At 49.7% G+C, this 576716-nt stretch overlaps 4 protein-coding genes, 3 long non-coding RNA genes and 1 pseudogene across 24 annotated transcripts in view; 4 read left to right on the top strand and 4 right to left on the bottom strand.

Moving 5' to 3' along the window:
• Positions 1-70595, bottom strand: part of ENTREP2 (endosomal transmembrane epsin interactor 2) — a 384377-nt gene extending 313782 nt beyond the window's left edge. Inside the window, exon 1 of the mRNA XM_070053528.1 lies at positions 70212-70595. Coding sequence (XP_069909629.1) covers positions 70212-70430 — 219 coding nt within the window. The 5' untranslated portion in view covers positions 70431-70595. The remainder of the gene's footprint in view (positions 1-70211) is intronic.
• A 39784-nt stretch (positions 70596-110379) lies between these two features.
• LOC138844585 (large ribosomal subunit protein eL30-like) lies at positions 110380-119208 on the top strand (annotated as a pseudogene).
• A 47580-nt stretch (positions 119209-166788) lies between these two features.
• Positions 166789-427815, bottom strand: TJP1 (tight junction protein 1). 9 transcript variants are annotated; one of them, XM_051822263.2, is made up of 29 exons: positions 427586-427815; positions 411261-411393; positions 253824-253880; positions 228572-228696; positions 227361-227463; positions 215467-215743; positions 211168-211271; positions 210077-210245; positions 209361-209511; positions 201761-201900; positions 200818-200923; positions 198104-198254; positions 195575-195683; positions 194430-194649; positions 192964-193148; positions 192769-192864; positions 190486-190568; positions 189676-189886; positions 189289-189389; positions 185800-186150; positions 185230-185469; positions 183707-184579; positions 183467-183561; positions 182166-182393; positions 177584-177750; positions 174913-175390; positions 172809-173026; positions 170723-170866; positions 166789-168325 (listed from the first exon to the last, which is right to left on the bottom strand). In XM_051822263.2, the coding sequence occupies exons 1-29, from the start codon at positions 427762-427764 to the stop codon at positions 168231-168233; spliced, it is 5589 nt and encodes a 1862-aa protein (XP_051678223.2). In that variant the 5' UTR covers positions 427765-427815; the 3' UTR covers positions 166789-168230. The 9 variants fall into 9 exon arrangements, with proteins under 9 accessions (XP_051678223.2, XP_051678224.2, XP_051678225.2 ...); XM_051822264.2 differs by having other exon boundaries at positions 170762-170866; XM_051822265.2 differs by having other exon boundaries at positions 170783-170866.
• Positions 427816-474113: 46298 nt separating this feature from the next.
• LOC103351286 (uncharacterized) lies at positions 474114-481370 on the top strand. The gene is made up of 3 exons (XR_011380558.1): positions 474114-474239; positions 479586-479729; positions 480399-481370. It is a non-coding gene; the product is annotated as an uncharacterized lncRNA (long non-coding RNA).
• Positions 481371-485979: 4609 nt separating this feature from the next.
• Positions 485980-500569, bottom strand: LOC138844599 (uncharacterized). The gene is made up of 3 exons (XR_011380561.1): positions 500558-500569; positions 495674-495788; positions 485980-486109 (listed from the first exon to the last, which is right to left on the bottom strand). It is a non-coding gene; the product is annotated as an uncharacterized lncRNA (long non-coding RNA).
• Positions 500570-501655: 1086 nt separating this feature from the next.
• On the bottom strand, positions 501656-503233 carry LOC138844598 (uncharacterized). 2 transcript variants are annotated; one of them, XR_011380560.1, is made up of 3 exons: positions 503094-503233; positions 502718-502815; positions 501656-501790 (listed from the first exon to the last, which is right to left on the bottom strand). It is a non-coding gene; the product is annotated as an uncharacterized lncRNA (long non-coding RNA). The 2 variants fall into 2 exon arrangements; XR_011380559.1 differs by lacking the exon at positions 501656-501790 and adding an exon at positions 501795-501923.
• A 4724-nt stretch (positions 503234-507957) lies between these two features.
• TARS3 (threonyl-tRNA synthetase 3) lies at positions 507958-560466 on the top strand. Of its 2 annotated transcripts, none has more exons than XM_051822271.2 (19): positions 507958-508364; positions 509954-510022; positions 511956-512149; positions 517250-517373; positions 520247-520368; positions 522380-522497; positions 524239-524303; positions 526450-526528; positions 527076-527222; positions 528963-529061; positions 532635-532801; positions 535988-536150; positions 540581-540718; positions 544384-544461; positions 544545-544645; positions 553282-553386; positions 557029-557101; positions 558619-558733; positions 559956-560466. In XM_051822271.2, the coding sequence occupies exons 1-19, from the start codon at positions 508095-508097 to the stop codon at positions 560102-560104; spliced, it is 2376 nt and encodes a 791-aa protein (XP_051678231.2). In that variant the 5' UTR covers positions 507958-508094; the 3' UTR covers positions 560105-560466. The 2 variants fall into 2 exon arrangements, 1 of the variants encoding a protein (XP_051678231.2); XR_011380440.1 differs by having other exon boundaries at positions 507970-508364; positions 557013-557101.
• Positions 560467-561374: 908 nt separating this feature from the next.
• TM2D3 (TM2 domain containing 3) lies at positions 561375-570879 on the top strand. 8 transcript variants are annotated; one of them, XR_007910364.2, is made up of 7 exons: positions 561375-561529; positions 561853-561930; positions 562633-562790; positions 564195-564372; positions 565728-565803; positions 567701-567976; positions 568951-570879. XR_007910364.2 is itself a non-coding variant. In XM_051822279.2 (6 exons), exons 1-6 carry the CDS (start codon positions 561439-561441, stop codon positions 567864-567866), a joined length of 747 nt encoding a protein of 248 aa, XP_051678239.2. In that variant the 5' UTR covers positions 561375-561438; the 3' UTR covers positions 567867-568012. The 8 variants fall into 8 exon arrangements, 4 of the variants coding, with proteins under 4 accessions (XP_051678239.2, XP_069909424.1, XP_069909423.1 ...); XR_007910363.2 differs by lacking the exon at positions 568951-570879 and adding an exon at positions 568272-568399; XR_011380442.1 differs by having other exon boundaries at positions 561376-561529; positions 564198-564372.
• The last annotated feature ends 5837 nt before the right edge of the window (positions 570880-576716 follow it).

The raw sequence follows: 576716 nt of genomic DNA, 5'->3' as shown, positions 1-576716 counted from the left end.
GTGGGAGTGGGCATCTGGCACAGCAGGTGAGCCCCTGCTCGGGATGCCCATGTCCCATATGACAGTGCCTGGGTTCAAGTCCCAGCAGCGCTGCTTTCCTTTCTGGCTCCTGGGTAATGTGCACAGGCAGCAGGTGGTGCTCCAAGTGCTTGGGTCCCTGCCACGCATATGAGAGACCCAGACTGAATTTCAGGCTCCTGGAGTCAGCCTGAACCAGTCCCATCTGTCGTGGGCATTTGGAGAGTGAATCAACAGATGGCAGATATCTCTGTCTCTCTCCCCTCGCTCCCTTTTTCAGATCAATTAATTAATAAATAAAAAATGTAACTAGAACAAAGCTAGTAGTGGAGGAAATGAGAAACAAGAGACAAATCATCATTCGGCAGCAGCGCTCCATTTTCAGTAATTACTTAGCATGCAACTCATTTTTTAAAAAAGCAGAGATTGGCATAGTGGATTAGAAAACATGACTGAGAGACAAACACACAGCGAGGCAGTTAAGACGCTACTGGGAGACCCGCAGTCCAGGGCAGAGAGCCTGGGTTTGAGTTCCAGCTCCACTTCCAATCCAGCTTCCTGCCAACGTGCATCCCGGGAGGCAGCAGTGATGGCCAAGTGCGTGGGTCCCTGCCACTCACGTGGGAGACCCAGATGGAGCTCCAGGCTTCTGGCTTTGGTTTGGCCCAGCCCTCGTTATTGCAGGCATTTGGGAAATGATTCAGTAAATAGAAGATATCTTTCTCTCTCTTTCAAATAAAATGAAACAATTAAACAAATAACCTAACAACTACAACACTAAAACTTCAAAGAAGTGGACAAACTGATGTTACAACACACAGGAAAGCACCTGGGACCCAGAACAGCCAACGATCTTGAAAATAAGAAGCAACTCTGAAGGACTCACACTTTGTCATTTCAAAACTTACTGCAGTGCTCGGTAATCAAGACAGTGACACAGACATAAAGATAACCAAATAGATCAGTGAAATACAACTGAGAGTGAGAAATAAACCCATACATCTGTGGCTACTAATTTTCAACAAGGGTGCCAAGATCATTCAAAAGTGAAAAAACAATCTTTTCAAAAAACGGCACTGGGACAGTTAACCACCCTCATGCAAAGGAGCAAAGCTGGACCTCTACCTAACACTATGCACAAAATTAATTCAAAATGCATCAAATATAAAAAATGAGTTACAACTATTAAAACCTTTGAAAAAACATGTGTATAAAATTTCTTCTAAATTTCAGAAAAAAATCTTTTCTTCTAAAATCCTAGAAGAAGAAAAACAGTACAAGTCTTAAATTTGTGTTAAGCAACTCTTTTTTTTTAGACAGGACACCAAAAGTACCTATAATCAAAGAAAAAGAAATAGACGGGGCCAATGCTGTGGCACAGTGGGCTAAGCCTCCACCTTCAGCACCAGCATCCCATATGGGCACTGGTTCTAGTCCCAGCTGCTCCTCTTCCGATCCAGCTCTCTGCTATGGCCTGGGACAGCAGTAGAAGATGGCCCAAGTGCCTGGGCCCCTGCACGCGGGTGGGAGACCCGAAAGAAGCTCCTGGCTCTTGGCCTCAGATCAGCCCAGCTGATTTGTAGCCATCTGGGGAGTGAACCTTTCTCTCTGCCTCTCCCTCTCTCTGTAAATCTACCTCTCAAATAAGTAAGTAAAATCTTTTTAAAAATTAGATAAATTGGACCTCATAAAAATTAAAAATTTGTGTGTATTTTGATAGACACTATTGAGAAAGTGAAAGCACATCCATAAATGGGAGAATGTATTTACAAACCATTTATCCTGTAAGAGCCCATTATACAGGGCAGGAAAAAGAACCCTTACAACTCAACAAGAAGACAACTTAATTAGCAAATGGGCTGAGGATCTGGATAGAAATGTCTCCATGGTGGTCTTTCTACTTTTTACTTGTTGAACTCCTTTTTGTGGAGGATTAAGCCTATGATTATAAAGTGGGCTGAGAATATGTTATCTCAAAAATTGAAAGGGAGAAGGAGGAGGGAGGAAGAGGGAGGGAAGTAGCACTGTATTCTTAGAATCATTTCTATGAACCGCATGACATCTGTTCTCTTTATATTAGCAAAAAAAATTTCTCCAAATGGCCAAAAAGCCCATAAAAAAATGCCCAACATCATTAGAGAAACGCATATCAAAACTAAAATGGTTCGGGGCGCCGGATTCTGTCCCGGTTGCCCCTCTTCCAGGCCAGCCCTCTGCTGTGGCCAGGGAGTGCAGTGGAGGATGGCCCAGGTGCTTGGGCCCTGCACCCCATGGGAGACCAGGAAAAGCACCTGGCTCCTGGCTCCTGCCATCGGATCAGCGCGGTGCGCCGGCCGCAGTGCGCCGGCCGCGGCGGCCATTGGAGGGTGAACCAACGGCAAAAGGAAGACCTTTCTCTCTGTCTCTCTCTCTCACTGTCCACTCTGCCTGTCAAAAAAAAAAAAAAAAAAAAAAAAAAAAAAAAAAAAAAAAAAAAAAAAAAAACTAAAATGGGATAAAAATGACTCCTACTAAGATGGCTATAATAATAATTTTTTAAAAAATAGCAAGTGTTAGTGCTGGTACAAATAGAAAATGGTGTAATTCCTTAGGAAAACAGCCTGGCAAATACTGAAAATGCTAAAGAAATTCCACTCCTAAGTCCATGCACCTAAGGGAACTGAAAAGATGGCAATCCCGGGGCCAGTGTGTGGCACAGCGGGCAAAGCTGCCACCGGCGGCACTGCTGCAAGTCCCCACTGCGCCACGTCTGACCAGCTCCCTGCTAAGAGCCTGGGAAGAGCAGAGGAGGATGGCCCAAGTGCTTGGGCTCCTGCTGTCCACCTGGGAGACCCGGATGAAGCTCCTGGCTCCTGGCTTCGGCCTGGCCCCAATCCTGGCCATTGTGGCCATCTGGGGAGTGAACCAGCAGACAGAAGATCTCTGTCTCTCTCTGAATTCCAAATAAATAAAAAAAAAATTTGAAAAAGATACAATCACATAAAAGATTGTGCACTACATGTTTACAGCCATGTGTAAAATAGCTAAAAACAAGGAACAAGTCAAACATCTATCAACTGATAACGAATTCCACGAAAGGTGGCTTTGTATATACAATGGAACAGCGTTTGCCATAAAAAGGAAGCGCACGCTGTAACGTGGGTGAGCGCTGAACACGGATGCCAAGTAGAGAGGCCGGGCACGAAGATACACGCTTTGTTTACATGAAATGTCCAGAGTCGGCAAACACAGAGCCAGCGAGGAAGACTCCCGCTGCCAGGTGTCGGGGCAGCAGGAAAGTGCAGGTGGCCACGAGAAGGCCTGGGGTTTATTTTCAGGAGCCGGGAATGTTCTGGAATTAGAGAGTGGAGATGATCATACAATGTGTGACCCCACAGAAACCACCAAATTATACACTGTAAAATGGTAAATTGTATGATACATAAATAATATCTCAATCATAAAAAAGTTACAAAATCATTTTTATTTCAATCCATGCTGGAATACTTAGTATTTTTCTAGAAGCTACAGAAAACTAAAATCACAAGACCACTGTTGCATGAACAGGCAGGTAAGCGCACCCAGCACAGTCACATAGGGAAAAGGGAGCAGAGCCGTGGCATGCAACACTTTAAGTGTGGTTCTTCCCTGGACTGGATGATATATTTGCTGGATGTCACAGGTTTTTGCAATTTGTTCCTTTTTCCCTCATTCTAAATAAATATCCACTCTCATGATGGAATTTGTCTTCCACCACCTACAAGTCCTGTGTGCATCTGGCGGGGGAAACCACTTCACAACCATCAGAGCAAACTAAAATTAAAAGCTGGACGCCACTAAGTGCTGGAGAGGAAGCAGACAGACACCAACGTGTCCTGGCCCCACCAGGAGCGTGCGTTGATCCAAACTTGAAGAGCAACACGGGGACTTTAGTGCCATCACGGTGTGTGACCCAGGACACAATCAGCAGGTTTGCAGCCACGCACGGGGTCACAGGTGCGCACGCCCCCTGCAGCCAGGCCCTGGGCAGAACACCAGCCTCAGCCTCAGTGATCTGCAATAGCACAGCTCAGAGGACCAGGGTGCCTTCCCAGAAGGGGATTCTAAACGAGCGAAGGAAACCAGAGTGTTTGTCCGGATGGATGAAGACCGACTGAACCAAAGACAACTCAAGAGCAGGTAAGCTCTGCCCTTCCCTCTGGCTACCAAACACCAGGACAGAGTCACGAAGACAGAAAGCAGCTCTCCCTCCTCTCCTTCCCCTCTTCCTGCCAAAAATGGGACGCGAAGCCTTCTCAACCACACGTGCTTTTCAATGGAGGAGTCTGGATTCCTCCCAAAAGCCTACCTTCCACGGTTTCCCCACCTCTGAAGCCTGGGATGGTTTTCCTTTGCTGCATCATCTCTAGAGGGGAACTTTGTTTAGGGGCAACACACAGGCTGGGACAGGGCACGGAGACTGTCGCTGGCTCCGGGAGGTGTCTGCTCAGGAATGCCGTGGAGCACCAGTGTGGCTGTGGTTCCCGTTCTGCACTGCGTGCGCATGCTCACCTTGCAGAACCCTGGGGGTCGCTCTCTGACATTTCCCACTGGAGCTGGATTAAGAACACTGACCCGAGCGGAGGAAAGTCCTGAAGCAGAGGAAAGAGTCTTGAGTTGTACAAATATTCCGATACAAAGCTGTGCGGTGCCCGCCCCTTGGGACACCTGCATTCCACACTGGAGTGCACGGTGTTTGAATCCTGCCCTTGCTCCTGACTCAGCTTCCTGCAAATGCCTCCCCTGGGAGATGGCAGGTGATTACACAGGGAGTTGGGTTTCTGCCACCCACGTGGGAGACCCGATTGAGTTCCTTGCTCCAGGCTTCAGCCTGGCCCTGCCTTGGCTGTTGGCACTTGGGAAGTGAACCAATGAACAGAGATCGCTCTCTCTCCCTGGATCTCTGCCTTTTTTTTTCCCAAAAGATTTATTAAGTTATTTATTTTAAAGTCAGAGAGACAGAGAGATCTTCCATCCACTGATTCACTCCCCAAATGGCCACAACCGCCAGGGCCAGACCAGGCCAAAGCCAGGAGCCAGGAGCTTCATCCAGGTTTCCTATGTGGGTGGCAGGGGCCCAAGCACTTGGGCCACCTTCTGCTGCTTTCCCAGGCACATTAGCAAGGAGCTGTATCAGAAACGGAGCAGGCCGGTGCCACAGCTCACTAAGCTAATCCTCCGCCTGCGGTGCCAGCACCCTGGGTTCTAGTCCCGGTCGGGGCGCCGGATTCTGTCCTGGTTGCCCCTCTTCCAGGCCAGCTCTCTGCTGTGGCCAGGGAGTGCAGTGGAGGATGGCCCAAGTGCTTGGGAGACCAGGAGAAGCACCTGGCTCCTGGCTTTAGATCAGCGCAGTGCACCGGCCGCAGAGCGCCGGCTGCAGTGGCCATTGGAGGGTGAACCAACGGCAAAAGGAAGACCTTTCTCTCTGTCTCTCTCTATTACTGTCCACTCTGCCTGTCAAAAAAAATAATAATAAATAAATAAAGAGAAACGGAGCAGCCAGGACTTGAACTGGTGCAGATATGGGATACTAGCACTACAGACAGTAGTAGTGCTGTGCCATAGTGACCACCCTCTCTGCCTTTCAAATAAACAAAAATGTAAAAAAGAAAAACTAGGAAGACAACCCAAAGGTCCAACAAAAAGGTCCAACAACTCTTTGGTAAATTGGAACGTATTAATAAGCCAGAAATATACAACAGATGTGCATAAACATAATAAAATGATGTACAAACATTTAAGGACAGACAACTCTCTATATGCATATCCGTGGGTTCTGCATCCAGATTCAACCAATCGTGGATCAAAATTATTTTGCAAAAAAATCTGTGTCTATACTGAATGTAAACAAACTTTCTTTTCTTACTTAATCCCTAAACAACTCAGGATGGCTATTTACGTGGCAGCTTCAGCCTAGCAGAGATGATCAGTAGTGTAGCAATGACGCAAAATACATGAGAGGGTAGATGCAGGCTACACACACACACACACACACATGCATACACATATACATACATACACACACATACACACACACACACACTACAGCATTTTACCCAAGGACTTGAGCATCTGTGGATTTGGGTGACCATGGAAGTTTCTAGAACCAATCCCATCCCAGAAACCAGAGGGATGGCTGTGCTTAGAGAAAACACTCACATGTGGTAAGCAGGCTTCCTGCAGAGGCGGGAAGATGCCCTCCTCTTGTCTCCCAGACCCCAAAGCTGCCTCTTTAGAGACTGGCAAAGATTGTTCAGATTGTGCCCCCGACATCTTGACCACTGAACCTGGCACAGGACCTCACAGGACCTCACAGGCCACCTCTGAATGATGAAAACCGACCTGCTCATGTACATCACGCAGCGCAGGTGCGCAGCCAGCACCTGCTGGCACGCCATCCTGACCCTATTCCTGCTGGGTGGAGCGCTCTGATCTTTGGAGAAAGAAGGACCCCCCCCCATCCCAGGCACAGAATCAGCAGGGGAGAGGCGTCCCCGCCCCACCACCCCAGCACCGCAGGGCTCTGTCACCTCCACAGGTGCTCACGGCAGTGCACACCTGCAGAGCATTTCCCTGACCCAGCAGAGCCATGATGCTCACCGCTGCAGGGCCTGGGAAAAGCTGCCAGTGAACGCAGACACGTGGCCTCCGCCTTGCCAGAGGCACCCGACTCCAGGAGCGCCCAAGTGTGATGGGGGAGGACCTCAGTGTCCAGCCACATGAGATACCAACAGGGGGCTCTGCAGAGCGATACGATCAGGGGTCACCTGCATTGTCTACATGTTCTACAGTGAACTATATTCTACTAAAATTATAAAAAAAAGAGGGTAAATAAACATAATTTTAAAGGGAAAAAACCAAAACGGGCCAACCAAGTTTGCCATGAACCTAGTGGAACTTGAGCTCTGAGGCCCCTACAAGCCCAAAGTCCATTCAAAGGCCCCCGGCAGAGGCTTCAGCTTGGTGTTGGCTTGTCACATCATTTGTCATAAGAGACCCCCCCCCATATTGCACCTGCCTCAGGCCCCCTAAGACTGTGATCTGTTCTGGAATCTACAAACATGGATAACCTAAGTCCATGCTGTCTCCTTTGAGAGAGAGAAGGGGCCAGCGTTAAGGCACAGCAGGTAAGACAGTCGCCTGTGACGCCGGCATCCCATATGGGTGCTGGTGGCTGCTCCACTTCCCATCCAGCTCCCTACTAATGCACCTGGGAAAGCAGCCGAGGGTGGCCCAGGTGCTTGGGCCCCTGCACCCACGTGGGAGACCTGGCAGAAGCTCCAGTCTGCCAGCTTTGGACGGGCCCAGCTCCAGCCATTTGGGGAGTGAACCAGCGGTGGAAGATCTCTCTCTCTCTCTCTCTTTCTCTCCTTCTCTTTCTGCAACTCTGCCTTTCAAATAAATAAATAAATCTTTATAAAGAGAGAGAAAGAGAGCGAAGGAAACAGACACATGTCAACTTAGGTGAGGGCATAAGCAGGCCCCTGAAACCACACACAGGCCTTCAAACCAACATCCTCTCTCCCCTCCTGTCCCCCTGCTGCTTCAGGCTGAACTGTGTGCCCCCAAAATCCCTGTTACAGTTCTAACTCCCCTCCAGGACGGGATTAGGAAGCAGGTCCTCGGGGAGGTGATCCGAGTGCCCCACGGGGACACCAGCCTGACGGCCCCGCCTGCAGGTGACAGCCCTCACAAGATGACGCAGGGACACGGGAGCCTTCTGTGTCCACCATGTGAGGACACAGCGCGAAAGTGGCCAGCAGGAAGCCAGGACGTGGCTCGCAGCAGCAACCAAGTGTGCCGCCACCGAGGTCTGCCGCCCGTGCTACTCTCTTACCCAGTGGTCGGGGCTGACTGAGACACCTGCCCTGCCTCTGATGACCGCTCCTGGTCACGCACAAACCACGCCCCCACTGGACCCCAACTTCGCTCCACCTCCGTGAAACTCTGTGCTGCGGGAGTTTCAGCCGTAAAACGCGAGACACCAGGGTTTGTTTGTGAACGCTCCGGGGAATGTTCACCCAGGAATTCTTTCTCTTCTCTGGGATCTCAGGTTCTTCAAAGACAGCTGCGGTTCATCTGTGGGCAATTTCCTTTTTCAATCTCTCTCTAAACACTTCCTTGTGTGTGAAGTCTTCGCCTTAAGTACTGAACCTTCTAGAAAGGCCGTTTCCATTCACTGCCTTGTTTTAGATCTGTTCCCTCCCCCTCCCGCCCCCGACCTTTCAAAATGGCAAAATAAAGAATCCCAGGGACAAGGAGGGGCCTCCTGCTCGGAACCACCCAGCGGCCCAGGGCCCAGGTGACAAACCTCGGCTGCAACACCCAGCTACGAGGACCCGAGAACCACGGGCGACACAACGCTTTTGCCAAATGAAGCGTTAGACCGAACATCAAAACACAGAGCTGCTGGAGGTTGAAATGAGCGCTCTTTGAAAAGGGACAGGAAAAAACCTCAAGGTTCCACGGGGCCCTGCCGGAGAAGCATCTTCTACACTCGCAGGATGCAGACAGAATGAGGAGGACTCCTTCCCTCCGCTCTCCCCTGTCAGTGCAGAGAGGATACAGCTGCTGTGGCTGCACACCCCTGCCCTGCCACAGGGGGTGACAGGCAGCGTCTTCCCACTGCAGCCTCCACCCAGCCGACAGTGGGCACCTGCTGCAGGTGACCACAGCCTGCGGCCCCGCCTACACCTGGCAGTCTGCGCCTTCTTCCCCAGGCGGCTTTCCCACCAGCGACAGCCCTGAGCCCACGTCCAGATCTGTGCGGCCTGGCAGAGCCCAGACCGGGACCACACTGCACACACCCCAGGGGGCTTCGGGAAGCTCGTGGAAAACAGAATCAGCAGGGAAAAGTCTTCAGGTGCCACAGCGCTGAAGAGCCGCGCAGTGCTTTCGTAACACACGACTCGTGGATTTCCCGAAGACTCCTCCTTCCTGGCTCTCCTGGTGCCTGGCGCCGACCGTCCACAGACAAAACAAGTGTCCCCCTTGTGGGGCTCGCCAGAGAGAGTGAGAGAGAGCGAGCACCCAGGAAGCGGAGACGTGAGAACAATGGAAGAGCAACACAGCCCTGAGCTGACGGCCGCTGTGAGGAAGCCCCGGGGCTGCCGGGGCTCAGAGGGGCCACGGAGCAGGTGCTATGGGGCCTCAGACGAGGACGGCAGCGGGAGAGCAGTGGGCACGGCCCCCACGGCCTTTGACAGGCCAACAGGACATGGTCCCATCTGTGGCTGACGTGCAGTGTGGTGGCAGAGGCCAGGCTGCCTTCCGTGGGCATAGCCAGATGAGCCGACTCTCCCTGTGCCAAGCAGGAAACCCCGCAGGGGGCTGGTGTGGCCACATCAAGTCTCAGGGAGGCCCCTCTGCCCCTTGGGACTCTCGCATGCCTCTTCTGTCACCTTGCACTGACTTCGACGCCTTTTCCTTACTGGGCAGGGCCTCTGGGGCCCTCTGTCCACCCCAGGGGGTCACCCGGAAATCCCCAATTTGCACCTGCTCTTGGCACTATTTGATCAGCAGCTCTGAAACCCATACCTGCGCATCCAGAGCTCGCTCTGACAGACCACAGGAGCCTCACAATCCTACTTGCCGAAGACGGGTTCCTTCCCAGCACGGGGCTGCTTGGGGCAGAGTGCCTTCCACGAGCAAAGAATGGACGGTGAAAAGCTGAATGACGGAGGAGCAACTGGCTCCACGCACTGTGGCTCCTGTCAGTTCCCCCGATCACCATGACCTTCAACAGGAAGAATGGACAGGACAAGGTCGTCCGTGACCCCAAGAGGCCCCACCCTCCATGTTTCCCTGGAAAGAATGACCCCTTCGGGGAACTGTAGAGTCAGCAAGAAAATCTGCTTTGACAAGATTTCGGAAAGAAAAGCTTTGACACTTATTAAAGGAACTAAAAGGCTGCAGGATTAATAAAGGACTCCTTGAAGTTTTGAATGCAGGTGGCACCAACTACTCAACCACTCAGCAAATCCTGACTGTGCCCCCGCTGGGCAGCACAGGGTGGCCAGCAGGGGGCGACCCTGAGTCTGCACCCAACCACTGGGTCTTCTGCGCGCAGACCCCAGGTTCAAACAGCGAGATCCTCCCAGGGCTGCGTGTGACACGTTTAACAGGAATGCCGGCCGCGGTTTGCAGACTGCACTCTGCAGCACAGCACAGCCACCGAGCGGGGACGAAGAGACACGGGACGCACAAGAGCTGCTCAGAGCAGCCATCAGGACACGCCTGGCAGCGGCCGAGGGCAAGAAGGGACAGCTGATAAGCTCCTGGGGCCCGAAAGGCTGGGGCGCAAGGGCAGGGGTGGGGACGTGGACACACACGCCCCAGCCTGGCTGTGACAGCTGACTGATGAAATCAACCACCACAGAGAAGGTGGGCGGAGGAGGGGGGCCTCTGAACGAGGCGTGAAAACGAAGCCCACGCGTGCCAACAACTACACGAACGCCACTGCTGGTGAGCTCTGGAGGCCTAGTTTGCATCTCAAGCAACTGCTCATCTGCTCCCCCAAGGCGTCTGTAGAAACACACACTTGAAGCGAATGAAGCTCTCTGGCCTGTGCAGGAGGCTGCGTGGACCTGGGCAAGCTCTGAGATGGAAAAACAAACAAACAGCAGATCTCAAATTGCAGGAGACCTGTTCCCTTGAGCTCTAACATCAATAGGTAGAAAGACAGACAGACAGACAGACAGACAGACAGAGACACAGGTGGATGGAGGGGCAGACTTCTGATCTGACTCTCCTACTCCGGTTTGCCCTGAGGACAGCCTGCTTTACGAAGGCGCTGGCTCTGATCCTCTGTTCTCCTCTCTGCCAGGAGGGGGATAAGGACACTGCCTGCGGTTGCCCTGGAACAAGCCCCGGGACAGCCCCCTCTCTAGGCAGCACATTCCCGGATGCACATGGCTAAGAGCCCGGTTGCTCAGCTATGGGGTCCGCTGTCCTTGGCTTCAGAGTGGGATTCTGCTAACAGCATCCAAGCTATTTATAAACATTGCACTAGCAATCCAAGAAGAGCAGCAAAACACCTGGTCTGGTTTTGTGCCGAGATCGACTGGAGACACGTGACTGTTCCCGAGTCGCAAACCCAGATCATGACCCCAGGTGTGGTTCTCATGGAACGCATGGGGTAAATCTCACACGTGCCTGTTTCTGCACCACGTGTCCATCTCCACCACCCATTCACCAGGTACCTACCGCATGCCAGGCACAGGGGACAAAAGCAACAAAAATCCCTGCCTCTATGGATAGGGCCAGGGTCTGGGGACAGGCAGTAACCCATCATCACAGCCATGAGTGGAACCTGCAGCCCCTTGGGCCGTGGTGGGGTGGGGGTAAGGCCTGGGGAGGGGATGTTGAAATGCAGCAGCCAGGGAGGCCTCACTGAGCAGGTGATGGAGCAGGGAGCCGGCAGGGGTGGACGGTGACAGAGGATCTGCTAGGGAAGCCTCCTTCTCCCCCCAGAGAAGGTGACTGGGGCCCTGCTGGGGGCTCGTGCTTCTCCCAGAGAAGGTGTGGCCTGGGCTGGGGGCAGCAGGAAGGGGTGAGAGCGGGCTGCACTGGGCGGAGCCAACATGGGCTGGCACAGAGGAGGCCGTGGAGGCCACAGGCGTGGGGAGACGGGGCTCACTCCCTGTGTCCTCGCGTCGTTGGCCTCCCGTTGGAGCTCTGGGCTCAGTGTCCCCCTTTTTACAGGCACCAGACGCCCTGGGTGGGGGCCCCACCCTGAGGACCTGGTCACACTCTGAGCTCCTGGGGGTTGGAACTTCACCATCTGAATTCAATCCCTAACAACAGGATGTCCAGAACACGGTCAGAAAGAAAGAACCATCTAGAAGGAAAGAAGCATCTATCAGCTACGTGAAGACTCAACTGCTGTCAGTCACTGTCCCGGCCTGCACTTCGCCACCCACAAGGTCCCCTGAAGGCCATGGTCAGGCTGACAAACATAGCTGTGGCCTCACAAAGCGCAGTCCCGGGCTGAGAAGCCCAGTCCCACTCTGTCCCCGCACTCCCCGGAGCTGAACTCCACCTGCACCACGGACACTCAGTGTTTTTCTTCATTTCCGAATCTTCATGAATTTCTGGGATGTTTTACCCTGGGCACTTATCACGTCCCCCAACAAAGCTATGAGTCAAATGTTCACAGAGCAATGTCTCAAAAAGAACAATTAAAAAAGAAAATACATTGACTCCCCCTAATCCATGAGGGATATATTCCAAGACTCCCAGTGGTACCCAAAACCTCACCTATAAATACCGTTTACTCCTACGCGTACAGACTTATGGTGAAATCGAATTTATAAATTAGGTGCAGTAAGAAATTTAAGAATAACCACTGACTTGGCTGGCACTGTGGCATGGTGGGTACAGCCTCTGCCTGTGGCACCGGCATCCCATATGGGCACCAGTTTGTGTCCTGGCTGCTCCTCTTCTGATCCAGCTCTCTGTTTATGGCTGGGAAAGCAGTAGAAGATGGCCCAAGTGCTTGGGTCCCTGCATCCGCGTGGGAGACCCAGAGGAAGCTCCTGGCTCCTGGCTCTGGATCAGCTCAGCTCCGGCCGTTGTGGCCATTTGGGGACTGAATCAGTGGATGGAAGACCTCTCTCTGTCTCTTCCTCGCTCTGTAACTCTGCCTCTCTCTCTCTCTCACATAAATAAATAAATCTTTAAAAAAGAACCACTGATACTAAAACAGAGCCACAACAGGCTGGAGTGAACGTTACGGAAGCTGCTTTATCTCCGGGATTTTCCACGCAATACCTCAAAGCTCTGGATGACCACGGGTAACTCAAACGAGGCAAGGGGAAAGCAAGGTCGACCGTGAACCACCGTGCCAACCGCGCCTCTGCCAGACGTGCAAGGAAAAGGAGGGGCAGGCGCGTGCTGAGGGGAGAACACAGCTCGGAAGAGGGGCCGGTCCCCTCAGTGGGCCGCAGCAGGTGGGGCCCCGCTGAGCGAGCAGGCAGGGCACGGGGGCCGCAGGAGGCCCAGCCGGGCACTGGGGAGGAGGCGGCCACGGGGACTAAAAACAGTACCACGGGACAAAATCCACACCCAGGGAGGTTAAGATCAGAGCAGGCGACAGACAGGAAACCTTCAGAAATTCTCCCAGAATGCCAAAGCCAGAAACCACCCGCTTGACTCAATCTGACCGAGGGAGAATACAGGAGAGGCCACAGGCGGCCCGGAGGGCACAGAGGATCCGGGTGCTTCAAGAGCAACCGCTAACTGCTGCCAGAGAGTGTTGTGGACGCTGCAAGGCTCTCCCAACGGCACCAGGCAAATGGGTCAGGAACACAAGGCCACCTGCTTGTCTGTAGCACCATGTTCTTGGGTATTCTAATAGTCTATATACACATAATTATAAATACGGATGCTCGTGTACAGTTCTATATATAACTACACACATATCAGTCTCTCCCATACCTACACACACACACACACACACACACACACTACAGTAGCTTAGAAGTCTTTAAGCTGAAGGAGCTAAAGTACAACTTTAGGCTTACAGTAAATAAAACTGCACATCAGGAAGAGAAAATTATTAGCTCTTTCTAAAAAAAAAAGGCAGTCAACATCTACAGATTGAAGAACTATTCTGTCTCTATTGGAAATATTCCTGAAGAACAAAATAATCTCCCAAAACAGAGCAGGCAGATGGACATGTTAAAATTTCAGCTGAAGCTGACCAGGGAAACAATCGTTTACTTGGGCAATTAGGTAGCAAATTGACCACCAAAGACCCATTAATCCTGCAATGTATGGCTTATGGATTCACTGCCCGCCCTCATCCTTCCAGAATCCTTTATTTTCAGTACCTCTCACCAAAAAAGCAGGGTTCTGTGTCTGGCAACCTGACGCTGTACTAGCCTGTACCCATCAGTTCTCCACATTCCATGATTTCAATGGGGAAATATCAGAAAACAGCAAGAACAATCTACATAAAACCTAAACCTACCAGCACCGGGAATGAAAAAGCAAAGATTGGGGGCCAGCGCCGTGGCACAGCAGGTGTAGCCACTGCCTGCAACTCCAGCATGCCACACGACTTCAGTTCCAGCTGCTCCTCCTCTGATCCAGAGCCCTGCTAGTGAGTCTGGGGAAGCAGAAGATGTCCCAGCCACTGGGGCCCTGCCACACACGTGGGAGGGAACTCCCGGCTCCTGGTTTCCGCTGGCCCAGCTCTGAGTGGTGTGGCCATTTTGGGGAGTGAACCAACAGTTGGAAGATTCTCTCTCTCTCTCTCTCTCTCTCTCCCTCTCCCCTCTCCCCTCTCCCCTCTCCCCTTCCCCTCTCCCTCTCCCTTCTCCCTCTCCCTTCTCCCTCTCCCCTCTCCTTCCCTCCCTCGCTCCCTCCCACTTCCTCTCTCCCTCTCTCCCCTCACTTTGTAATTCTGCCTTTCAAATAAATAAATAAATCTTGTAAAACAAAGTAATCAAAATTGAAAGTGGCAAAAACCTGTAAGCGCTAATAAGAAGAGTTAGCAGGTTGCAGAATACAAGATCAATACCCAAAATGCAAGTGCGTTTCTATATACCAGTAATAGGTAATCAGAGACTGAAATTTAAAAGCAATGTCATGGGCCAGCACTGGGACATAGCAGGTTATTAAAGCCCCGGCCCACAGCACTGGCATCCCATATGGGAGCCGGTTCGAGTTCCAGCTGCTCCACTTCCAATCCAACTCCCTGCTGATTGCCTGGGGAAGCAGTAGAAGATGGCCAAGTCCTTGGGCTCCAGCACCTACACGGGGGACCTGGAAGAAAGTCCTGGCTCCTGGCTTTGGATCGGCTCAGCTCTGGCCGTTTGTGGCCATTTGGGGAGTGAATCAGCAGATGGAAGACCTCTCTCTCTCTCTCTCTTTCTCTCTCTCTGTCTCTACCTCTCTCTATAACTCTTTCAAATAAATAAAATAAATCTAAAAAATAAAATAAATAAAAGCAAATAAAAAATGGAAAAAATCTAACAAAAGTTGTATAATTCTCTTTACACTGAAAGCCACAAAATCCTTTTGAGAGAAATTAAAGACCTCAGTGAACAGAGAGCTGGAATGTGTTTGTGGGCTGGAGACAATTCCATTACATCCATTTCTTCCTAAACTGGTTGGCAGAAGTGATTTTAGGGGTGATTTTGTCCCACCGGGGGATACCCGGCGATGTGTGGAGACATCTTTAGCTGTCGTGAGGCCGTGGGACCAATGGCTCCTACCACAGAGAACCACCCGGCCCAAATCGTCAACAGCGCCAGGGCCACGGTGAAGAAATCCTGATCAACAGAGCCAACGCAATTCCCGTCAAACTCTCAGCAGGTTGTATGGTGAAATCGACAAACTCCCAAATCCACAGGACAATTCAAAGGCCACAGAACAACCTGGGCATCCTTCGAAGGAAGGACAGAGCTGAGAGCCGTGCACCTGTGCAGGAGGCCGTGGGGTCACACCGCGGGGCCCGGGCGCACCCCACCAGCCTCGATGGCCAGCGGCCCACACTCTACCGAGAGCCTGACACACAAGGGCCAGCCCTGGAGAACCGTCACAGCTGACCCGCCTGGTGCTTCCCTGGGACGGCTCTCTCAGAAGGCCGAGGCCAGCTGACCTGGCTCAGAGCTCCCTCAGGGTGACGAGTCTTTCCCTGGGGGCGTTTGTTGAAAGCCGCTGCAAGCAACCGTTGGCCATCACAGCTGCTACAGGCAGAGGCTGGCTAAGGAGCAAAGGAATAACAGGTGGATCAGAAGCTTTACCGGAAAAGCCACGGAATGAGACATCCACGGAGCCTTTGAAAAGCTTCCATATTCATCTGAACGCTGAGCGCCTGACGCAAGAGGCGTGCACCTGCCGAGCCACAGCGCACCCTCAGGAAAGGCTGACGGGCCTCAGCGCTCTCCTCCGCCTGACGTCCCGGCTTCGCAGAGCAAGGAGCCGAGGCCGAGGCTGAGTCGTCAGCTGCTGGTCTGAAAAGCAGAACTGTATGTGCAGGTGCCTCATTTCCTGTACACAAACCCCTAAGGAGCCCAGAGCAACACTGTTACAGGTGACGAATGGGGGTGAGTGTGGCACAGCAGCCGAGACTCCCCGTGGGACGTCCATGCCCCACGCCTGGGTTCCAGCCCAGTCCTACCTCTGACTTCAGCTTCTCTGCGAAGGCACACCCTGGAAGGCAGCAGGCGATGGCCCAGGCTCCAGGGTCCCTGCCGCCCACCTGAGATGCATCACGAGTCCCAGGCTCCCAGCTTCAGCCCGGCCTACACCAGGCTGTGACAAGCACGTGGGGAACAAGCCGGCAGATCCTGGAGCGCTCTCTCTGTGCCTCGCCCTCTCTGTCTCTCTGTCCTTCAGATAAAACTGAAAATAAATCTGAGGTTTAAAAACTTTTGAAAGGTACTAAGTGAGCAAAGTTTCAGTATACAAAACTCAACATACAAAAATCAGTATTTCTGTCCATGTGCAATGACCAATACCAACACAAAATTAAGAGAAAAACTCTATACTAGCCTAAGAAATGAAATATTTAGGAATAAAGTTAACAAAAGAGATGCAAAACCTGCCTTCTGAAAACTAGAAAACGACACTGAAACAAATTAAAGAAAATCTAAATAGATGGGGGCGGGGGCCAAAGATGCCCAGCGTTTCAGGGCTGGAAGACTTCATATTGTTACACATTCAACACGATCCCCTGACAAGCCTAGCCAGAGAAATGGAGAAGCTGATCCTCTAACTCATACAGGAATGCAACCAGAACAGTCCAAACAGTCTTGAGAAGCAAAACTCACAGTTTCTCATTTCAAAACCTAGCGGCAGAGCCACAGCGGTGAGCTCGCACACTGGTGGCCAGCTGACTTCGACAGGAGTGCCGAGGTCAGTCTCCATGGAGGGACTCATCTCCTCAGCCAGTGGTGCTGTACAACGGGATCCCCACACGCAAAAGGATAAAGCTGGGCGCCTACCGCACATCACACACAGAACTCGCATCAAACTGGGCCAAAGGCCTGAACCTAAGAGCTGAAGGCATGAAACTCTCAGAGGAAAACAGATGTCAATCTTACATTTAGCAAGGTTTGTATTTTTTAAAAAAGATTTATTCACTTATAAGTCAGAATTAGATATAGGGAGGGAGAGACAGAGCCAGAGACAAACATTTCACCCACTGGTTCACTCCCCAAATGTCTGCAATGGCCAGGGCTGGGCCAGGTCAAAGCCAAGAGCCAGGAGCTTCTTCCGGGTCTTCCACATGCGTGCAGGGGCCTGAGTACTTGGGCCACCTTCCACTGCCTTCCCAGGTGCATCAGCAGGGAGCTGGATCAGAAGTGAAGCAGCCAGGATTCAACCGGCGCCCGTATGAGATGCTGGTGCTGCAGATGGTGGCTTCACCCACTGCACCACAGCGCCAGCCCCTCGGCAAGATGTTTAAATGTGACTCCAAAATAACACGCAATCAGAGCAAAAACACACAAACTGGACCTCATCAAAATAAAAAAAGCTTTTTGCTTTAATGGACACTATCAAGAAAGTGAAAAGAAAATCCACAGAATGGAAGAACATATCTGCAAATCATTTATCTAATATGGATCTAGTGTCCCAAATAAGTAAAGAACTTTTCAACTCAGTAATAAGAACCCAACCAAAAAAAAAATGAGCAAAAGGATATGAACAGACATTTCTTCAAATCATATATTCAGAGTGCTGGTAAGCTCACCATCTTTAGCCCAGAGGGAAAAGTCAAAACTACAGTGAGAGGGGCCGGTGCTGTGGCACAGCAGGATAAAGCCCCGGCCTGCAGTGCCGGCATCCCATATGGGCACCAGTTCAAGTCCTGGTTGCTCCACTTCTGATCCAGCTCTCTGCTGTGACCTGGGAAAGCAGTAGAAGATGGCCCAAGTCCTTGGGCCCCTGCACCGCGTGGGAGACCCGGTGGAAGCTCCTGGCTCCTGGCGTCAGATCAGCTTAGCTCTGGCTATTTGCAGTCATTTGGGGAATGAACCAGCGAATGGAAGACCTCTCTCTCTATCTTTCTCTAACTCTTTCAAATAAATAAAATAAATCTTAAAAAAAAAACACAAACACACATTAAGATACCACTTCACCACCACTAGGAGAGCAAAACAGAACACCTGTCACTGAGGGCGGGGGAACGGCCTGGAGCTACCCCGCAGGCACAGCGGGTGGGGACGGAAAATGGGGCAGCCACTTTGGGAAAGCTTGGCAGTCCCTCACAGGTCAAACACAGTCGCACAGGACCCAGCAATTCTACTGCTAATTATATACCCACAGACTGAAAACACTCTCATAGCAGCAGTATTCATCATGGATAAAAAGTAACAAAAACCCAATGCCTGTGGACAGATGAACAGACAAACAAATGTGGGGCAGCTGCACTTTACACAGTGAAATACGACTTAGCCACTAGTGGGATAAAGTATTGCTAGATGCCACAACTCGAGTGAACTTTGGGGACATTGTGCTGGGTGTTAAGACGTCAGACACACTGGGGCCGGCGCTGTGGTGCAGTAGGTTAAGCATCCGCCTGTGGAGCCGTCACCCCATATGGGTGCTGATTCGGGTCCCAGCTGGCCCACTTCTGATCTAACTCTCGCTCCCTGCTGAAAACGCAGCAGAGGACGGTCCAAGTCCTTGGGCCCCTGACCCCATGTGGGGGACCCGGAGGAGGCGCCTGGCTACTGGCTTTGGATCAGCCTAACTCTGGCCATTTGGGGAGTGAACCAGCAGATGGAAGACCTTTCTCTCTCTCCTTCTCTCTGTCTGTAACTCTGCCTCTCATGTAAATAAATAAATTTCATAAAATAAAATAAATAAAAAAAACAAACAGAAGACTGCTGCCAAGATGTCTCTGAGCAGGTGGATGAGCACAGACCGTGGTGCTCCACACAAAGGACTGAAAGTATCAATGACCACCACACACGGCAACCTCCAGGCACCAAGCTGGGTGCAAGGAGCTAGCGCCCAGAGCACCTATTCACTGTGGCTCCACGAAGTGACTTCCTCAGAAGGACAAACTGTAGCAAGCAGACAGATCAGCAGTTGGCAGGGGATGGGGGCTAGGGGGAGGGGGGCGTCGCGCAAGACCACGTTTGGGGGATGGCAGCAGGAACCTCTACTTGTGTTACAGTCACACAACTGCACACTCGGAAAAACACAGATCTAACCACAAACAAATGAAAAGGGATGAGGCCCTCCATTCCTTAGCAGTTACAAAACAATACTATCTGCAGCTGGAAAAGAAAACAAGTGTAACCGATTTCGTTCAAGAATGAGCTGATCAATTCTGTACTCAGTAAGTCCAAATGTTTCCAATGGGTAGATTCAACAGAGCAAGCACGGGAGATGTGCACTCTAGATGCTGAGGTATAAGAATTGATTGTTCGAGGCCGGCACCACAGCTCAATAAGCTAATCCTCTGCCTTGCGGCGCCGGCACACCGGGTTCTAGTCCTGGTCGGGGCACAGGATTCAGTCCCGGTGGCCCCTCTTCCAGGACAGCTCTCTGCTGTGGTCAGGGAGTGCAGAGGAGAATGGCCCAAGTCCTTGGGCCCTGCACCTGCATGGGAGACCAGGAGAAGCACCTGGCTCCTGGCTTCGGATCAGCACGATGTGCCGGCCGCAGCACGCCGGCCGCGGCAGCCATTGGAGGGTGAACCAATGGCAAAAAGGAAGACCTTTCTCTCTGTCTCTCTCTCTCACTGTCCACTCTGCCTGTCAAAAAAAAAAAAAAAATCTTATAAAAAAGAATTAATTGTTCGAGCTTGGATGCGGAAAGTGAAATTAAAATTCCTTGTATGTGATACAATGCTGTACTTGAATTAAAGCATTTCTGTAGAGTTGAAAGGCACTTGCAAATATTTCAACCAGCTGGTTTAAAAAAAAACTGGGGTCACAGCTCCCTTCTGTTACAGGGAAAGAACCCCTCAAAGCCAAACATCCCCTATAGAAGGCTTCTGGAGATGACGCCTTCCTGGGCAGCCCCTGGCTTCAATGTATTTCTCTCCTCTCCTTCAACCCACAATGATGAGCTCCCAGCTTCCAGACAAGCCCCAGCCCACAGACTGCCGCCTAAATTAATCACCTCCCATGCAGGAACCTGAGCACAGCGAGGCGGCCAAGCACCTGTTGTGTCCTGGACCAGCCCATCAGCGTATTAGCTGCACGCCAGCGTGAAAGGCATACGCCCTCCCAGGGTCACCTTGTCTCTGTAGCCTCAGCAACCCACCCCCCGCCCCCCCCAGAGAACCACAGCTGCTTTCACGCCCCCGCCCGCTCTCCCATCTGGCTTCCTTCCCTGGGAAGTGCGGAGTAGGAACTCCAGCGCGAAACCCCGCAGCGCTCGCGGGAGACTGGCAGATTGAAACAGTCAGTCTGGCAGAGGCGGCTGGCGAATCTTGTCCCTGCTCTAATAGGATTAGTCTAACACCGGTCATCACAGGGCACCGGAGACAGGTGGACAATTAACACAATCAGACAGATAACTGGCCTTGCCCTGCTATCCAAAATGAGAACTACATCTCCAACCAGGGCGTTCTTAGTCCTTTTTGAAGAAGTAATTCACCTATCGAAAGACCAAAGAATACAATGAAACCCAAGTCTTTCCAAAACTGGGACTCCTCCCACTGCACTTGGGATAGGGACAGGACGGGCCAGCGAAGGTCTGAACAGGATTCCTGGAGGTTGGTTTTCTTTTAGACACGTTATCAAATTGTTCCTCAACTTAAACACTGGCTGGGGGAAATGATTTCACTCCTAATGATTAGATGGTTCCGTGGCCACGTGGGACATACTGAGTTCTGCATGGCTGAGAAGGGACCAAACAAAAACATTAATGCAGAAACAAGACAAACTGATTGAGATTAAAAAAAAGAGAGAAGCAGGCGCCGCGGCTCACTAGGCTAATCCTCCGCCTGCAGCGCTGGCACACCGGGTTCTAGTCCCGGTCGGGGCGCCGGATTCTGTCCCGGTTATCCATCTTCCAGGCCGAGCTCTCTGCTGTGGCCAGAGAGTGCAGTGGAGGATGGCCCAAGTCCTTGGGCCCTGTACCCCACAGGAGACCAGGATAAGCATCTGGCTCCTGTCATCAGATCAGCGGGGTGCGCCGGCCGCGGCGGCCATTGGAGGGTGAACCAATGGCAAAGGAAGACCTTTCTCTCTGTCTCTCTCTCTCACTGTCCATTCTGCCTGTCAAAAAAAAAAAAAAAAAAAAAAGAGAGAGAGAGAGAGAGAATAACCTGATTACCTCAGGTAGCAACAAACAAAGTCACAAAGTAAAGCAAACAAACACCTGTTCTGAAGAGGCGACCAGTAATTCCCAAATGACGCACCCCTGTCCATTTGCCAGCATCTCAGCCGCCATCAACCCACACGCTCACAGTTTTCCTCCTGGTTGCCTCTGCCATCCCTGGCCTCCCTGGCCCCACACCCCCCTGGCGCTCTGCCCATCCGGCCCCACGTTCTCAGTCTCCTGAGCTGACTCGCACTGTCAGGCCTCCATATCCGTGGGTTCCACCTCTCTGGACTCAACCAACTCGGGACTGAACAGTGGTGAAGACGCCACCCGGGGCACCTGCACCCTCTATCGGAGTGCCCGGCCTGAGTGCCGGCTCCTCCACTTCCAACCCAGACGCCCGCTAACAAACACCTTGGGAGGTGGCAGGTGACGGCTCAATGGCTCAATCCCTGCCACCCATACCGGAACTCCAGGCTGAGTTCTGGGTTCCTGGCTTCAGCCTGGCACAGCACAAGCTACCGTGGGCATTTGGGGACTGAATGAGTGGATAGAAGATCTCTCTCTGTTTCTCTGTTTCTCCCTGCCTTTCAAATAAAATGAAACATTTTAAAAACAATAAAAAAATTTGGAGGGAAAAAATGTTTCTACTAAACTTGTACATACTTTTTCTCTCTATACTACAGTATAGCAACTATTTCCATCACATTTGCATTATATTAGGAATCAGAGGATGATTTCAAGTACACAGCAGAAAGGCGCGGAAGTTCTACGCACATTCTATGTGAGTGACTTGCACATCCACGGATTTGGGTTTCTGCAGAGGGTCCTGTAACCTACCCCTTCCCAGTGGGTACCGGGACACCTGCACCTGGACCCTCGGGGTCCAGGCAAGCCCCTCGTTTCTCTGCACGCTCTGCCCAGCTGTGCACTGCACCTGCTTCCAACACCACCAGCACCCGTGCTCACTTGCCTCACCAGCCCCACGTTCACCGGGCTGTGGGACATTTTCTAAGTGGTCTGCGAGATCTGAGCCAATGTCTCGCTTTAGAAAGGGGGTTCCGTGGGAAGCAAGCTAGAGAAATGCCACTCCACACGACCCTCTCCTCGCCTTAGGAGTCCTTAGGGATCGTAACAAATGTGCTTAAACCCTCCGAGAAAAATAAGCCCAGTAATCAGCTCCAGTTTTTTACTGGAACCTTCTTGGCCTCCCTTGCTGACATGCAGTCCACAAACCCCAGAACTCACGACTTTACTCCCAGGTGACTCCAGGTGACCACCGCCCGCCTCATTCCCTCTGAGGGTGCAGAAGCAGCGACGTGGTGTGGTGCACACACCCTGCAGTCTCACAACCACAGCCCATGGGCTGCAAGGAGGCCGAGGAAGGCCAGAGTCCCCTCCCCACACAACACACTGAACACCGTCCATCATGTCCAGGGTCCACCTCTGGAAGTTCAGGAACCCAAATTAAGGCCCCCGTACTGCGTATTGTTCAAGGCCCCATTCTGACTCTCGGGGCCCTCCCTTCTCCCAGGCTCCTGATTGATGGCTAAGATCACAACAAATGTCCAAGAAGGACACCAGCTACAGCCAACAGCAAACCAGCGCACCCCAGCCCACATGGAGATCTGTCAGCCCACATCAGTCCTATAGAACATAAGCTCGGGGGGGGGAGGCGCGGTGGTGGTGTGGCACAGCCAGTTAAAGCCTGGCCTGCAGCACTGGCATCCTATATGGGCACCAGTTCGAGTCCTGGCTGTTCCTCTTCCCATCCAGCTCTCTGCTATGGCCTGGGAAAGCAGTAGAAGATGCCGCAAGTCCCTGGGCCCCTGCACCCACGTGGGAGACCTGGAAGAAGCTCTTGGTTCCTGGCTTTGGATCAGTTCAGTTCCAGCTATTGTGGCTATTTGGAGAGTGAACCAGGGGATAGAAGACTTCTCTCTCTTTGTATCTGCCCCCTCTATAACTGTCATTCAAATAAATAAATCTTAAATAAAAGAAAAGAAAACCAAGCTCCCATTCTTTGCATGGTCACTGCTCCTCTGCCACGTCCCAGGAGCCACTGTCGGTGTGGAAGATGGACTCCACGAGCCCAGCCCTCAGGGATGGGCCTCCCAGGGAAAGGGGTGCAAACCACACCCAGCAGCAATGGCCGTGACCAAGCACGGGGAAGGTTGAGGAGGCTTCGGGGTCTCCAGAGGTCAGGCCTGTCACTCCACAGCATTTGAGAGCCCATGCCACAGTAATCCCATCAAGACCTGCACATCCTCTCCAGCCTCAGAAATAAAGAGCTACAGTCTCTGTGTTAAGGGTTGATTAAAAAAAAAAGATACGCTGGAAAAGCAGCCCAGTGTCCTTCTAAGCTAATGAAGTGCTTCTCAGTGTCTGGGCTGACAAAACCAGCGGAAACAGGGCCTGGACGACCTGAGTGGGAGCCGCACACTCCTGCTCGCATGCCTGCAGTCAGGACCATCTGGGAGGATGGCGGCGTGCCCACGGGGACGTCAACAAGCCCTTGCAACGGGAAAGGAACCCAAGAAGAAAGATGCACAAACAGGGCCCCTGCCACGAGCGAAGTGACGGCCCCTCAGCAAACTCGCGTGATCGCACTGGGGCCCAGAGGTCTCGCTACAAACAACCCGGACTCCAGACGGTGAGAGGATCACTGCACCGTGAAATCCTATTTGCCAAGGCCCTTTTGTAAGTCGCTTAATTACAGACCTCCGCATTTGAAAATCACGTTTTTTTGTGTTTCAGGTAACCAAACAGGAAAATTATCCAAAACTTAATCAATAAGAGGATGGCAATTTAGGTTATGTTCATCAAACAGAATAATATGCAGCCCGTATAAAGAACTCGGTAAAACAGAGTCACTCCAGCGGTAGGAGGTATTACCTCTGCCTAAAACCCCCTAAAATTCCCCTTCACCCCACCCGATTCTCCTGGGAGCATCCATTCATACTCTTTACCCGCTCCAGCCAAGGGGACTTGCTCAGGGATGGGACCGCGACACAGAGCAGGCCTATGAGTGGTTTTCCTGGGCTTCTCCAACCTGGAAGACAAAAGCTTCGCCCTTGTCCTGTCAAGGATCTGCAAACACTTGAGCTCACAAGGGCAGCCAGTGGGGGCCGGTGCTGTGGCATTGTGGGTAAGGCTGCCACCTGCAGTGCTGGTATCCCATATGGGCACCAGTTCAAGTCCTGGCTGTTCCACTTCCAATCCAGCTCTCTGCTATGGCCTGGGAAAGCAGTGGAAGATGACCCAAGTCCTTGGTCCCCTGCACCCACATGGGAGACCCAGAAGAAACTCCCGGCTCCTGGCTTCGGATCGGCACAGCTCCAGCCATTGCAGCCATTTGGGGAATGAACTAGCAGGTGAAAGACCTCTCTCTCTCTCTCTCTCTCTCTCTCTCTCTCTCTCTCTCTCCCCCCCCCCTCTGTAATTCTGCCTTTCAAATAAATAAATAAATCTTAAAAAAAAAAAAAAAGAGAGAGAGAGAGCAGCCAGAGGCCATGGCCCACATCAAGGGAGGACACATGGGATGGGGGTGGCCAGGGAGGCACACAGCCACCCCAGACAGGCCTCGGAGGGCCACACCCCACAGAACTGGCCTTCCGGGAGCACAGAGCAGGGTTCCCAGCTTCCTTATCAATTCAGAGCAAGTTGAGGATTCGGGCTCCTTTTCTTTTCTTTCATGCATTTCAAATTACAGGAAAGGTGCCACAATCTGTCACCGGCCGTACCCCAAGCTGCATTCTGTTACTACTCTTAGGAGTCTGTTAGTTGGAACTAGAAACAGTTCTCCGTAGAAACCGAGCTATAAACGCCAGAGGTTAGATCCCAGGCCAAACCCAGGAATGCTTATTTAAACCATAATTTTCCGTTAGAAAAAAAAATCTCCTTGTTTAGCTCTTCCTCTGTGCCAGATATCACGGCTCCCAAACCATGAGCTCACGTACCTCCCAGGACAACCACGGGGGGCCTCATTCTCTGCAAGAGGCAGCTGGGAGGCGTGCAGGCCCCTCGAGGACGACCTGGCGCCTGTGGTTCGGACTGCGTCTTCACCGGCTGTCCCCAGGAGACCCGCTCACCCGCCACGGTGGCACCCCCAGCTCACGGGGAGCTAGCAGAACTCGAGCCCTGAGGAGTGGGGCCTCCCAGCGTGCGCCCTGGGTCCTTTCTCCATGGGCAGCCTGGGCACCATCACCCCCGACCATCTACACGAACACTCACCTCCGTGTGCACCATCCTGCCTCCACTCCCACCCCTCAGCCCACCCCTCTCCACCTCTTAACTCCCGGTCACAGGATCCGGCTCCTCTCCCGCTGCCAGTGGACACACACCAGGCCCTCCATGGTGGGCCACTCTGCAGTACGGACGGCTGGCCCAGGCCCTCCTCCGGCCTCGGCAGCACCTCTCTCTTCTCATTCTCCCCCAACTCCAAGGAGCACGCCTGGGTTTTCTCTCCTGGGGTTTCCATTCTCCATCGTGGTTCAAATCCTACAGCTACTCCGAGTGTAGGAGCAGCCATCAAGGCATCAGAATGCAAAAAACAGAAACACATGACTGACATCTGCCAAAACCCTGTCCCACAGAAGGCGACACCTCGAAGGGCTAACAGATTGAACTGAGCTCAAGTGGGCGGACGCAATTCTGCCTTAGTGTCTACAGACCACACACACTCGCCTCGTTTGAGTTCTGAAGGAACCCCAAAACACGGCCGTTCTGCACCCATGCTGCGTCTGAGAGCCAAGGCTCAGGCGGTCAGAGAGCTCTCCCCAGTCACCTGACCCTGGGCAGCCGGAGCTGACACCGCCCAGTCTGCTCAAGTTCACTACCGCGGGGCTCCTGCAGACTTCAGTCCCCACCTAAAAGGTCAAGATGGTGCAGGAGGCATGGGGCTGCATCCAGCCCCTGGCGGCCCTAAGGGTCTCCCGGGGGTGGTCTCTCCTGCCCCACCTCCTGAGCACCCCTCGGCGTGCAGAGGTCCCGCAGGTGCACTGCACTCCGGAGCAACGCTTCCCACGCCACCTTCAGCCACCTGCTCACGCGTGGGAGCCGCTCCACAGCTTGAATCGCCCTGGGTCCTGGTCCCTGAGCGATGCTCGCGGGGGTTCCTGGGAGCTCCTGGTGGTGATACGTTCCTCGGCCGTTCCCGGCTGTTGGCGAGAGGTGGCAGGGATAGCAGACATCCTCCAACGCCCAGGGCAGGTGCCAGTGTGTCAAGGAGAACATGGCAAACACCCATTTATAATCATCGCTGCCACGTTCAAACCCGAGAGGTTCTCCATGGTGGACACACACGGCAGGGCTGGGAACATGCCCACGCCTCCACTGAGGCAGCTCTGGTGCCTGGAGACCTCTGCAGAGCCGCTCACCACCGTGGCAAACAGAGCACGGATGACAAGGCCCCCCCGCCAAGTACGACCCCTGTCCCGGCTGCTACGACCCGGGAGGGACGCAGATGGAGATGAGCCCCTGGCCACGGCCACAGCGCACAGTATTTCCTGAGGACCGCTTTTCTCCCATTCCCCCTGGGACTCTCGCCGGGCCTTCTAGTATTTTCCGGAATCACAGGCCCGACTGCGAGGCCCGACCTCCTGCAGCCTTTCCTTCTGGCCCCGCCCTGGCCCACCAGCATCCTGCAGCTCACCTGCAGCCCCTCCCTCCTGTCACCCAGCCCTGGGGCGCCTGCCTGCCTTCTCCCGCCCCACGCCCAGGAGTGGCGCCCTCCTGGCTTTCTTCTTGCCCACCATGGCTCCTCACCACCCTACCCTGCAGGGTCTCCTTGGGATGACAGAGGCAGGCTGCGGGCAGCTGGCTGCTTTACCCCTGAAGGATTCCTTCAGTGAACACAGTTGGAATGCTGACTACCTTTTTCTCTTTTAAATGTTTATTTTAAAGGCAGGGGGAGGGAGAGGGAGAGAGAGAGAGATTGATTGATTGATTGATTGATTTTCCATCTGCTGGTTCACTCCCCAAATGGCCGCAACAGCCAGGACTGCGCCAGGCTGAAGCCAGGAGCCTGGAGCTTCATCCTGGTCTCCCACGTGGTGCAGGGGCTCAAGGACTTGGACTATCACCCGCTGCCTTCCCAGGAGCATGACCAGGGAGCTGGCTCGGAAATGGAGCAGCAGGGACTCAAACTGGCGCTCTGATACAGAATGCCAGCGTGGCTGCAGTGGCTTGCCAGCCCCACCCACCATCTTTTTCACCAGGGTCTGGCCGTCTTAGACCTTGACAGGACCTAGGAGACAAGCGCTTTCCCACCTGAGGTCTGGGACTTGGAAAAAAAGGCAGAACGGGCCTGGGGGAGGCCAAGCCTGGGAGGAGAGGGTCCAGGGAGGAGGGGGGGTCGAAAACTGTTTGAAAAATACTCATTTTTAATTTTTTTTTAAAAGATGTACTTATTTATTTGAAAGGGAGAAAGAGAGAGAGAAGGAGAGAGATTTTCCATCCACTAGTTCACTCCCCAGATGTCTGCAGTGGCTGAAGCGAGCAGCCTGGAACTCCCTCTGGATCCCCCTGGACGCAGGGCTCAGGCACCTGGGCCGTCCTCCACTGCTCTCCCAGGTGCCTAAGCAGGGAGCTGGATCGGAAGTGGAGCAGCCGGGACTCGAACCACTGCTCTGATATAGGATGCTGGCGTCGCAGGCAGCAGTTTAACCCACTGCACCACCGTGTCAGCCCCTTTATCTTTTTTTTTTTTCCTAAATTTTTTTAATTGACAAAGGTGGAATATATTTTTCATGTCCAACATGTTACTTTGAAAGTACGCACACACTGTGGGAAGGCTAAATCGAACCAATTAACACATCCATCACCTCGCATACGTACTGTTTGTGCTAAGAACATTTAAAACCTCCTCAGCAATTTTCAAGACTACAACACACTGTTATTGACAGTCACCATATTGCATAGCTGGTCTCCCGCATTTATCACTCCAATCTAACTGAAATTTTGTAGACTCCTATTTTTAATTTTTGCTCTATACCATGGAGGGCAGTTCTGAATGCATTTCATTAAACTGTGAACTGAAAGAAAACATTTTTTTTGAGAGGCAGAGTTAGACAGTGAGAGAGAGAGACAGAGAGAAAGGTCTTCCTTCCGTTGGTTCACCCTACAAATGGCTGCTATGGCTGGTGCACTGCGCCGATCCAAAGCCAGGAGCCAGGTGCTTCCTCCTGGTCTCCCATGCAGGTGCAGCGCCCAAGCACTTGGGCCATCCTCCACTGCCTTCCCGGGCCACAGCAGAGAGCTGGACTGGAAGAGGAGTAACTGGGACAGAATCTGGTGCCCCAAATGAGACTAGAACCTGGGGTGCCAGCGCCACAGGCGGAAGATTAGCCTAGTGAGCAGCGTCACCAGCCACTGAAAGAAAATATTTTATGCGGAAAATATCACTGGTGAACAGCAAGCTCCAGAAGGGACTTGTATGTATTAAGACTGGAAAATGTGCTTTAGGTGTATTTTGCACGGATTAAACGTTGGGAGACAGCGCTTTCTAATCTGTGGGGTCCGTGGCTGAGATACACTACTTTAAGATTCCCCTGCATGATCTAGAACGCTCGGGAGGAAGCACGGCCACACCTCCCCACTGGCAGATACACAGAAGTGCTACACCCACACACTCGCTTGAGTCATTCTCAACCCTGGCTGATCCAGCAACTACCGAGGGAAGCCGCAGGCACAGACCAACTACTTACCAGTCACGGCTGTGGCAGGCGGCCTCATCATCTAACCCAAAACGAAAATCTCCCTTTAACAAATGGGTGGACCGAATTAGCTAACCCAGGGCTTAGTTCCAATTTTTTAAGCTTTCTGTATATGCCATACTCAGAGAGATGGATTTCTAGGTTTTAACACAGAAAGGAGACTTCCAATAGAATGTTCCCTACTGGCTGTAAAAATCTACCAAGTCTGAGATCTCCTCAAGAATTAAAAGCAATTCTTGGACTGAAATACTTGTAAACAAACTCCACTGGCATTTCATGGAAAATAAGTAAAAGGTATTAAATATAAAGAAAAAGATGGGGGCCACCCCGTGGCGTAGTGGGCTAAGCCTCCACCTGCAGTGCCGGCATTCCTTATGGGACAGTTCGAGTCCTGGCTGCTCCTCTTCTGATCCAGCTTTTTGTTTGTGACCTGGGAAAGCAGCAGAGGATGGGCCAAGTACTTGAGTCCCTGTACCCACACAGAAGACCTAGAAGAAGCTCCTGGCTCCTGGCTTCAGATCAGCCCAGCTCCAGCTATTGCAGCCATTTGGCAAGTGAACCAGCAGATGGAAGACTTCTCTCTCTGTAACTCTGCCTCTCAAATAAATAAATAAAATCTTTAAAATAAAAGACAAAGATGATAGCCAAGATATTCAACTATGCAGCTGAAACCAGACTAAACACTGACCACCCTGAGAGAGCCGAGCATGGGCGCCTTTATGGGACGGAGGGGACTCCTGTGCCCTGAGCAGGGGTGTGCATGTGTGTGTGCACCTGTGAGTAAAGTACACAGTGGACCACACACAGACTGGCCCAGCCATTCCCACGAGATGGGCCTGGCACCATCCACAGTTGCAGAAACTGAAGCTGAGCCACTCCCCCTAAGGCTGCCCAGTGGGAGGCACCTGCCCAGCAGGTCCGAGGTGGCCTCGCTCTCTTGCTGTTTGTCATGTCTATCTGCTCCCACAGCCCAACACCCACAGGTTCAAAACCCCGGAAAACATTCAACCACCCTGTCTATATTTTTCCTGCTGCGCGCTGGCTGCAGAGGAGTGGTAACCAGAGAGAGTCTCTCTGCATTGCAGATGCTACACTCGCTGCTGGGGGAGGGAGCCAACAGCTGGGGAAGTGACTCACCTCGGGGACAAACAATCCCTAGCTTTTTCCTAAATAAGATACAGCCGTGGACTGCTTAACGACAGGATGCGTTCTGAGGGATGTGTCGTCAGGCCAGGCCAGCACTCTGCCAGTGTCACTGGGGCACTCACACTAACCTCACGGCACAGCCTGTTGCCCACCGAGGCCTAGCGGACCCAGACATTACAGTCCATTGCTCTTAGGGACCAAACCAAGCACAAAAGCAATGACGTCATCGAGACAACCCCAGCGGTGGGAGGCTGCTGCTGGCGTCACACAGCACCCTCCCTCCAGTAGACCCAGCAGGAGTAGACTCTCAAACAGCGATGAACGCCGGGCACAGCAGGTGTGCAAGCCAGCCGGGCACAGCAGGTGTGCGAGCCAGCCGCCTGGCCGTTTATTGTCTTGATCAAAGAATTCTGCACTGACAGACGACGTGTGTTCACACCAGCGCCACCGCACACGCGGCAGCCACACGCAGCACTGCGTCGCGGGGAGGGGAACTGGTCAGCTCCGTCATAATCTCCCTGCAAACGCGGTCCGTGGGCCCACGGTTGTACTTCCACGCCTCCCTGGCCTCATGGGGAGGTAGCGCGTCTCTCCGTGCAACACAGGAGTCCCGAGGGGGCCGTGTCGTCCACACGCTTTGGCAAAGGGCCCATCGGGGTCACCACGGAGCCTCTTGTGTTCCGGGCCCACGTTTTCCACCCAAAAAGTTCCGGCTGCAGTGAGGATCCCGAGTACCTCACCGTGGAGCAGCCCCTGCCCACTGGCTGGTCTGGCACCAGCAGAAACCAGACGTCCGGTATTTTACCCGACAGCAAGGGAACCTCCACTCCAGCAGCCCACTGGGAGGGGAAGGAAAAGGACCAGCACCCAGCGGTGAGCCAGCAACAGAGCACAGTGGGCCTAGGCCTCGGGGGACAGGCCGGCACCCTGCTCTGCCTTCCCTCTCTTCAGCTAAGCACAGCAGGGCCCAGGATGCCCCACGACCCCGAACTGAGGGTGAGGGTGACGATGAGGCTGGAGCATGCGTGGGTCATGTGCAACCCACAAAAAGCACAGACCACAGCAGTGAGCCACACGCGTGGCAGACGAGGGAGGGTGCGCTGTCTTGTTCCCCTGCCCCTGAGGGCTGCCTGGAAATGTCCCAGACAACCAAACTCGGGCTCTTTCCTCCTCTTAGAGCCCAAGTCACTGGGAACCCGCCGCTTGACTGGGGTCTTCAGGAGGAAAGACAGACGCGTGCCTGGAGAAGGCCCCACAGACATGATGAGTTGCAACTTCACACACCTGGCTCACGTGCTCCAAAACCCAAAGGCGGCCGGCGCCGCAGCTCACTAGGCTAATCCTCCACCTGCGGCACCGGCACACCAGGTTCTAGTCCCGGTTGGGCGCCGGATTCTGTCCCGGTTGCCCCTCTTCCAGGCCAGCTCTCTGCTGTGGCCAGGGAGTGCAGTGGAGGATGGCCCAGGTGCTTGGGCCCTGCACCCCATGGGAGACCAGGAGGAAGCAAAAAAACACCCCTCCTCAAAAAACACTCACAGCATTTTCTTCCACTGCTTTGGTAAACGATAATTAACTCTATTTGTCACCTGTCTATAAATGACCCAGGCTACATGTTCACACAGACAAAACACCTAATACTTCTTCCATCCATGAAACGCCAAGACAGTCAGAGTAAACTCCAACACTTCTGAGGGCCTGAGGGCTTGCTCATGTGTGAGGAGATGAGCTGTGCCAGCGAGGGCGCCCCTCTAAAACATGGGAGGCACAAGACGAGGAGGGAGCCTAACCCCAGCCCAACGGCAGCAGGCACCGCGAGGCCCGGCTCCCACCCTATGGCCAGAGACAGAGAAATCGGAGCAGCTCCCAGCACTGACGAGATCTGCACACTGAGGGGCCGGCCGCGGGAGTAATAATAATCGAGAGATTATTTATTTTATAAAGAACTGTCCTTAGAAATAAAGCTAAGCTTTAACCTGAAGGTGTCCGTGTAACGCTTAAAATCCTTTTCTTCATATAAAAAACACACGATAAAAGGCGGCTTCAGTATGAAGAAAATCACAGGAAGTTTGCAACTTTGTCAGACTCCTAATATTCCTGAGTCTCTGCCTTGACTGCGCTATCAGCCAGTGGGGGACGGCACTGAGGCCCCGGCCGTGGGGGTGGGAGCCAGAGACCCAGGTCCTGAGGACAGGGCTGGCAGACCCAGCGGGTGGCCTATCCCCCGGCTGTGCTCCCTTCTCCTTCGTGGACCCCTGGTTTTTGTCTGGGTTGCCCAGCCTCTTCTCATGAGGTTCAAGGTCAAGTGCACTGACCTCCAGCTCCACGGAAAGGCTGGTGCCGGCGACCTCTGAGCCAAGCTCAGATCACAATCATTTGGGGGGAAAAATCACATCTGTTCTGAACATGTGCAAATTTCTTTCTTGTTATTCCCAAACGATACAGTATCACAACGACTTATACAGCATTTACTCTGTACCGAGGATAAGAAATCCAAAGATGTTAAAGTGTGCAGGAGGCTGGGCGCAGCTTCTGTGCTAATACTATGCTATTCTACACGAGGGACTGGAGCATCCACCGCTCTCAGCATCCTGAAGACACCAGAGACAACTGCATTTGCTCATTCCTCCCGCCAGTGCATGGTGTAGGGAAGAGCACGTGACTCAAGTCTGACCAGTGAGACACAAGGGGAAATGTAATGGGCAGCTTTGGGGAAAGGCTTCCTGGCCATTATGAAGAGACAGAGGGAAAAGCAACCACTGTCCTGCTGGACGATGATGTCCCAGACGGCAGTGCCCACAGCCACGGCAGCCGCCCGGCTGGATTCAGGACAAAAGCAGTAGAAAGATGGAACATACACGGGCACTTGATGTCACCAAGGCACTAAATTAACACGGAAACCTGTTACGGGCTGAGTTGTGACCCCCACACACACTGAAAAAGAAAGCTGTATTCAAGTTCTTATCCCTGCGACCTCAGAGTCTCACCCACCTTGCGAATGGGTCCTTGCAGATACAATCCAGTGAAGACGAAGTCACTAAGGCAGGCCCTCGTCTAACATGACGCCGCCCTTACCAAAAAGAGAACGCTGGCATGCCACAGAACGTGAAGACGCACGGAGAGGACACCGAGCGGCGCGGCTGCAGACCAAGGAGTGCCAGTGATGGCTGGCACCCTGGGAGCTCGGAGAGCAGCGAGGGAGGCTTCCGCGGAGAGCCTCGGGGGAGCACCGCTCTGCGGACACCACCTGGACTCTGCCTCCAGACCGGGGACGAGACAGCCCTGTTCATTTAAGCAGCCCCAACAGACAACAATCTGCACATCTTATGTAAAATAATTCGTTGTCAAGGCAGGCTTTCGGTCTGGTGACTAAGACACTCAACACCCCACGTTAGTGCACCTGCGTTCAACTTGCAGCTCCAGGTCCTGATTCCAGCTTCCTGCTGATGCAGACTGGGAGAGGCAGTGGGGACGGCTCAAATTGTTGGGTTCCCACCGCCCAAGGGGAAGATGTGAGTTGAGGTCCAGGCTCCCAGCTGGGGAGCAAACCATTGGACCAGAGCACTCTCCCTCCCTCTCTCTTTGCCTTTCACTGTCTCTCTGCTTCTCAAATAAAGAATTTTAATAAAATAATAAGGCTTTCTTTGTCTGAAGTCACCTGGAGTTGAAGATGCTATCTGAATTTGCAACTGAAAACAATTCCTAGAGTGGCACAGGCCCCAGGCAGGGTGGTCCCATGTGATAGAAAAGGGTACCAGGGGAGGCCAGCACTGCGGCTCACTAGGCTAATCCTCCGCCTTGCGGCGCCAGCACACCAGGTTCTAGTCCCGGTCGGGGCGCCAGATTCTATCCTGGTTGCCCCTCTTCCAGGCCAGCTCTCTGCTGTGGCCCGGGAGTGCAGTGGAGGGTGGCCCAAGTCCTTGGGCCCTGCACCCCATGGGAGACCAGGAGAAGCACCTGGCTCCTGGCTTCGGATCAGCGCGGTGCTCCGGCCGCAGCACGCCAGCCGCGGAGGCCATTGGAGGGTGAACCAACGGCAAAGGAAGACCTTTCTCTCTTTCTCTCTCACTGTCCACTCTGTCAACAACAACAACAAAAAAAGGGTCCCAGGGGAGCCAGTGTCCGCCAGGGCCTCCTTGACCCTCAGCACCAACATTCTCCCTTCATCCCAGACTCAGACTTCGAAGCACAAACGCAACTGCCATTGCCCTCATCACGCCCGCATCCTGTGTCTCCATTTCCAAAGTCTTTCTTGGTAAATGTGCTTTTTTTTTTTTTTTTTTTTTTGACAGGCAGAGTGGACAGTGAGAGAGAGAGAGACAGAGAGAAAGGTCTTCCTTTACCGTTGGTTCACCCTCCAATGGCCACTGCGGCCGGCGCGCTGCGGCCAGCACATTTTACTGATCCAAAGCCAGGAGCCAGGTACTTCTCCTGGTCTCCCATGGGGTGCAGGGCCCAAGCACTTGGGCCATCCTCCACTGCACTCCTGGGCCACAGCAGAGAGCTGGACTGGAAGAGGAGCAACCGGGACAGAATCCGGCGCCCTGACTGGGACTAGAACCCGGTGTGCCGGCGCCGCAAGGCAGAGGATTAGCCTAGTGAGCAGCTGCGGCGCCGGACAGACCTGTGCTTTAAAGAAAGGAAGTCCCACCCCGCTGCCTCCAAGTCTGCAGGATGAAGAGCCATGCCAGGGACTCCCAGGCGGCCATGCCCTCTCCCTACGCAGCTGGAAGCACACGCCACCAAGCGGGACAAGGGCAGGATCTTGGGTGTGGTCCAGCTCTCCCTCAGTCTCCACCTGACTCCGCCTTTAGTCTAATGTAGCAGATAAACTCTAAAGGTAAGGACCAGCAAAGCCGCGTATAGAAAACGCATGCTCGATCCAGCCACTGCTCATCAAACCCAGGGCTTGGCCCGCTGCTCCAGCTCCCGCCCTGATCTCCCTGCCTCTCCACCCTGGCCTCCTTCACAGAGCTGCCAGAGCGACCTAGTTACAGCACCACAGCAGGGTCCCTCCTGCTCAGAACCTTCCAGTAGCTCCTGTCCCACTTGGCAAAAAAGCCAAAGTTCCCCCAGGGACTCACAAGGCTGCAGACGACCGAGGCCCCTGTTCTGCCCTCATGTCCTATCCTGCTCCCCACTTTGCCTCCCCTACAGCCACGGGTCCTCTCTGCTGCCTCTTGAACACAACACGGAGACTCCTGCCTCAGGGCCTTCGCACTTGTCCTGCCCGCCCCCCCCCAATCTCCTTCAGCTCTCTGCTGGAAACTCACGTCCTCAGTGAAGGCACTGGGAAGACCCCCAGCCCCCTCCTCGCTGACTTGTTCACGCCCTCTGGCCCCGGCTTCAGCTCCTCACTCTGCCTTTTCCTGTGCGTCGTGCTTACTGTTGGTCTCCTGCACGAAGCCACACCCCCAGGAGGCAGGGGTTTTCACCAAGCCTGTGACACCACACAGCAGTGTCTGGGTGAGGTCTGCCATGCACCTGGGTGCAGCACAGGGGAAAGAGGAGGTGCGTGATGAGGATCGTGGCAGGTTAGGTCACTCGGCATGGTCCAGCCACACTCTGCTGGGCAGACCCAGCGTGGGGGAGACAGAGTTGGATTCAACCTGGCTGGGGTTTTACTACAAAAGACAGATGGAACAGAGAAGGGCCAGGGAGCTGGAGGGGCAAAAAGGAGAGTGGGCAGTGTGACACTGTCAGGACAGGAGCTAGGGGGAGCCACTCTGAGGATGCCCGCAGCCCACGCTGGAGAGCTGGCACGAGTCCCCGCTATGCTGACTCCAATCCAGGATCCTGCCAAGGCTTCTGGGAAGGCAGCAGACGATGGCCTAAGTAGTTGAGTCCCTGCCAACCACACAGGAGACCCAAACTGGGTTCTAGGTTCCTGGCTTTGGTCTGGCCCAGCCCTGGCTGCTGCGGGCATTTGGGGAGTGAACCAGCAGATGTCCATCTCTCTGTCACTCTGCTTTTCAAATAAATCTTCTAAAAAAGAGACAAAGAGGGTGGCTATAATGGCTGGCCTCAGAGATTAAGCTGGGTAAAGAAGCAAGGCGGGGATGGGGGACGGGAGAAGGTAATCATTGGGATACAGATAGATGTGTGGTATAAGATCCCAGGGGAAGTGCACCACATGGACACACTTCACATGATCTAAAATTGCTCTGTCCACCCCACTCTGGCCTGGCACCCTCAGATTCTACCAGGATATACATTAGCCAAATTCGCATCAGTGTAAACAAGCAAGATCTCCCTTCAGCCAGTGAATAAGCTTCCTCTGTGTGTCTGTGTACGTCAGCTGCACCTGCCTGCACGGCTGGGCTCTGGCTATGGCAAGGGGTGGCCATGCAAGTGCAGGAGCAAACCAGCTTCCCAGGCAGTACTGGAGACCGTGGACACGGCCACATGCAACAGCGGCCTGGGCCTGCCCTGGTCAGCAAGGATAGCCAAGCAGGACCCTGAGTCTTTGAAAATCTGCCCCTCACCTTCCAAGTCCACTATGATCTCTGACCTCCTGCCTCCTCAACCAAGGACGGGGTTTCTACAAGAGCTGAGCTAGGCTGTGCCCAGCAGCCAGGAGACCCATGCTTCGCACACCTCGCCCCCACTCTGCTCCCATGCACTCAGAAAGCCCCGTGAGCTCGGGCCGTGCCACAAGCAGAAAGTGGAAGAACCCGGGGGTGGCGTTCTGTCCTCTGCACCGACAGCGGGGAATAGCACGAGTATTTCACCGGCGCCTGCCGTGGACTGCAAGGTCTCTGCTGGGCTTCCACAGCCTCACGCCCTCACCTGGGTCAAGGATGAGCTCCAGGGGCCCGGCTGCCAGCCTCCCCACCCGGCTCCAAGTCTCTCTTGCTCTGGGCTTGGGCTTTCAAGCAACAGAAGTCCAGTCAGCTGGGCCTGTTTACCTGAAAAGTATTGGGGAACCTACAGAATCCCTAGGTGGGCTGCCAAGAACCATCCCCCCGCAACACTGCCCAGCACAGGCAGGAGCCCCCTCAGGACCACAAGAGTGCACATGGGCAACAGGGCCAGACCCTGGCTGCCCGATGCCCCCACGACTGCCCAGGAGGCCCTGGTGCTGCAGGGCGCCCACTACCAGGCTTCTGGCTGCACGGGGCCTCCCGGGTCTAAGCCGCACCTGGCCTTGAGCCCACACCCTCTCGACGCCCTGCACCTCACCCCTCCCAACACCTGCTCCCCTCCTGGGACCTGCCCCAGGGATAGGATGCAGGTCTCCAGGAGAGCCCAGGGCAGGGCCTTCGGGCACTGCCAGCTCTGTTCTAACTCACCAGGGCCCAGGGAGGGGGGTTCTGGAAGCCACACAATAGAGAAGGGAAAGTGACACCTTCACAAGGGGAGGCAACAAGACCAGCAGACGGGGGGCTGCCCCGTGGTGACAGCCGTCTCACAGGTTGTACAGCGCCAGAGAACAGCAGGGAGCTGACATCACGGAAGGAGCTGACGGCTCCCCCATCGGCGGGTTCTTGGGCGGTTAAGACGCCATGGATGAAGTCCCGCAAGAACACCACAAACCGCACCTGAGACTTCCCCTAAGCCGTGTGATCCGAGCCGGTGCCGGTGCCAAGCGGGGACCACACAGATGGTACCGGAAAAGTGCTGGCGCCTTCTCTAAGCACAAGAAGGTTCTCCTTAAAATTCATGAGCACTAGATGAGTTCATGCAAGTGCTTCGAATAGTTACCCTGGATAACGTTCCAGCAACTGCTGGCCAGGGACAGCATCTGTCTGTGGACCCCGCATCTTGGAGCAACATGGCCAGAGCAGTTGCTGTCGTGGCTCCAGGCCCAAAGATCACAGACCACCAGGTGTTCACAGAACCCACCCTGCCCAGGCAGGCAGAGGGGTGGACACGATGTGACTGGCCCACGGACGCACCCCATGCTGAGAAGGACCCGCCAAGGACACTGAGACACCCAGCCTTCACTCACTTGTTCATAGTCTGTCCTGGGCACCCACACAGGCAAGCGGGAGCTGAGACCCCGGCGGGCGCCCTGGCCAGCCCCTGCCTGCCGGAGCCCGCGCTGCTGGACAAAACAGACCACTCCAGACGGCAGTGGCATGTCACCCAAGACCAGAGCAGGAGAGCGGGGCCGGAGTGGGGTCTTCTCCTCCCAAAGTGACCAGTCGGCGGGACCTGAAGAACCTGGAATCCAACTTCAGGGAAAAGTCACAAACCCTGGTCTGAGAAAAGGATGAGACAGAGGGGACGGTCCTAGATAGAGAGGATGGTCACAAATGCTGGTGGGGGGGAACAGGCAGAGCATGGGGGCCAGGAGAGGCCACTGCAGCTGGCACGCCACTCACAAGGGAGGGGCACAGCGCAGGTGCGCCAGGGCCGGGGCCTCACCGCGGGGCTATGCAGGCCACAGACGAGCCGGCTCCTCACCCCAGGGCAGCGGGAAGCCAGGGATGGGTGAAGCCAGGGGGTGACACAATCAGAACGCTGCTACATACAAGGAAGCAAAACAGGTCTAAACCAGCAAACACAGACGCCATCCTCCCCTCCTGCCTGAATTTGGGGGTTCTCCTGCTTTGGCCTGAATTGCTATGGCTTGCTGAATGCTTATTCCACCCAAGGCCTGTTCCTAACATCTTGTTTTTTAAAAATTATTTGGCAGTCACTTTAAAAAAATACATTTATTTACTTATTTGAAAGTCAGAGTTACAGAGAGGGGAGGAGAGACAGAGAGAGAGCCTCCCTCCCCTGGTTCACTCCCCAAAAAACCACAATGGCTGGGGCTGGGCCAGCCCAGAGCCAGGAGCCCAGAGCCTCTTCCGGGTATCCCACATTGGTGTCAGAGGTCCAAGCACTTAGGTCATCTTCTGCTGCCTTCCGGGGCCATTAGCAGAGGGGACGGCTTAACAGTGGAGCAGGATAGGAACCGGCACCCAGATGGGACGCCAGCGTCGCAGGTGGCGGCTTGACTCCCCACGCCACAGCACGGCCCCTGGTAGTTAATTATCGTTAATTATCTTTGCTCAACTGTGGCAGAATGCACACAACCTAACACCTACCGAGGTCACCACGTGCAAACGTGCAGGTCAGCGGCATTAAGGGCATTCACGTTATGCAACCATCGTCCTCACCCACCTCCCTCGTCTTCCCAGACTGAAGCTCGCCGCTCGGGGAACACTAACTCTCCACCCCCCATCCCCCCAACCCTGGCAAACACCACTCTGTCTGCACCCACCCGTGACTCCAGCGTGACTCCAGCGGCTCCAGGTGGCTGAGGTAAGTGGAATCCGACAGGACCTGTCCCTCTGTCGCTGGCTTATCTCATGCAGCGCAGTGTCCTGGGGTTGGCCCAGGGGGCAGCAGGCCTCAGAACTCCATCTCCTTAGCACTGGGTAACATCACACTGAACGGACAGAGCTCATTTTGCTCATCCAGTCGCCCAGCCTGGACACTTGGGTTGCTCCCACCATTGGACCATTGTAACTAAGGCTGCTCTGAACATGCGCGTGCCCGTGTCTCTGCTGCTCTGAACACACGTGTACCAGTGTCTCGGCTGCTCTGAACACACGTGTACCAGTGTCTCTGCTGCTCTGAACACGTGCGTGCCCGTGTCTCTGCTGCTCTGAACATGCGTGTGCCCGCGTCTGTGCTGCTCTGAACACACGTGTACCAGTATCCCTGCTGCTCTGAACACACGTGTACCAGTGTCGGTGCTGCTCTGAACACGCGTGTACCACATCTCTGCTGCTCTGACCATGCGTGTGCCCGCGTCTGTGCTGCTCTGAACACACGTGTACCAGCATCTCTGCTGCTCTGCAAGGCCAGGCCTGCCGTCACAGGAGGCCGCACCCAGACCAGCTCCGTTCTTTTCAGGAACTCCATGCCCGCGGCCCTGTGGGATTCAGCGGGAGCTCGGGGCAGCCGGGTGAACTGCGGGTGTCCGCCGTCGCTGCGCACTCACCGGGGACTCCCACTGGGCCTGTGAATGGGCGAGGAGGCGCCTCCGCCCGGGCCCCCTGCCAGGAGTCCACCTCCATCTAACACGCGACAGAACGTGGCCTCGGGAACTTGACAAGGAAATAGTTTCCAATTTGCCCTTCAAGGCTGCCTGGTGGGGAGAGAACGCCAAGTCTGACTTTTTATTAGTTTTAGTTAGTTATTTAAGTCTAAGAGAGGTCGAGGGAAAGAGAAGCAGACGGACAGAGCTCCCACCACGGGTTCACTCCCCATATGCCCCCAGCGCTGGGAACTGTCAACTCAATCCAGGTCTCCCACGTGGGCGGCAGGGACTCAATGACAGGAGCCACCATCTGCTGACCCCGGGCATCCGCTGACCCCGGGACACACATGAGCAGAAAGCTGCAGCTGGGAGCAGAGCAGGACCTTGAACTCAGACACACTGAGAGGGGACACAGGCATCCCGACAGCCATCGTAACCACGAGGCCATGTGCCTGAACCCTGTGACTGAGCTTTAGGGAAATTTAAAATTCAGCTTCAGAAACCAATTATATACAAATATCAGGCTTAGGAAAAACACAGCGGACCATTCTCCCCAGAAAACATTCAGGGGCCAGCACTGTGGCGCAGCAGGGTAAGCGACCACCTGTGACATCAGCATCCCATATCAGAGTGCTGTTTGGAGTCCTGGCTACTTGCTTCAATCCAGCTCCTTGCTAACGCTCCTGAGAAAGCAGCCGGCGGTGGCCCAAGTCTCTGGGCCCCTGTTCCCCACAGGAGACTCGGACAGAGTTCCAGGCTCCTGGCTTCAGCCTAGCCCAGCCCTGGCTACTGCAGTCACTTGGGTAGAAATCAGTGGATAGATCTCTCTCCCCCTCTCTATCACTCTGCCTTGCAAATAAATTAAATAAATCTTTAAAAAATCATGCATTCAAACACACAATCTGTCTTTAAATCTCCTAACAAAGGTGACCAACGAGGTTGATTTGCTTCTGTTATCAAAATAGTCTCTCAAATTTTCTATTTTGTTGCATTCATACTTTTAAATGAGGGCGCCCTTTAATTAGAGCTACTTGTAAAACACACCCGATCAAGCATAGCTGTATTTTAAAAACATACTTTTATTTTACATACTTACATTTATTAAATATACTTTATTAAAAAGTATGCTCTGAATAGCTTTCTTCTGTACTTTTAAATATGAAATTGCTACATGGCCCTTTAAGGAGCTTCATAATTTCGCAAAATACAGTAATATTGCAGAGCGAAGAAGTTACAGGCTTTATTGTTCAGAACATTCTCCAAGTCAGACACACAGAAACTAGAGTGAGGACATTTCCACATTTGGTATTAATTGGAATTTGGAGCAAATTAAATTTCTAAGAGCCAAACTGCTACAGACAGGGGGCAGAATGGGGAACTGTTTCACAGCAACTGTTTTTGCAAAGTGGGGAAGTCCTGGAGATGGGCGGGATGTGGCTGTGTAAGGTAAAGGTTACTACTCCCGCCCGTACGCACGGTTAGGGTGGGAGCGGGGACCCAGCTAGCTACCAGCTCACATGCGTCCCACACTGCAGTACCTGTGTTCACCCCAGCTCTCAATCCTGGCGCCAGTTTCCCAGCAGTGCAGAGCCTGGGAGGCAGCAGGCGATGCTTCAAGTAACGGGGGTTCCTGCCACCCCTGTAGGAGACCTGGGCTGCACTCCCAGCTCCCAGCTGCAGCCCTGATCTGGCTTCAGCCTCGGCCCCATCCTGAGTGCTGCAGGCATCTGGGGAGTGAACAAAGAGGAGTTCGCTCTCTCTCTAGTGCTCTCTCTCTCTTCCTCTCCCTCTCCCTCTGCCAGCCTCCACCTCTCCAAGAAGTAAATGACACAACTTCTGTTAATGGTTAAGATGGGGCTGGCTTTTGGCACAGTGGTTAAGACACCCACAGTCCACACTGCAGTGTGCGGGTTCAGGTCCCAGCTCGGTTCCGATTCCAGCCACCTGCTGAAACGCACCCTGGCAGGCAGCAGGTAGTGACGGCTCAAGTACTTGGGTCCCTGCCACCCACGTGGGAGACCCGGAACAAGCTCCCAGTTCCCAGCTCCGGCCTGGCCCAGCCACAGCTTTTGCAGGCATCTGAGCAGTGAACCAGAGACTGGGAGACAGTTCTAAACAGCTGTCTCTTCCTCTCTTTGTCTTTTGCTCTCTCTCTAATTTTAAATAGAAAAGATGGCTATATTGGTCAACTTTATATATGTTTTTGCCAAGCTAAAAATGTTTTCTGGGTTTTTTTTTTTTTTTCAAGAAAAATAATTAACAATTTGAACAACTAATGCTGGACAGGAAGGAGCATTGGTCAACAGAAGGAAACCGCTCCAAACTGGCTCGGGAAAAGAAAACCTTTAGGACCGGCACTGTAGTATAGCAGGTAAAGCCACCGCCTGCAGTGCCGACATCCCATATGGGCGCTGATTCAAAGTCCCCGCTACTCCACTTCCGATCCAGCTCTCTGCTATGACCTGGGAAAGCAATGGAAGATGGTCCAAGTGCCTGGGTCCCTGTACCCATGTGAGAGACCCAGACGGAGCTCCTGGCTCCTGCCTTCGGATCAGTACAACTCCAGCTGTTGTGGCCATCTGGGGAGTGAACCAGCAGATGGAAGACAAAGACAACTCTCTCTCTCTCTGGCTCTGCTTTTCTGTGTAAATCTGCCTTTCAAATAAATAAATAAATCTTTGAAAGAAAAGAAAAGAAAATCTTCACAGCCCCAGGCAATCAGCGGCAGACCCTGGGCCAGAGGGAGGCGCAGCACTGAACGCGGCCCTGAACTTCCTCCAGTCTAAGGCAGCCGTCCTCACACGTTCACAGTTCTGATGTCAAAAGACATCTGCTGTCTGCCGCGCAAGGAACAAGCTGAGAATCAGCTCTGCCTGCCGGCGCGTGCACAAGCCTTGCTGGGCACGTGTCTGCACTGGCAGGACCACGGGGCTGAATCTGAACTTGAACCTGAACACCTAACGGTCCCAGCCAGTGTCTTCAGACGTGATCCCACTGTGATTCCCAACCAAGAGTAAACACCATTGTGTGGGTAGCGGTTGCTTCTACGTGGCTCAAGCTCTATAATGAAAATAGACAACTGCCAGATCTTGGGGACAGATCTTAAACTGTTCTAAGCCAGGACAGGTTGATGAGACTGACGGATGCCCTGTAAGGATTATCACTCCATATTTTTCCATCCCGAGTTGCAGCCCATTTTGCAGACATGCAACACAGTTATGGGGAACACAAGCTTCTGGGATTAACCAGAGAGGAAATGCAGGCATCCAGTAATTCTCAACACGCCTTGAAATGATGCTGCCGATGCTAAGAGGGCACAAGGGGTCAGGAAAAAGAGTGTGGAACATGAAAAATAGTAATGTTGTCAGGCATAGCTACTAATGGCCAAAAGAGGTAACAAAAAATTATAAATGAGAAGAAAGCTTAATACATTTTGTGGTATTACAGGAGAAAACAATATAAAGCATGAAGATAAATGCAGATACTACTGGTTAAATATTCGATGGGATCTACATTTACAGTAGTATCTCCTTTCTCTGCAAAGTCGTTATCGGGGGCTGGCATTGTGGCACAGAAGGTTAAGCTACCTGCATCCCATGTCGGAGTGCTGGTTTGAGTCCCGGCTGCTCCACTTCCGATCCGGCTCCCTGCAAATGTACCTGGGAAAGCAACGGAAGACGGTCCAAGTGCTTGGGCCCCTGCCACCCATGTGGACGATGCAGATCCTGGTTCCTGGCTTTGGCCTGGCCCAGACGTGGCTGTTGTGGCCATTTGGGGAATAAACCAGCAGATGGAAGCTCCCACTCCTCCCACCCCTCTCTCTGCCTTTCAAATAAATGAATCTAAAATACGTTATTAAATACAGTGCTAGGGAGAGGATGGCCTTTACGACAGAAGCCGCCCCCCAGTCTCACGCTGCAGGGACATCGCAGGTGATAAGCCGCATCATTCTGCACAAAGGAGGACAGCGCCGAAGCCGCCTCATCCCTCTCTTTTTATTATTAACACAAAGCAGCCTCTCCTGATGAATGCATATTTTTAACCTGAGCACTGTGAAGCCAGTCTCCAGCGAGATAGATAACTAACGGAAAACGGCTTCCAGTATCAATCCTGCTCACCCCTAAGCTCCGTGTGAAGTGTTGGGACTGGCGTCACTGACCAGGCTTACCTGAGCAGAAGACATGCGCTCAACCCAAGGGGCACACTGCAAGTGTGTGGAGTAAGTCCACGTCGCTGCCAGACGTTTAAATCCCACAAAGGGACGGCAGCTGAGACGCCACGTGGGACGCCCACAGCCCCTAGCCAAGTGCCGGGCTTCAGTCCTGCCCCTGCTCCAGACTCTAGCTTCAAATTAATACGCACCCTGGGAGGCGGCAGGTGTGGGCTCAAGTACGCGGGCCCCTGCCACCCACATGGGAGACCTGGACTGAAGTCCAGGCTCCTGGCTCGAGTGTGGCCCAGCCCTGGCTGTTGCAGGCATGGAGGGAATTCACTAGCAGGTATAAGATGCCTCTCCCCTCTCCCCCCTAACCCCCCACCATCGCTCTTTCAAATAAATAAACATATACAGATAAAACTTAAATCAACTTCACCAGCAGAATGAGCAATGTGATGGAAACTGCTGCCGCTGCTACACAGACCAGGCATCGCCTCAGCAGGGGGACTTGTGACTGACACACTGCGGGATCCCTTTATGTTGGAGACCCTAAACAAGGGCCCCTTGGCAGGTGGGGGAGGTCCCAGGCTAACCATGGTGGAAACTTCCAGCTCCGCCCAGAACAGCAACCCCGGGACATGCAGGGAACTCGACAGTGACGAGGAAGCCGCCCACCCATACATTCGCCCAGAACCTCAGCCACTGGGCGGCGGGCAGACGCTCATGCCCTGCCCGCTGCTCCCTTGCAGGGAATTCAACAAACCCATCGGTACTGGCTCCTCCTGACCAGTCTGGTGAATTCCTCCACCACCCGAGACACCAGCCCCCATGGTGGCTCCCATGAGCCGTGAAACGCTCAGATGATACCAACACTAACATCGCGGCCTCCGGGGAAGGCCCCACCCACAACCCCACGGAGCAAAGCAAGCACCTTCTGACCAGGGCTGCACGGTGGACGGTAGCAGGAGGGCAGCAGTGAATGGCTGAAGGCCCTAGAACAGAGAACTGAGATCCTCACAGAGCGGCCCTGGGAGGGCTGGGGCCAGTGCAAGACGGGCATGGGACGGCGGGGGCTGCAGGTCCACACGGCGAAGCAAAGCCACAGAGACAGCAGAGTACCGGGAGGGAGGACCAGGCAGCCCGGGCAGGGGACAGCCCGCAGAGGCTCAGGGGCACAGCGAGGGTTCCGTCACTGTGTGCAAACAAAGAAAAGTGCGTGCTAAAGCTTAGGAACCTAGAATTCCAGCCCATCCGTAAACAGAAAATAAAATCAGAAGATGGAGAGGAGTGCAAATGTAATCATTAAAAGCAATGAAGAAAGCAACAAGGAACATTCAAGAGAGAGTGAAAGAGAGGAAGGTAAACAAAGCCCAGCGTGTGAGGAGTTCAGAGTTCTGGGGAGGACGACGCTGTGACGTAGCAGGTAAGGAGCCACCTGCAGTGCCGGGATCCCACATGGGCGCCGGTTCTAGTCCCAGCTACTCCACTTCCCGTCCAGCTCCCAGCTATGGCCTGGGAAAGCAGTAGAAGATGACCCAAGTCCTTGGGCTCCTGCACCCATGTGAGAGACCCGGAAGAAGCTCCTGGCTCCGGATCGGCCAGCTCCAGCTGTTGCGGCCAATTGAAGAGTGAACCATTGGATGGAAGACCTCTCTCTCTCTCTCTCTCTCTGCCTCTCCTTCTCTCTGTGTAACTCTGACTTTCAAGTAAATAAATAAATAATAATAATAATAATAAAGAGTTCTGGGAAGGAAAAGAACCCCCACTGCACACGTCATCCACAGGCGAAGGACCTTAAGAAACGCTTCTCAAGAGAAGACACACAACAGTCCAAACACAGGTGAAGCGGTTCAACATCACTCGTTATTGGGAAAATGCAAACCAAAACCAGGAGACGCGGTCTCACACTTGTCACGATGGCTACCGCGTTAGCACTTTGTTACTATAATGAAGAGATCTGGGGAAAGCAGGCGTTGAGGCACCCTGGGATTCCTGCATCCGCACTGGAGTGCCCAGCATCCAGTCCTGCTGCATTTTCAATTCAGCTCCCAGCTAACGCAGCCCCTGGGAAGCGGCAGCAGACGGCTCCAGCTCTCAGGTGCCTGACAGCACGCGGGAGACACGATGGAGTTCCAGGCTCCTGTCTTCAGCCGCTGTGGGCATCTGGGTGAGTGAACCAGTGGGTGGAAGATCTGTCTTCTTGCCCTTTCTCTTTCTCTCTCTCTTTCAAATGAAATTTAAAATAATAATAAAAAAAAAAATACAGGTGCCTAAGAGAAGTTACTTACGCATGAGGAAGGTTTATTTCAGCTCACAGTTCTGGGGGCCCCCTTAGTGCGCAACCTGATGAGGGCAGCAGAGGATGGAATGCGTGCAGGGAGAGCCGGAAGCAGCAGACAAGGCGCTCACTGCTCCAGTGCATGTCCCTTATAAAGCCCCCATGGAGGCTGGACCCCCGCACTTCCCCAGATCTAATCACTTCCGGAGGCCCCCACTTATCTCCACAGTTCAATTAGGTCTCCAGCCTTAATCCAGAAACATACAACTGGAGGGACCAAGCCCCTCACTACTTGGGGGACACCCAAAACAGTACCCGAAGCTCTCATGAAACAAAGAAAATGGCGAGTGTTAGGGAAGACGTGGAGAAGCCGAAACCCTTGTGCACTCCTGGGGGGAACGCAGTACGTACAAACTGTAGCCAGAATGGAAATCAGGATTCTGCGCTTCAAAAAATCAAAAATAGAATTGCCATAAGATCCATCAATTCCACTCCTGGGAATATAACCCAAAAGAACGTAAATCACAATGACCAAGAGAGGCAACCCAGTGTCCACTGCTGAACGAACAGATAAACTAAATGTGATGCACAGACACAAAACGTGGTGCACAGACACGAAACATCATAGACATGAAACGTGGTACACAGACACGAAACGTGGTGCACAGGCACAAAACGTGGTGCACAGACATGAAACATGGTGCACAGACACAAAACGTGGTGCACAGACACAAAACATGGTGCACAGACACGAAACATCACAGACATGAAACGTGGTACACAGACACGAAACGTGGTGCACAGGCACAAAACGTGGTGCACAGACATGAAACATGGTGTACAGACACGAAACATCACAGACATGAAACGTGGTACACAGACACGAAATGTGGTGCACAGGCATGAAACATCACAGACACGAAACGTGGTGCACAGCCATGAAACGTGGTGCACAGACACGAAACATCACAGACATGAAACGTGGTGCACAGACACGAAAAGTGGTGCACAGGCACGACAGAGTTATTATTCAGTCCTGAGAAAGAAGGAAGCCCTGAAACCTGCTCCAACGTGGATGAAGCCCAAGGCCTCTGTGAAATAGCCCAGTCACAGGAGGAACAGTCCTGTCTGACTCCACCCAGAGGAGGTGCCCAAAGTAGTTGGGTGCATAAAAACAGAGGTGGTCGTCAAGGGCTGGGGAGAGAGGGGCTGGGGAGTTCTGAGGGCCCACAGCCAGTGCGGATTCTACAGCATGCATACAATTAATATGGAGCTGTAACACAATTTCACATTCTGTGTATTTTAGCACAACTCTTAGGCACTAATCTAACTTAAGCCGCATGTCGCAAGGACACATTATATACTTTAAAAAGCAGAGGCTTGGCCAGTGCCACAGCTCACTTGGCTAATCCTCCACCTGCAGTGCCAGCACCCCAGGTTCTAGTCCCAGTTGGGGCACTGGATTCTGTCCCGGTTGCTCCTCTTCCAGGCCAGCTCTCTGCTGTGGCCCTGGAGGGCAGTGGAGGATGGCCCAAGTGCTTGGGCCCTGCACCCGCATGGGAGACCAGGAGGAGGCACCTGGCTCCTGGCTTCGGATCAGCGCGGTGTGCCAGCCGTAGCAGCCATTAGGGGAGTGAACCAACAGAAGGAAGACCTGTCTCTCTGTCTCTGTCTCTCTCTCTCACTAACTCTGCCTGTCAAAAAAAAAAAAAAAAAACCTGAGGCTCCCCCTGTCATTTGCTACACTTCAGTTCCTTGAGGACAGAAACATCAGAACCTGGAAACAAACAGAAGACTTCTTCTTTTTTTTTTTTTTTGACAGGCAGAGTGGACAGCGAGAGAGAGAGAGAGACAGAGAGAAAGGTCTTCCTTGCCGTTGGTTCACCCTCCAATGGCCGCCGCGGCCGGCGTGCTGCGGCCGGCGCACCGCACTGATCCGATGGCAGGAGCCAGGTGCTTCTCCTGGTCTCCCATGGGGTGCAGGGCCCAAGCACTTGGGCCATCCTCCACTGCACTCCCTGGCCACAGCAGAGAGCTGGCCTGGAAGAGGAGCAACCGGGACAGAATCCGGCGCCCCAACCGGGACTAGAACCCGGTGTGCCGGCGCCGCTAGGCGGAGGATTAGCCTAGTGAGCCGCGGCGCTGGCCAGAAGACTTTTACTTCTCATTCCAGGGCGAATGTGAGCCGATCAGGGTTTGTTGTCAGCCTCTCCTCTCCCGCCTGCATGCCTCAAAGATGTGATCCCACAGCGCTTAGAGTAAACCATCTCCCAAAACTGAGCCGTTCGCGGGTCGGTGCTGCCGTCGGGGCGAGGCTGAACCGGGCCCCCATTTTCCCCCTGTGGCAGCGCTGTCTTTCCTGGGCTCTGCCTACCTTGTGACTCGGTTTCTGCAGCAGTCCTCACTCCAGGGAAAGCAAGCGCGTTTCTTCTAGAAATTTCCACGAAGGGCCTAGAATTCACTCCCGTTGACTAAAACCGAGTCCGTGAGCTCCTTCCTGAAACAACCGGTGTGTCAAGGGAACAGGATGCGGAGATTCGCTTAAACTAACCCAGAGCCACCCATGGAACTGGGGTGGGGGTCAATCCTGAGACCGGGAAAGGGAAATGGAAGAGAACGGGGGGGGGGGCAGGCTCGGCCGAGGCACCTACAACCGAGCACCGACAGAGCCCCCAGAGCTGTTCCTCAGCTGCGCGACACTCCCGGGACCCACGAGACACGATCAGGGGCCTCCGGCCTTGCTGTGAGGTCGGCCCTCGGCCCTCGGCCCTCGCCCTGCTGATGAACCAAGGTACTTCACAAAGTCCATGGAAGACAGAATCACGTGATAAGCTCTTTGCATGCAAAAAAAAATTTTTTTTAATCCGTCCCCAGTTTTTTCATAATACCATTTTCTGTGAACTTTTCGAAGACTCTTCCTACATAGTAACTTGCATCTTAAAAGCACAAGGTCCTTCAGAGATGGGACAGGTTTTACATCTCTTATCCCAGGAAGAATCACTGCTCACTTCCTGTGGACACACGCGGACACACGCGCACACGCACGCACACACACACACAATCAAAGCCAAGCACGACCGGAACTAACAGGGAGTAGCCGGCCAGGCCACAGCCCCACCAAGGACAACAGGCCAGCTGACCACCCTGGAGCCCTCGCCCCGACAATGCTGCTCATTCACTTTCTGCGGAAACAAGTGCTGTCAATCACCTCGCTCACCTTGGAAAGGCTCTCTCCCGGGAGCCTGGCTGAATCTCGGTGCTCTGCAGGTAAAACGTCTCCTGTCTGAAATACTAAGACAATCACTAACAACCCTTTCACACTGAAACTTTCTTGATAACTACTGCCGCTCTGTTCTTGCCATACATTTTTTTTTTCTTAAAAAAAAAAAGCCATAGTCTACAGAATTTCTAGAACTTTAAAAACCATGACGATATAAGCACACCCTAACTTAACTTAAAACAAAATTCATAACCGGAAGCTCACCCCCGGGAACGCGACGTCTCTCTGGGCTCATTCATCTTTCCCAGAGGCCAAACGCATAACACACGTGTTCATCTGTTCATTCATCCACACAGCAAACCTTCACTAAGCGCCTGACGGCTGCGGGAGGGGCTCCTCTTTTACCAGTGAGTACTCGTGGATCAAGCAGAGTTAGATATCTGCTCTGGGTCCCAGAACTCACAAACACAAGAAATCCCAGGAGCCGTGCTGCGCCCCACTCCAGCCCGACGCCTTCTCCACCCTGCCTGCTTCTTCCCTCCGGGGCAGCACACCAGCCGTGCCGCCCAGCCCCAGCCCAGGACGCCACCAGAGTGCGCGATCATGTCCAGCCTGTGGCTGCTCTGGGCACCTTCCTGCGTCTGGACAGCATCCCAGTAGATGTGTGCCCGCCCCAGGAGGGAGAAGCCAGAGCTGGGCCCGGCCTCCCTGCAGCCAGGGCTCAGGCACCCAGCCTGGCCCTGCCAGTCAGGAGAGCCCAGGGAAGCAGCTGACCCGAGTCGGGAGGCGGACAGCTTCCCACAGCGGTGTGGCAGAGCTTCTGGCACCAGACGTCCAGCGAGCCGCGGCACCTGTGCTGGGCGACGCTCCCAGAGCAGGCTTCAGAGTCATCGCCTGGCACTGAGCTTTGGCCTGGTCCTGGCTACATGGAAATCTCCAGAGTGGCTACATCGGACTCTGCTAGTTTTGCGTCCAAGAACCCGGGCTGATGTACAGGATTATGGCATACTCAGCAGGCATTCCAGGAAGCTATAATCAAAATAAAGGCAGCCTCCACTTGCCACCTCACTCTGCCCCAGACGGTAAGCCTTGTGCACCTATCCAAGTGTGAAGATTCACAAATAAGACAGTTCTGGGGCCGGCACTGTGGCGTAGCAGGTAAAGCCGCTACCTGCAGTGCTGGCATCCCATATGGGTGCCCGTTCGAGACCCGGCTACTCCACTTCTGATCCAGCTCTCTGCTATGGCCTGGGAAAGCAGCAGAAGATGGCCCAAGTGCTTGGGCCCCTGCACCCACGTGGGAGACCTAGAAGAAGCTCCTGGCTCCTGGCTTCAGATTGGTGCAGCTCTGGCCATTGTGGCCAAATAGGGAGTAAGTCAATGGATGGAAGGCCTCTCTCTCTCTCTCTGTGTGACTCTGGCTTTCAAATAAATAAATAAATCTTTTAAAAAAATAGCTCTTGTCTATCACTAAAACACAATGGTGGGACTGCTGCACCTCTAGGAATTGATACTGAATGCCAAGTGCCTCCTTATTTAAAAAAAGATTAAGATGACAGCACAGTGAAAGCCAATATCAAAGGATTCCACTGCAAAGCAGGTTCCCAGCCGCAGCCCTCACAGCAGGTCCTTGGGGCTTCTTGGAAGCAGGAAGCAGGAGAAGTGAAGAAGCAAAGAGGAACAGCCTCACTGGAGAGGAGCAGGAGGGACCAGCAGCAGGCGGCCCCGGAAGGTGAGTGGGATTTTCCCCGCACCTCCCTGCCTGCCCAGCGACGGGGAAGCCGCTGTGACTCCCCGCTAGGAGGGAAGCCAGAACTGCCTCCCTGCGTCTGCAGATGGCAATTTTTTTTTTTTTTGACAGGCAGAGTGGACAGACAGAGAGAAAGGTCTTCCTTTGCCGTTGGTTCACCCTCCAATGGCCGCCGCAGCCAGCGCGCTGCGGCCGGCGCACCGTGCTGATCCGATGGCAGGAGCCAGGTGCTTCTCCTGGTCTCCCATGGGGTGCAGGGCCCAAGCACTTGGGCCATCCTCCACTGCACTCCCTGGCCACAGCAGAGAGCTGGCCTGGAAGAGGGGCAACCGGGACAGAATCCGGCGCCCCGACCGGGACTAGAACCTGGTGTGCCGGCGCCGCAAGGCGGAGGATTAGCCTAGTGAGCCACGGCGCCGGCTGCAGATGGCAAATGTTTAAACGTGGCCGAGTAGCAGCCTTGGTGATTGGGCAGTGTGGAGTGGGGGGGGTGGGGGGTGGGAGGACCCTTAAGCGCATGTGTCCCCCGGCCTCTCCTGCAGAGGAGCTGGCATCAAGATCGGGCCTCACATGGATGAACCAGGGTGGGCCTTGGGCCTTGCCAACCGAGATGTCCCCGCCCCATATGGTAGTGCCGGGGCCTGAGTCCCAGTTCTGCTCCCAGTTCCAGCTTCCTGCTAATGTGCAGCCTGGGAAGCGACAGTAATGGCTCAAGCGGTTGGGTCCCTGTCACCCACAAGGGTCACCTGGATCACCTTCCTAGCTCTCAGCTTCAGCCTGGCCCAGCCCCGGCTGCTGCAGAAATTTGAGGAATGAACCAGCACATGTTCACTCACTCGCTCACCCTGCCTCTCCAATAAAAAGTAATAAAATTGATAAACCTAGAAACAGATTTTTAAGGCTGGAATTTAAAGTGAAAATGTAGTCAACAACAAAACTTGGAAGGCAGAAGAGAAAAATGTGATCATTTTTGTGGCAAAAGGACAGTAGATACAATTTTTTTAAAGATTTATTTATTTGTTTGAAAGGCATAGTTACTGAGAGGCAAAGGCAGAGAGGGGTCTTCCACCCACCAGTTTACTCCCCAAATGGCCGCAATGGCCAGAGCCGGGCTGACCCAAAGCCAGGAGCCTGGAGCTTCTTCCAGGTCTCCCACATGGGTGCAGGGGCCCAAGGACTTGGGCCTTTCTTCGTTGCTTTCCCAGGCACATTAACAGGGAGCTGGATCAGAAGTGGAGCAGCTGGGACTTGAACCCATGCCCACATTGGATTCCAGCACTGCAGGCTGGGGCTTTAACCCGCTGTGTCACAGCGCCGGCCCCCACAGATACAATCTAAGAACAGCTCGATTAAGAAGTTGGTACGGGGCCAATGCTGTGGTGTAGCGCAGGAAGCCACCACCTGCAACGCCTGCATCCGTGTGAGCACCAGTCTGAGTCCCTGCTGCTCCACTTCCGATCCAGCTCCCCACCAATGCACCTGGGAAAGCAGTGCAAGTTGGCTCAAGAACTTGGGCCCCTGCCACCCACGTGGGAGACCTGGATGGAGTTCCTGACTCCAGGCTTTCCCTCTCCCTCCGTTAACTCTACCTTTCAAATCAATAAAATAAATCTTAAGAAAAAGGTACAACACAGTTATCTCAATGACCTCTGGCAAAGCAAAACACTGATTCTAAATCACCCAAGCACCAGAAACCAAACGGCAAGTGCACACACTCAAATACCAGAAAAAGGGGAAAAGCAAGAAAAAAATAAACTAGTTGGTAGACAGGGCAGCAAAATTAGGGCCCCAAATATGTAAAAACAGGAAATGCACACGACACAAATTCTTACTATTACTGAAAGTGGTAGCTTACATACCCAGAAAGTACAAGAGAATCAAAATTTGAAACCTAATAGAAAGAATCAGAGTATTTATCAAGTTGATTGTTGTAAAATGGAAAAGGATTTTTTTTTTCTATAAACAAGCAAAAGCAGTTAGAAAACACAGGCTGGAAAGAGCCCACTCACAATCACACCTGAAAACAGGCCGCATTCGGTGACCCCCTCCCCAGACGTGGGCAGAACCGATGTGGCGAAAACAGGAAAATCCCCCAGTGGGGCAGGAAGACGGAATTAAATGAAAAGTAATAATATGCTCTTCACTGGCAGGTTCAATACTGTCAAGTTATTAATTCCCCCAAATTAATTCATTAAGTCACTGCAAACCAATTAAGGCACCAGGATGATCTGGGAACCCGTTTTAGGCAAAATGACACAAATAGCAATCTGAGAGAGTAAACAGGTGGCAGGGGCAGGCGCGGCGGGCTGCACTGTCTCCGGAGAGCCAGGCAGCTGCGCCCACTCCCCTGCCTCCTGGCAGCATGGCCTTGCCCTCCTCCCAGCAAGACAGGGCTGGCCCCTTCCCCTGGAACACGGTGGTGCCTGACTAGGGGCTCCTGCCTCAGCCAACAGCCTGCAGAGGAAGTGATGTCACGGGACCTCTGAGACTGGGCGGGAAAACTCATCAGACAGGCTACAGTGGGCATTTGGGAGTGAACCAGCACACAGGAGAGTTTACTCATTCTCTCTCCCTCTCAAATAATTTTCTTAAAAAAAAAAAAAAAACTTTTAAATACTTTCATTCTATTTATTACAGCAAAACTTGGAAAATCCCATTACACAGCCGCGGTGAATTCCATGCAAACGCAGCGCTTCCACGCTGCTCAGAGTGACACCATCTGACTGTGCGCCACCACCGTCTGACTACGCCAGATTCCCCGCCCAGCTAACACGCCCCTGCCCAATCAGCTCCAACTGCAGCAGAGAAGACGGGCACCTCTCTCCTGCTCTCCCGCGGGCTGCACGCTTCTCTTCCACCTCTCCCCTTCCCGGAGCCCGGGATGACCCGAGGCTGCCAAACCAGTCAGCTGCACCCTGGGCACAGAGCGAGCGACTGGCCCTTCCCCAGGGCTCTGCCCGCGCTCCTGGCTGGGATCCTGCAAGCGGACGTCTTCAAGCCTAAGAATTGGGCAGCAAGTGCTTCGCACCCTGAGCCCTTCCTGGAAAACCTCTCAGCGTGCGCACCTGCCTGACTTGACGCCTGCGAGCCTCGAATATTCCTACCTCCTCACAACCTCCCCTCCATGTGAGGCTCCAGCGCAGGCTGCAGCCCCTGGCAGGCACCTCCCTGACCTCACACCCGGCCTTCCGTTCCCCACCGCTAGCCCGGGAATGTTCTACCCCAACTCCAATTCCCACGGCCCACTGCCAGCGAGACTGCGCCACAGTAGGCCAGGGCCTGTGCCAGCGACTTCAGGGCCCAGGGCCTTCATCCCACAGCCAGAGGACCAAACACAGCTCCCCTAGAGACCTGGGAGTGTAGAACACCATGACTTCCTTTCTCGCAGCTTACAGGTTTGTCAAATAACCAAGAGCCAGCTCAGCTTATCTGTCCAGCTGTGCAAGACCAGTCCGACACACTGCTTGTGGGGGCTCAGGAATCCGCCAGGGCCCCTCAGGACCACGCCTGCCCGCCAGCCCCACCTGAGAGCCCCGTGGGGAGGCCAGGTGAGTTCCCTGTGGACCTGCACGGGCTCCTGCAGGCCAACAGACTTGCACCCACCTTAACGTCAGCTCTGAGGGAACTGGAGGTGGGTTTTGCTTTCTCCTCTCTCTAAGTCCAAAGCTTGGCTACAAGCGTCACCATCCCATTGCCAGCAACCAGCTTTGCAGTGTCAAGGTCACAGGGAGCAGAGGCAAAGACACAAACAGTTCTGAGCGCAGGTTCCTCTCCCCACCAGCCCCAAAGGCGTCCACCTGCCTGCATCCACACAGACACTCAATGGAACGACGAAGCTGGCCTCGGGTCCCATGTGAGACTCGGGAAGAAACGCTGGCAGGATGGCTTTGTAGACTCATTTGGGGCCAAAGGAATAAGTAACAGCTTGTTCCCATGCCTGGCATGACCTTGTCCCATGACCTGGGCCAGCAGGCACGCTCACATTCCCTGCCCCAAGCTCGGCCTGCGCTCACACAGTTCCCACCATCCGTCCTCTGCCTGGGAAGTCACCTGCGGCCCCTGTTCCTGGAATTCTGTGTGACATCCTAGAGCGTTACGGCATCACGTACTCGGACAACCACGATGGGCACGGGATGACCTCTGCGTTTCTACCACTCCACAGGGCAGCCTGGCTTGGAAACAGCGCTCAGATTCAATTCCACTCTCTGCAGATCACAAAAGGAGCCCGAGAGAGAGTATAGGACCAGCTGTCACTCTACAGTCAACCCACAGACTTTTTTTTTTTTTTATTGGACAGGTAGAGTTATAGACAGTGAGAGAGAGACAGAGAGAAAGGTCTCCCTTCCATTGGTTCACTCCACTAATGGCTGCTACAGCCAGCGTGCTGCACCGATCCGAAGCCAGGAGCCAGGTGCTTCCTCCTGGTCTCCCATGTGGGTGCAGGGCCCAAGCACTTGGGCCATCCTCCACTGCCCTCCAGGGCCACAGCAGAGAGCTGGCCTGGAAGAGGAGCAACCAGGACAGAACCAGCACCCCAACCGGGACTAGAACCCGGGGTGTTGGTGCCGCAGGCGGAGGATTAGCCAAGTGAACCACGGTGCCAGCCAACCCACAAACTTTCAACACCCACCTGTGCCAGCCAGGCGATGGCTCCCCCTTGTAAATTCTCCCAGGCAGGGGCAGGTGGGGGGTGGGGAGGGACTTGCTCTTGAAAAAAGAGGGGCAGGGGGCTCTCAGAGAGCAGTAGGCCCAAGAAGACACCCACGGTCTCCCACGCCTGGGTCTCCATGCCACTCCCACCCCAGCCAGCATGCAGGTCCTCCAGGAAGGACAGGCTCAGCCATGTGGATGCCCAAATACGCACAGCCCATGCGTACTGTGACCGCCGCAGGCCCCAGGCTCGCTGCAGATTTGTGTGACTGGCAGATGTGGGCACGGAAGAAGTGGGTGGGGCTGGGGCAGCGCTGTCTTCCTGTTGGCCTCTCGCTGAGAATGAGCTCGTCCTGCCCTGGCTGTGTCCGCTGCAAAGGCGTCCCCGCAGAGCAGAGCCCGGGCATCACCCCCAGGAAGCACGGCCACTTCTCCTGACGGCGGAGGATCCTAAAGACGAGGCTGCAGGCTCCACAGCCTCTGCTGGTGGAGGGGCGGTGCCATCTGTGTTGTCTAGGGGGGTCTCTCTGCCCTCTGTGGACGGCTCCCACGGCGGGCACCCACACTCTTCACTCTCATCTAAAAGTCTTTCTTCCTCACACAGAAATCTCCAAGGCAAATCTCAGAGCCCCTCATCTGGACCACAACCACCTCCAGGCCGCCCAGCTCTGCTCTCGGTATACAAAGGGGAGCCTCTGGAGTAAGTCTTGAAAGACTACATAGGGACTTCGGGCTGAGCCATGAGTTCCCCGCTCAGCACCTGCTGTGCCCACCAAAGCAACAAGTGCCCTGGATTTCACGGGCAGAAGAGCTGCAGGCTAATAGGATTCACCGGAAGAGGGGAAAAATGGGTCAATTTAAATTTTCAAAAATATAATTCTTGCAATAACTACAGGGAGGTCCACGAAGCTTCCACCAGGTGGTAGAGGAGAAGAATGGGAAATTGGGACAGGACTCAAGGGAGGGCCGACTGCAGCCAGGCTCTGCTAGCTGCCCAGCCCGGGAGCCGCCGCTCCGGGGTCTTCCTGCTCCCACGGCGCATTTGGGTGGAAGAGGGAAAACACCACTGGAAGTCTGTCCTGGGAGCAGACAAGGAAACCTGTTTTACTTAATTCCGACAAGTACCCTCCAGACAGAAATGGGAAAAGGATGCAGCCAGGAGACAAGAGAAAGAGGAGCGGAAAACGTAATTGAGAGCAAAAATTAAATTATGATTACTTGTGTAAAAGAACACATTAATCTCACGGGAGCCAGCACCGTGGAGCAACGGGTTAAGTCGCTGCCTGTGACGCCAGCATACTATATTGGAGCATTCACTGGAATCTCAGCTGCTTCGTTTCCAATCCAGCTCCTTGCTAATGCCCTTGGAGAGGAAGCAGAGGCTGGCCCACACCGCTGGGCTCCTGTCACCCACTGGGAGACCTGGATAGAGTTCCTGGGTCCTGGCTTTGGCCCGGCTTTGGCCCGGCCTAGTCCCGGCATTTGCAGCCATCTGGGGAGTGAACCAATCAGCAAACAGAAGATGTGTGTGTGCGTGTGTGTGCGTGTGCGTGTGTGTGTGTGTCTGTGTGTCACTTGCCTTTCAAATAAAATAAGGCTTTACAGAAACAGAAAGGACAGGTCCTCTCACCTGGCCTGCTCTCCAGGGGGCCGTCTCCACAGGGGCTGGGAAGCACAGCACAGACCCTCAGTGGAAGCAGAATGAAGCTGCCCGCCAGCGACCACCACTCCGCTGGGCTGGGGTTCGAGACAGACAGGGGCAACCCGCACCACCTGCAGATCATGGTGGAAAACGCTCAGCACGGTGGCTGCACCTGCTTCCTCTTAGTGCTGGCTACTGAACCGGTCCTGCCGCCTGGGTTGACCTCTGAGGCCCGAGAGGCAGAAAAGCCATCTCCTCCAATGCACCTGTTGCCCCAGGCCCAAGGACCTCTCAACCATCTTAGCAGTTCACAGGCGGGGGACAGGGCACGGCCTGCAGGACAGAGAAAGGACATGGGGAGCTCACGCAGGTGCCTCCCCTCTCGCAGCCCCGCGCACCCTGCCGCACCGTGCGGCCTGGGAGCCCTCTCCACTGTCCAGCGCCGTGTCACCGCAGCAATGCTGTGTCACCACGGCGATAATTTTTTTCAGTTTCCACAGATGGCCCAGCTGAAGAACTCTCCCAGATGATGAAGCCAAAGGCAAAAAGAAACACAAGAAGATCTCTCTCTGTCTTTGGCGCTCTCCACGTCTCTCTGCCTTTCACACAAATAAAAAAAAAAATGTTGAGTGGAAACAAAGGGAGAGAAGTGAAGACACCTGCGAGGCTGCCCCGGGAGCTGCAAGCAGAGGAGCAGAGGAAAGAGGAGATGAAATGAACGATGAACACCGTCTTCTGCATTCAGGAACGGACAGGTTGGCTAAGCACTCCGGCCCCCACACTGCAGAAACAGGCAGAACGCCAGGAACAAAGGGCGACCCTCGAGGCTTCCGGAGCGGGAAAGCAGGGCAGGTGACCAACCACAGGGGGCATCGGCCACACCTTCGCCGAGAGGAGACAGGAAGACAGCCGTGTGCTTGTCACTAAAGCATAGCCGCACAGGGGCTGCAAAGACTGAACCCTGGGCAGCTGGGAAGCGGAGTCTGAGTTCGGTTTGTACCTGTCTGTTCTGTCTGAATGTTAATTTCCGTGAACATATTCTCTTCTCTCTCTCTCTTTCTCTCTCTCTTTAGATACTCCCAGATTCGATTGCTCCCACTTACAAGCACGCGTCTGGGCTACCAGGAATAGATACCGGATGACTGGGGAAGTCGCTGGGCAGGTGACGGATGGCGTATCATGAAACACACGTGCACAGGTGCCCTCCGTAGCTGCAGATGCCACAGCCTCAGAGTCCACGGACCCAGGAAGGAAAATGAGAAAGAAACTGCACCTGTGCGGAACCGAGCTCTCTTCCTTGCCATTAGTCCCTAAACAATGCAGTCTAACAACTAGTCCATGGCACTTACACAGTGCTAGGTACACAGGAAATGACGTCAGGTATGTGGGGGCACTGTGTAGATTATATGCAAATACTGCCCCACCTCACAAAAGGGCCTGGAGCGCCTGCAGACTCCAGTATTCACGGGGGCCTGGATCCCCGGCTGAGTGTCACGGGCAGTCTGCCACCTGTTACGACAGCCACGGCTCCTTCGGTGCGACTCCCTCACCGGCTCTACCGCGCCCCCCACCCGCCATGGCACCAAGGCAACAGCAGGCATGTGACAGGATCTGCAGGCACCAACACTGAGCCCAGGAAGCGGCAGGTGCAACGTGGGTGCTGTGCTTCCCGTATGACACTGGGTCAAAACGTTAGTCTCCGAAGCAGCGCTGTCCCCCTGTGAGTGGCTGGAAAACTGAAAAAAAGATAAAACTACACATATACCGTTTTCTAAGTCAGAAGATCTCAGAGAGCACACGCTCATCGTGGCTAAGCGGCTCCTCAACACGCTAAGCAGGTGTCATTATCACGGTCCTTTCAAATGACAAAGTCCCATACACGCGTTTCAGAACCACTCTCCATTCACCGTCAAAGCCGTCATCTAAGTTCTCACTCCAGACGAGCAGCCAGCATCACTCTGAAAATTAGATAATGACAAAGTCTATTTGTGTTTTAAATAAAAATCTGCTCTTGGGGCAAGCATTTGGCCTAGCCATGAGGACACTGGCTGAGCCACCTGCATCCCACTCTGGGGTACATGGTTTGATACCCAGCTCTGGCTCTGGCTCCTGACTCCAGCTTCCTGCTGTGCAGACACTGGGAGACAGCAGTGATGGCTGAACCGGCTGAGCTCCAGCCAGCCCCTGTGCCACGCCACCCTGGATTGGTTTCTGGGATCCTGGCTTCATCTGGCCTAGTCCAGGCTGTCATGGGCATTTGGGTAGCGAATCGCCAGATGGGAGCTCTGTTTCCTTCTCTCTCTCTCTCTCTCTCTTTCTCTACCTCTCAAAAAATACTTTTAAATTGCTCTTCCCAAATTTTCTCTGTAAAAGCGTAAGTTTCCATTTTAAGGGTTTATTTTAGAGCACCTTACACGTATGTGACACATATGATTATGTCACAGGCTCCAGAAGTGGTCTATGCAAACAAGGCAGTTTGTTTCTGTTTGTGTATTATGCCCGGAGTCGTTGTCTTAGTACCCTCCCCCCCCACACACACCAAATGCCAGTGCTACATCCTCAGCTCCCACGAGCTCCGTAAGCTGCCGTCCACCTCAGGATACGGTGTCTTTTACGGAAAACAGGACACCTGCATCCACATTTGGAAGCAGATGGTGATTCAACCACGCTGTCTTCCCCAAACAGGACACGGAAACATGGAGATAGCTCAGTAAAGCCAGATGAAAAATCAGACCAGCCGACACGGCCTATTTAAGTGCAGGAACAGAATTCGGGTGGGCGTGAAGCGGGGGCGTGTCTGGAAGTCGGCCCGGAAATCCCACCTTGAGAGTCACCTGGTCTCTAAGAACCACGGCTGCAGGGCTGCACCTGGCCGCCAGGGGGAGCACGAGCCAGGGCCTGCAGGAGAGCTCCCGGATCCCTCACTGCGGGGTGACCCCGCAGCAGGTGCCTCTGGGGTGCCGCCAGGAAGCCGTGCTCTGGCCCTTCCTGTGTCTGAACATCTCTCGGGGACTGTCTCCCCGACGACGGCTCCACACGGGCAGCAGGCCTCCCACGCAGCCGGAACTCAGCAGAGGAGCAATCCACAGCCTGAAGAACCACCCCAGGCCCCATCGCGACGTCTTCACTCTTCAGTGAAACCACAGGATGTAGCACTTCTGCTGAACTTTTCAAAATTCCAATTCAAACCTCCCCCAATTAAAAAAAAATGCGATACAAAAGGAAAAAAATTCTCTCTCACCTACCCAAATTATCTAAACTATGTAACGTTCAAGGTCCATTTTCTTTTGAAAAAAAAGAAAAAGAAAATTTTAAAAATGAACCAGGAGTGGTTGTTTAGCTCAGTGGTTAAGATGCCCAAGTCCCACATGCAGAGTACCCAGGTTCAATTCCCGATGCCGGCTCCTGACTCCCTTTCCACTTAGGTGGACCCTGGGGAATAGCAGTGATGGTGCCAGTAATTGGTTTCCTGACATCTACATCTGTGGGAGACCCGGCCTGTGTTACCAGCTCCTGGTCCAGCACCTGGGGAGTGAACTGGCAGACGAGGACCCACTTGCTCTCTTTCCCTGAGAATGGGGGGATGAGGGGAGGGGCGGAGGGTGGGAAAGAATGGAGAAACATGGTGGCTTCAGTGAGGAAGGTGATCATATCCATCCCATAATCTGGGACAAAAACAGAATATGCAGATCTAAACAGACTGTCAAAGGTGACATGTAACCCCGAGAATCTCACACACACACACACACACACACAGGAGAGAGTGAGATCAGCAAGTGGAAAGCAGAGGTGAGGACACCCATGTAACGGCCCCATGATTCACAGCTGGCAACGCAGGGTCCATGGGCAGAAGAACGGGGAAGCCAACAGGGTGAATGCACGCAATGCGGTATAACACCACCTGAGAAGGGAAGGAAGCGCTAACCCGTACGAGGGAAACTTAAACACCATGCAGAGTAAGACAGCACAGAACAGGAAGACACACGCCACACGATGTCACATACTCTCAGATCCAAGCAAAGCTGGACTCCTGGAAGCAGAGGGTGGCCCTGCAGTTAACAAGGGCAGGGGTGAAGGGGGGAACAGGGGATGCCGGTCAAGGGTACGAAGCTGCAGTCACCCAGGTAGAACGGGTGCCTCCCTGGCTTACTGTACAGCAGGGGATCTGTGGCAATGGCTCAGAGGGCAATCAATATGCTAGTCAGCTGACTTAATCACCCCACTCTACAGATTCAGATAGACCAAAATCACTGTGTATACCTTAAATACATACAATTTCTATTTTCCAAGTTAAGACGACAAAGATATTGAAATAGACCCAGCCATCAGCCTGCCTGGCTTCCTTGTGTTTCACTTCACTGGGTTTCCCGGATTCTGCAGGTTTCGCAAGCAGAAGATTTGGGGCAACCATGCATCAGCAAGTCTGTCAGTGCCACTTCTCCAGCAGTGCAGATAATCACTGTCTACCAGTAAAGTTATCTCTTAATTAAGGACTGTACATTGGCTTTTTAGACACAGTTTCAGTGCACCCTGAAGAGAATGTGTAGAGTGTACAGCATAACTGTCACATATACTGGGAAATTGAAATGCTATGGGATCCACTTCACTGTGATGTTCACTCCACTGCAGGGTCTGAAGCCAAACCCACGATACCTCTGGTGTATGCCCCTCAATGCTGCCTTGAAGGGGCTCACTACAAATATGATGGCACGGGTAAGCTAACAGTAAAAATTCAGGGAAAGATATACCATTAAACAACAGTCAAGGAGAAGCTGAACTGGCTGTATTAATACCAGATAATTAGACTTCCAGGGGAAAAAATTAGCAGGGAGAAAAGGGGACATGACACGACAATAAAAGGGTCAGTCCACAAAGGGGACACAGAGCCCTGAACATCCATGCACCTCCCAATCGAACATCAAAAAACATAAAGCAGAAAGGAGAAGTAGAAACAGCCAGAACTGTAATCAGGGACTTCTCAGGAGCAGAGAGAAGCAGCAGCAGATGAGAAGCAGGAAAGCACAAGGCTGAACATCAACAAACACTGGAGTGTGTGTGTGCGTGTGGGGGTTGTGTGCATCTTCCCGCTATGTCCACTGAGCGGGCCCCTTGGCACTGAGCATCTTAATCCAAACGTCAACCTCAGATGAAAGGCACTGGGGCTTCTTGGAGAAATGACAGGTGTTGGGGCTAGAGCAGGGAGAAGTACAAAATCAGCCTGCAACATCGCCATGTAAAATGCACAGGGTACGGTGCAAACACGTTAGGGCAGTTTGAGCACCACAGTAAATCATGTTAGCTCTGACGACCCCGTCACACAAAATTGGGGACCATGAGTCCATACTGCTATAAGCTTAATAAATAAATAAATGACAGAAAGGGGCCGCCCCCCTCACAGTGGAGCAGCAGCTAATGAACGGAGAAGGAATGATGGAAACAGACAATCCTGGTTGCCACCATCACAGAGGGGCCGACTCAGCTGCAGTCATTAACGGACACCAAGGTTGACTGGTAGGGTCTGACCATGAACCAGACACTGGTACAACCCTGGGACGCCTCCCCACAAAGCATGATCAAAGGGGAATGATGGCTTTAAGGCGAGTACACCTGGGCGACAGCCCCAACAGGCGTGGATCAAGTGTCCCAGGACACAGGTGAGGGAGGTGACATCACAGGCACCCAGAGGAGCACAGCACCGCTTCTGAGTCTGGCCATGAGGATAAATCAGAGGACCAGGTTCATGGCCACCCTGGACAGCATGTGGCCCAGGCTGGAGAATACAAGTGGTGGGCGTTCGGAGAGCTACTCCTTCATCCTGTATCAGCATGCCTGGGTCCGAGTCCTCGCTCCACTACTGATCCCAGCTTCCTGCCCACGCACACCTTGGGAAGAAGGTGGTGGTGGCTCACGGATGTGGATTGCTGCCACACACGTGGGAGATCCAGACTGAGTGCCCAGCGCCTGGCTTCAGCCTGGCCCGGCCCTGGGGGTTGCAGACATGTTGGGAGTGAAACAGCAGATGGGGGCACTTTCTCTCTCTCTCTCTCTCTCTCTCTCTCTCTCTCTCTCTCATAAAATAAAAATTAAAGCCATGGAAAGCATGACACACAAAGCAACACTGAGCAGAATGAGGATACAGGATGCACACGTGTCCCTGGCCAGGCGCTTGGGCCAGAGGGGACAGTGAAATCAGAATGTGGCCCACACGCTGGGTGAAAACGTTCTTCCACTGTTAATCTCCCAAGGAAGGGTTCCTGCTGGCCAGGTGAAGAGTCAGGGAAACACGCCGACTGTTTAAGGGTGAAGTCATCTCGGAAGGTTAAGAAACAGCCTCATTGTGACGAGTATCTGTATGGAGAAGCAGTGTGTACAAGTAAAAGCCAAGGGCCCAGTGCGATAAAATGATCATAACTTGGGAATCTAACTGAAGATGTATATGAGTTATTAGTTCTTTCCTGCAACTTTTCGGTAACATAGGAATTTCAGGCACTTTCCCAAAAATATCGTTGAAACTATCGTCTCCCTGTTTCTCAGCACACAACCTGGCTATGAGTGCTCCAAGACACGGCGCTTAAGAGCAACAGGGAATTCTCACCTGGATGCCCAAAGGTTGGTTGATTTGTTTATCTCATCTTTTGAAATCTGTTAATTATCTCAGTGTGGACTGTTTCCCTCTGATTGTTTCTCCCCAGTTCCAGGGGGAATCCCATCAAGTCTTGTCTAATTTCAGGAGTTTCTTCAACGCACAGTTCTAAACGTTTATGTTACTCTACTGCTTTGTTCTGCCTTTGCTGGCTGCCCCACCTATACACAACCTCACCACCTCTGCCCATCTATTCACCACCTTCTCATCCATTTCATTCATTCATTTTTTTCACTTTCTCCTTTTCACTTCCATTTTCCAGGGCATCCACTCGCTCTGCTGTTCCTTCTGACTCCGTCTTCATTCTCTGTTTCCAGAATGCTCTCCTGACGCGTCTCTCAGCTCCTTTCCTACCTCTATTTTCTAACTGTACGTCTTTTCTTTTTAAAATTCCTCCCAGGTCTTGCACAACTGCCTTCCTGTAGCTTATACTGAAATAATGAATTTATCGCTTTTCTAGGATGCTCCCTCTCTCTCTCTCTCCAAACTTCCAGTATGTTCATTTTCTTCCTTTTTTTAAGTTCTGCCTGATGTAAGATCATATTCCCTTCTTCCCCAAGTTTAGATGAGGTGGATTTTCCTGATCCGATAGGAGAAAGTTCCTAATAACATGGGGACAGGCCAGGTCAGCTTTCCCAGGTGGATTCTCTCTGTAGCCACTTAATTACTCCTCACAATTAGGTCCAGAACCTTTGCAAACTCAGGAAGCATCCGCGGCTCCAGCTCTCTGCCCCAGTCCCAGCACGCTGCAGCGCTCACGACCCCCAAGGCTGCGCTCTCTGGGGTCCAGGTTGTCGACGTTATCATCATTCGCCATGACAGCAGTGGCTGAGACCTCGGTCCCTGGTAGGGTGGGGTCTCCCTTCTGACCTCCACCACCTGAAACCCCCCTCTCCTGTCCTGCTCAGCTGGGTGTCCGTTTCCTACATCCCCCCGCAGTTCATCACTCTCACCCACACGGTAACGTGGGAGGGCCCAGCTCGCCACCTGCTCTCAGGTGCGCCCGTGCAGGCCTGAGCTTACTCATACAGTGAGTGACTCCACATGCCCTTTGGTTTCCACAGTGGTCAGCAGCTCCCTTTTACCTCCCATCTCTCCCCAACACCAGGAGGTCCTGGGGCTGCTTCCAGGGCCTCTGGGGTCTCTGCATCACATGGCTGGCCACGGGGACTCCGCATCACGTGGCTGGCCACGACATCTCTGAGCTTAGTTCTCAGGAGTTCAGACCTCAGTGAACAACTGCTCTGCCGCTGGGTGTGCTCCCGTAAGGCACTTCCGGATGGTATGCAGCAAAGGACAACGAAGAGACACCCTGTGGTCCTGGGGGTCTCAGAGCGTCACGACGGCCACCAGCAATCCATAAACGTAAGGCAACTTCAATCCAGGCCCTATGGGGGTCTTCCCAGGAACCAGACATGAACATTTTGAAGTTCATATAGACGAACAGCCACGGCACACTTGAAGAAGAAAATCCACATGGACGGCCCTGCCCTTGCCCGGCTGGTAAAGCTCACCATGGGGTCACCATCATCAAAACAAAGCAGTACCGACTCCAAAACAGACAACCAAGAGAGCAAGACCGAATGGGTTCCAAAAACAGAATCGCAGGTCCACAAGAACACTGAAAGCCAATAAAGTTTGCTCTGCGTCTTCGAGCCATATGCAAAGTGAATTCTGGATGATTAATGCAGGCATGCAAAAATACAATTAGAAGGAAATTTAGAACACTTGTGTGACTGCTGTGACGATGACCACATTAACTGAGAGAAAAGAATTCAGGAACTGTAAACAGAAAAACTAAAGGACCTGCCTACGTGAAAAGTGTGGCACAGTGGCTAGGCCACCACCTATGAGGCCGGCATCCCATACAGGAGCCACGGTTGGAGTCCCAGCTGCTCTGCTTCCCAACCTGCACCCTGCTAACGCACCTAGGAAAGCAGCAGAGGATGGTCCAAGCACTGGGGCCCCTGCCACCCACCACCCACACAGGAAAGCTGGATGGCCATTTGGGGAAGTGAACCAGTGGATGCAAGAGCCCTCCCCCTCCCCCTCTCCCTCTCTCTCTCCCCCTTTCAGACAGATAACAGTGTTGGGATTTCCTACATGGCGAAAGACACCAACGATTAAGCTACATGAGAAAATAATTTGTAACATATAATAAAGTAGACACTGAAATTAAGATCAAACGAAAACAGTATCTTTTTCTTCTATCAGATTAATAAAAATGTTTGGTCTGCTGACAGCACATGCTGCAGGAAGTGGGAGGGAGGGTTCTCATGCAAGAATCCTATAAGTGGGACTTCTCCCATCCTTTATGGAAATTAACCCAGCAATGCCTAAGAATTTCACCTCTCAGTATTCTTTCACAGCCATTCCACTTTGGAGAATTTATTCTCAGAAACAAGCCGGCATCTCAGGATAGATCACCAGCACTGTCTGTGACGACACAGAGCTGATACAATCAGAACTCCCCAGCAGTAGAATAAGTGACTACATTGTAACAATTCATCCTATGGACTACTACCCAGCCATAAAAGGAATCGGTTAAAAAATGATCACAACAAGTTGGGAGTATTCATTAGACAATAAAGAAAGAAGCCAACAAGTAATGTGGGTGGAAGAATCCCAATTTTGCAGGTTTTTTTTTTTTTTTTCAAGAAAAGAAACATATTTTGTGTTTGTAAAGCAAAGCTTGGAAGGATGACATTAAACAACTGTGGTGATACTGGTTACCTCTGGGTTCAGAATTGCAATAGAATAAAGCATATTTTTATATATATCTTTGTGTTGTTATTGCAACTAGTATATATTGCTTTGGGGATATGAAAAAATCCAGCACAGTTGGTGTTAGAGGAAAACACACACACACACACACACACAGAGAGAGAGAGAGAGAGAGAGAGAGAGAGAGAGGAGGGAGGGAGGGAAGGAGGGAAGGAGGGAAGGAGGGAGGGAGGGAGAGAGGCAGCTCCCAATGAGTCTGTCTTTACAAACACACATAACTGGCACTGCGCATAGCTCACAAGGTACCTGCTCATCTCTGGTGTCCTGGCCATCACAGCAAGTAATGCAGTCGCTGGATTACAGCTAACTGTGCAAGCCCCCAGCTCTGCTCAGTCTTCTAAGCTGTTACCATGGGTCATCCCCACTCAAACACGGGCCAGCCATTCACACATAGGGAAACAGACCCTGCTTCTACCGGGGGTGCTGGCTCACCCTGGGACAAGTCCCTTGCAGGTGGCCCTCAAACGACTGGAACTGCACGGCTCCCCAGCCAGACCTGCCTGCCCAACCCCTACTGACCGCTGCCTGCCTCCGACTTTGCCCCGGCTCCCCCACTCTTCAACGTCCCCGCCACCCCAGTGCCATGCCTGCTCAGACCTAGCGCCTGTCTGCGCCTTCCCAGGCGTGACCTGTGCTCTCCCAAAGGGCCAAGGCCAACGTCTTCACCGCTGGGCTTTATTCTCTCCCCTTCCATCTTGGCGGTTAAATCCAATTGGGAATGTGGCATCTGAAGTCAGAGCAACTGCGCTCAATGCCACTGCATGGCCAGGTGACCCTGGGTCAGTTATCCCTTCACCTCAGCTCACCCAGCAGAAGCTGCCAAGAACTGAGAGAGGCCAGGAACGGAGCCAGACCTCTCACAGCTGTGCGGCAGGGCAAGCCAGGAACCCAGGCCAAATTCGATGGGCTGAAAGTGGCCAAGGCCCTGAGCACCAGGAGACGGGGCTCCCCTGGTCACAGAGGATGGGTTACCCCACGGAGACACTCACCTTCCCATGCGGCTCAGTAAGTGCTCAGCAGGGTACTGGTTTCTTAGCAATGATATTTTTCCTAAATAAATGCACCCCCTCTCTGGCACTTTAACTCACCTCTCCATGACTTATAAGCCCTACCACAACGTAAAGCCTATGTTAACAGACAGTATGTGTGGAGAAGAACGGCAAAACAAAGTCTGTACATGTTCAGCGCGGATGCCATTTCTTCCCTAATATTTTCAATCCAAGATTGGGTGGAATCCACAGATGGGCCCACTACATTCTGTGCTGAAGGAATTTCAAAGGTGCCCGTTGCACATTAAGTCTGAAGACCGAGCCCATGAGAAAACAGACATAAAAGCGGGAGGGAGGGAGAAGGCCACCCCCGCCCCGAAGCAAAAAAAAAAGGTATATTAAAATCCCTAAGATGTCAGCAGCGTTTGTTGGGTTCATTGCTGCTCCCCACAGCCTAAGAGGAAAGAGGGCCCAGAGCAGAACTCTGTGGAATGACTCTGAATCTCGGGAAGTTTGGAACCAACAGCTCATGGCTGTTGAACACAATGACACTGCAGATGCAAGGGGAATTAACTGCTTTACCTATCTGTCCAACGCGTTCACAGCTGTGCGTTACCTATCTGCAAAACGTGGTGCAAGTGCATTTGTCACATATGTGGCTTTTCTATGGTGTCCAATGTATGAGTCTTATTAAACACACACACACACACACACACACACACAGTTCCCTGCACACCCTTGAGAGGGTCAATGCCATGGCCAAGGCTAGGAGTCTGGAGCAGCCGGGAGTGCCGCTAACTCAGCAGGCTGCCACCTGTAGGCTGCTCCCAGCACACAGGAACCTCTGCCTGGCAGACAGACGTGCAAACAATGCACGCTCAGCAGCGCTGAAGCCGAGGCACAGACGCGTGCAGCCTGTGCACGCCGAGGATCTGACTCGGGCTCCCGCCTGCTCTGTTACCTGAACCCCGGGAGCTCTGACTGCATCCTGCTCAGCTCCTGGGGCCTCAGCCCCGGTCTGAAAGATACCCTGAAGATTCATACCCCCATCAGCGTGAGCCACACACCTGGAAGGATCAGCGTTCCAGCGCCAGTTCTACTCGGCTCTCTTAAAAACCAAGCTAGGAACTTGATAAATAAATAAAGCTGGGCTTGTTTTAATTTCAAAACCCATGCGCAAATGGCAACACTCATTACAAAGGCCTGGTTTGGATGTGTGGGGAGGAATGAACACACCCGGAGCCGACAGGTTACAGCTCGGCGCCGCCTCCGACGGCGGAGTCCTCGGAGCCGGCGCCTCTCCGAGTATCTGCTCCGCAAACTCCTTTCCCGTTCCCATATGTCCATTTTTCTATTAATACAGGAGAAAAGCAACTTGCAGGAAAACGCTACGAAATGCCAACTATTAACTCTTGGAGACCATCGCTTCTCCAGCAGAGAGAACCGGTCACCCCCGCGGGCTGCGGCTCGGGAAGCACGCCCCCGGCCCACGCAACGCGGTGCGGGTGACTGGGGCACAAGACGTCCCCGCCGCGGGCTGCGGCCGTCACCAAGGAGACGCGCGCGGACCCGCAGCTCCGCCCTGGGTTCGGATCCCGCCTCCCGCCTCCCGCCTCGGACAAGGCAGCTCCGCCGGCCAGGCCGGGTCCCCGCGAGTGCGGGGTCCCCCGGAGGCAGGGCAGCCCCGGCGAGGCGCGGGCCCCTCGGCCGCACGCCCCGGCCGTCGCCCACCCTCCCGAGGCGCACGGCGAGCGCCGAGCTTCAACCCGAAGCTCCAGGAAAAAGTAACTGCGGAGGTCGGCGCTGTGGGAGAGGGCGCGCGCGGGGCCGCAGGCGCGCGGGTCGCCCCGGAGTTCTCCTGCCCGGAGTTTCCAACTGCAGCCCGCGGGGCCGCCGCTGCGCCCTGGGCGCCGGCGGGGAAGGCCGGGCGGCCGCAGCGCCCCTCGCCCTCGCCCGGAGCCCCGCGCCCGCCGGGCCGCAGACACTCACCGAGAAGCCTGCCCAGAATGGGCAGGAGTGGCGGACGCGGGCCGAGGTGGTGAGCGCCAGCGCGGCGAAGCTCACGGCCACGATGAGGCATCCGAGCGCCATCTGCGTGGCCCCGAGCACCAGCACGATGCGGGAACGGCCCGGGCACTCGCGCAGGCGGGACAGGCTGCGGGGCGGCGCGGCGGGGCGCGGCGCGCGGGGGCCGCCGGCCGGAGGCATCGCGCCGGGCGCCCGCACGCCTCTCCCGGCTCCCTCCCGGCCCGACGCGCGCCGCCGCCGCCGCCGCTGCTCACTGAGAGTCCGGGGCAAGTTGCGCCGGGGACGGGGACGGAGACGGGCTCCCCGCCGGCCGCGGGGGCTGCGGCGGCCGCGCGCCGGGGGCGGGCCGGGGCGGGCGGGGAGCCGGGTGCCCGCAGCCCCCGCCGGTGCCCGCGCCCATGCCGCCGCCGCCGCTCCGCAGGGCCGCCGCGCCGCCTGCCCGCCCGCTAGCCGGCCGCGCCGCGCTGCGCCCTCTCCCGCCCGCCCCGCGCGCTCCCCGGGCCGAGAGCGGGTGCGAGCGCGGCTGCCGCCGAGCCGGGCGCGAGCTCCGCCGCTGCGCGCTGGGACCGGGCTGGAGCGGGAGCCGGGACCCCGGCAGGGGGCGCGGAAGAGGGCGCAGGTGCGGTCCGAGCGCTGGGCCTCGGCGCTCCCGTCTCCGCGGGCGGCGGCGGCCGCGGGGCTTGGGGCAGAGGAAGGGACCCGGGCGCGTCCTCGGCGAGGGCAGCGGCGGGCGGCGCGGAAGGGGCCTGGGAGCCGGCGGAGCCTGCGGCCGGGCCGGGGTGGGCGCGCGCGGCGGCGCGGAGGCGGAGAATTCCGAGCGCCGGGCCCCGAATTGGCCGCGGGCAGGAGCCCGGCGCCGGCGCCGCAATCCGAGCGCCAGCGTGCTGCCGGCCTGCGCTGCGGGACTCTCCCAAGCCGTCCGCGGAGAGCTCGGCTAAGACGTCCCCAGGTCACGCGCGGCCGCTGCACGCCCGCCTTTCGTTGCAGGGCTTTAGGTGCACGTCAAAAGTTTGGACCGTTAAGAAATTTCACAAAACGATTCTAAAGGGACAGCATCATAAATAGCCCCCGAAGCCCCCGCACGCGCTCTTGCCGACACATTTGGGGGGTAGGGGGTAACTGGCCTTGGCTTTCCTGGAACGCCAGGGAAACTTGGCGGTTCGGGCTGCCCTACGCTGCGGTGGCGCTGAGACTTCCCGTGCGGGAGGCGCCGCGCTGCCCCCCACCCCGGGCCCGGGAGCTTGAGGAGTCTGCGGGGATCCCACCCAAGTGGCGGAGGTCAAAGGAAAGGGGGAAGGGCGGGCGGCTTCCCCGGGCCTGGGAGTCCTCTGCTGGGCACCGGCGGCCCGCGGTGTATCCCTGAGGGCTGTCGGAGGCCGGTGCTTGGAATTTCCCCAGCGGGGCTGGACAAGCTTTCTATTAAAATGCAAATTCCCCTTGGAGGGGCCGCGGCTCAAGCCTTTATCAGCCGACACCTTCGCCCGGCTGGGATTTATTTTCCAATTTAGCGGGTTGACCACGGGATGCACGGGAGGAGGGGGTTTCCGCAGATGAAGGGGTGACCCGGGAGTGCTGGCCGGTGGCCAACACGGCCTTCTCCGTTCTTTATCACGCACCAAGCCTCTGGCTGGCATTGTTTAGAGCGCGCCAGTACAAATTCCAATTTCCTGGAGACGTTTTCTACCTCGAAATTCGCAGAGCTGCACTTTTTAAGGGCTTGAAACAACAGCAAAGCATGATCCTGGACTGGCAGGAAATTAGATTCTCGTTGTCATCACCTCCCGGCTCATTCACTCTCCCGACAGAAGTTTATTCGGGCTCTGAGATCCAGAGGTTCTCGGATAGTCTGTGAACAAAACAGAGGCTGCCTGTGCCTTCCAGGGCCCCACAGAGAAACAATCGGCGACGTCTACGGTTTACCGACCTTGCACACCGTTCAAAAGATGCCCTGGAGGAGGCTGATGTGGCGCCGCAGGTTAAGCACCACCTGCAACATCAGCATTCCGTATCGCCAGGCTGCTCCACTTCCGACTCAGGTCCCTGCTGATGCGCAGGGGAGAGCAGCAGAGGACGACCCCTGCCACCCACTTGAGAGGCTGTGATGGAGTTCCTGGCTCCTGACTTGCGGTCGTTTGGGCAGTGAACCAGCAGATGGACCCTCTCCCTCTCCCCCTCCCTCTCCCCCTCCCTTTCCCTCTCCCCCTCCCTCTCCCTCCCCCTCTCCCCCTCTCCCTCTCCCTCTTCCTCCCTCCCTTCTCTCTCTCCCCCTCCCTCCCTCTCCTCTCCCTCTCCCTCTCCCTCCCCCTCTCCCTCTTCCTCCCCCTCTCCCTCTTCCTCCCTCCCTTCTCTCTCTCCCCCTCCCTCCCTCTCCTCTCCCTCTCCCTCTCCCTTTCCCTCTCCCTCTGTGTGCCTGTCTCTATGTGTACCTCAGCCTGTCAAATAAGAAATTTTAAAAAAATTTTTAAATGTACTAAACATTTACTATGCACCAGACACTGAGTTTATGAAAACAAGCAAAGTCAGAAGTCTCTTGGACCTTGGTATTGATTTTCAGTCCAGTGGGGAGACACAGCCCACAGGAAACTGTTCCCAGGCCAAGTACAAACCGGCTCACTGCTACGGAGGGTAATACACAATGCACCTGCCCCCCCCCAAAAAAAAAGATAAGGAGATTATAAAAGCTTTCTCGGCACAACATGGGAAATGGGTCGAGGGTACCCCGGTTGAACATGGAGCATTCAGAGGCTGTTGCTGTTTGGTACGAGGTGACTGTTTGATAAGAAGTCTTCTGGGATGAGGACACAGTAACCCAGTACCCGGCCTTGTGATGGAACCACTGGCCTCTCCCTGGGAGCAAGGAGATAAGCCAGACTTCCCTCTGGTTTCAAGCACCTAGAAACCCCAACCCTGAATTTGGATTAAAGTAATTCTGAATTGCCCAAGATGCTCGGGGCTGGTAAAGGCACTAGGAGCTCCTCTCTGGAGAAACATAACGTCTTCCTAGGTTTTAAAAGCTCACCATTCCTTAACTTCCTCAACTTGATAAAGGGCAAGCAGGTAAAATCCTAGAGCTCACCTTGCAGTCAATGGTGAATGACCAAATGGCTTTCCCCCAAGATCAGGAATTCGGAAGGATGCCTACATTCACCACTGCTACTCAGCACTGAACCAGAAATTCTAGCCAGAGCAATTAGACAAGACCTAATCAATGAGAAGACATACCATGTCCATGGAAAGGCAGGTAATAAGATGTCAGCACCCCAAATGCTGTATGGATTCAATGTAGACCCTATGCAAACTCCAGAATTCTGTTTTGTAGAAGTGCAAAAGTCAATGCTAAAATTCATGTGGAATTGCAAGGAGCCCCCAAATAGCTGAACAGACTTTCGGGAAAAAAGAACAAATTTGTAAGACACTTGCAGACTTCAAAACTTAGAACAAGGCTATTAATTATCAAAATGGTATGGTGCCGGCATAAGGGTATAAATATAAACATAGACCACTTGAATAGAATTGAGGATCCATAAATAAATCCATACATCTAGGCCAAATGATCTTTGACAAGGTGCCAAGTGTATTTACTGGATAAAGAATGGCCTCTTCAACAGATGGTGTTGGGACAACTGAATTTACACATGTGAATGAAATTGGATCTCAACTGCATATCATATATAAAATTAATTTGAAATATATCAAAGACCTAAATATAGGAAAAAATCTATACAACTTTTAGAAGAAAACATAGGTGTAAGCTTTTATGACATTGGATCTGGCTGTGGGTCTTAGATTTGACAAGCTCATAAGTGACACAAAGAAAAATAGGTAAGTCATATGTCCTTATAATTTTTAAAAATCTGTTCATCAAAGAACACTATCAATAAAATGGAAAAGATATGCTACAGAAAGAAATATTTGCAAAGCACTTACATGACTAGGGATTCATATCCAGAATATATAAAGAACACCTACAACTCAACAACAAAAAGACATCCTGATATAAAAATAGGCAAATGACTTGAATAGACATGTCTTCAAGGAAGATAAACAAATGGCCTATGAGTACATGGGGAAAAATGCTCATAATTGGTCATTAGGGAAATGTAAACCAGAACCACAATGTCACAACACTTCACACCAATTATGTTGGTTATTATTTTATAAACAAACATGCACAAGCCAGAAAATAACAAGTGGTGGCTATTCAGCCTGTGCATTACCGAATATCATTCATCTTAAACAAGGAGGAAAATTCAGAGATCCACTGCAGCATGGACAAAGCTGGAGGACATCACGCCCGGCAGGAAAGGACAGTGTTCCGGCTCCACCCACGAGAGGAAGCTGGAGTCCGCACACTCACAGAGGCAGAGCGCAGAGTGGTGTTGCCGGGGCTGGGGGAAGCAGGGAATGAGCAGCTGGTATTCAGCAGGTACAGAGCTTCGTCGGGACACGTGAGCAAAGTCTGGATGTGGGTGGCAAGTACGGTTGTACATCCACGTAAGCTGAACCTCACGCTGTGGAACTGCACGCCTGAACATGGTTCAAGTGGTAAATTCCATGTTATGGACATTTTTATCATGATAAAAAAACAATGAAACACCACTTCACTTCCCCAAGATGGCTACAATAATTTTAAAAACTTGGAGAGGACGTGGAAAAACTGTAACACTGGTACATGGCTGGTGGGAACCCAAAATGATGTGGATGGACAAGTCTGGCAGGCCCTCCAGAGTAAGCATTAGCTGGTGACCCGGTGACTCCCTCCTAGGTGTGTACCCAACGGAACCCAAGGCAGTGACTAGAACAAACCGCCATCCACCGGCATCCTCTGGTTGTCACTGCCGACCCCGGAGCATGTTTGTGCAGTGAGTATAATTAGAGGGTTGCAAGCATGGAGAAATCCCGGGACACCGGTGAGCAATAATGCATGTATGAAATGGTGACTTGTCTCTGTCTCTTGGGCTTCAGATGTCTATGTCATTACCACCAGCATAATTAAAGGACCACTGAGTGCAGGAGGGGAGATCTAATTTTGATAGGCCCTTAAATACTTACTACTTCATGGGTTTTGTGATGAGATTTAAATTAGATCGTGAAAATGGAAAAGGATTTTGCAAACACGAAAGCACTCTGTGAATGCTGGGTGACTTATCCCATTAACGGGCAGCTCCTCGCTGACGGCCACACAGGCTGTCACGCCCGTCGCCCTCTGATGCACCTGGCCCAGTCCGTCGCCCTCTGATGCACCTGGCCCAGTCCTGAGCACACTATTCAGCTCAGTCCTGTATCCTAAACTCGATGTGAAAATTGAAGTTTTTGACCCTCCTGAGCTAACACTGACTACAAGCTTGTGAAATACCCCTGAGAAATAAATGATGCTGGGTTCCCCGGGAAGGGTAATGAGGCTAAAAAGAAAGTTCCAGTTAGGTTAACTCAACTTGCGTTATTAAATCAGGTTATTAGAACCCTCCATATTGTAATGATTTCATTAGAATAAGTAGTTACTCACATTCACACACACTGACTCAAGCAAAATTATATATGAAAGAAATGTTTTGCCTTTAGGGAAAAACTATCAAAATTATGAGCCAAACCACATGAGATTTGATCATTCTCATCCATCAACCGAACGGAAAATAATGGAGCAAAATCTGTCATTTGGTTTTGAAGGATGAGAGTCACCTTCAACCGGAACGCCTCCACTAACTTTTTTTTAAGTAAGAAACAAAAAGCATTGCTCACAGATAAATGTTGGAAAGCTCTAGAAAAATCAGCATTAGGACTCACTAATCTTCAGCGTCCAGCCTGTGACTGATGGATGGGCCCCGCATCTGCATGGCAGCAGCAGGAGTGGGGGCAGCGGCGACTCCCGAGGGACAGCTGGGCCTTCTGCATGCCGATGGCATGACCCAGCTCTTTCTCCACTCTCTGTGCCAGAGGAACCCTGGCTTTCCACTGTGTTGTGTTAAAAGGCAGAGCGACACAGAGGAGGGGGAAGGAACGGAAGGTAAGAGGGAGAGAAAGAGAGACAGAGAAAGAGAGATCTCCCATCTGCTGGTTTACTCCCCAGATGAAATGGCCACCACAGCCAGGTCTGGGCCAGGCGGGAGCCAGGAGCCAAGTACCACATCCTGGTCTCCCAGATGGGTAGCAGGGGCCGAAAGACCTGGGCCATCTGCTGCTCCCTTTCTGGGCACGTAGCAGGAAGCAGTGTGGAAGCAGAGCGGCTAGGATCCACATTGGCACTCCAAAACGAGATGCAGGCATCGCCAGGGCCTCTTAAGCCACTGGACCACAGCACTGGCCCCGGGCCTTGTATTTTAAGCTTCTGAACAGAAGTGGGCAATTCTGCTGAGAATGACCTTCCTCACCTTCTATGCAAACTGTACCCCTCCTTTAGGTCTCTGCTCACACCCCAAAGGCAGGGCAGTAGCACTGTTGGGCACAGACGCCGGCATCTCACTGCCTCACTGCTGTGGGACAACCCTCAGCCCCACTTCCTGACGAGGGTAACAACAGTGCTGACCTTAGGAGTTCCTGGTGAGGATTCAATGAATTCGTTTATCCAGAGCACTTGGGGCAGCACGTGCATGCAGCGAATGCTAAGTGCCAGTTGCTCACTATTACTCTGTCCGCTCTCTTATTTGAAGGAATTTCTGTGAAGTCCAGCTTCTCCAGGCCTTTGCCAGCAAAACAAGTTAGATCAGAAAAGAGCAAAACATGGCCAACGCCCACAGGGTCCACAACCACAAGATGAAGTTGGGTTGGGGCACCGAATGCTAGAGCAGTGAGATTTCACACTGCTGGTGGAGTCAGAGCAGGAAACAGATGTTCTGCGGAGGGGCCCTAGTGTTAGGAAGCCTCTTCCAGGCCAGCACAGGGGCAGCAGGCCAGGCTGTTTTGTCAATTTCAGTGTAATTACTTGGAGAAGAGAATTCACAACAGGTTTTCTCTTTCAGTTCCCCATCATGCCCAGAATAGTACCTTATTAGAATCCAAGCTACAGTCAAATTTTTTTGAAATTCAAGAAAGAAGTTGTATGTTTCATTGTCCTGGCATTTCATGCACTTCTTCTGCAGATCTCTATTAGATAATCCTTTGTAGAAGGCACGGGCACCTCAGACCCTGCATCAGTCTTCATGTTTCTTAGGAACTAATTCCCTCCACTAACAGTCATTACTGTAAGGCCTTTATTGGTTTCAGTCCTCCAATTATATAATTATTTCAATATCCTGGGTCTTAGCCTGTCTGTGTTGCTCTAACTGAACATCACAGACTGAGAGATCCACTAAGAATAAAGCATGGTCTGGCTCCCGGCTCTGAAGGCTGGGGAGTTCAAGGTCAGGCAGCCACGCCTGGTGAGATCTTCGCTGCTGGTGGGGACTCTGCAGCGTCCCTGGGCAGCCCAGAGCGTCCCATGTCTGAGACAGAGCATCCTCGCTCAGGTCTCTCCTCCTCATCCAATAAAGCGGCAGCTCCGCTGGCTCAGGGTCCACCACTGTGGCCTCATTGAACCCAGCCCTTCCCCAGTACCACGGCTGGATTAGGCTGCCGGCTTCTCAGTGAGGGTTAAGCTTCCGCATGAGTTTTGCTGGGAGTTTTCAAATCATGGCACCTTCAGGTAAGTGGGTAAACTAAAGAAACCTCAGAAATCACTTAGTGGTTTAAGTGTGGGGTCTGGACCGAAACTCTCTGGGAGGGTCCAGATGTGAGTTTAATGGCCCTCTAATCTGGCCAGCGCCGCAGCTCACTAGGCTAATCCTCCACCTTGCGGCGCCGGCACACCGGGTTCTAGTCCCAGTCGGGGCGCTGGATTCTGTACCGGTTGCCCCTCTTCCAGGCAAGCTCTCTGCTGTGGCCAGGGAGTGCAGTGGAGGATGGCCCAAGTGCTTGGGCCCTGCACCCCATGGAAGACCAGGAGAAGCACCTGGCTCCTGCCATCAGATCAGCGTGGTGTGCCGGCTTCAGCGTGCCGGCCGTGGCGGCCGTTGGAGGGTGAACCAACAGCAAAGGAAGACCTTTCTCTCTCTCTCTCTCACTGTCCACTCTGCCTGTCCAAAAAAATTTAAAAAAAAATGACCCTCTAATCTGGGAGTACATGGACACCCCTTCCTTACTCTTTTTCTACAGGGATTGAGAAGCATTTGATTCTTAAGGGAGGGTATTCAGTGAAAGCATGCCAGAGAGACAAAACCACAAAGCAGATAAAAAATGTATCCCATTATTTGAAAACAATAGACAATTAAAGCAACAATGAAAACAACAGACAGCTGAAAGCAATAGACAATTAAAATAGTAGGAAATGAAAAGGAACAAAAACTATCTAAAACTATATTCAAGAAAATAATCCTGAATTTTTTCTGTACTGGACACTATCAAACCAGAACGGCCTTGACCAAAATACAGTGTGATACAATTCCAGGACTGTGAAGTAACGGAAAAGACATCCTTCATGGATGAGACCAAAAGGACAGGTAGTTTATAAGGGAAATAAAACATCTGACAATAATGAATTGGGCCAGAAAACAATGTAGAAGCATTTTTAAAACAATAAAGAAAAGAAAACATCACTCAAGGATTTTTATATTCAGGTAAACTGAATTTCAGCTAAAAGGTCACAATCATCAATATGGGAGAATTTAGGGAATCTTCTCCCTATAAATCCTTTTAAAGAGTCTTAGTGAATGAATTCCAAACAACCAAAATAATGAGAGTGGCACTGACAGAGGAGGAGAGCATTAAATATCCAGCTCCTTTTAGAATTAAGACTAAATCAGGGGGCCCAGCGCTGTGCAATAGCTGGTAAAGCCTCCGCCTGCAGTGCCAGCATCCCACATGGGCACCGGTTTGAGTCCCGGCTGCTCCACTTCCAATCCAGCTCTCTGCTATGGCCTGAGAAAGCAGTGGAGGATGGCCCATATTCCTTGGGCCCCGGAACCCACATGGGAGACCTGAAAGAAGCTCCTGGCTCCTGGATCCTGGCTTCAGATCGGCGCAGCTCCGGCCATTGCGGCCAATTGGGGAGTAAATCAGTGGATGATGGAAGACCTCTCTCTCTGCCTCTCCTCCTCTCCTTCTCTCTCTGTGTAACTCTGGCTTTCAAATAAATAAATAATCTTTTAAAAATAAGACTAAATAAGGGGGACCAGCGCTGTGGTATAACGGGTAAAGCCGCTGCCTGCAGTGCCGGCATCCCATACGGGCGCTGGTTCCAGACCCAGCTGCTCCGCTTCCAATCCAGCTCTCTGCTATGGCCTGGAAAAGAGTGGAGGATGTCCCAAGTGCTTGGGCCCTGCACCCACGTGGGAGACCCAGAAGCTCTGGGCTCCAGGTTTCCAATAGGCTCAGCTCTGGCCATTGTGGCCATTTGGGGAGTGAATCAGAGGATGGAAGACTTTCTCCCTCTCTCTCTCTCTCTCTCTCTCTGCCTCTGCCTCTCTATAACTCTTTCAAATAAATAAATAAAGGCAGAATTACTGAGAGACAGAGAGAGAGATCCTCCATCTGTTGGTTCACTCCCCAAATGGCAACAATGGCTACAGCGGGGCCCAGCTGGAGTCAGGAGCCAGGAATTCCATTCAAGCCTCCTGTGTGGGTGCAGGGGCCCAAGCTCGTGGACCATCTTCTGCTGCCATCCCAGGTGCATTAGCAGGGAGCTGGATCGGAAGTGTAGCAGCTGAGACTCGAACCCGTGCACATGTGGGATGTCAGAATTGCTGGCAGAAGCTTAACCAGCTGCACCACACCAGCCCCAAAATAGAAGACCCTAAGTGTTTCCACCACACACAGCAAAGTGATCAATGTATTAATTAACTTGTGGTAATCATTTCACATAATCAAATCATCACATCATACATCTTTTTTTTTTTTTTTTTTTTTTTGAGAAAGAGAAAGGTCTTTCTTTTCCCTTGGTTCACCCCCAAAATGGCCACTACAGCCATCGCAATGTGGCCAGCGCGCCATGCCAATCCAAAGCCAGGAGCCAGGTGCTTCTCCTGGTCTCCCATGCGGGTACAGGGCCCAAGCACCTGGGCCATCCTCCACTGCACTCCCGGGCCACAGCAGAGAGCTGGACTGGAAGAGGAGCAACTGGGACAGAATCTGGTGCCTCGACTGGGACTAGAACCCGGGGTGCCAGCGCCGCAGGCAGAGGATTAGCCTAGTGAGCTGTGGCGCCGGCATACATCATACATCTTAAATGTATACAATTTTGTTTACCAATTATACCTCCAATAAAGCAGTAAAGACAAGGATAAAAAAGCAATAAACTAGTAGTTTGCTTACTGATGTCGAGTTAAAGTGAAAACAAATTATTTTGTTTTCTTATAGACACCTAATTACATCAGAAACTAGTAAATGCCTCAGAAAATAAGCGAAAATGAATGTTTTATAAGCTGATAGGAACTGAAAATAAGTGTGAAATCCTCTTTGTAAAAGGTTTGCTTATGCACTTTCATACCCTTATATACATTCTACTTACATAAGAAGTTCAGCATCACCCAGAACTGTGTCAATTTTCAAAATAATTTATTCACTGGAATTTATCACCGTTCATTTTTAAATCACACTCAGTTGTGTGAAACCCTCTAGAAAATAAAAAGAAGTGGCCAATAAACACATGAAGGATGCTTACGAGGCCCGGGAGATGCAGATCCAAACCACACCACATCGCACCACCAAAGCAGCTGCCGCACGATGGACAGCGGCGAGCGCTGGTCAGGCCACGGGACACGGACCTCCCTGTGTGCCGGCGAGAATGTCCCGGCCACCTCGGGACAGTCTGACAGCCACTCGCCACGTTCAACGTTGAGTTACCGTGTGACCCACCAATTCCTGTCACACCTAAGAGAACTGAAAATATTTATCTGCAAAAATTTGCATATGAATATTGATAGCGTGATTATTCGTGATCACCACTCCAAAAGGAATAATCAGTATATCTCTCCATAGATAGTTGGACAAAATGTGGTATTTCGAAAGTAAGGAATGTTTTCGGCCATTCAAAGGACCTAAGTACTGATACGATACAGATGAAGTGTGCAATGCAAGGCTGCATCAAAGAAGCAAGCCGCCACGGCCACACCGACACCACTCCACTGACGCAAGATATCCAGTGGTGGCAAACCCAGAGACAGGAAACAGACTAGCAGCCATCAGTGCTGGGGGGAGGAATGGGACTTCCAGCTGATGGGCACAGGTGTTCTAACAGGGGCAAGCACCTGGTACAGCAGTTACGCTGCCAGTTAGGAGGCCTACGCCCCGTGTCGGAGTGCCTGGGCGCCACACCCAGCTCCAGCCCCCAATTCCAGCTGTCTGCTCTTGCAGACCCTGGGAGGCAGCAGGTGACACCGCACGTGCTGGATCTCCTGCCACCTATACGGGGGACCTGGATTGAGTTCCTGGCCCCCAACTTCAGTCTGCCTCAGCCCTGGACGGTGCAGGCAAATGGGGAGTGAATGAGCAGATGGGAGTTTATCTCTCTGCCTCTCTCTCTCTCTCTCCCTCTCAGACTTTTTTTAAAAAAATTGATAAATAATAAATAAAATTAGATCATGGTTACAGACACAAAACTCTGTGACTACAGCAAAAACAATCGTACACTCGACAAGCGTGAATTTTATGGTATATGAATTATGTTTCAGTAAGGCTGTTATTTCTAAAAAGACCAAATGACTGTCACAAAGGAAGAATACTGTGTATGGTTATATGCTCTGAGTGTAGACAGTTGGGCTCTTTTGCAAAAAGGGTTGAATGGGGAGAACACATGCAAAAACTGAACTGTTTTTAGCAATTAACATTGGTGGCAGTATTAGGCCAGTGAGATACCTGGCATAGTGTGGGATTAGGCAAACAGAGATATAAGGTAGTCAGTCTCCTTCTACCACCCCTGTGTTCTCCCGGGCCAGGTTCTCAGGGTAGAAGGAGGAAGAGATGGAATAAGAGGGGTCTTCAGAAAGTCCATGGAAAATGCATATTATGCAAAAAGTATGCATAGATTTGAAATTATTTTTCCATCAAAATGAATGTATCCTTTAATCCCATTGTTAATGAACTTTCTGAAGTACTGTCATATAGGCTAGGTTACATAAAATGCTGGTACTCCTGACTTGGAAGTAGGGTAGCTATAGCTGTATGAATTCATGAGATGTCTTATCTATCTGTGTTGCTAATTCTATGTGTGTATGTGTGTGTAGTCTGTGTGTGAGTCTGTGTGAGTTTGTGCATGTCTGTGTGTATATATGTGTGTCTGTGTGTGTGTGAGTCTATGTAAGTCTGTGTGTATCTGTGTTTGTGTGTGTGTATCTGTGTGTGTGGGTATGTATCTGTGTTTGTGTGTGGGGGGGTGTGTTTCTTGGCTTTGTCCACTGAGAAAGCCTAGAAACGGTGACCCATCCAGTAGCAACGGAAGCCCCAAGCACTCAGATGACGGTCTTGCACTACCATTTCTCAGTGAAAGACGTGGCTGATAGAGGGTCTGGATGACACCACACAGCAAACAAGCTGGGAAAGACAACCAGAGCAATGTCACACGGAATGAGTAGCTGACTGCAGATGTTTCTACTTACTAGACATGGAAAATTGTGGGTGTCCATAGGAAATTCATTGTGACATATTCAAATCTATCACAGAAGTTCAAATCCAGTCCATAATGACAGTTTCTGCCCTCAGAGGATAATAGAGAAACACAACTTAACATCTCAAAAACTGGTAGATAGGAAAAAAAAAAGTTAAGAGAGATGGGCATGTGGGCATGTGGTGCAGTGGTCAAGAAGGGGCTTGGAACGCCCACATCCACACCGGAGCACCTGCTCCACTTCCTACTCCAGCTTCATGCTAATACACACTCCAGAAAGCAGCAGGTGATGGCCGGAGTGCTTGGGACCTGCCATCCATATGGGGGACGCAATTGGAGTTGCAGGCTCCTGGCTCTGGCCTGGTCCAGCCCTGGCTGCTGCAGGAATTTGAGGAGTGAACCAGCTCTGTCTTTCCAATAAAATGAAAATAATAATTTATAAAAAGAAGGAAATAAATAAGTTTGAAATGTATCTGGTACTTTCTGTATGAAGTGTAACATTGGGGAACTGGATACAAGTTGAGAATCTCTTATCCTAAATACTTGATTGGCACCAGAGGTGCTTGAGATTTTGAATTTTTTTTGTCTTTTGGAATATTCACATAGATATAATGAGATATCTTAGGGATAGGATCCAAGTCCAAATACAAAATTAATTTATGTCTTATATCTATTGTGTACACATAGCTTGAAGGTAATTTTGTGCAATATGTTTAATAATTTTGTGTATGAAACAAAGTTTCAATGTCTAGAATTTTCCACTTTTGATGCTGTATTTGTGCTCAAGAAGTTTTGTGTCTTGGAACATTTTGAACTTCAGATTTTTAAACTAGGGACAGTCAACCTCTAGTGGTTGTGGGGAAGTAAGTGCCTTTTATCATAATATTTCAAGCAATAGTCAAAAAAGAAGTACTGAATAAGATGTCAATACTTGGCGGCCCAAGTATTGACAGACACCAGCTTTGCGCATCAGTCCTGCCACACAGGAAAAGAGTACATATGAGGTGTGCTTTGCCTCCTGATGAAGGCGCACGTCCTGTATACGCTGCAAAGGAACGGAGCCTGACTCCCGCCCAGTCTCCGGTCCCAGCAGTCAGAGAACGTGAACTTCACCAAGGGGATGCACTAGGCAGACTTCTGACTGCCGGGGGTCCCAGGCTTTCCCACAGATACGCTGTAGGGAACAGGGCAGGGGGGAGGGCAGGGACTGGAGGAGTAAACGAGACTTGAAAAGAATATTAAAATTTTCCAAAAGGGCAAGCATACACTGTGGTGTCCAGGAATTGATGCTTGAGTGCTGAGTCAATCAGGAAGTGAGGGAGTGCTTTCCGTCATCAGAGAGTGACGGCTTCGGAGGGCAAGACAAGGGGCTTTGTCACTGGGATGGGGCACGTGGAGGGAAATCCTGGGCAGTTGGCAAAGTTAAGTCTCCTGACCTGAGTGGTGGTTACAATGTGACTTACCTTACAAATAATTTATCCAGTTCTACACTTGATTGGGGTAGATTTCTGTTTCTGTTTTACCCAACCATATAAAGGGCTTTAAAAAAAAAATTATTTGAATGGCAGAGTGACATAGAGAGGGGAGACAGAGATCTTCTATCCACTGGCTCACTCCCCAGATGGCCACAATGGCTGGGTCTGGGCCAGGTCGAAGCCAGGAGCCTGGAACTCGGTCCTGTTCTCCCACATGGGTGCAGGGGCCCACGTACTTGGGTCATCTTCCACTGCTTTCCTAGGTGCATTGGCTGGGAGCTGGGTTGGAAATGGAACGGCCTGGACTCAAACCAGCACTCAAATGGGATGCCAGCATCACAGGGTGGCTTAGCCTGCCATGCTACTACGCCAGCCCATGAAAAGCTTTGAAAACTCTCCCCTCAAGAGCGTGCTTGTTCAGTCCCACAGCAAAGCCTCACGGTCTTGGCTCATCCAAGTTCAGCTTCTGCTGTCATGGCTTTGGTGTGTGCATTGGAAAGCACATTTCTAAACACCTCAATTTTGTGTCTGACATCACCAACAAAGACGTGTGCACGGCTCTCCCGGAATCTGCCTCTGCACGTCTTCATCCATCAGGGAAAGTGGCTGCATATCATATTCCAGATGGTCCCTGACAAGCGGAGGGAGCCGCAGCTGGGAACAGCTCCCTCGGCTTTCCCTCGCCACCTCTGCAGCCTTTCAGATGCTGACAGACGCTGTCTGCCCGCTGCCGATTGATAGCTCTTGGATGTCAACCTCTCTTCTCCCAGCTCTAATCTGCAGCAGATTAGTCAGGACGGGCAGTTGTAAGACATGGTGGGGGAAAAAATTCCGCAGGGTTGGAATCAAAACATCTGGCTGCAGCAGCCACTCTTCGCAGCTCTGTAACCATGGCAGGCACATCGCTGGATGAGTCAGCGCCTCAGCACTGAAAATGCAACATCTGAGGGAAGTTTTAGCAAGGAAGGTTAACTGTGGCTATGTGGTTTTGGAGGTTCACAGTCCTAGATTGGCGGCCCCATTAGCCTGGCGTCTGGTGAGGGCAGTGGGTGGCCAGCCAGGAAGCAGGGGCAGGGGAAGCCCACTGCTCCTCCCTGTCTGCATCTATAAAGCCACCATGATTTACTCACAGGGCTCCATCTCAGCAACTTAAGCCAGTCTAATCGCTTCCCAAAGACCCCCGCTTCAGACAGCACACCACATCTCCGCCCTTGGAGAACCAGCAATCTGCGACTTCAGGACCCAGCCATCTGCGTGACTGCGCAAACTCTCGCCATCCACTTCCTCATCCGGGCAGCAGGGATACGTGGGGATCCTGTGAGCCTTAGAGGAGGAGCTAAACGGAAAAACAACGTGTGAGCTTCAACATCAGACCTGGGAGCTGCCTTCAGCCTCCTCACGCAGCTCATTACTGAGATTTTCTTTCTCTAGGCTATGACCTACAGGAATGAGTCAGTCACATGCATGAGGGTACTTCAACCAGTGCATGGAAACAGAATTTAAAGATAAGTGTGGGAGCCAGCATTGTGGCACAGCAGGTCAAGCTGCCTGCCTGCAATGCTGGCATCCCATCCAAGTGCCAGTTTGAGTCCCGGTGGTTCCACTTCCAATCCAGCTCCCTGCTAAAGCGCCTGGGAAAGCAGCAGAAGATAGCCCACGTTCTTGGGTCCTGTCACCCATGTGGAAAACCTGAATGGAGTTCCAGGCTCTTGGCTTCAGCCTGGCACAGCCCTGGCTGCTGCAGCCATTTGGGGGAATGAACCCGCTGATGTAGGATCTCTCATCCTCTCTCTCTCTCTCTCTCTCTCTCTCTCTCCCTAATAAGTAAATAAATCTTTTTTGAAAATCAGTTTATTCTGGCATGAAAAATAAACTTTGGGAAGTTTTTCCATAGTACACATTTATCATGAATTTTGAAAATTCTATTTATTCTATTTATTTTTATTTGGAAGGCAGAGAGAGAAAGGACAGAGAGGAGACAGACAGAGATCTTCCATCTGCTGGTTCATCCGCGCATGCCTGTAACATCAGGGGCTCTGCCAGGCAGAAGCCAGGAGTTTGGAATTCAGTCCAGGTCTCCCACCTGAGTGACCAGGACTCAAGGACTCGAGCCGTCACCTGTTGCCTCCCAGGATGTGCGAGAACAGGAAGCTGCAACTGGGAACAGAGCCAGGACTCAAACGCAGGCACTCTGATAGGAGAGGCAGGGGTCCCTCACTCTTGTGTGAAGTAGCCTCGTGTCACTGTCCCATCACACATGTGTGCGCTCACACAGACACACACAGCACCTCCGGCGCCGTGGAAGGCCCTGCAGCAGGGCCACCAGGAAGTGGAGGAGCAGACAGGTGCAGTCGAGAACTTGGAAGCCTCAGGGAGTCTCAGAGCCGTCTGGTCCCGAGTGCCACGCTGTGTCCCTGCTGAAGAGCCTGGGGTTCAATGGCAGCTTCCAGGGCTGCCCAGGGTCAGCAAGAAGCCCACAAGATTCCGGCCTCACCCCTGCCTGCTCTGCACTCGGCGTCACCCATTCTGTCCGGGTGCCTTATGTACAGAGCTCCTTCCACAGGTTCTCAAAAAGGCAAGGCAACAACACCCAAACGGTGTGCTCTATTCTCCATTTTATGGGTGAGAGAAAAGACGGGAGACCGTCCAGCCTTATCCTTTAGTGAGGGGAGGATGGGGGCCAGACGTAGTCCGTCCAGACCACAGGTCAGCACCCTTCCCATGCAGAGATGAGCCAGCCGCAGGGCCCCCAGGGGTGGGGGGTGGGGCTGAACGAGGACCCTCCGTCCAGGGCCTAAGGGAACGAGTGAGAGCCGGCTCACCGCCACTCACCAGGCCGGGAACTCTGCGCTGGGGCTTGTCTCTTCTACATTTGCTAATGGCACCAGGAGGCTGCACGCTCCAGCCTCAGCCCCGCCTGCAGCACCACCGAGGCCAGTGCCAGGGTTCTCCTGCTTCTTCCCTTGGTCCCCTTTCAGGAAGTCCTCGTACCAGCCAGGCTTCCCAGAGCTCTGGTGGGCGGGGGCAGACGGGACAGTTTCCGGTGGCGTCCACCAGCAGAATTGTGAGGGCTTTTCCAATGGACTGTGACTTCCAGGTGTGGAAGGACTAGAAGCTGCACTAGCTCGTCCAGGATGCTAGGTGCCATTTAGGAATCACTCCCCGGTGGCATTTTGTAAATTGCAGTGGTGACTTAGTGGAAGGAGGCTGCCCTTTGGTAGATGAGTGTTTCAGGGCAGCAGAGCCGGGCAAGCCCCGTGCTGGTGGCCGACAGCCTGGACTGCCCTGGCTACGTGGGCCCAATGCACAGAGAAAGTTTCCTATTGGAAATGAGACCCAGTTTAATTCTAATTCGTGGAGAAGAGAGGCATCAAGGGTCCTTGGGCAGTCATAGGCTCCTCCCTGTCTTAAAGGAGCACGGTGCTCACGTGGCCGCGCCGGGTCTGTGAACGCTCCCAGAGGGAGATGGTTTTCAGAGAACAGAGGAACGTGTTAGCTTCGCGGCTCCCAGAAGCCCCTTTGAAGGGCGCAAGGCAGGAAGCAGGGGCAGGCTGCGTGACTGATGGAGTGCGATGTTGAAAGATACAACTCACAGGGTTTGAAGGGACCAGGCACTCGTGAGCACACCGATAAGAACCCTGTGCTTTATCGCTGGTCTAACATGACTTCTCCCTAATGTGCAAATGACGCCCCAGGAGACTCAGGGCTGCGTAAACCGGGAGCTGTTAATACTGGCCACCCTGGGCCAGCGCGGCGGCTCACTGGGCTAATCCTCCGCCTAGCGGCACCGGCACACCGGGTTCTAGTTCCGGTCGGGGTGCCGGATTCTGTCCCGGTTGCCCCTCTTCCAGGCCAGCCCTCTGCTGTGGCCAGGGAGTGCAGTGGAGGATGGCCCAGGTGCTTGGGCCCTGCACCCCATGGGAGACCAGGAAAAGCACCTGGATCCTGGCTCCTGCCATCGGATCAGCGCGGTGCGCCGGCCGCAGCGCGCCGGCCGTGGCGGCCATTGGAGGGTGAACCAACGGCAAAGGAAGACCTTTCTCTCTGTCTCTCTCTCTCACTGTCCACTCTGCCTGTCAAAAAAAAAATACTGGCCACCCTGGTCCATTAAATCTTCAGACCTCATGTCAGATGTTCGCTTGCCACTCTCCCTGATGGAGAGTTTATTAAATATGATTTCTCATCCCTTTTATTCTCGCCCAAAAAAATCTTTCAAAAAAACCCAGCAACTTTACCAAAAGATTCGGGCAAAGCTGTCTGTGCTCCATGGGGCTGCGGCAAGTCAGTTTCTTCAGAATAATTGATTTCCTTGAGATCCTGCGATCTTCACCACTCAGCTTCAGGCGGCTGCTCTGAGGGGGAAAGGCTGGTGCCGGAAGGCACCTGTGGTCTGCCCACCCTCACCTGCTCCTCCCCCTCCAGGGGGAAGATCAGACCACTCTGGGACTCCCCAGAAGACCTGCTCAAGTCCTAACCCTTGGGACCTTGAATGTGACCTTATTTGAAGATGGACACGGCAGGGGTGGTCGGTTGGGAGGAGGGCACTAGAGTGGGCCCCAATCCAAAACGACTGGCGTCCTTATGAGGAGATGCACAGGTGCCTCTTCAAACCCAGTGGTGCGTCCACATGCCAAGGAACACCAAGGCTCGCTGGAAAACACAGAACAGAGAGAGGCCAGGGCACACCCTTCCATACAAGCTCCAAAGGGAACATGGCCCTGCCGACACTTTGACTTGGGCTTGGAGCCTCCAAAACTGTGAGACAACAAATCTCTGCTGCCGTTTTAAGCCACACACCTCTGTATCCATGGGCTTCTAATTCAGACTCAACCAGTGCAGATCCAAACTGTTGGGAAAAATCTGCATCTGTACCGAACATGTTAAGACTCCTGTTTTATGATCATCCCCTAAAAAAAGTGTTAACACTATCTACAGGGCAATTACATCACATCAGGCGTTACAAGCATTCTAGAGATGATTTAACGCATATAGGGAGACTGCATGGGTTATGTATAAAGGCTATGCCACTTTATATAAGAGACATGGGTTTTTATACCCACTGGGTCCCTAGCACACTACCCTTGGATCCCAAGGGACAACCCTATGTTATCATGATTGCCCTAGCAGATACGCAACCCTTGCTCCTCTACTTTTTGGCTCTGTGGGTACCCAGGCAAGATGAGAGCTTGCTCAAGCCAAATCTGATCTTTCAAATCCATCTCTCACTTATGGCAAAACCAGGTAAGTCGGTCTCCTGAAAATCCCACAAGTCCGGGTTCACAGCGGGAGGCATTTGTCTTGTTTTCTGCTGCCATGACAGAACATCAGTGCCTGGGGGATGTCTAAAGAAATCTAATTCTCACCATTCCGAGAGCTTAGAGTACCACATCGAGGTGCTGGCATCTGATGCGAGCTGTCTCACTGTGTCTGCCTTCGGCAGAAGGCGAGAGGGCAAGAGAGGGAGGGGACCTAACCCCTTTCATAAGGCAGCTGCTCCTGTGGTAACTGGGCCATCCCTCCACAAGACTAATCCAGTCGAGGGCAGAGCCCTTGCAGCCGCTCACCTCTCCCAGGCCTCACCTCCGAGTGCCGTCGCGTTGAGGATCAAGTTTCCAACAGAGGCTCTCTGGAGGCCTTGCTAAATCCACAGCTTTCCACACTGGGACCCCAAATTCACATCCTTCTCAGACACCAGCTTCGTTCATTGCATCCAACAGCCCCCAATCCTAACTCATTCTCACACCAACTCAAAAACGCAAAGTCCAGAGCCTCACGTACGTCAGACATGGGTGAGACTCGCGGGGGATTCGCCCTGATGCAGACCACCTCCAGCTGCGAGTCTGAAATTCAGCAAGTTCCCTACTTCCCAATGCAATGGGGGGACGGACGTCACCCTTCCAAGAGGGAGCAGGAGGAAAGGAGAGAGGAGGGACAGGCCTGAGTAAGTCCAACTGGGCGAGCACCACCAAGCCTTAAGGCCCCAAACAGTACAGTGTGCCCAGGGCTGAGGGCCCAGGACAAGCACATGCGGATTCTGGCAGGTCAGAGAGCAACCTGGAGCCATTTGTGTGGTTACAGCTCCGTTGCTCACAGTGGGGGTGAGACATGCATAAGGAACAGCCATTTGCCCCCAGCGGCGTGGAGCCACAGAAGATATGTGTCTTTGTGTCCATGGTAGCAGCTGGACACACACAGAGCTATCTACATACATCAACATACATCCACTCACAGCCATATACTTCACACATAGCCACGTAACAGCCAAGCCATGCATAACCACATGCAGACATGCATCCACTTACAGCCACATCCACCAGTAGCCACACACACATGTCCACATCCATCCAAAAGCAGCGGCTTGTAGCCATGCCTCCCCCGCCCCTCAATTGCTTATATGGGCTTACAGACAATGGGGGCCCAGAGCCAAACTGTTACATAGCAGGGCTGTGGGCAGCTGGCCAAGCAGGTGAATCTGGCAGTTACCATAACGACGGTTACCATAGAGGCACAGAGATAAGGGGGCAAGGACATAAGGCGTGGGAACTTGATAACTTTCCTTTCCTAAGTTCATCTTCTCAACAAGCTTCCTTCATCTCATGAGAACACAGGGCAGGCCCAGGCAGCTCCGCTCTGTGGCTTTGCTGGGCTCAGCAGCTCTCACAGGTCGGATGGAGGCTTGGGCCTGCAGGTCTCCCAGGCTGGAGTCTCGGGGGTGGCCACACCTCCATGGCTCCACTAGGCCCAGTCAGGACTCTGCAGCAGCTCAGACCTCAAAGTTCCACTGGACTGTGCTCCACCCCTGCGCCCGGAGTCGGAGATAAAACTAGGAGGAAGCCACGCCCCCACAGCTGTGCGCTGTGCACACCTGCGGAATTGGCAGCATGTGGACACAATCAAGGCTGATGTCTTGTGCCTTCCCGGGCAGCAGGTTGAGCAGAACTGGGGTGCACTGAAGAAGATGAGGAGCAGTGCAGCAGAATGCCGGGAGTAGAGGCTGGGCACCCCCAGGCAGGAAGCCTCAATATCCGGGGGGCAGTGGAGGCCTCGCCTCTGACACATTTCCCTCCCCTGGGCCCTGGCACCTGGGCCTGGCATGCAGAGCTGGCATGGGCAGTCCCCAGGTGCCTCTGCAGCCCTTTCTCTCTTTTCTTGATGACTAGCCCTGCCTTTCTCCCACCCCTGCCGATCTACTTGGCAAGAGATTTGCTGGACCTGTGTTGCTCGGCCACACCCATATGGGATGACCCTAACACACCTGCAGCTCCTCACAGGCCAGCCTGAGTTTTCCAGGTCTCTCCCTGCTGCTTCCCTTGGAAGTGTAATCTCTGGGCCATTTCTCGCTTTGCTTGCTGCCTCAGTATAGCAGTTAAGAGAAGCCACACTGCCGCCTGCACGCTCTGTTGCTTGAGTATTTCTCTCGACAGATACCCTGTTCCTTGATTGTAAATGCTGCCCTTGCAGGAAGCCCTCGGGCAAGGACGCGGTCCGCCCCGGTCTGGAGACCTCACTAGAATAGCCCCTTTCCGGATCTGCCTACACCCTGATCACGACCTCAGAAGTAGCTGCCGACTTTTCCTACTGCTGTGGTTTGGATACAGGTTGAGTCCCCCAAGGCTCCTGGGTTGAAATCTAATCCCCACCGAAATGTACTGGGAGGCTGGGAACAGATTCCAGCGCTGGGGTCTGCAGGCAGGGCCTGTGGGAGGTGATTAGGACTAGGTAAGGGCATTAGGGAGGAGGCCCCATGAATCCTGGGGCTTTGTAAGAAGAGGGAGACCAGAGGAGGCGCACAGGTGCCCTTTGCCATGTAATGCCCTGTACATCCTTGGGCCGTTACCATAGCGTCAGGCATGTGGCCTGCTGGTCAGGATGCCACTTGGGGTGCTCACCTCCCACACGGGAGTGCCTGAGTTCAAGTCCCAACTCCCCTTCCAACCCCAGCTTCCTGCTAATTCACACCCTGGGAGGCAGCAGGGTGTGCCCTGCCATCCACTACAGACACCTGGATTGGGTTCTGGGCTCCTCGCCTTGGCCTAGCCCCAGCTGTCATAAGCACTTGGGGGAGAGAACAGTGGATGAAAGATTCTCTCTCTCTCTCTCTCTCTCTCTCTCTCTCTCTCTCTCTCATCTTTCTCTCCCCCTTTCAAATAAATAAAAACAAAAATTTAAATATTTTTTGAAAAAGGAGACCATCGCCACCTACGGCCTGGGCCTCCAGAATCAGAAGGGGAAAGAAGCCCCTCTGCTTGGTAACTCATCCAGTCTGCGGCTTCCTGTTACTAGCAGTAAGAAACACACGGAGACACTGCGATTGCCGCCCTGTGTGAGCCCTCACCAGAACTGTCCCTAACACTCCCCCATGGCAATGCAGGCTTTTCCAGGCCTGCTCATCCCCTAGCGCCCGGGCCGCGTCCGCATTTTCAGGGATTTGTGACAGGACAGCCCCTCTCTCCTGTACCTGTTTTCCATTTTAGGTGGCTTCGTGCTGCTGTAACAGAACCACCCTCAGGGGCACACAGAAAACACAGAAATGTATGGGCTCATGGTTCTGGAGGGTAGGAAGTCTGGTATCAAGATCCCAGCATCTGGCCAGGGCCCTCTTGCTGGGCCACCCCGTGGCAGGGGGACAGGGGAGGTGGGGGCCGACCCCACTCTCTTAGAAGGAACCCACTCCCATCCCCGGGATAATGTCATTCGTCTGTTAATCAAACAGCCCCCCCCCCCCCAACACGGCTGCACCGGGGATGATGTTGCTAATGCAGGCTTTCTGGGGACACTTTCAGACCACAGAGTCCCTCCCTGCTCTGCAGTAGACCTGCTCTGCAAGGCGCTTCCTGTGCTCCTTGCGTTCCAGGGTGTGACAGCTGGGGGGGGCTCCTGCTGTGTCACCTGCCTCACCCCCCATACCGCTAACAAGCTGGTCAAACCCACCCCTCTGGTCTGCGCTGCATGTGGGATGTGGCTGGCGTACCTCCCTCATTCCCTAGGGGCTTCTACCTTCAAGCTCTGCCTTCATCCTGAGTCATTCAGTGTCCCCATGACAACCCACCCAGCAGCCAGGCTTCTCAGCTCCTCTGACGCCTGGTCTGCGCAGCCAGCTCCCTCGTCTCACACACACACCTGGCACACGTCTCACCACAAGCGGTCTACAACCCAAATAATGAATCCACAACACCCATCCCCCGGCCGCAGCTTCTGGCTTGCTCACTCAGCGGTGCCACCTTCCAGCCATCATTCCCCGCGAGGCTGACAGTCTCATATTTGTCCTTGCTCCCTCCAAGCCAGTCCACACCCTGAAAGCAGAGGCCACTTTTCACGCTGGATCCGGTCACTCGGGCATGTCGGCCATAAATCAAATGTACACACACTCGGAGAACAGGACGATGGTTTCCGAGGAACCTGAGAACCGTTGTCAGGAAGAACGTGGTGAGTGTGGCTTGTGATGCCAGGAGAGCATCCTGACTGTGGTGGTTCCGCGAGTCGGCACAGGCGATTCGACTGCACAGGACTCCACACACACCCTTATAAAGCTGCTGGAATCTGCTAAGCTCTGTGCGTTGCAGCAAGGTTGAGTTCTTGGGTTTTGGTGTCACACTATAGCTATATAAGATGCTACACTGGGGGTTACTGGGTGGCGCACAGAACTTTCATCTATATATTTATTGTATATAAGGCAACTTGTGCATCTATAACCACTTCCCAAAAACAGCTGTCACTCCTTGCCGTGTGCTAGGCGCTGAAGACGTAGTTGTGAGCAACACAGAGAACAGATTCTATCCCCGTGTGATTGAGAAGGGAAGACAGGGATTTTATTCACCTGTTTTCTGTGGCTGTAACACCATACCTGAGGCTGGATGCTTTACAAAGAAAAGAGGTGTCTTTGGCTCACAGATTTGGAGACTGGAAGCTCAGGCGAACTCGACCTCATGCGTTAGGCCTCAGGGCAGAGAGCACCACGCATGGCAGGAGGGTGTGGGAGAGCAGTCTCGGGGTGACGGGAGGCCAGAGGGATCGCGGGGTCAGGCTGGGGAGCTAACCAGGGTCCCCTGAGGGTGGTGCCACAGCTGACCTCACTCCTTCCCACTGGGCCCCACCTCCTAGAGGCTCCACCCATCTCAGCACCGCCAAGTCGGCTTCCAAAGCGACTGCGCCATTTCTACATGATATCTGCCTACATTTCCAAACTGAAACCACTAAGTCTGTGCGCAACGACTTTGAGGCCTCCGTCACCCACGCGTCTCCTGCTGAAGTGACTGCAAGGCTGGCCCCAGCCCCAGGGTCTTCCCGACTTCTAACCATAGCCTCAGCTCCACTGGCTGTCAAGTCACGTGACCTGAATTTACTCGGCAGCACGCATCCCAGGGCTCATCCTTGGAGGTGCAGAAACCTTAGGAAGACTCATCACGAGGTGCAGGGTTACCTGAAGGCTATGGTGACCACGCCCTCATTCAGGCTCATAAGGGAAGAAGGGGATTCCTACTTATCACAGCAGTGATGCCCCAGGGAGATGCACCAGGAGGTCCCGCTTCCCAAGTCCCCAGAGTTTCCCTGGCCCACAGCCCTTGTGAGGACCGGTGGTTGAGGTTTTCTTTTATTCTTACAGTTGACAAAACCAACTTGGGGAAGCTGACAGGGAGGGAGAACATTAGGTGTTACACGACGTGGTGCACCATATCCAACACCAATGCCGCCCTGGGCAAGTTCTATGACCCACGGCACCAAGAGGCCTGTCACCCTGGAAGCTTCTGTTTGCACACGTGATGTGGGCAGTCGGCCAGCTGCATTCAAGGCAAAGGCCCTGTGGCAAGAAAGAGCCTGGTCCTTCCCAGCTACCCACAGCGGATGTGCAGAAGAGTGGGTGCAGGAAGACGGGCCAAGGGTCGCAGGCTCGTCCGAAGAGCACAAGGAAACAGCTGGAAGGAAGAGAGTGCCGCCATCCGATGTGGATTCTCTGGCTGCAGCTGGGCAAGTGCTCGGGAGAAGAGTCCCAGGATGTGGGGAAAGAGGCTATGGAAGGAGCCCGGACAATGTGACCCGGCGCCAAGTGGAAGAAATGGAGTCGGGGACAAGGAAATGGATCCCAAAGAGGCCGAGACGTCAAACCAATGTTGCCGAGCAGGGTTCCTCAAAGGTGGCCCCGGAGCAGCAGCAGCAGCTGGGTCGTAGAACGCACACTCTCAGGCCTCCCCAGACCTGCTGAGCCACGGACGGAGGCGTCTGAACAACTGGGGTCTTACACAAGCCCCTGGGCGACTCTGATTCTTGCTGAAGTGTGAGACGCACTGACGCAACCGAGAAAAGATGGCTCCCGAGCAAAGACGGGCCTCTCGAGGCCCAGGCTCAGCCATTGCCCTCCTGCAGCAGGAGTGGACCCTGCACGCACTGGGCAGGAGACGCAGAAGCCCCTCTTACACACATGTGAAATCCTGGCTTTGCTTTGAAGGGCACATTTGACAACACAAAAATCAAATATTTTTATGTGACAAGATTTCCCACTGAAAATTTAGATGATCAACAAAGGAAGAGAAATGCTGGTGACATTTATAAGTGGGGAAATAAAAGGTCACAGTCCCTAATGTGCAAAGAAGCTGATAAGAAAATTCAATAGAAAAGTAAATAAAGACAGCGAAGGGACATTTCACCAAAAGGAGAAATATGGCCGATAACGAAGGAAAAGATGGCTGCCTTAGCAACCAGGGAGATGCAAATTAAAACAACAATGGGACTGTGGCTTGTGGAGATGGCCCTGGGCATTTTTCAGGACTGATAACATCCTGTTTGAGAGTGAGTTTCGGGAAATGGGCTAATGGATCATATTCCACACCGCTGCTGAGACTATAAACTGGTACAATCGCTGCTGATGGTAATTTGATAGTGTCTTTTAAAACCTAAAAATCCTCATTCTCTGTGACTTAGGGGGAAAAAGGAACTTCTGTGAGATATGTACCACAATAATTTTTGAAAGAGATAAAATAAACTATGAGACAATTTAATTTCTAAGTAGATGCCTTCTTATTCATAACATATTATACCAAGTAATTGTCAATTTACTTTCAAAGTAATGATGTTATAAATCCCTGAAGTATTATAACTTCACCCTAGGAATTGCAATATCTAGCAATAACAGGAAACACTGAACAGGAATAATGTACTCAGGCCATTTCAAATATTTTGAAATTCAACGTGGAATCAACTAACGTATTTTTATTTCTCTTGGCAAAATGTCTCAAAGGACAGTTATTTCGCCAGGGTGGGGGAAAGGAAAGCCCTGATTCCCTTCTGGAAAAGCTGATTAGAGAGAAGAGTGCCTTGAGCTCCGTGGAGATGGAGATGATATGCAGTGAAACGGCCCTTCCTAGCGCCAGGCCAGGCAGGCTCTGGCAGGGCAGGACTGGAGTGACAGGGACAAGGACACATGCCACAGGGGTGTTCAAACTCAGGGTGACCTCAAACGCTGTTAGCTAAGAAATGTGCAGACAGCTCGCCGACACTGTAAAGCTCCGCCTCACTGGAGCAGCGCTGCTCCTGGCCCCGCCCACCAGTCAGCAGGTGCATCCGGGCGGCGGTCAACGGACAGCAAAGAGAAAATTAGGGAAAGGCATTTTCAGGCTTGTTGAGAACATTACTTTTAAGTGTAATTATTTGTGGTTTTTTTTTAAATGATAATGTGGGGCAACACAGTGGAAGTTCAAAACACATGAGGGTGCTTCAAAAAGTTTGTAGAAACATGGAAGACCTGGATGGAGTTCTGGGTCTGGGCTCCTGGCTTCGGTCTGGACCACTCGTGGCCATTGCAGCCATTTGGGAAGTGAACCAGTGGATGGAGGATTCTCTCTCTCTCTCTCTCTCTCTCTCTCTCTCTCATGCTCTATCACTCAGCCTGTCAAATACATAAATAAAAAAATCTCTTTTTAAAAAGTTTGTGGAAAATGGAAATAAAGTGTAATTTTATTTTGGGTAAAAACGCTGAAATCCATGCAAGTTTTGTTTTGTTTTGTTTTGGAATGCACATTTTCTATGACTATTTTGAAGACCGTCATACACAGTGAAAGGCAGCTGGCCTCCCTCACTGTGTCTCTCACCCCCGGTCTCCTGGGTGTCTCCCACAGGGAGACTATGCACACACAAACTGCCGTGGGTGGGAGTGTATGGAGTGCTTCACTCATGCCCTTCAGTGCTTGCCTGAGGTCACTCAGAACGCACGCTGGAGATGGATCTGTATCAGTGTATCTAGATCTCACTCATTCTAAAAGTCACTGCATCTCAAGCAAAACATGGATGCAGAGAACCACTTGCATCAAACCAAATGCTATTAATGTGCCAACTACACTCCTGGGCAAGAAAGAAGTCTTTGCTGCTGTCCTAACCATCATTTATTTGAAAGTCAGAATTACAGAGAGAGGGAAGGAGGACAGGAGGGAGGGAAGGGGAGGGGCGGGGAGAGAGGGGGTGAGAAAGAGAGAGAGAGAGAGAGAGAGAATCCTCCATCCACTGGTTCACTCCCCAGATGGCTGCAACAGTCAAGGCTGGACCAGGCCAAAGCCAGGAGCCAGGAACTCCATTTGGGTCTTGCCTGTGGTTACAGGGGCTCAAACACTCAAACACTGGGGCCATCTTCTGCGGCTTTTCCCAGGCCATTAGGCGGGAGCTGGGTCAGAAGTGGAGCAGCCGGCACTAGAACTGAAGCTCATGGCAGTGAAGGCAGTGGCCTTATCCGCTACACCACGGTGCCAGCCAGAGGTGGGACTTCCAAGAAGTGACCAGGCACGAGTGCTCTGCAGTCGGGAGCGGGTCAGTGCCGGCATCATGGGGGTGCAGTCTCTCTCGTGTGTGCCCGTTTCCCTAGCACGGAGGGGGGGGTCTCTCGCGTGTGCCCATTTCCCTAGCACGGAGGTGGGGTCTCTCTTGCGTGTGCCCGTTTCTCTCCCCTGTTTGTCCTTCCAAAATGCTACGATGCATCCAGAAGGCCCCCAGCAGAAGGGGCCCTGACCTCGGATTTCCCAGCCTCTAGAACTGTGAGTCATCACACTCCTGTCCATTGTAAATGCCCCAGTCCACACGTTCTCTTACAGCAGCGTGTGAGGAACGCGGACAGACTGCGCATGTGGGTGTATGAGTGCAGGCACACCTGTCAGAGGCATTTCTAGGCATGAGGTGGGATGGAATCAGAAGATGAGAACAAAGCAGGTGCTCAAAGATATTTGATTCAAACTAGAAAAGGTATTCGATGCAATAGGAAAGAAACCTGTCCTGGTCCATAGCCCGTGCAGACACCTACCAGACCAATGTGTTTCAAATGGACAGAAGAGGGACCAGGAAAAGTACCGACTCGCTCTCTTCCAGCGTGCGATCACGTATGGCGCCAGTGGGGCCTGGGCAGAGTGGAGATCTCGGCCCCGACCGAACTCGTGGTTTGGGGGAAAGACACCGCTGTTGTTTGGGCACAACTCTGAGATCTGAATGGCTGCCATCCTTCTGACTCACAACTGGGCAACACTGCACACAGCACGCCATCCCGCCGCCTTCCCCACGTGGAACGCTGCGGGGGCAGGGCCCAGGGCAGCACCATCCAGCATGAAGCCTGAGGTGTCAGCCGTCCCCTCGATCAGCCGACAACCTCCTGTTCAGAAGGCACTCAGGTGTTCTGAAGGTGGGGCTTCAGGGGGCCACTGCAACACTTAGGTCCCTGCTAGCACTGGGTACAAACCCGTTAACTTCCACACCCATCGGCCAAGGCGAGAAATACAAACACTGCTTCTGCTTCAGCCAAGCTCATTCTCCTTCCCGGGAAATCCGCTTCCACCCTGATGTCCCTCATGGTGTCGCCGATGCCGGCATGACAAGCTCAGGGTCAACAACTGCAGAGCGAGCTCCCTGAGCCACGTGGGGGGCTTCCACGTGGTGGAGACGTTCCTCCCAGGTGGGGCTCTCCGACTTCTCAGCACTGGGAAAGCCCTCCACGCGGGCAGCTGAAGGCACCCACGTTGGGTCTTATCCAGTCCCCTAGGTAATGACTGCACTGAAACACCGGCCTCCTCTTTCTTTTCTCTCTGCAGTGAATCAGCTCCGAGTCCCAGTCTGCTGTCCCAACCCCTTGATCATCTCTCCACGTCCTCCGCTCTCTCTGATCATCCTTTATAAGTCCTGCCCGCAGATTCATCAGCCATCGCTTTGAAGGCACGACCCATGTGGCAGCTTTCAGACTAAGGTCATCTTCAAAGAAATGCAGCCCAGTGTCCACCTGGATTTTTCAAAATCGCTCGGCTTCTTGATGTTTCTTTAGCCTCCTACAGGGAGTCCAGACCCCGAGCTGCTCCCTGCTCTGGACTCTGCATCACAAATGCCCAAAGAGTCGCCTGGGAATGACCCGGCCCTTCTTGCAGACCTGGGGGAGAAGATGCTGGCGAGGGAAGCTCCTTCAAGATCCTGAGACCAAAGTTCTTTTTTTTTTTTTACCAAAAAAAAAATAAAAAATTTTTATTATTTCTTTGAAAGGCAGAGTTACAGAGAGGCAGAGACAGAGAGAGAGAGAGAGAGAGAGAGAGAGAGAGAGGTCTTCCATCCACTGGCTCACTCCCCAACTAGCCACAATGGACAGGGCTAAGCTGATTCAAAGCCAGGAGCCAGGAGCTTCCTCCGGGTCTCCCACGTGGGTGCAGGGGCCCAAGGACTTGGGCCATCTTCTCCTGCTTTCTCAGGCCACAGCAGAGAGCTGGATCAGAAGTGGAGCAGCTGGGACTCAAACCAGCACCCATATGGGATCCCAGCACCGCAGGTGGTGGCTTTACCCACTACAGCACAGCGCTGGCCCCAAGACAAAAGTTCTTAACACATTAAGGAAAGAAGGGAGGAGGGAAGGAGGGAGGGAGGGAATATCATTACATTCATATCTATGAACTACACTGAATCTGTTGTTTTTGTATTAATATCACATTAGCATGAAAAAACAAGGTATCAGATGGTTTAAAAAATTTCAAAAATCTTCTAAAAAAGAAAACCACTTTGTCAGTGTAATTCTTTCTGCTCCTTGACATGGATTTTCCCACAATTCCCTGGTGTCTAACGCAAGTCCACACTGCAGGGCCTGAGAGCGCGGCCTCACCCCGCCTCTGCAGCTCCCCTTTCGCCTCCCACCCTTCGCTCTCTGCGTCCCCCGCGGCTCCACCTGGGAGCCTGAGCCCAGCACCAGCAGCGCAGCGCGCAGACCCCGCTGCCGCCCGTCTGCTTCCTCACTCTCCTCCCCGGATGGGCTCAGGCCAGAGCCGGGGCCTCGGCCCCTCGCAGCCTGCCACTGCTCGCGTCTGCTGAGTGACCGAGAGAGGACTCCTCCGGCACAGGAAGCTGCCCCTTCGCAGAGCTTCCTGGAGCAACCTCAAGGTGTGCCTGGCTGATCTGGCTTCCTGTAAGCCATGGCCGCCCTTCTGCCTGTTGGCTCCTTCCTCCGCCGCACACCTGTGCTCCTCCAGGCTTGCACTTCCGTTCTTTCCTTTTGTCGGGGCCATCAGATTCCCAAAGATACGTGTAGAAGACAAGACTGCCTTCCGACTTTGCAAGGGTGGCTCCTTTGTGGATTTTCCACCCGAAGCGGTGATTTCTCTTCTGGAGGGTCCTGGGGCGTGACCTTTCCCGCAGTACCGCTGGCCTTGCTCCTCGCTTTTAGAGAATCTGGTATTCTCGCTCTCGACTTCACAAGCAGGGCACAGCCAGACTTCGTCGCCCTCCGCCTTTATATTACACGTCCGCAGCTCTGCTCCAGGAATGCCTGTGGGTTTCTCAGCACTAATGGAATTCCAGGCGGTCCTCTTGAGGCCGTCCCCAGGGAGGAGCTGCCCACGTGAGGCTATGACACCGTGACAGAGGAGGCAGCGCGGGTTTAGCTCCAAGCTTGCGTTTCTGATTTTGGTGCGCCAGCGTGCCGAGGCTGTCTCTCACCTGTCCTGCAGGCGTGCCACACGGAAGCAGAGTTCAACGCCACCTCTTTAGTGGCCTGGAAGCCGGAAGAGGGTGGGCTCCCCTGATGACACGGAGCACGTGCCAGCGCGGGCTAACCCGGGGGAGGCGGCCCCGTGGAGGACGGCGCGCGTGCCGCTGCGAGACAGCACGTCGTGAGCTGTAACAGAACGTAGACCAGGCCTGCGCAGTTCAGAGCAGACGGAAGCCGTCCTGATGTCAAGCCTCGCTTTCAGCGAACCCTGGAGAAGTGGAGCGTCCGTCCAAGTGCCACAAAAGCCGGCAAGGCGCTGGCCTCGCAGCTCACAGCAGGGAGACCCCAGGTGGGCTGGGCTTTTTTCGAGGCTCTGGCAGGAGTGAGGCTGCAGCGTGAGAGCCGAGGTCCCCGCACCCCAGCCGCTGGCTGTCGGGGACGGGCAGCTCCACACGCGGCTGTTGGTCCTCTGCTCAGGACCCTGCCCTGGGCGACTTCTTGCTTCAGCGTCTCTCCCTTCTTAACTGTTTATTTCTGTTTGCGTGACAGGCAGAGTCACAGGAGAAAGAGGGAGACAGAAACCATCCACGTGCTGGGTCACCCCCCTAAAGCCCGCAACAGCCAGGGCTGGGCCAGGCTGAAGCAAGAAGCCCAGAGCTTTATCCGGGCCTGCCACATGGTGGCGGGGGCCCAAGACCCGGGCCATCCTCCGCCGCCCTCCCGGGCGCACCAGCAGAGAGCTGGACTGGAAGCGGAACAGCCAGGACTCCGTCGCAAGCAGCAGCTTACCCCCCTGTGGCACAACGCCAGGCCTCAGAGTCTCTCTTTAAAAGGGCTCGGACAGGCAGTTTTCAAGAGAGGAAATCCACATGGCCAGCGACACTTGAGAAAATGCTCAGGATCAAGAGCCAGCAGGGAAATGCAAATCAAAACCACAATGAGCTTTCACCTCACTCCATACAAAGTCAACAAATGACCAATGCTGATGAGGATGTAGGGAAAAAGGCACCCCAATTCACAGTGGGTGGGAATGTAAACTGGTACAGCCACTGTGGAAGCCAGTGTGGAAATACCTCAGAAATCTGAATACAGACCTACCATACAGTCCAGCCATCCCACCCCTAGGAATTCACCCAAACCAAAAGAAATCAGCATGTGAAGGAGTTATCTGCACCCCCATGTTCATTACAGCACAATTCACAATCGCTAAGATACGGAATCAACCCCGATGTCCATCAGCTGATGACTGGATAAAGAAATCACACACTAAAAAATAAAATAAAATCCTGTCTTTGGCAACAAGATGGTCTCAATTGGAAATCATTATACTTAGTGAAACAAGCCAGTCCCAAAGACAGATGTCACATGTTCTCCCAGATCCGAGTAACTAGCAGGGCACCCGAGGTACTGGATGTACTGGAGTGAAATAGACATCTTTAGCATCAATGACTGTTCACAGCCCTTGTCTCTTTCATTGAGGAACAGGGTTTTGTTCTGTTTTCTCTTTATAGTATTTGTTGAACTCTTTTACTTAGGGCAAGATTAACTATATGATCATTAAGTTTGCTGGAAAAATGATCAGTGTAAAAATTAGGAGTGGGAATCCGAGGGTTGGAGTGTGGGTGGGTGGGGGGAGCGCCACTATGTTCCTATAACGGTATAAAGGAAATACACAAAACTCATATAACTTAAATCAAATATATAAAGAAAAAAGAAAGAAAGCTTTTATGGAAGATTTTAAATTTGCTTTGCAAAATGTTTACCTGGTTGATTCTTTTTGTGTGTATTTAAGGGGTACAACTTGACAGTTTGGTTACATTTTTCTGGTTGTTACTTATCTTTGACTTGTGCCTGTATGGAGGATTTTATTTTTCCTTTTTGGTACATCAAGAAGTATGACTAAATGGGAAAGAACGCTTCTAAACTACTGAGGATTTCATCTCCCTTTTACAAATAAACATTTTGTTTCCCATGATTCAACTCAGTTAAGTCAGGCTTCCCCAAGAAAGAGAGGCAGCGGCTACAGCGAGGTCAACAGACAGGAAGTGGCTCACAGCTGTGGCGACAGCAGTTCCGGGCCGTGCCGTCTACAAGGAAAGCCGGCCGTGTAGCTCCACTCCGCCTGCGGCCTGGGGACCTGGTGGTGAGGGCGGGTGTGCTAGGTACGCTCTGGAGTCACCTGGCCCAGGAACCAGGAGCACTCGTGTCCGAGGGCAGCTCTAGCCCAGAGAGTGAGAACGCACCTCCGGCCTGCCTTTCTGTTCTAGTCCAGGCCTCAGCGGACTGGTTCGTGCCCGTCCACACTGGTGAGGGGGAGTCTTCGTTCCTGGGTGCTAGTGTCTTCCAGCAACGCCTCCAGACACACCCAGACATCCCATTTTACCACCAGGGGAACCCTCAGCCCAGCCAAGCTGACACAGGCACCCTCGGGCAGCCCTCCCAGGGGAAGAGGTGGGCAGGCTCCTGCCTCCTCCGTTTCCTCCCGGGGTCACACCTGTCCAGACTCTGCCCAGCAGCTACTTCTTGGCCAGAGTTGTCCTTCCTCCTCTCCTACCACTGTTTTGTCTTCAACTATTCATCGCCGGCCGGTTTCCCATATTCTGAGAAATAACAGCTGGCGACTGGCTGCAGCCTTGTCCACAGTGTTACGGGTTCTAAGTTGTTTCACAGGGGACCCAGGAAGTCCTCTCCGAAGGCGCCCTAAACCTGCTTTTGTTGTCCTGCGAATGCCCCGTGACTCAGCAGTTTTTGGTCATCAGTGAGGGTCGTGCATCCACAGATTCAAACCCACTGCCAACTGGAAATGTCTAGAAAGAAAAATCGTCCTTATTCCCTAACCAACACATTCAGCTGTTCACATGGCATTCTGTTTGGTGTTATCTGTCGTCTATAGGTGATGTTAAGCCTGTGGTATGGTATATGTAGCTTATAGGCCAATACTAAGCCATTTTGTATGAGACTTGGGCACCCCCCCCCCAGTTTGGCACCTGCTGGGGGTCCTGAAACCAACCCCCAGGGATACCAAATGGCAATAGTATGAAGAAAACACAGACATCAGTGGGAGGCCTTTGCCACTATACGCTCTTGCTAAATTTACAGATGTAAGCTAGACGTAAAATAAACACACATTATCACCTACTGAGCATCCATGTAGTTCTTATCGGAAACACAGTCTAGAAGACACGAGTACCCAGGGGCTGCCCTGACGGACCGGAGCTGCTGTCAGTGTCCCCACGACACTCACACTCAGGAAGGGAAACCTCCCTGTGGCCGGGTGACCAGTGCTCCCACACCAGGGTGACATGGCAGCACCATGGACACAGCGGGTTCCCTGCACCGTGCCAGGAGACACAGGGGAGGGGCTCAAGCCCAGCTCTCAAGGAAGGGCCACAAAAGCCTTGGTGATAAAGCATGGACCTACAGAGACCCAGGGGAGAAAGTCACACCCCAGGGACAGAGCCTGAGTGGATGAGAGGCGGGGACACTCCCCCAGCAGGTGCTGGAGGGGGCCCCACTCCCAGGGGAGAGGCACCAAGCAGGAGCCCGCGTGAATGGCAACGCTGGGTCACACTTTCTGAGCACTCAGTAGGTGCCGGGTATATGCTAAGCATTTCACATGCGCTAAGCAGCCACAATCACCTTAGGATTTCACGTGGGAAAACCGGGGCACAGCATGTTAAATAACTTGCTAAAGGTCACACAGCTGGTCACAGTGTAGCTGGAACACACACAAACCTGGGCATGTCAACCCCAGCACCGACCTGCCTACGCACTACGCACACTGCCTCCTGGGGGACGGGGACATGGCATTGAAGGTCCCTGCAAAGGCCGATGCGTCACCTGTCTTGCTGCACAGCAGGCAGCGAGCGGACTGCTCGGGGGAGGAGAGACGGGATTTTTGGCAGCTGCACTGGACCGTCCTATGCAGCTCTGGGACAGGCAACAGCGATTCCCTGACGCCCACCTGTGCCATCCTCCTGGTCCTCCCCCTCTCCCCTCCCCCAGGCCACACACCAGGAAGCCCTCCCGACTCCAGCCCTGCTGACTCCAGTCCACACGGCTCTTCTGCTCCTGGGCCATGGTTTATGGGCTCAGTTAGCCCTGTCCTCCCACGACTCTAGAGCTTGAACCGGCAGGCCCTGACTGGAAGACCTAACCTGGTGTCCCCATCCGTGGTCCCAGCGAATGGGCCAGTGTCACTGGACGCTCAATCAAAGAAGCAGAATAAGGAATGGCATAGGATATGGGATTTCCTGTAGGGATCCGGCCTCCCGCGACGGTGGGAATTACAGAGGTCAGAGCAGCTGCTGCGGAGGGGCTCACCGTGAAGTCACTGTCACCTAGCAAGCAGTGCAGCGGGAGTTGACTCAGGAAGCCTCTCACCCACGGCGCCGATGGTAACTCACAAAAGACTCTGCCTGAGCCCCTGGCCCTCACAGAGGCCACCCCGACCTACTACAAAGAGTACTTCTGCAAGGGCATCCACCTAACTGTGTCCAGCCTTGGAATAATGACACTCTGCTTATTAACCATGGTGCCCATTGGCTGTTGTTTCAAATATCTAATGCAATCCCTCATTTTTGCCTTTAAAAACAACCCTTCCTTGGGGCACACATTCACCTATTGACTATGACCCTGGTTAAGATGTCTGCATCTCATATCATAGCACCTGGGTTCTAATCCCCGCTCTGGCTCCTCCCTCCAGCTAACACAGATCCTGGAGAGCAGCAGGGATGGCTCAAGTGATGGGTTCCTGCCACCCGCAGGGGAAACCTGGATTGAGTTCCCGGATCCTGGCTTTAGTCCCTCCGCCATTGCAGGCATTCGGAGAATGAACCAACAGATGGGATGTGTGTGTTCCTTGCTCACTCTGCTTCTCAAATTAAAACACAAAACATTTCCCCTTGTCTCTACTTTACCCACAGTTGACTCCGGCATGCGTTTGCCCACTGCAGTGCACTGCTGGTCCCAGGTAATACCACTCTCCTTCGCAGAATCCCTCTCTGATTGCTGCTTCTGCGTCTGGTGCTGAGGTGGCTGTGGCAAAGGATGGATGGACGCGAAGAGGGGGAGAAGGGGCCAGCGAGACCTCTGGAGGGTGAACTGAGCCCTTCTTGGCCTCTCTCTCTTTTTAAAGATCTCTGTGGGTATGCATGTTATTGAAAGGCTGAGCGACACAGAGGGAGAAAGAGAGCTCCTCTATCTCTGATTCACTCCCCACATGGCTACAACAGCCAGGTCTGCGCCAGGCTGAAACCGGGAGTCACGTCCTGTTCTCTTACGTGGGTGGCAGAGGCCCGAGCACTTGGGCCATCATCCGCTGCCTGCCCAGGTGCACTGGAAGGAAGCTGGGCTGGAAGCAGAGCAGCTAGGGCTCGGAGCGGTGGCTCATGTGCGGGAAGCCTAACTTGCTGTGCCAGGCCCCCTGCTTGGCTTCCCCCACCTCCGAGCCTCCACACGGCAAGTGCCTCAGAGGAGAAGCCAGGGCCGTCAGTGCAGCGCAGAGTGTGCACCTGGGCCTGCAGTCGGGGAAACAGGAGCAGGACTGGTGGCGGCTGCCTGCTGCTGACAGTCCTAGGCTGACCAGGTGAGCTGGGCTACAAGCTCGTAGCACCTACTGGCGTTTTAGGTGTAACAAGGTAGCAGCTCCACTTCCCTTCCACCTTTCAATTTCTGAAAGACAACGCGAACAGGCACATCGAGGTCCTCCAGCAGCCCCTAGGGCCAGCTTCTCAAGAATGGGTCTGCCACATGAAAAAATGTTCAAGATCACTAGTGATCAGGGAGAGCAAATCAAAACCACAATGAGGTTTCACCTCACCCCAGTGAGAATGGCTCACATGCAGAAATCTACCAACAACAGGTGAGGATGTGGGGGAAAAGGGACACTAACCCACTGTTGGTGGGAATGCAAACTGGGAAAGCCACTATGGAAGTCAGTCTGGAGATTCCTCAGAAACCTGAATATAACCCTACCGTTCGACCCAGCCATCCCACTCCTTGGAATTTACCCAAAGGAAATTAAATTGGCAAATAAAAAAGCTGTCTGCACCTCAATGTTTATTGCAGCTCAATTCACAATAGCTAAGACCTGGAAGCAACCTAAATGCCCATCAACAGTAGACTGGATAAAGAAATTATGGGACAGGTACTCTATAGAATACTATACAGCAGTCAAAAACAACGAAATCCGGTCATTTGCAACAAAATGGAGGAATCCGGAACACATGCTGGGTGAATTAAGCCAGTCCCAGAGGGACAAATATCATATGTTCTCCCGGATCGGTGACAACTAACCAAGCACCAAAAAGGAAACCTGTTGAAGGGAAAAGGACACTATCAGAAACAGTGACTTAATCAGCCTTTGTCCTGACTGTTGATGAACAACTTAATACTTTATCCCTTTTAGTATTTTTTTGTTCTACTTAATACTATTGGTTGAACTCTTTAATTAACACACAATTATTCTTAAGTGTTTAAATTTAACTGAAAAGTGATCCCTGTTAAATATAAGAATGGGAATAAAAGAGGGAGGAGATGTACAATTTGGGACATGCTCAAGCTGACTTGCCCCAAATAATAGAGTTAGAAACGTGCCAGGGGATTCCAATTCAATCCCATCAAGGTGGCATGTACCAATGCCATCTCACTAGTCCAAGTGATCAATTTCAGTTCACAATTGATCATAATGATAGGACTAAGAGTCAAAGGGATCACACAAACAAGACTAGTGACTGCTAATACTAACTGATAGAATTAAAAAGGAGAGAACAATCCAACATGGGAAGTGGGATACACAGCAGACTCATAGAATGGCAGATGCCCTAAACAGCACTCTGGCCTCAGAATCAGCCCTTAAGGCATTCAGATCTGGCTGAAGAGCCCATGAGAGTATTTTAGGCATGGAAAGCCAAGACACTCTGGCAAAAAACAAACAAACAAACAAAAAACAAAAACAAAAAAACCTAAATGAAAGATCTCTGCGAGTAAGACCCCAGTGGAAAGAACGGGCCATCAAAGAAGGAGGTGCCTTTCTCTGAAGGGAGGAGAGAACTTCCACTTTGACTATTTCCTTGTCTAACTAAGATCGGAGTTGGCAAACTCAAAAAGGCTTCTATAGCCTTGGCAACCCATGACAAGAGCCTTGGGTGATTATTGACACCATAAACAAGAGTGTCAATTTGTTAAGTCAACAACAGGAGTCACTGTGCACTTACTCCTCATGTAGGAGTTCTGTCCTTGATGTGTTGTTCAATGTGAATTAATGCTATAACTAGTACTCAAACAGTACTTTACACTTTGTGTTTCTGTGTGGGTGCAAACTGTTGAAATCTTGATATATAATAAATGGATCTTCTGTATATAAAGAGAATTGAAAATGAATCTTGACATGCATGGAATGGGAGAGGGAGCGGGAGATGGGAGGGTTGCAGGTGGGAGGGAAATTATGGGGGGAAAAAGCCACTGTAATCCAAAAGCTGTACTTTGGAAATTTATATTTATTAAATAAAAGTTTTTTAAAAAACCAGAAGAATGGGTCTGCCTGGCTCTGTCCGCCCCAGCTGATGAAACCCCAAGCAAAAGTAGGAGGAGCCCATGGAACCTGCCCAGCTGTCCCTGGGCCACTGGGCACCAGGCTCTGTCCCAGAGTCCTTGCAGCGCTGCTTCCTGAGAGCTGGGGCGGCGAGGGGAGGGGAGGGGAGGAAGGACAGGTGGCTGTGTTTGGCCAGTTCACCACTTCCCGGATGCCTCTCGTTAGAGGCTGAGTGTGAAGAGACACAGATGAGGCATCCGGCTGCAGGCAGCAGTCAGGGCACAGGAGGGGGAAAGCCAGGCTCCAAAGTCGTGTGAGAAGTGCTGGGCGGAGGGCACAGGGTCTCACATGCTGTCTCACGGCATGTGCGTTTGAGGAACAGTGAAGACAACAATTGCTCGTGTTTAAAACGCAGGGAGACCCCTCACATCGAGAGAGAGGGTACTGTAAAAAATGGACAGGTATTCGTGTAGCAATTAAGCTGCTGGTTGAGACACCTGGGGCCCCTCTCGAAGTGCTGGTTCCATACCCAGCTCCAGCTCCTGATGCCAGCTTCCTGCTAACGCAGACCCTGGGAGGCGGCAGTGATGGTTCCAGTGCTTGGGTTCCTGCCAGCCCTGTGAAATACCTGTACTGAGTTCCCAGTTCCCATCTTTCATCCGGCCCAGCCAGAGCCTTTGCAGGTGGGAGCTCTCTCCTCTCTCCCTCTTCCTCTCTCCGCATCTCCAATTAAAGGAAAAATCTTAGAAGGAAAACAAAACCCCAAAGTCAGGAAATAACAAGTGTTAACAGGAGATAAAAAATTGGAATGCTTATGCATTGTGGGTAAAATATAAAATGATACAACTGCAATGGAAAACAGTATCCCAGTTCCTCAAAAAATTTAAAGTAGAATTACCCCAAGATCTAGCACCCCAAACAATCCCTGATTTCTAACGGTGAGAAAGCGATGACGAGCATTCAGCAGAAGCCACACGTGGGATGTGGGAGGTGGGTCCGTCCTGGGTTGGCTCTGTGCAGTCCGATCCTCTCTGGCAACGCAGGACAGCGGCAGAGAGCACAGCTCTGGGTCAGCCTGGAGGTCACAAGGCGAACAGCCCCCGTCCTACAGCGTGCGGTGCTGCTCGGCCAGGATCCGCAGAAGGTCAGGGAGATCAGTGCCTCTGCAGTTTGGGATGCTGTCCATTTGTGACGGGTTCACTGAGGTGCAACCCAGCTGCAAGCCAAGACCAGCTGTATTACCCAAAATAATGGAACACGGGGTCCTGAAGAGATACTTGTGCACCACGTTCTCACAGCATTATCCACAATGGCCGAAAGGGAGCTGTGACCCAAATCTGCACTGACAGGTAAATGGATAGCAAAATGTGCACCAGGGTGGGTAGACCATATCCGAAGTGCTTGGTGCCGATTTTAAAAACTGATTTTTTTTTTTTTTGCTTTAGAATATTTGCATAGTCTTTACCAGTTGAGCACCCCTAATCCAAAAATCCAGAATCCCAAAATGCTCCAAAATCCAAAACATTCCGTACAGCGATTGGCACTCACAAAGTCGCAGGTTTTGGAGGCCTTGGGCTTCAGATTTTTGGCTCATGGGTGCTCGCCCTGACTGTACACACAGGGGGATGTTGGCCTTAAAAAGACAGAAACTCGGTGAGTCTAGGGGACAGGTGCTAAGTGAAGTCAGCCAACCACGAGGACAAACGCAGGATGCGTGGACTTCCACGAGGGACCTGCAGTCTCCAAGCCCATGGAGCCCGAGAATAGCACGAGGTAGCCAGGGGCTGAGTACAGCAGGGACTCGCACACGACGAAGGAGTTCTGGGTGCGGAGAGTGGTGACGCGAGCACCACGGGGCGGTTACGATGGTGCCTCTTAGCTATGCATTTTACCACAGGTGTTTAACGCGGGGAGCAGGTGTCCAGTGAACACACTTGACCTCCGTGCTGTCGACAGCTGTTATCACCTGCTCATCCTTTCTGTCTGATACTCTGGAGCAGGAGAGAGGCTGCCCCAAGCTCCAGCCTCCCCTTTCCAACTGTGAAGGCTCATTTCTGTAACCCCAGGGCATGTCTTATCTATTTTGTTCGATGCAACCAGGAGTCACCATCCTTGTTGCTTTGGCCAGGTCAGGCCCAGGAGCCTTGCGGTGGCCACGTAGATGATGGGTCCCCCACAGTGGGAGAGAACAGTGTGAGGCTGGGGCTTGTCACCGTGAACGCAAATGCCCCTGAACCTGAAGTGGAGGACTTACCACGACCACCTGTGACGCCTTCAGCCAGACATCATCATCCACGCTCTGTGGTGGTGTTTGAGTCTGCTGAAGCAACTGAACTGTCTCACAGTATTCACGGTGCTGCTTTATGCTTTGCCAAATTTTCTCAGACAAAGAGTGGTGGGAGAAGAGGGGGAGTGAAGGGTCCTGTTCTGAAACATGTACATGTGTGGGCTCACACGATTTCACCCCATGTGGTGAGGCCAAGGCAACTCGGGCTAGCTGACAAGGTCACAGCAGAAGGTCTGTCTCAGCAAGGCTGAGAAGGACAGCTGTGGTCCTCTTGGTGGCGTTAGGTTTGCTGGGAACTACACTCTGCGTAAGAAAGCCGGAGCTTCCTGGTGGTCCCGCTAATGATCGCTGCATTCCTAATTTTAGGGAAGAACACTTAGTCTCATCATCTCCAAAATGTCCATTGCTTTGTAGAATTTTTTTTTTTTGACAGGCAGAGTCAGACAGTGAGAGAGAGAGACAGAGAGAAAGGTCTTCCTTCCGTTGGTTCACCCACTAAATGGCCCATAAGGCCGGTGCCCTGTGCTGATCTGAAGCCGGGAGCCAGGTGCCTCCCCCTGGTCTCCCATGGGGTGCAGGGCCCAAGCACTTGGGCCATCCTCCACTGCACTCCCAGGCCACAGCAGAGAGCTAGAAGAGGAGCAACCAGGACAGAATCCGATGCCCCAACTGGGACTAGAACCCAGGGTGCCGGCACCGCAGGCAGAGGATTAGCCTAGTGAGCCGCGGCGCGCCGGCCTGCTTTGTAGAATTTTAATCAAGTCAAATGTTAGTGTAGGATAAGGGGTTAATGCTTCACACAAGGTTGAGCTGTTTGTGGAAAAGAATTAAAATGCAACAGGCTCCCTGGTATATACGTCCCACTAGAATAAAGATAAATGTTATTGAAGTTTTAATTCAACATGTGCTACAAATACAACAATGGTTAGGATGTCAGAACTGCGGAATAGATCTAAGTGAACCTTTAGATAAGTACAATAAAGAAACTAAAGAGTTATAGAACGAACTGCAAAAGAGGGGAAACATTTAAAAAGGGCCTGCTTTGGACTTGGGGCTTCCCGTAAAGACTAGATTAGCAAGGTACTACTCTAGCTTCTGCAACCAGTTTGTGCGTAGCTCAACAGCACCCCAGGCCTTGGCTTGTGTGGGCAGCCCGCTGTCTCGCACCTGTCTGTGATAGCAACCCATGCTTTGAACATGCCTTTGAAAATCAAAGAAACTGTAACTAGATGAAAATGGACAACAGACTTGTTACTATAAGAAGAAAGAATCATTATGTGGCGTGATGTAAACATAAAGTCTGGTGCTGGGGAGCCAGAGCCGCGCCACCGGCCTTGCTGTGAGTGTGTCTCTCGTGTCTTCCTGCGGGAAGCCCTGGACCTGCTGCAGCTGCACTCGGCACCCAGGCGGACGCACGTAATGCCATGATCAGGAGGCAGAAGCTTGCTATCAGCACCACGGCCCTATGGGTACAGCCTCACCTGTCCGCCCTGGCCCTGGCCCCTAGGAACCACTAACCTGTTTTCTCCACCTCGACAGCTTTGTCATTTTGAGGATGTTTTAAAGTGGACTCAAACAGCATGCGACGGTTTCCGACTGGCTGTTTTCAATAAGCACAATGCCCTTACGGTCCACATCAGTGGCTGCATGCAGCAGGAGTTTGTTCCTTTTATTACTAAGTAGTATCCCCCCTTCTTTGATTATTTGGATTTGATTTCTATTATGTGTCTGGATTTAGTAATAGGGTAATATTGGTTTCACAAAACAAGTTAGGAAGTGTTCCTTCCTCTTGCATTTCCTGGAAGATTCTTAGTTCAGTGGCAGAATCTCCAGTGTAACTGTCAGGGTCTAGAAATTTCTTTTTCAGAAGCTTTTTTTTTTAATTAATTAATTAATTTATTTATTGACAGGCAGAGTGGAAAGAGAGAGAAAGAGACAGAGAGAAAGGTCTTCCTTTGCCATTGGTTCACCCTCCAATGGCCACCGCGGCCGGCGCACCACGCTGATCCAAAGCCAGGAGTCAGGTACTTCTCCTGGTCTCCCATGGGGTGCAGGGCCCAAGCACCTGGGCCATCCTCCACTGCACTCCCTGGCCACAGCAGAGAGCTGGCCTGGAAGAGGGGCAACCGGGACAGAATCCGGCGCCCCGACCGGGACTAGAACCTGGTGTGCCGGCGCCGCTAGGCGGAGGATTAGCCTAGTGAGCTGTGGCGCCGGCCTTTCAGAAGCTTTTAACTTATGAATTCCACTTCCTCAGTAGTTATGGGATTCCTGAAATTACCAACTTCACAGCAGCTGCATTCAGTAAGTTGTGATTTTTCAAAGAATTTGTCCTTTCATCTGTAAAGTACATGGAGTAGTCCACAGTGAATCTTATTATCCTTTTAATGAGTGCAGCGTCAAGAGTGATATCCTCTTATTCATTTCTGAGAGTGTTAATTTCTGTCTTCCTGTTTTATCTTTGCCAGTCTTCCTGGTCTGTCATCTTTATTGGTATTTTCAGAGCCAGCTTTCTATTTTTTTTTCATTTTCTCTATTGCTTATCTATTTTTAGTTTATTTCTGATCTTGTCTTTGTTTTTCTTCCTGCTTCTCAATGTTTATTTTGTCCTTCTTTTTCTAATTTCCTGAGGCTGGTGCTTAAATTTTTGAACTTAGCAACTTTCCCCGTCTCTACTGGAAGCATTTAGCACTATATGTTTTCCTCTGTACCCGGCTTTAGCTACATTTCACAAATTTTGATATGGTCATTTGTTTTTATTCAGATGCATGTATTTTTATTTTATTTTAAAGAGTCACCATTTAGGCCGGCGCCGTGGCTCACTAGGCTAATCCTCCGCCTTGCGGCGCTGGCACACTGGGTTCTAGTCCCGGTCAGGGCGCCAGATTCTGTCCCGGTTGCCCCTCTTCCAGGCCAGCTCTCTGCTGTGGCCAGGGAGTGCAGTGGAGGATGGCCCAAGTGCTTGGGCCCTGCACCCCATGGGAGACCAGGAGAAGCACCTGACTCCTGGCTTTGGATCAGCGCGGTGCGCCGGCCGCGGCGGCCATTGGAGGGTGAACCAATGGCAAAGGAAGACCTTTCTCTCTGTCTGTCTCTCTCACTGTCCACTCTGCCTGTCAAAAAAAAAAAAAAAAAAAAAAAAAAGAGTCACCATTTAACCATTTACACTTTTTGCTTATTTCTATTATTTAATTGAGAGACAGAGAGGAAAAAGTCATAGAGACAGAGTGAGCTTCCATCCACTGGCTCATTCCTCAAATGCCTATAATGCCACAGCCAGGCCAGGCCACAGCCAGGAGGTGAGAAGCTAATCTAAGCCTCCCATGTGGGTGGCAGGGACCCACCGACTTAAGCTGTTACCTGCTGCTTTCCTGGGGCGCATTAACAGGAAGCTGGAATCGGAGTGAGCCCAGAGTCGAGCCCAGGCCTGCCAGTGTGGGGTGCAGGCTTCCTAGGCAACATCTCCACTACTAGGCAAAACATCCAGCCTGATCATTCTGAAGTGTGGAATTCAGTGACATTAAGTGCATTCAAAATACTACCCTACCATTACCACCACCCACTTCCGGACTTCCATCATCTCAAACATCAACTCTGTCTGCTAAACAACTCCACATCCCCCCTTTCCCTAATTTCTGGCAATCTCTTCTATTTTCTGTCACTACACACTCGGCTATTCTGGGTGCCTCATGTAATTGGAATTATACAGTACTCGTCCTTTTGCTTCTGGCTTATTTCCCTTAGCATAATGCTTTTAATTTTCATTATACTGTGGAAAGTATCAGAATTTCTTTCCCATTTACGAGTGAATAATATCCCGTTGTACATATGTGCCATGTTTTGTTTATCCATTCATCCACTGAGCTCTTGGGTTCCCACCCGCTGTGAAAAACGCCACGAACATTGACAAACAAGTCCTTGTTGGATTCCCTGCCTTCGATTCTTTCTGAGTATATGCTCAGAAGTGGACTTGCTGGGCTATACAGTAAGTCTATAAATACAGTAATTCTATATCTAACTTTCTGAGGACTCCAAGTTGTTTCCCACAGATGTACCAATTTACATTCCCACCAGCAGAGCACAAGTGCTCCAATTTCTTCATATCCTTGCCAACTCATTCTTTTCAATTTGGGAGAATAATAGCCTTCGTCATGAGTATGAAGTAATATCACTGTGATTCGCATTTCTCTGGTGATGAGTGACAGCAGGCATTTTTCATGTGTTGCAAGCCATTTGAACACATTCCTTGGAGAGATGTCTGCTAAAGCCCTTTGCCATTTTTTGGTTTCAGTTTGTGGTCTGTTGTTGTTGAAGTCTAAGAGATCTTTACATTTTCAAGCAGTCAGTCTATGCAGTTTCAATCTCCAAGTCTGCTGAGGTTTGTCCTGTGCTCCAGGCTATCCTGTGCCTTAATGAATGGCTCTGGAACTTGAACAGGTAGGTATTACAGGTAGCTGGTGCGCTCTGTGAGCGCCAGCTCTTGTTGGCTGACACTGTCGCTCAGTTCCTCTGCTGACTCTCTGACTAGAGGTTCTGTCAGCTGCTGACAGGGAAGTGCCACCCACAGCTGTGCAGCTGTCCACCAGTGAATAGCAGTCCATTGTATCAGATGTATGTGATATTCCATCCGTTGGTGCCGTCTGTTTTACTGCATGTATTTGGATACGCTCGTATTTGGTACCTGCGCATTCATGAACGCTGTGTCTTCTTGGGAGACTTCCCCTTTTATCATTATATAACGCCCCTCTTTGTCCCTGGTAACTTTCTCTTGGAAGTCTACTTTATCTGATATGAACAGAGCCGCCCTTGCTTGCTTGGCATAGCTTTTCCATCCTTTTACAGTCAACCTACTTATGTTAGTATGGTGAATTTCTTGTAGACATCATAGAGATAGGCAATGTTTCTTAAAACTCACTCTGCCAATCTCTTTTAACTGCTTTATTTAGATCATTTATATTTAAAGCAATTATTAATATATTGGACTTATGTTTACCATTTTACTATTTGGTTTTCTACATTTTTTTTTTCTGGTTCTTATTCCTCTGTATACATTTCCTCATTTCCTGGGGATTAATTTACCAAATGATCTTTAGAATTCTGTTTTGATTTTTTATGGTGTTTTGGGAGTGTATCTCTTAGCTTTCTTAGTGGTTGCTATGGGTATACAAAATATACACATATCACAGTACACTGATATTGACATGTACAAGTGAACACAGAAACTTAACTTCGTGTCCCTTTATCCTTCCCAATTCTTAAATACAATTGTTTTAACTGTTCACTCAGTCTAAGTTGACCACCATTCATATGACATACTTTGGCCAAATTTGATCTAGTGTAAGCCTAGCTCTATTTTTGTTCATTCCATTATTTTTGTTTCTGACATTCCTTCCCTCTCTGTCACCATCTCATCTGCTCTCACCGACTCTGTTTCTTTAGCCATTCTTCAAGAGCGGATCTGATACCAACACATTCTCTGCCCTAGCCTGCCAATGCCTTTATTTATCCATGGGAATGGAAGAGATTTTCACCTGATACAGAATCTAGGGTTCACATTTCTTTTTTTTTTTTTTTTCTTTTTTCAGTCCTTGAAAAATGCCATGCCACTTCCTCCTGGTCTCCATGGTTTCAGATGATAAATCCTCCGTCATTCAACTCATTCCTCCCCTGTACATAATTCATTTCTCTATGGCTGTGGCTGCTTTCAAGTTTTTTGGGAACATTTCTTTTTTTGTCTTCAGTTTTTTTAGAAGATTGATTATGGTGCATCTTGGTGTGGATTTCCCTGGTTTTGCTCTATTTGGTGTTTACTTAGCTTTTTTAATATGTAAATTTAGGCCTTCACCAATTTTAGGTATCTTCAACCCTTATTTCTAAACGTATTTTAGTTCCCATTCTTTCTCCTGCACTGGAAGTCCAGTGTAGTTCTGCTGTCAATTCTGCCACAGGTTCTGAGGCACAGTTCATTTTCCCCCAGTCTAGTTTCTCTGCATTACTTAGATTGAGTAAATTTTTTTAGCCATTCTCACATTCACTAATTCTATTCTCTGTCATCTCTAATCTGCCACTGAGCTCATCCAGAAAAAATTTTGTTTTAGTTACTGAAGGAGAGGAGTCTTCAAAAATTTCACAGAGAATGCATATTATGAAAACCTATGCATGGATTTTATACCAAAATAAACTTACCTTTTAATCCCATTTTCTCATGAGTGCTTTGAAATAGCCTTTTATTTTTAAATTCTGTGATTTCCATTTTGTTTGGGTATTTTTAATAATTTTAAGCATGCAACTGTCATCTTTATTTATCTTTATTTGAAAGACACACAGAGATCTTCCACTCACTCTCCAAACGCCTGCAGCAGCACAGGCTAGACCAGGACCCTGGAACTCAATCCAGGTCTCCCACACGGGTGGCAGAGACAAAGCTCGAGTCATCAACCGCTGCCTCCCAGGGTGCACAGCAGAGGATGCTGGGATCTGAAGCGGAGCCAGGACTCAAAGCCAGGCACTCTGATACGGGATTTGGGCATCCCTAGTGGTGCCTTACGCAGTGTGCCAAACACCTGCCCCCCTCTTGTTGTTTTCATATCTTCCATTTATTTTTCTGAGATTTTCTATATTTTTGTTCCAAGAATATTTGTAATTGCTGCTGAAATTTTCTGGCATGTTGAGTGTGGCCGGGTTTACATCCGGGTTGCCCAGTTGTCTGCTGCAGAATCACCCTGCAGGGTGAAAGAATCCCTTTCTCCAGCTGCTTCCTCCCCAAGACCCTCCTCCCACTTCCTCGCTGGGGATGCACATGGAAAGGCGGACACCTCCCCCTCCACCTGCTGACACCTTGCCAGAGGGGAGGGAAAGTGCCCGTGGGTCCCTTGGTGCTGGGGGCAGGAGTGGGAGTCCCCACCCTCTGCCTGACCTCTGCTGGTGCCATCAGCAGAAAAGCAGCTCCCAGACCACCGGGGGCTGTGGGTGGGGAGGGAGACTGCACTGGGGGGCAGGGAGTGGGGGTTGTCTGTGGGGTTCAGCTGGGGGTAAAATGGGAGAAAGGATTTCTCTTCTGTGGGTGGCCCCTGGCCCTGTCCTTTGGCCCAAGTGTGGTTTTCTGAGCTGCTGGTGGCTCTGGACTGTGCCTTTTCCAGCACCAAGTCCAGAACCTCCACCACTCTGGGTCTTGAGTTCTCCACCAATCTGACCTCTTCTTTCCACCACTCAGAGTCCCCCGGGGCCTGGCTGAGGATTGATTTCCGGGGTTTTTAGTTTCACTTAGCAGAGCTGAGAAGTGAATCTCCACTAACTTACCTGGAACCTGGGACCTGGCTGCTTTATTAGGGTAAGCATTCATGTTTAGCTTTTGCTTTGTAGCTAGAAATTCCTGAATGTTTAAAAATCACACTGTAGTAGCCCGGCCATCTTTGCGGCTGCACTTGGCTGGAGGCCGTCCCGCACCTAAGGCAGGAAGACGGTGGCTGCCAAGAAGACGAAAAAGTCGCTGGATGGCCGGCGCCGCGGCTCACTAGGCTAATCCTCCGCCATGTGGCGCCGGCACACCGGGTTCTAGTCCCGGTCAGGGCACCGGATTCTGTCCCGGTGCCCCTCTTCCAGGCCAGCTCTCTGCTATGGCCCGGGAGTGCAGTGGAGGATGGCCCAAGTGCTTGGGTCCTGTACCCCATGGGAGACCAGGAGAAGCACCTGGCTCCTGGCTTAGGATCAGCAGTGCACCGGCCGCGATGGCCATTGGAGGGTGAACCAACGGCAAAGGAAGACCTTTCTCTCTGTCTCTCTCTCACTGTCCACTCTGTCTGTCAAAAAAAAAAAAGAAAAAAAAGAAAGAAAGAAAAAGAAAAAGTCGCTGAAGTTGATCAACTCTAGGCTCTAGCTTGTGATGAAGAGTGGAAAATATGTGCTGGGGTACAAGCAGTCTCTGAAGATGATCAGACAAGGCAAGGTGAAGCTGGTCATCCTCGCCAACAACTGCCCGGCCCTGAGGAAATCTGAAATAGAGTATTACATTGAACTGGGCACAGCTTGTGGAAAATACTACAGAGTAAGCATGCTTTCTATCATTGATCCAGGCGATTCTGATATTATTAGAAGCATGCCAGAACAGACTGGTGAAAAGTGAATCATGCAACTTTTTCTTTAATAAAACCTGCCAGAGCTTGTTGTAAAAAAATATTGTAGTAATCCAATATTTTTCCTATTTTCACATATGTAAGTGGAACATGCTTACTAATATGTGATAATCAGGATAACAGGTGATTTCATTTCAGCTGAATCGATACTGCAAAAATACTTGCGCATTTGTGCTCGAAGTGTTACAGTCTTTGAAGGGAAGTTTCCTTCAGATTCTTTCTTAACTTTCTCCAGGACTGAAAGGAGACATTTGGACTCTCCTGAACACAAGGCCTCCATGGGCACCACCACCTGGGACTGAGGTTTGTCTCTCTCTCTCTCTCTCCCTGAACTATGACAAATGACACTGCCGCAGAGGCCCCCAAGTGCTTGCTATTAGCCAGACCACCTGTCACACACCTGCCTTCCTGTGTTCCACCTTCACAGAGAGGCAGACCCAAGAGCCGAGCCTTCTGCACAGTGAACTGAGAGAGGGTGGGAAGGAAGTCCAGGTGGGAAACACACAACCCCACACTTCACATCATGCACAGTTTTTCCACAATCTCCTCTAATACAATTAGACTGCACTTGCCAGTTGCCAGCAGCGATGCCAGGAGTCCGGCTTCAGTGTATCTCTGGTCACCCCAAAAGCTTATGCTCCCACAGACGTGATTTGCCTGTCCTGTCTTTAAAAGGCCCCTGGCCCCTGTCTGCCCCTGCCCATCTGCAGGAGGGACATGTGGATGTAACAAGCCCTAGTGCCTCTCCCATCAGCACTCTCTCACCGTGGCCTCCTGCACCTGTGGGCTCTGTAGGGCAGGCCCTGCGAGCAAGCGGCAGAGATCACCAGCCTTTCTATCACTTCCGTTGGGGGAGCCTAGTGCTGCCTTCACCAGTCACTTCTACTCCAGCTTTCCCACCTGGCTTCTTGCTGGAAGCTCAATCAGACAGGCGGCACAGATGACACGGACAGCGGTACAGGCAGACCAGCCATTCCCTGTCCCGCCATCTGGCCGCCATGAGACAAGCTGCATGAGAATGAGAAGCCGCAGGTCAGGCCCAGTTTGCTACTGGCTCCTGATGCAGTCGCAATGTCGGGAATAAACAAACACTGGCACAAGGAGCGCACCCAGCCTGAATGAGCCCTGACTGCTGAATGAGCCAACTTCCAGCTGGATGAAGATTTCAACTCCAGACTCCCCCTGGAGAGAGTTCTCCAGCAAGCTGCCTCCAGGGCACAGTGGGGAACCACCAACCCTCAGTCCTTCTTGGGACAAACAACAGGGTCCCAGGTCCTGCTGGGCTACCCACAGGCTGCAAAAGCCCATGTCCCAGCGATCTGAGGGCCTGAGGGTGAAGGAGGGAGGTAGGGGGAGAGTACTGATTCCAACTTTTGACAGGAAGATCAACATTAATATCTAGTTATATATCTGTGAGATGTATTTTATGGCAAATAATCATTTGTTAATTCCATTTATCCATAGTCATCTAAAAATTGCATTTGATGTTGGTGATGTAGGGAGATTTTTAATGTGTTTGGTACAAGATGGAGTTGGGACCTTCAGTGTTTTAAAGAAGGCACAGTAGAACCAGGAAATCAGACAGGGGGGTGGGGAGGGAAGAGGGCAGTCTCAATGAGCTTGTACAAATTTTAGAATCAGAATTCTAGAAGGTAGTTATTTAGCGTTTTCATGCAGATCAGCTTGGTTAATGGGGCAATGCTTTCACAGTGGGCTCAGGGCTGGAGTCTTGCCTGGGCCCTGCCAGGGGCAGGGGAGGTACTTTCCACCGTGGCCCCACCCAGGTGGCCAGATCCCTGCCTCCAGTGCTGGGCCACACAGCAGGGAGGATCTCCTGAGGTGCACGGAGGAGACCGGCCAGTTTGCCCCTGCCCGGTGAGTCAAAGGGTAAGAAATGCCATCACCCACACTGGCTCGTGGGTCTGGGATTAAGCCAGGCCTCCGTTCCCTGCTTCTCTCAGGACAGGTGTGCAGCTGGGGCACAGCCTGGGACTTGGGCTGCCTCTGCGCGCGCCCGCTCCTCCCCACAGACCCCACTCCTGCTGCGGGTGGGTGCTGGGGCTCAGGAGACCTGCGCTGTTGAGCAGGATGTGACCTTACATGTGGGACAAGGGATGCAGAGCCACGGAGGAGCCTGGAAGGGCAGCAGGGCTGTGCCGTGTCCCTCAGTTCTCCTGCCAATGAAGGCTGGAGAGACGGCAACCTGGGGGTGGGCCAGAGCACATCCAGGGTCCAGGGAAACAGATGCCATCAGAGTTGCAGGTGGCACTGTGCTGCACCTGTCCAGCCTGGTCATCAGAGACTGACTGTTTCCCCTTAGCCCAGGCCTTTTGATGCCAGGAACCCACAGTGTGCACAGGAATCTAAGCAGCAAGAGCAGGCTCCTCCTGCCAGGGCACTTGTGGACCTGCCCTGCAGCCCGCGCCTGTCCTGGGAGGCAGGGTGACACCGGTGCCTGTCCTGGGAAGCAGGGTGACATCCGCGCCTGTCTCGGGAAGCAGGGTGACGCCCGCGCCTGTCCCGGGAAGCAGGGTGACACCCGTGCTGTCCTGGGAGGCAGGGTGACATCCGCGCCTGTCCAGGAAGCAGGGTGACACCAGCGCCTGTCCTGGGAGGCAGGGTGACACTGGCACCTGTCCTGGGAAGCAGGGTGACACCGGCGCCTGTCTTGGGAAGCAGGGTGACATCCACGCCTGTCCCGGGAAGCAGGGTGACATCCATGCCTGTCCTGGGAAGCAGGGTGATGCCCGCGCCTGTCCTGGGAAGCAGGGTGACATCCATGCCTGTCCTGGGAAGCAGGGTGACACCGGCGTCTGTCCTGGGAGGCAGGGTGACACCCGCGCCTGTCCCGGGAAGCAGGGTGATGCCCACGCCTGTCCTGGGAGGCAGGGTGACACTGCCCTGCTGAGGCAAGGAAAGACCTGCCTGAAACACTGGTGCTGTCTCAGTGCGGGGACCTCTCGCACTGGGTCCCTTCTGCCTTGTGATGAGGCACGGCTTCGCTGGCAGAAAAGATGCCTCCAGAACATAAATCTAGTTGACACCAAGCATCTACCGCCCATGGTGAGCCAGACCTGCTGCGAGATGCCTGAGATACAGAGAAGAGGGCTCGTCCTTTGCTCAAGGAGAGAGACAGAAACACCGTCAGGGTGGGAACCGCCCCTGCCACTGCTCTTCACAACTTCACAACAAGCCCCTTGTCCTGTGTGATGCGTAAGACTGGCCCCCGTCCCTCCTGCAGGGGGGAAGTGCACATGCCCACCCCACTGCTGTCAATGGAATAGTAGCCAATGGAATAGTAGCCACGGGGGTGGGAGCGAAGGCCTCGCACATGCTCGTGTGCAGCTCGGCTCGGCTCATGGGCTCTGGTCAAGGGCGGATGAGAGGCCCATGGGGCACATTACACCCCCACCAGCCTAGCCCAGGGCGCCTTAAGAATAACTGTTGGGGGGCAGGCAGTAAGGTGCAGTGGTTAAGCCACTGCCTGCTGTGCAGGCACCCCATTTCAGAGCTCTGGTTGGAGTCCCAGCTGCTCAGGTTCTGATCCAGCTCTGTTAATGCATCTGGAAGGGAAGCAGAAGACGGCCCAAGTGCTTGGACCTCTGCCACCCACGTGGGAGACCCAGATAGAGTTCCAGGGTCCTGGCTTCGGCCTGGCCCAGCCCCAGCCCCAGCCCTTGCAGCCTTTTGGGTAGTGAACTAGCGAATGGAAGATCATTCTCAATGTCTCTCCCTCGCTCTCTGTCACTCTGCCATTCAAATAAATAAAATTAAAAAAAAATCTTAAAAAGAATAAATGTTCATTGGTGCATTACTGTGTCTATGGTCCCTCCACAATCCAGGACTTTGGAGAACTCAATCTGATGCTGCTACAATGCTGCAGCCACCATCTCAGAATCACTTTAAAAACAGTCCTGGCCGGCGCCGTGGCTCACTAGGCTAATCCTCCGCCTAGCGGCGCCGGCACACCGGGTTCTAGTCCCGGTCGGGGCACCGGATTCTGTCCCGGTTGCCCCTCTTCCAGGCCAGCCCTCTGCTGTGGCCAGGGAGTGCAGTGGAGGATGGCCCAGGTGCTTGGGCCCTGCACCCCATGGGAGACCAGGAAAAGCACCTGGCTCCTGGCTCCTGCCATCGGATCAGCGCGGTGCGCCGGCTGCAGCGCGCCGGCCGCGGCGGCCATTGGAGGGTGAACCAACGGCAAAAGGAAGACCTTTCTCTCTGTCTCTCTCTCTCACTGTCCACTCTGCCTGTCAAAAAAAAAAAAAAAAAAAAAAAAAAAAGTCCTAACACCAGCATGATTCTCCTCTTCTTGCATCTGCACACGCCACCTTGCCCCCTCAGTCTGTGAGCCCAGGTTTGTTTCATTTTTAGTTTGCCACCTCCTCAGGATACTGTTGTCCCTGGGGATCTGCAGGCTGGGGTCCAGGAACCTCTGTGGAACCCCAAACCCACAGGTGCTCCAGTTCCTTACAAATAATAAGGTGTAGCGTTTGCACGGGATCCACATCCATCCTCTCATGCGCTTTAACTCATCTCTGGATGACTCTCAGCCTCCAGTGTACAGAAATGCTACGCAAACAGTTGTTATGCCGCGTTGCTCAGTGTCTAACAGCAAGGAAAAAGACTACGCCTGCTCAGTACAGATGCGGTTCTTTCCAGATCTTTCTGATCTGTGGTTGATTGAATCCACAGATGCAGAACCTGTGGATATTTAGGGCCAGCTTCTACATTTGACTCTAGCTTTGTAAAACATGATTATATGGAAAGAGAGGGAGGGAAGGAGGGGGAGAGGAAGAGGGAGAGGGAGAGGGGGAGAGAGAGAGAGAGAGAGAGAGAGAGGAAGCTCAAGATGCTGACAGTGGTTGTTTCTTGCTTCAGAGACTGAGGATGACGTTGAGGTCCATCTTCAACATTTCTATATATGCCACCTTTTCTATAACAAATGATTGCTGTATAACCACTATGTTTATCTGATTTTTGAACAAAGTTACATAGAACTGTGTTTCAAACACCATGTCTGAACACCAAGTCTTCAGAAACCTTGCTGGGGTTGTCAGAGGGACCAGGCAGGGAGATGAACCAACCCTCACCCGAGGCAGCCACTGCTCACGTGGGCGAGCGTGTACTGGCCAGAAATGTGAACAAAAAGACTCTCGGTGCGGCCTCTTGTGCTTAGGAACTGACGGGGAAAAAGCATGCTTGAGAGACCAGGTGCCAGTTAAATATTGTTATGCCCTTTTTTTTTTTTTTTTTTGACAGGTAGAGTGGACAGTGAGAGAGAGAGACAGAGAGAAAGGTCTTCCTTTACCGTTGGTTCACCCTCCAATGGTCGCTGAGGCCAGCACGCTGTGGCCGGCGCGCTGTGGCCGGCGCACCGCGCTGATCCGAAGGCAGGAGCCAGGTGCTTCTCCTGGTCTCCCATGGAGTGCAGGGTCCAAGCACTTGGGCCATCCTCCACTGCACTCCCGGGCCACAGCAGAGAGCTGGCCTGGAAGAGGGGCAGCCGGGACAGAATCCGGCGCCCTGACCGGGACTAGAACCTGGTGTGCCGGCGCCGCAAGGCGGAGGATTAGCCTATTGAGCCACGGCGCTGGCCTATTGTTATGCTTTTATACACCACAGTAAGTCACTGCAGAAACCCCAACACTGAAACTGCAGGAGGTGGCAAGGACCACTTTGGGTGTCTTCGTGCCTGTGAATTCATCTAAATACAAAGGTGAACACTGAAAGCCAATGAGCTTGCAATGGGGACACTTAAAGTGCACAGCAGAGGGGAGCAAACGTTCCTGCATCTGTGTCCCAGAAACACACCAGTCACTCCTACTTTCTGTCCAAAGCAGAAAGCAAAATGGCAGTGAGCCCATGCTCTCCTGCCCATGAACATGCCTCAGTGCATATGTGAGGCTGCCACAGACGTGGAACCTGCTGGAATCAGAGCGACTGCCCTTGCCAGGCTAGACCGTATCCTAATTCTTTGAGCAATGGTAAGATGGAAAGTTCATAACAGCATGGGACAGGGCACGCTGCCCACCGTGAGGCTGTGCACTGGCCAGGAGCATCCCTCAGGGGCTGCCAGGGAAACAGAATCCATTTAAGTATGGGAATGAGACCTTGCCAATCATGCAAAAAGCTAGGTAAGTGAAGGTCAACAGGTCAAGGTTGTGGGGCAGGCACTCTTGGCTTCCTGGCCAGCAGCCTCTCTTCTTGGCTGGCAGAACCTGCCTCCCACCATGAAAACCGACAAGGCCAGATTCCCTTTTGATTCCCCATCAAGTTGAGGACCAGAGGAGTCACCAACCAGCCAGAATGCGAAGCCAAGCATGTCCTGCTGCCAACCACGGCCGTGCAGAGGGAGGCGAGCATTCAGGACACGGTTTCTCCTGTGGGTTTTCAGCCAAGCATCTGGAGATGGCCTGGGCCTCTCTTGGCCAGCAGGGCCAGCAGCGAAGACAAACAGACAGATGCACAGCGGAGGCGAGCAGGGCCAGGCAGGAACCTACGGGACACCTCTGTGTGTGTCTGTCACCCTCCTAACTGCGCCCAAGAGTAATGGTTGCTCCCACTGGCCAACACCGGCTGGATCCCTTCAGTAACAAAGGATGGCAAACAAAAGGGAACCTGGCCCCGTCAGCTTTCGTGGTGGGAGGCGGGCTCTGCCAGCAACGAAGAGTGGCTGTCGGCCAGGCAGCCAGGAGTGCTGCTCCATAGCCAGATCTCCCTACCAAGGTTTTCTCAGCCTCGGCCAACTGACGATGCAGGCCACATAACTCACTGTCCCAGCGCGACGATGCTCAGCACATCCCTGGCCTCTGCCCACGGGATCCACTCACCCACCCGTCCCCAAGACGCAGCAACCAAAACTGGCTCCGGATTCTGCCGAGCGTCCCCAGTGGTAGCAGGAAAGATCCCCCCAGTAGAAAAACACTGTTTCACCTTCTGGATCACATGGAGTTGAACCAAGCTTGTAGAAAACAATGACGTTTATTCAATCACATTGTTCTCGCTAAGAAAAGCATTGTTTTAATAGTTTTCAGTGAGAATACAAAGGATTTCTGTGCAGTAAATTAGTAATCTCGGATACCTTTTAAGATATTTTATTTCAAGGGTAGGCATCTGGCCTAGTAGTGAAGACAACAGTTAAGATGCTCATGGGGCCGGCGCTGCGGCTCACTAGGCTAATCCTCCGCCTGCGGCGCCAGCACACTGGGTTCTAGTCCCGGTCGGGGCGCCGGATTCTGTCCCGGTTGCTCCTCTTCCAGGCCAGCTCTCTGCTGTGGCCCGGAAAGGCAGTGGAGGATGGCCCAGGTGCTTGGGTCCTGCACCCCATGGGAGACCAGGAGAAGCACCTGGCTCCTGCCTTTGGATCAGCGCGATGTGCCAGCCACAGCGTGCCAGCCGCGGCGGCCATTGGAGGGTGAACCAATGGCAAAGGAAGACCTTTCTCTCTGTCTCTCTCTCTCACTGTCCACTCTGCCTGTCAAAAAAGAAAATGCTCATGGCCCACTAGAGCGCCTGGCTTGGATACTCAGCTCCAGCTCCTGGCTCCAGCTTCCTGGTACAGACCCTGGGAGGCAGCAGTGATGCTCAGGTGGTCGGGTTCCTGCGACTTATGTTGGGGACCTGTACTCTACTCCCAGATTTCTGCTTCGGCCTGGGTTAGCCCTGGCCGCAGCAGGCATCTCGGGGAGTAAGCCAGCAGATGGGAGTTCCTTCTCTACCTGACTACCAATCTCTGCCTCTCAAATAAATTCATTAACTGAAATATTTTATATGAGTCTTCATCTTTTCCTTAAAAAACTTTATTGAAATAGAGCATCCATAGAAATAGTATAAACCCCAAGAGGACTCATTTCAATGAATCATTACAATGCAAAACTATGTTTCTGAAGCCACATTGGCCTCAAAAGAAGAATGCTGCATTCACCCACAAATGGCTCACACCAGCCAGGGCTGGGCCAAGTCTAAGAATCCACGTGGAGAATGCCAGCCTCTCACTGGGCTCACCACGGACTCTTTCTTGACCTGCGAAAGGCAGGCCCTCAGTTTTAAGCCTTGTGTGGACTTGTGGACTTGTTCCAGGACCAGGTGGACCCTAACCAGGCTGCAAGCATCAGTCCTTGGTTAGCTGAAGCGCAGTGAACTGCCATAGCCCCCTGTACTTTCCTTCAAAAGCCATTCGACAGCTTCTCTCATGGGAGAGTGTACATATGCCTGGCAAGGGAACAAATTCTGTTTTTCAGTCACTGTGGCGGTCACGTCTCTTAACAACCCTGGAGTTTCTGCCGAGACCGCCTTGCAGGGGCTCCTTGTGCAGAGGGGTGGACAGCTTGTCCCAGCAGTGTGACCTTCAAAGGGCCCCGAGCCCTGCTCAGGGGCTCACGCACAGCAAGGGCGGCTTTCTTCCTTGCTGAGGGACGATCCGAGCCCCAGTCTGGTTCAGTAGCTTCCAGTCCTCCACACACAGTTTGCGACTTTATGGTCATGCGAAGGTTTGCTGGCTGCATTTTCTACCTTGATTGGTACTCTGGTCATTAGCCATCTGTTGAAGACAATGTTTGTCATTGGGCCTGAGAACAAGGAGTTAATGGGTGATGGAATTCTCACCCAGACTCTGCTGCTCTCATGAATGTGAATTTCTGTTTATTGTATGGATCACCTTTATCTTCTCATCAAATGCATATCAGTCCCTGGAGACCAAAGCTGGACCAGGTTAACTCAGCCATAAAACCGCTGTGTGCCATGTGCTATGCTCAGCACGGTTGCCTCTTTGTGTCTTGCTCTAAATACTCTGCAGAAAGCACGTGGCTGGGCTCCATATCCAAGTCGCAGGGGCCGCTGGTCACCCAGACGCTCGGCTTATCTCTGCTATGCAGTTGACAAAACTCCTGTCAAGTCGTCAGCTGTTAACCGTCTGTCTTCAGACCGGGGAAGGAACCCCTGTGTTGCTGTGAAACACGGACTCAGCTGAAAGGAAGTCTCCCTCCTGCCTGGCGGCCTCCGGGTTCCCGGACGTGGGCTCGGCTCACGCCGACTCTTTCGCTTCTTTGGGAAAGCGGACGCCTTTTACCAAAGATAATTTAGTCATGTGACCATGATGGGGTACATTTGATTTTCAAAGATTTTACATCCACGATGAGGACTAGAAATGATAAGAGACAAGATTCCAAATATATGATGGCCATTTCTCTAAAAAATTGGTATTCGGAAACTTATCCATGCTGCAATGATCCAACTCTGCTTTCTTGAAAGGTCCTGGCGCGAGGATTAAGGCTGACGCTGGTAGGGGCCATCGCAGTCCTCCCCTCCCTCGGCCTCCCCCAGAGCGCTGTCTCTGCCTCCTCAGAGGCTCCTCTCCAGTCCTCACTCATCCCCGCTCCCCTGCTCTCCCCCTCCCTCCCCCCCCGTGCTCACCTCCCGTGCTCTGGAGAGGGGGCCGACCTGACTCCCACGCAGAAATGCCCACCCTGCCCTGCTGCCAGCCGTCGGCACAGGATGCCTGGACTCAGCTTCAAGACTTCACGGCACCTGTCTAGCACTGCTATGCAGTAGTGCTTAAACCCTGGGCTACAGGAGAACTTACAGATATTGCAAACGGATTCCCAAACTCCATGGAGGACGGGGGAAAATGTGTGCTAAAGAAATGGGTAGAAAACTGCTCCAGGAAACACACGAGAACACATTGGTTCCAACAGATTAGGGTTAAATACAGAAAAAGCATAAAAAGCCAGAGATTTCAGATGTAAGTTCATTGAACATCTGTGCAGGGGTCAGGCACTGTAATTATAAATGGCTAAAAGGCTAATTTGGATGTCATATATATATTATCAGAATAAAAAATAAAGTACAGATTGTAAAACTTTTAAAACTACCCCAGGTGGCTGGCGCCGCGGCTCAACAGGCTAATCGTCTGCCTTGTGGCGCCGGCACACCAGGTTCTAGTCCCGGTCGGGGCACCGGATTCTGTCCAGGTGCCCCTCTTCCAGTCCAGCTCTCTGCTGTGGCCAGGGAGTGCAGTGGAGGATGGCCCAAGTGCTTGGGCCCTGCACCCCATGGGAGACCAGGAGAAGCACCTGGCTCCTGGCTTCGGATCAGTGCAGTGCACCGGCCACAGCGCGCCGGCTGCAGCGGCCATTGGAGGGTGAACCAACGGCAAAGGAAGACCTTTCTCTCTGTCTCTCTCTCTCACTGTCCACTCTGCCTGTCAAACACACACACACACACACACACACACACAAAACCCACCCCAGGCATCAGCTATAGACTTGCAGGATGCAACTAGAGCATGCTTTCAGAGAAGCACATAATTATAAACTCATATGTTAACAAAGAAAAAGCAACAACCTAACAATAAGCAATAAGACACTAAAAAAGAAAGAAAACTAACCCTAGAGCAAGCATAAAGAACGAAATAGTAAGAATTGAATGGGAATGCAATGAAATTGCAAATAAAAAAAGTAGAGAAACAACATCAAAATAAAAAGTGTATTCAAAAAGAGCAACAGAACTCACCAACCTTTAGCTAGGCTTACCAAGAAAAAACAACAGAAGGATCAATCTATAAAATCAGAGATGAGTTAAACACCATTACGACTACCACAGAAATAAAAAAGGATTATGAGGAAATACTATGAAGAATTAAAGGACAGTAACTTTGATAGTTTAGAAAAAGTGGAGAAATTTCTGTGAAGACACACTCCCAAACTGCCTCCAGGAAGAAACAGAAAACAAACAGAAAAGCAAATAAATTAATAATTTCTTAAAATTTCCCATGGGAAAAGCTACATGGTTTGACTGAATTCTGCCATAAAATTAATGAAGAATTCACATTTCACAAAATCTTCTAGAACAATAGAATAGGGTACACTTCCCATCCCCTTTGACCAGACCAGTACCAAAATCGAACAAAGATATCACCAGAAAAGGAAACTGAAGACCAGTATCTCCATGAGCACAAGAGCAAAAATGGCTAGTAAGCTGAAGTCAACAGTTATAAAAGGATCATCTCCATGACCAAGTGGGACGTACCCCAAGAGTGAAAGATTTGTTTAACGCTCAACAATCAGCTAGTGCAATACATCACATTGATAGAATAAAGGACAAAACCATACAATAAACTTAATAGATACCCAAAAAGCATTTGGCAAAAGTCAACTTCCTACAATTATTGGGAAAAAAAACTAATAAAAGCAACAATAGAAGGGAACTTCCTACACCTAGTAAAAGGCATCTACGAAAAACTCACAACTAATGTCATAATTAGTGGGGTAAGGCTGAGTACATCCCCTTAAGATCAGGGACAAAACAACAATGCCTGTACTTGCCACTTCTATTCAACTATGATCTTATACAAGAAAAATCCTAAAATCATGAAAATTAACATTAGAATTAATAAATGAGTTCAGTGAAATATCAGGACACAAGATTAATATTTTAAATCAGTTGTATTTCTAAACACTAGAAATGAAAAATCAAAAATGAAGTTCAGAAAATAATTCTATTTACAAGATCATTAAAAAGTATTAGTAGGAAAAAATTTAACAGAAAAAGTGTGTAACTTACACAGAAACTCCTCAGTTTACAATGCGGTTACATCCTGATAAACCCATCATAAGCTAAAAATATCATTAAGTTAAAAATGCATTTAATACACCTAACATAGCAAACATTGTAGTCTAACCTACCTTAAACATGCTCAGAACACTTCCCTGAGACCATAGTCAGGTAAAATCATCTAACAGTGTTGAACATCTCATGTAATTTATTAGATGCTTCACTGTGAAAGAGAAAGACAAAATGCAAGTAGGCAAGCTTTCGCTCCACCATAAAGTTGAAAATTGATGAGTCAAACCATCATAAATTCAAGACCATTTGCACTCTGAAGACTAAAAAGCACTGAAAGAAGTTAAGGAATGCCTAAATAAATGGAAAGACATGTCCCATGTTCACAGACCTAGAGACAGCATTATATAACATTAATATGGCAATATTCCCAAATTGATCTATAGAATCAATGCATTCCCTATCTCAATCCCAGCTCATTTATTTGCAGAAACTGATAAGCTCATTCTAAAATTTATAAGAAAAATTCATGAGATCCAGAATAGCAAGAAAAAAGTCTTGAAAAAGAACAAGGCTATGGGGTCTATAATTCTCAATTTAATAACAATAAAAACTGTAATAATCAAGATAGTGTGGTATTTGTGTAAGGACAGATATATAGATCAATGGAATAGACAGTCTAGAAACAAACCTGTGTGGGACAGGCATTGTGGCCTAATGCGTAAAGCCGCTGCCTGTAACATTGGCAGCCTGTATATAGGCACCCAGTTTGTGTCCACTTCCAATCCAGCTCCCGCTAATTCCCAGGGAAAAGCAGCTGAGATGGCCCAGGTCCTTGGGCTCCTGCAACCCATAGGATATCCAGGTGCAAAACTACCTCAGACCACATGCAAAACTGAAGCACAAATTAGTGAAAGAACTAAATGTAAGAGCTAAAACTATAAAACTCCTAGAAGAACACACAGATTATATCTTCATGACCTTGGATTGTGCCATTTTTCAAAGCGGTAACACCAAAAGCACAGTCAATAAAAGTGAAAGCAGGTAAACTGAACTTCACTGAAATTCAAACTTCTGTGCTCCCAAGAACAGTGTCAACAAGGTGGAACGACACCAGAATGGAAGAAAATATGTAAAAATTGTACAGGAGCCCAACAATGAAAAGACAAATAACACAAGTGAAAAATGGGCAAAGGATTAGAAGGAACAAGAAAAATTTACAAATGAATAAGAACAGAAAATGCTCAACATCATCCGCCATCTGGGGAATGCAAATCAAAGCACAGTGACGCGTCTTCACGTTTAAGAGGACTGACAGATTCAAAAAGAGAAAATCACAAGTGTTGGGCAGGATGGAAAGAAACTGTAACCCTCGCACACTGCTGATGTGAACAGAAAACGGTGCTGTCACCTTGGAGAACAATCTGGAAGTTCCTCAGACAGTTACCAAATGCCCCAGCCATGCTGCTCCTAGATATATCCCCCAAGGTAAATGAAGACGTGTGTCCACACACAGCTTGTGCACAACTTGTGTTCACAGCAGCATCATTCATAACAGCCAAAACGTGGGAACAACCCAGACGCCCACCAACTAGTGGAAAATGAAGTGTGGTATCCCTTTTCTAAGGATATTATTTGTCAGAAAGGATAAGTGAAGCATCCTGAAGACATTGTTCAGTGAAATAAACAATATATTATATTGTTTATATATCATATATCATATGATTTTATTTATGTGAAATATCCAGGAAAACACTATGGATAGAAAGTAGATTGAGGGTTGCCTATAGTTAAGGGGTGCACAGTTTCTTTTTGGAACAATGAAAATGTTCAAAGCTGGATTTAGTGATGGATGAATACCCTATGAATAGATTCTAAAAACCAGTTAGTTGTGTAGTTAGAATGTGTAGATTGTCTGGTATATGAATTCTATCATAACAAAGATATTTACATATTTTTTAAAGATTTTATTTATTTGGAAAACAGAGTTATAGAAAGAGGTAGAGACAGAGAGAGAGAGAGAGAAAGAGAGACAGGTCTTCCATCTGCTGGTTCACTCCCCAAATGGCTGCAATGGCCAGAGCTGGGCCAATACAAATCCAGGAGCCAGGAGCTTCTTCTGGGTCTGCTACACAGGTGCAGGGGCCCAAGGACTTGGGCCTTCCTCTGCTGATTTCCCAGGTGTATTAGCAGGAGCTGGATTGGAAGGGAAGCATCCAGGACTCGAACCGGCGCCCTTATAGGATGCTGGTGCTGTAGGCCTGGGCTTTAACCCACTGTGCCACAGTGCCAGCCCCAACCCAGATGTTTAAAAAAGAGTCAGATACAGACAGGAAAGTAAGTACCAAGAAATTGGTATCGTTGGCAGTTTGAAAACAAAGTAATTGCACAATACATCAGGATGTTCTCAGAGCACACTTAAAGGATGACGTGTATGGAACAGGAAAGAAATCCAAGGCTGTCCAATTTAGAGAGATCACACCAAATCTTACCCTAAGGATAAGACACGTGAGGACTGTGTCTGTCAGCTTACCCAAGAGTGAGTAACATGGTGAGAAAAATAAATGCAGACACTGCCAATGGCAGGGACTCTGGGAAAATGTGTCCAGTGCCAAGGGACAAAGGCATTTTGAAGAGGAAATATAAAGTTTACTTGCAAAGAATGCAAGGGAGTCAGAGGTCAGGAGCATTTATTCATCAAGTCACTGAGCACAAATGTTTAAAAGAATAACAACTCGGAAAACCCCTGCAATTTCACCCAATCTGCTCACGCTGGGAAACTAGCCATGTTCTCATGTCATTATCACATTCATAAAAGTGGTAGCTCTGTGGGCAGTGCACACTAGTGTTCTTTATTTTGGGTGCTATTTGAAAGGAAGAGATGCTAGCTAGCGAGAGATCTTCCACCCACTGGTTCACTCCCCAGTGCCTGCAATAGTTGGGGCTGGGCCAGGCCAAAGCCCTGAGCCCAGAACTAGAAGAAGCCGTGAAGACCCTACTTTTCTTGGTTTCTCTCGGGGTGATACAGGAGGTTTTTCCTGACTGGGCTATGTCATATTGGAAGCAGGGCAAAATGTCAGGTTTACATCTGCAGTCTCCTCTTGAAAGTAAAATACTGGCTGTAGCCAGAGAGTTCTCGCTGACACAACTCCAAAGGCCATCAGGACGCTCTGAGCCACAAGGGTGCTCCAGAAAGCTCACAGAAAACAGAACTGAAAGACATGGTTACTTCGGAATGAAAAATTTGTGAAAGCCATGTAGAGTTCTTCATAACATGCACTTTCCATGAACTTTTTGTAGGTCCCACATATGTTCTCTGTTCTCTCAGAAAAATTACCTACAGTGTGAGTTTTCTGCTACCCACTCAGTAGCTTTACACATTTCCCCCCAACACCCTCACTACCTGGAGGCCGGAAGTCCAGGTGGCCTGACTGGGTTCTCTGCTCAGGGTCTCCCGCGGCTGAAATCAGTGTGGGCCAGGCTGGGATTTTACCTGAAGGCTTGTGGGGAGAACGCACTTTCAAGCTCACTCAGGGTGCTGGCGGAACTTGGTTCTTTGGGTTATGGGATGGTAAAGCCTGTTTCCTTCCTGGTTGTCAGCCAGGGCCACCACCTTTCTCGACACACGGCTCTCTTCACCTTCAAGCCCACAGGGGGCCTTGGTCCCTTCCCGCTTGGGCTCCCCCTGACTTCCCATTCGCCCGCCTCGGCTCGCAGCAGCGGGGAGAAGTTCTCTGCTTCTGCAGACTCACACGTGAGACCCGGCGCAGAGATACTCACAGAGGCTCTGCGTCTCACTGCCAACTGGCTTGGGACTTCAGTTACAAGTGCAGAATCCCTTCCTGGCAGGACCTAAGGTAACACAGGTTGAATAACCAGGGAAAGAAATAACGGTACAGGGAGGCATTTTGGGAATCTGCCTGCCACACCTGTAGACATTAAAAAAAAAAAAAAACATGCAAATTTCTGGTTGATGTAAGTGCCACCTTTTGTATCCCGAACCACATGGCAGTAAAACTATTAGTCACTCAGAGAAGCTGATGTGGTACTCCACTGAGTCTTTCAGCCTCTCTTGCCTCTCTGCCCATAGCTGAGCCTTTGACCACCATAATGGAACCAACATAAGGAAAACAGCAATTGGTTCTCTGTGGTTCTGTGTTTGTCAACCCACTAGGCAGAGGCCTTTTACATAAATGCAGCTGTAGTGAAGTGCTCACCGAAAGATTATTTTTGGAAAATAAAGACCCACTAAAAACACAATTTTACAGCATGCTCTTTCTACATTTGTCTTTCCTAAACTTGCCTAGACGATGACTCTTGGAACTGTGGAATCTCACCCCAGCTGGTACTTGACAAACTAGGAGCAAAAGTGTGGTTGATGGACTGCATACTATTGGAACAGAAGCTTTCTCTTCTTACATCTTCATTTGAAATGAAGAGAGACAGACACAGAAATCTCCCATTCATTGGTTCACTCCTCAACTGCTTGCGACAGTTGGGGCTGGGGCAGGCCAAAGCCAGGAGCCCAGAACTCAGTCAGGGTCGCCCATGAGGCTGGCGGGGACTGCAGTACTTCAGCCATCCCCCGCTGCCTCTGCTGCCCATTAGAGGAAGCTGGATCAGAAGTGCAGCCGGGGTTCTGATCAGGCCCCCAGTAAGGATGCAGGTATCCCAAGCACTGTCTTACCTGCTGCACCCAACATGTGCCCCAGGAACAGAGTCTTTAAAGATTCAGATAGATCTTATCCCACTCTAGTATCTTTTCTTAAAAATATTTTTAAATTTTACTTGAAAGTCACAGTTATACAGAGAGAGAGAGAGAGAGAGAGAGAGGTCTTCTATCTGCTGGTTCACTACCCAGATGGCTGCAACAGCTGGAGCTATGCCAATCCAGAGCTAGGAGCCAGGAGCTTCTTCCAGGTCTCCCACATGGGTGCAGGGGCCCAAGGACTTGGGCCATCTTCCATTGTTTTCCCAGGCCATGGCAGAGAGCTGGATTGGAAGTGGAGCAGTCGGGTCTCGAACCAACGCCCATATGGGATGCCGGCACTGCAGGTGGCAGCTTTACCCACTATGCATTGCCTTTCTATAGACCTCATGGAAAGGGCTATCAGTCTGTAGAAGACGTAAGAATCATTGTTCCTAGGTTTCTAACATTCCGCCGCTATTCTTTCTCCAGCTCCACTGTCGGCTCCCTGTGGAATTATTTATTTCAGGAAACAGCTCACTGTGTGGGTCTTTCTCAGCCTTCACTAGCATCTGCAGTGAAGTTAGCTGATGTGTTTTGCTTTTATGTGAAACAACAAACACATATTTAGTCAGTACTGTGTCAGAGGCACCTTTGTGATCCTTCCAGTCTTTGAAGAACATAATGGGCCGGCGCCGCGGCTCACTAGGCTAATCCTCCGCCTAGCGGCGCCGGCACACCGGGTTCTAGTCCCAGTCGGGGCGCCGGATTCTGTCCCGGTTGCCCCTCTTCCAGGCCAGCTCTCTGCTGTGGCCAGGGAGTGCAGTGGAGGATGGCCCAGGTGCTTGGGCCCTGCACCCCATGGGAGACCAGGAAAAGCACCTGGCTCCTGGCTCCTGCCATCGGATCAGCGGGGTGCGCCGGCCGCAGCGCGCCGGCCGCGGCGGCCATTGGAGGGTGAACCAACGGCAAAAGGAAGACCTTTCTCTCTGTCTCTCTCTCTCTCACTGTCCACTCTGCCTGTCAAAAAAAAAAAAAAAAAAAAGAACATAATGCTCCCTGAGGTGACAGCTCCATTCGATGTAGGAGACCACACCTTGTGTTTGCCCTTCTGGAACCTTCTCAAGGGGAGTCAGTCCATTTCTTAAAACTGGCCAAGTATAATAAAGCCTCAGAGGAAAAATGACAATTTTGCCAAGAGACAGCACCTTGCTTAGGAAGTGACCTGCACACAAAACAGCATAATCTACCCAAAAATAGGCACTTTAAGGATTTGAGGGGCTTAATAAGCATTCAAGGCAATGGATTCCCAATGTTTCCAGCATAACTTTATTCCTTCATGAATTTTCCAAAAACATGTCACTTGAAAACTTACTTGATGAATCCGAAACTGACCTCGTCACTTTGAGTTCTTAATGATAGCGGTATCCAATCCTGGGTCCTCCTGAATTTTAAAAACTCACTTTCCTTTTGCCCTCTCAGCATATTTTCTTTAGCTGAAGCAGAAAGGAGGTGGTTCGAGAGCACCACAGAGACTCTGGCTCAGCAGGATGGTGAGCGCCAGAAGCCACCTCCTTCTAAAGCGGCAATGACCTGGGCTTTCTCCGTGTTATGCACCACGACGGTGCTTGTGAAAGTGGCCAATGATTCCACGGATGTCCTCGCACACCGATCACTCCCCAGGTTCCATGTTCTGCTCAGTCCTTACAGCGGAACACTGATCTACAAGCCAGTTAACTAGGAATGACTGCTGTTTTGGTCTCCCATGTACCATTTGTCAGCGTTGTAATTGTCGCTCCCCCTCTTCATGGAGGAACGACACTAAACCCTGCCTAGGCTTCATATCCGAGTCACGGCACCATTATGTCGCTCCCCCTCTTCATGGAGGAACGACACAGGACCCTGCGCTGTTCTTTCGTCTGCTCGGCCCTCCCCGGGTTTGCTGCTGGTTCTTCCCGGGTTGGCTGCCGTCCCTTCCACCTCCGTGGAAGGGCGGTTCCCCCTGGCCACATTCCCCACTTCCGCGGGGGAGCGGCACACCGCCGGCCGGCTCTCTCGGGGGCTGCACAGGTGTTCCCCTTAGATGTTCCCCTTAGATGTTCCTGGTGCATGCCGTCTCTCTCCTCCTTTATAGTCCTCCTCTGCCAATCCCAACTCGGCTGCCCACACGCCGAGCACGCTGCTCTCCAATCAGGAGCAAGTCCTACAGTTTATTGGCTGAACTGGAAGCAGCTGTGTAAAAGCTGTTTTCTCCTCTCCCAGCGCCATATTGTGGGAGAGCAGATGCATAGAACAAGTCTTAATTCCAGTAACTTAGTCTAGTCCGAGCTGCTCCCCACAGTAATCTCAGTCCTGCAGCACTGTACCCACACCTGGCGCAGAAGAGCCCCAGGACTATACAGCAGCAACCACAAAATTGTCTCCAAGGAAGCTCTAGCTGAGGCAGAGTCACTGGTCCTAGAGAATGTGCAGCAAAGTTCTTTCTAATGATCAAGGTGATCAATGAAGAGGTGATGCAGTGACTGCATGAAACTGTAGTAGAAGATAACCTGCCACCCAAAGCCAGGCCAGCCAAGTGGTGGAACTAACAGCCTTTACAAGAACTTGTGTCAAAAGGACAACACACACACGACCATTATGCCTTTGGTATTGTGTCTAATTGGGGAATTTTATGACATGGGATGGCTGACCTCATAAAGTAGACTGAAAGTGTGGAAAACAAGATGTTTAGAAGCACTGATGCTCCCCAAAGCAGCACTCATAGCCAGGCTAAGGCCATGGACAGGCAATGCTAGTGAAGGCGAAGCGGCTACATCGCAGATTGTTAAACAAAGTAAGTCCAACTTTCTCTTTCTAATATTTATGGTGAGGGAAATAGAAGAAAATGAAGAGATTTTTATATACAATCTTTTCATCCTGATTCAGGATATAGACACTCTTCTTAAAATCAGGGTTTCCTGTCCATTTCCAGTGCAGCTACACCAACACAAATCCTGAGATAAATGCTGAACAATATGAACAACACTGATTCCACCAAGAATACAGGGTGTGGAGAACTCTCTCCAGATTGCAGGGAGAGGTGTGAAGGTTTATACCTATCTGAGCCTTCATAACCCAGAGAAAAACTGTCAAGATGGGACACAGGTCTGAGTTATACCCCTGAGGACTTTCATTAAACACTTCAAAAATGGGCTTCCCAAGCTCCAAGATCATGAATGTATGCTGGGAATTGCTTGTAAATATTCTGAAGGTAAAGTCTTCTCAAACAGAAAAGCCACTGCTGTCACACAGCTAAAATGTGTTAGACAGTGTTGTTTCCACGGGGAGTAAACCCTACTCCCTGACGTGTTATTTAAAAAAGCTTTATTTATTTATTTATTTGAAATGCAGAGTTAGAGAGAAAGAGAGAGGGAGAGAGAGATCTTCTAACTGCTGGTTCACCCCCAAATGGCTGCAATGGCTGGGGCTGGGCTAGGAGAAAACCAGGAGCCTGGAACTCCCTCGTGGCCTCCCACATGGGTGACAGCCTTCCATCTTCCACTGCCTTCCCAGGCACATCAGCGGGGAGCCAGACTGGAAGTGGAGCAGCTGGGACTGGAACAAGTGCTCACATGGATACCAGAGGTGCAGGCAGTGGCTTAACCCACTGGGCCATAGCACAGGCCCTTAAAATTATTCATTTACTAAAGAGTCACAAAGGACCTTGGCTAGGTGTCGTCATTTCATCGTAGGTATTATTATTGTCCCTGCTCTCCACAGCTTCCACCAAATGTCGAGGTATAAATGCATCCATAGAGTTAAATTAGTTAAGTTCTCTCAAGTCTTAGCATCCAAGACTGCTAAGACCACGCTCAGGCAACCCCTATGGATACTGGCAAAGAAAAATTCCACAATCATTCTTACCTTCCATGGGTGCAAGCTGGATTTTCAAAAAATTTCCTTCAGAACTCTTCCACTTCTTCAACCTGGATATTAGGAATTCAGGAAAAGACACCAGTTGGAAATGGTACCTGGGACCTGCTGGAAGGGTTCTAGCAAGGTTCCTAACCACAGGCATCACAGTAAAACGACACGGGGCTGTCCCTGGATTCGTGTATCACCCAAGCAGAAAGAAGGCCAAAGAAATTTACTTGGTAATAGGAGAAAACTGGGAGTCCACATCACTGTATATCCCAAACGAAGTCTTCAAAAGACATCTGGATGAAGAACACTGCCTGGGGGTTGACAGCACCTACCAAGTACTTTGGACCAAGTGTGTGAATATTTGAAGTAGCCGGCTCCCACCGAAGATCACTGGAACAAGAGCCGATGGCCCAAACCACAAACTTTTCATTCTTTTTCTTTCTTCCAGCGTCTTTCTCTAATCATCATTGCTATTCTGTTTCATTTTTGTTGACTGAAACTTGCTGACAGAATACCCACAGTGACATTTTCATGTTTTTTATACTCGCATTTAATACGTGGAGCTCAGGGAGAACTTATGCTCACCAAGGCATTTTCCACCTAAGCTTGTAAATGTTCCAGGAAGTCTGAAAAATGTATGGGCTTTAAGCGTACCTCTAGCTTCAGGCATAGCCCTTATCACTGGATCTGAAGCATCTCATATCTCTGCTCCAGATTTCCAACCTTTTTTTTTTTTAAGATTTATTTATTTATTTGAAAGTCAGAGCTATAAAGAGAAACAAGGAGAGGCAGAGAGAGAGAGGTCTTCTATCCAATAGTTCATCCCCCAATTGGCCGCAACGGCCAGAACTGTGCCGATCCAAAGCCAGGAGCCAGGAGCTTCTTCCAGGTCTCCCACATGGGTACAGGGGCCCAAGGACTTGGGCCATCTTCTACTGCTTGCCCAGGCCATAGCAGAGAGCTGGATTGGAAGTGGAGCAGCTGGGTCTCGAACCAAAGCCCGTATGGGATGCTGGTGCTTCAGGCCACAGCTTTAACCTGCTGCACCACAGCACTGGCCCCAAGAGATCCAACCTTATGATGCTAACTTGTCCCATTTAATCATGTGGACTAAACACATTTCTTCATTTACAGGCACCTGCTAGAATTACATTTATTTTAAATTTTTAAACCCATCCAAAGTCTGAAATATTTTCTTTATAAAAGATTTATTTATTTATTTACTTGAGAGAGAGAGAGAGAGAAAGAGAGAGAAAGAATCTTTCATCTGCTGGTTCACTGTCCAGATGGCTGCGACAGCCACAGCTCAGGCAGCCTGGAGCCAGGAGCCGAGAGCTCCTTCGGGGTCTTCATGTGAGTGCAGGCATCCAAGCACTTGGGCTGCCTTCCCAGGCATGCTGGCAGGGAACTGAACTGGAAGGAGGGGAGCTGGGGCTCACACCGGCACTCATGTGGAACGCCAGTGTCACAGGTGCTGGCTTAACCCACCGTGCCACAATGCCAGCCCCACCTGAAGTATTTTCCAAAGCGTAGGTTGAGAAATAGAACAGCTTTTCTCAGATTAAACTTTGGTAATGTACACTAATTTCTGTGACTTGTGATAAAATTATTTCTTCAAAGTTAGCATTCATATCATAGAAAATCTCATGAAATCCAATTCAAAACTGAAAACTAAAATTCAGATCAATTACCAACCATAGAAGAAGGCTAATGTATTTTTACAGTTGGAGAATTCCAATGTATTACACAATTAACATTCACTGTATACTGAACAAGGAACAAATGTATACTTTTGGCCACAAGATTTCCTATACGAACTGGCTGAATCAGGTCAATTTCTAACTCATGGAAATCAAGATCTCCCACGGATTTTTTAATTCCCCAGATCTTTCAGGTACATTTCACACCCACCTGATGCTCCCTGTGGAATGCAAATCCAACTGCAGGGGTTAGAGATGGTAGTATCCATATTGTTGTTTTTTTTTTTTTTTTTTTTTTTTTTTTTTTTTTTTTTTTTTTTATCTAAAGGCAGAGAGAGAGAGACTGATCTTCTATCTGCTGGTTTACTCCCCAAATGGCCACAATGGGTAGGGTGGTCTAGGCCAAAGCCAGGAGCCTGGAGCTCCATCAGGGTCTCCCTCATGGGTGGTAGGCACTCAAGTACCTGGGCCATCCTCCACTCCCTTATCAGGCGCATTAGCAGAAAGCTGGATTGGAAGTGGAACAGTAGGGACTTAAATCCACACTCTGATATGGGATGTCAATATGGCAGGAGGCGGCTTCTGTGCTACAACACTGCCCTTGGTATGCACATTCTTACATATGGTACTTTTCCATATCTCACAATATAAAAATCTCTGTTGCCATGATAACCATTGAAAATAAAACTATACATGCACTATAGGCGAACAAAAAATGAGCATGAACTTTCTCAAGTGAGATGAAGAGTCTAAGAAGTTAGATTACACACTAGCACACTAGCAGGCAGGATGAAATTTGTGTCCTGACAAATACTTCCTGTTGCAGCTGGATAAATGAAAGTTCCCAAAATAAAATTCAGGAACAAACCAGTGGTTGTCCAAAATGGGACAGAGCACACCACTGGGACCTGGTCTCCTGGTCTGAGCACGGCAAAAGGAGAGCACTTGGTAAATGCTGGTTATGCTGCTTCAAATCGCTGCTATTGTCAAATGATTTGTAAGTGAATTCTGAAGAGCTGCTGTACAGGTATCATTGCGTTACACATCAAATCATCCTGTGTGGAAAGAATTCTAAAGTGACTCTAATAAACACAATGAAACTCTGAGGAGCTAACACCTACGTTAGAGTGGGGTGATGGCCCCAATTTTTCATCCCTCCATGCCCTCAGCTTTTTGCCTTTGGAGGCTGGGACCACAAGAAAATCTAAAGCTGAGACTGGAACAGGAACATTGAGAAAACCCACTGGCAGCACAGACGCAACCTATGCATAGGGTGAAACTCGAACTGTCACACAGAAAATGTAAAAGAATTATAATTAATAATAAAAGCTTATGCAAACATTGACAACATGCATGAACAGACACTCAGAGAAAGAATCAAATGGAAATGCTAGAACCAAATGGGAATGTAAGAATGGAAATGCTAGAATTAAAAAAAAAAAAAAAAAACTTGGTAAAGGAGATAAAGAATGCCTTCACAGGCTCTTTAACAGACTTGACATAGCTTAGGGAGGAATCTACCAACTCAAGTGGAAGCCAACAGAAACTACACATACTGAAACACAGATGTGAAGAAGAGGAAACAGAACACAGAGTTCCGAATGCTTCTGAACTTTAACTTACAGTCCAACATGCATGTGTAACTGGAATAGCGAAGGAAAAGAGAATGAGAATGAGATAGGACAGACACTCAAAGAAACACTTGATGGGGTTGGTACTGTAGCACACAGGGTTAAGCCGCCACCTGCAGGCAGGCACCCCCATACGGATACCAGTTCAAGTCCCGGCTGCTCCACTTCTGATCCAGCTCCCTCTAATGAGCTTGAGAAAGCAATAGAGCACGGCCCAAGTGTTTGGGCCCCTGAACCCATGCAGGAGACCTGGAAGAAGCTCCTGGCTCCTGGCTTTGGATTGGCCCAGCTCCATCCATTGCAGCCATTTGGGGAGTGAACCAGCAGATGGAAGACCTCTCCCTCTCCCTCTCTTTGGCTCTGATTTTAATGAACAAGTAAATCTTAAAAAAAAGAAAAACCCTACAATGGGAAATGGGATACCACTACAAATCTACCAGAATAGCTACAAAACTGACAATACCAACTGCTGGTGAGGATATAACCCAACAGGCACTCTCATACATTGCTGGTAGGAAAACCAAATGGTGCAGCCACTCTGGAAAATGGTTTTTCAGTTTATTTTAAATACTCTAACATACTTACATGCTTACTATAATGCCCAGAAATATTACTGCTAAATATTACTCAAGTAAAACAAAAACTTTTCTTCATGTAAAAATCTGCATGCAAATGTTCAAAGCAGCTTTACTCATGATGATAAAACCTAGGAAGTAGCCCAAATACTCATCAACCGATGCCTGGACAACTAAGCTGTAATACATCTATGTAATGGAATAGACTAGCAATAAAAAGGAGTGAATGACTGACACACCACAGCATGAGTGAATCTCAAAAGGCTTGTGCTAGAAAAAAGAAAACAGAGTCAAAAGACATGTGACGTGCTAGAACAGGCCAAACTCAGGGGAATCAAAGCGATAGCATTGCCAATGGTCAGCAATGGGGGAGCAACTGACAAAAATGGGGAGTGGGGAATTTTCAGAGGTGACAGAGTCATTGTACTTCTTGGTTGTGTGGGTGGTGGCAGCGCGGTTATACAGCTGTATGAATATGAGGTTGTCAAACCTTACAAAACTGTATACTAATAAGAGGGGATTTTACTGTGTATAAATCATATCTCATTAAATATGAAATAAACAAAAAAATGCACTCAGTATAGCAGCCAAGCTGATCTGAAACTGCTGACTCATAAAACTTGATATTTTCTTACCCTTTCAGGTCAAACTTTCACCCCTCAACAAGGTCAGGCCACTGTAAACAACACCTTTATAATTACAGCAACCCTAGCCTGAGGTTTATCAAAGTTGAATGCTGGCTTAACCAGCCACAGCTGATGAAGGACTATAAATTTTAGGCAATGTACTAGCAAAGGTGATCAACAACCCAAAGTTTGAGCAAACCCAGCCTCCCAGATCCTTCATGGACCTCACTGAGAATACTGAGCACGCTTTCTTTTTCCTTTTCTCTAATTTTTTTAAAGATTTATTTATTTGTTTCAAAGGCAGAATTACAGAGAAGCAGAGGCAAAAGCAGAGAAAGAGATGTCTTCCATCCACTCCCCAAATGGCTGCAACAGCTGGAGCTGGGCCAGTCGAAAGCCAGGAGCTCCTTCTGGGTCTCCCACGTGGGCCCAAGGACTTGCATCATCTCCCACTGCTTTCCCAGGCGCATTAGCAGGGATATGGATTGGAAGTGGAGCAGCCGGGACTGGAATGGGTGCCCACATGGGATGCTGGCCCTGCAGGCGGCTTTACCTGCTACGCCACAGCACCAGGCCCCAAGAATGCTTTCTTAACCAAAGAACAATGCAACTTGCTTGACACACAGTATACAATCAAATGAATTCATTCTGCCCAATCCAGAGTACAATCCTGAATTGGCAAAAGCCCAGTGTAACACATAAAGCTTTGTGTAACACATAAAATCCCTGATTTTTTTCCAAAATGGAATAAACGTACAGCCCACATTTTCAGTCACTATCTTGTCACTTATCTTTCTTTAAAAACACACCTACCCAAAGCATGATTCTCTCTCCTTCCTGAAGGTAACCACCATCACACTATCACATCAGAGACTCCTTTTCCCTTCTTTTGGAACCTCATAGAAATGGAATCCTACAGTATAATTTTATGCCTCAAAATGAAGCCTGTGGGAAGCACCTGAGGTGCCGTCTAATTAGTTGCTCATTTTTACTGCAGTATGACATTTCATTGCACAGCTCTGCCACTACATTAATCCATCTGCTACTGGGGACGTTTGTACTGTTTCTAATTTGAGCTATTCCAAGTAATGCTGCAAGTAACATATCATTATATGCCTTTTAGATATATTTATCTTCTGGGTTTTGAAGCATATGAATATCTTAATTCTTCAAATAAAATTAAACTTTTAATGTAATAAACAAATTTAGTATTTCTTTAGATTCCTTGTTGACCAATACTAGTGTAAGTATACTCTTGTGTTTAAAATAATTTTGATGTAGTATTTTATTTTTATCCTTTGAAATTAGACTATAATCATTCTTTACATTAATGATATGAATTAAGAATGTGGTTGGGCAGGCGCCACAGCTCACTAGGCTAATCCTCCGCCTGCGGCGCCAGTACCCTGGGTTCTAGGCCCAGTTGGGGCGCCGGATTCTGTCCCGGTTGCCCCTCTTCCAGGCCAGCTCTCTGCTGTGGCCTGGTAGGGCAGTGGAGGATGGCCCAAGTGCTTGGGCCCTGCACCCGCATGGGAGACCAGGAGGAAGCACCTGGCTCCTGGCTTCTGATTGGTGCAGCACCGGCCGTAGCAGCCATTTGTGGGGTGAACTAATGGAAGGAAGACCTTTCTCTCCATCTCTCTCTCTCTCTCTCTCACTATCTATATCTCTACCTGTCAAATAAATAAATAAGGGTTGTTATTTAACCAGTGTACAAGTATTTTCCAAAGGAGCAACTGGCATTGTCCATTTCAGTATAAATGTAATCAGTGACACACTCATCAACCTTCAGAATCCCGGTGTTTCCCATATCCATGTCCGCCCAGCCCACTAACTCAGCCGCATGAACTCCAGGAAGGGGAGCGGCCCTGCTTCTCAGAAGTCTTAGGGCGTTCTCTCCAGGGCACTCTGCCCAGCACTGGGGGCACATCTCTGCTGCCGTCTCCGGAGCACCCTGCCACTGTCCCTAACCCTGCGTCCAGCTCAGGGGTGTTCCGGACCCCGAGCAGGTTCCCCCATCACACACGTGCTCTGTGTACATGCAAGGATGGAGAACCTGATGACAGGAATACACATTTCCAAGAGCATGGGGGGAGGAGGGGCTGAGGCTCGCATATTGGTATTAAATTCCTCTCAACATTAACATATTAAACCTTAATAGCCTTCATAGTGTCTTCTACTTTGATTTTTTAATTTTTTTTTTTTTTTTTGACAGGCAGAGTTAGACAGTGAGAGAGACAGACAGACAGAAAGGTCTTCCTTTTTCCGTTGGTTCGCCCCTCAAATGGCTGCCACGGCCAGCGCGTTGCGGCCGGCGCACTGCGCCAATCCGAAGCCAGGAGCCAGGTGCTTCCTCCTGGTCTCCCATGGGGTGCAGGGCCCAAGAACTTGGGCCATCCTCCACTGCCCTACCGGGCCACAGCAGAGAGCTGGCCTGGAAGAGGGGCAACCGGGACAGAATCCGGCGCCCCAACCGGGACTAGAACCCAGGGTGCCGGTGCCACACGGCGGATGATTAGCCTATTGAGTCGCGGTGCCGGCCAGTGTCTTCTGTTTTGGACAGAAAACAACTGCCCATATGTTGGGGGTGCAGTGTGATGTCCCTGTGTGACTCTGGTGCTGGAAACATTCAGTGTCAGCTCCCAGTTCGCTCCGCGGCTGCCCGTGTGGTTGTAGGCGGCAGCTGCGGTCCCACTCGCTCTCTCCTTCAGGCCCTCAGCGCATCCAACCCGAGCATCCCAGGCCATGTTTCCTGCTGGCTCCAGGCCCTGTCTGAGGTTGGTTTTCCAGTCCAGGAAATCTCTGGTGGCGACAACCGTTCCTCCAACTCCCAGGGGACTTTCTTTTCTTTTCTTATTTAATGAAGGCATTTTTACATAGATACAACTTTAGGAATATTGTGGTTCTTTCCCCCATACCCTCCATCCTGCTCCCATCCCACCTCCCATTCTCTCTCCCATCTCCTTCTTCATTGTGGATCATCTTTAGTATGACTTTATATATAAAGGACCATCTCTATGTTAATCACAGATTTCAACAATTTGCCCCCATGCCCACACACAACACATAGAGTACAGTTTCGGGATAGAATTTGCAGTCGATTCTCATATTGCAATTCAATAGGGACAGAGGTCCTACCTGGGAGCAAGTGCACAGTGACTACTGTTGTTCCTTTAACAATTAATGCTCTTTTTTTATGACGTCAGTGATCATCCAAGATACTTTTCATGGGCTGCCTGGGCTATGGAGGCCTTTTGTGACCATAGACTCCGTCGTTATTTGGACACAGCCATAGGCAAGGAGGATGTCCTCCTCTCCCTTCAGAGAACAGTGTCTCCTTCTTTGATGACCCTTCCTTTCCTCTGAGGTCTCGCAGAGGTCCTCCGTGTAGGGCTGGTTTTTTTTCCCCACAGAGTCTTGTCTTCCCATGCCTGAGATGCTCCTGCAGGCCTTACAGCCCAACCAGGAAGCCTTAAGGGCTGATTCTGAGGTCAGAGTGTTATTTACTGCGCAAGTCATTCTAGGAGTCTGCTGTGTGGACTGCTTCCCATGTTGGTCCTTCCTTCCTTTTTTAAAAAATTCTATTATTTTTACTTGGTATCTGATGTTATTTATGTCGTCCCTTTTAAATTTAAACTGGTCTACCTGTTGCCTTTAACATTCAAGTTGATTATTATAACACTGAAGGTGTTTATACCACTGATTCTTATGGGTTTGGAGCCCCATGATTAGTTCTTAGGTTGTACCCTTAGAGGTGAGTCTATATGCCCAGGGACTTTCTAGAGTTCCTGTCGCACCTGGCATCGCTTAGATCCCCGGTCCATCTCGTACACCCAGCTGACCCGGCTACACTCAGGCCATTTCCTCCTTCTCCCTGGGGCGAGCTCTACGCGTTTCCCAGCATCCCCAGCAGATACATGAGGTCATGCTGTGTCATTTCCGCTCTGACACCTTTAAAGTTGCTCATGCGCACGGCCTGATCTGCTGAGCTGTGCTCCTCAGCCTCAGACAGAGAAGTTTGAAAAAGCCAGATATTGGGGCCAGTGCTGTGGCATAGTGGGTAAAGCCGCCGCCTGGGGCACCAGTTCTAGTCCCGGCTGTTCCACTTCCAGTCCAGCTCTCTGCTATGGCTTGGGAAAGCAGTAGAAGATGGCCCAAGTCCTTGGGCCCCTGCACCTGCTTGGGAGACTTGGAGGAAGCTCCTGGCTCCTGGCTTTGGATCGGCCTAGTTCCAGCCATTGCAGCCAATTGGGGAGTGAGCCAGAGGAATAACGATCTCTCTCTCTCTCTCTCTGCCTCTCCTCTCTCTGTGTAACTCTGACTTTCAAATCAATAAATCTCTAAAAAAAAAAAAGCCAGATGGGAGATGGTGGTCCCCGTGTGGCCTCGGTCTTTGCATGATGAAGGGACAGAACATCCACCCCTGACACAAACCCACCCAGTGACCTGGACCCTTGACGGACTGGGGGGATGTGCGAGGACTCCCTGTGGGCTTCTGGATGGTGGTCACAGCCCAAGCACTGACTGGTTCCTCGGCTGGTCCCTGAGCCCCTAGGCCCACATTTGGAACTCCCTTGGCCTCCTGTCCTTTGATCCTTACGTGGCCAAGCCTTGCCTGAACACACCAGCCTTCCAGTCTGCCAGAGAGGAAGCTGAAAGTCACACATTACCTCAGCCAGGTGAGCGCGCCCAGCAGCCTGCTGTGTCTGCACATCAGCTCTCCCTGCCCCTTCAGTGTGACGTCAGCTCTCTGCCCCTTCGGTGTCATGTCAGCTCTCTGCCCTTTCGGTGTGACGATCTCAAGGTGCTGGCCTTCTGAAATCCTTGAGTCTGTCTCCTCCTACTTCAGAGAGAACGTGCCAGTCAGCCATTGGGGACTTGCTCCAAATGCCAGGCGTTTGTACCCAGCCATCCCTTCTCCCCGCCCAAGCCTAGAAAGGTCACACCCAGCCCTTCCTGCTGGGGGTGCTGGCTCCCAGCCTGCAAACTCCACAGGTGCCCTGCCCAGGCCACGCCCTCTCCCTGCCCACACCTTCCTCTCTGTGGGTGCCTGTCTTCTTCGGATTCTGCTGTGCCTGAGTTCTGCATCAGCACAGCCTACTTCAGTAAAATCCAGACCCAGCAGCTCTGATGCCCCGAACACCACTCACAGAGGAGCTGTGGAGTACACTATTAGCAATGCAGCCCAAACGCAAATCTTGCTCAGCTGTCCTGTGCCTGCCTCCTTTACCCATCACACTCCCGAGATAAAATGGCTGTCTCCAAAGGGGTGACACAGATTACGCACGGTGGGCAGCACACAACATCAATTGCTTTCTTGCTGGTGATAATGGAGACCCTCCAGGGAACATTTACACCCCTCTGACTCCCTCCTTGTAGGAAGAAAACTGGGTTGTCCTCTAGAACCGTCATTAAAGCCGTATTTGGAGAGCGGTGCTGATGAGCTGGCTGCCGTCTTTCTTCCCTAACAGCATGCAGGCTACAGCAGCACAGGGGAATCTGGGATTCCATACCCTGGGCTCTAACATGATTTGCTTTCTGCTTTTGTAGTCAAGCATATTTAGAGGACTTGTTTCAAACGTTTAAATGTGCACGAGATGACCCATCTGCAGTATGCAAATCAAAAGCATGTGCCTTTTAGGGATGCAGGGAACCTGTTTTATAAGAAAAACCAGAAGTTGCTTATGCACTTGCATGTCTGACCAGCATTTCAAATGAAACGTATCCAAAAGGAGATTCTTTGTGTCCCTTGGCCACCTCCATCTCAGCAGGGGTGTCACCCGCAGCTCAGGCCAAAGGCTCCAGGGGTCACTTGACTGCTCCCTTTCTCCTCCAACACGCAGCTCATCAGCAAGATTCCTGGCTCCGCCTTCCAGAGCCACACCCATCACATCCCCTGGACTCACTCCACCCGGCCCAGACGACCGCCATCTTTCCTAGGCAGTCACAGTCGTCCCTAACAGATCACTTGCTTCCACTTGTCTCCCTAGCTGTTTTCCGCAGAAAAGATCCTCCACGCTAGTCATGAAAATCTCACCACACCGTTCCCTACTTAAAAGCTTCCCTATCCCATAAGGAACCAAATCCCACATCTTCCAGACCTGCACGACCCAGTTTCAACCCCTAAATGCTGCCCGCTCCCCCTCCCCCCGCTCTTGGCTGCTTCGTGAGCTGCCAGGCACGTCCTCCCCCGAACTTGGCCCTGATTATGTCTCCGGTTCTGTCTCAGGGACCTTCCTCTGTACCCTGGAGATACCAGCCCTGCACTGGCCTTGCTTGACGTCTGTAGGAGCTGTCTAGTGCTGCCATGACCACATACTGGGCGGCCTGAAGGGCAGAAACTCAGGCTCACAGATCTGGAGTCAGAAATGCAGACTGAGGATGCCTGCAGGGCCCTGCTCTTTGGCAAAGCTGGAGAGGAGAACCTGTTTGATGTGTTTCTCTTAGCATCTCGTGGCTCCTGTCGATTCTCGATGTTCCTTGGCTCATAAATCCATTATTCCAATCAGGGCCCAACTCCCTCAAATCTACCAACACCTTGTTTTCAAATAAAGTCCCAGGCACAGGTACAGAGGGGTAAAGTTCTCTCCTCCTGCCAGACAACACAATCAACCCACAGCACCCTCCTGTCTACGTCAGGCCAACATGGCAGAGAAAACGTGATGCTGGCCTGATTTACTTTTCTCCCTACAGCATTTTTCACTACTTAAAAATCTGCATTTGTCTGCCCTAAAGAATAGTGGCAGCTGCCTCGATTAGAATCTCTTCACCCGTTCTCCTTAAAATGGTAGTCATGAGCAAGGAGAGAAACAAAACCATCCACGGCTCACGTCTGCAGCCCGTTCAGGAGCTGCAGAACGAGAAGCCGAAGCCAGCCAGCCCCAGGGCAGCACTGGGACGTGCCGGAGCAGCGCCATTTTCTGAGGAACCCGCCCTTCCCCCCAGCAACAGAAGAGGGAGCAAGTGCTCCGCAGAAGCAGGGGCCACGCCAGGCTCTCTCCACCTCCGCTGTCCTGCCTGCCGCGGTCCAGGGACACACCCACGTGACGGCTCAAGTGTGGGGAGCAACTGGGAGCAACTCGGACTAGACTAAGTTACTGGAATTAAGACTTATTCTATGCATCTGCTTTCCCACAATATGGCGCTGAGAAGAGAAACAGCTTCTACACAGCTGCCTCCAGTTCAACCAATAAACTGTGGGACCTGCTCCTGATTGGAGGAGAGCAGCGTACTCGGCGTGTGGGTAGCAGAGTTGGGATTGGTGGAAGAGGACTATAAAGGAGGAGAGAGACGGCATGCACTAGGAACATCTAAGGGGAACATCTAAGGGAACACCTGTGCAGCCCCCGAGAGAACCGGCCGGCGGTGTGCCGCTCCCCTGCGGAAGTGGGGAATGTGGCCAGGGGGAACCGCCCTTCCACGGAGGTGGAAGGGATAGTAGCCAACCCGGGAAGAACCAGCAGCGAACCCGGGGAGGGCCGAGCAGACGAAAGAACAGCGCAGGGTCCTGTGTCGTTCCTCCATGAAGAGGGGGAGCGACATAATGGTGCCGTGACTCGGATATGAAGCCTAGGCAGGGCTTAGTGTCGTTCCTCCATGAAGAGGGGGAGCGACATAATGGTGCCGTGACTCGGATAGGAAACCTAGAACGGATAGGAAACCTAGGACGGATATGAAACTTAGGAGGGAAGAAACGGGAAGAACTGGGAAAATACCGGAGAGAGAGACTAGCAAACAGCCTAGGGAAAAGCCGGATGAAAAGGGTGCCGGAAGAAGTTATTGAAAGCCTAGGCATAGACTCGGATATGGACTGTGGGAAAGAAGTTAGGATTGAAAGCGAAAGTGAAAGCTTTCATAGACTCGGATGCAGACTATGGCGGGGAAGCTAGGAGATTGAAAGCGAAAGTGAAACCTGGAGGAGGCTTGGACTCGGATACGGACTGTGGGGAGTAGCCAGGAGAAATGAGAGGAATATTGTTGGAAGAAAACTTAAGGAAACATACCGGGTGGAGAAAAATGTTGGGGAGGATGGGGCCGCGAGTGCAGGCCGAGGCGGAGATATAAGCCACCTTGGAATTCTTCAAGTCACCCCGGGGAGCAAGAGGCGAAGATCTGGAACCAGAGGCAGAGACGTGGGCCGCCAGGTTGAAATTCGCCAGGTTAGTCCGGGGAACTTGGACTGAATGCCGGTGGTGGCGGAAACATTCGCGGAAGCCGCCGCGTGCAGAGAGAGCACGGGGCGTGAATAGATAGGGAACGGGGCTGGCGCGAGGCCGTGGTGCGGACGCGAGGGGCGTGGAGACCGCGGAGCACGCAAAGCCAAGCGCGCAAAGCCGAGCCGCGCAGATGAGAGAGGCGCGGGCTGAAGCGGCTTAGAGCCGGCGAGGCGCCGAGAAGCAGCCTCGGGGCGGAGCCCGCTGGCGGGGCGAGGCACCGGGAAGCCTCACGGAGCCGGAGCCGTGAAGCTGCCGGCAGGGCGAGGCGCCGGGAAGCCGCAGGGATAAGAGAAACAGAAGTTTAGAAGTAAGATGAGAGAAATAGGAATGCTGGAAGATAGAAGTGAAATGGGAGAAATGGGAATGCCCGGAGATAGAGAAATAGAGAAATAGAAAGGCCTCCCCTCAACATGGCAATGAGAAGGCTTGGATTCGGTCTGCCCCGATAAGTGAGGCGATGAGCACCTGCGGCGGCTAGCAGCTTATGCGCCGCAGGTCACCGAAGACAGGCACGAATTAACATCAGTAAGGCCTCCCCACAATACAACAATTAGGAGGCTTGGATTCGGTCTGCCTGATTAAGGCGGTAAGCACCAGCAAGCAGCTCGACCAGAGTATGAGCTGCAGGTCACCGAAGATAGGCACAAACCAACACTAATAAGTCTCCCCCACAATACGGCAATGAGAAGGCTTGGATTCGGTTTGCCTGATTGTTAGGGCTTGTAAGCCCCTGCAGGCTGAGCAGAGCATGCGCTGCAGGGCACCGAACACAGGCACGCATCAGCGCCTAAAAACCTCCTCACAACATGGCGAAGAGAGGACCCGGATTCGGTTTGCCTGATTGATAGGACTTGTAAGAACCTGTGGCAACTCTAGCAAGTAGAGCAGAGTGTGTGCCGCGGGACACCGAAGACAGGCGCGTATCAACGCCAAAAATAAAAAGAAAGGGGGATCTGTGGGGAGCAACTGGGAGCAACTCGGACTAGACTAAGTTACTGGAATTAAGACTTATTCTATGCATCTGCTTTCCCACAATATGGCACTGAGAAGGGAAACAGCTTCTACACAGCTGCCTCCAGTTCAACCAATAAACTGTGGGACCTGCTCCTGATTGGAGGAGAGCAGCGTACTCGGCGTGTGGGTAGCAGAGTTGGGATTGGTGGAAGAGGACTATAAAGGAGGAGAGAGACGGCATGCACTAGGAACATCTAAGGGGAACATCTAAGGGAACACCTGTGCAGCCCCCGAGAGAACCGGCCGGCGGTGTGCCGCTCCCCTGCGGAAGTGGGGAATGTGGCCAGGGGGAACCGCCCTTCCACGGAGGTGGAAGGGATAGTAGCCAACCCGGGAAGAACCAGCAGCAAACCCGGGGAGGGCCGAGCAGACAAAAGAACAGCGCAGGGTCCTGTGTCGTTCCTCCATGAAGAGGGGGAGCGACACTCAAGGACGTGTGTCACTAACACTTTGCCATACATATCTCCATTTTTTAGCTCAGTAATTTCATTTCCAGTAACTTCTCCCAAGGATTCATAGCAGAGACACTGAAGAAAACGTAATGACTTCATGTCTAACATTGGCGGAATCACCGCCTGCCCTTACGATGGAATCCTGCGTGAATGCGGGTTCGGGAGCACACCCAACAGCAAGGGAAATTACTGGAGCTGCGAAGCGGAGAAACATGGATTTGTTACCATTTAGTCAGTAGGCTCCCATGCCGTAAAAAATGGACAGAAACGAGCCCTCAGAGGGAATACACCCGAGCATTAACTGTGCTTCCTTACGGTGGGAAAACAGATTGGCCAATTACGATTTTCCTTGTTTATGCTGTTGCTCAACTGAAGTGTAATATTTTGTAATCAGAAAATTTAACTTTAAAAAATTATTTGAGACAGACAGGTCTCATCTGCTGGTTCAAGCCGCAAATGCCTTCAATGACTGGAGCAGGGCCAGGCTGAACCTGGAAGCCAGGAATTCGATCCCAGTCTCCCACATGGGTCATAGGGACCCAGCTACCTCCTGCGTCTTCCAGGGTCTGCATTAGCAAGCAGAAGCTGGGGCCAGGAACCCACCCAGGCCCCCATATGTGGGGTGTGGGTGTCCTGAACAGCTGGGCTAAGTGCCTGCCAGGAGCCCGGTCAATCCAGAGCTCCCAGGCGTGTGGCAGGGAATCCGGTCACCGCTGCCTCCCGGACCGCACTAGCAGGAAGCTGGAGTCAGGAGCAGGGGCAGGACTGGGGGGTCCCACCAGCATCCTCGGCACTGTGCCCCCCCCACACACTCCTTTTTTTCTTATGACAAAGTCCACCTGCTAGCTTCTGGCCAGCTGCCCTGGGGCTCCGGCTACCGCCTCTCTCACACGTGCCCCCTCGGGCTCACGCACTGCATCCCCGAAGCAGTCTGGTCCTCTCGCGAGGAGCAGGCGCCCAGGGGAAGCTCCACCGCGGCTCACATCCAAGGCGGATCACGGGCCAGCTCTGCCCTCTTCCTCCCTCCGCTCCCGGGCTCAGGGGAGCGACCCTGGCGCCGCCTCACCCGAGGCCGACGATGGAGCCACCGAAGGGCCATCTGCATCCAGGTGCCAGCTGGCGACTGTCACATTCGTCGGCCACGCGGACGCCTGGGGGAAGGGGTCTGAGGGAAGAGGCCCCAGCGCCACGCGCCCTTCGCCTGGCAGCGAGGCGGCCCCGGGAGTCCAGCGTGGGGGTCACAGCACCGAGGCGCCGGCCATGATTCCCAGCGACTGGCTCGTGGCAGGACCAGCTGCCGAGGCCGTGGGCGCGGGAAAGGCAGGGTGACCGGAAGCGGCCGGCCGGCGAGGTGACGTGGGCGTGAGAACACTAATTTCCACTCCAGGTTCTCACCTCCGGCAGGAGAGACAGTGCCGGACGGATACGCCGCCGGGTACACAAAGGGAGCATGCGCCAAGGTCCCGGATGAGACAGGTGCATCCTGGGAAGGTGGGCGTGCCAGGCCCAGCGTTGGGGAGGGCTTCATGGCGAGGTTGTGGGGATTGCAGCTCGTTCTAGCTTCTGCTGCCTGGTTAGACCTCGTCGCAGGGACTCGGTATTTGGTGAACAGAGGCCAGCCCTGGAGCAGGGGTGCCAAGGTGCGTCACAGACGAATGAGGAGAGGAGTCCGGGGCAGGTGTTGGCCTGGCGGCTGACCACCCCTTGGGACGCGCGCAGCCCCTGGGCTGGATTCAAGGCTGCGCTGCCGACGCCAGCTTCCTGCGAATGCACCCCCAGCCCCTCGGGACCCTCCCGGCCCTGGCCCCGGTGCCCCTTCATCCAGCACTAAACTGGAGATCGTACGGGAGCCATCCCAGCCGACGCTGCCCCCAGCGTGGGGGGGGGAGCCAGGGCCTGCCCCAGGTGAGGGGCAGCAGCCCTTCCGGAATGGGGGTCTCGGGACCTCACAGCGGAGGCGAGCACTGCCTTCGGGCCGGTGCTTAGCGCAGCAAGTGTGCGTGCTGGGGGGCGGCCACGTACTCTTCCTGGGTTCCTGGGACGGGGTTCTGGCTCCCGTGGCTGGCCGGGGGGCCGGGTGGGCAGGAGCAGGTCAGAGCGTTTGCCTCTGAGGCCCAAGCACCGGGAGCCGACCGCGTGGGGCGCGGCTCTGGACCTGCCGGGCAGGTAGCCAGTTTGGGGTCGTCCTAACCAGGAGCCGTCGCCACCTGCGCAGCGTTGTCCTCCCGCAGCAGCCGGCCGAGGAGTCGTGTCCGCATGAAACGCAGACCTGCCCTGAGCGTTCACGCTGCAGGAAGGTGACACGAGTGACACGGTTGGCAGAAAGGCTCCCGTAGGAGGCCGGGCCAACCCCCCTGCCCAGGGGCACCTGGGCCCAGGCCACCGCTTCGTTTTCCTGTGTCCTTTAGCTCCTCAACTTAAAATACGGCTGAGAAGGCAGGCAGGTGGGGAGCGAGCTCTCCTACTAACAGAAGCGTCGCCACTCGCGAGAGACCAGCCAAGGAGGCAGAATTCTCGCCAACTTAGTTGCCGGTGCGTGGAGGGAGGGGACGGTTCCCCTGCCTTCTGGAAACGGGGTATTTTCAGAAAGGGGCTGGACTCGCACCCCTGGGTCGTTCCCAAAGCGGCCGACATGGGCCTGAAGCCTGGACGATGGCAGCCACTCGGCTAGTGACAGGCAGACAGGAAAGGGGCTGCCGATGACAGCCTGGCACGGGCCCCCGGCGCGCCCTGCACCTCCAGGTGCGGGTGCTGAGAAGCCAGCAGCTTTCGTTCTTAGCTCTTGGAGCAGAGGCTGGGGAGGCAGAGGGGTGGCACCTGTGGGCGCCGTGACTTCCCCCATGGCTGCTGTGGGACAGGAATGTGACTCAGCGCCCTGAGCACACGGACACCCTCGCCTCGGGGAGTGGGCTCTGGGCCCCGCTTCCTCGTGGGGAGAGAGGCGGTGGCTGCAGGGTGCAGCACGGGCAGAGGCCTGTCCCCCGGCTGTTGGGTGGGCGTGGCTCTTGGCAGGGCGAGCCGCTGGCAGGGACCTGCCTGTTAACCCTGGCGAGTTTCTATTTGACCAAGGGTCACCAGGAAATGACGGCCGAGTCCCCAGCCTGTCCTTGAACCGGGTCTGTGTGGCTGGGAGGAATTCTCTCCCAGTTGGGTGACATTTCCTGGACAGGAGGACAAGCTACGCAGCTCCAGGTCCCCGGCAGGTCCCCACAGCACTGCCCAGGGTCTTGGTGTGGGGGATCACGCGTCTTGTGCGCTCCCAGGTGAGGGAGTCGTGAGGAAGGGCAGTGAGGATGGTGAGGGAGTGTGGAACCCCCAGCACTCCTAAGCCAGGGACAGCGACTGCTGGGAACTGATGGGATGGAAGAGGCGAACGCTCCCCGTACAAACATCCACCTTTGGAGGCACCGAGCTGGGCTGAGGCGATCAGTCCCTCTGCACTCAGGACGGGGAGGTGGGTTCCTTGCCCCGAACTCCATCAAGGTGATGGAAAAGTTGGCGTGAAAGCAAGCGCGCACCTGGAAGAGGAGCCGAGAGCCCTTCAGGGGCGCTCCTGAGGCCGAGGAGGAGGCTCCCTTCCTGGACCTTGTCAAGGTGATGGCCACATGGCTTCATCAACCCTGCCTGCCCCAGGACGTTGGTATGTTCTGGCTTTGCTCCTCTCAACTCCTGACCCTGCAGGTTGTGGCTCCAAAGCTTTGCAAGACCATTGAAGTGTTTGGCCTTCTGAGAGGCAGCAGGACGGCCTGGGGCCCAGGCCTGCTGCTCTCCATCTGTTCTGACACAGGCACGCATGCTCGTGGCCCCACAGGCCCTGCACACACAACACAATGGGGACAGCAAGGGGAGGAAGGCCCAGCGTGCCTGGACTCTACAGAGGCAGCATTAGTGACTGCAAGGCAACAGAGCCAGTGGCACGGGTGACAGATGTCAGCAGCGCCTCCCGAGAGAACTGTTCTAAACACAGCCCGTGAGGACCCCCCCCCCCACTCCTAGGGACCGTCCCTTGGAGCACACACCTCCCATGACAGCATCTCTGCCGTCCCACAGATGGGGACACCAAGGCCCAGAGGAGTGCTCATCCAGGGACACGCAGATGAGGCTGGGTGGGGCGAGCGGAGCGCAGCGCCCTGCTCTGCTTTCCTGAGGTGTGGGGTCTACTCGGAAAGGAGTCGCCCTCTCCGTGGTGGGCACAGCCCTGTCCTAGGAGGGGCTGTGGGCACTTCCGGGTCCTGAGGCGTTGGGATGGGTGGAACCATGCCAGCCCCAGCCTGTGCTGCCCACCCTGCCTGCGGAGCCCCCTCGAGTGCACCCCAGGGGTGGGCAGGGAGGAGCCCAAGGGCAGTCGTAGGCTCCAGGCGCCTTGGCTGCCTGCCGCCAGCCTGGGGATCTGTCCCTGCACCCCTGGAGGGCTCAGTGGCCAGGACTGGAGTGTTCGCTTGTCCACCCGCCCATTGCTCCCTGTGGCCTCGCAGCATTCGCTTGGGGAAACAGGTTGCTGAGTCTCTAAGACTCAGTGTCACCCACTGCAAGGGATGGCCAGAGGGGGCCGTGCGCATGGCCCTGGCCCATGGCTGCAGGTGGAGACTTGGCACACACCCTGGCTGGACGCTGACAGGGCCTGCTGCCACGAGCGGCCTGCCTCAGCATTGCTCCGCGACGGAGACCTTGAGGGTCGCCTTCCCTCGCGGAATCCTGCCTTGCTGTGAAGCACGCAGGGAGCAGCCCTTCTGTGCTTCCGCAGCTGCTGTCCTAACTGGCCATCTTGCGATGAGCACAGGGCTGGGAGTCAGGGTCCTGAAGGCTGCCCTGGCTCTGGCCAGCTCTGTGTGTCCGCCAGGGGCCACTGTGCATCTCCGCCTCTCCTTTCCAAAAGGACCTTGACCCTGACAGGCTCTCAAGCTGGCATCTGGCAGGCTGAACTCGACAGGAGAAATGACTGGAGGGAAGTCAGAGGAGGGTGCTTCCCCGGGGCACCCTGCACCACTACTCCCTGGGGCTGCGGCCCCTCGGGCCCACAGTGCCCCTCAACCTCCTGCATTCTGGCTGAGGTCGCCTCTGCGGCTGGAACCTGCCTGCCCCGGGTAGGCCAGTGCCTTGACACTGCTTTGCCCAGTGGATGGCAGGAGCTCCGGAAATGGTTCTGAACTGGATTGTGCATGAAACGCATACCGAACAAGCTGTAATACTCCGCCTACTCACAGGACTGCAGTCACGGCTGTCGGAATGCACCCTGGCCTGGGGAACAGGCCCAAGTGGAGGCCAGGTGGCAAACCAAAGCAGTGTGTGGCCCTGTGCCAGGTCTTCCTGACAGCACAGTGTCCACAGACCGGTGGCTCTAGCGGCGAACTGGAATTGGCACAAGCTTACGCATGGGGAACGCGCTTTCTGAGGCTGGGCTCCGGGTCGGCAGAGGAAGTTCAACAAACCCTGTTCCTAAAAGCCACAGCAGAACCAGAGAAATGATCAAGAACTACCATCTGGGACTTCGTAAGTCAACCAAAGGTGGAGAACACATCGAGAAGGGTTTACTTGACAAGATCTTGGGCAAGAGGCATGGGAGTCTGGCACCTTTGTCTGGGGTCTGCTGGAGCCACAAGACCTGCAGCCCTTGCTGACAGAGGAGCTGGCTGCCTTGAACACAAACAGCAGTGACTGCGGGAAAGGCCAGTAGTGTGGCTGGTTTGTGATGACAACCCCAGTTAGGCAAACATCCCACTGTATCACTAGTGGTCAGAACAAGAGATCCATGTACAAGGCTGGGGACAGTGCCCAGTGGAGACTGGAGAGGGCTCGGGTGTACCCTGCCTGGACTCTGCGCTCTCCAAACTACACACCGATTATTGGCTGGCCACATACACTGATCCAGAGGCAACTACTAGGAAGCAGACTTGAAAATAATTTAAAAAAAAAATTGTAAACTGAACAGACACACCAGTAGCTGCACATTAAGGCTGACTGAAGATTTCTTTGGATTTCTTCAGTGAAGTCACTTGAAGTCACAGCAATAACCACCCCTGTGGGTCTGATGAATCGGCATCCAGAGCTGTTACAGTATCGAAAGGGCCCAGTTTTTTAAATCATGAGACAGGCGGAGAAAGAGGAAAGCAGGACCCACACTGAGGGAAGCAGTCCTTGGTCAGTCCCTGATGGATTTAGTAGACCGAAGACTTCAACTGGAAGCAGCTATTGTAGTCACGTCATTGAGTGATGGGGATATTCTGAAAACTTCGTTAGGTAATCTCATCGCTGTGTTAACACTGTAGTGTGTGCTTATACAAACTATACGCTATAGCGTCAGCATCTGACATGGCCTTTTAAAAAAGTTATTTGAAAGGAGGGGAAACAGATCTCCTATCCACTGGTTCACCTCCCCAGATGGCTGCAACAGCCGAAGCTGAAGCACGTGGAAGCCAAGAGCCTGGAGCTCCATCTGGGTCTCCTGTGTGTGTTCCTGTGTCACCTTCCGCTGCTTTTCCATGAACAAGGAGGTGGATCAGAAGTGGAGCAGCCAGGCCTTGAACCAGTGCTCTGATACGGGATGCTGGCGTCAGAACTAGCAGCTTAGCCGGCTGCTCCACAGTGCTGGCCCCGTGACGTGGCCTCTTGAGTCAAGAGAGATGGTAAACGTGAGATGTACGAGGCTGCTGCCTGTCTAAGAGGGTGCAGCGCTTTAAGCATTGTTTTTCTAGTAAGCAGTACACTCTATGGCTACATAGTCTAAGACAATAGGAACCTTTCAGGCCCATTACAGTCTTATGGGACCGAAATGTATGCCGTTCCTTGTTGACTAAAATGTTGCTTTGCTGTGACACAACTGTGTTCAAAGACCTAAAACAAACTAGGGTTAAGGAATTTAAGGAAAGTTTGACATGACTCACCAAATGCTGACATTCAATAGGATAAAAACTAAAATAAAGAACAGGTGGAAATTCTGGAATGGAAAAGTAAGTAATTGAAATGAAAAACTTACTAGAGGGGTTCAACAGCAGTTTTGATCAGGCAGACAATTGAAATCAATGAACTTGAAAGATTAATAAAAATCATCCGATTTGTCTTTAGGAAAACTGAAAAGTAGACCTGAATCTGGGACTCATAAAAAATGCCAATGTCTGTGTTTTGGGAGTTCCAGAGGAGAGGAGAGGGAGAAAAAAGAAGAACTATTTGAACGAATAATAACATGAAACTTCCCAAATTTGATGAAAAGCATTAATTTCCATATCAACAAAATACAAGCTCCAAGTAGCATAAACAGTAGAGGCCCATGACCAGATGTATCACTGTTAACTGTTGAAAAGACCAAGAGAAACTTTTTTCAATACAGCAAGAAAAGAATCTCTACACATGTAAGATAATAATAACATATCTTCCAGCTGCTCGTTCACTCCTCAAATGGCCACCAACGGCTGGCGCTGGGCCACACGGAAGCCAGGAGCTTTATCCGGGTCTCCCATGTGGGTGCAGGGACCCAAGCACTTGGGCCACTTCTGCTGCTTTCCCAGACACATTAGCAGGGAGCTGGGTCAGAAGTGGAGAAGCCGGGACACAAACCAGCACCCGTATGAGATGCTGGCACTGCGGGTGGTAGCTTAACCTGCTCTCACAGCACTGGCCCTGAAAAATTTAACTTTTAGTAAAAACTTACTGTCTAGTTTGCATATAAAAATGAAGGCAAAAATAATTATATATGTAAATGTAAGACTTACATTCATGTATTTGCTTTTTTTTAAAGACAGTCACTTAAGACACTTTACAAAACTTGTTTTTGGTTTATAGCATATAATGATGTAATATATGAGGCATTAACACAAAAGAGGGTGAAGAAAATGGAGCTACACTCGAGTAACACTTCTGGAATTTGTTGAACTGAGTAAATATTAATCTGACGTAGAATGTGGTAAATGAGGCCGGCGCCGCGGCTCACTAGGCTAATCCTCCGCCTAGCGGCGCCGGCACACCGGGTTCTAGTCCCGGTCGGGGCACCGGATTCTGTCCCGGTTGCCCCTCTTCCAGGCCAGCCCTCTGCTGTGGCCAGGGAGTGCAGTGGAGGATGGCCCAGGTGCTTGGGCCCTGCACCCCATGGGAGACCAGGAGAAGCACCTGGCTCCTGCCATCGGATCAGCGCGGCGGCCATTGGAGGGTGAACCAACGGCAAAGGAAGACCTTTCTCTCTGTCTCTCTCTCTCACTGTCCACTCTGCCTGTCAAAAAAAAAAATAAATTAAAAAAAAAAAAAAAAGAATGTGGTAAATGAAGATTCGTATTTGCTACAGCAACCAATAACATAAAAACAAAAATAAAACATGAAAAACAAAGAATTCAAAGAAAATACCAGAAACTATTTCACAAAAAAGAGGGCAATAAAAAAGAAATGGGGGGGGGGGAGTTGAGACCTGTAATAAACATGGGTCGAATGGCAGGCCTAAATTGAATCTTACCAATAGTTGAATATAAATGGATTAAGCACTCCAATCAAAAAAAGGCAGGGACAGACGAGGTAACTAAACAAGATCAATCGAATCAGTATGCTTTGTGAGAGACTTTTTATATGCAAAAGAAAATGGATTCAAAGGATGAAAAAGAGATACCACTCAGTGGACATAATAAACCTGAGTGGCTATACTAATTTTAAAACAGACTTTTAAAACAAAATATTGAAGTTGGTGCTGTGGTCTAGTAGATTAAACCTCCACCTGTGGTGCCAGCATCCCATATAGGCACTGGTTTATATCCCGGTTGCTTCACTTCCTATCCAGCTCTCTGCTATGGCCTGGGAAAGCAGCGGAAAATGGCCCAAATGCTTGGGCCCCTGTACCTACATGAGACCCAGAAGAAGCTCCTGGCTCCTGGCTTCAGACTGACCCAGCTCCGCGAGCGAACCAGCAGATGGAAGACCTCTCTGTCTCTCCTTCTGTGTGCAACTCTTCCTCCAAAATAAATGAATCTTTTAAAAAAAAATTGCTGGAGACACAAGGAAGGAAGGATACAGCTGTGATAAACATATGTGCTCCTTATAACAGAACTCAAAATACATGAAATAAAAAGTGACAGAATTGAAGGGAGAAACAGGCAGTTCAACAATTGGGGCTGGAACTAGACAGAGGATACACAAGTTCTGAACAAAAGTACCAGCCAGTTTGACTTACCTGTGCCTACAGGACACCCCGTTTAGCGGAATACCCCTGGGGAAATGGGGGTCAGCCTTCCCCAAAGTGACCACACTCACACCCTTCTGTGGACTTCCAGCCTCCACAACTGTGACTCTGGTGTTAGTTCACCTAGTCCATGGCATCTGTTACGGCAGACAAGCTACCTGTACATCCCTAGGGTGCATGTGCACAAACCCAACACTTGGGGACACTGGGTAGAGTATGAGTTCTCTGTATTATTCTTACAAATGGTGTGTTGCTCTTGCAACTTTTAAGTGTGAAAAGTATGTTGAAAACAAAGAACTAAGGCCCTTCTCCCTGGGTGACACGGGCTAGGCTGCTGGGTGGCAGGCAGCGGGCTGGAAGCCACGCAGGGAGGAACGCTTGGTTTCTCCGCAGCATTCCCTGTGCAGTTCTTCCGCCGACAGCCATCAACACAGGCCCACCTTCCGCTGTCTCCTGGTCCTGTTTCAGGGAGCGCCACATGGTGTTTCCAGAGGCTCCGGATCCATGGTGCACTGGAAGCCCATGTCCTCCAGGTGCCTCTAGGAACCCACAGCCCTTGGTCCACGCTGGTTCCTGCCACACGTCCATGACCAAGTACTGAAGGGGCATTTGTGAATTCTGGGCTTCCCCTTCAACATTAAACCTTACCAGCATATTGGGCATATCAGTTTCCATGTTCTGTTTATAGGGTAAAAAAGATTGCCACCTGCATGTTTTCAAATCCACTCATGACCAGGAAGTTATCTGTGGACAAATGGTATCCTTGCAGCCTCAAAAATTAACCAATCAATCTGTGACCATCAACCCTAGCACAGGTAACACTGAAATCGCAACGTCTGCATGACTTCCATGGGCAAATCCAAGAGGGCAACTCCGACCCATCAGTCTCACTTCTCTGTGCTCCGAGTGAAGGCCTGGTGACGCAGCACCCTTGACAGGCACTACCCCAGCAGGCAGAGACCTTGAGTGTAACAGAACAGGACAGGCATGTGGTCTCCCAGACAACTGGCGACACAGCTCACGCGAACAGCCTGCACTGCCAGGGAAGAGTGTCAGACTGCGGCAGTTCCAGACTTCTCCAAGCGCCGCCTGCAAACTCCCTGAGAACCTGAGTGATAACTTGGAACAGAGGAAACACATGGCAGGGTGCATGCACCTTTAGGCCATCTGTAAAGGAAAAAATTTTCCTACAAAATAGGAATGGAATACAAACACTTTGCTTTAGCCATTTTTTTAAATTTGGAATTCTAAGTTTATTGTATACTTTATAAGTTTCTGTATTTCTGTAACTTGGGTTAGTTAGTGTTTATTTCACTGTCAAGTGGTTTAACAGGAAAACACACTAAGGGGTAAAGTAATTGAGTATTTTAAAACTGCAATCGCTTGAGCTTTTACTGTGACCACATTTATTGCAGGATGACTCTACGGTTCCAGGAAAGCACATTACATTGGATCTTCCACGATCCACCCGGGGAAACCTGGTTAAGCAAAATGAGAAGGGAGGTCGCTGCTCCTTCTGTACGGCTGCCCAGGCAGCCTCAGTGACTGGAGTTGGGATGAATCCGGGTGCAGTGCTGTGGTATGCTTTCTGCCAGCCATCCAGGAAACAGGTGCTGGCTCCCTGGCCCATATTCAATGGCCAAGTCAAGGCGAACTGGAAACTCATTCCCATCTGCCTGGTGTGACCTTGCCTGCACCTGTGGCCACATCCCTTGGTCAGCTGCATCCCTGTCTAGACTGGAGCCACTCAGGATCATGGTCTACCCACACCTGGGTCAGCTCCACTTGCTCGATGCCGTGGGTGAGTTGCTCCCAGTGAATGATTTGCTAAGACATCAAGTGAGCTGGTAGTTCACCAAGTTCTACGGAGTACATCCATCAACCTGGCCTGGCTTTCACGCAGGTCCATGCAGCAGACAGCAAGCTACACTCATTTCACCCATTTATTCATACAGAAACCCAACCTCATCTTTAGGCTTAGTATGCGGGTCTGCGTTTACAGTTAAGGACACATTAAAAAGGCTAAATAAAACTCAACACACACCTTCTCCTATATATAAAATTAACTCAAAACAGACCATAGATATCAATGTAAAACCTTAAAAAAAAATAAGAGAAAACTTAGGATAAAAATGTTTTGGGTAGGGGCAGGCATTTGGCCTAGCAGTGAAGACTCCCACACCCCGTATCAGAGCACCTGGGTTTGATACGCACCTTCAGCTCAATTTGTTTCCAGCAAATGCAGACACTGGGAGGCGGTGGTGAGCATTCAAGCAGTCGGTCCCCGTCACGCACGTGGGAGACTTGTGTCACGTCCCTGGCTTCCAGCTGCAGTCCTCTAGCTAGGGTGGGTATCTGGGGGCATGAACGAGCAGATGGGAATTCTCTCATTTGCCTACATTTTTAAAAAAACCTTTGTGCCTCAATGATTTCTTGGACAGTCTTTGAATGAATAACTGGGCTTCACCAGAATTACTAACTCTGCTCTCTGACAGACACTAAAGAAGAACAGACCGAGAAAGCATATTTGCAAATCATGTATCTATGTATTCACATCCAGAATACATAAAGAACTGTCAAAACTCAACAACACAATTTTTAAAGAAGGGGAAGATATGAAGCTTTGCTATACTGTAAAGGACATATGGCAGCAAGTGCACTGACAGCTGCTCAAGGGTGGGTGCTGTGGTGCAGTGGAAAAGCAGCTGCCTATGATGCCTGCATTCCCAGAATGCCTAGGACCGAGTCCTGCCTCTGCTTCTGGTCCAGCTGCTGCAGACCCTAGGAGGCAGCAGGTGACATCTCAAGTACTTAGGTCCCTGCTACCCACATGAGAGACCAGGGTGGGGTTCCCAGCTTTGGCCTGGCACAACCCTGGCTGTTGTGGGCATGTGGGGAGTGAACCACTGGTTGGGATCTCTGTCACTTTGCCTTTCAACTAGAAGAACAACATCATGAGTGATTAGGGAGAAATCAAAACCACAAGAACCTGTGAAGATACAAGGCCGACAGCAACTGCTGGTGACAACATGGGGCTGCTGGAACCCCATGCCGCTGGGTGCAAAGTGCTGCAGCCACCCTGGAAAACAACGCAGGAGTTTTTTATAAGATTAAACACGCCAGCAGTAAGTAACCCAGTGTTCCACTCCTAGGGATTTAGTCAAGTGAAATAAAAATGTATATTCACATAAAAACCTGTGTGCAAATGCTTCTAGCAGTTTTTTTCATAATATCCAAAACAAGAAACAAGCCAAAAGTTCCTCAACCAGGGAATGGATAAACAAACTGGTACAACCACACAATGGAACCGTACTCAGCAATAAAAACGGATTCCTGGGATATCATAAATGCATCTTTCTCAAAGGCCACATATTGTACGATTCCATTTTTTGACATTCTCAAACAGGAAGTACAGGAAAAGAAAGGAGATCACTGCTTCTCAGGGGTCAGAACAGGGATTCTAGGGATGAAGAAATTGTTCTGCGTGTTAACTGTGGTGACGATTAGCATAGTATGTGTTCATCAAAATGTGGCAAACAATCCACTGTAAAATATGTAAATTATACCTTAATGAAGAAAATGACATAAAATCTGCAACAAAGGGCTACCTTCACAAAGATACCCAGAAAACACTTCAGCAACAACTTCAGCATCAACAGTGGTGGTGGCTAAATACATATGGCACCTACAAGGGAGTATTCAGAGCCATTAAAAGGCATTTTCCTTCCTAAATGCAGTGACACAACAAAATGCCCATAATGCCCATGTCATCTTTCTGAGGAACTAATGAACACGGGTACAGACAAAGACACATACGCGTACACTGCACTGGGGAGACACGAAGCAGCGTGCTGCCTGCTCTCCGGCTCTCCCGCCTCGGCAAGGCTCCCTGATGGCCTCTGTTCTGAGCCCTCTGCTTAGCACTGCCCACCCCGCAGGACAACGTACTGAGCTCGGGACAGGCACACTGCCCGGGCAGCAGCAGGCCCCTGGAGGTGGCAGGACCCTGGGGGAGGAAAATTCATGTGCAGGATCTTAAAATGGGCTTGTAAGTTCACAGGAAACCAGAAACAGTGGGCAAACAGACCACACCAGCACTTTATTTTAAAAAGTTTATTCCGCGTATTTAGAAATTTGAGATTTTTAATAACTGCAAAAGAAATTCAGTCACACCTAATGATTAACAGAAAGTAGTGGTGTATTATCTGAACAGAAGTCGTGCTGATGTGCCATAATAAATTGTCTATTAGTAAAAAAATACACTTTAGGGCACAGCATTGTATCACAAATTACAATAAGGATACTTTGCAAGAATTTAATCAAACTAGAGAACTCTGAATAACTGTCTTTTAAATGCAGCACTTAAAAATGTAACAACTCTGTGCATTCTTTTTCTTTAAAAAATGACCTTGTGTGTGTCATAGAAATGCTGCTTTATTGCTGCAGAGGTCGAAGTTCAAGGCTCGAGAGGTACAGGAGAGAATATAAAGGTAGCCTTTAGAAACCTGCTCTTGTTTATGTATAAAAAAGGTAAAGTTTATAAAAGTTAATTTACAAACCAAGAACAAAAGTGGTATGCACGCATTATGTACAAGCATCCTTAAAACATCAAAGTGTTCAAATGCAAGCCCAAAAGAAAACAACCACTGCCCCCTGGCAAAAAAAAAAAAAAAAAAAAAAAAAAAAAAAAAAAAAAAAAAAAAAGGAAAATTCCCTAAATCACACCATTATTTTCTTCTGGGTGATTTATACATTTCTGAAACCACCAACTCCACATTGATCCAATCTTGTTCATGATACAGTATCTAGATGTGCACAAAAGCCATAAGAACTTAGTAATACACAGCGAAACTGATCTAAGAATTAAAAACATGAGGGTAAGGCATTCCTGCTGGTCAGTACATCGGTGGTGATATGGTGAATCTCTAGATCCAAAGAGGCCACGGAGCCAGTCTCACATGCTTTGGTGTCCTTCCCTAAGAGAGGTGTGTAATTGTCTTCACCTGAAACCCTCCCCACCCAAAGTCACAAATTCCCCTTGCTGTACACTTCTGTTAAATCCACTATACTGGTTATATATTCCAGGTGCGTTTAAAAAACAAGTGCATATTACTTCATGCATAATAAAATAAAATATGTGTGTTAGGCCAGAGCCATAATAAAGTTTGAAACAATGTACTTTGGAAATAACAGAACTAAATGCACCCCCATTAGTGGCTGGTATTTTAACGGAAATCAGTATGTGAAGTGAAGCAGTGACCATAAAAACAAGTACAAAATCATTACAGAGCAAAGTATCTTTGAACCTCCAGCCAATAGCAAGAGTTCTTCAGTGGCAGACATGCAGTTTGCGGCATGTGTTCTGCTCATGGTTCAGGGGCATGCGCACAGTCTTGACCAGTCCAAACAAATGTTTAATATGAACAAACTGTAGTATCAATTCTAAGAAAAATAGAATACTTGATAGAGTGGTTCCATTTTAGACTTGGTAAATTTAACCCAGCTTCACATTATTTAATCAAGTTCCTGTAGCTTCAGAATTAAAAGTGGTCAATCAAGACAGACACACAGTTTGCTCCCACAAGGTAATTTGGATCTCCAGGAAGACACTTGTTTTGCCAGGTTTTAGGATCACCTAGGAGAGAAAAAGAAGCTGACGTCATTTAGTTGCCTAAATTGCTATGCATGATGCTTGCAACTAAGGGACAAAATGCAAGTAGATACGTATTTAAATACGCTTTTCCCTTGTCACTTCAACACACTGTACTTACAGCAAAACTCTCGGTGCTGCCCTTCAATGCAGATTTGCTGGCATCTGTGATTCAAAACGTTCAACAGTCTTCTCAAAAATGAGTTAAAGGACAACCATGTGCCTGAGGTAGTCTCAGCTTGTCCCTAAGTTCCAATGATGAACAACATCTTTCTTCCACTTTCACATAACAACCGATCACCCATTTGAGCTGAGTACATGAGCACATCACTCACACTCAGCTACAGACCAACAAACCAACCCTGAAAGTTCCACAGAATCTCGTTCCTAAAGACCTTCTTACTCCTTAAAAAAACAGGACAAACAGGAAAGCCAAAGGGAAAACCCCAAACAAGCCGACCAGGAAAACTGTGCCGTAGTAGCTCAGCTGTGACTCTGGTTCAAAACCATTCACAGAGCTTCCAGAACTGCCCATGCAGGTCCGAGGCAGGTCTGGGGCAGGTCTGGGGCATGTGAGTGCTGAACAAGCTCCTGGGGATTTCACATTTGTAACCAGAGCTAAGCACCCCCGGGAGTGGGTACTAAATGAGAGAGTGCTGGGATGACTAAATGTCTCTTTGGGATCTAGGTGCATGGACAGTCAGAACTGTTGACCTTCGGTTCCTCTGCAGCAGTAGTCTCAGCTAGGAGTGATTCTGTCCCCAAGGAGCCATATCTAGGGATTTTTTTTTTTTTTTTTTTGGTTACAACTTGCACCTAGTGGGTAGAGGCCAGGGAAACAGCTAAACATCCCAAATACAAAAGACAGTCCCTACAACAAAAGATTATTTGGCCACAATGTCAACAGTGCCACTTGGTGCACTCTTGCCTACATCAGCCAGCTACATACTTACTGCCTAAGTATTATCTGAAGTCAATAGCATTTCATGATGGGATGAACAGTTAAAAATGATGGGATGAACAGTTAAAAAGTGATTCAATTTCTTCGATATACGAATATAAAGGCTATGTTACACCATAGAGAACAAACTGTTCAGGCAATGAGATACACTTAATGGCACCACTTTTAAAGGAAATAAAATAGGTATCTCATCTTTAGGCTCCAGTTTCTTCACAAGAGACTAGTTTTTGTTGGAGTCATCAAAATCTACACTGACTTTTTGAACAGAAATTTATAGTAGCAATGCAATCTATAGTCACACAGTATTACATCAATAACACTTATTTTCTGGGTGAATATACTCGAATTTAACAAAAAAAATCTAACCAAAACATTTTATGTTATGGCATAAAACAATGGAAGTAGCAAATGTGCAAATCACTTATACTTCAGATAGGACCACTGACAAAGCAGGCTAACTACCAAGGTGGTTGTTCAAGATATCTGCCCTCATCTGGTGTGGAGGGCAGTCAGAGCCTGACTTTTGACTTCTGGAATATAACCTTTAAATGCAGTTTTATTAATATTCCTCCACTAACTGAACCTACACTAAAGAATATTTCTCTGGGGAGTCCCTGAGAAAATTTATGTTTATATATATATATATATCATTTTTTTCTGTTGGATAACAATAAAATACCTCTACTACAAACTTTAGACCATAACCTTTTACTTCATATTGTACCAAACTAAAACCAAGCAACGCACTCAACAATGCCCAACTGATTCACCAAAAATTTAGAAGCAGAATTTTAAATTCTTATTTTTCTATCTGGTTCTCATAAAGTTTTCTGTACCAAAAATAAAGTTCCAATGGGTAACTGACATAAGTTACTGAAGGAAACAAGAAATATCAAAATGCAATGGAAGCACTGATATTATGATCTTAAGAGCAAGAAGTAATTTTAAAATGACATATAGTAGAAGTTTAATGTAGAGTTTTACATTGAAAAATTATGGCCAAGTCTGATCCCAATGGAAGATCTTTTGTCATTGGAGTTTTTCTGGTATATATACTTTGCAGATTAGGAAATTAAAGAATGGTAACCAGAACTAGAATTAACTACATAAAACGACTGCATACATAGCACAGTTCACAGCTCTCCCACTGTGTCCTGAAACCTCTCACAGAACAAATCATTTTGGTGACCACCACGGAATAGTCAACTTTCAACCAAATTATTTCTTCAAAAGGCAGACACTTTACTCTGCCTTTGCAGACCTGTTGACAGCACATGTACCATAAATCAACCAGTGATGCCTACAAGGCCACAGGAACAGAGGTGGAGATTCGCTAACAAACAGCACAGGCAACATCACCAGCCTAGGATTAATCAACGACAGTATCCAAAGCCCCAAAGGACAGAGTGAAGACAGCATACCCGACGAGGAGTCGGATGATTTTAGAGCAAAAGACCAACCGTCAGGAGTCATGGACGCACAGTGTGGCAAGCGCAGCTCCACGGGCTTCAGGAACTTGAGGCCATGGGGCCCGCACATCACTAAGGGGCTTAGCAAGGTTTCACCTGGAGTGAGGGAAGAGGAGAGTGCACAGGTTAGATGCCAGTCTTCCTTCCACACTCGGTTCTTCCCACCCCCTCCAAATTACACACTTTGAAACCAAGTAGGGTTAGTTCTCTACAGCACTTCTGACCAAGGAAATTGTAATAGAAATCATGAATATAATTAAAATTTTTCCAGGAGCCACAACAAAGTAAAAAGAGACAAGTGTCATCAATTTTAGTATTTGCTCAACTCAGTATAACCAACACTATTATTTCAACTTTTAATCAATACTAGCTTTGAAATCAGTGTATATTTACATTTCTAGCAGATTTTAATTCAAAACAGTGCTAAATAGCCACAAGCTAACGCATGCAGTCATATGAGTCCTATGAGTCTGTAGCAGAAAACACTGATGTGCACTTTTCACAAACGTTACTACTTGTACCTTCCATTTTAACTACTTTTCTATTTTACAGGAAGGGTGAGAGCAAGAAAGAGTGTTCTCACTTGCTGGTTTACTCTTCAAATGTCACAATGACCAGGGCTGGGCCAAGGCCAAAGCCAAGAGCCAAGAACTAATCCAGATCTCCCACATGTATGAGTGGTGGGTCCTCCACTGCTGGGCCCTCACTGCTGTCTCCCAGCGTCTCCTCAGCTGAACCAGGAGTCAGAGCTGGGAAGTGAACCCTGGTGCTCTGATGTGGGACGCAGGCACCTTAACCAATGTCTTGACTACTAGGCTAAACACACATTTTAACATTTTGCTACAAACATGGTTTAAGGGGTTCATACAAGGATAACACAGTCAGTCCTATTGTTTTTTTTTTTTTTTAAACAAATTACCCTAGAATGCGATCATAGAATCAGATGTTAGGAAAGAGAGCTAATGCAACGTAGTGAAACACTGCTGAGAGACTGAGAGATGTGAAGAAGCTCTTCAGCAGTTCAGCAAGGCAGCAGCAGCCTGACAGGCCAGGGAAGGCAGGAAACTGACAGCATTCCCGTGCTGCTTCGGCAGCACAGAAACATGCAGTCCCACCCTCAGGATGTTTCATTCACTCAGCAGAGCGTTCACTAGCGTGAGGCTCAGGAGTGATGAGGAAGACAGCACCTGCCCCAGAGGCTTACCTTCTACGTGTACAGTCAGCCAGCAGGCAGAGTGGGTGTCACCTAACCCATCCACACATATGGAGGGTGTGACCTGATACAGCCAAGACTGCCTGGCAGTCATGTGTGAGGGATGCCGGATGGGCTATCACCTGCCAGCACCTCTGCTTTCATACTGAAAGCACAGTATCCTGCGGAAGGTCCCCATGGTGCTACTCTCTGTGAGCACGTACTGTGTGCCCGCACGGATGGACGGCACAGGCTCTGGCTGGCCCGACGTGCAGGCAGAAGAGAGGCTGCTGTGGTCTCCCTTCGTTGAGCACCGTAAGTTCTCAAGTGCACAGAAGGCAATTCTTACATTATTAAAACTAAGCAGAAACAGAAACATTTATGCAACTGGAAACCACTATGCATAAGCCAGTCCCCAAAAGTCAAATTGATCATGTTTTCTGATATGTGGCAGTTAGTATAAAATATTAAAAAAAGTAAAGGAATGAAACAGACATCTTGTGATAAGACTCTTGTTTTTAGCCCTCGTTTATACTCCTGTGGAACTACAGTCCTCCTAATTTTCACTCCTTGAATATCATGGTTGGTGGTGAATTAAGCCTGTGATTACAGAGCTGATTGAAAGCATGTTTTTGCAAAAATTAAAGACAAAAAACGAAGGAAGGAAGGAAGGAAGGAAGGAAGGAAGGAAGGAAGGAAGGAAGGAAGGAAGGAAGGAAGGAGGGAGGGAGGGAGGGAGGGAGGGAGGGAGGGAGGGAGGATGGTTATCTTCTTAGAACTGTACCTATGAGATACATGAGATCTATTCCCTTTACATTAATAAGAATCAACAAAAGCAGCATCTACCTTTCTCTTTATCCAAAGGTGGGAGGATGCTGTTGTCCCGGCAGACCTTGAAATAGATTTCCTGCTCAATTCCTTCGGGAATGGCTCCTTGCGGGATAATTATACTGACGCCGGTCTCTATGGAGCTCAAAACCCCACCATTGCTGTTAAATATGCCTCGGGCTGTGGCCACCACAGTGTGCCCATCCTCGTCTTCATCTTCTTCCACAGCGGATGGGCTGAGAGTGAGAAACGGCTAATGAGTACACTCCCAACGCCATGCAGGCAGTTTCTGTTAGGACCACTGCAGGAGGTGGCTTCCCTTTGTTCCTCTATATAACCAGTATGCTTCTTACATTAATAAGCAATTAGTGATGATTTCCCTCAGTTATAGATACCTGTGTTTACATAACTATAAGAATGTATTCTTATCCACTGTATTTTTGAAGGTAACTAGACAAGTCACATTCATTACTGATTTTGCAATCTAAATGTAAAAATTTGACACTGTGTTCACCCAACTACTAATAACATTTAAAAAAAAATATTTACTTGAAAGGCAGAGTGACAGAAAGAGGAAGAGGCAGGGAGACCCACCACCCACTGGTTCACTCTGCAAATGTCCACAGCAGCCAAGGCTCGGCCAGGGCAAAGCCAGGAACTCTATCTGGATCTCCCACATGGGTGGCAGGGATCCAGGGACCTGGGCCATCCTCTGCTGCCTTTCCAGAAACATCAGCAGCAAAATGGATCCAAAGTGCAGTAGCTGGGACTTGAACTGGCACTCCAACATGGGATGGGGCTGTGCCACTATGCAGCTTAACCCACGGCGTCACAATGTCCACCCCAAGCAACACATTTTAACATCCATGAAATTGGTGTTTTATAGCTGAGGGTAAGCCGCATTTTAATTGGTAGCATTCTTTTCCCTTTCTAACGATACATAAAATAACCGTGCATCTTACAATGGAAAGCACCTTAAAATCTGCTGGGATTCTACGCGGGCACATTACGGCTCCTTCCTCCACACTCCCTGACTGACAAACACCCCTGTTGTGAAAAGCATGGCCTCCAAGGTTCTACGAGGTGAGACTTTGGTATGAATACATCGCATACACCCACAAAACAGACACTAGCTTACCTCGGACAAGAGAACACCAAGGGCAAAGGAATCTGCTTTAAAAATGGAGGCTATCGGGACTTACCGAAGTCACGTTCTGAGCCAGGACTTAAATGTAAGATGACACACGGATCAACAACAAAGTATGTGAAGGTTAACTGAAGCTTCACTCCGGCGAGACGGCCTCCTGCGGCGCAGGCACGCGGCAGCAGAGTCCACGGCCTGGGGCAGCAGCACCATGCAGCCCCTGGCCTGAACCTCATGCACACCCAGAGAGGAGGGCAGCCAATGGACACAACCGTCTCCTCGGGGGAAGCAGACTGCCAATGGCCTCCCTGGGCCTTGGTTCTGCCTCCAAGGGCTTCTGCCCCGAGGCTGGCTTGACAGTTTAGCTGGATTTAGGAGGCTGAGAGATTAGGTGCAGCAGAATGGGCCTGGCGAGCCTCTGTGCAATGGGAAGAGTACTGGAGGCGGCTCCAGGTGGGCTTGCTTTGTCTCACTTGTTCAGCTCATCTTACTCAACATTAACTGTTGTAACAGCCACTTCAATGATACTACATCTTTATTATTTTTAGCATTCTTGAAAAAATGGGGGGCAAAGACATAGATACTCTCCAAACGCACTCCACAAGTAGAAGGCTAGATTGCATACATGTCACTTGGAGGCCAAGGCTCATTCGCACGCTCTGAGCTCAGACAACCAGGGCTGCATCGAGGCTCAGCTCATCGTAGCTCTGAGACTGGGGCAAACTGTTCCCTGTCACTCACCTTCAGCCTGTGGTGAAACAGGGACAGTGACAACACCTACCAACCACAGAGCTATCAGCTTTAGAACTTCACTGACATCTTGGACGTCCCGAGGGGCGTTGTCAGTGATGGCATTTGTGGCAGCACACTCCGTGGAGGTCAGAGTTAAATCATTACAAGTCCTCAATCTCATAACCTAGATCAAACTCTCCTAAGACTAAGTGCAGCCAACATTTCAAACAAAGGCAAGTATCTTACCCCACAGGAGCAGCTCTAGGCACTGTGCTGATATTAGTTACTTGGTACTTGGGCTTCTCTGCATGGATGGAGAAAGTTTCCACTCCACTGTCAAACTCAGGAGGCTGTGTGGAACTGTGCGCTTTCATAAGAGTTTTTGGAGAAGCTGGGGCTTTTGCAGACAAGTCAGGTTTATGTACAGTGTCACCTGGCAGAAGATTGTGGTTGAACTTAGGACTTTCAAATTTGCGCTCGAATGGCCGGGCAGAACTGGTATATGGTTTTGGTGTGAATCGGTTGTAGGCTGGAGTGATGGTTTTCTGAGTCTGTTCAGCTCCATTAACGGGGGCTTTCTCCGGGAAGCTTTTCTGGGGATATAAAGCAGGCTGAGCGGCATCGTCTCGGTGCGGTGCTCTGAAAGCTGCTGGCTTACTCTGAGATGGAGGTGGGTCTGGTTTGGATACCAAAGAATTCTGAAAATCCAATGACATTGAATTACCTGCAAAACAAACATACAAACATTTACAAACTATCTGGCAGAAGTTTTTACAGCCCCTCTGACATCTCTCTGGGCTTAACTTGTCCTGGTGCTGGAGCTGAGGCCCGGCGTTGGGCAGAACGTGTGATGCTAAGGGAAGATGAACAGGCAAAAACTAGAATGTCCAGTAAGCAGGCAATAAGACACTCAACCTTACTATCAAATAGGAAAACATAGAAGAGAAAAATACATTAAATAGCATTTCACATCTCACAGAATGGCAAAACTGAAATGTGTAATGTGAAGTGTTGGCTAAGATGTGGAACAAGAGGAATTTCCATTCACAGATGAGGGAGGCAGTGTAAAATGGTATAAACTGCATTCTATGACATAAGTAAGGAGAAAGTAACAACTATGTTGTTCATACTCTTTAAGAGAATAGAAAAAAGTAGGGACGTGTCCCAGCTCTCTCTTATAAAACCACCACGACTCTGATAGTAAAGCTCACCAAGGACTTACAAGGTTATTAATCCAAATTCCTAAAGACCTGAGGATATAATTCATATATAATCTAACATTAAGAGAATGAAGGAGAAAAATCATATGGTCTCCTTAACACATGTAGAAAAAAATGATTTCAGCAAAGTAGGAACAGAGGCCATTTCTTCAACATAGTAAAAGCCACCTGAAAAAAACCTACAGCTGACATCACAAGCGTGAAACATTCAATCCTTTCTCCTTAACGTGGGAATGAGCAAAAGATGCATGCTTTCAGCATTTTCATTCAACAGTTCATTGGAGGTCCTGGCCAGCGCAAAAAGGTCAGAAAGTAAAGGCCTAAAGATCAAGGGCCAGCCTTGTGGTCCAGCAGGTAAAGCCACCACCTGTGACGCTGGCATCCCAAGTGGGCACCGGTTTTTGTCCAAGCTGTCCCACTTTCCATCCAGCTCCCAGCTAATGGCCTGGGAAAGCACCAGAGGATGGCCCAAATGTTTGGGCCCCTGCACCCAGGTTGGCGGGAGACCTGGATGAAGCTCCTGGCTCCTGGCTTCAGCCTGGCCCAGCCCAGGCCATTGTGGCCATCTGGGGATTCTGTGTCTTTCCTTGTCTCTCTGTAGCTCTTTCAGATAAAAAAATAAATCTTTAAATGATTAAAAAAAAAAAGATTGGAAAGAAGATAGTTCAAACTTGTCTTTATCTGTAGACATGATAGTATTTGAAGAAAATTTTATTATTGAGTAATATCAATACAGAACTACAATTTGGTAGAAGACTTATCCATCCTGGAATTGGACTCCTATGTAGAGAAGTACTGTTTGAATTAGCACAGTGTTAGCAGAACAGGTAATTAGTCATATACGGCTATTAAAATGAATAAACGAATGATACGTTATCCAATAATGCAGACATTTTACCAAAGATTCTAAATACAGAAGGCAAAGTGCTATGGGGTATGTTTTATGCAAAACTTTATGATGTCCCTCTGTCCTTATGTGAAGATGGACCATGCCTTTTATAAAACTATCATTTACATATTTAAATTTAGATACAGTGGTAAGCAGGAGTGACTTCAAGATTTGGTGACTGGTGAAAAACAAGAGCTAGGTTAATAAGAAGATTAAAATCTAAGAGTGCTTCAAAAAAGTTTAAAGAAAAATGGAATTTAAAAGTTTTGGTGTGGAAAAAATTTTAGAATCCATGTAGTTCCTTCATCATATACATATTCCATGGACTTCTGGAATTATCCTTATATTTAGCTAAAAGCTTTGCCCAACATGTTGGTCATAGTCACAAAAACAGAGGAGACACACTTTTAACAAAATCTTTAGTTTTTACGTTCCCAGCCAAAAGGAGATAGTTATTACGTGTTTTGTTGTAAATCTGCGAGGCAGACAGAGCAAGAACTAGTACGCACTCCCATATACACATGTTCTCTCCCAAAATACCTGCAGCGGCTGTGGCTGGACCAGGGCCAAAGCTGGAGGCTGGGAACTGAATCCAGGTCTCCCATGTGACAGCAGGAACACAGGGACATGAGCTACCACTGCTGCCTTGCACAATCTGCATTAGCAGATTCCAATCAGCGTCTTAACTGTTAGGCTAAATGCCCACCACCAGTTATGGATTTTTTAAATAAGAACCACGTGCTTAGAAATGAGGAACTTAACCTCTTAAATAATACTACGCCACTTTAACAATGTGTGCGCTGCCTACCTTCACCATGTATCCCCTTCGAGTGCATGTGGAGAGAAGAGCTGGCGCCAGGCTGGGCCGCCTGCGAGTACTGCGAGGGCAGTGGGGGAGGGGGAGGGGTGGGCTGCACTGGCTCATAGCGCTTCTCACCAAACGATCGGTCCAGAGCATCAGCTTCAGCTTTCCCCCTGTTAAAAAAAATGAAGAAAATGACAATACCTGAAAATGGACTCCCAGTTACCAAACATGTTCTCATTCTTCCAAGTACCCTTCATTTTCAAAAGAAAAACCAAAAACCCAGACATCTCCCAATCTCTTCTCTTGAATGTGGGTAGCCACTCTACTAAAATATACAAACAAATTCAACCATTCACCAGCACAAGAAATGTCAAGACAGCACAGATAACTCGAAGAGTATTAGTACAACATCCAGAAGATAGCAATCAAAAGGCAGATGAAATTTTGGGTATACTTTTAATATTTGTGTCAATTTACAAAAAAATTAGTATTGATAGATAGGTTTAAAGAAAGTCTTCAAATATTTTTTGAAAAAATATATCCTGGCACAAATCTTCCTTAGACTCACTTCCAATTTTGTATCTAAGTTACGAAGCCTTGGCATGTGGCACACTCAGAGTACCGAAAAAGTGACAACACACATCAAAGGGTTGGGAAATTCTTCATTGAAGAGCCAGACAGTAAGTGCTGTTGGCTTTTTGGGCCATAAAGCCTCTGTCACGACTATTCAGCAGTCAGACAGCAAACAAACGGGCACAGCTGTGTTCCAGTAAAACTAAAAACCTGGACAGGTTTCACTTTAAAACTTGCCCTTGATTTACCACCTCTTTTTTGTTTCTTTAGTGACTGCTAGTGTAGCAGATATTTCTTTATTTGACAAGGCTTATTTAAGTTGAATTGTGCCATGTATCCTTATTTTTTCGGATTGCCAATTATTAATAGATAACACAAAATTCACACAAAAGAAATGTTTTAAATAGACCCATAATTGCAACATTGCCATCTAAACCTTACTGCAGAGTGCCAAAGCTGCACTGGCTCTATGTGCACCAACAACAGCATATACACCGGAATGCATGTTCGTTTCACAGAAGACATCCACTGAAGAGTCTTATGATTCACTTTAAACTATGCTGTTTCCTTGCTTTTGTGCATTTACTTAAAATGCTTGAAGATGGTGTTAAGAACTGAAAGTGCACATAAATGCCAATGACACAGTGAGGGACGCTTCATGGAACAGCCTCACATTGATGCCAGTCTTACCACTTGATGCTCCTTTTCAAGTAGTCATAGCTAGCGTAAGAGCCAAGATATCTAGGTGATGGCAAAGCAAGCGCAATAGAAAAATGAAAGAAAATGGTCAATCTAACTAAGTAAATTTGTAGCAAATGGAACTCAAATGCCTTTTCAAAACGTCAACCAACATCCACCATTTCAGCATAATTTGGTCTACGAAAGAACCTACTGCTACTCTCATTTATCCCAGATTACCAGCGTATTTAAATGCAGTGACTCAGTTACGCCCCGCCCGCCTGCTCAGCCTCCCCACTCCGATGGTGTCAGTGGGAATAGCAACGTGTGTTGAGCATCACTCCTCTCCCGCCTCTGCCCACTTCTGCTGCAGCTGCTCACAGTGAGGAAAGACATGAACCCAATCCCGGAGTGGTTAGCCGAGCAGAACCTCTAAGTTCTAAATAAATGAGAGTGAAACACCCCAATAAAGGGAAAGGGCTGGGCAAAGAAGCTGTTGAAGCAAAAATGTGACGAAGTGATAGAGCAGGACAGTGAAGCGGTTCCCCTAGTAGGGCAAGATGAACTTGTCGCTGTCAGACACGTGTCTCTAACACAGCACCCTGAGTAACACACCCTCTCTCACCAGCCTCCTCTGTTTCCAGTTGTGAGCTAAGTGGTGGCTGAAGCCTTACTTGCAAGGCTACCAAGCTGGACTCTAACTGCTCGTCTATTAAACGTCACATGCACACAAAAAGCAGCCTAGTAACAATCTCTTAAATGCAGCTTTAAAAAAGCTAAACCTCACCACCATTATTTTGAGGCTGGAAGTCTCACAGAGTTGTCTTGAAAGGTACATCCTCTGTTGACAAAATAAATAAATAAAATAAAACCTCGAGGTGTCCTGAAGAAGCAGACTCAGTCTCTGGACTGGGATATGCGAACAGGCCCACAGAAAGATTCCTCTTTCCTCCCTGTCTTAGAATTCTGGAAACTTCTAACTTACTTTGCAGGTGAGTTTCTGAAGTATCTCTTATCCTTCCCAAGACGACTGCAGCTCTCTGGAGCTCTTGCTTTCTGGGGCATTTGGCCTATGCTAACAAAGATACCCCCTTGCTAATTCTCACCATTTCTGTAATGTGTTTTTAAGTGGAACTTAAGCTCCTATCATCAAGAAGATAATTTTGCTTTAAAGGCCTAAAGGCAGTTAACTCACAACAAACAGTAAATGGTTTTGAAATGTAGGCAGAGGGTTCCACATTTCAACCATTTGCCACTTGTATTAATTGGACAAGACAGTAGAACAGCTTAAAAATGACTTCCCTCTTAGTCATCTTCTATAATCCTTAATTAACTTTTAAAATATTTTTTTAAAAGTTTATTTATTTGAAAGGCAGAGCAAAAGAGCAAGAGAAAGAGAGAGAGAGAGGCAGCTAGAAAGAGAGCTCCTACTCATTGGTTCACTCCCCAAATGCTGGCCACAGCCAGGTATGGGTCAGGTCAAAGCCTGGAGCCCAGAACTCCATCCGGGTCTCCCATGTGAGCAGCAGGGGCCCAACTACTCCAGCCTCCCAGGGTGCACATCAGAAGGATGCTGTATAGGAAGCGGAGCTGGGACGAGGCAATTCAGGCACTCCAGCACGGGAGGAGGGCACCCCATCAGAGCTTAACTGCTGTGCCACGTGCCCGCCCCTCCTTCCAGATTCTTGAACCATCCAATACCTATATAAATACTTAAAAAATTGCCAACATACAATTACACATACAATTCTGAATACCTTTTATTTACTTTTTAGACCTAAATGTATGCTTTTAAGGTTTCATCCCATTTATTAGGTTGTGAAAGAATAAACTTCTCTTTATACTACACCCCTAGGCTGACTTACAAATCTGTTTAATGGCTGAAAACGATTTCTATAGGCTATGGCCTTTTCCCTTAGCAGAGCGAAGGAGAGCTCTAGGCCTCAGTGCCTCACTAGCCTGAATGCTCCTGGCTACCCCCGGAGCCATGCAGGGAAGTTCAGGCTCCCGACACTAATGTAAGACACTATTTGCATTTAACACAATTCCCACGGCAGCATTCAAAGAATGTATTTTTGTTTCTCATAAACTGCTTTCTTCTGTAGCCATTAAGATTTAAACTGATGACAATGGAAAAATACCCAAAAGTCTTCACTTCAAATGACGTCTTAGAAAAAACGGTGGTAAATTAAAAAAAAAATTTTTAATGTTAAATGTTTTGTAGTGCATCTTAAAAGAATGTTCACTCATTAGTAAATGACAAATGATAGTTGGCTTCAGACAATCCAAAGCAACTAAGTAAAAACCTGAACGCTTTTAATCTTGGCCACAAAACTGACATGTGACAGCTCAGATGTGTCCACCTGCTGGGTGGGAGCCCAGCATCCCCGTGCTGCTGTGAGGGGCTGCTCAGATGCACCACCTCTGATCAGCTCACACGCTGATCGGAAGGGAGAGGGTACAATGGGCCTGCCCTGAGCTCGGAGACTCTCTCCCCAGCAGCTCCGGGTCTTCCCTGCCTGGCCACGGGTCTTCTGGCTAAGGACTCAGCTGGCTTCTGGGACTGTGTAAACAAAGTCCTTTTTACAAATCCACACTGTTTTTGTTCTTGTGGGTTTTGTCTGGTTGAAGTATGAATCCACTTGTGCCCATGTGGTTTTATACCAACTCTCCAAATTCTCTACCAGTCAGCGTTCACCCAGGGCAGCACACCAGATGGAGACACAAGGCACACGAAGGAATAGCACCAACAAAATCCCCAACGAAAGGAAGCAGCATACACTTAGAGTTCAGTCTCAACGCTGCTTTGCCATCTTACCTCCTCCAATTCTGACTTCCTCACTGACAAATTTCGAAAGTGCCCTCGAGCTCCAATAATAAAAACAGACAAGTTCTTTCCCGCCTTGAGGGAAAAAAATCCTTCAGTATTTCCCTCCAGTGTCCCCTAACATCTCTATTTTTATACTGAACGAATCGAAAAGAAGGCAGAGAAGCATCAGGGCGTGTATGTGCAGATGAGGAGCGACTCGGGGCCCCCGAGGCCACCTTCTCCAAGGAGCTCCCTTCCAAGGGCCCTGGACTCCAGCATCTTCTCTAGCGCAGGAACTCGGGAAGAACAAAACATCAGCATACACCCACAACCACGAAGTGTGGACAGTGCACAGACACTGCAGCCTTCAGAAATCACGTGTACACTCAATTACTTTCCTTCAAAATGTCCTGAACTGCAAGTGATTAACTCCATTTCATGCAGCAGAATCCTCATACTTCACCCTAATCTTATTTTGAAGAATATTACTGAAAATATTTTTACGATTTTGGTGAAGGAACTTACTTTGAAGAATAACTAGAAAAATTTGGTTGGTTCTGAGAATGAGCCGGCTTGGCAGGCTCTGAGAGATGGCTGGCAGGAATGTGTGCCGCAGGCTTGTTCTCGAAACTTCTCCGGTCAAAGTACGAGAGCTGCTTTCGGTAATACTCTTCATCTTCTTCCGGATCGTAATGATTTGACCGGACAATATCTTCAGGAGGCTTCATTTGCGGTTTTTGAGGCTCTGGGATCCTGACAGATAATGAAAGACAGGGAGACAACTTTTTAGATGTTACTTTTAGAAGCAGAATGGACTACACTGATCTTATCTTCATGTCAGCAACAGCACTCAGCAAACAGTCCACTGGAGACACAGAGCCCACATCCTCACAGCTTCCTCCTGGCTGTGAGTCTCGTAACAGCTCACAGCATTTCTGAAGCAGTTAGTGAGGAAGGGAAATGTAACCAAGAGAAAAAGGTTTTCTAAGATACACAGACCAATGCTGACAACAAGCGACAGATGTTGAGAGATTTTTAAGACCTTTAATTCAGGATCAATAAATGAGTCTCATGAGCAAATGGCTTTACCACCCAACATTCTGGAGGGCACGGAAAGCACGTGGGGAAGAAAGTGAGTCATGAAGCAAACCGCTACGTTAGACAGTAGCTCCTTGTTACTCTAAGCAGACACATATTCAGAAAATAAAACACATTAGTTAGCTAGAGGAACTGCATTCAAGTTCAGCCCATCAACTGTTAGCATGAGCAGGGCCAGGGTTCAGAGCACAGGCTGAGAGCAGCTAGCCACGTTTCCCTCTCAGCCCTAACTGGTCCTATAAGCTACTTAATCCCTCGCAGCCTCAGCACCTGTCTCTCAAAACCAAAGGGCAGAAACCAGCAGGGTTCCCACGTGTGCTGGTGTGCTCAGCCCAAGGGCGAGCACACTAGGCATGCTCACTAGAGGGTTAATTTTAGTTATCTTAACCAGTCTCATCCTGTTTCCTTACCCCTACAGACTAGGAGTTCACATGTCTGACAGCACTTTTAAAACTGAAAAAGAGTACAAATGTTAGGGCTTTGAAATTTTTCATCATTTTCTAGAAAAACTTATTTTGAAGAGATTCAAAGATTTTCTGTCTCCTAAAAGTAAAACACAGATTTGTCCCAGAAGGGATGAGGAAGCTCTCAGCTTTCTCCAGGATCACTGTCTCAGCTCAGAGAGCTGGCTGATGTCACTTAAGAACAAGGAGGTCCTCTCTCCTTCTTCACAGCTCTGCTCTAACAGTGAAAGGTTTTCTCATTGACGAAGAAGGTCAAATGCTCACCTGTACAAAGTTTTGTCATGTTCACTGAACTGGCTCTGAGGGGTGGATTTAGGCCCAGTGACGGGAGCACCTGGAAGTTTGGATGCTTCTGGAGGCTGCAGGAAAAGAAGATAAACATGCCCGAAGAACAGATAATTGCCACAGAGACTCCACGCGACGGGGAGGGGAGAGCTAGGCAGAACTGTTTTCCACTCGGGGTGCCTGTGGACCCAGCGTGGGAAGACAGAGGGACATATGTACCTTAAAACTGGCCGTGTCATTCACCTCCTTCTTGTTCTCCAGGGATGCAGACCTTTTGTTTTCAAACATTTTCACTCGGGTGAGCACAGACTGTGGTTTCATCGCTGGGTCCTCGTCCTCCTCGGTTAGGGCTGGAGGTGGGGGCAGTGGCTTGGTGCTGGAAGGCAGGACTTCTGGCTTATGCTGAGAGGAAGGTATGAGCGGAGGGACGACTGCGGCGCTGTGGAGAGGTTCGTAGTGGCCTGTTCTGGAGGCAAACCCTTGAGGCGGGATTTGCTCGTAGCTTCGCCCGTACTGGTCAAAGTACTGCTTGGGCTCCGCCGACTTAGGGGCTGCTGCAGGATAGGGCTGCGCTTCTGGTCTCTGTCTGTTGTGCACATCATAGCCCGGAGCTGGCTGCTCTTCATGCCGCAGGGTGGAGGTTCTGGGCGGCTGTTCGTAGCGTGGCCGACTGTCATAAGACAGGGGGGCTGGCTCTTCAAAACGTGGGAAATAGCCTCGTTCTGAGGGCTCGTCAGGGTGCTGTCTAGGGTCAAGGTCTCGAGGGTGCTGACTATCGAAAGGCGGCCGAGGCTGGTAGGGCTGTTTGTCATCGTAGTACGACCACTGTTCTTCATATGCAGGCATGCGGTCCTCGTATCGCAGGCGATGGTCATAGTTTCGAGAAAACGGGTCTGTGTAGCCGGAGGACTCGTATCTGTATGTGGGCTGCTCGAGGTCTCTGCTGGCTTGTTTCTCCATGTAGGGAAGCTGGGGCTCATAGGTCAGACTGGGCTCTTTCTCAGGCCTCTGCCCTGGGTGACCAACAGCTGGCTGTTTCAAAGCTGGATTCTGTCTCATCACTTCCTCAGGATACGGATCCTTTCTATAGACCTGCATCAAAAATTCACACTTGAGGACACAAGTTTGTTTGTATTTCCAGTCCATTATATCAGACAATGATTTACAAGGATTATACTGTGATTTAATGTGTGAAAATGGTATGCTCTACCATTTATTACCAGGATAGACAAGATTAGTGGAGAAAGCTAGTTTAAGGAAAAGCTGGAAATCTATAATGCAGGTAGGGTTTTTATGTTTTAGCATGTGCTACATGAAAAGTGAGTTAAAGATAATTGTTAAATTTAGTAGAAAATCAATGTGCTAACAATTCCACTTGATTTTGACACTGAAAGCAAAAATCTAAAGAAAATTATGGACACCAAAATTTATATAAACATAAAAACAATTATGATGGGTCTCAAGTACATATTAAAGAATTCTGGAAGATTCTGAAAAGCAAAAATAAAAATAAAATATTAAACATAAATCTTGATTATAAGGCCTGTTCTTAAATAATCAGTATACCACTGGAAGCCATGCAAGCTACAAAAATGAAATGATTTGTACTGATCTGAAAGCATTATGGTACATAAGCCCACAGTAAAAAAAAGCAAAGGGAAAACTTAAAGGGCAAAGCAAAAATGATTATGTGCTAGACTGATGGAGAGCAGCAAGTCAGTGCAACACGGCAGCACGGGTACCTTTGCTGGATCTACATGCGGCGACAATGATGGGTCTTGATCTCTTAGCATTATGTGAGCTGCCTCAGTGCTGGGTGTTCTTAAAGAATCAGCTTGTGGTGAGTGAGAGGTGGGAGGAGCTGGGGTGGGCTCCTCCAGTCTGACATTAGTTAAATTTACATTATGATTAACAGCAGAGGTTGATGATGCTGGGTTTGTTTCAGGCGAAAGGTAAGGGACTGGAGATGAGGCTTCTGCTTTCTGTGAAGTGTTTAAAATATTTTAAATATGGTGTTTCTGTTTACTGCTATCTTCTCACTTCAGTTTATATTGACTGGCAGACATACATTTTAAGTGTGAACAACAAAACTATGCTCTCATGTCCTGAATTTTTTTCCCCCAAAAATCCAGTATGCTGCTGTGTAAGACGAACACACAAAATTCAGAATTAAGCCCTAGGAACTTTCAAACTGAAATTAAAGGTAACTCTCAATCTGGAGATAGGACAAAATAGATTCTTTAATTCAATCACCGCATCCTAAAATTTAATAATTTACTTCTAACTACAAAACGTTGAACGCTGCTGCTTACCTGTTGAGAGGCTGTCTTAAATCCCGGGGAGTCTATTCTAGGAACTGGCTGTGGCTGCGCTTGTGGTGAGTAGGGAGGATATGTTTGGTTTTCATGATGCATCCCAGAGGAGTCCTCTCTTACAGGCTCAGAGGACCGTGTAATGGCAGACTCCGGTGGAGTCCCAACCTCATCATTAAGAGTTTCATCTAGTTCTTGATCAGTGTAGGCCCCGCCTTCTGTATCTGTGTCTTCATAGTCAGAAGTGTGTCTACTGTCCGTGCTATACATTGAGTATTCACTACCTGGGGCTGACAGGTAGGACAGACGATCATCATGCAAATCAAGGTCATCACTTGTAGCACCATCCGCCTGGGTCAAATAAAAGTAAATTAAAAATTTTATTCAGTAGTTCTTTAAGAGATGGCCTTTACTTTACAAAGGAGACTGAAAAGGACATTTTTCTTTGGAGAAATCACATCTATTTCTTGAAACTTCTGGTGAGCAAAGGTCAAGAAGATTGAACAAGCACACATGCAGACACACAGAGCATCCCCCAGAGCTGAAGGACTCGGATGAACGGAACACTGGCTGCCTGGCCACAAAACTGGTCTGAGACCCAGCCTCAGAGGAAGGAAGCACGGCTCTGCTCAGGCTTTTACATCCAGTCGCTAACTAGCCTGTCAGCGCTAAGCAAGGTGAAGAAGGAGAATGCTGCCCAATGAAGCTCGCACAAACAAGGACACATTGACAGAACAGCGCACATGAGAATAACTAGGAAAATAAACCCCACAGCTCAAGCTGAATAAGGGCTTCTACATTTTATTTAGAAAACAACTTTATACAAGTTGATATCTGACCCTAAATGCTTTTATGAAACACAACAGAAAAATCATCTTCTAGGTGGTGGCTGCCTTAAGAAAAATTGTATTACTTTTCACAGAAGCAGTACCTGATGGATGGAGAGACAGAAACGCAGTAATCCTCTTCTGCAAGCAATTAAGAGCTCAGTTTCTAACAGTCTATATGGATTATCTTCTGAGCAGATCAGAAAGTCAGAAGTATTTGCAGAAACGGAAACCATACCGTTGCAATCAACAGGCTGAAAACTGATTTGAGACTAATCTGAAACTGGTATGAAATTCAACAGCAGTTCCTGAAGACCTTGCTAAGATACTGTCCCCGGTTAGTCACAGGAGCTGAGAAATCAGAAAGTACTTTTTCCATTTCAGCACAGACTGGAGGGCTGCCTTAAGGCTCTTGTTCACCTGGAAGACGCACTAGCTTTAACTGGAAGGCGTGGTGTGCCTGGCATGCCTGCCACGCAGGAACATGGTCTTGGAGTTAAGCTGCCTGAATGGAGCTTTGCATGCAGCTTCATGCTTGGCTCTTCAGAGCCTGAGCTGAGCACTGCCCTCCTGATAAGAAAGACTGGACCCCGTCAGCCTCCCTGTGCTCCACGTTCAACAGAGCACCTGCCACGCTGGCGCACATGAGAATTCCAGCGCCCACCCTGTTGGAGCGAATCTCTCTGCTTGAAGTCTCACTGGCTTCTACATTCTGTAAAGACTCCTGCAGGAGAGCAGCCTTCTTGCTATCTGCTGCAGCCTTTGACTTGTCAGAGTATTAGAAGGCTGAAAGCCAGCACTAGCCAGGAAACAAAGGAGGCCCAGGGAAGAAGCACGTGGACATCACCAGCACACCTTGTGTAAAACACAGACGTGAGCAAGAACCCAGAGTTGCTCTGAAAATCAAGAAATTGTATGTCTGCATGTTAAGAAAGCCTCAAGATGACTTTTGTAGTTTAACAGGGAACATAGAAGACTGTGTTGGATCTTGCAAAAAAGAAACTCTTCCTAGCAGCTAGGTCAAAGTGAGGTCAGGAAAGCGATGTGAAGGGAGTGGCTTCCCTTTCGTATCTAGCCCGGTAAAACGTATTTCAAAGGAAGGGGGCAGGGAAATGAAGCCCGAGTTGTAATAACTTTTTCTGGCTTACATAAAACATCTAATAGTAAATGTCTATTTTTCTCACATTAAAAATCTGGGGGAGTTTTATTTTATAAACAAGCGAATAAAGAAAACATATCATACCACAAAGAAACTACAGAGAAAGTTAGGACTTGTGGATTAAAAATAACACAATTCTCAGACAGAAGTGCACTTGTGCAATGGGGAAGGTATCTGTAGACTTCTTCTTTTAACAATCCACTAGTGCAAGCTGAGCCTTCTACTCACCAAAGGATGCTAACAGCCCTGTGCAGTGGCAAAGGATCAGTATGAAGAGGACTACAATCCTCTGCACCAAATGCTTCCAAAGAGGAATCGGTGAACTAGTGTGCTGCTGTAAAGAGGTGTCGCGGGTTTTTTCCACCTTGATCTTTCTGTAACTGCCCCAGCTAGCATATAAGTTACTGAGAGTGGTCTCAGGACCCCGTATGCATGGTCTACCCCCCACACTTGGACATGATGAGAAACACTGAGGCTCTGACGTATTGCTTTCAGTGAGGACGGCAGGCACTACTTCTGGATGTACAGGCCTACCAGCTCTTCTTGCAGACGCTGTGCGTTTCTGGGTGGGGGACGGTGGTCCTACACATGCAGCATGCACTGCCAGAGCATCTGTGACCACAGCCAGGCGGAGGGAGTGGGGCCATGCAGGGGCAAAACACAGCATAACCAAGCCAACAAGGAAATACAAAAACAAAATAAAAAGCCAGAGATATTCTTGAACTTTCCTAACAGCCAAAACTTATTCATGTTGTACTGATCTGAAAACGGTAAGAGACATCATAAACAAAAGAAGAGCTTCTTTCAACAGCATACTCCGAGACAATGATCTCCAATCCAAGATTACTGTAAAACCATCAAAGCTGAGCGCAGAGAGTCGTCAGTTTCCAGCTGGCCATTTGGCTGTATATACAAATCAAAGTTCTGAACTGGAAAGGGCATACTGCTTGGTTCAATGTTCTCAGCATGTTGTAGGAATGTTAACAGGTGCTGAGAGGGGAAAAAATCTCTAGGTAAAAATGCGCTGAAACAAAGCAGACGTCTTTACTCCCAAGACTCCTCAGAGCCTCTGTACGCGAGTGGCTACTGTAAGGCTCGCAGAGGGGCCGGCTGGGAGTGCCCAGCACTGCTCGCCTTCCCCAAGTCTGGAACCACTGAGCGCTGAGCACCAGGCCGTTCAAATGCCCTCATCTTCCGAGGGAGAAATGGAGCCAGGTTCAAAGTCATCGTTCCTCAGGCAGATGGGAGTCAGTACTCAACCTATTTTTCACTATAACCTGAGAATTCTTTTAGAGAAAAATCCCATGGAGTGGCAATTCAATAGGTAAGGACATATAAGAATCTCTTACTATCAAAAGCAAATTCTAAAAGTCTTTCATATAAAAACCTAAAATTTTCCAACATAAATGTTGGTCCATGAAGAAAACAATGCTAACTCCCAGGTGTCCCAGATTAGCTATACAACTTACTGAAAGAGACAAAAAGTAGAAGGAAGCGTCTTACCTTTCCCTCAGAAACCCATACCAGCTGGTTCTGCTGTTGCTGGATTGCTTCCTTCAACGCACCATACCAGCCATCGTTCATTGAATTTAAGTTAATTGTAGCTGAAAGTAAGGGAACAATTTAGTTTCAAGCTTAGAACACTGCCAGAAGTCAGGAGAACGCATTCAACCCTTATAGCGCTCAGTCATCATTACTGAAAACATGGTGTTTGAGGGAACAAACATTTGAAACTTCCATTTCCTTTCAACCAAGTAGCAGTGGCTGCTAGAACAGGCCACTTTCCAAAGGTCACAGGTCACGCGCATGCTGGTGCTGGCCAGTCACAACATTCCGGCCCACACACTGCTGCCGACATCTTAAGCTGAAAGAAGGCTTTAACATACTCACTTGTGAAAAGATGGTGATTGTTTTTACGGAGTTTGTGAGAGCGCTCATATAACTTCCTGGCACTTTTCCGAGATTCTGGACATAACCTCATTCTCATTGTTTTCACACCTTGCTTAGAATCAGGGTTAAGGAAAACAACAATTGGATACCACTGGGCATAATTAAGACGATCTACTGCATTTGGTGTTACGTCCAATAAGGCATGCTTGTCCTGGAAACAGAAAAAAAGACATGTACAAAGATACAAGACACTGTTAGTGAAGGATCACCATCTTCGGGAGCGTCACAGCCTATGCTACATTTCCACGGTGATGCATCTCTGTGCTCTAGTTTGTCTCAGATGCACGTTCAAAAATCTGCAACCAAGTTATTTCAATGCAATTTGTAGCCCAATTGAGAAAAGTTTTAACTGGCTCACTTTCCAGACTTTGCCCCAGTACTTGCAAGCCGACAGCATTACCTGTTTTCAGTTACAGTGAGGGTAAGTAATACAATTTAACGTTCCTGACATTCTGTATGCATGCATATTATTATCAAGTGAGCTTGAATTGCACATTGTAGTATCAACAGTCTGCTGATTATATCTGAACATCATATACTTTTATGTGACAATGAAAGATCATGTTTTGATGCCTGTAATAACTATTCCCTTGAAAATGCTTATTAGTATGCTCTTCACCAAGTGCTTACTTTTCTTTTATCAGTAATAATCTTAGGAAAACTATTTTCTACTTTCAAATGAACCAAATCTCATCTCACTCAAAAAATACAATTATTTATAGTGAAAAAGGCCAACTTTTAATAACTTACTTGATCTATTATTTGCTTTATTGTATGAAGTCGAATAATGCCAGAGCTACGTTGGTCAGTTCCAGCATCTCGCGGTTCACTTTCTGTTTGTGAAAAGTCAGGACAAAAACAAAACACCAAATTTCCACTGGTTAGATAAGAGCTTCCCAACTACTGCTGGGGCACTGCTGGGGTGGCTATCCTGCACACTGTGGCCTGCTTGGCGAGCGTCACTCTAGACCCTGTGCAGTAAAGGGCAGGAGCAGCCCAAGCCCCTCCCCCCTCCATCCCTTGTTCATTGTGACAGCCACGAAGTCTCCAAACGTGCAAACATCCTCCGCCGAGCACATGGACTCCCCTTTTCCCTCCTCCGAATCAGTGGGGCAGATCAGTGCTTAACAGGGCCACGACTGGGAAAAGCAGGAGAGGTACTTGCTTGGAGTATAAAATCAAAGAGTTGTCTTACAAAACCTCAGTCATCAAATATTTTGATACAGTATTTTCAAAATATCAAAATTAATACAAAAAACCCACAATAAACATGAAATCTTAAAAAAAATCAATCAGAAAGTGGGACCTGAGTAAAAATTATTTGACTGTAACTTGGTCAAGGGAAACTGTCAAATATAGCAATTATCCCGAGTGAAAATGAGATAAAGAAGTTTTTTTTAAAAGAGGAAAGAAATGTGTAAAAATAGTATTGATAGACTTGCTTCAATTAAAGTCAAGAAACTGAAATTATAATAAATCCAGTGTTTGGCAGAAATACTTAAAAAATATGGCTCTCCATATCATACTGCTCTCATTAAACAAAATATTTTCCCAGGAACAGCACTACAACATAGCAGGTCAAGCCACCGCCTACAGTGCCAGCATTCCCCTGTGGACACTGGTTCAAGTCCCAGCAGCTCCACTTCCAATCCAGCTCCCAGCTAATGCTTCTGGGAAAGCAGAAGATGGCCAAGGTCCTTGGGCCCCTACCACCCATGTGGGAGATCCAGAAGAAGCTCCTGGCTCCTGGCTTTGGCCTGGCCAAGTCGCAGCCACTGCTGCCATTTGAGGGGTGAATCAGTGGATGGAAGATCTCTGTCACTCCTTCTTTCTCTCTGTAACTCAGCCTTTCAAATAAATAAAATAAATCTTTACTAAAAATAATAAGTGTGTGTGTGTGTGTGTGTGTGTGAATGACTTGAATGTTCTGGAAAAAAACTAGCTATTTAAAATCCATGGGGTTGGTGTTGTGGCACAGTGGGTTGGGCCACCACTTGGGATGCTGGCATTCCATATGGGAGCCGGTTTGAGTCCTAGCTGCTCCACTTCTGACCCAGCTCCTTGCTAGTGTGCCTGGGAAAGCCATGGAGGATGGCTCGAGAGTTTGGGCCCTGCCACTCACGTGGGAGACCCAGATGGGATTCCAGGCTCCTATCTTTGGCTTGGCTCAGCCTCAGTCATTGTGGCCAGCAGATGGAAGATCTTTCTCTCTCTTGTAACTGCCTTTCAAATAAACAAGCTTTAAAAAGCTTTCATAAATACGAATAAAGGGATGCACAAATTTTTCTTTTGCCCAAGACTCCCAATGATGTCTCGGCAGAGCACTGCAACCAACTGTGGCTGCTTGCACAGCACACGGAGGTGACCTGAGCAGGTGCAAGACCTGTCACAGACCACAAGCAACAGTGCTGCACACAGACTGCCCAGTGGGCTCTGGGCTGGAGATCTCATATCCATAAGCAGAAGGGGAACCCAGGAGTAGGGAAGGCTGTCGAGAATGCCTACAACCTATCCTGGCAACATGTCCTTCTCGACTGGTCAACACTTGCAATATGCCACCGCAGGCCGGGGTGGGCTTCCAACTACAACTTCAGGGCCTGATTTCCAGGAAATTCCTCACTGAGAAGACGCTGTAACTGTGGTAACAGGAAAGCCTGAAGAGAAAGGAAGGGCTCTCAGGAGTCACGTCAAACCCAGAGATCAGGAAGGACGGGCGAATCACTGTAGAGGATGAGACCCGAGACAGGGCTTCCCAGGCAACTAAGGCTCAACGTCAAATTTGGTGGACAAGGAGAATTAAGGAGAAAGATCCACGTGGAGTTTGGTTTGGAGAAAAAGCCACTAATTCCTTAACTCAAAAGGCTGTCATCGGACTCAAAGAAGACAGATACTAAGCTACCTGGATTCCTTTCATAAAACCTAGTTTGCACGTGCGATCAGCTGGGTTTGCATCACGTGATGGATCGGGCTCTGCTGCCGGAAGGGCTGCTGAGGAAGCCTCACCACGCCCTCGTCAGTGCTGAAGCTGCTTACTTGCAATCTGATAAATATCTGGCTCTTCTCTGGCCAGCTTTTCTCTGGCAACATCGGCTATGGGTCCAAAGATGGTTACAGGCCTCAGGAATCCAGCTGGGGAAATTCACATGAAAAATATTATTGTTTTTACTTCTTCTTTCTTGAACATACTGACATTAAGAGGTATTAAGTTAGACTACAGAAACACATTACCTTCTCGAAGAACAACCCTTTCATAAGCTGGAAATTTCGTCTGAACTGGCTGGGCTGACAAATCCTCTCTGCTTTTCCGAAGATTCCTCTTGGAGCTGCGGAGACCCCGGAACCTCCAGAAGTCCGCACGATCGCCCCCCGCAGTTTTGGGAAGTGTATACTGCACACTGGCCAGCTGTTCAGCTCTGTCAAAAATCAAGGTATTAGAAAAAACAAAATGGACAAGGACTCTCAATGAAATGAAATGTCACAATACCAGAGAAGTTCACATGCAGTTTATAACTTTTTTCTAAGATTTATTTTATTTATTTGAATGACAGAGAGAGAGAGAGAGGCAGAGGCAGACAGAGAGAGAGAGAGAGAGAGAGAGAGAGAAGTCTTCCATTCCATTGGTTCACTCCCCAAATGACTGCAGCAGCCAGAACTGAGCTGATCCAAAGCCAGGAGCCTCTTCCAGGTCTCTCACAAGGGCAAGGGACCCAAGAACCTGGGCCATCTTCTACTGCTTTCTCAAGCCATAGCAGACAGCTGGATCAGAAGAGGAGCAGCCAGGACTTGAAATGGCGCCCATATGAGATGCCGGCATGGCAGGCTAGGGCTTTAACCTGCTGCACCACAGTGCCGGCCCCTATGTGGTTTATATCTTAATGGTTACAATAAAATAAAGAGCTTATAAAACTAACTCAATTATGAACTGGGTGAATATGATGAACAAATAATTCTTTACATAAATTTATGACATCACTTAGTATCATTCTATAAAAAGTATCCCAGGGCTGGCGTTGTGGCTTAGTGGATTAGGCCCTGCCTGCAGTGCCAGCATCCCATATGGATGCTGGTTCCATTCCCAGCTGCTCCACTTCTTTTTTTTTTTTGACAGGCAGAGTGGACAGTGAGAGAGAGAGAGACAGAGAGAAAGGTCTTCCTTTACCATTGGTTCACCCTCCAATGGCCGCCACGGCCGGCACACCGCGCTGATCTGATGGCAGGAGCTGGGTACTTATCCTGGTCTCCCATGGGGTGCAGGGCCCAAGCACTAGGGCCATCCTCCACTGCACTCCCTGGCCACAGCAGAGAGCTGGCCTGGAAGAGGGGCAACCGGGACAGAATCCGGCGCCCCGACCGGGACTAGAACCCGGTGTGCTGGCGCCGCCAAGGCGGAGGATTAGCCTAGTGAGCTGCGGCGCCGGCCTGCTCCACTTCTGATCTAGCTCCCTGCCAATATGCCTGGGAAAGCAGTGGAGAACGGCCCAACTTCTCCACATGGGAGACCCAGAAGCAGCCTTGGGCTCCTGGCTTTGCATTGGCCCAGCCCTAGCCATTGCAGACATTTGGGGAGTGAATCAGCAGACAGACCATATCTCGCTTTCTCTTTCTCTCCTCCCTCTGCTGACTCTGCCTTTCAAATAAGCAAAAACTTAAAAAAAAAAAAAAAAAAAGAAGAAAAAGTATCTCAACATTCATACCTGTTCTTATTAGGGATGATGCCTCGTTCCACCTCCTTATGATTTTTGCCAATTCGAATAGCAAGCCAAGAGCCCAGTTTTCCATTGTACAAGGTATCCACAACACGAAATACCTCTCCCTTGTTAAAACTAAGTCCATAGGGAGATTCCTTTTCGTATTCAAAATGGGTTCTAATATAGAAAGAATCTCCAACATCTGATTCTACAATGCGACGATAAACTAAAAGGAATTAAAACAAACACATTATCAATACTCAGTGGGATAAGAAATTAGTCTGGAAAGAATCCATTACGTGAATCACTACTGATAAGAAAGACAACAAAGGCTGCATTTTGACTACTGGCAGCACTGCATTCAACACCGCATCTCCTGCGTTCACCATCACCGCCCGAGACGGGACTCGACTCCTCAGTTCCCCCGCTCGGCAGCCGAGGAAAGCGATGCAGAAACAGCCAGGCAGCTTGACCAAAGTCACACGCTGCTCTCTATTTGTATCATCTAATGTAGCAACAAACATCTGACAGATACTAAATCCGTTCTCAAAGGAGGGCCATTCTATCCTCACTGCTGCTTTCTCCCTACGGCATTTGTCACTATCTTCAGACAAGGACGTGTGTGCATGTGTAACAGCACCTCATCTACTAAGCAGAGGTGAGGAATGCTACCCAACACCCTGCAATGCACAGGGCAGCCCTTAGAACACAGAATTTTTTGGTTCAAAATGTCAACAGTGCCAACTAAGTGGAGTGTATACATTTTATCACAGGAAAAATTAGACATTCTCCTGAATTAATGCAAACAAACACCTGAGTGTATTGCTTAGATAACATCAGTAAAAAATACAGAAGCTGTCCATATATACTTCTGTATGGTTCTGAGTTAATCAATTTGTTTTTAAATTTTGGAAAGGGTGAGATGGCATTTTACTTGAACAGGAATACATGAATTTGGAACTATTAATGTGCTATGGTAATGAGCAGTGTTAAGATTTTGTGTCCCAAATGACTTAAAATTTACTCAAGAGAGTAACAAATTTATCCATCACTCAACTTTGAGTGAGTCATTTCAGAAAACTGAGAAAGTCCCTCCGTAAGTCTTCAAAGGCCCAAAGGTTAATTTTTTGTACTTTCTGATGGTTTCTCACCATCCTTCTTCTTCTGGGCCAGGATGGTCACTTCTTCTCCTTTAGGGAGGTCAAGCAGGAAAAGGACAGCTTCTTCTCTAATGATATTGGTGAAATCCACATTGTTTACCTATTAAAATAAGATTTCATACATTATTCTTGGTTATTTTCCTTTGAGGAAAAATATATTCTAATTTAAAGTAGAACTGGTAGTGTGAATTCATCTAAGAGAAGCCCCAATGCATCCAGACATTAGCAATCACCCACTGCAAAATCCAATCAATTCAGACCCAAAGACAAATGTTACTGAAAGTTTCTAGCTTTAAACTTTTAAACTATAAACTATGAATGTGCAATACAGTTCTACTTTTTACTAGTTGCTAAAAAAAAATGAGATTAAAAAACAGACAGTATGCACTGTGGAGTCCCTGTGCCAGCACCTGTGTGTCTCGATGTAGCCATGTCTGCCTGTGAGTGCTCACTTCAATCAGTAGTTCCTAAGTGCCAAAACGAAGCTTATCAAAATGTCACCAGTGACTGTGTGCAGGATTACAGGTGGATTTCCTTTTCCACCTTTTGGAAAATTTTCACATTAAAACAAATACTACTTGCTTTTAGGAAACAAACATGAATTTTAACAAACATTTAAAAATTGATTTTATGAGAAAGGCAGTAGGGGGAGAGGAAAAAAGAGAGAGCTCTCCCATCACTGGTTCACTTTCCAAATAACCATAACTGTCAAGAGTTGGGTCAGGCTGAAGCCAGGAACCTAGAACTCAATCTGAGTCTCCTACTAGGGTGGCAAGGACCCTCCTAACTTGCGCCATTACCTGTTGCTTACCAGGGTGTGCATTAGCAAGAAGCTGGACTAGAAGCAGAGGAGCTGGGACTTGAACCTCGGTACCCCAAAATGGGATGTCATATTCCAAGCAGTGTCTTAACCTCTTTGTCAAATGCCTACTCGAGTAAACATTTTTAAAAAATGAGGTACTCCCTGATTACCTCAAAACAAGTATGAAGTAGATAAGAAAATAGGACTGTTTAATTCTGATATAGTACCCCACATGACATACATTGTGCTCAGACATTTTGAACATGTCCTCAGGAAGCATCACAGCACACTGACGGGCCCAGCAGGTCAGAGGCGAGGCCCTGAACTGCTGACATGCACAGGTGGCTGGTTTGAGAGGACTTGGGAAGCTATCCTGAGTGAAAGATGCTGACAACAGGCTGCTTACTTGAATATCAAACCTGAGATGCAGACCGCATCAAGAGAGAAACAGGAAGCTACCGAAATTCCCCACGTTTCAGAAAATTAGTAAAGTCGGGAAAAGAAAAGATTAGAGCAGTATCAGCATGGAGTGTTATGAACTCCAAGGAGGAAGGCACTTCAAGAAGGGTTATTTAACACAGTGAAAACATACTAAGAAATAAAGGAAAATGAGGGCTGCGGTTGACAGTAGGTCAAAGACAGCTTAAGAAAATTCAGATTCAGTACTAGTTAAGATGGAAGACAGAGACTAAAACTGAATGAACTTAATGACTAAAAAGAAGGTGGGGGTGAGGCTCAACCACACAGTCAATGTCAAAAGCAGTGGGGAGGAATAAGACAATGGGAAAATAGATGAAGAATGCGAGGAGACAGAAAGACACAAAGACGAACGAATCTGCAAGGTCTGAGCAGACAGGAGACAGAATTCAGGACACAGGTGGGAAGCGAGCTCAAAGCAGACACACATACGGCAGGGGTGACAAAGACACTTGGAGGTGAGGGGCAGAGTAAATACAGGAACGCCCTCTCTCTAATAGAGTTGACCTTCTGACGAAAACGGGACATAGTTTATCTACTGGAAATCAAGTCAGGTTTGAATATCTTAAAAAGAGAAGAGACAGATGAAGATAATACTGTGTTATTAGGCAACATACTTATGGCAGACACAAGGAAAAGAAAGGGAAGCAGGAAAAGAAAGAGGGGCAGGAGGGGAGAGGGGAAAGAGGAAGGGGAAGTGGGAAGTAAGAGGAAAGAGACCCAAGACTACTGGCAGACTGCATCTAACTGTATCATGTCCTGACTGTTCAGGGCAACTCACACATCTCCCTGATGCAAATGCTACCTCGTCACCAAATCACACCCGGGGTAAAGAAGGTCTTTTGTGTGCATTGCTACAAAATCTATTTCCATGGAGAGGAACACTTAAGACTCTCCCACGGAGAGGGACATTTGATGATGCTTACTGGCTAGCCATAGCCCATGGCAATCTTGGCAGTCTGAACGTTTAGTTTTACTTTCAGAGACCACTTGGTATAGAGTTTCTCATTGGTTCTATGAACACCAGTGACTACACTGAAATATTACACTGTACAGCAACACACAACCTAACAGCAACAAGAGCAAGTTCAGCCATGGGCAGTGGCAAACCCAGCACAATACAGAGTCTGACCGGTTCAAGAGACAGCACACAACCTCACGACAGCGGCAGGTTTGCTGTGATGCCCTTTTCTGGAGTTTCAAGGACTTCCATGCCCGCACAAGCCGACCTCCTTACATACCCTGAGAATCTGATCACCCTCCTCTAAGCCTTCTTTAGCAGCAGGGCTATCTTCCAGAACGCCAGCCACAAATATTCCGACATCATTTCCACCAGCCAGCCGCAGACCCACGCTATCTCCTTTTCTGAATTTTACCAATTTCATGCTGGGCCTGTCAAAAACAGACATTTCATTTCGAACAGTTAAGAGAAGCTTGAAAGGTTGCAACAAACTACTACACTGAGAACTATATTCCAAATGAAACAAAGGACCATCTCTAAAATTTCCCCCACGCCAATGATCTACTGAGTAAAATTCAGTGTAAGAATCTAAAACCAGGGGCTGGTATTCTAGCACAGAGGGTTACACTGCCATCTGCAACGACAGCCATCTCATGAGCGCCAGTCAGAGTTCCAGTTGTTCCAGTTTTTATCCAGCTCCCTGCTAACATGCCTGGGAAAGCAGCAGATGACGGCCCACGTACTTGGGTCTCTGCCACCTGTGTGGGAGACTCAGATGGAGTTCCAGGCTCCTGGCTTTAGCCTGGTCCAGCCCTGGCTTTTGCAGGCCATTTGGGGAGCAAACCAGTGGGTACAAGATCTGTCTGTCTGCCTGTCTCAGTAAGTTTACCTTTCAAAAATCAGATTTTAACAGCACTTTATTTTTTGGTTAATTTTATTTTGGAATGTCTCAATTTAATAGTCAAGTGCTGCTTTACATAATAAATTCATCAAATTACTTCATGAAAGAATGTCTTCCCCGACCTCAAAGATTCTTGGGTATACAGTACATTGCTGATGCTAACAAATTACTTTTTCTATCCCAAAAGTTCTACTTAATAACTAAATAGTCCTGTTTTAAAGTGGTAGTAATTAAAGCAAAAATTAGCTAACTTAACTAGTATCAGAGAGTTAAAACCAGGCTTCATGCATTGTGATTTCTATATCCAACAGACAGCAGGATTTAAACTTTGCAGCTGGAGTCTTAAATAGTTCACTTTCTCTGCTATTTCTTTCAATTAAAAAAAAATAAAAACTTAAAAATCATTCAGCTTTTTCACATTATTGATATTTCCAATCCTAGTTTTTGTTGTTGTTGTTGTTGTTGTTGTTTTTAAAGGTAGAACCAGAGAGACACAGATGGAAAGCCACAGAGAGATAAAGAAATATTCCATCCGCTGGTACACTCTCCAAATGGTCCCAAAAGCCAGGTCTGTGCCAGGAAGCCATGAGTTCCAGGTCTCCCACATGGGTGGCAGAGGACAAGTACTTAGGCCATCTTCTGCTGCTTTCCCAGGCACATTGGTAGTACATGGATTGGAAGAGTAGCCAGGACTTGAATTTGCACTCCAATATGGGATGCTGGCATTGTAGGCGTCAGCTTAACCTGCTGTATCACAATGCCAGCCTTTCTGCTCCTTTCTTGTTAGTGAGAAAGTGGCAAAGAGTCAATGCACACATATCTCTATTATCAGAGCAGTGTGGAATTCTTATGACACAAAACAAACACTGAAGGATGCCTTAGGGGAATGGACAGGCAGAAACAGATCATAATCACAGAGTACCCTTTACATCTTCCTTCTAGACTTTCATAACTACCCCCACATCCCTGGTCCAGAAGATACACTACCATGTTTTTATATATTTATTTATTTGAGAGGTAGAGTGATGGGGCTGGAGGGAAAAGAGAGGAGGAGAATGATCTTCCATTCACTGGTTCACTCCCCAAATGCCTTCTAAGAATCAGGCTGGGCCAGGTTGAAGCCAGCAGCCAGGAGCTCCACGCTGGACTCCCCTGTGGGCAATATGCTGCCTCCTGGGATGCATGTTAGCACGAAGCTACGGAAGCAGAGGAGGACTCCATCCCAGGCTATCCAGTGTGGGTGGGGGCATCCCAAATGGTGGCTTAACCAGCTGTACGACAATGCTTGTTCCCACCCCTGCATTGTCAATGTAATCATTTACTGCTATAAATAATTGTAAGCTTATTTCTCTCTTCAGTTTTTGCTTTGTGCATGTGAAGCTCTGGTGTTTGATACAGGCTAACATTTATATTTTAGATTTCATTTGAAAGGCAGAGACGGAGAACCTCCACCTACTTCCTAAATACCCAGAACAGCCTGGGGCTGGCCAGGCTGAAGCCAGGAGCCAAGAACTCCATCCAGATCCCCCACATGGGTAGCAAGACCCCAAGTACTTCAGACACCATCTACCGCTTCCCCAGCACATTAGCAGGAAGCTGGATTCTTAGTGCAGAGTAGCTGGACTCTACCCAGGCACTGGATATGGGCACCCCAAGTGGCAGCTTAACCTGCTGTGCGTCGCAGCACCCGCTCCAGGCACACGATTCTATTATTCTGATATGAGCTACAGAAAAAAAAAAAAAAATCCCCTCGCTCAAAACCAAAATATTAAAAACTGACAAATTCTGGTGCCTAAATAGAAAGCAATTTTTTTATTTCTGTATTCCTCACCTAAAAACTTGATAGAAGACAGTGGTGGGAAAGAAGACATTCAAAAAGTTTTTATTTTTTTGGTTGTTCTTAACTTTGGTTGTTCTTAACTAAGTGACTCTACCATGCACGAGATTGTCAAACAAAAAGGAAATGATCTAATCACAGCATTAAGCAGTCTACATTATTTTCAAAAATCTTTGCACTATGGTTTGTAACTGGACACTCATTCTAGATACTGTTTAGTAACAGAAAAGACAGCAACAGAATACAACTGCATTACCGAAGCATCCCGTCCTCGTGCGCTGAGTTAGGCAGGACACCATCAGATGGGCTGACAGGTAAATCCACGTCTGGTTGTCCTACTTGAGCGTACACAGGCTTTGGTTCTAAAAGAAGAAAATTAAATTGTGCAGGACTCAATAAAAACAAAGAATAATCATCTAAGCAAGTAGTGAAATGACCATACAACAGAGTCTATAAAATATATGAGTCATCAGCAAACCTAAGATCATGAACCGCGACAAGGAACACTGGTACCACATGCATTAGAATACATGTTACAGTTAACAGCTGAAGTCTTCATAACAACTAAGAATGTGGCATGGTCATTGGCACTTTCATGGCTCCAGCTGCTCAAGTTTGAAAAATCTACATTCTCTATGGAAGAACAGAACAGATGTTAAGAAGGGGGTGAGAAAGTCAAAGTAGCCACCTCTGTCCCCTGTGGTCAATTTTGTTTGTAAATATATTCGTATTTCTGCCACTAACCAGGCAGAGCAAGGAAGATTTGAGAGAATGAACTGAGACATTAGATATAAAATCTCCACTGGGCAACCAATGCTAGAGATGTTTGGGTCCTCAAAAACAGCGCTACACGGTTACTTTACAGAATGTTTATGGAAACATTTTCAAAAGTAAAATAACTTTTGTTTTCAAGCTTTTGGAGCCAATCTGATGCGTGTCTTTAATGGGCAGTGCTGGAAAACAACCTTACTATCATGAGTGGTTGTTAACTAGCTTCTTTGTATAAACTAAGAAAAAGTACTCATGGCTGTCTTCTGATGCATGCCAACTTTCCATGCATGAAAATGCTAGAAGACCTGTGCATGAAAAGGCATACCTGGGTAGTAGGAATTACAGCATCTTCAAAGTTTTCTGTGAATCCTGAGAACTAGTATAGCCTGACTGCAAATGTTCTTTGAACTTGTATTGTTTAGGCTTACCTGGAAGGGCAGGTGTTTGCTTCTCATTTCTCTCAACAGTAATTTCTTCCACTGTTTTAGGTGTGTGGTCATCTCCATGCTTTACAGGAGTCGAGACAGCCCCAGGCTTAGAAATTCTCTCTTCTTCTCTGCTCCGGAGACTACACATCATTCAAATAAAAAATTAAGAGCACACAATGATTGGGAAAACCATTTAAAAGAGCATAACACAAGAGGAGGCAAGACAACTTAATAAAGTTTGAAAAAAATATTTAAAACATGTAAAAATAAAATTAGCTTTCATATAAGAATTTGGTTTTCTTGATGCACATTATTAGCAGTCGCTTCTCAGGAAAAAAGTCTCATGTCTTTCTCTTGAAGAGGTAAAACCTAAGTACTTTTTAGTTTCTATTTTCAATTACTATTCCATAAGGATGCATTCTACTTTCAAACTAGAAATGTTTAAACAAACTAACTATAAGTAAAATGGCCTTAGAAAAAAAATTTAAAGTTCAGAAGTTCTCTAGCTCCAACCAGAATCACCTTTTAAATCATAAATGGTCTAAATTTCTAGCCATTGCTTTAGGAGACCCAGATGGAGCTCCTGACTCCACCTGGCCCAGCCCTGGCCGTTGTGGGCATTTGGAGAGTGAACTGGCAGCTGGAAAATCTGTCTCTTCTTCTACTTTTTAAATAAATACATAATTTTAAAAATCAAAAAATAAAGTTCTACACACAATAGTAAATTTCCTACTTTCACAGCAAAAATACATAAATATGAAATATGAAAAAAGTTTAAAAAGAATGAGATTTTTAAAAACTACATAATTTCAGTAGTTCTACAAATTTGTTGGTCTGCAACAGGATTTTTTATTTTTTTATTTTTGACAGGCAGAGTGGACAGGGAGAGAGACAGAGAGAAAGGTCTTCCTTTGCCATTGGTTCACCCTCCAATGGCCACCGCAGCCAGCGCGCTGCGACCGGCGCACCGCGCTGATCCGATGGCAGGAGCCAGGAGCCAGGTGCTTTTCCTGGTCCCCCATGGGGTGCAGGGCCAAAGCACCTGGGCCATCCTCCACTGCACTCCCTGGCCAAAGCAGAGAGCTGGCCTGGAAGAGGGGCAACCAGGACAGAATCCGGCACCCCAACCGGGACTAGAACCCGGTGTGCCGGCGCCGCAAGGCGGAGGATTAGCCCAGTGAGCCGTGGTGCCGGCCTGCAACAGGGATTTAAACTATTTGCTTACAAACAGATAACAAAAACAATTCAAATTAATTTTCTTCTTGCTTATAACTGAAAAAAACCCTTCCAAAATTTAAAATCACTGATATTACTGCCTTGATACAGAACTTAAAACCAACTATAGGCTGGCGCCGCGCGGCTTACTAGGCTAATCCTCCACCTGCGGTGCCGGCACCCTGGGTTCTAGTCCCGGTTGGGGCGCCGGATTCTGTCCCGGTTGCTCCTCTTCCAGTCCAGCTCTCTGCTGTGGCCCGGGAGTGCAGTGGAGGATGGCCCAAGTGCTTGGGCCCTGTACCCGCATGGGAGACCAGGAGAAGCACCTGGCTCCTGGCTTCGGATTGGCACAGCACCAGCCGTAGCAGCTATTTTGGGGGTGAACCAACGGAAGGAAGACCTTTCTCTCTGTCTCTGTCTCTCTAACTCCGCCTGTCAAAAACAAGTACAATATTTCAACTCAAATGTCCATTGGACAGCCAAAGGACCGTATTTTGTTATGCAATTAGGGTGCTTACTTTAAGTTTCTCTCAAAACTGCTGCTAGTATTTTTTCTTTGGGAAATTCTTATTCCTTATGTCTAATACCTTTTTGTCCTTTGACACAATTATTATGACTTTAAAAGCAATCAGCCTTTAAAAATAACATATCATGTGGATGGAACTATTACATTTTTCATACAATCTGGAAAGTGAGTGCTCTTTTAGTGCATTTCCATTATCTGCCAAAAGATGGAGGCATTACTCAATAATACATGAAGACCTAGAGCACACTGTTCATAGAATTACAAAGTGAGAGCCACAACATCTAAGTTTAGGATCTATCTAATGAAAAGGGATACCAATATTATCTAAAATATTATTTCATCATGGATTCAATTTGAACTATTAATGATATATTTTACATTATTTTCAAATTCCAACATGTATTTCACACTTTTGATAACTGCCAATTACAACTGGCCACATTTCAAATGCTCGACAGCCACACGTTGCTGCTGACTACGGGGCTGGCCAATGCAGAGTTGGACTCAGAGTATAGAACAAAATAAGGAATTTTTCCAAACATTAAATATGTTCTCTTATGAACAAACGAGACCATAAGACAAAAACTCAATTTATAGATATGGAATTAGTCTACCTTCAGTGCAGCTGCTGAAAAGTGGGTGAGGTGGTGATGATGAAAACATTTCCTAAACCTTCCTTATATAATTCTAACCACAACAGTTCTCAAATTTTATGCTGTAAAAAACATTTTTTGCTATTATAAGGACCGTCAACTTTACTGAAAATCATCCATGTTCTGTTTCCTGGGTGTTCCTCCTCCCAGCAGCCTGGATGGAAATTTCAGACCCTTCCAGGGAACTTCCTGTTCTCTCCCAGAAGGATAAGGAAACATTTTGTTTTTTAAAATTTTAACTGGTACATATCAATCTAATGGTAATGACCTGCTTGTCTAGAAGCTTGGGTTTCGTTAAGAACCCTATGGTCAGAGGTGAAGTGGAACGAAGTCTCAGAAGCGTCTGCTTCGGGTCTCATGGGATAGTGTGTAAGCAGGGCAGCAGAGTAACACCATCACACAGCAAGCAATGCCACGCCAGGTGAAAACCTCCACTGTGAAATCACAACTGCTGGGGGCAGAGGGCAGGGCAGCAGCCTGGTCAGCAGCAGGAGCTGGAGACACCCAGGAAGGGGGGTGAGTCCCTCAACGTGCTCTTGGGGCACGGAGCACACAAGGATTCAGGGGCCAGCAGCTTGCCCCAGCGACTCTGTGATGGTGTCCAGTGCAATGTCTTCGTGAGGCATAGCCCCTGAGGGCTCCTCCATGCACAGAGGGCAAATACCTGCAAGTTAGTCTGGCGGCACAGCACAGCCAACTCTGCCATGCGATGGCAGCTCCAGAGGCAGGGACAGCTCCTTCCATCTGCGGGTCTTCCCTTTAGCACTCTCTTGAATCCTTCCTAGCCAACCCCTCATTATTTCCATCTCCTAATGTGCTCAATTTCTTTACACTAGACTTCCTCTGTTCATGGAAACTGCTCTTTATCTCCTGATCAGACTGATAAGAAATGGTAGGCCTGCCCATTCACGAAGATTTCCCTCACACTTCCAGCACTCAAACACGTTCCCAAAGAGGGCCTTAGGCCTCAGATGAACTTTGTCAGTTTCATGGAAAGACCTGGTGTAATACAAAATGTGAATCTTGGTAATCCAATGTTCTCACATTTCACCACCTTCCTATTCGCCTAAGCTTTTAGTGTAATGAAATTCCTCAATCAAAAGCACCTGCTTATGACAAGTCATAAATTACATCCACCAAATGAACTGCCAGTGCCCAGGAGAGAACAATATAGCCACGCGGAGGCTCAGGACGTACCAGCGAGTCACGTACTCTCTAGTCACACACTGCAGTGAGTCGCAGGAAACAGTCTCGTCAGCAACATCAACTACCAGTAAGCACCAAGAGACAGTGCCTCATGAACTGCCAATCCTCCTACAATGCAAGTCTTAGCCAGAGCAGCGGAATAAGACACCAAACAACCCAGCAAAAAGCAACAGACATCAAGGCTTCAGAGACTTACTGTAAGGAGTCTCTCTATGCATACACTGTTTGCAAACAAAACTATTCTAACATTCCAGACTAGGTACTGGCAAAACTTTTCTTGGCCAGTCTGTGACACAACTTCTCACTTGTGCCACTGCAGGACAGGTCTCCAACGAACTTTTGGTTACAAAAGAGGGTGGGCAAGCTGCACCTGGTGCACAGTCTGCCAAGCCCTGAGTAGACAGCAGTGAGGGTATTTGTTTCATGTGTTTACAACAAAGACCAAGCTTGCATGTTTGTGTCAGAATTCTCTGCAAATGTTTGCTAAGAGGAGCACAAGCAGGCCCTGACAAGGATGGAAGTCTCTGTACATCTTTCTTCTCTAAAGATTAAACAGCAATTAAACTACCTTCCTTGCTCTGGCCTGCAAGGTCAAGCATTTGAGTCAAAAGGCCAGGAGTACTTTTTCTTCTTTTAAAATCCTGGCCCCAGTTCCTTTCATAACTTTTGTAAACTATGTCAACTTTGCAACCCTACAAAAACTTTATCACACCTCTCAACCTTGCTTATTTACCTACAAAATGAGGAAATTTTCTAAGAAAAGGTTAAACACAAGCAGATGTGAAAGCATGCTGAGAACTCCTAACTCATGACACCGTTACTACCAGTCACCATAACAACAGTGAACGCCTGCACCACGTACAGATGCCTGCCTACTGTACTGCAGACGGCGAACTGAGGCAGCAAGCAATGTGCTGGGACATGAACCCACACGTGTGGCTAAAACCCCACAGAAAGCACTACTTTGGTGACTTAGCAAAATGAAGATGTATACGAAGTTGCTGCTATTCCCAGAAGATGGCTGCACATCCTACCAACACAAAAGAGCAGGGGCACAGCTGCTGTTTACGACAGACTTCTTCATACATCAAGTTGAAACTTCTCAGAAACTGAATCAGTACTCTGTCATTTCCTTCAACAACAGAACTGAAATAACATTTGTAAAGACACAAGACATTTACACAAACAAAATTAAATAAAAATAAAAAGCTAAAGCTAATGATGTCTTATGGTGTTTTTAATACTAGCATTTTACTCTTAACAATGTATTTATATTGTTTTTCAAAATGCAAGGCACCCTCTAAATTAAAACTCCACATATTTTAGATTATAAGGGAAAAAAAATGAAGCCATTCATCAACTGGTATTTCACATCTTGCCTGTTTGCAAGTTACCAAATTTCAGAAATTAAACTCTTAGCACAACAATATGGGAAGAATTTGAAGACCTGTCCTTGTGTCACTGTAGTATTATCCTTTCTTTTTATGCTACACTTTCTGATCAGTAGTTCTCAAATCTGATAGCATAAAGAAAAGAATGCTATCAGGAACTTAAAAATAAAAGAAAGCATTCCATGCCTCTGTCTCTGATGAAAGCAGGCCCCAGGATGTGATATTTTTAAAAGCTCCCATTTAACTGGTGTCATCCACGAGAACACTTCCTAAGAAAGACAAAACATCCCAATATGAAGATAGTTTAAAAAAACCTTCTGTATTTTCAAGTTACAATTACACATGCCTAATGTTCAGACCAACTAAATGAACACTAGTTGGTTCAGACCAACTAAATGAACACTATAGATAACAAAAGGAATTTCTTAAGATCTAAAAGTTGCTTACAATCAAAACAAATGGCCAAAATCTTGAGATTTGGATTTCACTTTTTAGAAGAGGAAGATCATGCCCAAATCGCTTGACAGAAGCAGCCTATCAAAGTGAAATAAATGTGTTGAGCTGACAGGCTGCTCCGTGACTCAAAGGTGCCGTTACATCACTTTGTGTGTGCTGTGGCAGTAATCCCTTTCACGATAACATCTATGCTGGATCAGGGAGATTTTTTTCAGAATTAATATGTTAAGTTGCAGCAGTTAAAAGATAATCATTAATTATAAAATAATTTGCATATGACATACCATAATATTCCCTTAAAATCATTATAATACTAAAATAAAGACTAGGGGTAACAAAATCTATAAATCTAAAATTTGAAATGTTGGGAGAATCAGCCCCACAAGTAACTAAAACCACAGTGATGCAGTAACAGCAACAGTATTCACATATTCAGAGCTCTCAGAAGCTACCCTCTTCTCTGCTTCAGTAGAAAGCCAAACACCTCTGTGAGCAGAAGGCTTGCTGACAACGGGGCTGCGCAACTTCAGAGAAGCTCTCTCCTGGCTGGCACACCCTCCTCTGGTTACCACTCCCCTCCCTGCAGCCATCTGGGCCACCTCTCTACACTGCTGCTCTGAGTGACTTCTCTGGTTTCAGCAAGTACCTCTTGCAGATGTTACCAAATCAGTGCTTCTCACCCTAGCCTGTTCTCAGCTCTGCACTCTAATGCAGTTTTCTTTCCAGGTTACTGAGGAATAAATGATAAACCCAGATCGTATACACTGGAAATGTGCCAAGTGATGTTTTGGCACACACGTATTAACTGTAAATGACCACAGTCTAGGGAATTCACATGTCATCGGCTCCCACAGTCTCCTACTTGTGTGTCTGTGTGGTAAGACGTAGTCTCAGCAAACCTCAAGTACACATGAACTGGAGCCACACGTTGTGATGAGGGTTCCAGAACTTACTGATCCTGTATGGCCTCTTCATGACCTCTGACCAACACCCGCCATGTCTCCGTGGCCTAAGCCCTTCTATGTTCTTCTGTGTTCACTGAATTCAGTTGTTTGAGTCCCACATATAAGTGAGACAAATACACAGTATTTGCCTTCATGTGTCTGACTTGTTTCATTTAGCATAGTATCTTAGTTCATCCATTTTGTTGCAAAATGGAAGATTTTTAAGGCTGAATTATATCCCTGCGTGTATTTCACATTATCTTTATCCACTGTTGGTATCTATTGATAGATACCTCGGCTGATCTCATGCCGTGGCTAGTGTGAGGAATGCTGTAATAAACAAGAGTGCAGATATTTCTGTATACATACCCAGAGACGGGATTGCTGGATCATATAGTGGTTATATTTTTAATTTTCTGGACAATCTCCACACTGTTTACATAGAGGCCACACCAATTCATGTTTCCACCAACAATGCATAAGGGTTCTCCTTTCTCCTAGAGGTCTTTTCAGCTCTAGATGCACTTTTCTCCAGATCTCCATTAGACTGCTGTTCATCACCTGTCAGCCAATGGCCCACAGAGCCCAAGGAACAACCAGAAACTAGGCAAACTGCTGCATGGATGAGCACATATGCATTTTTCTGGAGAGAAGCGTCCTAAGTTTCTTAAGATTCTCAACTGTAGAAAGTGTGATCCTAAAGACAAGACAACCTCGGGTAGGCTGCATACCAACAGCACATCCGATCCTCTGGCATAACTAACAGCATATTTTTAAAAAAGGGACAAGTCTTGGTCAGTCTGTCTATTAAACAGACTTCTACTGTAGGTAACATTCCTAAACAGTAAACTCCTGAGGCTTGAGAGCATCTTCTAATGCAATGGGTTGGCAAACGGCAGCTGCTGGCCAGCTATCTGTGTAAATGGTATTTCTGAAACACAGCCCCGTCCATCCGTTACATATTGTCTACAGCTGCTTTTGTGATACAAAGACAAAATTACCAGTGACAGGGACTATACGGCCTACATGCCTAAAATAGTTACTATTTGGACATTTATGAAAAAGTCTGACTGCCTTCTGCTAAGAAATACCTAACCTGACAAAGAGAACCAGAGAAATAAAAAGAAACCTATCTTCTTTATTTCTGAGCAAGTCCAGACACAGGCATCATCGCACCTCCACTCTGTTTTCAACAGCAGAGTGCCATACCTGCCATTGCTGGGCTGCTGCGGAGACTGTCTGGAGTGGTCGGAAGGCTCAGACCGCTGGTCAGGAGAGCGGGACCGGCTGCTGCGGCGTGGAGGCCTGTCATGTGACCGGCCAGAATGATCTGATGCCAGTGACTGGATTTCTGAAATGTCTGTTCAATAAAAGTGTGCTATTTATTCTCCAATGAAATAATCACAAGAAAGTTCTAAAATGACACCTGAAATAAGCTACTAAATATGATGTCATGTGAAATGGCTGAGGTGCACATTCATTTCATCAGTTGTGATCAGATAATAGTGGTAAGCTACCCACACTCAAAAGAACATGTACATTTGCAATTCTTAGATGTAGAATGTGTCTAACTTATAGAAAAGCATCATTTCCCTCAGACAAATTCAATCTTCCCAGTACTTCAATAGGTCACTTGGGAGCAAGCATGTCACCTAGTGGCTAAGATACTCATGACCCACACTGGAATACCTCGGTTGGATTCCTGGATCAGCATCCTGATTTCAGCTCCCTGCTGATGTTGACCCTGAATCAAATATCTGAGTTCCTGCCCTCCATGTAAAAGACCTACCCTGTGCTTCTGGTTCCCAGCTTTGGCCTCAGCCCAGCCCTGGCCACTGCATGCATTTTGGGAGTGAGAGCTCTATTATCTCTGCTTCTCAAATAAATTTTCATAAAAAAGGAACTTATAAACAAACCCCACTCACCATCTCTCTCGGAGGCATTAGCAGAATGGATGCTGTCAGAAAGGTCAGGGACGTTCAGCAAGGTCGCCCGTTCATCTCTCTGGACTACCATTTTCAACTTGCCTTTAGACCTTTCTATCAACGTCTTCGCATCAGTCAATGACATATTTTCTGTCACCGTACCATTTATCTGCAATGGAAAGAAAAAACTACAGGTTGAAATTAAGTGGCAAATAGGATACAAATGTTAACTTAGTCTATTACAGACAGAATTATTCAAACTAGTGTTAAGAATCAAAGTATCGGCCGGCACCGCGGCTCACTAGGCTAATCCTCCACCTTGCGGCGCCGGCACACTGGGTTCTAGTCCCGGTCAGGGCGCCGGATCCTGTCCCGGTTGCCCCTCTTCCAGGCCAGCTCTCTGCTGTGGCCAGGGAGTGCAGTGGAGGATGGCCCAGGTGCTTGGGCCCTGCACCCCATGGGAGACCAGGAGAAGCACCTGGCTCCTGCCATCGGATCAGCGCGGTGTGCCGGTCGCAGCGCGCTGGCTGCGGTGGCCATTGGAGGGTGAACCAATGGCAAAGGAAGACCTTTCTCTCTCTCTCTCTCTGTCCACTCTGCCTGTCAAAAAAAAAAAAAAAAAAAGAATCAAAGTATCCCCTTTATACTTTTCTGAATTATTTCAGCATTCCATCTTCCTCAAACTATCACATCTTTACAACACTGTTGCTGTTAGAAAAAGCCAAATTAGCATCCCTTGGCCCCTCCCAAAATCCTGTTCTGTTCTATAACTCATAAGCAAACCAATAAAACAAACATTTCTATATTTTCCGCAGCAACAGTCAAAACCACTTAATGTGTAAGAGCAGACTTGTCTACCTACAAAGTCATTTCTGCTGCTGAATGATACACATCTGTAGCAATTAATTCTTCCAGGATGATCTCATACCCAAAGCCTCAGAGGCATGCTCAGAGGCGTGCTGGGTCCCTGGTCCTCAGACACTGACTTTGAATTCTCGGGGGTGAAACAGCTTCGGACACCAGCAGCGCTATGGTAACTCTGGCACCTGCTTTCTGGTTGGGGTCATTAGGATGAAACAATATGACTATACCTTCAATACAACATCACCTTCTTGAATGTTGCCATCTCTTGCTGCCAAACTATCTTGTGAAATTTCCTTTACAAATATGTGGCTGGCCAATCGAAGACCATATTCTGAAATAAATATATTTAAACATCTTTATTGTAAAATCCCAAGACAGAGTTTTAAAGGCATAAGACTATTAATCCACACACAAGAATTTTAAAATACAATGAATCATCAGAAATTATTCTTGCCCACTCTGCAATTATGACATTCTATCTAATCATCAGAAAGTCTGCAATGTCATCCTGAGATCAAAGTGGAAGTGTGCGCTACAAACAAAATATTTTTGTGCTGAAAGGAAGAAAGGCCAGAAGAGAACATCATTTTTTGACCACGAGTTTCTCAGAATGAATATGACTCTAAAAAGCAAGCTGGTTGAGGCCGGACACTCTGGGGGAGTCTGACCATTCTATGGATGACGATTATTGATAGTCACTTCTGTTCTTCCAAGCTCCTGGAGGAGTATTTCTGATCCTGCACACATCTGGTTCTGGAGCCCTAGTCAGAGACGCAGTGTCCACTACTTTGTATGAGCCCACAGGCTGACATCCACCAGGCAGACGTGAGCAGGAGACCGCGTGCCAAGTCCTTCCTCTATACAAACAGTGCAGCGCACAGCAATGAGGCAGCAGTAACTCTGTGGGCCAGGGAGTGGTACAAAGTTGAAGACGTCACCGGGAGAGTCCAGAGAACCAGAATAGGTTCTGCCAACATCTCTATAAAAAATCTTTTTACAACACAACTATCAGTATAAGGTCACTAGGAAAAGGACTGTCCTTGACTGTGCGAGGAGAGAAAGACGACTCTGAGACTTACTAGATTCAACACATAAACACCAGGACAGAACAGTGCTTTTAATAGGGGATAGATTAGCAGACCTGCCACTCAAGTGCCTTAAAAGTTACACCACAGTTAAAGTTTAACTTAAGATAAATATACCGAGAGTGAGTATAAGCAGGAAGACAGTGGGGGTGGGGAGGAATTACTGTTTACAAGATGCAGGCAAGGAATTAGGCAAATAGCTATATGTGCTTTGGAAATGGCCATTACTTCACACAGGGACAGAGCAGCGGTTAAGGCTTATCTTATTCAAGGTTAAAAACTTATAGCTGGCACCGCGGCTCACTAGGCTAATCCTCCACCTTGCGGTGCCGGCACACTGGGTTCTAGTCCCGGTTGGGGCGCCGGATTCTGTCCCAGTTGCCCCTCTTCCAGGCCAGCTCTCTGCTGTGGCCAGGGAGTGCAGTGGAGGATGGCCCAGGTGCTTGGGCCCTGCACCCCATGGGAGACCAGGGAAAGCACCTGGCTCCTGGCTCCTGCCATCGGATCAGCGCGGTGTGCCGGCCGCAGTGAGCTGGCCGCGGCGGCCATTGGAGGGTGAACCAACGGCAAAGGAAGACCTTTCTCTCTGTCTCTCTCTCTCTCACTTTCCACTCTGCCTCTGCCTGTCCAAAAAAAAAAAAAAAAAAAAAACTTATAAACGACCATTAAATATTACTTACAGATTATTCTGGTCATTTATCCCAAATATTTCCTGGGGAACGTAACTATGCCAGGCACTACACATAAAGTAGAAAATGACAAACAGTCCCTGTAAGCCTGGCAACCTGCCTTGTCAGTAAAGAAAAAGGCGTTACTATGGCAATCACAAATGTGACAAGCAGTTCAGACAGTGGAAATATGAGCATGCCTCAAAAGGTTCGCTGAAATAGAATTACAAGGTAAGTTTATTTTCACACATAAAAAAATTTAAATCCATGAATAGATTTCTCATAATATACATTTTCCACGAACCTTCTGAAGACCCCTTGTACAGGGCACTGCATACAGTGGGGTCAGAGTAGGCCACTCTGAGGAAGAAATGCTAAAGGCAGAACTTTAAACAGGAAACAGAAAATCATACCAGAAGACTGTGCTGAATTTGGGGTGGGGGAGAGGGTGGGGGAGCATGGCGTTGATGCAATGATTTAAAACAAACATACAGAGAAGTACGAAGGGAAGCACGTGGCAGGTTGGATGAAATCCTAAGTGTAGGATGGTTGAGACTAGGAAGCAACAAAGACAAGGAAACATCACAGAGCACGTCACAGAGTCTGCAGAACCCACTGAAAGGGACCCGGGGACCAGGCACGAGGCTGAGTGAGCCCACGAGAGATGGTGGCGGCTTGGAAAAGGGTGGTAGTAGCAGACAAAGACAGAAGTGGGATGGGTAAGAGTGCTATTTAGGAAGTTAGGACACCATCACGTGGACCATCTTATCTATGACTGGCTTCAGAAACTGGACAGACAGGCATATATTCAACCAGACACTTCAGAAGAAACACAAGCAGACGCTTCTAGAGGGAGATGTGTTTTGATGGAGGTGTGTGAGACTGAAGGACCTACCCGGGACATCTAGGTGATGTGCCTAACAGTCAGCTGGAACTCAAGGGTGGGGAGGTTTGAGCTGGAGAAATAAGCACTGCTACCACCAGCAGGGACATGAGGCAAGGAGCAAAGACGAGACTGCCGAGAGATCCTGTGAAGGGCTGCAGGGAGTGAGGTAAGGAGCAAAGACAAGACTGTCGAGAGATCCCGTGAAGGGCTGCAGGGAGTGAGGTAAGGAGCAAAGACAAGACTGCTGAGAGATCCCGTGAAGGGCTGCAGGGAGTGAGGCAAGGAGCAAAGACAAGACTGCCGAGAGATCCTGTGAAGGGCTGCTGGCTGGTGTAATGAGGAGAGCCACCGCCTGCAGTGTTGGCATCCCATATGGGTGCTGGTTCGCATCCTGGCTGCTCTCTGCTAATGGCCTGGGAAAAACAGCGGAAGATGGTCCAAGTGCTTGGGCTCCTGCCACTCATGCTGGAGTTCTGGAAGAAGCTCTTGGCTCCTGGCTTCGGCCTGTCCCAGCCCAGGTCATTGTAGCCATTTGGGGAGTAAACCAGCAGATAGAAGATTTCTTGGCCGGCGCCGCGGCTCACTAGGCTAATCCTCCGCCTAGCGGCGCCGGCACACCGGGTTCTAGTCCCGGTCGGGGCGCCGGATTCTGTCCCGGTTGCCCCTCTTCCAGGCCAGCCCTCTGCTGTGGCCAGGGAGTGCAGTGGAGGATGGCCCAGGTGCTTGGGCCCTGCACCCCATGGGAGACCAGGAAAAGCACCTGGCTCCTGGCTCCTGCCATCGGATCAGCGCGGTGCGCCGGCCGCGGCGGCCATTGGAGGGTGAACCAACGGCAAAGGAAGACCTTTCTCTCTGTCTCTCTCTCTCACTGTCCACTCTGCCTGTCAAAAAAAAAAAAAAAAAAAAAAAAAAAAAAGATTTCTTTCTCTGTGCTGCCCTCCCCCCTTCAAATAAATAATCTTAAAAAAATAAAAGAAAGAAAGAAATCACATTCAGTGGAAAGAGTCTAGGACAGAACCCACAGAGCATTAAGGAGTAGCCCAAGTACACCAAGCCCGCAAAATACAAAAAAAGGGGGTAGGGACTAGAAGGATTCAGCATTACAGATGCCGTAAGATAACATTATTTCCAAAAAGAGGGAGTGGTTAACTTGTGAAATGATATTGAAAAGGAAGATAAGATCAGAACCAGTTTCTACTGGCTGTAATGCACACAGTTGTGCAGCAGGAGGGGCCAGCTAGCAGACCAGAGAGGGCTGAAGAGCGAGTGAGTGGTGAAGTGCAGGAGGGACAGCGGGTGTAGACAGCACAGAATGGGGTGGGAGGAGTACCTTAAAGGAGCTATGTCAGGTGGTCAAACAGGTGGAAGTAAGCCTTCATAACATTCTGTTTCTTACCAAGTCTGACGAAGGGTGAGGGAAAGCAGTTGAGCCTCAATTTAAAAAAATATTACAGAAGTTCTGTAAAGGGATTCTTTCCCTTCAATCCCTCCATTTGAGAACAGTCTTCCCCACTTAAAATTTCTCCCCTGTTTCTATACTACTACAGGTAAGAGAAACACTGGATTTGAATTTGGTGATGGAGTGACATTTCCTGGTAGCATAATTTGTATTTAGCTGCTCTTATCACAACAACAAATCCAAATTCCAACCGCTGGACAGTTTATTTGAAGCGTAATCCGCTTCAACAAAATGGTTCCAGAAGAGAGAATGGACATCCTTCAAGCCCGCTGTAACAAGTCTGTTCTCTTTGACTCACAGCAATATGATACAAACACAAAACAGAAGCTGAACAACACAGCAAAGCCATGATGATAGCAATCCGACTTCTCGTTAACATTGTCTTAAAAGTTTCATCTGGAAGTAACAAAAGAATTGTTAGCCAATACCTTCATTTTTCCGAGACTTCACCAAAGTGACTTTGGTGGGTTTCGCAGGCTGGCTAGAGGCCACCGACCGCCTATCTGATCGCGGAGACAAGCTCCTCTCTCGACTCGCACTTCTATCCCTTGCCCAACTCTTCTCACTCCTTCTGTTTGCCAGACCACTGCGGCCACTTCTCGGGTCATGGATTTCCTCATCGTAACTATCTTCTTCATTATCAGACACTGGTTCAGGATCAGGACGACTTACTGGTATCTGAACTTTCTTCTTCCGTCGAATGGTCTACAAATAAGAAACATTACACAATAAGTTGACTAGTTTTCATACATGTACTCTGAATTCCTAAGAGAAAAGGATGATACATTTCTCTTATCCCATATTAATTAACAAATGATACATACAATTAAAACTAAAACTAAGGAATGTATTTCCTTAATGGCAGAAACAGGTGAAACAACCACACATTAACCAGGCAGCTAACAACTGGTTCTGAATATGGGATAGGCACTGCACTCCAGTGTCATCAAACATACTGCAGATGCTACCAAAACCACAGCAAACTTGAACCTGAATTTGCTCATCAAGCTTTTAGCACATATCAACACCAGGGTCCACAACCGCCCTGCCAAACATCTGACAGATACACTGATGGTTCTAGTGCACTGACAATTCAGCGTGTCAGAGCTCATCAAGTCAATTCTACTTCATCAACTGCTTTCAGTCTCTATAGCTCTTCAATCTGTGACTTGTAGTGTAGGTGCAAATTCATTCTTCTCGCAATTCCCCCACCACCGGCCCCCTGACTCTGGTAACTGGCTGTTCTCCTGTTCATTTATTGTCTACACTGCTTTACCTTCTGAACAAGCAGCCCATGTGCATCGGCTCCCCTCACAGATCTACGTGATCTGCTTGGGCAACATCTCTTCTACTTCTCACACTCTGACTTACTAACAATTTTCACTGCCAACTTATCTCCAACTTCTCCATCCTCTCCTATTCTCCCAGCCCACCAGTCCCCTCTGGCTTTCACTTGCTTTCAAGTCTGCATGAGAGGCCATGCTGCTCCATTTGAAAGACCTTCCATTTAATCATCTCTCATGACAAACACCAGTTCTACAGCACCTTCACTTCTGCATGGCAACATTTCCACACTTTGCTGATTAGGTCATCTATACTCATTCTACCTGACAGAATTCTTTGTCGTATTCAGTAATCTTTCACTTATATCTTTGTTTGCTCTCTATGGGATTTGCTGACACATGCATTTCTTTCCCCGCCCCAAAAGAAACCCTTTATTTAATGATTATAAATACAACTCCAGGAATATAGTGATTCTTCCCATGACACCTGCCCTCACGTACACACTCCCACCCTACCTCCTCCTCCCTCTCCCATTCCCAGTCCCATTTGCCATTAAGATTCATTTTCAATTAATTTTATACACAGAAGACCAATTCTATACTAAGATTTCAACAATTGGCACACACAAACATGCACCAAAAAAAACTGAGAATAAGTTTTAAGAGTTAATTTTCATAATACAACTCACTGAGGACAGAAGTCCTACATGGGAAGTGCACAGTGACTCCTGTTGTTAATTTAACAATTAACACTATTATGTATGGCATCAGTGATCACTCAAGGCTCTTGACATGAGCTACCAAGGCTAAGGAAGCCTTCTGAATCCACAATCTCCATCAGTATTTAGACATGGCAATAAACAAAGTGGAAGTTCTCGCCTCCCTTCAAAGAAAAGTACATCCTTCTTTGATGGCCACTTCTTTCCACTGAGGTCTCCCTCACAGAGATACTTCATATAGGACATATTTTTGCCACAATGCCCTGGCTTTCCATGCCTGAAATGCTCTCATGGGCTCATGGAAGACGTCTTTCTTTCCCTCCCTCCCTCTCTGCCTCTCCTCTATGTAACTCTTTCAAATAAATAAATAAATCTTAAAAAAAAAAAAAAAAAGAGTTCAACAAATAGTATGAAGAAGAGAAAAAACTGTTCTTCAACAGTCAAAACAAGGGTTATTCAAGTCATTGCTTCTCAAAGTGTCATTTTCACTTCTATAGATTTCCTTTCAGGTGCTCTATTAGTTCTCACAGATCAGGGAGAACATATGATATCTGTCCCTGTGGGACTGGCTTATTTCACTAAGTATGACGTTTTCCAGATTCATTCATTTTGTTGCAAATTATCAGATTTCTTTTTTTTTACTGCTGTGTAGTATTCCACAGAGTACATATCCCATAATTTCTTTATCCAGTTTTCAGTTGACAGGCATTTAGGTGGATTCCATGTCTTAGCTATTGGGAACTGAGCTGCAATAAACATCAGGGTGAAGATAACTCTTTTATTTACTGATTTCATTTCCCTTGGGTAAATTCCCAGGTAAGATGGCCGGGTCATATGGTAGGTCTATATTCAGATTTCTGAGGTATCTCCAAACTGATTTCTAAATGGTTTTACCAGTTCACATTACCACCAAAAGTGGATTAGATACCTTTTTCCCCACATCCTTGCCAGTATTTGCTGCTTGTTGATTTCTGTATGAAAGCCACTCTAAGTGGGGTGAGATGAAACCTCATAGTGGTTTTGATTTGCATTTCCCTGACGGCTAGTGATCCTGAGCATTTTTTCATGTGTCTGTTGGTCATTTGTATTTTTTCTTTTCTGTCTTCATGGCTTAATTAAGGTAGGTTGTATGTGTCCAGCAATCTAACCATTTCTTCCACGTTTCCCAGTTTCTTGCCATACAGCTCTTTTTTTTTTTTTGGTTAGTTGGGCCAGTGGTACATCAATTTTGTTTACTTTTTCCAAAAACCAGCTTTTCATTTTGCTGATCTTTTGTAATTTTTGGTTTCAATTTTGTTGATTTCCTAATTTTAATTATTTCTTTTCTCCTACTAGTTTTGGGTTTGGTTTGCTGTTGATTTTATAGATCCTTAAGACGCATTAATAGTTCACGTATTTGGTGCCCTTCCAATTTCTTGATGTAGCCACCAACTGCTCTAAAATTCCCTCTTAACACTGCTTTTGCTGTATCCTATAAGTCTGATATGCCGTATTGTCATCTTCATTTGTTTCCAGAAATTTATTGATTTCTCTTTTGATTTATTCTATGACCCACTGTTCATTCAGGAGCATGCTGTTCAGTCTCCACGTGTTTGCGAATGTTCTAGAGATTCCTAAGTTGCTGATTTCCAGCTTCGTTCCATTGTGGTCTGAGAAGATGCATAGTACAATTCTGGTGTTTTGAATTTGCTGAGACTTGTTTTATGGCCTAGAATGTGGTCAATCCTAGAAAAAGTTCCATGCTCTGGTGAGAAGAATGTGCATTCAGCAAGAATGTATATTCTGTAGGATGAAAAGTTCTGTAAATATCTTGGGTCCATTTGGTCTATACAGTCAATTAACTCTGCTGTTTCTTTGGTGATTTTCTGTTTGATCTGTCCACTGCTGAAAAGTGGGGTAGGGTACTTAAGTCCCCCAGTACTATTGTATTGGAGTCTATGTTTCCCTTTAGATCCCTTAACATTTCTTGTAAATAGCTGGGTGCCCTCTAATTAGGTGCATATACGTTTATAACAGTTATAACTTCCTGTTGAATTGATCCCTTAATCAATGCATAGTGTCCTTTGTCTCTTTTAATACTTTTTGTGTTAAAGTCTATTTTGTCTTATATAAGGATAGCTATACCATTTCTTCTTTGGTTTCTGTTAGCATGGAATAGCTTTTTCCATCCTTTTGTTTTTAGTCTGCGTGCATCTTTGTTGGTGAGATGTGTTACTTGTAGGCAGCAAACAGATGGGTTTTGTTTTTTAATCCATTCAGCCAGTCTGTGTCTTAACTGAGAGTCCATTTACATTCCAGGTGACTACTGATAAGTAATGACTTTGCCCTGCCACTTTTACATTAATATTCCTATTTTTCACTTTGGATTTCCTTTGTACTTTTACTGGGAGATTTCCTTCCTTTACTGTCTTTCGTAGTGATGACCATGTTTCTGTGTTTATACATCTTTAAGCATCTTCTGCAGGGCTGGACAGGTAGTGACAAATTCTTTCAACTTGTTTGTCACAGAAGGTCTTTATTTTGCCTTTCTTCATAAATGAGAGCTTTGCAGGGTATTGTATTCTAGGTTGACAGTTTTTTTTCTCTTAAGACTTGGAATATATCTCCCCATTCTCTCCTAGCCTGTAACATTCCTGATGAAAAGTCTGCTGTGAGTCTAACTGGAGATCCTCTGAAAGTAATCTGCCATTTCTCTGTGCATATTTTAGAATCTTTCATGTTTTACTGTGGAGAGTTTGATTACAATGTGTCATGGTGAAGTTCTTTTTGGCTCATGTCTATGTGCTTCCTGTACTTGGATGTCCTTTTCTTTCTCCAAACTAGGGAAGTTTTCTGTTGTTATTTCACTAAAAAGGCCTTCTAATCCTTTCTCTCTTTCCATGCCTTCAGGATTTCCTAGAACCCGTATGTTGGGTTTTTTGATAGTATTCTATAGATTACCAACAGTATATTTTAGTTTTCTCATTTCTTCTTGTGTTTAGTCTGACCGTATAATTACCTATGCTTCATGTTCTAAGTCAGGTATTCTTTCTTCTGCTTCATCGATTCTGTTAAGGCTTTGCACTGTATTTTTTATTTGTTCTAATGAATTCTTCATTTCCAAGATTTCATTTTGATTTCTCTTTAAGATCTCAATTTCGTGGGAGAAATTTTGTTCCATGTCATGTATGATTTCATTAGTTCATGATTCTGCTTCTGATTACTTCTAAGTAATCCTATGATCAATTTTTTGAAATCCATTTCTGGCATTTCTTCAGTCTCTTCATCCTCACAATCTAGTACTGAAGTGTTGTGTTCTTTTGGGGGTGTCACGTTGTCCTCCATTCTTTCTTGAATCGGTGCATTTGTTATTCAGCATTTGTGGAGATATTCCTCGGTTTCTTGTTTTTCCTGCTTTGGTGGCTTTTATCTTTGGACTATGTCTGAGTGGATTAGTGGAAGGTTTGTTTTCAGGAAATAACTAGAGGTGTGTGGCCAGGGAGCTATGTTCAGTGCTCCAGGGTGGATGGTGTGTCTGAAGTGACACACCGAGGTTTGTTGTGGTAAATCTCCTTTTTTTCTTTTTTAATCATAGGGCAGGTTTGTTCTTGTCTATTGTCATAGACTCAGCTAAGTTCTTTTCCTCAAAGGATACCAGTGCCTGGGCACTAGCCCCTTGAGTATAATATTCGTCCGCTCTGCCACAAGGACCACACAAAGGTTCTGTGCAGTCCTCAATATAAGCTCAGATTCCCCACAGTGTCCCTCACCAGGTAACCAGGAAGCCCTGATTGTGTGGAGCCTCCCACAGTGACTGTCCAAGGTCCCAGCCATACCCCCAGTCCTCCCACACATACACAAGCCTCCCACAGTCATGAGCACCCAGCCCCCTGTCCGCCCCACCAAACTTAGGAGTCCCTGCTTGGCTGGCTGATGGGCACAGACATGAACTGGTGCAGCTTTCACGTGTCTAAAATGGTGCCTGCTCTCTGTCAGCTTGTTACAGGTCGTCTTTGCAGGATGATCAGGGAGAGAGAAGAAAACGTGCCCACCCCCACCCCACCCCCGTTTTGTTTTTTTCCTCCTCTAGTTTGGTGGGTACACTATCCCTCACCAGGTTCCAAGCCGGGTGCCCTCTAGGCTCTTCCTGCAGCTTTTTTGTCAGTAGCTTGGGCTCTGCAGTCTGCTCTCACCTCACTCTACGACAGTGGTAGAGGACACCAGCTACTGGGGTCCCGAGTTGTTTGCATCCTCACCCTCCAGGGAGGTCCGCTGTGTTCCTCCAATTTGTGTAGCGTTTCTTCTGCTGTTTTCTCCTAACTGTTCCCTGCGGCTGCACTCTCTCCACTTTTTTAAAACTATCTTCTCCTAGACTAGAGCAGCAAGCTCTCTCCCTGCTCGACCATCTTCATCCTCCTGGGAATCCTTTCTGTGGACACATGCCTTTCAAAGCGACTCTCCAAGATCCCCATCACTCATCCTGCCTTGCGGAGATCAGTGCCATGACATGCCCCCTCCATTCCTAAACTGCTTCACTGTGTATCACGTATGTGCCCTCTTTCCTTTGGGTCTAATGATCAAGTTGATCCTCTTCTTCTATGAACCCTTCCACTTGAGCTCCTATTCTCATCCCAGCCATCTTTAAGATCTTTCCTTAACAATTACTATCATCCAAGTTACTTGCAATTTTAATCTCTCCTGTTTACCTCAATTATGTCCTCTGCCCACCAATCTCCTAATTAATGCTAAGTCTCTCGTCTTGGTATTTATCTCCAAGTTACCATCTTCTCTCTTTATGACTCAATTTCTTCAAAGCGCTGTTCTACACTTAATTCAACAGTACTTCAGAAAGTTTGTAGAAAATGAAACTAAAAGCTAAGTTGAAAGGTGGTATTTGGCATAGCAGTTAAGATGCCAGCAGCTCATACTAGAGTTAGAGTGCCTAGAGTCAAGTCCTGGCCCTGGTTCCTGATTCCAGCTTCCTGTGATGCAGGCTCTAGGAGGTAGCTGGTAATGGCTCAAAATGCTGGGTCTCTGCCACCCACAAGCCCTGCACTGAGTTCCTGGTTCCCAGCTTAAGCATGGCCCAGTCCTGGCTGATGCCAGCATCTGGGAAGTGAACCAGGAGATAGCAACTCTGTCTCTTGAGTGAGTAAAACATAAAAATTTCTACTTAAAAAAAAAGTGTTTATTCTGACACACACAAAAAAATGGAAATTCATGTATTTTGTAGTATGTACTTTCCATGAATATCTTAAAGATTCCTGCATAGGCAGGATTTCAAACTTAATAAATTCTTTGTTTTTCCATGAACTTTGTGAAGCACCCTTGTACTGCTGCCTCCTACTACCACCAAGAGTGATCATGGAGGGCTGTTCTGAGGAGCCAACTTTGCAGTTAAAGGACAAGATGCAGTAGAGACCAGCATGAGACCAGCGGGGCAGTCAGCACCCTGCTCCAGACGCGGAAGGAAGGCTGTCTCTCTCACAGTGCCTGCATCGCCGAGTCTCACATCACAGCCAGCATCCTAAGAGCCCCCCTTCTGAGCCTCCCAACTTCAACTTCCAATACCCTGCACAAGCAGTAATGCTCTGTAGTGGTCCTGCAGCCTCTAGCTCCCCCTCATTGTAGACAAAAACCAAGTCAGCAGCTGAGCACTGCAGGCTCTCCCTCCCGTCATCCCTGCAGAGAATGAAAGCTCTCTGGAAGATTCGAATATAAAATAAAACAAGGAGTGCAAGTAAGTACTAGAACAAAATATAGCATTCCAGGAAGGTAAAGGCTTTTGTAAGGATGGCATCAAAGGCAGAATCAACAAAGTCAGTCTGACAGACGTGACAACACAAAAATTAAAAATTTCCATGTTGCAACAAAATGTTATTTAAAAAAAAAAAAAATCACCCCAAACAACTCAGTCACAAAAATCAAATGAGAAAACCAATATACACCAAATAAACACAAGGGAAACTAACACCCAAAAAAAGAGATATAAATGGGTAATAAATACACTAGAGAGGTCAAATCCACTTGCGATCACACTATTTCATTCAGGGGCAGGCACTGTGGCACAGTGGTTGAGCTGCTGCTTAAGATGCCCATATCCCACTATGGAATGCCAGCTGGAACCCTAGCTCTACCGCTTCAGATCCAGCTTCCTCTGCTGGGGAAGACCGCAGATGATGGCCCAAGCACTTGGGTCCCTGCCACCCACCTAGGAGACCCGAATGGAGCTTCAGGCTCCTTGCTTCGGCATGGTCCAGCAATGGCTGTAGCAGGCTTTTGGGAAGAACCTAGGTGATGTAAGATCTCATTCTATCACTCTACCTTTCAAATAAATGAATAAATACTCAATACTCACTTAAAGACTCCAATTTATCAGCTTGTCAACTATTTTAAAGTATTGATTAAAAAAATGAGTTCTTGCTATCCTACTGTCTCTCTGTAGGGCACATTAACAATACACACATCGAACCGTCCATGCCCTCTGACTCTGAAAAGCCACTCCTAAGAATTGAGTCTTAAAAAGTAAGTAAACATGGCCGGCGCCGCGGCTCACTAGGCTAATCCTCCGCCTAGCGGCGCCGGCACACCAGGTTCTAGTCCCGGTCGGGGCACCGGATTCTGTCCCGGTTGCCCCTCTTCCAGGCCAGCTCTCTGCTGTGGCCAGGGATTGCAGTGGAGGATGGCCCAAGTGCTTGGGTCCTGCACCCCATGGGAGACCAGGAAAAGCACCTGGCTCCTGGCTCCTGCCATTGGATCAGCGCGGTGCGCCGGCCGCAGCGCGCCGGCCGCGGCGGCCATTGGAGGGTGAACCAACGGCAAAGGAAGACCTTTCTCTCTGTCTCTCTCTCTCTCACTGTCCACTCTGCCTGTCAAAAAAAAAAAAAAAAGTAAGTAAACAAGTAAACAAAAACACAACAACTACACCATGGTGTTTTTCTAGTATTTGTGGAAACAAGGACACGGAAATGCTATCACTCAGTGGCTTGGGTAAGGACTGTGTACACGGCAGTGAAATGCTGACAGACATCAGGAAGGATACACTAGCATGGTCACAGAAGTTTTAACAAGGACGGTTTTGCTCATTCACTTGCCTTACAGTGCTTTTCCAGTATGCTCAGAATTTTAGTTAAAATTATACCTGTTCATTGCATTGTGACCAATAAATCTATTTCTAGCTTCCCCTCATACATGGCTAGATACAATTAACCATATTTATTATGGTTGTTATATTCTAACTTTTTAGTTTGATGAAAATGAAATCCTTTAACAAGCCTCATATCCAAAGGGCTCTTAATTTATGGAAAGATAACCACATCAACAGATTACTACCTAGTACGAGAGCATAAGGAAGAGGGGAAGACTCAGCAGGTTGTGTAATGGGGAAAGCAGATCTGGTTATTCAGATGTGGAAACAAAAATCAACAAACACTTGAGGTTTCTGAGGTTCTGATTATGGCTGGAGATGAGGTAAATAAGACCTCTTACAAGGAAAGGCCACACTTTTAAGACACTAAGAGTCTATGGCGCTGAAAGACAACATCAATTAATGATGTGATCCAAACTGCTCAAATGCAGACATGAACAACCTTCTTTGATGATTAAACGCCTCCACTCAACCCCTCTATTCCCACAGAGCAAAAACCATTCACCCCAGCTTCCCAAGTTTCTTCTTCCAAATGATAGAGTTTTGAGCTACCCAGACTCCTTCCTTAAACACCTGGGCAAATATGTGTCAATTCCATACTCAGTGGTTTTGAGCCTAGTCATCAAGCCACTTTTATTGGGGAAAAGTCTGTAGTATAAGAATACAGCCTTCTTAGCTGCGTTAGCAATGTTGGGTATGCGTGCTGAGCATCTTGGCATGGAAAAACAAAACAGCTCAACATTACAGAGGAACAGAGGGCTTAAAACGATGTGTGAGTAAGGCTCACCACCTCACAGAGGGGGGAGAGAGCCTAAGATGGCCAACCTTGGAATGCAGCGACTCATCTGAAAAACACTAAGAATCACAATGATAATGTTCAAGAACAACAGCTAAATCAAGAAAGCTAAAGCTTATTCAGCTTACAAAAACTAACAAAATTAGTCATCATAAAAAATTAGCAATTTGCTTTTGTAAACACTATTTCATTTTACAAAAACTGTTTAAAAAATTATCATCCACAACGCATCCACAAAGCTAACGTGTATTAACTGCACATCAAAAATAACATTATAATTGTAAAAATATAAGGTTGTGAAAACACTGGAACTAGAAGGTGCCCACGATTTGAAAAAATGCAGTAACCAAATACTGAGATGTAAGAAACACTCAGTCTCACCAGCATCAACTCTGGTGTGCAGATGAGCAACAGGGCGCAGTGGCCTACACAGGGCCAGAGGGCCTAGCAACCAAAGGTGCAAGACCCCTCACAGCTCGCGCAACAGCCCCCTGGCATCCTCCGCCCAAGCCTTTCTCTGGACTGGGTCCACTGTAGTTCTGGGTGTGCGCTGGCAGCTAGGAAGGCTCTCTACAGAGCAAGACAGCAAAATCTCCACGCCTCCCACCCGGGGCTCCTGAGCAACGCAGGACAGTCACTCCTCCACGCCTCCCACCCGGGGCTCCTGAGCAACGCAGGACAGTCACTCCTCCACGCCTCCCACCCGGGGCTCCTGAGCAACGCAGGACAGTCACTCCTCCACGCCTCCCACCCCGGCTCCTGAGCAACGCAGGACAGTCACTCCTCCACGCCTCCCACCCGGGCTCCTGAGCAAAGCAAGACAGTCACTCCTCCACGCCTCCCACCCGGGCTCCTGAGCAACGCAGGACAGTCACTCCTCCACGCCTCCCACCCCGGCTCCTGAGCAAAGCAAGACAGTCACTCCTCCACGCCTCCCACCCGGGCTCCTGAGCAACGCAGGACAGTCACTCCTCCACGCCTCCCACCCGGGCTCCTGAGCAAAGGCCTCAGGGTGGGCCTTCATCAGGCCTTTCAGAAACGAAGTGGGGCAAAACCTGGGAGCAACAAGTGGGTGAGGTGGCTCACATGCCCCTAAATTTGAGTGTCTTAAATGACTTGGAAAAAAAGCTATTCTGTGCCATATTTTCCAAGTTTTAATAGTGATTTGAGGCCAGTTACCAAGAGTTCACTAAATTTCTCTTGCTTTACTTGAAAAAAGAAGAAGTCTAGGAGAAATATGAAAAAGTGAACCAACATTAAATGCATCCTTGAGTAACTCTACAAAGAAAATCTTAGACTTTCTCTGTCCTCAAGATATGTCACTAACAAGGACTGCAACTGATCAAATATCTGTTCAAGAGGTAATGAAAAACTTAGCCGGCACCGCAGCTCACTAGGCTAATCCTCCGCCTTGCGGCGCCGGCACACCGGGTTCTAGTCCTGGTCGGGGCGCCGGATTCTGTCCCGGTTGCCCCTCTTCCAGGCCAGCTCTCTGCTGTGGCCAGGGAGTGCAGTGGAGGATGGCCCAAGTGCTTGGGTCCTGCACCCCATGGGAGACCAGGAAAAGCACCTGGCTCCTGGCTTAGGATCAGCGCCATGCACCGGCCGCAGCGCGCCGGCCATGGCGGCCATTGGAGGGTGAACCAACGGCAAAGGAAGACCTTTCTCTCTGTCTCTCTCTCTCACTGTCCACTCTGCCTGTCAAAAAAAAAAAAAAAAAAGTAATGAAAAACTTGCCCAATAAACAAATCTATCAGAAAACAGGATCATGTATTTCTGACCGACTACATGCCAAGACCCGGTCTCACAGCCAGCCATAAAAAGGTAACCATTTAGGGCTGGCGCTGTGGCGAAGCACATGAAGCTTCTGTCTGCAGCGCTGGCATCCCAACTGGGTGCCAGTTCCAGTCCTGGCCGCTCCAGTTTTAATCCAGCTACCTGATAATGCGCCTGGGAGAGCAGCAGGAGGCAGTCTAAGTGCTTGGGCCCCTGCACCATGTCGGAGACCCAGAAGAAGCTCCTGGCTTTTGCCTGGGCCAGATCCAAATTGAGGACATTTGGGAATGAACCTGCAGACAGAAGATCTCTCCTTCTGTCTTTCCCTTTCTCTTTGTTAACTCTTCTTTCAAATAAATAAAACAAAAAAATTTTTAAAAGGTTACCATTAACTACCCCCTTTCCTTTTTTCAGCTAAAAAAAAAAATCTTTTCGTCAGAACTTTAAGAAAATACAAACACCAGTAACAAAACACAAGTATTAAAAGAAAGTTACTACTACTGTAGTTTCAGTTTTACAAGTAACTGTAGTTCCAGTTTTCATTTTTTTGATGGGAAAGGATGAATTCAAACACCCAAAACATATCAACAAATAAACTGATTCCTTTATTAAAGATACTCACAATCTTTGCATTTTTCCCACTTTTCCTTAGTTGCTGAACAGCAAAGGCATGTTCAACGTTATCCATGGAAACCCCATTAACCATTGCAACTCGGTCATTTTCCCTGAAGGCAAAAAAAGTCATGAAAACAACATGTTAGACAAAAACATACATCTAATTTTGTGAAGACATACACAAGATGCACATTAAAAAAAAAAAGTTTTGGGGACAGGTGTTTAGCCTAGTGGTTATGCTGCTGCTTGGAATACCCCTGTCTCATATCAGAGTACCTGGGTTTAAGTTCCAGCTCTCCTGCTAATGTACAGCCCCAAGGACAACAGGCAATGTCTAAGGTACATAAGTCTCTACTACCACAGAGGAGAAGTGGATCAGGTTCTTGGCTTCCAGCTTTGGTCTTACTTAGCCCCAGCTACTGGAGCTATCTGGAGTGTGAATTCGTAGATTAGAGCATGCTCCGAATGTCTGTTGGTCTCTGTTTCTCAACTTAATTATTTTAAAATTCCAGTTATAAGCTAATTGATCTGTTTGTCTCTAGAACAATGATAAAATAATGTCAAAAACTACTTATTTTCAGATCTCTCAAGACTATTTTCTTTTAACTATTTAATACAATGCCTCCCCCAAAAAACTGAACAGGTACCATGAGAGACAAAATGATTTTGGGTCATACTCTTTGAGGGCATTACATGATGCTAAGTCATATAGCTGGAAAATGTTATTCTCTTTTAAAAGGCTTTCCCCTCTCAATTTTCTTTAAAGCCTTCTGAGTCCCATTTTTTTTCCTACTATATCATTTGCTTCTATCTTACTAATCTCATTACCAAAAAGAGGCAAGACATGTGATCAGAAGTTGTTGAGGATTACATTCTAACTAAAATTAAAACACAATTTTCCCACTATTTTCATGTTTACATTTGCCTCTATTTAAAGTAAGTGATGCTAAATTCTCAATTTATGATTAAGCCTTCCTTCTTAAGTACAAGCTTAGGTTGATTTAAGAAAAAAACATTAGACAAACTGTGGTGCAGGTGGCCTGTGAATACAAAGCAATCAAGAAATCAGCAGGCCAGTAACTGAGTACCTAAGTGGCACCTGCCACACAGGAACCCCAGAGGAGAAAAGACACTAACTGTACCCCACCCCACCCTGCCTGTCTGTAACACTATCTTTTAAATAAATAAATAACCTTAAAAAAAAAAAAAGACACTTACTGTAGCTGCCCCTCGGCTGGTCCTCCCTTCAGCACATCTGAAATTACTATGGAGGTCTCTCCACTCTGAAAATGAGGGTTATCTCTTCCACCCGATATTGCAATTCCAAATCCAAATCCAGGAGCCTAAAGTAATAGTGATGGTAAAATAGTGCTATTTAGGACAAAATTGACTATTCATTACACCATAGTTTACAATCTAGAAAAGTTACAAACTTATATCTGTGATCCACATTCATCTGCTTGTATGCCTACTCACGTTTGTATGCCCAGCTTTAGACTCCTCTGTCACTGGCAGTGCCTACTGTGATCACCAACATTGGTAACTGATTTTAAAAAATGAGACGTAACCACATATACACCATTTCTCACTTCATGTAATAAAGTATCTAGAGCTTTGAAAATCAAGCAGCAGTTATTTAAATTTTCTTCAACTTCTCTAAAAGTCTCTGTAGACCTAACACACTATAACTCTGAGTGTGCCTTGTATACAGAAGGTATACATTAGTCAAACAACCATTTTAAAATTAATTGTATTTCTTACTGAAATAAATTATAATAAGCAAAAAATCTTTACCATAATGCCTAAGGACAGTCCAGTACAGAAAAAACTCCAAATATTCCTATAGTATTAAAAACTATCTGATCTTGGGGCCGGCGTCATGGTTCACTTGGTTGATCCTCCACCTGTGGTGCCGGCATCCCACATGGGTGCCGAGTTCTGGTCCCAGTTGCTCCTCTTCCAATCCAACTCTCTGGTGTGGCCTGGGGTGGGCAGTGGAGGATGGCCTCAGTGCTTGGACCCTGCACCCATGTCGGAGCCAAGGAGGAAGCACCTGGCTCCTGGCTTCAGATCGGCGTAGCTCCAGCCGTGGCGGCCATTTGGGGGGTGAACCGATGGAGGGAAGACCTTTCTCTCTGTCTCTCTCTCACTGTCTAACTCTATCTGTCAAATAAAAAAACAAACAAACAAAAAACTATCTAATCTCAAAGAAATCCACACCATTCCCTAGAAAGGAAAGAACATGTATGTTCTTAGGGCTCCAGAATCACCAAACCAGAGGAGTGTATTTTGGCATAAAGTTGTACTATATTCATACAGTGTACAATCCAAACCACCTCAGAGAAAAATACCTCCCTCCTCACCTTCCTGTCCATCCCAGAGGAGACCATGTCTACCATGAACAGGGCATGCCATGGCCTTCCTTTCCTCCCCAAAGACTACTGAAGAGGAAGAGGAGAAAAACCCCAACTCCTCTCAAAACACTATCACCTTCACTGCTAGATCCGTGCCCAAGGAAAACGCAAGCAAACATCCGCAACACAAATACACACAGCAGCCAAAAGGGGAACAATCCAAATGGCTATCAATGGATAGACAAAAGTGGCAAATCCATGCAACGGAGCACCATGTCCCTGTAACGTATACAGCATTTCAGAAAAGTGAGTGAAAAAGGGAGTTATGAGGCACGTTTATCATGATAAAAAAATTTTTGAAAATCCTAACAATTTTTCATAATACACATTTTCCACAAACTTTTTGAAGACCGCTTTTTGGTTCTTAAATCTCTTCCGATGAGACTGATGGTGATATTCACGTGATTTTTTAAATATTGTATGTGAAATATGTCATCATTTGAAAGATCTGCATTACTAAGGGAACTTACCATTTTCCAAAACTCTAAGGGATATTGTTATAAAAACAAGCATGGATAAAATACCCATTCCATGTACAAAATAGGCCAATGAATATTCACATACCAATACAACAAGTTCATTCATATAGTTGTTTTTTTTTTTTTAAGATTTATTTATGTATTTGAAAGTCAGAGTTACACAGAGAGAGGAGAGGCAGAGAGAGAGAGGTCTTCCATCTGATGGTTCACTCTCCAACTGGCCACAACGGCCGGAGCTGTGCCGGCTACCCGAAGCCAGTAGCCAGTAGCTTCCTCCGGGTCTCCCACATAGGTGCAGGGGCCCAATACTTGGGCCATCTTCCACTGCTTTCCCAGGCCATAGTGGAAAGCTGGATCAGAAGTAGAGCAGCTGGGACTTGAAATGGCGCTCATTTGGGATGTTGGCACTTCAGGCCAGGGCGTTAACCCATTGCACCACAGCGCTGGCCCCCATTCATATAGTTTTTTTATTTTTTATTTTATTTTTTATTTATTTATTTTTTTGACAGGCAGAGTGGACAGTGAGAGAGAGAGACAGAGAGAAAGGTCTTCCTTTGCCGTTGGTTCACCCTCCAATGGACGCTGCGGCTGGTGCGCTGCAGCCGGCGCACCGCGCTGATCCGATGGCAGGAGCCAGGTGCTTCTCCTGGTCTCCCATGGGGTGCAGGGCCCAAGGACTTGGGCCATCCTCCACTGCACTCCCTGGCCACAGCAGAGAGCTGGCCTGGAAGAGGGGCAACCGGGACAGAATCCGGCGCCCCGACCGGGACTAGAACCCGGTGTGCCGGCACCACAAGGCGGAGGATTAGCCTAGTGAGCCGCGGCGCCAGCCCATTCATATAGTTTTAAACTGTATATTGCAACTTTAATTATTTAGGAAACCAACTGTAAAGATTTTGATAAAAAATCAAATACATATATTCATAACTACCTATAAATGTGACTAAAGTAACTTTCTTCCAATGTGTATGAAGCTGCATTTTCTGTGTACTATAAAAAAATTGTAAGTGAACTCTCTACAATGCATTTTCCTGAGCTATTTTTCCTTAGCAATAAAAAACAGATTCTGTCAAAGGCTTCTTGAAGATAATCACAGAATTTTAAAATTTGTTAATAAAGTATAATATTAATTTCCTAGTATACTAATCTTGTATTCCTGGGATAATCCCCTTTATCACAGAGTATGTACGTGGTGTTGACCTTTGCTAGTTTGTATTTTGTTCTTTTGAACATATAGACATGAATGATGTCAGTCTATAATACTGGGGGGAGAGGTGCCTGTCCTTATTATACACAGTCATTACCAGGTCTCAATATCAGTATTATCCATACACTGCTAATGGGAATGAAACATGCTACAGCTCTTTAGGAGAGGACTTCGTAATACTAACAAAACTATAAATCAACTATCTTTTGACACAACAAATCAATTTCTAGAAACATACCCTCAAGATACATACATCAGCAATATGAAAAACAAATGTACAAGGTTATCCACTGAAGACTATAATTCTAAATTATTAGAAAGACAAACACCCAGGGTAAAGTTTTATTCTCTTTGAGAGAAGTGTAGATTAATCTTTTACTCTATATTTTACAATGTTCATTTGCATGCAGCTTGATAATTCTGTTACTTAAAAATGAGAAGCAACTATAAAAAGACTAGACAAATGCCACAAACAGCAACTTTTAATAAGGAAAGATAAGAAAGAGAGATAAGAAGGGGCTGACGCTGTGGTATAGTGGGTAAAGCTGCCGCCTGCAGTGCCAGCATCCCATATGGCCACCGGTTCGAGTGCTGGCTGCTCCAATTCCAATCCAGCTCTCCCTATAGCCTGGGAAAGCAGTAGAAAATGGCCCAAGTCCTTGGGCCCCTGCACCCATGTGGGAGACCCGGAGGAGGCTACTGGCTCCTGGCTTCAGATCAGCACAGCTCCAGCCGCTGCAGCCAACTGGGGAGTGAACCAACAGATGGGAGACCTCTGTCTGTCTGTCTGTCTGTCTCTCTCTCTCTCTCTCTGCCCTGCCTTCTGTCTGTGTAACTCTGATTTTCAAATAAAGAAAGATGGACGGGAGGGAGGGAGGGAGGGAGGACAGGACAGGAAAGGAGGGAGGGAGGAAGGAAGGGAGAAGAAGCCAGTAAGAAGTCTTTATGAGCGAGTAAGTATAGTTTGGCCCTACTGAGCCAGCACCTACAACTCAGACTAGACCACTGCATGCCACATAGGCATCCCTGGTGGGATGAGTAACTGATAGATCAGGGCTTGCTGTAGTTCACTTAATGACTACCAAGTCTGGAATTTCCTATCCTTACACACATAGGAATCACGTGGGGACAGTTTAAAAAATGCTTGCTGACATCCAAACCCCCAATCCCCATGAATGAAGTAAATATGGAGAAGACAGTTGGCAGGCTTTGCTTTGTTTTCTATTTTAAAGCCTCCATATAGGGGTGGTACTGTGGCACAACAGGTTAAGCTACCGCCTACAGCTCCACTTCAGATCCAGTCTCTGCTAACCTGGAAAAGCAGCGGAGGCTGGCCCAAGTCCTTGGGCCTCTGCACGCACAAGGGAGGCCCTGATGGAATCCTGGCTTCAGCCTGGTCCATCCCTGGCCATTGCAGCCGTTTGACCAAGGTACCAATTCCAAAGGTTCAACTATTCAATACTTTCCCTTCCCTCTTTCTTCACCAGCGCCTTATTTATTTAGCCACTGGTACACACACACACACACACACACACACTGCTCCACTGAACTATAATTTATCCTTCATTGTGTTGTCAGAATTCTCACTCTAAAACAAAGACTTAATCCAATAGGAATGTCCACGGGCCCAAATTCCTTGGCATACAATACCCGTAAATACAACTCTAACTTGCTCTCCAGGACCCCAGGGTCTTTGCTCTAAATCCACTTAACTACTGATCTCTGCTTATGCATGTCTTGCATTATCTAATCTATGCTTTTGCACCACCTCTTTGTCTAGGATTCCTTCAGAACCTCACCAATCTTGCAAGCTTCTGCTCATCTTTTAAAACCCACATCCAATGTCATCTCACTCATAAAACTGTCCTTACTTTTCATGGGTAGAAGTGGCACATGTTGTGTTCTCCCAGAGCACATGCACACAACTTGGCTGCTTAATGCACAGCACTAAGTAGCTTTGGAAAATGGAGGCTCCATTTGGGAGGGATTCCCATTCATTACCAACTCAACACAATCCTGTAAAGGAACTGACACACAGTAGTTTGTCAGGTTAGTAAACTGAACTAAATATTTGATTATTCAACTTAATTTTAATTTATTCCCTTTTCCAGAGCAATTTTTTTAAACTAACACTAATTGGAACACCAAAAAAATTAGTAGCAACTGTAGCAAGCACCAGTGACTCTTCCTTAATTTCCAAATAAAAACAGGGAGAGCAACTACACAATGAACTAAAAATCTGCAAACACAATTTAAAATGCAGCCAGGGGATCAACGTTTCGCCATCCAAGTGCAAAATGCAAGCAGGTGAGAATAAACCATCAGCTATGAGACTTTCTGCACAGGCACATGGACATGTACACATGAGCAAACCAAGCCAATTTCTAAAACTCAAAAACCAGGGCCGGCACTGTGGCGCAGTGGGTTAAAGCCCTGGCCTGAAGCACCAACATCCCATCTGGGTGCCATTTCAAGTCCCGGCTGCTCCACTTCCGATCCAGCTCTCTGCTATGGCCTGGGAAAGCAGTAGAAGATGGCCCAAGTCCCTGGGCCCCTGCACCTGTGTGGGAGACCTGGAAGAATCTGCTGGCTACTGGCTTTGGATTGGCACAGCTCCGGCCATTGTGGCCAATTGGGGAGTGAACCAGTGGATGGTAGACCTCTCTCTCTCTCTCTCTCTTTCTCTGCCTCTCCTTCTCTCTCTGTGTAACTCTTTCAAATACATAAATAAATCTTTAAAAAATTTTCAAAAATCCAGCAAAAGAAAACTATCAGGATCAAACTCATTATAAAATTACTATAAAAAGATGAGTAGCAGACCCCTACAATGAAGCTGTGCTTAAAAAAAAAAAAAAAGAGAGAGAGAGAGAGAGAGAGAGAAGAGGCTGGTATTGTGGCACAGTGGGTAAGCCTCTGCCTGTGATGCCCAGCATCACCTATCAGAACGTGAACTAGAGTCCTGGCTGTCCCACTTTCACTCCAACTCCCTGCTAACGCCCTAGGAAAGCAGCAGATGGCCCAAGTACTTGCGCCCCTGCCACCCATGGGAGACTCAAATGGAGCTCCAGGCTTCTGGTTTCAGCCTGGCCCATGCCCAGCCACTGCAGTCATTTAGGGAGTAAGCCAGTGGATGAAGGTCTGTCTCTCCCTCTCTGAAATCCTTCAAATAAATAAAATAATTCTTAAAAAAGGGGGTGGGGACCTCTTACTATCAGACAATAGACTAAATAGCATTAAGAAAATGCTATGATGACAGGGAGAAACTAAATAAAAATTACTAAAACTCAAAAGTGAGGTGATGGAATTGAAACACAAACCAGAAATTTTAAAGTGACAGATAAGAGAAACACAAGACCAAATATATAATGCCTTATGAGAAATACAGAATAAAAAGGGAAAACATTTTGAAACCAAAAAGAATGATCAAAGAGATATTTTTTCTTATTTATTTATTTTTTTTTTTGACAGGCAGAGTGGACAGTGAGAGAGAGAGACAGAGAGAAAGGTCTTCCTTTGCCGTTGGTTCACCCTCCAATGGCCGCCGCGGCCGGCGCGCTGCGGCCGGCGCACCGCGCTGATCCGATGGCAGGAGCCAGGAGCCAGGTGCTTTTCCTGGTCTCCCATGGGGTGCAGGGCCCAAGCACCTGGGCCATCCTCCACTGCACTCCCGGGCCACAGCAGAGAGCTGGCCTGGAAGAGGGGCAACCGGGACAGAATCCGGCGCCCCGACCGGGACTAGAACCCGGTGTGCCGGCGCCGCTAGGCGGAGGATCAGCCTAGTGAGCCGCGGCGCCGGCCTCAAAGAGATATTTTTAAAAAAGATTTGAGGGACTGGTGCTGTGCCATAGTAGGTTAAGCCTCCGCCTGTGGTGCCAATATTCCGTATGGGCACCGGTTGAGTCCTGGCTGCTCTACTGCTCATCTAGCTCTCTATTAGGGCCTGGGAAAGCATTGGAGCTTGGGCCCCTGCACCTGTGTGGGAGAACTGGAAAAAGCTCCTGGCTGCAGATCAGCCCGGCTCCAGCCTTTGCAGCCATTTAGGGAGTGAAAACAGCTGAGGGAAGACCTCTCTTGCTCTCTCTCCCTCTATCAGTAATTCTGCCTCTCAAACAAGTTAAAAAACAAATTATAAACCTTGAAGACAGGCAACAGACATACAACATATGGTCAGCGGGAGTCCCTAAGGAACCAAGCTAAAATAAAGGAACAGAATAGTAAAAAACTATCATAAAAAGAACTTTCCTCATATTTAAAATCATTTATTTTTATTTGAGGGGCAAAAAAAGAAGAGGAGGTAGGTAGAAAGACAGCACCCATTTACTGGTTAACTCCCCAGATGCCTGCCACAGCCACGTCTGGGGCACGTTAAAGCTCGGTCTCCCATGTGGGTGGCAGGGACCCAAGTGCTTAAGGCATCACCTACTGCCTAGTAGAATGCGCTACTGGAATCAGCACTCCAATATATGGGATGCAGGTATATCTCAAGTAACATCTTAACCACTGAGCCAAATGCCTGCTCCTATTTAAAAAAAATTTTTTTAAGATTTATTTATTTATTTGAAAGGCAGCACAACAGAGGCAGAGACAAGCAGAGACAGAGGTCTTCCATCTGCTGGCTCACTCCCCAAAAGGCCCCAACAGCCGAAGTTGGGCCAATCTGAAGCCAACAGCCTGGAGCTTCCTTCAGGTCTCCCATACAGGTGAGGAGCCCAAGCACTCAGGACATTTTCTACTGCTTTCCCGGGCCACAGCAGAGAGTGGAGCAGCTGGGACTCAAAGCAGTGCCCATATGGGATGCCGGCACTGCAGGTGGTGGCTTTACTGGCTATGACACAGGGCCAGCCCCTAAAAAAATTTTAAACTACATACGCGAAGACTACATATCACTGCAGAAATCTGGGAGTTAAGTAAGAATATTTACCCAGAGGGGCTAACATCAATATAATCTTACCAGATTTTAATAAGAAACAGTGAGCAAAGGATTTCATGTCCAATAAAACTGATCTTCAAGTAGAAAGAGCCCAAGCACAGACACCCAAGTCAACATGAAAGAATACTGCCTCCATGACTCCTCTCTGGGGGCAGGTATTTGGTCTAGCAGTTAAGATGCCACAAGCATGCCTGTGTTCCATATTAGACTACCTAGGTTTGATTTCTGGTCCTGGCTGCTTTTTCCAATTCCAGCTTCCTGCTAATGCAGACCTTGTGAGACATGTAATTGGGTTGCTACCACACATGTGGGAAAACCTGGATTCACTTACTGGTTTCAGCTGGCACCAGCCCTTGGGGACATTTGGGGACTGGACTAGCAAGTGTGAGCATCTGTGCGATCATTTGTTCTCTCTCAAAAAAAAAAAAAAAATTAAGTTTCCTCCCTTAAAAATAACTTCTGACAGGGGCCAGCGCTGTGGCACAGCAGGTTAACGCCCTGGCCTGAAGCACCAACATCCCATATGGGCGCTGGTTCTAGTCCAGGCTGCTCATCTTCCGATCCAGCTCTCTGCTACGGCCTGGGAAAGCAGTGGAGGAGGGCCCAGGTTCTTGGGCCCCTGCACCCATGTGGGAAATCCGGAGGAAGCTCCTGGCTCCTGGCTTCAGATCGGCGCAGCTCCGGCCGTTGCAGCCAACTGGGGAGTGAACCAGCAGATAGAAGACCTCTCTCTCTCTCTCTCTCTCTATAACTCTGCCTTTCAAATAAGTAAATAAATTTAAAAAAAATATTATTCTGAGGCACTTATATGCTCTTTATTAGACTTTTACTAAGACTTCCCCCTGGATTTTCAAAAGAAATGAAAATACACTATTTTTTCTTATATGTTTACGACATAAATTTTCTATGTCTGTTACAATATAGCTCATTTTTTAAATGTTTGCATGAGAAAATGTCAGAGAGTGTTTAGTTTTTTGAAACTGGAGAAAGAACTATCAAAAGAATTTTATTTTCACCATATTTCAATCTTTCGATAAAAGCAGCCATGAGCAGCAATAATTTATGTGTTTGTCTTTGCGTTGTAGGGAAACTGAATTTATGTTAGCACTGGTACAGAAAGGGCCTGGAGTCTTTTATTTGTCTAGTTTTACTGGATACCAGCTGTGCCCATCCCCTAAGTATAGTTAGGAATGCTTTTGCATTGCATAGTTTTAATAGAGACCTGATGGGCCACAAAGGCAAGCTACTTATTATTTGGCCTTTTACAGAAAAGGTTTGCACACCCATGTATTAAAACATTTCTTGATTACCCCCCAAAAAAGAGAAAAAAAGTTCCTGCAATCTGATTCCATTGCAGAAATAACTGATTAATCTCTTCTTTGAAGATTCTTCTGCTTCTATCAAATACACCCAATTGTCTACTTCAAGACTCCCCTTGTTGCCTACTTTCCCACTGCTCAACACCAAACTTGTACAGTGTACTTAACCCTAACTTTCCCTACCAACTCGAGTCCTACTGCCTACTCTTCTTTCTACTCTTCTTCCAAACAACCCTGAAGATCTGATGGCACCTGTTCCAACTGTCTGTTTTCACAGTGGCTGGGGGAACCACTGAATTTCCAAACCAAATGGATCTGCAAGCAATGAGCTGATCCAAATGAAATCTGAAGGCCTGGGTCCTTGTGTCTAATTATGATCTTATGTAAGATCTCCATAAATTTGAGTTCCTTCATCTCAATGAGAATGGGGCTTGACCAATTCTAATAATACTACAAAGTCTATGAGGTCCCAGGAGAGTTAAAAGACCTGTTCAATATTAGAGGTAAACCCAAACTATATTAGAAGTTACATGATCCATGTCCCACAGAATTTCTGTCTCATCACGGTGGTTCTCAAAATGTTGCTTAAATCTTTTTTTTTTTTCTTAAGATTTTATTCATTTGAAAAACAAGAGTTACAGAGAGAGGTAGAGACAGAAAGAAAGAGAGAGGTCATCCAGCCAATGGTTCACATCCCAAATGGTTGCAACAGCCAGAGCTGAGTCAATCTGAAGCCAGGAGCCAGGAGCTCCTTCCGGGTTTCCCACAGTATAGGAGCCCACAGAGTTGGGCCTCCTTCACTGCTTTCCCAGGCGCATTAGCAGGGGGCTGAATGGAAAGTGGAGCAGCTGGGACTCAAAGTGTTGCCCATATATGGGATGCCGGCACTGCAGGCTGGGGCTTTACCCCTCTGTGCCACAGCACTGGCCCCAGATTATTTCTTTCTTTCTTTCTTTTTTTTTTTTTAAGATTTTATTTACTTATTTGATTGGTAGAGTTAACAGAGAGTGAGAGAGAGAGAAACAGAGAGAAAAGTCTTCCTTCCATTGGTTCACTCCCCAAATGGCCGCAACAGCCGGAGCTGTGCTGATCTGAAGCCATGATCTCCCATGCGGGTGTAGGAGCCCAGGGACCTGGGCTATCCACTGCTGTCCCAGGCCACAGCAGAGAGCTGGACGGGAAGAGGAGCAGCCTGGACTAGAACTGGCGTCCATATGAGATGCTGGCGCAGCAGGCGGAGGATTAACCTACTGCGCCACTGCCAGACTGTTTCTTTTAAAAAGGAATTTATTAACACATTAGATCCTCAGAGTCACAGAAAATGCATGATAATTACCACAACACAATTCTCATGTTAATGTGATATTAATACAAAGAAAACAGAATCAGTGTAGTTCATAGACACAATTCTAAGAACTTTTTTTAAGACTTATTTATGTATTTGAAAGGCAGAGTTACAGAGAAAGAGAGGGAGGATGAGAGATCTTCCATCTAATGGTTACTCCTCAAACGGTCGCAGTGGGTAGACTTAGGCCGATCCAAAGCCAGTAGCTTTTGCTGATCTCCCATGTGGGTACAGAGAAGCCCTTGGGCCATCTTCTGCTGCTTTCCCAGGCGCATTAGCAGGGAGCTGGATTGGAAGTGGAGCAGCTGGGACTTGAACTGGTACCCATACGGGAGGTCGGCGCCACAGGTGGCAGCTTTACCCGCTAAGCCACAATGCCAGCCAAGATGCTTTTTTTTTTTTCAACCTGTGTTTTTAAACACTTCTTTGGCTCCTTGAGTTGTGTCCCCAATTACTGTGACTCCCTTACAGTTCTGGCTCCCAAGCTCTACTTTCCATTTCTCATTCGTATTTCATTTTCCCTTCTAGCTTCTATGAGACACTGCCAATTACCATTCTCCAAAACTGTCATTTTCTCTACCAAGTTAGACTTATAACTAATGCTCTAAACTTAAAAAACAAACTTTGGCACCGGTCTTACCAAATTTCCTACTTTTCATTTTATTAATTTGATTACATGTAGAGTCACCTTCACATAGTCTATGTGATAGAATTACAGGAGTTCTAAATTTAAGAAATTATATTTTGGGGCTGGCATCATGGTGTAGCTTGTAAAAGCCACCACCTGCAACACCAGCATCCCATATGGGAGCTGGTTCAAATACCGGCTATTCCACTTCAATCCAACTCCCTGCTAAGGGGTCTGGAAAAGCAGCTGAGTATCACCCAACTCCTCAGGCCCCCACACCCATGTGGGAGGACCCTGAAGAAGCTCCTGGCTCCTGACCTTGGTCTGTCCCAGCCCTGGCCATTATGGCCATTTGTGGAGTGAACCAGTGGATGGAAGATTCTCTTTCCCTCTCTCCCCTTCACTTCCTCCCTCTCTGTAAACCTGCCTTTTGAATAAAAATCAATCTTTTAAAAACGAAATTATATTCCATGAACTTTTCAATATCTTACCTATTTGAAAGGCAAAGATAGAAAGAGAAGGAGAGAGAGAGAAAGAGAGATCTTCCATCCACTGGTTCACTCCACAAATGGCCACAATGGCCAGGCTGGGTCAGGGTTGGGACTCCCATATGGGTGGGCCATCTTCTGCTGCTTTCCCAGGCACATTAGCAGGAAGCTGGATCAGAAGCAGAGCAGTTGGGACTTAAACCAGCACCCAAACAGGATGTAGGTGGAGGCTTAGTCCCCTGTGTCACAGCACTAGCCCCATATGAACATTTTTAAAATTTAAATCTAAACTTGACAAGTAAACAGAAAGAGAGCTGTATGAGAAGCCCAAACCTGGGCCCAAGTTCCAGCTGTTATTTAAGGATGGTTCACTAGACCTGAGACTTCATTTTCTCATCACAGTTACTAACACCCAATTCTCAGACAAACCAAATAGAGGGTTTGAAATACTTAATGCACTCCATAAATGTAAACAACAGCCTCCCACCAGTTAAAACAAGCCTTTGGTATCAGCTTGCTTTAACTTGCGTTCACATCCCTTGCTTTAGTCTAAATGCTAATCTTGTATCCATCAACACAAAAGTTTAGAGCTGTTCTGTGCAGTTAAGTAAGGGTCCTTCGTTCTTTCTTAACTGTTTTTTGGAGATATAATTCAAACATCATAAAATCCAACCTTTAAAGTGTGTAACTCAATAATTTTTAGTCTATTTACTGTTGTGCAATGAATGTTGTATTTTATAAAATTTTCACCACTCTAAAAAGAAATGTTCTGACCTTTAGCCATGAACTCTCAATCCTCCCGACTTAAGGAGCCATGGATCCACTTTTTGCCTATTCTTCTGTTCTGAACATTTCACGTAAATGGAATCAGACAATACATGGTGCTTTAGACTGGCTTCTTACACTTAGAACAATGTTTCAAGGCTCATCAGTGTTGCAGCAGGTATGAGTATTTGTTTCTTTTTATTGTTGAATAACATTCTTTCATGTTATTACGCATTAGCTAATAGGATTTTGGGTTATCTTCTTTCTTTAAGTATTTATTTAAGGCAGAGTTAGAGAGAGAGAGAATGAATGAATCTTCCCATCTTTGGTTTTCACTCTCCAGATGGCTAAAATGGCTGGGGCTGGGTCATTCCAAAGCCAGGAACCTGGAACCCCAACCAGGTCCCCCATGTGGGTGGCAGGGGCCCAGGCATTTGGGCCTTCTTCTCTTGGTTTCCAGGTGCATTAGTAGGGAGCTAGATGGAAGTGGAGCAGCCAAGACTCAAACTGTCACTTTTATTGGATACTGGTATTGCAGGCAGTGGCTTAATCTGCTGTGTCACAATCCTGGCCGCCTTGGGTTATTCTTACTTTTCCACTATTATGAGTTAACTGCTACTCTAAACATCCATGTAAAACTTATTATGCAGACCACCTGTTTTCATTTCTCTTAGGTACATTCCAGAAGTAAAACTTCTGGGTCTCAGGGTAACTACATGGTTACCTTTTTAGGAACTCACCCAGTAGTATTCTACAGTGGCTGCACCATTTTGTACTGCCACCAGCAACATAGAATGGATCTCATCTATCCGCTCCCTTGCCAACACCTGAATAGGTATCTTAGTAGGTATGAAGGGGTATCAGTGTGGTTTTTACATCCAGCTCTTTGATGGGTAACAATCCTGACTATCTTATCACGTGCTTGGTTTACAGTAGTTTGCCTTCTTTGGAGAAATATCTATTCAAATCCTCTGCTCATTCTTCAGCTGAATTGTATTTTTGTTGTTGAGTTTTAAGAGTTTTTTTACATTTTAGGAATAAACTCCTTATCAGATATACAATTTGCAAGTGTTTTCTCCCATTATGTGGGTTATTGGTTAACTTCCTTGATGGTGTCCTTTGAAGCACAAACATTTCTAAGTTTGATGAGGTTTGATTCATGTTTTCTCTTTTGGGGCATTGTGTTTTAACATCATACTTGTGGGGAGCAACTCGGACTAGACTAAGTTACTGGAATTAAGACTTATTCTATGCATCTGCTCTCCCACAATATGGCGCTGGGAGAGGAGGAAACAGCTTCTACACAGCTGCCTCCAGTTCAACCAATAAACAGCAGGACCTGCTCCTGATTGGAGGAGAGCAGCGTACTCGGCGTGTGGGTAGCAGAGTTGGGATTGGCGGAGGAGGACTATAAAGGAGGAGAGAGACAACATGCACCAGGAACATCTATCTGAAGGAACACCTGTGCAGCCCCCGAGAGAGCCGGCCAGCAGTGTGCCGCTCCCCTGCGTAAGTGGGGAAAGTGGCAGGGGGAACCGCCCTTCCACGGAGGTGGAAGGGTCGGTAGCCAACCCGGGAAGGACCAGCAGCAAACCCGGGAAGGGCCGAGCAGACAAAAGAACAGCGCAGGGTCCTGTGTCGTTCCTCCACGAAGAGGGGGAGCGACATAATGGTGCCGTGACTCGGATAGGAAACCTAGGAGGGAAGAAGCGGGAAGAAGTGGGAAAATACCAGAGAGAGATTAGAAAGAGCCTAGGGAAAAGCCGGACGGAAAAGGTGCCAGAAGAAGCTATCGAAAGCCTAGGCATAGACTCAGATACTGATTACGGGGGGAAGCTGGGAGAAATCTCTAAGGTTGAAAGCGAAAGTGAAAGCTGGAGGAAACTTAGACTCGGATGCGGACTATGGCGGGGAAGCTAGGAAATTAAAAGCGAAAGTGAAACCTAGAAGAAACTTAGACTCGGATACGGACTGTGGGGAGAAGCCAGAAAAAATGAGAGGGGAATATTGTTGGAAGAAAAGTTAGGAAACATACCGGGTAGAGAAAAATGTTAGGGAAAACGAAGCTGCGGAGGCAGGCTGAGGCGGAGACGTAAGCCAGGTTGGAATTCTTCAAGTCAGCCCGGGGAGCAAAAGGCGAAAAGCTAAAACCAGAGGTGGAGACGTAAGCCAGGTTGGAATCGTCAGATTAGCCCGGGGAGCAAAAGACGGGAAGCCAAACCGGGAGCGGAGACGTAAGCTATAGGTTGCATTTCGTCAGGTTAGCCCGGGGAACTTAGACTGAAAACCGAGAAGCGGAAACGTAAGCTAGGCTGTGTGATTCGCGGAAGCTGCCGCGCGCAGAGAGAGCGCGCGGGGCACAAATGGGGAGAGCGCACGGGTCGCGAGTAGGAAACGCGGGGCTAGCGCGAAGGCCGTGGTGCGGGCGCAAAGGGCGCGCGGAGACCAAGGAGCGCACGAAGCCGGGAAGCCGCGCAGAGCCAGGAAGCCGCCGCGGGGCGAGGCGCCGAGAAGCAGCCTCAGGGCGGGTGCCGGGAAGCCGCGGGGATAAGAGAAACAAAAGTTTAGAAGTAAAATGAGAGAAATAGGAATGCTGGCAGATAGAAGTAAAATAGGAGAAAAAGGAATGCCCGGAGATAGAAATAGAGAAAAATAAGGCCTCCCCACAACATGGCAATGAGAGAGCTTGGATTCGGTCTGCCTGATTAGTAAGACGATAAGCACCTGTGGGCGGCTGCAGGTCACCGAAGATAGGCACGTTATCAACACCAATTAAGTCTCCCCACAAGACGGCAATGAGAGGGCTTGGATCCGGTTTGCCTGATTGCTAGGGCTTGTAAGCACCTGCAGGCAGTTCTAGCAGAGCAGAGCATGCACTGCAGGGCACTGAACACAGGCACGCATCAGCGCATAAAAACCTCCTCACAACATGGCGAAGAGAGGACCCGGACTCGGTTTGCCTGATTGGTAGGGCTTGTAAGCACCTGTGGGTAACTCTAGCAAGCAGAGCAGAGTGTGTGCCGCGGGGCACCGAAGACAGGCGCGTATCAACGCCAAAAAATAAAAAGAAAGGGGGATCTGTGGGGAGCAACTCGGACTAGACTAAGTTACTGGAATTAAGACTTATTCTATGCATCTGCTCTCCCACAATATGGCGCTGGGAGAGGAGGAAACAGCTTCTACACAGCTGCCTCCAGTTCAACCAATAAACTGTAGGACTTGCTCCTGATTGGAGGAGAGCAGCGTACTCGGCGTGTGGGTAGCAGAGTTGGGATTGGCGGAGGAGGACTATAAAGGAGGAGAGAGACAACATGCACCAGGAACATCTATCTGAAGGAACACCTGCGCAGCCCCCGAGAGAGCCGGCCGGCAGTGTGCCGCTCCCCTACGGAAGTGGGGAAAGTGGCAGGGGGAACCGCCCTTCCACGGAGGTGGAAGGGTCGGTAGCCAACCCGGGAAGGACCAGCAGCAAACCCGGGAAGGGCCGAGCAGACAAAAGAACAACGCAGGGTCCTGTGTCGTTCCTCCACGAAGACGGGGAGCGACACATACCCAACAAACCAGTGCCTGATCCAAGATTACCAAAATTAATTCCTATGTTTTCTTCTGAGTTTTATAAAAGTTCCAATTCTTACACATCTTTTATGATCCCTTCTAATTTTTGTATAACATGTAAGGCAAGGGTCCAAAATTTTTTTTTTAATGTAGCTCCCAAATATTAGAAATTTCTTTCCTGGGGCCAGCATTGTGGTTGGGTGGGTTAAGAAGTTGGGTGGGACACCGAGATTCCACATGAGCAATGGCTCGCCTCTGGGCTGCTCCACTTGTGATCCAACTCCCTGTTAGTATACCAGGGAAGGCAACAAAAGATGGCCCAAGTACTCTGACCCCTACTACCCATATAGGAGACACAGATGGAGTTCCGGGCTCCTGGCTTTTGCCCAGTCCAGCCCCAGCCCCAGCCATTAGAGTCATCTGGGGAGACAACCAGCTGATGGAAGATCTCTCTTTCCATGTCTGTCATTGTCTCTAAATCTGCCTTTCAAATAAATATTAAAAAAAAAAAAAAGACATGTTTCCCTCACTGCATTGTCTTAGCACCCTTGTCTCAAGTTTACCTCTTACTCAATCACCTCCCTGGTTGAAATACCAGCTTACTCTCAATTATTTCCTGACTAGTTTCCCTGCTTTTGGTATACTTTTACCATAACTATGTTAGCATACAAAAATCATTTAATTTTTTACATAACCCTATCTTAGAAAATGAAGGAGATACCCAATTCATTCCTGAGAATTTCCTTCTTTTCTCAAAGTATTATAAAATGCATGCTTTTGTGGGGCCAGCATTGTGGTGCAGTAGATTAAGTCAACTGCTGGCATCCCCATATCAGAGCCCTGGTTCAAGTTCCAGCTACTCCACTTTTGCTCCATTTCCCTGCTAAGGTGCCTCGGAAAGCAATTAGTAATTAGCACCTACTTACTGGCTCAAGTACTTGGGCCCTGCACCCATGTGGGGGCTGGATGGAGTTCTGAGGGCCTGGCATGGGTCTTTCCCAGGCCTGGCTGCTGTGGACATCTGGCAAATGAATCAGCAGATGGAATATCTCTCTCTCTTCCTCTCTGCCACTCTACCTCTCAAATAAATAAATCTTCAAAAAAAAAAAAAAAAGAAAAGAAAAAAACAACACCCACCCCATTCATTTTCTAAGGAAGAACATCAAAAAAGTAAAGAGTGGATATGATACAGCAGAAGGAGTAGAACACAGGACCATCTTAAGCTACACCCCTACGCTTGCCATGACAGCAGTGATCAGACATGTGACTACTGGGCACTTGAAATTCTTATCTGAGATTGTAAAATGAGCATGAATTTTATAAGACACAGTAGGATAAACAGTAATCTATTTAAAAATATTGATGATGGATGAAGTGATAATGTTTTGGATATAAGTTAAAGAACATACAAAAAAACTAATAAAAATTAGTTTTGCCTATTTCATACAAAGATTAAAAAAGTTAAGCATACATATGTGGTTCAAACTACACTGCTACTGCACAGTGCTGCTGTAGACCTGAGTGACTTCACTGAACATGACTCGGGAATTACATTTCACTGGACATACCTAGGCCCAAGCACCAAGGGAAAGAAACTTGACAAAGATCTCGTTTCTACCCTTGAGAAAGTGCTAATGCAGCAGGCATAGGGCAAGACACCGACCTGAAGCCCGTCTCCTCTGCCACTGAGGCCCAGAGGTGAGGGCAGAACACATGAGAGGCAAGGAATTGTCAACTGTGATTTTTGTTACAATTTCAGGGTCTGCCACAGGGCTTGGCATGCAGCAGAATACCAAAAAAATTACTCAGCCCTGAAGAATGAACTGGATAAGATTCCTCTGAGAATGCAAATGAGAATGAGGCATATCATATGTTATTCTTGACAATAAAAATATTATTGTTCTAACCATATTTTTTTTGTTTAAAAGTTACCTCCATATAATTATACCTTTCATAGAACTGTCAGCTGTCAAAGAATACAGATTTGCCCTTATTCTGCAATACAGACTCTCCATGCTCCAGGGTACTGCCAAAAGAATAGAGCCTCGGGGTGGGCACGTGGCACAGTGCTGAGTGTCCCTGCTTGGGACACTCGGGCGCCGTATCAGTGGCCGGCCCTTGCTCTGCCCTGGGAAGCAGCAAATCACAGTCCAAAAATTGGGTGCCCGTCACCCAAGCAGGAGACCTGGATGTAGCTCTGGACTCCTGGCTTTCACCTGGCCTAGCTTGGTTGTTGACAGGCAATTGGGGAGTGAACCAGAAGATAGAAGACCTCTCTCTCTCTCCTCCCCTCAAATAAAAATAAATATTTTAAAATAGAGCCCCCTTCACTTACTGCCTTTGCTAAAAGCCTCTTGTTCACCTCACGAAGAAGAATCTTTCCTGTATCTCTTTATTTCATATAGTTGATACCAGAGGCTGTGGTCCTTCATTTCAAATTGGAGCATTTAAAAAAAAAATGCCTATTAGGGGCTCTACCTCATCACTAGTGAATCAGCATTTCTGGTGGGCAGAGATGACCCAGTTGATTCTTCTTTCTTTACAAATAAACTGGAGAGTCACTGCTTTACATCACCGGTCAAAAAACTAATGAACATAGGCCAATCTCAGCCATTTATCTTTTTTTTTTTTTTTAAGATTTATTTATTTGAAAGGCAGAGCTGCAGAGAAAGAGAGAGAGAGAGAGAGAGAGAGAGAGAGAGAGAGAAATCTTTTCGCCACTGGTTCACTCTCCAAATGGCTCCAATAGGCAGAGCTGGACCAATCCGAAGCCAGGAGCCAGAAGCTTCTTTCGGGTCTCGAACATGGATGTGCAGGCCCAAGCACTTGAGCCATCCTCTGCTGTTTTCCCAGGTACATTAGCAGGGAGCTGGATTGTAAGCGGAGCAGCTGGGACTTGAACCAGCGCCCATATGGGATGCTGGCACTGCACCCAGTGACTTTACCTGCTAGGCCACAGCTTCGGCCCTACAGCTATCCATTTTTATATGTAAAGTTTTACTGAAACACAGGCACATGCACTTGTTCACCCATGTGATGGCTGCTTCAAAGTACAGCTGGGCAGCCGTGCATCTGTGACAGAGATTAACGGCCTACAAAACCTGAAATATTTATTTACTATCTGGATCTTTACAGAAAAAGTTTGTTGATCCTGCTGCTCTAGAGGCCCAATTTTATTCTGGATCAACTCAGATTACCGAAAGGTCCAGATTTTTTTTTTTTTTTTTTTTTTTTTTTGACAGGCAGAGTAGACAGTGAGAGAGAGAGAGAGACAGAGAGAAAGGTCTTCCTTTGCCGTTGGTTCACCCCCTCAATGGCCCCTGCGGCCGGCGCACCACACTGATCCGAAGCCAGGAGCCAGGTGCTTCTCCTGGTTTCCCATGTGGGTGCAGGGCCCAAGGACTTGGGCCATCCTCCACTGCACTCCTGGGCCACAGCAGAGAGCTGGCCTGGAAGAGGAGCAACCGGGACAGAATCCGGCGCCCCGACCGGGACTAGAACCCAGTATGCCGGCGCTGCAGGTGGAGGATTAGCCTAGTGAGCCACGGTGCCGGCCAGGTCCAGATATTTGAAAGGTGTCTTCTGTAGCCTCAGAGAAAGTCAAGTGAATTTTGCTTTGGTGTGAGCCTTGGCATGGAAGGCTGTTTCCACACAGCATTCCTGCAGGGATGCTTCCCAAGGACACCGTGGTCACAGCCTCTCTTTGCTGCAGGGATGCTAGCCAACAACACGGTGGTCACAGCCTCTCTTTGACTCGGTGAGGCAATACAGCTGTGTTCCCGGCACAACCGTTTACTTATTTCAAACTGAATTATGAGCTGTGCATCTCTCTTAGCTCTGTATTTTCTGAAGAGTTTTGTCTGGACTGGCAGCTCTTTCACAGCAAAAGGAAACTGAGGCACACACAGAAGTGGTGCGGTGCAGTCTGTAGCCCACACTCATCACCTCAACAGGGCCTGCAGACGCCTGAGCAGGATGGCACTGGCACCACGTTCAGAAAATCCACTCTGCTTTCTCTAAGCTGATGAGACACAGATATCCAGTAAACATAAAAAAACTTCAAAATGTTTGTGGAAAGGGGCCAGTGCTATGGCGCAGCGGGTAAAGCCGCCACCACTTGCTGTGCCGCCATCTCATATGGGCACCAGTTCGAGTCCCAGCTGCTCCACTTCCGATCCAGCTCTCTGCTACGGCCTGGGAAAGAAGAAGATGACCCAAGTCCTTGGGCCCCTGCACCTGCATGGGAGACCTAGAGGAAGCTCCTGGCTCCTGGCTTCAGATTGGTGCAGCGCTGGCCATCGTGGCCAACTGGGAAGTTAACCAGCGGATGAAAGACATCTCTCTCTCTCCTGTCTCTGTCTCTGTCTCTCTCGCTGCCTCTCCTTCTCTCTCTAACTCTTTCAAGTAAAATAAATCTTTAAAAAAAGAAAAAAAAAGTTAGTGGAAAGTACGTAATTAGAAAGCATGAGTTATTTTGGTGCAATGGTTTTGAAACCTATGTATTTCCTATATATTACTAAAAGAAAGGTTATGCCCATAATAATATTTAACAATTTAAATGACAGAGACAAATACTTGAGAAGATCCAAACTACCAAAGGTACAAAAAGCAAAAACAATCCAGCAACCCAGAAAACACTAACAAAGAAAAAATTCATAACTGAAATAACCCTTATGTAAAATTAAAGAAAATACAGTTGTTATAAACTTCCCACAGAAGCTGACACTGTAGCACAGAGGGTTAGACTGTTGCTTGCGAAAGCAGCATGCCCTACCAGAGCGCCAGTTCAAGTCCTGGCTACTCCGCTTCCAATCCAGCTCCCTAATAATGAGCCTGGGAAAGCAGCAGATGATGGCCATGGTACTACAGCCTGGCCACGCACATGAGAGGTCAGGATGGAGTTCCTGGTTCCTGGCTTCAGCCTGGCCACTTGGGGAGTGAACTGGTGGGCAGAAGAGCTCACTATCTACTTTCTGCCTTTCAAATAAATAAAAACAAACAAAAAAAAAACCACTTTCCTGCAAAGAAAGCTATCATCTCAGATGGCTCCTCTGGTGAATTCTACTAAACAGCTAAGGACAAAAACAACATGAAGTGTACACAGTTTCCACCAGAAACCACAGAGGAAGCAATACTCTGCAACTCCTTGTTTTGAGGTTAGCACTTTTCCCTTTATATTAAAAACCAGATAAAAGCAATTTTTTAAAAATATTGACTACTATTCCTCATTAACATTGAAACAAATATCTTCACAAATCATGAACAAAACAAGCCAGCATTATACAAAATGGGTAATACATTACAATCAAGTAGACTTTTTATTAGGAATCTGTTCAACAATCGGGGAAAAAAACTCACATTTCTCACATTTTTGGGAAAACCCAAAAAACAACCCAAATCAAAACTTGCGAAATGGGTGACAAAACTCAACATCCAGTCATGATGCACAAAAGAAGAGAAAACCTCTCAGTAAACTAAGTTAAAGAAACTTCCTCAACCTAATAAATGGCAAATAGAAACAGTTCCCAATATGATGAAGGCAATCTACAAAGACATCATACTTAGTGAAAGATAGAATGCTTTCACCAACAATTAGAAGAAATAAAGCAAGTATTCTGTATTCCTGGTCGATAGCAACCTGGAAATCTTAGTGCAGGAAGGGAAGAAAACATAAAATAAATGGCATACAGATTTCAAAAGAAAAAAAGTAAAACCACCTCCATTCCGGATGACATAACAATCAACATATAAAAATTCCCAAGAAATCAACAAAAATGCTTCTAGAATTACTGCATTTCAGAAGGTCAAAAGGTCATTATATAAAAAAAGGGGGGGGGGGGTAGGCATTTGACCTAGAAGTTCAGATGCCTGCGTCTCATTATTGGAGTGTCTGGGTTCCAGTCCTGGCTCTACTCCCAATTTTAATCTCCTGAGCACCCTGGGAGACAGCAGGTGATGGTTCAAATACTTGGGTCCCTGTTTCCTATGGTGGAGACCTGGAATGCACTGCCAGCTCCCAGCATCAGTCTGGATCAGCCCTGGTCACTGCATATGGGAGTGAAGCAATGGATAGGTGCTCTCTCTCAAATTAAAAAAAAAAAATAAATTCTTAAAAATCAATTGTCAGGGCTGGTTCTGTGGCTTAGTGGGTAAAGCCACCGCCTGCAGTGCTGACATCCCATGTGGCCACTGGTTCTAGTCCCGGCTGCTCTATCTGCTATGGCCTGAAAAAGCAGTAGAAGATGACCCAAGTCCTTGGGCCCTTGCATCCATGTGGGAGACCCAGAAGAAGCTTCTGGCTCCAGACTTCAGATTGACGCAGCTCTGGTTCATGCAGCCAACTGGGGAGTAAACCAGCAGACGGAAGACTTCTCTCTCTCTCCCCCTCTCTCCCCCTCCCTCCTTCCCCTCTCCTTCTCCTTCTCTGTGTAAATCTTTCAAATAAATAAATCTTAAAAAAATCAATTGTATTTATATGCTAACAGTGAACAATCAAAAACTGTAATTAACAACAAGTTTATATCAGCACCAAGAAGCCTGAGATATTTAACTATAAGCCTAAAAACTGTATGGAAGATCTGTATGTCAAAAACACCAGTGATGAAAGAAATCAAACAACGAGAAGATACACTATACTCACAGTTTGGAAGACTCAATATTGTCAATTCTCAAACTGACCTATAGACTCTGTGTAATTCCAATGAAAATTCTAGAATATTTTTTGCTACAAATTAAGCTTATTCTAAGATTTATACAGAAAGGCAAATAAATGAGAACAGCCACAATTTTTTAAAAAAGAACAAGTTGGGCTGATTCACACTACTTGATTTCTACACTTGACATCACGCTACAGTAATCGAAGCAGAAGGCATGCGTGGAACAGCAGAGCAGACTAGCAGCCCAGAATCACAAACGTGGGGTCACTGGTGTCAGGACGGCCCCAACAAACACGGGGACACTGATGGCTGACACAGGCCTAAAGGCAATTAAAGAGAAAGGATAATCTTTTCAACAAAATAGTCGCTCAAAAATTAGACACCCATCAGAAAAAAATCCAGTCAGATCACAGAGTACATACAAAACGTAACGCTAATAGATATAGAAGAAACCACAGGGAAAAAAAACTTCTGACCTTGCATTTGACAAAGATTTCTCAGATACAAAATGAAAAGCCTGAACAGTGAAAAAAATTAAAAATTGGACTTGTATCAACATTTTAAATTTATGTACTGTGAAAATACTATTGTGAGAGGAAAAGACAAATCAGGCTGAGGAAAAAAACACTTGCAAAAAACCAGACTTGATGAAGAACCTATATCCAAAATATAGGAAAAATTCTTAGAAACTCCCACTTCTGTGCACCAAAGAGGACAATCAAGAGTGGAAAGGCAGTCCATGGGAGGGGAAGACGTGCCTGCCAATCACGCATCTGGTGAGGGGCAAGTATCCAGAATGCGTGAAGAACTCCTATAGCTTAACAGCTAAACACAAGCCACTTGATTAAAAACTGAGCAAAGGACTCAAATAGATGGTTAAGTTGTATGTTACATTGATTTTACCAAATTTTAAAAACCTCAACTAATAAGAAAAAAATTAAAAATAGGCAAGAGATTTGAACGCATTGTACCTAAGAAGACATGCAGGAGATACTCACAAGCATCAGCCTTCAGAGCAGCACAGACTGAAACATCAAACTGTTAGACTGGCTAAATTAAGGAACAAAACCCAACCACACCGAACAACAACAAAGAGCCAGAGTGACGAGCTCTCCTCCACAGCCAGTGTGAACGCAGGCTGGTCGAGCACGGCAGCTTCTTATGAGACCTAACAACTGCTACACTCACAGCCATCCCAGTCCTAAGTATTCACTCAAGAGAAATGAAAGGTTGTGTTCACACAGATTTATTCGTAACCATCAAAACTGTACACAATCCAAAGGTACTGTGACTGGAGAATCAGGCACCACACCTTCACACAACGGAATGCTACTCTGCAATGAGAAAGAACTAACTTCTGACAGCAGGACCACAAGGAGGAACCACAAACGCATCAGCAAAGTGAAAGACATCAGTCCAAGATGCTGCAAACTCTGAGTCCACTTACAGGACATTCTGGAAAAGGCACAAGCACAGAACAGAAAACAGACCTGAGGCTAAGCACTGGGGGTGACGGAACAGGCCGACTCAAACTGGATCACTCTGTTTTCATTTCGGCAGGGGTTACAAAACTGTATGTGTCTGTCTAAACTCAAGGCTCTATGTATCAAGCATAAATTTTACTTTATGTGAATTATAACAATAAAAATATTAAGAAAAATAGTGTAATATAGTCATTATATCATAATCCATTAATTAAACAGTCTTAAGGTATGAGTTATTTTACATTGAATCATATATGTCTGATTTTAATATGATACCTAGCAGTACATTTCAAACACTGGGGAATCATATATCAGACTTATAAATTAAAAGTTAAGATTAGTATTTTAGTGAGACACAAAAGAGTCTACATATCTTATTTGCAATCATTGTCTTTTGGATAATATTTTATCCATTTCCTACTATTTGCAAATGTTGATGAGATCATCAGGAACAGGGCTTGGTAACATGATTTCCCCTATTCCATCTTCCTGACAACAGACACAGCTGGTAGAAACAGTAACTGCAAAGTCCATGACCAACATCTAAACTTCCTCTAGTCTCTTTGCATTCATTCTCTAAGAAGGGTAATCTGTGGAAAGGGCAAAGTTTAGGGAGGCACTTACTTTATGAATTGATAAACCATGAACTGGTGCCATCAGCCCCATTTTAAACGTGAAAATCAAAGATTACGAGGGGCTGGCTCATCTGCCCATTTCTAAAGCAAGGAAAAGGCAGAACTAGGACTGAAATCAAGGGCAGTCTCATAAAGTTCTTACTCTTACCAAGCTCACTACTAATCTCTTTCCATCCATCTGTAATAGTTTAAGCAATTGCTGGGTATACATGCTTCAAATCAAATTTTAATTTAGTTTTAAATCCCAAGCCTATAATACATGCATACACAGAAAGGTATACAGAAAGGTTCCCAGTATAAAATGTACAGAGTCCTTTATCCAATTATTTGAAATGTTTTTTTAAAAAACGAATAGTTACTTTCTTACATCAGGAATAAAAACAGCAAATACACAAATAACTACCAAAAGGTTACATGAAAAATAATCATGTTCACATTTGACCTTAATAAAGAATTTATTGCAACTCTAATTTTAAACAAGAATATAGAAACATTTCCCCTCTTCTTCTGGCTTCCTGACATCTGGCTTTCAAAGCTGCCAGTATTTACCACAGCAGAGACTCACCCTGTGAAGTGTCACTGTGTGTTGTTCCCATATAGCTGTTTCCTCCATGGCCGTGTTCTGATAAAAGAAAAACAAATTATTTACCTTTTAAGAAAATAACTTTAATAAAGTGAACAAGAACACCCAGCAAACAATTCAGCATGATGAAACAGCAAAATGCGTACTAGTAAAATGAAAGATACTCTGTTACTTGTGGAAGGCTTTTTGTTTGTTTTAAGAGACAGGAAACTACACAGAGAAACTTCCTTTGTTTCTAACTTACTTTGAACAGATGCTGCTCTATACTCCTTTCATGCCAGCTGAAATTTGGTGTTCAAGCTAATTCTGCAACTTTATATTTAATATAAGATAGAAACGGATAAGTGTTACAACAGCTTTACTTTAAATTATCTAAAAACATTTGCAGAAATATTTAAAAGCATTCCTTATGTTACACAAAGCAAGGAAAGGTTAAACCACCTCTGGACTCAGGAGTTGTAAGTGCAGGCATTACAGGAAGACAGATAAGACCATGTGCTAGGCTTGGTCAATGCAGGCTTAAGATCCCAGTTACACACTGAAGCTCTACCCAGTTTCAGTTTTACTGGAGAACCACTTCTCAAGCTTCATTTAAAATCATGAGAAACACAAAAGAAATAACAAATAAGAAAACAAATGAACAACCCTTAAGTTTCCCCAAGAATCACAGTAAAATAAAAGTGATACAAGCTCTAATAAAAGTCCTACTCAAACCACGGGGTAGTTCGGTTTCATCTCCATCACGAACGTCTCACTAGAGAGGAAAATGAGTTATTATCTAAGGGATAAGCACTAAAAATTCATAATCAATTTCTTATGGCTAAGTGTTAAGTGCTTTTGGATACTAAAACTTAATTCCGTCTCTCAGTGCCACCAAAAGTAATTTTTTCAAAGATATTTCAGAGTTATCAAAAAGGTGAAAGGGGAGAATGCTGAGCAGGACATTCTCAGAACAGCGCTCATCACCTGCTGCTACAAATGCCTGTTTCACAAGGGAGATCTGTTTTCTGTTACAGTGCTGTCAGCAGCATCATGAGAAGATGACCATCACGGTGCTGTGGGTCCGCTGCTCTATTCCCACAACTTTAACTGAAAATTAATGCCATTTAGAAAATGAATCCCTAAGGAAAGCCTGCTTCCCTAAATTCAAAGCAACTGGATTAGCTTTCCTGCCAGATGAGTACGTGAAGAGAAAGATCTCTCTGTTCATTCTCACAGATAAGACCCGTCAACTTTACCATCTTTTTGTTTCAATCTTCCAAATACAGCAAAAACTTTCCTTTAACAAGACCTCCAGTGGATACAAAGCTATATTCATTTTTGGCAAAAAATGACCAGGATTTAATACATTAAAAATTACTCTATTGATGTGACGCAATTTTCTAGTTCCACTAAAATACACATGATAAAAAATACACACGATAAAAAATCTCAGCTGACCTTAACAACTGCTTACACAGCTCTAAATTGGTCACTCCTCACTTCCTTTACCAGTAGCCCGGCTTTACTGCCTTTTTAATCCCTTTACTATCAGTCCAAGTTGCAAGTCATGTAACAGCCACTTAATTTCCCTGACACCAATAACTCTCTGCTATGAAACACATTATCATCCTCCATATGCTTTTTTTTTTTTAAATAAAAGCTTTATTTATTTTACCTTTATTTGAAAGTAAAGTGAGAAAGAGAAACAGACACAGAGATTTTTTTTCCATCAGCTGGCTCACTCCCCAAATGCCCACAACAACTAGGGCTGGCCCAGGCCAAAGCCAGGAGCCAGGAACTCAATCTGCACCTCCCACTTAAGGGGTAGGAGTCTTCACTTGCTTCCTCTCAATGTAGGCACCACCAGGAAGCTGCAATTGAAGCAGAGCCACGAGTCCATCCCTGGCACGACAGCTTCTCAAGCAGTCTCGTCCCTCCATGTTTAAACTGTTTTAACAACCACATAGTTTTCCATTTTATAAAAGGATATTAATCCGAAAGGGAGGAAAATGAGTTATGTGTAAACAGCCTGCATAATTTTTAACCTAATTTACAAAATTAAAACACGAAAATTAAACACGAATAGGAAAAAAATGCTCAAAAAACACACTAATCATTTCCAAACCAAAGCGGGTTGTGAGTGACATCAAACATTTTATCTTTTTGCTTTTCCTTTCTCCATTTCCAGTTGGAACAAACTGCCAATGTGGTTTTGTTTATGTTTTAAAGATGTATTTAGTATTTATTTGAAAGGCAAAGTGAAAGAGAAAGAAAAAGAGACAGAGACAGAGATTGATCCATCTTCCATCCCCTGGTTTACTCCCCAGTTGGCCCCATCAGCCAGGGATGGGTCGGGCGGAAGCCAAGAACTTCATCCAGGTCTCCCATGTAGGTGGCAGAGGCCCAAGCACTTGGACCATGTTCTGCTGCTTCTCCATACATTAGGACGGAGCTGGATTGGAAACAGTAGGCTTGAACTGGCACCCATATGGATGCCAGCTTCACTAACTTAATCCACTGCACCACACAACACCAGCCCTGGCAATGTTTTAAACCACAAGCACCAAATCCCATTCCCACTTGAAACTTCAAGTGTGTACTTTTACAAAAACCAAATGACATTTAGGAGGATTACAATATGTCTTATTGTTAATTATTTTAAAATGTTTACTTTTCTGTTAGTAAGGAATCTATACCTGAAAGTCTTCACATTATTTCCAGGAGTGCAGTAAGAGGACTTTAATTTATTTCGCTTGTGGGGCTTGCCCCAGCCTGAAGTGCCAGCATCCCTTATGGGCGCTGGTTCAAGTCCTGGCTGCTCCACTTCTGATCCAGCTCTCTGCTATGGCCTGGGAAAGCAGTAGAAGATGGCCCAAGTCTTTGGGCCCCATGGGAGACCTGGAAGAAGTCCCCAGCTGCTAGCTTTGGATCAGCTCAGCTCTGGTCATTGCAGTCACCTGGGGAGTGAACCACCAGATGGAAGACCCCTCTCTCCCTCCCTTCCTCCCTCTCTCTCTCTGCAACTCTTTCAAATAAATAAAAAATCTTTTAGAAAAATTATTTCACTTGTACAAAGAGAAAAATAAATACTAAAATATAACTGATCTCAGCATTCCACATTAAAATTAATGTTTTTCAGGGCCAGTGTTGTGACGAGGCAGGTGAGGCTGTCACCTGCGACAAGAGTATCCCATATAGGCGCTGGTTTGAGACCTGGCTGCTCCACTTTTTTTTTTTTTTTTTTAAATAAGATTTAATTATTTGAGAAGCAGAGTTACAGAGAAAGGCGGGACAGGGAGGTCCTCCACCCACTTGTTACTCCCCAGAAGGCCACAATGGCTGGAGCTAGGCCAATCCGAAGCCAAGAGCTTCTTCTAGGTCTCCCATGTGGTACAGGGCCTCAAACACTTGTGCTACCCTCCACTGCTTTCCCAGGCCATCAACAGAGAGCTGGATTGGAATTGGAGCAGTGAGATATTGAAACAGCACTTATATGGGATGCTGGCACCACAGGTGGAAGCTTAACTTACTATACCACAGTGCTGGCACCTGCTCTACTTCTGATCCAGCTTCCTGCTAGTATGCTTGGGAAGGCAGTACCTGGGCCCCTGCACCCTTGTGGGAGACCCAGAGGAAGCTCCAATTGTGGCCACCTGGAGAGTGAATTGGCAGATGGAGAGAGTCTCTCTCTCTAACTCTGCATTTTAGAGAGTACATAAATCTTTAAAGTAAATAAACTTTTTCCTAGAGGGATTAGAAAAGTATACATATAACTCAATGACTTTCCAGAAAGCGAGATAAAGCAGCTCCTTTCTCTGTTAAAAGTCAAACGTAGCTTTATTAGCTTAATTTATCCGAAAGGACTCCTATGTACAATAAGGTAATAAAGAATGAAAATGTCAAACGGATGACTCAGCTTTTGATCAATACAGTAAACGAAGGTAATCCATAATATAAACGTGCTACTATGCCTCCCCAGTCATTAACATCTTAAAAAAAAAAAGACAGAGAAATTAATATATTCTTAGTTAAAGCCATAGTTGTAGCCTTTAATTTGCTTTGGCAAGCAAAATCAGCAAAAATCTATCTATTGCTTGTATAACCAGGTAGCCTTTATGAGCAATTCTGAATGAAGTGAGGGACAGATGGATGGATGAACAGGTATGTACTAACGCAAATACAGAAATACGACAGCTGTAGAATCTCAGTGGTCAGGATTCAGGAATCTGCTGTGAAATTCTTCCAACCTCTGTTACATCTTTGAAAATGATCATCATAAATGCTTGAGGAAAAGCAAAGGAGTTCCTTTTAGTGAATCACTCAGAAACTGAGGCTAAAATTGATTTAAAACATCTTTATTTGCAGTAAATTTATTAAGCACTATTTTCATGAGCTAAGGAATAATGAGTGTAAAGAATAATTGATCACTAATGACTGAAAAACTCAATATTTTGGAAAAATGGAGGAAGGAAGAATATAATAAACAAGACTCTAAAAAACCAGTGGCTTTTGGATTGGAGAAACGAAAAGTAGACCAGATGGAGTTTCACTTCTCGCCCTTGTAAACTTGCTAGTTATTGTTGTATTCAAAAAGCTACAGAATGAACAAATACAGAACTTGTACAGGGGCCTTCTTGTAAATCAACAGTTTCAATTCCAAAGAATATAGGCTTGTAGGCGACCAAGGGACTTGTATTATTTCTCTAAGTAGGATTCCAGAATTATTCCCCAGTAATTCTGAAAGGTGTTGTTAAACAGAAAATGAACTAGACCAGAAGCAATGGAAACACAGCCCCATTCTGTCATTAACTCAATGTGTGACCTTCTTTTCCTTACCTGAAAAGTTAGAGAACTGAATGAGACTGTCTCAAGTAAAAAGGCCTTTCCAGCTCCAAAAACCTATTAGACTATAATCCCAATGAGCAGGCTACAAATTCAATAATGACTGAAGCACTAGGCAGCAAAAGTGATCACCATTCACGCTTGCATTATTCTGAGTTCTGCATACATTTCTAAGTCAGCGTCAACTGACTAGAATCACAATTTGTGAAGAAGCAAAAAGCCGCATTTCAGAATCTGCCAAGAGACTGTTTGGTTTCTTTGTTCCAGGTTCCAGCTGGCAAAGATACTACTCAGATCATCAACTCTGAAGGGCTTCCTGCCAAAACTTCAGATCCAAATCCCAGGCAGTTCTGTGGTCCTTTAGGGTTGATTACAAACCCGATGGGAAAGATAGGAGGGCCCAAAGACTGAAAGACAGGATGAAGCTTTAGGTGAGAGAAGACCAAATCTGAAGTAGAATAAATCAAGTGCTAGTATACTCGCAATGAGAGAAAAATCTTAACCCCCTCAACATTATCAGCTTTAGCCCATTCAAGTTTACCACCCTTAAGACTGAAATTTCAAAAACAATGCGTTCACTGATTCAGCAAGCATTTGTAAGGTGAGTGCTGTGGAGACCAAAACTAGGTCCCTTCCCCTCCCCTCCCCTGCCCTCCCTGAGTTGCTCAAGCAGTTGGCTCGGGAGGCTAGATAAATGGTGTGTAAGACATGTCACAGAGCATGGAAGAGAAGATCAGACACTGATTCTGGAGAAAGCCGAGTTTCAAGCTTGTAGAGTGACCAGGAAATGGGGGAGGGGTGCCGTTTCAGGTTGGTGGCTACGTGATGCTGCACATGTGGCTGACTTTGAAAGGACTGAGTTGTAAGATTTGGAGACCAGGCAAAGGGTAAAACAAGTACCAGATAAAACAGGCCTTACAACGCCAAGAACTGCAGAGTCAATGGGAAGACACTAAAATATGTTAGACAAATAACATAATCAGAATTAATTCTGAAGACTGTAATGTGGAAGATGGGCTTAAGGCAGGGAGCTCGGTTAGAAATTAAAGGGGGTGAAGGGAGGAGTTGAAGATGGCTCTTAGGCTTCTGAATTGGGGTACAAAGTGAAAAAAAAAAAAAAAAACAACAGGAAAAGACTACAAATGCAGCTAAGATGCTTATTTACAGTGCCTGTGGACTAACAGCAGAGATATCGTCAGTAGGCAGCTGGATGGATATACAGAATGAATCAAGACAGAGATCTGAGTAGATGTGGACCTAAGAGTAATCAGCAAGATAAAACACCGAAGCCAAGAGAAAAGATCCACTTACCAAAGGACTAAGATGACCCTGCAGACTACAAATATTTTAGGAGGAAAAAGAGAAGAACCAAATGAACTTCAGGAGCCAGTGAGGACTCCTGAAAATCAATGGGGCTAATACAAAACATCAATTACTGAGCAGTGAATATGCTTAAACAAAATACAAAAACTGAAGCTCTCTCAGTTTTTGAGATCAACACACCTTATTCATCTGACAACATAAAAGTATAAAATTTCTGGGGCTGGGGCAGTAGCACAGTGGGTTAAACTGACACCCACATCTCATATGGCAGTGCCAGTTCAAGCCCCAGATATTCTGCTTCCAGTTCAACTTCCTGCTAATGCGTCCTGAAAGGCAGCAATGATGACTCAAGTGCTAGGTCCCTGCCACCCCCGCAGAAGACACAGTTCAAGCTCCCGGCTTCAGCTTGCCCAGCCTTGGCTGTTGTGGACATTTGGGAAAAGAACCAGTAGACTGAAGATCTCTTTCACTCTAGCTCTCACCATGCCTTCCAAGTGCATGACAATAAACATTAAAAAAAAAAAAATCCAAAAAACTGTTTGACAGTTAAATACTGAATATACACCTAAAATGCTACCTTAAACAGCACGCTGGCGCTCTTTCCTGGTCTCCCATTAGGAAAGTCAAGTAGTTGGGGCCAGCGCTGTGTCGTAGTAGATTAAGCATCTGCATACACGCTGGCATCCCATGTGGGTGCTGGTTCAAGTCCTGGTTGCTCCACTTCCGATCCACCTCCCTGCTGATGGCTTGGGAAAGCGGTAGAAGATGGCCCAAGTCCTTGGGTCCCTGCACCCACATTGGAGATCTGAAACAAGCTCCTGGCTTTGGCCTGGCCCAGCCCTGGCTGTTGTGGCCATGAATGAACCAGCAGATGTGTCTGTAACTATGCCTCTCAAGTAAATAAATAAATAAATCTTAAAAAAAAAAAAAAAAGAAAAGAAAAAGGAAGTCGAGTAGTGAAAGGACGCAGAACATTCTGGTGCTCTGCAAGCACACCGGGAGCACGGCTGCTACACGGAACTGCCTCTGATTCCTTCTGTACTCCAAAGCGATGTGTTTTGTTTGGCTTTGCTCCAACCAAAATAGAAAGCAAGATCACATATTGATGTGAGGTTGAGCCAGGAACTTAAGGAGAAGTACAGCTTGAGTTTGAGTGAATAAAACAGACGCCCCCGACCCCTTAGTAAACTTCCAATAAAACATTTAATTTCAAATTCTGCTCACTGCTACACAAAGGTTGGCAAACAGAGAGAGCAGTATATGTGTTTAAAATAATTTACCTGTATTTATTTGGGTCATCACTTAAATTCTCAAAATGGAGATTTCCAGAACGCAGTAGAAAAAGACCAATTTAAACCAGATGAAAAGAGGTCCTACAGCTTCAAGACTTCACAAACACAAGACTTCACAAATAAGAACGCAGCAACCACAGGACCAAAGTCCCAACAGAAATTAAGTACATTTAGCATCCAACACTCCACCATACTCAAAATCAGTTAAATTTACAAATACTGTATGTGTGTGTGTGTCTGCCTTTCAAATAATTAAAAATGGGGGTGGGGGAGCAGGCATTTGGCACGGAGGTTAAGCAGCTGCTCTGGAAGCCACCTGCCACACTGGAGTATCTGGCTAAGCTCTGGCTCCTCTGCTTCTCATTGGTTTCTTGCTTATGTACACCCAGAGAGAGAGTAAACGGTGGCCTGAAAAACTGGGCCCCCGACACTTATGTGGGATACCCACACTGGGTTCAGGGTTCCAGGCTTGGCCTGGCCCATCTCTGGCTGTTGTAGGCATCTAGGGAGTAAAACAGAAGAAGAAAGTGTTCTCTCTTGCCCTCCCATAAAAAAGCAACAAAAATAAATCAAAACAAAAGATGTTGGGGGGGACAGAAATAGAAGCTAATCAACATGACTATATTACAAATGAGTAACATGACCAAACTGAAGAAGGCAGGAAATACAGACTAACTTTTCTATAAATTTAATATTTCAAAATAAAAAGTTTAAAGAGGAATGCTACAAAGGCATATGATAAAATGCAGAAACATATACACCAACTCTCTTTTTAAAATGAACATGTTTGGGGCCAACGCTGTGGCATATCAGGTAAAGCCACCACCTACAACACCGACATCACACATGGGTACTGGTTTGTGTCCCCGCTGCTCCACTTTCCAACTGAGCTCCCTGCTAATGGCCTGGGAAGCAGCAGAGGATGGCCGAAGTGCTTGGGCCCCTGCTACCCACGTAGGAGACCTGGATGAAGCTCCGAGCTCCTGGCTCCTGGCTTCTACCTGGCTATTGTAGTCATCTGGGAAGTAAACCAATGGATAGAAGATCTGTCTTTGTCTCTCGTCTCTCCTCTCTATCTGTAACTATTTTCAAAATAAATAAACAAATCCTTAAAAAAAAAAAAAACATGTTTATATATTCAGAGGAAAAAAAGATTGAGTCGTTTATTTTAGACTTATAAATTTATAATGAACACAAACTCATAATTCTTGAAAAGTGGTGGGGTGGCACCATGGCGCAGTGGGTTAATCCACCACCTGTGGCGCCGGCATCCTATATGGGCACCAGTTCTAGTCCGGGCTGCTCCTCTTCCAATCCAGCTCTCTGCTGTGGCCTGGGAAGGCAGCAGCAGATGGCCCAAGTGCTTGGGCCCCTGCACCTGCATGGGAGACCTGGAGGAAGCTCCTGGCACCTGGCTTTGGATTAGCGCAGCTCAAGCAATTGCCACCATCTAGGGACTGAACCAGCACATTTCTCTCTCTCTCTGCCTCTGCCTATCTGTGACTCTGCCTTTCAAATAAATAAATAAATCTTTATTAAAAAAAAAAAAAAAGAAAGAAAGAAAGAAAGTAAGTTACCATTTTTTAAAAAGCAAGCAAGAAGCAGGCAAACATGACTTACGCTGTTCAGTCAAGACAGGCTTACCCCTTTAACGCAGTGACTGGAAGCCCAAAGCCACGGGACCTCCTTGGCCACTGGCACGTTCCTTCCCTAAGCTGGGGTTTTCACTCTGTACGTTCATTCATCTGGAGATGCCTATGATTTGTTACTTCAATGTATTATGCCATCAAATAAAGTCAAAATAAAGTAACTGGACGTTACGATTTTAAGTCTCCTCAATCCAATGGCCTGAAATACATCAAACACACTTCCATACATCCAGTTACTCATTTAAAAAAATTATAAGCACTGACAGAAAGTATTACAGTGGTCTGAAAAACTAACACATATAGGAAAAAAACAGAATATTTATTCTGCCTTGACTATACAAACAGTACCATTGGGTAACCAAACAGTAAATGAAAGGAAGTTTCTCCTTTCTTAAGCATTTCAACTAATAAATGAAGGAATAATAAAGCTTAAATGTAATTTTTGCAATACCTAGTAAATTAAGGAATCTACACATTAATCAGCATTAACAAAATTTTAGAAACAAAAAGCCCCTGCAACCAATGGCACTTATGATGAAGTAGTCGTCCACTTGATCTTAGCCAATAGGCCAAAAAGCGATTATGAAGTAGCCTTATAAAAATAAACCAAAAAAAAAAGAGTCAAATCTGAATCTCTGAATCTAATCAAGTACCTAGGTCTGTGCTGCTCAATACAGTTGCTAGTAGCCATAACTGAAATTTGCTAAATGTGCAAAATATATCTAAGATGGATTTCAATGACTTACTATGGAAAAATATATATTATCAATATAATTTTGTATCATTAAATGCTAAAATATACTATTTGGGATATATTTACTCAATATTAACATTATCTGAAAAAGCTTTTTGATGTGGCTACTAGAAAATTTTAAATTACATATGTGGTATTCCTGTTAGAACTGCTATAGTTCCAATTACCAAGTTGGAGGAAATATAGAGGGCTGAGCACCGCTGTAACATCACAGAGGGAAAGCACCAAAAGCCAGACCAAAAAATTCTACAGGACAAACAATTCTATTCTTCAACCAAAGAAAGTGCAATGGAAGGGGAAGAGAAAGAAAGAAGCACAAGGGAGCCTTACTTGTCCAGGAGATGTAAAAAGACACATCAGACAATCACTATGAGAAGACCTCAACTGGATTCTGACTTTTTCAAAAAATATTTAAGAAGGAGAACTGATAGTCAAGACAATTAGAAAATACTAAATATACAGCTACTCTTCTGTTTTAGAAGTACTCAAATACTCATAGATGAACAGATGTCTGGCACTTGCTTTAAATAACAGGGAAAGGAAGGAACAATGAATACAAGTACAGATGAACAAGACTGGCCGTAAGTGGACAACTATACTGACTGATAGTAACAACAGGTTCCGTAGGCTCAGCACTAACTTTCATATGGATTTGAAATGTTTCCACTTGAGAACAGTAGCCTGAAGGAACTAGAAATTAATCGCTAATCCAGCCAGGGATGGAGGTAGGAAGTTTTCCAGACAGAATGAGAAATTCAACAGCCCTGTGGTAGCGATGAGCATACCACCTTTTTTTGAATAATGTTTGAGGGGCCAACACTGTGGTGTAGCGAGTAAAGCTGCCGCCGCAGCCACCTGCAGTGCCAGCATCCCCTCTGGCCCTGGTTCAAGTCCAGCTGCTCCAACTTCGATCCAGCTCTCTGTTATGGCCTGGGAAAACAGTGGAAGATGGCCCAAGTGTTTGGGCCCCTGCACCCATGTGGGAGACCCGGAAGAAGCTCCTGGCTCCTGGCTTCTGATCAACACAGCTCCGGAATTTGCAGCCATTTGAGGAGTGAACCAGTGGATGGAAGATCTTTCTCTGTCTCTGCCTTTTTAAATAAATAAATCTTAAATAACGTTTGAAAGTTTACTGTGCACTAGACACTGTGTTAAGCTCTGCAAATAACCAGACACAAATATGCTCTTTGTTCTCATGAAGCTTATAGTCCAGCGGGAGAATCAGCGAAAACATTTCACAACTACATATTAAATCTAATGCTTAAATAAGTATCTGAAGGAAAAACAAAATACAGCCTACTAAGGGTACTCAAACAGGAAGCTGGCAGGAAGCACTGTACCTGTCAGGGAATAAAGGAGGGGAAAGCATGTCTTCAGAACAGTGAGGGACAGAAACATCCAGGATGAGACTAGAGGGGCAGGCGAGGGCCAGATCACTCTAGGAGCTGACTGGTCGTATCAGGAATTTTGACCTACTTTTAAGGCAGTATGAAGCCTTGGAATCTTAGCATGCTTTTGCCCATGTGGTGTGTAGTGAGGGAGCAGGGAAGAAACTAATCAAACTTGGATTTTGAAAAGATTATTTTAGGAAAACAGATTGTAAGAAGAGGAGTATGTTACTACTTAGGAGGCTATTCCAGGAATCCAGAGACAAGGTTTGTGTGTTGGGAGTGTAAATGGCACAAAGTGTAGATGGTACAAACAGAAACATCTGAGATGCTCGGCAGGTACAAAAGGGGCAGAACTTGTGGACCAGTCACTAACCACATCAGGTGGATGTCCAAATTGCAAAGTTCATGGGCCATGGAGTAGTCTTTAATCCTTACTGTCCATTTCATTACATCAAAGACTGTATCTGTTACTTAATGCCACTGTAATACATTTTTCAAAAGCATCTTGGGAGACCAAGGACCTTCTCTGAAATTGTAAAATACCTTGCTAGGCTGAATCACCAACCTACAGGCCGATCTCTGTCCAGAAGTAAATTAACTAGAAAGGTAAATGTATGTATGCATCAGATGTATGCATTACAAAAAATAATCCCTAGGGGCCAGCACTGTGGCGTAGCAAGAAAAGCTGCCGCCTGCAATGCCAGCATCCTATATGGGTGCCAGTTCAAGTCCCAGCTGCTCCACTTCCTATCCAGCTCTCTGCAATGGCCTGGGAAAGCAGTAAAGGATGACCCAAGTCCTTGGGCCCTTGCACCTGCCTGGGAGATCCGGAGGAGGCTCCTGGCTCCTGGCTTCAGATCGGCACAGTTCTGGCCATTGCGGCCAGATGGGGAGTGAACGAGCAGCTGGAAGACCTCTCTCTCTGCCTCTTCTTCTCTCTGTGTAACTCTTTCAAATAAATAAATAAATCTTTAAAACAAAATCCTATAGAACTGTTCTCTGATACTAGATGGTATTTACTTAAGATGTTTTTAAAAGACAAAGCTAACATAATAGCATACTATGTGCTAGCCACTGTGCTGACATGGATACTGGTTGCTTTTTTTTTTTCTTTTTTTAACAGATGTGAAAACAGTAATAAAGTGACCCTGGATTCAGTTTTCAGAGTTTAAACGCATATAGTTTAAGTCACAAAAACTTACAGTTATTCAATTATTGCAGGCTTTTTCCTTTTTTATGATTTTTATTTATGGGGTGGGGGTGGGGGCAGAGGACCCAGAGACAGAGATCTTCGATCAGCTGGTTTACTCCCCAAATGCCCACAAGTCTCAGTGGAAGACATGAACTGCAACTCCAACAGGGTCTGCCATGTGTGGTCCAAGCACTTGAGCCATCCTCCACTGCTCTTCCAAGCATGTGAGCAGGGAACTGGATCGGAAGCAGAGTAGCCACCAGTGCTCCAATATGCAATGCCAGCACTGCAAACGACAGCTTACCCCACTGCACGTAATGCTGGCCCCTCGGTTCTTATTGTTATTTTCCCTGCCTGTGCAGAATCTGGCCTGCTGACAGGCAGACATTGTTTACATAGGTGTTCACTGTATAACAATTCATTAATGTATACTTGGCTTTATGCACTAGTACATATATGCACTATATTTCACAATTAAAAGCTATAAAATTAAATCAGCTGGCAGGACTTAAGTCAGAATAATTTATATAAAAATCCAGATTTACAACCTGTTTTGAAAAACTGGACGATCTGGCTTGTCTTCCTCTCTAACAACAATCAGCTGAGGCTGAGCAATAGCTGCTCCTGTAGACCAACCAGCGCTCTCGGCGGCACCCGAGCCAAGTGGTACCCTCTCTTGCACTTTCATGAATCATGCTGCTTGTCTGATCTAAGACTCCCCAAACGCCATGCCACACTCACCTACCTGACGCTCATTTAGAACACATGAATACAGGCATATGTATGAGTTACTAAGCACTGATAGATGTGTGATTAGTTGTAATGTGGAAATGTAACCTCAGATCTCTCACCTGTAAAGAGATTAACAGCAGCACCTAAACCAGCAGGATGAAATGGGATAACACACCCATGAAACACTCAGTTCAGTATCTGTCATAGAGCACTCAACACTAGAGGCGGAGTTTTTATCTTTGAAACACATTTCTCATATTTACAACTAGAATGTAATCTACTTGCCATGGCTACTATCTTCTGATCCCAGAGGGGATCCAGCATCAAAATATGGGCTAATACACATTTACTTAAATGCTCCAATATCTACCACTGTTAAAAATAAACTCAGTAAACAGGTCTTCCCAAGACCCTTCCCGTGACACTGCCAGAAAATATTTTCCACAATCGTATTGTACCGGACAGACTTTTTACTGTTGTCCAAAACATGAACTGATCCTGATGATGACGTTCGGTGGTCTGATGAGAGTCAAGTAAGTGGATGCCTCCTAAAACAACTCACTCAAGACTTCCTCGGTCATACAGCACCCTCAGATTAAGGCTCACATGAACAAAAGCAGCTCACTCACCGCCTTCTACACGGCTATTAGTACTCCAATGTCCAGCTAGTCGTGTTCATCTCGCTCCTGATCTCAGATATACGCAGTATTTTCAACCCAAGGCCACGAAACTCTAACTCAATGCTTTTTCCCACAGCCAACATGGCAGTAAGTCCTTATAAATGGAAAGCACAGTCATACAGCAAGAAAACGAAAACCAGTGAACTACAGTTATCTACAACACGGATCATCTTCCAAACAGAACGCTGAGCAAGACACACAACTGAACTCACACTACCAAGACACACAACTGAACTCACACTACACTGCCTGTGTAAGGTTCTGAGATGGGCAAAAACACAGTGTAAACAGAATGCGTAAGTGGGTGGTAAAAGTATAAGAAAAACTAGAAAATAAGAACTACAGAACACAAGATAGAGATAATCTTTGGGAGAGGGAGGCCACACCCCAGAAACACGTTAGAGATTCTAGCACTCACTCTCACATAGAGTACTTGCTGCTGTCCACCCACACCACTAGAATGTGCTATTGGTAGGGATAAATGTTCACTGCTCTATCTCCAGTGCCCACAGCAGGCCCTGGTACAATGCAATAAATATCTGCTGAATGTTAAAAAACAATTTTACAAGTCCATTGTTACTAGTTTTTAGACCCTAAAAGTTACAGTAACAACTAGCATAGCGTCCATTTTCCATGTCAGTCTATTCAAGGAGCTCTAAGTATGTCAGGAAATTCCAATTCTTAATCTTTCTCTCCTGTTGAGATACTGGTACTAAACACATGTGGAAAACACTTACATGGATGTGTCCAGATTCAATCTGCACAAAGATAAAAAACCTAACTGGGAAAATGCAGGCTCTGTGTCACAGCAGGCCCATGCTCCAGACACAAGTCTCTTACAACGAAAAAAGCACACCAGAATGCATTACCACAGGATGTCCCAGAGTTTACTCCTATTCATTTCTTAAAAATACAACAGGGACCAGCGCTGTGGCACAGTGGGTTAACACCCTGGCCTGAAGCGCCAGCATCCCAAATGGGTGCCGGTTAGCATTCCGGCTGCTCTACTTCCAATCCGGCTCTCTGCTGTGGCCTGGGAAAGCAGTGGAAGATGGCCCAAGTCCTTGGGCCCCTGCGCCCGCGTGCGAGACTCAGCAGTGGCTCCTGGCTTCGGATAGGCACAGCTCCAGCCATTGCGGCCAACTGGGGAGTGAACTATCGGATGGAAGACCTCTCTATCTCTCTTTGCCTCTCCTTCTCTCTGTGAACCTCTGCCTTTCAAATAAATAAATAATCTTTTAAAAAAAAAGAATAAACGAAACTCCTTTGGTTCTTACAGAATCACAACTGATTACAGCAGAAAGCAGATGAACTATAAGCATCTAGAGAATAAGGACCCAAAACAAAATGTGCTCAATTCAAGTCTGTGCTAACAAAAAGAATTAAGCATTACTGGTATCCACTTGAATTTTAAATTACAGACTGAATTTAGAGAGCCCATCTTCAGTTTAACTTGTAATATTCAGTCATGAGAAACTGTGGCCTTGTGCTGCAGCAGGGTCAAGCCGCTGCCTGAGTGCCATCTCAAGGCCCTGCTACTTCCAGGCTCCAGCCAGAGCGCCTGGGAGAGGCAGCGCACGGTAGCCCCAAGGACTTGGTCACTGCCACCCACGTGGCAGACTCAGCTGGAGTTCTGGGCTCTTGGTTTCACCCTGGCCCAGCCTGATTGTTGCAGGCATTGGGAGAAAAGTAAGCCAGTGGAAGAAAGATCTCCCCCCTCTCCCCTCTCTCTCTGTAACTCTGCCCTTCAGATAAATGAAGAACTCTGATGTTACTCTTACATCCCTGATTAGTATTCATAAAAAATAACATTAGTTTCTGTTTTCACCTCTTTTCTGAGAGCAAAGCAAACTAGAATGATTGAGGTTTTCCATCAGTCACCCACTACACAGTACTCTGCCAGCACCAACAGGTTGTGCTGATACAAGTGAAACAACACAAATAAATAAAACCTCTTTTGATCTACACCAAAGTAGGGCCACGAGCGTCCACCCTGGACACTACGCTTGGAGCTGCGCTTGGCGCTACATCTCACTCAGAATCTACTCTCACCCAATTTTTAAGCTATAAAATGAAAACTCCCTACCATACCACCATTTGTACACATGATTTCAAAAAGAATTTTGCATAAAAACAGATATCTTTTAATTCAATTTTCCACAAACTTTTTGAAGTGCCCTTCTACTTTTCATTATTAAGAATTTATCTGTTTTAGAAGGAATGGAAATAAGGCACCTGAAGGAGCAACCTGAAGCCATTCTCCTGGGCAATAAATAAATTAAGCACTAGGTCAGAGACAACAAAAGGCCTATTTGCTGGCTTACTCAGGAAATCCCAATGCCAATTTTAGATTAACTTTAAAACCTGGTGAACTATCCTAATGTCTGTTCCTTTCCATAAAATTAAAAGTTGTTAAAGTAATAAGGTGTTTAAAGACTGTCTTTCAAAACTCAGAAGCTCAAAACAAGTTCCAAATATTTTCAGATATAACTTTACATATAGATTTTAAATTATCTAACATTTGATCAAAAACAGTACCAATAAAAAATAACCGCTTACTTCATGAGTTTGTCCTCAGCTACAACAATGTTCTCTGGGGCCTTGGTGCTAACTGTGAATGTGTGCATATGTGGGTCTGGAAGCAGCCAGGGCTGAGCAGTCAGTGGGCGGTGACAATACACAGGAACTGAACACAGCCGGACTCCTGGTCTTTCAGTAGACTGAATTATCATACCAGAGACATGTCAAGAAACAGAATCACATTTCCAAAACGTTTATCAAAACCATTATTTTTAAAGACATTTTCCTTCACAGTATGGTAATCTATCTTATTTATACTCAGTTATATTTTAGAACTGTACTGAGTTTATATTTGGTCTCTAAATAGAAAAAGATTAAAGAGCAAGTAAAGTCAGAGCCAGAACACTGTTTCCAGGATTGAAAAAAAAAAAAACAAAACCACAGTGAAACTTCTCTATGCTATGCGTTTTCCTTCAAACCCACAGGAAGCAGCAGACAGACGGGTTTCAGCCTCACCACTGACCACTGACGGGGACGGCTGACCTCCCCCAACTCACTGACACCAATCGATGGGTGCGGAGAATCTTCCTTAAATTTAACATCAAAGTTTAGTGTGCAAGGTCCTAACATGAAAGCAACAGTTTTAGAAAAGGGAGAAAAAAGAAAAGAGGGTCTTTTCCTAATACTGCAGGGCAATCTGTGCCAGTATATAATCCAGGAGAAAAAGCATTGTATAATTTGATAAATAACTGTCATATGAAGCTGTACTAAAACAAGCTTAAGAACTGTAAAATGTGGTTAGTATTATCAGCTAACTACATAAAGTTTCAACCACGAGTGCTGACAATGCCAATACACCAGCAAAAATCGAAACCCTTTTCCTAAAATCTATAAATCCTAGTGAAAAATATGTGTTGTACAAACTGAGCCGCCCAGAAAGCTATTAGTATATTGAAAATCACTCAAAGTCGCAAACACAATGAAGTGAACTCTCAGTGAGTTATTTCACTTTTAAAGCATTGTTGTGGCCGGCGCCCTGGCTCACTAGGCTAATCCTCCGACTGCGGCGCCGGCACCCTGGGGTTCTAGTCCCGGTTGGGGCTCCGGATTCTGTCCGGTTGCTCCTCTTCCAGGCCAGCTCTCTGCTGTGGCCCGGGAAGGCAGTGGAGGATGGCCCAAGTGCTTGGGCTCTGCACCTGCATGGGAGACCAGGAGGAAGCACCTGGCTCCTGGCTTCGGATCAGCGCGCCGGCTGGCCGCAGCGCCCATTTGGGGGGGTCAACCAATGGAACAAAAAAAAAAAAAGTATTGTTACAGCACATACGTACTGATGTAAGTACCAAAATTAAAATGACCCTGCAACAATCACTCAGAAAACAGTATCCACAGTATCCTCTATAAAGACTTATCATGTAATTAGCTTTGTTCATTAGCTTAACTGTTTTCCACAGTTAAGCTATTTTCCAAAAATTTTCAGCCAGGGCCAGAACTTGGCAGTGATCAGGTGCCACGTGGTATCCCCACGTCCCACATGGGAGTGCTGCTTCACATTTCAGGTCCTGCTATGGCACATGCTGGGAGGCTGTAGAGATGGCTGGGGTGCCTGGGTCCCTGCCACACAGGTGGGGGACCTGGACTGCACTCCTGGCTTTGCAGCCATTTGGGGAGTGAGCCAGCAGATGGAAGGTTTCTCCCTGTCCCCTTCTGTCTCTGCATTTTAAATAAAATGAAAATAAAAGGTTTTTTAGAAATTTGTTTCAGCTATTTTAAAAAGACCACTGTGCTTCACTTGACAAAATAATTCAATTCCTGAGACTAGTGTCAATCAATGATGTAATGGTAAAATCCAGTGGAGATAATTTTCACACTAACCTACAGTACAATTTCAGAGAGCGCTACAGGGGTAAAAACTACTATCCCTGAGACACAGAAAACATCTACGTATGCAGAAATATCTAATAAGCATATATATCTAGTAATAAGCAATAATAAGCAATATCTAATAAGCATACCTAAAAGCACAACCCTAAATTAAATTTACTGCTTCCTCCAAAGTGAAACAGCTTGAAAACCCAGAAGCCCTTCAATTTCCTTCAGCCACTTTCTGTGACTCAACCAATGAAAATGTTCCTATTCACCCCATTTCCTACTGAACACTCTTCGGTAAGGCAGAGAACCACTTTAAAATTCCTGTTTTCAACTTTCAAATAATTTTATATCAAGTTCCTTACGAAACAAAATTCTAAATGCAAATTCAGGTGTATATCACATATAAAACCTTTTTCCCCCATTATTACTTCCTAATATTAGGCTCAAAGAAAATCTTTCCAAAGCAGGTACATTTTTTTACAAAGTAACCAACATTTTCTCATAGTATTTTATGATTCCCTTTACTTATTTCTCTTTTTCGAACATTCGCTTTGATTTTTTGGCATAGGAGGCAGAAAATTATTATTTTATAAAATAGACAGCCAACAGTCTTAGTATTGTTTACTTAGTACCTCACTTCTCTCTCCAATGATCTCCACTTATTTTGATTCATATATTCACAAAGTTCCTCCTGCTGGCTTGACAAACTTAGGCAAGTTACTCTACCTCTGTGTTCAATTTCTTCTCCTCACAGAACAGAGAACAGGGATCGATCCACAGGATTACTGTGGAATTAAATGAACTGACTGGGCACTGAGGGCCATTCGGGAATCACATTGAGCACTGAGGACAACGAGCGCGTAACTGTGCAGATCTTTCTGGACTCTGCGTTCCTCTGTCCCTGAGCTGATACACGACTTGCATTCATAACAAATTAGGTTTCCTGAAAGGACCTTTTTTCCCCAATATTCCGTGGCTATCATTCATTTATCAGATACGCTTGCTTATCAATACATCAGGTTTTCTACAGTACAACATTAGAATTCCATTTGTAACTATTGTATTTATATATCAACTCAAGGAAGACTGGCAAATGCTACAATATTGACTCTCCTCCAGAAAGTATACTGTTTCATTTCATTCAGAATTCACATCCTTCATCAAGTCTCAAGCACCAACATCTGTCACGTGGATGCCTGGGTACACTCTTCTTGGAGAAAGACTTAGTGATGTGTATCAAAAGTTTGATTTACATACCTGTTGACTTAGCAATTCCATTTTGAAGAATCTGACACATAGTAACATACAGGTGCACAGAAATGTGCCAATAAGGCTGCTTATGGTGACAGCCGAACTCTGGAGACTTTGATCTAAAGTATAGCACATTCCTGGGATGGAAAACTAGTCAACCATCACCAAGAATATAGAATTGGAAGCACTGGCTTAGACATGAGTTCTACAAACTGTAAACACTAAGAACGAAAAAGCAAGCAGTAAAATTAAAGTCTTTAAATTTTTTTGGCAACTCTGGGGTGGGGAAAACCAAAGCATCCTCTGCATTTAAGGCAGCACCTGACTCTTAGGAAACACGAAAATCCTTCAAGACTTTAAAGGACACTCGAGAAAGCGGCTAGGCAGCTGGCCATCATTCCCTTTCACATATGTGCTGATGGCTTACCTTGCTTTAGGAAAGATTTCGAGGTGGCCCCATAAAATACGGCATTTTTAAAAATAAGCTGTCAACTCCCATCTCACCCGTACATGCCTACAAATGCTAACACCCCTATACCGTAATATTGAACAAGTAACGCTTGTCAAAATGCCACAAAATCTCAATCATCACACTTGAGGAGGAAAAGGACTCCCAAGTCACCGCACCACCGCGAGCTACAGAAAATCTACTTCTCTCCACGCTGAGATAGCCTCTAACACGGTGCTGCGGGGCCTGTGCGCCGGGGCCACCCTTCAGGACGACGTGACAGACATTCTGCGCGAGACGGAAACAGAGCCCCCCTCCTCGCGGGAGAGGAAGTTCCAGAAAAGGTAAATCACACAGACTGAACTCAAAAACAAGCCAAGGGCCGCCCTCAAAGCCCAGCTCTCCGGACCTACCCTCAGCTTGTGTTTCATCAACAGGAGGTCCAGCTCTCTCTTAAAGAAACACCACGATCCTTGAAGGAATCTACCTGCTGCCACCCAGAGTAACTGCAGAAGCCAAGGTCCCGAGACAGAGTTCAGACACTGCAGGGCCGCGTGCTACCTGCGCCCAGGTGCTAGCAACACACACTTGGGAGAGAAAACCAGACGCCTAACACCACGGCCGGGCCTGCGGGCCCCCACCCGGGCTGCGAAGCGATTTTTCTAAGGGGGAGAGTCCTACTCTTCCCATTTCCGTCCTCCTGTCCCTGTGGGCGAAGAGCAAGTGCTACCTTATGATGGGGAGAGACAGAGACAGAGAGAGAGACAGGGAGAGAGACAGGGAGAGAGACGCTGTCTACAGTGCACAAAAGGGGAGCGCATTCCGACCTGGCTTTGGGGAATCGCAGCTTTTTAACGTAATTTACAAGTTGGTTTCGGAGCAAGAGGCACATTTCAACGTGCACGGGGCAAGCGTCCACTTCCCCGTGGCCCTACAGGTCGGCACTGATCTTTCAGGCTTCCTCGCCCTATTTATTTGTGGAGACACTTTGTGCTACTTCTAAAACCTGACCTCCAATCATTAAGGAGTATTATCAGGTCAATTTTCCCCAAGTTACCTTAGATAAACAATCCAGCAAGGAGCAAAAAAAAAAAAAAAAAAAAAAAAAAAAATCCGCCCAGCTCCTCCCGGGCTGAGTGTTTTGCTGTCTCAGTGCCTTATCGCTGTCGCCCGCATACCGCAGCGAGTGACATCAGACCGAAACTACACGGTTTCGCCGGGGACCGGGCACTGCCCCGGGACGCGCGGCAGGTGGATCCCCAAACCCCGACCTCCCCGCCGCAGGAGACCCGCACCCGGCGCCGCGAGCAGCCGCGCGGGACCTGTTGCGCGCCCCCACCCGCCGACGCCCGAGCCCGGCACCGGCCCCGGCGCCGCCAGCGATGCACCTGCCCGGCTCGGCTCGGCGCGCCCCGGCCCGCGGGCTCCGAGCGGCCCCCGCGCCCGCCTGCCGGCCCGGCCCGCCGCCCCCGGCGCCCGCCTGCGGGGGAGGGCGGGGCGTAAGCCGGCGCCGGCGGGCGGGCGGCAGCGCTCGGCCCGGCTCTGCCCGGCCCGGCCCGGCCCCGGCGGCCGCGCTCACCTTGGCGGCCGCCACTCTGGCGGACATCTTGTCTCTCTCCCGCGCCGCGCGAGGCTCCTCGGACCCGAAACTCCGCGCCGCCCGCGCTCCTCACGCCACAGCCCAAATAAACATCTCCCGAGAGCGAGCGGGGCGGCGGCAGGGGCGGCCGGAAAGGCCCGGCCCACGGGGAGGGGATTCAACTCGGACAAAAGTCCGGGAAGCGCACGCCCCGCCCGGGTCTTCGCGGCGGGGCGCGCCCGGCCGGCGCCTCCCTCAGAGCGCGGCCACTCGCTCGGCCGCCCGGAGCCCTGGCCGCCCGGCCGCGCCGGCCCCCCGGCAGCCCCCGGAGCCCCCCGCCGCGCCCGCGGGCCTCTCCGAGTCTCCTCAGGAGCCGGCTTCCGCACCTAACTTCCCCGGAACGGGAGGCCGGGAAGGGACGCGGCGCCGGCGGGCTGAGCCAGCGCCGGCAACTCTGAGCGGCCACGCAAACCTGCCGGCCCGGCCCACTGAGCATGCCCGGCCGGGAGGGGGCGGGGCGAGCGGCGGGGGCGGGGCCGCGGCGGGGGCGGGGGCGGGGCGAGCTCCGGGGGCGGGGCCCCGGCCCCGGGTGCGACCCCGGGCGCCGCTTTTCCCAAGTAACTCGGAAAACGGTTTCCGCTGCTTGGCGAATGTCGTGCGCAGCCCAGCAGGATTCGCCCCGAGCCGAGAGCCTGCCTGTGATGGCCGCGGCTACCTCGACTTGCTGCAGAGCCGAGCCCTCTGGCCGCGCCGCCGGACCCCGGGCCGCTGCCCCCTGCACCCGGCGGGCCTCCCTGGGGCCGTCGCCGCGAGGAGGACGGAACGCGTCCCGGCTGTGTTCCCGGAAGGCCTGGGCCACGCCGACTGCCCCAGCTGGAAGTGGTGCCCGGGTCCGAGAAGCAGCAGCCCTGGCCCAGCCCGCAGGGGGTCCCCAGATGCCTCCTCCTCCTCCCCACGCCCGGACGGGGATGTCCGCGGAGCGTCGTGCCCGGCCGTGCGGCCGCACGAGGAGGAGGGGCAGGCTCCGGCTCGGGCCGCCTGCACTGCCAAGCCCCGTCCCCCGCGTCCAGCACAGCGGGCCCGGGCCGGGTCAGAAGCCCCCCGGCAGCCTCTTGCCGAAGTGGGAGCATCGCAGATGTGGGAAATTCTTAGTACCGCCAAATGGTCACCCCCTGACGGCCGTCGGGGAGCAACCACAGGCGTGGAGAACAGCACAGACGCCAGCTGTAGAAAGAGCAAACCTGGCCAAGAGGCGGCCACCGGGTGCACGCTTATCCAAGGGAGCAGAAAGTACAGCAGCGATCATTTTGCCACCCAACGTTACCTGAACGAGGAGAGGAAACCGCATTCTACAAATCCAGCGCCGGTTCTCCCCACCCGGCCCCGGGGGGAAAATGGTCGCAGGCGTTCTTGTATTTAAAGTCACTCTGTGCATTACTGAAGTATTTGTTGAGGAGTTGTGATTACAACGTCTTATGAGCAAATGCCATTCTAAGAACTAAAGGGAGTATTAAAAAAAAAAGTGGTCATGGGGGGCAGAATATCAGCCTGGCAGTTAAGAAACCAGTTAGGGCACCTGTGACCCGCATCAGAGGAGCTGGCTGGGGGCCTAGCTCCTGACTGCAGCTGTGGGAGGCGGTGGGGAGGGCACAAGCAGTTGGGTTCCTGCCCCCACCCTGGGAAACTGGGACTGAGCTCCTGGCTTCTGGCTTCAGCCTGGTCCAGCCCCAAACACTGTGGGCATTTGGAGAGTGAGCCGCGAGAGGGGAATGCTCTCCTGATACCTCTTCTCTCCCTCTGCGTCTCAAAAAAAAAAATAATAATAAAATAAAAATAAATTAAAAAAAACGGAAATGAAAGGTGGTCCAGGAAGACCTTTCGCATGGTCTTTACCGCGTAATAAGAGGCTCAGTTTGCCCAAGAACGGCCTAGAATGGGGCTCACCGCACACTGCAGACAGCCCTCCAGTCCCAGGACACCTGTCACTTTCACATCAAGTCTCCCCGGACAGTGGAGATGCTGGGTTACAGCAGTCCGTCACAGCTCTAACACCTGGTCGCAGTTTCCCTTTGCCGTGGTTTAAAACCAAGTGAATCCACACAAGAATACTTCACTTTGAGAATCCCATGCTTTAGAATTACGTTAGGAGCCAGTGTTGTGGCACAGCGGGTTAAGCCACCATCTACAATAGAAGGCATCCCATATTATAGTCCTGGCTGCTCCACTCCCAATTCAGCTTCCTGCTGCTACGCCTGCAGAAGATGGCCCAAGGATGTGGGCCCCTGCCATCCACGTGGGAGACTCGGATGGAGTTCTTGGCTTCAGCCTGTCCCAGCCCTGGCCATTGTAGCCATTAGGAGAGTGAAACAACAGATGGGAGACCTCTCTGTCTCTGTTTCTGTCTCTCTGTTTCTCTCTCTGCAACTGCCTTTCAAATAAATAAATCTTTAAAAAAAATTACAATAATAGATATTTTAATGAATAATACGATCCCTTTTAAAAATTTCAGTGATATTTTAACATCTAAATTAAATCATATAAAGTATGTTTTATGTATCACCTTTTCTACAGATATTTGAGAAAGTTTTTGCATTTGTAAAAGTATATGCATTTTTAAAGAATTAAAAATGTAGCTCCATTCTTATAAGAGTTTATTTTTGGTAAGAGGCTTTGATAAGGAAGTGGGAAGTATAAAGCATAATGTCAGAAACACCCCTTTTAACAGAAGTTTAATCAAACACCAGAACGTGTTCAAGTTACACTACAGTGTTCATATTTGCATATGAACATGGTCACAGCTAACTCACATCATGAGAAGAAACAAAATGCATGTAAATTGGAGATTCTTAAAGTTTAACCAAGAATCTCGGTTGTACAGAGTTAACTTACTTCTGATCATCTAATGCAACTGAACAGGAAACTAAGAAACCACAACACTCACAGCGACAACTTCCTGTGGGATTCTTGGTGTCTGCGGCTCAGAGTAAAAAAAGGGAAATCTTAGTAAATCTTAGCACCACCTATTGAAACAACCCTGACCAAAAGAACTACTGTAGAAGCATGACACTTTATATATATATATAAATATATACATTCATAAATATGTATACATACATATTTCTGTTACAGAAAAGGTCCTTAGAAAACCATGGTGCTGAGGCTGGTGCTGTGACATAGCAGGTAAAGCCACTGCCTGCAGTGCCGGCATCCCATGTGGGTGCCGGATTCTAGTCCCAGCAGCTCCACTTCCGATCCAGCTCTCTGCTATGGCCTGGGAAAGCAGTGGAAGATGGCCCAAGTGCTTGGGCCTCTGCACCCACGTGGGAGACCCAGAACAAGCTCCTGGCTCCTGGCATCAGATCAGCCTCTCTCTCTGCCTGTGCCTCTCTGTTACTCTGCCTTTCAAATAAATTAATCTTTAAAAAAAAGAAAAAAGAAAAAGAAAACCATGGTGCTATTTTTGAGATAAGCTGTGCATAGGGGATATATCATGGCACTACAGCACAGAGTGAGACAGTCTTGATAATGCCATAGACAAGAACATACAAAACACCATTCGTAGACCATTATCAAGGCATTGTAACCACAGCAAAACATAAGTAATCCTAGGCTCATTCCTAAGTCATATCATATAAGATTTGACAAAGTCTGAATTGTCCTCAGCCAATGAATTCATAATAATAAATATGAAGTAAGGAAGAACCTTTTAAGACTCATAAAGTTTCCAGATTTCAAAATCCAGTAAGATTTAAAGAAAAAGAAGACTTTAGGCATGCAATATCAAATTGCCAACATTTTATCTTATTGTGCAAAGTAAAAACCTTTTAAAACAAACATTATTCTCCATTTTTTTAAAAAGCACATTTAATATGAATAACAAGTCATTTTTCATTCAGTTGAGAATAAAGCACCATCTCTCCTAAAGAGAACTCCTCCTGTGGGGCCAGCCTTCTGTGACTGAGGCCAGGGGGAGCGCTTGCTTGTTGGGGTCCTGAGTCTCATGCAAGCAGACAGATGACAAGCTCCATAAATCCCCGAGTGTCTCTGACTCATCCTGAAGCCATCTGCCCTCCACTCTTCACAGCAGCTACTCTGCATCCTATGCATTCTGAGGGTCCCTCAAAGACCTTCTTCCTCAGCCCAAGGAACAGCTCTTCCCAGAACCCACAGAGAAACTGGAGATCAAGGAATGGCAACACTGTTCCCTTCCTGCCTGAACACTGAGGAGCCCGAGCCCTCGAGTGAGAGAGCATTGCTTCCCTTCTGTTTCCCGCCCCCGGATGTTGAATCCCAGCTGACCCCCTCAGCTGTGAGCCCTCTCCCCATCATCTCCATCGTCTCCTACGCTGCAGAATTCCACCTTGCAGGACTCAAGCTTCCAGAGTGGTTAAGATGCCGCTTGAGACGCTCACATCCCAAATCTGAGCGCCTGGGCTTCAGTCTCGGCTCTGCTTCCCGTTCCGGCTTCGGACTAACGCCCACCCTGTGAGGCAGCAGGGGACAGTTCCAGTACTTGGATCCCTGCCACCCACGGGGGAGACCAGGATGAGCTCCTGGGCTCCCGATTTACTTCCTAGCCCAGATTCTGCTGTGTAGCCAACCGAGGAGTGAACAAGCAGATGGGAAGAATCAACCTTTCTCTCTCTCTCTCTCTCTCTCTCTCTGCCTTTTAAAAAGTCAATTTTTAAAAAAGAATTAAAGCCGGCACCGCGGCTCACTAGGCTAATCTGCTGCCTTGTGGCACCGGCACACTGGGTTCTAGTCCCGGTCAGGGCGCCGGATTCTGTCCTGGTTGCCCCTCTTCCAGGCCAGCTCTCTGCTGTGGCCCGGGAGTGCAGTGGAGGATGGCCCAAGTGCTTGGGTCCTGCACCCCATGGGAGACCAGGAGAAGCACCTGGCTCCTGCCTTCGAATCAGCGCAATACGCTGGCCGCGGTGGCCATTGGAGGGTGAACCAACGGCAAAGGAAGACCTTTCTCTCTGTCTCTCTCTCACACTGTCCACTCTGCCTGTAAAAAAATAAAAATAAATAAATTTTTTTTCAAAAAAAAGAATTAAGATTTCCTCTGACACCCCCAGATGCCCTGCAAAGGCCTGTACCCATGCAGAGGTACATGCCCCCTGTAGAAGCAAGGGCCCTGAACTCAGCTTGATGATACACAGTTGCTGTCTTGCATCGGAGCGGTTTTAGTTTTGGATCTGTGTTTTGCAAGGGAAGGTCTGTGGGACAGCAGGCATGCCCTGGGGGTGCGGGGCCTCTGACTTCATGTGGCCCCCACCTCCTGTGGCCTCCCTGGGAGGGGTTCTGGGCTGTCCACTCTGATGAGGGGTTCTGATGCCCCTTTGGCCCCCCCCCACCCTGCCCTACCACCTCTGTCCTGGACAAGGATCTGAGCATGGGATGGGGTTGAGTACGTGGACTTCCAGCCTCTTAGGCCACACAAGAGCCCAAGCAGGTCGAGCCACTTCCCCAACTGGTGCAAACCACGTCTCACTTGGTGCCAAGCCGTCCAGACAGGGACTTTAACCATCCTGGGTGGTGGCTGTCTACTGTGGGTTAGAGCAGCAAGCCTGGGGCTCTACTTCCCCAGACCCTGTGCCCAGCAAGACAACTGGGTCAGACAGGAAAGGGATCCAGACAAGCCAGCAGGCCCAGCACAGCACAGCAGCACATGCACAACAGGACCCCAGGCTCTGGGAGAGTCTGTGCCCATTGTAGCTTCCTTCCCTCAGGCCCAGAGATGCCTCCGGGGCTGGCTGCCTGGCTGGGGACCAGCATCCTCTCTTCCTCCTTCCACCCTTCCTGAGTCTGGCTGTTTGTCTCTTCGGGCCATGAAATATGAATTGTGGATTTCAATGATTCCTCACATTGCTTAAATACGCTGAGGTTTGCTTTGAACACTGGTGTTACACAACATAAACACCAAAAATTCTTGCTGGTTATTCACATTTTTTAAAGATTTATTTATTTATTTTAAAGGCAGAAATATATGGCAGGGGGAGGGGAAGGGAGAGAGAGAGAGAAAATCTTCCATCTCTAGTTCACTTCCCAAATGGCCCGGGCTGGGCCAGGCTGAAGCCAGGAGCCTCATCCAGGTCTCCCACATGGGTGTGGGGGCCCAAGCACTTGGGTCATCTACTGCTTTCTCAGGTGCATTAGCAGGGAGCTGGATTGGAAGAAGAGCAGCTATACACAAACTGGCACCCATATGGGATGGCGGCACTGCAGGCGGAGGCTTAACTTTCTACACCACAGCACTTGCATGCTAGTTATTCCCATTTTATGTTAGTCTTTACTTAGGACGACACCGCAAATCAAATAAAAAACATGCCAAGTCAAAACGGAGACCTCGGAAGCAAAGAAAATAAACACATGTACATTTCACGGCAGTTTGCTTTTGGAGCACAGAGTCCAGCTTTTCATTTTGTACTAAATTCCAGATTATAGGCATCTCTGAGTCTACTTCTCCCTGGTAGACACTCTTCTCGCAGCATGTGGCAAGCTCCCCAGGTCTCTCTGCTCTTGCGAGCCCAGGGCCCTCCACACTCACCCTTGTCTCCGTGATTGTATCACACAATGAAAATCTGCCTCAGCATTTAAAAATTCCTCTCTCTCTCTCTGCCTTTCAAATAAAATGAAAAATAAATAAGGAAAAAGATTTTAAAACTTTGTAAAAGAGAAAAAATATGTATACTTTTTCCAAAAAAATCAGGAAAACTCAGAAGAAATAAAAATATTACTTTTAGAGGAGGGAGAAGCCAGTAAAGATGAGACTTTTCTAGATTAACTCTGTAAATTTGTATGACTTTAGAAAAATTAAAATATGGGTATTTTATGTAGAAAAAATGAAATCAAGATAAAAGCTATCTGAAAAAGCTGAAAACAAACTGGAGAAAACTTAATCTACATTAAACTGGTAAGCTAACCATGCAGAAAAGAGAATTATTTCCAGGAACCCTAACATATTATCAGAAAAACAGCATTGCAAAGAAATCTCCAATTTTATTCAGTAGTCTGTTACCATATTACTTTGTTATATGAGTGTGTGTGCATTAACTAATTCAAACTGCTACACAGTTGATAGCTTATCATCTATATATCATGTACTAACTAGTACACATTATTATATTTAACATAGAGTGGCATTAACATACATCTATTTCAAATGTCAGCATTATTAAATATGTAATAGTTTCAAAGCGACATATAACTATATGCACAATTTCAAACTATACTGCTAACATCAAAACATATATCAGTATACGCTAGTAACACTAATATTGCATGTTACTAGACTAATAGATATTATTATATGTTAACATTGTTAGGAACCAAGCTATTTCAACTAAGAGAAAAGAGAAATAAGTATAAAATCAAAGAAGTTCAATAAAATTTTTCAAATTTGAATTTAAGTTGGAAAAAAATCAGTATAACAATATTATATTATAGTTATTTCTACCTCTGATCCTTGAAAAAGATTAGAAGCAATGAAAACTCAATAGCACTGAGAACTCCTTATGCCCATATCAGAATCCCCACTCAGGAACGGCTGAATGCAGGTCTTAAGCAAGAAATACTTGAGTACAAGATAATCTCAAAATATTTAACTGTGCCAGAAAACAAGGGAGTTCTCCACAAATAATGGATCAAAAGGATACAGAAGCAAACAACCTGGAGCTCCCAAGGGCCAAAGATGATACAATTTGACCCTCAAAAGACAGAAAAAGAATGCAATTGACTGAAACATACTATTCAGAACTCCTGAATTCCTAATAACAAGAAAACAGGAAGAAAGGGAGACAACACCCAAAATAACATTAGCTTACTGAGCAGCCCTGGATACAACCTGGGCCTCGACTCCTTACTCCATAAGCTGTCATCTAAAAGGAAAGAATACATTTTGTATTGACTCTTACTCAGATGGGAAGTTCCTCCAAGAGCAGCTCCCGCTAAGAAATCTAGAAGGAAGAGAGACTAAGACCATTTTCTTGGACACTTCATAGCGTCACGCAATGATCAGCAAAGGATCCATCCTGGTACCACCGAAAATAAGGCAAATAAGCACTCGTGCCTCCCACCCCAAGCAACAGGAAGCATTGTCTATGAAGCAGAAGCAGATCTGAATGAAGTCCAGCCCACAGGGCTGCCTCTCAGGGACAGAAATGCCTGGGATGGACGCGCAAGACAAAAGCCTCTACCTGGATGCAAAGACAAAGCTGGGTGGTTCTATACAGGAAACCATGTTTCAAACAAGGTAACAGAAAAAAGGCAAAGCAAAGTCAATTGGGACATTTGTGGACCTCATGTGGGCTTCTTTCCAAATCTTACTGTAAAAAGATATTTTCAAGGCAGTTGAGAACTCTGATTATAAGCTGAGCATTAGAGGATACCAAGATGTGACAATGACATCGTGGCCATATAAGAAGGCACCCCTTTCTAGGAGACACATGTTGAAACACAGAGAAAGATGTGAAGAAAACAGAGAAGGCCAACGGAATATTGAAAATCGGTTAATCCAGGTGAGAAGCAAATGGAGAGTTGACTATCCCGCAGTATTCTGTTTCCTTGGCGGTGGGGAAGGAGGGTTGAGTGCTGGTGTACATTTCACTTTGTTTTTATCAGACAATCAACAAAACAGAAATACTCTGTGAGCTAAGGTCGGTAGGCTATAAGCCGTTGTCATAAATTCTTCCCATCCCGGTGTCAGTGTGGCATGGCAGCTCTTCCCAGCAACAGGGGGAGTCTTCCCTTCGTTCCCTGGATGAGCAGTGAGACCCGTTCCCTGGATGAGCAGTGAGACCCGTTTTGATCAAAGGGCAAACAGGACACACCCGGAGGCTTGGAAAGCACTTGGGCCTTGAGGCCTGCTCTCCTGGGTTGCTAAAAATCCTGAGACATTCATGGGAGAAGCCCAGAGAAATGAAAGGCCAGAGCTGACATCTGCCAATCTCTAGGGAAAGGGAATTCATCCAACTCCAGACAAGCCACAAACTTGCTGCATCTACGGGAGCCAGGCAAGCCCAGCCAAAGACCCACTCAGCTGATCTGGGCTCTGTTTGCCACAGAATCACAATTCTTTCTTAAATGCTAAGCATTGGGGAGGTTTGTTACACAGCAGAAACTGAGACTTAAGGCTAACCCCACAGATGTACTATACACATATGTGCACACACGCACACACACACACATACACACAAGACGAGCTTAGTACTGTGGAGTGCCTGGCATGTACTCAAGGTTTGTGAGTGGAAATTTCATGTCCCCAGATAATGCTCTATCTGGTAGCCGGCACTGCGGCATAGCAGGTTAAGCTGCCGCCTTCAATGCCAGCATCCCATATGGCACCAGTTCGAGTCCTGGCTGCCCCACTTCTGATCCAGCTCCCTGCTAATGCACCTAGGAAAGCAGTAGAAGATGGCCCAAGTGTTTGGGTCCTTGTACCCATTTGGGGGACCTAGATGAAGCTCCTGGCTCCTAGCTTCAGCCTGGCCCAGTCCCGGCTGTTGAGGCCATTTGGTGAGTGAAACAGTAGATGGAAGATCTCTTCTCTCTCCCTCTCTCTCTGTAACTTTGCCTTTCAAACAAATCAATCTTTAAAAAAAAAAAAATTCAAGTAAATTATGACTGATCCATTTAGCTGAATCACGTAACTTTAACGTAATCCTCAGGAGGGGATTTGGCCTCATATTTAAGACACTGGTTAGGATGCCTCAGTACCACACTGGAGTACCTTGTGCCCTAGTACCACACTGGAATACCTGGGTTCAATTCATAGCTCTGGCTCCTGATTCCAGCTTCCTATCAATGCAAACCCTGGGAGACAGCAGTGATCACTCAAGTAATTACCCTGGCCATTGTAAGCATCCAGGGAGTGAACCAGCGGATGGGAATATTTGCTGTGTCTCTCAAATAAATAAATAATTAATTTAAAAAATAATTCCCACAAGGATTGTGTAGCTCCTCTTAATATCATTAGCAAAACACTGTCCTCTAAAAGGAAAAAATCAAGATAGCTAAATATGCCTCCATACTAGTAGCTACTTATTTGGAAAATACTTTAAAATTAATTTGATGCTTTAATTTTTTATGAATACAGCTATTTTCAGAACATTAGAATTACTGTCTGCACAAATGCCACCCACACGTACATGATGATTTAGCTAACTTCTTTATGTTTTTTTAAACAGTATAATTTTTAAAATATTTATCTATTTATTTAAAAGACAGCATGAAAGAAAGAGGGGGGAAAGGCACACAGAAAGAGATCTTCCATCCTTTGGTTCTCTCCCCAAATGCTTGACAATAGCCAGGGATGGGCCAGGCGAGGCCAAAGCCAGGAGTCAGGAGCCAGGAACTCCATCCAGGTTTCCTTTGTTGGTGGCAGCAACCCAAGTACCCCCATGTGCATTAGCAGGGAGCTGGATCAGAAGCAGGGAGGAGCCAGGACTTGAACCAGGCCCTCCAGTGTGGGAGGCAACCCAAGTTGTGGCTTAAACCCAATGTGCCACTATGCCTGCACCCATATAATTTTTATTTTATTTTTTTAAAGATTTATTTATTTGAGAGGCAGAGTTACAGAGAAGGAGAGACACAGAGAGAGGTCTTCTATGTGCTGTTTCATTCCCCAGATGGCTACAATTGCTGGAGCTGGGCCGATCCGAAGCCAGGAGCCAGGAGCTTCTCTTGGGTCTCCCACACAGGTACAGGGGCCCAGGGACTTGGGCCTTCTCAGGCACAGTAGCAGGGAGCTGGCTTGAAAGTGGAGCAGCCGGGATACCAACCAGCACCCATAAGCGATGCTGGCATCACGGGTGAAGTTTTAACCTACTATGTCACAGCACTGGCCCCCAAGTATAATTTTTTATAAGTACATTTTTTAAAGTACCAGAATTGTATGAGTAAAGGATGATATTTTATACTATTTTGCATGAGCAAACTATTACTTTGTAAATGTAGCCTTGGGGGTGCTAAGGTTTGGAATTAACATTCTTCAGCAATGTTGAACCACACAAAAACTCATTAAATATGGTATTCAGGAAGAATGGACATTAAAAGCTAAGGATAACCGGTGGCAGCTTCCTTATGTGTGAAACTCAGCTTGAAAAAAAGGGCAACTTGGGGCTGAGCTGCAGGTGGTGCGGCAAACACCAGGGCAGCCCAGGGCTCCCTGGCTCTGGGGAGCACTCTGCTCCCTCTGCTGGCTTCTGCCCTGCCTCCCTGCAGGGTAACACAAGGGCCCAGGGAAACCACCAGCCTCGCTGCCATCCTCCCCAACACTAAGCTGATGTTCTCTGGTGAACAAAGCGTGGACACAGATGGCGAAGGCATCAGAGGGCACAAGATCTGGGCGTGGTCTTCTGGGAGAAAGTTTCTTTATCCACACAATGGAGGGGCAAGGTCGCAGGGGAGTGGGCGGGTGGGGAGTGGGCTATCTGAACTTTAAGTAGTTAAAAGCTAAAGATCTTTTTCCTCCCAAAGGCCAGTGTGGGATGTGTTTATTTCTGGGTCATACAAGTTTTAGAAAGATACATATTATAAAACTGCATACTTTGTGTCTATGACAAGCCCTAATTTTAAATGTGTTTCATTTTAAATGTGAATACTATTTCCATAAGGGAGTGCATATTATGCGAAAATCAGAAGTTTTATAAAAGCTGTGCCAATTACAAAACACACACAGAAACCCAGCGAGGCTTAAGTGTGTGTGTGGGAGAGTGTGTTTTGAAAGGGTGTGGTTTCCTCTGGATTGTTTGGAAACACTCTGACAAAGCCAAGTTCATTTCTCTGATACCCTGAATACAGGAAGGAACTGGTGCCCAAAATAGCATAAGGTAAGATCATACTTATACCTAGAATCAGTTGCAGTCAGCTAAGACATGTGCTGAACAACCAGAAGATTTCAAATTTGCATTCTGCTTTTTGGAGACCATCCTCACAATGAACTGTAATAGAAAATTTAGCAACACCTAGAATACTTTCACTCATTCATTCATGCATTCATTTTTTTTTTCATCTCTCCAACAAACATGGATGCTTCTCTAACTATGTGCCAGACACTGATTTTCTTCTAAAATTTCCAGGTCCCCCCCGCCCCTTTTTTTCATTTTAAATTTAGCATTCCCTTCCACGCCTATCTTTGTTAGGGACTGCATTCAGATTATTCATGGATGCATTTACATCGCTGACATTATGAGCAGAATACTTAGTAGGGGAAAAATGCAACCCACAGGGTCAAAACTTCACAGGGTGACGGTGACGCAGGAGGAGCCAAGACGTGCGTGAGCAGTGTGGGACTGGCTTCAGTGTCCCCACCTGGGGGGATCCGGAGGAGGGTCAGGAAGCCAGACCAGCTGTGCTGGTGCTTTTTACGGCTTCTATTGTTCTGAGAAGTTACTCAAGGACTGACCAGTTTTTACAGAGTCAACCCAGGACACAGCCGTGACAGGCAAGACAATAAAATGCAGGCTGTTCTTCAAATTCTCCTGTTAAAAGCTAATCACCAATATGAAAGAGCCTCAAGGAGGTGACTGGGCCTCTGGGAAGATGAACTTGATAAAAAGGGCCGGAGGGAGGGACTCACCCTTTCTGCCCTGCCCCCTCTCTGCCCTGCAGGGACACAGCATCCGGACCACAGAGGAAGCCGTGTCAGGGCACCAGCTGTGAGGCTGAGAGCACTCCTTACCTGATTCCAAATCTGTGGGTGCCCCGTGCTCTGGGGTCCTTTAAAATAATTACAGATTATTCTGTCCTTTACAAGAGGCTGCAAACTGCTCTCTCTACTCAGCCATCCCTGAGGTTTTTTAAAAGAATTTTTTAAAATTTATTTGAAAGGCAGGATTACAGAGAACCATGAGAAATAAATTTCTACTGTGTATAAATTAATAATATTTTGTGATAGAAGAACAGACTGAGATAGACAGAGAGGAAATGATTATACATGCTACACTGTAAGCTAAGAACTAGTTGCATATGTGGGGTTATACATTAGTCTGTGTTATTTACCTGCTACAGAAATGTTAATATTTAAACAAAACACCATTAGAACTGGTTAACAGTGGTAATTAGTAGCCATTAATAGGATGAATTAAGAGATAAGTGGGAAAAATATAGCAATACTTAAAATGTTTCTGTTCCCTGACACAGTGATTTATTCTTAATTCTTTATTGGCTTTTCAAATTCAGTAGGTTTAACATTGTGTATACTTAGGATATGTACATACAGGACTTTCCAAAAGAACACATCATGGCTAGTAAAACAGGTATTACCTATATTTAATAACAACCCAACACAATGTCCTGTTTCTTTCTGCTCCCTGATACAGGATGTAGGGTGTTTCTACCGTTTCCTTTTCCAATAATACTTCTCTGGACTGCCTGCAGCTGGGAGGCCAGCTCTCCTGCCCTGATGGACATGGTGGCAGCACTTAATACCGGCGCATGGAAAATTCACCTTGACTTACTGCTCTGCCCCTCCTGCTGCCAGTCCCGCACGATGACATCCAGCTAATCATCCTCTCAACAGAGGCATTTGAGCATGGCATGCCTACAATTTTACTTGTAGGAATTAGTGTTGCCCTCTCCAAAACTGTCCATCCATTTGGTTGTAAATCAGGTTGCCTTCATCCATAAATTCATCATACAGGCTCCTCACATCCTAAATATCCACCGTTCCATAAACATTTTTGCTTTAAAATAGTTACAGATTATTCTGTCATTTACAAGAGGCTGCAAACTGCTCTCTGTACTCAGCCTCCCACGAGTTTTTTTTTTTTTTTTAATTATTTTATTTATTTGAAAGGCAGCGTTAGAAAGAGAGGGAGAGACAGAGAAAGAGATTTTCCATCCGCTGGGTCACTTTCCAAATGCGGCAACAGCTGGGGCTGGGCCAGGCCAAAGTCAGGAACCTGAGACTCCATCTGGATCTCCCACACGGGTGGCCCCGGCCCAAACACTCTGGCCATGCTCGCTGCTCTTCCAGGCACGTTAGCAGAAAGTTGGATCAAAAGTGGAGCAGTTGGCCCGCGCAGTGACTCACTTGGCTAATCATCCGCCTGCGGCGCCAGCACCCCGGGTTCTAGTCCCGGTCAGGGTGCCAGATTCTGTCCCGGTTGCTCCTCTTCCAGTCCAGCTCTCTGCTGTGGCCCGGGAGTGCAGTGGAGGATGGCCCAAGTGCTTGGGCCCTGCACCCCATGGGAGACCAGGAGGAAGCACCTGGCTCCTGGCTTTGGATCGGCGCAGTGCACCAGCCATAGCGGCCATTTGGGGAGTGAACCAACAGAAAAGGAAGACCTTTCTCTCTGTCTCTCTCTCTAACTCTGCCTGTCAAAAAAAAGTGGAGCAGCAGGGACACTGGTGCTCATGTGGGCTGCCAATGTGGCAGGCTCACCCCACCTGCTGCACTTCAATGCTGCCCCTGGCTCCCCTGATTTTAACATCTTACACAATTCTAGAACAGTATCAAAAACCAAGACATTAAGGCTAGCAAAATGCAAACATAGTATTCAGATTCTACCAGTGGTACACGTACTTGTGCACGCGTGCGTGTGTGTGTGTGTGTGTGTCTTTGCGGCTCTGTGCAACTTCATCCCAGTGCAGTCTTGTTTAACCACCACCATCCACCACCACCTGCACACTCAGCAGTACCTTCAACCAAGAGACTCCATGCAACCGCACCCCACCCCTCCCTCTCACCCACAACCCCTGGCAAGTGCTCATCTGCTCTCCCTGTCTGTAATTATGCTACTCCACGAATGTTCCCTATGTGAACTCATACCACATGTGAGCTTTTGCAATCGGCTTTTGTCACTCAGCATACTTTCCTTGCGGCTGAAGCAAGCTGATGCCTGTACCGATGGTTCCTTCCATGGTCCCACAGCAGGCGTCCACGGTCTGGCTGTATCACAGCTGGTTCCACCATTCACCCACTAAACAACATTCGAGTAGTTTCCAATATTTGGCTGTTAGGAATACTCATGAACAAATCACCCTGTGAAAATAACTGTGCATTTCTCTGGAAGAAATAAATAAATTCCTAGGAAGGCTGATGTGGAGCTGTATGGTAAATCCATTCTGAGTTCTGATAGGAACTACTGCACTGTTTTACAGACCCAACAACAACACGTGTTATCCAGCTTATCTGCATCCTTGCCAACATCAGGCATTGCACCATTTTTTCTTTCTAGCCATTGTGATAGGTGCATACCGTTATCCTGTGGTTTTAATTTGCATTTCTTTGATGGCTAATGCATTGAACACATTTCCATAGACTCACCTGCCACCTGTACATCCTTCGGTGAGCTCCCTTTGACTTTTTTTTTAACAGAATTTTTTTTTTACTATTCCATTTTGAGAGTTCCTCATATATTCTAGACAAAAGGACGTTGTTGAATATGTGGTTTGCAAACATCTTCTCCCTGTCCTTAGCTTTCTTTTTACCCCTTCAGCAGCCTGCTTCCAAGAGAAAAGGTTAAGTTTGATGAGTTCCAGTTTATCAGTTTTTCTTCCCACAGATCTTGTTCTTGGTGTTGCATCACCCAGGGGTAAGGCCTGAGTGTTTCCTCTCTCTCTCTCTCTTTTTTTTTTTTTTTTTTTTTTTTGCTTTTGAAATATGCTCATTGCATTTTCTGATTACAGGATAAATGAAAATAAAGTTATAAAATATATGGCTTTAAAATACATTTTAAATGTTATGAAATAAATGTTCATTTTAAAAAATCCAACTATTCCAAGACACATGACCTGGAGAAGGATTCCTTTAGGTTTTATAAATGTGTCCATCATTTTAAAATCACTTGTTAATTTAAACCTCTCTCAAGAATAATGTTAAGCAAAGGAGCATAGATTTTACATATAAGTTGTAAAATCCAAGCTGTAGTTTAGTAGAAAAGTCCCATTTAACTTGGTTGTCCTCTCCTGGTACCTTTTTACAAATTTTTGAAGCAATTTATTTTTTAAAAATGAGTCATTTCATCGCTGAGTTTTTGTCACAACTGCACACGTCATCAAAGAACTCGCTGGTCACCCCATCCTTGCTTCCACTCTGACAAAGGTCACCCCGCACCTCTGCACAAACAGCACGTGAGTTTCTGTTTTTCTTTTCTCCATCTCATCCTCAAAGTATCTCCTACTTAGAGAAGGACATCCTTCCTGTCCAATAGTTTGAAAATAGGATTCAGTGGCAGGCCAACATTTCCACCTCACAAAGCTAACAATGGAGGCCACTTCCTTCCCTGTGTACAAATGCTAGCATCCCAGCCAGGGCTTCTGTGCACCAAGGAAACCGAAAAGCGACCCAGAACTTGCATGATGAAACACCCCCGGGAAACATGGCATGGCTTCCTGTGTCGGGGGGGGGGGGGGGAGGAAGGCGCTTCCTAGGTGAGATCATCTCTGTTCCTTTGATAAGGTTATAGGCGATGGAATTTCCAAAATTTATGTTTGCCCCATCTGCCAAATAGGAAGACAGATGAGCTAAGTTCCCTTTGTATTTGAGCAAGACACCTGCTGTATGCTTTCTGAGATTTCATTAAAGTCTCCATAGAAATCAGGAAGATCATACAGAATGCTATTTTCCAAATTAAAATGCCTAAGGCCTTGCGGGAACATGTTTGTCGGCATGATCTAACGCACCCCTCGACTTCAACTGCAGAGCGGTGTCACTGCTAGGACTAAGACGATGACCTGTACGCTACAAAGGGCCAGACCCCTGCTGTCAAGATCCCCCACCCCCGTTGGCCCACAGGGCACTGTTTGCAACCTCTGAACTGGGGTATGAAACCTTACTTGGCTTCATAGAGCAATGGGCGTGTGTGTGTGTGTGTGCGTGTGTGTGCGTGTGTGTGCGTGTGTGTGTGCGTGTGCAGGAATGAAGCAGTGATGCGGTTCACGTGGCTGCTATGCCTGAGGCCACTCAGCTGTTTGCAAGCAGGCTCTGGTGTCCTGGGGAGATGGAAAAACCTTTTGACTGGGAAGTGCTTGCTTACCTCAGCCCACATTAGTGAGATGCGGGCTCCATGTGTGTACCTTCGCGTGCCCTTCCCAATCTCTGCTCTGTGTAAGGTGTAGTATGCTCACTTGAGTGATTTGCTTCCTTAATACAACTGTACACTTCCTTTCTCCTGTCTGGGCCATGCTGGCACTGGCACTGTAATCATTTTCATGGCAATTATGTGAATTCTGAAAGTCGGATCAGAATGTCAGCACGCCAACATTCTACCTAGCGCTATCTTGATACAAAGCATGACAGCTAGTGGACGCCTAGGATGACAGCTCCCTTAACTGCGCACTTAGGTCACGTGGTTCCAAGTGATGCAGCCATGAATCATCTGCTATGGTGAACCACAAACCACCTTTGCCAACATCAGCTGTGGGGCAATCGGGACAGAGACAACAGAGAGCAGATAACCTGTGCAGCACCCATCTGATGCTGGAGACAGCATTGCTCTCAGTCCTTAATTGGGAGCTGGGTCATTCCCCACTGCCCTCTGATGTTCAGCACTCAAGGCTAAACACTGGTGCTGGGGAGTGCTTTCCCGGGATACAGGATCTTCAGTGTTAAAACCAGGACAGGCTGAGGCAGTCCAGGACAGCAGGTCACCCTAGTTGTATGCACAGAAGCACCATCCTAAAGACTCCTTAGAGCTGGACGGCTCCTCTTACTGTCTCTGGTCCTTCTTTCCCGGAAGGTGTTAGCTCCAGAGCACTGGGGAGAGATGCTTGAAACAGCAGATGAACCAGCCTCTTTCCCTGCTTGTCTACTCCCTCCCCAGCCAGTCCTAGTTCAGAAACTGAAGCTGAACTTAGTCTCCTGGCCTTCTCTGTGTCCCAGAGGGGAAGAGACAGGCATTGGAGGGGCTCATTCTAAATGAGGGCTCCTCTGGGGAGCAAGCTGCTAAATGCCTCCCGAGAGCCAACGGTCAGATGCCACAGCAGGGCATCCCCATGAGGACAGAGGGCATCATTCTCCATCATCCACTCACTGTGTCCTCATTAGATGCCACCCCCTATGCCAGGTGTTCGGGAAACAAGAAAGAACAAGAAGAAGCTCCAGGTCCTCAAAGAACCAAAGTTCAGGGAAGGCCGCACAGTAAGACGTAAGGGAGCCAGGACTAAGACACAGGGAACACAAAGAGAGAGAGGGAGCTCCACTCAGACTCTCCGGCCCCTGAGATGGTATGGCAGATACAGGACTATCTGAAATAGCCACCCACGAACCTGAGAGTAAGGGTTCCCACACTCCAGAGTCCTTGAACTCGATGGTAAAGGGCACCAGGGTGAGGGCTGCTCTTCTAAGAACACAACATTTCCCGAGAGCACCAAGAACAAGAGGGTGGACTGGGACTGAGCTGGGCTGGCGACAACCTGCACCATAGCCACTGGGACACATCAGGGTTCACACTGGTGTGACCTAGACCAGCCTATGGTTTGGTCTGGTCAGCCCACAACAAAAAGCTGACCAGACAGAAATATGGGGGGGGGGGAGGGTGGATATTTCAGCCAACATATATAACCCACTGAAAATAATTTATACCTGTTCATATTTACAAACAACCTGCTAATTAAAAGTGATTCTTAACTCCTCATTAAAAGGAGACCCACCCTTCAGAACCTATACTTTGCAACACTCGGCTACCATTTCATTGGAGTTACAGGATAAGCAAAATACATAAAGGCTGCATTTCTTTATGTGCTGTTGTTAGGTAGGAAGTCAGTTATGAGCTTATGTGTGTGTGACATAAAGGCCTAAAGAGAAGACATCTATGTCCAGCATATGCATCTGCTGACAATGTTTCAGGGGCAGCCCGGTATTCACATTCTGCCCCGCCCCCTTCTACCTGATAACCTGCCAGGTGGAGGTCCCCGCCCCTTCTGCCTGACAAATCTTCCACAATCTCCCAGATGCAGCCCAGGATCTGCATCTCAAACACCCTGCTCCGGATCCCCATTCTCTAGGGGGTCCTGCTCACCCTTCCTCTGAACCCGGGATAGTGCCAGCTAGGCTTCCTCCTGCCTGATACCTTCAAGGGAAAACTCAGATAGGAGCTTCTTAATATTTACAGCCATAAAATCCTTTGTTTCAGGAGGAGATGTGTGAAGACAAAGACCCATCTCCTTAAAAACCCCCGGCCTCAACCGGACTGCGCGCTCAGCCCTCTGCCTCTCTGCTGAGCCGCCCGCCTGGTCTGGCCAGGTGTAATCTCTCCACTCAACCATGTAACCTCCACCCCCCAACCCCCAGTCTCTCAGGCTCTGTCTGGAGAGGCGCCCATCCATCCTTATGGATGTCTCTTCCCTAATAAAACTTGCTATTTTACCTCCCACTACTCTCTGTCTCACGCCTGAATTCTTTCTTGTGCCAAGACAAGAACCCTGCGATTTCTCCAGTAACACTGTCATTTTGCTTTTTGACTAATTCCAACCTTCTCTGTCTTCCATTAGCCTGACTTGGTGATACTCTGCCGTGGGTAGTCCCTAAAAGTCCCGCCTTTGTGTCTCAACTCACTGGCCAGGATAGAAGAAATAGTAAATTCTCAGGACTTTTAAAAGGTCAAAACCATAGCCTCTCTTTCCTAATTTTAAATGATTATATAAACCACTGGGAATGTAATATGCATCATGATGAATGCAATCCGGATCTCATGATTTTTTTTTTTTTGACAGATAGAGTTAGTGAGAGAGAGAAACAGAGAGAAAGGTCTTCCTTCCATTGGTTCACCTCCCAAATGGCCGCCACGGCCAGAGCTGCGCCGATCTGAAGCCAGGAGCCAGGTGCTTCCTCCTGGTCTCCCACACAGGTGCAGAGGCCCAAGCACTTGGGCCATCCTCCACTGCCCCACCCCGGGGCCACAGCAGAGAGCTGGACTGGAAGAGGAGCAACCGGGACCAGAACGCGGTGTCCACATGGGATGCTGGTGCCGCAGGCAGAGGATTAACCAAGTGAGCCACGGCGCCGGCCCCCGTATCTCATGGTTTTAACTCAGGTGTGATTAAGATCAAATGAAAGTCAGGGGCTCTGTCTTCTCACGTCTTGTATGTACACATGTATAATAAATGCACATAATGAACACATGGTATTAAATGTTATTTCTCATATATTCACCATATAGACCTTACAGCCACAGAGTCAAGCTGCTTCACCACCCTAACTGGAGCTTCTGAAGCTCACAGTCCCTTTGAGAATTCCCATAAGCGGAGACATTTCCAAAAGTGGTGGGCGACAGGCAGGCTTTCTGATCTGGAGAGCTGACTGCAAGATCCAAGTTAGACAATTTTATTTTGAGAGAAAGATGAAAACCTGAGCAGGTGACAGCTTCCACATGTAAGTATAAAAGGAGGGCAAACGCACGATCAGAAATGCAAATCACTACCGAAGAATCAGGAAGAGCTATTTTGCATTCTCTCAACACCTGCTGCCTACAGACAGAATAAATTTTCTTTCGTTATCCTTTTCTTCTCCAGATGAGAAAAATTTTTCACTTTTGAAATATTGAATGTCTCTGTTTTCAGACAAGCAAAGTTGGTAACAGTCTTGGTTTTGCACCCGGTACACTGTCTACATGTAGACCATCTGCCTAACTTTTCTGAGTCCCAGTGTCCTTATCAATAAAAAGAGGGATAATTATTGCTTGTTATAAATGTTGGTGTGTGTGAAGCTTCAATAAACTCACGGATGAGAGTAAGCACTCAAAAGACATGAGTCAAAATGTTTTAAAATCTTATTTATTTCATTTATTTGAGAGACAGAGCTATAGAAAGAGACAGACAGAGACAGAGACAGAGAGACAAGACAGAGAAATCGCCCATCTTCTGTCCACTCTCCAAATGCTCAAAACAGATGGGGTTGGACCAGGAGCCAGTATCCTAATCTACATCTCCCAGGTGGGTGGCAGGGACCCAACTACTTGAGCCATCACTCACTGCCTTCCAGGGTTCACCCTAATAGTGAGCTGGAATGGAGAAGGGAGCTGGGACCCAAACCCAGTGGTCACTTGGAGGCACGGCTGTATGCGGGGATGAGGTCACGGCAGCCTGGTCTGGGCAGCATCGGCAGAGGTGCTCTGGACCTAGGACGTGCCCTGAAGGTGGAGCTGATGGGATGTGCTGGCAGGCGGAAGCATGGCGTGGAGAAAGACGAGAGCGAGGCTGGTGGCAGTTTTGATCTGAGCACTGCTGGCAAGTAAGATGGCGATGACTGTGCGAGGGCAGGCTGGGCAGCGTTAGGAGCCACAGGCAACCATGGATGTGGGCTGAGTAGGCCCTGGCAGAGCAGGCTGAAGACCAAAATGGAGTCACTCAGGCTAAAGTTCACCGGGCGGAAACTGAGCTATTTATAGGACATCCCAAGAACCCACGATCAGAGAGATAATGGCCAAATTTCCTGAAACAGGCTGATCTCAACTGGCATGAAAATGAAGTCCTCTTTGCTTTCATTCTGGCATAGAGGTAGCATGAACGGAGCCAATGTCAGCTAATCAGCTCTTCTGGGGCTGCTTTGTCCCCACCATATAAGGAAAGTAACGTTGAAGTGACCACAACCTACCTTCTGTTTTTTGTTTTCCTCAAGTCCTTCCCTGTCCACTGGAACACTTACTCTGCTTAGAAAATGAAGTGTGGCCTAATTCTAGAGTCGAAAATATAGATTATTAAGATGGTTCAGCTAAACTGTCTTTTTCTTGTTTGTCCTTTGTCAGGAGCTCAAGAGGAGCAAGGCTGGGATGTGTGCGGGGGAAGCCCTGCTCATAGATGGCTGGCAGGAGGGACCCGGGTCAAGGGAGCAGGTCCAGGTTGGACATGCTGACATCCGTCAATTGAAGACCCAAGACAGGGCGGGCTCACACAGCAGCAGATGTAGGTATGGGAAGAGACCCATGGTAAGAGGCCCCAGAGAAGCAGCAGCTGTGGCTGAGACTGAGAGGCCAGGGAGGTCAGGTGTGGTGTCTGAGAAGCCGAGAGCATGGGGACGGAAGAAACGTGGCCGGTGCCAAACGCTGTTTCCATTGGGGTCAGAAGAGGGGACTGACCAAGACGCAGCCCCTAAATCCTCAGGAAAAAAATGCTAACTCAGTTTTTAATGTTTTAGTGAGATCTTACAACTACATGAGAGTTTAGACACATACTCCCTTTCCAAATCTCACTACTATATTACAGATGGGAAGCTACAAACACACAAGGGCATGGTGGGCATTGAGCCCAGCAGTTAGGATGTCAGCTGAGATGCCTAGGTCCTGGCAGGGTGCTGGGGTCGACTGCCAGCTCCGTCTCCTGACCCCAGCTTCCTGCCAGTGCAGAACCTGGCTCAAGTGATTGGGTTCCTGTCACCCACATAAGAGATCTGGATTGAGTTCCTGGCTCCTGTCTGCAGCCCAGCCCAACCCCAACCACGTGGGCATTTGAGGAGTGAACCAGCAGATGGGCACCCTCTGTCTGTAGTCTGTCTCTGCCTGTCTATCTACCTCTCAAGTAAATAAAGAGAAAAAGAGACACATAAGAACAAAGAGACAATATTGGTCAGGCCCTGTCTCTTCTCTCTCCCCTACACCCTAAAGAGGTCCTGGGATCAATTCAGACGTGAGTGTTCCAGTGGGGTCTGACTGGTCAACCCAGGAAAGCCAGAGAAAAAGTCCCAGAGGAGCTAGAGGAAACACAGGAAGTGGCCGAGACTACAGGGACTGGCAAAGATCTTAATCTAGGTGGAGTGACAAGAATAAACACATAACAAGTTTAACAAAATAAAGAGGACAAAAAACCATATTTCAGTGGCGAAAATAAAAATAAAAATCACTAATAATCTGAGACAGCTTCATCAGAGGCTCTCCCTTCTCTCCTGCCCTGGCTGTCAACATCCAGGCTTCTCAATTCCTGGGCCTTCCCCATCTCCACTCCCTCTCAGCTACACACAGAAGGTGCTCCCTTCGCCCCAGTGGCCTCCCCTCCAAGGTCACTGCAAACATCCCAGGCTCAGACACTTAACTCCCATTCTTGCATCTTGCTTCTCCTGTCTCTTGGCTCCTCCAATTCATTCCTCACGCTGCACCCACTGCTCTTTCACAGACGCCTGCCGATTTCCTCTCCCGCTTGTAATCCTTCACAGCTACAACCCACATCCTCCAGACACCCTGCAGGTCCTGCAGACTGGACCTTCCTCCCAGCCTCGCCTGAGGCCCCCTGCCCCTTAGCGCTCCTCCCCAGCGAGGGCCTCCTGACTCCTGGAGGGCACCACGCTCCTGGTTCCTTCCCAGCACCCTGCTCCCTCTGCCAGCTCCTCTATCAGTGCCCGACACAGCACATCGCAGGTAGAAGGCTCCCTTTCATTCAACAACAACTTCTCTCTGCATTTGCTGATTTGATACCAGTTCCTAGCCCTGGGAATGGAACACAGAGAAGGTAAACCTGGATGAAAGGGGGGGACGTGACACAGAAAAAGATCACTCCACTCATTTGACAAGCTGCAGCAATGGGCATTTCAGAGTCTGGGGCCAAATGGAGACCTAGAAAGAGGGAACTGGGATCACAGCAAGCTGTCTGGATTCAAACATGTGCCTAATTCAAAGAGATGGGGTTTTTAAAAGAAATTAGTAAATATTTATTGAGCACTTAACTATATGCAAATCAACACACTGTGGAATGCTACCTGCATTGCTCATCTGTTGCTACATTGACAAAGCTTGGAGGCTGGAAACAGGCAAAGGTATGTTACATAGTTTCTAAAGCTCAATGCAGTGGTTTGAATGTGTTCTCCAAAACAAAACTTAATCCACGAAAGCACATGTTGATGATATTTGGCGGTAAATAGGGCTGGATGAAGTCATGCAGGTGGGGTCTCAGGAGGGGACTAGCAACTTCGTAAGAAGAGGAAGAGAGAGCTGACACACCTGCTTGCCATGTGACGCCTCTGCTATGTTGCGATGTAGCACAAGGGCCTCCCAGACGCCTGGACTTCCTATTGGTCTTCCCAGCCTCCAGAAATGTGTGACCCACGTTTCTTTTCTTTATAAGTGACCCAGTCTGTGATGTTCCTTTATAGCAGCAGAAAATGGACTAAGACAAGGAGGAATCCAGAAGCAGCTCAGCTGGGTGGTTCTGGATCAGGGGTTCTCGGGAGACTGCTGTCAGCGTGTCCATCAGACTGCAGTCATGTGGAGCCTTGACCTAGAGGAAGGATTTGCTTTCAAGGTGGCCCCAGGAGGCCTCAGTTCCTCACCACCTAAACCACTACGGGGGACAGCTTGGATACCCTGCCCACAGGGCAGCTGAGTGATCTGAGAGAGAACAGGAGGAAGCCAAGGCACACGTCTGACCGGAGCTACAAGACACACTGTGACTCCTGCCTTACTCCATTTGACAGAGTGAGTCACTCAGTCCTGCCCACACTCAAGGGGAGAGGGTTAATGCTCCATTTCCTGCAGGGAGGAGTAGCCCACATTGTGTGCTTGTATTTTAGAACCAGCACATTGTACATCTGGTTCTGTAGGGAGTGACAATATAGTAGTAGCACTAAAACCTAATATTTATGTAAGAATAACACAAACTGGAATGTAGCAAATATAACAGGTTTGCAAATTTTTTTGACAGGCAGAGTTAGACAGTGAGAGAGAGAGACAGAGAGAAAGGTCTTCCTTCCATTGGTTCACCCCCTCAAATGGCCGCCACAGCCGGCGCACTGCACTGATTCAAAGCCAGGAGCCAGGTGCTTCTCCTGGTCTCCCATGGGGTGCAGGGCCCAAGCACTTGGGCCATCCTCCACTGCCTTCCTGGGCTACAGCAGAGAGCTGGACTGGAAGAGGAGCAACCGGGACAGAACCGGCGCCCCAACCAGGACTAGAACCTGAAGTATCAGCGCCGCAGGCAGAGGGTTAGCCTAGTGAGCTGTGGCACCGGCCACAGGTATGCAGATTTTAAGAACAAAAGTATCATTTTGCAAAAGGTTGAACTTAACACTTACCCCCCAAAACCTACACAAAGCACTAAGTCTGAGATGCTCTGTGTAATTAAATTGACAGCTTCATTGTATTTCTAGTGTTTCTTTTGCTTATTTATAAGGTCATGTTGCAGAAATGCTACAGTATCATTTAGATACCTTTAGTCCTGTATGGATGATATAAGTCATCAAGTTCATTGTATATTCCATTTACTGTTTTGTGAAAAATAATCTTTTACAAAAATAAAGGAGCATTCCAATATATAAGAAATATGTGGAAAGTAATTTGTTGGTATAATAGCTTTTATAAAAACTTACTAGAAATTTCTATTTTTTTAAAAGATTTTATTTATTTATTTGACAGGTAGAGTTGCAGACAATGAAAAAGAGAGACAGAGAGAAAGGTCTTTCTTCTGTTGGTTCACTCCCCAAATGGCCACAATGGCCAGAGCTGCACCAATCCAAAGCCAGGAGCCAGGAGCTTCTTTCTGGTCTCCCACACGGGTGCAGGGGCCCAAGCACTTGGGCCAACTTCTACTGCTTTCCCAGGCCACAGCAGAGAGCCGGATTGGAAGAGGAGCAGCTGGGACTAGAACCGGTGCCCATATGGGATACCGGCGCCACAGGCAGAGGATTAACCTAGTGTGCCATGGCGCCAGCCCCAGAAATTTCTATTTTTAAGTTTGTTTCTCATCTACTTCCTCTGTTAGCACTATAAAGTGTATCAATCTGTGTAAAGAACTAAATAATAGCTAGAATGACAGTTCTCAACATTTTAAGATATGCTTAACATAATTTAAACTTAAAATATAAATGTCAGTATTGTCAAACACCATGGTCTCAAAATGCATGAAGAAAAAAAGCAGAAAGAGAAGTAGATGCATTCCCAATTATTTATAGCACTAAATAACTGCTCACATTAAACATGCAGGAGTAGGGGCCGGCTGTGGTGCAGCAGGTTAAGCTGCTGCCTACAATGCTGGCATCCAATGTGAGTGCTGGTTTGTTTCCCGGATGCTCCACTTCCGATGCAGCTCCCTGCTTCGGTGCCTGGGGAAGCAGCCGAGGATAGCCCAAGTGCCTGGGGTCCTGCACTCACGTGGGAGACCTGGAAGAAGCTCCTGGCTCCCGGCTCCTGGCTTTGACCTGGCCCAGCCCTGGCCATTGCGGTCATTTGGGGAATGAACCGGAAGACATCTCTAACTCTGCCTTTCAAATAAATAAAAATTTAAGAAATGCAAGAGGAACATCACTGTGGTGAAGAAGGTTAATCCTCCGCCTGAGGCGCCAGTATCTCATATGAGCACCGGTTCTGGTCCCGGCTGCTCCTCTTCCAATCCAGCTCTCTGCTGTGGCCTGGGAAAGCAGAAGATGGCCCAAGTCCTTGGGCTTCTGCACCCGCATGGGAGACCTGGAAGAAATTCCTGGCTGGTGGCTTTGGATCGGTACAGCTCTGGCTGTCGCAGTCATTTAGGGAGTGAATCAGCAGATGGGAGACCTTTCTGTGTCTCCCTTTCAGTCTGTAACTCTACCTATCAAATAAATTAAAAAAAAAAAATCTAAAAAAAAAAAAAAAGAAATGCAAAAGTGCAAGTGAGTACTGTGGGACATTGCAGGGAATCCTACATCCATATCCAAGTCGCACCTCTACTTCCAACTGAGCTTCTTGATAAAGCCCTGACAGTGGGAGGCAGCAGAGGATGGTGGCCCAAGTACTTGGGTTCCTGCCTCCCATTCGGAAAACCTGCATGGAGTTTCTGGCTCCTGGCTCTGGCCTGGCCCAGGCCCAGCTTTTGCCAGCACTTGGGGAATGAATCAGTGAACGGAACTCTCCCTCTTTCTGCTTCTCAAATAAACAAATGTTTATTTATGCTGTAGGCGTGGGCATTGTGGCCCAGCAGGTGAAGCCACTGCGTGGGATGCCCTCATCCTATATCAGACTGCCAATCCAGCTTCCTGCTAAGGCACCTGGGAAACAGCGGGTGATAGCTCAAGTCCTTGAATTCCTGCCACACACGGGAGATCCAGCTGGAGTTTTTGCCTCCGGGCTTCAGCTTAGCTCAGCCCTGGCTGTTGTAGCCATCTGGGGGCATGAACCAGTGGATAAAAGATCATTTCTCCCATGTCACACTGTCTTTCAAATAAATACATCTTTTTTTTTAAAAAAAAAAGTCCTAGTGAAAACTGGGTGAAAGACAATTTCATTGAAGGAGATATGGCTGATAAACCATGACAAGAGGTTTAACTTGTTAGTCCTCAGGGAAATGCCAATTGAAACCACAATGAGACGTCACTACCTACCTGTGAGGGACATATCTATCTCATGACAACAAATGCTGCTTGGCTCGCTTGCACATTGCTGGTGGGAATGTGCAATGCTACAGCCACTCTGGCAAGCGGTTTGGCAATTTCTTATGAAGTCAACCATGCAATTCCCGTACCCAGCAATTGCTCTCTTGGGCATTTATCCCAGTGATATGCAAACTCAACTTCACACACAGACCTGTGTACGTTCTTCATCATAGCAGCTTTATTTATAATAATCCCGAAGAAATCAGTTTAGATAGTCTCCAACAAGTGAATCGTTAGACTGTGCTGTGGCCACCCTGTGCAATACTACTCAGTAATTTACAACAACCAAACTACTGTTGTATACAAAGAGGTGGATGCGTCTCTAGGAAATTATAGGAGTGCAATAAACCAGTCTCCAAGGTTTCAGATTGTTTCGAATGCCTGATTCCACTTACATAACATTTTGAAATGATAACATTTTAGAAAAAGAGGAGCCACCAGTCTTTGTCAGTGTTCAGAGACTCCTTAGGGGGAGGGGAGAAACTTGAGGGAAGTGGATGTGGTTTTATATATATATATATATATATATACACATATATATATATATATAAATCAAAACTGCAGATTCTTCTGCTGTTGGAAATACCCAGTACCTTGACTGAGCGGCGGATCCCCAAATTTGTGCACATGATTTGTCATGTGTGTCAAACTTAACACACATGAATTCAAATAAAAGCAGGGGAATTTGAGTAAGATCAGGGTATTCTACCAGTTGTCGGTGTTCTGGTTGTACTATCATATTGGAAGGGTACTTCAGAAAGTTCACACAAAAATAGAACTAAAAGATAAGTTGATTTTGGGGCAAAATTTTTTTTGAAATCCACCCATGGTTTTTTGGTAACACTCATTTTCCATGAGCTTTTTGAAGGCCCCAGGCTAGAGTCTGTAAATCATTGTCCCTGGAGGACAGTAGACCACACAGGCCATCTCCCTCTATTAATCCTTACAACTGCAGGAGAAACTACAAGAACCTCAAAAATGCTTCAGTTAAAATATATACAAAGATCAGAAAAGGAAACAAACACGTTCAAGTTCAAGTGGCTCCGCTTTTTCTCTCCACAGGTGTCACACTTAATACAATGGCCACGCCATAAAAATTGAATAAGAGGAATTGGTGCCCTGTGGTTACCCAACAACATAACAGAAGTAAAACAAACACAACTCCATTCCAAAGAATGTTCAAAGCTCTGTAAAAATGCAGTCTCACAAGGCCAAAACCTGGCTTGTTTTCAGGTCCTGAAAGTGATTTCCTTATACGAAAACCCAAACTTTCTCCAATGCACATCCTTTGTTGGGGTCGACTTGCTCCACGCTGTTCTGCCTTGAGCGGTTGTGGAAGGACAGGGTGTTTCCGCAGGAGCACACCCCCCAGGGAGCAACAGTGTACAAGCATTTCAGGCAGATGGTGGCTGTGTGTTCAGTGCAAAGCCACAGGATTCCCATGAATCATGCATAAGAAAGCTGATACGTCCCAGTGCGTCCCCTCGTTTGCTATGTGTGCAGAAATGATGAGGCCATTGCCCTGACAGGTTATTTTCAAAGGAAAATACTTGGAAAATAAGCATTTCACTAAACTCTAAGTCCAGGTGTGAAACTGGACATTTTATGTGCTGGTTAGGAGAATGTATATGTCTATTTGTCCCAAATATATATATTTATTTATACATAAAATACACACACACCCCCCAAAATAAGAGAAACAAGCAAGTCTATGAACATCTTGATGCTTGGAACATATAAAAATTATCTTATTGGGGCCAGCATTGTGCTGCAGCGGGTAAAGCCACATACGGGTGCCAGTTCATGTCCCATCTGCTCTACTTCTGATCCGGCTCACTGCTAATTGTGCCTGGGAAAGTAGCAGAGGATGGCCCAAGTTCTTGGGCACCTGCACACACGTGGGAGACCTGGAAGAAGCTCCTGGTTCCTGGCTTCAGCCTGGCGCAGCCCTGGCCATTGCGGTTATTCAGGGAGTCAACCAGCAGATGGAAGATCTCTCTCTTTCTCTGCCCACCCGCTTCTCTCTCTGTAACTCTGCCTTTAAAATAATTAAGTAAATATTTTTTCATTTGACAGAGTTAGACAGTGAGAGAGAGAGAGAGAGAGAGAGAGAGAGAGAGAGGTCTTCCTTCCATTGGTTCACACCCCAAATGGCTGCTATGGCCAGCGCTGCGCCAATCCAAAGCCAGGAGCCAGGTGCTTCCTCCCGGTCTCCCATGCGGGTGCAGGGCCCAAGCACCTAGGCCACCCTCCACTGCCTTCCTGGGCCACAGCAGAGGCCTGGATCAGAAGAGGAGCAACTGGGACTAGAAGCCGGTGCCCATATGGAATGCTGGTGCTGCAGGCGGAGGACCAACCAAGTGAGCCACGGCACTGGTCCCTAAGTAAATATTTAAAAAAAAAAAAAAAGAGCCGGCGCCGCGGCTCACTAGGCTGATCCTCCGCCTAGCGGCGCCGGCACACCGGGTTCTAGTCCCGGTCGGGGCGCCGGATTCTGTCCCGGTTGCCCCTCTTCCAGGCCAGCCCTCTGCTGTGGCCAGGGAGTGCAGTGGAGGATGGCCCAGGTGCTTGGGCCCTGCACCCCATGGGAGACCAGGAAAAGCACCTGGCTCCTGGCTCCTGCCATCGGATGAGCGCGGTGCGCCGGCCGCAGCGCGCAGGCCGCGGCGGCCATTGGAGGGTGAACCAACGGCAAAGGAAGACCTTTCTCTCTGTCTCTCTCTCTCTCACTGTCCACTCTGCCTGTCAAAAAAAAAAAATAAAATAAAAAAAATAAAATAAAAAAAAAAAAAGAAAAAGAAAATTACTGTGGGGAGCAGCCCGGACTGGACTGAGTTACTGGAATTAAGACTTATTCTATGCATCTGCTCTCCCACAATATGGCGCTGGGAGAGAAGTAAACAGCTTCCGCACAGCTGCCTCCAGTTCAGCTAATAAACTGTAGGACTTGCTCCTGATTGGAGGAGAGCAGCGTACTCGGCGTGTGGGCAGCCGAGTTAGGATTGGCGGAGGAGGACTATAAAGGAGGAGAGAGACGGCATGCACCAGGAACATCTAAGGGGAACATCTATCTGAAGGAACACCTGTGCAGCCCCCGAGAGAACCGGCCGGCGGTGTGCCGCTCCCCTGCGGAAGTGGGGAATGTGGCCAGGGGGAACCGCCCTTCCACGGAGGTGGAAGGGATAGTAGCCAACCCGGGAAGAACCAGCAGCAAACCCGGGGAGGGCCGAGCAGCAGAAAGAACAGCGCAGGGTCCTGTGTTGCTCCTCCACGAAGAGGGGGAGCAACAATTACATTAATGGAAAACAATATCTCTATGGCTATTATTAAGGACTTTGCAGTGAGGAAACCATCTTGGATTATCCAGCCCGGGCCCTAAATCCATGACAGGTGTCATCAGAGGGAGCCTACTCTGGATGCTAAAGAGAAGAAGTGGTGGAGACAGAGGCAAAGTTTGAGAGCCGAGGTCACGGCCACTCCCTTGGGCCCCTGCACCTGTGTGGGAGACCCAGAAGAAGCTCCTGGCTCCTGACATCAGATAGGCACAGCTCCGGTAGCTGTGGCCAACTGGGGAGTGAACCAGTATAGGGAAGATCACTCTCTCTCTCTGCTTCTGCCTCTCTGTAACTCTGCCTTTCAAACAAATAAATAAATAAAAAGTTTTGTTTTGTAAAAGCAACAACAATAACAACAAATAAACTAGAAAGATGTACAAGAAAGAAAATCAGTCATGTTTGGAAGCCACATAGGAGGGAGAGGGAGGAAAAGAGAAAGACTTTTAAATGCAATTGCACAAACCAAACTAGAAAAAGAATGATAAATTGTACTATGTCAGATCAATACATAACTTTAAAAAAAACCACTAAGACAAATGAACTGGAGAAAATAAAATAGAAAAACTAAGAGCAAACCCTAAAATCTCACAATAGAAACCACGAGAAAAAAAAATAACTTAACCAAAGAAAAATAGCAAATAAATAAATTTTAAAATTCAAATAAAAAGGCCACCCAATGTCAGGATGGGCAAAGGATCTGAAGACACGTCTACAAAAAAGATCAACCAATGGCCAGCAAGTCCAGGAAAAAGATACTCAACATTAGTAGCCACAGCAAAATGCACCTCAAAACCATGAGAACCCTACACAGCCGCCAGGACACCTGGAATTGAAGGGCCAACGAACTCAAGTGTGACGGAGACGCGGAGAAAACTGGATTTCTCATATTTTGCCGGTGCAGATGGTACTGGTGGTGGTAAAAGGGTTCAACTGCTTTAGAAAACAGTTCAGCCATTCTTCATAATTTAAAATATGCTGTTACCAGAATTCTGATTCCAGGTTTTTCCCCCAGAGACTTGGAAACTGTCCAGACAAGAACTTGTACCCAAACATTCAATGTGACATCATTTCATAAGAGCCAAAAAGTAGAAATGACCTGAATTGGCACAGGCTGAAGAGTGGGTAAGCAGATCCATATCATCCAGTCAGATAAAGGAATACAGCGCTGGTACACGCCCCCAACGTGAACGCACTCTGCAGCCCCCGCGCAGTGAAAGCCAGCAGACACGAAAGGCCACAGCTTGCACAGTCCCCCATCATCAAACGTTCAGAACAAGCAAACCCACAGCGACAGAACGGAGACTGGTAGTTGGCGGGGACTCGGGTCGGGAGTGGCGGCAGTTCAGGCTATGGGGTCTTTTCTGGGTGGTGGAAACACTCTGGCGTTGTAATGGGAAGGGTAAAAGTACTGACAGTTTTTATGTCAAAGGTGAGACGACCATTTCCTATAATGAACAAACCTACTTCGGGGGATAAAACAAAACACAGTTACATGTTCAGTAGAGATTCAGGACAGCTGAGTCAGGGGTCCAGGGCTGCAGAGGTTTCTATCTTGATTATACAGAAGCTGTGAGGGACAGGAACTTGGCCTAGCAGTTAAGAGGCCCGCATCCCATCTCAGAGTGCCTGGCTTCCAGTCCCAGCTCCACTTTTTTAATGTATTTATTTGAAAGCCACACACCTAACCCTAACACACACAGAAAGAGACAGAGATCTTCCATCTGCTCGTTCATCCCCCAAACGTTCATAAGAGCCAGCGCTGCGTCAGGCCAAAGCCAGGAGCCTGGAACTCCATCTGGGTCTGCTGCGTGGGTGATAGGGATTCAAGTATCTGAACATCACCTACTGCCTCCCGGCTCAGCAGGAACCTGGATCAGAAACACGGAGAAGCCAGGACTTGAACCAGACACTCTGATACAGGATGTGGATAATTCAAGGGGCAACTCACATGCTGTGCCAAATACCCACGGGACCTACTTTCGATCCAGCTTCCTGCCAGTGTGCACGCGGAGAGGCAGCAGGTAACGGCTCAGAGTTGAATCCCTGCCACCCACATGGTTAACCTGGACTGTGTTCCCAGCTCCTTGGCCTGGTTGTTTCCAGCAACTGGGAAGTAAACCAGTGGGTGGAAGATCTGTCTGTCTCTCTCTACCTCTCAGATAAATAAAAATTGGGAAAAAAAAAACAAAACAAGAAAGAAGTGGTGGGACCTGACCCCCAAGCACTCTGCTAGACACACTCAGCAAAGAGGTCCTTGCTCCCCGGATGAGGACAGCTCAAGAGACAGAGAGAGTGTGATGGCCCCCATGAGGGTTCTTAGAGACCCTGTGAAATATTACTTTGTCTCCAAGATTATTATTAGAAAGAGTTTCATTGACAATAATATCATTTTTTAAGATTTTTTATTTATTTGAAAGGCAGAGGTACAGAGAGAAAGAGAGAGAGAGAGAGAGAGAGAGATCTTCCATCTGCTGGTTCATCCTCTAAATGATTGCAATGGCTGGGGCTGGGCCAAGCTGAAGCCGGGAGCCAGGAGCCAGGAGCCGGGAGCTGGGAGCCGGGAGCCAGGAGCTCTATCCGGGTCTCCCATGTGGGTGCAGGGGCCCAAGCACTTGGGCCATTTCCCACTGCTTTCTGGGGTGCATTCACAGTGGCTTAATCCACTACACCGCCATGCCAGCCCCAGTGATATCTTTTTTTAATCCTCAAACTACCAGTGTTTAAGCTTTTGTCTTTTAAATATATTTTTATTTTTAATTGACACATAGTAATTGTACATAATTATGGATACAATTTGACATTTCACTATCTGCACACAATGTGTAATGATAAGGTCAGGGTAATCTATGCCTTTTTTTAATCTCTGTATTAACATTCCAATTCTAACATTTCAGGTAGAAACACACACACAAACACAGGCACACACACACAGACACACACACACAAACACAGACACACACACACCAGCTCGCCTGGTTTCAATAAGAACTATATGAGGGGTGGCCATTTGGCCTGGTGGTTGGGTATCCTAGTGCTTGTAAGACCTTCAGAAAGCGAAGTCAACACACAAGAGGCAGAGCCTGCAGCGAGGGTCTGGGAGACTGGCACCAGCTCACGACAAGGATCTAAAAGCAGAGTCTCAGCCCTCACCCAGCGCTCAGACACTCGGCGTGTGGCTGGCACAGGGTCTTGAAACATCGTGCACTTGAACAGCTGACAGGGCGGAGGTGGCAGCAGGCTGTCCCTGGCGTGCTTGGCCCAGCACTCCCTCCCTGGGTTTGCCCAGGGAGAGGCCCCCATGTCCCCCATGTCGTTCTCAGAATGGCCCTGATAAGCCTTTCATTTTGCGATTCGTGCCTCTGCTAAAGAGGTGACGAGAAAGAGCCAGAGAGAGAGAGCGCGAGCGAGCGAGCACGCGCTCCCAGGATAATGCAGAAAGTGGGCTGAAAGGGTGAGGTTAATCTCCTGCCCCAGGCCCCCTCCCCCAGAGGGACAACAACGCTTTTGCTGAACTTGCTACCCTGCGCTCCCGGTTCACGGCCTGGCGCGGCCATCGCGCAGGCACACAGCGCTTCAGCACGCCGTGTCTCGGTGTTCAGTCCTGCCGGAGCTGAGGAAGGAAGTCCAGTTCTCCGGGAGGCACAGGTGCTTGCAAACCTCAGGTCTCAGTGTCCCTCGCGCTACGTGAGGGCTCTGGTGCTGGCCAGTGCTGTGGTATTCCATCTGGATCTCTCTCTCGGAAGATTTCTCTGGCTCAGGGTTAAAAATTTCATTCCCCTTCCAATAGGGCATTCTGTTCACCCTGAACTTGGCTCCCCCGCGGCTCCTCCCAGAGGGAAACTCCCTGAGGGCGGGCAGCTGGGTCGTGCAGGAGGCTCTCAGGGAGAACTTGTCAGGACTTTCCTCTTCCAGCTCTTTTTAGCTCACTACCTGCAGGCCTCAGGGCGGGTTCAGTTCCAAAGAACCTCTGTCATCTGGACACGAGGAATACAGGCGGTGGAGGAAGGAACCTGGGTGTTGACCCCCGCGGGTTTCCCGATCTCTCTATGGGGCTGGTATTGTGTCTGGAGTTCCTGCCTGTCTTATCACTATCCCCACATTTCTTATCACTTAGCCATGTCTGTGCTTTTTCTCTGCAAATACTTCATACTTGGCATGCTTTTTCCTGGTCTCGCTGGGGAACACATTTGCATGCTACTTATTATTTCTTTTCCTTTTTTTTTTTTTTTTTTTGCTTTACAAACACCTATATTCTATTTGTACATACCTTTCCTAAAATGAAAACAACAGTTCTTTAATAAAAGGCAAATGCACAGCTAAATTCAGAAGCTTCTTTCTTGCTCTCCCTGCGAGTGACACAGAGAGAGGGCGCCTCCCACGCTGCTGAGCTGACCCTTCGGGAAAGCACCAAGGCTCCCGTGAGCCCAGATCATCGTAAATGTGCTGCAGCTGGAAATCCACAAGTGAATTTTTACAGGATAAGCAACTGTAACAAGACCAGGAAGCTGTTCAAGGACAAGATCAGCAGGCTGTTTTTGTTGGTTTCAGCTACAGGAATCAACACCAGCCATTCTGATCAGATAAGAAGGACTCTTTGCACTCACTGACAGTAGCAAAGCCCAGGAAGATACTACCAAAACGCATTGATGGGAACTGAAGAGCAGGGCAGGGCGCCCGGCCATCCTTGCAAACATGGATTCTCCCTGCGCAACGTACTCCACCCCACCTCCTCCGAGGTCCCACGCCGCCACGCCCACAGCAACCTCAAAACTCCCCAAGTAAAGGATGTCTGCTCTGAACTTCAGAGTGACTTTCCACACGCGATGGTCTTGTTACATGCACCAAACGTTGCCTTATCTTCTGGCACTTTGGGGGATGTTTGCAATATGATCCTGTTCAAAAGGGCATTTGCTATTTATAAAAAAATTTTACCAAGTATCTGGCAAATAAATGAGGGCATTAATGTGTATAGAATATAAAATATCTGGAAACATATAACATCCAGAGGAATGCTGATATAAGGGTGCCTTTAAAAGTTGATGTAGTGGGGGCCGGCACAAGTGGTGTAGCAGGTAAAGCTGCTGCCTGCAGTGCTGGCATCCCATATGGGCGCCAGTTCAAGTCCTGGCTGCTCCGCTTCTGATCCGGCTTTCTGCTGTGGCCTGGGAAAGTAGTAGAAGATAGTCCAAGTCCTTGGGCCCCTGTACCCATGTGGGAGACCCGGAGGAAGCTCCTGGCTTCTGGCTTTGCAGCCAACTGAGGAATGAACCATTGGATGGAAGACCTCTCCCTCTCCCTCTCTCTCTCTCTCTGCCTCTCCTACTCTCTCTGTGTAACTCTGACCTTCAAGTAAATAAATAAATCTTTTTTAAAAAAGTTTATGTAGGGGGCAGGAAAGCCTTGTGGTTAAGACACTGTTTGTTTCATTTCCGGCTTTGGTTTCGATTTGTTTCCTGCTACTGTGAGCACAGTAATGGCTCAAGGAGTTGGGTCCTCCCCTCCCCTCCCCTTCTTCCTTCCTTCCTTCTCAACATTTTATTCAAGTGACAGAGAAAGGGAGAGACAGGAGAGAGAAAGAGATCTTCCAACCACTGGTTCACTTCCCAAATGGCTGCCAACAGCCAGGGCTGCAACCAGGGCTAGAACATCTGGGTCGCCCACACGGGTGGCAGAGGCCAAAGGACTAGGGCCATCTTCTGCAGCTTTCCCAGGCGCATTAGCAGGGAGCTGGATCAGAAGTGGAGCAGCTGGGATTCAAACCAGCGCTCCAACATGGGATGCTGCAGGGCAAGCTGTGGCTTGAGCCTCGGCCCCATGCCAGCTGCCAAGGGGCTGGGTTTCTTCTCACTCCCAGGCCGGGCTTAGGCCAGTTCAGCTCTGGCTGTTGTAGGCATTTGGAGGAGTGAACTAGTGGATGGAGTGCTGGCCCTGTCTTTCTCCCTCTTCCTCTCTTTCTCCCTTTCTCCTTCTCATTCTTCCTCTCCCTCTATTTCTAAAAAAAAAAAAATGATAGAAAATGCAGTGAAAAGAAGGTTATTTTGGTGCAAAATTTTTTGAAATCCATGCATAGTTTTTTCCTAATAATCATTTTTCATGAACTTTTAGAAAATCCTTATCTACTGAATTGCCCTGGCAGCAAGGAGGGTTAGCAAAAACGAGTTTGCACTGAACAGCCTTCACGTGCAAGATCTGAGCTGCTCTACAAACACCTACAAATACCAAACAACAAACGGACCTTGGAAGCCTTAACAGCTGGCCGCAGAAACCACAGCTTACAGAAAGAGGAGCGGGGTGGGCACTGTGCCACAGCGGGTAGGGTACCACTGAGAATGCCCACATCCCCTATCGCAGCGTCAGGTTCCAGTGCCTGCTCTGCCTCCCATACAGCTTCCTGCCAGTGCACAGCCAGGGAGGCAGCAGATGATGCCTCAAGTACTTGGGTTTCTGCCACCCATACGGGAGCCCTGGATGGAGTTCCAGCTCCTGGACCTGACCTAGGCCAGCCCCAGCTGTGATGGGCAGCTGGGAAGTGAACCAGCAGATGGAAGATCTCTCTGTGCCTTTAAAATAAATAAAAAATAAACAGAGCTAAATGCAGAAAAGAGAGGGAGGCAGAGGCAAGCAGAGAAGTGTTTCAGAGAAACATGTGCTCAATCCCATGCAGATCAATTCACACCAGTAGGTGTTGTGCTAGGAGCCATTTAAGAGAAGCCTCGCCGGCGCCGTGCTCACTAGGCTAATCCTCCGCCTTGAGGCGCCGGCACACCGGGTTCTAGTCCTGGTTGGGGCGCCGGATTCTGTCCCGGTTGCCCCTCTTCCAGGCCAGCTCTCTGCTGTGGCCAGGGAGTGCAGTGGAGGATGGCCCAAGTGCTTGGGCCCTGCACCCCATGGGAGACCAGGAGAAGCACCTGGCTCCTGCCATCAGATCAGCGCGATGTGCCAGCTGCAGCGCGCAGGCCGCGGCGGCCATTGGGGGGTAAACCAACGGCAAAGGAAGACCTTTCTCTCTGTCTCTCTCTCTCACTGTCCACTCTGCCTGTCAAAAAAAAAAAGAGAAAAAAAAAAAAAAAAAGAGAGAAGCCTCCTGCACCTGATTGGCAAGGAGACAGAAGTCAATCTGCAATTGACAACTGCGAAGGTGCACTTTCACCACCCGCACTTGGAAGAAAGGAAACACAGGGCTGACGTACATGTTGATGTAAATCAGCTTTAAGCATTTTTTCCTTTTTTAGGGCTCTGACACCTTCTCCTTTTCAAAAATAGCAGCATATTAATTCGCTGTTAAGTCTCTTTGAAATGTGCGCTTGTGTCTGGCATGACCTTATCCCCGTATCACCTGGCCCTGCCCCACCCCCACATTCCTGTTCCTTCTAGCAACACCCACCTAAATCGCAACACATCTTCCCTCACCTCTTCCGCTTTAGCTTAAGTCACTAACTATACTTAGTGCTTGCCTTCATCCTCCTGAAATACAACGGATGGCTGTGGTATTGAGCGTGTTCTGTTGACGAAGAAGTGGGGTCCATTTGTAATCAGCAGGCTTTGGTCCCTGCTTTCTGCCTTCACCCATGACTTCGCCAGACACACGGCAGGATGGGAAGTCCATGCTGATGGGAAAACAAACAGGCAGCATTCTTCCTCTTATTATGTGCACTCCCCACACAGTGTGCCGTGTGGAATGTGTGTGGGATCTTATATTACAAAAGCCATCCTTAGTGTGCACGCGTGCAGGAAAGAACAGGCTGCTTTTATTTAAGTCAAATGTCACATCAGAAAATGCGCCCCTGGAATGTTTGGAAAGTATTCCCGTGGTTTTGATCCATTGAAGAACATAATTCGCTTTTCACAACCACAGATTCTTCAAAGGGAAAGGGGTAAGGTACACTGAGTAAAAATAAAGAGGCTGGGTTGTCAAGAACCTGGGGGCTCTTCCCAGGGGCTGCCTTGACCTGAGACACCCAGTTAGATGGCGGGAGGGTCACAGGGACACAAGGACCACAGAGAATCCTACCAACAGCCCTGAGCTCTCAGGGAGAGGCAGAGACACATCCCAGGCCTGACACATCTTCTGGTGGTTTTGCTCATGTCGGGGCCCAAAGGAGCCTGAACTTCTAGCAACTTCTGTATTCTCTGCGCTCTCTTGCAGAGTCCATTGAATGGGCTTAGGACACCTATTCCAAGAGCCGTTGGAATGGGGCAAGGGGGTAAAGCAGCTGCTTGCAATGCAATATTCAAGTCCCAGCTACTCCCTTTCCAATCCAGCGCTCCTGCTAATGTGTCTGGGAAGGCAGTGGATGATGGTCTAAGCACTTTGACCCTTGTCACCCACGTGACCAACTTCCTGGCTCCTGGCTTCCTCCTCATCCAGAGCTGGCTATTGTGGCCATTCGGGGAGTGAACCATGGTTAGAAGATCTCTCTCTTTCTCTCTCCCCCCTACCCCCATTGTCGCCTTTTCTCCCTGTGTCTGCTTTTCAAATAAATCTTTTTAAAAAAGACATTTATTCCAGACAAATAAATTCTATCCAATATAAAATAAATGAATTGTGGAAAGAACAATTCATCAGCCACACTGGAATATAAGAAAAATCAACCCATCGTCCTGCACCATGGCGCACCAGGTTAATCCTCCGCCTGTGGCGCTGGCATCCCATATGGGCACCAGTTCTCATCCTGGTTGCTCCTCTTCCAGTCCAGCTCTCTGCTGTGGCCTGGGAAAGCAGTGGAGGATGGCCCAAGTGCTTGGGCCCCTGCACCCATGTGGGAGACCCGGAAGAAGCTCCTGGCTCCTGGCTTCAGATCGGTACAGCTCCAGCCATTGGGGCCATCTGGGGAGTGAACCAATGGAGGGAAGACCTTTCTCTCTGTCTCTCTCTCTCACTGTCTGTAACTCTACCTCTCAAATAAATAAATAAAATCTTTTAAAAAAAAAAAAAAGAAAGAAAAATCAACCCATCAACACTGAGCTGGGCCCAGAGCAGAAGTGCTGCTTGTTAGGAGGCAATGTTAGAACACAGTTGTTTAAAGTGGCCGTCTGCGAGCCAGCAATGGACAGATTCTCTACGGTCCACAGCATCCAACTCTGCAGGTCTGTGTCCTCGAATGTGAGAGCACTGATCCTGGGAGATGGTGCTGTGCCCCACCCACTCCCCGTGTGCTCACAGTGGGGGCGGGGTGGGGTAGGGCTCCTCTCCCTGCCACCACGTGTGAGTTTTCAAGACACTTTTCCACTCTCCGCCCACAGGCTCCTCGGGTGTGTATATTCCCTTGGAAATTGTCAGGAATGAAAAATTCCTTTTAAAACTATTTTTAAGAATTAGCAGAGGATGAGACTCTGAGTTCTCTGTGATTTTCCAGGCATTAAAAGGACTGGTCGGGGCTGGCACGGTGGCGTACTGGGTAGAGCTGCCGCCTGCAGTGTCGGCTTTCCTTAGGGACACCGGTTTACTTCCCTGCTTGGGAAAACGCAGTGGGGCATGGCCTGCCCAGGCACTTGGGCCCATGCTACTCATGTGGAAGACCTGGAAGAAGCTCCTGGCTCTTGTCTTCAGCTGTTGCGGCCATCTGGGGAATGAACCAGCAGATAGAAGATCTCTCTGTCTCTCTCTGCAACCTTTCAAATAAATAAATAAATCTTCCAAAAAACAAAAACAAACAAACAAAGGACTGGCCAGTTAGGGAGGCTGTTCACTCTTCCCAGAGGCTGTGCAAGGCTTAGGGTGAAATGCAGAAACAAGATCTTCCCCTTTGCTGGCCCTGTGGCTTTGTTAAGATCAGTGCGTAAGCCATCACACTGGCCCCTGGACGTCTGTGTGCCTGAGGCTAAGACTGCTGTGAAATCCATGCACTGGGACCTTTTGACTGGCTTCGCAGTCCCCAGCCCAGCCCCGTGTCCGGCACAGAACAAGCACACAGTAACTGTTACAGAAAGGAAGAAAAGGAAGGAAAAACCCAAAAGAGAGAACGAAATGGCTGCATCCTGCCTGGCGTGGGTATCCACCAGGCGCCCACTACTTGTGGAGAAAATGAACCAACCCTCTAAGCAAAGCAGCCCACATTTAGGGTTTTCTGGTTTCCGTTAAAGACTGGTTCTGCAGCGGGGTTGGGGGAGGTGCGCTATGGTGTAGTGGGTTAAGCCACTGCCTGTAACGCTGACATCCCAAGTGGGTGCCGATTGGAGTACTTGGCTGCTCCACTTCCAATCCAGCTTCCTGCTCATGCGCCCGGGAAAGTAGCAGAAGATGGCCAAGGTGCCTGGGGCCCTGCACCCACGTGGGAGATCCAGATGAAGCTCCTGGCTCCTGGATTTTGCCAGGCCCAGCCCTGGTTGTTGTGGCCACCTGGGGAATGAACTAGCGGATGGAAGATAACTCTATTTTTCAAATATATAAATAAATAAATATTTTGAAAAGAAGATTCAGAGGAAAAAAATAAAAGACTGGTTTTGGGAAGGTAAGAGAAAGATTTTGCTACTGCGAAGGAAGTTTTGCAAATTCTGAAAAGCAAGGTTTTCACCATGGACAGAATCTGCAAAAGAAGAGGAAAGAGCAGGAACCAGCCCAGCCACAAAAAAGCCTCAAGATCTGAATTTCAACATTCAGACAGCTTGGAACTGGAGAAGAGATAAAGAAGGCAGATCCACAGATGACAATGAAGAATGCAAAATATACCAAGGGTTGTGATTTACCAAAAGAGTATATAATGTTATAAACGAAGAATTTCAAGAAAAGAAATCACTCAATTAACGTGTTTAATGTCATTGGGTAGCCATCTGGAAAAGATAAATAAAGCCAGATCCGTATCTCATTCCTTATACCAAAATTAACTGCAGAAGCATCTAATTTTGTGAATATAAAAATGAAGCCACAGAAGAAGGCAGGGTGAGCGGTGAATATGTGAATTATCTCAAAGGGGACGACTATCTCTTCCTGGCCAGGACACAGTACTCAAACAACCAACAGGAAGAACATCTGCAGGGCAGACACAAAGGACTACCATCCTTAGCGTAGAGACACTGTTTATTTTACCCATCACCCTGGAGAGCTCTGAGGAAGGCCCGGAACTGGAGCTGAGCCGCTGCTGGAGGGCGAGCCCACGAGATGCAACTCAAGGAGTTCTGGGGGATTTGGCAATCTCTTGACAATCTCTTGACAATTTGGGAAACATTGTATCTCAGCAATCCTGGCCACAAAGAATTTGCTCTATACTCCCCTGGGCCAAGCTTCTACTCTAAGGTCAAAGTTCTAGTAGAAGAAAAACTGTTATCCCAAGGGCATCATTGATGCTGCGATCAGAGCTCTACCCCACCTCCCGCAACACTGCTCCTTGAGTGGCCGCCGATCCCCTGTAAGCCAGATCAAAGGACTTTGCCCTGCACCTGCTGACATGAGTGCCCCTTCATCACTGGACCTGAGAACCTTGTTGTTGTTGTTTTAAAGATTTATTTATTTTATTTGAAAATCAGAGTTACAGAAAAGGAGAAATCTTTCATCCGCTGGCCTACTCCCCAAATGGCTGCAATGGCTGGGGTTCCCTCAGGCTGTAGCCAGGAGCTGGGAGCTTTCCCCAGGTCTCCCACATGGGTGCAGGGGCCCAAGCACTTGGGCCATCTTCTGCTGCTTTCCCAGGCTACAGCAGGGAGCTGGATCAGAAGTGGAGCAGCTGGGACTTGAACTAATGCTCATGTGAGATGCCAGCAGCTCAGGCGGCTGCTCAACCCGCTGTGCATCGTGCCAGCTGCATGGACTCCAGAATCCTCAAAGCAGGATGATGTCCTTTCATCTAATACCATATTCATATAGCCCAGAGCAAAGGCTCAAAATAACACCCGCCGAATGAATCAATGCATGCATAAGCTACATAAATCAGCTAAATGGAAGAACTAGAGGGCAGAGAGATCAGACAGGACTGAGCTGAAAGATGAAAAAGAAGAAGACAGAACCCTTTAGACGGGGTCTCCAATGAGCACGAGGTGCGTCTGGTGTGTGAAAACCACTTGTACAAAGTGTCTCACTGCACGGAGAGCAGCGCGATCCCTACGAGCCAGGCAGGCTGGGTCAGAGCCTATGAAACTGAAAACTCTCAAGCTTCAGGGAGTAGCTTGTTAAATAACAATGCTTCTGTAAACAGGCAGGCCAGAGTTACTGTGCCCCCGGGAAATTTCTGGAATGAACACAGAACATGCTTCTGTTGATTAGCCTTTGTAGCTTGCGGCTGAGTGCTGACCCAAAAGGGAAAGCCTTGCTCTCCAGATTTTACATAACGGCACTGCCCTTATCAATTGCTGTCCGGAGAACTGTCCCTCCCAGGGGTGTTAGCAAGACTGGCCGCTGGGCCTCAGCAAAATGTGCTGTGCTCCAAGAGCCGGCAGCTAACAGGCGCTGATCTCTCAGACCTGCTTGAGGACTGGAGAGAAAACCTCCCAACGGCTCAGTACCCAAACATCGCAGTGTCCTGTGAGATGGATGCATATTACCTATTAATAAAAAAAAAAAAAAGCAAAGGCAAAGTGAAGATAAGGGAAATGAATGAGAAAGCTGACAAATGTACCGACTGACAGATTGGAAGAGAGGAAACCGAGGCTGTGCATGGGGGTTCACCAGCTCAAGGTCCCAAGGGAACCCGGGGCGAGCCCCCGGACACAGCTGCTGGTGAACATGAGCAGGCTCGGAAGACTGCCTGTGTTCTCCCGGACAGAGAAAGGAACAATCGTCCTCTACACAAGACACCAAACACTCATTTGGAGCAGCTAACAGGGCCCTGTGTCAGCAACCCAAGGCTCACTTCCCCAGGTTCTGGAAGATTTCCTGTACACTTCTTTAAAAGTATGCAAGCCAGGGAAGATCAAAGAGAGAAACTTCAAAAATTGTTGAGTGCAGTGGTGGATTCAGAATATTTTAATAACTGTAAAAAAAAAAAAACCCACAAAGCATGAAAATGTAGACAGCATAGTTGGTTTTACTGGCTGTGGTTGCTAATCTCCCACAATGACCCACGCCTGGTCCCTTCGACACCTATCGCGCCCCAGGGCGTGAGACCTCCTGCTGGTCCCCCTGCAGGATGACCCTTCCCTTGAATGCAGTGGAAGCCAAGCTGCTGGACTTCAGAGATGTCATCCCGAGAAGCCTAGCAGCTGCCACCTGAGCCTTGGAGTCCTGCTATGCAGAAGTCCAGCGGCCTGAGAGGCAGAGATGGCCCCAGCTGGCCCAGCCCACCCAGCGGATGCTCTGGCTCGCCCATGAAGAAGCCACACGTGCACAGCCCCGGTCAGGCCGCACATGCATCCATCCCAGGCTCCATCAGACTACAACCCCGCGGGAGAGTCCAAGTGAGAACTGCCCGCTCACACAACAGCCGTGTCTTATAAAACAACAGACCAGAGAACCAGTGATTAGCAGAACCACAGCAACATGGAACTGGATGTGGGGTGTGGGGGAACAGGGAAAGACTGATTAACAAGCCCTGGGTTCCAGTTAGGAGGAAGAAATGTTGGGTGTTCTGTTGCACAGCAGGGTGACCACAGAAAAACAATGCACTGCATGCTTTTTAAAAAAGAAAATGAGTGCAGTGGAGGACGGCCCAAGTCCTTGGGCCCTGCACCCTGTGGGAGACCAGGAGAAGCACCTGGCTTCTGCCTTCGGATCAGCGTGGTGCGCTGGCCACGGTGCGCCGGCTGCAGCGCGCCGGCCACGGCGGCCATTGGAGAGTGACCAACGGCAAAGGAAGACTTTTCTCTCTGTCTCTCTCTCTCACTGTCCACTCTGCCTGTCAAAAAAAAAAAAAAAAAAAAAGAAAAAAAAGAAAACGAGAATAAAGGACTCAATGTTTTTAATACGAATAAATGACAGATGTTTGAGGAGACAGATATGGTCACCCTGCTTTGAACATTACACAGTGTCTACATGTCTCACGTGGTACCCCATAAGCATGTACAGTTTTTATGTATCAATTAAAAATAAAACTTAAATTTTGAAAAGGGATTCTTGCTCTAAGGCCTCAGAAATGGGGCTGGCATCTTGGCACAGTGGGTTAAGCCTCTGCCTTTGGCGCCAGCATCCCACCTTGGAGCACCTGTTGGAGTCCCAGCTGCTTCACTTCTGATCCAGCTTCCAGCTAACACGCTGGGAAGCAGCAGAAGACGGCCCAAGTGCACGGGGGCCCTGGCACTCACGTGGGAGCCCAGGATGGAGCTCCTGGCTCTGGGCGGAGGCCGGATGCTGTGGCCATCTGGAAAGTGAGCTAGCAAACGGAAGATCTCTCTCTCTGTCACCCCCTCTCTGTCACTCTGCATTTCAAACAAATACATCTTTAAAGACTTGAGGAATGTAACCAAAAAACGTTCATAAACAATGATGGGGCTCCTAAGTCTCTACTTTGCATGGAAGATTTTGGAAATGCATCTGTTTTCCCGGGTCTGTCTGAGCACCCAGCCTATAGCTGTCGGGAGCAAGGGCAGGCGAGGTCAGACGGGTGGGCTGCGGGAGAGGGAGGCATGCAGGCCAGGCAGAGCCCCATGGTGACCAGGCTGTCTGCTGGCGGACGCGTGAGACTGTCCAGTTTGCAGCCTAAAACAGCTGCCTTGCTTGTTGCTTCTCTTGCCACCCCTGGATGCTCCAGGGATCGGGAGGCTTTAGACTGTGTGCACCTGTGCTGCACTAACGGCGCTCCCCTAGGTGAGCAGCAGCTCCTCTGGTGCTCTCCCCAGACCTCAGTCTTCCTGTCTTCCAATCAGGAGTGATTAGCAAGAGTCTTGACCCCAAGCTCCAATTGAATACAAAGACAAAGCACAGACTAGAACAGAAAAGCAAACACAGAATGCAATTCAAGGCCAGCACAACAAAAACACATTCCAGAGACTGGAGAGAACAGGAGGACTTGGCCACAGGCCGCGTCCCGTGGAGGGCTCCTCCTTAACAAGCGTGCACTTGAACCTCCTGGAGACTTGAGATTTTGAGAAGAGTCTTGATACGATTTCTTCATGTGGAAGTAGGTGAGAGCACCAAACTGGAGAGATGAAGAAAGGGGTGGGGGGTGAGCACTGGGAGCTGGTGCACCAGGAGCATCCACTGTATAAACTCTGTGCCTCTGGTCCTTTTCCCAGCCCTGTCCCGGGGGGCTTGCTGTCCCCTTCTGGAGAAGCCACAGCCAGGAAAGGTCCAGTCCTGGCCCAGGGCCACACAGCACATCAACTGAGTCTGGGAGATGGTCTCCGATGTCCTCTTCCCCTTCTGCATTCCTGAGCTCCACGCAGGCAAGGTAGGGCCTGCCCCTGAGAGCTGACAGAAGGATGGGGCACACACACGTGCACACCGTGCACCAGTCATTCCCGCAGGGCCGCTGTCGGGGGCCAAAGCTGCACAGGCGGTGGCCCCTGCAGGGTGCGTGGCCCTTCACGGAGGGAAAGTGGCAGAAGAAAGCTGTGTGGGAGCAAGGGTTAGTGCCGCAGGTGCACACGAGGGCCTGGTCTGGGTGAGGGTGCACACGAGGGCCTGGTCTGGGTGAGGGTCCTCTGTCCTAGAAGTCCTAGAGTGAGTGCAAGAGCTTGGAGCAGCTCTAAGCATTTGAGGTCTACCCGGAGAGAGGACGGCTTATTAGACAGACCAACTCACCCACTACCTGTGGTTTGTCAAATGCACTACATGCTTACAAGAGATTCCCTCAGCCTTTCAGGTCGAAAACAAGTTAATTCTGAATACCTATTGTTCCCAAATTCAAAGGCAACCCCCTCACAGCCAAGTCCAGCCCAGGTGCTGGAACAGGCTGGGGCCCTGCCCTCCGGCCAGGGCCTGCCTGCCACATCGCTCTGTGCCTGAGCCATCGTCCCTTGCAATGAGTCATTTTCTTTCTGGCAGCAAACTAGAAATGTTAAGGAAACATGAAGGATTGTTCTCTTGGGATCAAGGCCATTGTCACCGTACTTCATATTCACTTCAGTTTCCTGTTTTCCTACCTCCAGGAGACCCCAAGTCCAGCTCTCCTTTGCTTGCTGCTAGGGTACGAGGGGACCCCACTTGCTGAGGCCAGGCCTTGGAGCCCGCGTCGGAGGGTGCCTTTTTCCCCTCCCAACACCAGCAAGCATTCCTCTCCAAGTAACCCTAGAAACCCTTTTGCTGGGCACTGACTGTGCATCGTTATTTTGCTGAGACCGGAAGTACAGTCAGCCATTGCACAAAGTGCAGCATTACTCATAGCTCTTTCTCACCAGCGCCACAATCTAAATTATATACAAAGAGGCAGAAAGAAAAGTCATTTTTCCCCCTCTCCTACCCTCCCCAAGGTTCTGCCCATGGGCAGTTTCTCAGCTGTGTAAATTAATGTTTAGGCAGAGGCGATATTCCATGTTTGTTTTTCAGGTTTCCCACGGAGGCTGTCACCACCCTTACGTAGAATAACAGGAAAGGAAGTGTGGTTACGTTAATGAAACACGGATCCCATCTAGGGCTCCCAAGGCCCATGTCACAGCTTCTTGAAGGAGGGAGCCAGAGAGAATGGGCCAGAGTGACAATGAGGGAGGGTGCAGGACACAGGGCTGCAGGGTCATCCAGGCACTGGGTTCCCAGGGCCTTGAGGGCCCCCCAACTGCGAGGGCAGAGGGCAAGCCTCACAGCCCAGAGGCAGGACCCAATCAGACTTGTCAACAGCCACAGCATGGGCGTGCCTCTGGCAGATAGCACCCAGGGACAGTGTCCCCAGCTAAAACAGCAATCCGGCCCATTATGAAACAGAAGAGACCTCTGTGAGTTGCTGTCTATGTTCTCTGAGCTGACCAAATGGCATGACAATGAACCCAGAGTGGCTCTTCCCTCAAAATCCACACCAATGACATTCGGGAGGTCAAGCGAGCAAAGCCATCATTTTAGACAAATTTAGAATTTTCAACTGTGGCTTGCAGACACAGTTATGAGCTTTGGGGACAAAAAGGTCTACTTCTTCCCTGTTCAGGGAAGAATGGCCTTTAAATACCACAGTGTAACGGCAACTGTATCAATATTACACCTGCTATTCCAGTTGATGTGTCTAAGGATAAACTCCTATACAAATTGATAAATGTTACAAAGTGTTGCCTAGTGAGTCTGACATGCACAGACATAAGGTAGGACCATTAGAGTAAGTATGGAGCTAGTAATTACAAGAAGCAAATAAGAGCAATTAAAACGATTTGTAAAGGGAGCGAGGTTTTCATTCTCTTTCTCCTTGGGAATGATCATGCATTGAATTTCTACTTATGAATGGCACGGTGGCAAGCAAGAAGAAAAAACTGACTTGATTGAAATATGAAACCTGGGGCTGGCGCCGAGGCTCACTTGGTTAATCCTCTGCCTGCGGTGCCAGCATCCCATATGGGCACTGGTTTCTAGTCCCGGATGCTCCTTTTCCAGTTCAGCTCTCTGCTGTGGCCCGGGAGGGCAGTGGAGGATGGCCCAGGTGCTTGGGCCCCTGCACCCTCATAGGAGACTGGGAGGAAGCACCCAGCTCCTGGCTTTGGATCAGTGTAGCTACATCTGCAGCAGCCATTTTGGGGTGGTGAACCAACGGAAGGAAGACCTTTTGCTCTGTCTCTCTCTCACTGTCTAACTCTGTCAAATAAAAAAAAAAAAAAAGAAATATGAAACCTATTACATAAGGGCACCTTATTTTATTATTTAAAAAATTTTTGGTTTATTAGGGGGGGAAGGAGAGAGAAATAGAGAGAGAGAGCGAGAGAGAGAGAGAGAGCTCTCTCACCCACTGGTTTACTCCCGACATACCCACCATAGTCGGGGCTGGCCCAGATCAAAGCTGGGGACAGGAACTCAATTCCAGTCCCCACACAGGTGGCAAGAACCCAACTACTTGAGCCATCACCACTGCGTCCCAGGGTCTGCATTAGCAGGAAGCTGGAGAGAGGAGCCGGAGAAAGGACTCCAACCCAGATACTCTGAGGTGGGAGGCAGGCATCTTTTCTGATGTTTAACCACTAAACTAACACCTGCCCCAAGATGCCTTTCTTTAAACCTAGGCCCACTCACAAGTCCACTCCCATTGGTCACCCACCAGTTCCTTATGGAGGGTGCAAAATCCAAGGCTGCCAACTCTCTGGGAACCTCAAGCAAAACCTTCTCTCTCCTATTAGGTGCTGGGAGTGCTGTGAGGCACTGTGGCAGTCTGTACACCAGCAGGAAGGCAAGTCTCTCCTCTCAACTCTTCAACCAAAACCCGGGAGAGTTTGAGCAATTCTGACCTTTTTGTCACCGGCTTGATATTCCATGACCCAGGTCTCTTGCTGCCTTCAGCGTGTCTGGTTCTCTTTTCCACCGGCTGTCTGAGGACTAACTTCTCTGAGCTGCGTGCTCAGATCCGTAACTTCTCCCCGACACGTAGGCTCTGGGGTTTGGTCCTCCCTATCTTCCCTGTGGGATGGCATCGACGATGATCAAATGTCACTGCTGTTACTTAAGTCAAAGTCCTATACCTATGCTGGCCGATACGGAAGCCACCAGTCACCTGTGGCCATTTCAATGGTTAAAATGGTATCAGATTAAAAATTCTGTTCCCAGACACATGACAATCATGTTGCAAGGGGCCCACAGACACGGGTAGCAAGGGGTGAGCCTACTGCAGAGTGCAGAAGTCCCAGCAGGCAGTAGTGCCTACATGATGGAAGCTGGCTCTGTGTTCCTGGTTCCCAGAGAAGAGTTTCCACCCCATCCATGCCACAGAGATGATTCAGATGAGCACAAGCCCCGGGGCAGCTGTAGCCCTCCCCTCCTCTGCGGAACCCGGCACAGTGAAATACCCAGCAGTGCAGTAAGCACAAAGCTAAGAAGTCAGCGCTCTCTTGTCCAGAGTCCAAAACTGTCCCAAACTTCTTCCTGGGACAGGCTGCTGCTACCTGCCAAGCACCCGCTACAGCCATTTATGAGAACACGGGGAAGCCTCAAGCAACCAGAAGGCGTAAACATGGAAGTGGGGGTCACTGCTTCACCTCCCTCCTGTCAAAATCTTCTGAACAACACATCCGTTTCTCTGCTCCGTCCGACACCGAACATTTACTAATTTAGGGTCTTACATTAATTAAAAGTCACTGTTTTTATAATTTCACATAAAGCAGTCACAAATGCAAAAGATTTTGTAAGATCTGCCTTAACGTTTGAGTCTAGGTCATGAAATGGATGATTTTTTTTTCTTCTAAGAACAACTACCCTGTCTGACTTTTAATTTTTTACTTACTCATTTGATTTTATTTTCAAAGCAGAGACAGAGACATAGAAAGAACTTCCATCCACTGGTTTACTCTTCAAAGGCTTGCAACAGCCAGGGCTGGGCCAGGGCAGAAGCCAGGAGCCCAGAACTCAATTCCAGTCTCCCACTTGAGTGGCAGAAGCCTGCGTATCTGAGCCATCACCTGCTGCTCCCAGAATGCACCAGAATGCACAGTAGCAGGAAGCTGGATTGGAAGCAGAGCGGCTGGGACCCAAACGAGGCCCTCTGCGATGGGATGCAGGTGTTCCAAGAGGCAACTTAACTGCCGCATCAAACGCCTGTCCTGTCCCGTCTGACGGTTGTGCAGGTTGAAATTCGCCTGTTTTCCTTAACGGGAAAGCAGCGGTTTACAAAGCTGGATCCTTGGGACCAAGCAAGTGCAATCGAAACCAGCCTGACCTCCGCTGCCAGCCTCTGGACTTTCCCCAGAGACAGCAAGAAATCCACGAAAGAGCTGACATCATCTCAAATAGATACTTCGCTTGTAATAAGTCAGATCATCCTGATAGAATCTTATTTTAGGAAAACAGGCCATCGGTCAGTAGATGACAATAATCTGTTCTGAGAACAGAAAGCTGCAAAACAAAATGTCAAAAAAGGGAAGCCTCTTCTTAGCAGACTCCTTGGAAGGAGCTGCTACAATTTCAGAGTTCCCTTGCCCTGTGCAACTTCCAACCACACATGCAGACAGCTGACGCAAAACCTGTGTGTGTGTGTGTGTGTGTGTGTGTGCATGCTTGCACTGCACGTTTGTTTGTGTAATATTCATGCAGCTGGCATGAGGGGAGCAGTGGCTGGACGAGCATGGGGCAGAGACTTGCACACTGATGGATGTCCACGCCCCCTCCAGCCCCGCAATCCCACGTTCATCTACAAGTGGCTAAAAGAGAATATCCAACACAGTTTCTGAGGGAAGAAACATCTGAGGTGGACAACAGGCAGTCTCAGGGCTGGGAAGGGACCTTGGCTGGCCTCATGGTTGGCTCTCGTGCGCCCTGCCCCCTTCCCTCTGGCTGCCCCCAGGGCTCACTGCCCAGATGCCTGCCCAGAGCCAAGACTTCAGGGCACCAGTCTCCAATGGCCTTTTCTTTTCTTTGGGCTATTTTCTAAGGTTTGTATTTCGAATGCAGTATTAATGAACAATCAGGTCACTCTGACAGTGGTTTCAAAGCAAGTCCGGGTATTCCGGAACACACGGAGCCCAGCGAAAGCACCCCTGTGGTCACCATCATCAGTCACTTTCTCTGACCCCGGTGTGGTGGCGACAGAATTGTGGCGGCAGAGGTGCACGCTTTCGGAGTGGTTTGGAACAACTTATAATATCAAGTGAATGTCTCAGGATGACAAAGAAGATTATTTTAGCCATGCTAGCGACTTGCAATGTGTTAAGTATTACCCTGAAAGACGACAATTGTTTCTCATTGGTAAAAAGTCAATTTCGAAGTTACAGAAGTTGTCACTATGTAAAATCTTTGCTATCCTCAGACATTCAGGTGTTCATTTTGTGCAGGGGGTGTCTACCATAACGAATCCCCTTGTCCATGGTTTGGTGTATCTATTTTTTTTTACATTCAGATAGTTTTTAGAGATGTAACTGATGCACAAAGAACTGTATACGAGGGTAGCACTGTGGTGAAGTGGGTAGAGCTGCTGCCTGCAGTGCCAGCATCCCATATGGGTGCTGGTTCGAGTCCCGGCTGCTCCACTTCCCATCCAGCTCTCTGCTAGGGCCTGGGAAAGCAGTAGAAGATGGCCCAGGTGCTTGGGCCCCTGCACCCGTGTGGGAGACCTAGAAGAAACTCCTGGCTCCTGGCTTCAGATCGGTGCAGCTCTGGCCATTGCAGCCATTGGGGAGTGAACCAGCAGATGGAAGACACCTCTCTCTCTCTCTCTCTCTCTCCCTCCCTCCCTCTCTCCCTCTCTCCCTCTCCCCCTTTCTCTGCCTCAGCCTCTCTGTAACTCTGCCTTTCAAATAAAAAAATCTAGAAAAAAAAAAAACCTGCACACATTTAATGTGTATAATTTGATGTCCCTGGACATCAAATGGACATGCATCAGCATTGCTGGGTTGTTATCAAAATTTTTTGTGACTCTGGACAAAGCAAATCCAGGGACGGCACCAAACGTGGTTTCGAGTGAGTGAGCTGTTGTGCTGGAGGTTAGGAAGTCAGACTACCAAGTCCTTGCTCACATGCACCCCAAGCTATCCGGAGGTTTCCCAGCTGTACTCTCGAGACCAGGGGAGCCCCACCCCCCGCAGCGCCCCCACCCGAGAGGACCCGCAGAGTCCTGCCCACCTACCTGGTTGTTGTCTGGTTGGTTTTGGGGATGGAGAGGAGCTATCCGGAGGGTCAAACCTGTGCTGCAGGACAGACCTCGCAGACGGAACGGCTCCCGCGACCTCATTGCAAACATCAACGATCAACGTGCGGACAACGCTTGAGGATCTCAGCTTTAACCGCCTGTCTGAAGATGCGTCTGCACCTCTCAGGCTCAGCGACCAGGCACACACACCGTTCAAGGGGCTGCAGGAAGTGGGAACCAGGAGGCACACAGCACCATGCGACCCAGATCCAAATGGTAGCCTGGTACCGGGGACGGGACCTTTCCTCTGCCAAGGGCCATTTGGACGTTTATAGCATCATTCATGGGCCGCACAAAATTATCAACTCACAAAGGGGCCTGCTGTCGATTTACTGAATTCCCAGTCCTGCCTGCAGGGCCTTATCCAGCCCACGGGCCAGACATCGCCCTCCCACCCCGCTCAGCAGCAAACTCCCTGTGTGCAGCGTGTCGGGCATGAGGAGGAGCGAGTGCATCCATGGGTGGAGTCCTCCCCTATCACCCTTCCCAAATCAAGAGCTACGGTTCCAGTTCAGTCTGAGGTACCTTACAGGGAGCTGGGAAGTGGTGCACACATTTTTTTTTTTTTAATTTTTTGGCAGGCAGAGTGGACAGTGAGAGTGAGAGACAGAAAGGTCTTCCTTTGCCGTTGGTTCACCCTCCAATGGCCGCCGCTGCTGGCACACTGCGGCCGGTGCACCGCACTGATCCGATGGCAGGAGCCAGGTACTTCTCCTGGTCTCCCATGGGGTGCAGGGCCCAAGCACCTGGGCCATCCTCCACTGCACTCTCTGGCCACAGCAGAGAGCTGGCCTGGAAGAGGGGCAACTGGGACAGAATCCGGCGCCCCGACCGGGACTAGAACCCGGTGTGCCGGCGCCGCTAGGCGGAGGATTAGCCTAGTGAGCCGCGGCGCCGGCTCGGGAAGGGGGATTTAATAGTCATCAAAAGAAGTTAAAGAGGCCCACACCTGGGGCTGGGGTGACAGCCTCCTTCCCCAGAAGCCTCCCCGCTCCAGCCTCTGCCCCCTTGCTACAGAGGACTTCATGAGGACTGCAAAATGCCCACAGCACTCAGCCTTCCATCCAGGGTCTCTGAGAACTGGCGTGATTAGCCGGGGGCCGGGAAAGGACCCCCCCCCCCCCCCACCGTGCTCAGCTCAATTCTTCCCGCTCAAGGAGCACCTCCAACGACCTTCCCCGGCTAGGTGTGAAGGCTTCCACTCGATTTTATTTATTTATTTTTTAAAGATTTTTTAAAAATTTATTTGAAAGGCAGAGTCAGAGAGAGAGAGAGAGAGAATCCTTCATCTGCTGGTTCACTCCCCAAATGGCCTCAACAGCTGGGGCTGGTCAGGCTGATGCTGAGGCAAGGAGCCAGGAGTTGCATCCATGTCTCCCACGTGGGTGCAGGGGCCCAAGCACCCGAGCTGCTGCTGCCGCCTCCCCAGGTGCACCAGCAGGGAGCTGGATCGGAGGAGGGGCAGCTGGGTCACGAACTGCTGCCCATACGGGATGCCGGCATCTCAGGCGGATGCTTCACCTGCTAGGCCACAGGGGCAGCCCCTTCTGTTCGATTTTACACTATTTAATGCCCAGTGAAAATCTGCTGCCTCCAACTACTGTCGAACAAACTTGACTTGAATTCTAATAAAGTACAGGTTTCCTCCAAACTGGTCTTGCCCTGGGACGCTAGGTCCATTTGCTGCAGCCGTGGGCAGGGTGCACAAGTGGCCCATGGAGGTGCTGGATGGGGGGCCAAGCAGGGTGATGGGGGGGAGGGCAGGGAGCCTGGAGCACTGGCTGCGGCTGTTTTCATTCTGCATTCTTGACCCTTGGTGCCAATGACCTTTCTCTCCTCCTCAGTCGGGGCTTACATTTCTTTTGTATCACGGCAGAAGCATAAAATTGCTTTAAGGCTTTATAATCATGTCCATTTCTTGCAACAACCGTCTGCCCAGCTCCCTCCACCCACACCTTCCTAGGAGTGACACGGGGGTACTCTTTTCTCCCCTTTAATCTCGGGATTTCTAATTCTATCAAGGCTGCTTCCCACAAAGACTCCTGTGACAACGAAGAGGAGTTTCGAGTCTGGGGGACCCTCTTCATTCCTGGCTTTTATTAGGAGGCGAGGGCCTTTTAACAGAAAAGAAATAAAAAACCTTTAGTGATAAAAGAATTTCAAGGATTAGTAACATTTTTTGTAAACCTGTTAGAATTTATGGATGGGGCTTAGTAATTAGATATTTACAGCTCAAGTTTGTGAAGGAGACGCATAGGATACATAAGAACTTCCCAGCCTCGTGCATTTGGGCAGTGAAATGATCGCAGCCACGGTCCACTTGTGACACCAATAATCAAGGACTGCGTATGCTAACTATGGGGGTTCCAGAAAGGTCAAAGCTCCTGGGAGAAAGCTGGGCGTGGGCATCCCCGGGAAGACAAGATCTAGCGACTGCTCTCCCCTCCCGGAGAGTCTGAGAGCATGCCTTTTGGTGCTGAATCAAGCAGCCTGTGTTCATAGTTTTCTCTTGCTCTGACATTGAACTCACGATGGGGAACATAAACAAACATCTTCTGAAAGAAGGCAACTTTACCAACAGATGTCTGCAGCGTCTCATAGCCTCTTTTTTTTTTTTTTTTTTAAGGTTTATTTGTTTGAAAGACAGAGTTAAAGAGAGAGGTAGAGACAGAGAGAGAGGTCTTCCATCCGCTGGTTCACTCCCCAGATGGCCGCAACAGCCAGAGCTGCGCCGATCCGAAGCCAGGATCCAGGAGCTTCCTCCAGGTCTCCCACGTGGGTGCAGGGGCCCAAGGACTTGGGCCATCTTCTGCTGCTTTCCCAGGCCATAGCAGAGAGCTGGATCAGAAGAGGAGCAGCCGAGACTAGAACCGGTGCCCAGCTCTCTGCTACGGCTTTGGAAGTGGGTAGAAGATGGCTCAAGTGCTTGGGCTCTTGCACCCACATGGGAGACCTGGAGAAATCTCCTGGCTCCTGGCTTTGGAGGTGCCCAGCTCTGGCCGTTGCGGCCATTTGGGGAGTGAACCAGAGGATGGAAGACCTTTCTCTCTGTTCTCCCTCTCTATGTCTGTAACTCTACCTCTCAAATAAAAAAGAAGAAGAAGAAATACAGCTGGAGGATCCCTATGCACCAGCAGGGGGTGGGGGGCACTGCACTGCTGGCTCCCTGCCCTATCCCAGGCCAGGTGAATCTTGTCACACCTGCAGGTGTAACAAGCCCCTTTCTTCATTCTCCCATTCACTAAATGAGGAGAATCTCTGATACCCCGACTCCACCCCCCGGTTATTTGAGATTCCAGAGGCTGCGCTGGGCTGAGCTGGGCTGAGCTGGGCCAAGAGGATCCTCCTGCTGGGCCGTAGAACATCAGCTAAAAACAAACCTGTAGGGAAGCAGGATGAAGAGTGGAAGCCCTGCGAGCCCCTTGCAGCGCCGTGCTAGTCCTTTCTCATCCGTTCGTTCATCCCACAGCTCTTTGGAGGATGCCCACCCTCCAGCAGCCCCCCTAACAGAGCAACAAGACTTGTATACAGGGGGCAGGCGTCGGGGCAGCCTGCAGTGCGCACCACACCAGCAGGCTGCCTGAAGGGGTCGAGGGGGCCAAGCTGGGTCCGCTGACAGGACAGAGAGCAGGCATGGTGGGCGGGCACCAACAACCTCAGCCGAGAAACTCCCCTCGACCACTATCATTGACTGTGCAGTGGACCCTTGCAGGGCCCCTTTGCAAGTGCCTGAAAACAGGCCCCACACTCCTCTGTCCTGCTGCCTCCCCTCCCTCGGGCCAGGGGATCCCAGCGCTCTCTAGTGTCTCACAGGTGGGCGCCGAGGCTCAGAGGGGCCGGCACCCTTGCTGGGTCAGCCAGAGAGGGCATGGCTGCTCCTGGCCTCTGTTCTGATGCCGGTGCTCTCCCGAGGCAGACGTGCAGAGCAGGGAACCAGCCCAGACAGGAAGTGGGTCGGGCAGGGGTGTCCACAGCGGCCGCCGCCTGTGAGGCCCCTCTCTGTCCACGCACCCGCAAGGCCTTACCTTGTCCCAGTGCGGTCAGTGTATAGCTGCCCCATGGTTGGTTGTTTTTTTTTTTTTTTTTTTTTTTTTTCATCTTTAAAGAACAGACCAAAACCTGATCAACCATCAGCTCTTCTTTCCTTCCTCGGAGCAATCATTTTAAAAAAGAACTCGGGGACGTGAGGCAGAACGGACCTGCAATTGCCAATCTTGGATCGTGGCAGCGTTTGAAAAAGAAGCATCTTTGACAAACTAGGAAAACGACTACTCAAGAAATCCTTGAAGTACAATAAATTAGGTTAAGAAAAACACATGATATTTTACCTTTTTTGGAAAATTTTTTTCATTCTTTTCCTATTTTTTGAAACACCATTTTGCCGAAAACTAGTAAAATCACATGAATGATGGGACCCCCTATGCAGAACTGAGAAACTACTGCAGGCGAAGACCTACACGCTCTAGAGCAAAGATTCCAACAAGAAGCGGGTGTGGGAAGAGACAGCAGAGGGCAAAAAGATTTGGTTTCTCATTACATAACAGTTAAGTGCAAAGTTCTACTCAACCATTTCAGATGTCAAAACCTCTCACCATCTATAATCTGGGCTCTGCCTGTCCCTTGAGCCAGCAGGACCAGACTGGATAAGACACCAGTTTAAAAATACTGTGGGCTCCAAATCAATTTAAACATCTGCACTGCAGGAAAATTGGGCTATGGTTATGAAACCATATGGTTGGGGCCAGCGCTGTGGCATAGCAGGTAAAGCTGCCGGCTGCAGTGCCAGCATCCCATATGGGCACTGATTCGAGTCCCGGCTGCTCCACTTCCCATCCAGCTCTCTGCTATGGCCTGGGAAAGCAGTGGAGGATGGCTCAAGTGCCTGGGCCCCTGCACCCACGTGGGAGACCCAGAGGAAGCTCCTGGCTCCTGGCTTCGGATCGGCGCAGCTCGTGGCCAACTGGCGAGTGAACCAGGAGATGGAAGACCTCTCTCTCTCTCTCTCTCTCTCTCTCTCTCTCTGCCTCTCCTTCTCTCTGTGTGTAACTCTGACATTCAAATAAATAAATAAATCTTTAAAAAAAAAAACAATATGGTTAAAACCAGGTTCGAAACCAGCAGGGCTGGGGGCTCCCTGCACAGCTGAGCACTTCCTTTAAAAGCAGACCATGAGGCTGGACATTTGGCCTCCCGATTACAGCACCTGCGAGACCTGGGTTCCGTTCTCAGCTCTGGCTCCTGGCTCCAGCTTCCTGCTGGTGCAGGCCCGGGAGGCAGTGGTGGCGGCTCCGGTAGCTGGACTCCTGCCACCACGTGGAACCTTGAATTGAGTTCCCAGCTCCTGGCTCAGGGGACAGTGCAGGTATCTGGGGAATGAACCAGCAGATGGGCTCACTTTCTCTCTGCACAATCTGTACAACTTCTTCTTCTTCTTCTTCTTCTTCTTCTTCTTTTTTTACAGGCAGAGTGGACAGTGAGAGAGAGAGACAGAGAGAAAGGTCTTCCTTTTGCCGTTGGTTCACCCTCCAATGGCTGCTGCAATCTGAAGCCAGGAGCCAGGTGCTTATCCTGGTCTCCCATGGGGTGCAGGGCCCAAGCACCTGGGCCATCCTCCACTGCCCTCCCTGGCCACAGCAGAGAGCTGGCCTGGAAGAGGGGCAACCGGGACAGAATCCAGCGCCCCGACCGGGACTAGAACCCGGTGTGCCGGTGCTGCTAGGTGGAGGATTAGCCTAGTGAGCTGCGGCGCCGGCACAACTGCTTCTGTCTCTCTCTGCATCTCAAAAAATTAATAAAACTATTTTTAAAAAAACTATATGCCCCACCATAACCATCACCCATTAATTTTTTTATTTTATTAAACTTTTATTTTAAAAAATGTTTAGGAAATCCAGGCCAATGCTAAAACAGAGATAGAAAACAAAACTTAAATCTCAAAAACAAAAATATTTTTGGATGATGTGTTTATAAGAATGAAATGGAAAACCATTACATCTAGCTGTATTTGGGATGTAATATATATTCATTTTTGTTTATTTGAAAGGCAGAGAGAGAAAGTCAGAGACAGAGACAGAGACATACAGATGGAGAGAAATCTTCCATCTGCTGGTTCACTCCCCAAATGTCCACAAAAGCCAGGGCAAGGCCAGGTTGAAGACAGGAGCCTGGAACTCAAGCCGTGTCTCCCACGTGGGCAACAAGGACCCGAGTATTTTAGCCATCACTGCTGCCTCCCAGGGTCTGCATTACAGGAAGCCAATCCAGAAGCTCAGCCAAAACTGAAACCCAGGCATGCAGATGTGGGATGCAAGCACCCCTGGCCGCGCCTTCATCACTGTGGCAAACATCCACCCCTGGGCTGGGTGAATACAAGACACGAGATCAAAATACCAGCTATCACCGATCTGAAAATATGATGAACCCAGAGATCAAAACACAAACTATGAAATAAGCAATAATAACCATCATGAGAAACATGTGTGACCTATTTAAAGAATGGTGGAAAATATCGTGAGAGACATAAGACTTGAGTAAATGCATATAACATGGCAAGTGCATGCTTGTGAAGATTAAAAAGCTTGAATTGGATCGTTTTTGCCAAAATGATTTACAAAATTCAATATGTGTTTTCCAAAGTTCATCTGGGAAGACAGACAGCACATTATTTAGGCCATGGTGGCACCGGCAGAAAGACAGCAGAAAAATTCACAGCCAGAGATAAAAACCTACACATCTGAGTATCAGGAAGACATCACAGTCCATCAGATACAGTCAGGAAGGACAGCACCAACTGCGTAGCCATTCAGACCAACAGGGCACCCTCGCCTGACTATACCCTGAAATAACTCCCCATAAGAGCTGGTTCCAGTCCTGGCTGCTCCACTTCTGATCCAGCTCCCTGCTAATGCACCTGTGAAAGCTGTAGAAGATGGTCCAAGTGCCTGGGCCCCTGTGATCTACCTGGGAGACAGGGATGGAGTTCCAAGCTCCTGGTTTCCACTTGGCCCAGCCCCGGCCGTGGTGGCCATTTGAGGAGTAAACCAGTGCATGGAAGATCTTTTTCTTTCTCTGTCTCTCCCTCCCTCTCTCGGTCTTTCAAATAAATAAAATGTGTCTTTAAAACAGAGAGAAAAAATGTTCTTCTTGCTGCACTGACTATATTTTATAAATGTTCTTAGCTGGAAAGTTTGGGAAAAGAGGCCTGTTTATCAATCCTACAACCAGTTGTGAAGCTCTCCTGTGAATGTTTTCATGTCTGCATTAGACACTTCCTTTGTACATCTATTGTTTGATTGAAAGGCAAATGAAATTAAAGTTGGTGCACACCCATCGAGTGAAAAGCAGACACCATCTCTAAGATGAATTTAAAGCTCATTTTTAAGGCATGTACTCAGCTTCTATTTAAAGCTATATTTAAAATAATTCTGTACAATGAAATGAAGAATACATATGGGAGTAAGTTCTATTCCATTTACTTCAATTTGAATTTCCAAATTGTAATGCTTCCCTTTGTGCTATTGGAATAGGATTAAAACAGGGCAAGGCTGGGGCTTATAAGGCCTGTCAGAGATGGAACAAGGAGGGTTGTGATGAGAGTAAACAGCAGGGGCCGACGCTGTGGCATAGCAAGTAAAGCCGCTGCCTGCAGTGCCGGCATCCCATATGGGTGCTGGTTTGAGACCTGGCTGCTCCACTTCCAATTCAGCTCTCTGCTATGGCCTGGGAAAGCAGTAGAAGGTGGCCCAAGTCCTTGGGCCCCTGCACATGCATGGGAGACCTGGGAGAAGCTTCTGGCTCCTTGCTTCGGATCAGCACAGCTCCAGCCATTGCAGCCATCTGGGGAGTGAACCAGCGGATGGAAGACCCCTCTTCTCTCTCTCTCTCTCTCTCTCTCTCTCTCTCTCTCTCTCTCTCTCCCCTCCTCTGCCTCTCTGTAACTCTCTGCCTTTCAAATAAAATAAATAAATATTAAAAAAAAGAGCAAACAGCAAAGATTGATTTCTGTGTAACAGAATAATTGAATTCTGCCCTAACACTGAAGTGAAAAGCTTTGGCTCTGCGCAAAATAGAGCATCAGGATTTTCAGTGTTTGAGAGAAAACTGATGGGAAAACCTTACAGTACTCAACACGTACCCACACACACAAAAGAACATTATTTGTCCACCTTGACGAAAAAAATAAAAGAGAAAAAAAATGTTCTTTTATGCTAAGAAACAACAGAACTTGAAAGGAACAGAGTGACAGATTTTATCTCGCAAAACATGAAACTTCTATTTTTAGTTTGATTTTAAAAATAAACATAACAAAGTACAAAAATATTTGTAGTAAGAGTGATCATCAAAAGACTAGTAACTTTCCAACGGAACAAAGCTTTGCAAACGTGCTGGGAGGCAATGTGGCAATATGCATAACTAGAACCCGCAACATACTTGTGCCCAGGTGCCAGTAATTCCAGCCCTGGGAGTCTGGCTTAAGGAACCTTCCAGATGTGATAAATGTTCCCTGTGCACCAACATGCTCATACTCACTGGAGACCCCCTAGAGACGCATGAAAGCACGGGATGTGAGCTTCGTAACCGGCACTGCCAGGTTTGACATCTCTCGGTAACCGCACTTACGTAACTTTTGGAGACGTTTTCTGAGACACTTTTTCTGTTGGGACTGTAAGTGCACCTCTCAGACTTCCAAATACTTAAAAAGCAAATGTGTTCAATGTGCAAATACAGCTTAAGATGTTCACAGGCAATCTCATTAGCTAATGTTAATTGACAGTCTTATTTTATGGAAAAATAATTAGATTCATTAGTGGAACAAGTTTATTTATTTATTTATTTGAAAGGCAGTGTGTGTGTGTGTGTGTGTGTGTGTGCGTGTGTGTGAGAGAGAGAGAGAGAGAGAGAGAGAGAGAGAGACAGAGAGAGAGAGAGAGAAAGAGAGATGTCTTCCATCTGATGGTTCACTTCCCAAATGGCTGCAATAGCCTGGACTGGGCCAGGCTGAAGCCAAGAGCCAGGAGCTTTCTCCAGGTCTCCCACGTGGGTATAGGGGCCCAAGCACTTGAGTCATCCTCTGCTACTTTCTCTGGCGCATTAGCAGATAGCTGGATTGGAAGTGGAGCAGCTGGGACACAGATCATTGCCATATGGGGGCTGGTGTTGCAGGTGGTGGCTTAACCCGCTACACCACAGCCCAGCCCAAACAAGTATTATAAGCCTGAAAGAAAACTAGCATTTAAAAAGCACAACTTTAGAGGGCCAGCGTTGTGGTGCGAAAGATTAAGCTGCCACCTATGATGCCGGCATCCCATATGGGCACCGGTTTGAGTCCTGGCTGCTCTACTTCTGATCCAGCTCCCTGCTATGGGAAAGCAATGGAAGATGGCCCAGGTCCTTGGGCCCCTGTACCTGCATGGGAGACCTGGAAGAAGCTCCTGGCTCCTGGCTTCAGCCTGGCCCAGCCCTGGCCATTGCAGTCATTTGGGGGGTGAACCAGTGGATGGAAGACCTTTCTTTATCTCTCCCAACCTCCCTCTCTCTCTGTAAAGCTGCCTTTCAAATAAAAGAAAGCATAACTTCAATAAATGGAAAATCATTCTTGAACACCAGTAACCTCAGCAGGTCTTGGACCTGCTCACTCACATCCCAGCCTCCCTTGCAGCAGATGCAGAAATGCACCCTGGGAAACTGACGTAACCAGCGAGGCAGCGTTCTCTCCTCAGCTTTCTGCAGTGAGCTGGCCCTAACATCCCTGCGCCCGGGGGCCCCTCAGCGCCACGCGGTACAGCGTGAGATTTTACTGAAGGTTTCACGAGGAAATGGCTGGCAGGTTTAATACTTCTTCCACAAGGCACCCAGCTAAGCGATTTTAATTCCTTCCATCAGGCATCTCCTTCTGCTCAGAAGTTCTCTTCCTTGCCAGCTCCACTCTTTACTCCCTCCTGGCCCCAGAACCAGCTCCAGCCTTCAGCCATGTGCCCCAAGAGAAGCCTCCCAGTGGGCCAGAGAGCGGCCATCCACCCTACCCGGAGTCCACCGGGGCCAAGCGTGAGAGCCCAGCAACTCCGCGAGGGGGGCAGGTAGGAGCTCAACGCCAAGGAGACAAGATCTTTCTCCTGTCGTTTAAAAAGAAAATGATTGTTCTAATCACGTGGAGCAAGTGAAGAGATGGGGGCGGGCATCAGAAGCGCCCAGAACAAGCGCTCAGTGTCCTGGTCCCCAACGCCATCAGGAGCCGCCTTTGCACTGGAAGAGGCGGGGTAGGGCGCTGCAGGCAACCCCCCTCCCCCCCCCCGGCCTCGCTCTGCTGTTGTGAAAAGAATTACATGCGTTTCTACGGAGCCATCGTTGGTCTGGTTTCCCAATAGAAAAAAAAATGGACAGCTGTCAGGAGTGGAAGCCCAAGGAATGTTTTCTGCTTTCAGGAAAGAGCAAAGAGCAGGATTCTAGAAACCACAGTGCCAGCGTGGCCTGGGGACCCACACCAGCCCGGGGCCGTCTGTGCCACAGCCGTGGGGTGGGACAGGAGTGACGCAATACAGACGGCGGCTCCTCCCGGTCCTGCTCGGAGCACCTGGTGAGACAGTAACTCTCCAGACGGGCTGATGGGAAACAGCATCAGGACCGCCATCACACCCCCCCACCCCAGCTGCTGTTGCGGAAGCAGAATCCGGAGAAGGAAACGCCTACTGTCTCAGTGCAGCCCAAGGGAGCCTTGCCTGCAGGCCTGGATGCTGTGTGCCCCGCACAGAGGCAGCAGGGCACGTGTGCGGGCCACCAGCACACCCAGCCCAAGCTCCACCTCCACACCAGGTGTCCTGGTGCAGAACCCATGCCACCCTAGAGGCAAAATCTTTCCCCTAGGATGCTTTTTGTGGCCCTATGCAAACCTAAAAGCAGGAGCCTGGAGTTCAAATCCTATCTCTTCCCCTCCCCGGGCTGCATCCTTCCACAAGTGGGTGCGAATCAGCTTTCTAGACTGACCAGGAGGACCAAATGCCAACAGGTAGGAGGAGCGTCGAACACCACGCCTGGTGCCTTCACAGGAAAATCGCTGAGAGCACTAGACCAGATTTCCACCCCTCAACCTCGAACTCTGACATTCTGTGCCATGCGTTGAAATGAGAAACTCTTGGCTCAGATCCTGCTGGGTCCTCATCTTCTTTCTTTTCTTGCAGTCAAAATGTTAATGTGAACTCCCGAGAAAAGAGGTGGCATTTTGTTCTTCTGTGTTTCCCATCGACAGAGTGGCCTGTGGAAACCAGACCCCAGAGTAGCAGGTGGAAACAGCAGGCGTGTGCTCGCTCCCTGCGGAAGGTGCTGAGTAGCCTGGAGGCCATGTTCTGCTGCCCCATCCACTGACCTCTCTGTTTTAATCAGATACTCTGGAGGCCGGCACTGTGGCATAGTAGGTTAAGCCTCCACCTGCCTCATCCCATGTGGGCGCCGGTTCAAGTCCTGCTTGCTTCACTTTTGATCCAGCTCCCTGCTGATGGCCTGGGAAAACAGTGGAAGATGGCCCAAGTGCTTGGGCCCCTGCACCTGCGTGGGAGACCCAGAGGAAGTTCCTGGCTCTGAATGGGCCCAGCCTCAGCTTGCGGCCATTTGGAGAGTGAACCAGCAGGTGGAAGACCTTTCTCTCTGTCTCTCCCTCTCTGTCTGTAACTCTGCCTCTCAAATAAATAAATAAATGTTAAAAAAATATACCATAAAACCACATTTATGTAATAGGTAGATTTTTGAAAAACAAGGAAGGTATCCTATCAGACCATGTCTTGACTGGTGATTTAAAGTGTATTTTCATTTATGAGCGAGAGAGACAGAGAGACAGACAGACACACTTCCATCTGCTAGCTTGCTCCTCAAATGCTCTCAACAACTGGGACTGGACCAGGCCAAAAGCAGGAGCCCAGAACTCAGTCCAGGTTTCCCATCCGGGTGGCAGGGATCTAAGCACTTGAACCATGGCCCGCTGCCTCCTAGGGTGCATCACAGGAAGCTGGAATCGAAAGCAGAGACAGAACCAGAAGCCGGCACTCGGATATGGGATGTGTGTTCCAAGTGGCACCTTAACTGCTGCACCTGAACCAGGCGCATGCCCCTCGACTGGTGACTGCATTAACTGTGTCTCGGGCCGGGTGAATACCAATGAAGTACCTGAGGGACAGGTGTACACTGTGCGTACACCTGAGAGGCAGGGACTAGAAGACATTCACACGTATGCAAGTACGTACACAAAGGGGTGAACACAGGCATCCTAGTCTGTTCAGGCTGTTGTAAAAAACCACCAGGAGCCAGTGGGCTCCAGGCGGCTGAGCACAGCCCACAGCACAGCTACCACAGCCTTCCAGGCTGGAATCACACCCGCATGGCACCGCCAGTCTGGGGTCACACGGTGGCCCTAGTGGGGACTCTGCAGTGGCCTTTGTCCAGGCCCCTTCTTCCTCCAACATCTAGGTGGAGCCAGCAACCCCTCCCAGCTCAGGGTCTCTGCCTACCCGTGGAGATGCTGCCGAGGCTTACGGACTGTGCTCCGGGGGCAGACACCACACCTGGACCGGAGGGTGGCCGAGGGGCTCTGCGCCGGAATTCAAGGAGCAAGCACCACGGCCCCTTCGTTGCACGTGGTACCTCTATTTTTTATTATTTATTTATTTTTTTAACAGGCAGAGTGGACAGTGAGAGAGAGAGAGAGAGAGACAGAGAGAGAAAGGTCTTCCTTTGCCGTTGGTTCACCCTCCAATGGCCGCCGCGGCTGGCGCACTGCAGCCGGTGCACCGCGCTGATCCGATGGCAGGAGCCAGGTACTTCTCCTGGTCTCCTATGGGGTGCAGGGCCCAAGCACTTGGGCCATCCTCCACTGCACTCCCTGGCCACAGCAGAGAGCTGGCCTGGAAGAGGAGCAACCGGGACAGAATCCGGCGCCCTGACCGGGACTAGAACCCGGTGTGCCAGCACCACAAAAGGAGGATTAGCCTAGTGAGCCGCGGCGCCAGCTGGTCCCTCATTTTTAACTGCTCTGCCACCAAGGCCCTTGATGGGACCTGGAAGGGGGTGGCAGCCCAAAGATCTACAAACTGTCTTTCGGTCATTCTTCTTGATGAACAGCACCTGGCCAGTTCCCACCTAATTCCTTACCCAACGGTTGCACGCCCTGGTGACCACTTTCTCAATACGAGCAGGCAGAGGATTTTCCAATCGGTCAAGATCTGCTTCCTCGGCCAGCGCCGTGGCTCACTAGGCTAATCCTCCGCCTGCGGCGCCGGCACACCGGGTTCTAGTCCCGGTCGGGGCACCGGATTCTGTCCCGGTTGCTCCTCTTCCAGGCCAGCTCTCTGCTGTGGCCAGGGAGTGCAGTGGAGGATGGCCCAGGTGCTTGGGCCTTGCACCCACATGGGAGACCAGGAGAAGTACCTGGCTCCTGGCTTCAGATTGGTGCGGTGCGCAGGCCGCAGCGGCCATTGGGGGATGAACCAACGGTAAAGGAAGACCTTTCTCTCTGTCTCTCTCTCTCACTGTCCACTCTGCCTGTCAAAAAAAAAAAAAAAAAGATCTGCTTCCCCTTTGGTCTCTGCTCTCTTCCTGCGTCTCACTGGCACTCGAGAGGAGTCAAGCTGCACTCTCAACACTCGGCTCAGGAACGTCCTCTGCTTAATATCCTGCTCCATCGCTCAGGAATTCTACCTTCCGGAAGACCACCAGTGTGCAAACACAATCAGCCGAGTCCATGAGCTTTCCCTCATGGAAATAATTGTTCCTCATTTCCACCCGAGGCCGCGTCAGAACGGCCTTTACTGCCCACAACCAGTGAGGACACCCGGGGGAGGACAGGGCCGTCTGCACCGCTCTTCCCGAGCCCTCACCAGAACCGCCCCTGTGCTCCCCCACAGCGACGCAGGCCGTTCCCAGCCTGTACTTCAGAACACGCCCGCCCGGCCCTGACCCACGGCCCCGTCCCACAGCCGCTTCCACACCCACAGGTGTCGGTTACAGCAGCAGCCCCACCGCAGGCGCCAACCTCTGTCCAAGGCTCAGTGCCCGCTGAGCACCTTCTTCCTGGTTGTCAGATGGCTCCCTCGTGTTCTGTCCTCACGCGGTAAAAACAAGCAAGGTCATTTCTTTGGGGCTCTTACTTTTTTTGTTTAAAGATTTATTTATTTATTTGAAAGGCAGAGTTCCACTGGTTCACTCCCTCAAATGACTGCAATAGCCCGAGTTTGGCCAGGCCGAAGCTGTGGGTGGCAGGGGTCCAAGCATTTGAGCCATTTTCTCCTGCACTCCCAGGTGCATCAGCAGGGAGCTGGATGGAAGTGGAGCAGCTGGGACTTGAACCTGTACTCATATGCAATGCCGGTATTGCTGGCGGTGACAAAACCCACTGTACCACAACACTAGTCCCACAACACTAGTGCTTATGACCTAAAGACCTCCCCAGAGGCCTCCCCTCCTAATACCAGCTCTGCTGCGAGTTAGGATTTCTGGAGGGGACACAAACAGGCCAACAGCCATGGGAAGCATTTTTACAGAACCCTTTTAGAGGTTTTTGAAAGCATTGATTTCTCCCACTCCAATCAATAGTCATACTTAATGGTAGGTTCCAGAACGCTGCAGATAAAATATTAGACAGAATGAATACAGCATGCATGTCATGCAACGCCAATGTAATTTTAAACTAAAGAATTATTCTCAGCTCAAATCCTCTTTAAAGTGAGCAAACTGCTGTATGCATTACTTAACTATATGAAGACGTGGGTTACAGATCACAGAGACGGATTGTATTGAGTTTTGACTAGGCTTTAGGCAGGACGGCTGGTGGAAAGGCGTTATTAACAGAGGCAATGTGACGAGGTGGGGCTGCTGTGCAGGGAAGGTGCACCATTACTGGGGTTTCAGTGAGGATCTGCTAGACTCCCATGTATCACTCTGTCCCCTCAATTCATAGCCCTGGGAAATCAAAGCCCACAGCCAGGTAAAAATGTATCTCCACCAGCATGAGGAAGGCACCACCCCTCCTGCTTTTAATTATATATGGACAGAAAAGTCCCAAATCCTTATTTTATGTCTTCTTGAATTATTCCTTTCCTAGTGCAACATAAGCTCATTTTCTCTGTCCTCAATTATTCAGAAAAGTCGCCATTTCCCGTCTGTCATAGCATTTCTCCAATCTGTCTTCTTACTTCCTTTGCTTCCTTACTTCTGTTTTCGGGGACTTTTGCTCCCGACCTTGCTGGCTGTGAAGGCAGCTCCTGGGACAGGCGGCAGGTCAGCAGGGAGGAGCCGGGGTGGGCTGCAGGCACCCGCCAGGGAGCCAGGGCCGCCCTCCCCAGACAAACAATCGCAGGTGCATGGATGTCCGTGACTCCCAGCCTCCTCTTGAATGAACCCTAAGCAGCCTGGGGTTCATCTTCACAGATCTGCTGTGAGGTCAAAGCCACTCCACGTCAGGAGTTCAGTGGCCCTAAGAAGGGAGTCAGTGTTCCTTCTTCTTCCCAGAGGATCAGCCTGAAGAAAATCGTGCAGCTAAGATCCCACCCACAAAACCCCCCACCACGCAACCATGTGACAGCAGGCAGCTGGATCAGCGGACTGATTTATCCCAGAGCTATCGACTTGCCATCTACTCCGCGCTAGGCGTTGCTGGAGGGACCAAGGCAACAATCCCTGCTCTCAAGGGGCTTCTACTCTAGCAGAGAAACACAATCAAACGAAGCGAGAATGCGCGGCGCGTGAAGTGGCAGCAGGTGCGAGGAGGGGATGACCAGGTAGGGAACGGCCTCAAGAGGATGCGAGCGCAAACAGGGTTGCAGGTGCTGAGAGAGGAGCCGCCCGCAAAGGCCCTGGGCAGAGGGTGCTGGGCACACTCCCACAGCCGGGGCAGCGGGGGCAGGGCCGCCAGCCTGCAGACAGGAGATGGCGGGGACAGAAGCAGGGGCCGGCTGGGCTGCGGTGAGGCCTGGAGCGGACGAGGGCGGCGCACGCACCTGGCGGAGGAGCAGTCACGTACCGGACCTGTTGTGACAGTGTGGCTGAGGCCAGGGACGCACGCGGAGCGCGAGAGAAGTCAGGGACGTCGCCACGGTTCCTGGCCCGAGCGAGGTACCGGCTGCGCGGCAAATACACCTGCCTTCATTTCCGACGGAGGATGGGCTGAGTAGTGAGGGCAGTGAGCACGCAGCCCCGTGCCCAGCACGATGGGGCCCCCAGGAGTGTTGAGGGTCAGACCAGCAAAGCCCGGGGGGATGTCTGCTTTGTGCCTGGTTCTGGTTCTGCCAGGCCCAGAAATCTCTCCGGGAGCTCATGGCCCAGTGAGGGTAGGAAGTGGTCTCTGCAGCTCGGGGTTCCACAGCAGCCCAGGAGGCTGTGGCAGATTCGGAAGTCAGCAGGAGAGGGCGTGACGGACTCAGAAGGGGACACCCAGGAGGGCTGCCCAGAGGAGGAGACAGCATAGCAGCAGGTGGCTTTTCTCAAAAGGAAAACCAATGAGGACTGTTGGGCACAGTGGGTGGGGAGAGGGGGTGGAGGGAGGGAGGGAGGCTGGTCAAGGAGCCTTTATTATCCAGAACCAAGCCTGGTCCTTTCTCAGTGCCACGCTCCCAGCACACAGGCGCCCCTCCCCAGGGTTGCCTGGTGACCATCAGCTGGGGCTGGGTCCGCAGTGTGCTCAGGGACTTAAAACCAACCTACAATTAATTCCACCTTTGCTTGCCTGATGAAAGCCAAGGAATACAAACATACTGCACGCTATGGAAAAATGCCCCACGAATTTCTGTGTGGATCCTCCAGGCCACACTTCCATGAGCGAGAAGATGAGGAGGAAAAATCCAGATGCTAAATTAAATTGTTAATGCCACATTTGGATCTCTGAGTCACGGAGATCTTTGGGAAAAAAATCTTTTTGTGAGAAAACTGGAAAGTGGAGACAGCAATGATTCATAAAGAAATGCAATTTTTAAAGTCTTTCCTCGGAAAGAAATGCCATTTTTAGAAGCTTCCCACTGTATTTTTTCCCCCTTGGTGGTTATTTGAAAGTTACAGATCCAACTGCTTGAGAAAATGTCAGGTACACTCAGTGTCATTAGTTGGCATTTTGTTCTGATTGTAGCTGGAGGAAGAAATCATTAGCAAATGAAAGGCAAAAGATATTCAGTGAATTACATGATGATCAAATGAGCCTTCATTTTTAAAAGAAACTATTCCATCTTTATGCTCATCAGGTTTATGGGGTTGGAGTCCTAGCCTTGCTGATAACACCTTTAATAAAGCAACCAGGAAGGAGTGGTCGTTCAGCCCCACATCCAGTGCCCAAGTTCAAATCCTGGCTCCAGCTTCCTCCTGATACAGACCCTGGAAGGCAGTGGTGATGGCTCAAATAATCAGGTTCCCGTCACCCACATGAGAGACTGGGTTGTTCCCCCGTTCCCAGCTGGGAGCTCTCTCCATCTCATCCACCTGTCTGTCTTCCCTTCTCTCTCTCCCTCTGTGTGTGTGTTGGGGGGAGGGGGAATCTGTATATATCTACTTCTGTCTCCCCAAAACAGAAAGATTAGGGAAATGGGAATTATTCTTTCTTAATGTTTTTTTTTTCAATAGAACCAGTTCTATAGGGCAAAAAAAAAAATTCCTTTAGTTAATAAACAGCACCAACCAAGGCATCATTCGCCTGCCGCAAAAGGGGTTGGTCCGATTCAAAGGAAACGTTAAGAACCAGAAACCATGGACGCCATCCGCTCTGCAGGTCCACAATCACTTGTTATGGGCCATTCACTTCTCACCGGAAAACAGCCCAATGGGCAACCCCGTCGAAGAAAAGACCCTTTCCTGTGCAACAGGCCAGGTTTTGACCCCAGTGGCCGTAGACAAGGCTGCTCTCTGTGCACAGAGCTGGGCTGGTCCCGGAGCACAGCAGCTGGGCCGCTGCAGCCTCCCGTCTCAGCGTCTCGGATCGCCACCTGCCCGGCGGCTTTTGGCTCAGAGAAGCAAGAGCCTCCAAAGGCTCCATGTATCCATCTCTCCCCAAGGCCTGTCTCAGAGGCGGGGAACCTTTATTTCCGCAAAGGGCCATCTGTTATAACATCATTTGTGGCCATACAAAATTACCAGCTAAAAATCGGCCTGCTGTGGAATTACTGAACTTTGGTCCTGCCTGCAGAGGCCCTGGCACAGCCAGAACACAGCGCCCACCCCTGGCCTATGTGGTGCTCGAGGTGAGTATTTCACAAAGCACAAACCCGCATGTCACAGACTTAATATTCAGTGTTCTTTCATCATCAGATACACTAATATTGTGTACTATTTGTCGAGATTAGGATTTTCTTCTATTTAAAAAAATTTTAATTTATTTTCAATTTATCTGATACACAGAGCAACAGAACAAAGATCTCCCATCTGCTGGTGCACACCCCAAATTTCCACGACAACCAAGGCTGGGCCGGGCCAAAGCCAGGAGCCCAGAACTCATCCCAGGTCTCCCAGGTGGAGGCAGGGACCCAGGCACGCGAGCCAGCACCTGCTGTTTTCCCAGCCTGTGCATTAGCAGGAAGCTGGATTGGAAGCGTAACTGGGGATTGAACCGAGTCATGATAATATGGGATGCGTGCCTCTTAAGCAGTGCCCTATTTTTTAAAAAATATTTATTTATTATTAGGAAGGCAGAGTTACAGAGAGGGGGAAGAGATGAGGGAGAGACAGAATCAGAGAGAGAGAGAGGTCTTCCATCCACTGTTCACTCCCCAAATGGCTGCAACAGCCAGGGCTGGGCCAGGCTGAAGCCAGGAGCTGGAAACCTGTCCATCTTCTGCTGCCTCCCCAGGTGCATTTAGCAGGGAGCTGGACTGGAAGTAGAGTGGCCAGGACTCAAACCAGTGCTCGTATGGGATGCCGGCGTCAGTGGGGGTGGCTTCACCCACTGCACCACAAAGCCGGCCCCTCAAGCAGTGTCTTAGCCACCGCGCCAAACACCTGCCCCAGGAAGGATCTTCTTGCTCCCTGGAGAGGAATGGGTTAAAAAGCCTTACGCATTGAGAACCTATCGAGTATTCAATGTTACCTATTCAATCTAACCAGGTTTTAAACCCTTAAAAAAATCAGAAAACTTTCCCTTATAATTTTCAAGATATTTGTCCTTCCTTTTTCAGAAACTGGGTAAGAACTTCAAGCAAAAAGCAGCCATCTAAATAGACCAGAGCATGAAATTTCCTTCATGAAAATTAACTTTAAAAAATCCAAATGAAGACATGTGCTTGTAGGAGGCAACCAGAAGACAAAATATTCAAAATAAGCTGTGGAGCTGGAGAGAGCAGTGCCTGGGGACAGCCCCACGATCCGCTCTTTGACCTCTCGGAGCTGTATGAGAAGCTGAAAAATGACTCAAGCCGATGCCACGATTTCACAGGACTGGAACACATCCAGGTTTCAGGGCCTGAAGTCCTGGATTAGTGGCTGTGTTTGCATCACCGGGTCAGGCCAGAGGCATGGTGGCAGGCCAGGAAGTGGGGGAGGCCCCACAGGCCACTGTCATGTGACCAGAGCCACAGAGAGAAGAAAGAGGGGCAGGTCTGGTTGCTGTTGGCCAAGGGCTGCTCCAGCTGCCGGGTTGAGATGGGACCAGGCAGAGGCAGGGGAAACCAGCGACCATGCTCCTGCAAGGACCCCTGTGGGGGACAAGGGTGCCTCAGACAGCGAAGGTGGTGGAGGGGGCAGCGGGAAGCCATGAAACTTGGGACACAGAGGGGGAAGCCACCAGGGTTTGCGACATGTAAGAGAAAGCCAATTCTCTACCTCGTTTCATAAGTGAAAATCAAGTACGGATTAGTCCATGAGTCAAGATAAACCATTCAAATGCGAAATAGGCCAGGGCGATAGGGGATCAGCAACACGAGGGGTATGCGCAGGTGACCTTATCTACAGATTGCACCAACACTGGAAATCACAGAAACACAAGTTGGGACCGAGAGCGCGATGCTCCTCCTCATCTGAGCAGAGCAATGGGTGGTCGGAAGCATATCCCTGCACGCACACCCACCTGGAACCTCCGAGTGGGACCATTTTGTGAACGGGGTCTTTGCAGCTGTGGTTATGGTAGCTACCCCCTCTCCCCCGTCTACGGTTTCACTTTCTGCCCTTTCAGTTGCCAGCAGTCAATAATGGTCGGGAAGTATTAAGCAGAAAATTCCAGAAATAGCCAATTCTTTAGTGTTACCCTGTCCAGCATTCAGAGTGCTGTGATGGAATCTTGCACCGTCTTGCTCCTTCCTGCCGGGGACATGAAAATCCCCCCTTCCGTCCAGCGTATCCCTGCTGTATACGCTACCGGCCCGTTACTCACTGAGCAGCTGTCTCAGTTCTGAGACCCACGACCCCGGATTCCATGCTTGTGTTCAGGTCACCCTTGTTTTATTTAATCATGGCCACAGAACAACCGAGAAAGGCCAAAGAGAGAGCGTGGAATGCTTCCTCTCAGCCAAAGGTGCAAGTGATCTGCTAAATAAGAAAAACGTATACTGAGCTCGCGGAGTCCCACAGGGAGAGGAAATCTCCCATCTATGAGGAGGGGAAGGAATCCTGAAGCTGCAGCCACAGTGCACAGAATAGGTTTGTTGCATTTCAGGCATCACCCCGGGTGAAGGGGAGGGACGATGGGAGTTAATTTGAGGTCATCGTGGATTAGAGTAGACCCTAAACCAGTGACAAGTGTCCTGACTAGAAGAGGAGAGGACACACGGAGAGGCACAGAGGGGCATACGTCGTGGGCAGAAGGAGGGAGGTTGGGGTGATGCAGCCACAAGGCGGGGATCGCAATCGCAAGGATGGCAGCCGTCGCCAGACGCTGAGCAGGGACCCGGGCATAAACCTGCGACCTGGGACCCTGCGCCTGTCCCAGAGGATCTCTACTGGAGGGCAGCGTGGCAGCTCCTTACAAAAAAAACCCGAACTCCACACATCTGCACTCCCCTGCTGTCGTATTTACCCAGAGAGCAGAGAAGTCACGGTCACAGGGTAGCGTGCACAGAGCAGCTCTGCTCCTAACTCCCAAGCAAGGTGTCCTGCGGTAGAGGAGTGGGGGAACTGTGTGCGGCTCTCCGACACAGTTTGGAACACCACTCAGCGAATCAAAATGAGCTCTCACTCGCCAAGAGATATGGAGGAACAAATTTATTAAGTGAAAGAATTACCAAGGTGTGCATGTCATATATGCATATATGACACATATATGTATGAGTCCACTATATGATGTTCTAGAACTGGCAAAATGACGGGAATAAGAAGAAGATCCGAGGCTGCCAAGGACGTAAGGGAGACGGGGATGACACAGCACAGAGGATTTTCAGAGCAGTGAATTGCCTTGTATTTCTCTAAAATAATGGATAACTGTCATTACACATTTGTCCAAACCCAGAGGATGGACAACCCCAGACTGACCCCTAATCTACACCATGCCCTTGGGTGATAACGATGTGTGTTGTGGTAGATTCAGCCGTAGTGACACACGTGCCTGTCTAATGGGGGAGGCCGTGGTGGGGAAGGCTGTGCATGTATCGTCGGGGCCCTCTGTGTCCTCTGCTCATCTCTGTGAACCTAAAACTGCTCCAAAGTAAAGTCTATCCATTTAAGAGGAAAATATGACCTTGAAGAAAATATGTGCTGATACGAATATTCAGGATATGTGATGTATTGTTAACCGGACTAAGCAGACTATAAAATATGACCTACAATTTATTTTTTAAATACATGGTATACATATTTATTCATATGCCACTAGATAGAGCACAGAAAAACAATAGAATATCATTACTGGTGATTGGGGCCAGTGTTGTGGCACTAGTTCAAGTCCTGGCTGCTCCACTTCTGATCCAGCTCCCTGCTAACACACCTGGAAAAGCAGCAGAAGACAGACCGAGGGCTTGGGTCCCTGCACCCAAAGGGAGACCCAGATAGAGTTCCAGGCTCCTGGCTTCAGCCAGACTCAGCCTCGGCCATTGTTGCCATTTGAGGAGTGAGCCAGCAGGTGGAAGATCTCTCTCTACACCTCTTTCTCTATCTCTGAAACTCTGCCTTACAAACAAATAAATACATCTTGAGGGAAAAAAAAGCAAGCACACTAAAAAATGTTTTTAAAAAACTGGTTGTCCCAGAGTTGTCAAATTATGCACAATTTTTCTGTTTTCTTTTTACTCTCAAAAATTTCTTCATGATACATATAATAGTATTTGTAATCAGGAACACAACATTAGTGTCATTTTAAAGCAGTAGCAGGCAGCCGGCACTGTGGCACAGCGGGCTAAGCTGCCGCTCGCAACACCAGCTTCCCATGTCAGAGGGCCAGTTGGAGTCCTGGCTGCTCCACTTCCGGCCCCGCGTCCCACTCATGTGCCTAAGGAAAGCAGATGATGATGTTCCACACCCGTGCCGGGGACCTGGATGGAGCTCCTGCCTCAGAGCATTGGTGAGGGTCTAGGAAACCAGAGACCACTGCTTTGAGGGTGACGGAGCCCCCTGCACGAAGCTCTGCGTGCCGCCTGTCCTGGTGCTGCACCTCCTCCCCCCGCATCTGCGGCCACAGCCTTGGCAGCTTCCCCGTTTCTCCCTGGTTTCCCTCCCACTCCCTGAGCCTCTTCACCCTGACCGGAAGCCCGTCTGCCTATCCCATGCCAGCAGCCCCCGGCGCCCAGACTTGCTCAGCCCCCAGCTCCTCCATTCCCCTTGCGTGGACGGCTCTTTGCGAAGTGACCTGAGCACACGGCTACTCTGGAGAACTACAGCTGCCCCAGCAGAAGAGGGAACAAAACAGACACAAACCGGAAGCGTCAAGCTGAAACGTTGTCTCACAAAGCAGAAAAAAGGCTCAAGAGGGAGGAAATAAGGGGCAAAAAGAGAAAGAAATGAGGCCCGGGCAGGGGTCCGACTGGGAGAGAAGAAAACCAGCACACAGCTTCACAGATTTCAGAAGTCACTTTCAACCGGGCTCACTCATAACGCGCCCGCCACAATGAATTTAAGAACGATTCCTCGGCCGGCGCCGCGGCTCACTAGGCTAATCCTCCGCCTAGCAGCGCCAGCACACTGGGTTCTAGTCCCAGTCGGGGCGCCGGATTCTGTCCCGGTTGCCCCTCTTCCAGGCCAGCCCTCTGCTGTGGCCCAGGAGTGCAGTGGAGGATGGCCCAGGTGCTTGGGCCCTGCACCCCATGGGAGACCAGGAAAAGCACCTGGCTCCTGGCTCCTGCCATCGGATCAGCGCGGTGCGCCGGCCGCATCGCGCTGGCCGCGGCGGCCATTGGAGGGTGAACCAACGGCAAAAGGAAGACCTTTCTCTCTGTCTCTCTCTCTCACTGTCCACTCTGCCTGTCAAAAAAATAAAAAAAAAAAAAAAAAAAAAAAGATTCCTCCACAGCGGGCACAGTGAGGCCCCAGGCAGGTCCCCAGGGGAAAGCGACAGCCCACAGGTGTGTGGTTACATGAAAAATAACATTAAGAAGGATTCTGGCATTTTCTTCAACCGTTTCCTAAACATCACAATAGGTACATAGAAAACATTAAAAAATAGTTTTTAATTTTTAAAGAGATCTGAAAAAAATATTTGATGGTGAATAAGAGCATTTAAGACAATAAAAATCTGTGCTAAAGAGGAAACATGGGCACAGCACCCTCCGTGGCTCAGCACTGACCCAGCCGCGTGGTTTGGGGAGAAAGGGCACTGGGCAGGAGGGAGTGCGCAGGGCAGGGTGTGTGTGTGGGGGGGGGCGGGGTCCCTCTTCCTCTCCTGGGGCAGGAAATCAGCGGGGACATCTAAGGTGGCCACGTCAAGAGACAGGAGAATAAGCCCCATGGACACAGGTCCCAAGACAGGAGTAATATCTGGGAGAGCCATCTGGCCTTCCAGACCCTAGGAAGGCTTGACCGTGGTTTAAGAGAGCATCTGTCTATTTCTGGCTTGGAGCTTCTCAAACCTTTGGAATTTCCCAAGTGACAGAAGTGTCTTTGTTATGCTAACGAGGAGGCTGGGGGAGGGGTGTGCCATGCCTGGTGACCGGGCAGCAGGAGGACCAGAGCTGGGATTTGCAGCTGCCACCTCCAGGGAGGGGTGGGGCTGGAGATCCAGTGGCAGCATCACTGATTTGATCAGCCATGACCTTGAAATGAGAAAAGCTTCGGCCACCGGAGCAGAGGAGCTTCCAGGCTGTGAGTTCACAGATGAGCCCAGAAGAGGTCTTGCCCCTCACGGAGAGACCCGGGCACCGTGTACTTGGTCCCTTGTGTACCTGCATTTGGCTGGTCCTCCTGACTCCTGTTGTTCATAGCAGAGCTGTAATCGTCCGTGCAGCACTTTGAACTCGGGGCTGTCCCCGTGGGGATCGTGGGGACGCCTAAACTTACAGTCCGCTGGTCAGCAGAGCAGGCTGGCCCAGGCGCCCGGGAAGCCCAGCCGGCGGCTCACTGAGCACCACGCCCACTAACCTGGGGGTGAGATCTAGCTGCAGGGGATGACCGCAACCCACACCAAGCCCACCGAGGACCGGCACAGGGCGGCTCCTTTATTAAATGCAGCTTTAAAGGATACAGAGTCGATGTCGCCCTCTGACTACCGGAGGCTCTGCCGCAGGTGTCTCGAGGCCCGGCTGGGGCGCAGGGTCACGGTGGCCCTGGTGGTCGCCGGCAAGGACTCAGAGTGTGGGCATCTCTGGGGCATAGGGGCTGGAGGCCTCGCTCCTGCCGAGGCTCTGTGAGGTTTTTCTACTCAAGTATCAGCCCAGAAGAAGAGGGTTTAGGATTTAGCAACCTCTAAGGGTTCCTAATGGCCCTGGTGGCCAAAGGTAGCTGGAAAAAGCATGGCTTGTCCTGCAGCCTTTGTCCTCCAGGGCTGCCTTTCTCACCCACTAGAGGAGCTCAGCACCCGTGGGGGCACACCCACCGAGCCGGCCCTGTCCCGGCCGCTGTCTCTCTGTGCTCCACGCCTCCCCTTTGAACGCCAGGGAGCTCCTGTCAGCCAGGCGGCAGCGCGGACTTGAATAATGAATTCACATACGGAAACAAGTGACTGCTTCATATATATAGGTGTGAATGTTTTAAAAGACTGGCTAATTTAAAATAATATTTCAGGGTGGGCGTTGTGGCGCAGCCGGTTAAGCTACCGCCTGGGATGCCCGCGCTCCACGTCCGAGTGCCAGCCGGAGTCCCGGCTGTTGCACTCCCCGTCCAGGTCCCTGCTAATGCACCCAGGAAGCTGCAGAGGACGGCTCAATACTTGAGTCCCTGCCACTCACGTGGGAGACCCGGATGGCGTTCCCGGATTCATCCTGGCCCGGCTCTGACTGCGGCACCATTTGGGAAGTGAACCGGCAAACAGAAGATCTCTTCTCTGTATCTCCATCCCTCACTCACGCTCTGCCTTTCAAATGAATACATAAATGTATCTTTACACGATAATCTACTGGGGCCAGCATTCTGGCGTGGCGGGTAAAGCCGCCACCTGTGACGCCAGCATCCTATATGAGTGCCAGTTAGTCCTCAGCTCCTCTGCTTCTGATCCAGCTCTCTGCTGAAGGCCTGGGACAAGCAGCAAAAGATGGCCCAAGTGCCTGGGCCCCTGCCTCCCATGTGGGAGACCCAGATGGAGTTCCTGGCTCCTGACTTCAACCTGTTCAGCCCTGGCTGCTGTTGCCATCTGGAGAGTGAACCAGCAGATGCATGATCTCTCTCTCTGTCTCTCTTTGTAACTCTTTAAATAAATAAATAAATCTTGAAAAAATACTTCAGTGTGATAATCCAGAGAGAACAAAGTCTGATGCTCCTCAAACCGGTTTATGGGCAAACCGCGAATGAGTCAAAACCAAAGTTCACGTTCCTGGCACCTGGACTTGGTCCTCGCCTCTCTCTCTCTCTCTCTAGCGCAGGACTGGTCTCCCACTGACAGCTGCTGCTGCAGAACCACGCCCGGGGCGTCCCGCCCCACCCCCAACACAGCCACCAAAGCGGAGCTGGGAATTAGAACCCAGAGCCTGAAGAGCGGGCAGCTTAGCGCTGCCAGGGCTTCCTGTGAACGCGGCCCTCAGTGCGGTGGCAAGAGCCAGCGGCGGGAAATGGATTCAGCTCCTCTGTTAAGTGCTCCTCACGTCTTCACGGCCCCATCGAAGCAGAGCTTCTGGAACGATCCAGAGCTCTGCTCCACAGAGGGCTGGGTTATCAGTGCTGAAATCAGAAAACACTCCAGGGGCCACGTGCTATTGTTTATCTGTACTACGAAAACCCACTGGAGAAAACGCCGTGTCTGAAAAAACAATCTGAACTTGGACTCACCTCCTCAGATCTAAAGTGATATCGAACACCCATTTTCCTTGCAAAACAATAGTGGGCAGCGGAGACAGAGCCTTGTGGGCTGTGGAAACCCGAGAAGAAACAAATACAGCACTTACTTGCTGGGTACACTCCTTTCTCCGCTAACATCAAAGCCTGTTTATGTTTTTAAACACTGGCGTGGAAAGAGTGACTTTCCATGTTCCCTCCACCCGGGCCCACTGCCACAACAGCCGAGTCTCTACCAGCACCTCCACAGCGTCCTACGCGCTTCTAAATTCTTTTCAGACATCATGCTCACGTGCACATTTTCAACCCCGTGTCTAGGAAGGAGAGGATCTTAATTCCATCAAGTCCTTGAGCCCACCGGAATGTGGGCATTTCTGCACGACTTCATCAAGCTGAAAAGAACCCACATGCTTGGGATAGATCTAAGGACCCTGCCAAGGGTTGCTCATGGCAAGACCTGCACTTATGAACCAGTCCCTATCATTACTAGGGACTGGTTCCTAATGACTAATGTCGACCTCTTCCATTCTGAAGATAGCGTTATCACCGCCGCTCCTAGAAATCACACACTACAAACAGGCAGAGGGAGTCTCAGCTTAGCCCCAGGTTCTGTGCAGATCAGGGATAGGTCATGGCCAACCTGAGGGAGAGACACGTCACTTGCAGTGGGGTTCAAAGAGCCGGGAACCCCGAAAGACAGGGAAAGGAGAGCCCGTGTCCACGGGGTGCCCGGCTGTGGTTGGGAGCTGGTGTCCAGCTCGGGTAGCTGTGCTGCTGTGGGGTACAGCTCACTGTAAGCAGTGTCACCGTGCTCTTGAGGACAGCAGAGAGGCAAACAATATGGTGAGGATGAAGTTACACTCTCTCTCTCTCTCCAACACCTTCACCTGCAGGGCCACCTCCCGTGCAACCTCCTCTGCAGGCAGCCAAGTCAGCAGCTGCCGGTGCCGCCCCTGGGAGGCCGACCCAGTGCCCTGGGCTCCATCCAGGCTGACACACAGCACGGCAGAGCTGCTGAGTCTCATCCCTCAAGCCCTCACCCCAGGGGCTGGAGGAGCAGAGGCGCACGTTCTAGCACCTTCTATCATGACAGTCTCAGGACGGGGCGAGGTGGAAGCCATTGGTACATCCAGCCGAAGGAGGAACGGGCAGGAAAACGAGAATGAGAGAGGCTCAGTCTCATCACCAAAGCAAACCTCGTCGTGTATTTTGTTAACCATGAACTTGGCTCTGCGGGGACTCAGGCCCAGGGAACTTAAAACACACCAGGCGCTCGGTGAGACCAGGGTCTGCAGGGAGAGCGGCACGAACAACAAGCATGTACGGCTCACAGCTCTGCAGCCTGGGAGGTCAGAGGTCACGGACACAGCAGGCTCGGGTCCGGCAAGGGCCCGCCTCCCACTCCACAGCCTGCATCTCCTTGTCTTCAGGTGGGGGCACACCAAGGGGCTCCGGAGGCCTCCTGCAAGGGCACCGATCCCACTCCCAAGGGCTTCACTCTCGTGCCCCAGGCGGCTCCCAAAGGCCCCGCCTCCTAACACTGTTATCTGGAGGGTCGGATTCCAGCAGATGAATTTTGAACATAAACAGGCAGTTCCAGAAGCGAAACAAGTACTTAGTTCTGAGTTAGGTATTAGGGTGAACCAAACAGAACTGCATTTTTGGTGGTGAAAGAACACTACAAAGAGGCAACATGAAGGCATATTCTGCATCTTACTTATAACTCAATGCATTTGCAAAACCTCCCGGCACTATACTGTGAAAAAGTGTATGCTATGCATTTAGAGAGAGAGCGGGTTTCAGAAGCAGCTGGGTGTCAGTAACTTCATATGCTTTAACCTACCATGTGCTCCAGCCCGGGTAGAAGGTTCTGTAGAAATTCGGAAAGTGGAAACGTGCCTGGGAAAGCAGTGGAGGACGGCTCAAGTGCTGGCGCCCCTGCACCCACGTGGGAGACCCGGATGGAGTCCCTGGCTCCCAGTTTCAGCTGTTTGGGAAGTGAACCAGTGGATGAAAGATCTCTCTCTTTCTCTCCTCCTTCTCTCTCTTCCTCTCTGTCATTCTGCCTCACGAATAAATAAAAATAAATCTTTTTTTTTAAATGGTAAGTTGATAAAGAATTTTTTTTTTTTATTATTTTTTGACAGGCAGAGTGGACAGTGAGAGAGAGAGACAGAGAGAAAGGTCTTCCTTTGCCGTTGGTTCACCCTCCAATGGCCGCCGCGGCCGGCGCGCTGTGGCCGGCACACCGCGCTGATCCGATGGCAGGAGCCAGGAGCCAGGTGCTTTTCCTGGTCGCCCATGGGGTGCAGGGCCCAAGCACCTGGGCCATCCTCCACTGCACTCCCTGGCCACAGCAGACAGAGAGCTGGCCTGGAAGAGGGGCAACCGGGACAGAATCCGGCGCCCCAACCGGGACTAGAACCCGGTGTGCCGGCGCCGCTAGGCGGAGGATTAGCCTAGTGAGCCGCGGCGCCGGCCAGTTGATAAAGAATTTAAACAGAGGAGTCAAAAATCTATTTAGGAAAAAATATGGAGGATTTTTTTGTTATGGGAAGAAACCAGAGGCAGGAAAATGACTCCGAAGAGGGTTTCTGAATCAAGGCTATGAGTCTCTCGACAAGGCTGCAAAAGTGTGTGTGTGTGTGTGTGTGTGTGTGTGGAATATGCTCGTGTGGTGTGTGTATGTGTGTGGTGTGTGTATATGTGTATTGTGTGGTGTGTGTGTATGTGTGTGGCGTGTGCATGGTGTGTGTATGTGTGTGTGGTGTGTGTATGTGTGTGGCGTGTGCATGGTGTGGCTATATGTGTGTGATGTGTATGTGTGTGGCGTGTGTATATGTGTGTGTGGTGTGTGTATGTGTGTATTGTGTGGTGTGTGTGTATGTGTGTGGCGTGTGCATGGTGTGTGTATATACATGCATGAATGTCTACATGTTTCCTCGAAGAGGGTCTACAGTTCTCATCAGGTACCAAGGGGTTCACGGCCTCACGAGGGTTCAGAACGACTGAGCTGATGTCGGAGTGTAGGCCGTGGGGCAGGAGTGGTTCAGCGTGCGGTGAACGGCTCACGGACACTTTATAGAGGCCGCATTTCTGGCCTCGCAATTAATGAAGGGCAGAGAGCGAGCGGAGGAGTGCACCACGGCAAGAAAGTGTCCCTGGTGGGGGCAGCGCCGTGGCGGGGGCTGCCAGCACCCCACAGACGGCGGCTCTTCCAAAGCCTGAGTGTTTAACCTCCGGCTGTGTCACTCAGAGCTGGAGAACTGCTATTTTTATGGGCCAAAGTATTTCTGGCTACAGAGATAAGATGAACTCCGGAGGAGCCCGCTCGCATATAAAAATAAAAAGCAGATGAGAAAACAAGCTTCAAAGCTTCCCAGAGTGGTTCTCTCCCCGCAGGCCTGCCTCGCCGTCCTCAGGGCGGCAGGAAACCTGGGGTGGGGGTCTCTGCCTCTGGGCCACAGGGGATGCACCTGGCACGCACGGGCAAAGGAGGGGAGACACTGCCCCAACAGTATCCTTGCAAAGGGAACGAATGCACTCGAGGGTTTTACATATTAGGAGTTTGACTCCCCATCGTGGACTGCCCCTAAATAAATACACTCTCCCCTGTGTTTTCAGGTAGACACAGGTCAGGCAGAACCTTAAGGCTCTTTCCCACTTCTTCCTCTCCTCTTTGTTCCAAACTCCAAGTCAGAGTAGCAAAGGACACACAGCAGGTGCTCCTGTCAGGTCCAGAGCAAAACACGTGTTCACCTCCAGCATTTTCTTTTTTTTCAACAAGCTCTTAGGTGATGCTGCTGCTGCTGGTCCAAGACCAGGTGTTTTTAATTTTTTTTAATTTATTTATTCGATAGGCAGAGTTACAGAGAGGCGAAGGAGAGAGAGAGGTCTTCCATCTACTGGTTCACTCCCCACATGGTTGCAATGGCCTAAGCTGGGTCAATCCAAAGCCAGGAGCCTCCAGGTCTCCCACGTGGGTGCAGGGGCCCAAGCACTTGGGCCATCTTCCACTGCTTTCCCAGGCCACAGCAGAGAGCTGGATCGGAAGTGGAGCAGCCAGGACTCGAACCAGTGCCCATATGGGATGGGCACTGCAGGCGGTGGCTTTACCCACTAAGCTACAGCGCCAGACCCTAGCATTTTCATTTTTAAGTAAAAAATAAAAAATTCCTGTGGATTTTAAAAAGTAACTTTTCCCCTTTCTTTTTAAATTACTAAGCAATGCATGATAGAGCTCCAATTCTAAAATCAACTGGTATATAAGCATTCCATTCCAGTTCAAAACGTCCTGACGTACTTGTTAGAAATGCAGAGTTTTGGGGCCCACATTGTGGCTTGATGGGTAAAGCCACCACCTGCAGTGCCATATGGATGCCAGTGTGAGTCCCAGGTGCTCTACTTCTGATCCAGCTCTCTGCTGTGGCCTGAGAAATGCGGCAGAGGATGGCCCAAGTGCTTGGGCCCTGCACCCATGCGGAAGCCTGGAGGAAGCTCGTGGCTCCTTGGCTTTGCCTGGCCTGGCCCTGGCCACTGGGACCATTTGGGATTCGAGTAGTAAACCAGCGGGCAGACGACCTCTCTCTCTCTCTCTCTCTCTGTCTCTAACTCTGCCTTTCAAATAAATAATCTTTTTTAAAAAAAGAAATGCAGATTTCTGAATCTCACCAGACTTATTCCCTAAGAGTCTCTGCAGGGCCCTAAACGCTCACATTTCCATCGAGTGCAGCAGAGTGCTCTCACCCAAACGCCACTCACAGCCAGACCAGCTTCTCTCCCCGCCTCCCTGCGAGGCAGCACACCTGCTGAGGACGCTGGGAGCCCTGGCTTCTGCCCTCCTCCACACAGACACACATGGACACTGGCGTGATATACACATGCACAAGTACACACAGGCACACACAGAGGCACACACAGGCACGCACAGACACAGGCACATGTGCACACAAAGCGCACACATGGACACAGGTGTACACACAAGCACACACATGCATACACACAAGTACACACAGGCACACACATAGGCACATGCAGGCACACACATGCATGCACAGGCACACACATGCACACACAGACATAGGCACATGTGCACACAAAGCACACACATGCGCATACACGCATACACACCAGTACACACATGGACACAGGCGCACACACAAGCGCACACATGCATACACACAAGTACACACATGGGCACAGGCACACACACAAGCGCACACATGCATACACACCAGTACACACATGGACACAGGCGCACACACAAGCGCACACATGCATACACACAAGTACACACATGGACACAGGTGCACACAGGCACACGCAGGCACACACATGCATGCACAGACATAGGCACATGTGCACACAAAGCACACACATGGACACAGGCGCACACACAAGCGCACACATGCATACACACCAGTACACACATGGACACAGGTGCACACACAAGCACACGCATGCATACACACAAGTACACACATGGACACAGGTGCACACAGGCACACACAGGCACACACATGCATGCACAGACATAGGCACATGTGCACACAAAGCACACACATGGACACAGACGCACACACGAGCGCACACATGCATACACACCAGTACACACATGCACACAGGTGTACACACAAGCGCACACATGCATACACACCAGCACACACATGCACACAGGCGCACACACAAGCGCACAGGCCTGCAGACGCCTGCTGTCACCAGCCGAGCTCCGTGAACAATGCAGCCGGTTGTCCAGTTTCTTGGTACTTGTCACAGAAATGGACAAATGAGTACAAAAAGGACGGTTCACTGAGTGCTCTGGGAATGCCTGACACACTGCTGTCAAATTAGGTGAGAAAGAGACTAATTGTAAAAAGCAGGAAGGGAAATGATTGGAAACCACAAATCTTATGCCAGGCCTTCCATGTATCCTGAAGTCTTTACAACACGGCTGTGGTTAGTGGAAGCAGGGAGACGTGAAATGAGGCCAGGGACCAAGGTCAGCGTGCTGGTGAGGAAAGCAGGCGTGTTTAACACATGTTTAACTACACTACACGGCTTACAGGTGCACGGATGTGTTCCCATGATCCTCTGCTGTAATGGTCTTTGTGCCAGCTACTGCAGGAATTAAGCCAAACCTGGTGATTCTCCAGTTCCTCTCCTAATGAGGCGAGCTGGACTAGTTACCCTGCCACAACCCCCGCCCTGGCCAGGCCACTGCTCCATGGCCAGTGACACTGGCCCTCGTGTGGGAAGTCATTGGCTCTGCTACCAGACCACGTTGGAGACCCCTCCCAACCCTACAGGCTCATTCATTCATTCAGAGTGAGCTCTTCTTGTGTAAAAGGATCTCATGTTAAGATTCAAACCTCAGCCACTGCCAAATCCTACTCCCACGTGCTCAGTAACTGTTCCTACAACCTGCAAACAAGGCAGAGGCCGAATAAATACGCGGCACAGTCTGCAAAGCACTTATAAGTGCCTGGTATCATTTGTCTTCTAGTTGCAGAATTTTAAATACTGAAGGTTATTCAAAAAAACTGTTAGAAGTAATTTCTGAAGGCAACGTATGCGGTGACGTTCTTTGTTTTGGCACATTCCAATTTAAGACGCTCTATGATAGCAGCTGAAACATTCAAGTTGTAACTATTGAAGTGAAATTTAATAAGGGACCTGTCATGGTATTGAATAATTGCCTTGGGTTTTGTAAAAACTGTATTCCACTGGAGAAGTTTTCCTCCTATAGAACTTGGTGCTTTTAAAAACCCACGTGATAAAAAGGTTCATGAATGCAGGCGTTAGTAGCTCTTTCCGCATAATGTTTTATAATATCAACAGATTATTCTTCACCAGCTCTCTGGCACTTCTGAGAGGTCTCTGAGGCACTACGCAACGCTGCGGGCGGCACGTGAGCTTACACACAGGATCCAACACCAGCGAGCGACTGGAGAAGACCCAACTGCATTTCCTGAATGGGTAATGAGTTCTCTTACATTTAATCCACGGGAGGCTGACTCACTTTGTCTTTAATTAAAAAAGAAAAAAATGGCACTATTAAAATTGCATTTGCTTCCCGTGACAGGCAGGCAACATGGAAAGTACCAGGGCTTGGTGAGTGTTAGAGCCCTACACAAACGCTTTAACAAGACTCACTTTCCTGCAGTCCTCCCAGCTCGCCCCAGCCCGGGCAGTCACCCCTTCCAGCCAGCCCCCCCTCCCGGCACTTGCACTGCTACTTCTGTGAGGTTCTGTATCAATTTAAAGTTGAGATTCTTTCTTATAGACTTCACATTTAAAAGAGCAGGTGTACCTAATATGTGGTCACTACAAATAGGTTTAAAGCTGACTCGTTAGTTAATACAGTCTTTTTTAAAAATGAATTTATTTATTTATTTGAAAGAGTTACACAGAGAGAGAGGTAGAGACACAGAGAGAGGTCTTCCATCCTCTGGTTCACTGCCCAATTGGCCTCAACGGCCGGAGCTGCGCCGATCCGAAGCCAGGAGCCTGGAGCTTGCTCTAGGTCTCCCACTTGGGTGCAGGGGCCCAAGGGCTTGGGCCATCTTCTACTGCTATCCCAGGCCACAGCAGAGAGCTGGATTGGAAGTGGAGCAGCCAGGACTTGAACTGCCGCCCATGTGGGATGCCAGCGCTGCAGGCAGAGGATTAACCTTCTGTGCCATGGCACCGGCCCACAGTCTTAATAAACAACTGGGATAAGCCATCATGCACCAGCGAGTTGGGGTAGACAACCGGTACAGCAGCTAAGACTCTTGGGACCCCCCCATCCTGGGACGCCTGGTGTCCAGCGCCAGCTGCCTCTGCTCTGATTCCCCCCTGCCGCCCTCGTGATGGCCCACATACTTGGTTCCCTGACAGAACACGAGAGACCTGGATTGTGTTTCCAGCTCTGGCTTCAGCCTGGCCCAACCCTGGCTGTTCTGGGCATCTGGGGAGGGACAAGACAGAAGACTCTGCTCTGTCTGCCGGAGTCCCTTTCTCTCTGCCTTTCGATAACATGAAAATAAAACAAGCCAAAACCCGTAACCTGTGACATCACACAGCCGTTTCCAACCCCTCCCCTTAATCCACAACTCAACTCCCCCCACACACACTTTCAAGCCCTATAATAGTGATACATTTAGCCAAAATTTTTTTGGGGGGGGACAACTTTGGAAGTATGTTTCAGCCCTCCTCTAGAGAAATGACAAAGACAACCTACAGAGGTTGCAGTACTGCGGTTGAGGTTTAAGAACTACCTCGTCCCATCAGGACACAGAGCTAAGCTAACTCGGCCGTGAACAAGCGGGAAGGGGTCTGTGGCTCCCTGACTCTGCCCGTGTGGACAACAGAATCAGCTGCACCTGGGCATCTGGCTGTAGCAAGCACTTTGAAACTTCCTTCGTATGTGAGTGGATTCCAAGGACCGAAGCAGTCTACCCATAATTACAAGATCATTACTCAGAACACCACCTATGCCAACTCCCAGCTTAAAAGGCGGATGAGAACATGCACGCTGTCTCCCCTCCTCCCTGAACACCAAGCCACAGTAGGGCAGGATGCACGCGAACAGAGGACAGCAACTTCTGAGAAGATGGAAAATGAACGCAGGCCGTGAGAAAGCAGGGAGCGAGGCACCACAGAGAAGCCCGTTCCCTCTGAGCCCCCGGCTCCAGGTCCGGGGCAGCAGGACCCAGCCACCCACGGCAGGTAGGGTGGGTGCAGGGCTGGAGGGAACCCAGGAAATGCCAATGTGTGTGGAACACTGGAGGCCCCATCCCACGTGGGTGCTCCCCCACCCCCCCCGGGAAAGAGCTGGCTTGCTCCAGAGCTTCCAGTCTGCTTGCTAGTGACTCACTCTTTATTTTTAATTGCGGTAAAATACACATAACATTTGCCATCTTAGCTGTTTCTAATTGGGCAATTCTGTGGCATTAAGCACATCCACAGGGTTGGGCAACCGTCACCGCCATGGCTCTCCAGAACGCTTCCATCTGCCCACATGGAGGCTCTGCGCCCGCTACCCTTGAACCCGCCGTGGTCCCCTCCAGCCAGCGTTGCACCTCCTGTCTCTGCGAATGTGACTGCTTCAGGCCCCTCACACAAGCTGAATCGCATGGTATTTGTCCTTGTGTGACTGGCTCACTGAACTCCGCATCACGTCCTCAAGGTGCATCCGTGCTGTATGAACTTGGAATTCCCTTCCTCCGGAGGCTGAGTCATGGTTCACCTTCTGCCCGACCACGCCTCCGTCAACAGGCACTTGAGTTGCTTCTACCGTTTGCTGGCTGTGAACAATGCTGGTGTACACACAGACCTCCCAGTGTCCTGGCCCTCACTCTTCCTTGTGAACAGATGGCTACGGTCGGAGGATGTTTTAGGAAAACTCCAACCTTAAAGACAGGAACCAAAAGAAGCAAGGAGGGGCAGCTCTTGAAAATTAAAATCGAAATAGTATAAATTTAAATCGTTAGACAAGCCGGAAAAGAAATCATAGAACTCTCTCAGCAAACTGTGAAGTGTCATAGAAATATATGCATGGATTTCCAATTTCCTTTGGCATCAAGATGAATCTGCACTCACTAGTTATTTTTTTAAGATTTATTTATTTATTTGAAAGTCAGAGTTACACAGAGAGAGAAGGAGAGGCAGAGAGAGAGAGAGAGAGAGAGAGAGAGAGGTATTCCATCCGCTGGTTCATTCCCCAATTGGCCGCAATGGCTGGAGCTGTGCCGATCCGAAGCCAGGAGCCAGGAGCTTCTTCCCGGTCTCCCACGCGGGTGCAGGGGCCCAAGGACTTGGGCCATCTTCCACTGCTTTCCCAGGCCATAGCAGAGAGCTGGATAGGAAGTGGAGCAGCTGGGTCTCGAACCAGCGCCTATATGGGATGCCGGCACTGCAGGCGGTGGCTTTTACCTGCTATGCCACAGCACCCACCTCCACTCACTACTTATAACAAGTCGGAACGGGATCTAGTTCGAGGCACTGACAATGATAAGACATACGTGCAGAGAAAGCCCCTCCAAGCACAACAGAAATTCTGCTAGGGTTCAAGCAATGACAGACACGCAACTGAGGGTCAGCCTGTGTGGAAAGACAGTGAAGTCATGATGCTGCACGAGAAGTTTGCGGGGACAATGTCCCCTGGTGGCCGGCAGCTCACAGCGGAAGCCTGGAGTGAGTGGGGGAGGAAGAGGCGATGTTGAATTTGAAGCCCGCGGCCGCAGGCCACCCACACCAATCCAGGAGGAGAAAATCGGCCAGTGGGAGCGGGCGACAGAGCTCCTGACCCCACGCCATGGGGCCGCGGCTTTGCTCCCGATTCGTTCACCACCGCACAGCGTGGGGCAGTCGGCTGTTCTGTTCTGGGTGCTGCGGCCAGACAGGCGAACACGCAGAGGCCCTGCCTTCCTGAGGTTTTCATTCTGGGATGGGGAGGGACCACAAGCAAACGCGTCTGGCTGGGTAAAGTGCTAAGAGGAGAAGCCGCAGGGCAAGGGGCCGCTTGTGAGCAGGTGCGGTGCTGGCTAGTGAGAACAGAGACCTATCCTGGGGCTTCTGGGATGCATCGGAGCAGCAGTCAGAGGGACCCTGGGATGGGGGACCCCTCCACTCAGCCCGTTCTCGGCAGGTATTCCCAAGGCCAAGGTCTGCCACATGGGTCCAGCCTTCTCATTTCCCGCAGACCCTCTGGGAAGCCACTCTGCCCAGGGCTAGGCAGCCCTAACTACTACAAGGCCAAGGCCAGATCAGACACGCCCTCTTTCTCCTCTTCCCAGTCAGCGAGGACTCTGCCAGGGAGACAGGACCCCAGATGCACAGAAGGGATGAGAGTGGTCGAGTGCCAGCCCCCAACTCCTCCACATGGAATTTCACCCTCGGGGCAGGCAGAACACGTATCACCCTCTTCACAGACAGATGGAGAAACTGAGGCACTGACTGGTAAGGCAGCTGCCCAAGGTCACAGACTGCATCCACGCCAGTCCCGCCTGTAACCTGGGCCTGCATCAGAGACCAGCGCTGAGTTAAAACCTAACAGGGAAACGCCTACCCCATTACTTCTCATTTTCTCCAGGCAGGTATAAAAAGCCCAAGGCGGCGAGCAGTTGGTGAGAACAGAGCATCCCATTCTGCAGCATTTGGTGCAACAGGAAGCTGCTCTCCCGGGGACGTCAGTTTCAGTCCTAAATCTCCAGCTCCCACAGGAAGGGACAGAGACTGGAGCTGGGATGAACTCATTCCACCCCAGGCTCCAACAGCCGTGCTTCAGGAACGTCAATGCAAACTCAGGGGTGGAACTGGGTCTACGCAGAAAGAGGACTCACTGGTTGGATTCCCAGCACTGCTTCTGGCTCCCTTCCAGAAGCCACCTCCACAGCCCTCCCCCCAAGCGCCGCCCTCCCCCATCCCCTGCTTGTCTGTGGGGGGCATTTCTGATCTGGAAGCAGAGGCGTGTTTGCATTTGCTGGGCGGAGCATGCCAAGGTGAGGCGTGGGCGGAGCCGCCGCTGCATGCCCTCCACGGGAGTCAGCGCCCGCCCTGGGGTTCCTGCTGAGCCCCGTCCCCCGCTGGGTCTGGCTGGGCTCCCAAAGCTGACTCAAGAACTAAGTCACCACTTGGAACTTGAAGTGGGGCAGCTCCTTCTTGGCCGTCTTCAAACGCTGCATTTCTAGAGGACTTAACAGTTTGAGAAATAGCTCCCTACTTAATCCTTAAAACTGCCGCAGGACAGGAGCACGGTGCTGTCAGCAATTTTCTTGAAAGGAAGAAAATGGACAGGTGAGTGGACAGAGAGAGGCGTGATAAAGCAAATCCAGTGTTGGGGCCGGCGCCATGGCTCACTTGGTTAATCCTGTGCCTGCAGTGCCAGCATCCCATACGGGCACTGGGTTCTAGTCCCAGTTGCTCCTCTTCCAGTCCAGCTCTCTGCTGTGGCCCCGGAAGGCAGTGGAGGATGGCCCAAGTGCTTGGGCCCTGCACCCCATGGGAGACCAGGAGGAAGCACCTGGCTCCTGCCTTCGGATCAGCGCAGCGCCAGCCATAGCGGCCATTTGGGGGATGAACCAATGGAAGGAAGACCTTTTTCTCTGTCTCTCTCTATCTATATCTCTACCTGTCAAATAAATAATAATAATAATAATAGTAAACAAATCCAGTGTAATGATAAAGGAGGGATCCAGGTACTGGCCACAGGAGGATGCACTGTGAAACCCTCTTTGCGTGGCTGTATTTCGGGGAAGGTTCAGGGTCAAAGGTCAGGCAGTGGGGGAGCACGCTTCCCTGGTCCTGGATAATCGCAGCACCCCCAGGATGATTCCCGCAGCAAGCCCGCCTCGGGCTCCCCTGTGATGTCGCAGCCCCTCTGCCTCACCCTCACCCACAACAGCGCTGCTTTGAGGTCAAGGAACTGCTTCTGCAGACCGGACGGCAGTGACGCCAGCTCAGTGCCCTCCCGGCGGCCCACACTCAGCTAACGCCTGCACCAGGCTTGTGAATCCCACAGTGACCCAGGCTGTTAGCCAACCTCGCTCTTCTCAGTCCCCCCACCATCCCTGCAGACACACAAGGCCAGCATAGTAGGGGCCAGGGCACCTCAACAGCCCCTGCCTGCAAGGAGGTTCCCTGGGGCTGGAGGGCAGAGCCCAGTCAGGCTATGTAGACCAAGGAGCTTCCCTGGAGCTGGAGGGCAGAGCCCAGGCAGGCTGTGTAGACCAAGGAGCTGCATGGGGGCAGAGACCAAGCAGGCTGTGCAGAGACGGCTGAGAAGCAGGTGCACGGCTCTCCGCTGGGCTGTGCCTCTCTCCAGGGCTGGGTCCTCTTCCTCTCCCAAGACAGCGAGTCTGCCCCACCTTGTGACAGAGTGGCTCTCTCAACAGCTCAATCAATCTTCTAATTGTGACGTATTTTCCATACACCCCAAAGAAGAACAAACTGTGAAATGAACCCCACTAAGCTGATCCCTCAGACTTGAAGGCATGAAGATTCCCACAGATTGGCTTCTTCATTTCCCCATTGTTCTTTCCATTCTTTGCTGAAATATTTTAAAGGAATTCTGACTTCTTCAGTATACCTCACTAAAAACTGTAGACTTGGGGCTGGCCCTGTGGCATAGCAGGTAAGGCCACTGTCTGCAGTGCCAGCATCCCACATGGGCACTGGTTCTAGTCCTGGCTGCTCCTCTTCCGATCCAGCTCTCTGCTGTGGCCTGGTAAAGCAGTAGAGGATGGCCCAAGTGCTTGGGCCCTGCATCCGCATGGGAGACCAGGAGGAAGCACCTGGCTCCTGGCTTCGGATCGGCACAGCGCTGGCTGTAGCAGCCATTTGGGGGGGTGAACCAATGGAAGGAAGACCTTTCTCTCTGTCTCTCTCTCTCTGTCTGACTCTGCCTGTCAAATAAATAAGTAAAATTAAAAAAACTTTAAAAATAAAATAAAATAAATCTTTAAAAATTTTAAAAAATAAAAACTGTAGACTTTAAAACAATAATAACCGCCATGTAGTAACATGTAATAAAATGGACAATAGCTCCTTGGTATTGCCTTACACCCAGTCTGTAGATGGCCCTTTCCCCAAATCACTTTCTGTCAGGGTCCACATAGCGTGCACATAGCTCTAACACCGTCTTTGGCTGCGTGTGTCTCCTGTGCTGTCTTTAACCCAGGAGTCACCGTCCCCACCTTTATTTAGTTCACGTCATGGATCTGTTTGCAGGAACCAGGGCGCTGTCCCGGCCAACCCGAATCCCGGATCTGTCTGCTTGCTCCCTTATACTTTCATCGTTTAATTTCTGCCCCTCTCTCTGCCGTCTGTAAGTGAAGCTTGGCTGGATTCAGGCTGCACTGCTTTGGCAAATTTATGGGTCTGGGCACTGCTGTGGGCTTCCTTCTGCTTCCCGTCCAGGGCCCACGTGGCTCGCTGGCCTCTGCTAGCAATCCAGCAGCACACGGAGTGTCCGTGTCACGCCCCTCAGCCCTCCTCTGCTGGCTTCACCACCCTCATTGTCATCGCCTCAACCTAGCACTTCATTAAAGACAGACGATTTTCCTTTCTTTTCTTTTTTTAAGATTTATTTATTTATTTGAAAGGCAGAATTACAGAGAGACAAAGAGAGACAGAGAGAGAGAATCTTCCATCTGCTGGTTCACTCCCCAAATGGCCTCAACAGTCATGGCTGGGCCAGGCCAAAGCCAGGATCCAGGAGTTTCTTCTGGGTCTCCTATGTGGGTGCAGAGGCCCAAGGACTTGGGCCGTCTTCCGCTGCTTGCCCAGGCACATCAGTAGGGAGCTGGATTGGAAGCAGAGCAGCCGGGACTTGAACCAGGACCCATATGGGAGCTGGCACTGCAGATGGCGGCTTAATCCACTACGTCACAGTGTCAGCCCTTCGGCTGATTTTCTAACACTATCATTCTCATTCCCCACACAGCTCTGAGCTGGAATTCTTCCAGAAAGAATTTTCTGGAACTTTGCCTCAAGAGTTACAGTATTTGTCTGGCTGAGAGACAGGATAAGTGCACCATTCTTTCCTTCCAATTGCTAACTTTCAGAGTCAGAGTAATCCCCTAATTCCTAACGCAGTCAGGGCCAACTCTCACTCACTAGGCATTCAGCTGGTGGTTAAAGACACGCATATCCCACAGCAGAGGGCCTGGGTTCAACTCCTGGCTCCAGCCCCTGCTAACGCAGGCCTGGGAAGCAGTGCTTGGGTTCCTGTCACCCACGTTGGAGACCTGCGTTCAGTTTCCAGCTCCTGGCTTTGGTCCCAGCCCAGCCCCAACCGTTGTGGGCATTTAGGGGTACAAACCAGTGGTTGGGCACATGCTCTCCCTCTCCCAAATATTTTTAAAAAACTTAGGGCATCCCTATAAACTCAGGTTTTTACATATTCTTTATTTCAATTAATCCATTTTTGGAAGTGTGCATCTTTGCACTGTGTGGGATTCTCAGTCTCATCATTGGCTAGTGAGAGCCTCTTTGCTTTGGTTCCTGGAAGAAGCCATCCTCCAAGGAGTCCTGGTTAGATGTCACACGGGGGTGACTGACACGCCCACTGCTGGGGTTGTCACTGCTTCTAGGATTGGTCTGTGCACACAGCTAAGAAATACACGCTCAGGCTGATATTTCCAATTACGGTTTAACATTACAAGGTTTTTATTTAACTAATCTGCAAAGGGAGAAGATTTTTAACTCTGTGTACAAACGTTATGCCTCTCACTTTCTTGCCTTTAAAGGGAGAGGCTCTGGTTTGCTCCATTAAGTCTGATGCCGGCTTTAGGGTATACAGGTGTGTATACATGTGTATTCATGCATGCACAGACATGTGAGGATGTTTAACCATGGAAAACGTGGAGAGCTATTTCACTGAGCATTTTTAAAGGGACTGCGTGTTGAATGCTGTTAAACACCTATTGGCATCTATGGAGACGACCATATGATTAAATTTCTTCTTAGATCTACTAATCATATAAGATAGATTACAAGCCCAGATTAAGAGATCACATTTAATTCTTGGAATAAACCCTACTTTAGCCACGATTTATTTTCCTATGCACCTTAGATTCTATTTAATATTTTGCCTAAATTTTTTGTACTGATAAATAATATTGTCCTGCTGTTTCCTTCTCTGTGGCATCTTTATCAGATTTTAAGATTAATGTGATAGGCGCTTCATGAATGAATTTGAAATCTTTCTTTCTCTCTTTGTGTTCCAGAGCAGTTTAAGTGGTATTGGGATTATCCAAGCTTTAAAGATTTGGTCCCCTCGAGACCAACTGGGATGGTGCTGTCAATCAAGCTCTTTTGCACCCTCCCTCCTTCCCGTGTGGCTGGGTTCTGTAGATTTTCTGTCTAATGGCATCAGTTTTGGTAGAGCTATACTTTCATAGAAAGTTGACCAACTCATCTGGGTTTTCAAATGTATTCACACTGAGTTGTGCAAAATGGTCTCATTTTTATTTAAATTTCCTCTGTTTTGATGGCCAGTTCCCTCTCATCATATCTTAGATATATATTATTGTCTTTCCCCATTTTTTCTGTTATGTGGGCAGTTTTCCTGCTTTCTCGACCTTCACCTTTAAAAACGATTTACTTAGTTTGTTTATTTGAAAGGCAGAGTGACAGATAAATAGGTCGATTTTTCTGTCTGCTTGTTCACTCCCTAAATGGTCCCAGTGTCTGAGGGTGGGCCAGGCTAAAACCAGGAGCCTGGAGCTCCATCTTGGTCTCCCACGGGGGCGGCAGGGGCCCAAGCACTTGGGCCACCTGCTGCTGCTCTTCCGGGCGAATTAGCAAGGCTCTGGATCAGAATCAGAGCAGCCAGAACCTAACCAGCACTCATGAGACGCCCGTATGGTGAGTCACAGCTTGATATGCTACACTACCACGCCAGACCCAAGAACCAGATTCTTGGTTTAGTTACTAATTCTTGTTTTTGTTTTCTAGCCAGTTCATTTCAGCTTTTATATTTAAAAAAAATTTTTTTTGAGAAACAGAGACAGCGAGTTCACATCTACTGGCTCATTCCTGAAATGCCCAAACAGAGGGAGATGGGCTGGGCCTCACCCAGGAATCAGGGACTCAATGCAGACGTTCCAGGTGGTGGCAGGGCCCCAGTTACCGGAGCCGTCACTGCTCTCTCGCAGGGTGCACGTCGGCAGGAAGCTGGCGTCGGGGGCCTGACTTAGGAGTCAACCCAGGAGCTCGGAGGTGGGATGCTGCAACTTAACCGGTGTTTTATCTACCAGGATAAATCCCTACCTCTGCATCTCTGTTTATTAATCCCTTCCATCCATCTTTTTAAAGTTTATCTCATTTTCCCCCAGTGTTTCGAGTTTGATGCTTAATTCGTTTCTTTTCAACTTTCTAAATTTCTGTGGATATATATGCTCTGGCCCTTCCTAAGACTGCTTTAATTGTATCCCGTAGGTTCTTATATCGTGTTCTCTTTTTCTCAGAACGCTTTAATGTTATTTATTTACCTTCTCATTCAAGAATTGTTTCACAGGGTTTTGACTTTGCCTGACTGAAGGGTACTTTGCTTTGAATGGTTGTACCCCTAAAAATTCACACGCTGGTTTGTAAGCCCCAGCCTGAGGGCACTGAGACCTGGGGACTGTGAGAGGTGACTTGGTCACCAGGGCAGAGCCTCGAGAGGAGGAGTGAGAGGCCCCAGAGAGCTGCCTCGCCCCACCCCTGCCACTCAAGACACAGCAAGAAGGGGCCTGGAGCCAGTGCTGTGGTGCAGTGGGCGGAGCCACCACCTGTGATGCCAGCATCCCAGGGGTGCCGGTTTGTGTCCAGGCTGCTCCACTTCTGATCCAGCTCTCTGTGAATGTGCCTAGGAGGACAGAGGAGGATGGCCCAAATGTTTGGACCCTGCCGTCCATGTGGGAGACATGTACGAAACTCCTGGGTTTGGCCTGGCCATTGCAGCCATGTGGGCAGCGAACCAGTGGATGGAGGATTCTTTCTCTGTCTCTGTCTCTCTATCTCTTCCTCTCTCTATAACTCTTTCAAACAAATAAATCAATCTTATTAAAAATTGTCTCCCATAAAGAAAATTCCAAGACATGTTGACTTTACTACTGCTAAAGGAAAAACAAGGGCGGTGCCACGTGTGCGCAGACAGCGAGCCCCCTCCCGACAGCGAATGCGGAGCCTTGATCGTGGCTTCCCGGCTTCCTGAACTGCATGTTCTGCTGCCCACCAGTTTTATGGTGCTTTTGTTAAGGACGAAGTCAGTGGTCGTTTTTTCAAATGAGTTCCATGACCTCCACGTAGACCTCCTACCTTGGAACAAACGGGCATTCGCAGTCCACTTTAAAAATCTCCACACCCTCGGAAATGTTGCTTCTGTGTGTACTCTTTTTTTTTTTTTTTTTTTTTTTTTTGACAGGCAGAGTGGACAGTGAGAGAGAGAGACAGAAGAAAGGTCTTCCTTTGCCATTGGTTCACCCTCCAATGGCCGCCGCGGCCGGCGCGCTGCGGCCGGCGCACCGCGCTGATCCGATGGCAAGAGCCAGGAGCCAGGTGCTTTTCCTGGTCTCCCATGGGGTGCAGGGCCCAAGCACCTGGGCCATCCTCCACTGCACTCCCTGGCCACAGCAGAGAGCTGGCCTGGAAGAGGGGCAACCAGGACAGAATCCGGCACCCCAACCGGGACTAGAACCCGGTGTGCCGGCGCCGCTAGGCGGAGGATTAGCCTAGTGAGCCGCGGCGCCGGCCCTGTGTGTACTCTTTACCATCTTCTTTGTGCATTGTACTCCTTCTCCCAGCGCTACCAGTTTTACTCCAGATAGTTATACTTTTGGTGGCCACTCTGGACACAAGCCAAGTCAAATTCCAGCTCCATCTCCAACCACCGGGAGCCGTTCGGGGAGGGCAGTGGAGCCTCTGACCTCCAGCACTCCCGTCCGTGTACACAGGTCATTGACCCTGAGCTTGCTGGGGTCTAAACTCCACTCCAGGACACCGCGCTGCAAGGGGTAATCACCTGCGTTCTATTTAGAATGCACGGCACTTAAGTACAACACCACTCTCCACCTGCGCCCCGACTCCGGCGCAGTGGTTTAGAGATTCCTGCGATCACCTCTTTTGCATTTCCCTCTGACATCCACGCATCTCCTCCGAGCAGGATGAAAATCATGAGTGCGTGTGAAGGCTGTTCGTTAGCTTACTTCACGGAAAAATTTCATGATGAAAACCTTGAAGGAAGAAATAATTTTAAGGAAAAAACCTCTTCAACTTATCAGGCATTTTGCATCAAATTCTAAGAAGTCTTTGCTCTAAAGGTAGGTGACGCTATTCACTTGAAAGTACATTTTAGGCCGGCACCGCGGCTCAATAGGCTAATCCTCCGCTTTGCGGCACCGGCACACCGGGTTCTAGTCCCGGTCGGGGCACTGGATTCTGTCTCTGCTGCCCCTCTTCCAGGCCAGCTCTCTGCTGTGGCCAGGGAGTGCAGTGGAGGATGGCCCAAGTCCTTGGGCCCTGCACCCCATGGGAGACCAGGAGAAGCACCTGGCTCCTGCCTTCGGATCAGCGCAGTGCGCCAGCTGCAGCGCGCCAGTCGTGGCAGCCATTGGAGGGTGAACCAACGGCAAAGGAAGACCTTTCTCTCTGTCTCTCTCTCTCTCTCTCTCTCACTATCCACTCTGTCTGTCCAAAAAAAAAAAAAAAAAAAGTACATTTTAAAGGTGACTGCATTTCTTGGATCTTAGGTACTGGAAGACACTGCATGCGAGTGATTTGAACCCAGCTCTGCCCGGTGACAGGTCTACCCAGTATCACGCCACTCATCAGTTAAGAAGCAGGGTTGTGCATCCATTGGTTCCACCAGGTGGTTGTTTTGTTGTTGTTGTTCATTTTAGGCCTTGAAAAAATTGTGGCAATATACACATAACATACAGTTTACCATCTTAATACATTTTTTAAAAAAACATTTATGGGCCGGCGCCTTGGCTCACTAGGCTAATCCCCCGCCTGTGGCGCTGGCACACCACGTTCTAGTCCCGGTCAGGGCACCGGATCCTGTCCCAGTTGCCCCTCTTCCAGTCCAGCTCTCTGCTGTGGCCCGGGAGTGCAGTGGAGGATGGCCCAAGTGCTTGGGCCCTGCACCTGCATGGGAGACCAGGAGAAGCACCTGGCTCCTGGCTTTGGATCAGCGCGATATGCCAGCCGCGGCAGCCATTGGGGGGGGTGAACCAACGGCAAAGGAAGACCTTTCTCTCTGTCTCTCTCTCTCTCACTGTCTACTCTGCCTGTCAAAAAAAAAAAAAATTATGTATGTATCTGAGAGGCAGAGAGAGAGAGAGAGAGAGAGGGAGAGAGAGAGAGAGGGAGCCCCCATGTGCTGCCTCCATCCGCAAAGGCACAACGGCCAGGGAGCAAGCAACAGGAACTCAATCCAGGTCTCTCACATGGGCAACAGGAACCCAATTACCTGAGCGATCAACACTGCCTCCAAGGGTCTACACTGGCAAGAAGCTGGAGCCAGGAATTGAACCCAGGTACTCCAATATGGGACTCAGGTACCTTACCTCAGCCTAAGTGGATAGACCCAATACCTGCCCTCATCATAACCATTTTTTTTAAAGATTTATTTATTTATTTGAAAGTCAGAGTTACATAGAGAGAGGAGGCAGAGAGAGAGAGAGAGGTCTACTATCTGCTGGTTCACGGAAGTGGAGCAGCCGGGACTTGAACTGGAGCCCATGTGGGATGCTGGCTCTGCAGGCAGCAGCTTCACCTGCTACGGCACAGTGCCGGCCCCATCATAACCATTTTTAAGTGAACAGTTCAGTAATGCTAAGTATATTCCTACTGTGCAGCCTTTAAAAAATTTTAAAGATATTATTTATTCATTTGAACGGCAGAGTGACAAAAGAGACAGAGAGATCTTTGTCTACTGGTTCACTCCCTAAATGCCCACAATAGCGGGGCTGGGCCAGGCTGAAGCCTGGAGCCAGAACTCAAATCAGGTCTCTCATGTGGGTGGTAGGAGCCCAGGAGTTGGGCTGTCCTCTGCTGCTTCCCAGGCACATTAGCAGGAAGCTGAATTGGAAGTGGAGCAGCCGGAACTAGAACAGGTGCTCTAACACGAGATACAGGCATCCCGAAGGGCAGCTTAACCCACTGCCTCTCAGCCCCTACCCCTTGTTGTTTGGGTTTTTTTTTTTTTTTTTTTACAGGCAGAGTGGACAGTGAGAGAGAGAGAGAGAGAGAAAGGTCTGCCTTTGCCGTTGGTTCACCCTCCAATGGCCGCCGCAGCTGGTGCGCTGATCCGAAGGCAGGAGCCAGGTGCTTCTCCTGGTCTCCCATGTGGGTGCAGGGCCCAAGCACTTGGGCCATCCTCCACTGCCTTCCCGGGCCACAGCAGAGAGCTGGCCTGGAAGAGGGGCAACCGGGACAGAATCCGGTGCCCCGACCGGGACTAGAACCTGGTGTGCTGGCGCCGCTAGGCAGAGGATTAGCCCATTGAGCCGCGGCGCTGGCTGTTTGGATTTTTAGTAGCTTCTAGTTTCATTCAGAAAATGCGATTTCTTTATCTTTCCAAAAATTATTTGAAATTTTTAACAACCAGCTGATAAGAAGCCAAGTGGTACTGATGATCCATGCGCACTTGAAATCCAGGCCCAGTCTCTACGTTAGGGCAGAGCATTCGAAATGTAGCTCCAGCTCTGTGTAGTGATGGTGTTCTCAGGCTGTCTGGACCACGGAGCCCTTGCACTTGGCCTTGTAACTCAGAGCAAGGTGTGTTAGGCTCCCCTGTCATTAGTCTCTGTTTCTCCTTTCATCTCCTAGGGTTTCTGCTTTAGGAAAGCTGCTTCTGTGTAATTTAGAGCCCAGAGAGTTAAACCAGTCTTGCTCATCAAGAATTACAGCCTTTCGCTCCATGTGATGTCTCCGTCTCGGACCGAGCTTTTTAAAAAATTCAACCTGGCCTCTGATACGCAGTCTTCGTTTTCACTGCGTGTGCCTGGAACATCTTCTTACTCCAGACACATCCTAATCACTTCTGTGTCTGTGTACACTGCATGGTGTTAGATTTCCCTTTACCAGCCGTTCTCAGGAGTGAACAGTGACGGAGCCTGTTTGCACATACTGACAGCGCTGATCCCATTCTCACTGTCTGGTGCGAGATCTGCTTCCTTTGCTCACGACTTTGGCATTTCTTCTGCGACTTGCAAAATTTTATTTTTGTTCTCGTGGCTTCTTCGCAGCAGAACCACTGTATGATGTTCTTCATCCTCTCGCCGCTGAGATACTGCCTAGTGGCCTCTTCACGGCTGGAAAGTTCCAGAGTCATTGTTCAGACTGAATATCACTCACTCCCAGTTCCAAAGACGGGCTCTCTTCATCCCGACTCCTCGTAGTAACTAACGCACGGAATAAAAAGACAATTTTCTAGGGAGAATAAAAAGAAGGCAACTTCCCCCTATTTCCAAAGAAGGGGAATTATGAAAAATAGAGGAGGAGGAAGGGAAATGAGAGGAAGAAGCCATCTTGAAATCTGAGGAATTAATGCAAAGGCCAGCAAAGGTGCAGCCCATGAATTTGATATCCCGTGGTTTTCATTTGTAAATTAACTGATTAGCCCTTAGGCTACACACAAACATATCGGTAAAGACTGTGATTTTCAAGTTTCTAAGAAAATCTTCAGTTAGCAGCTCAGAGACTTCTAAAATTAGTTAAAGTAAAACGAAATAACTGGTGTGAAACGCAGGGTTAGCCGTGTAGGGAAATGTCTAATTGAGGGTTGGAAGTGTCGTCTATCTTGAGAAGAATAAATATTTTGAAGAGTAACATCGAAGGTGGCATTTTTAAAAGAAATTAAATGGTTATTCGAAGCCACAGGAGGAACTAGTGGCTGGGACATGGTAATGGAACAGTCAAAGGAGAGGCTAATGGGATAATAACCCGGTGAGCAGCAGAATAATGATCACTGAGAGAAATAAGGCGCTGTGAAAATTTTAATCACACTGAAAGCAGTGGGGCAAACATTGAAAAGCTGAAATATTTAACGATATAAAAACCCCAAACTCCTAATGATAAACATCAAATCTTACAATTTTAAAGGAAAAATACAAATGGCAAAGACTAGATGATAAAAGTATTCAAGCAGAGAAGTGTCCACAAATGCAAGCCAGGACACAATGGGCAATTTTTCACACACCAGACCAGCAGGGCTCAGTGTGACGACACACTGGGGGCCGGGGGGAGGGCTTCTGGCAGGCAGAGGGCCCTGGGGGCACCATGTGTCAGATGCAAGCTGACCACACCCCTCTCACCCAGATCTGCTTCTAAGAAACAATCACATCCAATTCAAAGATAGATCCATGGCAGAATAAAAACTGGAAAACTCTGACCTCCATCAACACTGTGTGTGATCAAAAGACTTTGGTACCCACAGAAAGGACTTCTGCTACAGCCATCTAAAAAGTAAGAGAGCTGGGGCCGGCGCTGTGGCATAGCTGGCAAAGCCGCCACCTGCAGTGCCACCATCCCATAGGGACTTCAGTTCGAGTCCTGGCTGCTCCACTTCTGATCCAGCTCTCTGCCATGGCCAGGGAAAGCAGAAGATGGCCCAAGCCTTTGGACCCCTGTACCCATGTGGGAAACCCGGAGGAAGCTCCTGGCTCCTGCCTTCAGACTGGCGTAGCTCCAGCCATTGTGGCCATTTGGAGAGTGAACCAGCAGATGGAAGACCTCTCTCTCTTTTTCTGCCTCTCTGTAACTCTGCCTTTCAAATAAATCAATGAATCTTAAAAATAGTAAGGAGGAGACAGGGTCCCTGCCATCCACGTAGGAGAACCCGGATGAAGCTCCTGGCTTCGGCCTGGCCCAGCACCAGCCATTGGCGGTATCTAGGTAGTTAGCAGTGGATGGAAGATCTCTGTCTCTCCCTCTCTGTGTAACTCCAACTTCCAAAATAAATAACTAAATATTTTTTAAAAAAATCCCCCGACATGCTCAACACGTCCTTGTCACTTCAGTCCCTTGTCCTTGCAGTTAAAGGCACCTTGTTGTGTATTCTAATATGCGTGAGCCCATCATGACCCACCTGCAGGAAGCCAGCCTGAGGTGCACCTGTTCCTATAAAAACCTAAGTGACAAACATCAACAGCTCCAGTGAAAACTCAAACCCTTTGATTCAGAGATTATCTTCTTCACATCTCTCGTGAGGAAACAAAAGCTTAGAGAAAGATTTATACGCAAAGCAATATAGTATACAACTGGGGAAAACCGAAAAAAAAAAATCTAAGTGTTTTGCAACAGAAGAACGATCTCTAATATGCCCATACAAGGGATAGCAAAATGCCACTGAGATGTTTTCAAGAGTATGAGATGTGTTTGTGAACTACACGTGAAAAAGGCAGAACCTGAGGCTCTGTGTAACGTGATCCCTATCATGTCTGATACATGAGTATTACATGCAAACACAGCTCCGGGATATGGGGCCCTCCACTGCCTTCCCGAATACCACCCCTGCCTTGAGAGCCACTGTGCTGCTGTCACGTCTGGCCCCAGGACAGCGACTGATCAGGAGATGGGTGGGCCTTTTTCCCCTGGAATTTGCCACGGAGGCCCTGAGATTCAGCTGGGCTGCTCTGCTGAGACCCAACCCCAGGCCCCGCCGGCAGGGCTGCTGCCGCCTGCTGATGTCTCAGGAATGCTGGTGAGGGCCTGGGCCCACTGGGGCAGCTCAGGCTCCTGGACCACGCTCACCTAGTCACCCAGCCTGAATTCCAACCTTCTTAGCTTTCTCAGGAATGCAGGGGGCGGGAAGCCTCCCCCGCTGGCTATAAACTGCCAGGCTAATCCCAGGGGAATGCGGACTGCAGCCACCTGCCCCGGCAGCTCCCCCACAACATCTTCTGGAACCTGCTGAATAATCAAAGAGCTGACCCTGCTGGGCAGACAGCGAGCGGCCACAGGGTCTGGGATCACCCGGTGCTGGGGGAAGCCTGGCTCACAGGTACAGCAGTGGATCCTGGTCCCGGCCGCTCTCTGGATGTGGTTGGTCTCCCCGGAAACCCACGCTGCAGCTTGATTGCCACTGTGGTGATTGGGTCATGAGGGCTGTGCCCTCACGAAAGAATTAATCCGCTCGTGGATTAATGGATTAGCAGGTTATCCCGGGAATGGCTTTGTTACAAAAGTGAGCTTTCTCTGGCATGCTGGCTCTGTCCCGCGCTGGACGCCTCTGTCACGTTCGTTATGAGGCACTGAGGTCACCAGATGCCCCGTGCCGAGCTCTCGGATTTCCCAGCACCCAGAGTCCTGAGCTGAACAAACTTCATTCTTTATAAACCACCTGCTCTGAGGGCTTCTGTCCTAGGAACAGAAAATAGACTAGGGCACCACTTACGGCCGCATCCTCTGTGTCCCGAGTACACGAAATCCACCTGTGCTCCAGGACATGCTGGACCACTGCCGAGGATTCTTCCTCTGCGCTCACTCTCTGCGGGCTGCGGAGTGGAGCTCACTCCAGCGCAGAGTCTGACACTCACCCTACAAGGTTCCAGTGTGTGCCCGCAGCCCTGGGCGGCTTCCTCCCAGCCCACCACTGCACCACCGCAGAAGAACCCTGGGCCCACGAGGCCTCTTTGCACCCTGGAACTCCATGCCCTGAGCTGAGCTGAGTCCCCCTTTTCCAACAGCACCCATTTTTGGAGACGGGAGACTCATTCACGCGCCCACAGCTCGGGCACATCTGGCCCCACAGCAAGGGCAGGTGCCAGATCCCACCAGCCCCAACTCTAGTTCTCTTCTGGCCTCCGTTCCCCCAGCACATCACGCATGCCCGAGTCCCCTCATTTTCAAAAGGGAGGGAAGAGGGGCCGGTGCTGTGACATAGTGGTTAGAGCCACCACCTGCAGTGCCGCCATCCCATATGGGCACCGGTTCAAGTCTCGGCTACTCCACTTCTGATCCCGCTCTCTGTTATGGCCTGGGAAAGCAGTAGAAGATGACCCAAGTCCTTGGGCCCCTGCACCTGTGTGGGAAACCCGGAAGAAGCTCCTGGCTCCTGGCTTCAGATCAGCCCAGCTCCGGCCGTTGCGGCCACTTGGGGAGTGAACCAGTGTATGGAAGACCTCTCTCTCTCTCTCTGCCTCACCAACGGTAAATTTCCCCCCCCTGCTGCACAACCTCCCTTCCATCAGGACAGACGAGGGGCGGGCGCGTGGCGGAGCAGGTGACTCTGCTTAGGATGTGTGCATCCCACTCGGTGGGGGGGGGGGGGGGGCGGGTTCCAGGCCCGGCTCCAGCCTCCTTCCCGCCTTCCTGCTAACGCACATCCTGGGAGGTAGCAGGTGACAGCTCGAAGCCTCTGCCGCCCAAATGGGAGACGTGGCTTCCGGCCTTGGCCTGTCCTAGCACCAGCTACTGTGAGCATTTGAGAAGCGAACCAACAGATGGGAGACCTCTGTTCTTCTTTTTCTGTCACTCTGCCTTTCAAATCAATTAATAAAATAAACAAATATTTTTAAAAAGCAGAGAATGCCTATTAGCTGCTGTGGGCATAATAATTATAAACACCCACCAAGAGCCCATTATTCATTTTTTCTTTCTCTCTCTCTCTCCCCCCCCCTCCTTTCCTCCCTTCTCCCTCCTTCTCTCTCTCTCTCTCTCCCCACCCTCCTCTCTCTCTCCCTACCCATTTCTCTCTCTCCCTCCCTCCCTCCCTCCCTCTCTCTCCCCCCACTCTCCTCTCTCTCTCTCTCATATACACACACACATGCACACACACCCTCTCCTTCTGTGCACTGCTCTGGGAAGCATCTGTCCCACAGAGCCAGGGCTTCAGGGCCCTGAGCAGATCAGCAGTCTCAGACACATTCCCCTTCAACAGGCAGATTGCCTGCTTCCAACAGGCAGATCTTTCTTCTGTACAGCTTTATGGAGTTATATTTCACAGACCATAAAATGCGCCCATTTAAAGGTTAAAGTTCAGTGGTTTCCATTATGGGCAGCCGATCCCGACTGTCAGACAGACGAAGGTCAGCATCCTCAGGGCCGAGCCAATCCTTCCCCTTCCCCTCCGCTGCTCTGCCTTCCTGGGGACTTCACTCAGCCCCAGCCGCGGGCAGACCCCTGGGCAGTGCCCCTGGTGCCCAGCAAGCCTGCAGGGGAGGGGCAGTGGCTGAGCTGGTGACATCACGGCCCCACACTCCCCCAGTGGAACACACCCCAGGCTGAGACCGCCCATTTTACTGAAGACCGAAGAAGCAGAGACAGAAATGAAGCGAAAGAAACAGAGGCCTTTGTGCAGATGTTGAAATGACCGGGGGGCGGGCACAAGTTCAGGGTGGAGAAACCACAGCTCAGTCTTTCTGAAGGAGCTCCGCGGCCTCACCTTCAACCCCATTCCCACGAGGAGTCACAGCATCACAGGGAACCCCGTGGGCTACGGAGCAGCAAAGGGTCCAAGCGTGTGACACCCAGTGAATGACGCAACACCTGGCCTCCGGCCACCTTTGTTTCTGGTTCTAACCGCTTCCTGCCATCCTAAGGAACATTTTCAAGACACGTCTCCTGATCCTGGTCATTTTTCTCTGGTCATATTTCCAATCAGGCCTTAACTGTGTTGTGTTCTCTGGATCTTAGTAGCGATTTACTTTATAGTAGTCATTTGTTGGAATAAATGGTAGAAACAAACAAACAAAACAAAAAACCTCTTGCCTGAATCACCCTGATAATTCAAGCTACTTTGTTACATTACAGAAATTCAAACTCTAGATAATATCAGTTAGAAATTACAAAAGAAATATATTTTATGGAGATTTTATTTATTTTTTTATCTGAGAGGTAGAGTTACAGAGCAGAGAGAGGTCTTCCGTCTGCTGGTTCACACCCCAAATGGTTGCAATGGCTGGAGCTGGGCTGGTCCAAAGCCAGGAGCCAGGAGCTTCTTCCAGGTCTCCCATGTAGGTGCAGGGCCCAAGGACTTGGGCCATCTTCTACTGCTCTCCCAGGCCATTAACAGGAAACTGGATCGGAAGTGGAACAGCCGGGACTTGAACTGGTACCTATATGGGATGCCAGTACTGCAGGCGGAACCTTAGCCTACTAAGCCACAGCGCAAGCCCCGAAAGAACTATATTTTAAACCACTAAAGTCCCAAAGAAACTCTGGGGGATATGGGGAAAATGCATTGTATTAAAAACATGATGGAAATATATCCAAACATGTCACAAATCACAGTGAGTGGAAACAAATGAAAAGGGTCCATTTAACTGGATACAATTTCAAGCTGTACAAAAAGAAAAGAACAGAACTCAGGGGCTTACAGGGAGAGTAAGGAGAACAGGAAACATCGATGTGTGTGTGTGTGTGGGGGGGGGGTTGTCCAAAGGTCATGGGAAGAGCAGACAGGGAAATGACCTACACGCGGATTTTGAAAATAAACGTGGCAGGGAGGGATTTAATTCAGACCAACTCTCCTCCAAACACAACTGGAGAAGCCTAAGGCTGTTCACGTGTTCACGTGAGGCACAGAAGCAGCAGCGAGGTGGTGAAGAGCGGCCGAGCCGAGACCCCCCCGCCCCGGAGGCAGTGGTGAGGGAGGGGGGACGAGCACACGTGGGCCACCTGCCCCTCGGTGCGCCCTCAGATTCCAGAGTGTGTACGGCTGAGCCCAAGGCCTGGTGCACTTGGCGGACCTGTCGATACCCCTTTAGTTGGGGCTGGGGTTCTGAAGGGGCGCTCCCTACACTTACACAAAGCACGGCCCTTCCAGGCCTAACAGCTTGGTTTTGAATCATCTCCATCCTTGAGTCGGGCTGCCACTGTGCCGCGTGCCTGGGAGAAACACACGAGGCACTGTCGATGAAGACATCATTCTACACCCCGCTGATCTTTACATGTTTTGCATTTGTCCAGTCCTCAATGAAAACTAAGCAGGCATACAGAAAGATTAGATTATATTTTAAAAAAAGATTAGAAAAAGTCACAAGTGAGAGACACTTGCACAATCACTTCAGTCATGAAAATACAGGATACAGGGGCTGGCGCTGTGGTGCAGCAGGTTAAAGCCCTGGCCTGAAGCGCCGGCATCCCATACAGGCACCGGTTCTAGTCCCAGCTGCTTCACTTCCCGTCCAGCTCTCTGCTGTGGCCTGGGATAGCAGTGGAAGATGGCCCAAGTCCTTGGGTCCCTGCACCACATGTGGGAGACCCAGAGGAAGCTCCTGGCTCCTGGTTTCAGATTGGCGCAGCTCTGGCCGTTGTGGCCATCTGGGGAGTGAACCAGCGGATGGAAGACCTCTCTCTGTCTCTACCTCTCTCTATAGCTCTTTCAAATAAATAAAATAAATCCTTTTTAAAAAAAGAAAATACAGGATACAAAGGTTAAAAAGCTTATATATTCAACAAGGTAAAAGACAAGACTGAGGCATGGGCATTTGACCTAGCAATTAAGCCGGTTTTGGGTAGAACTGGAAACTAGAAAGCAGAACTGAGAACCATAAGAAGAGAGGCTCATTAGTCATTAGTGAAATACGTATCAAAGCTACAGCGAGTTACTCAACTATGACAGCTAACAGACAAAAAGAAAACAAGTGTTGTGACGATACCATCAGGCACCCCGGCAGAGTTGGCAGGATCAAAACTGGGTAAGCCAAGACTGGAGCTTAGCATGCTGCCTAGGACACCCATCCCACATCAGAGAGCCTGGGGTGGCGTCTCAGCTCCACTCCTGATCCCGGCTCCCTGCTCGGGCTCCCCTGGGAAGCAGCAGGTGACAGCTTAGGTGGTTAGGGCGCTGCTACCCTGTGGGAGGCCTGCACGGGGTTCCTGGCTCCTCTAGGGTTTGGCCCAAGCCCAGCAACAGTCACTGCAGCCACTTGAGTGACCGGTGGAACAGCGCTCGCTCTCTCTCTCTCTCTCTCTGTCTCCGTCTCTCTGCCTCTCATATAAATGCAACGGTTTAGGCCACTGGAGGATCAAGCTGACCACACGCATGACCTGTGCTGCAGGCACTGCACAGCCAGCTCACACATCGGGAGAAACGCAGGCCCACGGACGTCCCAGAGACACAGACAAGGAAACTCCCCCGGCTGAACTTGATCTACAGAAGGAAAAGCCTCCAGTGCCACGGGCACAGTGCAGGTCCTGGCCCACCGGTCCCGGTGAACAGACCGAGAGGAGAAAGGCGCTCCACGACTAACAAGCCTAATCTAGAGGGAATTTAGATTCCATGAACGAACCCCATAGGCCACATCAAAAACAAACCAAAAGCTGACTCTAGCGGGCAACACTCCAAATTTCCACACAGATCAGAGGATGATTATCCTAGAGGCTATAAAATCAAGCAAACAGGTAACCAATGTGTGCCTCTTTTTTTGGGAATTTATGCAGGCAGCACTAAGTAATCACAGGTCAGAGAAGAAATCACAAAGCATATTAGACAATTCTTGAAATGCTAGTGATAATGAAAGTACTAAATACACGGAATAATAACAAAAAATCCTCATAATGTCTGCTTCCACTCACTCATGGCATGAGAACCAATGCTAGTATCTGAGTGAAACTTCATAAAAATTAATGCTAAGGGGAATTTCTAACATGAGTGAACCACCACTGACACAAACAACTGACAAGCTGTTGCTTTTTTTTTTTTTTTTTTTTTTTTTACAGGCAGAGTAGACAGTGAGAGAGAGAGACAGAGAGAAAGGCCTTCCTTTTTCTGCTGTGGCCTCCAATGGCCGCCGCGGCTGGCGTGCTCATCCAAAGCCAGGAGCCAGGTGCTTCTCCTGGTCTCCCATGCGGGTGCAGGGCCCAAGCATTTGGGCCATCCTCCACTGCACTCCCGGGCCATAGCATAGAGCTGGACAGGAAGAGGAGTGACCGGGACAGAATCCGGCGTCCCGACCGGGACTAGAACCCGGTGTGCCAGCGCTGCAGGCGGAGGATTAGCCTATGGAGCCACGGCGCCGGTCGGTCGGTCTGTCTTTCTTTCTTTCTTTCTTTCTTTCTTTCTTTCTTTCTTTCTTTCTTTCTTTCTTTCTTTTTGACAGGCAGAGTGGACAGTGAGAGAGAGAGACAGAGAGAAAGGGTTGCTTCCTTAAAAGCAGCAAAATGCTAATTTAATGTAAAATCATTTTTTGGATAATACAAGTGTCCATTTACAGCAGGCCGACGATAAATTCTGGGAGGTGCCACTGCAATCAGTGTTTCTGTGCTACAGGTTCACCTGCATAATCACTAGATCAGAAAGCAAAACAGTTCAGGACGAGACAGCCCAACCCACGGTTTCCAAACGCGGGGATTAAAGGGACATGACTCAGGGTACTTGTATTAAGTTGTACTGAGTGTGCAGATAACCGGGCGGGGCCCCCCACTGCGCTGTTCCCAGCCCCTTGCACGGCCACACCCCACGCGTCCCTTCCCGCCTATCACCAGCCAGCCCCGCCTGAATGACACCAAGACAGGCCTGCCTCACCAAGCCACCGAACTGGAGAAACCTGAATGCTGTTAACCTCCTTACCTGCCCTATAAAAAGGGACCTGAAACCCACGAGACGAAGTTAAAGAAAGAACGTTTGCCTTCTAAGTCCATGCAACGCCCGAGCCTCCCACGGAACTATCCAGAAGCTCTCGGGGGCTTTCCCACTTCAGCATCGCAACCATCTCTCAGAGGGAAAGCTGGTCGCTGCTCTGAGAGCGGATGTGCGTGCGGGAAGGACGGCTTGCAAGCACTTTTATCCGGGGCCGCCGCAGTGTTCAGCCAGTGCAGGATCTGAAGTGGCTGTGAGCTGCCTGCGGGTGAGGTCGGTTCTGCTGTCTGTGGAGTGATGTCGAAGCACTGCCCGCAGAGGGAAACGGAGACTTCGTGCCCCTGAGAAGCACCTGCCGAGTGCCTGCCAGAAATAAGTCACAAAGAAATAACCGCGCCCACACCGCGCCACACTCCACGGCCGATCCCTCGTGTCCCACACCGCGCCACACTCCACGGCCGATCCCTCGTGTCCCACACCGCGGCACGCTCCACGGCCGATCCCTCGTGTCCCACACCGCGCCACACTCCACGGCCGGTCCCTCGTGTCCCACACCGCGCCACACTCCACGGCCAGTCCCTCGTGTCCCACACCGCGCCACACTCCACGGCCGGTCCCTCGTGTCCCACACCGCGCCACACTCCACGGCCGGTCCCTCGTGTCCCACACCGCGCCACGCTCCACGGCCGATCCCTCGTGTCCCACACCGCGGCACGCTCCACGGCCGATCCCTCGTGTCCCACACCGCGCCACGCTCCACGGCCGGTCCCTCGTGTCCCACACCGCGCCACACTCCACGGCCGGTCCCTCGTGTCCCACACCGCGCCACACTCCACGGCCGGTCCCTCGTGTCCCACACCGCGCCACACTCCACGGCCGGTCCCTCGTGTCCCACACCGCGCCACACTCCACGGCCGATCCCTCGTGTCCCACACCGCGGCACGCTCCACGGCCGATCCCTCGTGTCCCACACCGCGGCACGCTCCACGGCCGGTCCCTCGTGTCCCACACCGCACCACACTCCACGGCCGATCCCTCGTGTCCCTCACATGAGCGCATCCTTGTTTTCACACCCACCGGCCACACGTGTGCAGCTCTGAGGTCCCTTTAATATCTTAATATTTAGCATTTAACTCTCCAGACGAGCTCAAACTGCCCCCCAAACCTCTCCCTTCTCTCGAATGCTGCTTATTCCCAAACGTCTCTTGAATTCCAGCCAAGTTCTAATTCTTTGGTCACTGTCCAAACTGCACAGCCACCTCCTCTGTTCTCAGATCAGCAGGGGCTCTCTCTAAGTCTGTGTCACTTTCGGCAACTTCCTCAAACATTTCCTTGAGGCGCAGGTGCAGGGGTGGGGCGCGTCTGGCCCAGCAAAACCATCCTGTCTCGCCCTGCCAAAGGAGCAGCAGGTGGGGCTCGAAATCCAGTCAACCTGTGGCAGGCTCATTTTTATTTTTTAATTTATTTGTTTATTAGAAATGCAGAGTTACAGAGAGGCAGAGGAGAGAGAGAGAGAGAGAGAGAGAGAGAGAGAGAGGTCTTCCATCCACTGGTTCACTCCCCAAATGGCCGCAACAGCCAGAGTGGGGCCAATCCAAAGCCAGGAGCCAGGAGCTTCTTCCGGTCTCCTTACATGGGTGCGGGGGCCCAAGCACTTGGGCCATCTTCCACTACTTTCCCAGGCACATTAGCAGGGACCTGGATCAGAAGTGGGGCAGCCGGGATTTGAACCAGCGCCCATATGGGATGGCAGCACTGCAGGTGGTGACTTTGCCCACTACACCATATTGCTAGCCCCGGGCAGGCTCATTTTTAAGTTGATACCTCTGCATGGCTGGGAATGAATTTATTTATAACAATAAATGACCAAATGATCCTTGTCAGATTCCCCACACCCTGCTCTGGAAGGCTCTCTGAGGCAGCACTGAATTCACCGTGACCAGGGAAGGGCTGAGTCCCCCACGCCCGCGTCGTCACCCACGGTCGTTCCAGATCACTTCAAAGCCCTGGCTCTCCCAGTCCCGGCCTGACCCTGACCCACACTCCATTCCTGTGGCTCACTCCCAAAATCCTCTCTCTCTCTCTCTCTTTTTTTTTTTAAAGATTTATTTATTTGAAAGTTAGAGTTACACAGAGAGAGGAGAGGCAGAGAGAGAGAGAGAGAGAGAGAGAGAGGTCTTCTATCTGATGGTTCACTCCCCAATTGGCTGCAATGGCCGGAGCTGTGCCGATCTGAAGCCAGGATCCAGGAGTTTCTTCCGGTCTCCCACGTAGATGCAGGGGCCCAAGGACTTGGGCCATCTTCCACTGCTGTCCCAGGCCACAGCAGAGAGCTGGACTGGAAGTGGAATAGCCGGGTCTCGAACCGGCGCCCATATGGGATGCCAGCACTTCAGGCCAGGGTGTTAACCCACTGCACCACAGCACCGGCCCCTCAAAGTCCCCTCTTAAACCTCCATGTCCAACCCTCGGGCCAATCTGTGTGCAATGCACCAGGCCCCTGCCTCCCCAGTCCCGTCTGACTCCCTCCCGGGCATCACCCATCTGGCCCCACTGGGCCATCAGGGCAATCACCTCTCAGCTTTTCCCCTCTGTCTTCCCCTGCACGCGCCCTTCAGCTCGGCCGGGCCCGAGGAGAAGGCGCTCGGCCGGAGAGATCACCCAGCACTGAGACGGACAGGCCCCAGCAGCCCCCGCTCGGATTACAAGTCATTTCCCTCCTCTCTCGTCCCTCAACAGCCAAGTCTACACTACCAGCACCCGTCTGGAATTCCCACCTTCTCCCTCTCCCCCAACTGGCAACCTCAGTGCACACGTGGAAATGCAGCGACTTCCCAGTCGCAAAGGCTTGCCCCCCCCCCCCCCCGGGGCTGTTCTGTGCTTTGGATCCGGTCCTCCGGCCACTCCCTCCTCCCTTCAGCATCCCCAAAGGCTCCCTGCAGACAAAGATGCACAGCCCTCTGCATTTAAAACCCTGGAATGAATGACACTTATATATATATGTTCTCTATAGAGAACTAGCCACTGGACACAGCGGGCTGCCCGCCCTCGCCATCCCCCTCGGCTCTCGGTCCGTGCCCATCATCTCCGGCCTTCCCTGGACCAGCCTCTGGGAGTCACCGATGCCCTCCCTGTGTTGCTTCAGTCCTGGAATGCTCCTGAGTCGCCCTGAGCAGGCTCCCACCCATCCTGATCAGACCTAGAGGGTCTCCCACTGGCTCTCCAAACAGTTGCTTCCTCCCCACCCTGACAACTCTGACCGCTGCCTCCTGGCTCGGTCTCAGATGTGGACTCCAGGTATCCGCTGGGATGGCAGCCCGCCCTCAGCCCAGCCTACTGCACTTGGGGTCGGTTAACAACCCTGAGCTCACTCCCATCCCGGGAGCTGTAAGTAGGGTGGTCCTGCTCCTGAATTCACATCACTGCCACTTGCTAGCTGAGTAAATGCACTGCCTGGCCCACAGACCACACTGCACTGGTTGCTAAGACCCTCCTCAGGGGTATCGACCTCCCTTAGTGCCCAGAACAGTGCTGGGGTGTAGCCAGTAAAGCCAACACCTGCAGCGCCAGCTTTCCACGTGGGCGCCGGTTCAAGTCCCGGCTGCTCCACTTCTATTTATTTATTTATTTATTTATTGATTTTTTGACAGGCAGAGTGGACAGTGAGAGAGAGAGAGAGAGAGAGAGAGAGAAAGGTCTTCCTTTACTGTTGGTTCACCCTCCAATGGCTGCCGCGAATGGAGCACTGCAGGCGGCGCATCGCACTGATCCGAAGCCAGGAGCCAGGTACTTATCCTGGTCTCCCATGGGGTGCAGGGCCCAAGTACGTGGGCCATCCTCCACTGCACTCCTGGGCCACAGCAGAGAGCTGGCCTGGAAGAGGGACAACCGGGACAGAATCCGGCGCCCGACTGGGACTAGAACGTGGTGTGCCGGTGCCGCAGGCGGAGGATTAGCTTAGTAAGCTGCAGCGCCAGCCCCGGCTGCTCCACTTCTGATCCAGCTCCCTGCTAATGTGCCTGGGAAAGCAGCAGAGGATGGCCCATGTGCTCAGACCCCTGTACCCATATGGAAGACCCAGATGAAGCTCCTGGCTCCTGGCTTTGGCCTTGCCCAGCCCCAGCCATTCTGGCCATCTGGGGAGTGAACCAGTGCATGGAAGACCTCACTCTTTCGCCTTCTCTTTATAACTCTGCCTTTCAAATAAATAAGATAAATTTTTTTTTAAAAAAAGAAAGTGCGCGCAGAACACTGGCAGCCCGATGGAGGCCAGGTGTGCTGTGGCTGCTTTCACCCTGGGCGCCCCTGTCTCTGATTCCCTTTCATTTTCTGTTGATCTCCAGCCAATTCCCTGTGACACCAACAGGCACACACCCAGGTTCCAAAGAGCAGTTCATGTCACTCACGACTTACCTTAAGTGATGGAAAGTGTCAGAGTTCAGTTTTGAAATTTACTCAATCCTTTCAGTGCTCAACAATGATAACACTTGTAACAGACTCCATTATATTTCATAGTTATGTGTGGTAAATACCATGAGTACTGTAGGGCTTAGGCTCAGAGGAGAGCACTGGCTTTGTGGGGGGGGGGGTTACTTGTTTTTTTATTTTTAAAGATTTATTTATTTATTTACTAGAAAGAGTTCCAGAGAGAGAGGAGGGGGAGACAGAGGTCTTCCATCTGCTGGGTCATTCCCCAAGTGGCCATAAGGGTCAGCGCTGAGCCAGGCCAAAGCCAGGAGCTTCATCCAGGTCTCCCATGTGGGTGGCAAGTACTTGGGACACAAACTGGCGCCCATAAGGAATGCTGGTGTCGCAGGTGGCAGCTCTACCATGCTGGCCCCAAGCAGTGTTTTAAGAGTTTGCCCGCGGTGCTGGTACTGTGGCCAGCAGGTTAAGCCACAGTTTGTGACACCAGCATCCCATATCAGGGCACCAGTGCAAGCCCTGGGTGCTCTGTTTCTGATTCAGCCTCCTGAAAAGGCAGAAGATGGCTCGAGAGGAAGGTGTGGGTCCCTGTCACCCACGTGGGAGGCCTGGATGGAGCTCCTGGCTCTTAGCTTCCGCGTGGCCCAGCCCTGGCTGTTGTGGTCTTCTGGGGGTATGAATCGGTAGATGGAAGATCTCTTTCTCTCTGTTTCTCTCTCTGTGTCAATAAATACATAAATAAACCTTGCCACAAATATAGTATTTGGGAACTGTTTGACTAGGCGCACATACACAATAGTAGCATCAGGTAATAATAACATACTAGGAAACCAACACTTCAACAAAATATTGGGGATTGTTGGGCTTCCAAATGTGTTGGTTTCTACTGGATAAATTCTTGGCTCACTCATTTTATATTAAACGAAAGAATTGAAAATCAAATTTTAAAAAATCTATGACATGCACCAAATCGGAAAAAACACCGAGGGAAAAAATAGCCATAAACTTACACACTGCGTCTGCAAAAATGAAAACTGCAAGGGAGGGGTGGCACAGTGGGTAAAGCCGCCGCCTACAGTGCCAGCATCCCACATGGGCGCTGGTTCAAGTCCCGGCTGCTCCACTTCTGATCCAGCTCTCTGCTGTGGCCTGGGAAAGCAGTGGAAGATGGCCCAAGTCCTTGGGCCCTGCACCTGTGTGGGAGACCAGGAAGAAGCTCCTGGCTCCTGGCTTCGGATTGGCACAGCTCCGGCCATTGCAGCCAATTGGAGAGTGAACCAGCGGATGGAAGACCCCTTTCTCTCTGCCTCTCTTTCTCTCTGTGTGTAATTCTGACTTTCAAGTAAATAAATAAATAAATAAATCTTAAAAAAAAAAAAAACTACAGGGGAAAACAGCATGCTAGAAGCAACTGATTCTGAAGCAGCTTCTTCGTCAGAAGTCACGTTAGCAGCTTAGAAAAGTGGTTACGAGGTGCCCATCAGAACCGCGATGCAACAAGCATAAACCCTACAAAACACTGGCCTAGTCAAAGACAGAACACAACACCAGGACGGCACTTCACACGACCAACCGCCGAGGTCAACCCAAGAAGGGCCAGATTGGCGCCCTCTGACCCCTCCGCAGTGGGCACCTCCTGGAACTTGGTAGCTCCACGTGGGCCTCGCTTCTGCGCTGGATCTGAGAACCCACAGCAAAAGATCACGTCCCGGAACGAAGTCAAGTTACCCAATGCTGCACCTAAGTGAGGCATCAGATGAAGGATGGCGTGGCCCCGCCCCAGGCAGGAGCCCGCCCTTCCCGACTCCGTGTAGCTCACTGGCACAATCAAGAGGAGACACGTTTGAATCACTCCAACGCTCCGCTGTGAACAGGCTGGCTTCCCACGGCACCGTCTAGAGTGAAGCACGTTTACATAGAAGCCTGTGGCTAAAACAAGCCTTTAAAAATGTGAACAGCAATAACGAGAATATACTGAATTATGTGATTTCTGAAGTGTTGCAAATTAATTTTCATGCCAAAACAGCATGAAAAGACGAATGATTATGTGTCACCTAATCGAATGCAGTAACTCTGAAGTGCACAGTTAGAGAGGGAAACAGTGAAAAGTTTTAACAGCTAGCTCATGGCTTTCATTCTCTAATTACAATACATCTCTCAACATCTAACATGGGATTCAACTCCAGAGAGCAAAGTCAGCAAATGCTTCCCGACATGGCTGAGGCCACAGTGAAACGTGACGATGAGCATCAAAGAGAGCTTTTTTATATAAAAAAAAGATTTATTTATTTATTTATTTATTTAAAGTCAAAGTTACACACCGAGAGAAGGAGAGGCAGAGAGAGAGGGAGAGAGGTCTTCCATCTGCTGGTTCAAACCCAGATGGTAGAGCTGCGCTGATCCAAAGCCAGGATCCAGGAGCTTCCTCTGGGTCTCCCATGAGGGTGCAGGGGCCCAAGGACTTGGGCCATCCTCTACTGCTTTCCCAGGCCACAGCAGAGAGCCGGACTGGAAGAGGAGCAGCCGGGACTAGAACTGGCACTGATATGGGATGCCGGCACCGCAGGCGGCGGTTTTACCCGCTACGCCACAGCACCAGCCCACAAAGCAGGATTCTTAAAACAGCGAAAACAAAAAAATCCCATGTGGAGCACAGGTAAAGAGCCAGCTTTAAATAATGAATTTCACGCCGGCACCGCGGCTCACTAGGCTAATCCTCCGCCTAGCAGCGCCGGCACACCGGGTTCTAGTCCCGGTTGGGGCGCCGGATTCTGTCCCGGTTGCCCCTCTTCCAGGCCAGCTCTCTGCTGTGGCCAGGGAGTGCAGTGGAGGACGGCCCAGGTGCTTGGGCCCTGCACCCCATGGGAGACCAGGAAAAGCACCTGGCTCCTGGCTCCTGCCACCGGATCAGCGCAGTGCGCCGGCCGCAGCGCGCTGGCCGCGGCAGCCATTGGAGGGTGAACCAACGGCAAAGGAAGACCTTTCTCTCTGTCTCTCTCTCTCTCACTGTCCACTCTGCCTGTCAAAAAAATAAAAATAAAAAAAATAATAAAAAAATAATGACTTTCACTACACAATAACAAGGGGGGTGGGCAGCACTTTCCTTTTCATCCCAAAGAACAAAACAGAGCCAGCGCTGTCGCTGTGTCCCCGTCTTCCGGTGAGCACAGCTCTGGGCTCAGGGCGGCTCAGTTCCCCTCTGCCCTAAGCAGCTTCAGGTCCTCACTCACGTCCAGCGATTGCAGCAACCGACCCAGCCTCACACTGGAACCACGTGGCTCTGCCAGCCCCATCTCAGCACCTAAATGGGGCTCTGAGGGACATGAAGTAGGAGCCAGGAGACAGAGCGCTTTTAAGCACAAAGGACCTGAAATGGACGGCCGGCCCAGGCTGCTGAGCTGCCCTGCCCCCCTGTGGCCGGCTGAGCGGCCAGCGCGACCGGCCAACCCGCGCTGGGGCTGGGGCAGCAGAGTCCCTGTGCCTGTCAGCTCCCTGAGGAGTTGGGATAAAATAAGCGGAAGCGTGCCTTTCCCGAGGTCAGGGTCTTAGCCACAGTGAACGCGCCATGGATGACGGTTCAGCCTACTCTGTCCCCTGCGAGGGGAGGGCGCCCCCCAGAGTCTCGGCACAGGGACATTCGAGCTGGGAGGCCCTGCTGAGGTCTCACTGAGATGCTGTCCTGCCGGCTCCCAGCCATCGGCACCGCATGTGGCCTCGTGATTAGCAGGAAAGGTCACCTGACTCTCCTTGTACGGGGTGGGCGGGGTGCCTGAGGCGTCTCGGCACTGCAGCTGTGTACCCTCTCTGCAGAGACCCTCCCACCCCCAGCAGCCCAGGGTCTCTCCCGGAAGCTCCCAGCCCCTCTGGTCCACATTCTACCCTCTTTCCAAACCAGAGCCGGGCTGTACCCAGAGACAGCCATTTCCAGGCCTGCAACTCTGTCCACCCCTCACGCCAGGGCAGGCTCTCCGCACGTCTGCAGGTGAAACTCACTGCCCAGCGACTGAGTTGCCGGAGGAGGCGGGGACACCGTGTGGCCACATGCCAGGTGCCAGAGCCCTGAATTCGCAGGCTGAAATCCACAGGACCGAGGTGATGGCATTAGGAGGTGTGGCCTTTGGGAAGGGGTTAGCTCCTGAGGGGGGGTCCTCAGGCCCCCATGAAAGAGGGAGGCCTCAGGGAGCTGGTTCACCCCGTCTCCCATGTGAGGACGGGGGCCCTCACCAGACACCGAATCTGCCTCCTTCCCAGCCTTCCCCGCCCCCGGGAACGGTGAGAAACCCACTTCTGTCATTTCGATGCCGCTCGGGTCATGGGGTTACATCACAGTGAACCAAAGGACTAGGGCAGCACACATCTGAAAACCGATCTGTCGCCCAAGCCAGCCAGGGGCTCTCGAGGGGGACTTCCAGAATCAACAGGGAAAGTCTGCCAGGACGGGGGCAGTCTGCTGACCCCGCCCAGGCCAGCCTCTGCGGGATCTGTCACAACTGCAGGGACCCTAACCACAGCACCTCGTCTCTCCCTTCCCTCTCGGGCGGCCTTCTCGGGCCCACCCCAGGCCAGGGTAAAGGGCGGGCATGCACACAGCCGGGCCTCACCAAGCGTCTGCCAATTACTACCAAGTGGGGGCCTCTCCCCAATGGAACACAGAGCTAGCAAACAACGCATCCCGACACGCCTGCTTTCCATTGTAGTACTCAGAAGTCGCTGAGAACCAGTGTGTTAAACGGCTCTCATTCTGATGCCCGGAACAGGACGCCTGTTCAAAGGCAAGCACCTCCAGGCCCTCGGTGGACTGGAGCCGTGTGTGTGCACAGATGCACTACTTGCCCCTCTGGACGATTTGTTCTATCCGATAACAAACATGGAAATCAAATAACTGTGCTCATGGAGTAAAAGGCAATGAAATAACGAAAGATCAACTCTGGAAAAGTGATGCAGATCGCTATTAGATAGAACAATTTTCATACAGTCACTCGTCAACACACATGAAAGCATTCTGTTTATATTTCTATATTAAAATGTATGTGTATGTATTTATTTTCATTTCATTTGAAACACAGAGAGAGAAAAGAGAGAGAGAGAAATCTTCCACCGGCTGGGTCACTCCCAGATGCACACAGCGGCAAGCCAGGCCACATCCGGGAGCCGGGAGCCGGGCGCTCCATCCAAGTCTCCCGCACGGGTGCCAGGAAGCCAATACTCGACCAGTCTGCTGCCTCCCAGGATGCGCATGCGCAGGGACGTGGAGGCGGAGCCGGGACTCCGACCAGGCCCTCCGATGTGAGACGCAGAGGTCCCACACGGCGACTTCACTGCCCTGCCAAAGGCCTGCCCCACACATCCATATTTTCAACCTCCTCTGGCCTCCCCGTTGCCCTACGGGCCCTTGGCCAATGTCACCAATCACCTGCAGCTACACCCCACCCCAACCCCTCCTACCGCTGACCACCACTCTGTACCGTGTCCCTTTCATAGACTTGGGGGGTGGGGGGCAGGGAGGCAGCTGCGACCGTCAGAAATGTGAGAAAGCTCAAAAGGACACGGCGCCAGCCCTGCTGACGGCAAAGCAGCGAGGGCTGCTGTTTCGTGACTGTGTGGGGAATGACATCCTTCCTCCCCCAAGATTTAGAAAAAAAAAAGAGAGAGAGAGAAAGATGAACCCGTTCACAATGCTCGCAGGGCCGACTCTGTCCGTGGCAGCCCTGGGTGCCCCCCCACCCCGTTCAGGGCCACACCTGACCTGAGTGGGACACCCGCTCCCCCTGGGAACTGCCCTCCTCACCTCTTCGCCTCCCCTTGAACTGCCTGGGCCGGCCCCTTGCTCCCAGCTGGTGGTGCCCCTGCTCCTACCCTGGCCCACTCTGTCCACAATCCTGGCCGCAGGATCCTTGTCTTCAAGGGGAGTGGTCTGTGCCACCCCCACCCCCCCACCTCCAGGAAGAGATTGAAGCGGGTGGCAGGTGTGGCTGTGGTGGCGGCGGCCGGGGGCGGGGGGGGGGGCGGGGGGGCTGCTGGCACCACCGCACTTCTGTCCTGAGAAGGCAGAGTGTGCTTATAGCCCCTGCCCCGAGACTCTCCGCACCGGCGGAGCGCTCCCTGGCTGTCGTGTCCCGTGCTGCCCTCAGCGACACACAAGTGCAGATTGCACACAGGATGACGGCACCAGGGTGTGTGAGAGAGCGAGCGAGAGCGAGCGCGCACAGACAGGGGAGAACCCAGCTGCACCTGCACTGACACTGGTCCTGAGGCTGGGCACCTCCGTCTGCAGGCAGCGAGGCTGTGGGGTGGGCGTGACCGGGGAAGGGAGCTGGCAGTGTGGCCGCGGCTCTGCAGCCCAGCGAGCTGGAACCAAGTCTCAGCCCCAGAGAGCGAGAGGGCCTGGTGGCCAAACCCGGGAACTGCTGTCAGCACAGACCTCAGGATATACAAACGAAGGCAGGATACCGCAGGCCTCATATTCTTCTTTGGAATAACACTTCCTCTCTGTTCTCTTCCTTAAGGTAAGTTTCTAAAAGACCTGTGTTTTCTATTTATTCAGTTCTGATGAATAAAATCCTAAGACCAGAGCCAATGAGCTCCCAACCAGCAGCTGCTAGTACAAAGGGACCCCAAAGAGATGCGAGATGCTGCCACAGGCCAAGGCGGAGACAGAATTTTGAGCTGCAAAACCAATCCGAAAAGCCCTACAGACAAAGCCGGAGGCTGACACAGTTCCCGAGATCGGGGGACTGGTAGCCACTGCACTGAACCATTTTCAAAATTCGAGTCCTGGCAAGGCTGCCTATAACGGTCCCTTAGGAAAAGCCGGGCACTCGGGGCCGGCGCTGTGGCGTAGCAGGTAAGGCCGTCGCTTGCAGTGCCGGCATCCCATATGGGTGCTGGTTCAAGTCCCGGCTGCTCCACTTCTGATCCAGCTCTCTGCTGTGGCCTGGGAAAGCAGTAGAAGATGGCCCAAGTCCTTGGGCCCCTGCATTCGCATGGGAGATCTGGAAGAAGCTCTTGGCTCCTGGCTTTGGATTGGCACAGACCCGGCCGTTACGGTCATCTGGGGAGTGAACCAGCGGATGGAAGACCTCTTTCTCTCTGCCTCTCTGTAACTCTACCTTTCAAATAAATAAATAAATCTTAAAAAAAAAAAAAAAGAAAAGAAAAAGCTGGGCACTCACAGTGTCATGGAGAGAATGACTGTTTAGGAGAAAATCCCCTACTTGGTTGTCAGCTGGCAAACTGCAATCAGAACGGCTTCTGAACTCGTGGCGTTACAGAAACTGCTGGAGAGACCAGTGCTGCGGTGTACAGGGTTAAGCCCCCACCTGCACAGCACCCTATATGGGCGCCAGTTTAAGAACCGGCTGTTCCACTTCCCATCCAGCTCCCTGCTAATGTGTCTGGAAAAGCAGTGGAAAATAGCTTAAGTGCTTGGGCCCCAGCACCCATGTGGGAGACCTGGAAGAAGCTCCTGGCTCCTGGCTTTGGCCTGGCCTGGCTCTGGCTGTTGCGGCCATTTGGGGAGTGAACCAGCAGATGCAAGATCTCTCTCTTGCTCTCTCTCTCTCTCCTCCTCCTCCTCCTCCTCCTCTCTCTGTAACTCAGCCTTTCAAATAAATAAAGGATAAAAAAAAAAACAGCTGGATTCCTTGTTCTAGAAAGACTCTCATGTCGCTCTGGCTCCTCCCACTTGGAACTGGCTCCTCCCACTTGGAACACCAATGAGGTACTCCCCAGCAACACCTGGTCCCGCCCCCAAGAGGGCTGGGAATGGTGGGAGTGGCCGCGCACGCTCCACTAGGTCCTGGGCAGCCTGCAGAGGCAGGGCCAGCAGAGGCGGCTGATGTTCTGTAAGCCGGGACCAGCGGGGGCAGGCCTGGTGCGGACCGGGCGCCTGCCTCCTAGGGACGGCCCTGTTTGGAAGCACCTGGGAGAGCTGCTCCCGAGACGTTCGTCTTGCCTTTCTTCAAGTGAACACTCCGTTGTGTTAGTCAGCAATCTCTAGCACCCACTGCACGCGAAACACCGGGCCACCGCTGCCTGGTCCCCGATGGGACTGCTTCTGAGGGGAGGGGGCAAGGGAGTGAGACTGGGCAGCTGTGAAGTCACCGCTGGCCCTCCAGCCTCAGAATCGCAGGCAGAGCGCAAGGGATGGCGTGTGTGTGTGTGTGTGTGTGTGTGTGTGTGGGTGTGTGCGTGGGTGGGCGTGTGTGCCTGAGGGGGGGGGGGAGAGGGAGAGGGAGGGAGAGGGGAGAGAGAGGGAGAGGGAGGGAGAGGGGAGAGAGAGGGAGAGAGAGGGAGGGAGAGGGGGAGAGAGAGGTAGAGAGAGAGGGAGAGGGAGAGGGAGGGAGAGGGGAGAGAGAGGGAGAGGGAGAGGGAGAGAGAGGTAGAGAGAGAGAGAGGGAGAGAGAGGGAGAGAGAGAGGGGGAGGAGGAGAGGGAGAGGGAGGGAGGGAGGGAGAGAGAGGGAGAGGGGGAGGGAGAGAGAGAGAGGGAGAGAGAGGGAGAGGGAGGGAGGGAGAGGGAGGGAGAGAGAGGGAGGAGGAGAGGGAGGGAGAGAGAGGGAGGAGGAGAGGGAGGGAGGGGGAGGGAGAGGTAGAGAGAGAGAGAGGGAGAGAGAGGGAGAGAGAGAGAGGGAGGGAGAGAGAGGGAGGAGGAGAGGGAGGGAGGGGGAGGGAGAGGGAGGGAGGAGGAGAGGGAGAGGGAGAGAGAGGGAGGAGGAGAGAGGGAGAGAGGGAGAGAGAGGGAGAGGGAGGGAGGAGGAGAGGGAGAGGGAGGGGGGAGAGAGAGAGGGAGAGAGAGGGGGAGGGAGAGAGAGAAAGAGAGAGGGAGAGGGAAGGAGGGAGAGGGAGAGAGAGGGAGGGAGAGGGGGAGAGAGAGAGGAAGGGAGGGAGAGGGAGAGAGAGGGAGGGAGAGGGGGAGAGAGAGAGGAAGGGAGGGAGAGGGAGGGAGAGGGAGAGAGAGGGAGGGAGAGGGAGGGAGGAGGAGAGGGAGAGAGAGGGAGAGGGAGAGGGAGGGAGGAGGAGAGGGAGAGGGAGGGAGGGGGGGGAGAGAGAGAGAGGGAGAGAGAGGGGGAGGGAGAGAGAGGGAGAGGGAGGGAGGGAGAGGCAGAGGGAGAGGGAGGGGGAGAGGGAGGCAGAGGGAGAGGGAGGGGGAGAGGGAGGGAGAGGGAGAGAATGCACAGGCACCCTCCTCTGACATGAAAGATCAGTGAAATGGCCCTCTGTTTACGAATCTGCAATCCAATCCATGAATTGAGCTAAGCCCTCCTAATGCTGCTGATCTGTGTTAGTTTACAATTATGACCACTTAGCAAGTCAGAGTTCTGGCTTCTTTGCTATTTATTAAAAGATAAAGACCTAAACACCAAACTACAAACTACAAAGACCTAAACACCAAATCCTCTTCCTTGCAAGGTATTTAAGGAAAATAGTTCGTATATGAAAGTCAGCAACCAGATCCTGGACTTTAATACCACCACGTTGACCTTGTGAATGCTGTGGCCACTTTTTTTGGACGGTATAAAGGATTATTTTTACTTCGTTTTTATAAATACAAATATATGAATCAGGATTATACTGATAATTTACCATTGACAAACTATTTTAATTTCATGGCGTGAATTTAATTCCTTGTTCAATTTTCTCAAAAGCATGGAATCTGCTTCTAGCACTTTCCTTCTGCAGCTGAATTTTTCTGGAGATTGTTTTCATCTGGATCAATTCGAGGTAAACTTTAAGTCAGTCGGGTTTTCTCCACATCCAGTGTTTGGCAATTATGGTTCAGTCACTGCGAGTGCCCTCCACCGGCTACTGTTTCTGTTCGTGGGTTTTCCACAATCCTATCGCCTGGATGGAAAACTGAAGGTTTTAAATCTGTCATGACAAGTCTTTATTCTTTCGTGGCTGTTAATTCAGAACTGAATTTTACCATATGAAATGTCAGCAAATGTCAGCGTGAATTTTATTTCTTTGGTCAGCTTTTCCACTGTCCCAAGTCTGCCCACATGCTGTGGGAGTCATTATCAGTCCTGCTTTGCATCATCCCTACCGGGAATGTGCACCCAAAAAACACAGCCTGGGACAGCCCAGGCTCACCCCACACCGCGATCCCCGTCCTGTGGTCAGGGAGGGCTCGTCTGACCGAACTCACTGCTCAACAAGTCCCGTCCCAAGGTCCCAGTAGGCTTGAGTGTCCCTTGTTCAAAACACGTGGGGCCAGAAGTGTTTCAGATTCAGATTTTTTTTTAAAATTTCTTGATTCTTTCCATATACATAATGAGATCTTCTTAGAGAGAGGACCAAATCTAAGCAAAAATATTCACTTACATTTCATATTCACCTTATACACATAGCTTGAAGTTAATTTTATTTAAAATTTTAAGTAATGTTGTTCATGAAGCAAAGTCTGTGTACATGGAAGCATCCGAAAGCAAAGGGGTCACTCTCTCAGCTACCCACATGGGCAGTCTGTGGCTGTTTGGCGTCACCATAATTCCTGGCTCTGAATTTACGTTGCTACTGATAAGCCATCATCCATCAGCCTGGGTGGGTCTGCTTTCCCTCAGGGATGCTGAATAAACTGCGGGTTGTGCACCTGAATTTAGACTGAAACTCATCACGTGAGGTTGAGTGCGGAATTTTCCGCTTGTAGCAGCACATCAGCCCTGGAAAAGTTTAGGACTTTGGTGCATTGTGGTTTTTGGGTTTTCAAGTCAGGCACATTCAACCTGTCTATGACCAAGGAGTCAGGGCAAAGTCAAAATGACCCCGAGAGCAAAAGGCCTAGGCCTAGCCCAATCTCCTGTGCCCTTGACGTCAGCCAACATCATGCCGGAGCCATGTCTGCCACCCACGGGTGACCTGAACCTGGCCGTGGGAACGCCAGACAGGCACAGGCTGCAGACTCTGCGAAGCTGTCGGGGACAGGATGGAGAAGAGGCTGGCTCCTCCCCTCTCACAGCCTCGCTGCTGCAAGGCCACTCACTCACCGGGCCCACATCTCCACTCATTCCAGAGCTCCGCCGAGCCTTTCACATCCTGCCAGGCCTTCTGCCGCAGTCCAGTTCTATGACACTGAACCCGCCTTTGAAACAGAAGAGGCAGCACGCACAGGTAAACAATAGCCCAGGAAACCCCGAGGGGCTGGGTGCGCGTCAGCTTTTCTCTACTGAGCGGAGCACCCGAGAAAGCTATCTTTAGGAAGAGAAGAGGTTGATGCAGCTCATGGTTTTGGAGGTTCAAGGCCAAGATCAGACGGACCCTGCTGGTTGGGCCTCTGAGGAAGGCTCTCCTGCCGGCAGAGTCTGCGCGGGCATCACCCCACTAACAGGAGCACGGGGGTCTGCCCCCTCTCTCCTTAGAAAGGCCCCAGGATGCACCCCCAGGGGCTCCACCCTAACAACCCAAGCCAGAACAACCACTTCTCCAAGCCTCACCTCCGCTGCACCAGGTTTATGTACCAGGTTGTAACACGTGGGTCTTTGGGGGACACTCAGATTAACACTCAGACTTGGGGGTACAACAAAGACCTCTGGGAACAAGAGAGGAGCTAACTGGAAACACCCTTGAGGCACTGAACTCCCTTTTGTATCTTAGTCATCTGGTTGCATTTCTTTCCCTAAAATGTATCATATACTTTCCTGCCTTTTTAAACTAAATGTGATGGCCATATTTTATGCAAATTTTGGTTGTGTGAATCTAAATAATGCAATATAAAATGTTAGTAGGAGCTTACTTTATGCATGATATGAAACTATCCTAATGCCCTCACATTAAGAAGTCACATTAAGAGGTGGGCACTGGGCCCAGCAGTTAAGCCAGGGGGTGGGGCACCCACGTCCCACACGGGACAGATGTTTCCCTTCCACAGAGGGCCCTGTGGCACAGCGGGTGAAGCTTCTGCTTGGGATACCTGCTTCCCATAGTAGAGTGCTGGGTTCGAGTTCCACTTCTGCTCTGATCCAGCTTCCTGCTGAGCCCCCTGGGAGGCAGCGGGTGATGGCTCAGTTACTTGGGTTCCTGCCACCCCTGTGGGAGACCCAGATGGAGTTCCTGGCTCCTGGTTTTGGCCTGGCACCTGGCTATTATAGGCATTTAGGGAATGCACCAGTGAATGAAAGATTCGTTCTCTCTGTCTCTCTGTCTTTCGAATAAATAAAAATAAACTTTTTTTGGCTGGCGTCGCAGCTCACTAGGCTAATCCTCCACCTGCAGCGCTTGCGCCCCGGGTTCTAGTCCTGGTTAGGGTGTCGGATTCTGTCCTGGTTGCTCTTCCAGTCCAGCTCTCTGCTGTGGCCCGGGAGTGCAGTGGAGGATGGCCCTAGTGCTTGTGCCCTGCACCTGCATGGGAGACCAGGAGGAAGCACCTGGCTCCTGGCTTCGGATCAGCGCAGCACTGGCCGTAGCAGACATCTGGGGGGTGAACCAACAGCAGGAAGACCTTTCTCTCTGTCTCTCTGTCTCTCTCTCTCTCTTACTGTCTAACTATGTCTGTCAAAAAAAAAATAAACTTTTTAAAAAAACTTAAATAAATATATATCTCTTTCATAAAATGCCATTACATCAATTACAATGTTTCACACTTAAGGTACGGCTTTCACTGTGGCGTTACTTTTCCGGTCTGGACAGTGGTGCGAAGACCTGCTCAGGTACACAAGTCACCCACAGAGGATGCTCCTCCCCGCCCCCCCCCCCCAGCAGAAGCCCATTCCTGACCCGAGGAGCCGCGTGCTGCCAGCACTTCCAATTCCTCATCCTGCTCTGCGACGGGGAATGGCAACAGCGCCCAGTCCTTGCCAAGGAGATGCAGAGGACGGCCCCGGGGAGGGCATCGCCCCTGGAGCACACAGGCAAAGCTTTGTCAGGAGAAAGCCCTCTGCCCCCTGCTTCTCGCTGCCGCCACAGATGGGTGGGCAGAGACAGGGCGGCCCGGAGACCACAGGGCTGCTAAGGCCTGCAGAACGTGGGCAGCCAGGAAAGGTGGAGAAGGCTGGGTGTCGGAGCTCATCACAAGGCAGACCCTGGACACCCTATGCCCCCCACCCAGAGTCCTCGCTAGGTGAGAAAAGTGGTCCTTCCCAGAAGAGAATTTATGGTAAATGATTCTAAGAGAATCCGCCAAAGGCGCTGCTAGCTGAGAGCTGCTCACTGGCTCCTGCTCCACGCAGGTTTATTTTACCAAGTTTCCCTGCATTGTTATAGCTATCATTTATGGATGTTTTCAGATCTTTTTCAGTGCAGAAAGTCAGCTGAGCAAATCAGTACATAACACTCACCAGGTCAGAGCCTGGTCCAGGGAGAGGCCCAACGAGACCGAAATGGGAAGAGGGAAAGAGAGAGGGCTTCCACACTCGCAAAGACAGAAAGTGACCCTGCCTCCTTCCTTCCTTGTCCATGTGAGTGTGGGGCCAGAAACGGCTGCCCCTCTGTGCCACCAGCCTACTGAGGGAGTCGCTGTAGGCACACGCACAGGTGCAAATGTCCTCGGAAAAGGGAACTGGACCCACTGGGTTGAGTTAGTCCTGAGGATCACCCTGGTGCCACACATCCAGCGTGTGAGGTCATCAGTATCCTTACTACTTATTTATTTAGGCCGGTCTGGGTCAGTCTTCCGCTCCCTGCAAATAGGAACACTCTAACAGCCTTAAAATGGGAAAGATCTGGCCCATGGTGAGGACAGAAGTCGCCCCATCACCGCACCACCGCCAAGTCTGCACCTCCACCGAGAACCCACTGCCACCTCCACTGCCAGTCCCACCTCCTCCATCACCTCTACCTCCAGCTCCTACTTCCCCTCCCCACCTCCACCTCCATTGCTTCTGGCTCTACATCCACCACCATCTCCACCTCTGCATCCGTCATTTCTCCCTTCAGCACCACCCCTGCCACCTACACCTACCCCACCTCCTACACTGACCCCGCCTCCTACACCGACCCCAACTGCTACAATGACCCTGCCACCTACACCTACCCCGCCACCTACACCTACCCCGTCCCCTACACCTACCCCGTCCCCTACACCTACCCCACCTCCTACACCTACCCCGTCCCCTACACCAACCCCGCCTCCTACACCAACCCCGCCTCCTACACCAACCCCGCCTCCTACACCAACCCCGCCTCCTACACCTACCCCGCCTCCTACACCTACCCCGTCCCCTACACCTACCCCGCCACCTACACCTACCCCGTCCCCTACACCTACCCCGCCACCTACACCTACCCCGTCCCCTACACCTACCCCGCCTCCTACACCTACCCCGTCCCCTACACCTACCCCACCTCCTACACCTACCCCGCCTCCTACACCTACCCCGCCTCCTACACCTACCCCGTCCCCTACACCTACCCCGCCTCCTACACCTACCCCGTCCCCTACACCTACCCCGCCTCCTACACCTACCCCGCCTCCTACACCTACCCCGTCCCCTACACCTACCCCGCCTCCTATACCTACCCCGCCTCCTACACCTACCCCGTCCCCTACACCTACCCCGCCACCTACACCTACCCCGTCTCCTACACCTACCCCGCCTCCTACACCTACCCTGCCTCCTACACCTACCCCGCCTCCTACACCAACCCCGTGTCCTACACCTACCCCACCACCTACACCTACCCCGTCCCCTACACCTACCCCGCCTCCTACACCTACCCCGCCTCCTGCACGCCTCCCTGTCCACCAGCATCATCTCCCCACCATCACTTCCTCCAAGACCACCCCGTCCCCCACCCCCACTTTCCCCAGCACCAGCCCCACCCCACTACCACCTCCCGTGTCATCATCACCTCCACCGTCACCCCCACCTGCGTCATCACTCATAACTTACTCCACCTCTACAAGCACACATTGCTTTAGCTTTTAGAACACTTCTCCCTCATTTCTCTGCATAGTCCCCGAACGAGAAGTCAGTAAAGCAGGTCAGTTACCTTATCTGCCTACACGAGAGTTCTTCGTGGAGGCGGGTGTTGTGGCGCAGGAGGTTAAGCCACTGCCTGTGATGCCAGCGTTCCACATCAGAGCGAAGGTTCAGGTTTCAGCTGCTCTGCACCCGATCCAGCTCCCTGCTAATGTACCTGGAAAGGCGGTGAAAGATGGGCCAAGTACTTGTGTCCCCACCACCCATGTGGCAGACCCAGATGGAGGGCCAAGCTCCTGGCTGCAGCCTGGCTGGCACCAGCTGTTGGCAGCCATCTGGGGAGTGAATCGGTGGGTACAGGATCTCTGTGTGTCTCTTCCTCTCACTCTGCCTTTCAAATACATAATTCTTAAAAAAAAAAAAAAAACATGGAAAATGTGCATTGTCTTTGAATTCCACTTCCCCACGAACCGTCTGCAGCATGCCAGTATAGCCGGTGAGTCATCATTTCACACAGCTCCTAGCTTTTCAGTCCTCCCCGTTTTAATATGTAATGCGCTCTAAGCTTTTCTCCACTCAGCTGCTGCAGTTAATGAAGCAATCAAACAAAAATCGACCAGCGTATATTTAACCAGTGGATACTGGTCATGCTTGGGATTTGGGGGAATACAAGATACGCTCCCTGCCCTCGAGGAGTTGAAGTGCAAGACACGATCATGGATCAACACGCACCTACGAGCTGAGGCCTGGTGCAGAGATCTGTGGCCTCGGGGCCAGCGCCTGCACTGACACAGTGGGATGGGAAGAATGGAGGACGCCCGAGCCACTGGAGTTGAGGGTGACAGGAGCAGCTGTGTGTCCTGAGTAGATGCTGCTGGGCCCTTCCACCGGAGAGGTGACCGTGGTCATCAGGGGGCTTCAGACAGGCGGCGGAGGCTGGCTCCTCCCAGACCTGGGGAGCCAGATGGGCTGCAGCTCACTGTCCCTGCAGACTCTCCCTCCACCGCCTTCTCGCCTGTTACTACCGAGCCCCTCACTTGCCAGCCAGGCACCCGTGCTGGGTCAAGGAGAAGCACACTTAGTCCATGTTCAAAGTCAAAAGGGAGCTGAGTCCCCAACTCAGGCTTCCCGGGCCTCCAGGTGTCCCAGAGACTCACAGCGGGAGGAGATGGGGAACTTGGTCATCATCGACATCTTCATAGGGCTACATATATTTCCCATGAGCTTGCATGGAGATTCCTCCTCTATAAATTGTATTTATTTAATTTTTTAAAAAGATGTATTTATTTATTTGAAAGGCAGAGATGTAGAGAGAGAAGGGGAGAGGCAGAGATAGAGGGACTCTCCATTTACTGGTTCCCTCACCCAGTGGCTGCCAATGACTGAGACCGGGCCAGGCAGAGTCAGCCAGGAGCCTGGAACTCCAGGTCTCCCACATGGATGGCAGTGGCCCATATACTTGGACCATCTCCAGTGCTTTCCCAACCACATTAGCAGTGAGCTGGACCAGAAATGGAGCAGCTGGGACTCAAACTGGTGCTCACATGGGATTCCAGCATCACAGGTGGTGGCTTGACCCCGGTGCCACAATGCTGACCCCACAGAGAGTCCTCCTTATCAAGCGGGAAAGTCTCTTTCAAATGTGAAAAATTGCTGATCATTAAAAACCGTAGTACCATTATTACTCAGGAAGCAGCAAAAGGTGACCTACTGGCCCCCAAATGTACGCTATCTCATCATTTCTTCTTCCCCAGAGCGTTTGAAGAATGCCTCCTTGTTGCTTGATGGTCCCCAGTGAGGATGGGCCCTTTCACCCAAGATAAGGGAGCGTCCCGATAGAACTATTAGCTGGGTCACTGCTAATGCAGTCACTGACTCCATTAAACATTTTGTGGTATCTTCCCGTTGGCAGAGATCCGTAGCATCTGCGTTTCCACTCACAAATCAGGAGTCACGTCGCTTAAGCGTACATTCTAGAACAGCCTCCCCAAGACAGAACGAACTTGGCCCAACTGCCTTCCTTCCCCCACTTGAGGGAGGATTCTGATGGAGAGAAGCTATAAAACGCCAAGCAATCTGCTTACCTTTTAAATGATCACAAAATTCTTCAGCCACACATTCAGGATCCAAGAGGGAGGAAGGCACAAGCAGTGGTGTCCACAGGCAGCGGCACCAGGGCAAGAGGGAGTGGCTTGAGTGTAACGGTCACTGGCCAGGTCTCAGGACACAGGGCCGCCCTTCCTCTCTGCACAGGTGGGCGCAGCCATCCCTCCATCCCAGGATCCCCGTGCATACCCAGATCCGAGGATGCTCAAGTCCTCTCTATTAACCCTGCTGGCACGGGCTTTATACCATCTCTGGAGGACTTACCAATAGCCAATACACCCGAACTGCTCCACTGACTTGCTTAGGGGAGTGATGACCAGGAAGAAAGTCTGGACAAGTTCAGCGCAGACACAGTCATCTCTCAGAGACTCTGGGTCCGCCGTCGGCTGAACCAGCAGAGGCAGGACCACAGATACAGGCTGGTGACGGCAGTGCCGGTCGCTCCACTCGGGGAGACACCATCACTGGGTTAATACAGCATTTGCCTGTTTGGACACTGAGGCAAATCTCAGGTTTTCCAGGCAAAACGCATTCCCAGAACAGACTTGTCCAGTCCAGGCTATGTCTAAGAAATGTTACCAAGTGTATCTCAGGGACATTGGATGGAGACACTGGATGGATTCCAGAGCCCCTCAGGACACGAGAAGGCCAGTCAACCATGCCGTGGGGTGTCCAACACGCTCAAGAATGCCCAACCCATTTAATCCCCACCGAGAAGGCGAAAACAGCCCCTTCTCCCCGGGAGCGAAATGGCATCAGTCTGCCGCCCGCCTGGGACCCACGCCAGCAGTCTCAGCTGGAACCTGCCTCTCTGCCGCCAGAAACCCAGACCTTGGGACTGTAGTGAGTGGAACCCTCGCTCAGCTGGCTGCGCTTCTCTAGAACAGGACAAAATTATATTTTTTTCCAAGAAAAATTAGGAAAACCTGAAAGTAGCATGGAAAAATGGAAATAACAAACGTTATCTTATTGGTTCTCCAGATCTGATAGGCATGATATGATGGAGATTATGAGCCACGTCTAACTCTGTGTTTCAGGCTCTCTGTCTACTTCGGCAGTCAAAGGAAGCCATACCTTTAACACAAATCTTTTACAAATTTTAAAGTAGCAATGACAACATTTTTTTTTTGAACTAGAACACATATGAAGAGACATCTATGGTGGCTAAGCTATTTCCTAAAGGAAAACGGGCATTATTCCTATATGGATGAGCCTGTGCTTACAAAGGGTTATATCCCAAGAAATACACCCTAAGCTGAAAACATCCCAAGTGGAAAATTTGCTGAGTGCACCTGACCTAGCTCACTTCCTAGCTCAGATACACGGTGCCCGGTGGAGCACCTGCCGTTCCCCTGGCGAAGGCAGTGCCGAGCCAGTGGGGTTGAGTGGAGCCACGCTTGCCATCACCACCCAGCATCCTCAGAGGGACTTGGCCCACACAGCACTAGCCCAGGACAGGACCCACAGTCAAAGCTCTAAGCCAGGCTCCTACTGAATGTGCATGGCTTTCGTACCACTGTAAAGTTAAAAAATCAAAGCACAGGCTGAGCCTTCCTCCTAAGTCAGGACCATCTATAACCACCAGTCAGCACGACTTTATCAAGCATCCGCCTTTTAAACTGTCATGGCTAAAGTTTTCTGTTTTCCTAAGATTTATTTATTTATTTGATGGCAGAGTTACAGAGAAATGGAGAGAGAGAGAGAGAGAGAGAGAGAGAGAGAGAATCTTTCATCCACTGGCTCATTCCCCAAATGGTACCTTGGGCCAGGAGTGGGCCAGGCTGAAGCCAGGAGCCAGGAGCTTCATCCGGGTCTCCCACGGCGGTGCAGCCGGTGCCTGGATAGGATGCCAGCACCGCAGGCAGCAGCTTAGCCTGCTGAGCCACAGCACTGGCCCCATGGTTAAGATTTCAGACATGATTTTCAATGATTCTGTTACAAACACAACCGTGTCAATCAATTCAGAACACTTTTGATACCCAAGAAATGTTTATCTATTCTATATTTTTCCCTTTAAAGTACAGCACTTCCTTCCTCTAGAGAAGAAGAGAGAGAACATTTTAATATAGGGGAAAGAATTCTTATTTTATCCCTGTACCAAGGATGCTATTCAGACCCCTAAGTACCTGGGGTATTACGGTATTAAGCCTCCTGGCTCCTGGGAGAACGTATGTAGTAGGCTTTTCTTTTTCTTTTTTTATTGATTGGAAAAATCAGTTTATTGTTCTTCTAAAAATAGAACATGCTGACTATAAAATTTTCTAATGATCTAAAAAACATCCAGAGTCAAATAAATATAAATCACCCGTGTCTGTGAAAACCTGGGAAAGAAAACGAACTCGAGTTGTGCAAAACTCAAACTGACAGCAGCAGTGAGAGCCGCCGGACACGCTCCTCTCCCCGCAGGAGAGACGAACACCAGGACACCAGAGCCCTTCCGATGCCCGCGGCGGAGCAGAAAACTCAGAGCCACGCACACCACAACAGCGGGACCCTCAGCTCTTCTTGGGATCAGCCTTCTGTGACCCTCACCCTCTCCTCTCCCTTGGCATCAAACCCTTTCCCTTCAGGGATGCTAAGACATTTCATGCCTGCAATAAAGTCGAATAGGAAAGATCATCAAAAAGAATGAAGCTAGGGACCGGCACTATGGCATAGCGGGTAAAGCTGCTGCCTGCAGTGCTGGCATCCTATATGGGTGCTGGTTCGAGTCCCGGCTGCTCCACTTCCCATCCAGCTCTCTGCTGTGGCCTGGGAAAGTAGTGGAAGATGGCTCAAGTGCTTGGGCCCCTGCACCCATGTAGGAGACCCAGAAAAAGCTCCTTGCTCCTGGTTTCAGATCGACACAGCTCCAGTCATTGCAGCCACCTGAGAAGTGAACCGGCAGATGGAAGTTACCTCTCTCCCTCTCCCTCTCCCTCTCTGTAACTCTGCTTTTCAAATACGTAAATAATTCTTTTAAAAAATGACACTAATTCTGCACATGGCAACTGAACCTGGGTAACATGGTTTTTTCCTGGCTTGGACTGGGTGCTAACTTCAGCTAGATCAACAATTTCATAGAGCAAGGTCAGGGATAGACTACTAATAATTTTTAAACATTTATTACAATAAAAACATAATTCAATTCACCAGGCTTTGCTCATAGCTTAAATAATCTATTATTATTTGGGAGAAACTAAAGGCAACCTTACATGCGGCACAGGGTGAGGAGTCCTAATCCAAAAATCTGGACTTTTGCCCCCAGATCTGAGTGCTGGCATGATGCTGCAGGTGGAAAATTCCACCGCTGACCCTTGTGGCAGGACACTGTCAAAATGCACGAGCACTAAAAATACTGTATAAAATCACTTTCAGCTTACGTGTATAAGGTGTGCACGAAACATAAATGAATTCTGTGTGGAAACTTGGGTTCCATCCCCAACTACCTGGTCACACACCTGCAAATATTCCAACATGCAAAGAAAAAAACCTGAAATCCAAAATGCTGCTAGTCCCAAACATTCCAGAAAAGGGACACGCGACCTGTAAGTTTCTTAGCCTCTTTGCCAACCAGACGGACCCTGCTGACGCGAGTGAGCGCATTTGGCGCCATGCCAAACTAATTACTCACTCCACCACGCTTCAGTAGTGACAACGCGGAGTGCAAGGAACCTCACAGCACTGCAGCTTCCATCTTCGTATTCCAACAACTTCAAACTTGTTCCTCGAGGAATTCAACGCTTCACTTTAAGTCACTTCGTTCTGAAGCTTATTTATATTTTCATTGGCTTTAATTGCTCGTTCTACTTAGCAAGATTTTTATTTTTTTACCTTTCCAATTCTTTTCTCAGTTATTGGTTCAACATCATCTGATACGTCACATTTCACCACCTTATGATGTCATCAACTGTATTCAAATATACTTTTTAATGCTGATTTTTTACCCCATCTATTTGAAAGGAAGAATGATAGACACAGAGAAAGAGATTTTTCCAACCTCTGGGTCTCCCACATGGTGGCAGGGGCCCAGGGACTTGGGCCATCTTCCACCAGCTCCCAAGATGCATCAGAAAGAAAAAGGTGGATCAAGAGTGGAGCAGCTAGGACTCCAACCAGGTACTCCAGGACAGCATCCGGGCACCCCACGCTGTGCCACAATGCCTGCCTTCAAGTAAAATAACTAAATAACGATTATTTTAGGAAAAGTAATTATTAAAATTTAAAAAAAGAAAGAAGTAAATAAAAATAGAGCATCCACATTCACTGTTGTTCTCCACAATTATAGGGAGGAGATGCAAAAGTCACACTCTCAAAACAGACAATTCAGTCTCATATTTTGACGCTTTTTTTTTTTTTTTAAAATGACGATGGTCAACAAAACCCAGAGATCTGTCAGAGGTCAGAGCTCAAAGGAAAGAAATGAAAACGCCTGGCTTACTCGGCAGCCGGCAGCTCCACTCACGCGGCCCTGACCCCAGTGATACAGAAACGCTCACGGCACCTGTCACCGCAAAGCCACGCCTGCCTTCCTTCTGGGCATCATCCCCGAGTCTCTGCTTCCTCCACACCCAGCCATGGACCGCCCACATTCCCATAGGAAACGAAGCCCGGCGCTCGGCGAGGAGAACACGACCATTCACCCGGAACCCTTAGAACAGGAAGAGAGCACTGTCGTCGGAGATCTGTCCTAATACCGGGACAGCGACAGCCGTACAGTGACAGGAAGGCCTGAGTGTCTACGATATCAACGTGCGGACTTGTGATTTTCTAAGGAATGTACTTTATGGGACCTAATTCCCTTGTCCTTAGAGTCAGGAAGCGTTTATTTCACCACTGCATTGGGACCATCCTCAGGAACCACTCAGGACAAGAGCACCTCAGGCATTCCTGTTGAGAAAGCATCTGGCTGGTAGCCTGTGGGGTAAACCATGTTTTTAAAAATGCAATATAAACCTGTTACATTTCTATGAAAGTGAAGAAAAAAAAAAAAAACAAACAAACCAGGACTCTTACAGCCGTGAGAAATAACGGAAGGACTGCCCGGCCACTTACAGTGAGTTCACAGAAGTCCAGGCTGTCAAGGCTTTTGCTCCTGTGTAGTCGCCCTTTGATTCTTCGAAGGGAAGGCTTTCCTTGGCTGACACTGGAAGTAGCACCATTGGGATTTTCAGAGGACGGCGTCACCCTGCAGGAAGGGGGGACATTCTTCAGACAGGCTGACGGCGCACACATTTCTCAGGTCTGAAGCCAGCATTTCTTTGAGGGCAGCTTTAGGAATGCCCCACGCTCCTTTTCTTCAACCAAAAAGCCAAGAGCCACCATAGCTGGGGCTTCCTTTTCTATCAGGATGCTGTTTCCAACTGTTTCTTAACAGCTGGCTCTTTAGAAACCTTCTTGACAAGAGTTCAAATATTCCCCCAGGAAGACGGACCGAAAGTCAAGTCCGCGACCATCAAAGCAGCAAGACAGAACTGAAGTTCGGAGGCAGCTCGGAGGCACCTGCTCCCCTCGGGGCAGCTGCGCATCCTGCACTCGGACTGGTACCTGGTGCACCCCGAACCAGCCAGCTGTCACCAGGCACATCCCCAGGCTCCATGCAGTGAGCTCTTGTTAAGCCCGACAGCACGGCTTACTAATTTAAATATGACAATCCACACAATTCAGCATGACTACGGAATCAAGGAAACACAGATAAGAACAGCAAATAAGGCAAGCCACCTAGAGGGTGCACGACCGTGTACTCGTGTCACACGCAAGCACACACACAGGACTGGCACCTGCTCTCCCATCCCTGCGTTTCTGCTGGTGGCAGCCTTAGGACAAACCAGCTGAAGCGAAGCTGCCCTGGGCTCCTGGATTACGTTCTTAGAGATGGCAAGGTGCACAAAGCAACAGTACTGATTTGGAAGTGTGGTTTACGAAGGCCAGTTTCCTTATTTCATGACCATACCTCCTGTCTGCAATACAGCCGTGCTCAGATATTTAACGGCCTTTGTGACTTACTGATTTTTTATGTTTAAAATGCCACCCGTGGCTAGCGCCACGGCTCACTAGGCTAATCCTCCGCCTGCGGCACTGGCACCCCAGGTTCTAGTCCTGGTCGGGGCGCCGGATTCTGTACCAGTTGCTCCTCTTCCAGGCCAGCTCTCTGCGGTGGCACAGGAAGGCCCTGCACCTGTATGGGAGACCAGGAGGAAGCACCTGGCTCCTGGCTTCGGATCAGCACAGCACACTGGCCATAGCAGCCATTTGGCGGATGAACCAATGGAAGGAAGACCTTTCTCTCTGCCTCTCTCTCTCACTGTCTAAATCTGCCTGGTCAAAAAAAAAAAAAAGCCGCCCAAGAGGGATAACACAAGTCTTAATTGCTATTAGCAGAATACATCTGATTTACATATTAGTAAGGAAGAGTACATCCCACAAAAATGGACTTGTTCAGGTATAGCTATAGTTTAGAATAAAAGTAACACATCCATATATAGTCAGAATACATGAAAAGTACAGGAAGACATAAAATAAAAAGTGAAAGCCATCCTTCTCTCCCCATTCATTTTTCCAAAGACAATCCTGTTAACATTTTTTGGTACAACCTCCCAGGCTTATCCACAGATGTGTTTATTTTTTCTTGGAATTCTTTCATAAGGTGGCCAACTTGTTCATATTTTCCTGTGCCTTATTACATACTTCAAAGCTCTTTGCATAATGACCTATATAGAAATATTTCACCCTTCATGGCCAAACAGGATGCCATATACAGATGGACCGTAACTTCCTCAACCACCCCCCCACACACACACACTGGTAGGCGTTCAGTTTGTTTTCAGGTGTTTGCTATCAGACCATCCAGCAACAGGCGCCTGTGACGATACTGTCAGGTACAGCTGCACAGGAAAGGGTTCTGGAAGGAGGAGAGCAAGGGCAGACGTGGCCACATCTGCACAGGCACCGCTTTCATAAAGCTTCTGCTCGGGTGGGTTTTTGGCCCAGCAGATAAAAAGCCAAGGTCGTGGGGCCGGCATTGTGGCATAGAAGGTTAAGCCACAGCCTGAGAAGCCAACATCCCACATAGGCGCTGGTTCGAGTCCCAGCTGCTCCACTTCCAATCCAGCTCCCTGCTATGGCCTGGGAAAAGCAGCGGAAAGATGGCCCAAGTGTTTCAGCCTCCGTGCCCACGTGAGAGACATGGATGAAGCTCCTGGCTTCTGGCTTCAGCCTGGCTCAGCCCTGTCCATTGTGGCCATCCGGTGAGTGAACCAGCGGATAGAAGAGCTCTCTCTGTGTCTCTCCCTCTCTCTGTGGCTGTGACTTAGTGCGTGGGTTTGACTCCTGGCTCAGGCTCCTGACTCCAGCGTCCTGCTACTGTGCACCGTGGGAGGCAACAGTGAGGGCCCAAGTAGCTGGGCTCCTGCCACCCACGTGAGAGCCTGGATTGAGTTTCTGGCTCCCAGGTTCAGCGCCAGTCTAGTCGTGGCCATTGCCGGCATTTGGAGAGAACCAGCAGATGAGGGCTTTGTCTCTGCTTCTCAAGCAAATGTTAAGAAAAGAATCTTTTTAAAAAGTTCTCCCAGTGAACACTTCCATCAACAGATATGAGAATGCTCATCTGAGAGTCTTTAAATACAGACAGCGTTATCATTCTATTATTTTTTATAATTTATTTATCTGAAATGCAGTAACAAAGAAAGAGAGAGAGAGAGAGAGAGAGAGAGAGAGATCTTCTATCTGCTGGTTTGCTCCCCAAATAGCCACAGTAGCTGAGTCTGGGCCCAGCTGAGGCCAGGAGCCAGGAACCCCACCAGGGTCTCCCACACGGGAGGCAGGGACCCAAGTACTCGGTCCATTTTCTGCTGCTTTCCCAGGAGGATGTTCAGGGAGCTGGTTTGGAAGCAGAGCACCTGTTACCCCAATATATCATTTTATTATTTGATAACTCAATTTCTCTGAGTCCTTCTTATATTTTTGTCTTGCTGGACTGCTCCTTTCTGTAAAAAAGGACTATTACAGGGTTTCCCACTACAAATACAGATTACCAATTCATCCTTATATACCTATTAGTTTTTGCTTTTTATATGTCAAACCTTTTTTTTAAAAAAAGATTTATTTATTTATTTGAAAGTCAGAGCTACACAGAGAGAGAAGGAGAGACAGAGAGAGGTATTCCATCCATTGGCTCACTCCCCAATTCAACTCCTCCATGCAGGGAATTGGCTACAACAGCTGGGGCTTTGTCAATCCGAACGCAGGAGCCAGGAGCTTCTTCCGGGTCTCCCACGTGGGTGCAGGGGCCCAAGGACTTGGGCCATCTTCTACTGCTTTCCCAGGCCACAGCCGAGAGCTGGATGGGAAGTGGAGCAGCTGGGACTCGAATCGGTGCCTCCATAAGATGCTGGCACTGCAGGCGGCAGCTTTACCCGCTACACCACAGCACCGGCCCTGTCAAATCTTTTTGTATTAGATGCCTCAATGTTTGTGATTCATATCTTTTTAGGGATTTAACTGTTTATCATATGAAAACTCTGTGTGCTAGTTAAAGATTTTACCCTGGAAGCAGACACTGTGCCAGGTGAAGCCACAGCCTGGAACACCCACATCCCATATCAGAGCGCTAGTCCAAGTCCCACTCACTCTGTTTATGATCTAGCTCCCCGCTAATGCAGCTGGGAACGCAGCAGATGACGGCGCAAGAGCTTGGGCCCTGCCACCCACATGGAAGACCCAGTGGAGTTCCAGGCTCCTGGCTTTGGTCAAGCCCAGCTTGGGCCATTGTGACCATTTGGAGGGTGAACCAGTGGATGGAAGATCTCTTTTTCTGTTCGTCTCTCTATGTTGCTCTTCCAAATAAACAAAATAAATCTCTTTTTAAAAACTGCATGGAAAAAGATGAAAATACAACTTTACTTTGGTGCAAAAAAATTTGAAAGTCATGCATATACAGGGTCTTCAAAAGTTCATGGAGGGGCTGACTCTGTGGCATATGGGTTAAGCCGCCACCTGCAGTGCCGGCATCCCATATGGGCGCTGGTTCGAGACCCGGCTGCTCCACTTCCTATCCAGCTCTCTGGTATGGCCTGGGAAAGCAGTAGAAGATGGCCTAAATCCTTGGGCCCCTGCATCCATGTGGGAGACCTGGAAGAAGCTCCTGGCCCCTGGCTTCAGATCAGCACAGCTCCAGCCATTATGGCCATTGGGGAGGAAACCAGCAGTTGGAAGACACCTCTCTCTCTCTCTCTCTCTGCTTCTCTCTAACTCATCTTTCAAATAAATAAATACATCTTTTAAGAAGTTCATGGAAATACGTATCATGGGAAAAAATTATGAATGGATTTCAAAATTTGTAGCCAAACGACCTCATCTTGTAATTGCATTTTTCCACGGGGTTCTGAAGCTCCCTTGTACCTCCTCCTCCCCAGTGCCAGTTCATCAGCACTCTCACCTCCTCCATGCAGGGAAGGGCGCTTGCCCGTCTTCCTGGCACCACTGCGTCCCCCTGGGGAAACAGCCCCGGGCTTCCTGACTTCCAGTTCACACTTCTAACCCCTGGCTCTTCTGTGCGTCTTCATCTTCCCAATGCAGACTGCTAACAGCTTTTCAGTTGTGTCTATCCAGCCATTCCCTCCTCTCTCAATGAGCCAATGTTGAATGTCTAAAGTACCTAGTGCTTTTCCTTTTCTTGGTGGGGGGTGCAGGGGTTAAATGCAATATTCTCACAGCTTTCAGAAAACACTCCGGTGAATCAAATGTGTCTGCATGCGCTCAGGATTTCTTTAATTTGGTACTTCTCTGTGGGTATGTGGTTTTCTCTAGCTGTCTGGTGACTCCATGTCCCCTTACCCTTGACCTGTGCTGGGAGCACCTGCTGCCCATCGCCCCATTCCCTGTGGCCCACCTCTGCACATAGGCAGAGATGGACGTGCTGTTGGGAGGTGGTGAGCCCAAGGGGACTCAGCAGCTACCCAGGGACACGGTTCTCTGGCCCCGGTGCCCACGTCCATTGCGTTAGAAGGGACACAAGCAGCACTGTTGGCAACTACTTGGCACAAAGCAGCAAGGATGCATGAGGCGCCCATCAACCCACTGCATCCAATCCGTTTAATTCCACAAGTGCCTGGCTCTTCCGCCCCTGGACAGGCTGCCCAGCCCAGCTGGCAGTGACCTGCCCATGCTCTGGGCCTTGGTTCCCCACGGCTTGTCCCTCAGTGGGCCCCTTCCTATCTGCTTGCTTCATCTCAGGGAGTCCTCAAAAACACTGCAGCCTTCTCTGTCTACTCACACTACCACTCAATTCTTGTAGTTTTCTTTAAAAAAAAAGATTTATTTATTTGAAAGAAGAGTTACAGAGAGGCAGAGAGAGAGAGAGAGAGAGAGGTCTTCCAACTGCTGGTTCACTCCCCAAATGGCTGCAATGGCTGGAGCTGTGCTGATCCGAAGCCAGGAGCCAGGAGCTGCTTCCAGGTCTCCCACGCAGGTGCAGGGGCCCAAGGACATGGGACATCTTTGACTGCTTTCCCAGGTGTATTAGCAAGGAGCTGGATCAGAAGTGGAGCATCCAGAACTCAAACCAACACCCATATAGGATGCTGGCACTGTAGGCGGAGGCTTAACCTACTATGCCATGGCTCTGGCCCCAGTTTTTTTTTTTTTAAGATTTATTTATTTATTTGAAAGTCAGGATTACACAGAAAGAGGAAAGGCAGCAGCCGCAGCAGCAGCAGGAGAGAGAGAGAGAGAGAGAGAGAGAGAGAGAGAGAGAGAGAGAGAGAAAAGTCTTCCATCCACTGGTTTACTCCCCAGTTGGCCACAACAGCTAGAGTTGCGCTGATCGGAAGCCAGGATCCAGGAGCTTTTTCCAGGTCTCCCATGTGGGTGCAAGGACCCAAGGACTTGGGCCATCTTTACTGCTTTCCCAGGTCATAGCAGAGAGCTGGATGGGAAGTGGAGCAACTGGGTCTCGAACCAGCGCCCATATGGGATGCCAACACTTCAGGCCAGGGCATTAACCCACTGCACCACAGTGTCAGCCCGTTTTTTTTCTTTTTAATGGTTTTTAAGTTAATTTTTTATTTCATTAAATTTCCAGTCTTCTTTTTAATTCACCTTCCAAAGTAAAATTTTACTGATGCCACTTTCAAGATTCCCAACAGAGGCCAGTGCCATGGCTCAATAGGCTAATCCTCCGCCTGCGGCGCTGGCAAACCAGGTTCTAGTCCTGGTTGGGGCACCGGATCCTGTCCCAGTTGCCCCTCTTCAAGCCCACCTCTCTGCTGTGGCCCGGGAGTGCAGTGGAGGATGGCCCAAGTCCTTGGGCCCTGCACCCGCATGGGAGACCAGGAGAAGCACCTGGCTCCTGGCTTTGGATCAGCATGGTGGCCAGCCACAGCAGCCACTGGAGGGTGAACCAACGGTAAAGGAAGACCTTTTTCCCTGTCTCTCTCTCTCCCTGTCCACTCTGCCTGTCAAAAAAAAAAAAAGAAAAAAGAAAGAATCCCAACAGAACAGCACATCAAGGCATTGTGGCGAGTGGGTTAAGCAGCCATCTGCAATGTACAATGCAGGCATCCTACACAGGAGTGTCAGTTCCAGTCCCAGCTGCTCCACTTCCGATCCAGCTTCCCGCTAATGCACCTGGAAAGCAGTGGAAGATGAGCCAAGTGCTTGGGTCCCTGCACCCCCGTGGGAGACCTGACTTTGGTTTGGCCCAGCCTCAGCTATAGCAGCCATTGGGGAATGAACCAGGAGCTGGAAGATATCTCTCTCTGCCTCTCCCTCTCTCTGTAACTCTGCCTTTCAAATAAATAAAAGAAATCTTAAAAAAAAAAAAAAGGCAGCATGTCACACAGCTTTCTCTTCTCTCTAGAGGAAAAGCTCCCACGAGAAGGTGAAGAACTTTACTCCACAGAGGACACCTGACACAGAGAAACAGAACTAGGACAAGTCCAGTCAATGTTGCGCCTTATTTCTTCCCCTTTGTTTTGATGGCACTGGTTACGTGGTAGGCTCACATTTTAGTCAGCATCACTGTAATACAAACTCTTTTGGGTAAAGAAACCTGCCTGATATTTTCCCTTAATTTTTCTCTTATCCAACTGATTAGAAAAGCATCACTATTTCCCTTTTTCCTAAACCTAAAGCCTGCAAGAGGATTTATACCACCCAAATTTTATAAATGGGTGACGGCCATGACACTTCGTAGAGTTAACTCAAGGTAACGTTAAGCTCAGTGGCCATCACCGGAAGCAGAAGAATGGGTCCTCTTGCTCCCCACCGTGACAACCAGCAGAGCAGAACTGGCGTCTGCCAGGCGAGGACCAGCCCTGGACCCACCTGGCCCACAGCCTCCTCCCTAGACAGGGAACGAGGTCTGAGAACGGACCCAACAATTTCAGTCACTTTAAAGTCCTGACCAGGTCTTTGCAAAGCCACGAGGCCAGCTGTGAGCAGACACTGGGCTCAGCAATGACCTCCCATCATTTTTGGTGGGGAACAAAGAGAAGACTAAACGAGAATCCGGACCACGAAGGAGTGTTAGCTCTCGAGTGAGGCCGGTGCACCTGCACATACCGTGCAGTTTAAGGGGCTGTTTCTCTTGCTCACTACCTAATCACGTGCTTCCTGGGGGATGTACGGAATATCGAGGCCCCTCTACAGCTCTGATGAAGAGAACTGTACTTAAGTAGAAGAAAAAAAGAAAAAAAGAGCCCATTAAGGACAGCTTCACCTGACGTGGAGCAGAGACAGTTTTTTCAATCCCAAGGTACCACTCTTCCCCAGCTGTGATGGTGTGGATCTGAACTTAATAATTCAGACTGGGGCCAGTGTTAGTCAGGTTAAGACACTACCTGTGATACTGTCATCCCACATCAGTGCTGGTTCATGTCCCAGCTGCTCCACTTCTGATCCAGCTCCCTGCTCATGCTCCTGAAAGAGCAGCAGAAGTCGGCCCAAGTCCCTGGGCCCCTGCATCCACGTGGGGGACCCAGATGAAGCTCCTGGCTCCTGGCTTTGGCCTGGCCCAATCCTGGCTGTTGCAGCAACTTGGGGAGTGCACCTGCTGATGGAAGACATCTCTCTGTGTGTGTGTGTGTCCCTCTCTCTAATTCTGCCTTTCAAATAAACAATCTTTTTAAAAAGATTTATTTATTTATTTGAAAGGCAGAGACACAGAGAGCAGAATCAGAGAGAGAGAGAGAGGTCTTCCATTCACTGGTTCACTCCCCAAATGGCCACAATGGCCAGAACTGTGCCGATCCAAAGCCAGGAGCCAGGAGCTTCTTCTGGGTCTCCCATATGGGTACAGGGGCCCAAGGACTTGGGCCATCTTCTATTGCTTTCCCAGGGCACAGCAGAGAGCTGAATTGGAAGTGGAGCAGCCAGTACTGAAACCAGATCCCATATGGGATGCTGGCACTGCAGGTGGTGGCTTTGCTCGCTACGCCACAGCACCAGCCCCCAAATAAATAATCTAAAAAAACATTCAGGGGCCAGCGCTGTGGGGTAGCAGGTGATGCCACTGCCTGCAGTGCCGGCATCCCAAATGGGTGCCGGTTTGAGTCCCGGCTGCTCCACTTCCAATCCAGCTCTTTGCTGTGGCCTGGGAAAGCAGTAGAAGATGGCCCAAGTGCTTGGGCCCCTGAAAGCATGTTGGGGACCCAGAAGAAGATCCTGGCTCCTGGATTTGGATCGGCAGAGCTCCAACCATTGTGGCCAATTGGGGAGTAAACCAGAGGATGGAAGACTTCTCTGTTTGTGCCTCTCCTTTTCCCTCTGTGTAACTCTGACTTTCAAGTAAGTGAATAAATCTTTTAAAAAATTCAGACTTTGGGGACTGTCCCCCCAGTAGTTAGGAGAATGATATTTAGTGACAGGGTAACAAGGCTAGAGACTGAATGCACGTTGTATCTTTCCCCTTGGGCCGTATGGAAATCACTGTGTAGCTTATAATGAATTCTTCTCTGAATTCTTGACCATGTGTTACTGCTTAGCCAGAGTGCAGAACATCCAGCCCGTGGGCTGCACAAGGCCCACAAAATCACTGGGTCTGGCCCTGCCAAGGCAACCGAAGGTGGGGCTCAAAATTCAACAACCCTGCAGCAGGCTGACTTTCAGGCTGGTAATTCTGTACGGCTCACGAGTGAGGCTGTGATCATCCACCCAGCCCTTGGAAGAACAAAGGCTCCCCACCCCTGAGGGCAGCGGAACGGGAAACGTCTGCCTCTCCCTCTGCCCACTTTCTCCTGCCTGGGGCCAGGCTGTACCTGTGGGCACGGCTGCTGCGCCTGGAAGACAGAAACCCAGGGGCACGCTCTCACCCCACGCCCGGCACTCACAGAACAAACGCAGCCTGGCCCCTGGAGCCAGGTCCTTCATTGGACACTGGCAGGCCAGGCCTGTGTGCACCCAGCTCCCGCCGGGAAGCAGGAGAGCGCGCCTGCTGAGCGTGTGCCCAACACGGCCTGCTTCCTGCACAGGCCCACACTTGGGCAGTAGCTGGCACCTGCCCAGGGATTATTAACACCCCAGTAAACTGTCCACCAGCCCCTTGCTGCTTCTGCATGTCCCTGGCTGAGGACAGCCCTATCCATCACATCACACCTGCACTTGGAAATCTCTGCTGCACTCTGTTGGCTGCGGTCCAGACAAGCACGGCTAACCCTTAGACACGGTAGGGCAGAGTCCTTTAAATCCACCAAAACCTGAACTACCACTGGTCCAAAATACACACCCAGCAACACAACTCCACTCCGCGGCCCAGACCCTTCCCTCTGCCGGAATGTTCTCTCCCCCATCGCCCTGGGACCATTTTGCTGTTGACTCAGGGGTTCTGGCTCACGGCCATTTCTGACCATGGCCCACTTGGGACTGACAACTCCCAGATTCATCCGCTGCACCCATTTCTAATTTCCAGTGGAAAAGAACTCAGTAACAACAAAGAATTGGACAAAAACAAGTGGGTAAAAACAAAGCAGTTACATAAGAACAGAAATAGCTCCGAAGTGACACCTAACAGTCCTCCTACCAGAAATTTCTCTGAAAATGGCAGTGATTGACAGCTACAGCCAACTCAAGACAATGCCCAGGAGTGACAGCAAAGCATCTTTCGCCTCCAAAGAGGGCATTTCCAGCAGCCGTGTGGAGTAGGGCACTGGGGTACTGCTAAGTACGGGAGGGTAGCTGTGTAAGGGAGGCTGAAGGAACCTATTCCCACACCAAAAAAAAAAAAAAAAAAAAAGAAAGAAAGAAAGAAAATAGAACTACCAGAAAAAGACAGCGCTTATTCTTTCTGAAGGATATTTCAGTAAAAGCAAGTAAAATGCTAATTTTTGTTTCTAAGTGTCAGGCTTCAGAAACATTACATTTGTATTTATTTAAAATGCAGAGAAACAGAAAGAGATGGAGATGGAGAGAGAGGTTGGGGTCTTCCACCTGCTGGTTCATTCCCCAAATGCATGCATCAGCTGGGCCTGAGCCAAACTGAAGCCAGGAACTGGGCACTTGACCCGATGTGCCACATGGCGGCCATGGCCAGTCACTTGAGCCATCAGCTGCACGTCAGTGGGACGCTGGAGCTGGAAGCAGTTGGGACTTGAATCTAGGAATGCCAATATGGATGTGGGTGTCCCGCATGGCAGCCAAATGCCCGCCCCCTAGAAATCTTGACTCACCTAATGGAATGGTTGTCAACAGCCCTCAGCTGTACTTAGAAATGACAAGGTGGGTACCTGCCTAGAACTTGCTCACTGAATTTGTTACAAAAGGACTTGGATTTTAGAGTCTCTCGCATCCCATCAGGAAGACCCTGGTGTTCCGGGCGTGGCCAGGGGCCACCCCTGAAGAAAGGAGGACCCAGGGCACTGCCCAGTCATCTGGCACTGGTTTTCATCACACTCTCTAGGCTGCCACCTTCCCCTCTCGTTGTCTTTTTAAGCCCAACAAATGGCACAGAAACTGGTGTGTCGCTCTGGGCAAGCCAATGACCTCATCCGCAAAACCGGGAAAAATTCAGCACAAAGCTCACGGGGGTGCTGAAGCCAAATGACAGCGGCATGGGGTGCCCTGAGAGGCCTTGACGAGTAACGAGTGGCGGTGCTGGAGTGCAGGATCTGACGACTGGATGACTGCTTGAAGGATCAGGCCGACACGGCGGGGCCTTCAGGAGTCTCTGAATAACCAGCAAAACCGTGCTTCAGAGGATGAAGAACATGAAACGAGGCCCCTGTGCCCGTTAGGATCAATGGAAACACTGCTAACAGCACTCGGTGCAAAAATCAAGACTGCTGACAGCAATAACATGTTATGAAAATCTTTTGCACGTTTTACATAAAAGGGGAGTAATTACTTGGGCCTCACACCTGCTGAGCAGCGGAATGAATGTCACCTTATTTAGAAAAAAGGCCTTTGCAGAGGTAATTGAGTTAAAGATCTTGAGATGAGATCATCCAGGATTACGCAGGTGGGCCCTAAATCCAATGACAAGTGTCCTTATAAGGTGACACGGAGGAGAAAGCCTGGGGAAGACGGAGGCAGGGATCAGCTCAGGGCAGCCAGAAAGAACACCTGGCACCACCAGGAGCAGGAGGAGGCAGGGACGGAGTCTCTCCTAGAGCTTCCGAGGGAGCTGGGCCCTGCCAGTGCCTTGCTGTTGGACGTCTGGCCTCCAGAACTGGGGGACGGTACATCTCCACTGTTAGAAGCCACCGGCTTTGCGTCAGCTGCTGTGGCAGCCCCAGGAAATGCAGTGCTCTCTGCTGCTTTGTATCACTGGCTACCTCGGGGGGACCAAAAGGGCCACAAGGACGTTAGAGGCCACACAGTGACAGATCTCTGTAAGAGGACATGCCTTCCCCCAGGCTCCTAACAGTCCTCACTCAGAACCGAATACCACATGCCTGAGTGTCTTGGAGAAGAACAAGGGGGAGAAGGTCCCTGTGGGCCACACCGCTGCAGGTCTGACCGTCAGTCTGCTGTAGTTTCTGCCTAAATTAGTCAGCAAATATAACAGGCCGTAAGGCTGGGCTGCGGTGGTGGCGTGGGGGGTAAGGCCACTGCCTGCGATGCCAGCATCCCATATGGGCACTGGTTTGAGTCCCAGCTGCTTCTGTTCCAGCTCTCTGCTAATGCACCCAGGAAAGCAGTGGAAGATGGCCAAGATCCTGGGCCCCTATACACATGTGGGAGACCTGGAGGAAGCTCCTAACTCCTGGGTTCAGCCTGGCCAACCCCTGGCACAGCCCTAGCCCAGCCCTGGCTGTGTGGCCACCTGGGGAGTAAACCAGTAGATGGAAGATTCTCTCTCCCTCTCTCTGTCTCTCCCTCTTTCTCTGTAATTCTGACTTTCAAAATCAATAAATCTTTTTTGTTTTGTTTTGTTTTAATAAGGCAGGATGGGGAAGGTACAAGCCCATGAAATCATCCTGTCTGGTCCTGCCAAGGTACCGGCAGGCAGGACTCAAAATTCAATTAAATAGCAGGCTAGTTTTTAAGTTGATTATTTTGTATGGCCCGTGAATGATGTCACAAATATGCAAATGACCCTTGGCAGAAAAAAGACTCCCCAGCCCTGCCTTAAGGGACTTGCAGAGCCAATCGGAGAGACAGAAGAGACTGCACAGAGGAAAACTGTCAGGAACAATGCCCAACCTAGAGGCACGAGGGGCAACAAAACCCCAGGCCATTGAACCCTGCCTTTCAGACAGGCACAAGCTTGGTAGGAGTGCAGTCTTCCCAGGTAGACTATAATCATTCAAAGACAGAAAAACAGACAAATGCTCATAGATGTCTTCATGCATGCTATGACCAATTTTTGTAGCACAAGTTCACATTTTACTTTTTTTTTTATTTGTTTGTTTTTAAAGGCAGAGTTACAGAGACAGAGAGAGAGTAAGAGACATAAAGAGAAAGACCTCCCATACACTGATTTACTCCCCAGTTGGCCACAACAGCCAGAGCTGGGCTGATCTGAGCCGGGAGCCAGGAGCTTCCTCCAGGTCTCCCATGTGGGTAGCAGGGCCCCGAGCACTTGGGCCATCTTCCACTGCTTTCCCAGGTGAATCAGCAGGGAGCTGTATTGGAAGTGGAACAGCTGGGACTTGAACAGGCACCCATACAGGATGCTGGTGCTGCAGACAGTGGCTTAGCCTGTTACGCCACAGCACTGGCCCTCAGCTCCCATTCTGTAATGGGCATTGCTTGTGTCTGCCACTGGCTGTCACCTACTACCCTGCCGTCAGCACCTACATCCTCCCATCTTCCAGCCACGTACTGGCACCCACATCTCCAATCCACACCTGCAGTTCTGATGACATGGGTGAAACCAAACAGTATCTACAAGGAGATTCCAGAGGGTAGAAGAGATAAATGAATCAGGTAGTCTCCAATATAGAACATTTTTTTTTAATTAAAAATTTAAAGGTACCATGCAATATAGAGTCTTGGTAGACTACGCTCTTTGACCACAGTTGAAACCAGATTAGGGGCTGGCACTGTGGAGCAGCAGGTTAAAGCCCTGGCCTGAAGCGTCGCCATCCCATAAGGGCACCAGTTCTAGTCCTGGCTGCTCCACTCCTAATCCAGCTCTCGCTGTGGCCTGGGAAAGCAATAGAAGATGGCCCAAGTGCTTGGGCCCCTGCACCCATGTGGGAGACCAGGAAGAAGCTCTTGGCTCCTGGCTTTGGATCGGTGCAGCTCCGGCCATTGAGGCCATCTGGGGAGTGAACCAGCGGATGGAAGACCTCTCTCTCTGTCTCGACCTCTCTCTGTAACTCTGTCTTTCAAATAAATAAAATAAATCTTAAAAAAAAAAAAAAAGAAATGAGAATAACACTGAGTGAAAATTCTGAAAAGCTCTGCTAACACTAAGGAAAAGGTCAACAAAATCTTGCCTGCCTTTTCCTGGTCATTGATTCGTAAGAGTTTTTCTCCCTGGCCCTAAAGCACTGAGTACACATTTTGCCTGGCTTTTATTTCCCTGTGTCCTCTCTTCACAAACCGTGTGTTTGGGAGATGTGCTTCAAGAAGTAGCACTCCAGGCCAGCGCTGTGGCATAGTGGGTAAAGCCACAGCCTTCACTGCTGGCATCCCATATGGGCGCCAGTTTGAGTCCCAGGTGTTCCACTTCCAATTCAGCTCTCTGCTACGGCCTGGGAAAGCAGTAGAAGATGGCCCAAGTTCTTGGGCCCCTGTACCCGCATGGGAAACCTGGAAGAAGCTCATGGTTCCTGGCTTCGGATCAGCACAGCTCTGGCTGTTGTGGTCAAATGGGGAGTGAACCAGTGGATGGAAAACCTCTCCCTCCTGGTCTCTCTCTCTCTGCCTCTCCTTCTCTCACTGTGTAACTCAGACTTTCAAATAAATAAATAAATCTTAAAAAAAAAAAAGGGGAAGTAGCACTCCAGTGTTGGAAGAGAACCAAGCTAACTCCTGAACTTTGTGATGCCTAGTAGCATTCAAATGTCACTCTAACATCTTAATTTTTAAAACCAAGCATCAAGAAAACAGATTACCTTAACATTTTCCCAGCTGGGCATTATGAGTAATTCATTTATCTAAAAACTGTTTATTGAGAAACTATTTTGTGCCAGAAACCAGTTGCAAGGGACCTAGTAATGAAATAAAGAGCCCCTCCCCCATTCTAGTGGGGACAGGGACAACGTGTAGGAACAGTAAGTAGAACATTTAAGTGCTGGTTATTTTATTTTATTTTATTTATTTGACAGGTAGAGTTATAGACAGTGAAAGGGAGAGACAAAGAGAAAGGTCTTCCTTCCGTCGATTCACCCCTCAAATGGCTGCTACGGCCGGCACGCTGCGCTGATCTGAAGCCAGGAGCCAGGTGCTTCTGGTCTCCCATGCAGGTGCAGGGCCCAGGGACTTGGGCCATCCTCCACTGCCTTCCCGGGCCACAGCAGAGAGCTGGACTGGAAGAGGAGCAGCCGGGACTAGAACCTGGTGCCCATATGGGATGCCAGCGCCGCAGTCGGAGGATTAACCAAGTGAGCCATGGCGCCAGCCCTAAGTGCTGGTTATTGACAGACACTCAGAGGGAAGCAGGGTGGGGCATCAGGCTGCAGACACCTGATCCGATCTGCCAATGCCCCTTCCCCCATCAAAGTCACCTTCCGCAGTCACATCCTCACGACTTACTCGCTGGTCTTCTTCCCAAGGCATTTAGTTCAGCTGCTACCTGCTCCCACCAGTCTTGTCTTGGGGGTGTCACCATTTGCTGCTCACCAAATTAAAAAACAAACAGGGTGCAGCAGGGAGAAAGGCAATAGCGCAGCTAAGCACCTGCTGTCCAGGCAGGCGCCTGCCTTCCCGGCACAGCCGACCTGCAAGAGAACCCCCGGGTGCGGACGGCTACCGGGAGAAACGGGCGCTCCAGGAAGCTGCCTGGGTCACAGCTCAAGTCTGAGCACTGCCACCCATATTTATTGCTTTGCCTCCAAAACTCTTCCATTTTTTGACCCTCCATTTTTTGGGGCAGGTCAATTTATACACCTTGGGCAATTCTTTCACAGCAGGACTCACTTTCCTCGAATACCTAAGCCCGCCTGCCTGTCTGCATCCACAGCCCTATTATTAAATCAGACGACCAAGGAATGCCTTAAGGACCTACAACTGGCCACTCACGGTAACATTAACACGACCTGCGCCCACCACGATCCCTGGCACCTGCGCCCCACACTCGCCTTCCCTTTTTTGCCCTACAACGGCTTTTGCGGTAGAACCTCCCAGCCTGAACCCCAGATCCAAAGGACGCCTCGGCTGGGTGCAGGTACCCGAGAACGCCCCGCACGGTCGGGCGCCCGGCCGCGAACGACGGGACCCCGGGCGCGCAGAACTCCCAGCCCGGCTTCTTCCAGGAACGGGACCGCGTGCAAGCGACACATAGCACCGAACAAGGTGCCCACGGTCCCGCAAGCCAGAGCCCGCGCGGCGGCGGCGCGCCCTCCGCTGCGGACCCCGCACCGATGCGCTCGGAGCAGTCACGGGGACCGCGCACCGCGGCGAGCGATCGCGCGCTCGCGACCCGCAGGAAGCCTGCCCTGAAATCCCGAGCCTGCATTGGCTGGCTGGATGGATGCGGGTTCACAGAACGGAGGAGCCGGGTGCGGGAGCCGCTGCGGTGAGCCCGGCCGCCCCGCGCCGCCCTACGTGTGGCCCGGCACAGCCAGGGCCGCGCGGCAGCAGCCCGCAGGGCGCCGACATGGCTGCTGCGCCCCGCGCTCCGGCGGGCCGGGCCCCGCGGCCTGGCTGCCCGCCTGCCCGCCCGCCCCGGCCCCCGCCCGGGCGGCCCCGGCCGGCGCCCGGTGCGGGCTGGGGCTCGGCGCTCGCGCGCACCGCACCGCACCGCACCGCACCGCGCCGCGCCGCGCCGCGCTCACCACAGCTTCCTCTTGAGCGGCAGCAGGCTGCCGCGGTTGGAGGGGGTGACGCCGATGGCCATCTGCAGCACCGTCAGGTATTTCTGGTACTTCATCTTGTCCCCGCTCCGCTCGCGGGCAGGGCCCCGCCGCCGCCGCCGCCGCCGCCGCCGCAGGCACAGCCCCTCCAGGCGCCGCATAGATCAGCTCTGGGCCATCCGCCGCCGCCACAGCTCCCGCCGCTCCCGCCGCCGCCGCCGCGCGCGCCCCGCCGCCCCCGCCGCCCGCGCGAGCCGCGGTCCCCGCCGTGCGCACCGGGCGGGCGGGCGGGCGGGTGCGGGCCTGGCGCGCGGCGGGGCTGGCGTGGCCGCCGCGCCCGCAGCACCGCCCGCCGGCGCCACCGGGCCCTGCACCCCGCATGCCTCAGTTTCTTCATTGGTTGCCAGGAGCTCATTTTCAATCATTTATGCCCCGATGGACAAGCTCCCAGAGCGGAAAAAATACACTCTTTTGTCTGCGTTTGCCACTGGGTGGTTTATCAACATCATCTGTGTGCCGAAGATAACCTTTATCTAGCTGTTTCCCTAAAGTCTTTGACGATTTCAATTTTATATATATGCTGCACACACATATAGAATATATCACATACATGTTGTATACACACATATATCGCATACAAATTGTATGCACATGCAATATATATGTATATATTGCATACATGCATATTTAATATATATTGCAAAATATTGTATACACAAATAATATATTGCATACATATTGTGTACACACATATATAGTATATACACACATAGTATATATACACATGTAATATATTGCATACATGTGGCTATAAAATATATCACATATATGTTACACGCACATATATATAGCATACACAGTATGTATGTACATGTAATATATTGCGCACATATGGCACATATATTGCATGTATGTTGTACACATAATATATAGCATGCATAGTGTGTATACATATGTAATATATAGCATACACATCGCACACACATATATAGCGTCCATATTGCATACACATATGTAATATATATTGCATACATGTTGTACACACATGGGCAAACACATATAGAATATATGTATATTATATATAATACACTCAGACACAAACACATGCAGTCCTCGTTTGCCCTGGAGCTCTAGACAATGGAAGTGACCATGAACCAAGCAAAATTCTCTTAAGAATCAATGGGAAATGATTGTTCCATAGTCTTTAAAAACGTTGTCAAAACATTCAAAACTTGTTTAACTGATGGTTACAAATGTGTAGGTTAGGAGTCCTCGCTGTGGTGCAGTGGGATAAAGCCCCAACCTGCAGTGTCAGCATCCCATATGGGTGCTGGTTCAAGTCCTGGCTGCTCCTCTTCCAATCCAGCTCTTTGCTATGGCCTGGGAAAGCAGTAGAAGATGGCCCAAGTGCTTGGGCCCCTGGACCCAAAGAAGTAGGAGAACCGGAAGAAGCTCCTGGCTCCTGGCTTCAGATCAGCTCAGCTCTGGCCTTTGCAGCCTCCTGGGGAGTGAACCAGTGGATGGAAGACCTTTCTCTCTCTCTGACTCTACCTCTCTCTGTACTTCTGTCTTTCAAATAAATAAAATAAATCTTAAAAACAACAAATGTATGGGTTAGTAAAAATAATAGAAAACCTAGTAATTCAATACACTGTAATGTCAAACATTGCAGATGCGGAAAATTAGAGTGCTTTATTTCTTGTATGTAAAGCAATGTTATCAGGAGTAACTGCAACAGGGCCGGTGCTGGGAGCAGAACTGTTGCAGATGAGAGCCGTCTTTCCTGGGCTGGGCAAAGCGTCCGGCTGGGAGGCCCTCGCCCTCTCTGCCCCTCCTCAGTTCACATGGAATGAGTCCTGAGGGCTGCGTGGACAGCCTTGTCTGTTTCCTCTACACTTCATTTACATTTCATTAGGATTTCACTGCTGTTCCAACTGCATCATTTTTTTTCTTAGAGGTACTTTCACCTTTGTTGACCAATTTGTTTTGTCAGTTATCCATTATTTTTTTAAAGATTTATATATTTATTTATTTGAAAGGCAGAGTTACAGAGAGGCAGAGGCAGAGAGAGAGAGAGAGAGGTCTTCCATTCGCTGGTTCACTCCCCATATGGCCGAAACGGCCAGAGTTGGGCTGATCCGAAGCCAGGAGCCTGGAGCTTCTTCCAGGTCTCCCATGTGGGTGCAGGGTCCCAAGGACTTGGGCCATCTTTCACTGCTTTCCCAAGCCATAGCAGGGAGCTGGATCACAAGAGGAGCAGCCAGGACTCGAACTGGCACTCATATAGGATGCCGGCACTGCAGGCAGTGGCTTTACCAGCTACACCACAGGCGGCAGCCCCAAGAGACCCTATCCATTTCTATACCGTGCTGTGTAGGTTTATCCCTGGAGAAAAGGAAGCCACACAATCGCACACCTTGCTCCAGTGCCTGAACCAAAGGGCCCCTGTGCTATGACCAGTCACTGTCAGACTAGGAAACAGCTGACAGGCCTTGAAAGCACTGCTCTGATTGGCCACTGTTCACCAGGAACTGCTCTGATTGGCCACTGTTCACCACGGACACCTGCTGTTTACCTAAGAATTTGCACACTGAAAAGTTGGGGGCAGAAGTTTCTACTGTATGAATTTACTCACATTCGTGACATCACCGACATTTGGGTTATATTATTGAGGGCCTGGAGTTTGCAAGGTCATAGTTGACGTCAGGTGTACCTAGACCTGCAAAGCAAGGGCTGCCTCTGTGTGTGCGTGTGTGCGTGTGAGTGTGTGTGCGCATGTATGGATATGAGAATGAAGAGTTCCAATAACAAGTACCTACGCACCCACCAGGCAGAATTATCAAATGTTAGCACCTCCCCTCCAATGCTTCTATTTAAACACGTCGTTTTCAAATTAATTAGCCCAGAAGATTAGAACCAAACAATCTCCCTCTGGCCTGTCCTTCCAACATTACTTCACAGTCTCCTGGGGAGGAACACAGACCTAAATCCGTCTCACTGCCATTTTCCCAGAAGTCTTAGCTCGCCAACAAGGAGGACTTGGCAGACCTCTGATGCTTCCCATGGACGCCACACGTGGGAGAGAGCCTGAGAGCAGTGTTTCTCGGAAGCCTCGGGCCTGTCCCCGGGGATTCATCATTTCTTATGTATGCTTGGCGTTTGGCGTTGCCTCTTCGTATTACTGGTAGGGTGGACAACTAGAGGCCGCGGGTCCTCTTCAGGATAACGAGGGAGAAAGAGGACAGTGGGGGAAGCATTTCAGAGGGGTGATGGGGAAGCTGTTCTCCACGGGAGGGAGAACACTGGCAAAAATAGTCACAACCGCTCTCTGCAGGACCCCGGGATCAGCCACAGGCTTGTAACAATCCCAGCAGTGTTTGTCCGAGAACAATCGCTCAGTCTGGCTGAGAACAGTGAGCTTTATTGCATCGGAGTCGCCCAGTTCCTACCTTCTCCTCCACAGTTGTGTGATTTCTGTAGCTGGGAAAACCTGCAGCCCAGCAGCCGCTGGAGCCGCCAGGATGGTTTCTTCCTCAGAGCCCCGCTCACAGCTGTTGTGGACCCGTGTGGCAGCACCTGGAAGAGTCTCAGGGCTTGACCCGATGCGAGCTGGCTCAGAACTGGCCCTGTGCCAACAGCCCTGTTCCTGGGGCGTTTGTCATAGCAATCGACAGCCGCTGTTTAACGTGGCAGCTACCTGCGGTGGTGGAACCAGCAGGACCACGAGAGGCAGACCAAAATAACCGGAAGGAAAAAGTGGGGACTGGGAGTCCACAGGGCTCCTTGGTAAGCTTGGCGTAGTCCCGGGAATCCAGAAAGCCGCACAGGGCACGCAGGACCGTGCGCAAGCTCGAAGGCCGCAATCTCTTACCCCTGATGAACTTGAGGGAGTGAAAGCCGGGAACAGTGCAAGCCACCCTCCAGCAGAGACCCGGAAACACGCTGCTCCGGTGCCTTTATGGAAACCTCGGCCCAGCCACTAGCCCAGCGTGACCCACCTGAACCGAGACTTGGCAGAGTTAGTCCGGCACTCGCTAGCCAAACAAAAGCAACAGCAAACTCCGAAGGAGAGAGGAAGATGATTTCTAGAGTTTCCACACGTTATTCAAAATGTCCAGATTTCCACCCAAAAAAATTACATACCAGCAAAGAAATAGAAAACTAGACCGATCTACAGGGAATCAAATGAAGTTAATATGAACGTCGCTAGGAAGCCCAGGCATTAGACTTTAAATCAGCTATTATAAATATGTTCCTAAAACTAAAGGAAACCATATCTTAGGAATTAAATGCGCTTTAATCACCAATACTGGTAAACAAAAGGTTTAAGAAATAAAAACTCTGGAATTGAAAATGTAAACACTGAAATAAAAATTTACTAAAGGGACTCCATGACAACATATTTGAACTTCCAGGGAAAAAGTGAACCTGAGGAGAGATCAGCTGAGACTGTCCAGGCTGAGGGGAGAAAGGAGAGAGGATGGAGACAAATAACTCCGCCCGGAGACGTGCTGAGAAGCCACGGAGTACACAGCCTGTGCGTGCAGTCCCCGAAGGAAAGGCGAGAACAGGGTGCGAATATTTGAGGAAATAATGACTGAAGCCTTCACAATTTTGTTAAATTTGTTAATTTTTTTTTAAAATGTATTTGAGAAGGAGAGAGATCTCCTGTGCTGGTTCACTCCCCAGGCTGACGCCAGGAGCCAGGCATTCCATCCAGGTCTCCTACTCGTGCGAGGGACACAACGCTAGAGCCCTCGCCTACCGTGTCCCAGGGTGTGCAGCAGCAGGAAGCTGAGCCTGAAGCCCAGGAACTCTGATAGGAAATGCAGGCATCCCATGGGGCAGCACAGCTACCGCCGAACACCTGCCCTGGGACTTCACAACTTTCATGAAAAACACTGATCTGCACATTCAGAAAGCTCCCAAAACTCCAAGTAGGAAAAACTGAAAGATGTCTTCATCCAAACACACAATAGTTAAACTACTGAAAGCCAAAGACAACAAAAGAATCTCGAAAGCAACAAGAGAGACAACTCATCACATCCAGGGAATCCACAGATTTTTGGCCTGCTGCTCATCAGAGACCATGGGAGTCAGACTGCAGGGAAGAGGTTTAAGGGGCTGAAAGAAAGAGACGACGAACCAAGAACTCTGCAATCACCAACAATGTCCTCTGAATGTGGAGGAAGGGGGCCGGCGCTGTGGCGTTGCCGGTAAAGCCACTGCCTGCAGGGCCAGCATCCCACATGCGCAAGTCCCGGCTGCTCCAGTTCTGGTCCAGCTCTCTGCTGTGGCCTGGGAAAGCAGTGGAGGATGGTGCAAGTCCTTGGGCTCTTATACCCACATGGGAGACCTGGAGGAAGTTCCTGGCTCCTGGCTTCGGATCAGCACAGCTCCAGCCATTGCGGCCATCTGGGGAGTGAACCAGCAGATGGAAGACTTCCTTTCCCCCCTCCCTCCCTCTCTCTGCCTCTCTCTCTTTCTCTCTCTCTCTCTAATTCTGACTTTTAAATAAATAAATAAATATTTAAAAAAAAAAAAAGAATGTGAAGGAGGAATTAAGGTAACCTAGGGTAAGCAAAACCTGACAGAAGTCAGTACTAAGAGTCATGTGTAGCTAGAAATACCAAAGGAAATTATTCAGGCATAATTGAAAGCATATTAGAAAGAATTTGAACCTACATTAAAAATTGAGAGGACTGGTGAAGATAACTATGTAATTCAATATAAAATGTAGCATAAGATTTTAATGTTTAAATTTAAAAATTTTTAATTTTATAAAATTTCAATTTTTTGTTTCTTTGACTGAAAAGATAACCAAAAAAGCAACAATTAGGAATTATGCTGCGGGGCTTAGACAACAAGAACTCAAAAAGTTCATGGAAAATGGAATTAAAAGATTAATTTATTTTGCTATAAAACATTTTAAAATCCAAGCACACGAGAGATCTTCAAGAAGTCCATAGAAAATGTGTACTGTTTAAATCTATAGAATTTGAATATTGAATGGCAGAGAGAGAGAGATTTTCCACGTACGTTCACTCCTCAAATGCTCACACCAGCCAGGGCAGGGCCAAGCTGAAGCCAGAGAATCAGCGACAGAAGGAAGTTTTGGAAATTCATAAATATGTGGAAATTAAAGAAAATACTCCTGAATGAGTGATGAAACAGAAGGGAAATCCCAAGGAAAATTAGAAAACACCTTTGACAAAGGAAAACAAAAGCATAACAGGAAACGTGAGTAGAACTATGACGTTCAATAAACATTTGTTGAACTTAAGTGATTAAGAGAATTTTATAATTGTTCACACAATATTGAAAGATCTCAAAAGTACAACCTAAGCCTTCCACCTTAAAGAACTGGGAAGAAGAGTGGACCAAACTCAAGGGAAGGAAATAATAAAAATTAGAGTGGAAATGAAAGAAATAAAGAATAGAAAAACAAATTCACCAAATCAAAGCTGATTCTTTGATGATATGAACAAAAATGGCAAACCTTTAGTCAGACTGACAGAGACAAAGACTTCACTTCCTAAGTGCAAATACGACATTACTAACTGGGAACACCACCAATCTGCGGCGAGTTACAGCAAAGTCTGAACTGAGCGACGCAACGCTCAGCCCCCTTTGCCACCCGGCTCCAGGAGGCTGGCAACGCCGGGCGGGAGATTCACACGGGAGATCTGCGGCCAGCTTACTGACAAACGTGTTTTATGAAATAACCATGCGTGAGTTTCAAAAATGCCTGCTTTCACACCTCCCCCACTCCATGCTACCCTGTCCATCTCCATGTCAATCAGCTGACCCCTTCCCCAGGAAGTGCTTGCCCTTCCCCAGGACTGGGGTCCTGCCACGTGAACACTCGTGCTTTCTAATCTCCTGAGATGTTGGGTAAAGCGGAAGTGGGATTTTTCCTCATGGACCCACAGCCAGCAGAGTATGAAAATCCCTAAATAAAGCCCTCATATGGCCGGCGCCGCGGCTCACTAGGCTAATCCTCCGCCTTGTGGCGCCGGCACACCGGGTTCTAGTCCCGGTCGGGGCGCCGGATTCTGTCCCGGTTGCCCCTCTTCCAGGCCAGCTCTCTGCTGTGGCCAGGGAGTGCAGTGGAGGATGGCCCAAGTGCTTAGGCCCTGCACCCCATGGGAGACCAGGAGAAGCACCTGGCTCCTACCATCGGATCAGCACGGTGCGCCGGCCGCAGCGGCCATTGGAGGGTGAACCAACGGCAAAGGAAGACCTTTCTCTCTGTCTCTCTCTCTCACTGTCCACTCTGCCTGTCAAAAAATAATAATAATAAATAAAGCAAAAAAAAATAAATAAAGCCCTCATGTGCCTACGTATCTTACTCACTTTGTAAATAAATATTATCACCTTGCATTTTAAAAAAAAGTTTCTTTACAATAATCTTGTCATCTAATTCCATTTCCTGTGAGTTTTGTGGCGTACCCTTGGATATCCCACCATGTGGATTATCAATATTTTTGGTGAAATCCATGTCTCTCTTTACTGTGACTGCTGAAACCAGTCTAGTATTGGATCTCGTCTTGTACCGTGAGTGCATTCACCCTCCTTATGTGTCTTTCTGTTTTACCTGGAGCTGTGCAGTGCCCTGTTTTGAATGCACGTCCCTAGAACCCAGTAAGTGGATGTCAGATTTTCTAGTTCAATGTGAGTCCAGTCCTCAATTTTTTTTTTAATCTTTCATCTCCTAGTTGTTCCTCCTATTATTTTGTCTATTTTATTTACTGGGAAATTCCTTCAGCTTTTTCTTCGATTAGTCAGGATTGTACAGAGAAACAGAATCCTCAGGATGCAAAGATATTGATTCGCTGGATATGCACAGAGAGACAGATGGAGTGGAGGGGATGGATTTTAGGGATTGGCTCCTGGGATTGTGCAAGCTTGCTAAGTCTGTAGGGGAGGGTGGCAGCTGGAGACTCGGGGAAGAGCTGCAGGTTGAGTCCAAAGGCAGTCTGCCGAGGGATTGCTTCCTGCTCAGGGGAGGCCACTCTTTGTTCTGGTTCTTTCTCCAACAGACGGGTTGAAGTATACCCACACTATGTAGGGTAATGTACTTCACTTAAAACCACTAATTAACTGTTAATCTTATCCAAAAGATGCATTCAGAAACATCCAGAATAATGCTTGACCAAGTGTCTGGACACCACAGCTCAGCCAAGTTGACATAAAATCCACTCTCACAAGTCCACCCTTGTCAATTTGGTTCTCATATTCATCTCCTTAAACCATACTCCATTCCTAATAAAGGTGATAACTTGTCTTATCTCTGCCTAGTATGATATAGCCGTCTTGCACACAATGAGCAGTTATGCAGAGGCAGGAGTTAGGCATAGAGACTATGTCTGTCCTTGGGACACCCACGTCCTATATCAAGTCCGGCTCTGCTTCTGAACCAACTTCCTGCCAATATGCATCGTAGGAGAAGGAGAGCATTGGCCTGAGTACCTGGGTCCCTGCCACCCACTTAGGAGACCCAGACTGGGTTCCTGGCTCTGAGCTTCAGTCTGGCCCAGCCCTGGCTGCTACAGGCATTTGGAGAGTGAACCAGAGGATGGAGGCCCTCTCTCAGTCTCTCAGTTTCTCTCAGTCTCTCAGTCTCTCTCTGTCTCTCAGTCTCTCTGTCTCTCTGCCTTTCAAATAAAACAAAAAGCAAATCAATTTTAAAAAGTTTTAAATATGCATCAAAACATCACAAGAATATAAGAAAATATATAAAAACAATTGTAGCAAAATATTGTGTGTAAACTTTATTACATGTGGTAAAACCTAAAAATGTGTAAATTAGAAAGTTTGAAAATGAATCAACAGTCACCTCAAGAAGTTAGAAACACACCAACAAGAGGAAAATAGTGAAGATAAGAGGGAAATGTTGCAACAGAAAACAAATGTGTACTAGAGAATTTCAAGCAAGGAAAAGTTGCTTTGTGGATTTCACAAAATTAAAATATCCATCAAGAATGACCACAAAGCTGAGAAGGTGCAAATAACTAATATCTAGAAACAAAAAGGAAGTGTACTTAGAGGCAACACAGGTATTAAAAAGATAATACATGAACTCTTTACACAATAAACTTGAAAAAATAGATAAAACGGACACATGCCTTACATACACAGCTTATTCAGGAAGACACAGGAAATCGTAGTAAGAGATAAGGAATCTTATAATTATGGAGCCCATATATCACATCTTGTCTAGATAGTCCCAGTTTATGCATACTATAAAATAATAACCATTAATTATTTTCATAACCTTTTCATTCTCGGAAGTGCTCCAGTTTAGAGGACAAACCGTATGTTCATCCTTCCTGCTTTAATAATTACAGAAACAAAACCCACATCCAAAATGCTCCTCCTAAAGGAAGTTCGGGGCCAGACTCCCCAGCAAGTGCTACCAAACACTCATGGAAGAAACTGTTTTCCGTGCAGACACGCTGCCTCAGAAAACAGAAAAAGAAAGCCCTTCCCCGCTCTCGAGAGCAGCACGGTCTTGTTACTAAACCCTGGCAAAGACTGTAGCGGAAAAGCAAATCACACACACTCTCACTCGTGAGCACAGATGTGGAAATCCTAGTCCAGGGATCTTCAAACCAAACCCAGGAGTTACATATAAAGGCACTTCAAGGGGTCTTCAAAAAGTTCATGGAAAATGTTGTGTTATGAAAAAACTATGCATGGATTTCAATTTTAAATCAAAATTATCATCTTTTTATTCCACTTTCCATACTTTTTGAAGTCCTTTTGTATATTATGACCATGTTCCTAATATCCCAGAAAATCAAGGTTGATTCTACACAAGATAATGCACAATACTACCACATTAGAGAAGAAAACTGTAACACTTATCCATAGATTTTTCAAAAGCATTTGTAAAATTCAACGTGCATTTGTGATTGAAAATTCTTATCAAAGTGGGACTGAAAGGCAGCTTCCTTGATGAAAGTTATTGAAAATCGCACAGCAGGAGCCAGTGCTGTGGTGCTGGCATCCCATGTGGATGCTGGTTCAAGTCCCGGCTGCTCCACTTCCGATCCGGCTCCCTGCTAATGCTCCTGGGAAAGCAGTAGAAGATGGCCCAAGTTCTTGGGACCCTGCACTCGTGTGGGAGACCTGGAAGGAACTCCTGGCTCCTGGCTTATAGGATCAGCCCAGCTCTGACCATTGTGGCCATTTGGGGAGTGAACCAGTGGATGGAAGACCTCTCTCACTGTCTCTCTCACTCTCTCTGTAACTCTGGCTCTCAAATAAATAAATAAATCTTTTTTAAAAAAGAAAATCATACAGCAAATGTCATGCTTGATGATGCTGACAGTGGTGGGCAGCACGCGAGTTTCCTGCCGTCCTCAGCTCTCTTGGGCATTGCAGCCAGTGCTGGTTCTAGCCAACAAAGTCAGAAAATGAAAAAAAAAAAAAAAAACAAATTGATTAAGAACTAGAAAGGAAGGAATAAAACTGTAGTCGTTAGTGAATGATATGCTTATAAAATGAGAAGCTTAAATTGAAGATATTTTATTATTAGAAGTAATCAGAGAGATGAACAAGTTTGTGAGATGTAAAAAAAATCAATTACATTTCTATACACCAACATTGAAGTATTGAAAAATAAAAAATATCATTGCAATAGCATCAAAATGTACGAAGTACCTGGGAAAAAATCTAACAAAAAAATGGTGGAGAAAATGAATCTTTATTTAGTGATATTGAAGATGTTTCATGTAATATGTTTAGGGATTGGAACATTCATACCCAAATATGTCAGCTTCTCCTAAATCTATAGATTCAATGCAATCACAATGAACAGATCGTTTAAGTTTTTGAACTTGGTAAACTGATTTTGAAGCTTATATGGAGCCAGAGAGTACCTGGAAAGCTGAGCCATCCTTGAAGAAGGAAAACAAACTAGAAATATTTGCCCTGTAAAACGTCAAGACGTATCACATACTGTATGGGGTCATATAAAGTCCATGTAAATACGCACTATGAAAAACTATGCATGCATTTCAAGTTTTGTTCTTAAGTTATTTTGAAATTTTTTTGATTAACATTTTATATTCATACGTTTTGATGAGGCATGGTGTGATACCTCAGCCCATGTATACAGTGTAAACCAATCAAGCCAGGAGACCAGCCTTTCTATGTCCTTCTCCTTCTCTTTCTTTTTTTTTTTTTTTGGACAGGCAGAGCCAGATAGAGAGAGAGAGAGAAAGGTCTTCCTTTTCCATTGGTTCACCCCTCAAGTGGCCACTATGGCTGGCGCACCGCGCTGCACCGATCCAAAGCAAGGAGCCAGATGCTTCTCCTGGTCTCCCATGCGGGTGCAGGGCCCAAGCACTTGGGCCATCCTCCACTGCACTCCCGGGCCACAGCAGAGAGATGGACTGGAAGAGGAGCAACCGGGACAGAGTCTGGCGCCCCAACCGGGACTAGAACCTGGGGTGCCAGTGCCGCAGGCGGAAGATTAGCCTAGTAAGCCGCGGCGCTGGCCCCTTCTCTTTCCTTTTGTGTTTGGTTCCTATAAGTGCCTTTCTCTCATTCTTTATGCAGCAGAGAATACACTGCTGTGAACAATGTTTTCCCTGCTGTACTGTGGAACACTTGAACTTGCTGCTTGTATCTGAGTCTGCCATCTCCCAACTGCTTACCCATCCCAACCTCTAATAACCACTTTTCTAAGTTCAGATGAACTCTTTTTTAAAAAAACTTCCCCTACAAGATAGAACATACGGCATTTGTCTTTCTATGTTTGGCTTGTTTCACTTAACATAATGATCTCCAGTTCCATTCATTTTGTGCAAATGTCAGGATTTCATTCTCTTTCATGGCTGAATATTCCGTTATGCGTGTAATCCTGTTTTCTTTATCCACTCACCTATCAATGGATATTTAAGTTGATTCCATATCTCGACCATTGTAAACGACGCTGCAAAGAACATGGAAGTGAAGAAATCTTTTTAATATGTTGATTTTATTTCCTTTGGGTATATGCCTAGAAGTGGGATAGCTGGGTCACACAGTAGGTTTTTTTTTTAATTTTTGAGGAACCTCTATACTGTCCTCTATAGTGTCTGTACCAATGGGCATTCCCACCAATAACATATAAAGGTCAAATTTCTTGCACCAGAATAAAGCCGTACTGACTTTTTATGAAATGGCAGAACTGGGTTCAAGGTTGGGGCACTAAGAAGACACCAGTTGAAGGAGCCCCTATCAAAGCAACATGAGTTCTGCCGAAACAGAAGCAAGACCAAACAGCAAATCTCCCGCGAGGCTTGGGTGAAAGATCGGCAGAATCACTGATGCTGATGCGAAGTTTGTGGGGACAATGCCCCGAGGAAATCAGCGCTTTACAAACAGAAAGCTCATTTAAGAAGGGACAAGAGGATGCTGAGAATTAAGCCCATAGTGGCAGATCACTCACATGAATTTTCCAGGAGAAAAAAATCTTGTTCTTGACCTAATTGAAGAGGACCATGATTTTTTTTTTAATTAATTAATGGGCATTGTATTTGAAAGTCAGAGAGACAGAGAGAGATCTTCCTTCTGCTTCCCCAAGTGCCAGCAAAAGCCAGGGCTGGGTCAGGCGAAAACAAGGAGCCCAGAACTCGGTCTGGGTTTTCCACGTGAGTGGCAGGGACCCAAGGACTTGAGTCACCACCCGCTGCCAGCCAGGGTGTGTGTTAGCAACAAGTTGGATCAGAGGCAGAGGGGCGGGGATCCAGCCAGGCACCCCAAGTGGTGGGTGCCCCAGGCGGCGTCTTTAACTGCTACACCACACTTGCCCTGAAGACCGAGATGGAGAGCAGAAACAACAGCCGATGCCACAGACGTCTGTTGTTTGGCTTTCACTATTCTGCCTGGAAAATTAACGTGGAACAGACTTTCTGCTTAGTGGGCGCCAATATGCTTGCACCCGGATTGGCCGCAGACAAACGCGGAGCTTTCAATGGAAATTTTCCACAAACAGGACCAAGATCCTCAAGCATTTCTTCCAGGAATTTTAACTGGAGATGAACTACGGCTTTACCAGGATGATCCAGAAGCCAAAGCACAACCACAGCAATGGCCGCCAAGAGACGGCGGTGGTCCGGACAAAGCGAAGGTGCCTCCGTCAAGAGCAAAGGTCACAGCAACAGCTTTTCTGTGATATTCAAGGCGGTTTGCTTGCTGACTTTCTGGAGGGCCTACGAACAATAGCACTGCTCATCAGGGGAGAGTTTTGAGAAACTTAGCAAAGCCATAGCAGAAAAGTGCCCGGGAAACTTCACCAGAGAGTCCTACTCCACCACAATGCTGCTGCCCACTCATCTCATCACACAGGGCAATCTGCGTCCTAAATGTGCCTCCTTCTGACTTCTTTTTGTTCCCTAATTTTTTAAAAAGATTTATTTATTTATCTGAAAGCCAGAGTTACACAGAGAGGAGAGGCAGAGAGAGAGGTCTTCCATCTGCTGGTTCATCCCCAATTGGCCGCAACGACCAGAGCTGAGCCGATCTGAAGCCAGGAGCCAGGAGCTTCCTCCAGGTCTCCCACACGGTGCAGGGGCTCAAGGACTTGGGCAATCTTCTACTGCTTTCTCAGGTCGTAGCAGAGAGCCGGATTGGAAGTGGAGCAGCCAGGTCTCAAACCAGCGCCCATATAGGATGCTGGCACTTCAGGCCAGGGCATTAACCCACTGCGCCACAGTGCTGGCCCCCGTTCCCTAATCTTAAAAATTCCTTATAGGGCACCTGTTTTTCTTCAGCTAATAGTTTCAAAAAGACCGCACTGACACAGTGGAATCCCGGGACTCAGTCCTTGGGGACGGGCCAAGTCTCTGGCATCACAGCTTACAGGAGTGTCCTGAACCTGATGGCGCATACGTGGCACAATAAAGTGTCCATTTTCAATGTTTATCCTTTAACTCCATTTCCCTCACACTTTTTGTGGGCCCTTATATAATAAATATGAAGATGTAGTATTGGCTTGGGTTAGGCAGTAGGGCAAAGGAACAGAGTGAGTTCCCAGAAATAAACCTCTGTACGTATGCATCCCGGATGTACAACAGAATGGCATTGCCCACAAATGATGAAAGCAGGGGTATTTTTATGTTAGATGGTACTGGAACAGTTGAGGTCTCTTATTTTAAACCCCCCAAAACGAAAAATTATCCTATGCCTCACATTGCACACAAAACTCACTTCTAGGCAAATTATATGTGAAAAGCAAATATATAACTATTTTTAGAAGATAATGGAGAATATACAGAGAAAATAGATAAAAAGATAATACTGAGACTGAAGAAGGATTTCTTAAACGCTACATAAGAAGCATTTAGTTATAAAGGAAAAGAGTAATAAAGAAGCCGACTTTAAAGCTAAGAGCTCCGGGGCCTGCGTTGTTATAGGTAATGGATTAAGCACCAGGCTACAATGCCAGCATCCCATATGGTGCCAGTCCGGCTGCTCCCCTTCTGATCCAGCTCCCTGCTGATGTGCCTGGGAAAGCAATGGAGGATGGCCCAAGTGCTTGGGCCCCTGCACCCTGCACCATGCACTCTGCATGGGAGACCTGGAAGAAGCTCCTAGCTCCTGGTTTTATCCTGGCCCAGCCCCGGACCTTGCAGCCATTTGGGGAGTGAACCAGCAGGTTGGAAAATGTTTCTCTCTTTCTCCTCTCTCTCTGTCTCTCTCTCTATATATATAACTCTGTCTTTCAAATAAATAACAGAAAAAAGATATTATTAAAAACAATTAATAGAATCCTATCATCAAAAGTCACTAGAAGTAGATTTATATCAAGAAAAAAATACATATTTTAAATGCCCATTAATCTATTTTTCAAAGGAAAAATATACATAGAATTCAAACAGACAGCTCAGGATGGAGGAATTCCAAATGTCCAGTAAACCTGTGAAAGGTGTGTGAGCTTCATTTGTATTCCAGGAAAAGCCCCCAAAGCCACTGCGAGACACGTACATCCTGCACGATGAGATCTAACCCAGCAAACTGAGGAGGGCTGAGGAGGGAGGGGAGTGCAAATGCAGGACTGGTGCGAGTGTAAACAGGTAACACAGCTTTCAGAAACAGCGCGGCCTCGCGGCCCAGTGGCCAGCGGTCAGTGCAGCCCCTCTCTGCTCAAGGTCACTCTGCAGTGAGTGCCATTCCCCGAAGCTGAGCTTTCCCAAGACAGGGCCCTGGGGCTGGGGCTGGGGTGTTGCAGGGGTGGGGAGGGGCTCTGGCAGTCGCTCCCCGAGGCTCAGTGGTCCTCAGTGTGGCTGGGGACGGGTCAGGTGCGTGGCTTTCCTCCGTTAGCTCAGGATGTGCAGTCCCTCAAGGCTCTGAGCCCACTGTGATCCTCTGGATATGGTCACTGCGCGCCCCAGGCACCTGCGCCCGCTGCACACCCCACACCGGCCCCCAGCCATGGCTCACCCACCCAGCCCTCCCTGGAAGGGACGTCTCCTGTTTTCTCTGCATCCCCTGGATTCAGCCACAGTCAGGATGCACTTTTAGGGCGGGAGACCCTTGCAAGTGTATTTTTCTTTGGGTGACTCTTTCTTGGTACCAGGCATGGTTTTCTTATTTCCTATAGTTTAATAGTTCTTCACACTATGCTGCCCTTTGTGGTTTAAAATCACTCTGTGGTTTCCATCTCTGCAGGCTGCTAAGTGTTGAAAGATGTGCCTGTGACTATACAGAATTCTCTTCTCTACGGAGCCTTTTGCTCAAGTTCACTGATCCCCTTCAGTGGGCGTGTTCATAGCAGCAATCTGCCTGAGGGTCAAAATCTGAAGAAAATGGCATAGTTCCCTGCCATCTGCAGGTGCTTCCAAGACCCCTAGTGGATGCCTGCAACTGCGGCAGTGCGGAACTCTGTACTTCCTGTTTCTTAAATACACACGCTGACGACCAGGTTACTTTATAACTTAGGCACGGGAAAAGATTAACAATAACTAATAGTGAAACAGAATAATGGGTGGCTGCCATGGTGGCACAGTGGGTGAAGCCAGCACCTGCAATGCCAGCGTCCCATTTTGGAGCAATGATTTGAGCCCCCGCTGCTCTGCTTCTGATCCAGCTCCTTGCTAATGTGCCTGGGAAGGCGATGGAAGACGGCCTAAGGTGAGACGCCAGGATGGAGTTCCTGACTCCCGGCTTCCGGCTTCAGCCTGGTCCAGCCCCAAGCTTTGCGGCCATTTGGTGAGTGAACCAGAGATAAGAGAGCTCTTTCTCTGTCTCTCCCTCTCTCTATTTCAAAAAAAAAAAAATCTAAAAAAATCAATAATTATAACAACATAAGGTAATGAAGTTATATGAATGTGTACTGTACTAACTAGACTTGACTCTGGGTATCTGAAACTATGGATAGCAAAGCCCTAGAAAATGGGAACGATTGTAACTCCAATGCACATCAAGAGTAGGATGAGTGACTGCCATCCGTGGCCTGAGAATCAGGGAGCTACCACCAGATGGAATAAAATGGGCGAATCGCACAAGCCCAGTGTTCACTGATACAAGATGATGTACAAGATGGTATTTACCACGTGATCCCATTCATACGACGTTCAACTTCAGGTAAAATTAAACTACGTTGCTTTAGGGTAAGCATCTATAGAGAGCTGGTTAAAATATAAAGGACAAGCCGGCGCCGTGGCTCAATAGGCTAATCCTCCACCGGTTCTAGTCCCGGTCGGGGCGCCGGATTCTGTCCCGGTTGCCCCTCTTCCAGGCCAGCTCTCTGCTATGCCCAGGGAGTGCAGTGGAGGATGGCCCAGGTGCTTGGGCCCTGCACCCCATGGGAGACCAGGAAAAAGCACCTGGATCCTGGCTCCTGCCATCGGATCAGCGCGGTGCGCCGGCTGCAGCGGCAGCCATTGGAGGGTGAACCAACGGCAAAAGGAAGACCTTTCTCTCACTGTCCACTCTGCCTGTCAAAAAAAAATATATATATATATAAAGGACAAGGAGTGAATGTTTTAAAAGTTGGGATTGGGGGTCACCTTCAGGATGTCAATTTTGAGCTGATATTCTTTTTCGTATCCTGGGTGTTGGTTGCAAAGTATTGGATTATTTTTAACCTTAAGTTAACTGTTTTAAGCATTCTGTTAAGGTCGTCACAATTTTTTTATGAAAAAAAAAATTGCTGACCAGAACAGAAAGAGACACAGCTCCTGCCTTTATAAAAGGGGGTGGGGAAGCACAGAATCACATAGATTAATATGAGACAGTAGGATGGGCTTTTCTGGCTTGCATTTCACTTTTTAAACGAATATCTCTTTACCACCATTCCCGGTAGCAGTGTGGAATAGATCATCTAAAAATCCCCTCGCTGGAACAGACCTCAAAACAATGCATGAAATATGACAAGTATTTTTTTAAATGCATTGTCTGATTGGCAGGAAAGTGCGGTGAATTCCCGAGACGTTTAACAAAGCGATCACCAACAAGTAGCGCCCTGGGGAAAGACACCGCGGCTGCCTGCCAGAGGGAAGTGCTGTGCTTGGTTTTAAGGTCACTGGCCAGCAGAGAGGCTTTGGCCAGTGCGAGGTGGGAAGCTTGAACTGGGAACTGGGCCCCTGCAGGAAGGTATTCCACCAGGACAAAGCAGACCAGGAAACTGTCTACCTCCTAGCGTGGAGAGGTAAAAACAAAGTTTGCGTTTTAGTTTCCATCCTCGTTAGAATTAAAAACGGGGCAAAATCTTCCAGAGGCTTCAGAATGACAGGGCTGGACCTCACGCGAGCCTGATATTTGAAATTATCTTAGCCACGTGGACGCGGAACACTATGGCAGGAACAGTAACGTTAGGCTTCGTGATTCCAGGAGGATAATTCTGCCGGGCGCCCAGCAGAAGGCACACAGAACCTCTTTGGAGAAGCATGACTGCACTCAGACGTATGAGGCGCCCACCAAGTGTAAACACAAACCGAAATCACAGCGACTCGAGGAACAATTCTGCTGACCAAGAGTCAACAGACACAACAGTCAGCAAGAACTTCAGGGAGAATAATAAGTAAATATTAATAAAAGATCCAAATCATAAAACAAGGAACCAACTAACAGGAGAACTTAGTATCAGGAAAGACAAAGTAGATTTGAAAAAGAACCAGACGGAACTTCCAGAGAGGAAAGTCCATGGTCCTTTAAAAAGTCCTTGAAAAACGGAATTAAAAGATGAATTTATTTTGGTGTGAAAGAAAGAAAGAGAGAGAGAGAAAGAGAGAGAGAGAGAGAGAGAGAGAGAGAGAGAGAAAAGAAAGAAAGAAGGAAGCAAGAAATTCACACGTAGTGTTTTTCATGATACCCATTATCCATGAACTTTCTGAAGCGCCTTGTTAGAGTGGTCACTAAAATTAAATACGTCTTCCGGTGTTTTGCAGGGCATGGGCCTCGAAGGAGCCTTTATTGCCTTGGAGCTGCCTATCATAACATCTGAACCACTGCTGGGTGGGGCGGAGGAGGGTGGCCGTGGTTAAGTTGCCTGCACCCCACAGTGGAGTACCTGGGTTCAATCCCCAGCTCCAGCTCCTCACTCCAGCTCCCTGCTCGTGCATCCTCTGGGAGCAGCAGTGATGGCTCAAATCACTGTGTTCCTACCATGCACGTGGGAGGCCTGACTGTGTTCTGGGCTCCTGGCTTTGGCCTGGCCCTGCCCTGGTTGTTGAAGGCATTTGGGGAGTGAACCAGTAGGTGGGAGCTCTGTGTGGGTTTGTGTGTCTGTGTGCGTGTCTCCCTGTCTTCCTCTCTCTCTCTCTCTCTCTCTCCATTTCTCTCCCTCTCCAAAAAAATTATTCCTTGGGTGCATGATAATTTACAGTTTGGAGGTAAGAGGAGTCTTACACGTGTACTTGGTGAGATCTCCTAACCAAAAGTTGTGCAGAGCACAGCTCCAGAAGGTAAACCAAGTCCCAGGCAGTACCCAAGTCCCGCGACAGCCCGCATGGTCCGATGGTTGGGGAGCTGACTTCAGATACGTCACCCTTCCCTGTCAAGTCCCGCGACAGCCCGCATGTTCCGATGGTTGGGGAGCTGACTTCAGATACGTCACCTTTCCCTGCCAAGTCCCACGACAGCCTGCATGGTCTGATGGTTGGGGAGCTGACTTCAGATACGTCACCTTTCCCTGCCAAGTCCCACGACAGCCTGCATGTTCCGATGGTTGGGGAGCTGACTTCAGATACGTCACCTTTCCCTGCCAAGTCCCACGACAGCCCGCATGGTCTGATGGTTGGGGAGCTGACTTCAGATACGTCACCTTTCCCTGTCAAGAGGTTCTAGCACCTGCTTGAAGACAAGGCGGAGAGTCTGGTGGCACTCCCTGCCGTGAAGCGCTGGTGCAAGCAGAGGATGGTGTCGGAAGGCTGGGGAGACCGCTTTTGAACACTACAGCAGAAAAATAGTCTTTGTGTCCCAGAAACAGGAATTGAATGTAGCGGCACCAGCCCAGAATTCTGGGGAAGGTTGGGATGCCTCCCAGCTTCCCCCTGGCATGGGTAGGCTGGAGTGAGGGTCAGGGCAGCTAACGCTGGCTCTCGTCAGTCCTCGCACTAAGTTTCCCAGCCACCCTCCGTGGAGATAAGAGCTCTCTTGCTTTAATAGTTTGGGCCCCTCGACACACGATGGAGAATGTCTTCCGTGGGAACAGTCCAACACTGCCAAGTATGGGCCAAACTCCCAATGGCAGCCTTGACTTTTGGCCTCTAGAAGCTCGCAAATTCTTAAATGAATCAGACGAATTCTGTAGAATGCAGTTAGAAAGGGAGACTTGTCTGCCCATCTAGGAAACGCACCGCTTTCCTCTTGTCTTCTATCCTGTATGATGGCTTTTTTTTTTTTTTTTCAAATCGGCTCAGTTTACAACCTTCCCAGCAACCTCCTAAACTGATGTTTTGTTGACAGCCATCCCAAGACCCTTTTACTTTCTATCTCTCCACAATCACAGTTGTATTTCTTTCTGTCCTGTATTACTTGTAAGCGTATTTATCTTATCTCCTGCAGGAGACAGCAACTTCCGGAAGACAGAGGAATTCTTTTCTGATCCATTTCAGTTTTCCCACAATCCCTCTCGAGTTCCTTGAACATGGTGGTGCTTAATAAGATGTTTGTCTCACGAGTCAATTGATCTTTGATCTGTTATGTGATAAACAGCCCAAGTCAGATGCCACAGTTAGGAACTGTTGGTGCTGGTAACTTGGAATCTACCGTAGTAGTCTAAACAGATTAAAGCATGTGTCTCTTCTGTAAAAGAAGTAGCTGCCATTCTAGCGTTGGTAATGCAGCTCCACCTGTCGCGAGGGACCCAGGCACTTCCCTCTTTCTGCTCCATGTTCTTTGGCATGTTGCTTCCACCTTCCATCTCCAAAGTCAAGACGAAAATCTCAGCCACGTAACTTCTAGACGGATTCTCTTGCTCACTGCGGTACCCTATTAGGTCAAAGTGCTAACTAGTCAGCTGTTGGTCTAGTGTATCAGGCCAGCATCCTGGAGGCTGTGACCCACCAACTCCTGACTCGGGGCCCAGCACTCTGGGAAGGCTCCTCCACCTGCCTACTCCCTGCAGTCACCCAACGCCCGCACACTGGGCTGTTGACAGATGCACTGTCCAGCGACCCTACCAGGAGGGGGGTAGTAGGAAGCAATCGTCAAGACGAGGGCCTGAGAAGGCCCATGGCGTCCAGCCCACGCTCACTACGCCTACATTCACACTGAGGTTCACGTCCCTAAACCTGTGTTCTTTCCACACCGCCACTGTGTCCTGCCCGTTTCCTGTGTTCTCCTGGGGATCAGGTGGAAACCCGGAGCCTGGGCTCTGTTCCTGGCTCAAGACCCTGCCCTTGTAAAATCATCTTTGGCCCCAGTCTAGTGTCACCTTTCCCTAACAACGAGATGGCCAAATTACTGTCTCTGAGCTTGGGTTTCTTCATAGGTCTCCTCGTGTGGCTATTGGGAATGAATGGGGTAACGCAAGTAAAAATTAACAGAGGCCAGTGCCACAGCTCAATAGACTAATCCTCCACCTGCGGTGTCGGCACACCAGGTTCTAGTCCCGGTCAGGGCGCCGGATTCTGTCCCAGTTGCCCCTCTTCCAGTCCAGCTCTCTGCTGTGGCCCGGGAGTGCAGTGGAGGATGGCCCAGGTGCTTGGGCCCTGCACCTGGCTCCTGGCTTCAGATCAGTGTGGTGTGCCGGCCGCAGCATGCAGGCCGCAGTGGCCATTGCCGGGGGTGAACCAAAAGAAAAGGAAGACCTTTCTCTCTGTCTCTTTCTCTCATTGTGTACTCTGCCTGTCAAAAAAAAAAAAAAAAAAAAAAAATTAACTTACTGCCTAGTGCCCTTTAAACGCCCAGAGTTAGTTCCTGTTCTTCCATCTCTTTGCTTCTCAGCAAGCATACAGTTTACCCAGGATGAAAGGGGGGAGTCAGTTGTCTGTGTGTCGGGGGGAACACAGAACCAGCGTGCCTTCTCTCCTGAGGGGAGAGCCGCCCCGTCCCCTAGGGCGGAGTGAATGTGAATTAATGGAGAAGGGGTTGGGATCCTGTGGGCGTCTCGTCGGCCTGGCCTGGGCTCAGGAGGCTGATGCTGAGGGGGAGGGAAGGAAGGAACGAGGAGCCGGGGACAGGACACTGCGACAAGGCCGAGGCAGCAGAGTCTGTCCCGAGAAGCTTGGGGATCGCAAGTACCCGCCCGAGTCGTGAGAGCAGTCTGCCCTTCAGCCAGCTCTCCTTGAAAGCTTAGAGTGACGGTCCACCCAGAAAGGGAGCACATAGAGAAAGCATGCATAGAGGGAAAGAGGTTTTGCGTGTTTTCAGAACTAAGGCAAGGTGCCACCCGCCAGTCAGGGTGCAGGGCAGCCGCACTGGGGTTCTAGACACTTTGCTTTGTAAGTCGTTGACCACATAGAGGAGAATTTGTTAGAAGTTACAGGTTTGCTTTGTCATGCTAACTAAACAGTGTTCAATATTTATGCTTGAGCTTTAAGGTGAACTCTGGCTTAGAGAGAAAGTGCAGTCAGGTGCCGCGGGACAGCAAGCCCGGGGACGCGAGCTGACCACCTCTTGCAGTCCGGAGGCCCTGCGCTAGGGGTCTCGGAGGCCGCTAGGTCCCTTCAGAACCGCGACAGCGGCCCAGCCAAAGTGCCTGGTGGTTGTGCAACCTCAGGCTTCTAAGAAGCTAACCTCCACAGTACCCCGGTAGGTAGGCGTCTTCTCACAGCAGAGGCCTTAGAACAAAAGGTAGGTGTGAGGCCGGCGCCGCGGCTCACTAGGCTAATCCTCCGCCTAGCGGCGCCGGCACACCGGGTTCTAGTCCCGGTCGGGGCGCCGGATTCTGTCCCGGTTGCCCCTCTTCCAGGCCAGCCCTCTGCTGTGGCCAGGGAGTGCAGTGGAGGATGGCCCAGGTGCTTGGGCCCTGCACCCCATGGGAGACCAGGAAAAGCACCTGGCTCCTGGCTCCTGCCATCGGATCAGCGCGCTGCGCCGGCCGCAGCGCGCCGGCCGCGGCGGCCATTGGAGGGTGAACCAACGGCAAAGGAAGACCTTTCTCTCTGTCTCTCTCTCTCACTGTCCACTCTGCCTGTCAAAAAAAAAAAAAAAAAAAAAAAAAAAAAAAAAAAAGGTAGGTGTGTTTAAGGAGGTCAAGCCCAGGTCATTACCATTTGCTAAATGGAATCTATGCAGTTTGTATTTTCCATCCTTAATACACGGAAAGAGACCTTGTTAGAAGTAAGAGATTTGCTTTGCTATAGCAACTAAAAGGTATGGGATATTTATGCTTGAATTGTTAAGTTGAAATTTTGCTTAGTTTCTGTGTTGTTTTGGAGCATTTAAAATCACCTAAGACTTTCTGTTAAAAAAGAAAAGTCACAAGACGGCTGCCAGAGCTCCAGCCATCATGTCTGCAATTAGGAGAACAGGAAAGGAAAGACAAGGAGCAAATAAGCTCTTCTCTCACCCAAGTCAACCCCCCTTTACAGTGAGTTGGAGGAATCGGCCCTCCAAACCTTCGATTATATTCTCTTGACTGCAAGGGAGGCTGGAGAGGAAAGCCGTTTGGCTTGGCACACTTACCCCCTGAGTAAATTCTGAGCCATGTTTCTCAGGAAAGCAGGGAGACGGGATGCTGAGTAAGCAGTCCGCAGTCTTTGCCTTAAACGGTCATCACCGTTCGTCGGCGTTAGCCTTTTTGGTTTACTTGCTGCATGTTTCTTCCGGATTTTTACCGTTGTCTTTGTGGTCTACAGGTGAGTGGTTGGCGTTGACCCCAACGCCAGCCTCCACATTCGGGGGTTTCAGTGCAGTCTGCTCAGTGCTGCCCCACCCCGACAAGTGAGCTCCATTTGTTTTTCTTTTCTAAGTGATGTGACACCACCTGGTGTTTTCTGCTTTGGAGCCAAAGTCACCAGAGGCATCGTGAGAGTATTCAGAGGTTGGGCGTGGGCTGGTGGCGCAGTGACTCAGGGATTAAAAACCCCCTCGGTTAGGACATTGCTTCCTGCGCGGGAAAATATCCATTACAGGGCTCTGATAAAATTCTGTTGCAAACGCAGAATGTGAGTCCAATCGTCAGGTTGATGCAGCGCTTGCTAAGAAGCATTACATTCCAACATCATGGGCAGTTATAGAGGCATTTACGTGGGCTTGTTCTTAGCCCACCTTTTATAGATGTTAGATTCCTCCTGGAAATCTTTGAATGGCTGAGGTACAAGGAATAAAGATGATACGGGGTCTATGCGGTCATTCGTCCACACGCTATTGGTCAGGCATTGTGCTAGATGCCAGAGATATGATTGGGAGTTTAAAAACGGAGGACATTTCCAAGTGAAAGATACAGTCAGAGGTTAGAGTGAACAGTCAGAAACTGAGTTAAAGAATCCGAAATCAGCTCTACAGACCAAATAATTCCAAAAAAGCCTCGCAGAGAATTAATAGCAGATACTAAGCCAGGGTACTTAATCATTCTCCTTCAGCCACACAAAATTAAATTGGAAATTCTGAGATGACTCAGGCAAAGACTGTGAACATGGATTTTGATGTCTATGAGTTAGACAATCTCAGTAAACCAAGAGAAGAGGAGGAATAAGTCTCTTAGATATAAAGTGTGGGTGGCCAGTTATTCTAGAAAGGGTTAAAAAAAAAAAGGATGCAATTAAAGCTGAGTAAATGGCTTAAAATGCCATTAGAATATTTTAAGCTTTTTAATGCAGGAATTTACGCGGAATTATAGGAAATGAAATTTAAAACCAGACCTGGGAAGCACTCAGGAAATGAAGCATAGGTCATTTGGGGGAGTGAGGGTGGGGGATCACTGGATCATCAGAAACTGAAACTGGTTCATTTGAAGCCATGAATTTGGCAACTGTCTACACCATGGCAGTCAAAGCGTGTCCATAGCAGATGCCCAGCCCCAAGCTGCATGGACCCCCGCCCCAGGGGTCTCCAGAGTGCTTGACTGGGAGATCAGATCCCTGTCCCGTGCTTTTGACCTTGTAACATCCGTGGGTCTGACGTGCTTACCTTGTGCTTCTGGATGAATAATTTATAATCTCTCTGGAAATAAAAACTCAGTGTACTCTTAAGTAGCTTGTGTTTAAATATAACCATCATTGTGTCCTGTGCATATCCTGCTAATGTTTTAAATGATGTTTGAAAGGCTTTAAAGGGCGTTTTTGAACACACATTGTAAGGCTGCCTCAGGGCATGGACACAGTGGCTTCAATGCTTATGAAGCTGCCTACTTCGCAGCCCTGCCTTGGTATATTGGAAATGTTTGAGAGGCTCAACTGTATTAGAGCTGGACTTGCGCGCGGTCCAGGAAGCTTGGCTAAATGTAGTAATGACGGTTAACATCAGAGGTATGGATTCACTGAAAAAGAGTAAGTGAAAAGAATTGCCCTTATTTTGATTAAAGTGATAAAATTTATAAGTAAAGTAAAAGCTGTTGGTTAAGCTTAAATGTTTAAAGGAAAGAAGGTTTTTTACATTTATAACTGTAGTAATGTACTCCGGGCTAAAACAAGTAATTGTAAGGATTTGTTTCTGAGCACAGAAGCCCACCCAAGACAGCAAAAGCCCCAAGGAAAGCGCCAAGCTCAACGTGAGCCAACAGCAAAAGTGGGTGGGGCTGCAGGCGGTCTTGGGGACTACCAAAGCACCCGCGTCTTTGCTATGTACGATAAATCACAGCTGTCACATCTGTGCGGTACACACTGATGCTGATTTTGAATACAATGCGGAATTACAAAGTCAAGCCAACCAACCCATCCATCACCCCACGCGTGTGACCCGTGCTGTGATGAGAATGCTGGAGATTTAACCCCCCAGCGACACTGAAATGCACAGCGCTCAATTAGGAGCCGCATCTGCCGTGCTGGGCGGATCGCACAACGTGAAGCACACTCTTGCCGAAAATTCCGTGTGCACCCTCAGCCGGCATCTCCCACTCTTCCCTGACTCTTCCAGCAGCCACTATTCTGTGTGCTTCTTGGCAGTCCACGGTTTCAGACTCCACATATAAGCAGACCAGGTGGTATTTGTCTTTCTGCATTCAGCTTACTTCACTTAGTAGAAAGTTTTAATTCCGCTGTAAAACTACTGCAAGAAAACTTAAGGGAAAAATCTCCATGGCATCGATCCGGGCAAGGGTCATTTAGCTTTGACTCCAAACATCCAGGCAACAAAAACAAAATAGACAAATGGGATCACATCCAAATCAAAAGCTTCTGTATAACAAAGGCACAATGACCATAATGAAGAAATAGCCCATAGCGTGGGAGAAAATATTTATATGGCACCATCTGATAAAGGGTTACTATCCAAAGTATAAAATGAGCTCAAACAACTCCATGAAAAAAATCCAAATAATCAGATAAACAAATGGGCAATGAACCTGCACAGACCTTAGCAAAAGAAAACATGCAAGTGGCTAACAACAGATTAAAAAATGGTCGATATCACTAATTATTAGGGAGATGCAAATTAAAACAACTGGGCGCTGTGATTTCATACCTATAACAGTGACCATTATAAAAAGATGACAGACAGCAAGTTTTGTTGAGAATGTGGAGAAAGGAGAACTTTTTACACTGTTAGTGGGAATGGAAATTAGTTCAACTATAATGAAAATCAGAAGTTCCAGAAAAAAAAAAACAAAAATAGAATCACCATAGGAGCCAGCAACCCCACCTCTGAGTATTTACCTAACAGATTTGGGGTCAGTGTGTTGAAGAGATGTTTGCATGTTTGCATTCATGGTAGCACTGTTCACAATAGCCAAGTTATGAAATCAACATGAAGTGTCCATCAGTGGATGATCTAAACACACACACACACACACACACACACAATGGAATACTATCTGGCCTTTAAAAAGGAGAAATGCTATGGTTTCTAGCAGCAGTCAGTGGGGCTCATACCTTCTTGCCCCGCTAAGAGCACCCTACAGAAAGACAACCTGCCCAGAGAGGGATCTGATGGCCAGGTGCGTCCATTAACAAGGCGGACTCTCAGTGTTGTTCAGCTGGTTCTGGTTGGCTGTCAGTTGCAGGCTTGATGTTTCTGGCTGGTACCCAAATGGGCTGTCCCGCATTCTCTGGAAAGACACAAGCATGTCCTAGACCCTTGGTTAGCAGAAGCCTTTTTATAGGCGTTGGAATCCAGGGCCTGAATTCTGCGTCCACTCCTATATTAACGGCAAACATGCAGGTGGGATGGGGTCTAGCAGCTGCCCTGAGAGCCTGGGGTGCCTGGGGACTGCCACAAATGTGGGGATCCTCACTGGGTGCGGATGGGATGACCGCGCATGAGTTATCGCCTCGAGGTCATCTAAGTTAATCCCACGGATATTTGGGGGGTGGCTGACCAGGCATTGCTGCATTGTCTGCTGTCATGTCATTGACACTGTCAGAGCTCTGTCTCCCTAAGTCATCAGCTGTTGCCTGTGAGGCAGGGACCTGGAGTGTCAGGCCCTTATCACTCACAGATTCACTATCTGATAATCTGCGCGGGATTCTGAGAGGGGGGTATCTTTCCCATGTTTGAGCGCTTAAGAGCTGCACGCCATGCCAACTCTAGCCAAAGGAAAGACTCGCACAGCACTGCTGCCATAACAAAGCAAATTCCTAGCACCTCAGCGGCTGATGGCATTCTGCAGGGGTTCCCTACGTTAGACGCACAGACAGTGGTGTATCCGATCATATGTATGTCCTGTGCTTAGTGGGGGACTTCCTTGACTCGTTAGGTCAAGGCCGTCTGCCCACACGGTGTCTCCGGAGCGTCACCTCTCTCGAGTGAGGGAAGATGACTTGGTTCCGAATTCTGGGATGATCAGTCCCTTATGTGAATTCGCCGGGCGAACCACAAGTAAAAGGAGGAGCCGAGAAGCGGCGTGGTGTGTGCCTAACCTGAGGTCACTTCGACCGAGGACAAGGACAAGGAAAGGGGCGTAGGAGGGGGTGAAGCGGAGAACGTTCCGGGGAAGGGGTTTGGTGGTGGCTGCCAAGCGGTGGGCATGGCGGTGGGTGTCCAAGCGGTTAAGGTGCCCGGTAGGGTGCCCGCAGTCCCACGCCGCCGGAGAACCTGGGGTTGATTCTTAGCTCCGGCTCGTGACTCTAGCCCCCTGCTGACGCAGACCCCGGGCAGCAGTGATCACTCCGTGATGTGAGAGACCTGGACTGAGGTCCCAGCCCCAGCTCCGGCCTGGCCACGCCCTGGCCGCTGCAGGCACTGGGGGGTGAGCCAGCAGATAGAGGTCTCTCTGTGTCTGCACGTCTCTCTCTCTTCCTGTGTCTTTCTGTGCGTCAATAAATACATGTTTTAAAAATAAAAATGATTGTCCAGGTACTTAGTGCCACTGAATTATATACTTATAAATCGTTAATATGGTGAAATTTAAAAAATATATTTTTTAAAAGACCAAGGCAACTAAACAAAACAGCCAATCTCAGAGAAAAAGAACTCAGAGATAATAACTTAAATTCTAATTAGAATCCTTAAGACATTAGATAGGATATTGCGCCAACAAAAATACGATCAGGTGCTATAAAAAAGAGCACCAGGTAGGCTTGCTGTAAATTAAAATACGGCTGCCAAAGAGACAGTCAGCAGAAGATCAAGCGGGAAGAGATGTGTGAAATGGGAAACAACAGAGAAAATAGGAGAGGCAAAGTAAGAGACACCAAATAGAAACTTCTAGAAGCAGAGGGGAGGGACAAACAGAGAATGAAAAAATAAACTGAACAGTTCTCTGAGCTGAAGACAGGCTTCAGACCGCCAGGGTTCGCGCCACCTGACCAGGAAGCAGGCAGAGTCAGCCTGGCGAAACTCCAGAAGGCCAAAGAAAAGGGACTGCAAAGTTCTCAGTAGCAAAGCAGGTCACCGGCAGTGAGAATCAGTAGACATCAGATCGCTCATCAGCGCCCTTGTTGCTAGAAGACACCAGAGCAATGTCCCGGAAGCCTCAGGACAGCACTAAATCAAGCATGGCGGACATGAGGTCACGAGGGATACTCCGCTGCCCACGCACCCAGTGCATGAGAGCTCCCCTGGGCTGGTTCGCAGGCCCTGAGTGGCGCGTGAGCCAGAGGAAAACAGAACTCAAGAAAGAGGGGCGTGTGGGAACTGGAGCAGTGGTGACCGAACACGCCTGGCAGGCTGCAGAGACGGCAGAAGTCAGGAGAGTCTGGGTGTTTGGAGCACTTTTCTGTGGTCACTGGAAGTTTGGTGACTTAGAATTCCATCTCCTTTTATTCAGGAGTAATCACCCTACTTATCGCTGCAATAATCACTAATCCTATTATAAATACTCCTTAGTTGACATTTAGTAGTCCATAGACAATTGGGGCTACAGAACAGAATGAAAACATAGCACACGCTGCCAACTTAAGAACGCTACAATAACACATAAAAATAAAATAGAATTGGGGCTATTAGGGCACCTCGCCTATTTTCAAAGTATTAACCGACTTATTTCCTGACAGTCTTGCTTCGGTTAGGGGTGTGTGCTGTGGGGTGGGAGCTACACTTCCCGCTCCCAGAAGCACAGCCTAGTTTCCCTCCTCTGGAGTGCTGGCTGCATTTAGTGACTTATTTCTAAGGAAGAGAACAAAGCGGAAGCCACGGGGCACCTCTTTGGAGCCTGCATCACAAAAGGCCCTGGGTTCGCTCCTCCGTCCTCTCTCCTGCACCGCTCTGTCTGCCCTCTCTCAAACTTCCCAACGGGAAGGCGTATGGAGTGATGATGACAGCAGCGATAAAAATAATATAATTGAATTTCTCATTTCAGAGACTCTCCGGAGAGCATTCTTGTGCTAGACAGTCTGTGTGCTTCGCCGTGGGGGAGCAGTCGTTCTGTAGGCAGTGCAGAGCAGAGAGCCACGCGATGTCTGCCTTTGGATGCGCGTGGCTGGCTGCCAGCCCTGAGCACACAGCAGGGTGTGGATTTGCGGTCTGTGGATCCTCTCAGTGGCTCCATTGCACTGAAAGATGGATCTCCAAGGCATTTGTTCTGTTAATGTCATGACCCATCAATGTTAATTAAACAAGGGCCGGTGCTGTGGCCGGTGCTGTGGCACAGCAGGTTAAGGTGCCGCCTGCAACCACAGCATCCCATATGAGTCCCGCCTGCTTCACTTCCAATCCAGCTCCTGCTAATGGGCTTGGGAAAGCAGCGGAAAATGGGGCAAGTCCTTGGGCCCTGCCACCCCTGCGGGAGCCCTGGATGAAGCTCCTGACTCCTGGCTTTGGCCTGGCCCAGACCCACTGCTGTGGCCACTTGGGGAATGAACCAGTGGATTGAAGATCTCTCTCTCTCTCTCTCTCTCTCTCTCTCTCTCTGTCTCCATTTCTCACTGTAACGCTGCTTTCCAAATAAATAAATAAATCTTTAAAAAAAATCAGTTAAACAAAAAGTCTTACTGAGTAGGAAGGGTTTTAAGCTGGAAATCTCATGTGTGTGTGCGCACATTCCTAGAAGAAAATTCCCATGTGTGGTGTGGTCCCCTCTCAGGGGCAACACATGCTGGAATGCATGTCCTGACACAGCAGCTCCTCCACGTCCACCATCAGTCATCCTAGGCTGGGTTTGCCCATAGCGTGTGTGTGAGTGTGTGTGTGTGTGTGTTCTCTGAGCATGATAGTTGCCATTAACTATAAGGCTATCTGCAAAAGTCCCTCACAAGTACAGTGACCTGCACTTTTTTTTCTCAAAGATTTATTTTATTTATTTGAAAGGCAGAGTTCCAAAGAGAGAGGGAGAGACAGAGAGAAAGAGAGATTTTCCATCTGCTTGTTCACGCCCCACATGGCCACGATGGCCAGGACTGAACCAGACCAAAGCCAGGAGCTCCCGGTCTCCCCCGTGGGCCTGCACCTGTGTTTGAAGACCGCAGTAATGACCTCTAGTTTCTCTGCTTCTCCTTCATAAGCAGAATTCATCGACCCGGTGCTGGGAGGCATCACTGGTCTTAGAAAACTTCCGTCACGCTACCGCACAGCAACCCACTGTGCTGAGCTTGAAAATTATAGGAACACATGGCTGGCTCGTGCCATTAGTTGTCAAATTTCTGTGACCGGTGACTATTAGAGAAGTAGGTGGCCAGGCCCGTCTCCCCAGAATGCCAGCTTTCAAAGCACCTCCTCTCTGTACCTCCTGTCAATCACGTGTTTATGAATTTTGGGTGCCTATTTGAATTCACCACACAGGCAGATACCCAGTCAGCACATGCAGGTTGATATTCTAAATCTGTATCAGCATCCTGCTCACCATTTAACCGTACATTTTTAAAGATTTATTTATGTATTATATTGTTTGAAAGTCAGAATTACACAGACAGAGAAGAGGCAGAGAGAGAGAGAGAGAGAGAGAGAGGTTGTCCATCCACGGGTTCACTCCCCAGTTGGCCACGACGGCCAGAGCTGCACCGATCTGAAGCCAGGAGCCAGGAGCTTCTTCCGGGTCTCCCAGGCGGTGCAGGGGCCCAAGGACTTGGGCCATCTTCTACTGCTTTCCCAGGCCGTAGCAGAGAGCTGGGTAGGAAGTGGAGCAGCCGGGTCTCAAACAGGCGCCCATATGGGATGCCGGCGCTTCAGGCCAGGGCGTTAACCTGCTGCGCCACAGCGCCACAGCGCCAGCCCTAACTGTACACTTTTGAAGGTTTATACTTTTTTGGCTCTAGTGCTACTGCTAAGCTTTCGTGAGCAGCTCTGAGCCCTTGGTGCAGTTGAGGAGTTAGGGTTGAGTGACAATACAATAGTAAGAGCAGCATGCCAACATGGGTCATGGAAAAGTACCGTACAGTCCCTATTAGCTGAGGGGAACTGGAAGGCACTGAGACATGTTGTCCAGTGAAGAAAAAAATAACACAATTAAACCAGGGGTGCTTATGTTTGGATACTGAATTGTCACCAAAATGATCTTGGGGTACTGCAGCTTCCTAGGAAGAGGGGAGTGAACCAAGAGCCTGGCAGCATGGCACAGGGGCCCCACCCTGTTTTCAGAATAGAGAAGGAGGGGCTGGTGCTGTGGGGTAGTGGGCTAAGCCTCCACCTGCAGCGCCGGCATCTCATGTGGGTGCCGGTTCGAGTCCCAGCTGCTCCACTTCCAATCCAGCTCCCTGCTAATGGCCTGGGAAAGCAGTAGAAGATGGCCCAAGTACTGGCTCATGGGGTGTGTGCACATCTCCCACGGTGACAGGGCGTGCCAAAGTGCTCTGAACACACTCCTGCCACAGCAAACCCTCCCGCACTGCTCGGCGGCTGACCGGCACCAGGCTCGTCACCAAAGGGACGGTGACGCAATGATATCCACGTAGTTTCATTCTGTGTGTTCCTCGTGGGTTAGTGGGAGTGAGCCTTTCCCATTTTCTCGCCGCGAGTTGCCTCCTTGCTGCTCCACATAACTTCCCTACTGTCGTCTTTTCTTGCTGGTAGACATACAGTCCAGATTGGTCCAGGGGAGCGAGGTGTAGTGCAAATATTTTCTCCTCATTTATGCTAATTTCTCACAGGTTGAATGCGTCTTTTTTTTTTTTTTTTTTTTTTGACAGGCAGAGTGGACAGTGAGAGAGAGAGACAGACAGAAAGGTCTTCCTTTTGCCGTTGGTTCACCCTCCAATGGCCGCCACGGCTGGCGCGCTGCAGCCGGTGCACCGCACTGATCCCATGGCAGGAGCCAGGTGCTTCTCCTGGTCTCCCATGGGGTGCAGGGCCCAAGCACCTGGGCCATCCTCCACTGCACTCCCGGGCCACAGCAGAGAGCTGGCCTGGAAGAGGGGCAACCGGGACAGAATCCGGTGCTCCGACCGGGACTAGAACCCGGTGTGCCGGCGCCGCAAGGCGGAGGATTAGCCCGGTGAGCCGCGGCGCTGGCCGAATGCGTCTTTTGATCAGGAAAAGTTTTACATTTTCATGTAGTTCGATTGATTAATCTTCCCCTTTAGAGTGTGTGCTTAATATTAAGAGTCGTTCTGGCAAACTTTCAACAGCTCTGCCTATACGGCACAATGCATTTTATATGTACATACACAAATATGTCAAAATTATAAATAGGCCTAAATTATACAGCTACAACTAGCTTTAAATATTATAATTAAAATTGTATCATTAAAGTAAATATGCAAATCAATGGTTTAAAAAGAGGCTTCATGCCCGTTTGGTATTTCCTTAGCTCCAGAGCGACTGAGGTGACTGGCCGTAAGCAAACAACTGTCTGTGCTGGGGTGGTGGCCTTGGAAAAACTCAGCCTCCTTTTCCGTTCCATCCTATTTTTGTCCTTAATAGCAGGTATTTATCTCAATTTCAGATTTTAATAAAATTTTCTTTATAATCATAATCTTGAAAAGATCGAAATAGCATTACATTTCCTGTGGAACGAGACGTCAGATTCACGCCCGGCACCGTATCCTTCTTAGGTGCTTCCTACTCGAGCCCTCGGCACCGTTACACAAACTCTTATTTAACCCATTCTGTTTGTTTGCTTGTTTCCTGCTATCGACAAATATGGGAAACCGTGGAGCCCAAAGGGTCCATAGGATCTCTGCCCCTTGGGAGGAAGACAGCAGCACTCTCACCGATGCCCCCGACAGAGGACAGTGGGAGGCAGAGGGGGATATGATGGGTGAGACCCCGCGGATATCCACAAGGAGCCCCGGAGCCGAGTTCTCCAAAGGAACCGACGGGGCTTAGGACGAGGAAGGAAACAAGTGAGGAAGAGGAGCCGGCGAGTGGGGCTGCAGGCCGGACCTGTGGGGACAGCCAGGGTCACGGGTCTCCTCAGAACAAAGGCTCAGTCTGTCCTCCGTGCAGAAAGCAAACTGAGGTCTTGTGTGTGGCAGGGGGCGACTGGGACGACACCAGGGGGCGGCGGGAGTCCAGGCACAGAGCTGGGAGGACAGGTGCCAGGCAGCTCACGCCCTCAGCAGCAGGCGTCGGACTCTCCTGCCATCCGAGAGCAAGGCAGAGACCAGGAAGCACACAGAGGTCACTGGGCTGTTACGGTCGTCCACCTCTGCCCTCTGGGAGAGATTCCTTCCTCCTGCCTTTCCTTCTCCGCCCCACCGCCACCCCTCCCCGGCCCTTGAGCTCATCTCTGGATTCCTGGCTGGGCCGGGCGCTGTCCTGACTGTTCACTAGCAGCAGTTCTCGCCATGGGCGGGGAGAGCTCTTCCCGTGGAAAACGTCTCTGCTCCTGGGTCAAAGCTGGCGGTGTTTTCACAAGCATACTGTTTTTGAAACGTTCTAGTTCTTTCCGAATTTCATTGCACATCACACCACGTCACAAAGACTACACCCGTAATTCTTTTCCTGGTGGGCTTTTTACTTTGTGCCACATGTGCGTCCCTAAGACTCGTAGCAGTCCAACAGGCCAGGATCAGACCAGTGACAAAGGTTTTGGGTTTAAGCTCCGGCAGCATTCTGCTTCCCGAACCCAATTTCTGTATCAGTTATTGACCAGCCCAGCACTCAATGACTTGAGTCAGTGTCCAGTTCTTGGCTCACAATTCTCTGGGTCAGGACTCGGGTTTGGGCTGATGGCAGCAGCTCATCCCATCTCCAGTGGGGTCCGCTGGGGTGGCTCTTTGCGGGGTGAACCAGCAGATGGAAGATTTTTTTTTCTCTCTCTCCCTCTGTAATTCTGCCTTAAAAATAGATAAATCTTTATAAAAAGGGGGGGGCACTGTGTTCTTGATTCCAGGATCAGCACCTCCCAACATTTTTACTTGTCCATCACATAAAATGATGATTTCCAGAAACATGTGGTTTTTTAATGGAATTATGTAGCATTTAATTCACAGGATGAATGTGGTCTGGGAGAGTGAGTTGAAGAAGAGCCATAAGTATGCAATCAGTTACAGAAATTTAAAAAATATCTGATGATGCAAAATCACCGGATCATTTAATGTCCTAAACATTCACCCGGCTTAACCACTGGTTTGATCTTGCGGAAATTCAGTGCCTGGACTTTATCGCGTCCAACTTCCTCCTGACTGATTCATTATTTAGCAAAGTGGTTTTCTGAGTGCAGTGTCCCTGTGGTTGACATCCAGTGGGGGATGTGAGTAGCCATCAGGAATACGCACATGTGGCGAAGAATGGAAGGCAGTTTACTCTCATGTTAAAACAAAAACAAATGCCCAGATACAAACAATGAACTTTGAGTCTTGTGTGCCAAAAAGGGACAGGGAACAAGGACCCATAACTGGCTGGAGACCCGTTTCTCCTCATGGGTGGTGCTTATGTAATCCAGCTTAGGAAGTCTTACTGGCTGGCGAAGGTGGCTATAAAAGATAAGAATGATGCAAAGCGGGCTGGCGCTGTGGCATAGCGGGTAAAGTTGCTGCCTGCAGGGTCAGCATCCCATATGGGTGCTGGTTTGAGACCCAGCTGCTCCCCTTCCAATCCAGCTCTCTGCTATGGCCTGGGAAAGCAGTAGAAGATGGCCCAAGTCCTTGGGCCCCTGCACCCACGTGGGAGACCCAGACAAAGCTCCTGGCTCCTGGCTTTGGATCAGCACAGCTCCAGCAGTTGTGGCCATCTAGGGAGTGAACCAGAGGATGGAAGACCTCTCTCTCTCTCTCTCTCTCTCTCTCTACCTCTCTACCTCTCTACCTCTTCCTTTTTTTTAAAAGCTTTATTTATTTATTTATTTATTTATTTGACAGGCAGAGTAGACAGTGAGAGAGAGAGACAGAGAGAAAGGTCTTCCTTTGCCGTTGGTTCACCCTCCAATGGCCGCCACGGCCGGCACGCTGCGGTCAGCGCACCATGCTGATCCGAAGGCAGGAGCCAGGTGCTTCTCCTGGTCTCCCATGGGGTGCAGGGCCCAAGCACTTGGGCCATCCTCCACGGCACTCCCTGGCCACAGCAGAGAGCTGGCCTGGAAGAGGGGCAACCGGGACAGAATCCGGTGCTCCGACCGGGACTAGAACCCGGTGTGCCAGCGCCACTAGGCGGAGGATTAGCCTATTGAGCCGCGGCACCGGCCTCTCTGCCTCTTCCTCTCTCTGTGTGTAACTGTGACTTTCAAGTAAAATAAATAAATCTTTAAAAAAAAAAGGAAAAAAATGATGCAAAGCTATGACCAAGAAAAAGAGCGAGATTTAATCACAGCCTTATTAACCCATGACAAAGGGCCAAGAGGAGCTTTAACCATGTCTTATGCTATGAAGACAACAGCCCCAAATTTTCCTGACAGCGATTTTTTTGGAGCCAACTGTTTGGTCATTTGCCTCTAAGTGCCGGGCCCCTGATAAGGTCAGACAGCTTAAAATGTATGTGCGTGCTTACATGCTATAAATAGAAATATACTTGAGGATATATGAAAGAGCAAAGTATTTATCTCACCATGCAGTAAGGCCTTTAAAAATATTCATTATGGTGGGATGTTGTATAGTAATTTGAAAACATTAAAATAAGTGGGATGGTTGCTTTGAATTTTTGAAGAATAACACACATATAATTAACAACTTTCTTCCTCTGTATTGCACTTGCTTAGATTTTTCAGCATTAGCAAAAAGGCTACAGCTAGGAGACAACAATGTGCATACGTAATAAGAAAGAAATCATGTTGATTATTTGGGAATTATTAGGGAATTGAAGACATTCCTCTACGTTGGCCTCTGTAGTGCACAAATGACCAAAGGTCTTCAAAAATTAGGTAAACCAGCTGTGTCCTGGTTGAACACAAAACGTATAATGCGATTTTCCCAAATATGTAATGAAGGGTAGAAGATTGTTGGATATGGATTCTGACTCCAGGTAGTGGTGATGTCAACACACACACAGTGTGGATGTACAGGGGCCTCTGAATGGCACACTTCGTGGGGTCAGAATGAAGCATTTTATGTTCCACGTGGCTCGTCTCCCTGAGCCTGAAAAACCCGCGCCAGGAACCCAGAGTCTGGGGTTTGAAGGAAGAAAGGAGACGCCTGCATCGACCTTGCTGGGATTGCCCGTCTCTCTGTTTGCAAGCTGTGTGCTAATTTCTGGGCACATAGGCGTTCAGTGGGCACAATCTACAGAGAAGGGGCGATCGCTTGGACCCAGGCGGACTGACGGGCACGGAGTCTTTGGACGTTTATTTGGTCTGAGTTCACGGCTGAGCCAGCTGCAGACAGGAGCGGGCAGCTTCGAGAGCTGCTGGTGCAGCGCCCTGCAGAGCCAGCTGACCGTGAGCAGGAACGGGAGCAGCACAAGCAGTCCTTTATGCAGGCTGGAGCCTGCGGGCAGCACCCTGGCACAATCCCCCCTTCTCTGTTCCCCTGGGACATCTGTGCTCATGGGCCTTTCTGAGCCGGGTGGCTGCAGATGACAGGAAATGCGGGTGGGAGGGTGTTACAAGCAGGGTTTTCTTCAGAGAGACATTCTTGGCTACACATAACAACAGCTGCAAATAGGAAAGGTAGACAAAGCCAGGCAGGGTAGCCCCTGAGCAAATCCTTCCAATTTTACCCAAAAATGTAAGCAACTGGGCACTACTGCAGCCTTTGACCAATATTGACCAATCAGACTCGTCAACAGGAGGGGCTAAAATCGCCTGCTCTTCTTGCTTTTTCATGGTTATCATGTAGCCCAGTTGATGGGATTGGAACCCAGGCAGGGAAGGAACGTAATGGTTCTTTGGTAGAGAAGTTTCCACTCTCACCACCGCAGGACAGTGTAAGCCGGAAGGGTCTACTCCAGTGGGGGTTGGGTTACCACGCGTGTGTGCCGTGGAGGGTTGGGAGGGGGTCTAAGCACAGGATGCCGCCGCAGGGTTGTCCATAGGCTTGGAAAGCAGTGCATCTCACACTGTAACGCACATCGTGTGCGTGGATGAAACGGGGCTCTCCTCGGAGCACGGTTTCCGATTCAGCAGGCTTTGCATGGTGCTGGTGCTGCCAGCCTGAGGACCACAGCAAGCGGCAAGGCTCTGAAGGGCAGAGGGCGACAAGCTACTTGGGGGCTCTAGTAGCTCCCCCCGTCACTGGAAGCTTTAACGTGTAATTTTTGCTCTAGGATCAAACACGACACTAACCAAGCGGAGTGCTCTGAGATTGGTCAGTCCTACTCGTGGGCTAGAGCTATGGGTTTCCCTAGGAGGCCGTGCCACCTCCAGTGGGGCATTTGGAAGTGCAGATGGTGTTGCAGGTTGTCCTATGCTACTGCTAGTTGGTGCCTGGAGACCCAGGATGACAAATATCTGGGAATGTGTGGGTGAGTGCGGAACAAACAGTTGTCACACCCCAAATGCCAGGAGAACCCCCGGAGAGATGCTGAGCCACCCCCATGGAGACCAAACCCTCGGCTGATCGGTCCTCAGCATCTCTTCGAGTGGGTGGTCTGGAGCAACAGATCCTGTCTGTGTGTAGCTCAGCGTTTTAGGATTGTGGCTGCCTTTGGAATTTTCCAGTGGGAAGAATGGCACCACGCGCAGTACCGTAGCCAGATCAATTCTCCCCACAGAGGCAGAGTGCCAAGGACAGGTGTCGGGAGGAGCCTGCGCGGTGACAATTCTGAGTGTAACACCGCAGACGGGGTGTGCAGAGCCAGCATGAGGTGGCACCTTCGAATGCCACTGGTGCCCATCTCCCGCCACAGCGGTGCTGCGCCCTGTGCCAGTGCCAGACACCAGCTCCAAGGCTTCGGGACTACAAACTTCCACCCACTCCTTTTCGCAAAACGAAGAGCCCCCCGAGCCTGTAGTTATGGCCGTGATGTCAGACTGACCTCTGACCCCAACACAGAGTGTCAAACTTGGCAAGGATCATATTGGAAATTCTTATGGAAACTGTGAGCTGAGATAAAAATAGGTGACAGATAGGAGAGATAAAATAGGGAGGAAAGGGCCGGTGCCGCAGCTCACTAGGCTAATCCTCCACCTGTGGCACTGGCACCCTGGGTTCTAGTCCCAGTCAGGGCGCCGGATTCTGTCCCGGTTGCCCCTCTTCCAGTCCATCTCTCTGTGGTGGCCCGGGAGTGCAGTGGAGGATGGTCCAAGTGCTTGGGCCCTGCACCCACATGGCAGACCAGGAGAAGCACCTGGCTCCCGGTTTTAGATCAGCACAGCGTGCTGGCCGTAGCAACCATTTGGGGGGGTGAACAAACGGAAGGAAGACCTTTCTCTCTGTCTCTTTCTCTCTCTCACTGTCTAACTCTGCCTGTCAAAAAAAAAAAAAAAAAAAAAAAGGAGGAAAGAAGTGGGTTTAGGCTAGTGTTAGAAAAGGACGATGCACTTGGATTTTTGCAGATAAGGAGAGACTCAAATCTACCTAACGTGGTGGAAACGAAATCTTCCCAACTGTTGTTTGAGACATGACTGAAAGATAGAATAAGAGGTACTCCGATAAACATTCAATGCAATAAATGGAAAATACGGTTTGGCTTCTTGACTCTCCACATTAAGTTAAAGAGAGGAAGCTCCCGGAAGGGTTGGCAGGGTCACTGTGATTTCTTCTGGAAAAGATGTGCTCATGCTGGCTTGGTCTCGGGGGCTGCCAGGAAGCCGGGAAATGCCTCCGGCACCGCAGGAGAGGGGGTGCACAAGGCCAAGTCTCCAAGTCCCCCCTCCAGCGCTGCAGTGACCCCCAGGCAATGCTGTCACTCACCACACCAGCTCAGGCATTGTGACAACTTCAAAGACAAGCAAAAGGGCAATCCGATTTTTTAAAAAAAAGTTATGTAAGTGAAATAATGTGTACATAACACTCATAATCACATGTAGACCTGACCATGCTGGCGCTGGGGAGGCTGAACAGGCTTCCTGGAAGCCAGGAGGCCAGGAGCTGCTCCAGGGCCCCAGGGGAAAAGTAACACTGCCGTCCCTGGATGAGAACCGGCTGCACTGGAGCTGCCGACGATTCACGAACCAGGATCCCGTTGGACATCTGTGAATGCTCTCTTACCCACTTGCATACTCATTTCCATTAAGTTGTTCTCAGCTATACAAATCAAGGGCTCACAGGCAGGTGTGTGTGTGTGTGCACGTGCGCGCATGTGCCCTTCTGATTTACTTATCTGTAATTCACCTGCAATATTGCTTGCCAAGATTTGGATGTGCAGAGCAAATGGCATTTCCTATTTTATTCATATAAATTCTTGCCTTCCTCAAGTACTCCTTACTGCTAGCAGGAAAATAAAACCAACCAACCAAAAGAACCCAGCTCACTGGCCCATCTGATTGACCCTTCAGTTGCACGGGACGCAGTAAACAGCACTTGGACGCCCTCCAGCCCATCCTCGTGCCTGGTGGCTTCCTTCGGGGCTTGGGAATGCCTTTTCCTGCCTGGGTGCTGGGCTTCCTGCCTGCTTCTGAGCTGAGCTCTGTGGCCGGTGACTCGTGGCGACACCTGCAGGCTCGGGAACCATTCCTGGGGGACCAGGCCCCCAACAGACCCAGCTTCTCCTCCATCTCACCGGCTGAGACCCCTGTTGGAGACTCCGCAGGAGCCTCTGTGACGCTGCTTCAGCTGGGCCAGCCCAGTGCTTCAGGGCCCCCTCCCTTCCTGTGCTTCCTGGGGACACTGAGCAGCCCCGGTGCTCCTCCCGCTCTGCTCTTAGCTCCGCCCTCCCAGCCCGAGGGGGCGGGCCTTTCTTTACATCTCTCCCGGGACATCGTCCTCCCACCCCATTGAAGAAAAGGCCAAGGCCCAGCAGAGACGGACGGAAGGACTCCCGTCATCACCCGAGAGGCAGCCTTCCGAATGGCAGCTGAGCGAATCCAGCAAATGCACAGACTTCAAGCTTCTATGATGGCGAAGAGGCACAGGCCGGGTCCGGACCCAGGAAACACATCCCCTGACTGCTTCCAGATGGGAAAAGCTGCATGTGGCTCGCAGGCAAAACACACTGCTTCTGCATTTGTAAACTCATGCCTTCGTTCAACTGTTTTTGTAGAGTCTTAGGAATCAAAAACAGGATAAGCAGCCAATTGTGACTGTCTGTAATTGAGTAGCTGTAACGGATAAAGAGAACCAGTACAAGGAGAGTTTCTACTGAGCCCCAGATCAGGTAGGCATCATACTGAGTCCTAGCTGTACCGGTTATACACATTATTTCACTTACATCATACAGTCCTAGCTGTCTACGCCTGCACAGCTAGAAGGCTGGCTGTCGCTGTACACGCTTTGGCATTGGCCCCTTGTGTTCCTGCCCTCTCTTCACCCTCACACAACCAATTTATGATGACCCTCAACAAAGAAAATGAGGAGCTGAGTGTCAGGGCATGTGACGCGCATTCTAGGCCACACTGTAACTCCCAGAGCTCTGAGTCAGCAGTCCACTGGCTTCGCCTTCGTACTCCTGACAGCTGTTTATTTCTTTCAGTGTAATTTCAGAGAAAAATATCCGGAAGGGATTCACTGCCCTAGATCTATCAGAAAACATATGTAAGATGGTCTGTAATTTTACAGCACGGAAATCTAACGCCAAATAATCACATCCTAAAACAGTTACAATTTCGGTAATAATTCGTCTTAAATTAGACAAGGAGGTGTGTAAACACACTGCTGATACTTCATGAAATGACACTCGGGACACTTGAAGCTGAGACGTTTCGCCAGTGCTACTTCAAGGCCATCAGAGAACCAGAGTGTGAAAGAACCTTGCAAGTCTGTCCCACTGAGGCCCTGCTTTCCAAGTCTAGAACACAGGCTGCTGATTGATGTGTGGCAGGTGCGTGGGGTGCGTGGGGCTGCTGGCCTGGAAGCGTGCAGGTTACCAGTGGAGAGACAACGAGGGACCCCAGGCCAAACCACGAGTGCCTGCTTGTCTCAGATTTTTTTTTTTTGACAGGCAGAGTGGACAGTGAGAGAGAGAGACAGAAAGAAAGGTCTTCCTTTTGCCATTGGTTCACCCTCCAATGGCCACCGCGGCCGGTGCGCTGTGGCCGGTGCACCGCGCTGATATGATGGCAGGAGCCAGGTGCTTCTCCTGGTCTCCCATGGGGTGTAGGACCCAAGCACCTGGGCCATCCTCCACTGTACTCCCTGGCCACAGCAGAGAGCTGGCCTGGAAGAGGGGCAACCAGGACAGAATCTGGCGCCCCGACCGGGACTAGAACCTGGTGTGCCAGTGCCGCAAGGCGGAGGATTAGGCTATTGAGCCACGGCACCGGCCGCTTGTCTCAGATTGAAGCAGGAGCAAGAGGTCGGCGGGGGCTGGCAGGGCCCTCTAGGCAACATCAGCCCGCAAGCCAGCGGCTGCGGGAGAGGGAGAGAGCACAGCCAGCCGCTCGAGTCCACGCGGTCACTCCGACTGCCTGCTGACATCAGCTCTGCCTCCCTGCGGGGGTCAGAGTCAGAGCAGAGCAGCAGCTGAGAAAATAACGAAACCAAAGCAGCCCCAAAACTAACAGAAGAATTAAAACTGGAAAATAGCTACTTAGTCCAAAAGAAGACAGTAAAGGAAAAACTGTCATGAAACTAACCAAAAATCATGAGACAAAGGCAATAACATCAGAACGACAGACACAATTTCAACCTCATACATAACGACATGGATGTGAGCGAAATGAAAGGTAGCGATTGTCAGACCGGATTTAAGACAACAGATCTAACTCTATGCTGTCTACAAAAGACACACGTTAGATTCAGAGATTGGAAGTAAAAGAACTGGAGTGGCTGTGCTAATACCAGACAAAATAAACATCAAGACCAAAAAGTAGCCGGGACTGAAGTTTTTCAAAGAATTGTCAGTGCCTAGTTTACATTAGGGACTCCCTCTCTGACTTGGACAGTACTGTGGCTGGATGCCTACATGTAACCCAGTGTCGTGTACCCCTGTTACAGCCCCACAGAGAAACCACAGCCTAAATGCCCCGGCTCTGACTGCCCCTGGCTCCCCATCGGCCCCTCGGCCTCCATCGTCTTCCTCTTGAAGGATGCTCTTCTACCTGAGACCTCCCAGGCATTGAACAGCACTCTCTTGCTTCCTCCTGTCCATCATCCCCTCATAACCACCATTCTGTTGTCTGCTTCTGCACCTTCGACCGATGCTTCCCGTTGGAAGAATCATGTGGTCTTTGTCTTTCTATGCCTGGATCATTTCATTTAACACCATGTCCTCCAGGGTCATCCATATGTTCACGATGACAGGATTCTTTCTTAAGGTTGACCGGTACTTCCCTGGTGGACGTATCCTATACTTTCTTCATCCATTCACGCATCTAGAACATTGGGGTTGCTTCCATATCTTGGCTGCTCTGAATAATGCCACTGTGAACGTGAGAGAGCCTATATCTCTTTGGGTGGAAGTGCTGTATCACAGTCTACTTCTACTTTTAATTTTTTAGAGAATCTCCTCATTGTTTTCCATAGCAGCTGAACCATTTTACATCCCCAACAACAGTGTACAGTGTCCAACTTCGTCCTCTTTTACTTACAATATTAGTAATTTGCAATTTATCTTTTTTATTGGTAGTTTGGCTAATGATTAATCAATTATATTATTCTTTTCAAATAACAATTTTTGATTTTGTTGATTTTCTTTATTAAATTTGTTTTCAACCTCATTGTTTACGCACAGTTATTTACTGCTCTGTTTCTTTTGCTTACTTTGGAATTAATTTAGTCTTCTTTTCTGGTGGAATCTCAGATTAGTGGTTTCTCATCTCTTTATTTCTTTTCTAAAAATGCACTCAAGTTTATCCATTTCCCTCTAATCATAATTTTGCTGTCTTCCTCAAATATTGATTAGTTGTATTTTTATTTTCATTTAGTTCAAAATATTGGAACTTGAATTTTCATTCACTTATTTACTTATTGGCATTTTCTTAAAATTTCTTCTATGACCTATGTATTATTTAGAATTTCATTGTTTAATCTCCAAATACTTTGGAATTTCCCAATTATCTTTCTTATTAAAACTATTTGAGCCCATAGTATTCTGGGAGAATTCTGTGGACTGAACAAGTGTGTACCCCTAAAATTCATGTGTTGAAGCCTCAACTCCTGATGTGAGAATATTTAAAGATAGGGTCTTTTTTTTTTTTTTTTTTTTTGACAGGCAGAGTGGACAGTGAGAGGGAGAGAGACAGAGAGAAAGGTCTTCCTTTGCCATTGGTTCACCCTCCAATGGCCGCCGCAGGCAGTGCGCTGTGGCCAGCGCACCGCGCTGATCCGAAGGCAGGAGCCAGGTGCTTCTCCTGGTCTCCCATGGGGTGCAGGGCCCAAGCACCTGGGCCATCCTCCACTGCACTCCCGGGCCATAACAGAGAGCTGGCCTGGAAGAGGGGCAACCGGGACAGAATCCGGTGCCCCGACCGGGACTAGAACCTGGTGTGCCGGTGCCGCTAGGTGGAGGATTAGCCTATTGAGCCACGGTGCCAGCTTAAGATAGGGTCTTTATGGAGGTAAGTAATGTTAAAAGAGAGAAAACACTGGGTCCGATCCCTGATCTGATAGGGCTGGACTCCTCAACATATCATAGTTGTAAGTCCCAGACTGATGACTCCAACGTTTCTGCCTCTTCTGAGTCTCGTTCTATGCTTGCATTGGCTCTTCACACAGTTATTTCCACTGTTTAGTTTAGCATGCCTTACAGCTTTTGCTGAAAGCTGAAATATTATGTATCAGGCAAAGGGAATCGAGGTGCTTAGGTATTTAGTGTGAGGGTTCCTATTTATCCGGCTAATAATTGGGCTGTGTGTACTGTTCATGGTAGCTGTAGTGATGAGACTAAATGTTTTTCTAGTCTTTCTGTTCATATCTCCTCTCTTGTCTCTGGGGCTCTGTAGAGACGTCTTCATAGACAGCTGTCTCAGAGGTAATCCCTGTTCCTAGACAGGAGCCCTCTGGATGTGGTGACGACGGGCAGCGGGGCGGGACGCATTCACTCTATTATCCTGTGAGTAGCTCTTCTAGAAATCTGTTTCCTGGGCTGTGACATCACAAGTATTTCTGTTTCCCTCACTCCTTAAGGCGAGAAAGGAAGACCAGAGTGGACTGGCACTGGACTTTTCCTGTATCTCATACCAGTCAGGCTCTTGTAAAACCCATATCCGTTAAGCTCTGATGTGATGGTTTCCCTCGAGGTTCGCCCTTTGTTAAGGGAAATAGGATGCGCTAAGCGTATTCTGGCGTGGCCACTTTTTCCTTCTCTCTGCCAGAAGCATGAGGACATTGTTATCATAACTTCATCCTGAGACACTAGGGGGCTCCTGGAAGTAGAATTCATGCGTTATGGTCTCTTTGAAGGCTAAGGACCAATGGGTTTTCAAAAATCTCCCAAGTGAGTCGCACTCACTCTCCACCAGTCAGTTTCTCTCTGTGTTTTCCTCTTAGCTGCTTCCTCCCTCTGAAGCTTCTGCTCTCAATAAAGAAGGAATCTCTTTCTTTTTCTGTCTCTCCGGTCAGTGGGGGTGCTCCAGAGAGACGGGACAAACAGGAGACACGTGTACAAGAGAAGCTTTATGAGGGGACCTGGCACACGTGGCTATGGAGGTTGAGAGGTCCCAGAACACTCCGGCTGCTGGGAGCTTGTCTCTGTCCAAGCCTGAGATCCAACGGTTTTCTTCTCAGCAGGAAGCTGAAAATCTGGGAACCCAGGGGATCTTGGGTGCAAGCCCTGGAATCCAAAGGCCAGAGAGCTGGGAGTTCTGATGTCCATGGACCAGAGAAGAACACGTTCCAGCCCCCACAGAGAAAATGGCAGCCCTTCCCTCTGCCTGTTTGCTCTATGGTGCACTGCATGGTACCCAACTATGCAGAGAGCAGACCACCCCACTAGTCTACTGGCCCAAACATCAGCCTCCTGTGACTAACTGGCCAGCATCTGGACAGTGCAGGGGCCGGAAGGGAAGATTCCTGAAGACGGAGATCAAGCTTGTCATAGTGGGCTGCTGGGACATCGAGGGCACGATGCTGGCCTCTGGTGAGGGCCTTCTTGCTGCATCGTAGCATGAGGGAGGGCACACATGGTGGGGGAGACAGAGCAAGCGTGCTGGCTCTTAGAAAGTCAGTAGCCCAGTCACGGGGGTCCAACCCTGATGACTTCATCTAACGCTACCTCCCTCCCAAAGGCCCCGCCTCCAAATCCCACCAACAGAAGATTCAGTCTCCGACACATGATCTTTGTGGCACATTCAAACCACAGCCTGAGCGTCTCCAAAGGGAGAAACCCCCAGTGTCTGAGGCTCCCGCTATCCCTGAAGACTCTGGGCAGCACATGTCCATTAGTGACCTCTTCACACCGGGAACTTTTCTTATCGTGCTTCCAACAGATTTTTCTAAAAAATTCAGTTGCTAAGATGAGTGTAGAGTTCACGTTGGTGTGAGGAGTTGACCTCAATTAAAAGTTGAGGGGGGAAAAAAAAACCAAAAAACATGAACAATAACATCCTTGGGTTTAAATTTATGTACAACGCTTCAGTGGCATTGACGAACGTGCCATTTGCATATCCGCTGGGCACTGCCCACATTCTTTCTGTCTTCTCGGGGCTGGGCATACCATGACGCCGCGGTCATGTTGTGTTCTAATCTTGGGTTCATTTTTAGACCCTAAAACACAACATGGAACTCAGGAAGTGTGAATTTACTTGAACCAAACTGAAAAAAGGTTTTCTCAACCTCTGCAAGATGAAGCTGCAGAATTCACAACAGTTTTAATTATAACACACTAGATAAATACAATAAGCGGCTCTCTGCTCTGAGGTTGAAATCTCTATTTTTATCTCCAAGCAAACAGTGGGCTGCAGGGGAAAGTCACTACATTATGAGTGGTTATTGGATCTCTGAGCATCAACAGCTTCTGTGTCATTATATTGCTTTGTGTGTTAAAGAAAATCATTATCCAGAGATACAAACCTAGAAAAACATTTTCAGGTTTTAGAAGAAATGCTTTTTCCCCCAGGCGAAAAGACTAAGCACATAAACACCACTGTTACACAATAACTTGAAAGCATAATGCTTCCCTTGACGCTCAGGAAAGCCCTGGAGAGATGAGGGTAGAACTCTGCCTTTCCCGCCCTCTGCTTTCCAGGGCCTTGAAACGTGGGCCAGGAAAAGCACGGTTTCTCTAGTTACTGCTACAACCAGGATACACAGGAAGAGCTCTGGGGTTGCCAGAGAGAACATTCTAGAACTTCTTGTTCAGGGCGCTGGTGGGCTGCAGCATGGGGGACGGCCCTGAGACCCTGCGTGTACCATGCAGGGCAGTTTCAGCCGGCACGGTAAGTCCTCTCTGCTTCACCTTACATGGAAACCATAACCCGAAATAACCCGCTGATGTAACTAATTATTTTCCCGTTGTTTTGTCTCTCTAACAAATCAGAAACATCGTCATGACCAATCTGTTCTTTGCGTTGTTGTTTCTGCTTCCTTAGGCTCCTTTCTGTCTATAAAGCCAAACTCCTCTGCTCAGCTCACTGGAATGTTTCTCCTTCTTCTTATTAAATTGTTCATTTAGATTTATTTTTATTTATATTAGCTGAACAAATTTCATGTGTTTCATATGTACAGATTTAAGAGCATAAGATTCTTCTCACACTATCCTTCCTCCCACCCTCTCTCCTCTTTCCTTTCTTACCTTTTCCTTAAATTTTCACAATGACATATTCTCGGTTCATTTTAGAATCCCAAGCTTAGGCTTCCACCAAATAAAGAATTGAGCAAGTAGTAAGTAGAAAAACCACTGTGAAATACTTATTCTATTTTATGGAATGAAATGTTGCCCAGTTCTAGAATCAAAAAGAAGACCAATTTATAACTAAATTGCTATAATATTGTCCTTTGACAGGATATTTAAACCCAAGTGCTGGGCTTAGAGTTTTAAATATTTATTTATTTATTTAAGAGGTAGATTTACAGACAGGGAGGAAGACAGAGAGAGAGAGGTCTTCCATTCACTGGTTCACTCCCCCAAATGGCCGCAATGGCTGGATCTGGGCCAATCTGAAGCCAGAAGCCAGGAGCTTATTCCGGTCTCCCACATGGGTGCAGGGGCCCAAGCACTTGGGCCATCTTGCACTGCTTCCTCAGGCCATAGCAGAGAGCTGGATGGGAAGAGGAGCAGCCAGGACTTGAACAGGAGCCCATATGGAATGCCGGTGCTGCAGGCGGAGGCTTAACCTACTATACCACAGTGCCGGTCCCTGGGCTTGGAATTTTAAAGAGCAATGGTGTCAGCTGGCTGCATGGCATATGGGTCTGTGTAACTCCTTTGGTAAAACCCTGCTAACATTAGGGACAGATGACGCTCTGCTAACATTAGGGACAGATGACGCTCTGCTAACATTAGGGACAGGTGAGGGCCCTGTTAACATTAGGGACAAGTGAGGGCCCTGCTAGCATTAGGGACAGGGGAGGCTCTGCTACCATTAGGGACATATGACACTCTGCTAACATTAGGGACAGGTGAGGCCCTGCTAACATTAGGGACAGGTGAGGCCCTGCTAACATTAGGGACAGGGGAGGCTCTGCTACCATTAGGGACAGATGACGCTCTGCTAACATTAGGGACAGGTGAGGGCCCTGCTAACATTAGGGACAGGCGAGGCCCAGCTAACATTAGGGACAGGTGAGGCCCTGTTAACATTAGGGACAGGCAAGGGCCCTGCTAACTTTAGGGACAGGTGAGGCTCTGCTAACATTAGCGACAGGTGAGGCTCTGCTAACATTAGCGACAGGTGAGGCTCTGTTAACATTAGGGACAGGTGAGGGCCCTGCTAGCATTAGGGACAGGTGAGGGCCCTGCTAGCATTAGGGACAGGTGAGGGCTATGCTTGCTGCGCTCCCTCTGCAGACTCGTGGCCATAGGTCGCACTCTGGCCTGTGTCATGGGTCACCTGGACCTTGGTCTCCGGTTCTGGAGGCAACCAATCCCCTTTCCTGCCCAGGCCAGGGCCCTCAGGACCTCGCTGCCTGCCTGTGACTCTCTCAGGCAGGTCCAGGGCTTTTCCTAGCTGAGGGCTGCAGGGCAGGATGAACCATAAGAGGGGCCGTGTCTGCATCCATCTTTGTCCCGGAAAGGACCATTTCATACCCTCCAGTTCAATACTGGTGTAGAAACAACCTGCTTTGTTGCCCAACAGAGGGGGCAGATCATTCCTCCATCAAAGCACGCTGTCCTGAGCAAAATGCTATCTGCCCTCTCCACTCACACTCCCACCCTGCAGAAACACACACGGATCAGTCACACGTGGCTCATGACACGCACAATCCAGACCATGCATGGCTCAGTCACATGTGGATCATGACACACAATTCAGAAACACGCATGGCTCAGTCCCACGTGGCGCAGTCACGCACAATCCAGACCATGCATGGCTCAGTCCCACGTGGCGCAGTCACACACAATCCAGACCATGCATGGCTCAGTCCCACGTGGCGCAGTCACACACAATCCAGACCATGCATGGCTCAGTCACATGTGGCTCATGATACACAATTCAGAAACACGCATGGCTCAGTCCCACGTGGCACAGTCACGCACAATCCAGACCATGCATGGCTCAGTCACATGTGGCTCATGATACACAATTCAGAAACACGCATGGCTCAGTCCCACGTGGCACAGTCACGCACAATCCAGACCATGCATGGCTCAGTCACATGTGGCTCATGATACACAATTCAGAAACACGCATGGCTCAGTCCCACGTGGCGCAGTCACACACAATCCAGACCATGCATGGCTCAGTCCCACGTGGCGCAGTCACACACAATCCAGACCATGCATGGCTCAGTCCCACGTGGCGCAGTCACGCACAATCCAGACCATGCATGGCTCAGTCCCACGTGGCGCAGTCACACACAATCCAGACCATGCATGGCTCAGTCCCACGTGGCGCAGTCACGCACAATCCAGACCATGCATGGCTCAGTCCCACGTGGCGCAGTCACACAATCCAGACCATGCATGGCTCAGTCCCACGTGGCGCAGTCACGCACAATCCAGACCATGCATGGCTCAGTCCCACGTGGCGCAGTCACGCACAATCCAGACCATGCATGGCTCAGTCCCACGTGGCGCAGTCACACACAATCCAGACCATGCATGGCTCAGTCCCACGTGGCGCAGTCATGCACAATCCAGACCATGCATGGCTCAGTCCCACGTGGCGCAGTCACACACAATCCAGACCATGCATGGCTCAGTCCCACGTGGCGCAGTCATGCACAATCCAGACCATGCATGGCTCAGTCCCACGTGGCGCAGTCACGCACAATCCAGACCATGCATGGCTCAGTCCCACGTGGCGCAGTCACACACAATCCAGACCATGCATGGCTCAGTCCCACGTGGCGCAGTCACACACAATCCAGACCATGCATGGCTCAGTCCCACGTGGCGCAGTCACACACAATCCAGACCATGCATGGCTCAGTCCCACGTGGCGCAGTCATGCACAATCCAGACCATGCATGGCTCAGTCCCACGTGGCGCAGTCACACACAATCCAGACCATGCATGGCTCAGTCCCACGTGGCGCAGTCATGCACAATCCAGACCATGCATGGCTCAGTCCCACGTGGCGCAGTCACGCACAATCCAGACCATGCATGGCTCAGTCCCACGTGGCGCAGTCACACCCACTGCTCAGTGACATGCGCAGGTCACTGGAATGCACAGTCCCAGTCCTGTCTTCCCAGCATGGAACAGTGAACACTCCTGCCACCCCTGGACAGCCCCGCGTCCTCTCAGCTTCATTCTGCCCCTGGGTCTCTCTGCTTCAACTGGGCTTCTCGGAGCGCACAATGACACAAAGAACAGGGAACACCTCCCTGCCCAGTTAAGTAATAAGTTACCATTCCCTCCATTTTCTCTTACTAAAAGATGTACTAGCTTTCCGTGAAGTTAGAACTTCTTCCTGGCTGCATAAAGCCGCGAGAGCAATGCTGTGTCCTCCGGAAACAGCCTGCTGGAGCTGGGATGACTGAGGACTTTGTTCACTGTCTCAGAAGTCATTCGGGTTTCTGCTGGTGAATCCACTTCTTATTTCTTTCTCTTTTTTTAAGATTTATTTATTTATTTGAAAGGCAGGGTGACAGAGAGGCAGAGAGAGAGGTCTTCCATTCACTGGTTCACTCCCCAGATGGCTGCAACGGCCGGAGCTGTGCTGATTCGAAGCCAGGAGCCAGGAGCTTCTTCCACGTCTCTTATGGGGTGTACAGGGGCCCAAGGACTTGGGCCATCTTCTACTGCCTTCCCAGGCCACAGCAGAGAGCTGGATTGGAAGTGGAGCAGCCAGGACTCAAACCAGCACCCATATGGGATGCCGGCACTGCAGGCGGCAGCTTTACCTGCTACACCACAGCACCAGCCCCACCACTTCTTCTTGATAATGAGCTGCAGCAAACAGTTTGCCAGAGACACGGGCTGTGCACATCGCATGAGCGTGCGGCGCTTCCCCCTCACCAGTTCTGGCCCAGCTTGCAGAGGCTCCAAGACCGGCTGAGCTCAGGCGGAGGAGCCAGCCCACGGGGAGAGTTCTGGGGTTTGCGCTCCCTCTCACTGGCAGGGAGGCGCTGGGCCAGGGCTGGGTGATCGGCAATTTCAGGGCCGACTCGACTGGACTGGGGAATACCCAGAAACCTGGCGAAGCACTGGGCTTCAGACTCCAGGATTCACCCCAGCACCACTCCCCACCCCCGGCTCCAAACACGCTCACACCCTGGGCCTTTGGCCTTGGACAGAGTTAGGCTGCTGGCTTCCTGGTCTGAGGCCTTCAAACTCAGACACAGTCATGCTACCATGCACCTATCCTAGGGCGCTGCAGTGTGAATGTCCCACCAAAGCTGGGGCTGTCTAAGAGGGCAGAGGGCCGGTGTCCTGGTGGAGCCGGTTAAGCCGCCTTCAGTGCCAGCAGCCCAAAGGAGTGCCAGGTCGCGTCCTAGCTGCCCCACTTCCAGACCAGCTCCCTGTTAATGTGGCAAGGAAGGCAGCAGAAGACGGCTCAAGTGCCTGGGCCCCTGCCTCCCTGTGGGAGACCTGGGAGAAGCTCCTGGGTCCTGGCTTCTGATTTTGGCCTGGCCCAACCCTGGCCATTGCAGCCATTTGGGGGAGTGAACCAGCCAGTGGAAGATCTCCTTGTGTGTGTGTGTTTGTGTGTGTGTGTGTGTCTGAAACTCTGCCTTTCAAAGAAATGAAATTTCTTTAAAAAAAAAAAAAAAAAAGAGGGTAGAAACTTCATCCAGCTGTGGTGTTTGGAGAGGTGATGAGGATGAAACAAGCCATAAGGGTTGTGCCCTAACCCAAGGACATGGTGGCGTTGTAAGAAGAGCAGAGGCCTGAGCTGGGACTCGGTGTCCCACACATGAGGCCCCGCACCGCCCTGAGACTCTGCGGAGAATCCTCACCCAACAAGAATGACCTCAGCAGAGGTGGCCCCTTGGTCTTGACCTTGTTGGTCTTCACAATCATGAATCACAAAGCAGCATAAACCTTTGCTCTTTGGAAAGTCACTCCATCTGGTCCCCAGTCTGAGACGCTGGCTCTGCAGCCTGCACCTGGCCTGTCGCGGGGCGTCCCAGCCCCCACAGCGGTGGGAGTCATTCCCCTCCCACCTGTCTCCAAGACCACGCAGATCCTGTTAGTCCTGTTTCTCCGAAGAACCCTGGAGAACATTCGTGGGTTCCAGAAATGCATACGTACAACACAATAGGAAGACAATGAGCAAAGAAACGGGGATAGAAGAGAAGAATTACAGGAAGAAGTTAAGGTGAGTCCATTTTTCGTTTCCCCTATTTGTATTTGGAGTTTCTGTCTTTTCTTACTGAGTTGCAGTAGCTCCTCACCTACGGTAGGTCTGTGTTCTGCAATACACTAGCCAACAAGGCCCTGTGGCTTCTAGCATTAAAATTCGAGTTAAGTAGAATTAAAAAACCAGCTCTTCTTTGGGGCCGGAGCTGTGGCGCAGTAGGTTAATCCTCCACCTGCAGCGCCGACATCTCATGTGGGTGCCGGTTCCAGTCCCAGCTGTTCCTCTTCCAATCCAGCTCTCTGCTATGGCCTGGGAAAGCAGTGGAGGATGGCCCAAGTCCTTGGGCCCCTGCACCCACATGGGAGACCGGAAAGAAGCATCTGGTTCCTGGCTTCAGATCAGAGCAGCTCCAGCCATTGTGGCCATCTGGGGAGTGAACCAGCGGACGGAAGACCTTTCTCTCTCTTTCTCTACCTCTCACTGTCTGTAACTCTACCTCTCAAATAAATAAATAAAATCTTCAAAAAAAAAAAAAAAAGCCAGTTCTGTCATCTTGGCCACATTACTGGGGCTCAGGAGCCACGTGTGGCCAGTGTCCATGCTTTGTCATTTCCATCACCACAGCCAATACTCTTCTGTTCAGTTCTGTTCAGTTCCCTAATCCCTTGTCAACTTTATTCATTTCAGATACCTTCTTACAGAATGCCGCTTTCTGCTAACCTTGACTATGATGACATCACTGAATAGAAATGGTCACTCCCATCACGGCTTTCCCTGCGATTCGTGCTTGGGAGACTGTTATAAGAGATCTCCCTGAGGGCTCAACGACATTGCCCCTCACCTCTCTGTAGGTGCTTTGTGTGTCACTCTTCACATCGAATCCCAAAGGACTTTGCCTTTCAAAGAAAAAAAGCCCTGTGAGATCAGGGTGCAGTGCTGTGCTCTTACCAGAATGTGGTCCCCAATGCCTCGGGTGCTGGGGACTCCATCCTCACACCCATCCGCTGCTGGGATTTGGAAGTGGGGCCTTTGAGAGGGATGAGGACGGGAGAGTGGCGTCTCCAGGATGGGATTAGCAGCTTTATAAGAGGGGGAGACACCTGAGCTGGCTCATCCGCCCTCCTCCCACCGTGTCACGACACCCAAGCCGACCAGCAGCAGGAACCAGCACCTTGGCCAGCACCTGCCACGCTCTGGAATGAGAGGAAATATGCCTCTGTTCTCTGTGGATGGCCCAGTCTCCAGTCTTCAGGTATAGCAGTGGAAACTGGACCGAGACAAGCTGTTCCACAGTGCCTTATACCTCTCGCTTTTCCCCACTGCTCTGGGACGCTGCCACCTGCTAGGCCCCACCCCAAGTCTGCGTAGGGCAGCTCAGGGGCTCGCACGAGGTGGCACCCACCTCTCTGTGTCTCCTCTGCCAGAACCAGGTCGTGGACTGCTGTGGTCTGCGATGTGCTGCCACGTGGCGGTGCGGGGGGGAGGCTTCCCTCCCTTGCTTTTCTTTTGCCAAATCGTCCTAGCTCTGCCTGGACCTCACTTCCCTAGCTGCATTTTAAATCTGTTTTTTGAGCACATAGAGGAAATCAGCTCTCACTAAGAAAACACTTTAACTGAAAAATGTAAATGAATGCGGCAAGCCCCGTGATCCGCTTTGAACCTAGGAGTGAAACTCCAAGCGTTAGCCGTGAGTGAAAATCCATCCCACGGAGTTTCGATTGGTCTGGGGCACCCGTGAATGCTCATCTCCAAAGTGCTTTGCCTCTGGAAGCCACTAAGGCAGGCACTGCGTTGCCATGGTAACGGTTACTTTTAGTTAGTACTTTTTATAGATTAAAGTGCTACACCCTGGAATCTGTCCGTGTAAAAGCATAAATCTTAAGACAGTATGGTGCTCCATTTAATGTAGATATCTAATGGAATAGTCAGACTAACTGACCAGAAATGGAAAGTTTTCAGCATTTATATTCAAAACAGATATGCAGTATTCCCAGAAATATAACATTTTTGTTAAATATGCTTGCAAAATCCAAGTTAACCATTTTTTCATCAATTTATATTTTAAATAATTAATCAATTATGGCATATGCATATATATATATATACAGTGACAGAAGGTTGCATCCATCATTTTAACTTTTTTATTTTTAAAAAAGATTTATTTACTTATTTGAGAGGCAGAGTTATAGATAGAGAGAGGGAGAGACAGAGAAAGAGGTCTTCCATCTGCTGGTTCACTCCCCAAATGGCTGCAATGGCTAGAGCTGGGCTCATTCGAAGCCAGGAGCCAGGAGCTTCTTGTGGGTTTCCTACAAAGACTTGGGCCGTCTTCTACTCTTTCCCAGGCAACTAGCAGGGAGCTGGATTGGAAGAGGAGCCGCCAAGACACAAACCAGCATCCATACAGGATGCCGGCACCATGGGTGGAGGCTTCATCTACTACGCCACAGCACTGGGTTTTTTTAATTTTATTTTCTATCCTTGAGGAAAATCTCCAGTTATTTTGGAGAATTCAAAAGACTTGGAAAGGCATCAACATGGTGGTACAGTGGGTTAAGCCACCACTTAGAGTGCTGGTAGCCCATACTGGAGAGCCGGTTCAAGTCCCCACTGCTCTGCTTCTGATCCAGCTCCCTGCTAATGCGCCTCTCAAAGCAGCAGAAGATGGTCTAAGTGTTTGGGCCCCTGCACCCATGTGGAGACCCAGATGGAGTTCTGAGCTCCTGGTTCCTGTCTGCCCAGACCTGGATGTTACAGCCATTTGAGGAGTGAACCAGCAGATGGAAGATCTCCCTCTCTCTGTCTCTGTCATTCTACCTTTCAAATCATAAGTATATTTTTATAAAAATAAAAGACTTGGGGGACACGATGTCTCCCCATCACGGGAGTGAATGTCAGGCGAGCCCTGGGTGGAAGGGAGCCTGTGAGCCTGGCCTCGGCTGTTGGCTCTGATCTGTGTTAACTGCGTTGCCTTAAGCCTCCGTTTTCTCAGCCGTAAGACAGGCGTCATCAAAGCAACTCTCCACGCAGCACTTGTAAAAACCAAACACATCTTCAGCAAGTGGAGTGGCATCTGTGACTTTAAAAAGTGACGGCACAATGGTCTCAAGTCAACATTACAGAGAGAGGGAGTGAACGATACCATGCACACCAGAGCGGAGCCTACTCTACGGCAGGTGGTGTCGGTAGACGCAAGGCCTCAGAGATGGGGGCTGGGCACAGCTTCCACACCCATGGGAGAAGCCCTCAGGACAGTGCTCAGCAGGGCAGTGGGGCTGGGCGGAGGGGTCAGGGGCCGGTAGGGTTGGGGGGGGACAATGGGGCAACAGTGGGAGGACGCAACAGTGGCTTGAGAGCTGCTTTACACAGAGGGTGACATGGTGACAAGAAGTGTTTCACAAGGAAGGTCTGGCAAACTAAGAGATGCGTGGAGACAAGCATGAGGACAGCGTGTGTCCCTGGTCTGAATCCAGGAAAAGACGCAAAGAGTAAAGATGGAGATATAGGGGCCAGCACCGTGGTGCAGTGGGTTAAAACCCCGGCTTGTAGTGCTGGCATCCCATATGGGCGCTGGTTCAAGCCCTGCCTGATCCACTTCTGATCCAGCTCTCTGCTGTGGCCTGGGAAAGCAGTAGAAGATGGCCCAAGTCCTTGGGCCCCCGCACCCACATGGGAGACCAGGAGGAAGCACCTGTCTCCTGGCTTTGGATCGGCGCAACGCGCTGGCCATAGCGGCCATTTGGGGGGTGAACCAACAGAAGGAAGACCTTTCTCTCTCTCTCTCTCTCTCTCTCTCACTGTCTAACTCTATGTGTCAAATAAAAAAATCTTAAAAAAAAAGAAAATGCATTGATAAATATTGTTTCACTGGACTCCCACAAGGGCTCTGTGAGGCAGAACAGGTAGATGTTACATCCTTGTTCAAAACAGAAATAACCCATTTCTAGGGTTAAAGCAAACCATTTTTTAGACCTTATTCTGTCTCAAAACAAACAAGAAGTTTAAGTGACTGCTTTCACCTGCAAGGGTCAAGCCCATGCTCAAGGTCAGTCTCCTCAGTGCTTCTGGAATTTTCTGCAACCACCTGAAGGGGTCCCCTGGAGCCCACAAGGACACACCCAGTGGCCAGTGGTCTAAGTGATGACTCAGTTATTGTGCAAATGTGTGCAAGGGAGTTAAGACGACTTGTCCTGCACAGGCCAACAGGGGCTGCCTACTGTCCCCAGACCACCCTCCCCGAGCTCTCACATGGCTGAAATGGCTCTGCGTGTGGTCTTGGATGCACAGCTCACCTCACACTCACCATGACCACACTGAGCTCACTGCCTGGGTCCCGACTTGCAGCCCAAGGGGCTACTTTGGTCCCTGTCCCCTTGTGGGGTAGGCAGCTTCCCACCCAGCTCTCAGTGAGCTCTGCCTTTCAGGATTCCTGCCCTTGTCCCCTCTCCTCGCGTGGACGGGCTGCCAACTCGAATTCAATGAATAAAATCCAAGAGCGTCACTTTTGAGAGCAGGTTCTAAAAGTCAGTGGCCGCCATCTTTTTCATACACTTTCTTCTTCTGACGACTCTCACGGACTTTGTCAGCAAAGCCAGCTGGGGAGACTCCCTTGGCAAGAAACTGGAGCTAGCCTCCAGCCAGTTGCCTGGGGTGGGCGTTGTAGGGCAGAAGGTTAAGCCTCTGCTCGGGACACCTGCTCCCCATATTGGAGTGGCTGCTTCCTCTGTGTCCTGGTCTGGATTCCTAGTCCTGTGCCCGAATGCTGGGTGTCTTAGCTAATCCCATCAGCAAATGTTGTATTGCTATTGCATTTGATGGCTGCCCTGTTGACGAGTCAAAACAGACTTGGCAGCCCTGCAGACAATCCAGTTCTGTCCCCCACGCAATATAAAGCCAGGGCCTGAGTTGCCAAATTTGGGCCCCAGCCAGCTCCCACTGCCCCACTCCGGCCTGGGGCTCCCTCACTGCTCTTCCTGACCTTCCCACTTCCAGCTCCCACACCTCCCCTTCCTGGGAGGCGGGAGCGTTCTCTCAAGGGCAGGTGCCAAGTTCTGAGCTCCTTTTTCCTCGCTTTCCAGAGGATATAGGATGGGCCTCGCAGATGTACCGGGTCTTCTGGGGGAGATGTGAATGCCCCCGCTCCAAGCAGCGCTGGCAACAGGCACCGCCACTCAGTGGCACAGCAGTGACTCACGAAAACAGTGCAGAAGAGTTCCCGGACCCTCCCCAGCAAGTACAAAGCAGGCCATTGACAGGCAGCCAGCACAAGAGAGTAAAAGTTCCTCTTCCCGGCTTCCAAAGGCCTCCCACAGACTATGCCAACCTGCTTGCCCAATCCGTTCCTCCCCCGAGCCCTCTGGCCCCTCTGGCCCCTCTGCCACCTGCTAGTTCAGAACATTTTGCTGTTAAAAAACAAAACCTGCTGACTGGATGAACCTCACAGTCTTTAAGTGGAGTGAAAGAATCTGGACACAAAAGAGCAAATAGACTTGCTTGTGTTAGATGATCTTGTAGACCGGGCAAATCTTTTCTAACATGAAAAAAGGGGCCATGCTCAGTGAAGGACCCCTGCAGAGGGACACGAGGTGCTTCCTGGAGCAGAAGGGCTGAGATGTGGCCGAGAGAGCCGTGTCCATCCGTCAGAATCGCACAGCTAGTTTCCTTTGTCACTGGGGCATTCTGATGTATGTCGATTTCAGCTCCCATAGGACTACGGTTGAGCAAGAGACAAGAAGTGGAAATGGCAGCGTGTCGGTGTCGGTAGCTGCGGAAGCTGGGCTGTGTGCTACCCAGGGCTGAATGGACCTTCTGTGCACTTTGTAAGTGTTTGAAATTTTCCACATTCAAACATCAAAAACATTTTTATTGAACATATAGTTTGTGCTGGACTATGTGCTGAACGACACCACACAGGCTGCAGAATACAGAAGGAAATAAGTTAAAAACGTAACTTTTACTCACAAACATCTAACGCATTGGAAAGGGGAGAATGTGAAGCAGGTGAGGAGAAACACTAGCCACGTGTACACCTCCAAGTGTTATCCCCTGATGAGGACCCCTCAATGTCTGTAGTTTATCGTGGATATGTAAGTTTAGATAGAATGTAGGCACTGGCGCCGTGGCTCACTTGGTTAATCCTCCACCTGCAGTGTCGGCATCCCATGTGGGCGCCGGGTTCTAGTCCCGGTTGCTCCTCTTCTGGTCCAGCTCTCTGCTGTGGCCTGGGAAGGCAGTGGAGGATGGCCCAGGTGCTTGGGCCCTGCACCGCATGGAAGACCAAGAGAAGCACCTGGCTCCTGGCTTCGGATTGGTGTAGTTCCGGCCATAGCAGCCATTTGCGGAGGTAAACCAACGGAAGGAAGACCTTTCTCTCTGCCTCTCTCTCTCACTGTCTAACTCTGTCAAAAAAAAAAAAAAAAAAGAAAAAGAAAAAGAAAAAGAAAAAAAATAGAATGTTAGTGGTCTACAGGCATCAGATTCATAGACAATGGTCATTTGGAAAGATTTTGTTTCTTTCTATTTGTAGACACCTGTTTATGCCAGTTCCCCGGATGCTTGCTTCATCCAGTCCTCCTAACCTATGTGAAGAGTTTGCATCAGCACCGCTACTCAAAACGTGGACTTGGGGTCGGGGGGGCTTCCCCCAGAAGCCGCCTCTTCCACGGAGGATGCGGCGCCCTGAGAATGACAGGAGGACCCACACTGTGCTCTCGGTGTGGTTGATTTACGCTCAGCATCAAGCCCCACGCCTGGACCCGCAGCCAACACCACAACAGTTCATTACGTCCACCCCGGGGGCACCCAGATCAATCCAATCAGAATCCCTGCAGGCAGGGATCGGTGGTTTGCAAGTGTCTGATGCAATCATGCGCACAGCCAGGCAAGAGTGCCTCATTGCTGAGCTGCCTTGGTCATTGCCTTCCGGAAAGCCTCCCTCCCTGCTGGCTCACAGAGAACCTCTCTCGTCCCCTGCCCTCCCTGCCTGCTCGCAGAGAGCCTCTCTCGTCCCCTGCCCTCCCTGCCTGCTCACAGAGAGCCTCTCTCGTCCCCTGCCCTCCCTGCCTGCTCACAGAGAGCCTCTCTCGTCCCCTGCCCTCCCTGCCTGCTCGCAGAGAGCCTCTCTCGTCCCCTGCCCTCCCTGCCTGCTCGCAGAGAGCCTCTCTCGTCCCCTGCCCTCCCTGCCTGCTCACAGAGAGCCTCTCTCGTCCCCTGCCCTCCCTGCCTGCTCGCAGAGAGCCTCTCTCGTCCCCTGCCCTCCCTGCCGGCTCGCAGAGAGCCTCTCTCCTCCCGCTCCATCCTCACTGCTCCCTGCCCGTCTGGTTTCTAGGTATCTGCAGCTTTGTCCTGTTTGAAGCACCCAGTACTTGGTGTCTTCAGCGAGGAAGCGTAGGTAGGCGTTCTTGTGAGCAGGGCTCATCCCTTACTTCCCTGCGTTCCTCACAGTGCCCGGCAGTCATGTGCTAAGTGTTTCTATTTAGGTAACAAGGGACTTTTTCTTTATTACAAGATGACTGTTTTAACACTGGAATACATATATACACGTATACTTATTGATAGATGTATCAAGAATTCCTTAAGATACCACACTAAATAATTGTTACTGGTATCAGTTTCTCCACGAGGAAAGTATGCAAAGATGTAGCATCTTCAACATAACTTTTCCAGCATTTAATTTTGGGATTTACCAATTCAATGCATTTGCTATTTTACCAATTAATTTTTGAAGGATTTATTTTATTTATTTGAAAGGCAGAGTGACAGAGAGAGGGAGAGACAGAGAGAAAGAGATTGCTCATCACACTCGTCCATTCCCTAATTGGCCAGAACAGCCAGAGCTGTGCCAGGCCAAAGCCAAAATCCAGGAGCTCCGTCCTAGTCTCCCACATGGGTGTCAGAGCCCAGCACTTGGGCCATTCTCCGCTGTTCTCCCAGGCTGGATCAGAAACAGAGCAGCCAGGGCTCACACGGGCACTGTCGTATGGGAGGCCGGTGATGCTGGTGTTGGCCTAACCTGCTGCAGCACCACATCGGCCCTGTTCTACCGACTCTTACCCATACAGTCAGCCCTCCGTCTCTGAGGGTTCCACAGCTGTGGATTCAACTGATTTTGAATAGAAATTTTAAAACATTACATTTGTACTGAATATGTACAGACTCTTTTCCTTGTCATTATTTCCCTGAAGAATGAAGTGTAAATTCTAGTAGGTATCATGTCTCTAGGGTGATTTTAAGTAGAAGGCAGGATGTGCACAAATTACCTGCAAGTTTGAGTTCACTTTACTAGGGGACTTGAGAATCTGAGGATTTTGGTATCCAAGGGAGGTTTGGGGACTCCCCTGCAAGTCACTCAGGTGCTGGGTTAGTTGGAGGGGACATGTTTGTTCTAATGGAGCTGCTGAGAGCGGAACTGACCCAGGCCTGGAGGAGCCTTACCCTCATCAGCTGAGTGCAAATCAGACAGGAACTGCATCTACGTAACACCCAGCGCAAGCAGACAGGAAGCACATCTACATAGTCCACACACAACCAGACAGGAACTGCCTCTGTGCGGTGTGCACCACAATCAGAACAGCTTCCACACACAAATAGTCTGAAATTTTGTCAATGGAAAACGTCAAAATTTAGCAGTGCAGAATGACACTGGGTTCCAGTGCTCCCTCGACTGAAACCACCGTGTTTTCCTGGGTGACTGAGCCCCGTTCTGATGTCTGTCGAGAAGCTGCTGGAATTATCATGCTTTGATTAAACAGGGTATGAGCCACAGGCCGATTGCCCGAACCCACTGATAAAGACAGAATTCACCCTATCCACCCAAACCATCCTTTCCATGCCAGACTTGGCAATGAAAACACACGAATGACTTAGCTGTCAATTACATCATGAAAAATGGCAGTTCCGTTTTTTGTTAGCATGATATTTTCATTGCTTAGTTGGCTTTGAAAACTGCTGTTCGCATTCCTTTATAACTGGTGAGCTTGAAGGCAACTGAAAGAAACAGAGAATGAGTTTCAGCCTTAGAAGCCGCTATTCTACTGAACCTGAAGAAATTGATTTAAAGAGATTGCCTTATGGATCAAAGGCTGTCATTCCTTCATAATGGGGTATTTAGCAAGTCAGAGGCAAGAGAACAGCAGATAGTGCTAATAGGAAGAGCAAGGATGTATTCAGATTTATTTATCGCGCAAAAATCACTGTCAATGCCAAGTTTGAACAATGCGGCATTTAATAACCACTTCATGGTGCCATCTAGTGGTGATGTCCCTCCTGTGCTACAGGAGGACTGAGGTTTATTTTAGCCTGAAACTAGCCAATCCTGGTCATAGTCTACTACGGTGACTGTGACTAGGAGCTGTTAGCGGGGTCACAGGGGAATGGTATCTTCCAGAATTCAAAATGTATTTAAGAAGATGATATGAGTTAACATAGAAAAGGTAAAGCAAAGTATTAGTAGGTTGTGTGACATAATATTACACTCTAAAATGCTCCCAGGACTTATCTGATAAATTGTATTGAAAAATCATATTTTTAAATACTAACATATACTGTGGTTAATGTTTCACAGAAATTACAGGAATTTGTTTTGATTACTATAACAGAATTCTTTTTTAAGATTTATTTTATTTTATTTGAAAGAGTTACAGAGAGAGGTAGAGCCAAAGAGAGACAGAGAGGTCTTCTGTCCACTGGTTCACTCCCCAAATGGCTGCAACAGCCAGAGCTGAACTAATCCAAAGCCAGAAGCCAAGAGCTTCTTCCAGCCCTCCCACGTGGGTGCAGGGACCCAAGGATTTGGGCCATCTTCCACTGCTTTCCCAGGCCACAGCAGAGATCTGGATTGGAAATGGAGCAGCCAGGATATGAACCAGCACCCTTATGGGATGCCAACACCACAGGCCAGGGCTTTAACCCACTGTGCCACAACACCAACCCCCAGAATTCTGAATATTCTTGTCTTTTCTTACCTTGAAGAATTGTAGTTTGTGCATTTCTTTCATTAAATGCAAGCTACAAAACAAACACTTTTGATATGGTAGGTGTTACAAAGCAATTCTCTTTAAATTTTTTAAAAATTCATTTGAGAGGCAGAGAGAGTGAGAGCGAGAACTCCCATCTGTTGCTTCCCTCCCCAAATCTCCCAACCACCGAGACTGGGCTGGAGGCATCGCTAGGAATTGGAAACACAACCCAGCTCTCCCACACAGGTGGCAGGAAGCCAATGACTTGAGCCATCGCCTGCTGCCTCCCAGTGTCTGCAGGTGCGGGAGCTGAGAATGGAATGCAGGCACTCGAGGGTGCGGGTGCAAGTGTGTCAACTCCTAGGTTAAAAGCCTGTCCTGACAATTATTTCTAAAGAGACTTGTGGAGTGTGAAGAAAAGAACTTTCTTAAAAGAACAGGTGCTCCTCTGTGACTGACGATGTAGTGGACAGAGTCACAGGTAATTCAGGCACATTGAAGACATATACAACGGCATATATTGGTACACATATATCTGTAATTAAAAGTGCATTTTCAGATTTATATGTCTAACTCTAGTTTAAACATCAAGAAGCATTGTGAATGTATACTTTTTCTCTTGCTTCAAGCACTGCTTGGTAGAATTGGCACCAATTTGTTTGCCTTGTGTAGACCTCACAATTGAAGGCATTGGATATCATTTCTGAACCCTAAGAGGTCTGGAAAAGAAATGTTAATGTTTAAGGCAACATCCTTTTTAAAATTTCATAATGTATCTATTCTATTTTGCTCACTCAATTAACAGCTGTTTAAAGAAAACCTTCATGTATATGATGGTGACGTGAGCTAACCATATGGTGATATGATTTATTGAATGTGAGAAAAATTCTCACACTCAATCTTAATTTCCTTAAAAAGAAAAGGCAGAAAAAGTTACAGTCTTTAAACAGTTTTGTAAAAGAGCAGCAACATCAAGACCAAATGTCTCTTTGGTTTACTTTCATGCTTATTGCAGACAAAATACCATAGCTTGAACTCACCATTTGGCTTTACAAATATCCTGTTATTATATGATGGATTTCTATTCATTTAAGAAAATAAAGAAGACAGGAAAACAACAACAAAAAGATGAAACATTTCACCTGAAATCCCAGCACTCAAAATGCTGTTTAAGGGGCCAGCGTTGTGGTACAGGAGGTTAAGCCACTGCCTGTGACCCCAGCATCCCACACGGGTGCCAGTTAAAGATTAAGCTGCTCCAATTCTGATCCAGCTCCTTGCTAACGGGCCTGGGAAAGCAGTGGAGGATGGCCAAGTCCTTGGGCCCCCGCACCCTTGTGGGAGACCCAGAAGAAGCTCGTGGCTCCTGGCTTCAGATCGGCGCAGGTCCAGCCGTTGTGGCCATCTGGGGAGTGAATCAGTGGATAGAAGATCTCTCTCTCTCTCTCTCTTTCTGTCTCTCCTCCTCTCTTTGTAACTCTGCCTTTCAAATTTATAAAATAAAATCTTTAAAAACATTTTTAAAAGATTTTCCCCAAGTGGATACGTTTCATATAAAAGATTTATTTATTTATTTAGAAGTCAAAGTTACAGAGAGAGAAGGAAAGACAGAGGGGGATATATATATGTATATGTATATATTTAAATTAATTAATTTATTTGAAAGACAGAGTGACAGAAAAAGAGCTAGAGGGAGAGACAGGGAATCTTCTGTCCACTGGTTCACTCCCTAAGTAGCATCAATAGCCCGGGCTGGGTCAGGCTGAAGCCAGGGGTACAGGGGTGTAAGCACTTGGGCCATCTTCTGCTGCTTTCCCAGGAGCATTAGCAGGACGCAAACCACTACCCATATGACATCGCAGGTGGTGGCTTTACCCTCTATGCCACAGTGCTGGCTGAGAAACAGAGAGAGAGAGAGAGAGAGAGAGAGGTCTTCCAATCTGCTGGTTCACTCCAAGTGACTGCAACAGCCTGGACTGGGCCAGGACTGAGCCAGGAGCCAGGGGTTTCCTCTGGGTCTCCCACGTGGGTGCAGGGGTTCAAGCATGTGGGCCGTCTCCCACTGCTTTTCCCAGGCCATTAGCAGGGAGCTGGATCAGAAGTGGAGGAGCTGGGACATGAACCAGCGCCCATATGGGATGCTGGCGTCACAGGAAGTGGCTTAACCCGCTATGCCACAATGCCAGCCACTGAACACATTTTTAAAAACTAGCAAATTAAGCTGCCACTTGACTTCTCTCACTTAATAATAAACTACAAAGGACTTTGCATGCCAGAAAATATACTTTCATCAAATTAATGTCCCATGTACAAGTGTGTAACAATGTTCTCAGTCAGTCCTGTAAAGTTGGGCTCTTGAGTCGCTTCCAGGCTTCCTATCTGTGATAAACCACGCTCTGATGAATGCCCTCGTGGCTAAATTTCTGGAAATACCCGAGTTTATTTCCTTACGATAAATTCTCAAATCCCAATCCTAATTTCCGGAAAAAGAACATGGGGAGAGAATGCTACTGTGTAAATGGTGGCAGCTCTGCAAGAGGGCGACATGGAGACACTGGCATCTCTGCTTGGGAAGCTGCCCGACTTCTAAGGCCACTCACTGTGCGGGAAGGAGTGGGCTAAACCTTTGCAGCGCTTGGGCAACGCGCACTCACTGTGCGGGAAGGAATGGGCTAAACCTTTGCAGCGCTTGGGCAACGCGTCATACAGAAGTCCCGCAATTTAAATGTCTGTCTCATCCAAAACCCAGCTGACAGAAACATCCAGAATGCTGTTTGATCAGCTATCTAGGCACCACAACCATCATGCCATCCTTCTGTTATTCCTGTGTAGGGAACTAAGAAGCATAAGAGGGAGAAGAGAGAGGTTCATAGGACCCAAGGATACAGCGGATATATCAAGGAATAATAATCAAGATGCCATGTTTCCACATGGGACAGAAAGTCAAAACCCAGGGGCTGTTGTGGCTCAACTTGGGAGACACGGGAGAAGCCCCCGGCTCCTGACTTCTGATCGGCCCAGCTCCAGCCGATGTGGCCATTTGGGGAACAAATCAGCAGATGGAAGATCTCTCTCCCTCTCTTTCTCCCTCTCTTTCTCTCACTCTGCCTTTAAAATAAAAAAATCAATCTTTTTAAAAAAATTGATAATTAAAAAAAATCCCAGAAGATCTGCTGCGTTTGTCACTTCAGCACCTGTGTCCCAGGTACCCTTGGGGGTGCGGTGGGGCCAGGCCCAGGCAGACGGACTGCAGAAGCAGTGGTAGGAGGGGCTTAGTCTGACATCTGATGTGCATGGACCAGGTGCATGGAGCAAACGCTGGACTCTGGACTGGAGTGTTGTTGTCTTCCTACAGAGGCTCTAAGCGGAAAAATGCGAGTGCAGGCCGCTCAGTTCCTCACTCCTCAGCATGCTGTAAGTGACAATGATTCACCAGGTGTAGAGCGGCCGGGGCACAGAAAGGGACGTAGGAATGGGGGATGCTTCTGTGCACTTTAGAAGACAGGGACTTGGGGCTGGAGCTATGGCGTAGTGGGTAAAGCCGCCACCTGCAATGCCAGCATCCCATGTGGGTGCCAGTTTGAGTCCCGGCTGCTCCACTTCTGATCCAGCTCTCTACTATGGCCTGGGAAAGCAGTAGAAGATGGCCCAAGTGCTTGGGCCCCTGAACCCACGTGGGAACACTTGGAGGAAGCTCCTGACTCCTGGCTTTGGATCAACGCAGTTCCAGCTGTTGTGGTCATTTGGAGAGTGAACCAGCGGATGGAAGATTCTCTCTCTGCCTCTGCCTCTCCTAACTCTGCCTTTCAAATAAATAAATAAATCTTTTTTTAAAAAAAATAAAGATTGTGAGGCACAGAGAAGCTACACAGCTCGCCCAAGGCGTTGCGACTCTGAGCTCTGTGTGCCGACCCGGCTCATCCCTGATGCCCGATCGTCTGCTCAGACGCAGTCTAGACGTTGCCATGACACTGGAGACAGCAAGGGCCACTGCCCTCTGTCACACAGGGGGCTTCTCCCATGGGCTGGGGGCTCCAAGAGCAAAGGCTGATGTTTCCTGGGAAAGGAGGGCTGCCCTTCAGGACGGCTCGTGGCACTCGGCCTGCCCGGCCAGCCCGCAGCCTGCGGGATTTGACTCAAGGCAGCATCCTCTCTTGGCTGGATTTCCAGCCTCCTGGCTTTCCTGCAGACTTTTCATTCTCTCTCCGTGTGTGTGTGTGTGTGTGTGTATGTGTGCATGTGTGTGTGTGCGTGCATATGTGTATGTGTGTGTATGTGCATGTCGGTATGTGTGTATATGTATGTGTGTGCATATGTGTGTATGTGTGTTCCTGTGTGTATATGTGTGTGTATTCATGTGTGTATGTGTGTGCATCTGTGTATGTATGTGTGTATCTGTGTGTGGGCGTGTGTGTGTTCATGTGTATATATGTGTGTATTCATGTGTGTATGTGTATGTGTGTGTGTCTGTATGTATGTGTGTGCATGTGTGTGCATTTGTGTATCTGTGTATCTGTGTGTGTGTGTATTGTTTTTATATAAGTGAAGCTCTTTCACTTTCTCATAACTGAAAGTAAGAAATCCCAGAAGGCACCTGCAGTCCCGGACTCTGTCCTAGGAAGGGCAGTGAGTGAAAGGGGCCGGCCTCTGGTCCTGGGTAGGGCTGCAGGATGTCATGATTGCCGTGGAGGACTCCAGCCCTGACCACCGGCCCAGCCCCAGCCCAGGAAAGCCTTTAAGGGAACCCAAGACCACCCAGGAGCCTCTGGGACCTTTGTCCTCAGACTACCTGGTTCTCTAACCAACAAGAGAACAGGCAGAAAGCAGGAAGTGTCCTTTCAAAGTGAATAGACTGTGAAGATGGGAACCCCTGGGACATACTGAAAATATGAAGCCTGGTGAAAGGTAAGAGTAATTACATGCAGGGGCCGGCACTGTGGCGCGGTGGGTTAAAGACCTGGCCTGCAGCACCGGCATCCCATATGGGTGACGATTCAAGTCCTGGCTGCTCCACTTCCCATCCAGCTCCCTGATGAAGCACCTGGGAAAGCAGCAGAGGATAGCCCAAGTGATTGGGCCTCTGCACCCATGTGGGAGACCTGGAGGAAGCTTCTGGCTTCAGATCAGCCCAGCTCCAGCCACTAGAGCCATTTGGGGAGTGAAACCAGCAGATGAAAGACCTCTCTCTCTCTTCTCTACTTCTCTCTGTAACTCTTTCAAATAAATAAAATAAATCTTTTAAAAAAAGATTAAACACATATGCAATGTGTCTTTCTACACGACTTACTAATTTTCATACCTTAAACACTTACAAGCCAGAGGTAAATTAAAGAGAACTGATGGCTTAACAATACTAACTATGAATCCCATTTCACGTCTTTCAACGTGGAAGGATGTCGAACGGAATAGGGGCTGTTCCGATGGTTTTCTTGAGGTCTCATTTTATGCAAATCTGTCCTGTCATAGGGTCTATACCCGCAAGAAATGGCCATGAAGTCTCAGCCCGGTTCAATTTCATTCTAGCTCGTGAAACGTGTCGTTTGTGAGCCATAAGAGCACGTGGAGCACATGCAGGCGCGTTCCCGGAAAGAGGGAAGCAAGAGTGTCGTTTCCTTTGGAAGACGCATCGGCACACACTTTAGAGGACCATGGCTCAATGTAAACCCTCTGCTTGGGCTGAGCTTTGTGTTTTTTTTTAAACACTCCTGAAGCACATCACTGTTCAGGGCACTCCCAGGCGCATCATCGGCCCATTTTGCATTTGAACAAAGAGTAAGAACTAAGAACAATCATCAGGCACACACTTTGACAGCATGAACTTCCCGCAAGCAGGTGTGAGTGTCCAAGTACCATTCTTACACTGTGCAGCCGCACACACACACAGTGTCCCGGGCACATAGGAGCATCAGCAAAAACTACCTCTGAGAACTGGCATGGGAACCAGGGAGGGAGAAGGGGAATGAGACAAGACCTGTTAAAGGGTGCACACTGAGAATGCTAACGTACTTGTCTGGTAAGTGAAGGCTCTGTTCACCGTCAGCATCGAGGGCGTGGCTGTGTTCCTGCAGAGTTCCGAACCTTGCTCCTTCTGATCCGTCTTGTAAGAGCCCATGTGTCTGCTCTGCATTGTAACAGAGATGGGTGTTACTTTTCCAGCAAGAAAGTGAGTTCGCTTGCTACTTGCTGTCTTTCTTTTCTTCTCTAAAGTTACAACAGTATGTTGCTGGAGATTGGGCTGTTTTGAATTATGCATAAAAGGATGAACAGTATTCAGTTCATGTGTTTTTTCTGAGCACACAGCCATTGGTTCATTGAAAAATGAATCATTACCAGTTCTTCAAAATAAAGAATTGCTTTTACTAAAGGCTAGGAATCAAGTGGGCATTTGTCAAAAGTTCATGCTGATATTTCTCTGGTTATGAAGGCTTGGAAGGAAGCACTCAATTTTCTTTGCAATATGTACTGAATGGGCTTCATGGAAATGAAGGCAGAAGGAAAAAGAGGCACCAGACCCCTCTGCTGTGGGTCCCTTCCACATCCAAAGCCTGTCCCGTCAGCCCCTTCACTCACCTGTGCCTGCACTGCCCCGCCTCCCCCCGTCTGTGTGTGCCCATTACGCCGCACAACCCTTCAGCCACACTGAGCCACCACACTACGGGAAGGCACAGTCCAGAGCTGAGCACAGGGGAGATGGCTTGGCGCTGCTCTCCCAGAGCGCTCCTCACACGCCCGCTTAGCCCTTGCTTCTCCTCTCTGAGATGGGCATGGGAACCAGAGACTTGCAATGGCTGCCTGCAGGCGTGGAAACCAGGCAGAGATGAGCCCCTCCCCCGACTCAGGGCTGTTGCCTGGTCTCATCCCTACCGTATCAAGGTGGCCTGTTTCAACAACCAGCACTGCCCACAGACAAAAGTAATGTGGACATAAACAGATTTCTGGGTCCCATGAATGAATTCACTCGCTGGTGACACGGCGCGGAAGGCTGCCGCTTCTGCCTCCGCTGGGGTGCTGTGCAGGGGAACTGCTCACCGGGACCCCTTCTTGCTACTGGGCTAATTTCTAATGATGGCTGCTGGCCCTTTCTGAGCGGCAACAACCGCATAGCTCCTTCTGGGTGTTCAGCGAGCCTGTTCCACCCCCTACAGTGGGACGAAGTGGATTTCCTACGGAAGGGGGTGCCGTGAGAGCCCAGGAAGAGGCAGTTCCTTCCAGGGTTCCCATGAGACGAGCCCCCCACCCCCACCCCAGCACCCCAGGTCACCCAGCACTGCAGGAATGTAAGCTTTGCAAAGAACTCGCTTCATAGCCTGGACTCACCCCTAAGGGACCACTCACGAAACGTGGTCTAAAACTCTAAGTTCTGACCATTGATAGGACATTGTGGTAGCAAAACAGCATTGCAGGGTTTTATTAAAAAAAGAAACTCAAAAATAAGCTCTCCAGTTAAATTTTGATCCTGTCACTGCTATATCATTTTTATATAACTTCTTGTTTTTTTAGGAGTTTTTCACTCACATGGAAGTTGAAAAATGGCACAGAAAGCTTCCGGACAGTTCCCACAGCTGTGCCGGTGACAGCATTTTACATATCCCCATACAGTGAACAGAACCAGGAAACCAGCATTGGCACAGCGTGGAACGCCGGCACGACTGGGCCTGCACAGCTCACACAAGCGCTCGTTTTTTATGGCGGTTGTAGAGTTCTATAATGTTACCACATGAATGGATTTGTTTACCCAGTACCACAACCAGATCGTTTCTTTTCCAAATCAAATATTTTCATTTTTACTTAGGAACATTTTCAAATAAAGAGCCCAGCTCCAGCAATTGCAGCCATGGAGGGAGTGAGCCAGCAGATGGAAAATCTCTCTCTCTCTCTCTCTAATCTGCCTTTCAAACAAGTAAGGAAATATTTCTTTTAAAAAAGAGCTAAAATATTAAACATATGGTGAAAACTTCATCTAATTCCTTTTCTGCTTTCTCCTCCTCAGCCAGGATTACTTCCTCACAAAGCAAAAATAGGAATATTTTTAAAACCAACACAAAACTCAGTCTGTGAGTATCTCCTACCTAAAAAGCTCAGTGGTTACTACAGTAGATATTCAGGCCACTTTTTTACTTGCCAGTGTTTTAGGTAATGCTGTGCAAAATATTCATCAGTTTTTAAAAATGTATGATAGATATTTGGTAGCAATTAAGACTTGACAATGTAAAATAAAGAATTACATGGATATTGCTTGCCATAGTGCAGCATGCACAGCAGATACTTAATAAAGTTTACTGAACTAGGGGCCGATGCTGTGGCGTAGCAGGTAAAGCTGCCTCCCACAGTGCCGGCATCCCATATGGGTACCAGTTTGAGTCCCAGCTGCTCCACTTCCAATCCAGCTCTCTGCTATGGCCTGGGAAAGCAGGAGAAGATGGCCCAAGTCCTTGGGCCTTGGGCCCCTGCACTCGTGTGGGAGATCCAGAGGAAGCTCCTGGCTCCTGGCTTCAGATCTGCACAGCTCCAGCTGTTGCAGCCAATTGGGGAGTGAACCAGCGTTTGAAAGACATCTCTCTCTGCCTCTCCTTCTCTCTCTGTAACTCTTTCAAATAAATGCTTAAAAAAAGTTTACGGCCGGCGCCGCGGCTCACTAGGCTAATCCTCCGCCTAGCGGCGCCGGCACACCGGGTTCTAGTCCCAGTCGGGGCGCCGGATTCTGTCCCGGTTGCCCCTCTTCCAGGCCAGCTCTCTGCTGTGGCCAGGGAGTGCAGTGGAGGATGGCCCAGGTCCTTGGGCCCTGCACCCCATGGGAGACCAGGAGAAGCACCTGGCTCCTGCCATCGGATCAGCGCCGTGCGCCGGCCGCAGCGCGCCGGCCGTGGCGGCCATTGGAGGGTGAACCAACGGCAAAGGAAGACCTTTCTCTCTGTCTCTCTCTCTCACTGTCCACTCTGCCTGTCAAATAAATAAATAAATAAATAAATAAAAAAAGTTTACCAAACTAATAAATGAATGAATGAACAAATAATTGATGTGACTTTACTGCTTAACATAAGCTCCATCCATAAACACTGGTTTTTGCCGCTGGATTGGCCATTCTACTGAATGTCATGGGGCTGCAGGAAAGGAACACGAGCCATTTGCCTGTAATTCACGACAACTGGCCCAAAAACCAGGGATAACTTTGCCCCCCCTTGAAATACACACGGACCCATTGTAAAACTGGGGTCTTAGGGTTCTGTGTTGGAGAAGCTGCGTGAGCAACTAAACGCTACTTCTACTCAGCTCCGATGCAGTTCCTGCAAGTCCTCAAAACTTGAATGCACACACACAGCTGCAGCGTTGCAAAGATGGTTTCGCCACCTGCCCCAGAACACCTGCTGCTCTTTCCCCGGACCCCCCTGCTGTCCAGCTCTGCCCGGTGGTTCGTCCACCCCCTCCTCCTGCCCCCTGCTCTCTGATCCTTTATCATACAGACTAACCCACACCCTCTCTTAGCAGGAAAGAATCATTTCGCCTCAGCAAGAAGGAGATTGGGAAATCAGGACAGGCAATCACAGGTCTGTCTGTGGAAGGCTGGGAGAAGAGAAACAGCTGAGAAACTTCACGCTGATTTTTGAAAGCAAAGCTTGATGGATATAGAATTCGCATGCAAAAACATTCACCCTTTTATTTATTTATTTTTTATTTTTTGACAGGCAGAGTTAGACAGTGAGAGAGAGAGAGAGAGAGAGAGAGAGAGAGAGAGAGAAAGGTCTTCCTTTTTTCCGTTGGTTCACCCCCCAAGTGGCCGCTACGGCCGGCGCGTTGCGGTCGGCGTGCTGCGCCATTCCGAAGCCAGGAGCCAAGTGCTTCCTCCTGGTCTCCCATGGGGTGCAGGGCCCAAGGACCTGCGCCATCCTCCACTGCCTTCCCGGGCCACAGCAGAGAGCTGGACTGGAAGAGGAGCAACCGGGACAGAACTCGGCGCCCCAACCGGGACTAGAACCCAGGGTACCGGCGCCACAGGCAGAGGATTAGCCACGTGAGCCGTGGAGCCGGCCCATTCACCCTTTCAAAGTGCACAGGTCAGTGGTCTTTCGGGTGCAACCGTGGGAACCGTCTAATTTCAGAACGTTTCCATCATCCGGGGGAGAAACGTCGCATTCATTACGCGGTCACTCCTGTCCCCTGTCTCCAGCCCGTGGCCACCAGGCATCTGTTCTCTGTGTGGATGTGCCTGTGCTGGGCACTGAACACGAATGGAATGTCACAGAGTTTTGTGCTTGGCCTCTTCCTCCTGGCATGGGCCTTTCAGTTTCCTCAGTACTGTGGCAGGTGTCATTACTACAGCCCTTCTATGCAGAATAATATTCCACGGTGCAGCTAGATATGCCACAGCCCCTTTATCCGTTCGGTGGGTGCACATCTGGGTTGTGTTTCCTTTTTGGCTGTTTCGCCTAACGCTGCCGTGAACATTCTCACACAAATTTTGGTGTGGACATAGCTTTTCATTTCTCTTGGCTCTAAACCCAGGAGAGGGATTGGTGGGTTTCATGGGGACTCTCTCATTGTTTAGGAACCATGATCATTTTCATGCCTTCATGCACAGAACAAAAGCTGAGTCCAGCTTCCTTAACTCGTTAATATCTTAACGCCTTGCACTTAAAAATCCTCATTAGAACCAGGAAGGGACAGATCTCTATATTAGATGACCAGAAATCACCCTGCAGGTTCTATCAGGGGTTTGCAAGGTTTTATTTGACTTCACACACATTTTTTTCCATATCTTGAGATTTTAGAAACACTGTATTAAAACAAAGGGTGGTGCCCCGTTGAAACTCACTCTCACATGGTGTGGGTGCCCGATATTGAGATTTGTCCATCACTAAGCTTCCTACCGTGCAGAGTCATCCATGCTCTTACCTTGGTAATAAAGGAAGAAGCAGGTGAGCAGGTAAGGGCAGAATTCCTCCAGCTGAGAGCAGAGGGCGCAGAAAGCACGCGGACCTCTGGAAAAGGCATCAGGAGAACGGAGTCCACCCTGCCGGGGCCGCGGTCCTCGGACGGGATTTCCGGTACTCGCGGAGCGAAAACACGCCGTCGCACGCCAGGCGCGGCAGCACCCGGCTCACACTCAAGTCCCTCAGGATCTTCGCTTTGTAGCTCACTCGGATTTCCGACAGCCACTTCCGCCTCTTCTCCTTTTCCCTCTGAGCCCCCGTCTCGCAGTAATAAAACCAAGACTCGCTTCCCCGCTCCAACATGCCGGCTCGGGGGCCTCCACAGGTAACGCCCACACAGCACCGACCCTGGCAGCGACGCACGCTGCCGCCTGGAATTATTGTGGATCTGCAGGGCGAGGGATGGCCTCGGATTAAAGGCCAGAGGATTGCCCGGCACCGATTAACCCCCTGCAGCAATAAAACTCCAACGGATGGACGAGAAATGCAGGTGGCTAACCCTGGGGGACGGACAAGAAATGCAGGTGGCTAACCCTGTTGCAATTAAAATCCTTCCTTTCATCTCCCAATAATCATTTCCCCGGGCTCCCCTGCCCACCCCCCCAGCCTCGCACACTGCCCGGTGAGTATTTTCAACATTTTGCGTGTACAGTGGTCACCAGCTCGTGGTCTCGTGGCACGGCCGGAAGCTGGATCAGGCATACCATCTCCTGACTCCCCTCCACGGCAGCTTGGGGTTAGACACCGCTGCGGGGACGCTGTGGATGGGAAATCAATGGAGCCAGAGAGAGAGCAATTTCATAGCAGTGTTCCCGTTTTATTGAGCTGCCTGCTGCATCCGATTTCTTAGTAGCAGAATCCCTCTATTCCTTCTTTAAAAAAAAAAAAAAAAGACGTTTAAATATTTCCAAGCGTTTGCTTGGTTAAATAATGCAATCCCGTAAGATGAGCCCTCTCCTCTGATCCGAGCCTGGTGCCCACTTAATGAAACCAGATTAGAAGAGGGGATTATTGCTGCTCGGGGAGGCACTGCCACCAGCGATGCCCCACCGCGGATTGCGCGGGTATAAGACGATCGCTCCAGGCCAGCTTCGTGCTGACACCTGCCTGGAACCTGGCCCCGGCGTCATCTCGGGACACTCTCGCCACGGCCGCAGGTGATGGGTTCTTTTCTCAGATGTGCTGTCCTCTCCACCTGCCCACAGAGTCGAATTATGGCAACGGAGTCTTCCTCTCACAGAGCAAGTCATCCCTCTAAATGTTAGCGTAAGTGCCCGGGCTTGAGTCCCAGGCCTGGCTCCTGGCCCCAGCTTCCTGCTAATGTGCACCTGGGAGAGGCAAGCGGGAACTGCTTAAATTCATGGGACGCACCACCCACCTTGGAGACCTGGATTGAGCTTCTGGCTCCAAGCTTTGGCCAGGCCCAGCCCTGGCAATCATGGACAGCTGGGAGTGAACCAGCTCAGTTTGTTGTAAGAGAGAGAGAGAGACCTCAAGATAGATCTAAAGGGGCTCAAGTACTTCTTAACATTTTTCCAGTTAGGAAATTAGAGGAAAGAGAGCCGGTTGTCCTAATATCCTTGCCAGTTCTGTTTATAAAAGAAGTGAGAGGTTTTCCATAGCACCTGTGTGGAAGATTTCCTTCTCAGGGAGGTAAGGCTTGTCCTGGCTATGCTGTGACCTTGTGTGTGACCTTGACCACATACTCTGTCACCACCTGCCACTGGCAGTGGAGCCCGCCTCACCTGGGGGAGACGCCCCTTCCCGCATCGCCAGCTCCCAGAGGTGGCAACACCTGGCCTGAAACCTGTTCCCTGCGCAGGCCAGCCAATCCCCTGCCCACACCCTGCCGCCTCCCCCATGACCCCAGGCCTCATCCCCCCGGAGCAGCCCCAGCGCCCCCGCGCTCCCGAGGCAGTTCCAAGCAGCCGGTGCTCAGCGGCTCACCAGGGCACACCTGAGCCCTCCACTCTGCCCCCGAGCCACCCTGCGCCCTGCTTCCTGGCAATGGTGAGCAACAAGCGCCCTCTCCCACGGCGCTCTCCCGGCCTGTTGGATCGACGAAACGCGCGTGTGCAAGCGCCCGCGGGAAGCACAACCCCGAGCGGGGACCCCACCATACCGCCAGGCTCTTGGAACTTCTGGGAGGAACCCCTGCCACCTGCCGAGGCCGAGAAGCAGCGCCACCTAGCGGCGGTATTGTCAGCCACCTTGCGAGTCCTTAAAAAAAAAAGTGAGGTTTTACATCCGTGGCAGGACCACAGCCCCGCAGAGTTCCCACGGCCTCCCCACCACCGACACCTGCCCTAGAGCCGTCCCTTGTTACAATCCGTGACCCTCCACGGCTGCACGGTGATGGCGCTGCGATCACAATTTAGAGTAGGGACCACTCCTGTCTGGGGAAATCCATGACAGGTGTGTACCATGACCGAAAAGCTTGTGCTGGGCTGTTTCGTCCCTCCCCTCCCGTTCCCCGCCAGCCTCCAGCCGCTCCTGACCTCGTTGTGCCCACAGCGACCGCGGTAGCCGCTTCGACCCCAAGCTTTGCCGGATAAACCCGGCTGCCCACTTCCTGCTGGCGTGCACCGCACAGATGTGGTGAAGAGGCCTCGGAGGTAGAAGAACGTCACTTTCACAAATAATTATGATGCCGCTGAAAGAGAGGCAGAGAGCGCGAAGGGACAGAGCCCCCTTGTACAGAATGGGAAGTGACACCGGAGCTGGAACCACCAGGCTGAAAAGGAGTCGAATCTAAAGGGGGGGGGGGGGCAGTAACGCGTGTAAAGTCCCAGAGGCGGGAAGGAGTAGGGTGTGTGTGAGCAGCCGAGCTCCGTGAACCAGCATGTGGGGTGCCAGCGAGAAGGGGGTTCCGGGGCTGGGTCTTGCTGGCTGGCCAGGGGCTGCCGAGGGCTTTGCATGTCATCTGTTGGCAGTAGGAGGCACCGCAGCCAGGGTGGAACATAAGCTGGTAGGTGTTCCGGAACACTCCTTTGAGGCTGACATTTCGCCCTCTGCCTGAACGTTTGTTCTCTCTTCCCTACCACTTTTCCCCCTGAACCATTTGCACCTAAATGGCAAACACTGTGACTAAACAGCTTATTTTTGCTAAGAGTGGAGGTGTTCTCTCCTCTAGCTTTAGAACAACCATCAGCTTCACAAATCTACGTTGGAGTTCCGCCCTTACCCAACGTGCCATCCGGACACTGGTTTTGCTGGTTTCTAACAATGTCTTTTCTGGCATTCTCCTCTCCAACCCAGGGTCCTGCAAATGACCCTCCTGCTCCCTTTAACCCGGAGCATTTGTGCCAATGTTGTTTTTTATGATATCAACATTTTTAAAAAGATCGATCGATTTATTTATTTATTTGAAAGGCTGAGTTACAGAGAGGCAGAGAGAGAGAGAAGTCTTCCATCTGCTGATTCACTTCCCAAATGGCCGCCAACAGCTGGAGCTGTGCTGATCCGAAGCCAGGAGCTTCCTCTGGGTCTCCCACATGGGTGCAGAGGCCCAAGGACTTGGGCCATCTTCCACTGCTTTCCCGGGCCACAGCAGAGAGCTGGATGGGAAGTGGAGCAGCTGGGACTCGAATTGGTGCCCATATGGGATGCCAGCCCTGCAGGTGGTAGCTTTACCCGTTATGGCACAGCGCCAACCCCGGTATCAACATTTTTAAGAATACAGTTCCTTCCTCCCCACCATTAAAAGTACCGTCCTCACTCAGTGTTTGTGAGACATCTCCCTGTGGTCAGAGATTGGGCTTGTGTACTGCAGGTGTGCGGAGGGGCTATCACCCCTTCTTCAGAACGACCTGTCTGGGAGGTACACAAAGCCCACCTGCCCTCCCAGGTGATGGCCATTTTGATCACCTGGTCTAAGGATTGCCTGATTACGCCACTGGAGGACTACTTTTTGTTCTCTCCCTTGCAACTAATCAAGTGCTTGTAGGAAGAAATTTTATGATCATGTTTGTGATCTTGTTGCTTTCAAAACTGCCACCTACACTCAGCGTGATGATTCTCAAGCCTGATCCACTCTTTACCATCATGGGGCCGGAGCGATGGTTTCCTAACTCCACACTGCCCTCTCCATTTGCCAGTTAGCCTTTGGCATTCGACTGTAGGCTTAGCTTCTGCTCCTGGTTGTTTGTTTGTTTAACCTATCTTTGGTTTGGACTTATTAATTCTTCTGGGATCAGGTGTGATCAGGTGCGTTCAGGGTGGTACAGCCACACGTGATTTATGAATCCTTACATTTTTTCCAATGGTTTATGTTCATTACTGTACATACTTATTTGGGAGGCTCAAATGGGTCTACTTTGGCCAGCAGGCACCCCCAAAGCTGATCCCTTTCTCCTAGTGACATGCTGCCATAAATTTTGGGGGGAGCACTTCCTTAATCTCCAACAAATGAGATGCCGCAAGCTTATCTTGAACCATACCCCAACCTGGACCAGCCTTTTCTCCCAGGAGCCTTCCTTCCTTTAATGGTAGGTGGTAAGTGTTAGAGGTCAAGATCTTAAGTCTAGGTGTCCATCTAGAAAGAAATCTGTACTCTCTGTTTCCCCCTTCAATGAAGTGTTTTATAATTGAGCTTTAAAATTTCCATGTGAAAGTCCTTTTGCTCTGGATCTCTGCTTCTTGATTTTTCGGCGGCAGAGAGATACATACATGGACACACACACACACACACACGAATCCAAGCCCATTCCCAAGTGTTTAATTCATTAGGAATTTATTCTGCGCCCTCCAATTCCAATCTACCCCCACAGGGCTGTTGTTCACCTTCTCCCATTCCATGTTTGTATCTTCCATCTCCAATGAGAACCCCCTTCTCAGTAACTTCAACACATTTCCTCTTGTTGGAATTCTTCCACCCATACCATGACAATAAACACACCTCTGAAAAGGGTTCAGTATCTGTCCATCATTCTTCTCCCACCCGCCCCTATCCTGCACGAGACTGGATACAGCCACTCATTCTTCCCCTCCCAACCCCATCAGTTTGGTTATGACATCCATTTGAATTAAAATTGAATTCAGGGGCTGACATTGGGACATATGGGATTAAGCCGAATCCCATATGGGCACTGGTTAGAGACCCGGATGCTCCACTTCTGATCCAGCTCCTTGCTAATTCCCCTGGGGAAAAAAGCAGAGGCTAGTCCAAGTGCTTGAGCCCCTGCACCCACATGGGAGACCTGGAGGAGGGTCATGGCTCCTGGCTTTGGTCTGGCCTAGCCCTGACCATTGTGGCGTGAACCAGTGGATGGAGGTCTCTCTCCTTCTCTCTGTCACTCCCTCTCTCTCTGTGACCCTGCTTTTCAAATAAATAAATAAGTAAATAAATATTTTTAATAAAAAAAAGTTCTTTCACATGGAAATTTTAAAACTCAATTATAAAACTGTTGAAAGGGAAAATGAAAGTACAGAATTTCTTTCGAGTAATGTTAAATATCTACAAACCTATGAGATATATAGATCAGAGATCAGAGGAAAATTCACAACTCTAACACCTACATTGATAAAAAAAAAGAATGAAGATAAATAAATCTCAATTCAAAAGTCTTGGAAAAGGTTAGCAAAATAACTCAATGACAATAGCTAATAAAAGAACATACATTTTCCTTTCATCCCAGAAATCCCAGGTCCAGGTATTGATTCTGAAGATCTGTTGCCAAGAATTGAAAAATTCAAATGCATAATTCCATGCGGGATTGTTTGTCATTGTAAAGTACCACGTGGTAGATCCGTTCAATAAGCTATGGTACACAAACACAATGGAGGACTAGCCAGCTGTCCAAAAGGGAGGAGCTCTGTGAGCTGACACAGAGTGATTCAACGAAATGAAAAAAGCAGCGTTCACCATAATATACACAGGACGTGACAGTTGTGTAAGAGAAAATAAGAAAAGCGTACATGCATCTGCTCATTATCGCAAAAGGAAACAGAAGCAGCCAGAAAGCAAGGCAGTTTGCTGTCAAAGGGCAGGGGAGACAGGAACTGGGGCGGGAGGGGACGCGCCTCTCCGCCTCTCCGCCTCTCCGGTGTACTTTGGAACAGTTCTAACGTTTGAAGGTGCGTGAGTGTTCTACATGTTTAAGAGCTCAAGGTAAACCAGGCGTGCGAGACGAGCCTGGGACTTTTCATTACAGCCGAAGGCGAGGGAGAAGCGAGCCGACACCACAAAGAGGCTTCCACACGGGAGGCTGCAGAGCCGTCTCTACGGCGCGCAGGCTCGTCCCCTTCAGTCAGCTGGTCCCATTCCCCACGAAGCCACGAGCCACGTGCATGGCCTGTTTGCACCTGACCTGGCAACGCCTCTGTGTCTGACTCCCGGGCGCCGCCCTGCGGGTCCAGCCCTGCGGCCGCGGTGCGTCAGACAGCGCTCAGCTCGCGGTGGGCAACTGGGCAGCCCGGTCACTGGGTGGCTGTTAACCAAGCATGCCATCTCCACTATGGCTGCTTCCCAAACACGAATCTGTGGAGAATGACACGCACCCGCCTCCCCCGGTCCCAAAGCACTGTGCAGTGACTCACCTGGAACGGCCACAGGTGCGGGCGACAGCAGCCTGTGGGGCCCGCGCTGGGTCCAGTGCTGAAGTCACTGCTCGGGACGCCCGCACCCGCGCCCTGCTCCTATTTCCAGCCTCCTGCTAACGCACACCCTGGGGGGCAGCCGCCGATGGCTCAAGCCCCTGGGTCCCTGCCACCCAGGAGGGACTTGGGCTGAGTGCTGCAGCCTAGGGACAGCCTGGCTGTTGCGGGCTCCTGGGGAGTGGGCCAGGGGGTGGGGCATGTCTGCAGGACTCTCTCATTCGGGAAAGGGAGTTCACTTGGGGAAGGGAGATGTCGGTCTCCAAGTCTGGGCCAAGTTAAGTGGCTAAGTCACGTAGCTTCTTGGCGCCTCGATTTCTCTCCAGGGTGTAACAGGCCCCTGCAGCGTGCCCGGCCTCGGCCCCGCCCCGGCCTGCAGCCCCGCCCCTGCAGCGTGTCCAGCCTCCGCCCCGCCCCGCCCCGCGGCCCCGCCCCGCGGCCCCGCCCCTGAACCGTGCCCGGCCTCGGCCCCATCCCTGCCCGTGGCCCCGCCCCTGCAGTGTATCCCGCCTCCGCCTTGGCCCCTCCCCGTAGCCCCGCCCCGGCCCGTGGCCCCGCCCCTGCAGCGTGCCCCGCCTCGGCCCCTCCCAGTAGCCCCGCCCCATCCCGTGGTCCCGCCCCTGAACCGTGCCCGGCCTCGGCCCCATCCCGGCCCGTGGCCCCGCCCCTGCAGCGTGCCCCGCCTCGGCCCCTCCCAGTGGACCCGCCCACCCCGTGGCCCCGCCCCCTCAGCGTGCCCGGCCTCCGCCCCGCCCCCAGCGGCGCGCCGCACCGCGGCCCCGCACGGCCGTTCGGTGGCGGTGGCGTTCACCGCGCCGGGTCGCCGCGTTCGCCGCGTTCGCCGCGTTCGCCGCAGCCGCCGCCCCGGCCGCCCCCGCCCCCGCGGCTTGAGGAGCGCGGGCGCCATGGCGGCGGAGGCGCTGGCGGCCGAGGCCGTGGCTTCGCGCCTGCAGCGGCAGGAGGAGGACATCCGCTGGCTGTGGGCGGAGGTCCGGCGCCTGAGGGACGAGCAGCTGAGCGCGGCCGACCGCTGCCCGGCCGAGGGGCCGTGCCTGACGCGGGAGGTGGCGCAGCTGCGGGCGGAGAACCGCGACCTGCGCCGCCGCCTGTGCCGCCTGCGGCTGAGCGTCGCCGAGGAGCTGAGCCGCGGGGCGCCGGGGGCGGCCGACGCGCAGGTAACGGTGCGGGCGCCCCCACCCCGCGCCCGCCCGCAGCCCCGCCTGACCGCGGGTGTCCCTTCTTAGCTCTCCGCTGTTGCAGAAACCCCGCATTTCCTCTCGAGGCTGGTTCTGGGCTGCTGGGGCAGGTGGTTTGCGGGGGAGGGGGCTGTGTTTCTAACGGCATCCCGGGTGGGCCCTCTGGCCGGCTGAGCGACCCCGACCCCGGGTGGTGGGAGCCCGGAGGGGCGCGTCTGCCGCTCGTTCCCCGGACTCCCCTGCAGCGGCTGCAGGATCCGGTCTGGCGCGGGGCTCTGGCCCGCAGGGTCGGGGCCGGCCTTGCAGGGGTCAGCGAAGCGGAGGCGGGCTTGGTGTTCCGACGGCACCGGGTCGGCCTGGGCTCTGCGGGGTGCAGTCACAGACCCCAGCCGCAGGTGTTAGCTGTACAGGTGGTGATCGCTGATAATGGAATGAAAGTCCACATCACAGGCATTAAGGATGCAGCATTTGATTTTTTTTTTAAGAGTTACAGAGAAAGGGAGGGAGAGAGCTTCCATTTGTTGATTCGCTCCCCAAATGGCCCCGGCCCCGCCCCATAGCCCCATGGCCCCATAGCCCCATGGCCCCATAGCCCCATGGCCCCATAGCCCCATAGCCCCATAGCCCCATACCCCATAGCCAGTGCTGGGCCAGGTGGAGTCCGGGAGCCAGAAGCTTCCTCTGGGTGTCCTAAGTGGGTATACAGGGCCCAAACACTTGGGCCGTCCTCTGCTACTTTTCCCAGGCCTTTAGCCGGGAGCTGGATTGGCAGCGAGGCAGCTTGGACACAGACCTGTGCCCTCATGGGGGCTTTACCTGCTTCACCACGGCACAGGCCCCCGGTGCAGTATTTGTGTATTTTAGTTCATTAAAGGGCAAGGTGACATCAGAACTTTGTCACTCTCTGAGGCACCCTCGGACTGAGAAGTGTTCTTCGATGATTGGTGTGCTGGCGACGTCTGCGTGAAATGGTGCAGTTAAGGTTTCTGGTGGCACCGTACATTTCTCAGTGACATTGGTTCTTAAAAGTTTGGGGAGGGGGCAGGTTAAGCCACCACCTGCAGCGCCAGCATCCCACGTGGTTGCTGGTTTGAGTCCCGGCTGCTCTACTGATCCAGCTCCCTGCTAATGCGCCTGGCAAAGCAGCAGAGGATGGTCCACGTGCTTGGGCCCCTGCACCCTGTGGGAGACCCAGAAGGGGCTCCTGGCTCCTGGCTCCATCCTGGACCAGCCGTGGCCATTGCCATACCAGGCCGTTTGGGGAGTGAACCAGCAGATGGAGGACCTCTCTCTCTGTAACTCTACCTTTAAATAAATAAAATATATTTTTAAAAAAAAGTTTAGAAGGGAAAACTTTAAAGAGCAAAATACATTGAATGTGCATAGCAGGAGCATGAAATGTACGCACAGGCAGCACTGAACCCTGGGAAATGGCCCATGGAGTCGTAGATGTGATGGGGAGAGGCCAGCTGTGCGCCTGGACACCTGCTGGCCCCCTCCTGCCTCGGGCTTCGGAAGTGTCGCTCTTTCTTTCTGTGGATGCCAGCCCTTCATCATGTCTCTTTCAGCCTCCCAGTCAAAGCCAAGACGAAGACACTGACAAGAAGAAAATGAAGGAAAGTGGGCCTGACAGCGAGGTAAGGCCCCGCTGTGCAGCTCCTGTGAAAGCTACCTGGGGGCCGGGGCCAGATGCCGCCTTGGGTGCCCACGTCCGTGCTGTGGTGTTGTGGGGGTCGGGGTCCCAGCTCTGCCACCGGCTCAGGCCTCCTGGTGGTGCACACTGTAGGAAGCAGTGGGGTGGTTCCAGTAGCTGGGTCGCTACCACTCATGGGGGACTCCTGAATCGGGTTCAGGCTTCTGGCTTTGGTCCAGCCCTGGCTGCTGTGGGCTTTTGGGGAGTGAAACAGCAGATGGGAGGTCGCTCGCTCGCTCACTCGCTCTTGCTGCTCGCTGTCTGTTTACCTTTCAAATAAATAAATAAGGCCGGCGCCGCGGCTCACTAGGCTAATCCTCCGCCTGCGGCGCTGGCACCCCAGGTTCTAGTCCCGGTTGGGGCGCCAGGTCTGTCCTGGTTGCCCCTCTTCCAGTCCAGCTCTCTGCTATGCAGTGGAGGATGGCCCAAGTGTTTGGGCCCTGCACCGCATGGGAGACCAGGAGAAGCACCTGGCTCCTGCCTTCAGATCAGTGCAGCGCCGGCCGTGGCGGCCATTTTGGGGGGTGAACCAACTGAGGGAAGACCTTTCTCTCTGTCTCTCTCTTTCACTGCCTAACTCAGCCTGTCAAAAAGAAAAAAAAAAAAAGAAAAAAAGAACAAGTTTAAAATATAAAATATTACCTGTAATTTAAGTATGTCCACAGTAAATTACCTATGATTTTTAATAAAAACTTAATTACAGATTAAATTATTTTTGTGCTCCATTCATGTTTTAAAATTTTGTAAGTCTTATGTATAAGACGTTTTAACTTAAAAGTGAACTAACTACACAACTGTATTTAATATTTAAGTGCCCCTTAGTCTGTTTAAGGTAAGATAGTAGAACTCTTCTCTTGTGTTAGGGAAACTAAAAACTGGTTCTAGTCCCAATCAGGGCACCGGATTCTGTCCTGGTTGCCCCTCTTCCAGGCCAGCTCTCTGCTGTGGCCAGGGAGTGCAGTGGAGGATGGCCCAAGTGCTTGGGCCCTGTACCCCATGGGAGACCAGGAGAAGCACCTGGCTCCTGCCATCGGATTGGCGCAGTGCGCCGGCCACAGCGCGCCAGCCACGGCGGCCATTGGAGGGTGAACCAACGGCACAGGAAGACCTTTCTCTCTGTCTCTCTCTCTCACTGTCCACTCTGCCTGTCAAAAACAAAACAAAACAAAAAAGTAAATCACTCAACCAAACGAGACGTATGTGCTGAGCGTCAGCTTTTGGTGGGAACAAAGGACAGTTCCTGGCCCTGGGGGGGGGGGGGGGTCAGTCTGGGGAGTTCAGACAGACGCGGGAACGGCTGACAGTGGAGCGAGCAGGTGCAGGCGGCCCTCCGTCTCCACGGGTTCCACTGCAGGGATCGGCCACCTCCGATGGAGCTGCTCAGGAGAATGTTTATCTCTGTCCCGAGCACGGGCAGACTTTATTTCTTGCCCTCATTCCTTGAGCAGTCCAGTGCGACAGCTGTGGACCCAGCACTCACGTTGGCGAGTGAGAGCACACGGAGGATGTGTGCAGGCTGTATGCACACACTGCACCATTTCCTGGGAGGGACTTGAGCACCAGTGGGCTTTGGTGTCCCTGGGGTCCCGGAACCACCCCCGCAGACGCCAAGGGGTGACTGTGTGATGCACAGTGAGTGCTGTGTGGCGGGGCTCTGCATACAGCTGCTTCCGCAGTGGGAAGGGGAGGTGGCTTTGAGCTGGACCCTGAGCGCTAAGAAGGGGTTTGGTCAGTGGAGCAGAGAGTGCTGGAGCCAGGAAGCAGTGTGAGGCGCAGACCTGCGGGTGCTGAGGGGGGAGTGGGCAGGGCACTGACAGGGAGGGAGCCGCTGGGGGACAGGGCGTGTGCTGACTCCGTGGTGTTCCGACGCTCCTCAGGTGCAGCGCCGGCCACATTTCATAAAAGAAAGGTTGGAGCTCTTCCAAGCGTTGAAGGAAGATTCACAGGCCCTGCTTCCGGTCGGTGAACAGGAGGACGCCGGCAGTGCACTCACAGTGAGGGTGGCTGGTGGCGAGACGGTGGAAGGGGCCCGTGGGAGGACAACGCCGTATCAGGTGGCTGCTGCGATTAGGTAACCATAGTCGGGAGACAGTGCTCAGCACTACGTAACTGTGCCAAAGCCTGGGGGCAGTGCTTCCTACTCATCCAGTGAATAAACTAAACAGTTTTTATCGTCTGGCTTCTAAAAGGGCCATTTGGATAAGTAATTAATTGAATGTCAAAACACAGTGTTTTTCTCTTCAAAAGATCCAAGTTCTAATGGTCCAGTAAAAATGGTGAAAAAATTTATAATCCTTGATAGAACATTTTATGCTGACTTATTCATCAATCAAGTAACATCTATGAGTTTAAAATTTTATTATTATTATTACTATTGTTGTTATATTAGAGGAAGGGAAAGAGCTCTCACTCTCCAAAGGCTGTCCTGGCCAGGGCTGGCTGACGCCAGGAACCAGGAGTGCAATTCGGATCTCCCATGTGGGCGGCAAGAGCCAGGACTTGAGCCATCCTGGGGTCCAGACTACCAGGAAGCTGGAATCGGGCTGGAGATGGGAATCGAATCCAGGCTTTCTGACACGGGGTGCAGAGACCGTGACTGGCATGGTAACCACTAGGCCACATGCCTTCCCTCCTTGAGTTTTTGTAGACCTGTTGATTGTAGGTTGAGAGTGTATGTGTTAGACATGTTATCCGTTCTGGACCAGGACTTCGAGCTTTCCAGAAATCACACACATTCGTGAAGGTGTGCGTTTTCATTAATGTTCACTCCTGGCATTCAGTACAGCTCTGTGGGCGCTATAGCACAAAACTTGCGTGTAGGTTAACTTTGACTGCTCCGGAAGGCAGAGACAGTTGAAATCCTCAGGCCAGGCCTGCTGCTCTGTTCACCCTGACCTCACCGGGGCCCTCGAGGCCCTCCCTGCCCCGTGTGATGTTTTCCAGGAGAGGGGATATGCTGGGGGGAAATGGGTTTTGAGGCAAATAAGTTTCTGTTTTTTCGTGGAGAAGCAGGTTGCGTGTTAGTGTTAGGTCAGTGGTTTGCAGGGTGTGGTCCCCGGACCAGCAGGATCGGCACCGTCTGGAAACGTGGTAGAAAAGCAGGTCCTGGGGCCTCCCCTCTTGCCTGCCGAGCCATTCGGCTGTCTGTGTTGTTTGGAGCCCTCCAGGGGCTGCAGGTGTGCAGTCCCAGAGACCCTTGAAGACGGTGGTTTAAGTAGGTCGACTTCAGACACTCTCCTCCGTGGCCTGGAGGTGAGCAGTCTCAGCTGGTGGACATCCCTGGTCCGTGCAGTCGTTCACGGATTCAGCTTCTTTCCACTCTGGTGACCTGCCCGCCCATGGTAGGGTTTGTTGGGGTCCAGGAGTGGAAGCTGGGGCCCAGCCACAGAGAGGCTGACCAGCGATGCCTTGAAGCAAGGACCCTGGAGTAGCCCACTGCAGTCCCGCCTGTGGCAGCTCACGTTAGTCCGTGGCCGTGCCCAGCTGTGAGAGAGTGGAAGTGTGTTCCTGCAGCCAGCCACAGGCCAGCTGGAGCATTCTTGCCCTGGACGAGAAGAATGGTGTAGGGGTCAGTAGACCGTCTGCCGGCCCCCCTCCAACACCCAGACACCTGCAGGTGGGCACTCAGTATCCAGCACCCCGCCCTCCCTGGGGAGACAGCGCGGGTCCACACCTCAGAGCCTGGGACTCTGGCGTGATGTGCGGCGCGCCCCTCCCCTCCAGGCTGACCACTGCATCCCAGCAGCAGACTCGGAGGCAAGTCTGCTCTCACCACACGTGTGCGGTCAGCGTGAGACAGTCTCAGCATGTCCGTCTCAGACGGGGAGGAAAGCAGCCGACAGAGCTGCGGGGAGCTCGGGGGTTCTGTGGCCCTTATGAGGCCTGCAGCCTCTGTGCAGCGTCCACCCATCAGCCGCCCTCGGTGTCGCTCCCCCTCTTCGTGGAGGAACGACACAGGACCCTGCTCTGTTCTTTCGTCTGCTCGGCCCTCCCCGGGTTTGCTGCTGGTTCTTCCCGGGTTGGCTACCGTCCCTTCCACCTCCGTGGAAGGGCGGTTCCCCCTAGCCACATTCCCCACTTCCGCGGGGGAGCGGCACACCGCTGGCCGGCTCTCTCGGGGGCTGCACAGGTGTTCCTTCAGATGTTCCCCTTAGATGTTCCTGGTGCATGCTGTCTCTCTCCTCCTTTATAGTCCTCCTCCGCCAATCCCAACTCGGCTGCCCACACGCCGAGTACGCTGCTCTCCTCCAATCAGGAGCAGGATCAGCTCCTGGAGGTCAGCACTCAAGTTGGCAAGAGGCAGCTGGGTAGAAGCTGTTGCCTCCTCTCCCAGCGCCATATTGTGGGAGAGCAGATGCATAGAATAAGTCTTAATTCCAGTAACTCAGTCCAGTCCGGGTTGCTCCCCACACTCGGCTGTGTGGAAGCGGCTCTCGGCCATGGCTCTGGGGCCCCAGTTTTGCTCTTTGGGAAGTTCATTGCCGTCTTAACCCTGGTTCGTCCCATTTGAGGTGCAGGAGTTTGTGCTCTGGGGCTGTGCAGTGCGCTCAGCCCAGTTGTTGCCGATGCACTCTGGGGGGCTGGGGTGTCTCCGAAGGATCAGGCAGCCCCAGTTGTGTGTGAGCTGGGCGCAGAGTGTGGTGGGTCATCGGCTGCCCTCGGCCTCATATCCGGAGCAGGCACCTGGTCTGTTTGCGCGGATCAGCGCCACGTGAAAGGCCTCCCTCTGCAGTACACCTTCTGGACGAGGCTCGGCCTTTTTGTTTCGTGGCGTCCGCGCCTGGCTCGTTCCTCTCTCCCTCAGTTGATTGCACTGAGGGCACGGGAACCCAGGCCCGTGGGAGAGGAGCGCCCTCCCTCTCTGACACCGCAGCCCCCGACCCCTGGGGAAGCCCTGTCCGTGCCCATCCCCCTGGCTTTTCAGGACAGCAGGTTGTCTCTCTAGTCTCGCAGGGCCCCGGATTTCTGGGTTCTTAGTCCACCGGAATTAGAGGCCACGATTGGAGAGAGCCTGGGCTTGTGGAGCCCCGTCCCTCTCTGCTTGCAGGTTGGGAGCCGTCAGTCACGCTGCTCAAAGCAGCACTTACCGACCGCGCAGCAGCTTCTGGCTCGTACAGCTGCTCCCTCACGTGCTCGGGCGCCGTGACCACCGAGCACCATGACTGTGCTGTGCCTGCAAGTTCTCGCAGGTATTTTGCTAGGCCATAACAAGGGTTCTGGCTTCCACACCTTAGTGTCTGTTGCCTTGTAACCGACTACTAAACAAGTACCACATATTTTGGTTATTTTTAGAATTATTTTTGGGTTTTTATTGCCATAATTTTAAAGTCTAGGCTGAGCTGCTACAACAAAAGCACCACAAAAACTCAGTAACTTGGGGCTGGCGCTGTGGCGTAGTGGGTAAAGCTACCACCTGCAGTGCTGGCATCCCATATGGGCACCGGATTGGGTCCCGGCTGCTCCTCTTCCAGTCCAGCTCTCTGCTTGTTGTATGGGAAAGTAGTGGAGGATGGCTCAAGTGCTTGGGCACCTGTAGCTGCATGGGAGACCCAGAGGAGGCTCCTGGCTCCTGGCTTCAGATCTGTTCAGTTCCAGCCATTGCAGCCATTTGGGGGGTGAACCCGCAGGTGGGAGACAACCTTCCTCTCTGTCTGTAACTCTGCCTCTCAAAGAAAAGAACCAAAATATTTAACAAATCTTGGTTCCTCTGCAACTCTTAAATAGCATGCTATAGAAGTCTGTCTCCTGTTAAGGAAAATGCTGTGATTTATTGTTAAGTTTAAGAAGGAGGTTACCAGGGGCCTGGCATTGTAGGACAGCCGCTTATCCAGTGTGATAAGCCGGCATCCAGTGTGAGCACTGGTTTGTTTCCCGGCTGCTCCACTTCCAGTCCAGCTCCCTGCTAGGGCACCTGGGAAAGCAGTGGAAGATACACCAACTGCTTGTGCCCTTGCCAAGCACAGGGGAGACCTGGATGGAGTTCCTGGCTCCTGGTGGGGCCTAGCCCAATCCCAGCTGTTGTGGCAATTTGGGAAGTGAACCAGAAGATGAAAGATTGATCCCTCTCTCTCTCCCTCTCCCCCCTCCCTCCCTTCACAGCAAATGAATAGATCATTTAAAAATGACTAAATAACACATGCAAAATAGTACTATTCCAGTTTTATATTGATGTGTACGTCAAGTGAGCCAGCAGATGGAAGATCTCCCGTATGTCTCTCTGACACTTCCTCCCTCTGTGCCTCTGACTTTCAAATGAAATGAAGATAAAGGAATAAAAACATCTTAAAACATATAGAAGAACATACAACAAAATGTTAACAGAAATTTCTGGGTTGGGGATTGTGGGTGATTTCTTTTTTCTCTGCTTTTCTGTACTTTCTAGGTTTCTTCTCTTGTTATTGTCAGTAATTTTCAAACACTAAAAGTTCTTTAAAAGATACCATAAGAGAAAGAAAAAGATCAACGCCTTAATGAAAAGCAGGCAAAGGAAATGCTTTATACAAGTAAAAAAGCTTGTAAATACTTGCTAAAATTAATAATCAAATTAAAGCCATTTTCAACCCCACGTTGACAAAGGTCAAGAACTCCTTCGGGTAGTGTGATGTCTACCAGAAATCTTTAAAGGCAGGAGGCCCCTGACCCAGCAGTTGCACTTGTGTGGACTGGTTTCCAGAAAGCAAGGCAGGAGACATGGGTGTGCGTGTGGATGTCTGTGCCGTGTGAGTGTGAAGGTGACCTCGGTGTGCCGGAGTCATGGCCCCTGTGATAAGTGTTCTCCCAGTGTTCTTCCAGCTTTGGAAGTCCACCTGCTGGCATGGAGAGAGCAGGCCATACAGTTATGTTGGCAGCTATGTTTCTGTGAAAAGTGTATGGGGGTGGGGTAGGAAAAACATGAGTCCCTCAGGTACAGAACCTCCCGAGTGTGGTTGTTTCTGGATGTAAGATGCCTGAGTCATTTCTAATGTTGTCTTTGTCCTTTGTTTTCCAAGTTGCTACAGTGAAGGTGTATTACTTTTGTACATAAAATAATTGTCACAAAATTTAAATAAAAATCTGTCCTATTATTTTACATTTGTACTTTATATAAAACCTAGAAATTATTTTTCCCTTTTAAGGACTCATTTAATACGCGGTAAGATTAACCCCAGGTGGCTTCTCTCTCTCTCACTAGCCGAGAGCTGGCGGAGAGCGCTGTGGTCGCCAAGGTGGACGGGGAGCTGTGGGACCTGGACCGCCCTCTGCAGGGGGACTGCACCCTGGAGCTGCTCACGTTCCACAGCGAGGAAGCCCAGGCTGTGAGTGTGCCACATCCAGCTGTGAGGGGGCTGCTGACGCCGTGAGCCGCCTGATGCGAGAGGCCATGGGTTGACGTCAGGGGGGACACTTCTGGCCTTCTGAGATTTAGAATCTGAATACCAGAGTTCCATAAACATTGAATACAGTGTTCCTTGTGGAAGGAATACATACAAATACATCAATTTTTAGGAAGTTCATATTTATCATTTTTAAATGATTTTTTTGAGATTTATTTTATTTATTTGAAAGAGTTACAGAGAAAGGTAGAGACAGAGACAGAAAGAGGCCTGGCCTTCCATCTGGTGGTCCACTGACCAAATGGCTGCAATGGCTGGAGCTGAGCTGATCCGAAGCCAGGACCCGGGAGTTCTTTCCTGGTCTCCCATCTGGGTGCAGGGGCCCAAGGACTTGGGCCAGCCTCTGGTGCTCTCCCAGGTGCGTTAGCAGGGAGCTGGATTGGAAGTGGAGCAGCCTGGACTCAAACCAGCACCCGTATGAGATGCTGGTGCTGCAGGCTTGGGCTTTAACCTGCTGCACCACAGCACCAGCCCCAACATGATTGTTTCTTAAAGTTAGAATGTTTCATTTATTGAATCAATGTGTATTAGAAATGATTAATAGATTTTAAACATGGATTTAATAATTTTTAATTTAAAAAGTTACTCGGGAGGCAGAGAGAGACAAGAAAGCCCCTGTCCACTGGTTCTTGCCCCAGATGCCCTCCGTGGCTGGGTGAGGCTGAAGCCAGGAGCTCAGACCACGCTCCCATGAGGGGGCTGGGACCCAGCTCCTTGAGCCATCCTGCTGCCTTCCAGGATCTGCACTGTAGGGAGCTGGGCCAGGAGCAGGGCGGAGGAAGGAGGTGTCCCAGCTGGCATCCTAATGCTGTGACAAATGTCTGCCCCTACTTTAAAGTTTGATGTGTGCGGAGAATTGGAAAAGATCATCAAAACTCAAATATCCTTCAAGTACTTATTAATGTACATTTTTATAAAAGACCACGTTTTCATGTAGGTTTCTGATGTCATTGTCACTGTAACTTTGCTGTCTCCCTTCAAGCAGTTTCTCTTCAACTCCATGATCTCCCGTGAAAACCTAGTGTATGATTAGCTTAGCTTACACTGATTGTGAAGCTGTGCTAAATTCCTTAATTTCTTATTCCAAAATATAAGAACCTCATTGTAATTTCTGTGTAAAATATGTGAAGTATAACCATCAAACGGTTAAACAATACAGTGGGAGCAACCCATGGTTAAAAGTGACTCTGAAAATACAGTTCTCTAAACTGCTGACGCCTGCCTCAGCCAGGCCTGCCCAGCTGCGTACCAGTGCTGCCCGTGTGCGGCCTCCACTTGGCCGAGGTGCAGGAATCCTCAGTGCGTTCACCGCGGGCTTCTTGTCTCTGTTTGCCCTCCTCAGTGTGCTGCCCGAGTGCACACCGTGAGGATCTGTGTGGTTACCTCACTGCCCCCCGCCAGCTGTATCCGCTGGTTTGTGGGTGGACCAGAGCAGGAGACGACACTGTCCAGATGACTCTGAAGCTGGCCCCTTCTCCACTGACCTGTGTTCGTTCTCTCACGGCTGCGTCCAGGGACTGCCTGCTTGCTATTTTGATCCCTGGAGTCCATTCCTCTACGGCTGTGAAATGCTTTTTTTAGAATGGAAATGGAAGCATTTCTCTTAAACCCCTCTGTGTATCCCATTAAATCTGGAGTAAAACCCAGACTCCTCCCCAGGGCCTGCCTATGGCTGCCGCGGGCCCTCCCTGGCTCGCTGGGGTGGGGCGGGGCGGGGGTGGGGAAGGGGTCTTCGTTGTTGGGAGATGATATCCTAGAGCTCTCTCTCCGTCTCCTCCATCAGCTGTTACTGTGTGAGGGCAGTGGGTCTGTTTCATTCACGGTTGTGCCTCCTGCACCCGAGAGTACGTGGCTCAGCAGATACCAAGGTGTGGACCGAGCCCCAGAGAGGAGCTTTGGGCTGTCCTCGGCAGCCTGGCAGACCACACCCAGCCCCCTGCCCTGGGGCCACTGTCCTCTTGGCTCTGAGTGCATGTGTCAGGCAGCTTTCTGGTTGTGACTGGCACCTGCTTAACAGGGCTCTGTCAGCCCCAGACAAGGGGTTTGAGAAAAATATGCATGGGTTACAAAAATTTGTTGAACCAAAATAAACTTCCAATTCCATTTTTCTCCAACTTTTTGAGGCATCCTCATATTTCTTGGTGTCTCTGGTTAGTTTGGGTTTCTAGATGAATTCTTTGGGAATTCAAACCCAGTCCACTCTCTGAACGTGTAGAGCCAACGAGCCGGTTAATGGCCGCGTCCACACTGCTCGGGGGTCCCTGGCGGCCAGCAGGGGTTCCCTGGTAGCTTTTCTTTCCTGCCGTGGAGAGGCAGGTCCCCTAAGGGCGGTGCCGTCTGCAGCAGGCCCTGCAGCTGTCTGCACCCAGCTCAGGGAGGCTGCCCCTGGGTACAGGAAGGGCACTAGGATCTGGCACTTCCTGGCTGTCCCCTCACTCGGGGCCTGGGGCGCCTTTGTGTGGGCTGCTCTGCTGGGCCCTGCTGGGTGTCCCAGGTGGCTGGTCCCGTTCCCCGGAGTCAGTGCACAGGGAAGCAGATGATGGAGGAGCTGAGACCCGGCTGCACTGTGGCAGAGGTTTACTCCAGAGCTGAGCAGAGAGCTCTGGCGGACCGCAGGAGAGCTCAGACAACATCCTGTCCCGTGGGCACTGAGGAGTCTCTCTTCAAATCGATGCTGCCCTCGTGTCGTGGTGCTTGTCCCCTTGAACTTCATCCCCTGCTTCCTCACGCCGGTTTGCTGCAGATTTCTGTGACGCCGTTTGGTAGCTGACGGGCTGTGTGTCCTGTGCGTGCAGGTGTACTGGCACTCCAGCGCTCACGTTCTCGGGGAGGCCATGGAACTCTACTACGGAGGCCACCTGTGCTACGGTCCGCCCATCGAGAACGGATTTTATTATGACATGTTCATTGAAGACAGGTAACCCCGCTGAGGCTGACTCGTGCACATGGGATTTGGTGTTCTGCGGTGGCTACGTCTTAGCTCAGTCACTACGTACTGCAGATTGTGATTACAGATTGGATGGGCATTTTTGGAACAGTGAGTTTAGATTCAAGGGTAACTTCTCAAGCTGGTTTTTTTTTTTTTTTTTCGCCTAGAAGGAGGCTGTATGCTGTGTAATCTAGCAGTGCTCACTTAGACCAGACCACAGGCTTGGCTCCTGGAGAGCAGTTAGTTCAGTTCTGCGAGGGTACGGTCACCCTCAGCAGACGTCTTGCTGTGTGGAATGCCAGGCCGGGCAGCCTGCAGAGAAGCTGGGACTCCCTAGGCAGCAGGCCCAGCCCCAGTGCACCCCCTGCCCTGCACTGCCCACCACCCTGCAGGATGTCCGCAGCTGCACAACTGAAATCCCAGGGCCCTTCCCGTTCCTCCCGGCCCCTCGGCGTCCCCATCCTGCTGTTGGTGCACGTCTGCCACTTTTCTAAGTGGTTTTCCTGTCTGTCCCTCCTGCTCTGACTTCTGCCTCAGTTCAGACCCTGCCCCTCGTGCTGGACAGTGCAGTGTAACTCACCTTTGCTGTCACCCCCACTCCTGCCTCATGACCCCCTGCCCAAGCGTCAGCACCACGTCACTGCTGCCGACAGACTTGTTCCGTCTGCACTGTTGCACTCACAGCACCGTTTTTGTCTACGGTACTTTTTTTTTTAAGGATTTATTTATTTGAAAGTCAGAATTAGAGAAAAACAGAGGTTTCCATTCTCTGATTCACTCCCCACATGGCTATAACTGCCAGCACCCGACGAGGCTGGTGCCAGGAGCCAGGAGCTTCCTCCAGGTCTCCCACATGGGTTGGGCCATCCTCCGCTGCTTTGTCTAAGCCATTAGCAGGGAGCTGGATCTGAAGTGGAGCAGCCAGAACATGAACTGGAGCCCATATGGGTGGCACAGGCAGCGGCTTTACCTGCTAGGCCACAAGGCTGGCTCCTGTACACAGTGCTTCTGAACCCAAGTGTGGGTTTTGTTTTTGTTTTTTTTTTGCTATACCAACAGTGGAGTCTAACTCTGGACACCATTTAGGTATCCAGCAATTCAGTTAAGTTCTGTCATTACCCAAAACTGGCACGGACCCCACAGGTAGTGGGCGCAGTTTCACAACACTGCCCCAGCTGACCGGGGTGGAGAGTGGCAGGCAGTGAGGGGCTTCTCTTCCCCTGTACCCTGGCTGTGTTACCCGACGCTTCCTCAACCCCATTGCTTAGGGTTTTGTTTCTTCACATGCAGGCTGCTTAGGGGAGTTGAGTGGCCGTTTTGCTGCGTAGGCACCGTTGGTTAAGTCATTGGCCTGTGACGTTGCGCTCGATCTCCAGCCCCTCCCCACTCCACAGAGGTTGGGAGTAGGAGCTGAAGTTCGAGCCAGGCTGGGCCAGTGGTCCGGGAAGGCTAAGGGGACATTGAAGCAGAGGCCAGAATGGAGGGGGAGCAAGCCCTGAGGATGCGGGGGGTAAGTTGTAGACATCTGCAGGGAGACTGTTTCAGGCCCGGTGGGCCTGCCCTGGTGTGGGGGTCAGCCAGCCTTGTGTGAAGACAACCTCCCAGCTGTAAGGGTTTGGGGGCCTCAACCAGGGAACAGCTCCTCCCAGCCTGGACCACAGCCAGGAGGCCAGGGACCGGGTGAGCACTAGTGTACTGTGCCCAGCAGCGTCCCGGTGGGTTCAGGATGAGGCAGACCCTCTGGGAGCAGAGTCCTCGGAGCCCTTCAGGATTTGCTGCAAGATCCCCTAACGGTTCCCTGTGGGTTGAAGGCGCAGGTCAGCCTTCATTGAGGCCTCTGTCTGCTCTCCAAGCAGTGGGAGAGTGTGCAGATGCCTGACTTTCTTCAGCCCCAGGGCAGTGGGACACCAGACCAATTTAGAAAGTGTGTCCGCAGCGCCCAGAGCCGCGGGAGCAAGGGCAGGAAGGGTCTGTGCTGAGTCCTGCCTGCTCTTTTCAGAGCCGTGTCCAGCACGGAGCTGCCGGCCCTGGAGAACATGTGCAAAGCTATCATCAAAGAAAGGCAGCCTTTTGAAAGACTGGAAGTCAGCAAGGAAGTCCTCCTGGAGATGTTTAAGGTGAGGTGGAGACACTCCCAGAATGAAGACCTCTACCAGGAATGTTGAAAGCAGTTCCTGGAGGTGGTCCTTTCTCCCCCGAGGAACCGACTGCTCGCCAGAATGTCCCAGAGTCTGGAGCCCTTGTCACGGTGCTGGCCACTTGCCGTGACATTTCCCTTCTTTCTCTAGTGCCTGACACTAGACACTAGACACTAAGGCAGACGGAGGTGGATCAGGGGCAGGTGGATGCTCTTCATGTGTGTGTTTACAACTCTGATTAATTCTGAGTGTTGCTGGTGTCGGACTGCTGTTCCCACGACCCTTTCTAGGGCCTGCATTAGCGGGAAGCTGGGGTCGGGAGCTGGAGCCAGGGCCAAAGTCAGGAGCCTGGAACTCCATCTGGTCTCCCACATGGTAGCAGGGGCCCAAGTTCTTGGCCATCTTACACTGCCTTCCCAGGCACATTAGCAGGAAGCTGCATTGGGAGTGAAGTAGCAGGGCCTCAACCCGGTGCTCATTTGGGATGCTGGCATTGCAGGCGGCAGCTTAACCCACTGTGCCAGTGCCAGCTCCAGATGTGGGCACCTTGCCTGTTCTGTGTAGAAGTTTTCAAAATGTAATTATATCATCAGTTAGCATAATTTTGTTTTTACACAAATTAAAAATGTAGCTGTGTCCTCAGAATTTTATTTATTTCATGTAGTTAAAATCAGATATTCTAGAACAGTGCTGTTTGGCAGAAATGTCATGCAGCCTGCAGATCTGAGCCGTGTGCACAATGTTAAATTTCTGGGGGCAGCGCGGACTGAAAAAAAAATTCTGGAAACTATGATTTAGAAGTAAAAGAAAGGTGAGATTATTAAGATACCAAAAATTCCATTTCAACATGTAGCCATTATAAAAATAATGAGCAATTTTTTAAAACTTTTATTTGAAAGGGGGGGGGGGAGGGGCGGGCAGAGATCCCCCATCGACTGGTGCACTCCCCAGATGCCTGCGACATTCAGAACCGGACCAAACTGAAGCCAGGAGCTGGGCGTTCAGTCTCGGTCTCCTGTGTGGGTGGCAGGGAGCCGGGTGATTGAGCCGTCACCTGCTGCCTCTCGGGGCGCACGTCGGCAGGGAGCTGGCCCGGAAGCAGAGCAGCCAGGGCTCCAGTATGGGATGGATGCAGGCGTCTCAAGCAGTGTCTCAGCCACTGCCCCCAACACCCACCCCAACAGTCTGTTTTATATTCTTTCTTCCCACACCACACTCTAACACGCAGTCTGTTCTGCACTCCCAGCACATCTCATTTCAGTTGAGTCTTCTTATTTTTAACGATTTATGTACTTATTTGAAAGGCAGAGTTACAGAGAGAGAGGGAGAGACAGATCTTCCACCTGCTGGTTCACTCCCAAAATGGCTAAAATGGCGGGGCTGGGCCAGGCCAAAGCAGGGAGCCAGGAGCTTCATCCAGGTGCCGAGACCCAAATACTTGGGCCATCTTCTGCTTTCCCAGGAGCATTAGCAGGGAGCTGGATCAGACGTGGAGCAGCTGGGATTCACACCTGCGCCTTGTGGGATGCCCGCATTGTGGGCAGCTGCCCACAACACTGCCCTCTTGTGGCCCCTGGGCTGGAAGTGCAGCTGTCCGTGTCTCTCGTGGCTCAGCTCCTAAGAACATCACAGGCTACCTTGCAGTTTTTATTGAAAAAGTAGAGTTGTGTTTTTCACTTAAACAGTTTGTGTATTAGTGTGTAAATGTTTCTCTTTGTAGTACAATAAATTTAAGTGCCGCATTCTGAATGAGAAGGTTGACACTCCGACAACCACGGTTTACAGGTGGGTGTGTGTGCATGGTTTTCAACACTGCTCTCTGGTGGAGGTGAGGGCAGGGGCAGGAACAGGGCTGGTTTCTACTGGACAGTCTGTCCAATGTCCCGTGGTCAGCGCACTGCAGTGAGCAGCTCCGGAAGTTTAGGACCTAGGGGAAATGCCTGTCTCCTCCTTGGCACTGACACAAATTTTATTTCTGGGCGTCAGCTGTGATGGGCTCTCTCTCCCTGTGGGTAAGATTGTGTTCGCCCGACACCTTACCTCCCGGGGAGCTGAGAGAGAAGAGCGCTTCTGTTCCATGCAGCCACACTTCTGTTAACAAGGCCGTGGCCGCTCCTCTCGCCGTGGTCTCTGCTTACACTGCACTCCCCACGGCCCACGGCCCAGATGTGCCAGCCTCCCACTGTAGTAGGGTTTCACGTGGCACAGAAACAAACTATAGACACAAAGGCAAAAAAGCCAAGTGCCTTCAGTGCCGGAATCGCTTAGCCTAGCACTGGGCTCCCGGCGCCTTTCATCCGCCCAGTTTCGGAGCTGCCCTCTGGGTCCTGCTGTCCTTCTCTGCCCACCAGCTGGACGAGTGCGGCTGTCACGGCCCCATCTTGGGAGCCCTGATGTGTATAGGTACGCTCACGGATACCCCTACCAGGGACACGTACATCCCACATCAGGGCTTTATGGTTCTCTGGTTTAATTATAATTAAAGGTGGATCCCCTTTGTGCAAAGCTGATTTGACCCTGAGTTGGAATACCACGTTTATCTTATTTTTGCTACTCTTTGATGACCTGATAACGTTTTTATTTATTACTTGAGTCAAGTAAATGTTTGTGTAACCGTTTTAAGGTTAAAAATAAATGCAGATATGGAAAAGGTGTGCTCAGTTTCAAATTCCTGGCTTCTTTTGGTGTTGTAAAAGAATATTTCCCAGGTCAGTTTTGACCATTTTTATATCCAATTTGTACAGCTTATATTTAATTCTTGAAGGAAAAAAGAGCTTTTCCCTGTGAGTGTTGAAGGATAGGAGCTTTGAAAGCTTTCGTGCCAGCAGGCAGCCCTTTGCCTGCGTGCTGACCTTCCTCGTGGACAGGAGCGTGCGTGAAGCCTGGTCTTGCAGAGAACCGGCGTTCCCTGTCTAGAGCTGCATTGTGTTTGCTTGTCTGGGAGCCAGACCCTCTGTCTGCCCGTCATGGCGTTCACTCCTACTTGAAACGGGCGGAAATCGTGAAGGCAGTGCTTCCTTCACTATTTTTCCTTGAGTCAGTGATGTTAAGTGACCCTGCCTCTGATAGGGCTTCACATTTTGACTCGGTTAGTATCTGTACTGCTTACGACACTGGGGTTCTGGTTCATTCTGTGTGCAAGGGAAGCCCCAGCTACAGCCTTGTGTGTGTTATTTATTTATTTATTTTTTGAAAGAGTGGACAGTGAGAGAGAGAGAGAGGGACAGAGAGAAAGGTCTTCCTGTTGCCATTGGTTCACCCTCCAATGGCCGCCGCGGCCGGTGCACCGCGCTGATCCGATGGCAGGAGCCAGGTACTTCTCCTGGTCTCCCATGGGGTGCAGGGCCCAAGGACTTGGGCCATCCTCCACTGCACTCCCAGGCCACAACAGAGAGCTGGCCTGGAAGAGGGGCAACCGGGACAGAATCCGGAGCCCCGACCGGGACTAGAACCCGGTGTGCCGGCGCTGCAAGGTGGAGGATTAGCCTAGTGAGCCACGGCGCTGGCCCAGCCTCGTGTGTTTTAATCCCGGTTTAATAAACAGAAACACCCCGTCGCTTCGTCATAAAACCAGACGTCCTCAAACACGCACCCTGCTGCATGACTTTGGAATATGCAGCTAATGTGCTGTAGTGGATGTCGGACGGATTCGTAGCTCCCTGATTCCATGGCTCTGGAGGTTCTTGAGAGCCTTGGGCTGTGGTGGTTAACATGCACGGTTTCTTTCGGAAGATGGTCTTTGGATTTTGAATTTGAGCAAAGGAGAGTAGGCTGGGACCCTAGCTGGATGCATTGCTTCACTCCCCGACCCCAGATGAAAAATGGCCCAAGACGTAAGTCAGTGAAAGCCCCCACGTCAGCCGTGAGAATGTGGTTGATGATGGATAGTCGGTTGCTGTAACTGCTGGGCATGGCTGCAATGTCCCTGCAGGTGCGGTCCACTGGTTGACCTTTGTAAAGGGCCCCACGTGAGACACACTGGGAAGATCAAAGCCATCAAAATTTTCAAGGTGAGGCTTGACTTGTTTATCAATGTAGCAAACTTATGTAACCTAGATCGTAAGGCATTTTAGTCCTATCTTTTATAGCCTGAACATCATGATGTTTTAAAATACTTCATTCTTACTTGTCTAAAAATAATACTTTTGTGAATTTTGACAGTTAGAACGCCATATATGACGTTTATCATTTAACCTTATTGTAAGTGTTAAGTACATTTCTTTTTCGTGTATTTTTAATTCTGTGCAGTGGTTGTCTGGAGTCACCTAATGTGAGCCAGACCAGCTGTTTGCATGGGAGAAAGGTCTGCTCCAGGAAGAAGAACAGGGCGTATGAGGGTGCGGTGGGCTGGGTGCTGCCCTGGGAGTCGAGAGGGGTGGGCTGACTGTGCGGTCCCAGCCTCTGACAGCTCCATGCAGGCCTGGACAGTAGCATCCCCAGACTGGCTAGAATCAGCGTCAGGGTCTTCTGGCACAGGTGCCTTCCCAAAGTCAGTTATCCTGACGAGCTGGTGGCAGAGGTGCGTATGTGCTTACCAAGATCTTGTGTGATGCTTAGAATTCTTCAACTTACTGGGAGGGCAGTCCTGAGATGGAGACCCTGCAGAGGATCTACGGGATCTCCTTTCCCGATAACAAGATGATGAAAACCTGGGAGCAGGTCCAGGAGGAGGCCAAGAACCGAGATCACAGGAAAATCGGGAAGGTACGCCCCCTCCTCATTGCTGCTGGGTGGGAACCTGCCTGCCAGCTTCCCATCATGCCCTGTCCTCGTCACTGCTGGTGGGAACCTGCCTGCCGGCTTCCCATCATGCCCCGTCCTCATCACTGCTGGTGGGAACGTGCCTGCCGGCTTCCCATCATGCCCCGTCCTCGTCACTGCTGCTGGGAACCTGCCTGCCGGCTTCCCATCATGCCCCGTCCTCATCACTGCTGCTGGGAACCTGCCTGCCGGCTTCCCATCATGCCCCGTCCTCATCACTGCTGCTGGGAACCTGCCTGCCGGCTTCCCATCATGCCCTGTCCACGTCCCTGCTGGTGGGAACGTGCCTGCCGGCTTCCCATCATGCCCTGTCCACGTCCCTGCTGGTGGGAACCTGCCTGCCGGCTTCCCATCATGCCCTGTCCACGTCACTGCTGGTGGGAACCTGCCTGCTGGCTTCCCATCATGCCCCGTCCTCGTCACTGCTGGTGGGAACCTGCCTGCTGGCTTCCCATCATGCCCCGTCCTCGTCACTGCTGGTGGGAAGCTGCCTGCCGGCTTCCCATCATGCCCTGTCCACGTCCCTGCTGGTGGGAATCTGCCTGCCGGCTTCCGGTTATGCACCATGAAGTGAAATTTTTGAAAAATATTTTGTTTTTCCTTCTCTCTTCTGTCTTCTATTTTTCTGGCTCTTGTAGTCTGCCATTGAACTCTTGCATGATAATACCCCAAATATCTTTTAACCTCTTTCCTTCTCATATCTTTTATTAGCTTTTAAAACTTGTATTCTTCTCTTATTTTTTTAAAAAGGTTCTATTTATTTTATTTTATTTTATTTTTTGAAAGATAGGTAAATAGACACAAAGAGATTTTTCATTCACTGGCTCACTCCTCAAATAGCCAGGCCTAGACCAGGCTGAAGCCAGAAACCTGTAACTCCGTCTAGGCCTTCCACATGGAGGCATTTGGCCGTCGGCGGCTGTCTCCCAGGGTGCGCGTTAGCAGGAGATTGGCTCAGAAGTGGAGCGGCCGGCAGTGTAAGCAGACACTGTGCTATGGCTGTGGCCATCCTGAGTAGCAGTTGAACTGCTGCACCAAAATACCTGCCCCTTTGCTTGTTTGTATCTAATAGAAAGTGTTGTTTTTTTTTTTTTTTTTAACTGTGCACAGTTGATGGCAGCCTTGGCCTTTGAGAGAGCAGTGTGCAGAGACGTGAGGTCTGACAGAGACAGACCTGGTTTTCATCAGCTCTGTCACTCAGAGCTGTGTTAGATGGTAGCTGTGCTCAGTCCCTCGTGGAACTCCTGTCCTTGTCTCTCTTGCCGATGGCTTTGCTGGGCTGGCGTGAGTACGGGCATGGGTGGCGGTGCCTGGCTCTGGGCGGCCTCAGTAAGTGGCAGGCATGAGCTACTGGGGCATCACTTAAAGCCCACCCCTGCGGTGAGCTTCTCTGGTCTTTTGTGTGTGGCCTCTCCCTGATGTCCACATCCCATGCATGCCAAGCAAGGAGATTAGCAGGAGATAACAAAAGATCCATAAACGCCGAGTTCCAGGCTTGGTACCCATCAGTGTGCGTTGTCATTTTATGTGTGCTCTTAAGTGTAGTTAGGGGTAGGTGGTCTTGAGCCCCCTGGAATGTCTGTTATTAGAAGGTGGAAAGGATGACTGTGTGTCGTGCCCATGCATGTCACGTGTGTGCAGTGAGTACCGTGTGTTTGAAAGGCAGCGATTGTCTCCCCGTAGGAGCAGGAGCTTTTCTTCTTCCACGATGTCAGCCCTGGAAGCTGTTTCTTCCTTCCCAGAGGAGCCTTCGTTTACAGCACACTCATGGACCTCATACGAGTAAGTCTGTTCAGGAAATCCCTGCGCCATTTCCCCTCAGGACACACTGCTCAGGCATTTCCATGAATTCTATTTTACAGCATTAATGCGAACTTTGAGCCTGAACGTGAAATGCTGAATCGTGCTTCCTAATAAAAACGTGGAGATAGTTTCAGTTTTCCTAAGTGTGTTCTTGGGTTTCAGAGGATGCTCCTGTTGTGTGCCTGAGTCTAAAGCACGCAGACTATAAAGATGACGCGTCAGGCCAGCGGGGGTCGGGAGGGCATGTCTGCGGCGGCGCTCAGTGCTGAAGTGCAGGTGTCACCTTCCCAGCCTTGTCCCCAGACGCCGGGGCTCCCTGCTGTCCAGGGCATGACTCAGGGACTTGACAGTGCCAGAGGAGAGAGTGAGGACGCCGCTGTGTGAGATGCCGACCTGTACGTAGCACAGGTTCACGGACTGGAGTCTTCAGTGCTGTAAGCCTGTCATTCGGGGTGACCCGCGGGGACTCCCAGCGTCATGTTCCTTCTCGTGCTGTTACTTCCTGTACCTCATAAGTACCAGGACTCGAACCGGCACCCATGGGGGATGTCGGCACTGCAGGCAGCAGCTTTTCCCACTAGGCCACAGCGCCAGCCTCAGAGGCCACGTTCTGAAGAACTGGGAGTTGGAACTTCAGATACCCGTTTAGCTGGACACAGCTGGACCTGTTACAGTGGATGGCCCAGAGTTTCCCGTGGGAGCCAAGTTCTTAGAAATCTCATCTGTCTAAGGTTGCCATGTTTTATCACGGAAACACTGAATTCCTGCAGACCTAGCGGTCCTTGCTTTACAGTTTCCCCCAGCAGTGGCCGTCAGTCTTCCTGGGCAGGGCTAGCCATGGTCTGCCTGTTTGTTCTACAGCACGGCGAGCCCCACGTGGCCAAGGCTGTCTCAGCTCCAACAGAGCACTCGTTTCCTTGAGTACCAAGATGCATTCCTAAGAGATTCTAAAACTCCAAGGGTAAGGAAAGGATCCTAGAGGTTTCCAGACAGAAAAATGCCATGGATAGAGGACTAGGTATCAGAGTGGCCTGGAGATTCTCAGTGACATAATAGAAAATGTCAGACAGCCAACAATGCCCTAAAAGCAGAAAGCCTAGAATCCCACGCCCTGCCAAGGCAAGGTGACTGCTGGGAGTCCCGTGCCCTGGCGTGGCTGCAGCCTCCCCGGGCCTCCCAGGCCATTGGCACTCGTCCACCTGCTGCCGTATTCTGAAGCACTATGCCGTCATCTCCTTTCCTCTCCTCTTCGTCTTTTTGTAGTGGTAGTTTTGTAAAAACTGTCTTCACGGCTTGGGAAGGGGCCATTTCTGTGAATTGCTGTAGTTTTTAGAATGAGAAATGATGGAGACATCTCCTTGGTTAGCTGATGCTAAGGAGCTATGTAAGAGCCGCCAAGGGCCGGCTCACAGGTTCACGTGCGGCTTCCCTTGAGCGCTTCCTGCAGGTGCAGAGCGAGTGGTCAGGGTTTCCTCAGGGGACTGCTCGGCCTCAGGGCGAGAGCCCCGTCTCCCAGAGCTGGGTTTCCATTGTGCTTCAGAGACAGAAGTTGGTGGCAGGCGGTCAGCTGTATCTCCCCCACTCCAAACCTTTGAGGAGTTCAGTTCTGTGGAAAAGTGATTAGAGTGCAGTGAACATCCATCCATATTTCCTGTACCTGGAGTCATCAACTGGTACCCCGTAGCCATTTTGCTTTCTCTCTCTCTGGTGTGTATGTGTGTGCGTGTGTAGAGACAAACCCACATGCGTTTTTACTGAGAGTTAAGGCAGCCCACATAGTATGCGTGTGTTGGGTAGAGAAATGCAGCCGCTGCCCCTTCACTCACAGTGGGTTGTCCAGTCAGTTTGGGCTACTGTGACAAATGCTAGCGTTGAGGGAGAGTGGGGTTTAATTATAACCCAGGTCCTTGCCTTTTCCTTAAAAGGCAGTTTAAGCACAGACACACATATGGTGCTCAGAGTGATAAACCAGACACACACATGTGGGTGAAGTTGGGAGTCAGCCAGAGAGAGAAGGGGGTGGGGGAAGGGAAGTGGAGAGGGAGACACTCGGCACCTCTCTGGTCCTCGTCCCCAGCGGCAGTGAGAAGTCCCAGAGGTGATGTGGTCCCCTGGGAGGTGTGTGGCTCCTCCAGAAAATTCCGTGTGGAGCTTCACAGCATGTTCTCATGGCAGCCCTTCCCCAGGTCCCCGGTGAAAGCAGGGCATCCTGGGAAGGGGGAATTCTGACAGACAGGATAGACTCACAGGGGCGGGGCCTTGTGGTGGGACCTGCAGCCCAGGTGGCTTCTGCAGCCCAGTTGTACACGTTGCAGGTCTGGGTTGGGAGTGCAGCACGACTGGGTTCTGGGGAGACGCTCTCCCAGGTGCGCACTGCCGACTTGGGCCCTGGCGCGGCTGAAGGAGGCTGAGGGCCTTTTTACATGGGCACCGGTCCCATGCATGAGGGCCATCCCGTTGTGACTGCGTCACCTGCCGAAGGCCCAGCCTCCTCATGCCAGCACTCTGGGGGAGGGAACGTCCAGCCTGGTGCAGGGGTGGCTTAAAATGATCTCTGAACGCCTCAGCAGAGCGTCCGTTCCCGGCGTGACTGTGTTCCGAGTGGTTGGAAACCACTGGCAGCGTGGAGGGGGTGAGAGGCTTGGAGAGTGGTCTGCGGCAGAAATGGACACAGGGTCTCGTTGAATCCAGTCTCTAGAACCAGCTGACGTAGCTGCTCAGAACGGACTGCCAGTCCTAAGGTCTAGAAGTCTGTTGAAGTTTTCTAATTTAGTGCAAACAAAGGGCAGATACAGCGGCCTCCTGGCGGCTGAGACCCAGGCTCTCCACCACGGACTGAGGCCTCGCCCTGCGGAGGAGCAGCAGAGCCGGCCCCTGCCAGTGCGGGAGGTTGCAGTTGCCTCTTTGTGTCCTAATCCTGGGAAATCTTTATTTTTTTTTAACTTTCCCAAACTGGTACCTTGAAGAAGAAAACAGGGTAATATAACTAAGAGCTTCCCTTGAGAAAATTGTCTTCTGCTGTCCCCGGTGACTCATTAGGGAAGCTGGTAATGGGTTGGGAGGGAGAAGAGCCTGCTCACGCCTGCACAGAGAGCAATGGCTCCAGTGTGACAAGTTCAGTTTCCAACTTTGTTTAAAATTAAATCGGTTAAAGCTATGAATACAACGTGCATTCGGGCTGATTAAGGGAGAAAATGGCCTCCCACGTCATAGGGAAACTGCCCTCTGTTCCTCGAGGATGTGGAGTTTTAGAATTTGCAGTACAGCAGGTTTGTCTCTACATTTCTTATTTCAGTGACTGATTTTTGAAGAATTGGGTCACTGCGTGCTGCGTGGTGTTACACAGTGTAAAACAGCTGTGCCTCGGGGGAATGGCCCTGAGCCCACAGAAAGCTGTTCCTGTGGTCCAGAAACCACCGCACCTAACGCTGAGGATGCACAAATTAACTCGAGACACCATAACAGGTTTAAAAACACTCGCCCAGGGTGTTACTTTGCGTGAGACTGTGATGTGTCCCAGCAGGTTTTAACGTTAAGGCCTTCGTCTTAAAGGAGGAGTATCACAAGCGGGACTTCCTGGAAGTGCTCTCCCCCAACGTGTACAACAGCAAGCTCTGGGAGACCTCGGGCCACTGGCAGCATTACAGCGAGAACATGTTCACCTTCCGTGTTGAGAAGGAGACTTTCGCCCTCAAACCCATGAACTGTCCAGGACACTGGTGAGTATGACAGAATCAGGTCCTTGCCTAGCAGTCCATAGCTCACTTCCTCATAGTTCGCTTTTAATACAAGGGGGCTTCAAAAAGTTTGTGGAAAAATGAAATAGAAGAAGTTTAGGGGCAGGTGTTACGGCACAGGGAGGTAAGCTGCCACTTGGGATGCCCACGTCCCATTTTGGAGTGGTTTGGGGCCCAGCTGCTCTACTTGCAGTTCAGTTTTCTGCTATGTGTTCTGGGAGGCAGTGGGTGATGGCCCGGTAACTGGGACCTTGCCATCCATGTAGGAGACCCAAATGGAGTTCCTGGCTCCTGGCTTCAGCCCGGCCCACTTCTGGCTATTGCAGGCATTTGGGGAGTGCACAGGTGACTGGAAAATCTCTCTCTGTCCATATCTATTGCTGTGCCTTTCAAGTAGATGAAAATACACACTTTTTAATTTAAAAAGATAAGTATATTTTGGTGCCAAAGATTTTTTTAAGTCCTCTCGTAGTTTTACATGATATACATTTTCCATGGGCTTTTTGAAGACCCCTTGTGTTATTATTTTGCTTTTTGCAGTCAGGGGGTTGCTTTAATCTGAAAAGTACTTGCCAGTCATCATTACCAAGTTCTTTCATGCTGGAAATTAAGTTTATCCTTGAAAACACGTTTGATCCTTGGCAGACCTGGAACGTTAGCTTGAAACCATTGAGGTTTTTTGTGCTTCTTAGAGGATAATTTTGTATATCAATTTTATGTCATTATAACATCTGTCTTCCTAATAGTAATACACTTCAGACGTACATATTTGCAGACATTGAGTTCTTAGGTACTGTGTGGGTTGATTGTAGCAAGGTCAGTGAGGTCGTAATCGATGAGTTCCTGGAGTCACCTTTCCCCCATATTCAGCATCTCTCTAAGACCTAGATGCATCTTACCATTATGTCACAATTCAATTAATAGGCTGCTTTTCCTGCTTAGTGGTATGTGAACCAAAGGTATGTCCATGAAAAACTGCAGTTATCAGAGGGTGGTCTGCAAACCTTGTAAGACGAGTGCATTTTACAGCTGGAAGTGAATGAACAGAATTCTGCACACACACAGATCCAGCTGTTACGGCTTTGTCCCATCAGTACACAGGTGTCTGTAAGTGACCTCAGAAGCTGAGTGTTCAATCTCTGAATAGTGAACAAAGTTCTTTGCTTTCCTCAGTAAAGATTTAAAGAATTTCGACTTCAAGGTGATGTACTTAAAACTTTAATATTATGTAAACCAATGGGCCAATAATCTCTCACCTCTCTTTTTTTTAAGATTTATTTTATTTATTTGACAAGTAGAGTTACAGAGAGAGAGAGAGAGAGAGAGGGAGAGAGGGAGAGGGAGAAAGGGAGAGGGAGGGAGGGAGGGAGGGAGGGAGAGAGGTCTTCCTTCCATTGGTTCACTCTCCAAATGGCTGCTACGGATGGCGCCATGCCTATCCGAAGCCAGGAGCCAGGTGCTTCCTCCTGGTCTCCCATGCGGGTGCAGGGCCCAAACACCTGGGCCATCCTCCACTGCTCTCCCGGGCCACAGCAGAGAGCTGAACTGGAAGAGGAGCAGCCAGGGCAGAATCTGGCACCCATATGGGATGCTGGCGCCACAGGCGGAGGATTAACCTAGGGTGCCATAGTGACGGCCCCTCCCACCTCTCTTTGTAGACAAATGGAGCCTAAGCCACTGCCTCCCACTTTAAACCCAGCCCACCTTCCCATTAGGTGCCACTTTAAGCTGTGGCCTGCAGTTTTACCTGGGAGCAGGGCTGAACAAGACCGGACCGCAGTTTTATGTTTCTGTGCTCAGAATGAGGGAGGACAGCATGGGGGACTTGTGGTGATGGGAGTGGGAGCCGGGAGTGCTTTCCGCAGGTGACAAGTCTTCAGCCAAAGTGAATGTTTGTGGAGTGCTTCGTGTGCTTCGAGTGCTTCAACACAGTGTGCGGCACCCTGGGGCTCGTGAGCAGAGGGGCAGGGACGTGCTGATGCCCTCAGTTGTAAAATGCGCAGCAGTGCTGGGGCAGAGGCGCGTCCGGGCTGCTCTGCGAGCCCTGTGGGAGGACAGGTCCCCAGGGCTTCACTGAGGAGCCGTTGTGAGGACTAGAAATGAACTTCACAGGGAGCAGCAGCAGAGAAGAAGAGCCAGACAAGGTTGTTTCTCAGAGTTCTAGCGCGATGTGACGTCAGAGCTCAGTAAGTCACGGAGCAGCTTTAACTCAGCCATCTGTGAACCAGAGTAAGGAGTGTGTAAAGCTTGAGGCTTGGGGCCGGCGCCGTGGCTCACTAGGCTAATCCTCCGCCTTGCGGCGCTGGCACACCGGGTTCTAGTCCCGGTCGGGGCGCTAGATTCTGTCCCGGTCGCCCCTCTTCCAGGCCAGCTCTCTGCTGTGGCCCAGGAGTGCAGTGGAGGATGGCCCAAGTCCTTGGGCCCTGCACCCCATGGGAGACCAGGATAGGTACCTGGCTCCTGCCATCAGATCAGCGCGGTGCGCCGGCCACAGCGGCCATTGGAGGGTGAACCAACGGCAAAAAGGAAGACCTTTCTCTCTGTCTCTCGCTCTCTCACTGTCCACTCTGCCTGTCAAAAAAAAAAAAAAAATCTTGAGGCTTGGATTAGTCTGTTTTCGTCACTATAACAAAATACCTGAGGCAGGCTGACATGGAAAGAGAAGAGGTTTGTTTAGCTTACAGTTCTGGAGGTTCAGGGCTCTGTGTCTGGTGATGGCCTTCTTGCTGGTGGAGTCAGAAGGCAGCGCCATGTGCCCTGTGGCTGTAGACAGGGAGTGTGTGTGTGTGTGTGTGAGAGAGTATGTGTGTGAGAAAGTAGGTGAGAGTATGTATGTGTGAGTATGAAAGGATGTGAATATGTGTATGTCAGTGTGTGTGTGTGTGTGTGTGTGTGGTCCCTCTGCCTCTTTGAAAGCAACAGGATTCAGTCATGGGGGCTGTGCCCTAGTGACACTGTCTAACCCTGATCACCTCCCACAGGCCCCTCTGGTAAACACCATAGCTGGATTAAGGTCCACCCTCTCAGTACCTCCCCATGCGGATTACATTTCATCACACGGAGCCACTGAACCACTTCCAAACCATGGCAAGGCCTAATTGTAATGTCCAGCTGTGTGGATGAGCCCTCTTCTCCTCTGTAAAAGCTGTGCTGTTTCATCTTTTCTAGTCTGATGTTTGCCCATCGTCCACGGTCCTGGAGGGAAATGCCTGTTAGGTTTGCTGACTTTGGAGTTCTTCACAGAAACGAGCTGTCGGGGACTCTGAGCGGCCTGACCCGCGTCAGGCGCTTCCAGCAGGACGACGCTCACATCTTCTGCACCGTGGAGCAGGTGCGGCAACACGGGGTGGGCGTGGCTGTCACGGTGTCACTGTGCGGCCCTGGACACAGTGCTCCATTGTGCTGGTCTCGGGCTGAGGATCCATTCATCTCTGACATCTGCGACTCTGAGCTGGGTCAATATGATCTCCTGACATGAAACATATTTTTTCATGTGGCATCCTCTATTTTATTAACTTAAATTCCATTAAGTGGAATACTTTAAGGGATTCGGTGTGTTTTTTGTTCAGTATTGCCTAGAACATAGTTTACTTTTTAGTACAAAGATTGTCGTGCAAAGAGTCACTGTAGGAGCTGGCATTGTGGGGCAGCTGCCACCTGTGATGCCAGCATCCCATGTGAGCACCAGTTCCACCACTTCCAGTCCGGCTCCCTGCTCGTGCTCCTGGGAAAGCAGCAGCAGATGTCCAACTCTTTGGGTCCCTGCTACTCCTGTGGGAGACCCAGATAGAGTTCCTGGCTCCCGCTTTCATCTGGCCCATCCGAAGCAGTTGTAGCCATTTGGAGAGTGAACCAGTGGATGGAAAATCTCTCTCTCTCTCTCTTTCTCTGTCTCTGTCTCTGTCTCTCTCTCTGTAACTCTGCCTTTCAAATAAATAAATCTTTTTTGGCTGGCGCTGCTGCTCACTTGGCTAATCCTTTGCCTGTGGCGCCGGCACCCCAGGTTCTAGTCCCGATTGGGGGACCGGATTCTGTCCCGGCTGCTCCTCTTCCAGTCCAGCTCTCTACGGTGGCCCGGGAGTGCAGTGGAGGATGGCCCAAGTGTTTGAGCCCTGCACCTGTATAGGAGACCAGGAGGAGAAACCTGGCTCCTGGCTTTGGATCAGCACAGTGCGCCGGCCATGGTGGCCATTTTGGGGGGGGGGGGGTGAACCAATGGAAGGAAGACCTTTCTCTCTGTCTCTCTCTCTCTCACTGTCTAACTCTGCCTGTCTAAATAAATAAATAAATAAATCTTTTTTAAAAAGTAAGGGAGTCACGATCAAAAAGTTTGACCACATTGATAATTATAGAACAGAAGCAGAATATACATTTTGAAAGTACACATAGGATATTTACCATGACATTCTGGGCCATAAAACAAGTTTTAAGAAATTTAAAGGGACTTTAGTTAAAACGTTATCTGATCTTTTGGAATTAAAGTAGAAAATAACAAAAAAGCTGAGATTTGGAAGACCCCAAATATGCAAAAAATAAATAACGCACTTTTAAATACCTCATAGATCAAAGAAGAAACCCAAAGGGAAATTAGAATATATTATATAATGAACAAAGTTGGAACATGACAAAATTTGTGGAATGCTATCAAGATGGTGTTTGCTTGGGGCATTTTTGGTACTGAGTACCTACTGGGAAAGAAGAAAGATTTCGGATAAACCCCCTCAGTTTCTGCTTAAGGAACCAGAAGAGAAAATCAGAGCCAGTGTAAGCCCAAGAAAATGATGGAAGAACAGAGCAAAAATCATTGAACTAGAAAAAAAAAATCCAGAAACTGATTCTTTGAGAATATCGCTAAAATTGATAAACCTTTATTTAGGCATACAGAGAAAAAAAGGGTATAAATTTAAAATACTAGTCATGAGAGAGATGTCATTACAGACTCTATAGATATTACTTTATTTTTTTAAGATTATTTATTTTAAAGAGCTACAGAGAGGCAGAAGCAGAGAGAGAGAAAGAGAGAAAGAGAGAGAGAGAGAGAGAGGGGGGAAGGGGTCTTCCATGGTTCACTCCCCAGATGGCCACAATGGCCAGAGCTGTGCCTATCTGAAGTCAGGAGCCAGGAACCTCCTCTGGGTCTCCCACATGGGTGCAGGGGCCCAAGGACTCGGGCCATAGCAGAGAACTGAAATTAGAAGTGGGGCAGCTGGAACTCGAACAGGCACCCATACGAGATGCTAGCACTGCAGGTGGCGGTCTTATCGGCTATGCCACAGCACCCGGCCCAGACTCTGTAGATGTTAAAGAGCTAATAAGGCGATGTTATGAACAACTTTATCCCAATAAATTTAACATCTCTCAGCTGAAGTGAACAAATCTTTAAAAAATACAGATTATCAAACTCCACTTGGGAAGAAATAGGTAGTCTGAGTAGTCCTGTATGTACTATAGAAATTTTGAATTAATAGCTAACCTGCCTACAGAGAAAGCTGCAGGCCCAGGTAACTTCACTAGTGAATTCTGCCAATAATTAAGGAAGATGTAATTCTTAAAAAAAAAAAAGAAGTTTGTTTATTTGAAAGGCAGAGTTAGAGAGATCTTCCATCTCACCCTCCACATGGCTGCAGTGGTCAGAGCTAGACCGATTGGGAGCCAGGAGCTTCTTTGGAAGGATTAACCAAGAGAGCCACGGCACCAGCCAAATTCAATAATATTTAAAACATGATAATATATCTTGATCAAGTGGGCTGTATCCAAGGAATGGAAGATTAGCTTAACATTAGAAAATAAACTATTGTAATTCACCAGTTAACAAGCTGAAAAAGAGAAAACATGATTTCAGTAGATTCCTGAAAAGGCATTTGGCAAAATCCGATGCCCATTTCTCATTAAAAAACAAACAAATAAAAAAACTCTCAGAAACTAGAGATGACAGAGAACTTTGCATCTGTGAAGAACCTCTCACTGTGCTGCTCAAATGCTTTCTCCATGGACCAGGAACAAGGAAGCGAAATCCTCTCCTCCTGTTACTAACGGCTGGGGATCCCATTAGTGTGGTCAGGATGGAGCTACTGGGCATCGTGGCCGCCTATGCAGAAATCAGATGGGAACGACAAAAAGGTTATTAGAACTAGTGAGTGAGTTTAGGAAAATTGTAATATGAGTTATCAGTATATAAAAACTAACTACTGTGTCATCTCAAGCTGACTGTTACAAAGGTGGGGGACGTACACAGTGGAAACTACAAGAGAAAGCCCGAATAAACGGAGAAATAACCTTGTTCTTGGACTGGAAGTCTAAACTAAATACTACTAAAATGTCAGTTCTCCCCAGATTGATCTGTAGAGTTAGTGCAGTCCCAAGCAATGCTCAGACTTCTTTGTAGAAATTGACAAGCCGATTCTAAAATTTGTATGGAACTCAAAAGAAGCTAGAAAAGGTTAAAAAAAAAAAGCTGTGGAAAAAGAAACAATAAAAAGTAAGAACATTAGAAGGCTCACTGTGCTTGGTTTCAAGAATTATTGTGAAGCTACAGTGATTATAACAGCGTAGTATTGTCATCAAGATAAATAGGTCAATAGTACAGAATAGAACCCAGAAGTAGGTCTACATTTATATAGATAACTGGTTTTTATTTAGATTCTTAACTCCTTCCACTATGCAAATGGAAATGTAAAATGGCCTAGATGTAAAACCTGAAAATAACAAAATTTCCAGAAGAAAAATTGGGGAAAATCTTTGTGATCTGGGGTTAGGCATCGCTTTCCGGTTCAGGTCACCATCCTCTCATTCCTCGGCTTTTACCCTGCAGCTTCCTGAGGGACCTTCAGTCTTGCTAATCCATTTCCTGTTCTGGGAAAGAACAGACCCGGCCAAGTTCATCCCTTTGTTGTACCTGAAGCCAGTCCCTGAGAAGGCCACACACTGAGAATTTGGAATGAGTCCTTCACTAGCTGGTGGCCCAGAGGAGACGCAAGATCTCTGCCACCCCCAACCCAACCCCACCCCACCCCATCCCACCCCACCCCACCCCACCCCGAGCATAGACAAGGCTCAGGCTTTTAAAGCTGAAAACCACAGTTGCATCTGGGGAAGAACAAATGGGAACAAGGTACTGGGGAGTAGCATTTGCCCGTTACTGTTTTACAGAACAACTGCAGGTGCTGTTCAGAACTGTTGAAGGCGCTGAGCCACACCTGGGTTTTGAGAAGTCCCTGGTCACAGTGGAGATGGGGAGAGCGGGCGGTGAACATGGGGCCATGGGGCAGTATGGAGTCCCTGCAGTTCCTCCTGCCCCTGCCCCTTCCCGAGCTTCCGTCCATCGGCTCCCCGTTGCCTACTTTGAAGCCTTTCCCTTCCTCTGGCCCCTGCTGGCTTCCGCCTGACCACCTGCTGCCCTCCCTCCCCTGCCCGTGCAGTCCGCCTCTCGGGTCCCGGGCCTCCACCCTCAGTACTTCCCTGCTCTGAGAGCGCTGCCCTGCCGCTCCACGGGAACCCTCGTCCTCTGGCGCTTCTGCTGCTCCTGTGCACCGGCAGTGTCCTTCACCTGCGATGCCATTGCTGCTGCTGCAACGACAGGAGCCTCGGCAGCTGCACGTGCCCGGCACGCACAGGAAGGGTGGAGTGGGCATTGGAGGGCGGTCTCCACAGCGACCCCCAGGGCCCCGGTAAAACAGGCCTGCCTCTGACTGAGAAGAATCATTGTATTTGCAGAGTGCCATAATGAATTCCATTTGAATATTTCTTTTGCTCTAATTTCAGATTGAAGAAGAAATCAAGGGGTGTCTGCAGTTTTTGCAATCCGTTTACTCAACATTTGGCTTCACTTTCCAATTAAACCTGTCCACAAGGCCTGAGAACTTCCTGGGAGAGAGCGAGATGTGGGCTGAAGCTGAGAAGGTGAGGACAGACACAGCACTCACCTTTCCTTCTCCCCTCCCTTGCCAGGGGAGCGATACTTTGTCATTGAAATTTTGGAAGTGACGAGATAAGTGTGCAGGTGGTAGAATGCGGTTATCCGGGTAGCTTCCTAACTAACGATAATAGTAATACTTTACATTTGTTTCACACTTTCAAGTTCTGTCAAGCTTTCATTCATATTTTTTTTAGTGCCAATCACTAATACCCAGCATGAGGTTTTAGAAGAATTCTGATTTGCAGGAACTTTTGGTTTCTGCAGATTTTTTTTGGCAGCATAAGTTATTCTATGTTTTTTTTTAAGTTTTTATTTAATGAATGCATTTTTCATAGGTACAACTTTAGGAATATAGTGGTTCTTTCCCCCATACCCCCACTTCCACCCTGATTCCCATCCCACCTCCCTCTCCCTCTCCCATCCCCTTCTTCATTATGGTCCATTTTTAGTTCAATTTTATATACAGAGGACCAACTCCATGTTAAGCACAGATTTTAACAGTTTGTACCCACACCCACCCACCCCCCCACACACACAACATATAGAGTACGGTTTGAGAACAAAATTTGAAGTTAACTCTCATAGTACAACTCATTAAGGACAGAGGTCTTACATGAGGAGCAGGTGCGCACTGACCTCTGTCGTTATTTTAACAATTGACACTCTTAGTTATGACCTCAGTGATCACCCAAGGCTCTTGCCATGGCTGCCAAGGCCGTGGAAGCCTTTTGTGACCATAGACTCCATCAGTGTTTGGACTCAGCCATAGGCAAAGTGGAAGTTCTCTCCTCCCTTCAGAGAAAAGTACATCCTTCTTCGATGGCCCCTTCTTTCCACTGAGGTCTCACTGAGATCCTTCGTGTAGATTTTTTGCTGCAGAGTCTTGGTTTCCCATGCCTGAGATGCTCTCACAGGCCTTTCAGCCCGACCAGGAAGCCTTAAGGGCTGATTCTGAGGTCAGAGTGTTATATACAGCAAATGTCATTCTAGGAGTCTTCTGCAGATGTTTTAAGCCATCGTCCGTAGAGTCATCTTGGTCTGCCTCGTGGCGTCCCAGGGTTGTGCATTCTAAGTGCAGACACACACGTCTGGTGCTTGGGTCCCACTCACAGGCAGCACCCACAGTGCCGCCCTCTGTCTGAAGACCCCCAGGCGCAGGTGTCGCCTCACAGCTTTGAAAAACTGAGAGGAAGGAGCTCCTCATGCTGCCGCCTTTGTCTTACTCAACATGAACTGGGTGTAGTGTGTCTCCCATGTTGGCTTTTGCTAGAAACGAGGATGGCATTATGGCCAGGCTCCCTGCCTGCCCATCGGTTCTCCTCTGTAATACTCAGGGAGCTGAACACACACCAGCAGGAGTAACAGAGAAATGCTGCTTTCGTGGCGTAAAACCTGAGAAGTGCGGTGTTACTAACCTGAGTTATGTTTATGATACAAGGAGTTACAGAGGCCTGCAGAGGCTGCCTAGAGGCCATGTAGACCTGAGATCTGAATGGGGCCTGTTCCTCCATGCCCGTCCCAGGTTTTTCTTCCATGTCCACTGCATGGAGGAAGAAGGTCTAATGTCCCCACCCCAGGAGGGACACAGGGTCAGTTTACCTGCCAGCCCCGTGGGAGCAGGAAGAGGAACGAGGACTGGGCTTGGCTCCGGAGCCTGTGTTCCTGCGTTCAGGCGTGGGCTCTGTGAGTGCAGTGGAGGTGGCTGCTGCGTGTCAGGACCAAGTGTGGAGTGGTGATGGTGGTGGCCTGGTGAGTGTCTTAGGGGAAGCTCCTGCTTCGGAAGGTTACATGGGCTGCAGTGAAACCATTTTCATGAAGTATTGGGCACAGTACTCAGTACTGCGCACACGTAAGTGTCCAGCAGGTGTTGGTGTCAGTTACTGTCCAGCCACGCCCTCGCTCCCACCGTTTGGAGCTGGCTGGGTGTGGGGAGCTGAAAGAGGGCTGGGCGGTGTGGGCCGGGCGTCTCCCCGCTCGTGCTCCATTTGATCGGATGCATTCAGCAGTGCCGCAGCCATGCCCAGCTCACCAAGGACTGTACCGTGCACCAAGGGAAGGGCATTTCCTACCCGGTAAAGACCACCGCTCCGGGAGTCAAGGAGACGGGCATGTGGCCCCTGTCTTCAGCGTCTCTGAAGTGGCATCAGAGATGTCCCTGGCGTACAGCTCAGGTGTCCTTAGCTTTGGCTTCTTAACCGTGGCTGCTCCTGTTGGCCTTCCTCTCCCTCTGTGCCTATAGGCCCCGTCACTGGCAGTGGCCTCTGCTTTACACTCTTGCCTGAATGTGGCCTTTCTTGGGCTTGTGGATTCCCCAGGAGACCCCGCCTTCCGGGTGTCACTAGCGACCTGCAGAGGCAGGGCCTCCTCCTCTCCCCAAGAACCGAGCAGAGCAGGGCGGCTGCCTCTCTGGAGGGGGCTGCCCTTGGTCTGAAGGAGAGAGGAAGCTGCTCCTGGCGGGTGGATCTCAGGAATGAGCTCCTGTCTCCAGACTGCTCCCGAGGGGACCTGGGGAGCCACGCCGTCCCCAGGGAGGGCCAGCTGCAGCCCCATGAGGCGCCAGGAGCTGGGATGCTGACCTGCACTGGGGTGCTGGTCTGACCGCGTTCTGGCCAGGACGCAGGACATGGCCCCGTGCTTCCCAGAGAGCTGTGATCACAGGAGGGCCAGAAGGCTCAGCGGCTCCTTAGACTAACGCCCGTGTGGGCAGCCACTCCCTGCAGAGCAGGCTGCCTCTCCGCAGGCTCAGCTGAAGCTCCCGGTGAGTTAGGCAAAGCCCAGCGTGGGGCCTCCCGCTCCTGCCCCCTGAGCATCGAAGCCCTCAGTAGCTGCCGCCCTCAGCTGTACAGAGGAGAGGAAAAGCAGGAGAGAAGGGGGAAGGCCTGTGTCTTGGCCTTGTCTCCACTGTGTGCAGCGTGGGAGAGACAGGCTCTGGTGCCCGTTTCTGGAGGAGGAGCAGCAGGCCTCGGAACTGGTGGGGGAGGCAGACGCTGGTTAGTGTGTAAGGCAGAGGCAGCCTTGGAAGAAGGCCCAGGGTCCCTTCTCTGAACTCGGACCTGGAATTCACTGGAAAACTACTTCCTCCTCCAAGTGGACAGGTGCTTCTTGACGGCACGTGTCTCCTGATTGTCATGTTGTCCCAGCTCAACTTCACTGAACGTAAAAGATGCCCAGTGAATGTCTATTGAATTGAATATTGCGTAATTAAGATTTATGATAACTCAATTATTCTGTTTAGTTTACTTTTGTGAGTTACATGACAAAAAGGTAAAATTACACTGATGGGCCGGCGCCATGGCTCACTAGGTTAATCCTCCGCCTGCGGCACCGGCACCCTGGGTTCTAGTCCCCTTTGGGGCACCAGATTCTGTCCCACTTGCTCCTCTTCCAGTCCAGCTCTCTGCTGTGGCCCGGGAAGGCAGTGGAGGATGGCCCGGGTGCTTGGGCCCTGCACCGGCACAGGAGACCAGGAGGAAGCACCTGGCTCCTGGCTTCAGATCAGCGCAGCGCACTGGCGTAGTGGCCATTTGGGGGGTGAACCAATGGAAAAGGAAGACTTTTCTGTCTCTCTCCCTCACTGTCTGTAACTCTGCCTGTCAAAAAAAATACATTGATGGAGAAGTTATAAATGTTCTCTTCTTCCAAAAAATAGCAACTGCAGAATAGCTTGGTGGAATTTGGAAAACCATGGAAATTGAACCCAGGAGATGGAGCATTTTATGGCCCTAAAGTAAGTAGATCATATGCTTTGAAAATGACTATACTTATAAGAAAAGTAAAACCTGTCTCTAACAAACATTGTTTAATTTCCAGATTGATATAAAAATCAAAGATGCTATTGGCAGATACCATCAATGTGCAACAATTCAGCTGGACTTCCAACTGCCTATTCGATTTAATCTCACATATGTTAGGTGAGTTACTGAATGTGATAAATAATAGAGTACTAATACTTGAGTAGTTTGTCATTTGAGTATTATAAATACAGAAGTCTTAGTGAATGTCTAGCCTACTGTATACTCAGCATACAGTAGTGCTTTAAGAAGTTCATGGAAAAATTAAAAGATGTTTATTTAGGCCGGCGCCGCGGCTCACTAGGCTAATCCTCCACCTTGCGGCACCGGCACACCGGGTTCTAGTCCCTGTCAGGGCGCCGGATTCTTTCCCGGTTGCCCCTCTTCCAGGCCAGCTCTCTGCTGTGGCCACGGAGTGCAGTGGAGGATGGCCCAAGTGCTTGGGCCCTGCACCCCAGGGGAGACCAGGAGAAGCACCTGGCTCCTGGCTTCAGATCAGCACGGTGCGCCAGCCGCAGCGCGCCAGCCGTGGCGGCCATTGGAGGGTGAACCAACGGCAAAAGGAAGACCTTTCTCTCTCTGTCTCTCTCTCTCTCACTGTCCACTCTGCCTGTCAAAAAATAAAAATAAATTAAAAAAATAAAGATGTTTATTTAACAAAAATTTTGGAATTCATGCATATAAGGAGCCTTCCAAAAGTTTGTGGAAAAAACTGAAGCTATCAACTTTGCACCAAAATAAAACTCTTTTAATTCCATTTCCCATAAACTTGTTGAAGTACCTCACACACTTGTTTATCTGCTGGTGATCTGGTTGGGGAACAGCTTGAATTTCCTGAGGCCATGGTCAGGTGCGGGAAGGAAGACAAGTTCCCATAGCATCAATGACCTCAACAATGTTACACAAAACACTGCCCAAGCTCTGAACTCCCTGGAGACAGCTGGGGAGAGGTGATGAAGAGCTGGCACTGGGTCTGTGTCTCTAGGATGAGTAAGTAATCTCCCGGAGAAAGCAGGGGAAAGAGGCCACGTCATCACTGCAAACCAGTGACTTCTGTTTTAAAAAGTCTCTTAGCATACACTGACGTTGGCTCTGTGTGTGTGTGTGTGTGTGTGTGTGTGTGTGTGCAAGTCATTGAGTTTTAACATGTATAGATGGAACGCCCGCCTCCTCAATTGGGATTCAGCCCAATCAACTTAGTATCCATTAATATGGTCCTCATCGTAATTGTTTTGTCCTCTCTGGAGCATCACATAGATGGAGCCACAAGACTGGCTTCTTCACGTAGCATCAGGCCTCGGAGACCCACCCATGTCCTTGCACGTCTCTGTCCTTTGATCCTGGTGTGCTGCTGTGTGAATGCATCAAGATGTGCTTACCTAGTCGTTCATTCAAGGGCATTTGGCTTGTTTCCAGTTTGTGGTGATCATGAGTAGAGCTACTGTAAACATAGGTGTGTAGGTTTTCATGTGAATGGAAGTTACTGTTTCTTTAGGCTCAGCACCTAGAAACGGGTCATGTAAGTGTATGTTTAACTTTTTGAGAAACTGCCAAACCATTTTGCTTAGTAGCTGTAGCATTCTGCAGTGCGTGAGAGTTCCAGACTTGTCTTGTCCAGTTTGTTTACTGAGCATTCGATAGGGGTGGAGTAGTATTCATTGTGTTTTGTGTACCGTTAGTGGCTAATGTGTTAACATCTTTTATGTATTTATTTGCCATTCATATGTTCTCTTTAGTTCAGATCTTTTGCCCATTTTAAAAATTCGGTTATTCATTTTCTTAGTGTTGAGTTTTGAGTGTTTGTTATATATTCTCAGTACAAGCCTTTGATAGACATGTGATTTGCAAATATTCTAATCTGTAGCTTGCTTCTTCATTTCTTGCATCTTAATTTTGCCATTCATCTAGGTTTTCACACCAGTGAAATTTACTTTGTAAATGCTTCCTTTTGTGGACCCTGTTTTTGGCGTCGTGACTGCAAAGCTTTACCTAAGCACTGGTTGTGAAGATTTTCCTGCATTTTATCTTTGAAATTTTCTACTTTTATTTATTTTTTAAGATTTATTTATTTGAAAGGCAGAGTTACAGAGGGGGAGAGAGGGATCTTCCATCCACTGATTGTCTCCCCAAATGGCTGCAATGGCCAGAGCTAGGCTGATCCAAAGCCAGGAGCTGGGAGCTTCCTCTGGGTCTCCCAGTGGGTAGAGGGGCCCAAGCACTTGGGCCGTCTTCCACTGCCTTCCCAGGCGCATCAACGGGGAGCTGGATCAGAGGTGGAAAAGGAGGGACATGAACTTGCACAGATAGGGGATGCTGGTGCTGCAGGCGGCGGCTTTACCTGCCACACCACAGCACCGGCCCCAAGATGTTCTGCTTTTAAATTTTAGAATAAATATCTAGAAAATGGATCTAACATATGCTTAGAGTTAATTGTTGTGTATAATGTCAAGTTTGAGTTAGGGTTCATTGTATTTAGAAATCTAATTGTTCTAATACCATTGTTGAAATGACTGTTCTTTTGCCATTCATTTGATGTCTTTATCTTTTTTTTTTTTTTTTTGAAGATTTACTTATGTATTTGAAAGGCAGAGTTAGAGAGAGGGAGAGGCAGAGAGAGGGAGCTTTCATTCCCTGGTTCACTCCCCAAGTGGATGCAGTGGCCACAGTGGCTGGGGCTGGACTAAGCCAAAGCCAGGAGCTCCATTGAGCTCCATCTGGTTCTCCCACGTGGGTGTAGGACCCAAGCACTTGGACCATTTTCTGCTGCTTTCCCAGGTGCATTAGCAGTGAGTGGGACTGGAAGTGGAACAGCCTGGACTCGAACCAGTCCTTGTAAGGGATGCTGGCATTGCAGGCAGAGGCTTAACCTGCTGCAGAACAATGCTGACCCCTTGATGTCTTGTCTTTTTGAAAAACCAGTTTGATGTACTTATCTGGGTCTGTTTCTAGATTTTCAGTTCTGTTATGATCCACTGACTATCCTTTTATCCATCTGTACTGCCTTGATGATTGTAGCTTCGTGTAGTAAGTCTTCAAATGAGGGAATGTGAATTCTTTATTCTTCTTCAGAATTGTTTCTATTTGGATTGTTTTGCTTTTTTGTTTGTTTTGCTTGTTTTTGTAATTTACCAAACATAGTGGTGAGAATTTTGATTTGAATCACATGACTTCAGGAGGGCAGTTTGGCCAGAACTGATAACTACTTGGAGAATTCCAGCCCATGACCTCCTTCGGTTTTGTTCCTCAGTTTTTCTAGATTTCAGCATGGAAGTCCTAGGAATATCTTGTTAGATGTAGCAGCGGTTGTATGTGTAGAAATATCCAAGTATGTCACTTTGGGGAATGAGCGTAAATGTTATTGTAGTCCTAATTGTTTATCCATGTTTTCACTGCTTGTATTAGTTCTAGAAAAGTTGTGTTTTTTTTTTTTTGTTTTGTTTTGTTTTGTTTTTTTTGCAGAATTTCCTGTAACTAGTCATACCCTCTGCAACTGAGGACAGCTTAACTCTTCATTTCTGATTGCCCTCCCTGGCCATATTGCACTGGCTAGAACTTCTAGCTGAACAAGTAGGTTAGTAATAGCTGGATTTCTGAATGGTGACCTAGTGCTGTGCTAAAATAAGAGGGATGAAAGGGACACGCTTACTTTGTTCTCAGTCTTAGGAGAAAAGCATACAGTGTTTTGCCATTAAATATAGCATTAGGTATGGGTGTTTCGTACTCTTTCTGAAGTTGAAGAAGTTCCTCCAATATTTCTAGTTTTCTAGGAGTTTTTATGTTATTATTATGTGAAGTAGGTATTGAGTTTTGTTAAATTATTTTTCAGTATAAATTGATACGATCTTGTGAGGTTTCTTCTTTAACATGCCAATATGGTGGATTGCATTGATTTAGAATACTGAACCAGCCTTGCATGGCTGGGATGAACTCATTTGGTTATGGAGTATCACTGTTGCTAGATTCAGTCTCCTAATTATTTGTTGAGGATGTTTGAATATATGTTCATGTGGGATATTGAGCTGTAGTTTTCTCGTATTATCTTTGACTGGTTTCAGTATCTGAGCGATACTGGCCTCATAAAACAAGTTAGGAAGTGTTCTCTTCTTTTTGGTTTTATGGAAAACATTACTAGAATTGGTGTAACTTCTTTTTTGGGTGTTTGGTAGAATTTGCCATTGAAGCTCTAGTATTACAGGCTTCCTATTGGAAGATTTTAAACTTTGAGTTTATTTTATGTAATAAAGAGAGGATAATTCATTTTATCCATAGAATCCTTTCTTTTACATCTAAAATACTTGAACAATTCATTGAAAGTAGGACTGAACAATTCATTGAAAGCTGAACTGCTGGCAGTGAATTGTCTTAGTTTTCCTTTATGTGAGAATGTCTCGTTTTACTTGTGTTCTGAAAGGATACTTGGAGAATTCTGAGATGGTAGTCGGTGTACTTTCAGCACTTCAAAACCGTTGCTCCATGTCCTTCCGTCCTCATGGTTTTGATGACGAGCCTGCACCGTTTCTCCTTCTATGTCATGTGTCATTGTCCTCTTGCTCTTTGTCTTGGTGTTCTGCAGTTTGATTGTGATAGGTGTGACTGTGGACTGGCTTGGGGGTGTGCTGGGCTGCTTAAGTCTGTAAGTGACATATTTTGCCAAAATCGAATAGTTCTCAGCCATTGCTTTTTCCTGATTTTGGTGGGACTGTACTTTTTCTTCTCTGCTGAGACTCAGCTGACATGAATACCTGACCCTTAGCTTTAGTTTCAGTGTTCTGAGGTTCTGTTTGTGTTTCATTCAGCGTTTCAGATTGGACACTTTCTGTTCTTCTGTCTCTGAGTTCACTGATACCACCCTGTCATTTCCTTTGTCCAGTCAGTGACTTTCTCTAAATCTGTCGTCGTATTCTTCGGTTCTAAAATTCCTGTCCTTCATGTTTTCTGTTTCTGAGATTTTAATCTCCCTGTCCACTTCACCCTGTGTCCACCCTGACTTCCTGGTCCTGGTTAACGCCCTCATTGGCGTCCTCTCACTGCTGGACTGTGCTGTTGTTAGGGGGAGGTTAGGGATGTCTTTGCAAATTGAGATTTTCCTCGTGGTTCCTATGCCAAGTAATTGTGAATTGAATCCTGGAAATTTTGATTATGATATTTCCTAATGAAAGTATTGGTTTCTCTGTGGTAGCATCAGACTGCCCAGTTAGGTTCTGGTTTCCAACCTCCCTTCTGTGGGCTGTGGTTCGCATGTCAGGTCAGTAGTACTGATGGGTAGCTCTGTCCTGTTTGCACGCCACCCAGTGGTCAGCTCCCAAAATTCAGTAACATAGGCCTTTTGTGTGCAGTTCAAAGCTCTGCCTGTGCAGCTCGGAGGTGAGGCCGAGTGAGTTCACGGTAGCTCTTTTGAGCTCCTGCTTTTGTTGATTCTCCTGACACATTTGGTTTCGCTGGGACCAGAAAGCTGGGACTTATGCCCTCACTCCACCAGGCTGTTTCCATGACTGCCTGTGTGGCAGAGAGCGGGCTCGGGAGGCTGGAGATGGGGAAGAAGCAGTCGGGAAAAACCCCACGGCCCCGGGACCGGGAACGGACCCCTGTTCTCGGAATCTTAGGTGCCTGTTTATTCTCTGCTGTGGGGGCACGTGAGTTGGGGAGAACAGAAGACATCCAGGACCCCTGCTCTCCCGTTGTTTCTATAACTTAGAGGAGTTACCTTTCTGATCCCTCGGTCAGAAAATGAGGGTTCCCCGGAAGCTTTTCCTGGGCTGGCCTTTGAATGTAGACCACAGGAAACTGGAAGGCAAAATTACAGGAAATTCTCTGCTGGTTTGGTGGTCCTTCCATTTCTGGTCTTCTCCTGCAACTGCTTGTTACCATGGCATTCTCGAGGTTCCCATGTAGCTGCCCCGTGCATCCCCACCCCCCACCTCCGCAGCTGTTTCATTCAGTGAGAGAGACAAGCGGACCAGGCTTACACCATCATAACAGGAACCAAACCAGGCATCAAGGCCATCACCGTGATCAAGTAAGGACTCTCCCAAGAAAGTAAGGGAGCCAGGTGTGTAGCCTAGGGATAGGATGCCCACATTCGGTGTTGGAGTGCACAGGTTCAAGTCCTAGCTCCACTCCATGTTTTCCTGCTCATGCACACCCTGGGAGGCAGCCAGTGATGGCTCAAGTACTTGGGCCCTGCCACCCATGGCGGAGACCTGGATTGAGTTCCTGGCTCCTGGCTTCAGCCTGGCCCGGCAGTGGAGAGATCTCTTTCCCTCACTCTCCCTCCTTTTCTCCCCCCTCCGCCTTCCCCTACCCCTCCCTCTCCTCTCCTCCACCCCATTCCTTCCCTTCTTAGATAATCACAATTTAAGAATAGAAAGCCGGCCGGCGCCGAGGCTCACTAGGCTAATCCTCCGCCTAGCGGCGCCGGCACACCAGGTTCTAGTCCCGGTCGGGGCGCCGGATTCTGTCCCGGTTGCCCCTCTTCCAGGCCAGCCCTCTGCTGTGGCCAGGGAGTGCAGTGGAGGATGGCCCAGGTGCTTGGGCCCTGCACCCCACGGGAGACCAGGAAAAGCACCTGGCTCCTGGCTCCTGCCATCGGATCAGCGCGGTGCGCCGGCCGCGGCGGCCATTGGAGGGTGAACCAACGGCAAAGGAAGACCTTTCTCTCTGTCTCTCTCTCTCACTGTCCACTCTGCCTGTCACAAAAAAAAAAAAAAAAAAAAAAAAAAATAGAAAGCCAGGACCATTTAACAGAGAGATGTGTGTGTTGTTGTTTATTACAATCAACAATTCAGAAAGGCATTGGATAAAATTTAGCATTCATTCCTGTGAGGTAAAGAGGAAGAAATCTCCTTATTCAATAAAAAACGTTTATCAGAAAATTACAGGAACATCACGTAGCTGGGAAAGTGAATAAACCTACCATTGAACTATGACTAAAAATCACTTTCTGGGAGTGCAAATATTTGAAAGAGATAAATTGTTCATCAGGTGTAATTGTTAAAATACCTAGAAAATTAACAGAATCAAATGAGAAAAACTGGAACTATATAAGGTAGAACTACAAAAATCAATTTGCTTTCATATAAGCAATAACTTTTTTAGAAGATATTTATTTATTTATTTGAAAGGCAGAGTTACAGAGAAACAGGGCAGAGAGAGAGAGAGATACCTTCCATCCACTGGTTCATTCCCCAAATGGCTGCAGTGGATGGAGCTGTGCCTATCCAAAGCCAGGAGCCAGGAACTTCTTCTGGGTCTCCCACATGGGTACAGGGACTCAGTCACTTGGACCATATTCCACTGCTTTCTCAGGCCATACCAGAGACCTGGAGTGGAAGTGGGTCTGGAACCGACTACCCATATGGGGTGCAGGCACCACAGGCGGTGGCTTTACCCACTACACAACAGCGCCAGCCCCTAGCAATTTTAAGAAATGTGATGGGGAAAGACATTTCAGAAGCAGCATCAAAATATACAATATCTAGGAATAAATTTAACAAGAAGTATAAATATATAAGTTTATATGAAATGTGCACCATGAAACTTTATCAAAAGCCATAAAAAAATGAGTAGTTTGAATGAAGATTCATACCACACTCTTGGAACGGGAAGAATTGCTATTGTGAAGCTGTTCCCACCACATTTCTCTATAAATCAAGTGTAATTGTAACCACAGCAGCTGAGATTATTTTGGGGGAACTTGACATTGATTATAATATTTGATCAGCATGATGTTGAGCATAGTTTGTGTAACTATGTGCCCTTCTTAAGGTTATACCTGTTTAAAATTTTAAAAATTTTGGAATAGTCCAGGAGCCTGCGCAAGGGTCATCCTGCTTTGCTTTCATTCCCTACACAAAAACAACAAGTAACGTTCAGGAGTGTTCCATAGTGGCTTCAGTTGTGGGATAGTGAATCCTCTGTGTTTGTGGAGGACTGACACAGGCTCCCCGCCCTCCCCCAGAGCTTTCAGTGGGATGGAGATGGAAGACTGTGCTCGCATTTAGTCTGGACCTGCCCTTGGCAGAGTGATTGGCAGTGATGAGACCAATTATAACTGACCACAAGTGGGTTACCAGTGGGTCTCTCTGTCTTTGTTTGGGGTCTGTGTGTATGTGTGTTAGTGGTAGCTAGCTGGCACAAGTTTTATATAGAAATTTCTCATAAGAATTTTGTAAGTGTCATATTTGTTGTAATAAAGTGAAACTTATCTGCTGAAATACAGGTATACAGATCTAGAGTGGCTCACCTTGTTGTGGTTAACAGATGTGGTCTGCTTGCTCTACTTTTTTCCAGATGGGAGGAGGGAACTATTAAATGTGAGGAGAATGTCATGTGGGTTTCAGGTCTGTTAAGGGAATTTGACCAGTGAGCTTCCAGAACAGATGCCACGGACTTGTTGAAAAATGAGGTTTACAGTGGGAGCTGCAGATAGAGGCAGGAACGGGGTGCATTTGTCTCTTGTTTGATTGGCTCTCAGTTGACACTGTGTGAAGCTGGCAGAAAGAAAAGTACCTGGGAGCTCATTACATGAGTCTAGGCTTTGGATCTGTTTTCCATGCTGTCCGTAAAATGTCTTTAAAAGGAAAGTAAAAATAATGAGCAAATAAGGCAGTCTTTTGAGAAAACAGGACAGCAAAACAAATGATGTGAATAGAGATCTCCAAAACACGAACCTGAAGTCTGTAGTCAGATATAAAGTAGGAAGGCGAACGTATTACGTAACCCTGATGAAACACTTAAGGTATAATTTCTTTCTGCAGTAAGGACGGGGATGACAAGAAGAGACCTGTGATCATCCATCGAGCCACTCTGGGGTCCGTGGAAAGGATGGTCGCCATTCTCTCAGAGAACTGCGGGGGGAAGTGGTAAGTGGTGTGGGAGAGGAACGCTCCAGGGCTAACAAGATAGAGTCGGCAGGGAAAATGGGTGGCTCCTGCTTTGTAATTGGCAAGTACCCACGTGGCAAATAAAGAATTCTGGTTCAATTTTCCAGATCAGAAAACAAAACTGAAAAAAAAAAAAAAAAAAAAAAACAACCAGAGCGGCATAAAACCACCATTTACCCTTTAAGGCACTCAGGTGAATTAGAGAGCTTTCACCAGCCTCCAGCCCTTCAGAGACCCAGTTGCCATCTGGGAAACACAGGGGCCACCCCCCTGGGCACTGCCATCGCCTCTTCAGCCCCTGTCATTTACCTTTGGGTGTTGCCTGTGGCTATTGACTGAGGAGCAAAACCCACAAGTGACCTGAACGGTGCACTGGTCCAAACCCAAAGAGGACAGCCACAGTGGCACAGCCGCATGTGGGGTGATGGGGCAAAGGAGGTGTGCTGGGGTGCAGGATCTCCAGTGGTGCATCTCGGGGCCCTCTCTGCCTGGCAGGAAACGTGGCCAGAGGTGTCGAGTCGCACTGATGCCATGCCCTGCTTGCTGCTTTGACCACTCGAGGTCAGAAACTCGGAAGTAATTAGATTGGAAAACAGATGACAGATTGGGAGGAGAGGATTCGCAGAGCTCAGCAGTGGCCATGGCCAGCTTCACCGCCACAGTGGTGATCAGAGAGCTTGCTCAGTGTGGCAGCGGAGCCCTTTCATCATGAAAGGACCAGCGACGTCTACTAGGACAGACGGTGGCTGTGGATTTGGCTTTGCTCTTTCCTGCCCTGCTTTTGCCAGCAGCGCCATGTATGCACTTGCTAAGCCATATTCACTTCCAGAGACACAGTGCTTCTGGAATCGTTTTTAACATGTGTTTGTTTATTTGAAAGGCAGTTACAGAGAGAAAGAGGGAGAGACAGGTCTTCCATCCTCTGGTTCACTCCCCAAATGGCCACGACCACCAAGGCTGGGCCAGGCTGAAGCCAGGAGCCAGGAGCCCGGAACTTCATGTGGGTGCAGGGATCCAAGTACTTGGGCCATCCTCTGTTGCCTTCACAGGCACATTAGGGAGTGGATCTGAAGTGGCGCAGCTGGGACATGAACTGGCGCCCGTATGGGATGCCGGCACTGCAGATGGCAGCTTAACCTGCTGAGCTACAGCACCGGCCTGGGAGTAATTGTATATCAAAGTAGGTACTGAACCAGCATTGAGGCTCATGACACCTCCACTCAGGAGCAGCTAACAGCACATCTGGTGATGGTGCCTCCCACAGCGTGCAGTAGTGCTGCAAACCAGCAGCCGCTGGTGACATGTTGGCCTCTTGTCCCGTCTCTAAGAAATGAGCCGAGCGCCTGCCCGTGCTGCTCAGCTCTGTGTTCATGGTCTGCTGCCCCCATCGCGAGGCTCACCTGGGACCCCACAGTGGCACCAGGTACCAGATGGCCACCACCAGGTCACTGCCACGGATTTCTCCAAGAATTCTCTTGGAGACGGATCCCATGTGACACCTCCTGCGGTGTGCCACTGTGCCCCAAGTCAGCATGCCACACTTGCGCATCTGATTGGCAGAACCAGGATCAAATGGGTGCTTTCCCACGTCCGTGTCTGGGGAGACACAGGAACATTAAGATGGGAAGTTTCCCAAACAGGCCTTCCAAGGGTCCTCGGTAGCAGCAGTGTTTAGATCCCAGGAGAAGTGCAAATGCCTATGCTACCTAAGTGTGAATGAGCGTGTTTATATTTCTTTCCAGTTGGTCCCATTGAAATAGTTTAACATGGGTGAGAGATGGTGGCCTCTTGCAGTGGAACAGCAGTAGTGAAAGAGGCAAAAGCCGCAGGGAATTAGTAGATGAGGTGGAGTGGGACACAGGAGGTGTGGCAGTGCACGGGGCGCAGTCCTTCATCACGGGACTTGGGCGTACTCTCCACATTGCACACACCAAGACGTCAGACACTTCCAGACTCAAGGTGGGAGTCTCCCAGAGTGGAAGCAGAAGGAGTTGAAGCGTGGCTCCCTTGGAGAAGTCAGGGCACAGGGTGAGGCCGGGGTCAAAAGGAAATGCTTACTTCCTTTTTATACGGGGTGTTGCTGCGTTTTATCAGATGCACTGTTAATTTTATCACATGTATTGTTGTGTTTTTATAATTTTAGGGTGAATATGTTAACCTGTACATTCCTGAAGCATGACCTGGGAGTAGTCCCCATTGCATTGCCTTCTTCTTTCTCTCGCCATCATCATCATGGCAGAAATGACAGTAAACATGCCCCCATATCAAACACTGCTTACATCACCCCCCACCTTTTTTTGATTGAGGAAATTGTGGATTCATGTGTGTTTGTAAGAAATAACAGAAAGGGGTGGAGACAAGACCATTACCCAGTCTGCCCCAGTGGTACTTCTTGCAAACCTATATACAGTGTCACAACCGGAAGTGGGCATCGATAGAATCCACCAACCTTGTTCAGGTTTCACCAGTTTACCTGCGTTTGAGTGTGTGAGTGTGTGTGTTCACTGTGTAAGATTTTATCACATCAGCTGATCACACACCCACCACCAGTAAGATACAGAGCAGTTCCATCACTTACTGAAGTTCCCTCGTGCACCGTCCTACCCCACTCCTGTCCACTCAGCTGGCAACCATGAAATCTGTTCTCCACCCACAATTTTGTCATTTCAAGAGCATTACATAGTGAAAGCATAGAATATTCTGTGACCTTTTGAGACTGCTGTTTTTACTGTGGAATTCCTTTGTGATCCATCCATGTTTTGTTAGTGTCAGTAGTTGGTTCCTTTTTGTTGCTGGTGGTGTGGCTATACCACAGTTTGACCATTCACCTGTTGGAGACGTTGGGGCATTTACAGTTTGGCGTTGTGTGTTAGCCTTTATTACTACAACTGAATACCTAAGGCAAGCTGTGTGTGAAGGTGATTTATTTTGGCTCATAGTTGTGGAGGTTCACAGTACAAGATCATGCAGTCCCCATTGGAAAGGCCAAAGATGGCAAAGGTAGCGATGTGTGGAGAACAAGTGATCACCTGATAAGCTGGGAGGCAGAGACTGGCCAGGCACAACTCAGCTTACGGAACCAGCCCTCTTGCACCAACTTCCTTCCAAGGGCACGCCCCCAGTGATCTAAGGGCTTCCCCTGGGCTCACAGCCTGAACACCTTAATCGGATCAAGCTTCTGCCCTCCTAGCCCACCAACCATGATCTTGGGGTTGAAACATCTGCATGAGTTGGGGAGCCAGATGCTGTTCATGCCACAGCAGGTTACTACAGATGAGGCTGCTGTCCGGTTAGCATGAAGGATACCGTGTGGGCCTGAGTCTTCCTCTCTCTGGGATAAATGCTCGGAGCACAACTCTGGGTCCCACGCAGAATGCACGTTTAGCCCTGGCACTCATCTGCCAACCCATTCTTCCCTCTGACAAAATTCCAGATTTCCTCTTTTTCGGCTCTGCTTTGAAAAACCTCTTTGAAAAGTCTGGTTCACTTCTATACCACTCTACTGAAATTGTAGTCTTATGAAGTTTGTCTTTTAAACAAAAAAAACTTTGGTTATTTTAAAATCATGTAATTGATCATTCTGAAATGATACTGAAAATGCCTAGTTTGTTTACTTTTTAGGCCTCTGTGGCTGTCTCCTCGTCAGGTCATGGTCATCCCTGTGGGGCCCACCTGTGAGAAATACGCACTTCAGGTAACATCTTCCTAACCTTGCTCCGCATTCCATGTAGGCCAGGGACTTCAGATTCTAAGTAACTAACACGTTGATTTTTAACGATCTGTGTTTCAGTGATTGAGAGTAACACATGAATTATAAATATGTGGCGACATCAGAACTATAATTTCTTAGTGTTCTTGAGAAGCCGGTATTTTTAGACACCTCAATTATTTTCCATGAGGCTCTCTTTGGGTAAAGAAACTGTTTTATCTGTTAACCATGTATCAAATCACCCCAAAATATAGCAGTTTAAAGCAACATGTATTATCCCTGTTTCTGCAAGCCAGGGCCCTAGGCACATCTGGTGCAGCTGCCTTGCAGGACTGCTGCCCAGGCTCGCCCCCACAAGTGCTGGGCTGGTCAGGCAGCCTGGGCGTCCTCACACCCCCACAGCTGGGCTGGTCAGGCGGCCTGGGCGTCCTCACACTCCCACAGCTGGGCTGGTCGGGCGGCCTGGGCGTCCTCACACCCCCACAGCTGGGCTGGTCAGGCGGCCTGGGCGTCCTCACACTCCCACAGCTGGGCTGGTCAGGCGGCCTGGGCGTCCTCACACCCCCACAGCTGGGCTGGTCAGGCGGCCTGGGCGTCCTCACACCCCCACAGCTGGGCTGGTCAGGCGGCCTGGGCGTCCTCACACCCCCACAGCTGGGCTGGTCAGGCGGCCTGGGCGTCCTCACACTCCCACAGCTGGGCTGGTCAGGCGGCCTGGGCGTCCTCACACCCCCACAGCTGGGCTGGTCGGGCGGCCTGGGCGTCCTCACACCCCCACAGCTGGGCTGGTCGGGCGGCCTGGGCGTCCTCACACCCCCACAGCTGGGCTGGTCAGGCGGCCTGGGCGTCCTCACACCCCCACAGCTGGGCTGGTCAGGCAGCCTGGGCGTCCTCACACCCCCACAGCTGGGCTGGTCGGGCGGCCTGGGCGTCCTCACACTCCCACAGCTGGGCTGGTCGGGCGGCCTGGGCGTCCTCACACCCCCACAGCTGGGCTGGTCAGGCGGCCTGGGCGTCCTCACACTCCCACAGCTGGGCTGGTCAGGCGGCCTGGGCGTCCTCACACCCCCACAGCTGGGCTGGTCAGGCGGCCTGGGCGTCCTCACACCCCCACAGCTGGGCTGGTCAGGCGGCCTGGGCGTCCTCACACCCCCACAGCTGGGCTGGTCAGGCGGCCTGGGCGTCCTCACACCCCCACAGCTGGGCTGGTCAGGCGGCCTGGGCGTCCTCACACCCCCACAGCTGGGCTGGTCAGGCTGCCTGAACAACCTCACACTGCCGCATCTGGCTCCCCCCGAGCAAGCGGTCAGCGCGGGCGTGGAAGCCGGTCTTTCAGGGGCTAGGCCCAGAAGCAGTGTGTCATCCCTTCTGCTGTCCTCCATGTCACACAGGCCACCTCTGCTGGAGCGCCCTGGGGCCTGCTCTAGGGGAACACAGATGGTTTTCTTGGAGTCTGGCTGTCGTAAACAACGGCATAATGAAGGCATTTTGTTTTCTCCTAGGTATATAATGAGTTTTTTGAAGAAGGATTCATGGCCGACGTTGATTTAGATCATAGTTGTACACTAAACAAGAAGATACGAAATGCACAGCTGGCTCAGTATAACTTTATTTTGGGTAATTTAAGTTTGCATGTATTTCTCCAAATCCCTGTTTTCTTTTCACTTCAATCCCCCCAAAATTGGATATGTTAAACTATTTGATGATCATAATTTGTTTAGTATTTATACACACAAGGAATTGTGGTGTTCCTGGGGTCGCTGTTCGTAGGCACCCTGTTACTTGCCGGAAGGAGAGTTACAAAGTATCAAGAACTCTAGTATTACTAGCAATAGTGTATCAGACCAGCAAGGAGAATAATGGGAAAGTGATCTCATCACAAGAATTGACTCACCTTCCAGCACGTGGCAGGCCTTCAATACTCTCTTGCTTTCCTGGTTTATTAGAAACCTTTGGGGTTAACCTAATGGATGGGAAGGATTCCAAATGTAAAATGATCATAAGAAAATGATTCAGATGAAAAAATACAATGTCCCTGAGGCACATGGATAATTTGGATGCAGAATGGAGAATTCTGTCTTAAAAAGTGATTCTGAAACCAAGAGAAACTGATACTGACATGCCCGCAGGCATTGTAATGATGTCTCACGTAAGCTGCAGAAGTCTGTAGCAAGCAAACCAAACCCAGGGCTGTCTTGGCAGCTTTCCATTAGCACGGTTTGACTCTGTAGTCACTTGTGGTATTTCAATCAGGCTGCTTTTGGTGACAGAAACCTCAGATTGGCTCAGACACAGCGGGGACTGATTGGACAGGCACTGGGCCCTCCGGTGACATGAAAGGTGGAATTAAACGGCCACACCATGAGAAGGGGGACCAGGAGCTTAACCCTCGCCAGGATCCTTCCTCCGCATTTCTGGTGTCTTGCTCTGCTCTGTCAACCTCTACTTTATTCTGCTTTCCTGTGACCAATTTCTTCCTTCCACATGGCTGCCAGTTCTTGCACCGTCTCGGTATAGGTCACTAGAGAGGACAAGGTGTTACCCCAGTGCAGAGGACTCTGCTGGCCAGCATGGGCCTGCTTGTCCACCCCTCAGCATCAGGTACTTGGGGTGGAGTCAGGGTCGGTCTGAGAGAGTCCCTGCTTCCATCTGTGCCCCGAGACCACAGTCCTGCTCTCACATCCACGGGACAGGTTTACGAGTCTCCCTCCTCAGGAAACTCGCCACCGGAGGAGGAACCTGATGGTCATTATATTGAGCGTTCAGTGATGAACACTGAGGAAAAGCTCAGGATGTGTCACGTGGGTGTTGACTTCATGTTTGTTTTCCTTTTCTGCAGTGGTTGGAGAAAAGGAAATGGCGAATAATGCTGTAAACGTTCGAACAAGAGACAACAAAATTCATGGGGAAATTTCAGTCATTTCTGCCATTGAAAAGTTGAAGAATCTCAAGAAATGCCGCACACTGAATGCTGAGGAGGAGTTCTGAAGTTCGCCCCTCGTCCTGGCTTCGGTGTGGCTTTGTTTCCTCCCTGAGATGTCTCCCCTCACCAGCTGGGCTGTCAGTGCGCGTCCGAGAACCCTGGGCGGCTGCTGGGTCCCCCAATGGCCGCCGTTGAGAAGGGAGGAGCAGATGGGCAGCTGCTGTGTCCCGAGCTAAGCTCACTGCTGTGCCCGGACGACACCAAAGGGCACACCTGGGAAATCTTGAAGTAGGCGGTGTGTTGAAAGTCTTAAGTGCAGAAGTGTTATTCACTGAAAGAACTAGGGAATGAGGATTGTGAAATGCATTGCTGAGATGTGTGGTTTTCAAAGACAGCCGTCTAATAAAAGTCTGCAGAGCTTCCTGCATGTGGGGAATCTTATTTTCCAGTGATATCATGTCTCAGGTGTTTTTACGACTGTTTTTCCTAAAGGGCCCGGTGAAACTTTCTCTCTAGAACTGAAGTCATTGTGGAAGCAGCGGCCGGTACTCCACACCGGATTACTGACAGAGAACCCAGTGTTGTGGACTCTGTTTACACTGTCGCTCACAAGTGGCAGTTCTAGTGCTTCCAATTCCTGATTGCTCTGTTCACCGTTAGAAAAGATAAATCCCCAAATCAAGTGCATCGCGGGCGCCCGCCGTGCGTGCTTCCCCAGCTCGGATGGGCTGTGTCGCACCGACCCCGCAGGCGCGTGGATTTCAGATTTTAACCGGAAGGAGGCCCTGACTGCTCAGAACTGAACTAAAATTTATAGCACTAGAGATTAGCGATCCATCAAGGGACATTTAGCGTTTACTGGTGGTGGTTTTGGTTTTTCGGCCAGGTGTTGTAGGATTGAAACAGGCCTAAAGAAACCTTTCCCGCGTCCTGCGGGATGTGGGCAGTGAGGCAGCCAGCAGCGCTGGCGCGAGGTGCAGGCTGCGGTGAACTCGCGGGCTCGGTTCGCTGAGCAGACCCCATCAGGGCTCCCGTGCCTCCCGGCCACTCCCGGGCCGCCCACCCGCGGATGCGGATGTTTTAGGGGGACGGCGTCGCCAGGGACCCCGCACCGCCCCGCGTGCTTCCCAAGTCGGCCGCCCCTGCTTCCTGGCAGCTCGCTGCGCACTGCGGCCCCGGGGTGCAGTGGAAAGCGGCGCGGAGAGAGGCCCGCTATCCGCTCCCTCCCGGGGACAGCCGGGCAGGTGCACAGCCGGAGAGGAACCCCGGCCCGAGCAGGGAGCCGCGCAGGCGCGCACCGGCCCTCAGAGCAGTGCCACAGTGCGCACGCGCCGCCGGCGCCCCGGGCCGCCCTCGCGGAGCCCCGCCCCCGGCCCGGAAGTGCGCGGGCATCCGCAAGATGGCGGCCGCAGCGGGCGCGCTGCTGGGCCTCGGCCGCCTGTGGCGCTTGCTGCTCTTCCTCTCTCAGTTCTGCGTTCTGTCTGGCGGTGGTGAGTGAGAGGCCGGGGCCCGCACCGAGGAGGGCGCGAGGCAAGTGGTGCCCCGGGAGCTGCGGGAAGCTGCCGGGCCGAGACGGAGGCGGCGCGGTCGCTGCCGCTGCAGCCGGGGTCTGGCGCGTCCGGGCCGCCGCTCCCGGGCTCGCCCCAGCGCTCTGCGATGGCGAGCGCGGAACCGGATCCCGAGGCCGCGCTCGGTCCCTGGGTGCCCGCAGCCGGCGCTGCGGCCGCGCGGGTCGGTGGCCTGGGGCGTCCCGCGTGTGCCCGCGCGGGCCCGGGTGCGGCCCCGTCTCTGACCGCGGTGTCTTTGCGTTTAGAGCACTCGCAGCCGCTGGCGCAGCCGGTGAAGGATGCGGCCCCCACGCGTGCGTTCACCGCGGCCCCCAGGGCGCCAGGTACCCACGCTTCCTTGCTCGTGTCGTCGTCGTCGTCGCTCGTTTGGCTGCCGTGGCCGCGGGCTCACGCTCCTCGTCTCTCTCTCTCCCGTCCTCGTTCCCCGCGCCCTCCATCCCGTCGCCCGGCCCCCGAGGTTGCGCGCGAGCCCCGCACGCCACCCTCCGCGGGCTGTGTGACGTGGGAGGACCGCGCAGGGCCTGCGGGGACCTGGAGTCGGGTAGGGGAGGAACCTGCGCGCACGGCGGCGTGAGCACCCGGGGCTGAGCGGGCAGCCCTGGGCTCTGCGGGCCCGTCCCCGCCCGGCCCCGTGGTCTCCGTGAAATGACCCGGGTGGCGGTGCTGCAGTGTCAGCAACAACACTGTGCTCGCGTCTAAAACGCAGAGTATTTTTTTTTTTAGAGAAAGCACAAGAAATCCTGTTTCCCAAAGTCGCTCTCAAGAATAGCTGGTTCCACTTTGGCCACGGCTGATTTTCCCAGGTCCTACATCTCTCAGCGTTAGTTTTTCATCTTATAAAGTGGGAGATGTTTTTTCGCGCCCCTGACCCTGCCTGGCATTTTCTGTACGTTGTGTGTACGTGAGACCCTTTCGTGTGTGTGCCTCTTGCGAGGCAGGAGCGGCAGAACCGCACCGAGCCCCGTGCCTCTCGGGGTCCCGTGCGCCTGTTGGGGAGAGAGTGAGCTTCCTGTCGCCTCTCACAGAGACTACCGAAATCCCACCCTACGTGACCAAGTGTCCTAGCAACGGTCTGTGCAGCAGACTCCCTGCGGACTGCATAGACTGCGCCACCAACTTCTCCTGCGTCTACGGGAAGCCTGCCACTTTCGACTGTGCCGTGAAGCCGTCTGTGACCTGTGTCGTAAGTGCTGCAGCTTACTCTCAGCGGTCTGTGTGCCGGAAGCCTCATCTTCAAAGTGCAGTGTAGACTTCTGCAGGGAGAGAGGAGAGATGGATCTTCCATCCACCGCTGGCGCGTTCCCCAAATGCCCGCCACAGCCAGAGCTAGGCAAGGCTGCAGTCAGGAGCCAGGGGCTCCCTCTAGGCCTCCCACATGGGAGGCGGGAACCCAGGCACTTGGGCCATCCTCTGCTGCCTCCAGTATGGAATGCAGGCATCCCAAGTGGTGGCTTTAACCTGCTGTGCCACAGTGCCCACGCCTGTATTTTTAACTGCTCTGAGAAATATATAAATAGAAATGAAATTTAAAGCCCTGCGTTCCTCTCCGTGTCAGATTGCTGCTGTTGCAGTTACCCGGTAACTGTGATCTGTTGTTTCCGCTGGAGTGTGCATGACCAGAGTGTTGCTTTAGGGTTGGAGGAGCGCCCCAGCCCCCCGTGCCAGCGGTGCCCCCGCACTGGGTGCCTGCATTCAGCCTGCTGGCGGATCTGGGGCAGGTGTGGGTCCTGCTGGTGGGTGTCGGGCTCCTCGACGTGTGCAGGGGCCTGGGAGTGTCTTTTTACCAAGGCTGAGCGTTCGAAGGGCTCCGTCCTCTGCAGAGAAGATGGGTTCAGTAACCGCTGCAGTGCCGGGTGGCTGCCTGGTGCCCCGTCTTGTCTACAGTGGATTCCAGGTAGAAGCAGATGTGCCTCTGTTGAAGGTCACTGAGCTGCACATCAGGAATCAAATCCAGGTTCGCCGACCCTGCCCGTGCTGCTGCGGGGAGCCCCTCTGCCTTGCAGCCCTCCTCCGGCGTCTCCCCTGGCGCTCTGCAGCTCGGCCGTCGGTGCGCCTCCACAGGCACTTGGTGGACCAGTAGGCAGCCCAGTGCAGGGGCACCGCTGGCACGGGGGCTTGGGGCTTTCATGTCAGGCGGTTCCCCTGAGATGCCGGGGAGATGTGGAACTCAGAAGCAAGACAGCGCGTTAGACGTAGGAAGCAGCAGGCCGGGCTCGGGGGCCGCGTTCTGCTTCTTCCTGGCCTCTCGGTGCCCGTCAGTGAATGTACTCGTCAGTCCCTTCCAGCCGTCTGGGACTGGGACTGGACAGGTTTTTCTCTTTGTGACAGATTGAGTTAAGCAAAAGAGATGTCAGGATCTCATCACCACAGACAGCCTTGCGTTTGGACTGCACGCCGCATACGCTGGGCGTGTGTTTTTGTGGTGACGGCATCGTACTGTGCATTTGCTGTGCACGCGTGTTTTGGTATCCGTTTGCCTGCCACTTACTGCTGCAGCGCACGTCTGGGGCTTTGGAAATGCGCCCTGCGATCGTGTGGCCTGGCACTGGCCACAGCCCCTGCCTGACGAGTTCCTGTCCTTTGGAAGCAGGATCGAGAGCTGCGGGCCCAGGAGAGCTTCGTCATCAACATGACGTGCCGGTTCTGCTGGCAGCTGCCCGAAACAGACTACGAGTGCACCAGCTCCACCAGCTGCATGGCCGTGTCGTGTCCACGGCAGCGCTACGCCGCCAACTGCACCGTGCGGGACCACATCCATTGCTTGGGTGAGCCGGCGTCCAGGGCAGTCTGGGAGCAGAGTGTGTTGTCCTCTGTGTGTCCTCAAGGGGCTTTAGCCACAGTGCTGAGAAATGAATTTGAACTATTCGATCAGAAACAGCAGATGTGGAGGGTTGCCTAGCCTCGATAATAAACTCAGTGAACCGAAAACAAGCATTCAGATCTGTGCAGTTCTCTTTAAATTTAAAATTCGATAAAACAAGAAGAGGGATGTGAGGTATAAAGTGTAACATAAACACAGCCGTAGCCAGAGGAGCTGAAACAGCCCCGATGCGTGCAGCTGCCTGTGTGTGTCACCTCCGTCCACTCGCTCCTCCCCGTCCTCGGAGACCCACGCACTTCTGTCTTTACCATCCTACTTCCTTTTCAGAATTGCCTAGAGTTCTGTTGTGTGCGTAATAGCGAATGAGACACTCTTCAGGGGACAGTCTTGGCATAGCTGGTTGGGCTCTGCCTGTGACACCGGCATCCCACGTGGGCACCAGTTCCAGTCCTGGCCGCTCCACTTCCGATCCAGCTCCCTGCTAATGTACCTGGGAAGGCGGTGGAAGATGGCCCAAGTACTTGTGCCCCAGCACTCATGTGGGAGACCCGGATGAAGTTCCAGGCTCCTGATTTTTGCTTGGTCCAGCCTGAGCTGTTGCAACCACTTGGGGAGGGAACGAGCGGATGGAAGATCTTTCTGTCTGTAACTCTGCCTTTCAAATAAGTAAATCTAAAAGCAAACAAACCCATGCTCTTTAGTGCACATTTTAGGTGTTTAGACAGTGACACCAGGCTGTGGTAATGGAACTTCCTTTTTCCTGTCCACATACAGCTCAGATTCTTGTAGGAATTTCTCTTTTTTGACCTAAGACTGTGTCAGTCTCTCCATTCGCCTGGGAATTGGATTATTTGCTGTCGACATTTCTGTCCCAGCTCCTGGTTGCACGTGTGCAGGGGTATGCGGCAGGGGTGAGGTAGACTCAGCTTGACAGGTTTTCCCTATGGCCCGCCCGTTGTCCCAGGGCGACGAGTGCGGGACATGGGGCGTTGAAGCGTGGTCATCGCTCTGGCTTGCTGTTGCTGTGGGGGTGTGTCTGTCTGTCCTCTCTTAGGCTACCCTGCGGTCCTGAGAGCGGGCGGTAACTCCCCTCCCTGACAGGATGGAGTCGGTGCTCGCAAAGGAAAAGGTCCACTGTGCTGTCCACCGTGGGGCACACTTCTTACTGTACTGTAAAGAGAGCTGACTTGCTTTAAAATTCTAACTTGGAAGGCCATTACGTACAGTGCAGGATCCCTGTGAGAGTATGTTTATGTCCTTGGTTCTCAGTGGAGTGTTTTCTTTATTTTTTTCTTTAAGGGAACCGTACATTTCCCAAGATGCTCTACTGCAATTGGACCGGAGGCTACAAGTGGTCTACCGCTCTCGCGCTCAGGTAAACTCCTGTCTGCTGAGTTAAATGTGTGTCGCACACCTGGCGTCAGTGCGCTCTCAGACACTGAGCTGTGTGTCCCTCCTGCGCTCGCGTCTGCCCCATGTCATAGACTCTGGAGAGTGTAGGCCATCAGACCAGCGCCTTTCTGGAGTTCAGTGGGAGGCTGGCTTAACTGAGCAATTAAAAACCAGGTACAGTTTTCTGTCCTGAACATGCCTGGGGTAAGTAAAATGCTACAGAGTTTTAAAATAGGTTTATGATACATTTTTAACACTTTATAAAAGTGACACAATGCTCAGTATCAAAAACCAGAGAAAATAAGAATAAAAGCATGAGAATCACCTGTGATTTCACCCTTCAGAGGTTGTAGACCTGTGATCCCCACCTAACAATGGGCTTGCATTTGCTGAAGCCTTCAGTGTTTAAACAGGTCTCTGCAGGTGGGGTCTGGCCGTGACAGTCTGGTTAGTTGCACTGTGTCCAGTTGCAGTCTCAGGGTGCGAGCTGGACACACCGAGGCCTGCACGGTGGCACAGGGCAGAGTTTCTTGACCTCACACTGGTTACAGTTTGGGCAAAGTCATTCTTTACCTGTGTATACAGTAGGATGTTAGCAGCACCCCAGCCACTCTCTGCTACTAGCTGTCAGTCACAGATACCGCTGCCAGTGGTGACGGTGAGAGCGTCTCCAGATGTGGCCAGGTATCCCCCCAGGGCCTGAGGTGGCCCCTGTCTGTCGAGATCCACTGCAGCCGGGTTAGGCCAGGGAGCAGGAAGGATGGGGCAGGGCCTCGCTGGGAAATGGGCCGTGATGGTGAGGCCGGATATCTGGCCTCAGTCTTTGCCGCAGTTCAGGTGTGGACTGACAGCTGACTGACTTAAAAAAAAACAACTTTAATGTAGGGTCATTTTAGATTTATAGGAAACTTACAGAGTTCTGTGTACCCCTCACCTGGTTTCCCCAGTACTGTTAATGACTTACATCACCAAAAACGCTTAACAGCCACTCCTAAGATTCAGAGTCGTTTCTCAGAGCTCGAAGGCCTCACCGGAGGTGATGCTCAGGGTTTTGGGAGGTGCGGCCGGCCTGTGCATCCTACAGTGTTGAGTCCCGATTCCCACCGTCGGATGCCGAGGTCTCCGGGTTTGCGGGAGGTGCGGCCGGCCTGCGGCACCCGACGGCATTGAGTCCCCGATCCCCGCCGACGGGTGCCAAGGTCCCTCGTCTACAGCAGCGTAGTGTTTGCACAGGCGCACACATACCGCTGTGTGCTTAGATTGTGAATAATCCCTGATACAATATAAAGGCTTCCTACTTAGCTGTCACGCTGTGTTCCTTAGGGGATAATGGCAGGAGGAAAAGTCTGTGTGTGTTCACACACACAGTTTTTTTCTTCTGAAGTACATGTCGTCTGGATACAGAGGGCTGAGCATGCGGGATTGGGGGGGTGGGACAGGCACCCATCCAGCAGGGCTGGCCTTAGGGTGGGCATTGCTGGAACTGCCTCACGACCACTGCTCTCTCTGCTGCTGTGAGTTTTTCCGTTGTTGTTAGGTCCTAGGGTTTGAAAGGACCTTAGGAGAGGAGTGGTCTGGGTCAGCTCCTGGCCCCGTCAGTGCACTTTCTGCTGGGTTGGCCTCTGCTGGGTTTTGATGCTGAAAAGCAAGATGAACTGCTTATCTGTACGAGGGAACATAGGAGGTCCCAGTGTACTTAAAATGGTGTGTTTACTGCTAACGTCCAAGCCGTCTCTACCCCGGTCGTTCGGTGCTGGTGCCATCTGTGTTCTTACTGAGGGCTCTGACCGTTTGCGCCTCTTCGCGCGCAGCCGGGGGTGGTTGGTGAGCCCCGCGGGCTGCAGGGGCACCGGGTCTCACACTGCCCACTGCTGTTGCAGCATCACCCTGGGCGGCTTCGGAGCGGATCGCTTCTACCTGGGCCAGTGGCGGGAAGGCCTCGGCAAGCTCTTCAGCTTCGGGGGCCTGGGCATCTGGACGCTCATCGACGTCTTGCTGATCGGGGTCGGCTACGTGGGCCCCGCAGATGGCTCCCTGTACATCTAGCTGCGGCGCGTGCTTCGAGGGAGCGCGCCCTGTGTCCCCTGGATGGATGGGCGGGAGGGACGTCGGTCTGTTCTACGTACAGCATCTGTACTTTGCTTGCCTTGATGAAGGTAATAAAGAGGAAACGGAACACTGAAGCGTGCTAACCCGGGATTTGCTTTTATTTGCCTGAAGTATATTTTTTTTTCTGTGAAAAAGCGTGAACTTATTTAAACCGGAAGAACACATTCTGCAGTGAGAGAACGCAGTGCCTTTGTCTCGTGCTTGAGCTGCCTGTGTCACTGCGTCTCCTGTCTGGTGTGCTCTGCCTGGAGCCCCGGTGGTTGCAGGGAATGGGTGGGTGGGTGGGGGGTCTTCTGTGAGCTCGGGAAAGAGACCCGCTCAGCTTCTCTGTACGTTCTGCAGGGTCCCAGCCGTGCAGCGTCCTTGTATGTGACTTTGTGGAGTAACTACAGAAATGTGGGTCCTATTCGGCAGTAATACGGAAGGTTGCAAGAATGCTGGAGTGTGAATAAAAGTGTGACCTCAGGAAATACCAGGAGCCTGTTTCTGTGTGTTCTGTGTCGGCAGCATCCTGAGTTAATGTTTCTTCTGCGCTTCGCTTCATCCCTGCAGCACCTGGGCTGTTCCTGCAGTCGCCGTTGTCGCAGTGTTAGACGTTAGCATGCGGTGGAGCTGTCGTCTTCATTGGAGAGCAGAGCAGTTATTCATTCAAAATGGTTTGCTCTCGGGTTGTTTCTGGAACAAATGTCTTGGTGGTCTTGCTTTCCAGTTAGGGTGTCTGAGGACTGAGTACTGCGACTCAGGTTGCCTGAAAGGGGCGCACAGTCAGTCCGTAGGGTGATGACTTGTCCTGAGGACTGGGCGACACATCTGCTGTCCTTTCTTTAGTGCAATCCGGTAACAGTTCCAGTCCTGGGCTGTAGGTGGCGCCTCCACATCACATTTGCTTTCCTGTTCTCATTTCCGAAATAGCAGATGCTAAACCCTTTTTCCCTAGGAAGTTGTCACGGGGCAGGGGCAGTGCTGCGGGAAGGGCTGGACCCCTCTCTGCAGGAGCAGACACACACTTTGTCTCATCCAGGAGACGTGGATGAGCAGGCGATAACTAGAAGAGGAGCTGCCCCTGCAAGTAGCCGATGAACGCGCTTTCCTCCAAGCCTGCTCCGCGTTCAGCTCTGTGCAGAAGAGAGTCTCTTTCACAGTTCCTGTTGAGCAGCCACGCGAGGTGGAGCCCCGGAGTCCCTTGGCCCCTGGAGGAGATAACGTAGCACCACCCGTCTCCACGGCCTCGGAGCCTGGGGTCCATCGTGAGGCTGCAGTGTCTGGCGAAAGCTCAAAGCCCAAGTCTAGGAGGCGAGTGAGTGACTTGTTCCCGAATCCTAGAATGTCTGCACGAGGGCTAGCCTGGGAACCTGCTGGATGGGAACCAGTCAGGGTGCTTTGTGTGGAGGCCTGGGCAGGGCCAATGGCCTGTGAGACAATCGCAGGAAACATGCAGACTTCAAACCGGTTTATGAAAGATGGCCTCACCCGTGGCCCTAAGGAAGCTACAGAACAAAACTACAGATTCCAAGGGCACCAAGGACGGTAGGTTCTGTGGGGAGCAACCGGACTAGACTGAGTTACTGGAATTAAGACTTATTCTATGCATCTGCTCTCCCACAATATGGCGCTGGGAGAGAAGTAAACAGCTTCCGCACAGCTGCCTCCAGTTCAACCAATTAACTGTAGGACTTGCTCCTGATTGGAGAGCAGCGTACTCGGCGTGTGGGCAGCCGAGTTGGGATTGGCGGAGGAGGACTATAAAGGAGGAGAGAGACGGCATGCACCAGGAACATCTATGGGGAACATCTAAGGGAACCCGTGCAGCCCCCGAGAAAGCCGGCCGGCGGTGTGCCGCTCCCCTGCGGAAGTGGGGAATGTGGCCAGGGGGAACTGCCCTTCCACGGAGGTGGAAGGGATAGTAGCCAACCCGGGAAGAACCAGCAGCAAACCCGGGGAGGGCCGAGCAGACGAAAGAACAGCGCAGGGTCTTGTGTTGTTCCTCCATGAAGAGGGGGAGCGACATAATGGTGCCGTGACTCGGATATGAAGCCTAGGCAGGGTTCAGTGTTGCTCCTCCACGAAGAGGGGGAGTGACAGGTTCGAGCTCTGGAGCAAATCCCATGGGCTTCTGCTGGCAGCAGGCTGGCCTTCCCTGTCCCAGCGTGGTCCTCGTCCACTTGGGGGCTGCGGTAACACGTGCCGTCCATGCTGTGGCTCGGGTGAACTTTCTCAGGGCTTGGAGGCTCGGGGAGTGCGAAGTCCAGGCACCAGCAGGTCAAGCTGCCGGTCAAGGCCTGCTTCCTGGCAGCCAGCACCCCCTGCGTGTCCTCACATGGTGGGAGTGGGGGCGCCTCTGGGCTTCTTTAATAAGGGCGTGCATCCTATTCATGAAGATTCCACCCCCACCACCTGGCCACCTCCCAACGGCCCCACCTCCTAGTGCATCGCCAGGTGGTTGAGGATTTCAACACAGGAATCCCACCCCACCCCACCCCCCGTACATGTGTTTACCAGCCTGGGAACCCTAGCAGCCAGCCAGCCTCTGCCGATGGCTCTCTGGGTGCTTGGGGTTTATCAGAGCATCGTACCATCTGTCGTCATTTTGTCCTAAGAATCTCCCTCGCATTGTCAGCACTCTTCCCTTCACCCGGTGGATCCTCGTGGGAAGGTGCCGGGTTTGTTTCACCTATTATCCCCAGCACAATGTTGCGCACACACAGGCTCATATATTTTCCAAGTGACTAATGCCAGGGGAGTCTTGGAGGTTTCGAAGCGGTTGTGTGGAATTCCAGGGACTGGTGGTTGAGGTGGCTGCCGGGAGAAAAGAGAGAGAAATTGGCTTCGAGTAAATATTTGTCGCCAGCACCATGTTGATGAGATTTCTGCAAATTACTAAGGAGCGGGTCTGCTCTGTGGTGCTTGTAAAAGATACTTTTCAGAGATCGTACGCTTCAAGATTTAAAAATGTCCTCTTTATGCCACATAACTTTCTTAAATTTTTTTTATATCATATGCCAGAATTGCATTTATTTTTGGTGCACCATCAGTTAAGGAATTTGCAAATGATTTTATCCCATAAGCAGTGAATGGAAAATGAGCTTTCTCTGCTGCAGCCTTTCACATACAACATCAAGAAAACTGAAAAAGTGGATACAGATTCCTTCTCTCCTGCTGTCCATGGGCGTATTTGATGAAGGCAGTTCTGAAAATTTCAGTTTTTCTTTTTTTGAGAGGTAGAAGGGGAGCGACAGAGCTCCCATCTGCTGGTTCACACTCAATGCCCGTAACAGCTGGGGCTGGGCCAGACCAGAGCCAGGAGCCATCCAGCTGTCCCACGTGGGCAGCAGGGACCCAGCTAGAGCCATCTCCTGCTGCCCCTGGAGTGTGCCTTAGCAGGAACTAGGAATCCTGGGCTTCCCACTTGAACCCAGGTACTGCGGGGTGGGGGGTGGGGGGCGCTGACCACTTGACCACTAAGCCAGATGCCTGCCCCTGCCAGCACTTGTGGTTGTGAGTGTCGCTAGTACATAACGGGCATATATATTTCATTTTTGTTGTATGTGCTTACAGTGTAAATGTGATTTTTTTGGTGTAAAGTGAAATGGCTCCTCCAGTCAAGCAAATTAACATGTACATCATGTCACATAGGTAGCCTTTTTGTGTGGTAAGAGCACTTAAAATTTACTCTCCTAGCAAATTTCCAAATTTCTAGTATTCAATACACTAAGTGTAGCCTTCATGCTGTACTTCAGATTTCTAAGTTTAACTTGGTGACCTTGGTAGGAATTCTTGGATGTGAAGGATTGAGATTGCCTTCTGTAGACGCCCCACTTCTGTGCAGAATACAGAAGTGTTGCTTGGGACAGGCCCCTGAAGGCAGGGCTCTGGTCCTCTGCGGTCGCCCAGTTCGAGAGCCCCGCCTGGCACACGGCAGGTACTCCAGGGGTGAGGTGGACGCCTAGAAGCACTGGTGAGAATTCTTTGACAGTGGCACAATCAAATACTCAACAGCACAAACAATGTAGAAAAGCCAGCATCTCCTTCCTGTAAACAGCAAAGAAACAAAAACACAGCAGCAAGCCAGAGGCGACAGCCAAGTGGCCAAAAGGTCCGAAAGTGGTGAGTCGGGAGGGAGAAATGCGTGGCTCAGGTGTGCAAGGCTGCTCCGGCAAGATCCAGGAACCCGCACTGGCAAGAGAGAAACAGGTTGCAGAGGAAATTGGTCAGGTGGTCAAGTGGCCAGAGGAAATTGGGGTATCCTGTCCTTTCCCTGTTCCCACCGGGGGTAGTGCAAAGGCTGCTGGGAAGAGAGCCATGAGCGAGGGCTGCTGAGCAAGCAGGAGGTACTCTGATGAACATGGGGCTTCCATGCAGAGCCAAAGAAAAGATCAAAGCCCGGGATGACCCCTTGGGCCATGAAACAGTCCCCAGCCAGGCCAAGATAACCTTCCTTCTGGGTATGTTGAAAATCTTAGTAAAGACCAGAAACCAGATACTGTAGCAAAAAAACTGTCTTAGCTCTTCCTGCCTCACCACAGCCAACAGGCCACAGAGCACTGAACAGAACACAAAATACAGCTTCCAGAGCGCCCAGGAATTACTCACATGAGGTCATGAAGTTTCCACGTTACACAAGAACAAAATGAAATGACATTCACACCCACCAGAGCGACCTATAATAAAAACGACAATAACTAGGGTTGGGAGGATGTGGAGAAATTGGAACCCCCATATGTGGCTGGTGGAAGCATGCAGTGGCGTGGCCACCTTGGAAAGCAGTCTTGCAGTTCTTAAAACTGTGAAACGAGTTACCACATGACTCAGCAGCTCCACTTCTGACGTCTGCCTAGAGAAATAAAGATATATGTGGACTCAGATTTGCAGCAGCATTACAGTAAAAATCTGGAAAGCACCCAGATGTCCAGGCAGTGAATAATGCTATGAACAAGATGTGGTAAATCCATACAATGGAATAGTATTCTATCATAAAAATGAGGTACTGGGGCCGGCGCTGTGGCTTAGCGGGTAAAGCCACCGCCTGCAGGGCTGGCATCCCATATGGGCACTGGTTCGAGTCCCAGCTGCTCCACTTCCAATCCAGCTCTCTGCTGATGGCCTGGGAAAGCAGTAGAAGATGGCCCAAGTCCTTGGGCCCCGGCATCCATGTGGGAGACTTGGAAGAAGCTCCTGGCTCCTTGCTTTGGATCAGCCCAGCTCCAGCCATTGCAGCCATTTGGGGAGTGAACCATCGGATGGAAGTCTCTCTCTCTCTCTCTCTCTCTCTCTCTCTCTCTCTGCCTCTACCTCTCTTAAGTCTGCCTTTCAAATAAATAAATAAATCTCGGCGGGGGAAAAGATTTATTTTAAAAAGAGATACTCTTACATGCTAAACCTGAAAACAGTGCTAAGAAAGGACTCAGCACCCGTACGGCAGAGGGCACGCGAGAACACAGGGGGCGGAGGGGCAGTGTGCACAGCAGAGGGGAAGCGCTCATCTTGAAGATCTCACCTAAGAAACAGAAGACAAGTCCCTGCAGAGCCCTTGTGCCATGGGCTGCTCTCGGGCGCCCTTTGTTCGGCCAAGACACCGAGCCTGTACTCAGGGCCGGCACCTCCCTCGGCATCTGGAGGGGCAGCAGTGAGCAAGCTCTCCTTTCTGGGAGCTCCCGTTCTCTGTGCACAGACACAGGCACCGCGGTACTGAGCCTTGCACGCCCGCCGTCCGGGGAGCACGTGGACTTGCGCTCACTGTAGTGGATATGGCTTCTGGGTGTGGATGTGCCTCCCAAGGCTTATTTGCTGCTTCTGATCAAAGAGCTCATTTTTCACAGAAAAAGAAACGCGGCACCAAGTGTGACTTCATGCTGAGAAAATGGAAAATGGCTTTTGATAGCCAGGCTGTGATTTTAATCATAAATACCAAGAAAACTCACAGGATGCAAACAGTACTCCCCACAGCCGGTTCTTTCTTTTTTTAGATTTATTTAGTTGAAAGAGTTACAGAGAGAGAAGGAGAGACAGCGAGATCTATCCACTGGTTCACCCTTGTCGTCACCATTGCAGCCAGGGCTGGGCCACAGCTTTGCCCGCTGTGCCACAGTGCTGCTGCCTACCCCCACCTCCCAGTGTAGTAACATAGAATCCTGGGTTGAGAAATTTCTCATTCTTAGTATAAGCAATGCTATAAGTTTCCCTCTAACCTGAATCTGTTTTTTTTTTTTTTTAGATTTTTTTTTTTTAGATTTTATTTATTTACTTATTTATTTGACAGGTAGAGTTATAGACAGTGAGAGAGACAGAGAGAAAGGTCTTCCTTCCGTTGATTCACCCCCCCAAATGGTCGCCATGGCCGGCACTGCACCAATCCGAAGCCAGGAGCCAGGTGCCTCTTCCTGGTCTCCCACGCAGGTGCAGGGGCCCAAGCACTTGGGCCATCCTCCACTGCCCTCCCGGGCCACAGCAGAGAGCTGGACTGGAAGAAGAGCAACCGGGACTAGAACATATGGGATGCCGGCACCGCAGGTGGAGGACCAACCAAGTGAGCCACGGCGCCGGACCCCTCTAACCTGAATAATCTTACAAATTTTGTCATAGGAAAAAAAGTTTCCTAATTCCACTTTTAACTACCTCTTTGACTCCAGGATTATTTTTAAATGTACCTTTTGATTTCCAAATATATGGGGATTGTCAAGTTTCTTTTTGTAATGAATTTCATTGTGGTTAGAGAATAAAATTTGTGTTATTCCAAGTCTTTCAAACATGTCGGTCTACTTGCTGAGTCAAGTATGGCCTAGCATGCACTTGAACGCGCTCCGCAGCCCCAGGGAAACCAACGGGCCAGGCTGGTCGAGAGTATCTTTTAGGATCCCTACCTCCCCGCCAATCTCTGTCTCCACAGTCTAGCAGTGACTGATGGGGGACTGTTGTAGTTTCCAACCATAATAGTGGGTCTGTGTGTTGGTCTTTTCAGTTCTGTTAACTTTTATTAATGTATTTTGAGAATCTTTTGTAGGCATATGCTTTTAGGATTCTGATGTTTCCCTTTTTATTGTGGTAAAATACCCATAACACCATTTTGTTTATTCATTTGAAAGACAAAGTTACAGAGAGGCAGAGAGAGAGAGAGTGAGAGAGAGAGAGAGAGAGAGATCCTCCATCTGCTGGTTCACTCCCCAAATGGCCACAGTGGCCAGAGCTGGGCCGATCCAAAGCCAGGAGCCAGAAGCTTCTTTCGGGTCTCCCACATGGATGTGGGGTCCCAAGCACTTGGCCACCTTCCACTGCTTTCCCAGGCCATAGCCGAGAGCTGGACCAGAAGTAGAGCAGCCGAGACTCCAACCAGCGCCCATAGGGGATGCTGGCACTGCAGCCGACTATTTTACCCGCTAGGCCACAGCACTGGCCCTCATAACACCACTGTAACCAATTTTAGGTATACAGTTCAGTGTCATGTCGTTGCACAACTCTCAACATCAGTCTCGAAATGTTTTGTCTTCCGAGAATGAAACTCTATATCATTAAAGCGTAACTCCCAATCCTCTACCCTCAGATCCTTGCGACTACCGTTGTATTTTCTACCTCTGTGAATTTGTTCCAGTTTTCTCGCAATAGTAGAGCCATCTAGTGTTTGTCCCTTTGTGTCACTTCCCGTAATGTCTTCAGGGTTCATCCATATTGTAGCATGTGTCAGAATTTTATTCCTTCCTAAGAGTAAATAATATTCTAGATTGTATGTAAATATATAATTACATGAATATACCACGTTTTGTTTATTCATTGATGATGGACATTAGCAATGTTTCTACCTTGTAGCTATTGTGAGTAATGCTGCTATGAACCCTGACATGCAAATATCTGTTCTAATTCCTGCTTTCAAGATTTCATTTCTTGGGGCCATATGTTGTGATGTAGAGGGTAAAGCTGCCATATGGGCGCCGGTTCAAGTCCCAGCTGCTCCACTTCGATCCAGCTCCCTGCTAATGCTCCTGAGGAAGCAGTGAGAGATGATCCAAGTCCTTGGACCGCTGCACCCACAAGGGAAACCCAAAAGCTCCTGGCTCCTGGCTTTGGCCTGGTCCAGCTCCAGCTGTGGCAGCCATTTAGGGGGTGAACCTGTAGATGGGTGATCTCTTTCTGTCCTTCACTAACTACCTTTCAAATAATTAATAAATCTTAAAAAAAAAGAAACAGGAACAGCGTGGAGTGAGGTAATTAACATGTACACCTGCAAATTACCACGCCTCTTGTGTCTGGCTGTTAGTTGGCCAGGCCGAGTCCACTGAGCCGGGAGCTGAGTCGGCTGGGCTTTGTGGCCGCGAATGCAGCCTTCAGCGCAGCCAAGGCCTCAGCCTCCCTGCACTGGGGAGCCCCTGCCTGAGCCGAGCGGAGCTGTGGTCCTCGGGGGTCCTCCCCTTTCAACCGCGCTGCCTGCCTCTGCGGCCTGGGGGCTCCCTCTGTGCCCCTCCCCAAGAGAGCAGCGTCCTCACTCGCCCCCCAGTGCTGAGCCTGAGAGCCAGGGGTCTTTCCCGGTGGTCCTGGCCCAGCCTCGTTCTGAGATCCGAGGCCTCAGCTTGAGGCTGTCTCAGTGTTCCTGGCCTTCCCTGTCCCACAGTAGCTGAATCCCCCCAGCCCCGTCCCGTGGGTGGTGCCGGGCAGGCCTCCCGCTTTGTGGGTTGGGTTCCCGCACCCTGGTCCTTCTCCCGGCGACAGGAGGTTTCTGTGTGGACCCCTTGCACAGTGGCGAGCGGGTCTTGCCCTGTGCCCCTGGGGCTCGGGGTTACCCAGCCCCGCCCGGGGTGGGGT

This window comes from Oryctolagus cuniculus, chromosome 12 (assembly GCF_964237555.1).
Source record: "Oryctolagus cuniculus chromosome 12, mOryCun1.1, whole genome shotgun sequence".
NCBI lineage: Eukaryota > Metazoa > Chordata > Mammalia > Lagomorpha > Leporidae > Oryctolagus > Oryctolagus cuniculus.
The sequence above is the reverse complement of the archived record's forward strand: the minus strand, read 5'-3'. Positions and strand labels throughout refer to the sequence as shown.

Coding starts and splice junctions, on each gene's coding strand:
- TJP1 (XM_051822263.2), bottom strand. CDS start 427,764: ATGCGGCGCCTGGAGGGGCTGTGCCTGCGGCGGCGGCGGCGGCGGCGG. Junction 186,151..189,288: donor TATGGGTTTCTGAGGGAAAG/GTAAGACGCTTC, acceptor TATTTGACCCAG/GCGGATGGTGCTACAAGTGA. Junction 175,391..177,583: donor GAAGGGGATACATGGTGAAG/GTAGGCAGCGCA, acceptor TTTGTTTTGCAG/GTAATTCAATGTCATTGGAT.
- TARS3 (XM_051822271.2), top strand. CDS start 508,095: ATGGCGGCGGAGGCGCTGGCGGCCGAGGCCGTGGCTTCGCGCCTGCAG. Junction 526,529..527,075: donor AAGCCATCAAAATTTTCAAG/GTGAGGCTTGAC, acceptor TGTGATGCTTAG/AATTCTTCAACTTACTGGGA. Junction 540,719..544,383: donor TGTGGGCTGAAGCTGAGAAG/GTGAGGACAGAC, acceptor TCCAAAAAATAG/CAACTGCAGAATAGCTTGGT.
- TM2D3 (XM_051822279.2), top strand. CDS start 561,439: ATGGCGGCCGCAGCGGGCGCGCTGCTGGGCCTCGGCCGCCTGTGGCGC. Junction 562,791..564,194: donor AGCCGTCTGTGACCTGTGTC/GTAAGTGCTGCA, acceptor GTCCTTTGGAAG/CAGGATCGAGAGCTGCGGGC. Junction 565,804..567,700: donor TCTACCGCTCTCGCGCTCAG/GTAAACTCCTGT, acceptor CTGCTGTTGCAG/CATCACCCTGGGCGGCTTCG.